Source organism: Gobius niger (assembly GCF_951799975.1).
Source record: "Gobius niger genome assembly, chromosome: 11".
Classification (NCBI taxonomy): domain Eukaryota; kingdom Metazoa; phylum Chordata; class Actinopteri; order Gobiiformes; family Gobiidae; genus Gobius; species Gobius niger.
This window is the reverse complement of record NC_136862.1, coordinates 4,014,634-4,524,444: the sequence shown is the minus strand read 5'-3', so window position 1 is coordinate 4,524,444 and position 509,811 is coordinate 4,014,634. Positions and strand designations below refer to the sequence as shown.

The 509,811-nt window shown below is 43.4% G+C and overlaps 1 protein-coding gene across 4 annotated transcripts; it reads left to right on the top strand.

Moving 5' to 3' along the window:
• The first annotated feature begins 119,346 nt into the window (after positions 1-119,346).
• cadm1a (cell adhesion molecule 1a) lies at positions 119,347-396,186 on the top strand. Of its 4 annotated transcripts, XM_079565660.1 has the most exons (12): positions 119,347-119,473; positions 358,147-358,164; positions 360,253-360,399; positions 362,429-362,581; positions 363,917-364,054; positions 368,500-368,658; positions 374,249-374,345; positions 374,833-375,005; positions 380,330-380,422; positions 382,603-382,635; positions 390,732-390,860; positions 395,806-396,186. In XM_079565660.1, the coding sequence occupies exons 1-12, from the start codon at positions 119,401-119,403 to the stop codon at positions 395,922-395,924; spliced, it is 1,332 nt and encodes a 443-aa protein (XP_079421786.1). In that variant the 5' UTR covers positions 119,347-119,400; the 3' UTR covers positions 395,925-396,186. The 4 variants fall into 4 exon arrangements, with proteins under 4 accessions (XP_079421786.1, XP_079421788.1, XP_079421787.1 ...); XM_079565662.1 differs by lacking the exon at positions 380,330-380,422; XM_079565661.1 differs by lacking the exon at positions 382,603-382,635.
• Positions 396,187-509,811: the final 113,625 nt, after the last annotated feature.

Here is a 509,811-nt window from a genome sequence, read left to right as displayed (position 1 = left end):
GCACATCCCAAAGATTCTCAATGGGGTTCAGACCTGGACTCTGCGGTGGCCAATCCATCTCATGCTGTTTGTTTCATATGGATTATCCTAGTAATAAAAGTGATAGTCCCCTCCTGGAACCGCCACCTTAATGCGGTGGAGGGGTTTGAGCACCCAAATTATCCTGGGGGCTCTGTTGTCGGGGGCTTTGTGCCCTTGGTATGGTCTCCCATGGCAAATAGGTCCTAGGTGACGGGTCAGACAAAGAGCGGTTCAGAAGCCCCTTATGAGAGACCAACAGGCCTGGTTAGAATCAAGAGGCCGTCCTTCTGTGGACCCACCACCTGCAGGAGGAGCCATAAGGGGCTGGTGCAATGTGATTTGGGCAGCTCCAGCAGCAGCCCCCACGACCCGGCAACGGACAAGTGGAAGAAATGGATGGATGGATGGATGGATGGATGGATGGATGGATGGATGGATGGATGGATAATAGAGATATTAGCAGAAAACAAGACAAAAAACATTCCATTCTTACCTGCTCACTGCCTCAGTTTTAAACTCTAGGCCACCCATTCCCCATGCTTGAGACATCATGGACATGCTTATTATGTCACAGTTCAAATTACATGGAAACATAACATCTACAGTGACTGTAGACTCAATGTTTTTTTTTCAATGTACTTGCTTGGTAGCTTCGGGGGCCCCCCCTGTAGTGCCTCTGAGCCCCCCCCAGGTGTCTGTTTAGAATGTCTTGATGTCACGTAAACATATTTATGTGCATTATTGAATGCATTGGTTGTATTTGTGTTTTTCTTTGTACAATTGTTCTGACTCGTTCATTCATACCTCAGACTCTTCTAAAGAAAGGAGTTCTGCTGCTGCCGTCATCTACCTACTCTCATTATAATACATATATGGGTAAGGTAATCCAAAAATGAACAGATGTCAGTGTCACAATTACTTTCCTAATCACCATCTCCGTTCTTTATGTAACTGACGCCGTTGTTATACGAAAACCGTATTTCTGCAATAATTCTGATGCCATAACTGTAAGATTATACTCCCTATTATCCGAAATAGAGAACAGCGACAGCAAAATCACACTTTACACTGTGCTGGGGGAAAGATATTAAGCGATCTGTCCTAGCCGCTCGCAGACATCAGCGGAGGCTTGCAAAAAATACTGATGCAATTCATTCCCGAGTCTGCCGGTATTCCTGAACGCAATGTCATTAAAAATAACCTCACCTTGCCCGAGTGTAGAAACCGAACTGTTCTGCCATCCAACAGACGCCGCGCCGGCTGATTTCCCCGTTTGAAAATGCGAGATCTAGCTCTTCCCGACCGGTGCCCTTACAGAGAGAGAAAAAATAAAAAAATCTCTCTCTATGTACCGCATAATGGTCGGGGATAGCGCGTACGAGCAAGCATGATGAAACCAGCGCAACTTTGGGGCTTCCAGCTCATGATCAATGACAAGCGACCGCGGGGATGTCAGCTGGAGCACCGAGAAGCCGAGGAGGACACACAACCCCCCCCCCCCAAAAGACCTTGCGATCCGGGGCCCGGGCAAAAAAAAAAAGCTCGAGAGGTCGAACGGAGGGGGCGTCCGGTCCTCGCGCGGAGACGACCGTTTGTCAAACTCACGGCCCCGTCGCGGTAATGGCGCATTGTAATCCAACAATCCCGGGGCGTTATGGGGCACTGACTTGGCAACGCAGGAGCCGGGAGACGTCGAATTTAGCCGGTTTCTTTTTCCAAGAGATATTTCATTGTTTAGCGGCGAGGAATGGCAATTAGCGAGATTACATTCGGAGGTTTTAAAACAGAGATGTGGGGATTTATAGGATTTATAGAAACGGGCACTTTATCTTTTCATATTGCGAGGCTATTGTGAGGCTTTTAAACAGATTGCGCAGGTTTAAATGGGGGGGGGGGGGGGCTTTGCGACGGGGGAGTGTGACTTTGTGGCGTGATAAAGACAACAGAAAGAGTTAGTGATGCAGCGTCTCGGAGCATCAGGAACAAATGGAGAAAGTGATGATATAAATCAGTCAGAGTTCTCTTTCCTCGCACTGCAAACCGGATCTTAACTGGAGTCTTTGTTCTTTTATTGTCTCGCATTTGATTCATTCTCTGTGCGGCGCATTGGAGGCTGGTAAAGGCTTCGAAGAAGTAAAAGGAGACGCCAAACGTATGCGGACATCAAACAACGATCCAGATTTTTAAAGCACATTTAGGTGAGGTTGACTCTTAACCCCCGCCAATTTCTCCAGTTCAGCTTCACTTAAAATGTCACAGTCTATCTGCTCATTTGAAAGGCTTGAAATCAGACACTCGTATGTGTTCTGCTCAGGCAGAGCCACTGCTGCGTGATTCTGTAGGAAAAAAACCTACAGTTGCTGCAAAGCATAAAGATATGAATGAAAACGGTTTCCTGATTCTTTGTTTGTGCTTTAGTGACAGTGGAATAGTTTAACTCACCTACATTTCTCTGACACTAAACACAAATCTCACCTCTTCCTCTCTCCCTCTCCTTGATATTATTTCAATACATGTGGGTTTGAGTGTGTAATACATGTCATGATAAAATCCCCTTTAAACATGTTTGTTATCCAGTGTGTCCTTGTTTTCGCCGGCCTTTATTGAAGCGTATATTTCCTCTGATCCGAATGCCTGGGCTCGGGAAAGGCATTTCAACCCTCAGCTGTTGTGGCTTTTCCTCCTCTTTCAGGTGCCGTTTTTGTTTCACTTGTGTCTTTATGATGTAGTAGAGGTGGTTATGCTGCTTATGTTGCTTTCGTCGTCACTTGTTCATGACGTTTTCGTTGTTTTTGTCACTTTTTAATTGCTTTTGTTGCATTTTCATCCTTGTTTCGTCTCACTTTTGTTGCCATTTTGACACTTTTTTCAAGACGCTTTTAGATTTGGGTAAAGCCAGGAAAAGAGAAACTCGTGGCCAGGACTCCCCTGGACATGAGATTCACAAATGATGAATAATCGAGGTGTTTTCAGCTGTCGTCAACTCATCGACCACATTTAGGTGAGGTCAAAGCCTCGTTAGAAATCATTAATGAACATACAGACCTTTTAAGATTTTAAATTAAGGCAGTGGTTCCCAACCTTTTTTAGTCTCGCATACCCCTTGGACCCTTTATATATACTTTAAGTACCTCCCGACATCGTGGGTGCAGCCATTTGTATCAAAAGGTATTAACTAAAAGTCCTATTGCTTGGTTTCAGGTCAAATCACAGTGTTCTAAAGGCCTATAATATAATAAAGAGGTAAAAAAAAATTGTTTTTGAGGACATTTTTGGTCCTGTACAGAGAGATCATGGACCCAGTGACTGATATTGTTGATCATTTTTGTAATTTACACATTTTCTTTTTAGATACGACTTGTGATAATGTAATGCAGTTAATAGGAACTGTGACATCATCACATTATAGAACCAATATAGTAATAAAAAGATGTGTATTGTATTAAAATCAAAACCAAAATACTCTGAAAACATGCCTTTTACAGCTAAGTGATGGCGGACTCCCAGGGGTCCATGTACCCCTGGTTTGGAAACACAGAATTAAAAATAATAACTAAATCATAGTGTCTGCTTTTTTGGGGGTCATTCAGTAATCATATAACTGCCATGAAACCTGGCCATACTTTAATATAGTGCCTGGCTTCCCTATTCATTTGTATGGGAATAGAAAGTTCAATGCAAACAGGTTCCGGCTCAGATAGCGAACAGCGTTTGTGTGATTTCTATGATTCAAATGTGTTCAAACCACAGCCCTCCATGTCTGTTCAGAGCCAGTCACTCATATCTGACCTCCTTCACCTCTCTCTCAAAGTCCCGTCACTCTTTATCCAACAGGAACGCGCCCTTGTCCTCAAAAGAGTGACCCTTCTCATTCAGATGCAAATGCACCAAAGAGTGCAGATGGTTGTATCTGTCAAAAGTTTGATCCGAAATAATTGAAAAATGTCCCAGTGTTTCTCTCGGCGGCGGACAAAGCGGCGGTTTCCACAGCGGCTGGAGCTGTTCATGCCGTTTGATTCAGGCAGGATTTTCAGCCCACTCTGTTCCCTCTTTGTCCCGGACAGTAATTGTTGCTTCTGTCGCTAATGCTCTCCACAGTAACAGGAGTGGGCCGAGCTGCAGCGGCGTGAAAGAGTGCGAGTGATTTTGTCCAAAAAGCGTGACCTCCATTGATGCAACAAACTGAAAATTGAGAAGTTATAACTAAATCTATAGAGTTTGAGAGTTGAGTTGTCGGAGCCGCTGAGGATTCTGGGACGGAGTCAAAGATTCAAGCGGTCATAGACTTAGACTTATAGACAGACTTTATATTTTTCTAAAGAAATGTCAATAACAAGAAACTTTTCCGTGAAATGTCTGAGTATTTTATCTTTGTTTTGAACACATTGTCTTTTCCCTACCATAAAGAGTTTTAGTTGACCACTTTTAATATTGTTTGCAGCACCCATGATCAATCAAAACTTTATTTATAAAGCGCTTTTCATACAAAGTTGTAACGCAAAGTCCATCCATCCATCCATTTTCTTCCGCTTTATCCAGGGGCGGGGTCACGGGGGCAGCAGTCTCAGCAGAGATGCCCAGACTTCCCGATCCCGACCCGATAACGCAAAGTGCTTTATGTATTAAAAGCACTTCCCGCCCACCCAACCACCCACTCTTCTAGATAGAAACTGACGATAATAACACTGCTCACCCCCCTTCCCCACAGCAAAACACACACATACACAATCTTGTACTGCTATCTTAGTGAGGACACTCATAGACATAAGGTATTACCCAGACACTAACCCTTAATCCTAGCCCTAACCCTAATCTAAACCCAATTCTAACCTTAACCCTAAAACCACATCTTGACCCTCAGTCCTTCAAATAAGTGAAGACCACTCAAAATGTCCTCACTTTAGAAAAATGTCCTCACTCTGTTGGTTAAAAAACGCAAACTGGTCCTCACAATGTACAAGTACAAGAACAGACACACACACACACATACATACACAGGCACTCCCACACAAATGAGGTAATGGACGTAGGGCTGAATCTGGGTATAGATGAATCATGTAAGGAAACACCATCAGAGGTCGGGGAATGCGAGATGAAAAAGGTTTTGTCAGTGACTAATGATAGTTTAATATCAGGCTGTATTCCTATCAATCAGGAAGGGACGGGTTTTGTTATTTGTTTCACCCATCTTCATTCTAGAACGCTACTTTATAGTGAGTATTAGTAGGAAAAACCCTGTTACTTATGTGTACTTTAATAACCTTTCACACCAAGTACCACTACACAAAATATTTGACCTTCCAAGTTCCACCAGGTGTAGATCAGTGTTAAACGAGGACTAACCCATGTCTTTCCAGAAAAAAAAACGGAGGCAAGGAGGGTGAAGTGTCTTGCCCAAGGATACAACGACAGTGTGCTCCTGCGGGATTTGAACCGGCGATTCTCCGATCACAAACGACCCGCTCTACTCTCTGCTCCACTGTCAGCCCAGGTTAAAGGGGGGTATGGGAAATAGACTTTTAGAGCTTTTTACCTTGCTTTTACCTTGTTGTTCTCTCATCAAAATCATACCTTGATTTGTAGCACATCTTTGAGTAATCTTTGAATCTTCTCCAGTGGAAATTGTCAGCACTGCCACAGCACCTCCTCCTGAGGTCCTACGTGTCCAAGAAAAGCTTTCCTCACCTCTCCATCTTTTACTAAGCTTAATTCTTTCATAGCGAAGTAAAAAAAATTGCCATGGAATCACTACAGCCACACGGGACGAGCGGTGTATTTTTGGGAGGGGCTCATGGTGGCTCACATGGAGGATCAGGAAGTGAAACTGGTGATTATTTTTGTTTTCGCTGACCTTATTACCAAATACCTGCAAAACCTCACACCTCATTGCTTTAACCAGTGGTTCTCAACCTGGGGGTCGCAAGACAAATTTTGGGGGTCGCCAGATCATTTTGATAAAATATACATATTTTCAGTAGCATATAATCTAATATTTTATTGTATGTGTTTGCTATTTTACCAGAGGGCCATTATTTGTTCGTAGTTTGATGATTTTTTTTTTTTCGCCATGTTTTTTTCCTATGTTTTTTTAAGAATTATGCAGGATAATGTTTCTTACGGTGTGACCCAGGCGGGGGGTCACGAACCCCTTTAACTGTTATAAGACGTCGTGGCTCCAAAAGGTTGAGAACCACTGGCTTAAACAATCCTGTACGGATGATTGCTTTAGAGCAGGGTTGCCCAAACTTTTTGTCTCCGAGGCCAAAATGAAAAAGTTCCTGTGGGTCTCGGTCCAAACACGGCGATGTCAAGCGTGAAACACATATAACTGCAAATAATAATATTATTATTATATTATGAGATTATTTCACTTTCGGTATACATGTGCATTTGATTCTATCTACGCAAATAGCATGTTACATTAATACAAATGTTAACTATGGCAAAAGCCTAGTTTTAGTCGAACAAAATCAACAACTGTAGAAATATAGTGCAAATTGTAAACAACAACAACACCTGTATCTGCAGCACCTACAGTGACTTTTCCTCATTCATTAAGTAGCTCAAAGAAAATGCCCTATTAGATCATTTTGAAAGAGTCAGTTCAACATATATTATTTTATAAGTTAATTTTTAACACCCACCTTTGTTGACGTCAACAACCTTTGAAATAAAAGTTGGAAAACTAGGAAAGTTGATGCTACAATGCCCTGATAAAAACTTAGACATCACAAGTGTTTCCTTAACTTTTCGAAAGGGGTGAAACAGCGCCCCCAATTTGTCGAAAAGTGTACTGCATCCATATTTACCACTCAGAATGAATGGGAAGAGAGTTACATTATGCGGTGCAAAAGTAGGTCACTCTCTGGCGGGCCAACGGAATTGGGCCCCACTTTGGCCCTTTTTCAGCTGAGCGCTTTTACAAAGATTCTGGTAGTCGTGGTTCCTTCCATAATAAACCAAAGGAGACTTTAAAATGTAAAGGGTTGCTGTACATATAGAAACATTTGGACACTACCGTGCTTGATTTATTTACTAGTTGTGGCCCGACTGTTCAATGATTTGTACCAGGGATCTCTCCATCAATTTACTAGCATGCCATTACCTATTCATTCAAGCCTGTATTACCTTTTTATATTTACTATTCCCGCTGCTGCAGAGTGAGACGCTGACCACCACAGTCCTCACCGACAACACACACATATGGATTTGCCCGTGCATTTGATTCACGGCATTCCTTTCATTGCCTAAATACAGACGATCCTCGCGTGTTTAAACTTTCTAATTGAAACCTGGCTCTGAAGTCCGATTGGAATAGTCATAATTCCCGGCTTCCACACGTTGGCGACGAGCAGTAAGTCCAGTGAGACAGCTGTTAATGTTTGATAAAGGCACATTTCCGCCCACGCGCTCCTGCAGTCCTGGTGCTCACTGACTGGCCAGTAATTGCTTCTATTTGTGAGACGCTGACAGTAAATAGCGCCGGGATGAAATAGTTTGGTCCAAGGAGCCTGGCAGACGGTGACGTTTGCCCAAACCCAAAATATGGGAGGGAACGGGACAGTAAAGGATACAAAGCAGAAAGAAATCCTATTACCTTACAGTAGCCTCAACACCAAAAAGTCATGACAAGAAATTAAGTTTGTAATAAGATTTTACTCACAATGATTGTCACAGATCTATGTAGGTGGGACGCCCGGGACATGTTGAGCTGCTGAATGAAGACATTTTATTTGTTTAGACATTACATTAGTTATTTCTTTACTTTACTTTCCTTACTGCTGTCTGTATTGTCTTTTACCATGTTTGGTTTTGTTCATTCTGCTTTAACATTGTTTGTATTAGGGCCCGACCGATATTAGGATATTTATAAGTGATACAGACTTCCCGGAAAGAGCTCAGTCAGAGCTTTAAAATGAGTCCTCCCACAACTTCCTCGGCCTCAGGGGAGCGGAGAAACATCGCGGTGAAAATTGTTTGTGCACCTATTTTACATATTTTACTTTATAAACGTATAATTTCAGAGCCATAAGAGACAGAGACTCACCGTTTTTTTGGGTTTGGAATCTTCTGTTTTTTGTCTTTCAAACAAGCTCCCTCTGAAGTAACTACTAAACATAATGATACAGCGCCCCCTGCTGTCACAGTTCAACACTGACACATTTAGAAGCTTCATGCACAGGATTATAGACAGTCCTAAAATTTGAATAATATCAGTGGTGCAAACCGGCATCGGCCGATCAAAACACCCCATAATTGTTTAGTAGTTTAGTTTATTGAAAGGACAGTGTGCAGTTACATTACAAAGATGGCTGCCAGATTTAGCACAATGCTCATTTCCATCTGTAATCCCCACCTGTCGATTGATATTTCTATACCTATGACAGAAACCTTTACTATAATAATACATGCTTAACTTTAGGCTATTTGAGAGATTTTAAAAAAACTACATCAAATTAAATTACGTAAAATATCGGCCTTCATATCAGCTGCCAACCCCCTTCATATCGGTATCGGACCCTGGAAATCCATATCGGTTGGGCGCTACTTAGTATAAATGGTGGTGACAATGTAATAGTTCTGTGTTGCTTGTGCCACCATGTTATAACATTTGTATAACACATTGTGAAGAAAGTAACAGTGAAGCTCATTGTGTTGATACTGATGGGAACTGGGACTGCAATTTACACAATGTTCTCCTTCCCACTTCCTTTCCGGCAGATTTGGAACATCATACCTGCATGTTGTTATATATTACTTGTTGTTCATTTTATATGACATAAGTATGTGAATTACTTTTCCACTTTGTAAACCTTTGTGACAAAATAGTTTCTCTGTGGAAGCTGCAGGGATGTGGAACTTGTTGCCATTAAACTGTTGGAGAGAGAAGCACCTCAGACAGTTTAAACTCAACCTGAAGACGTGGCTGAAGGACGCTCAGATTTGTGATCATGAGCACATCAGGGTAGCGTTAAAATTGTAAGAAGGTACAAGTTAAAAAAAAAAAAACTGTATATAATTGTCATTGCTTGTGTATATACTGTAAATATTGGATCTGAATGTTTGTCGATCCTTTTGCTGGAGCTTCATATGTATTTTATGTTGTGAATGGACCCTAAAGTCAGATGCTCATTGGTCACTGTATAAACCTGCTGTCACTTTGCCTCTGCCCAGGGACGACAGATGAAAATTACCTTGTAGTTATCTCTGGTCTGTGCGACACATTTGTTGTGCATTGTCAAATAAATAAATATTTAAAAATAAATTGCCTGAGATGAATGAATGTGGCATATTGGGCTTTACAAAACAAGTTGATTTGATAATAATCTGTAAAAAATGACAGAAACAGGTCTACATTTGTACAAGTTCACTATCAAGTGTCATATTTTAAAGGCTTTAGACATTTATCTGTGCCTCCCTGTGCAACTTTATTGCTGTTAGAGACGCTGTGGAAACCAGCAGTTGCCGAGTCTGCTGCTTGATAAAGTCTGCATTTGTGGCAATAAAAACAATATTGTTTTGGGCCATTTAAATGGCATTAAATCTGACTTGCTGCCACCTGCAGATTCCCTGACATATATATTGATATTGTGTAACTATTGTATTTTGCACCGGGGGTTTGAAAGAGACACAATTTCCATTCTCTGCGTGTGACAGAACTGACAGTAAAACTAATTGAATCAAATTATTTATTGTAATGTTTGGCTGAAATGCTATGCAGCTTTTAAGAAACAAAACTCCATTTGTGTCCACTCCACTCCCACCTAGTCCCAATCCTCTCCGCTGTTTACCCATTCTGACCGCACAAACTCGAGTGGCTTTACGCCTCAACCTTTTTATTCATCTATTTACCACAATGACAGGACCCTTCTCCGCACACACAACACAGAATCCATGCAAATAACCCAATTTGCCGTTATCTGGGGCTAAGCTTACCTTCATTTTCAACCGAATAAGTAAGTGATCCTTATCGGGACCTGAATATGTGCACTGACACCTGCTCCCCATAACAGCTCTCCACACTCCTATCAAATCAGATTATGCAAATATGCTGTATAAATAGTAGATGCGCGCGCCGGGGCCCGAACAGCTGGCCGGGGCGATATAGGTGGAGTGCGGCTGTCTCGTCCTGTTTGTTTTTCTGGCGCGGAGGAAGCTCGTCTCTAGGTGTTGACAGTGTAATATTTGGACAGCAGAATGGAGATGTGGCCACAGCCGCAGAGAGAGGTTATAGGAGCTGTCAGATGCAGGAGCCATGGTTTGATCAAGGGGGGAAAAAAGTACAGGCTTTAGTGTGGACAAAAAAAAAAACGTGCAATATGAAGGTAATGAATATAGAGGACCTGTGTTATGTAATATCAAGACTTGGTATTTAGTACAAAGATCGAAAACTAAAACTTGTGTTGATTTGAAGCATAGCTATACAAATCACCTGCAGAGGGGGCTAGTCTCCAGCACAAAGTAAGCGAAAATAGACTTGGGGGCTGTCAAACATACGGCCCGCGGACCTGATCCGGCCCCCGAGATGATTTAATCCGGCCACTGCCACGTAGAGCATAAATTCCAGAGTATGTAAAGAAAAAAAGTAAGTCTCTAGCCCATTCCTGTGCGGAGTTATGAATTTTTAAATAATAACCAGAATGCTCATTCTAGTCACTAGGGGCCTTGCATTAAAAAAAGGAAAGGGTTCCACACATGTCCAGCAGAGGGCACTGTCATTATAAGAGCTTATTATACGGCTCTTCACAACGTAAGTAAAACGCGATAATGACCAGCGTTCTATACATTATCCCTTACTTAGGATATGAACAACACATTATATAGCCACGGAGGAAATGGACAGCCTGCCCCAGGGCGGCTGTGGCTTTAATAACAGCTTACCACCACCGAGTTTGGAGTGAATGAATATTGACAACTATGTAGTATTTGCGACACAGGCTTGTAAAGTGCAAGTGTAAGCGTTGTAATGTTCTCCATTATATGCGACCAGCCGTGGGAGTTTCGGCCCGCGACCCAAAATGAGTTTGACACCCCTGATTTAGACTAATTTGTAGACAAATGCTGCTGAAAAGAAAATTGCTGTGGTGTGGACTTTAAGGGAGGAGACGGCCAGTACAGATTTAAATTCACATAAGTACAGTACGGGTCCTCAAAACAAAAACTCTTTACACTTTAACAGCAACCAAAGGCCAAACCAAACTCCACATATTTTTCAGAGGTCATTTTCACACCTTCAGGGATCCTACAGGGGTCGACCAGCTCTCTCACCATGATTCTGGCCCAAAACATGACTCCGCCCCCTCCTTACTGACGTCACAGCCTTGTTGGGACATGGTGGCCATTCACCAACCATCCACTACTCCATCCATCTGACCATCCAGGGTTACACGGCCTCATCAGTGAACAAGACTGTTTGAAAATGAGTCCTCATGTATTTCTGAGCCACTGCAGCCGTTTCTGCTTCAGCTTCAATGAACAGTTTAGGGGAGGCCCGGATAGAAGGTTTATGCACAACTGCAGCCTTTGGAGGGTCCTACACCTTGATGTTCGGGAGACTCCAGAGGCACCAGCAGCTTCAAATACCTGTCTGCTGCTTTGTAGCATCTGTTCTCTTAATCTGATGTAATTGTGTGGCAGAAACCGTCTTCATTGTGCCTTTATCTGCACAAACCTGTGTGTCTGAATCAGCCACAAATCTCATTACAGTACGATGATTAAGCTTAATCTTTCATGAAATATTGAAGGTTTTCATACCTAGACCAAGGCATTCAAGTATTTCACGCTTTTCATCAGCAGAGAGATCCTTTTTCTTTACCATATTGCTTGAAAATGATGGTCTGCTTAATAAAGTGGAACATCCTTTTTCAGTAGTTTTTCCCTTAACTGGGCTTAACCTGAAAAAACTAATCATCACAGGCGTCTGAGATTGATATCAGTGATTCAAACAAGTGATTCAAAACCATGAGTTTAACAGAAAAACTTTTATTTTTACCTTTATGACACTGAAATACAATTTGGCTAATTTAGAATATGCTGTAAAAACAGAAGATCGGGACTACATTTCACTAAGGGTAAATTTAATCCTGTTTTGTTCCTTTTCGAAGTCTAACAAGGCTCACTTCACAACAGTAGTTGGCACTGTTCAGTTTGCAAATATTGACAATCTTCTTGTCTATAAAAGTCTCGTCTTTCCCCCAGTGACGTCGTGCCTTGGTCGGGGCAGTAAACCGCTGGAGCGTTCGTCCATCGAGCCTTTCAGTCCATGTTCTCCACGGCTCCTCCCACATTCCTCCGGTCCACTCCTCTGAAGCCGTGGAATGTGGGTCAGTGGGTCGAGCGAGTAACCAGTCAATGAGAAACAATGGCGTCCTCCCGTTGGCATGGCGATGGATAGTAAACAACCACTCTGACGGAGCGGACATAACAGAAAACACAATCCCGCCCGAGCCAATGGGGTTGATGAGTCCAAAGTTACAGCGTTAAATTATCATGGATACACAGTGTTAGCACAGAGAATACTTTAGGTGCACTGCAGGTGAATAGGGAAACATGTATATTTAGTGAAAGCTATGTGAAACTTCTGCTGTAGATTACTGACATAAATATGAGAAAACAATATATGTTTTCTGTAATTTTATGTTTTAATTTAAAAATAAGACCTTTTATATATACCTATATAATATATTTTCAGCGACAAAATCTAAATTGATAAACCCGGATTTAAAGATTTTTTTAGAGGGGATTTTGAATATCTTCAGTTTAGTTTTTGAATAAGCAAATCATAAGTGAAAAAGAAAAAGAAAATCGAATTTCTAATTTTAAATTAGAAACAGGGTTTTAGTTTACTTTATTATTTAGTTTATTATTTGAGCAGTAAACATTCTGCTCAAAAGGAGTAGGCCGAAGCAAGGATAACGATATATTTGACGATATAACTGACAACGGACAAATTACTTCAAAATCCCAGCCTTACGCCTATTGGGAAGATTTTTTTTATTTTATTTTTTTTATTTTTTTTTATGGCACACTAATTTCCTCGCAAATATGATCTAATCAATTACTTCTTTGGTTTCATTTTACTTTTTAAATTCCTGTCCCCCTGTTCTACAGTCAGTGTTTATGCTGGTCTGATGGAGCTGAGCGTAACATAAATTATATTGTGTCCACAATATAAAATAAAAAAAATCCAAAAAAAATATGGTGATAATATGCGATACGATATGACCCACCCCCAACGCCCACCGCCAAAATCAATACAATAATTTCACAAGGAACATACTGGAACAAAAAAGGAACTAAACACAACAACAAGGAAATAACAGCAAACAAATGGGTCACACACTTAAAGTTTCTGATCACGGCTGAAATGACCATTTACAAGATGCATTTAAAGAGACCAGATGCAAGTTGGTCATTTTATACTCACTACTGCCACCTCAGGTCATACATGTAACTGCAGCTTTTATATCAAACTCGTGCATGACGGCACTTCAGACCCGAATTAACACCTTTCTGAGTGACAGTGCAGGATTTTAGAGGCAGTTGCGGTGAACAAGTCTGAGCTCATTCTACACATTAGGACATGGCTGAACATGTAGGGGGGGGGACCACACCTACTTTTAACATTTTTAAACTCTGTATAGTCCCTCTAATAACATTATACAATCACACCGTTTACTTGGCAGGTTCAACCAGGAGGAAATCAAGTCCTTTTGAAAAATACATCCACAGACAACTTTATAAACTCCTGTTTGAAACTGCCAAGCAGAGGGTCCAGCATGATATTATCAATGTATTGTTTGTGCAAAATTTGTCCAGAGATGATGAGGAGGTTTGGTCGTACCTTATTTGAACAGCAGGGGATACATTAGACCAGGGGTGGCCAACACGCGGCTCTTGAGCCACATGCGGCTCTTGGCCAATCAGAGTGCGGCTCTTTGCATGATTGGATATGTTTAATACAATGCGGCTCTTTGCAAAATAATTGGTAAATATTTCCCATAAACTGTAACAGTCCTTGACCAAAAATCCAACCATCGTCCTACAGACCATGTTTCCATCTCTACACATGAATAAGAGTCTGTATCTCCCTCCTTTTCGAGGCAGTGTGTAAAAGGAGCCCGTGCAGCCTCTCTCACAGCGGGATGTAGTTAAACCACAGGCAGATCGTGGCTCTGGGATCAGCTGCTGTGCTTTTCAGGTTTCTGATCAGCTACTCTTTATTTGATGTAATTTGGCCTCATATTCACAGAAAAAGATAAAAATTAGGAAATGGAAAAAAGCGGAGCTCTTTTGAAGCATAATGCGAAGCGCGACATCGTAACGTGGAAATACGCAAAGTCATGACTTTTCTTTCCCATGTGACTGAAACTGTAACAGATGCAACTTAAAACAGAATCTCAGACGTCCAGAGGCTCCTGGTTAAAGTTTATGAACTTTGTGCAGCCTAGAGTGCGTTCTCTGCACAGTCCAGTCAGGACCGAGCTGCACTGAGCCACAGGCCAGGGGCGAATCAGAGAAGGGGGCTCAGTGGGCAGGGACCCACATACAAACACACCCCAGCATTAAAAAAAAAATAAAAAAATCTCATTCTGTCTCAGTCAGAGCAGAAAGCACAAAATTTAAGTTAATATACATGTATTTCAATCTTGGTGAGGAGTAAAACCATTCAATCTAACACAAATATTTAAAAAAAAAAGAAAAAGGCCAGGCATAAAGTTAGAGATTATTGTGATTAAATAAAACGGTCACATTCTATTTAATCACAATAAAGTACCGCCCCGGGGTCTCACTAATGGTCGGTGCCTTTGTGGCTCTTCACAGGATCAAGGTTGAAAATTTCGGCTCTTGGTCTCTGACTAGTTGGCCACCCCTGCATTAGACAGTAGGAGAAATGGGATAATTTCTCTGCAAAATCATTATTAACAGCTGATTAAAGTGTAATATCAAAAGCAGCTGTATCTAATACCAGGATGTTAGAAAGTGAGGTTCATATAGTATTTTCTAAAGGGGGTGCAGGGGAATGTGTGGTATGTGGTGAGTTTTAGATTACCATCATCCATTTTAATCTGTAGACTACATTATTATTATCTTCAATAGTGGAACTAAGTATTTTTTGCATTAGGAAAAGAAAAAAATACCGGTTCAAGAGGCAGATGATGTTTTTACCCACCAACTACCAGCTCTGACTCACTGCAACCCTTTCAAACTGCAAACTCATAATCAAGCACATCACTCATATTCACTCCTCACACTCTCCGGTCCTTTGTCTGTTTTTTTGGGGGGGATTTTGTCCCCCATGTAAAGTGTCTTTGTGTCCTTTTAAAAGCGCTACCTGAGCCCCATGTATCATCAGTGTTACTGGATTACTTCTTTCAGCGTTTAAACCTGGTGCATCTTTTATAATTTCATGACATTCAGTTTTCCCTCTGCTCCGGCACCGTCCGTGAGCTGCAGCCTTGTGCTCAGGTGTGGACACAGGCTCCAAACAACACTAAAGCAAAAACCTTTGTCAGGACTCGTGACCTTCGGTTTGTGCTGCTTTTATGATGGCCTGGTTCAGTGGAAAGACTCACATCGAGGCGTGTATTACTGCCCGGTGATCGCTTTGTTAGTTTTCGCTCCTAAAACGCAGCCTGATTTCATCCGGACATTAAACCGTGAATATGTGGCCGATTGTTGTTAAATAAAAAGTGACTAACAGCTGGGGAAGGGCAGCCTATGTTTATGGATTTGTTTCTATTTGCAAAGGTCTTAATCTTGTGATAAACGCTGCTTTTGAGGAGGCACATTAAGATCCTCTGCAAAATGGATGAAACTGGAGAAAGAGTTAAAATGATGCAACCAATAAAAGCATCAGTAAAATAGGATTAAATTACAATTTATTCTATAACAAACAAGATTAAATTGTGGGACAAAAATGGGACACTTGACAGCTATGATAGGGCATCATCAGTCGCATTGTTCAGAACTCATGGATGTCTTGGAAAGGTTAACTGGTTTCACGCAGAAAAACAAACCTCTGCAGTAGCTTTCTGAGCAGGAGCTGCAGCGGCTGTGAAGCCGGCAGACACACACGGGGAAGCGGCTAACGCTCGTAGCCTAATGGCCGGTCAGATTTAGGGACCGTCAGCAAATTATTCTACTTAAATCGTGGTAGGGTAGTTGTGTAGCCTACGTGCCCTCCATGTTGCCAGTATTTTCATACTGAGTCTGCACAATGTGCCCAATCCCTGCCCGCAATGGGCCCTTCAAGTGCCGCTGGCCCAGCTCACATACACCGCCGGCAAGAGTGCACGTTTGCCTTTAACAATAATAATGATAATAATAATAATACATCAAACTTGTGTAGCGCTTTTTTGGACACTCAAAGACGCTTTACATGTGGAATAAAACAAAACAAAAAGGGGGTTTAGGAAAAAGCTAGTTTGAACAGGTGGGTTTTGATACTGATTTGAAGGTTGGTCGTGAGTCAGAGTTTCTAATGGACTGTGGGAGTGAGTTCCAAAGGGTGGGGGCGGCGATGGCGAAGGCTCGGTCTCCCAAGGTCCGGCTGGTTGGTGCGGGTGATGGGAGTGAGGCTGTCGGAGTCGGCTGAGCGGAGGCGGCGGTTGGTGTTGCTGCAGGAGCTCGGTGAGGTCGGGCGGGGCCAGGTTATGGAGGGACATGTAGTAGAGGAGGAGGAGCTTGTACTGAATACGATATTGAACAGGGAGCCAGTGGAGCTGCTGGAGGATGTGTTCTCTGGACCGGGTGTGGGTGAGAAGGCGGGCAGCAGTTCTGGATGTATTGCAGTTTTTGGAGGTGAGTGGTGGGAAGTCCGTAGAGGAGGCTATTGCAGTAGTCGAGTCTGGAAGTGACGAATGCGTGGATGAGGATTCCAGCTGTAGACTGGGTAAGGGAGGGGCGGAGTCGGGCCATGTTGCGGAGGTGGAAGAAGGATGTTTTAGTGATGTTGTTGATGTGTGTTTTGTATGAGAAATGAGAGTTTTGCCCTGAAGTTCGGGCCCCAGGGGTCTGATGGGTTAACCGTACTTCGCTCATTGATTATAGTACCCCTTTTTACCCCCCTTGGAAAATCGACATGTATGGTCGTATGGTCACTTCTAACTTCACCCCGTTTGGCCCCATAGAGGAGAGGAGGAGAGGCTAAATTCAACAACATATCTGGTCTTTGTGCGTGACTGAGCGCACGCACAAAGACCAGACAGGTACACATCAACTCGTCTAAGCTCAGGTAAGAACATACCTCAGTATGGAAAAACGGTGGCCTGCTCCTTTAAGTACGACTGAAAAAATCTATAAATTAACCCCATCGTTGTACAGGCTGCAGGGTTCAAAGTATGTGAAAAAAGTAGGAGCTTATAGTCCAAAAATGACTCTCTTCCCCTGTTCTATATAGTTTTTAAACTCCTGCTGCAGTAAGTGGAAATGCTTCAGCCTCCGTTACGATATATAATTATATCCCAAACCATTTCCACACTGGGTCCGGTGTGCTTTACTCCGCAAAATAAATGAGGAAGGGTGCAATCAGCCATGAACTGCTTCAAAATTAAGCCGGGCCCTGGCGGCACCGCGGGCGAACCGACAGTTTGACCCCTGCCCCCATAATAATGTCCCTAAATCCCCCCCGTAATGGACTACAAGAGCGCGACAGCTTCTTGGATCAGACCTCCGCCAAAGTCACTGCCTGAGCTCTTCACTTAATGAAATCTCTCTTTGTCCTATTGATCAGCCCGCGCAGCCCGCAGATGCGCACACAACAGATAGGGCTTGACCGGAGCCGGCCATATAGGAGATTGATATACTGAGGCCTAAAGCGTGCTCGTGTGCACTCCCGCTCGAATGGGAAGGTACAGCTTATAATCGATTGATAGAGGACAAATGGGGCTTTGCTGAGGCTTCCTAAAATACCTTTGGCCTTGGGTCTGTGTTCATAACTGGCAGGAGGGGGCTCATATCATCGTCATCATGCAAATATAGAGTCATGGTGTTTTTACAGGTATTTAAAAAGGGGGTATTATTGTTTTTTTGCAGGTATTTGGTGATAATCTCAAATGTCTTGGTTAGGCACTTCCTGGTTTTCATGCGATCTCCCATAAAGTTACGCCAGACTCATATTTTCAACTGAACGGTATTGTTTTTCTTGTAAACTGTGACTCGCGTTGAGTATAGTTTTGTGCACGGTTTGTTTACGGTGCAAAGCCCTCACAAGGCCACGACTTCACCAGGTTTCGCACGATAACAACTTTGTGCATAAAGACATAAAAAGTAAACAGTGCATTTATGTGGAGAAGAAGACAGATCAAACATACAGTTCACTGTTAGGAGTCCTGTTGGTCCACTCCATGCTCCATTTCTGCCCTCAGATGATCCAAGTACAGCGATAGTTGTCCTTCAAGATGAAATGTATGTGCCCAAAAGTCCTCCCTGATCCTCTGGCTGCTCCTCCGTGGTTTGTGTGTTTTGCCCATAGATATAAGATTGAAGAGGTAACCGGTGTTCCATTCAGCCCCAGTGATAGAAATGATCCCGAGTGGTCTGTGAAATGAACATGGCTGCTAAATCTCCTCCTTTGAAGCCTGTTCCTTAAAAGGGCAACAAAACAGGAAGCCCCGCCCTCAATCATAGATTTAGGCTTCGGCTTTTTATTTCTTATATACAAACAAATACGATACATAGCCCAGCGTTGGACCAAAGGACCAAAGAGAAGGGCTTTCCTTGCCCATTGGTTTTGTCGTATTGTTTACATTAGCCAAGTTAGCACAAGTTAGCTTAAGTTAGTATCTGATTTTATTCTGAAATCCACCGGATTGTCCTCCATGGCTGGTGCCCGACTTCCTGTTTGGTTCATGTGATTCCCTGGGCTTGATCGGGAAGTGCTGCGGCGTCAGCGCAGCGCGGGGCTGATGTGAGCCATCAATATTGACTTTGACAAATAAAGCACTTACTTACTTTCCTAACGCAAACATCATTGAACATTTGTGGATTGAGCTCACAGGAGCGGCAGGAACGTCCACAAATCTCTTAAACTGGGAGACTTTTGTGAGCCTCTTTGCTGCTATAAATGTGTTTACAAGCTGAAATGCTTCACAGGAATTCATTTCATCTTGTCAACAGACACTTTGACCAGGAGTGACTAGAAATACACATCCAGCGTTAGTTTATGAATTACTACCGTGAGGAGTTTGGTGCTCCATCTTTTGACTAGGTAAGTAAGTAAATAAGTAAGTAATCTTTATTTATATAGCACCTTTCACAGGCAAAGGCCACGAAGTGCTTCACAACACAGTAAAAGCAGAAATTACATACAATATAAAAAGGGGTCAAAACAACACAGAAATCATAGCAGCCCAAAAGTAGCTAATTAAAAGCTTGAACAAATAAATGTGTCTTAAGTTCGCTTTTGAAAGAATCAACAGAGTCAATAGAGCGCAAAGAGGGTGGAAGATCACTCCAGAGCCTGGGAGCAACAGCCTGGAAGGATCGGTCACCTCTAGTACGAAAACTCGTACGTGGAACCTTAGGACAAAACCTAGGACAAAAGTTGATCCACTACAAAAGCAAACTTGCCTCCCAATACGAGCGATCACGGTGTCGTCACGTCCCGAGGCTGTGGTGGGCAATTTAAAGGGATACTTCAGGATGTTGTCGATTTCTGGAGATAATTTTTTTTAATTCATGCTGTCCTTGTATTTTAAGTTTAGTGCTCAGCTAGTGCTAGGCTAGTGCATGTCTATGGTAACTAGTAGCCTGCATTAAAAACAGTCTGGCCCAAGCACAGTGCACCTGAGGCAAATCACGTATAACACCAGACTAACCATATAAATGTCTGTGTTGACTGAATATTTTTTGAAATGTACCATTTTGCATTTATAATAACTTATATTTGAGCAGCATCAGCTTCCTAGTTGTAGCTACGCAGCGGCGGAGTGATCTGCTCGGTTACCGGACCTACAGTAATTTGTTTACCTGCGGCCGCATTACTACGCGTGGAATTCACAAAGGAGCTTTCTACAAATCAGATATGGCAACGTTTGGAGGACGACCCCATGGTTTAGAAGAGATTTTTAATGCAGGCTAGTAGTTACCATAGACATGCACTAGCCTAGCACTAGCCTAGCACCACTAAACTCTTCAAATATAAGGACTACATGAATTAAAACAAAAAATATCTCAAGAATCAACAACACTCTGGGTTACTAGGAAATGAGGCCCTGTGTCAAAAATCCTGAAATATCCCTTTAAGGTTTGAAATGAATAATGATAGTTCTATGAGAGGCAAAAACAATGTTCACAAACTTCCCTTTCGCAGATTGGCAAATTTATAAAACAGCGTTAGAGCCGGCGAAAATTGTAGAACAACAGCAATTTCTCGTCTCGTAGGCATTTTCCATTTTTATTAGATTTAGCTGTTTCTGAAATGACTTCTGAAAAAAAGTCACTGTTTGGCTACATCACAAAGAATGCCAACGAAATCTCGCCGGCAGCTGAAGATCCCGTCTTCATTTCCACTTGAAAACCCGGCTCTTTCACGGAGCGGTCGATAATTGGCCGTGACGCTCCTTCCGTTGTGATCGCGCCAACCGCTCTGGAGAACGGTGAGCTGAGAGCATGTGTCAAGAATGCTCCCAGGTTTCCATTCAGATCCGCCGCAGTTTTTCATCAAAGAGTCTCTTCAAAAAAAAAACCACACTCTCCGGAAATCTGCGCGCGTTTGTTGCTCAGAGACGGCGAGTCTGACGGATTGGCTGCGCGGTAACGGGCTTTCTGTAGTGATCGGCTCCTCTGTGTGCGTAAACAGAAGTGGAAGTGCCCATCAGGGGAATCTGTTCTCCAAGCGCAGGGAAATCATATCTCTGTCAGCAGAATAGAGGATAATTGTGGAGTCTCTCAAAGCTTTTGCCACTTCTACACATTCCTCTACAATAGCAACAAACATTTGCTTTAGAACTGGGTGGGCTCTGGGATGGTTGTTAAGGCCGGGGTTTCTCCACACACTCGCACGCAACAGTTTGGTGTTTGTGTGGGGCTGAATATGGAATATGGAATGAGGGAAGACTCGAGGCCAACGCACACTTTATTACACACACTGAGGCAGGGGGAGGACTGGGACTGACCCTGGACTCTGACCAGCCTGGCCCAAAGTAGCGTAAATGTGACACTTCCACATGTGACCCATCATTTTGAGCGGGACATAGCCTGTGAAAGTGTCGTCTCCAATGTTTCCAACAATGTGTAACACATGGAAATCTGATCATATTTGGAGAAGATGGAGAAGATGTGGCAAGTTGAATTTAAAGGGACTATGCGGAGTTTAAAAATGTTAAAATTAAGTATTTTCCTCCCCCTACATGTTTCAACAATGTCCTAATGTGTTGAATGAGCCCAGACATTTTCACCACAACTGCCTCTAAAATCCTGCAGTCACTCAAAAAGGTGTTAATTCGGGTCTGAAGTGCCGTCATGCACGAGCTTCATATAGAAGGTGCAGTTACACGTATGACCTGAGGTGGCAGTAGTGAGTATAAAATGGCTAACTTGCACCTGGCCCCTTTAAAGGAACAGGCCACCGTTTTTACATACTGAGATATGTTCTTACCTTAGCTTTGACGAGTTCTTTAGGACCTGTCTGATCTTCACCCGTGCCTTCAATCACGTAAACACAGCACAGACGGCGTTAGCATTTAGCCTCTCCCCCTCTCCACTATAGCTCCAAAACAGGTGAAGATAGAAGCTACCAAGCTCTTCCACATTTTCCCTATTTAAATATGGTTACGTGAAGTGTTACACTACAAAGTATAATTACACAAAATTAAACAATGTAGATTTTCTAAGCGGATAAAAGGGGGAACTATATTGTAAGGCGTAATAATACCAGGAGTAGTTTGGCATCCGCACAGTAAAGTGAAGATTACTGCGCAGTAAAGTGAAGATTACTGCGCGGTAAGAACATATCATAGTATGTAAAAACGGTGGCCTATTCCTTTAAAGTTAAGGGTAAGTTATACTTTATTAATCCCCGTAGGGAATTTCATTCTCTGCATTTGACCCATCCTCAAAGCCGCTGGGGCGACCTGTCGGAGCAGTGAGCTGCCAGCGTGGGCCGCAGCTCGGGGACCCATCTCCATGATGTGCAGTCAGGCTGGTGGTCAGAAACACCTGGCTGGGGGATTCACCTATTGTACATGTTTTTAGTGGTAGAGGAAACCGGAGTACCCGGAGGAAACCTACGCAGACACGGGGAGAACATGCAAACTCCACACAGAAAGGCCCATCCCTGGTGGGAATCGAACCGGGACCTTCTAGCTTTGAAGCACAAGCGCTAGCCACTGAACTACTGTGCCGCCCAATTTAGGAACTGAAATATGTCAAAGAGAGGAATCGGCCTCTAAACTTTTGGGCTGTTCTCACCTCTCTGGGAGTGACAATAGGGCTCATTTACATCTCATTTACATAAAGCCGTCCCGCTGTAAAGCTCCCCCTGTTGTGTCGTGTGTGTGGGGTTTCAGTCTCAGGCCTTTTTTGTGTGGCATTTGTTCACTAAAGGATGCGTCAACAACGCAAACTAAAACAGCGGTGCCTCCTCCGCAAACAACAAAAGTAAACAGGAGACGAGCGTAAACCGGCACAACCCGGCGTTTACACAGTATGTAAATACACACAGACAAAGCCACGCCCCTTTTTACTGCACCTTCCCAAATCTCCCTAAACCTAAACCATCGTCAGAACTCCTGCTACAGTCTGAGCAGCTAAACTCGTGTCTGTCTCTGTCTCTGTCGTGTTGAAAGGTCAAAGGGAACTTGGGCATCAAAATCATTTCCCAGCTTCCCAGTGGAGCAGATGAGATGAGGTTAATGTGGTATTTACCATAACTAAGAGACCATATAAAGACAGCATAAGACACAGCGACTGATGCCCGTCTTTGCCAGACCAGACCCTCAGAGCACCATTATGAGCTTTCCAAGTTTTTTCTGAGGAAGTCGAGCTCTTTCTGGTGGTAGTTGTTGCTTTTGTGGTAGACAGAGTGGTGACAATTTGAGCTTGTAAAAGTGGCTTAAAATCACACAGGCATCGATTTTTCACACAGTGTTTAGTGCTGAGATTTTAGCTTATTGTCAGACTAAAGAAAGAGCCTGTTTTATGACATGTTTGGTATCCACGTGTTTCGTGAAAGTTGCCCGAGACGACGCTGTAATCCAAATATGGTCATTTCCATTTTGGGAGAAAGCCGTGGCTAAAGACTGGAGAAATATAGAGGAGCATGTGCAGACGTTACAAAACTTTTCCATTTTGATGTTTCCTTTAAAATGCAATATGAATAAAATTAATTATTATGATTTATTATTACTTATATATCAAATGGAGGTATTCATTTCACTCTTGCAACATCATTTCCATTTTAGGAGCTCCAACACACTGCAAGCTTTCCAGTCTTGGGTTTAACTATATTTTGAAGGTTTTCTCAAAAGGATTTTTTAAATATCTAATTCCTGCCTGATTTACTGAACCTTGAACTGCATAAAACAAGGTGTAATTTGAATTTTTACAGATTTTTCCCCCTCGTAAATTAAATAGCTGATTTAAAAACTAAAAAAGATCAAAATCCCCCTGAAAAACAGAATGAAACCATAAATTAAAGCCTAGCATTTTTATATGAAAACATAAAATGACAGTTTTAGTTTAATTTGTTTATTTGATCAGCAAAAAAAACAACAGATGTCATCACGGGACAAGGAGCTAATTTGCACACTCAGAAGGAGTCCAAAGCAGCGATTAGGAAGATTTGTTGACATGTATATTAGTTTGGGTGATCAGACCCGGTGGTAGATCCATGGATGTATGAAAGTCAGTATGGTTGGACAGGTTAGGGATGTCTTCCCCCAGAGCCTGGACACTGGTGGTGGTGTAGGAGAACCGTGAAGATGCAACAGGGAGAAGCCGTGGGCAGAAGGGGTGGAGACAGGCTGAGGTGGGTCGCAGCACAGCTGGGAAGCGAACGAACCATGGTTGTTAGGGCTTAACGGAACAGGCCACCGTTTTTCCACACTGAGATATGTCCTTACTGAGCTCAGACGAGTTCCTGTACCTGTCTGGTCTTTGTGCCCGTGGAAGAGTGTGGTCGCTTCCTACTTCACCCCTGTTTGGAGCTATAGGAATACATTGGGAGAGGCTAAATGTTAACAACATTCTATGGTCGTTTTGCGTGACTGAGGGCATACTCAAAGACCAGACAGGTACACATCAACTCGTCTAAGCTCAGGTAAGAACATGTCTCAGTATGTAAAAACGGTGGCCTGTTCCTTTAAAAGCAGGACCGAGGGCGATGATGGGCGGCTACGCTAATGGCTGAGGTGGAGGTGTGGCCTCTCGGAAGCGATCATTGGCTGGTTGTAGGTGATGCTGAAATTAGTCTACCAGGTTGAATAAATGCCTAGGCTTCATTTGTTGAAGTTCACAGAACTTTGTAAAACCAACCCCTGACTTTTCAAACATGAAGCTGCAGTTTGTGACAAACATTTTCACTTTACAAAAGTTGTTTGCAGTAAACTCTAAATAGGCACCAGGTACTAGAAAACGTCTTATTGATATCTCTAAATGTGATTATTTTCCATATTCACCTGCAGTGTCTCACATTAATATGTAGGGCGGCACGGTAGCACAGCGGTTAGTGCTTGTGCTTCACAGCTAGAAGGTCCGGGTTCGATCCCCACCAAGGACGGGGCCTTTCTGTGTGGAGTTTGCATGTTCTCCCCGTGTCTGCGTAGGTTTCCTCCGGGTACTCCGGTTTCCCCTACCACTAAAAACATGTACAATAGGCCAGGATGTATGAGAGTGTGTTTGAGAGTGCGCATGGGGGACGACGGATGAAAATTAGCCTAAGGCTACAATCCGGTGTGGCTTGTTCATTAACTTGCACTGTCCCTACCAAATAAACCATAAATTAATAAATAATATATCAAGGACTCGTCAGTAATGATCTCCATGACTCTCTTTTCTCACAGTAAAACATCCGTTAGTCAGTGGCTGGTTGCAGCAGAATGGTCATCTACGGTGGAAAATCTGCTAAATCACAGCGCGACTAGTTCACCATGGCAACCCTGATTAGATAAAAAGGAAACTGCACCGGGATGAAAGAGTCTTGAGTGCTTCATGAACTTTGCAAAAATAATAGACTGCATCAGACCTGAAGATGAGAGGATTTCTGAGTGCACTTTGAGTGGATTTCCACGATTCATTTTTTATGATCTCAGAGCTCCGTATGTGGCTTTTGAACTCACCCCAAAGCTGAAGTTGCGCTGGAAACGGAAGATATTATTATTTTAATATTCTACTGTATGAGTGAAGGAGGGGAAAGGCCAACAATATTACAGTGCTGACTTTATCATGACTTCTCATATTTGTCCATCTCTAAAAACCTGGGGTAAGGTTTGGTGTCATTTGCACATGTTGTAATTGTCCGTGTTCATTTTCCCCCCTCTCAAAACACGAGCCTTTTCCTGTTCAAAGTCCACACGGCTTCACCGCCAGCTATGATAATTAGAGCATGAATTGTGCCAAAATTAAGGCTTTTCATCTCTTTAAAAAGCACTCAAATGGGTTCAAACTGGGATTAAACAAAATTTATTGGAAAATCATGATATTGCTCAACATTTTTCCCTGCCGTATAAATATGATATGGAACAAAATGTTTTTCTTTAAAGTTAGACTATTGAAATTTAACCTCATTTGACTGATGGGAAAATGAAATATGCAAAGATTTCCTGTGTTTGTGGCTTAAAAGATACTGTGTTTTGGCATAATAATGGCATTAATAAGTAGAGCTGCACCGATCCGATTCTGGCATCAGATGTCGGAGCCAATCTGCAAAAAAATGCCATATCGGATATCGATTCTAAATATCCGATACTGTACAGAAAATGGTTTCAAAAACACAACTTTCAGCGACTACGTCTAAGTGAATATGGACATGCTGCACCTCATTTGGAAGTTTTATCCTCTGCCAATGTGCTCAAATCCGTGGATAACAACAGTATGCTAATGCTAGCGACAGCATGCTAATGCCAGGGGCAGCAAATCAAGGCTGGGTCAGAAACTATGATTTGATCATCTAAAGGAATAAAATAAAATTGACCACTGCCTATAACATATACGTAAGGATTAAACAACGAGGAGCCGTGCATTAGACGGTTATAATGCCCGACACAGTGGAGTTACTCCTGCATTATAACCGTCTAATGCGGCTCCTCGCTGTTTAATCCGCTTATACCAGGGTCACACAAACGTAACATTTATAATAAATGTTTTTTTCATTTACTAAACTCACTAAATATGCCAGACCACCGGGACTATTTTCTGTGTGTTATTAGCCGGTCACTGAAGGCTCGTCTCAGAGCGAGTCATTCTCCGCAGCTATTACGAGGATCTCAGTCAGGCTCAACGATACAACATCAGCACAGAATCACAACACAACAGGACTAACCCGGAAACACTTTTCCCTGGAAGTAAACACCGATATGCAGCACTCGTGGGCAGGAGTTATTTCACTTTTACGCTGTTTAACCTGAAGCTAGCTAGCTAGCTCAACCAGCTCAACTGTTTATGGAAACAGCTGCGGTGGAGTCGCTCACACCTGGGCCCCCCCAACTGAAACTTTTATGTTTGACTTTACTAATCCAGACAAATATGCTCAAATGCAGGATCATTTTATGTACGCCTGAAAATGATGAATAGCCTAAACCGTTTTCAATAGAAATCATCATATTTTATTAACAGTAGGCTAACCTAGCTGCTCACTCTCCTCTACTTCACATTCATCAAACGTTTTGTTTTGGCCAAAAACGTTGAAATTAACACAAAATCCATCTCATACGTTCCTGTCAGTCACTAATTACGCGTTTATCTGAATCAGCTCATGCGTTGCTATGGCGATGCCACAGCGGAGTGATATCCCAGTGATTTAACTACCGGACTACGTGTGCAGTTATGCACACTTGCTAGCCCCCACCAGCCAATCAGAATCGAGTATTCACCCAGACCATGGTATAACTATATGTAATGCACAAAATGATCCGATCACTTTATGTGAGTCGTTAACATTACTGCAACCTAAAAGCCTGTCATGTAGCCATGGATATTTAATGTAAGGTGATGCTTTTTTAATGTTGTTGCATTTTCTATTACTAAGTGGCCTGTAATTGAAAATTGATATGTAACATCTCGTTTGCAAGAAAAGATAAGACTTTATTGATTTCACACAGGAGAAACCAGACCATTCACTTTTACACTCGGACAAAGACACAAGAGAGTCAGCTGGTCTCAGTTAAAGGAACAGGCGGTATGTTCTTACCTGGGTTTAGACAAGTTGATGTGTACCGGTCTTTGTGTGCGCCCTCAGTCACGCAAAAATGACCAAAGATGTTGTTAGCACTTGGCCTCTCCCACTGTATTCCTATAGCTCCAAACAGGGGTGAAGTTACAAGTGACCACACTCTTCCACGGGCACAGAGACCAGACAGGTACGTATCAACTCGTCTAAGCTCAGGTAAGAACATGTCTCAGTGTGGAAAAACGGTGGCCTGTTCCTTTAAAATTGGCAGATGCTCAAACACCCAGTATTGGTAACAGCAGCAAAAGCGCTGGATCGGTGCATCTCTTTTAATTAGCATTACGTTTGACGTGCTGCAATCTGTGAAACCCTGCCCCCCGCTGATAACTCCTTCATTATTGGCACTGATCAGGGCCATACCTGCTGTTATGAAAAACTGTGTCCTAATGCAGAACGAGCTCTGACGCACGGGACTTCAGTTTCATGTTCTGAGCAGGACAACGGAAAGACCTGTTTATTCACTTCCACAATGGGGTTGTCACCGCAAACAGGCAGAATCTAAACTTAGCGATAAATAGCATCAAATATCGTCCATTTATATAATTTAATTTCTCCCTGTCGGTATTTCTTTTCTGAAGTACTGGGGCCCCAAAGTTTGGAATCAGCCTTGGGTAATTAACATCAGAGTTATTGAGTATTATGCAAAATTTCAAGATACTTTTTCTCTCATCAAAAGCAGGCCTGGAGCAGAGTGTTGAGCCACTTGTGAATTTTTCATTTATTTTTGCACCTTCATCAGAGACTCCTATTACAGCACGGCGACAGATCCCAAAAAGCTCCTCCCGAGGTCCTACGTATCCAGGAAACGCTTTCTTCATATCTCCATCTCTTGCCATCGCCAAGTACATATAGCTTCAGTACTTTATGAAACAGCTGCACAGAAAAGGGGAGTCAGCGGATGGGGGTGGGAGGGGCTTGTGGTTGCTCACTTGGAGGGTCAGGAAGAGAAACTACAGGATGTTTAGTTTGGGCTCTTTTATAGATGAATATTGCTTTTTTTTATTCCAGACAAAAATAGAACAAACTGTAAGATCAAGTGCAGTGTTAATTATATGTTTGAGTTTATTACCAAATGCCCGCTTTTTACAGCCACTGTGCAGACCATAGAACCACATGAGCTGATGAAGTCTGATGCAGGAACGGCCTCAACTCTAAATAACCTGGTCCAGATGACAGCTGCCAAAATTACAATCTGACGGGCAAGGTTTTATACATGACCAGTATCAAAAGTATTAAAAGTGTTACTGAGACATGTTCTTACCTGAGCTTAGACGAGTTGATGTGTACCTGTCTGGTCTTTACGCGTGCGATCAGTCACAAAAAAGGTCAAAAATCCAACATGTTGATTTTCTAAGCGGATATAAAGGGGCCCTATATTGTAAGGCGTAACAACACCAGGAGCACTTTGACGTCCGCGCAGTAATATCTTCACTCCTATAGCATTATCTGTTGTTGTGCGAACGGCAGTTTATTTAAACGGGGTTACATCTCTGTTGTTCTCCTGCCGTGGACCCGCCTCGTTGATGTGCGAGTGTGGGCGGCCAGAACTGCACTAGAAACATTCCCCGAGTTGCTTCAATTGCGTTCAGCACAACTTACCGTGGCTTTGTGACTGAGCACCATCATCTGTTATAGCTCGTTTAGTCCTGGTTTAGACCTGATTCTGTCCAGGACATGGTTAGACCTGAAGTACTAGGTCGATGGTCAATCAATGATTTTGTGTAGCACAATATCACAACAGGAGCTGCCCCACAGGGCTGCACCGAACATTAAAGGGACTATACAGAGTTTATTTTCCTCCCCATACATGTTCCAGCCATGTCCTAATGTGTAGAATGAGCCCAGACCTTTTCACCACAACTGCCTCTAAAATCCTGCACGGTCGCTCAAAAAGGTGTTACTTCGGGTCTGAAGTGCCGTCATGCACGAGCTTAACATAGAAGCTGCAGTTACGCATAAGACCTGAGGTGGCAGTAGTGAGTATAAAATGGCTAACTTGCATCTAGCCCTTTTAAGGCAATAAAACAGAACAGTAAACATGTAAAGTTCAGGCAAATGAAGTATCCAGGTAAACATAATATCCAAATAAGCGTCGGCAGCAGGCGGCGACGAGCGGTGCGGGTGTCCCCCCTCCTTAGACTCTCCAGCACGGCGAGGGAAAAACTCAAAAACCCAGGGGTAGAAAAGAGAAACCTCGGGGAGAACCACAGAAGGAGAGATCCACTCCCATGGACGGACAGGCTATAGAGACCCAGGGCCGATGGGAGTCCCTCAGCAGACGGGCCAAGGTCGCAGAACGTCCAGTCCTTGGTATCCAGTTCCAGTATAGGGTTCCTCCGTTCCCCCTCAGGCGGAACTGGCAGGACTGATTTAACAGGGTGTAGTGTAACTGGACCAGTGAGTTCTCTTTATACATTTCTTCATCCAACCAATTTTGCCTAAAAATGAATGAAATGATGTCAAACTGTCCAGCAGCTGTATCCTTTTGCTTATACTAACTTTTCTCATTTCTCAGTAGCAGCTAATTTCATACTTATTAGCCTGTCATTTAGATTTTTTTTTAACATTTAATTTATTTAATAAAATGAGAACAAATTGTCATTTCTGACCCGCAGTAGTGGCATTAAAAAGATATGAGTCTTAAATTACACTCGGCCAAAGCTGGAGCTGCCCGGATGAAATTATGCCACAAACTCATCGAAAGCTGAAAAATGAAACACACTCAGCTGCATGTTTTACTGAAAATTGCAGGAAATAAATTCTTTGTCCGTTTTGTAAACCTTTTTGTCAAAAGGTGCCCAGTTCGTTAATTTACTTTACAAATCTTTCCTTCATTCTTCTGCTCAATCTGCTGTTTGTAAATCTGCAGACCATGAACGCCTGGATTCGTCGTGTTTGTGGCATTAAAAAGGCGACTCTAAACCCTGACGCAGCTTGGGGGGCTGTCTTTTCGCCCCTGTATCATTTTATCCCGAGCATTTTGGTTCTGATCAGAGGCACTTTTCAGGCATCACTTAAAGGGTAAAAAAACGAGATGGAAAAAGCCTGAGTCTGGAGCATGGCGGGCGGCGTGCTCCGGCTGGCACTTTCAGAGAGCTGCATGTTGCACCTGCTTCCAGGAGAATTGCCCCGCGTTTGAGTGGAGCTGATCAAAACGATAGTAAATGGGATGTGCCGGGAGAGGGCAGGTTACTGAAGTGGAAGTATCAGTAGCAGCATTTCTTATAGGAACCGCAGAGCGAGGGCGCGGTACAGAGGCTTAACGCCTTTGCAGTGACTGCAGCGAGCGGCAGAAGCGGAGCACAGCCAGTGTAGCTTTTAATAAAGGGATGAAATACTGGGGGCTTTTTCAAGACACAGTTACAAGAATATAAAGTGGTTTATAATAAAGTACAATATATGGCCTTTAATCACATTCAAATCAAGATGTTTATGGTTGGAATTAACAACCGCAAAGGCTCTGGTTATTTAGATCAGTGGTTCCCAAACTGAGGGCCTCAGAGTAGAGATTACTCTGATACCGATACAAGGGGTTTCGTTCATTCGTTATTTTATTTTGAACATGTGAGCAACACAACACACGTTTACAAAATTTTAAACGTAAAGGCTGTTACAAATCAAAACGACAAAAGCAAACTTGTCAGTTCCCTTGAAAAGCCAAATACAAATGCACATGTCTAAAAAGGAGAGAGGAGAAGTTAAACTATTTAACCCCACCCCCTATTTCAAAAACAGATTGATAACATCAGTTTCCTGTTCCTACATAGTTACTCAAAACTCAAAAGAAAATGGCTAAGTAGCAATAGTAACAAGGCACATACATGAGACGAATCACTTGTAATCTCTGATTCGTCTCATGTATGTGGCTTGTTACTATTGCTACTTAGCGATTTTCTTTTGTTTGTTTGTTTGTTCTTTTGGGTTTGAGTATCTCCCGATATCCGAATTTAACCAATTCTAAGCGAAGTGGCAGCTGTGAGTGATAATCTTTTCTACAATGTGGATCAATAAAGTCTTATCTTTTCTTACAAACGAGATGTTACAGATCAATTATATCTAGAAATATTTTTTTAATTTTTTTATTTTATTTGAGCAGTTAACAATTTGCTCAAAATGAGTGAGCTGAAGCAAAAAGCTTACGAGCGCCTACCCCAGAAATCAATACAATAAAAAGTACAAGGAACATAGTGCAAGGGGAACAAAACAACAATGAAGACCAACAGCAGAATAAATGGATTATGTACACTTGCAGTATCTGAACATGGCGGAAATGTCCAAACGTGATTTCAATATCAATCATACAATCAGCAGCATCATATTGTGATTTGCCTCATTGGCAAAAGAGAACCTGTTTCACTTCCAAAGCTGTTTTAACACAGACCAAACTTCCAAAGCACTGTTTGAAAGCACAAACACAACAACGGTCTGGTTTCATGTACGATGTCTAGTTCAAAGCAAGTAACAAAAGTCCATCATTAACACATTTCTTACTGATGGTTACCAATGCCAAACAATGTTAACATTACCGAAAGTCACTAGTTTTATGTTAAAAAGGCACATTAATATATATATAATACTCCGAGATCTTGCTACTTCCCAGTTGTCATTGCCATCCTCAGTACAAGTTATTCTTTAACAGCATTTCATTCTCTTTTTATTATGAAAAAATAAAATCGAATCGAAAATCGAGATTGATAAATAGTTACATTTTGTTGCAACGTCGTCCAGCCATGACCACTGTGCCAATCCTTCTTCAGTGCATCCCAAAGATTCTCAATGGGGTTAAGATCTGGACTCTGTGGTGACCGATCCATCATCTGCTTCCTGAACCACTCTTTGACAATGTGAGCCCGATAAATCCTGGCATTGTCATCAGAGAAAACGGACGTGCCATCAGGGAAGAGGAAATCCATTGATGGAATAGCCACATCAATCAGGATGCTCAGATGATCTCATCCTTTGGGCTCACAGTGTTGCTGAGCCTAGACCTGCCCCTGACCAGAACAGTTAGTAACATCCATGTGGTCAGGCAGTGTATTTTTTATGGAAATCGCGCCGCCCTAATTGCCCTTTAGTCCTGATTAAAACACTCACACCCTCACACCACATTCACACATGGGCAGCGTGGCTGAAGTCCGAGTCCTCCTCTTTGACAATACCTGCGTTTGACGGAGGAAAGTGCGGTGCAGCTGAAGAATGTGCTTCTCTGGCAGCTCGTTCTCTGACTCCCTGCGTGGTTAGCGTGCCATTTTCGCCTCCTCACGTCCGATAAGGTCACAGCCTTCACAGGCGCCCCACACCGTTCACACTGACCACTGTGCATCAGAACTGTGTTTTCACTTCTGCGTGAAAGATCCACTCATCAACCGTGCTTTGTTGTTAAACTGGAGTGGTATTTTGTTTCAGTAATCCTTCATATTCAGGCAATCTCCCTTTTATCTAATTCCCAGCCTGATTTACTGAGCTTTGAACCGAAAACAAGGCATCATTTTTTCACTAGAGATGTGACGCTCATGCTCTTTTGAACTCCTCTTTAAGGTGGACGGTCCAAACTGGATCTCAATTGTGAAAAGAGCCAGATCTTTTCTTTAGTAAATTTGATCCAGAACGAACTAAAGAAGTGAGTGCCTTTTATCGATCACGTCTTAGATTTTGAGTCAAGAGTTATCTGGCTGGCATTATGAATATGTTATATTAAAACAAGCCAGTCTTTTCCTCCTCAGCTCCTGGAAAAGAGCCGTGAATCCCATCACTATTTTTCACTTATAAATAGCTTAGTCAAAAACTAAACAAGAGCCAAAATCCTCTCTGAAAAATCCATCCATCCATCCATCCATCCATCCATCCATCCATCCATCCATCCATCTTCTTCCACTTGTCCGTTGCCGGGTCGTGGGGGCAGCTGTTGGAGTTGCCCAAATCACATTGCACCAGCCCCTTATGGCTCCTCCTGCAGGTGGTGGGTCCACAGAAGGACGGCCTCTTGGCTCTAACCGGGACTGTTGGTCTTTCAGAAGGGGCTTCTGAACCGCTCTCTGTCTGACCCGTCACCTATAGGACCTGTTTGCCATGGGAGACCCTACCAGAGGCACGAAGCCCCCGACAACAGAGCTCCTGGATCCTTCGGGTGCTCAAACCCCTCCAGAAGGGGTCTCTGAAAAATTTTCTAGTTTTTTATGAAAAAAAAAATGATTGAAAACGTTTGTTTCTCATAATTATATCGGTAATCTACAAGTAGTGGTGCTCTTATTTGGGGAAAACCTCTGACTTTTCCCACTATGATTAAGCGACAAAAGCTCATCATCAATAATAATCAACATCCTGTTAAATTACTCATGTCCATGTTTGGTTATAGGACCGGCTCATCCAATCACATTCACACAGGAGTAAGAGTACATTACATAAAAACAAATAGATTTTTTTACTTCTTCCATCCACAGAGCAGTTTTGTTGTTTATCTAGTTAATTTATTCAATCTTTCTTTGGCCGACTAACGTTACCACACCAGCACACACCGACTGGCACTTGGAGACAAAAAAGTTTCCAAAGATGGCGGGTGTGAAATTCTCCGCGTGAGCGCTCAGAGCTCTCCATAATTAGAGATAAAAATAGCGGTGTTAATCACAGATATTATGTGTGCTGCGCCCCAGTGAACATTTGTCACTCATCTCGGTCAACAGCGCTATTTCTAATGAGTTGTAATCCAGCATTGTTTTTAACCAGCGTCAGAACAGACGAAAGTACAAGATGTTGATGTTCCAGAGTAAACGGACTCCGATGGGAACCTGGTCAAAGGCAGAAGACGACTTTACTCAAAGCCTTGGTCTTTTGTTTCTTTGGGGAAACGTGGGGTAAAAGTCCTGGGTTAGTTCTGGGTTTGACTTGCTTTAGTCAGCCCTTGGCTGTGTCCGAATGTCCACCCGAGTCCCTAACCCCTCATTTACGACACCGATACCACTTTTTCTAAAACCGAGTACTTTGATTTAAATACTTGCTGATACCGAATACTGATACGAGTACAAGGCATTTTCTTCAACAGACTTTTTGAAGTGAATAGACGGTTTATAGACTGAATTTACTTTATTTACTCATTTACATTTCCTTGAGTAAAGTAGGCGACACTTTTAAGAGAAGTTTTATCAGAATTGAACAGCAGATGCCATTTTATTTTAATTTTTTATTGCACTGTCCATCATAGACAGAATAGCTCATGTCCAAAAGCTCCCCAATGTGTTTTATTTATTCATTTATGTATTCTTATTTAACAATAGTATTGAGATGTTACTTATTACTGCAGATAAATGGTCTTTTTTCGTCTTTACTTCAGCTCCGTGTGGATTTTCTCGTGTGTTTATAGGAACTTATCCAGTAGCTTCAGCATTTTGATTGTTTTGCTGCAGCTCATTTTGGCTCAATATAAACATGCTATATATTTTGGATTTTCTGAGGACTTTTTAGTCGTGGGGTTCGTTTTTCAGATGAATAAGCCCTGTGAGCTAGCGGCTAGTTAGCAACATTAGCAACATTAGCCTGTATCTTGCAAACGCTCCACACTGCAGCACTAACTGTCATGATTCATCTTTTGTTCATCTGTTTTTGTATGTTTTTCTTGTCTTTGGTCTAGTCCTATGTTTTATTTTGACGTGCGTTCTGTCTTTGTGATTTTCTGTTTGACTTCCCTCGTTACCTGCCTGCCCCGCCCGGATGTGTTTCACCTGTGCCCCGTTTCCTCATGTATTTATACCCCTGTGCTTCCCTTGTCCTTTGTCCTGTCATTGTCTACGTCAGCCCCGGTTTGTTTGAGTTTTTTTGGTTACTTCTGGGTTTTGTTATTTTAGTTTTCGTCCGTCATTAAACATCACCAGTTTTGTTGCAGTCCTGCATTTTGGGTTTTCTTTTCTTCACACCACCACAAACCGTGACACTAACAACATTTAGCTGTGGTTTAATCCAGCGCAGACTCTGATTTAGGGAGTGTCGTCTGTAATAAAGTCAGCTCTATGTGGAATATTGGATTTACACTAAACAATTCTCCGGTTTGTTGCTGTAGTCCTGTAGGAGCGCGTCAAGTGGTATCGGCTTCTGGTATCGGGACCTGATGAATTAGTACGAGTATGAGTACAAGCATGTGGTATCGCTATTCACTACATAGGCCCACACTATAGACTATACTGTATAGGCAAGGCAAGGCAAGGCAAGGCAAGGCAAGGCAATTCAAAGTGCTTCACAGTTGCATAAATATAAGAAAACAAATACAATCAATAAAAACATCAACATAGAATTAATCAATTACAGTAATAGGCAAGAGTGCAGATAAGATTCTTTCAGTTATATGCATTTTTAAGTCTTGTTTAGATTCACTCTGTCTTGAGAACTATTTTTAAGTCTTGTTTGGACTCGCTCTGTCTTGAGCACTATTTCGCTCTGTATTGACACTATTTTTAGGTCTTGTTTTGACTTGCTCTGTCTTGAGCACTATTTCGCTCTGTCTTGAGCTCTATTTTTAAGTCTTGTTTTGACTCGCTCTGTCTTGAGCACTATTTCGCTCTGTCTTGAGCTCTATTTTTAAGTCTTGTTTTGACTCGCTCTGTCTTGAGCACTATTTCGCTCTGTATTGACACTATTTTTAGGTCTTGTGTTGACTTGCTCTGTCTTGAGCACTATTTCGCTCTGTCTTGAGCACTATTTCGCTCTGTCTTGAGCACTATTTTTTAAGTCTTGTTTTGACTCGCTCTGTCTTGAGCACTATTTCGCTCTGTCTTGATCACTATTTTTTAAGTCTTGTTTTGACTCGCTCTGTCTTGAGCACTATTTGTCTTGCTCGTTCACACAAAGTTACCTAACCTCTGTTTTTGTCGCTCCTTCTCCTCTGGACATCAACATAAAATTAATCAATTACAGTAAAAGGCAAGAGTGTAGATAAAATACATTCAGTTCACTGATTCTGTTGGCGTTCCGGACATGCGGCTTTTACATGAATGGAGAAAACGGCTCGGATTATCGCCTTTTTCTCCGAGAGTGGTCTATATTGACTCGTCCAGGAGACCATCACTGCTCACTGCTTCTCAGAATGCTTTGTGGGAAATGTCGAGTACACTACTTTTTTCTCTCTGGACGTTCAGACACCCCTACAGAATGGCCTGACCAATAGTTCACACCAATATAGTTGGCACAGATGTGTTGCAGTCTCCCCCAGGGGAAACTGAAGCTACAAAGGTATCTCATCACCACCGAGTGTGTCTGTGAAAGGTGCTTTATAAATAAATAAAGCTCTTGACTTTTTTCTTCCATAACCTTCAGGATCTTTTAGGACGTTCAAAATGACTGTGTTAGTGCGTCCGAGTGCTGCGAGAGATTTAGCGTTTTGCAGTTTAGTTTTTGTTTTCAATCAAATATTTAACTGAATTATTGTTACATGTTGAAGTTCTGCTTGGAGCCTTGCTAAGATCCAACCATGCAAAATGTGATATTTTTTGGGGGGCATTTTTTACTTAAAGGAACAGGCCAACGCTTCTCCATACTGAGATATGTTCTTACCTGAGCTTAGACGAGTTGATACGTACCTGTCTGGTCTTTGGCCTTGCGAGGCCTAAATAACTGGGCAGCAATGTAAGGAAAAAGATCATGTCAGTTTTGGACGTCTTAGCTTTCAAGGCGTCACACCTGCCTATAAGCTCTTCAATCAAGAAGCTTTTAGATTTGGGTGAAGCCGAACTGGAGAAAATGTACTCTGTTAAAGAGGGGTATTATGCTTTTTTCAATCACATAGCACCAGTCTATATCACACTACAATGATGACCAAACCTTCTGTTGGTCTGTAAATGCAGTAAATTAGAATAACTGCCTTGTATAAAATGTCTCTCTCAAAATGGCTGTAGTGAATGTCTTGAAATAGGCCTCTGTCTCTTTAAGAACCTCTGACTCTTTCCGACACGCCCCCTCCACACGCTGTCTGTGGCATCAGTGGGGAGGGGGTTCTGCTGAGGGGCAGTGGTTGGTTACTCGGCTGGTGACGAAAGCTCGGAGGCGTCTCCAGGAGGTGGGGGCGTTCCTAGGAGGACTCAGGCAAACCTATCCCTAAAATGGCCGCCATCAGAGTTTTTACAGATTACTCAAAAATACGTGAATGTGCCAAGGCAACACTTCAGGCATGTTTTTCATGAGGGAATGACTTAATAACATGATGTAAAGCTTGAAAAAGTCGATTTTGCATAATACCCCCCCTTTAAGACGTTAATGTTGTGCAGCACTTTGGAGCTGACATGTTTTTAAAACCTTCCTTTAGAAACAAAGTGGAACAAAGTGGGAAAGTGATAGTTTTTATGTTGACCCAGTGCAGGCCTAATGTTAACAAGACGAGGCTGATTTCCATAACCAGGACTTAACGACAGAGCAGAAGTGCAGCCCTGGAGAGCTTCAGTCCAGACCGGTGGTGAATATCTAACGTGAAACCGACCTCGCTGCAGTCCAAAGCCTCCTCTTCAGAGCGTCCTCTCTCTCTTCCTCATCCCTTCGAGGTCATTCATTAACAACACTTTGTCCTGAGCAAAAGAAAAGAGAAAGTCTGTGCACCGCGACAGCTTTTTTTCTCAAAAAAAAACACAGTTGTTGTTGTTGAAGAATTGACTCTTTGGGTCCAAATGTTTGCAGCCTCCTGGTCGGGGTCATAAATATTTGCTGTTTTTTTTTTTTCCCCTGTGTTTTGTTTGGCCACAGGAGAAGTGGAAAACCAATAGGCCTTGTATAAATGATTGGCCCTTGTATTGTTTTGTAATCCTCTGCTTTCTGGAGAACGTGAACTCAACATTTCAACATGTTTTTTTTAATACCGTAATTTCCGGACTGTAAGCCGCTACTTTTTCCCCGTGCGGCTTATACAACAGTGCGCCTAATTTATAGATTTTCATGGTCATACTGACTATTGTGTCTATCTGGAGCGGGGGCAGCAGGATGCCCTCCCGCACTGTAGCTGACGTGGGCTTGAGGCGCAAAATAAATGTGTTTAAAGGAACAGGCTACCGTTTTTTCATACTGAGATATGTTCTTACCAGAGCTTAGATGAGTTGATATGTATCTATCTGGTCTTTGTGTGTGCCCTCAGTCACGCAAAACGACCAAAAATGTTGTTAGCGTTGGCCTCTCCCAGTGTATTCCTATGGCTCCAAACGTTGTGAAGTAAGAAGCGACCACGCCCTTCCACGGGAACAAAGACCAGACAGGTACGGATCAACTCGTCTAAGCTCAGGTAAGAACATATCTCAGTATCTTTGGGAGTCAGGGCTTCTTCCTGGCAGAGTTCCCTCTCAGGCCATGTCGGTACAGGACTTGTTTCATTCTGGATAATGACAAACTCTTACCAGGTTGAGCATCTTCACCAGGTCTTTTTACTTTTGTTCTTGGGTTGATCTCCACCTTTCAGACACAGCACGTTCATCTCTGGGACACAGAACCCGCCTTCTCTCTGATCTGTGTGATGACTGGACATTTCCATCATTGTTTTAACCAATGAACCTTTAAAGGGGCTGGATGCAAGTTAGCCATTTTATACTCACTACTGCACCTTCTATATTAAGCTCGTGCATGACGGCACTTCGGACCTGAAGTGACACCTTTTTGAGTGACAGTGCAGGATTTTAGAGGCAGTTGTAGTGAACAGGTCTGAGCTCATTCTACACATTAGGACATTGTTGGAACATGTAGGGGAAGGAAAATACTTAATTTTAACATTTTTAAACTCTGTATAGTTCTTACATGAGCTTAGAACAGTTGATACCTAAGTCTGGTCTTTGTGGGTGCCCTCAGTCATGAAAAACGACCAAAGATGATGTTAGCATTTGGCCTCTCCCAATGTATTCCTATAGCTCCAAACAGGGGTGAAGTTGGAAGCGACCACGTTCTTCCACGGGCACAAAGACCAGACAGTTACGCATCAACTCGTCTAAGCTCAGGTAAGAACATATCACAGTATGGAAAAACCGTGGCCTGTTCCTTTAAAGGTACAGTTTCATTGCTTAAAAAAATTGATGGAAATGACCAGTCATCATACAGATCAGAAAGAAGTCTTGAAATTACACCCAAGGATGAACCAGACTTGTGCTTCCAAGGACATGACATTGTCACCTGGGCTTTCCCAAATTGTGTAAAGGTATAGTAATCTTAGTGTAAACTGACTTTGTAAAAAAAAAAAAGTAGCAAAAACATTTCTAAAAAATTCAATTTCTCAGTCTTCTGGCATTTGACAAATAGAAATATTTTTTAAAGTTCTAATTGACCTAAAAAAAAAAAAAAGTTTATACTGGTTTCATATCAGACAGTGAGAAAAAATGCAAATGTGTCTTTTTGTGAAGTGTAAACGTATGGTTCCTGCTGTGTATATATAAAAAAAATCTTCATGAATTTTTTTGGTATGGCTTATATTATATTATTATCTAATGCTGCTATCAAGACTCCGAGACTGAATGACGCAGATTGAATGACGCAGGAGATTTCCTAACACCACAGTGTAGACTAAAATGTTAATCTTGTCCGTGAAAAATGTGGAAATGTGGAAATGGGTTTTGTGTGTGAGCGTCTCCACGGGCTGAGCCACCGCCGGAACACAAATAGAGAGCTCACCATTTTAAATTATTGCCAGTGGCACAGTTTAGCAAAAAAATCTCTTGACAGCCATTATACAAAATCACGCTGCTTTTCACTATTGCCACGAGAGGAGCCACACTGAGCTACAGAGGAACGAATCTGCCTTTTATTCTTTTTTAGGTATCACTTGCCACGCGGTGGGTGAGACCAAAAAAACGGCGGGATTTTGAAGATTTTGTCATTTTTCTCTCAGCGAAATGGCGAAGCGCTTTTTCTCGCTCTCACAAGTCGGCGCCGCTCATGCCGGGAGTGAGCCTTCCTACGGTGAGCAGCTCCTGGCAGCGCGGCGGCGGCGGGAGCGGCGGCGAGGAGACAGCCATGGGAGACGCCTTGGCACCCCAACAGTTGGCAAGCCTCCGCTGAAACGCTTTTCCCGCGGCAAGGACCGACGTCCCGGATCTGCAGCGGTGACGTTAAACACATTTCGGTGTGAACCAGCAAAAAAAAAAGAAATTTCAGGCTAAGAAAGGCGGCGGTAAATATTGCGCTGAGGAAACGCAGACGCGAATGTGTCGAGTTGCAGAAAAGTTTCTGAAAGTTTGAAAACGCTGGAGGGGAAAAACACGGAAAGACATTTGGAATATTCATAGTGCTCGTGGTGCGATTGTGACACATGAGGCAGTGGCTCGGGGGTGACAGGGTTCATACATGATTAAAGCTGCACTGTGCAACTTTTGTTTTCACTTAAAAAGTCCGTTTGACCTTTCGGCGACCCCGTGGCCGTATGGCTTGGCGCCAATGAAGCTTCAGGAACAATTTGATTTCATTTATTTAGGATTTGTGGTTGGTTTTCGTAATGGAATGTATATGTAACCATGGATACTGTTCAATGAGCAGTGAAGATTAAAAACCGTCCTACAGGCCATAGATATAGACGGCATTGCATCATAGAGGGGGCCAAGGGGGAGCTTTTCTCTCTTTTTAGCCATTTTCTGGTGAAATATAAACTTATTTATCACATACAAATAAAGTCAAGTCTAAATCGGGTCCATATGGATGTTTATTCACAGCAGATTGTTCAGTAGAAGCACAAAAAAAAGCAGTTGTAGCCGTTACAAGGCTGTGGGAACCCAGGGTGCTGAGGGTGCTGCAGCACCTCCTGGGGGAAAGTTTGCTAACATGCTAACATGAAGCATCGTGGTAGCGTTCTCCGTTCCGTTCTCCGTTATTTATGTATTTAAGGGCTGTTGAACCACTTTGCTCCTCTCCATGTCTTTCATTTCGACTCAAATAGACTGGCATGAAAAGAAACCTTCTCACGGCGGAAAATCACCCACTTGCAGATCTTTGGTCTGCCCTCGTTTCTCCTGTATGCTAATACCAACTGTTCAGTCTAATGCACTTTGAGATAGGTTACAACTTGTTCCATTTAAAGTATTGTACACACTCCATTATTAGAAGTGAAATAAGTAGACCAGCTTGAAAGATCTTTATTCAGTAGAAAACTATATTCATAATTCAGCATTTGTTAAAGTAGTTTTTGAATAATTAGAGAAAGTATGGCCGATTCCAGAGATGCCGTCTGTATCTATTGGGCTGGTAAGTAAAGGTGCTTTGCTAACCACCCAACATCTGCTGGGTCACTGAAATGTCTCATACTTATTCGTCTTGTTTTTTTTATGTAAAAAGTTGCATAGTGCACCTTTAAGGCGGGGCAATGATGAGATGTTTAGCTAGTTTTCTCCATTGACATCTTCATTGACATGTTCGGTATCCACGTGTAGCGTGAAAGGCGATCGAGATGGCGCTGTAATCCAAATGTTGTTATTTCTTGTCTCATAGACATTAGTCACAGCTAAAGACGAGAAAATAATAATACACATCCTCCGAATACTTAACAGTCAACAAGCATTTCCAGTCTCGGACTTAGCAATATTTTGAAGGTTTTATCAGAAGAACTTTTTAACATCTAATTCCTTGCCTGATTATTGAGCTTTGAACTGCCAAAAAGTGGGTGAAATTTGAATCTTTACTGACTTTTCCACTTGTAAGTTACTCAAAAATTCAACCTCAAATCCTCAATCCGCTCTGGAAAATCTAAGCCAATAATATATCTACCAAATTTAAGCCTGGCTCTATCCATTACTTAGTTTTTGTCACTGACATTTGTATATGCAATATTTTTTTTCCTTTTATTCCTTCAATTCTCTTCTCTTCCTCTTAAATGTTTTCCCTATTCACCTGCAGCGTTTTACCATTAAAGCGGATGGCAGTTTGAATCTATGCTCTGACTAAAGTCTACTGTCATTATACATATATATATTTTTTTTTTCTAAAATGGGTCAGGGAATGGAAATCATTCGGCTCGTGTGCGGGTGGTAATGTATCGTCAGAAGAGGAGCTGCCTGTGACTAAGTGTTGATATTCTTCCAATAAAGTCGGCTGATATATAGAACTTCGGATCACACCTCGAAATAGAGATGTGGTGGGCTTTATTCAAATGTGTCCAAGAGTCACCTACGCTTCATCAGCATATGCAGATCATCTGGTGTACTTTCATTTCCACTCAAATAGACTGGCAAGAAAAGACACCTTCTCACCGCGGAAAATCACCCACTTGCAGATCTTTGGTCTGCCCTCGTTTCTCCGATATGCTAATACCAACTGTTCAGTCTAGTACTTCAGATAGGCTACAACTTCTTCCATTTAAAGTATCGTACAGGCTCCATTACTATAAGTCAATATGTACCACCAGATACAGGAGATCAGTTTGAAAGATGTCAACCCGTGCTTTTATGTTATTTATTGCTGCACGTAGCAGTTTTCTTTTTTGGAATTCTTCAATATTTCTGCTGATTTTTCAACTACAGACGACAGAAAATGACTCAAGAACCAGATGAGGAGACCGGTTTGAACCTCTCTCAAAGGGATATTTCAGGATTTTTGACATAGGGCCTCATTTCTTAGTTATCCAGGAGATATTGTTTTTTTTTGTATTCATGCAGTTCTTATATTTGAAGAGTTTACATGGCGCTAGGCCAGTGCAAGGCTAGTGCATTTCTATGGTATCAGCTAGCCTGCATTAAAAACAGTCTGACCCGCTTATAACACCAGACTAACCATATAAATGTCTGTGTCGATACGCAGCGGCAGCGGAGTGATCTGTCAGAAAATAGTCCCTCAAAATGCGATCATTCATGTGATGCAAGGTCAGTTATATTCCAAAAATGATTCTATCGACACAGACATTTATATGGTTAGTCTGGTTAGTCTTTTTTTTAATATTTTTATTGAGACCAATAGTAGAAATTACAATGAGGTACATGCTCCTTTATATGCTTGACGACACCGTGAGATGTACTCAGTAAACATATATGCAAACACTACAACAGTGTCAACTTACACTTCAATTATATTACAATAAGCACAGTCTTGTTTAATCTTTTTTTTTTTTTTAAACCCTCCAACCCTGGAACAAAAAACAAACAAACAAACAAACAAAAAAGAAAATAATAATAATTATAATAATAATATTAATAATAATCCCTCCCCAGCTGGGTCAGACTGTTTTTAATGCAGGCAAGCTGATACCATAGAAATGCGCTAGCCTTGCGTTAGCCTAGCACTACAAAACTCTTAAAATATTTAAAAAAAAATGTCTCCAGAAATCAGCAACACTCTGGATAACTAGGAAATGAGGCCCTATGTCAAAAATCCTGAAATATCCCTTTAAACACCCCCAGTTAAATGTTTGACTGGGCTTAGGGGTTTACTACTACCCTGTTTTTGCCGTTCTACAAAGCTGGACCTGGACTTTCGAACACGGTACATCTCCATGGTAACGTGCCCTTAGCGCCAAACCTGCTCAGGACCAGGTTTAGTTCCAGCTTAGATAAGGAGACGGCTCTTCTCTGACTGTCACCCAAACTCTGCGGTTTGCAGAGAGGGAAGAGGAGGAAGCGCCTCGAGCCGTGGAGGGAGAATTATTTCATAACAAAGCACGCATGGATTTTATACAGTCGCGTGTTTTAAATTGACTGCACAGGTTTTTGATGACGACAAGAAAAAGGCTTTTTTTCTCGACCGCACAATAGTACGAGTGCATTGAAGTTGTCATGAAGATTGTTGACAAATGTGAACATTCTCCTAATGCGCAGCTCGGTTCAGACTCGTGTCGTTCCTGACGCTGTGTAATATATTCGTTATGAGTTTAGTGATAGAGTTCCTGACGCTGTGTAATATATTCGTTATGAGTTTAGTGATAGATTTTGAAATTCAGATGGCCGCTCGGCTCTGACTCCTCCTGTTCCACATGAACGCCTCACGAAGGCTGAGAGAAACCCAGCGTTAACTCAGTCGACTGGTAGCACCACTGATCCAAAAGCTCCATGTCTACCATTCATTCTTTTGATAGCACTACTTTAACAATGCCTGCTTTTCGGTACCACTGCTTTTCTCTTTGTCTAAGAGCTCTAGTTTCTTGTTCAGTCCTGGTTTAGTCCTAGTTTTAAACTTTTTTTACTGTAAGTCCTGGTTTAGTCCTGGCTCAGACCACAGCTCTGCCATCTCTGATAATGACTAAAGTGTTAGTAAGTAGCTTTGCTTCGCTTTAAAGAGGGGTATTGTGCTTTTAGTATTTGGAACATATTGGATATGCGATGCCAAGACAGCACCACAAAATCTTATGATTGTAAGATTCAATACTGCAGCTATGGCACTGTTCACGGCCTTTAAAGAAGGGGTATTATGCTTTTTTTCAATCACATAGCACCAGTCTATATCACACTACAATGATGACCAAACCTTCTGTTGGTCTGTAAATGCAGTAAATTAGAATAACTGCCTTGTATAAAATTGCTCTCTCTAAATGGCTGTAGTGAATGTCTTGAAATAGGCCTCTGTCTCTTTAAGAACCTCTGAGCCTTTAGACACGCCCCCTCCACACGCTGTCTGTGGCATCAGTGGGGAGGGGGTTCTGCTGAGGAGCAGTGGTTGGTTACTCGGCTGGTGACGAAAGCTCGGAGGCGTCTCCAGGAGGTGGGGGCGTTCCTAGGAGGACTCAGGCAAACCTATCCCTAAAATGGCCGCCATCAGAGTTTTTACAGATTACTCAAAAATACGTGAATGTGCCAAGGCAACACTTCAGGCATGTTTTTAATGAGGGAATGACAAAATAACATGATGTCAAGCTTGAAAAAGTCCACTTTGCATAATACCCCCCCTTTAAGAAAACATCTCCATTTGCACTGATGCGCACCTGTTCACCACAACTGCCTCTAAAATCCTGCACTGTCACTCAAAAAGGTGTTGCACAAGCTTAATATAGAAGCTGCAGTTACACGTATGACCTGAGGTGGCAGTAGTGAGTATAAAATGGCTAACTTTCATCTAGCCCCTTTAAGGTTACTTTTTTAGACTCACTGCGGGTCATTTGTTTACGTCTGGAGACAAAAAGTACAGAAAATTGGCACTGAAAAAAAAAAGGTTTTCGATACCGCCCCCTACTGGAGCTTTTCTGGTCGGCACCAAGCAGGTACCGTTAAACCCAGCCCTATTTTCGACCCGGTTCAGAGGAACTAATCCAGTTTCAGTTCAACCAGACTCTCAGACACCGATCCACGCCGTATACACATAAACTGGAGAGAACTTTATGCAGCTGTACCACAGTGTTTACTCCACAGCGAACACACGAAGTACACCAAGGGGTCAGCTTCTCAAAAACACAGACAACAAACTCCTTTTTTTTACCTGAGATAGAAACCCGTGTTGCCTGGAGGTGAGATCCCAGTTCATTTTAACGCCTGCCTGCTTCCATTCACACGGTGCTTCACACAGGCCTAACACCGGCACGCTGCGGCTCGTTAGATCTTCATTTCAGTTCCTCCTGCGTTGGGTTATTATGTGCGGGCCCCATATCGTCGCCTTTCCCTCGAGGCCCCCCCCACCCACCACCGCCACCAGAGTCCGCTCGACATTAAGGCAACGGCGGAAGTGTATAGCTTTCTCACACGAGCTCCCGGCGCTGTAAGTTCACTCTCACAAACCTAATAACCGCCGTGTGCGTTACAGTTTTTTTTTTTTATCATGGCAGCTTGAAATCCGTCGCCAATTAGCCCCTCCGCTCGGGGACCGTTGTTATTAAGGAGGGCCTCTCCTTAGAATTATCCCTCATTAGTTTATTTGTTTACACCGGAATCATCTCTGGACTTATTATCTGCAAGAAAAAAAGACTAGCGCGTTTCCCCCAATTTGGCCTGACCTTTATCCAATTAGTTTTAAGGAGGCTAATGCAACCCGGAGAACAGCCGGGTGCTAAACTGCGAAAGCTACAGAGCATTGTTTACTCAGAAGAAAAAGGTGCAGCTTTCTTTCTGCAATAACAAAACTCATACAACTCTTTTGCTTCCTGGAAAAGTTAAGCAAACTAAGAGTAATACCACGAAAGTTATGTAACGATCACAGACTTTAAAGCGGGGGGCATTATCATTCCGCTCTCATTCGCGTTGAATAATAAAATGTGTTTTGGCGTCTCTCTTTGCGATGAATAACAGGCCAATGGCAAGTCACACGCAATCACTGCAGCCATTAGTTTGACTGACAGCTTATTGCTAAACACGGGCTAAAAAGATGTACGCTTTTCAAGGCCGTTTCAGCCGCGTGATCAAACCGAATGCCAAATCGCTGCTTGACAGCACTCGATGTATTCTCTGCATTTGACAGGTTCATCACGGCTCTTCTAAATAGAGGGAAAAGAAGCCGTAAGTTCAAAGAGGAGGCCGAAGCTAACACCGATGCCAGGAGATTTGGCTTAATAGAAGTAGATGTTTTGTCGTCCATTTTATGAAATTGAGTGCCAAACATTCGAAAGAGACAGTCGGCTCCACAAATAAAAGGACAGACAGTCATTTGATTCTTTTTATCTGCTCATGAAAAGTTCTCCAGGCCACAGGAATAGTTTAGGAATATGGTGTGTTCCAGGCAACTGGGAACTGGTCAGGGCTGGGACGTCATTCAGCCCGATGGTTTAAACCGGCCCACATATCTCCAGACTTGTAGAGCATCAGCTTTGAAACGTAAGGTTGTAGGTTTGGTTCTTTTTCACGTGTGCCGCTACAAACATAATCTGGGCCTGACACATCTCCACAGTTCACTTTAAGTCTAAACAAGATCTGAAAAAGGGCTTGGATAGCACTTTTGTGGTTCTGGAATGTTAGGGGTTAGCAAATCGTTTTGGTTTGTTTTTTATTGAAGAAATAAGAAGAGATTGTTCATCAAAAAGTCACATTTTCAGCTAGATACTGTCTGTCGGTAAACATTTTTTCTTATATATTCTTATACATAAGAGTAAAAAACAAATAAAGGCAATACGCGAGTGGCATATTCATGAAATATGTTTCAATCAATCAATGGTCTCACAGGACAATAAACAGTAAATAAGACAATGTATAGTTCAGGTACACATAAAGTCCAAATAAACGTCGAGCAGGTGGTGATGAGCTGCATGGACGGACAGACTATAGAGACCCAGGGCGGATGGGAGTCCCTCTGAAGACGGGCCAACATCGCAGACTGTCCAGTCCCTGTTGGAGCTTCAGCTCTTCTTGTCCAGTCCCTGTAGGCGGGGTTCCTCTGTCCGTCCGTGGACAGGGCTGAAGACCACGACACCAACGACCGACCGTCTGAAACAGGCACTGCGACATTACTATGTGAATAGTAATGAACAGACTTCAGATAAAAGAAACATCGGTAATGCTTTACATTACGGGCCGGTAAGTTGGTGGTACCAGTGGTAATTACAGTGGTAATTGCTAATAATGACAGTGGTATTTATTGTGGTACTTACAGTGGTACTTTTTGTGGTACTTACAGTGGTATTTCTAGGTACTTGTTGTGGTACTAAAAGTGGTAATTACTAGTAATTAGGGTTAGGGAGACACAGAGTTACCGCTGTATCTCTCGTTAAGATATACAGTGGTAACTCTTAGTAATGAAGGTTGTACTTCTATTTACTTTGGTACTTTAATTGATAGTTTCTAGTAGTTACAGTGATACATCTATGGTACTTATTGGTAATTCAAGGATACTACAGCAGCAATTCATAGGTAGTGAATGTGGTACTTCTACATACAGAAGTCATTTCTAGGATTATGTGACTATAAAACAACATAAAACAGCATGAAGGAAAACAAGAAGTACAACCTTCATTACTAAGAGTTACCACTGTATCTAGAAGTACATACCTTGTAATTCTCACTATAGTATCCTTTAAGTACCACAATAAGTACCTAGAAGTACCACTATTATTATTAGAATTTACCACTGTAAGTACCACCATAAGTACCATTTTAAGGACCACCATAAGTACCATTGTGAGAACCACTGTAAGTACCACCATAAGTACCATTTTAAGTACCACCATAAGTACCATTGTGAGAACCACCGTAAGTACCACTATAAGTACCTAGAACTACCTCTGTAAGTACCAAGGACTTACTGGCCCGTAATGTAAAGTGTTACCGAAACATCTTATATTAACATAAAAACATGCCAACCCCTAACATTCCGAAGCCACAAAAGTTACAATTTCAGATTTTCACACGAGACTATTTGAGTTATGCAAATGAAAAATATATTATTTGTGCACTTTTTATATATTGGTAACTATTGTCTTTCATTCTTTCTTTTTTTCTGTCCACTTTTTTACTCACGCAGACACTGCGTTATCTCCGCTGCACTGCACCAACTTAAACTAACTTAGATAGTGTTCAACTTAAAGGAACAGGCCACCGTTTTTCCATTCTGAGATCTGTTCTTACCTGAGCTTAGACGAGTTGATGCGTACCTGTCTGGTCTTTGTGCCTGTGGAAGAGCGTGGTCGCTTCCAACTTCACCCCCTTTGGAGCCATAGGAATATACTGGGAGAGGCCAAATGCTAACAACCTCTTTGGTCGTTGTGCGTGACTGAGGGCACACACGACGACCAGACAGGTCCACATCAACTCGTCTAAGCTCAGGTAAGAACATATCTCAGTATGGAAAAACGGTGGCCTGTTCCTTTAACTCTGCTCTGATTCGGTTCAGCGTCCAATGGCATCTCCTGTTTCAGCACTGCATGTAAAGCACAATGCAAAAGTCCTTTTTTGATCGATTTACATTATAAAATGTGTGTAACTTTATTTATGTCTAAAACGGCAGCCCAGGCACGTGCCACAGTTAAAGCCTTTGGGCCTGTAGTTGTACAACTGTGAGCGTCAATTATTGATGAATTATTATTTATTTTTTGTGGCGGCCCACCAGGAAACATCCCGACTCCCCTGGTTACGCAGCACCTCTTTGTAACTGGTACATTTCCAACCTCCCACTTGGAAAAATGTCTTGGAACGCCGCTCAAAGTGGTAATTATAACTTGTGAACTCAGAGATGACCAGAGAGCTCCAAGTTTGGATACGAGATGAAGACAGGAGGAGACAGTGGAGAAATGAAGCTAATGATAGAAATTCAGCTAAACCCCTGCACCAGAACGTTACTTCAGGATGACATTATCTATCACGTTATATCGAGTGTGGGGGACAGTCCCTGTTTTGAGTCCTTTCTCCCGCGTCCCTATAGATTTCTCCAAAACCATTATTTGTCCCACTTTTCCTCGGCCTCTGTACCAGTTTTCTGTCCAGTATAGTCCCCGAAATAGCAAACCTCACCCATGTGAAGATGCAATTTCAAAACAATATCCAAAAGTCTTTAAATAAGCGTATTCATCAAATCACGTCACAATGTTATGTTGTTCCATAAATACTGAGACACGAGAGCTGAAATATCTGTATATTCAAGATATGAAATGGCCCCATCGAACTGACAGAATCTGCATTAATAAATCAGAGTAATGTGACTTGAGCGGGTCGGGCCCGGCTGTAGTCGGCTCCCGGGCTGACAATTATTTTGACAATGGGCCCCTGCAGAGTCTGACAGCTGCACACAACCGCTCCAGAATTTACCAGGAACATTGTTAGTCATTTGTTTGGTTCAGAATATTTGCAAGCCGAGTGTCGTAAACAAAGTTTTTTTAAGCTGATGAGGGATGACTAGTTACTCGAGATGTTTCTGTAAAACTCAGCAACATTTAGTCATACAGTGTTTCTTGTCTGACGGGACACTGTTCCTGACTCACACTGTGTTCTATTTCCATGATTAGGACCAGATTCACAAAGCACTTCTCTCTATAGAATCAAAAGCACACTCTGTTGTACAAAAATGAGGCCTTTATTGTCAAAACCTGCACAAAGAGCAAACATAAACAGTAAAACACTAAAACTATACCTACTGCATCAGCTTGCATTGCCTGCTAAGTACATTTTCTCAAAAGAGAGTTTTTAGATAGAGCTTCTTATCCTTATTCATTTATCTGGTACAACTGACAAAATTCTGAGTCCAGTTCTCACTGGTTTAGTTCAGTGAGCATTTGAATGGAAATAAGGTGACCTCGAGGCCTATATTAGGTTGTCCTGGCGTAAACAGGAAGTGACCTCCCTCTCTCCTGGTACAGCCGAATGTTTCACCTTTTTCTGCAAACTGCATTGTGGCTTCTCTGATCCACATTGTTTTTTTCTGGATGCTTTTGTACGTCTTTGCAGATTGGTCAAAGTCCTGACCTAAATTCTTCTGAAAATCTGTGGAAAGACCTGAAAACTGCTGTTCACAAACGCTCTCCTTCTAATGTGACAGAGCGTGAGTTGTTTTGTGAAGAGGAATGGGCTAAAATGTCAGTCTCTACATGTGCAAAACTTGTAGAGTCAGACCCCAAAATACACGCAAAAAGTGTGCAAAAGTTCAAGTTGTATTAGTACTTTCGAGAGGCACAGTACTTACTTACTTACTTATATTGGAACTGGCTAGAGGGATGTAACACTACATTCAGTAAGCTTAGTAATGTTAATAGTGTCTACCTAAAACTAGTATAACTTTGAAGGTTAATTTTAGGGATGCACCGACACCACTTTTTCTAAAACCGATACGAGTACGAGTACTTTGATTTATGTACTCGCCGATACCGAATACCGGTACGAGTACAAGGCATTTTCTTCTTACTTTTTTCACAGCAGATTGGTTTTTAATTAGTTAATTTACTCATTTACATTTCCTTAAGTAAAGTAGACGACACATTTAAGAGCAGTTATATTAGAATTGTGCTGATGCCATTTCTTTATTTCTTTATTTTATTTTCATTCAATATAATTTTTTAATTTTTATTGCACTGTCCATCATAGACAGAAAAGCCCATGTCCAAAAGCTCCTCAATGCCTGTGCTTTTGTCATTTATGTATTTTTATTTAACAATAGTATTGAGATTTTCGTCTATACTTCAGCTCTGTTTATTTTCTCGTGTGTTTGTAGCAACTTAGCAAGAAGCTACAGCCTTTTCATTGTTTTGCTGCAGCTCATTTTCGCTCAATATGGACATGCTGTATCTCTTTAATTTGGATTTTCTGAGGAAAGGACTTTGGCGTCAGAATGGCCAAAACTGCTAGCCGCGAGTTAGCAACATTAGCTTGCATGTTGTAAACACTGCAGACGCTGCAGCACTAACAACATTAAGCTCTGGTTAAATCCAGCACAGACTCTGGTTTAGAGAGCACAGTCTGTAATAAAGTCAGCTCTATGTGCATTATTGTATTTACACTAAACAATTCTCCAGTTTGTTGCTTCTTCTCTCCTCAGCTGAGAGCTGCGCCTCGTAGGTGCGCTGGCCGCACGTCAAATGGTATCGGTTGGACCTCATGAATGAGTACGAGTATGAGAACAAGCATGTGGTATCGGCCCGATACCCGATACTGGTATCGGTATCGGTGCATCCCTAGTTAATTTAGTCCGGCAGTAGGATTAGAGATGTTGACTTGTTTCAGCCGTATTCTGCAGGCCGTCCTCAGAAGTATCACCTGCAAACATGCAGTGAAGTGTCACTAATCAGCTGTTCTTGGAAGCCTTGGAAGTACATGCAATACGTTTTACTTTCACTCCATTCTCTGTGGTAACCTTTGTGGCAGATTGACAGAAACACGGCTGCACAGATCTCACAGAACCCTCCAGCATATCATTCATCCTGGACTATTGTTTCCCACGCAGGTATGAGGGGAACAAGCAAACTCGGGAGAACAAGCAAACGGACCCATCATGCCCGGGGATCGAACCCAGAACCTCCTGTAACGCACAAGTGCTAACTGCTGTGCCACCCAAAGATCTCTATTGATACACAAAGGCACATTGTACTAGTATACTATAGTATACTGCATGTGTTACATAGATCACAGTACCTACTGTTCCTGTAGTATAGACAGTAAAAAAGACACACATTCGTGCTTGTTTTCTATACTAGCCATGAGAAAAGAAGACTGAAAGTGAAAACTATGAAACACGCATCAGTTCCCCGTCATCAGCTGCTGAGATCGACTATGTTGAAAGTGTCTTTTTGCGAGTGTGAACATGTCCTATAGCACTGACCAAACTCTGTGAATCCTCTGAAAGTGTCTGTGTGAGTTGTTCTGAGAAAAGAATCTCAAAGTGATGTGAGGCAATGAAAAATGTGCTAAATAATGTGACAACTGAGTGACACGCTGAGATAAATGTTTGAATAAAAAGAGAGACTCGGACCAGGTTTTCAAAAATGTGTCAAAATGATTGAGAAAGCGTGTATTTGGGTTGAAGTATCGCGTTGGCCCAGTCCAGGGTCAGCTCTGACGCTTCTGAGAATGGAGCAAATGTGGTAAAATGATTGGAAACTCGTGCACATACATCTGTAATCTTTTGGATTTTACTTGGACAGTTTTGATTATAATGATATAGTTTTACTGCAGCAGGAGAGGTACAGTCTGTCTAAAGCCCTACTCACCCAGGGTTAGATTCACCTCGGAACCTCAGGTACAAAGTAAATATTACTGACATCCTCGGAGTTTCTACTCTTGAGCGAATCCGCCATGTTGGAAGGTAAAAAATAGTCCCGTGCAAATCAATATGTCGGATTTTGGAAAGTTTTTCAGCGCAATGAAGTGAGAATAAGGGCAACATCAACTCAAAATGTCTTTAAACAGTATATTTATGTCCACATTTAAGCTACATTCATAATATTGTGCTTTCAAGGCATTACAAATATTGTTTGTGTCGGGAGCCGGAAGTTCAGCCCTGTTGTCATGGCAACCTTACACAGACCAGCAATAGGATTGAATGTAAAACTGTGAGAACTGGTTGAGATCATAAAGATATTCTTATTAATAGATTCACAAACCTTATGATTCTTTTGGGTAATTCTCACAAATGTAAAATCCAAACCCAAACGTGTCTCTTTGCACTGGTTTTTATTCAAGCTGAGCTCGACATTTTGATTATGCTGCAGTTTTTATCTTGTGTACATTGTTGCAGTGCTTAATATGTTTATTGTGTGTGTGTATTTTTGCAGTGAATATGGAAAGCACTTTGGGGCCGTCCTCTGTTTTTGAAATGTGCTATATAAATAAACCTTGAGCTTGATCTTTTAAAGCACTATCATCTGAATCCTATATTTAACCGCCTGAACCGAGAGGATCTTTTTCCTCACGTCATCAGATTTTTTTTCCATCATTTTTTTGTTGGGTAGTCAACACATTTTTGTAACTTTTTTGTCATTTTTTGTCTCATTTTTGTAATATTTTTTGTCTTTTTTTGTCAATTTTTTGTAATTTTTTTGTCAGATTTTTATCACATTTTTGTATTTTTTCTTTGTAACATTGTGTCACATTTTTGTCATTTTTTCGTCAATTTTTTAATCAAATTTTTGTCATTTTTTTGTCACATTTTTGTGTTTTTTCATAAATTTTTTGTCTATTTTTTGTAAATTTTTTGTCAAATTTGTATCACATTTTTTGTCTTTTTTTGTCACATTTTTGTCATTTTTTTATCTTTTGTAAAAAAATAAATATTTTTTTGTGAATTTTTTATCACATTTTTGTATTTTTTTGTAACATTTTGTCACATTTTTGTCATTTTTTGTCATATTTTTGTCGTTTTTTCGTCAATTTTTTAATACATTTTTTGTCATTTTTTTGTCACATTTCTATATATATATATATGAGATACAATGATCAAATCACAACAGGACATAATAAAAGCCCATCAAAGTGAGTAGCTAAGTTTAAGTGAGTGGGTTTTGAGGAGAGATTTAAAAAGGGGCAGAGAGGTCATTTGACATTTGAGTTCAGCGGGGAGTGAGATCCAGAGGTTTGGGGCTGAGTGGCTAAAAGCTGGAGCACCCACGGTGGGTAAGTGGGCAGTAGGTGCAGACTGAGGGGCAGAGGAGGAGGAGGGAGGAGGCACATGAAGGAGCTCAGTGAGATATGGAGGGCCCGGGTTATTGAGAGATTTGAAGGTGAGGAGAAGGATCTTGTATTGAATGCGATGTTTTTGACGGGGACCCAGTGGAGCTGCTGGAGGACTGGGGTGATGTGATGAGTGGAGACCGGAGAGGAGTGAGGTACAGTAATCTAACCGGGATGTGACAAGACTGTGGACCAGAATGGCAGCTGTATTGGGGGTGAGGGAGGGGCGGAGGCGGGCGATGTTCCCGTGATGGAAATATGCAGAACGGGTGATATTGTTGATCTGGGCCTGGAAGGAGCCGCTTTCTACCTGCTTTAGGCACTCAAAGCGCTTTACATCAAGGGTACAACAGTGTGTACCTGCGGGATTCCAGCTCTGTCCAGCTCTCCTGTCTGCGACGGAGGGAAAAAAAGAGACTGAGTGAAAGTTTGGAAGCGTCTGGTGCAAAGTTTAGACCAGGGGGGGGGCAATTAATTTTCATAAGGGGCCACATGGGAAGCCTGAATTGAGTCGGAGCCGCACCAACAATAACTTATATCGGGATATAAGTATAATATTGTGGGGAGTGAATTTTAAACAAAAGCTCCAAAATAAATATACAATTTTTTATTGGGAAAATACATTGAGGACTTTTTTCAATAAATGAATAATAATGAGCCCGACAGGACTGTAGCCTCATAAAAACAGCCTACATTTATTGCACTTTACAAGCCTGTGTCACAAGTCTCTGCTACATTGTAGTCAATATTCATGCACTCCTTACTCTGTGGTAGTAAGCTACTATTGTAGCCACAGCTGCCCAGGGGCAGACTGTCCATTTCCCACTTGCAAGTCACACAATGTGTTGTTTATATCCTGATTTCTTATTATGTCAGTGCCCTCTGCTGGACAACTGTGGAATTCTTTCCTTTTATTCTTATTTAATCTGCCCCCTAGTGGCTGGAGTGAGCATTCTGGTCATTTAAAAAAAATCATAACTCCGCACAGGAATGGGCTGAAGACTTACTTTTTTTGGACATACTTATGAATTTATGCTCTACAGGTTGTGGGCCGGGCTGAATCATCTCACGAGCCGGATGTGGCCCAGGTCTGGTTTAGATGTATCAGAGCAAATGGATTAAAAGACAAAGGAAACGGACGTTTTCTGAGAAAAACAAAACCTCACAGACTTGATGATGTGAAGTCGTAGCGTGCGCTAAAGCAAAGCTCATAAACAAAGCTAGTTAGTTAGCGCTGGCAACATGAATTAACTCTGCCTCATAATGATGGGCAGAGCCAACATCGAAGGATCAAAAGGCGATGCCAGTTCATTTCAGTTTTACCGACGTCCCCAGGTCGTGGTGCTCCCGGGTGAATAGGGCTTAAGTCTAAGCACCACCAGAGTTTGAGAAACAGTACTTACATAAAATAGTTTGCAAACTGTCAAACATGTTCAGAACTCGACACAAAGAGAAAGCGTCTCTAAATGATTCTTGAAACATTTTGCGGAGGGTTTGCTGTGTTCATGGCCATCACCGCTGTTGGACAAACATTTCTTCTTTCTCCCTTTTTCTTTTCGATCTGTCCTCATTTGCTTTCCGGACAAGGACTTTGCACGACGCACTTCTCTCTCAATAACAGTTTTGACAGTGTGCAGAGCTCAGTGCGGTGTTTGGGTGCAGGACAGGTGTCAAGGACGCCTCCTCCACGCGGCTCAATGTGTCAGCTTTTACCGAGCGCGAGGCGGAATAATAGACGCAACCTTAATGTGACTCATTCCATATCGATTCAATGTTTGGAGCTTCATCTTTCGCCGCACTCGGCTGAAAGCGAAGATGGATTTTTTTTGAGGCCGTGTTGTGCAAATGATGAAGTATTTAAGATTGGACTTTGAGCGAGAGCATGTAGGAGGAAGAGTCTGTGTGTGCTTCATCCTTCCGACTTCTGCGATGAATGACAGCATAGAATTAGATTAAGAGCGGGTTTTATGCTTTTTGCCCGTGTTTGTAATCAATGTCAAACACATCTTGATCACTGACTTACACTTTGTTAAAAAAAGCCTTTTCTAACCAACAGAGAGAGAAAAAGGTCTGTGCGGCTCGTGGGGCTCCAGTGAAGCTTTGGCGATTGTTTTAACCTCTTACCCCCCGCCTGAGCCGAGCACATTCTCTCCAGTCTGACTTGAGACAAATCAATAAAACAGACAAAAAAACAGCAACAAAACAGACGACAAATAACAACAAAGCTGAGGCTGTTTCATAAAACTCGCTACTGCCACCTCTGGTCTGACGTGTAACTGCAGGTCCTATGTTAAGCTCATGCATGACGGCACTTCGAACCCGAATTAACACCTTTGTGAGTGACAGGATTTTAGAGGCAGTTGGGGTGAACAGGTCTGGGCTCATTCTACACGTTAGGACATGGCAGGAACATGTAGGGGGAGGAAAATACTTCATTTGAACATTTTTAAACTCCGTATAGTCCCTTTAACACAACCTTGTATTTCACAGATGAGAGACAAAGACATTGTTGGTGTATATTTAGGATTCACTGCATGAAGTCATTGATTTTGTGATATGTTGTTTTTTTGTCACATTTTTTGCGGCCAACATACATTTTGGCCAGATGATGGCGCTAATACCCTGCGTGTGTCTTTTACATTGCTCATTGGTGTTGGATTCCACGAAGAAGACACATAGCTTGTGCTCAGTCTGCTCTTAGCCTGGTCCGGACGAAGCTAAGTTCTGTCCATAGTAACTGAGCCTGGTTTATGAAACAGCGCTCAGGTGACAAAAACAAGGTGACAGAAAAAGTGTGAAAAAGCAACAAAACAGGTGACAAAAAGTGACGAAAAACTCACAAAAAAAAGCAGCAAAATATGACGGGAAAAAGTGAGGAAAAAGCTGGGCTGTAACCTTTTAGGTTTGGGTGAAGCTGAACTGTAGAAAATGCGCTCAGTTAAGGCGGAGGGGAAGAGGTTAACCCTGTGATGACAGGAATAGGCCAAGCAGTGGATGGAGAGGTGAGGAAAGCATGGAAAGTCTAAATTGGTCATAAAATGTGGGGCTGATCTTTACTAAAATCATAAGAATGACCACCCAAACATTTACATTTTATGCAAACATTGACATGACAGGGAGGAAAAAGTAAAGTGAACCCATGAATCTCGCTTTACAAAACTGCTGCAGTTCAGCGAGTTTCCTGGGTTCACTTACTTTTTCCTCCCTGTCATGTCAATGTTTACATGTCATGGCCATTTAAAAATATGGAAATGAGGAATTCCGACTTAAAGTGGTGTTATGAAGTGACCATAAAAACCAAAGCACCAACATTTCTTGAATCCCATTGATATTTCAAATTGCTCTCCTTCATCGGCCGCTGAAAACACTTAGTATTTCATCAGTCTCTGCAGATGCATTACTCACATCTTATAAAAGGCCGTGAATTATGCTCGTCAATGTCAAATATTAGAAGTGCGATCAACAGTGGCCTCCATTTGCATTTGTAAAGTGACAGTTCAAGCTGTTCTGTGGGTTTAATTAAGCACTCAGTTTCATACCGCCCTTTGATGTCGTAGTAAATCATGTCCATGCACTTGAGTGAAGTGTCTTGCCTAAGGACGCGACCGCAGTAGGTACCAGAGCGGAACCATCAGTATATTCTCTTTCTCTCGGGGCACGGACGGTGTTTAACTCACAGTGGGATAGAGAGAGTATGTACTTTATTTTACAACAGACCTCTTCCTGCAAGAATTTAGCCTCAGCTTGAAAGCAAAGACACATCCGATCTCTGAGTGAGAGGCGGGACATGGCCACACTGCAGAGCCTCCAGAACATCCTGAAGGACAGTTCCTCTCCTCTGCACACCTTCATGACTCAGACCCTCCATTAGATACCAGCTCAGGCACCGAAGAACATATGCATAAGTAGAGCAACTCAAAGAAAACATGAAATCCCACAAGCTTTAACGTTGAAGTATCTGCTTTGTAGATTTTTCCTTCTATTGCTGTTTTTATTCTATTATAATTGACATATTTCAGGTAGAAACGTGTTTTTCTTTCCTGCCATCCATCCATCCATCCGTCCATCCATCCATTTTCTTCCACTTCATCCGGGGCCGGGTCGGGCAGCAGTTTCAGCAGAGATGCCCAGACTTCCCGATCCACACACACCTCCTCCAGCTGTTCTGACCCCGAGGCGACACCAGGCCACCTCGGAGACATAGTCCCACCAGCGTGTCCTGGGTCTTCCACAAGGCCTCCTCCCAATAGGACATGCCTGGAACCCCTCCCTCGGGAGGCGACCAGGAGACATCCGGAACAGATGCCCGAGCCACCTCAGCGACTCCTTTCGATGTGAAAGAGCAGCGACTCTACTCCGAGCTCCTCCTGGGTAACTGAGCTCCTCACCCAATCTCGAAGGGTGCGCCCAGCCACCCTGCGAAGGAAACTCATTTCGGCCGCTTGTATCCGCGATCTCGTCCTTTTTTTCCTGCTATGTCAATGTTTAATAACTGGAAATAAATTCAGGCGTCAAAGGGTCAAAGCCTAAAGAGCAATAAAAGACCAATATGCAACGTTTTTAGAGTATTCTGGTCATTCATTTCTTGTCATTGTAGTGTGTACCAGTGTATTTTGTACTTATATCAGCCAAGCTGCTCCCTCATGGCTGGAGGTCGGCCGATTAAAACCTTTATCTCCGGGACTGAAAGTGTTCGACTTCTCTCAGCCTTGGGGGAACAGAGAAACATTGCAATGAAAATTGGTTAGCTTCAGGTTTGTATATCCAATTTTCACTAAAGAATTCTTGATTCTCTTTTTGATTGCCATGCAAAATGTATGCTAATGCTAAAGCCATACCGCCTTTGCTCTGCCCAATCCCGTCAGACCTTGGAAGCTAAGCAGGGAAGGGCCTGGGCGGTACTTGGATGGGAGACCATTTGGGAACACCAGGAAGCCATAGCGAATGTAGTGAGTGAGTGAGTGGTTGGTGGTGGTGGTGGTGGTGGTGGTGGTGGAGGGGCCGATGGCGCAGACTGGTTGCCTCGCTTCCGTCAGTCTACCCCAGGGCAGCTGTGGCTACAATAGTAGCTTACCACCACCGGGCATGGAGTGAACGAATAGTGGAATGTAAAGCGTCTTTGAGTGTCCAGAAAAGCGCTATATAAAACCGATGCATTATTATTATTATTATTAAAGGTAGCATGCTAATGCTAGCGGCAACTAATCAAAGCTGGGACAGACATTTTGATTGAATCACCTAAAGTAATAAAATAAAAGTGGCCACTCATGCCGTGCCAAGTATGCATGTTTTTTACAGGATTATAGACCAGACATTTGGAATAATTGGCCAAAAATATTGGTCAAAAACATCGGGCAATAAAAATCCCCCCAAAAAAGTGGCATTGTCCGTAAAAAAAAAAAAACGCATCGGTCGACCTCTACTCAAAGCTAAAAAGTAAGCTGCAATTTCCGGACGATGATCCCACAGAACGAACACCGAATTTGAACACTTTGTTCCTGACGCAATGTTTTTAACATGACGCTGCTTCAGATTCAGATTCAGAAAACTTTATTGATCCCTCAAGGACAATTAATTTACTGCAACCTCAGACAGATATTACACAAACACGTCACAACACTCACTGTGTGTCACTTCCAACAGTCCAGACAATAGTAGATAATAGTGACTGTCCATCATTAACTCACTGCCTGTAATCTTGAGCTGTTTATGTGTTTGGACAAGACATGGCTACAAACCTGTAGGGAAATATCAGGACAGGAAGAGCTCCTGAGGATACACTGGGAAGTCACGTGTCGCTCGTGTTCATTTACTATAGCCCATTCAGCCTACAGTATAAAAACAACACATTTGCATTGAGCTGTGCAGTTTAGCATGTTTGACAGTAGGTACCCATGTATTTAGTTTTTTCTTTAAAGTCTTTGTCCTTTTGGCAGCGCCAGATGTCGGCCTCGCACCATCTGCTGCAGCGATTGTTCCGCATTATTCTCACGTATGTTTGTGTAGCCTCTCAGTTATTCAGTTAAAAACTTTTTGCTTTATCTTCAGAAAGTAAAACAGTTTCACCAATTAAAATACTCTCTGTTCTTGGCTCGGGTGGAAGTTGTTGGGTCCCATTTGCAAAGGTTCTGCCGCTTTGGTTAAAACTTAAAGTTAAATTACTGGAGTTATTGTTCACATTAAAACACTTGGACACCACAGTGAGTCAGATGTTTTTACCAGCAGTAACTCAGCAGCTCACGGAGGTGTTCCACGGCTTTTACACTGTTTTTAGCTAATGTTAGTCGATGGAAAATGTAACAGATGCAAACACGGCGGATCTCCATGGTAACTGTGGATTTTCCTGAAACAATGGAATATCTACATTTTTCCTTATTTTTTGTAATACTTGAACAATTTTACTGAGGTCAATTGTCTTTCATTAAGTTTCATGTTAATTGCAACTCATGTTTCATTGAATATGTTTATTACGTAGGTCTACAAGGGATGTGAGATTCCCATTTTATAAGTTGGATTCACCGACATCAAATAGTTCAATAATATCGTTTATAACAAAATGTTTCAGCCTCAAGATACTGAACAGGCCTGTATTATGCAAAATCTACTTTTTAGCATTTTTTACATTATTGCAGTGTTGTTCTCTCATCATAAACTTTGTGTTTGGAGCCACTCGCGCTTTGTTTTATTCTTCTCTTGTGAAGGCGAAGGGTGAGATTGTGTGAAAATCAGGAAATCTGTTTTAGATCAATATTGGATTTTCCAACCCCACAAAGTGTAAGATAGTGATAAAGAAGTGTTTGAGGTTATATCCAGTACATGCACTTGAGTAACTTTTTGAAGAAACTGCACTTATTAGAGTAGTTATGTCATTCAGTACTTTACTTCTTCTTGAGTAATAATCTAATGAAGCCTGGGAGACCAGTTTCAGCATCATCTACCTCCAGCCAATGATCACTTCCGAGAGGGCCTCACCTCCACCTCAGCCCATCAGCGTAAGAGCCGCACCTCTGTAGCAGCCAATCATCTACCTCGGTCCTGCTTTTAAGCCTCTAGCAATCATGGTTCATTCGCTTCCCAGCTGTGCTGCGTCCCGCCTCCACCCCATCTTTCCCTGCTGCATCTTCACGGTCTTCCACCTCTAGTGTCCAGGCTCCAGGGAAGACATCCCTAACTCCAACCTGTCCAACCACACTGACTTCAATTCATACATCGATGTTACCGCCGGGGTCTGATCACCAAATATAATATATATAATATACATGTTAATAAATCTTCCTAATCACTGCTTTTGTCTGTTTGAGTCTATCCAGGTTGAAATGAAGAAAGCTATCTTTACTCTTACTTGAGTACTACTTGTGCCACTGTGAATAAATGTAAAAGTTACAAAAGCTTCACGTCAAACTAAAATATATATAGTTTGTGTTTCTTGCCCCTTTTTCTTCAGAAATATGTATATTTTAAACACATTTTTGTTGTATTTTCTTTGGAAATAATTTGATTTCACCTTATTTTTGTTTGTCATAATTAATGTAATGTATTTAATGTAACAACATATATCAGGCTTTTACACTCATACAGCTGCTCAGTACTCACAACACTCTCCAAGTATTTTGTATTTGACTTGAGTATTGATTTGGGTCAAAACGTTTTACCTGTACTTCTGCAAAATACTCTTACTTGAGTAAATGTTTTGGCTACTCTCCCCACCTCTGATTATAACCAAAGTACCTGCGTTTAAGTTATCCGGCTCACTTCGTCTCCTCTTCCTCAGCTGGAGCGCTCCCATCGGTATTTCCTGGATTTTCTCGCCCTGACACAGCGTAAAACCGACTGCTGCCTGAATCGTTTCAACTTCCAAATGATAAAATATCCATTGTGCGCTGCTCGAAAGACTGTTTTTAATCCTTAATTATGCAGGTCATGTCCAATTTCAAACTCCTGAATGAGGAGAATTACAGCTCCATGCCCACCACCATGTTACGACTGTATTTTACAAGTTCTGAGAAAATATTTGAGCGCGGCTTCCTATTAGGTTCCAACACTTGAGCACAAATCAGGCCCGGCTATAAATAATAAAACGCGCAGCACGGTTCAGAGAGCACACGCGGCTCCGCACTAATTCATCTGGAGTTTGGCGATTGGTTTCACAAACTCGCTCCATTATGTAACCGCGCGTTGCCAGATGAAGCCATTCTCTCCTATATTTTTCTACAAACACATTAGTGGGCCGATTCTCCGGGCCTCATCAGACTGTGAGCTCTGGGTAAAGTTGTGAATTCATTAGAGGCATTCTGTTGTTTTGCTTTTTCTCGCCGCTGTTTGCAATTTGGCTCATGCCTTCTGGTGAAATATAGTATATATATATATATATATATGAGCGGCAGCAAAAGCAGAGATGTATTTTTTTTATTATCCCCGCGGTAATTGTTTTCTGCGGTGGGCGAACAGAAGGCAGGGTTTGATATATTCCAGTAAGGTATAAGTATGCTTCACTCAGAGGCGGGTGGTAATCAGGTACATTTACGGAACTTTTTCAAGAAAGTGTACTTAGTGAGTACATTAGTGGCGCAGTACTACTACTGTTTTTGCGAGGGCTGCCAACCTGTTACTTACTGTTCTGCCTGATCAGGGGCTGAGGGTTAGGGACGGCAAATGTTTCCCTCACACAGATAAGTTAAAGCAGTACTGAGTAACTTGTTTGCCTTAATAAATCCTTTCCGTTGTCCCTCTGGGGTAATACAAGTGTTGATTGGATGACTGGGGGGGGGGGGGGGGGGGGGTCTTTCATCTCCCCCTGGTGTCTCTGGCCAGAAAACCACAATTGCAACTTGACTGCCATCGGACCGGAGTCACCAATACACACTAATGGAATCAGGAAGAAGAAGCTAACAGGCTAACGGGCAAAGCTAACTGCGGGCTAGCATCACTTTAAACAGTATTTACAGCCAAGTTTGAGTGAAAAATATGATCTCCATTGTGTAATCGGATGTACAATATCTCTCTGTCCCTTCGTCAGCGTAGTATTTGCTCTCACAGACAATTAATGAGTAAAAAAAACGCAACATGCTACGACACCTGCAATGGCGCTTATGGCCTCTAGGGGCAAGAGTTACTTAGTACTGCTGTAAGGCTAAAGGGACTATACAGAGTTTAAAAATGTTAAAACTAAGTATTTTCCTCCCCCTACATGCTCAACCATGTCCTAATGTGTAGAATGAGCTCAGACCTGTTCACCACAACTGCCTCTAAAATCCTGCACTGTCACTCAGAAAGGTGTTACTTCGGGTCTGAAGTGCCGTCATGCACGAGTTTAATATAGAAGCTGCAGTTACACGCAAGACCTGAGGTGGCAGTAGTGAGTATAGACATGACCAACTTGCATCTAGACCCTTTAAGGTACACTTTATTGTCCCCGTAGGGTATATGTGACCTCTGCATTTGACCCGTCCTTCAGTGCCGTTGGGGCGACCCGTCAGGAGCAGTGGGCGATGGCAGTGCTGTGTCCGGGGACCCAACTCCAGATGTGGAGCCAGGCTGATGGTCAGAAACACCTGGCTGGGGGATTCACCTATTGTACATGTTTTTAGCAGCAGGGGACACCGGAGGAAACCTACGCGGAAACGAGGAGAAAATGCAAACTGCCCCGTCCTGGAATCGAACCTCGTATCTTCTAGTTGTGAAGCATGAGCTCTAACTGCTGCGCCACCGCGCCGCGTAATATACATATATTTTTGGAAACTAGAAGGTCTTGACTTTCGCACACCTGAATCAAATCCACGCCTTGTTTCCTGCAGCACATGAAGCCTGGCTCTTCCTCCACACGCTGCCAGTTCATCAATGAAACTACCACAGCTAGTTTGGCTTCTGCAAAACAACTTTCTCCAACTAAACTCAGACAAAACTGAGATCGTTTCTGGCCCACAGACAAAGTGGTATCAGTCACCTTGAGTCTTCTTCTTCCTAAAACCCCAAACTCAGGTTAGAAATCTTGGAGTAATCATGGACTCAGACCTGAACTTGACCTCTTACCTCCCATCTTTACCGAGTGCAGTTTCTCCAGTTCAGTCTTACCCCGACCTAAAAGCTTCTATTGCTGGGTTGCAGGTGACATCACAGCGTTCAAAAGGCCCATAATACACTGCTCACAAAAACTTAGGGCACACTCAAAAAACACATCCTAGATGTCAATCAATTCGATTTTTTCGGATGAAAATCTTCATTCATAGTGTAGGGCAATGTGTTGAGAACAAAATAACATAAGAATGATAAATGGAAATCAAATTCTCAGCCCCTGGAGGTCTGGATCCAAAACTATAGTCAAAATCAAAGTGACAAATCAGGTCACTGGTTGATCCTCATACCACCCTCATGGAGTCGGTTTCTGACCGTTTGAGGACCAACATGCACATTTGTGGCCCTCTGGAGGTCATTTTGTAGGGCTCGGGCAGTGCTTCTCCTGTTTCTCCGTGCACAGATGAGCAGACAGCGGTCCTGCTGCCGGGTTGTTGACCTCGGTTGCCCCCCCCCCCAGGTGCCCCTGGTGTACTGGCCTGTCTCCTGGTATCTCCTCCATGCTCTGGACACTGCACTGGGAGACACAGCAAACCTTCTTGCCACAGCACGAATGGACGTGCCATTTTGGATGAGCATCACTCCCTGAGCGACTTCTGTGGGCTGTAGATGCTCCTCATGATGCCTCTAGTGGTGAGAACACTGGACAAATGCAAAAGTGTTCCAAAAATACGGTACAATGGATGAAGACAGGGAAATGGTCTGTGGTCACCACCTGCAAAACCATTCCTCTTTTGGAGTGATCTTGCTAATTGCCTCTCATTTCCACCTGTGTCTGTTTAATTTCCACAACACCAAGTGAAACTGATTCACAATAAGCGTGGCTTCCTAACTGGACAGTCTGATATCCCAGAAATTTGACTGACTGAGTTACATTGTGTTTTTGAGTGTGCCCTAAGTTTTTGTGAGCAGTGTATAATATAGAGGTAAATCATTTTGTACGTGAGGAAATTTTTGGTCTTGTCCAGAGAGATCATGGACCCAGTGACTGATATTAATGATAATTTTTGTAATTCACACTCTTTATTTTTAGATACAACTTGTGAAAGTGTAATGCAATCACTGGGTCCAGTAACATCATAACATTCTAGAACCTGCGACCCACCAATAGGTCAGAGTAACTTCTCATTTGAAACCTAAGCTGATCTACACTGATCGTTCTCCTCATCACTTTTTTCACATTCTTTTTCATCACTTTTTTGCCAAATTTTTGTTGAGCTTTTGTCACTTTTTTGACACTTTTTGGGTAATACCAGCTGACAAAAATCTGAGAAAATATGCTTGGTTCAGGTGGGGGTGAAGAGGTTAAACTGCCACATCAAAGCAATAACTTCATCAGCTTTTTACCATCTGAAAAACATCAGAGGAATCAGATCAGAGGAGGTTAGTTTCTTGTTCTTATGTCCGTCGCTGGGGTTGAATCAGGGAGCAGGAGGAGCCACTTTTCCAGCAGAACCTTCGGTTTCCACATGGTTTTGATGCCGAGTTTGACAAGTTCAAAATCTGGATGGCGTTTTATTGCTGAAGTTGTTCCCCAACATGAGCACCACATCTCCTCCTCGCTTTGCTGGTTGTGCCTCATGGCGCTGCAGCACTTTCCCAGAGTGAACAGAGTAACAGAAGAAGTGACGAAAAATGTATGACGACAAGCAACAAAAATGCCATAAATGAGCAATGGAGCAAAAAGCAACAAAAAAAGCTCAGTTTAGATGAGTGTTGTAGGTCTTGGCTTTCAAATAAGGAATTACACTGACCTATAGGCTGTGAACTTTGAGACTTGGAGAAAATGCACTTGGTTAAGGTGGGGGTAAAGAGGTTAATGTTCATATTCAACTGTGGGTAATCAAATCAATGTTCACCAAACACCATTTCAATCCTTTTCTGTTGTACAGTTGTGTTACTCGAACTGAATATTTTGACTGCTTTACTCCCTGTAGAGCAGAAAGGATTAAGTTACTTGTTTCCCACATCAACAGCCCTAAACACATTTGAAACCTCCGAGTTCGGCCTCTCTAATGCAGTGTCTCGCCGCCGCGCTGGGACATCTTATTCCAGCAGCAGAGGTTTCTCCTCACGAATCGCTTGGTGTAAACTTTCCCAGGGAGAGCGTAACATCCTGTAGGTGGTTTCTGTTCCCAATGAGAGGCCTGTGCTCTGGTCTGAGTCCACGGGCCAAACAGGCACTGCCCCGCGCATGCTAAGTTACAGGCGCTGAGAAGAATGCTAAAAGGTCGGGCATGAAGATGTTTTAGTATTTCATAACATGGACGGTCTGTGTGGCTCTCGCCGAACAGCAAGAAGGTCCCAGAGTTTGATTCCGTGTGGGGTTTGTGTCCCGGGGCCTGGGGGGGGGGGTTTCTGTAAGTCACTTCATTTCATCAGTTCACCCAAAACCTCCAGCTATGGGGATGTTCACCAAAACCCAGAATCATAACGGCACCGATGCCACGTCGTGTCTGCCAATGAGCTCCAGCTTTGACAACTTAACCCCCACATGAACCAAGCTTCTCCAGTTTGGCATTACCCAAATCTAAAACCAAAAGATTGGAAAAACTGCGACCTAAATCACATGACTAAAGAGTGATGGAAAAGCAACAAAAACGTGACAAGCATGACAAAAAAGAAACAGAAAAAACGAAGCCGGGGGAGTTCTTTGCCCGGCTGAGCCACTTTTCCAGCAGAGGCTTCAGTTTCCACATGGTTTAGAGATACTGAGTTTGACAACTTCAAAATCTGGAGAGCCTTTTATTGCTGAAGTTGTTTCCCAGCGCGAGCACCACGTCTCCTCTCTGTGCTGGTTTGTGGTGGTGTAGCCAATATAAACAGGTTAAATGGATTAAAATACAATTTAATGTGAAAGTCAGGATCAAACATACATTAAAAGGGATTAAAATGACTGACGGAAGGGTGTGCGTGAAGGTGCTTGTAGTGCTGCTCGCCTCCTGGGTCCGTCCCTTTCCTTCGGCACCTCCGCTCCGTCCTGCATATCCTCGTGTGTGCCTGCTTCTCGGCATCACCACTGCAGCGACTTCTGCCTTCGTGTCTCCACTCTGGTGGTGTGACTTCGAGAGCAGCGCTCTGAGCCAGCCAGGTCACAGAGATATTCAAGTCAAGATGGCACCGGTGTGTTTGGCCAGCTTGTCAGGGCTTCTGAGATGTGTATTTTTTGCATTATTGCTGTTTGATTTTGGCCGTGATATTTCTGAAATACTAGCGCATGATCACCAAGCACTACTTCACATCAGATCATCATATTTAAAATCTGACTTTAGAGGCCAAACAACAGATCTGCCTCCTCGAGAGAAGTGCAGCTGTGTTTTGGTGAAAATAAAGGCGTATTGGAGATCGCATTGATCTTCTACACCTCGCCACTGTTCCGACACCGAACCGAGAGCCGTGGTGTGAATCTGGACTGTGTCGAGGCTCTGGGTCGAGGCTTGACACTTGAACACGATGTCCTCACTCTTCACCTGGGCCTTATCAACTTTGGGTCCATCAGTCACTGAATACTTTTCCAGTGGTGCTGTGGAGCATCCAAGAGCTGTTTCGCAAACCAAAGTTGAAGAGCTTGGGAGGAACACACAGCGTCATGTGTGGAGGAAAAATGGAACAGCACATGAACATCAAAACCCTCTCCTCACTGTGACGGTATGGAGCTGGGAAAGTCATGGTGTGGGGCTGTTTTGTTGCCTCAGGGCCTGGACAACGTGATATCATCCATCGGAAAAATTAATTCATGTGTTTATCAAGATATTTTGCAGAAAAACCTGTCTGTCACTGTGTCTGTCAGGGTGGCCGTCTTTCCACCCTCGACACTGCCCGTCCTTCAGCTACTGCAGCCCCGCCCTCCTCGTTTTGTGGTGCTCGTGTGTCAGGCCCTCTCCATACATGCGCCCGTCCTGGCCGTGCCCTCTCCTTCGGCGCCTCCACTCCATCCTGCTTACCATCATGCGTGCCCACCCACAGGACCCCGAACCACAAATGAATGCTATTTACAGCACAGAGATCATTTTCAAAGTTGTTTCTCTACATAAATTGATGTTCTCCTTTAGCTCGATGTGTTTGAGCAACACACTGTTCCATGTTTGCAATATCAAGGAAGTCAAGAAGACATTTTTGTTTTGTAATGCATAAGGGACTTTTCCATCTGCATCTGCTTATGAACCCGACCCCCACTTTGGGAACCACTGCTCTAATCCAGTCATGTTCAGAATAATGTCAAATATAGTATTTTTCTTGCAAAATATTGACAAATATGAACTTAATAAGCCTAAAAAGCTGTAAAAAAAAAAAACAGAACTATAACAGACAGTAATGTTTCACACCTTTTCAGTGAGTGTTGAGAGAAAAAGGGTTCCCGCCCCACCAGTTGAGAAACACTGCTCTAATCTGTGCGATATTGTCAAATGGCGTGTTGTAAAGACTGACTCCACAGCTCCTTTATCTCCTTTTAGGACTATGTATTCTTGCCATATGCTGCATTCATCCGTAACAAGAACCGAGCGCTGGTGCACGCAATAGTTAAACGGCGGAGAGCGGACTGTGCACATCAGCATCCGTGGAAAATCCCACCAGACCGAAAGGCTCAGCTTGACTCGAGTTTCTGCTGATCAGAGCTTCTTTCATCCCAGGCAGAGGGCACCAGAGACCTTCACGGCTCGGCCAAAGGAGATGGAGAAGATGGCACACGCTGGCAACGTGTCCGCAGCCTCTTGTGACTTCCTCTCAAAGCCCTCCTACAGTCTCTGCACCAGATCCTCTTTCCAGTCGGAGAATCCAGTTTGTTTTATCCTGCAGTAAATTGTAAACAGAGACATTCTAATTACAGTACAAAGCATTTTATAGATTGTAAACTACAGTAGGCTACTTTGCACTGACAGTGAAGCTGTTTCTCTCCCTAAAGGGCTGAGACAGGCTGGCCTGGAGACTAGAGTTTCTGCTGGTTACAAAAATGTCTCTGGGTGATCCCCTGGAGATAAGGCGAGTCTCACGTAGTCTCAGTCAAATGAACAAGTTTTCAGCGGAGACTGCCTGAAGACTTTTTCTGGTCTTCTCCATGCAGTTGTGCCGCTAAGACTATTTGTTGTCCTCAACCTGAGACGTTTCTGTGACGTCCTGGCAATGTCTCCGAGACCTGTCAGACACGAAGGAGATCTCAAAGAGATATATGGAGTCTCAGAGATCTCCTTTGTATCCAACAGGTCAAACGAATAGTGTTTGCAACATTGCTACAGCTGCTTGAGACCACGCAAACCTCTCAGAGACGCGGCTGAAATCGAACCTGTTCATTTTCACAGAAACGACCTGGAGATTCACTTTATCTCCAGTAGACGTATCGGAGACATCTCCAGGGGCAACTCGAGTCTCCAACTAGTCTCCAGGCTGGTGAGATAGGCCCTTTTACAGACCAGGCAACTTTATTTATACTGCGCATTTCGTACACAAGGCAAATCAATGTGTCAAAAGAAGATCATGCGAAATTACAATCTGGTTAAGTTTAGGCAAAGCACATACATGACCGGCCATTGACCGGGGGGGCGGGGCTGAAGAAACGCATTGAGGCGGACGCAGAACGACGGGGGCGTGGTTAGGGAGGGGGTGGGGTGTGCGGTTATTTACAGTCTGAAAGTCAGTGTTATGCAAAATATGACCCAGAGAGCTCAGTCCGTATCTGGTTTAGCTCCATGGCCTTGGCCTTGAAGGGAAAGTGTTGATGACGTAGGAGAGATAATCGGTCCAGCTGCTTCAAACCTCCACTCTCAGGAGGAAGAGAATTTTTCCAGTAATAGTTTAGGAATTTATAATGAATTCGCTTTTTTCTTGGTCTCAGCATTAGTTCAGTTCTCCAGAGCAGGTAGTTCCCTTCACAAGACATAATCCATCTATTGTCCGTCTCCACAGCGAGCTGCCAGGTCGTACATAGCAGTCCATCGTTGTTGTGCGTTACTGTCCGGTGTAATTCCATCACTCGGTCACTCCCTGCTCCAAAGTGCTTGTTAATTTCAATCAACAGCAGCGGGGTCCCATTGCAAACTGCTGTCATTCCAAATTCCCGATAATCCAGGGCGGGCCATCCAATAACCTGTTGTATACACACAATCAAGTTGTGGAGACTGCAAGAAATCCATTGATGGAATAACCTGCCGCCCATCCCTCACTTTCTCTGCCGCTGAAACTCTGATTCATGCCTTCATCACATCCAGAATTGACTACTGCAACAGCATCCTCCACGGCTCACCATCCAAAACCCTCAAAAAACTCCAGTACATCCAAAACTCCGCTGCCCGCCTCCTCACGCACACTCGCTCCCGTGAACACATCACCCCTGTCCTTCAGGACCTCCACTGGCCCCCCCTTCCCTCAACGCATCCAGTTCAAGGTCCTCCTCATCACTTTCAAAGCCCTCCATAATCTGGCCCCTCCATACCTCACCGACCTCCTCCACCACCACACTCCATCTCGATCCCTCTGCTCCTCCAACACCAACCTCCTGTCCCTCCCCTGTAAGACCAAGCGCCGAACCTGGAAAGACAGAGCCATCGCCGCCCCCACACTCTGGAACTCGCTGCCCCAACCGCTCCGTGCCTGTTCTGACCTCCCCACCTTCAAGAAAGAACTCAATACCCACCTCTTTAAAAAGGCTTTTAATGTCAAGTAACTGCCCTCTATTTTAATGCGCTAATTTTATGTGTGATTTTATTCTTGTTTTCTGTAAAGCGTCTTTGAGTGTCTTGAAAAGCGCTATACAAATAAAATGTATTATTATTATTATTAACCTTGTCGAGGTCGTCAGCTACATAAAGGCTAAACAACACTTTCAGGCAGCCTATTTGTGCCACTACATTTTGTCTGTATTCACACAATTGATGAATGACTTTGGCTGCTAGAGCGAGGCATCAAGACTAATTTCATTATTGCATGTTAATGAGATTCAAACGTGGGACCTTCTTGGTGTGAGGCAGAAAGGCTAATTGTTGCGCTACCCCGTGCCAATTAAAATGGTAAATTTCGTCTGTTTTCAATAACATCTTCATAAACCGGGTTGTCTGTGTTAAACCACTCTTTATTTTGCAAACACATGTACAGTAATGACAGCACATTTATTTTACATATTTACTGTGTCTTTCGCCGCTAAGCTCCTTCTCATATTTTATTTACTCTATCTTCCGCGTATGTCTGCGAGAGACTCGTTTCATCCCGTACAAGCTGCTCGACGTGCCACGGGTAAGATAAATAAAAAGCATGAATATGTATTTGCGGACGGATTTAGGGTTGCCTTGCCAAATTATAAAGCGCCTCTGGAAAAATATGCCACGTACTTCATTAAGGATACACAACATATGCAACGCGCAATATGCTCCTTTCAGACACGGGGAAGAGTTTGTTGATCAAACCCGTGATTGCCTTCAACGGAAATAGACGCCAGCGCTCACATCCGCGTCTGCCATAAACTCCGCGGTGCTTTGGAATTTGTATGTAGCCTCTGATTTACGCTATAGTTGTCGACGCTAGATTGTTTCAGTTGAAGCAGAGGCCGATACAACTCAATGGGAGAGACACAATTTTGATAATACCGTAAATTCTCTAATACTGGCCTGTATTCCATTAGCGGCCGGTCTCTAACAGTGGCCGGGTTCGCGGCTGGCAAGCAACAAATGTGTGTGACCCTCCAGGGTTTTAATAAAGTCACCATCGCGTCTTCAAAGCACGTCCAGCTGCTCCGTGTGCAGGTCAGTCTCACGCCTCAAAATAACTCCTCCGATCAGCGCGAGCGTCTCGTCTTCTCTCAGGTCAATCTCATGATCGATCACCAACACAAACGCTCCGTCTAAACTCGCCTTTTACACAAGATAACAACAAATAATCCGGTCCGCGGTAAAAACGAAACAGAAACCTGCAGTGACATTGATGTCAAAGCTCCGCTAACAGCAGCGAAACACTTCCTGTTGTCCCGACAAAATAAAAGGCGTCAATGTTTCAGCCGCTGGAAGAGTGTTTGCAATGTTAATTAATAAATAAACCTAATATTTTAGGTACAAATGGACACAAATCTAATTTGTCTTCATTTTTCTGGTCGTCCATTTTGCTCCAATAGAAATAAAGGCCTGTCTCTAACTGTGGCCTGGTTCCAATAAAGGCCTGGTCCTAGATGCCCTTGAGTAAATAAAGGCCCCGGCCTATATTAGAGCATTTACGGTAATTCAGAAACCTACCACATTCATCTCATGGCTGAAGGTCCTTTCATCATTTTGAATATTGTCTCCACTTTTGGACATCATTTGGACTTGAGTTATGTGCTGCCTGAGAATTCATTGAACTTCGTGCCAGTTTTTGTTTCATGTGGACAGGTCCGGCCATTAAAGAGATATTAATCGAAAACCAAGGCCATAGTTACAACCCTAGAATTCTTAGCTGCGCCAACTCTTCCGGAAGTTTACAATGTTGTGACGTGAATTCTATTGAACACTGGTTCTCGACTGGCGGGTCAAGACCCATAAGCGGGTCGCAGAATCATTTTCAGAGGGTCGTGAGCCTCCCCCAGGAAAGTTCATTTCCATATACTGTTCAGTCACTTCCGTTTCCCTTCTGTCTTTTTGGGATGTTGGTGGATTCACAGATGATGTCATACTGTACCAGATGTTTTTAATGGGGATTTTGTTTAAAGCCACATTGTGTAACATTTAAATAAGTATTAGTGCTAACCTAGCCTGGTTTTATCATACCCTCGTTTGGTTTCGTGCAAGGGTCTGGACCTTCACAATTGAGCTACGTTATCAGGTGGGAGGTGAACTCCTTTGAAACCATTGGATCTGACTTTCGCTAGAGTTTGGTTGTGATGTATGTAATGCGCCCGAGTGATGGAAGCAGCTATCCTAACTCTTGGGGGCATTCCTTGCGCATTCCAAGATTTATATTTCCATTACTTTTGCCAAATTTCCATTACTTTCGTATCCGCCGCCATTGCCAAATTACAACCAGCAAATGCGGCGCAAATGCTTGACGTCACTTACAAGCCCCGCCTCCCCCGCTCGCTGATTGGTCGGTTGAAATAGAACCGATGTAACGCGGCCACTGAGATGAGACCCAGACGTACATGTAGGGAAATTATAATTGACCGGAGTTTACGGACGGCTAAGGCCAGGCAAGTCCCAACAAAATAAATAAATAAAATGTGTATTATTGGAACCACTGCTATTGAACGTTAATGTATGTCCACAGGCAGGTTTTATTTCTCCCTTTTTAAGGACTGCAATTGGCTCTGAGTGCTTCACACAGCAGTTATTGTATAGGGCTCTTCTAACATCCAGCTAATTTTATATTTTATTAGGGCGTTTTCACACAGGCTCTAGTTTGGTCGACCTAAAGGGACTTGTTGCCCGAGAGCAGCCCTTTAGGGTCAGTGTGATTCCAACCGCAGCACTTTAACCGGACTGTGCTGTGAATGTGGCCGACATCTGGTTAACTACTCTCGCTTTGATGCCTCTTTTTTGCACGAAGACCGAATGAATAAGGACGTTTGGGTTACTGCTCTGACGAGGCAAAATGGATCAACTTTAAAACATCAAGGTGCCTCTCTTTCCTGTCCTGCAGCAAAACTGTCCTCTTCATGAGCCGATTAAAGTGCATTTCTCCTCGCTTCGCATCAGCCTCACTGTGTTTAACCTCGAGGGACAGGAGTGACCACCACGTGCACACGCGTGGCGGTATAGGTTGATGTGATTAGTGACACATACTTAAAGAGGGGGTATTATGCTTTTTTCAATCACATAGCACCAGTCTATAGCGCACTACAATGATGACCAAACCTTCTGTTGGTCTGTAAATGCAGTAAATTATAATAACTGCCTTGTATAAAATTGCTCTCTTAAAATGGCTGTTGCGAATGTCTTGAAATAGGCCTCTGTCTCTTTAAGAACCTTTGAAACTTTCCGACACGCCCCCTGTCTGTGGCATCAGTGGGGAGGGGGTTCTGCTGAGGAGTAGTGGTTGGTTACTCGGCTGGTGACGAAAGCTCGGAGGCGTCTCCAGGAGGTGGGGGCGTTCCTAGAAGGACTCAGGCAAACCTATCCCTAAAATGGCCGCCATCAGAGTTTTTACAGATTACTCAAAAAAATATGTGAATGTGCCAAGGCAAAAGCTTGAAAAAGTCGATTTTGCATAATACCCCCCCTTTAATTCCCTCTTGGCAGTTTGTATAAACATTCATTCATTCATCAATTTAGTCAAATTTCTGTTAATATCGGACTTTTGCTTCAATAGGCAGGCTATTATGGTTATCAATTGACATTTCATCTCAAGACGACAATTATTCGCCTTAATAAATCCACTCAAATCCAGCTACAGAAGTAGAGCCCTATACTAAATCAGGCTGAAGTAACAGTTTTTATTATGTAATAATAAAAAACATTCATGTATGTTGAAGTCATGTGTTCAGTTCTTTGCTAAGAATAAGGGATGGATTATTTTTACTACACTTCCATTCAGAAGTGGCGCTCCAGAGTGAGTTAACTGACCATTTAAAACAGATCCACACGTATCTTCAGTAGTTTTAATGTGTGTGAACTCCCAGGCCTCGTCCTAAGTGAAGATGAGGCTGATGAGGCGCGGGGCTTTGAACTGCGCGAGCCGCTCCCCTCCCCTGGCTCGGTGCAGGGGGAGGTGACTATGGCTTGGCTTGTCAGTCTCCCATCCTGCCAAGCTCTCGACAGACCAAAGGTATGGACGCTGCACAAACAGAATTTTTAAATCTGGCCCGCATCAAAGGCCTGAATAGGAAATCACCATCAACTGGAGTGAATGTCAATGAACTGCATAATACGCCCATTTCGGGGAGTCCGCCGAGGAACCGGGCAAAGCTGTGATCGTGCACTGATACACTGAGCAAATTTACTGATGCACTGCCCAAAAAAATAAAGGGAACATTAAGATAATACTTCGTAGATAGCAATTCATGAAATATTACAGTTGAAAAATCTTTATTAATCACATAGTGGAATATGTAGAGAACAAAAGAACATAAAACAATTAAATTATTATCCCATGGGGGTCTGGATTAGGATCCTACTCAAAATTAAAGTGGAAACTCACAATACAGGCTGGTCCAACTTCAGTGGAAGTTCCTCAAAACAAGTCAAAATGAGGCTAAGTAGTGTGTGTGGCCTCCTTGTGCCTGTATGACCTCCCTACAACACCCGGGCATGCTCCTGATGAGGCGGTGAAGTGTCTCCTGAGAGATCTCCTCACAGACCTGGATTAAAGCATCGAGGCGTTGGTGTACGGAAGGAGACATGATGTCCCAGATGTGCTCAATTGGATTCAGGTCTGGGGAACATCAATGTCTTCATCGTGCAGGAACTGCTGACACACTACAGCCACATGAGGCCTGGCATTGTCAAGCATCAGAAGGAACCCAGGGCCCGCTGCACCAGCATATGGTCTCACAATTGGGTCTGAGGATGTCATCCCGGTACCTGACGGCAGTCAAAGTACCTCTGGCACATGAAGGGCTGTGCGGCCTTCCAGAGACATGCTGGATGATATTGTAGGCTGTGTAACGTTCTCCACGGCGTCTCCAGACTCTGTCACGGCGGTCACATGTGCTCAGTGTGAACCTGCTCTCATCCATGAAGAGCACAGGGTGCCAATGAAAGAATTTGCTAATCTTGATGCATGGTGTTGGGCCAAAAGCACAGGCCCCACTTGTGGATGTCGGGCTCTCATACCCCCGTCATTAAGTCTGTTTCTGACAGTTTGAGCAGAAACGTGCACATTAGTGACCTGCTGATGGTCCTTTTGCAAGGCTTTGGCAGTGCTCCTCCTGTTCCTCCTGGCACAAAGGAGGAGGTGGCGGTCCTGCTGCTGGGCTGCTCATACGGCCCCCTCCACATCTCCTGGGATCTCCTCCATGCTCTGGACACTATGCTGAGAGCTTTATTTGTCATTATAAAACAACTGTGCAACAAAATTTGTCCTTTGCATCTCCTTCGACATCTCCAGATGTGGATCTAGGCTGATGGTCAGAATCACCTGGCAAGAGGATTCCCCTATTGCACATGTTTTAGTGGTAGGAGAAACCAGAGTACCCGGAGGAAACCTGCACTGACACTGGGAAAACATGCAGACTCCACAGAACGGCCCGACCAGGCTGAGTGATATTTGACCAGTCATATCTAAATATTTTGAAATGTTGAGCGGGCCTTCTGTTGGCCCTCAAATAAAATCTGGAGCTCCAGTCTGTTTTTTGTTTCTCTTTTGGTTCTTCTGCTCATCCATTATTTTTGGGCTATTGGAGCTACTGCTATGTCTGTTGTACGGACAGTCTCTTCAACCCTATCTCCTCCACATTTATCAGCACAACGTCCTCATTATCATCTTCAAGTAGTGCATGCTACAGCACCACGTGTAAGCCTCGGAGACTCCATCTCCATGTCGTGTTTCTCTTGTTGTTCCTCTGAGCTTCGCTGTTGTTTGACGACAGTGGTGGGAGCACCTCGTCAGCTGCAAATGAACCCGGTCACTAAGGTGTCGGCTGCCTCCTGCCAGAGCATAACATTACCCCTGCACTGTCCCATTACAGGCTCAGTTAAACGCCGTGTCGGCAGCTCCCCACTGGCCGCCCAGGGCACTCCCAGTGGGGCAGGATTAGCATCAAAGACCTGTTGGGTGTTGTGATGTCGTACGCAGCGCAGTGGTTTGTAGAGACACCGTGAGGCTGTGCAGCTTCATATAGTCAGTGTATATGAGGTCATATTTCCCACCAGAGGCCAACTCGAAATGAAAAGTTGTATGAATGAAAGAAATTTTAATGAGAAAGGAAGCGATACACACTCCCTGTGTCCAATGCAAAATCCTGATTAAAAAAATCCCGTACAATTAACTGTATCGTGTGATGTCATAAAAAAGCTAAAATATCCTTAAATAATCCGATATATGGCTTAAACGAGACAGATGATACCAGGCGTATGTGCTGCAGCTTTACCGATAAAACACTGGCACTGCATTATTTATTTGATACAGGCATAACAACAGCATTGGACAAATCCAATGCATTGTTTGTAGGAGTTATAGGAAAACATTTTAGGCACATTTAACAAACACACAGTGTATAAAAAAGAGTATACATTATACGCATCAACAGTATATATTTCATCCAACGTTACCATGTGTGCAGCTGTAACATAAACAGCTTTAACAGAAGTCGGAAACAATTCAAATGTTCACTTCTTGAGTTAAGACTTGGCTGAAATCGAAACAGAAACGTACTTGTTTGTAAATAGCACTGTGTATATGAATGATTTATGCAGTGTGTATAGGCAAGTTTCAGGGTGAAATAGAAAATGTTAATGTAGTGTAGAAAGGTCCAACCGGGGACAGGAGTTGAAAACTAGCACTAACTATATACAGTAAGTCAGTGGCAGAGAGTTCCACAGTCCAGAGAAGCATAGGAACATTGTCGCCAATGACTGAGGCTCTGGTGGAGGGTCTGAGGGAGAAGAGAGTCAGCTGTAGATTACACCAAACGTCTTATTGTCCATGGCAAACGTTTAAAGAGGGGGTATTATGCTTTTTTCAATCACATAGCACCAGTCTATAGCACACTACAATGATGACCAAACCTTCTGTTGGTCTGTAAATGCAGTAAATCAGAATAACTGTCTTGTATAAAATGTCTCTCTCAAAATGGCTGTAGTGAATGTCTTGAAATAGGCCTCTGTCTCTTTAAGAACCTCTGACCCTTTCCGACACGCCCCCTCCACACACTGTGGCATCAGTGGGGAGGGGGTTCTGCTGAGGAGCAGTGGTTGGTTACTCGGCTGGTGACGAAAGCTCGGAGGCGTCTCCAGGAGGTGGGGGCGTTCCTAGGAGGACTCAGGCAAACCTATCTCTAAAATGGCCGCCATCAGAGTTTTTACAGATTACTCAAAAATACGTGAATGTGCCAAGGCAACACTTCAGGCATGTTTTTAATGAGGGAATGACATAATAACATGATGTAAAGCTTGAAAAAGTCGATTTTGCATAATACCCCCCTTCAAACAATATATATAAACGGCACAAATATACAGCACCAAGTGTTGTCATATTTTTTTCTATGAATTTCGATTTTGCATTGAACAATCATAAACACCAGATTCCAGTCATAATGTTGTCAGATGCCAGTTTGCACAAGCTACACGGGTGAGCTCTCGGACCAGAAGCCAGTTGAAACATGCCAGATTCCAGTTTTGGATCTCGTCCTCTCTCAGAACAGCGTGACCAGCGATGCCAGCAACACGCTACTCTAATCCGACAACCTTTTTTCAGTAACGAGTAATCCAACGTGTTGCTATATCCAAACCAGTAATCCGGGGTCAATTAAAGGACTCGAGTAAAATAGAAGAACAAAGATCTGATTCTGTGGGTCATCATGAAGCTCCAGTCACCGCAAAAGCACTGATACCAAACAGCGCCCTCTGCTGGAGGACGAAGAAGCCAGAAGAGATGGTGGGATATGGTGAAGGGAGATCCGTAAACACCAGAAGAGAACAGAACTGCCGCTTCGCAATGAGCAGTTTACTCGCTTGGTGTAAGAAATCGGGCAGACCATTTCCCACCACGCCCTCCGGTGGCAGAAAGGCCAAGCACCATCTATTCTTCCCCAGGCCCGGGCCGCCAGGATTTCCTTCCCTGTAAAATCAGGAGACTAGAAAGTCTGGACGCCTGCACGCACTCAACCGCTTTCAGAAAGTTCTGACTTTGCTGCTGAAAATTGCAATATTAGATTATATTCATATTTTTGCACAAGAGAGAATTGAGCACACCCCTTTACAGAGGACGGTAAATTGGATGAGGCTTTGGTCGAACAGTCTCCGCGGTCGGTGGTTTTCTTCCGCGTAACACGGCCCAAGCTGTGAGAATATTGCGCGTTCTCTCCACTTTCATGCATGGCTTTGGGTCATGTCGGGGGAACTGTCCATAAATTTAAGCCGGAGAAATCAGTGAAAGCGACGGAGTATTCCCCGCACCGGAGCCAGCCGCCCCCTTCTGCCGATAAAGGGAGCACTGACTGTGGAATCCTTCAAATTGAAACTCATAGCCTATCTATTTCTGCTGTCGTCCCGGTGACCTCAGAGGTGCCGAGCTCAGCAGTCTGTCCCAGCCCCAACAAGGCCAGACACCAACAGGATTATTTATCATTTACAGAAGAGAAACTGCCTCGACGGAATAGAAATAAAACATATGCATAAGCCACATTTCGGTGCTTTTAGTTGAAACTTTTTGCTGTAGATTACTGATGTAAAAATTATCAGTACGTCTCCGTGGACCCGGAGTCTGGAATAAAGTAGAATGGAGACCAAAAAATTGAAATATTGCACGTTTCTGTCATTTCATTGTATTTTCATTTTTTATGCATCAAAATTGCCTTTTTTTCAAAGAGGAAATCGAAATAATGGATGACTGGACTATGGATAAAAACGTGTAAAAAAAAAAAAGAAAGTGTTTTCGCCTTGTTTGTCGAGGTTTGAAATTCAATAAATCAGGCTTGGAATTAGATGTTACAAAATCCTTCAGAAAAAAAAAATCTTTTAATATTTTTCAGTACTAGACTGCAAAGTTTAGAGTCTGTAGGAGCTGCTAAAGTGGCGATGTTGTTGCAAGAGTGGAATGAAAACCTAATTTTAAGAAAGATTAATGTGACGTTTTGCCACACCTGGCCTTTTTTTGCCGCTGCTGTCTCCCAGAGAGGATATGACCATATTTGGATCACAGCGTCATTGTGGTCGGCTTTTGTGCTACACGCGGATATCAAACATATCACAACTCTGAGATAATGTTCTTACCTTAGCGTAGACGAGTTGATGCGTAGCTGTAAGGTCTTTACGCGTGCGCTCAGTCACGTAACCAGAGCACAGACGGCGTTAGCATTTAGCTTCTCCTCTATGGATCCAAACTGAGGTGAAGTTAGAAGCGACCAAGCTCTTCCATTTTCTCTATTTAAATACGGTCATTTTCATTTTTTTTTAACTATACTTCCCCTCCTGGAACCGCCACCTTAACGTGGTGGAGGGGTTTGAGCGCCCGAATGATCCTGGAGCTCTGTTGTCGGGGGCTTCGTGCCCCTGGTAGAGTCTCCCAGGGCAAACAGGTCCTATAGGTGACAGGTCAGACAAAGAGCGGTTCAGGAGCCCCTTATGAGAGACCAACAGGCCTGGTCAGAGATGAGGCCGTCCTACTGGGGCTGGTGCAATGTGATACGACCTGGCAACGGACAAGTGGAAGAAATTGGATGGATGGATGGATGGATGGATGGATGGATGGATGGATGGATGGATGGTAACTATACTTAGATCGTGTAAACGCTCATGTAACCGTATTTAAATAGGAAAAACTTGGAAGAGCTTGGTCGCTTCTAACCGCCCCCGTTTGGCCCATGCAAAGACCAGACAGGTGCGAATCAACTCGTCTAAGCTCAGGTAAGAACATATCTCAGTATGGAAAAAACGGTGGTCTGTTCCTTTAAGGCGTAGAGGGAGAAAACTAGCATTAGCACTAGCACTAGCATAATATTTTCAACATTGAGCACTGCGTAAAACATCTATGTTTTCACAGTTTTTGCCGAGTGGTTTATCCTTTTGCATATTTTTCTTAAAAAGTCTATAGACATTTTGAAAGGAAAATTGCCCTGGGACCCCTGAGGCGCTGGACTGTTGAGCCCCATTCCCTAAAGGGCCTTTCTCACCGGAGGCCTTTCTCACCAAATCACGTCATCGAGACGTCTCGGACATGTCTCCATCTCCAGACAACATGGCAGATAAATCGTCTGCGGTGACGTCTCTGAGGCATCTTCTCAGTTGTGCATTTGTCTCCGTGACGGCACCGTTAAGTCTCTTTTAATTAAGATCTCCGAGGTGAAATCTCCAGGGGACGATGCGGAGACATTTCGAGTCGACACATAGTCTCCAGGCCGGTGAGATACACACACGATACAGTATGTCCACTATCAGGATTGGGCCAACGACGGAGAAAAAAAAATCCCTGTGACAAAATTATCTCCCAGGGACAGGAGATTAGGACGCCATAAAGAAGATCTAAATTTAGTCCCAATTCTCATCTCATTATGATCGGCTGTCATGCAAATGGAGCACCGCTGGCTTTGGCGCTCGCACACGTCGCTCAGCCGCACATCCAGGTTTGTCCTTTGTGCTCGAGCCTCATTATCATCTTTCGCCAGCTCAAACACTGTAATTTAATTAGCCTGGGGTTACCTTTAGAAATATATGCAGATGACATTGCAGTTTTGAGGACATCGCCACATGTGCTGCTCTTAAGTAATCGGGCTTAGGCCTGTGACAAACGGCCATGAGAGGAGAGTCATATTTTTGTCTTAGTGCAGCTCACGGTCCAGACTCGGCTCTGTCTCGGCATCATGGGTTCGTCTAATAAAGTCTACGGGTCAAGGTTATAAGACTATAGTGGACATATGTATGATTGTGACCTCATCTCAGGACAGTCATTTGTTATGGGCATTTGCATGAGATAAGCAATGTTAGTACTTCGCTAATGTTTACAGACCTTTTTTCAGGAACTGCCAAATAAAAACACTTAATGATGACTGTAATCCTTGTGTTTGTTCATGTTGCAAGTGCGCATCAGGTTTGTTTGTATTGTATGTGCTTTGCTTCAGCAACAAGAGCTACTATACCACATACAGTACTACGGACGACATCCAAGGGGATTGTGCATTCTCAAAAATCCATCCATTTTCTTCCGCTTTATCCGGGGCCGGCTCGCGGGGGCAGCAGTCTCAGCAGAGATGCGCAGACTTCCCGATCCACGCACACCTCCTCCAGCTGTTCTGGGGGGACCCCGAGGCGGCACCAGGCCAGCTCGGAGACATAGTCACCACCAGCGTGCCCTGGGCCTTCCACGAGGCCTTGTCCCACACCCCTTGTCCTTTTCATAAAGTGTTTTTTTATTTTTTATTTAGTGTTAGCCGTTAGCTTCAAACACACGTACAGTGATGAGCACAGAAGTTTCCTCCAGTGAAGTCTTTGCTGTGAGTGTCCGTCAGTAACTCACTGTCTGTAATCTTGAGCTATTTATATATGTGATCCATCAAGAGAGCGGGGGACACAACTCCATTTTGGGGCATTTTGAGTGGGACATACCTTGTGAAAGTGTCTCCAAAGTTTCCAACAATGTGTAACACATGGATATCTGATCATATTTGGAGAAGATGTGGCAAGTTGAATTTAGGAAGTGGAAATATGTGAAAGAGAGGAATCGGCCTGTAAACTTTTGGGCTATTCTCACCTCTCTGGGAAGGACAATAGGGATCATTTACATCTCATTTTCATAAAGCCATACCGATGTAAAGCTCCCCCTGTTGGGTCATGTGTGTGGGGTTTCAGTCTCAGGCCTTGAGTCCAAAGCAGCGGTGCCTCCTCCCCAAACAACAAAAGGAAACAGGAGATGAGCGTATTCTAACGTGGAAACATCAGAGATCAACTCAAACGCAAAATCCACCGTCATAAAAAGAAGACGCTCTTTTGAACGCTGAAGCTGCCGTGGGGAAAGTGTGGTCCTGTCTGGGGAGCAAAGCAGCGTCTCTGTCCCGCTGTCGCTGCTTTGCTCAAGGCTCTCCATGAGGAAGCGGCAACACATAACCCGTGATTAATAAATCCACTTCAGAACTGTTAGTTTTAACGTCCACGGTTCAGCTCGTCTGATACAATCTTTGTCCATCCAACACAACCTGGTGTTTACCCAAAGTATGTAAATACACATAGACAAAGCCATGGCCCCCGACTCCCAAATCTCCCTAAACAAGCCGGGTTGAACCTAAAAGTTTACACTTTTAAATATACCAATACTGCAGCTAAAACATGGAGAGGCTTCTTCGTGGCTTCAACTGAATGATTCTGCAAAAAAGCAAAAATCACCAATTTACTTTTGCGTTTTTCTCAAAACTTGGGCTGTCGACTCGAAACTTGTGTCCCTCATTCTCGCGAAGGGGCACATGTTTGGACAAGACACCGCTGCTAACCCACAATATAGGGACCAGAAGAGCAGCACCTCCTGAGGAGCTACTATCACAGTAATTAAGCAAGTTAATATACAGTATTTGCTGCATTATACACACTCCCACCAGCAGGTGGCGATGTGTAGATAATCTCTCAATGCCACCGACTCAGAAAGAGGCTGTCGTGTTGCCGAACAGTTGACGATTTCAGACGCAATCTTGATGTTTTTGAAGCCACAAAGTCATTTTTAACACTTATTTGTGAGTGAGTTTTAAAAGCTTCTCGTAAAACTCTTGCAGGTCGTAATGTAAAACTCTCACCGCTTTGCATCCCCTCCACATCTAGAAGACATTCCATTTTGAAGCCAGATTAGTTTTATGTAGTGTTTTCCTCCTATCAGCACGAATCAGAGCCGCAGATTTTTAATTAGGATTTGCTACATTAGATCTAACGAGTCTTTTGTGTGAATTGTGCCATTTCACGCCACTATGATTTTATTATGGCTGACTGTAAATTACATCTATTTTACTTTGAAGCGCCGCGCACCAAATACTCCAAAGTTGGGAAATGTTTTTGTTCTGCCTCGCCTTTGCTGCATTAAAAAGTTCATCAGCGCCGCAGTTATAATTGTCCAATACAGTACGTGAGTCTGAGCTTATTCATTAACTGGACAATAATCACTGTTTAGCTGCTTAGAAATGATGAGGAAACTTTGTAAATGGTAAGTTATTGTCAAATGAAGCCAACCCCTCCCTGCGGTCTTTATCTTGTGTCGACTCACCGAGACGGACGCAGTAGGCGAGTTTAGCACTTTATTTTTCCACATGAATCTTGAGCGGTCAGTGGAGGCTGTGGAGCTGGCCGACGGGCAGGAGCTCGGGGCCAGACAGAGGAACAGCAGGTAAGTATTAAGCAGGTAAGCAAACTAAGGCCTTGTCCACACGGAGCAGGGTATTTATAAATCCACCGTCCAGAAAACAGTCCACACACACCTAACCACATGTATGTGTTCTGAAGTACATTAATGTTGTTGTTGCTTATTTGTCACATATTTGTCACCTTTGAATCACGTTTGTTTGCTTTTTTGTTTTCATTTTTGTCTCTATTTTGATGCTCTTTTCCAGAAGCTTTTAGATTTGGGTGTTGCCTGGATTCTTGGATAATAACTGGAGAAAATGTGCTCAGTTGAGGTGGGGGTTAAGAGGTTAATTGTTCTAATCTCTCCATAATCTCGCCTCTTTAGCGTGAAGCAAGGCATTTGTAGAGCACAATTCATACACAAGGCAATTCAAAGTGCTTCACAGTTGCATACAATTACAAGAAAACAGATAAAGTCAATAAAACATCAACATAAAATTAATCAATTACAGAAAAAGGCCAGAGTGTAGATAAAATACTTTCAGTCATATGCACGGGTAAAAAGATCTGTTTTCAGCCTGGATTTGAACATTGTCAGAGTTGAGGCCTGTCTCACATCCTCGTGAAGACTGTTCCAGATTTTAGCTGCATGAAACTGAAACGCAGCCTCACCGTGTTTATTATTGACTCTGGGAACCACCAGGAGACCCCTTCCTGAAGTTCTCAGGACCCGAGATGGTTCATACGGCTGTAACATGTCAGAGATGGACTTTGGTGCCTTGTACACAAGCAGAGCAGTACTAGAGCTCATAAAAACAAGCAAAAAGTGCCTGAACAATGGTTAAAACCAGCAGAGTTTCGAGGCATCCATGCTGTTTCGGATGTAAACACAGAGTGACGTCAGAGTATACTTCGGCAGTGACGTTCAGCCTCCGAAAACTCCAAATGTCTTTGTGTGTGGACATAAATAATCTTCACTTTGGCAGGAGGTTGTATAAACCTTTGTTTTTAGGGATGAACACCTGCGGTTTGGTTTGGGTGATGGGCCAAATCGTAGGAAAATATTTTAGTTTTGTGACATAACCCAACTACGTGCGGACAAGGCTACAATACACTTGATGTTCCGAGAGCAGAGCAGCAATAACAGAATGTGGTGCTGAGACATCCAGGCTTTCATACTGAGGCTGATTAAGCAGATCAGTCGTGCATTTAAAAGCGCTGCAATTCATCTACCACACCTGTGTGTGGCGCTGTGACGCTGCCACAGACAATAGAACAAGATGTAGACAGTGCATGTGCAGTAAAGCCTGCCAAACTGGATGCTTTTTCATAGATATTTCATATATCGTACATATTAGTCTGGGAGCGAGCATGATCTCAATGATTTCCCGGTGGGCGTGATTGACAGACGGCATCAACCAACAGAACAACGCTAGATACGTCGCAGCAACAAGTGGCAGGAAGCCTTTCCAAAAACGTTCTTTTTCATGAGGAACCCTTTGAACGCTGCTTCTTGCTCTGGTTTTAGGGATTTAATATTTTACAAATGATTTAAAACAGACAAAAGAGCAGAAGAAAACAGTGAACCGGTCGCCGCGCCGCAATCTTTAATGTTTTGGAAGCGTGCGTGGTGGTGACGGGTGACGGCTTCCGTCTCTTGGTGCGTGATTGGACCGAACAGCCGCTCACATGGTTCTTCTTTTGAACAGAAACGAGGAGTGTCTGGCAGGCAAGTAATGTTTTGTGGAATGTAAACGGTGAAATTGAAACGGAATCATGGATTTACGACGTACAGAGACGAGGCGGCGAGTTTATTCTTCAGTAAACAAACACTTTACAAGCGAGGTCTCAGAGTAGAAAGATCTCAAAACTGACTTTGACTGAGTCCATGGAGTGAATGGAGGCTCACTCAGCAGTGTTTTACTATATGTCACGTGTGGATCGAGGACCACGGTGGAGCCATAGTATCAACAGATTATGGACAAAACACTGGCGCTGTGATGTCATGTTTTTTTTGTAAAAGTTGCGGAGACGATGGAGGCATGTGAACGGCGTTTTGAGATCTTTCCACTCTGAGAGCTGGTATGGAAAATGTTCATTTACAGACCCTCAAAACGCCGGTTTTGTGTGGATGACAAAATATTTAACGTTTAGTCCTGCACTCGACTTTGTGAGCCCAGGGCCTCAGACTTAAAGGGGCTAGATACAAGTTGGTTATTGTTATACTCACTACTGCCACTTCAGGTCTTACGCGTAACTGCTGGTTCTATATTAAGCTCGTGCATGACGGAACTTTGGACCCGAATGAACAACTTTTTGAGTGACAGTGCAGGATTTTAGAGGCAGTTGTGGTAAACAGCTCTGGGCTCTTTCTACACATTAGGACATGGCTGGAACATTTTTAAACTCCGTATTGTCCCTTTAAAGTATATTTTTTACATGAGAAATGTCTAATTGTCTGAATATATTGGGGGGAAAATACTTTGAGAAAATGGCCTTTGAAGTTATAATTCCCCACAAACATTTGGAGGAAATGAACTAATGAAAAACCTTAATTGTATAAAACCTCCTCCCATAAACGAAAAGGCGCGTTTTCTTCTATTCTCTCACCATCCGTCTAAAAATACAAGCCGGCGGCAGCAGCTATCATGTTTTATTTAGCGCCTGCGTGCATTTGGGCTTCAAATTGAAGACATCAAATGAACTTGTCAGGGCGGGCGCACCCCCATTTTCCCTTTTCAATTTTATGGATTTAATCTCGTCCCCGTGGACTCCAGTCGGATTTCCAGGCGGCGGGAATTATAGAAGAATTGAACAGATATTTAGCCGTTTACTGTATGCAAATAGGAGGTGAGAAGCATCACGCAACGTTTGTCCTATATTTCAGATGAAAGTCCGTGATTGTGTGAAGTAAGATGGTCCATGTGTGAGAAAAAGAATAGCTGGATACCCACTTCCCTCGGCGATAAAGAGAATGGTGGGCAATTAAGTGCGCTCTTGCCTCCCAGCGAGGAGATGGCGAAATGGATGTCTCTAAATTAATGTGAGAGTGATTGGTTGTCAGTCTGTGTGTGTCTCTGTGTCAATCCCGAAAGCTGCCATGGCCACCGTGGAGCCTTCACACCCCCTTTTGGGAGCCGAAGTTGCTGGAAAGAAAATGAAATATTGTGTAACGCCGTGTTGCAATAGGTTGCATTTTAAGATGTCAAAACTGGAGGGCAGTGAAGGCGAGGGTGAGGGTGAGGGAAAGTGTGGGAGAGGGTTTACTTTGGAAAGAAGAAACAGGTGTTGGCTGACTATTAGCTTGTGAAGAAGCACATTCAAGTCAGATTGTGTGTTTGAGAAAAGCTTTTTAAAGTATTTAATAGTAGATACTAAAACATGCCGGACTTTAGTCATAGTTTCAATGGTCATAGTGTAGTTTTCACAACATGCTCATGGAAACCAAGTTCATGGGTCTGTACAAAGTCAAAGAAAATGAACAGGTTTCATTTCAGCTGAGAATATTTGAAGCCTTGAAAAAAAGTCTCCCTATGGTCTCTGAGAGGCAAGGCAACTTAGATATACCGCGCATTTCATACACAAGGCAACTCAATGTGCCTAGAGGTCTGTGCGGTTGTGTCGCGAATACTATTGCAAGAAGATCTCAAAGAGACTCTCCATATGACTCTGTGAGATCCCCATGGTATCCAACAGGTCTCTGAGACATTTCAGGGACGTCACAGAAACGTCTCACAGGTTGAGGACAACAAATGTGCATTTCATTTGCTGTGCCCTTAATCTACAAAGAGGTTGGATGTAGAGCCTTTAGCTATGAGGCTCCATCAGTGTGGAATAGGCTACGCGTTTCAATAAGATCCTTTTTCTAGGTTTAGAGCATCTTTATTTGTTTATCTTAAGACTTCTTGTCTCTGTTTCAAATAGCTTCTTTTTTAGTGTTATTTTCATTCTTATGTTATAATATTTATACCTTATGCAATCCCTAGTAAATGGTCCTTATTTGTAAGGACTATCTGTATATCTTTCTGTCTGTAAATGTTGGTGCACCAGATGAGAACTACTGCTTTAGACGTTATTATCTGGATTTGAGGGAGGAGGGTGAATGATGGAGCTTTTCTCTTATGTTTGTTTTGCTGTCTGTGAACTGTGCTGCCGTTTGTGCCATTTCTGTGTTTTGTTCTAATTGTTTTGTGGACCCCTCGAAAATGAGATGGTGCATCTCAAGGGCCTTTCCATTAATAAACAATAATAAACAACAATATTGTTCGCAACATTGTCCCAGCTGCTTGAGACCACTCTTGGAGACCATGTGGAGACATTTTTACTGAGACGACCTGGATTATTATTGCCAGGGGATGTACGGGAGGCATCTGGTCTCCAACTAGTCTCCAGGTCAGTGGGACAGGCCCTTTGTATGGGCGCATCAGTTGGTGTTGGCAGTCTCCCCAACTTCTCTGCAAATCTCCTCCAGTATCCATAGGTCCTTTAGGGGGGACAGAAGGTGTTCGGGGCTGAGGTGTGTGCTACGAACAACCCTACGACGAGTGCTAACTGCTGTCCTCTTACATTAGCATCGCTCACAGCCTCGTACATGTTATTAAGCTTTTGCAGGATAAACAAACTCTTTCTCCCACTGTGAGTTAAACACTAACTGTGCCCGGAATGAAGCTGACGAATGCACAGAGCAACGCCCGTCTGAGCAAAAGTCTAGTCTAAATTGAAAGTCTGCGTTAAGAAACACAAGGCCCAAAGTGTTTCCACAACATGAACATTATTAACCTCACAGTGATGTCACAGTGTGTGCCGTTACAAGGCCGCAGAAATGAGATAACTGGACTAATCAGATAATCCAATAAACAGATTTGATGTGTTTACGTGCAAAGGGGGAAATCTGACCATCCAAATCCTGGTTTTACATGTGTCAGCTCATTTGCAGATTTTGGATCAACTGTTCTCGCCCTCCGTCCGGTCAGGGACACCTGCAGCACCAGATGGAGAGAAATGACGGTGATTGCAACCACAACATGCAGATTTGGAGTTAAAAGTGTGCCTGTTTTTGAAATACTGCTTTAAATACTCCCAACTGCAAGAGTGCAGTAGGGACGCAGTGTTGGGAAACTGTGGCCCCAGTGGTTCAGACAAGTTTTCAGAAATAAAATGATGTTTGCTCGTCTCAACAGTGGCTCAGATGGTAGAACAGGTTTCCTCATGACCACACTGCTACAAGTATTCTAGAAATAAGTCACATTTGTCCTTGATTTGAGTAACTACTCGCCAGAAATCTGTTTTTGGGGAAAGTTCTTTTTACACTTAAATTATGAGGAAACATCAACAGCAATTCAAGACAAGAGTGTGATGAGACTTTTTTTCTTGACTTCAATTAAAAAAAACTTGCCCGAAGGACAGTTTTCTTGAAACTAGCTACTCATATCAAGAACAAAATCACCATATTTCAAGACAACTGTACTTAGATTACTTGGCGGTTCAAATCCTACTCTCGTGATCCAGACAGTTGTTGTTTCCCTGGGCAAGATGCACAAGCCTGCCACATTTAGGAACCAGTTAAAACTGTGGCCCCCTCCTGGAACCGCCACCTTAATGTGGTGGAGGGGTTTGAGTGCCCGAATGATCCGGGGGGCTCTGTTGTCGGGGGCTTCGTGCCCCTGGTTGGGTCTCCCATGGCAAACAGGTCCTGGGTGACGGGTCAGACAAAGAGCGGTTCAGAAGCCCCTTATGAGAGACCAACAGGCCCGGTTTGAATCGTGAGGCCGTCCTCCTGTGGACCCACCACCTGCAGGAGGAGCCATAAGGGGCTGGTGCAATGTGACTTGGGCAACTCCAACAGCTGCCCCCACGACCCGGAAACGGAAAAGTGGAAGAAAATGGATGGATGGATTAAAACTGTGGCTGAGAGAGTCTCAAAATAACCGGCATTTAAGTATGTTCACTCTCTCAAGCACATGGTCAAAAAGTGCAATAGGCCTCGGTACAATAGGCCTCGGTGCAATAGGCATCGGTGCAATAGGGATCAGTGTAATACAGATCGGTGCAATAGGGATCAGTGTAATACAGATCGGTGCAATAGGGATCAGTGTAATACAGATCGGTGCAATAGGGATCAGTGCTCTCAGATAAAAATGTGACTCTCTACTCTTCTACTTTTAATCAAGTTATTTATCACTGATTGTCATTTTCCGTGTTACATGTTTATTGTCTCTGTTCAGCCGTCTTTGAACATGTCCTGTGTATACAGTCTGTGTATATAGTGTCATTGTATAATTTGTATATTTAATCAACCTGCCAGGGGGTTTGCAGATGGAAATTAGCCCACGGCTATAATCTGGCATATTTGCATTTGTTAAATGTTCATTAATATGCACCGTTCCCCCTTTATCTGAAAATAAACAGATGGAGAGCTTCTCTTTTAAAATACTTTCTTTACTGTTCGTGTTTTTTGTTTTGGGCGGTGCAGCGCATGTTAATGAACACACGTGAGACTCATGCATGTAAACAGGCTACAACAGATTGTAGCCATGGCCATTTTTTTTATTGTACATGTTTTTAGTGGTATGGGAAAACAGAGTAACCGAAGGAAACCTAGACAGACACCGTGCCCCTACACTGTGCTGTATCTCAGGTAGGCAACGTCAGGCTCGGGGGCCAAATCCGGCCCTCCAGCATAGAACCTTTGGCCCTTAAGATCATTTTGAGAAATATTATTATACAAATCAAAGTTATTTTAATCGTTTTAGAGTTTAACCTTAGCAAAGCACATTTTCTCCAGTTCAGCTTTACCCAAATCTAAAAGCTTCTCGACTGGAGCTGAACGGCCTAAAACCGATTTTTGATTGACTTTCTTGTCATTTTTTTTTGCTGTGTGTTTGTTGTTTTTCTTGTTGCATTTTTGTTATTTTTTGTTGTCTTTTTCATCACTTTTTTTTCCAGAGTTTTGGGGGGTTTGTCACTCTTTTGATTCTTTTTTTAAAGAAGCTTTTTAGATTTGGGGAAGGTTAAATTGGAGAAAATGTGTTCAGTTTAAGGCAGGGGGTGAAGTGCTGAAAAAAATGTGAGAAATACTGTCAATTACTTAAAAATGTCCAAACAGTCCCACAGTGAAAATGTATTTACAAAAAGGTAAGCCTCCGAAGTAACCTGTGGGTAGAATAGTTATTACTGTAAAAGTATGGAATAAATAAATAAATAAAATAAAATAAATAAATAAATAATAATAACTATAATAATAATGATGATAAAAATAATAATAATAATGAATGAAAAACAAAAGAGCTGCTGCTATTGATATGTATATGTATATATATGTATATTATGTACAATATTTTATGTATTTATGTATTATTGCAAACTCTGTAATCCCCCCCCCCCCCGGATGAATGTGGCTGAATATGTATGTATGTGTGTACGGGTGTATGTATATGTATACGAGTGTATGTATATATGCATGTGTATGTGTTTGTACAAAATGTCTTCTTTTCTTATTTCTTTATATAAAAACGTCCTCAAAAAAAAAAGTAAAAAAATGTCCAAACAGAAAACCAAATGAGGTCATATATTATGGCACTGGCACTGGTAGAAAGTGGTGCTTTAATTTTGGCGAAAATTGTCAGATTTGGCCCTTAGACTATTTACAATTTAAAAAAAATCGGCCCTCCACCCAGCAAACTTGCCTACCCCTGCTGTATATGCACAGATGTGAAAAATCTGAAACCAATCAGATCATGATGAGGTTTGTGGTTACATGTAAACCATGATCAGTTGATGCTGAAATAGAGCTTTGTGGTAGTTTTTGTTTAATGCCGGCTCCATTGTCGATAGAGTAAACGTAGAGACATCTGCATTTGACAGTTTAAACAACAAACACTTTGAGGAGTTAGTTATTTACTTTCAGCTACAAGTTTTGTTAAGCTATAGTTCCTTTAAAAGTGCAATCCCGAGACACTCACACAAAGCGCTATAGTTAATTAAAAACTGCTCCGTGGCCAGAGTTGGTGCAGTATCTCGTTGCCAAGTTTAAACAATGGTGCACCCTGCATATTGTTAGGGGCATATTTGGGTTGCTCAATAATTCTTACTTTAGAGCAGCCGGGGAAAATAAATTGTCCAACCTTTCTAACAAAGATCAATGGGTTGTTTCTGGGTCACTGCAATTGTGCTCCCAAGCAGCAGCCGCCGCGGCAGTGACTAGGCACCGCCATTTTATTAAATAGATTTGGAAATATGAACGGCTCACGGTCAGCGGGTGGAAACGCCGTCCTTCACTGTTCACAGAGCGCCGGGATGAGCCACGAACTTGAAGTGGGTACTCGAGTATAAGCATAATTTGGAATATTCTGTGCGTAGTTTGGGCTGTAGGTTTAGGAAAAAGTATGAATTCCTTTTCAGACAGGCTCTGCAGTGGCGTTGTGTTATTGAGCAAAAGTCAATGGGAGCGAAACAGTTTTGGAAAGAAGTCTCCAAAAACAAACCTTTTCATGTGAACAACATCGAATTCTGTCTCCGCTTGTGGACACCTGTATGCGACATGTGACCTTCGATCATATAGATACAGACGGCATCTCGTCATAGAAGGTGGCGTGGCTTCGCCGAGGGGGAAAATAGAATCTTTAGAGAAACACAATTTTCCACTCTTTTTAGCCATTTTCTGGTGGAATATGAACTTATTTATCACACGTAAATAAAGTCAAGTGTAATTCGGGCCCATATGGATATTTTCTCACAGCAGATTGTTCAGTAGAAGTGAAAAAACGGCAGTTGTAGCTAGCGCTAGCTAACCGTTAGCATTAGCCCGATGCTAACATGAAGCATCAAGTTGCATTCTCCGTTATTTATGTATTTATGGGCCACTGAACCACTTTCTCCTCTCCATGTCTTTGTATCTTTATTTAGTAGAAACTATATTCATAATTCAGCATTTGTTAAAGTAGTTTTTGAATAATTAGAGAAAGTTTAGATTTTTCTCAAAATTGTTTTCCCCCTTAACTGTTTTCAAACATGACCATATATGGCCGATTCCAGAGATGCCGTCTGTATCTATGTGCTGAGAGAGAAGACCTTGAACTTTTGTCACAGGTTTGACTTCCTGGAGATGTCATGGTGTGGTGTAGCCAATGATGAGACGAGGTTAAAAGGATAAAAATGCAATTTAATGTATTTGGGCTAAATAAAAGGTCGACATAAAGACAATTAAAAAGAGCAGGATAAAACTTTAAAAGGGACTAAAAGAAGGGCGTGCTTTAAAGGGGGGGTATTATGCAAAATCGACTTTTTCAAGCTTTACATCATGTTATTATGTCACTCCCTCATTAAAAACATGCCTGAAGTGTTGCCTTGGCACATTCACGGATTTTTGAGTAATCTGTAAAAACTCTGATGGCGGCCATTTTAGGGATAGGTTTGCCTGAGTCCTCCTAGGAACGCCCCCACCTCCTGGAGACGCCTCCGAGCTTTCGTCACCAGCCGAGTAACCAACCACTGCTCCTCAGCAGAACCCCCTCCCCACTGATGCCACAGACAGCGTGTGGAGGGGGCGTGTCGGAAAGGGTCAGAGGTTCTTAAAGAGACAGAGGCCTATTTCAAGACATTCACTACAGCCATTTTGAGAGAGACATTTTATACAAGGCAGTTATTCTAATTTACTGCATTTACAGACCAACAGAAGGTTTGCTCATCATTGTAGTGTGATATAGACTGGTGCTATGTGATTGAAAAAAGCATAATACCCCCTCTTTAAGGTGCTTGCTGTTCGTGCTGAGGTGTCCCGGGTCCGTCTGCGTGGAGGTCACAGGGCCATCCTCGGGACACGTGCATGGAGAGCCTGCCGCATCAGTCCGGGTGGCCGCTGTCCGCACTCGTCCCCGGTCCCGTCAGCCCATCATGCGCTGCGCCCGCCCTTCAGCCTACAGCAGCCCGTCCTCCGCGGGGCTGCGGCTCGTTGCGTAGTTCCCGTCCGCGAGTATATTTTTCCTAGGATAGTTGGTAGATCAACCAGTCACAAGTCATGAGAGTGAAACGTCACATCAACCAATCAGCTTCACCCTGACCCTGCCATTTATACTCACTACTGCCACCTCTGGCCATATATGTAACTGCACCTTCTATATTAAGCTCGTGCATGATGGCAATTCGGGCCGAAGTGATACATTTTTGAGTGACCGTACAGGATTTTAGAGGCAGTTGTGGTGAACAGGTCTGAGCTCATTCTACACATTAGGACATGGCTGGAACATGTAGGTGGAGGAAAATACTTAATTTTAACATTTTTAAACTCCTTATAGTCCCTTTAAGGATAGTGGGCTGGTGCCTAATCTTAAGTTAGTCTCTGATTGGATGATGAATGTCCTCCGTTTACCAACTATCCTAGGAAAAATATTTTTGCTTCCCGTCCCGCCGCGTCTTATTGTGTGGTGCTCGTCCTTCCAGTCCTTCACGCGCCTCGTCCACAGCGTCCCTGCTGTCCGTCCCTCTCCTGTGCCAACCCGCGTCCGCCTTTTACCTTCTCCTTCTCCACTTATCGTGCCCTGCCCGGCGGTCGGGCAACATAGTCATGTGGTGGATGGTAACCAGTTATAAAATCAATAAAACCATGCAAGTAAAACCAAATTAAAAACACTAACTGGCACCATCTCACACTGTCTCTGTGGCGCTACCAAAGGAAATAGAACAAGACTGTAACTTTCTGAATTATAAACAAAACTCTGCTGGTAAATATAAAACTTCACAATGGATTCACGAAGTGCAGAAGAGACGAGGAAGCAAATTTATTCTTCAGACTCTCGGGACTAAAGCAGAAAAACTGTCAGTCCAAAGCTGCTGGCTGAATGGAGACTCACCCTGCCGTGCTTTTCCCCCGTGTCACCTGTGGCTCGTGGTGGAGCAGAGGAGCAGAGTAAAACTCATTAGAAGGTAGATAATGGATAACAGACAACAGTGGCGCTGTGATGTCATCGATTTAGGAAAAGTTGCGGAGAACGATTCACAATGGAGCTGGGGAAACAGCGATTTGAGATCTTTCCACTCTGGTTCCAGAGTTTGGAAAAGGTTTGTCTATGGATGGATGATACGCTGGATTTATGAAATGTTTTTGCCTTTAGTCCTGAGCTTGACTTCGTGCGGACAGGGCCTTTTGTGATGTCATGTGATTACAACGCTTTAGGTTTGTGATTCTTGTTTGAAAAAGGAGGAGCAAAAAGGAGTTATAAGAAAGAAATAAACCGCAAAACTAATACATGAGATAAAAGAGATAAAACTACCGTGTTGGCAGGTTTGATACATAATGGACCAAATGGAGGCAGAAACGCTATTATTTGTCAAGGATACCGAACAAAGTGGTTACACTCATAACTGCTAACTTTGCAATCAGCTAATTGCAACCACTCTGTCTCAAGTGGAGGAGTTCAAGTATCTCGGGGTCTTGTTCTGAGTGAGGGGCGGATGGAGCGTGTGATTGACGGATCGGAGTATATCGGTTGTTGTGGTGAAGAGGGAGCTGAGTCTCTCGATTTACCGGTCGATCTAAGTTCCTGCCCTCACCTATGGTCATGTGATGTGTGTAGTGACCAAAAGGACAAGATCGTGGCCGAAATGAGTTTCCTTCAGTAGGTGGAGGAGCTCAGAGCAGAGCCTTCATGTGGAGAGGAGCAGATGCCTCATGGTCACCTCCCTCTGTTGTTTTCCAGATAGTCCCGCCTCACTTACCTGTGTCTGACGGTGGACGCATGGGCTTAACTTGTAGGCAGGTACCCAAGAAGGAGGCGAGCGACCCGATCATACGTAGTACTGCAGGGCTTGCCCTATGAGATCTTAAAGAGGGGGTATTATGCTTTTTTCAATCACATAGCACCAGTCTATATCACACTACAATGATGACCAAACCTTCTGTTGGTCTGTAACTGCAGTAAATTAGAATAACTGCCTTGTATAAAATTGCTCTTTCAAAATGGCTGTAGTGAATGTCTTGAAATAGGCCTCTGTCTCTTTAAGAACCTTTGAAACTTTCCGACACGCCCCCTCCACACGCTGTCTGTGGCATCAGTGGGGAGGGGGTTCTGCTGAGGAGCAGTGGGTGGTTACTCGGCTGGTGACGAAAGTTCGGAGGCTTCTCCAGGAGGTGGGGGCGTTCCTAGGAGGACTCAGGCAAACCTATCCCTAAAATGGCTGCCATCAGAGTTTTTACAGATTACTCAATAATATGTGAATGTGCCAAGGCAACACTTCAGGCATGTTTTTAATGAGGGAATGACATAATAACATGATGTAAAGCTTGAAAAAGTCGATTTTGCATAATACCCCCCTTTAAAGTGGCTGCTCCAGCTAAAAAAAAAAAAAAAAAACCTCAATTGGCATAAGTATATGCCTACAGAGGGCAGCCAAGCGGTAATCAGTGGAACTGGGACGATGCACCTTTGTCACGATCGTATCACGATACTCGGGGACCGATCCGATACAGTCATGTGTCCAAAGTTTATAAACCAATGTTGCTGGAAAACGGAGGAGTGATGATAAAAATGCCTCCACACACAAGTATTGGAAGTATTGTGATACTTGATACAGTGTCAATACTTGGCATTGCAGCAAAAAGTATTGTCATCCGATATTTTGTTCCAGCCCGATTAATCAGCCCCAGGGCAGGTTAGCATGTCCTGTAGGAGTTGACAGCCAGAGCCTCTGTTAGTCGCCATCTGCAAACTTATGCAAAGAAACACCCTGAACCGTTCAACAGTATGAGCTGACCCACCTCGTGGAGGGGGGGGGGGCGTTCGACACCTCATCCATTACTAATTACAATATGGAAGATTTTTTGTGTCATCAAAATATGAATTTTAAATGTCTGTGAAATTTATTCTTTGAATCTTTTTAACATTGAAATAACTTGTAATAATTTGATTTGAAGTCACTGAATTGCAGTCGCTGAATATTCCCTACTTATCAGCAGCTGAATGTGTGTGTTTGTTTTATAAAGTATGAATTTCACATATTAATCATTATAAGTTTTACAATTCCACTGAAAGAAAAATACTTTGACGCACTTTGTAACTGCACACGGACATTTTCATTGAGGCATCATTTTACATGAATGTTTACGTTGCCCGAGCCAGGGCACATTCCACCGCTGCTCCTGCATAACGTCAGAACACTTGCCTTGACACAGACAAAATGTAAATGAATGTGTTTGACGGAAAATGTAAAATACCTTCTTGGAACAGCGCGCTACATCCATTCACGGATGTTTTGAGACCATTCAGCGCTCGCCTTGACACTTGCCCCGTGTCTTTCTTGCGCCTTTGTTACGCGAACATCAACTATACAGCGGCAGAAACTTCAGCGACTTTCCTCCGGTTTCTCCGTCCTTCAGCGCCCACTCTCTCCTTGAGAAGACGGACTAATTAGACAAACTTTTTGCTATACTGTCACTGCTACTACGGCTGCTTTAACGCACGATGCTGAGAAGCAAAGAGAGACATTTCTGTTCTTTTAAAAAGTTTTATCATCAATGCTTTATCTGGCTATCCTCCATCTTTTATCTTCTAACAAAGCAGTTCACAAACTTCTGCCCTCAACTGTCATCTACAGAAGTATTTGGGTCGCTCAGGACTAACTTAAATGAGGACTCAGGCTGAGACCATGACATTTATTTCGATACCGGTGCTTTAACGATACTTGGTTTACGATACCGATACCTGAACGATACTTTTGTACCACTGGAAAAAGGTGCTTCCCCTCTTCAGGTCGGTGGGGAGTCCTTACCTCAAGTGGAGGAGTTCAAGTATCTCGGGGTCTTGTTCTCAGTGAGGGACGGATGGAGCGTGAGATCGATAGACGGATCGGTGCGGCGTCAGCAGTGATGCGGTCGCTGTATCGGTCTGTTGTGGTGAAGAGGGAGCTGAGTCGGGGCAAAGCTCTTGATTTACCGATCGATCTACGTTCCCACCCTCACCTATGGTCATGAGATTTGGGTAATGACCGAAAGGACAAGGTCGCAGATACAAGTGACCGAAATGAGCTTCCTTCTCAGCATGGCTGGGCACACCCTTCGAGATCGGGTGAGGAGCTCAGTTACCCAGGAGGAGCTGTCTGTTCTGTTCCGGATACCTCCTGGTCGCCTCCCTCGGGAGATGTTCCAGGCATGTCCTATTGGGACAAGGCCTCGTGGAAGACCCAGGACACGCTGGAGGGACTATGTCTCCGAGCTGGCCTGGTGTCGCCTCGGGGTCCCCTCAGATCAGCTGGAGGAGGTGTGCGTGGATCGTGAAGTCTGGGCATCTCTGCTGAGACTGCTGAAAATGGATGGATGGACCATACTGATGTCGTTTAACCTCTAAACCCCCACCTGAACTGACCACATTCTCTCCAGTTTGGCTTTACCCAAATGTAAAAGCTTCTTGAAAAGAAAAAGCACCAAAACAGCGATATAAACGAGACAAATATTATGATGAAAAAGCAACAAAAATGCAAAGAATAATGTGACAAAAACGTGACAAAAATGAGCCACAAAAGAGCAACAGAAATGTGACAAAAAATGAATGAAAGTGCATAAAAAAAAGACAAAAGTTTGACAAAAACGCAACAAAACAGCGTAAAAAATGTGACAAAACAGTGATGAAAAGGTATCAACAAATGTGAGGAAAACGCAACAAAAAACCATGATGTTAACAACACGAGGAAAAAGATCTGTTTAGATCAACTCAGTATCTTTCGAATGAGGCGTCACACTGGCCTATAGGATGTAAACTCCAGGCGAGAAGCTTTTAGATTTGGGTAAAGCCAAAATGGAGGAAAATGCGCTCGAGTAAGGCGGGGGTTAAGAGGGTAATGGCACCCTGAGCCAGGTCAAGATCTGTTTTTAATCTTTTTTTCTGTTGAACAAATACATAAAAACTGTCGAGCAGCACCACCACTAATAAATATCTCCAGCCTTTATTTGCTGATCAGGTTTCCCGACGCTGAAAGCTCCATTTCACAAACCCACAAAACACAGCTTAATATCAATAATGCAGATAAAGCAATAAATTAACTTCAGTGAGTTTAATCTATGTATTTACACTGACAAACTGCAGCACTAATCCACAATCAGAGGCGCTGTTAAAACGCAATGAAACATTTACTAAGATTGAACAAACTGGCAGAATTTGTCCACAAACATGGAGTAACACTGACGATGTAAAGCCCAAGGTGAATGAATACTTTTTACAACATAAACCCGACTCTCAAAACTTTCGATGCTTTAAAGTTGAGCAGTGGCTTCTCCTCTTTTCTGCCCGGGCACAAGAGCCAGCTCCGGCGCCGCACTGGGAGCAGGGGAAGCTGAGGCTGAGAAGGCGATGACCCGAACTAACCGTTACTGTGTCGAAAAGTAATTGGTACTACACTGCCTGAACAGAGAAAAAAGAAGTGGCCTCCAGGATTTAACTAACTGTTCTGGTCTGGGGTTGCTGCAGTTGGTCACATTTAGGTTCAGGAACACTTTATGCACGAACGAATAACGAATAAGATCAGCGGAACGTCCAGGTTGTTCTTCTTCCCTGATGGCACAGGCATATTCCAAGATGACAATGCCAGGGTTCATCCTGTGGCTCACATTGTGAAAGAGTGGATCAGGGAGCATGAGATGGATCGGCCGCCAGAGTCCAGATCTGAACCCCATTGAGAATCTTTGGGATGTGCTGGAGAAGGGTTTGCGCAGGGGTCACACTCTTCCATCATCAATACAAGATCTTGGTGAAAAATTAAACTAGCTTTCCCAACATATTGTAGCACCTCAGGCAGGTTATGAGCACATTTTACAACTTTCAGGGCCACTTTTACAGAAATGCCAGAAAAGTACCCGTCAAGTTCATGAATTCGAGGCAAATGCTTCTTTTAATTAGACGCACAGTTGATCTATATTGTAACAAGGCCCTTTAAGTCCAAAAACCCAGGGGCGGAGACACCAGGAGAATTCAATCTTTTCAAGCCTTTATTTGATAAAAATATAAGAATAAACGTACACTTAGTGAGAGCGAGAGAGCTAAGAACGAGAGGGAAACGAAGGCCCTTCTGAAACGAGCAGATTGGTAAGAGCTCTTACGCCAAACCGGATGTGCGTCAGCGTCCGCCATGATAAGAAGCATCCGAATAGGGCTGTCAGTTAGGAAGGAGCCTCAATGCAAACTATCATAGCCACTTTAGCATAGGGAGCTCTGGTGCTAACTAACCAGTGATTAGGAGCTATGTGCCATCCCATAAGCCACTGCGCCGCCAATTTTCTTTTTTTTCCCGCCTTAAATGTCTTTGTTTGGACACAATGTTGTTGTTGGATATTATACAGTAGGTGGTGGCATGTGCTTTTGTTTGGCCTGCAGTCTGCCAATAACTTTAAAGAAGAAGAAGAACAGCTGTTGGTGATGTCACTTCCCCTTCCTCTGGGTAAGGACATTCGAATTGGACAAATGCTGCAGAAGCTCTAGTTCACTAACTGCATATAGATCGAACAGTCGACCCCATGAAAGGTTAAGGATTAGTTGCTAGTGTTAGTGCTTAGAGGCTATAATTTGATGGTTTCAGTCACAGCCTAAGACAATCTGGTTAGGTTAGTTAGTAAGTTTCCTCCGGGTACTCCAGTTTCCACTACCACTACAAACATGTACAATAAGACAGGATGAACGAGGGTGCGTTTACATGCATGTATAAGATAAAGAGAAGTCATTATTGATCTCACAGTGGAGAAATTCACTTGTTGCATTCAGCTCAGTGTGCAGGACAGACAGGAAATGTGCAAACAGTTAGATAGAAAATAGACGTATCCTGATCTACAAAGACCAACAAAAACGTGTATAGAGTCCAATAAATAAAATAAAATAACCTGTCTGTTGTAAGGGGGGCAAAAAGGGGGGGCAAAAAGTGTATTAACCTCTTAACTCCCGCCTGAACCGAGAGGATCTTTTTCCTCACGTCATCAGATTTTTTTTCCATAATTTTTTTGTTAGGTATTCAACTCATTTTTGTAACTTTTTTGTCATTTTTTGTCATTTTTTTAATCACATTTTTGTCATTTTTTGTCACATTTTTGTCATTTTTTGTCACATTTTTTGTCACATTTTTGTCTTTTTTTTGGTCACATTTTTGTCGTTTTTTTGTTATTTTTTAGTGAAATTTTTGTCACTTTTTGTCAAATTTTGATCACATTTTTGTAATTTTTTTTGTCCCATTTTTGTCATCTTTTATGTCATTTTTGTCACATTTTTGTCATTTTTTTCGTCAATTTTTTATCAGATTTTTGTCATTTTTTTGTCACATTTTTGGTCATTTTTTTGTCAATTTCTTGTGACATTTTTGCCACTTTTTCATCAATTTTTCGTCACTTTTTAGCCAATGTTTTCTCACTTTTTTGTCACATTTCCATCATTGTTTTCGTCTCAGTTTTGTTGCTATTTTCACAGCTTTTTTTCCAGAAGCTTTTGGATTGGGGTAAAGCCAAACTGGAGAAAATGTGCTCGGTTCAGGTGGGAGTTAAGGGGTTAACAAAAAACAAAGTATATACATGTATGTTCACTAATATGCACTGACCCGACCAAACAAACCAATGAATAAATAAACCAACAAATAAAAGAATTCAAGGGGGAAATTCCTGTTCATCACTGTGTTTATGTCATGAAGATAACACGACATAAAAATTCAAATATCACCATGATTTTTAACGAGAAGCTCATAAAATAATTAGCTTGTCTTTGTGCTGTTTTTTATTCTTGCCTTTAGCTCCGAGATAAAAAAAAGTCCTTCCTCAATGAACACAGACGTTACTACATCTCGCATTTACATCCAACGCAGTGTTTTTACCACGTAGCCGAGGACTTCCTGTCAGTGTCCGTGATGTTTTATTGAAATATTTGGTGATTTGTGCAGGACATCGCTAATCCTTATTGGGAAAATGAGGAGAGAGGAAGAACCGAGACCTCCGGAGATCACACTGGGAAGTCACGTGTCACTCGTCTGCACAGAGCCACTTATAAATACTGCCTAATAATAAACATTCAGGCGAGTTTATTTCTGAGCCAAGCTATTTATACCGTGAATCAGTCTGAACCGTTGTCTAACACTAACACACAATACTGTATAACAACTGCCAGCGCTCGTGAGGGCACAAGACTCCTTACCCCTGACACTTACCACGTCTCATCCCTCGCCCCAACTCTGCGCCGGCAAAACTTGAGCGATCCGGACTTCCAAAGCCCCCCGTCTCCCTCGGCGCCTGCTCTCTCCTTGAAAAGATGAACTAATTAGACTTGGTGTAGGCCCCGGAACGGCTCCCTTTTCTCTCTCTTGGCAACAGTTGTGTGCAAGTGGGTGTTCGGATCGGGGTGAGAGTTGTGACTGCGATCGTTGTGGGAGGGAGGAGAGATGCGCCTCTGACTGGATTTCAAGCCTCCTTTTGAAGTCTTTAAAATTCCTTGTGTTGTGCTTCCAAAAAACTTGTACCTTGCCCTGACAGCCAAGAGTTCTCGGTCATGCTTTCCGAATGAGTAACGTCAAAGGCGGTTGGAGCGAAATGTTAAGTCCCCCTGTGTGCCTTTTTTAGCCTCCATTAGGAATTTAGATAAAGCCTCTCTGGGGGAATATATAAAGTTGTGTTGCTTCTGGTTGGTTGTGGGGCTGTAAAATTCGTTGCAACTGAAGAGAAATGGCAGTTTGAATGGCCATCTGCAGGGATCGTGATTGTCATTGTAGGTTAAAGACATGTATCTACAAAAATATGTTCTCTCCATTAGGTCTTGGTCTGTTAATAGAGTTCATACAGGCAGAAGCAAGTCAGATTTAAGTTTTTAATGCCCAAATACTATAAATTAAGTCCACAAATTCCGAAAAAACAGCACATTTCTTAAGATTTGCAAACATTTAATCGACAGAGGAAAGATCATTTCTATCATGCACGATTTCGTCGTCGCTTGGCGGAGCCGCTGGATCTTGTAATGATGATCTTTCTCTGTGGCTTAGATCTGTTAAAACCTTTTTCTCGCCCATGTTTGGGTGGCAAACACGTTTGTTTACATCGTTGTTGCTTGCTAAAAATAGTGCTCAAGACAGAGCAAAATAGTGCTCAATACAGAGTGAGTCAAAACAAGACTTAAAACTAGTGCTCAAGACAGAGTGAAATAGTGCTCAAGACAGAGCGAGTCAAAACAAGATTTAAAATAGTTCTCAAGACAGAGCGAATCCAAACAAGACTTAAAAATGCATATAACTGAAAGTATTTTATCTACACTCTTGCCTCTTACTGTAATTGATTAATTTTCTGTTGATGTTTTTATTGATTGTATTTGTTTATATTTTATGCTGCTTTAACTGTGAAGCACTTTGAATTGCCTTGTGTATGAATTGTGCTCTACAAATAAACTTGCCTTGCCTTGCCTTGCCTAGATAACTCCACACTCGCTGCTAGCATCGGCTCGTCAATCGGATGGTGATGTTTCAACACAGTCTTCGTAAAAAGTCCAGGTGACTGTGTGGTTCTTATGGTGAGGGGGATCCTGTTCCAGGCCGTGGTGAGCTCACAGAAAAAGGAATTTTGTAAGTGCTCCTGTAGTGGAGTATGGGTAAGATTTGGTTTGGGGTGGATCTAGTTGAACGCTCGGATCGAGAGCAGGGTCTTGGGACCAGAGCAGACGGTGAGGCTGATGGGCAGTTGTTGAGCAGATGGAAGTAGAGCTTAATCCCACAGCTGAGAGCGTAGCTCTGGAAAGTCAAGGCCCCAGACTGTGATAGAGCAGTGCAGCGGTGGGTCCAACCAGGGAGCCTGTGGTGGATCTGGTATATGCTCTATTGTAGAGTCTAGCCACAGGTTCCAGTATTGCCTTAGTTGCGAGTGTCCAAACTGAGAGACAGTAGATCAGGGTGGAGAGTATGATATGACAAACATGCTCTGATCTTACGATACACAAAGTGAGGCTTTGTATGTGGACACTGTTTGTAAGGTGAGAGGCATTGATAGTTGGATGCAGTTGAGAGTTTTTGGTTTGCAATGACAAGGGGGTTACACTTCATCTGCTCCACACGTTGAAAGTCTGTTCATCGGTTTTTACCTTGTCCGTTTTATGTTTGTCCCATTCTCTTTCCAATCGTGTCGTATCGGATCTTGCTGGGATTTGGGAATGGGATATAAAATGTTCCCTCCGGCAAGCAGTGTTTTATTCCTTCTTCTTCTTCTTTCAACTTAATGACAGACTGTAGCCCAACTGAGGCTGACGGCTCCACCTACTGTATGGCGCTTAGTTCCTTGGTGTTGTTTTGTTGCAGAAAACCTACAAATACTGACCATCGAAACGACCCATGGACAGCCATGCAAAAGTAGCACTTGTTTGGCTCGCTCTTCAACCCATGATGCTTAGCGAAAATCCCTTTTTAGTGACCGTTGAATTTCAGCTAACAATTGGCTTTGTTGCATGATGCTAGTTCCTCTGACCTTTGGATATGTTCTATAGATTCCATGGTGGACAGTAAGTTTCTGCTAGAGGATCACTTACTGAGTGTTAAAAACTTGATGTAGGATGTAATTATTTCAGCGGATGAGATGCCTGTGTTTATAAAGGTCAGGTAGTTTGTCTTGAAGCTAAAGGCCAACATGCATTAAAAATAATAAAAACCTATATAACATTAAAACTATGGGCAAGACTTTCGTTTTTATACAGATTGATTAACATTTGCGGCACTATTTCAATTTTTGAAATGAATGTTAGCCTTTAGCTTCAAGATTGAGAGAGTTTCTCAATCTTTATGAACACAGGCCTCTCTCCACTGAAATATTTACATCCTACATCAATTTGTAAGTCATCTACCAGGAACTCACTGTCCACTACAGAATCTTTAGAAAACATTGTTATTCGAGCAGGTCTTAAGGTGATCTCAACCTCTTAAACCACACCTTAACCGAGCACATCTTCTCCAGGTCGGCTTTACCCAAATCTTAAAGCTTCTCGACCGGAGCCAGTGTAATTCCTAATTTGAAAGCTGAGACCTACAAAACTGATACAAATGGATTTATTGCCCCTAGCGCTCACAACTTCAGGTCAGAGGAACTAGCGTAGCCACAACATGTAACGAGCCAATTACATCCTTGTAGTTTAGAGCTCTACAGTCGTATTCTATAACTGTATTATTCTACCGTAGAAAAAACAGGAAAAAGTGAGTGCATCAGTAAGTCCAAAAAGAGATCAGGTATTAAACTTGATGAGCTGAGGAGAAAAATGATCTGAGGCACTCTGACTTAGTTAAAAGTCCTTTATTGAATGGACACGAATGAATGTATTATTCTACCAATTGGCATTTCAGTCTTCTCAGAACGTGTTGAAATAGTGCGCTCTGAACTGAATCTTTACTGTAAAACATGTAGCTCCTGTCAGAAAAAAAGTCCTCCTATTTCTTTAATTATTATTACTACGTTGATAATTTCTCGCGTTCAGAGATTAATGCCCACATTCTGCCGGTACAGTTTGCCGTTTCCATTCGATCCGCGGTATTCCTTCTGGGGCCAATCAGCTTGGAAAAAAAGCAACGCGCCAATTAAATAAGTCATATCCCTTCATTTTCGAAAATCTAATTTGGTCTTCATAGGCAGCGCTGGCCCGGGGCTTAGGCAAATAAGCAGCTACTCCAGTCCACAAGGGGGACCTTTAAAATGCACATGCTTGTAATCCTGGCGGGTTATCCCCCAATTTAAGCTTGTGCTTCAGAGAGCGGCGCTGAGTGAAGATGGAGGCGAATGATCCCGTAATTACCAGCGTTGGGCTCAATCTGTAGCAACACTTAAAAGTGGAGACAAAGGTGAAAGGGTGGTTTTCAACCCAGTAAGAACGCCAATGTCCCTGTATAATTTAATCCAGTGGTTTGTGTGAATTATTTAATCTGTATTGAGTGCCGCAGCGTGTGATGTTTTGTTTTTTTAGGTGCATTATGGAACTTTATATGTAGAAAAAACACTCTTCATTTGTGCGTTTTTGACCTTTCAGTGACCCAGTGGCTGCATGTTGTCTTTACTTTCCATCAGTGGCCTCTATGATGCTCCAGGAGCACAAAGGATCAATTGTCCGTCTGCAGTGAAAACCCAGCAGTGAAAACAGTGGTAGGTTTTCACTGCTGACGGGCTCTCACCAGAAAACCTACAACACAAGAACAATCCTGGAGCAGTGCAGAGGTCACCGTGATCGAGGGTAAAGGTGTCATGCTGACCTCCTATTCAGCCGCTGGGTCACAAAAAGTTCCATAACGCAGCTTTAAAGCACTAAGAAACTTGTTTACCTTAATAAATCCTTTCTGTAGTCGTCCCTCTGGGGGTGATACAAGTGTTGATTAGATGATTGGGGGGTATTTCATCTCCCTCGGTGCCAGAAAACCACAATTGCAACTTCCCTGCCACCGTGTCGGAGTCACCAATACACACTAATGGAATCACGAAGAAGAAGCTAACAGGCTAACGGGCAAAGCAGCCAAGTTTGAGTGATGTAACGCAACGTACTACGACACCTGCAGTGGCGCTTATGGCCTCTAGGGGCATGAGTTACGTAGTACTGCTTTAAGTGTCTCTATCTAACTTTACATGTTTTTAACCTCTTAACTCCCACCTGGACGGATCACATTTTCTCCAGTTTGGCGTTACCCTAATCAAAAAGCTCCTTGGGGAAAAAAGCACCAAAACAGCCACAAAGAAATGAGAAGAAAACAAGGATGTAAACGCAACAAAAATGTGACAAAAACTCAACCCAAAAGCTACAAAAATTCATCAAAGATGTGACAAAAATTCAACAAAAATGTGACAAAAAGTCAACCAACAAGTGACCAAAAAATTCAAAAAAAAAAATGTGAGAAAAACTCAACCAAAACGTGACAAAAACTCAACAAAAAAATGACAAAAAAAGTAACAAAAATGCGACAAAAAAAACATAAAAAAGGTGACACAACACAGCAACAATGCAAGGAAAAAGATCAGTTTTGCGGGTCTTAGCTTTCAAATGAGGTGTTACACAGGCCTATAGCCAAAGAGGACAGCATGCATTCGGTTTAGGGGGGGTGGTAAGAGGTTAAGTAAGTGCTTTATTTGTCATCGTACAATTGTATAACTAAACAGCGTTCAGATGTTGGGTCCGTCCTGAGCCGCTGTTGGCCGACCTGAGCAGCGTGTTTTCGAAGGTCTGAAACGGTGCAGCGCCTCCCGGGTTTGTCCCTGTTCCAGAGCGTGGTGTCCTGCACTGCACTCCGCTCCACAACAGCCCTTCACAATCTTCTCATTGCAGGTGTGCGGAGGCTCTTGGAGGATATTTGTTTGCCTTTTCTACTGCAGAGAGGCTGTTCATGGGCAGTACAGACTCTCTGCAGTAGAAAAAAATATCCACTGAACCTCATAAAACACAGCAAAGATGTACAAAAGTATCTAGTGAAACAATATGGAACCCAGAAACTACAAGTCCTGCACCAAGAGGGAGGGAGGTTACTGCTTGTTTACGCGTCGCTTGACTCCCACTTTTCCCAATTATTTAAGTTGGAGTGCAACGGTATAGGGCACGCTGGCATAGTATTTGGAGCATATTGGATATTAAATGGGGCGCAACCTTGATCCAACTACTTTATGAAAAAGGTTTTGCGATGCCAAGACAGCACCACAAAATCTCATGATTGTAAGATTCAATACTGCAGCTATGGCACTGTTCACGGCCTCTAACTAATCTGTATCTGTTGCAACGGCCAAACAACCAAACAACAGCATTATATATGAGCGCAACTAACCGGATAACTATGATGGTTTGGATATTTCTCGACCACACTCTCACCTCCAGGGGCGGACTGGCCATATGTCCATTCTGGAAGAGCACAGAAGGGCCACTGGCTCTAGGGCCACCGGTCTGGCCCCTCACTTTACCTTACGCTTACCCCCGGGCGCAACCGAGCTTCACCCAAATCTAAAAGCTTAAAAGAAAAGCATCCAGAAACAAAAATGTGCTGGAAAAGCAACCAAAAAACAATATGTGACAAAAACGTGACGACAAAGCAATGAAAAAACAACAAAAACATGACCAAAAAAAAACAGAAAAACAAGAGACGAAAACACGCCAAAAAGCCACAAAAAAGTAACGAAAAAGCAGCAAAAAAGCAACAAAAACAAACATCAACAAGGCAAGGCAAGGCAAGTTTATTTGTAGAGCACAATTCATACACAAGGCAATTCAAAGTGCAGTTGCATAAATATAAGATTATATTATATTATAGTTATATGCATTTTTAAGTCTTGTTTAGATTCGCTCTGTCTTGAGAACTATTTTTAAGTCTTGTTTTGACTCGCTCTGTCTTGAGCACTATTTCGCTCTGTCTTGAGAACTATTTTTAAGTCTTGTTTGGACTCGCTCTGTCTTGAACACAATTTTTAAGTCTTGTTTGGACTCGCTCTGTCTTGAGCACTATTTCGCTCTGTCTTGAGCACTATTTTTAAGTCTTGTTTGGACTCGCTCTGTCTTGAGCACTATTTTGCTCTGTATTGACACTATTTTTAGGTCTTGTTTTGACTTGCTCTGTCTTGAACACAATTTTTAAGTCTTGTTTGGACTCGCTCTGTCATGAGCACTATTTCGCTCTGTCTTGAGCACTATTTTTAAGTCTTGTTTGGACTCGCTCTGTCTTGAGCACTATTTTGCTCTGTATTGACACTATTTTTAGGTCTTGTTTTGATTTGCTCTGTCTTGAGCACTATTTCGCTCTGTCTTGAGCACTATTTTTACAAACAAAAATGCCGGGTGTGACAAAAAGTTACCATCACTTTTCTAGATTTTAGCTTTCAAATGTGGCGCTACAGTGTTGCTCTCAAGTCAAGAAGCTTTTGGATTTGGGTAAAGCCGAACTGGAGAAAATGCTCTCGGTTAAAGGGGCTATAAGTTCAAAAATGTTAAAACTACTTAAAAGTATTTTCCTCCCCCTGCATGATTCAGCCATGTCCTAGTGTGTAGAATGAGCTCAGACCTGTTCACCACAACTGCCTCTAAAATCCTACACTGTCACTCAGAAAGCTGTTACTTTGGTCTGAAGCGCCGTCATGCACGAGCTTAATATAGAACCTGCAGTTACACGTATGACCTGAGGTGGCAGTAGTGAGTATAAAACGGCTAACTTGCATCTAGCCCCTTTAAGGCAGGTGGTAAGAGGTTAAAATATGGATTTGCGGAAGTGCACAATCACCCTAATTTGGGCCACGCTGGCCAGAGTCCAGGGCTGTTTTTCAGTCCCAGTCCGCCCCTGCTCACCTCTATACCGTCTCCCTGCCGCGGCTGAACCTAAATCATCCATAGGGGAACTGACATGCTGCTCTGCCTCGTCTTATCTCTGTAGTAGATAGCGCTTCCTCCGTAACATTCTCGCACTTGTCATCCGCCAAAGACTCCGAGAAGCAGGCGTCTTGACATTCCAGCCGCCCCTGCTGTAGGTGCAAGTCATCCAGCCTCCTCGTGAGAACACAGCTGACAGCCGAGTGTCCTTTTCTCAGCACTTACCTTTGCGGCGCTTATACATATCTGCGGCGGCGGCGGCGGGCGGCGGAGGAGGAAATGGCGGTAAATGTACACAAGGCGAGAAGGAAAGTATCATCATTGAAACGTCTATTAACGCACTCCCTTTCAAACGCACTTGTGCATTTCAAAAGCCGGAGAAAAGGCGAGTTTCATTGATATGCTGTTTGAAGGTGAATGAAACCGAAGAATGATAAGAAGGAGAAGCGGTGTTTGATTGTAAAGGCATGGGCGCAGCGGGCGACTCCGGGAAGCTTAACAATGCTGAGGCCTGTTCAGTGTGTACAGCGTCTTCTATAAGCTTTCAATAAGTAAAGATAAAGACGATGAGTGTGTCTTTGGGTCAATTACGCGCCTTCAAGGATCCACGTAGAACTTCTTAAGAGTTTTGAGAAAGGAGACGATCCGAGCCACTCTGTCGTAAAAATCTCAAGTACAAACGTGTAGATGGAAAACAAGAACAGTTATTATCTACATTTAATGCCTCCCAATGCCATTTTAATGCACAAATACTACATTTCATTTCTTAAGATTTGCAGATTTCATCAAACAGAGGAAGAGGACGAAGACAAAACGCTTATATTTTCAGAAACTTTCTTTGAAAGCATGAATCCAGCTTAGTAAACGTGTGAGTCCACACGGGTCGATTCAGGTCTGTGGAAACGGCGCAATTCATCTTCCAGGCCTGTGTGAGGCGCTGTGACGCTAACACAGATAATAAGATGTGGAGGCACATGTGCAGCAAACTTTTGTGGAATATAAACAGTGAAACTGAAACAGATTCAAGGATTTAGGATCTACAGAAGAGACGAGGAGGAGAGTTTATTCTTCAGACGTAAAAACCTGTCAGTGACTTTTTCTGTCAGTCCAAAAACACAGACTGACTCTTGTTTTTCTACTCGTCACCTGTGGCTTGTGGACGGCAGTGGAGCAAAGAGGAGCGGAGTCAAACCATCATAGATCCATGAGGAAAACTCATTATAAGGTCAGTAGATTATGGATCACAGACCCCACTCTGGAGCTGTGAGATCTTTAAACTCTTGGACCTAGTTTGGAAACTGTTCGTTTACAGACGCCCAAAACGCCGGGCTCGTGTGGACGATACACTGGACTGATAAATTATCTTCGTGTTTGGTCCTCAGCTTGACTTCGTATGGACAGGGCCTTAGACCATAATTTTGGTATTTTCGATTCACTTTGACAGTTAAAATTGTTGAGCAATGTTATCATTTTCTAAGAAGTTTAGATTGAATGCCTGTTTGAATTAAATTTAATGCTTTTTAATGACATTTAAGGCCTTGATTTTGGCAGAGTTCATTTAATGACTTTTAATGCCCTGCGGAAACCCAGAATATACACACACATCGTATAATGAATTTGTATACTTTTTTTTATACTTGAGATCCCAGTACTGTTTGCAGCTGTCGTTTTCTGTGAGTATCATGCTGCCTTCATATGGTCTCGTAATTATGCTAAATACCACTTGCCGAGTGCGAGACTGCACATGAACGCCTCCTCATCTCGGATTTGCTATCTGGAATTTGAACCTGATGATTTTTGATGCCCGAGTTCTCGAGATGAGACAACTTTTGACCTTACAATGCGCCAGAAAGCAGCAATAACACGTTTTTATGTCTTTTAGCTGATTGTCATGAAGACAATACTATGCATTTAGCTCGTTCGCTACTCAATTTTAATATCGTCTCTTTTTCCACTTATCGTCTTGTAAAAAATATATATATATATTTGGTCAAAGCAGATACAAAGTAGCAGTAGTTCAGCAGTTTGCAGACGATTTCCTCAGGGGAATTCATTTGTTTAATGTGTATTGTGTTCAAAAAAACGTTTCACTTGAACAACATGCACTTGTAATTTCCACTTCACAACGGGAAAGGTTCATCTTTACCAGAGCACATGAAGGCAGCATTATGCCCTGACAAAGACCTTCTACCATGTCAAAAGATCCAGCGTTGCGTTAATGTTTCACCAAGATCTTGTATTGACGATGGGAGTGCGGCCACTGTGCAAAGCCCTCTCCACCACATCCCAAAGATTGTCAACGGGGGGTCAGCTCTGGACTCTGTGGCAGCCGATCCATCTCATGCTCCCTGAACCCGATCCAGATCCTGGCACTGTCATCTTGGAATATGCCCTAAGAAATCCATCGATGGAATAACCTGGTGTTCTGATCACCAGGGTACAAGGAGACCAAGACAAGAGAAAGATTTTAGATTATTTTGAAGAAATGTATAAAGTATAAAGGATTAAAATTGGAGGAGGAGCAAGCAAGTCTGATGGGGTCCAGCTGTTGGTTTGGGGAGGAGGAGGAGCTTGACGTTGACATGGGTGGAAGAACCTTAGATGGGCTCAGAGAAGGGCTCTTTTCCAGGGGTCCAGGCTGAATGGTCGGCATACTCCGCAACATGGCTCCTGGTCTCTGTGCTGGTTAGGTGCTACGACCCCAGCCACCACACGCCGTCCCAGCGGAGCAGCCGACAGACCTCAGACTGGCCTGGACCCCCGGTGGACGACACCAAACAAGACAATGAGGGAGAACAAAAGGTGCACAGGTGTTTTTATGATTAAAGTCCCGCCCCTAATAACTGCCCACTTAGCTTAAAGAGGGGGTATAACGCTGTTTTTAGTCACATAGCACCAGTCTATATCACACTACAATGATGACGAAACCTTCTGTTGGTCTTTAAATGCAGTAAATTAGAAAAACTGCCTTGTATAAAATTGCTCTCTCAAAATGGCTGTAGTGAATGTCTTGAAATAGGCCTCTGTCTCTTTAAGAACCTCTGACTCTTTCCGACACGCCCCCTCCACACGCTGTCTGTGGCATCAGTGGGGAGGGGGTTCTGCTGAGGAGCAGTGGTTGGTTACTCGGCTGGTGACGAAAGCTCGGAGGCGTCTCCAGGAGGTGGGGGCGTTCCTAGGAGGACTCAGGCAAACCTATCCCTAAAATGGCCGCCATCAGAGTTTTTACAGATTACTCACAAATATGTGAATGTGCCAAGGCAACACTTCAGGCATGTTTTTAATGAGGGAATGACATAACAACATGATGTAAAGCTTGAAAAATTGGCCCACTGCATATAAAGAAAAACAACAAAAAAAGAAAGCCACACCCAACTTAAAGAGGCAGTAAGGGAGATACATCACAACCTGTTACACTGGCCATTCAGGATGTTCGTCACATAGTGCTTCTGAACCTGGACCCCAGATCAGGACAGTGAGTTAAATCCAGGTTTGTCTTTTGGGTCAGGCAGTGTATTTCTCCTGGCATTGGTCATCAATTATCGCAGGCTCTGAAACGTGCACGCAGATTAGAAATGGAAAGTGCAACATTGGCAGTGACTTCAGAATGTATGAAAGAGGACAAAGTGCGCTTCGCTTCTCTTAAAATCCATTTTTGTGGCCTATCAAAAGATAGTTTCAGTAAAGAGGACAGGCCGGGACATCTGCAATTTTGGCCGCTAAATTTCCAGCGCTTGGTAATGAGAATTAGCCCTAAATTTAGATAGGCTGCCCTTTTTATAGCTTCCTGGCCTGGGGAGATAATTTACTCATTTGGCTCCCTAATTTTGGCCACATTATTTCTGCCTGATTGCCACACTCACTCACTTCAGATTACCTTTATCGCAAACCTACTCCCCCCCCCCACGCCGTGCTCTTCTTTTCAGCAGGAGACAGGAGATGGCGGGGCTTGAGTTTCCGCACGCTTCCGACCTGTCTCTCCCTGAACTCCGGACTAAGCAAACATCACAGACAAAACATTGGAATCCTACTCCTCAAGGAAGCCGGCTAGACTCGGCCTGCGATATATAAAAAGTGGGTCTTCTATTACCGAGAGGTGAGTGGTACATGAAAGCTGACCTTGAGTGCATCTCCGCGCTCGCAACACCTCCCCGCCGCGGCAGATAGGGTCCACTCGTCTGACAGCTGCGCGTTGCTGTGGTAAGTGGTTAGGGGGAGGGAAAAAAAATCAGGAAAAGGACGCTCGGCTGTCAGGTGTCTGCTTGAGGAGGTTAGATGTCAGGAGCGGAGAGGGAAAGTCACAAAGTTAAAGTTCTTTTGCACAAGTGTGTTTTTTTATCTGGAGTGTTTACTAACTTCCATTACTTATCAGGATGTAAGGATGTGAAAATGCCACGGCGCTTTAAGCAAGATGGGGGTTTGTTATTCCTTTTCATTCAGACATGGACTTGGTCTCAGGTCCATCATTGCAGAACATCTACAAACATCTGGCCAGTTCTTTACAAGAAAACCAATAGTGATTTCCCAGACAAATATTCTGATTGAGATTTGCATATTTTATACATTCTTCCAACTTTCCCCGCCATTCAGAGTTCCTCTGTGGGACAGCCACGTGACTAAAATAAGCAAGAGCGTAGGTTTTATTCATATTTATTGTTCATATTCATATTTATTGTTTTACACCCATATAGCGGTATTGTTGCATGTGCAGCACTTTGGTAACGTTTTGTTGGTGTGGTTGTGGTGTGTAGTGGATTGAATTGGATTGGATTTGGTGTTACTTTAGGTATGGACACTCACCATACCAACCATTTCCTGATCGTTGTTGAGTGCAACATAAATAAACGAGAAACGTTGCGTGTTTCCGTCGGACACGTAAAGCGCGAAGCTCCGTTGCAACCCGAAAATACGAATATCTCTGTGAATATTTTACCAATCAAGGTGAAACAAAAAAGTGCTGTGATGCCGATCGCCCTCTCCCAAGCCTAAAGTGCCACATCTGAGTCAAGTCTGGTCGTTGGGGACAACTTGGTCATCCTGAAATATTGGTGCGGACATGTCCCCATGGTCCCCACGCAAACCTACGCCCATGAAAATAAGTCCGGGATGGAATCACAGCGTGTCTATCGAAACAATTTTACAATCTGCTTTATGGAAACTGTTGCAGCTGAACCACCTGAGATCAGAGGCGCCACAATACTGATCGGTGAACCTCCATCACTCAAAAGCCAGAAACAGAAGAAAAAAAGACCCTCAGCATCTTAAGGTTAGGTTGTTGCAGTCGTCAAAACCTCAATTGCCATTCGATATCGATAAACCTTGCAGCCTTATGTCACACGCTCTGCATTCTCTGCATTCAGACTGTGAGATGTTGCCTTCAGTAAGAAGGTTCAGAATCCCACACTGTCGACTAAACAGTGTGGCTTAAATTAACAGGGTTTTAAAAGCAGTACTAAGGCCATAAGCACCACTGCAGGTGTCGTAGCATGTTGCAGTTTTTTACTCATTAATTGTCCGTGAGAGTAAATACTACGCTGACAGAAAAGACAAAGGGACAGAGGGATATTGTACAATTACACATCTTATTTTTTTTCACTCAAACTTCACTGTAAATACTGTTTAAGTCTCCTGGTGTTTTCTGGTCAGAGACACCAGGAGATGAACACTTGCATTACCCCCAGAGGGACTACGGGAAGGATTTATTAAGGTAAACAAGTTGCTGTCAAAATCAAGGCCTAAAACATCATTAAAAGCATTAAATTGGCTTCAAACTGGCATTAAATATAAATTCACTGTCACATTATGACACTGATCAACAGGTTTTACTGTAAGTTCATAGAAAACATATTGAGTTGGAGTTTGGCTGAAATTGACCACATTTCTTGGCAAAAAAATTGCCCGTTTTGTCCAATTCTCTTTCTTTTGTTTGATGAAATGTTTGCAAATCAGAACCAGAACCAGAATTGTTTTTATTGGCATTGTCAATGAACAAGTTCACAAACTAGGACATTTCTTCGGTGCAATCGTGCAACATGAAACATAAAACATAACATAAAACTTGGTAGATAAATAATAAACTATAAAAATGTTAAAACTATGTGAATGGGAATCAATGAAAGGCATTGAAAGGCATATCATATATCGAGAATGAACAATTGACAGGCATTTTTATTGTACTTTTATTGAATATTTATTCTACTGTTTAATATTTATCTTATGTACTGGTTTATTTAGTCGGGACAGTGCATGTTAATGAACACACATGGGACTCATGCATATAAACAGGCCGCGTCTGATCGTGGCCATGGGCTAACTTCCATCCTCGCATTCTCAAACACACTCTCACTCACCCTGGCCTATTGTACATGTTGCTAATATAGTCGAGTAAGCTGGAGTACCTGGAGAAAACCTACGCAGACACGCAGAGAACATAGTTTATGATTGTTGTCTTATGTGCACGGGTTTGGCTACAGCGCGTGGGTGAACAGCCCGAGACAAATTCCCCTCCTGTGGCACAATCAAGTGTAGCTTGATGCCAATTCAGAGAGTTTTGACCTAAATGTTATTATTTTCCTATATATTTGATCCTTTAGAGTTCCATTTGTTTGCTGTTTTTTTCACTTACAAAATAAGTTAACATCAAAACACACATTACAAATAACAGTCAGCAGCATTAGTAGTGGTGCGTTTTCAGGAGGGATTTCAACACTGAGCCTGTCTAATCTGTGTAGGCAACGTGTTACAGCTTTGGGGCAGAAAAAGCAAAATGAAGCTTCCTTTTAGTTTCTGGGACCACAAGCTGCAGCTGATCTGACCTGAGAGCACGAGACGGGGCATGGGGGCGAATCAGGCCAGAGAGGGAGGAGGGGCCAAGCCATTCAAACATTTAGAAGTAAATAATGTCATTTTAAAATCGACTCTAAAACGCACTGGAAGGCAATAATGTGAAGCTGTAATTGGAGCAATGTGTTCATGTTTCCATGTTCCTGTTAAAAGCTGAGCTGCAGTGCATATTGTAAGGCGTAATAATACCTTAGGAGCACTTCGACTTTACTGCGCAGGCGTCGAAGTGCTCCTCAGGTATTATTACGCCTTACAATATAGTTCCCCTTTTTATCTGCTTAGAAAATCAACATGTTTAGTTTTGTGTGACTATACTTGGATCGTGTAACTACGTACGTCATCATATTTAAATAGGGAAAACGTGGAAGAGCTTGGTGACTTCTAACTTCACCTCTGTTTGGGTCCATATAGGAGAGGAGGAGAGGCTAAATGCTAACAACATGTGTGCTGTTTTTCAGTGAATGAGTGGACAGGTACACATGAACTTGTCTAAGCTCAGGTGAGAACATATCTCAGAGTGGAAAACCGGTGGCCTGTTCCTTTAAGATCGAGATCCATTTTAACCATAGACTGTAAAAAATAATGGACGTCTTCTGCTCACTCCTCCCCGTTTACCATAATGACCGCGGTCGTGGGGGAATTCATGGAGGATTTACAGACTCCTCCTCCCCAGCTCTGACGAAGCATGTTCCTAAAAAGGACATAAGGGCGGGATCTTCACTGTAGACTCCGCCCTTGCGTGACGTGTAGCTCGCGCTGCTCCAATGCTAACAGTCCGACCCTCATTAAGTACGAGATTTCAAAAATTCTTCTTACGAAAACCAGCCTGGTTTCATAAATTGTGACTAACCCAGCGTTATCTCAGGAGGAAGATCTGGCCTAGTCTAGTGTTGAAAAAATTGAAACCAGGCTTTAAAGTTGTTTTTAAGGTGTCTAAACTCCAATGCTTTTCAATGGGGGACTAGTGGCGATATGGAGGTACTACAGCAATGGCGGAGCAATGGCAGCCCCCAGTCTCGTGGTCATAAAGCAGAGCAGCCAGCGGCCATTGATTTTAACGGCCATTTTTTAAATAACCGTTCAAAATTGATCAGATGGTTTCTTGAAACAACATTTGAACACACTTTGGAGATGGAAAAGTCTTGTTTTCTTGTATTATCGTTAATATCAAATCAAAAGATTCACACAAGTGTCACATTGGAGCGGGGGTCGCTTCTGATATTTAAACATTTTCCCCGCATTGTTCCACAACCCAATCAAACTCTGGCTTCAGGCACAAAAACACACGTCTCTGTCACTTTCTGATTAGTTAACCTCTTAATCCCCGCCTCAACCGGGTGCATTTACTCCAGTTTGGCATTACCCAAATCTAAAAGCTTCTTGACTGGAGAGTTTACAGCCTACAGGCCAGTGTGACGCCTGATTTGAAAGCTAAGAGCTACAAAACTGATCGAAGAGTTTTCCTCATGTTGTTGCCGCATCGTCGTCACTTTTTCGTCATATTTTTTAACCTTTTTCGTTGCTTTTTTGTTACGTTTGTGTGAGTTTTTGTAATTTTTTGGTTGCTTTTTTGTCACGTTATTGTTGTGGTTTATGCGTTGATTTGTTGCTTTTTTGTCTTTTTTTTTGGTCATGTTTTTTGTTGCGTTTTCATCCTTGTTTACATCACGTTTTCGTCATTTTTTTTTACTTGAAGCTTTTAGATTTGGGTAAAGCCAAACTGGAGTAAATGTGCTTGGTTCAGGTGGGGGTCAAGAGGTTAAAAAATATAAAATTAAAGCGCCCCTCCAGCAGATGGCCACCTTGTTCGCCTGTATTACTGCTGTTATACATGATTTCATTTCTCGTGGAATATAAATAGTTTTCTCCTTGAGTACATTGTATAACATACCGGCTTCTGTGCTATGTGGGAAATACTTTGGTTCCCCAAAATAGTTCTAAGTATAGCTCAGACAGTTGTTTTATAATGCATTTTTACATAACACGACTTACATAATAACCAAGGGATTATGTTCCAGCACAGACTTGAGAGAATAGTGATGCGCTTTATGACCAGCGTGCGCTTCATTCAATACTTTGACAAACTAAATGTGAGTCCGATATGTCGATTAGCTGAGATTGTTTTGACTGGAACCCCAAAACAGATCAATGATACAGATTGATTACATCTTTCCCCTCTATAATAATATATTAATAATGCAGCGGTTTTATATAGAGATTTTCTGGACACTCAAAGACGCTTTACATTGCACTATTTGTTCACTCCGCACTCGGTGGTGGTAAGCTACTATTTCAGCCACAGCTGCCCTGGGGTAGACTTATGGAAGCAAGACAACCTGTCTGCGCCATCAGCTCTTCCAACCACCACTCACTCACTCACTACATTCGCTAGGCTTCCTGGTGTTACCAAACGGTCTCCCATCCAAGTACCGACCAGGCCCTTCCCTGCTTTGCTTCCAAGGTCTGGCGGGATTGGGCAGATTTGGTCATTTTTTCATCATTTTTTCCATCACTTTTTTATTTATTTCTCTTTCGTTGCATTTTCGCCGCATTTTCATTGCTATTTTTCAACAAGCTTTTAGATTTGGGTAAAGCGGAACTGGAGATAATGTTCTCAGATCAGGTGGGGGTTAAGAGGTTTTTCTAAACAAAGACAGTGAATCGTAAAAACTAATATTTTTTCGCAGTTTTTAAAGGTGATGCCTATTTTTTTTTATTTTTTAGATATTTTTCTTGACGTCACTTGTTTATTTAATCTCATAAATAGCACATTTTTCACTCTCGTGCCTCTACCCCCCTCGCACCGCCCATGCGTAATAGCAAACCATCAAGCAAACGCGTGCCACAAAGCTCATAAATCGCGGTGCCGTGACTCCCGCCGCGTGCGTCTCCGATATGAATATGGGGGAACATAAGCCCTGCCCTCTCCGCATCTCATTAGTGCCGCTGTTGGCAGCTCTAGGTGCAGCAGTCTCTCTCCTCTCTCCATACTGAAGCAGGTGTCCAACATGGCGAACGCTCGCATCGGATCTCTTGCGACTATTCTCTTTTTATTCCTCTTTGAGGCGGCTCTTCAAAAAGGTAGGACCCCCGAACCCTTCGCTTGAGCTTCTCTTTGGATGTCTACCCTACTTTCCCCCCGCGGTTTTTGCGCGGTCTCAAGCCGGCGGACAGAGCGCCTTTGCCCCGCTCTCTGCGTAAAAGCGGACTACTATGTGGTGCCCGTGGATGCTGTTGTTTTTCCAAGTCGGGATAACTGTCCGTAAAGTTCAATGGGTGGATACAGAAAACCAGATGGATGGCTGGAAGTGCGTGTTGGCTGACGGGCTTTTTGTGCACGGATTTGTCAGCTCTTCACGTAAAGGAAAATCCGCAACTCTTAAAACCCATCTTGCATTGTGGTGTTCGCTTCGGGCTGTTGTGCGCTGTCATTGTGCGGGGCATATGTTCCAGCTCGGGACCGCTAGCTTGGTTACTTTTGTCGCCCTCGGACCGCTATAAATCACGGAGAAGAAGCGGTAGCCGTAAAAAAAAAAAAAAAAAAAAAACAGGCACTAGTGGCAGCGTGCAGCTTCTGTGAGGTTACGCCACAGCGAGCGAGCTCCATTCAAAACTGTGGCACTTCAGCGATAAAGCGTTCCGCCGACGTAACGACCGCTCCGTGGCGTGGTATCGCCCGAACCGAGCGACTCACCTCGTAAATAAAGGCGATTTCGCTCTCCTGGACGCCAAAAGTTGACGTCCAAACGCCGCCGTCGCAGGGGAAGCGGCGCCCATGTGGTGTGATTTTCTTTCTTTTTTCTTTATGTTTTTTCTTAAGCCGAGTTTTTACGCACTTTCGCGCCGCTAACTACTACATTCGTGCCTTCCAAACCTGGGGGGGGGGGGGGGGGGGGAGTCCGCACGTCGCGCTGGGATATGCGGTAAGCGACGTCATGCGTGAACGAAACATCAAAGGGGGGAGCCGCTCCGGTTTAGTAACGTGACGCGGGAAGCGAGGAAAGGACGCGCCGATAAAAGCGGGCTCAGGCTGAGAACTGCGACACGACTTTTCACGCCTGGCTTTCTGGCTTTTCTCCCAAGGATTAGGAGGGACTTTGAGACAGTTTTTTTTTTTTGCTAGGGAGTTAGTGGGCCGCGGGATTCCGTGTGATGCCGTGGGTATCCCGGCGTGAAAAGTGTGGATATAATGTGATACGGGCTTGTAGGATGAGTAGGGTGAGCTAGCTTAGATGTGGCCGTATAGGAGTAGCCTATAGAAAACATGGCTAAGCGTGTGTTGGGGATGAAAGGAGAGGGCAGCGGTCCGTGTTGTGCCACCCAAAGGACCTTAGCGTGATTTCTGCAGATTTGGTTCACATTTCAGCCCTACTTCGCTCTGGGTTTGTTGATGGCGTAGACGGACATAGGCTTATATATGTCTAGTCCTGCTTTAGAGCTGATTTATCTTCTCGTCTAGTCCTGCACCATTGCGACCCCCCCAAAAAACAACAACCTGATTGCGATTCGATATAATATGTTTTATTTAAACGTCTAAAACTTCTGTCAACGTGTCACCTGCCATCTTGGGGTGAGCAATTATGCATATCCAAATCCCAAAGCATATTGACAGAAGAGCTTACAGCCTATGTCAGTATGATCACTCATTTGAAAGCCAAGACCTTCTAGTTTCTATGAGTATGTGTCAGATTTGTGAGTGAAACACAACATACATGACATTTGCCGCTCCTAACCCTAATCATAACTATAACCCTAGACCCTTGATCAGGGGGGACGGCAACAGGCTAAACCTCATGGTACTCAGTTATTACGTTTCAGCTTCATTCAGCAACAAGAGGCAAATCTGCGAGAGGCAAAGAGGCATCCTAGGAGTTGTCAGGAAAACGTGCTTACGTTACAAGTCTATGGTGGGTTATAAACAGACAACCACAATATAAATAAAGTTTCCAAGTTAGTATTTGTTTTAGCAGAGAGATGGGCGTCCCTACGATTTACTTAATCACTGGGTTGTTTCTGGGTACATTACTCAGATCCCGAAGTTGTCTAAACCCGCAGATACAGTTCACTTCAAACCGACTCATGGGCATGCAATAACACGGCAAACCAAAAAAGCACCGCAATGCTCACACTTATGATCGGGTTTGGCCTGAACCTGGATAACCAGCAGCGATATGGGTAAGGCAGGGAAGTGTCTCAAACAAAAAGGACAAGCAAACAAAAATAATCAAGGCGTGAGTCCGCTCGTACAATCGGTTGATGCAAAACAACGCAAAACAAAAAGCGATCTAAAGAACAGTAGGAAGCAGTAACAGCAGTACTGCAATAAACCAAAAAGATAATACTGAAAATACCGCATTCCCGGCGTCGAATTCCCCAGTCATTCCCCGTTTCCCTTTTCCAGACGGTCTCCCATGAAACCCGTGTGACCCAGAAGTGGTCGCTTCAATCAATAAAACAGGAGGCCCAGCTAACGTCCTGACCGCAATAATATTTTTCCTAGGATAGTTGGTAAACGGTGGACATTCATCAGCCAATCAGAGACTAATTTAAGATTAGGCACCAGCCCACTATCCTTAAGGTTAGTGGCTCGGGCAGGGTCAGGGTTAAGCTGATTGGTTGATATATCTGTGACGTTTCACTCTCATGACTTGTGACTGGTTGATCTACCAACTATCCTTGGAAAAATGTACTCGCGTCCTGGCCACCCCACAGAAAACTGGCACTTCTGACCACTTGCCAACTTCTTTCTGTATAGGAAGTGCTCTGGGGCAAGAGCGACCCCCAATGGTGTCCACCCATTACACTCGGGGCCTTGGGGTTAGGTTATCGCAGTTGCTAAAACCTCAATTTCGATTGGGTAAAGGTTAATCGTTCAGCCTATACCATCCAGGGGAAGCGCGGTTTACTTTGTCTTGGCCTGACTTTCTCCTTCATCAAAACACCAAGAGCTGAACCTGTCAATCATGGTCCAAAGTAAAGCCCCACTTTCTCAAAATCCCAGTGTTGTGCGTCATACTTGACTGAACAGCAAGGACTAACACTATTTTCAACACTTTCACAGTACAGATGTGTGTGATGCTTCTCAGAATTGGCTCCGGGGGCTCGAAGTTTCATGCTTGAGGGCTGAGTTTTTCCCGTAGGCCTGACGTTTCTTACCCCTGGTTTAGTTCTTTGCGGACCTGGTGAAGTGAAGTCCATGCTTGGTCTGGCAGCTGTGATTTTTTTCTGTGTTTTTTTTTTCCTTTTGTATTGTGACCGCAGGCTACATAATCATCACGCACAGTGTTCTCATTGATACACTATAGTGGAGCTTGCAGAACATGGCAATTTGTCTAATGTGTTTCCGAGAATAGGCATACGGTCGGCTTCAATGGGCTTTATTCCAGTATGGCTATGATTAAGTTAAGACCATATATGTACTGGAGGAGGAGAAGCCGATGCCACTCTCTGTCATTGCAAAACAACTTGAATTACAGGCGTCAGCATCGTCACTACCTTAACGTTTGAAATATTTATGCTTTTGGGGAAGATTTATGAAACCAATGATTAGTATTTGGAGTGTTCCTAGAAAGTAAAGCTTGTTCCTGTTCGGCTGCCACTGTTCCTCCCACTGACAACCTTCTACCCGTCGTTAAATGAAAAGTGCCAGAAATTGTCATTCAAAAGCATTACAATGGATTCCAGTCGACATTGTATCGACATTTCTTTGAGGATCGCATTGCTCAATGTTTTTTTACTCCGTAAGTTCATCAAAAAACTACAATTATGGTCCAAAATGCTCTCTAGAATTAACTCTTTTTTGCTCAGAAGTTGACTGTCCAATTTAGTTCTAAATATCCAACTTTTTCTAAACATCTCTGTTCAAAGTGAGGTTTGCAAATCTGTAGAATTGCATTGACTGTTTTTATTTTTAAGTGCTTGGTTTTCACCTAACCCATAGTTATATCATATTGTATTGTTATCGAGATATCTGGCATGAATATCGAGATATGACATTTTGTCCATATCGTCTGTGGCATTAAAATGATCGTATTTAGGCATTAATAAGCATTAAATCTGACTTTCTGTTTCCCGTATAAACCATTCTGCATCTACCGTGCAACACATAGTTTCTATGGTCTCAAAGTTCATCGATTTTTCTCGCAGTGATCAATGTTCAGCTTTTTTCTCCCTTAACATCTTATAGTTTTAATGTCAGAGCAATAAAAGACAGAACTCACCCTTAGCAAATCTTATTTTATGACGTTTTGATCAAGCCGGAGATGTCCCGGAAATAACTACAGCGGCACCGCACTCCCTCGTCTTTCCCAGGCTTATGCATTCACAAATATGGACATGTTTGGTATCCACGTGTAGCACGAAAGACGGCTGAGATGACTCTGTGATCATCCATCCATCCATTTTCGTCCACTTTTCTGTTTCCGGGACGTGCTGGCAGCTGTTGGAACTGCCCAAATCACATTGCACCAGCCCCTATGGCGCCTCCTGCAGGTGGTGGGTCCACAGAAGGACGGCCTCATGGTTCTAACCAGGCCTGTTGTCTCTCATAAGGGGCTTCTGAACCGCTCGTGGTCTGACCGGTCAACTAGGACCTGTTTGCCATAGGAGACCCTACCAGGGGCACGAAGCTCCTGACAACAGAGCTCCAGGATCATTCAGGCTCAAACCCCTCCATCATGTTAAGGTGGCGGTTCAAGGAAGGGACTGTGATCAGATTATGCTAATTTCCTTTCAGTTTTTGATACGGATACCTGAACAATACTTTTTTGATACCTATGCTAGGTAAATATTTGTTGTCTACAACCAGAAAACAACAATAATGTGTGGAAGATCTGCAAATTTACAATATATCGGGTTCATCTCTAATGTCAAGAGATGTGGAAAAAAATGGGTGGACTATTTGGGAAAAAATGTATCATTTATTTGAGCTGAAACAATCAAGTCACTTCCTTCCTCTAACCCTTTACCCCCACTTGAACCGAGCACATTTTCTCCAGTTTGGCTTTACCCAAATCTAAAAGCTTCTTGAAAAAAAGCAAGAAGAAAACAAGGATGAACACGGAATGAAAAAGTATCAAGAAAGCCACAAAAGAGACACAAAAATGTGGCAAAAAAGTGACAATAACTAAAAAAAAAAGCAACAAAATATGGCTAAAAAAGCACAGCAGAACCTTAAAGTGATTTCTCTTTCCCCTTTTCACCTGCATTGTCTGCCTTAATAATATTAAAACAACAGCAATAATTTAAAAAAAAACCTCTTCCAATACATCATGTGCAATATGGCTGATTACACCGGACGGCGCTTAATCCCATTTCATTCAATTATGTCTCCGGATATTGAAACCAAGTCACAATGCCACCTCGCGGAGCTGAGCCTGTCAGGGGAGCGGCCAATTTAGCATCTCCGTCATACGCCAGCTGATAAACGCATACGAATGGCTCACCCCACACAGTGCTAACACAATTACGTAACCGCCCGCATGTAATGTCCATTAGCCTAATAGCAATCTGTCCCCAAAAGATAAGACGCACACACCACCAGCATTTGCTCCGGTAAGCCCTTCTAATTCCTACTTTTGGTCGACATTTTGTGGATTAACCAAAACAAGAACACATAGGCTAATTGCATCCAGTAAAATATATAACAGATAAGATAGAATTGACTCACGGACGACTGATTTATAGAAAGCGGGAAGTTGGAATCGGTCCAATTAGCGAAGCACAAAGGCTGAAATGATGCTGTAGGCACGGTTATTGGGGACAAAGAACATTTAATACAAAAGGACAATTTTTGTTTGTTTGTTGTGTTTTAAGAATTAACTTCATTGTGCTCGTTTTATACATTTGAAAACATCTGATATAACACTGACCTAGCCTGGCCATCCAATCAAGTTTTGTGTAGCCCGCAATAATATCACAATGGGAGTTGCCTCACAGGGCGGCACTAAACATTAAGGCAATAAAACAGAACGGTAAATAAGACTTTGTAAAGTTCAGGCGAATGAAGCATCATGGAAAACATGTCCAAATAAGTGTCGGCAGCAGGTGGTGATGAGCAGCGTGGAAAAAAACCCATGGGGAGAAAAGAGAAACCTCATGGACAGACTATAGAGACCCAGGGCCTATGGGAGTCCCTCAGCAGATGGGTCAAGATAGCAGAACGTCCAGTCCTTGTTGGAGCTTCAGTTCTTCTTGTCCAATCCCAGTTGGCCGTTCGATCTGAGACAGGAGACACCATGTGAATAGTAATGAACAGTAATGTGTCATAATATGACAAAGTCTGCAGTAAGAAGAACTAGAGGATAACTCCCCACAGCCGTGTTCCTGCTCAGGCTTTACTTCAGGCTGTGGGTTAGAGCTTTACCTGACCTGATCAGAAGCTGAATCTCAGAGGTACGCTTTGAGCCTAGTCTTTAATGTAGACACTGTATCTGCTTATGTAACGTGAGCTGGGAGTTTATTCCATTAAACCAGAGCTTGGAGCTAAAGGCTCTGCCTCCTCCAGTGATTTTGGAGACTCGAGGAATCACGAGTCCCTGAGTTTTGAGAGCGGAGTCTCTGCTTGGCCGATATGGAACGATGGCAGAATACAGGCTTTTCCTATTCTTTACAAAGATGTGTATCTGGGAGCAAAGCTGATTTCTTTGAATTCCTGATGGCCGTGATTGACCGGCGTATTTTGTAAAACGAGGACACAATGGAGATGATTTGTTTCACTCAAACTTGGCTGTAAATACTGTTTAAGTGGCGCTAGCCCACAGTTAGCTTTGCCCGTTAGCCTGTTAGCTTCTTCTTCGTGATTCCATTAATGCGTATTGGTGGCTCCGGTCCGGTGGCAGGGTTGCAATTGTGGTTTTCTGGCCAGAGACACCAGGGGGAGATGAAAGACCCCCCATCATCCCATTAACACTTGTATTACCCCCAGAGGGACTATGGAGAGGATTTATAAAGGTAAACAAGTTACTTAGAACTGCTTTAAGGAGACATTATCAACAGTTCAGATTTGGGATGATATCAAGACGAAAATCAAGAAATTAAGCTTAAAGATCTACCATGTTTTAAAGTTGTCCCCTCGTCAAAGACAGACCTGGAGTAGTATTTCACAACATTCACACAGTTTCAGTTAATCCTCGAACAAAGCCGTTAAATTTAGCCGTTTCTTCTTCTACGGTGTCAGTGCCTCGTTCTGCACTGCCTGATTACACTCACATTGTTCAAACCCAAAAACTGTCCACATTTTTAAAGCCCATAATCCAATTCTGAGGCGTTCTCTTCTCAAAGTGTTTATCAAGCTCTACTGGAGCTGCTCACACACTTTTAAAAGCATTATTCCTATAGCTGCCAGCAGGAGGAGCCGCAGTCAAGATTTTCACCAGCTCTTTTGCCTGCATTTCATTGATACTACTTAATTCTGTTAGTGTTTATCTCACATAAACAGTTTTTTTATTATAGTATATCTTTGTAGTAACTCCTTTTTGTCGCACTGTAAGTTTGTACGACTATGGTAAAAAATGTGCCAGTCTTTTGAAAGATTCGGCTCCCGTGAAAGAGCCTAAGTCCCATCCTTCACCACAGAGCATGTTTGGAGAATTCATAACTACAATTACAGGTCTTAAACCTAACACGCAGACAGGTTATTTTCTTGTTTGCGAGGCCTAAACACTGCAGCCGTAGCCGTTAGCTCATTGCAACCATCCCGAATTACAACGTCTCTCCATCCTGCAGCCCTTACCCAGCGGAGAACACCGTATTTCATCTTTATAGGGCGTTATAAAACTCCCTAACCTTGTGCAGACCCCCACAAACATGCCCCCGAAATGCATGCGGTTCGTTAGTTTATCAGTAAATATTTCAGCACTCTCTTAAATGTTAATGCCTCCGGGACGCGCTTCAAGTGCCACCGACCCAATCTCACGACATATACCGTCCAAACATTTGACTCGGATGGAGCTGTTCTCTGCTGTTTATTTGCGCGCACACCCTCCCCCTGCATGGCGTGCCGCGTCCGTGGGCTGTGCGGCGGAAAACGGTTCCGCTGATTTCCAACAAAGCTCCGGGCACACTCGCACAAAGCGTATCAATTATTTACTCGAGGCCCCCATACTGTATAGGCCCGACTTTGTGCTAAGCGTTGCAGGATGCGCCCCCCCCCCCCTCCTCTACTCCCTCCTCCTCTCTCAGCTTGTCCTCTTTCTACTCAAATAAACGCTTCTGATGAGAGGGAGCGCAGCCGCAAAGGGAGGGGAAAAAAAAAGTAGAGAAAATACGACGGCGGCGTTAATTAATTGCGCCCTCGCTGTATGGACACACCGCGCGCCGCGAGTTCCACCCCGGCACACTCCGGCTTGTCGCAGAATCGCTCCCGAAACGAAATGGATTCATGAGAGAAAGTCTTCACGGCTCAGCGCGCCCAGCAAGCCTGCCTTTTATGTTTCAGAGGGCACGTGTGGCTCCCCTGCCCCTAAAGAGATAACATTTTTTCCTCCGGGAATTTTCAGAATCGTATTTAACTGTCAAAATGTGACGTGTCTTTTATGCTCGGCGGTGGCTACGTTTGCGGCTTGATAAAAAAAAAAACGAAAAAAAAACCCGGCAGAATCAGACACATTTGGAGTTGTGTTCATACCGGGAGCTGAGCGATTTTTTGGGGAAAACATCTACATCAGCGCGCTCGTGTAATTGTCTGAGTCATTTTTTGGGGCCGAATGGAGAGTTTGTTTCAGCGCCGTCTGCTGCATCATCCGCCGTCGTTGGCGCCGGCCTCGAACAATTAGGAGGAAAGTTACAACGAGAAAAACGGTCCAAGTCATTTTGTTCATCCTTTTTTCTTTTATTACTTTCTTGACTAACTAAAGATCATTTTGTTCATGCTAAACCTAAAGCCAAATGTTAAACTAAGAAGTCAGTGGGTTCGAGGTGTGAATGTGTGGAACTCAGCTTTTTTGTTTTGCATAAAAAAAGTAAAAGTATGAAAAGCATTAAACGAAAAAACACTGTCATTTTGGGCTGCATGATATTGAAGTAACGTAATCATTGAACTTTTACACATTATTAAGTTCTGTTAATTGTTTTTGGGTGAGTTTGCAAAAAATGGCGTCAATTTCCGTCAAATGAAGACTAATAATTAAAGCAGTACTAAGTAACTCTTCCCCCTAGAGGCCATAAGCGCAACTGCAGGTGTAGTAGCAAGTTACGGATTTTTAACTTATTAATTGTCTTGGAGAGTAAATACTACACTGACAGGAAAGGCGAAGGGAGAGAGGGTTACTGTGCATTCAATTATACAATGGAAATATTTTTTTTCACTCAAACTTGGCTGTAAATACTGTTTAAAGTGACGTTAGCCCGCAGTTAGCTTTGCCTGTTAGCATGTTAGCTTCTTCTTCGTGATTCCATTAGTGTGTATTGCTTTCTCCGGACCGGTGGCAGTCAAGTTGCAAACATGGTTTTCTGTCCAGAGACACCAGGGGGAGATGAAAGACCCTCCAATCATCCCATAAACACATGTATTACCCCCACAGGGACTACGAAAAGGATTTATTAAGGTAAACACGTTACTTAGTACTGCTTTAAAGCCACGCCGTGTAGAATTTTACCCAATAAATAAAATTGAAACACAAGCATTTATTTTATGACAGATATTTTCATCATGGAAAAATATCTCATAAATGTACAAACAAACATTTATGAGGCTCACCCTTGCTAAGATATTACTGTAAACTTTACTGGGAGTGGGTACGTCTCCGGCTCGTTTCCATGGAGATGTGACGAAAGGCAGTAAGATTTGAGGTCAGTTTCTCATCCAAGTCCATTCTTTTATTACACACTGCAGTAACAGCATTTTCTGTGTCATTAGGAGCGTGTTTTGTTTTGCCGCAACAGTAGAGTCCAAAATGTTACACAGTGTACCTTTAAGTTAAAGGGACTATACAGAGTTAAAAATGTTAAAGCTAAGTATTTTCCTCCTCCTACATGTTCCAGTAATGACCTGAGGTGTAGAATGAGCCCAGACCTGTTCACCACAACTGCCTCTAAAATCCTGCACTGTCACTCAGAAAGTTGTTACTTAATATAGAAGCTGCAGTTACACGTATTACCTGAGGTGGCAGTAGTGAGTATAAAATGGCTAACTTGCATCCAGCCCCTTTAAGTTAAGTTGTACTTTATTATTCTCTGTAGGAGCAGTGAGCTGCCAGCATGGGCCGGCGCTCGGGGACCCATCTCCATGATGTGGAGCCAGGCTGGTGGTCAGAAACACCTGGCTGGAGGATGAACCTATTGCACATGTTTTTACCACTAACCTACGCAGACACGGGGAGAACATGCAAACTCCACACAGAAAGGCCCTGTTGGAGCCAGAATTAAATATGTTTTGTTTTTGTTTTTTTGTGACTTCTGACCTCCCTCCTAGTCAGGCAGCCTTATCAGCTCACCTGTGGGCAGTTTGTGTGTCAGTAGGTGAGGAGGAGAGGAGATGCTGTTTTGTAACCAAGCTAAAAGAAAGAAAACTCCATTTGTTGTCAACCACAGAGATTACTTTTGCTTTGTGCAGTAAATCCTGTTTGAACCTGCATACTGGATCTCTCGAGAGTGCCAATTATTTAACTACTAAACTCAGGTTTATTAGTATTTAGTTGTTGTGTTCAAAATATATTAAAAAACATGTACATCAGGGCGCTTGCATAATTGTCTGAGTCATTTTTGACTCATTTGGGCCAAATGGAGAGTTTTTGCTTCTCTCTCTGTCGCATCATCCTCAAAGTATTACAAGAGAAGTTGCAATTGAAAAAACTGACTTGAGCCTAAATAAACAAATGTAAAACTCAGAAGTGTGTCGGTTCAAAGTGTGAATGTGTGGAACTGTTTTACATGGGGCTGCGTACTGTTGAACGATACCAGGATGGTATTGAAAAAGTCTAGGAACTACTGGTATCGAAATGATAAAAGTAAGAAAAGCAGGTAACGAAAAAATATAGATGGTAGGAAAATTTGAAGAATCTGCCTATTGCTTATATCTTGGATTTGAGTGAGGCACTGTATGCTAATTTTATGGCTGTACCTTTTGTCCTTTGTTTTGTGGTCAGATGATCAGATTTAGTTAATAAGTGCTGTGTTTGTCATTGAACCACTTTGTCCAATCAGAGAACATCATTGTGTGATCATCGTGACAGCAGCACAATGTAGTCAGAACGTTTGTTTTTTCTGTGTTGTGCTCCTCGGAGTATTTGTAATTTTAAACTGCTTAAATGGAGGTCTGTCTGTTGTTAAATGTTAGGTTCTTACCTGCGTAACTTTAAGTATGATTGACGAACTAAAAATGATTACAACAATATAATTAGAGACCATGTTTTGATGAATGTTGGTCCAGGGACAGCATTAAGGAAGAACTAAGTAACTTGTTTACCTTAATAAATCCTTTCCGTAGTCCCTCTGGGGGTAATACAAGTGTTAATGGGATGATTGGGGGGTCTTTCATCTCCCCCTGGTGTCTCTGGCCAGAAAACCACAATTGCAACTTTCCCTGCACCAGGTCGGAGGCGCAATACACACTAATGGAATCACGAAGAAGAAGCTAACAGGCTAACATGCAAAGCTAGCTGCGGGCTAGCACCACTTAAACAGTATTTACAGCCAAGTTTGAGTGAAAAAAAAGATCTCCATTTGGTAGTTGGATGAACAATATCCCTCTGTCCCTTTGTCTTTTCTGTCAGCGTAGTATTTACTCTCACGGACAGTTAATGAGTAAAAAAACGTAACATGCTACGACACCTGCAGTGGCGCTTATGGCCTCTAGGGGCATGATTTACTTAGTACTGCTTTAAAGGAAGCAGCTTCTTTAAAGCAATATTGTTTTGTGGAATTAATTAACATTATTGTTCTGTTTTATGGTTCTATATTAGGGCTGCAAGGTTTATCGAATCGCAATTGAGGTTTTGACTCTTGTTATAACCTAAACTTTAGAGGCTGAGGTTTGTTTTTCTTCTGCTGCTGATATTTGAGTGATGGATGTCACTGATCAGAATGGTTGAGCCTTGTGACCTCAGGTTCAGCTGCAACAGATTAAGTTTGCCTGAGTTTCCATAAAGCAGATTCTAAAGTGTTTAAAATAAGTCCAGGATGGGACCACATTGCGTCTGTGTAGTCACGTGGCTGTCCCCCAGAGGCACTCTTGAGTGTCGGGGACAGTGGAAGAGGGCGATGTCGACATAAAACCAGGTATTTATTGTTCTATTGTGGGGCAATTTGAGCAAGTATTGTCTGCCAGTCTTAAAGTAACAAATACTCCCTATACCCCTGGTTGGGAAACACTGCTTTAGAGGATGAACTCAAGTCCTTACATCACCAGTTATGTTTAAAGATGCAAACCATAGATTGAGATTTTCAGGTTTCCAATCTTCGTAATCGTACAAAAACCTGTTCAAATGAAGTCATCGTTCACGTTGTGTTTCCTGAAAGATTGAGTGTGAGGTTCATGACTGGCTCTAAACGCTAAATAAAAGCGTAATAAAGCCGCTGCGAGGCTTTCGTGGCGAGGAAAGATTTTCTACTTCACATCAAAGAAACTCTGGATGTTTGCAAAGTTTGAACTACAAAGTGGCGCCTCAAACCACGGCTGCGAAAGCAACACAATGTATGTTAAAATAATAACAGTAACGCCGGCAAAAACGGTCTGCAGAAGTGTCAGGAGAAGTCGCGATGCAAACGGGAGGCTGCAGAAGATTAGAGCAATCATTAAACTGAGCCACGTCAGGATTTGGACTCACGAGTGAAGGGGAAATTCCAGCAAGTTTGGCAAGTGTCCAACAGCAAGTAATTCTGACTAAATCTAATATAATTTAAGCTGTTAAAATGAGATTGGACGCTGTAAACTATTGGGTGCTGGAATTAAAGGCACTGTAGGTCTTAAGTGTGCATATTAGGCCTGTCAGGATGCCTATAAATGGACTTTTTATGGTTATTTTTAAGTAGATATCTGTCCTTTCTTTGCCATTGCTCGGCTGCTGACCGTGGCCAGGGGATCACCTATAGATCTTTCTATACGGCGACATAATGGTGCCAGAAACTATGCCAGCAGTGATTAGTTATTTAGCTCACCCTGTCACTATTTGTAGCCGTCCAAGACAAAAGACCTACATGCGCTAACGTGCAGGACAGTATGGGATGCACTGGTTTGTGTTGGGGCTGACGGTGACAAGAAGTTCAGAAAAAAGCGCAGGAGCAAAGGTTGGACATTAGGGCAAAAATCAATATGTCCATATTTTTGTGGATTTTATCGATAACGATGATGAAACAATAGTGCAAAAATATGCTCTGAACGTCTTGATTTAAATAGTTTTGTCGCTCAAAACTAAAAACATGTACAATAGTCCATAGTGATATAACATGTTACAAAAGGGTAGGAAAAAAATCCCTACTTTTGTCCTAATTTTTTTTTTTTTTACCCATCCCCCTATTCATTTTCAAATTCTTTTTTTTACCCCTATTTTTTTCTCTCCAATTTCTTCCATATTTCTTACCTGGTTTTGTTCCAGTTTTTCCCCCCAATTTTTTGCTCCATGTGGCATTTTTCCTTTAATTTTTCACTTATTTCCCCCCCAAATGTATCACTTTTCTCCCAATATTTCCCTGGTTTTCCCTGTTTTTTTTTTCTAGATTTTTCTAACTTTCTTCCCTATTTCCGCCCAATATTTCCCTTATTTCTTCCCTGGTTTTGCCCCTGCATTTTTCTACCTTTCCTCCCTATCTCCTCCCTATTTCTTCACAATGTTGCCCCCATACTGTAAGTTGCTATTTTTTCCGAACTTTTCCCCCTTTTCCCCCCCAATATTTCCCTTATTTCTTCCCTGGTTTTGCCCCTACATTTTTCTACCATTCTACCCTATTTCATCCCTATTTCTTCCCAGTGTTTCCCCCATATGTTGCTATTTTTTCCAACGCCCCCCCCCCCCCCCCCCAGTATTTCCCCTGCTCTCCCTTACTTTTTTTCCCCATTTTCCACCTTTTTCTTCCCCATTTTGTATTTTTCCTCCCATTTCTTAACATTGGAGATAAACTCATTATTGTACATTTTCATATCATATCTTTCATATCTTGTAGACGATACATTTCCCCTGGACACAAATATTCAGTTAATGTTTGGCCGGACTTTTGGTCAATGTATGCTTAGAACAAATAATGGAATGTACAGTAAACAATTCCAAAGTCTGATTTAGGCCCATATGGACTAAACAACTAAAGGATGTAAAGTTTAAGACCGCACTGTGTCGTCCTCAAAGGGAACTGTGTCGTTTGGCCCATCCCTCACGGACACTAAGGACATCTGTCAGGAGCTCTGGGAGACGGCCGTGCAAGCGCCTCGGGGCGGGCCAAGTGCCAAAAATCAGCCGAGATACTAACATGTCATCTTCACCTTGTATATTTGCATTACCCTAAAGAGGAAACTGAAGCCATGAACTGCTTCTGAAAAGTCAAATAGTTTAAATTCTGTTGATTTTTCTTTGTTATATTTCTTTGGACTTGGGAAAGCCGACATGCTGGACGGACCGTAGCCTTTTGTGATTGTCAATCGTGGCAATCAGAACTCAGAGTTTTCACCGGGTCTGAATGTCTGAATAAGCATGTCTCAGTGGACATATGGAGACCGTTCAGCCTGGTCTGAACTGTAGACTGTAGTATAATGATGGACTATGTGAGGATGGCAGAACCCTTGGCTAACTGAAGCTCCTTCATGCTAGCCGAAAGAAAATAGCAAATGGAGAAAAGGGTTGATGTTGTCAGTGTTAAGAGGTAGGAATGACAAGCCTGTGTTCATGAACTATCAAAAAAAGCTTCAATTGAAAAGTGAGGAACTTCTGAGCCTGTCCACATTTCATATAAAGATCCCACAGCTAATAACGATGCGACGTACATGTTTATCACGGTCTATGGTCTCAGTGATTGGTGATCGCGTGTCAGGCTTATCACATTTATATTTAGGCAAATAACGGTCTGTTGATGAGTTACTTTTACTTGAGAAATACAAAAGAGAGACGCAGAAAGCCACAACCTCCAAAGGGTTTCAGGAAGTTGAAACAGGGGTGTGTAAAAGCGTATGTTCGGCTCTCCGCCGTTGGCTGGACAAAGGGCGCACTACAGTTTCATTATACTAAATGGGGATTGTTGAGGCTTTTTTGTCTAAAAGCAGATGGAGAGTGGACGTGATTGCAGCGTTTTCCTGTGAGAATGGGAGCACCCAACACGGGGGAACATAAAAACTGTACACAGAAAGGTCTGCCATTTGAACATGGGATGCACCGATCCCATACTGGAAAAATACGATATTGGGTGTCATTTCCGTTACTGAACCGACATCTGTTTATGCTCTCGCCGTTTAAAAAATACAACTTTCACCAACGAAATCTAAGTGATTATGGACATTCTGCACCTCAGCTTGAAGCTTAGCTGGAGAATCCAATCGCGGAATTAGTTTTAAAGCAGTACTAAGTAACTCATGCCCCGAGAGGCCATAAGCGCCACTGCAGGTGATGCATGTTGTGTTTTTTTACTCATTAATTGTCCGTGAGAGTAAATACTACGCTGACAGAGAGACAAAGGGATATTGTTCATCCAATTACACAATGGAGATCAATTTTCACTCAAAGTTGGCTGTAAATACTGTTTAAGTGGTGCTAGCCACTTAAACCCGCAGTTAGCTTTGCCCGTTAGCCTGGTAGCTTCTTCTTCGTGATTGATTAGTGTGTATTGGTGACTCCGGGTCGGAACAGGGAAAGCTGCAATTGTGATTTTCTGGCCAGAGACACCAGGGGGCGATGAAAGACCCGCCAATCATCCCATTAACACTTGTATTACCCTCAGAGGGACTACGGAAAGGATTTATTTCGGTAAACAAGTTACTGTGGCACTGCCTCTGCACACATATTTCTTTTCTATACTGATCTAACATATTTGCTCAAGTATTGATGATCAGATCACCCTATGTAATGCAACCTAATAAGGATTTTTAGTGTAGAAAGCTCCAGTGATCCTTGTTCAAGGTTTTTCTATTTGTTTATTAATAGATTTAATTGATATGTAGTGTATAGTTTGCAAGAAAAGATAAGACTTTATTGATCTCACACTGGAGAAAAGAGACCATTCACTTTTAAGAATGTCTCTTGGTATCGGTTAATATTGGATATCTGCAGATAATCAAACCCCCAGTATCGGTATCGGAAGCAAAAATCTGGATCGGTGCGTCCCTAATTTGAACTCTCTGACTTTCTGGCTTGTGAAGCAACGGCGCCAAACAGGATTATCCCAGACAAAAAGTCATATCAGCAGTACAGACAGTCCTGGAGCACCACTTCAGAGGCACATACCACCAGCAGAACCCGCACCGCTGTTTGAGAACCACACAGCTAATGTACTAATACTCCGTCTCTGTCTCAGCTGAAGCCTAAGCAACGTCTTGATAAACATCTGCTGCCGATGCGGGCACAGATAGACAGGCAGGGACTTGCTTTCATTAAACATTTCCCAAAGTTTGCTGGAACACATTTTTACATTAGTATTCCACATATCCTCCAGCGCGGGTATTTTGACACGGCTCATTCTGAAACTTGAAAGATGAATTCGAGCATTTCCTTCCCCGGAACAGTTTCAAAATTCAATATGTTACACTGCCAAATTTGGCTTAAAGCGCCGGCAACTTTTTCACTCAATAACAACTTAAGTGGATTTGGATTTTGTGTGAAAGTGTCCAGCGTCTCCCACTGCCTTTTTTCTAGAACAGAATCTACAATTTGCAAGTATGAGCGTCAAAAACTGACTTCGTGTTCCAGAAGTAATGGCTTCATTTCTCAGTGTTTTGTCATGGTGCACCGAAACAAATGGTGAGGATGCATAAAGCCCAAAGATAAAGCAGGGTAATGGTAATAATAATGCTTTGTTATAGTTAAGTGAACCTGATCAACAACATTTTGAGTTTTATCGTCTTTGATTCAAGGTAGAAAAATACATTAATCCAAACACGGGCCTGATTCTGACATGGCAAGACTGTGGCAAAAGTCTTCTATGTTATTTATATGGACAAAATGTAAAGCTGATATTAGATATGTTATGCAGATGATGTCACAGCCTGGCAACAGAAGCCAAATTCAACCTTGAGTCGTGAAATGTTCTGCCTATATTCAAGTATTTCCTGATAACTTTCAAACGCACGCCCTTTTGATTGTTTGTAAACATGAGAGGTGGTGGGCGGGGCTTGGCCGGAGGCAGGAAGCTAATGCTAATGCGTTCATGTGGTCCTTCGGGAAGAGGGGGAGGGGTTTTCCCCAGCTGGAACACGTATGAGGCCCGAGTCCTGAAGCCGCCGTTCTGCGACGTCACGGGCTGGAACGAATGAAGGAACTAACGACCATAATGGACCATTGGACTAAACATGAATGGATTTACTCAAAGACGACAACTGAACCAGAAGAGTGATACAGAAACAAAAAATGTGTCCCTCCTAACAAGAGACAACCGTTAATTCAGGCTACGCTACTTTCTGTTTTGGATTATGGCGATATCATATACAAGCACACACTGCATCTGCCTCTGAATGCAGTTTTCAGAAAGTAGATTCATCACTGGAGATGGTCATAGATCTCACCACTGTGATCTTTATGCTAAAGTGGGATGGCAATCTGTCAACTGTTTGTTTACAAAGCTTGTCTCAGTGTCCCTCCTGATTATTTGTTAACTCTTATAAATGTCAGGTCAGATGGTCACCAGCTCAGGTCTCAGGACATTTTCACTCTTGAGTCACACCGTGTAAAGACAGAATGGAGGAAGAAGGAAGAAGGCCTTTTGCTACTTTGCACCAAATGTCTGGAATGAGTCACAGAAAAGCTTTTGTGTGGATAATCTTGTGACCTTTTATCAGTTTCAGTATCTTTTTTCTTAGTGTTGTGTTAAAGTCTCTGTAGTTGTTTTACTGTTATACACCTTGTATGTTTTAACAAGTCTCTCTTTCAAATAAGACATTTAGACTCAAGAGACCACCTGTATAAATAAAGAATAATATAATGACCTTAAAGCAGTACTAAGTAACTCTTCCCCCTAGAGGCCATAAGCGCAAATGCAGGTGTAGTAGCAAGTTACGATTTTTTAACTTATTAATTGTCTTGGAGAGTAAATACTACACTGACAGGAAAGGCGAAGGGAGAGAGGGTTACTGTGCATTATACAATGGAAATATTTTTTTTCACTCAAACTTTGCTGTAAATACTGTTTAAAGTGACGTTAGCCCGCAGTTAGCTTTGCCCGTTAGCATGTTAGCTTCTTCTTCGTGATTCCATTAGTGTGTATTGCTTTCTCCGGACCAGTGGCAGTCAAGTTGCAAACATGGTTTTCTGTCCAGAGACACCAGGGGGAGATGAAAGACCCTCCAATCATCCCATAAACACTTGTATTACCCCCACAGGGACGACGAAAAAGATTTATTAAGGTAAACACGTTACTTAGTACTGCTTTAAAACAACTTTGTTAAATGCAAAATCGACTTATTAGAGCTTTCTACAATGTTACAATGTTCTCTCATCAAAAACACACCCGGAGCTGTGTTTTCAGCCACTTGCGCATCTTTGAGTAATCTTTGAATCTTCCCCAGATTCAGCAGCTCAGAGAAAGCTCCTCCTGAGGTTCATTGCAATCAAAGAAATGCTTTCCTCACTCCACCATTTGTTGCTCGGCTCAATCCTTTCATCGCAGGGTAAAAACACGTGCTTTAGCTTCACAACAACAGTTACCTGGGAACTCCTGACTGCAGAAATCAGCTCAGTTGTTTGTTTAATGTGAGCTTTCAGGTTAAATGTTGCTACTTTCTTGAGATTTTATGAGCTGTTGTCGTCCTCGGAGTTGCATAATTTTGAGAGAAATGCCCGACGTTAACGCTAGCAAAAGGAAAATGTGATATTTTAAAACCAGCAAACCAAATGTTAGCCTTGGAGACGCTAACACCAAACGTTTAGCATCTCCCTGGTTAGCTCAGGGAGATGCTAATCAGTGATTAAAGGGGCAAGTTAGCCATTTAATACTCACTACTGCCACCTCAGGTCATACGTGTAACTGCACCTTCTACATTAACACTTTGGACCCGAATTAGCACCGTTCTGAGTGACAGTGCTGGATTTTAGAGGCAGTTGTGGTGAACAGGTCTGAGCTCATTCTACACTTTAGGACAGGGGTAGGCAACGTCAGGCCCGGGGGCCAAATTCGGCCCTCCGGCATAGAACCTTTGGCCCTCAAGATGATTTTGAGAAATAACTTTACACAAATCAGAGGTACTTTAACCGTTGTAGAGTTTAACCTCTTAACCCCCGCCTTAACCAAGCACATTTTCTCCAGTTTGGCTTTACCCAAATCTATAGGAGTAACGACTCATTGAAAGCTAAGACCGTTAAAACTAATCTGCGTTTTTTCCCTTGCATTGCCGCCGCCTTGTCTTCACTTTATTGCTGCGTGTTTGTTGCATTTTCATCGTTTTTTTATGAGTTTTTGTCAATCTTTTCATGCTTTTTTTTCAAGAAGCTTTCTAGATTTGGGAAAGGTCGAACTGTAGAAAATGGGTTCTCTAAAGGGGTTGAGTACTGTGCACATGTGAGAAATACTGTCAATTACTTAAAAATGTCCAAACAGAACACCAAATTAGGTCATATATTATGCACAGCACTGGCATTTGTAAGCTTAAAGGAACAGGCCACCGTTTTTACATACTGAGATATGTTCTTACCTAACCTTTGACGAGTTAATATATACCCGTCTGGTCTTTGTCCGTGTGCTCTGTCACGCACACGGAGCACATACGCAGCCTAAAGCCCAAAGGTTATTGACGGAAGTGAGCCGGTCTTTAGGAGTTACTGCGTGGACGTTGTGCTCCTCGTATCATTACGCCTCACAATATAGTCCCCCTTTTTATCTGTTTAGAAAATCGACATGCTACATTTCTGTGTAAATATACTTCGCTTGAAAACACTTCACGCAACTTTATTTAAATAGGGAACACGTGGAAGAGCTTGGTAGCTTCTATCGTGAGCTTTTTTGGAGCTATATGACATGTGGGAGAGGCTGCGTATGTGCTCGGGTATATATTAAGTCGGCTAAGGTTAGGTAAGAACATATCTCAGTATGTAAAAACGGTGGCCTATTTCTTTAACTTTTGGCTAAAATTGTCAGATTCGGCCCTTGGTCTTTTAAAAAAATCAGCCCTCCACCGAGCAAACTTGCCTACCCCGGCTTTAGGACATTGTTGGAACATGTAGGGGGAGGAAAATACTTAATTTTAACATTTTTAAACTCTGTACAGTCCCTTTTTAAGACCTTTTTTATTTAGTGTCATTAAAGCACAAACCCAAACAACTGACTCCCCAGGTCACACGAACGCGGCATAAATGCTAGCTTCACACTTCCTGTATGTTCGCTAGTTTGAGTTTAATCTTCCTCCTGCTGCTTCCCGCCTCCAGCTGATGTAGGCAAACAAAGTGTCTTATTATATTGATCACAATCTTACAGTTTGTTGGTCAGAAAATGCTATATTGATCTAACACAGCTTAATCAATTCAAATGGAGGGGCATTATAGGAAAACAAACAGGAACGGGGTTTATACAGGCGAAAGCAAGTCAAATGTGAAGCCATTTCCATGCCCACACACGCACCGTTCATTTCTGTGCACACGCTCAACCCTGTGCTTTGGCTCGCTTTATATTGCCGCATACATTACTGTGGCGCCGAAGTGACACATGCCCCTTTCGCCCGCTGCGTGAGAGACCGCAGTGCGAGTGCCACGGACGCGGATTGTTCCGGAACAGGCAGGTGTTGTTGTGGAGCGCTAATGCAGCAGAGTCTGACCACAGGCCTGCTGAGGCATGAGCCACGCTGCGCTAATCTATCTGCAGACGCTTTTTTTCCTCCCCACATTTCTGTTTTTATGTAACAGAGATGCAGAGGTGGGCAAGGGGGGGCGGAGGCTTTACACACATACAGCGCAGAGTAGTAAATAAAGAGGAGAATGGAAAACATAAACCGCCTGGTCAAAACTGCAGGTCACACCCTCGGCTTCAGCTTTGGCATTCACCGTGGCGTTTTATTTGATAAGTAGTAACACGTAGTACTTTTGTTCGGTCATGCAAATACAAAAAAACATTCCTTATCAACCCATTTCATCACCAAAACTGGAAAGCACAGTTCGATCTATAGAGACGTGGTGAATAATTGAACGGCTTGTTTTGAATTAGGAAACTAATTTCTAACTATTTGTAATATCCCGAGCCTGCAGGGTCAGAAATGTTAGAAAATTCAACTGAGAGTTCATGAAATTGATACAAATGATTTGTAATGGGATGGACAGAGGCTACGTTTACATGGAGGCTGATCATAATCTGATTTCTGGAGTTCTCAGATTATAGAGTTCAGGATCGTGATGTCATATCGTTAAGAATCATGGGATTAGTAGCAATAATAAACTAATGGAGATTTTAAAAGATACAATACTAGAGTTATTGTTCACATTAAAGCATTTGGATACTACACTGTGTTAGATGTATTTACCATTAGTAACACAATAGCTAAACGGATCTCCATGGTGACAGTAGATTTTCCCGAACTCTATAGGTTTGTTTAGCTTCCGGGTTCGCATAGACCGGCAGATGTGCGAGAACTACGAAAAAACTCTTCAATACAACAATCAATATTTCTGAAACTCAACAGAGAGTCACTGAACATACTTATTTTTCTGGCCCAATAGCCAAAAATGCTAGTGCTAATGGATCTAATGTCCGAGTCGGCGCAGCAGCTACACAAACCGCGGAAGTAGCGACTTTAGTAAATATTACTTTTGTGGCAGCAGGTGCGGCATTTTTGGCTAATGAGTCTCAGAAATAAGAGTTTTTTTATTTATTTTTTGTGAGTGTTTTATGTTTTTTTCTCGCATATTTGCCGGTCTGCTAGCACCCGCAAGCGGAAGTCGTCACGCCACAACCGTTTATATTCAAGTCGTTTATTTGTGAGAAATACAAACATGCTACTGAAGCAGCTGATTTCATTCAGTCGTGTTGTTTAGTTCAAATACCTGTTGCTGTCAGGCTCTCCCCCGACTCTCGCAATGCATTGTGGTCTATATTGACCCGTTTAGTGACCATTGATGCTCATTACTTTTCGAGATGCATTGTGGGAAATTTCGAGTTCCTATATAGTGCAGGGGTGTCAAACTCATTTTGGGTCACGGGTCACATATAGTAGAGAAAATGTTCCCAATAAATGAATAATAATAAGCTGTGATTTGGTCAAAACCCCAACTTGACTGTAGCTTCATTAATACACTTGTACACTTGTATTGCACTTTACAAGCCTGTGTTACAAGTTCCTCAAAGTACTACATAGTACTCATTATTCATTCACTCCACACTCGGTGGTGGTAAGCCGTTATTGAAGCCACAGCCGTCCTGGGGCAGACTGTCCATTTACCACGTGGCTATATAATGTGCTGTTCAAATCCTGAGCTCTTATTATGTCAGTTCCCTCTGCTGGGCACGTGTGGAACTCTTTCCTTTTTTTTACATTTAAAGGGCGGGTATTATGCAAAATCGACTTTTTCAAGCTTTACATCATGTTATTACATCATTCCCTCATTAAAAACATGCCTGAAGTGTTGCCTTGGCACATTCACGTATTTTTGAGTAATCTGTAAAAACTCTGATGGCGGCCATTTTAGGGATAGGTTTGCCTGAGTCCTCCTAGGAACGCCCCCACCTCCTGGAGACGCCTCCGAGCTTTCGTCACCAGCCGAGTAACCAACCACTGCTCCTCAGCAGAACCCCCTCCCCACTGATGCCGCAGACAGCGTGTGGAGGCGGCGTGTCGGAAAGGGTCAGAGGTTCTTAAAGAGACAGAGGCCTATTTCAAGACATTCACTACAGCCATTTTGAGAGAGCAATTTTATACAAGGCAGTTATTTTCATTTACTGCGTTTACAGACCAACAGAAGGTTTGGTCATCATTGTCGTGTGCTATAGACTGGTGCTATGTGATTGAAAAAAACACAATACCCCCTCTTTAAGGCCCCCTAGTGGTGAGAATGAGCATTCTGGTTATTCTTTAAAAATTCATAACTCCACACAGGAATGGGCTAGAGACTTCCTTTTTTTTTTGACATACTCTGGAATTTATGCTCTACAGGGCAGGGGCCGGATTAAATCATCTCCCGTATGTTTGACACCCCTGATATAGTGCATTATATAGGGAATAGTGTGGACAGTCAGACACAGCCATTGACTGGGCTTCTCAAGTACAAGTGAAAAGTACGGTGCGATAAAACTACCCTTCGACATAATGTGAAGTTCCCCAAGTCTGCACCCGCCCCCGCAGAGCCGCCCTACGATGATTATGATGTAAAAACCTGCGCCGCTATCAACCAGTGGCGCGTGTGATCGGAATGTAAACACGATATTAGCTTTGAAAAGGGATTGGGAGCCGGCAGAGATTATGATCTATGTGTCGGCGGCTAAGCTTTTCTGTAAATGCAATCTAGACGTCAGATAGTGATGAGCGGAGCATTTGCAATGAGCTCGTCAGTCGCCTGAGGGAACTTAATAAGCGGAGAACATACATGCGGCCGCGGTAATGACACGGCGGCGACGCGGCGGCGATGCCGAGGCGCGGGAACAGCCTCGTAAACAACCATTACGCCGCGCACGTCACTTATGGGTGTGGGTTTTTGTTAGGCCTGACGTCACGTTTCTTTTGACTCAAGGAAGTAGAGCTCAATGATTGGGAGAAAATAAGATGGATTTCTCGGCGCTGTGTTTGCAAATTAGATTAGATTTTTGAATTAGATTAGCATTAATACTCGAGAGAAGACTGGAGTACGAACTGCGGCGCATTGAGAAGTCATTCAGGGGTTATGCGGGCTGCAGCAAGTCAAGTTTAGTGCTTTTTTTGTTCCCCAAATACTGGATTTTTAATGGGACAAAGGCAAAAGGAAATCGGTGCACTACAAAAAGTAAATATCAAGCATTGGCTTAAATGACTTGAATTGAGGAAATGTATCTTGTTTTGAGCGGTTTTCACTCATTTAGACACTTTTCCTGATCGGACCAAGTTTACTTTACTTGTTTGAGGACATTTCCGACCAGTTTTAGGGTAAATCTCCGTTGAAATAAGAAAGTAAAATTGCCAATGAGATAAGACCGATTTTCTTACCCCATTGGCAAAGAAAATGACCTGAAATAGGGACAAAATGTATTGAAACGAGTCAGAAACATCTCAGAACAAGTGAAATAATCTGGGACAAATGACCAATAACTTCTTAACCAGTCAAAACAACTAAAATTTGGATTATTATGCTCAAATTGAGATGTTTATACTGATCTAGTTAAATACTTTTTGCAGTGTGCATATTTCATTCAGATTTGCAAACACTTAAACCGAGGACATCATCAAATTACACAACAGCAAACTCATGAGCAAAACAAATGTAGATTTAATGCCAGTTTGAATCCAATTTAATGTTTATTTATATGTAAAGACACTCGATGAAAGTTGGTCATTTTATGCTCATTACTGCCACCTCAGGTCCTCCGCGTAACTGCAGCTTCTTTATTAAGCTCGTGCATGACGGCACTTTGGACCCGAGTTAACACCTTTTTGAGTGACAGTGCAGGATTTTAGAGGCAGCTGTGGAGAACAGGTCTGGGCTTAGCCACAGCCGCCCTGGGGTAGACTGACGGAAGCGAGGCTGTCAATCTGCAAGGACACAAGAACAGTCTTGGTTATGGGACGACCTGCTCCACCATCTGGAAACGGTGATCAGTGGCTTTTGATCATGAATATTTTTTTAATAATAACTCTGGCTTACACCTGTATTACCAAGTTTTCTCAAAGCACCGCACTGGAGTCGTGTTGTTGCCCTGGGGCGAGACTGACGGAAGCGAGGCTACCTGTCTGTGCCATCGGCCCCTCCAACCACCACCAACCACTCACTCACACTTTACTTCATCCTGGGCTATTATACATGTTTTTAGTGGTAGGGGAAACCCGAGTACCTGGAGGAAACCTACGCAGACACGGGGAGAACATGCAAACTCCACACAGAAAGGCCCCGTCCAGGTGGGAATCGAACCTGGGACCTTCTCGCTGGAGCTGGGCGATATTTAAAGCTGCACTATGCAACTTTTGAAAAAATTCTAAATACTTATGTATATTTGACCTTTTATTGATTTTATGGGCACCTTTGCTTTCCCTCACAGTGGCCTTTATGACGCTCCAGGATCAGTTGTTTTTATGGGTTCGTGCCTAACCTGGCTAACGCCGTGCTGCTGTGTGCGCTCGAATCATTTCGAACTGCACAACAGCCTGGAGACCATGGCCGAAATTTTCGCATGGATTTGGGAACCAATCACAGAACGAGAAGGGACGGCAAGACGGTGACGAGCTATTCGATATACGGAAGCTTGTAGTTTATTTACGGACGCGACGCTATTTTTCGATCAAGGACCTTGTTCTAAATAGTTTAGCTCAAAAGTTTACAGCAGGTACGTCATACATCATCGGATACAATGATATGATTGGCTGTGGCTACTGCAGACACATGATAGACATTTGTGGCACCCAATAAACGGCTATGGACGATCGTAAACCACACCTCTCCTACGAGAAAATGAATTGGTGGTCGCCAGACTAAATCAAATCAAATTCACTTTATTTATCCGTTAGGAACTTCATTTGCAGGAGAAGTGCCAGTACGGGCCCGATAAAAACAATACATCCACAGACATTCAACAACATACAGCAATAATAAATACATTAAAAAAAAAAAAACAGTATAGTGGGCCTTCGATAGACCAAGGTCCACACAGTCATTTATTCAGCAGGCGGATGGAGGTCGGGAGGAAAGTGGAGGTCGCCCTCTTTGTCCCCAGAGGGCGGGACCTGAACCTGCGCCCTGACGGCAACAGGGCGTAGTGAGAGTGTAGAGTGTGTGAGGAGTCTGTGGAGATCTGGGTCTTTCCTCAGAACTCTGGAGTCATAGATGCTGCTGAGTGAGTCCTGCTCCTGACCAATGATCTTATTGCTGATTTTGATGATTTTATTGAGCATGTTGCGGTGGGTGAGAGTGAGTGAACCAAACCAGACAGTGATGTTGAATGTGAGGATGGATTCAATGAAACATTTATAGAAAGAGGCGAGAATGGACGGGTGGACTTGGAGTTTGCGGAGTTTACGGAGAAAAAAGAGGCGTTGTTGACATTTTGAAAATATGTGTTCAGCATTGAGTTTGAATGTGAGTTTATGGTCAATTATGGAACCCAGGTATTTGTATGAATTAACCTTTTCTATTATTTCGTTGTTGACAGTGAGTGAGGGGGAGCTGGAGTGGCCATGTTGGAAATTGATAGTCATCTCTTTGGTCTTGGATACATTTAAGTCCAGACAGTTCTCCCGACACCACCGTAAAATATCACTTGTGATTTTAGGCTGGCGTTAGCCAGGCTAGGTTCGTACCAGAAACTGGCCAGAAACCCCAAAACAATTGATTCTGGAGCATCATAGACGCACTGTGAGGGAAAGCAAAGGTGCCATGCTGCACCCACAAAGTGCAGCATGACTAAAAGGTCAAATATACACAAATATTTTTTTATTTATTTTTTTTAACTTCAAAAGTTGCATAGTGCATCTTTAAGATATATTTATATATTTTTAAATGAGATATGGAATTAGACTGTATCCCATATATTGATATTGTTCAAATTAAAATTAAAGGTGTCAAAAGTAGGTATCCAAAAAACATGATACCTTTAGAGACCAAGCTTTGATTCTTGTTTGCTTAGGGATGGGAAGCATCGTTAAAGTACTTCTATTAAAAAGTATTAAATGTTACCGAGCCCTAAATATAACCTATGAGAAACTTTCTTTTATTCACTATGCCCTTTCAATCTACCGCACAAACTTCAAACGCTGATTTCCTCACGAACCAATTAACAATTACAGGCGGTTGATAAAAATAATCCACCGGTATAATATATGAATCCAGCGTCGGCGATACCTCACAGTTTAGTTACTAAGCAACCCCAGCCGCTGCCTTCACTTCCCATGTTAAAAACCGTACATCACCTGAAAAGTCGGACAAAAAAAAATTACTTGGGATTCCAGGCTTAGCGCGGACTTTGTTAGGGGGGTGTGATTGAAAGGCAGCCTGCAGCACTTGTGAAGCCGTGTTGGAGTGATGGGAGATGGAGAATGGATGAAATCAGACTAGTCCAGTACCTCGTGCCCATAACCCGGACCGGTGTTGGAGTGAGCCGCCCTGAATAAAGCATGACTTGGCACTCGGAGATACTACAAGAGGGTTTTTTTTTTTTTTTTCCCCCACCACCACCAGCACACGGCGAGAAGAGGCAGGGGCTGACAACCGGGATCGGAAACAACTACACAGAAAATCTCCCCCCACCTGCCACAGAGCACAAAATGTCAGATTTTCCTCCTTAAAGTGAAGTTTTTAACACTGACTGTAAGCAGTGATTTCATGCAAGTTTGAAAGAAGTTCGGATCATTGCAGTTTTTCTTTTTCACCGGCATGTATTATGGAAATGTGGGGGATTAAACTTGGATGCCCTTCCCGTCACAAACCTGCCAAAGAGCTGAAGTATCCGGTGAAGTATTTACATCATACCAAACGTTTTTAACCTCTCCTATCTGAACCAAACGCATTCTCTCCAGTTCAGCTTTACCCAAAACTGAAAGCTTCTTGACTGGCACTCACAGCCTATAGGCCATAGTAATGGTGCATTTGAAAGGTAAGACCGTGTTGTCACTTTTTTTAATCACTTTTTTGTCACTTTTTTATCACTTTTTTGTTGTACTTTTATCACATTTTTATCACATTTTTGTCACATTTTTATCACTTTTCTGTCACATTTTTGTCCCTTTTTTTGTCACATTTTCTCACTTTTTTGTTCCTTTTTTTGTTGCATTTGTGTCACATTTTTCTCACTTTTTGTCACATTTTTGTTGCTTTTTTGTTGCTTTTTTGTTACTTTTCTGCCACATTTTTGTCCCTTTTTTTGTCGCATTTGTGTCACATTTTTCTCACTTTTTGTCACATTTTTGTTGCATTTTTGTTGCTTTTTTGTTGCTTTTTTGTTGCTTTTTTGTTACTTTTCTGCCACATTTTTGTCACTTTTTTTGTCGCATTTTTGTCACTTTTTTGTCACATTTTTGTCCCTTTTTTGTCGCATTTGTGTCACATTTTTCTCACTTTTTGTCACTGTTTTGTCGCATTTTTGTTGCTTTTTTGTTACTTTTTTGTTACTTTTCGTACCTGTCTGGTCTTTGGTTGCTTCCAACTTCACCCCTGCTATAGGAATACATTGGGAGAGGCCAAATGCTAACAACACCTTTGGTCATTTCGCGTGACTGAGCGCACACACAAAGACCAGACAGGTACGTATCAACTCGTCTAAGCTCAGGCAAGAACATATTTCAGTATGGAAAAACGGTGGCCTGTTCCTTTAAGAAGTAGTAGACGATTATTCAACTGCTTATTGTGTGTGGCTTAATAGTTAGGACTCTTGGCTTGTTTCCCTTGGTAAAAACATGTACAATTAGCATTAATCATTCAATAACGTTTTGTATAGCCCGATATCACAACAGGAGATGTCTCTCAAGGCTGCACAAACATTAAAACAATGAATCAAGAAGACAATGTAATGTTCAAGCAAATGCAGTGTCTGTGCAAATATAATATCCAAACAGAGGTAATAAATAAGTGAGCAGGGTCTGGATGAAGCTGATGGAGCACATGACTTCTCAACAGGAGAACTAACTAACCCTAAACCTAACCTTCACGATAGTAAAGTTTATTAAAGGCGTCTTATTGAGGTTCATTGAAATAAATGTTGTGGTGCAAAAAAAGGAGGTGACATTATTTCCTCTGGAGAAGTGGACTCTCCATCGGCTGCATTCAGACCATCTTGAAATAAGCTGTCAGCAGCAGATGGAAACGTGCCCGAGGCGTCCCTCCTCAGATACTCCTACTCAGCAAGGACAAACTCAAACACCCCGTGAGAGAAAAGAGAAAACCTCAGGGAGAATCACAAGAAGGAGAACCACTTGACGCGGAAAGATCTTCTATCTTTGCAAACAATCATGTTCTGATGTAAAGCCTAGGATTCCATATTACAGAGTGCTTTCTGGACTCACCACTGGCCACTAGGGGGTGGCATCGCAGCAATGTCTGTCCCCTGTTTTCCAGGTTAAAGTGTTTTATAAAATATAAATCAATAAGAATATGCAGCGTCTCTATTTATGGCATTGTTATTCTTTAATCTTATTCTCCCTGGATAGTTTGCCCCATATATCTTTAATTTGCTAATGCTTTGTTCCTGCTCGGCTACTTAGCCTCCTTTGAAAGTTTTCTTATGTCGTAATGTAATAATTGCATTTGTTAGACTCCTTTAACTGATGCGTGTGAATTATTGATGCCGTGCAGAGCGTCTTGGTCAGGCAGCGCTGTTCAAGTTAGACGCGCCACAGAGAAGTGCCTTTCCCTGGACTTAACCACAGGAAGACGTGTTAATAACCTCAACCCTCTGCCATTTTCTGTTAATGCTCCTCAGAGGCCGATACCGACGATGGGCGGCTCCATTACACATGCATATTCCAGTGCTGTTCAATTTGTGGTTCTCAAGCTTCCTCTGGAGAAGGGCTGCATAACTTTCTTCTCTTTTCATCCAGTACTTTAACGATACTTGGTTTCTGATACTGTTTTTCGATACCAATACTACATCAGGAAGAAGATGTTCATGCATTCATTAAACGGCTATTTCTTGAGAGAGTGACCACTGTGCAAAGTCTTCTCCAGCACATCCCAGAGATTCTCAATGGGGGTTAAGATCTGGACTCTGCGGCGACCGATCCATCCCTGAACCACTCTTTCACAATGTGAGCCTCATGAATCCTGGCATTGACATCTTGGAATTGTCCGAGCCGTGAAGAAAGAAGAAATCCATTGATGGAATAACCTGGTCATTCAGGATGTTCAGCTGACCTCAATGTGTTGCTGAACCGAGACATGACCAACTGCAGCAGCTCCAGATCAGAACAGTTGGTTGCATCCAGTTACATTTTTAGTCTTTTTTTTTCATTCTGGTGTCATTTAAAGGTTACATGATGGAGATACTCCAAGAAATCTTTTGATTATTCAGATTTGCCGCCAGAAGGAGAAACATGACTTGGACTTCAAACATCAGACTGAGAACACAAGACATGGCAAAAAAGGCATAGCTCCCATAGTTACACAACCTTGACCACAAGAACCAATTTTTGTTTTAATTGTGCGTATTTGACTTTTTAGTGACCCAGCTGCCTTTATTTTAGCTTAATTTTCCATCACAGTGGCCTCTATGATGCTGCAGGATCAATTGTTTTTAGAGTCTGTGGTAGGTTTTCACTGCTGTCACCAGGAAAACAGTTGATTCTGGAACATTGTAGAGGCCCCTGTGATCGATAGTAAAGGAGCCACAACAACCATTCACACAGAATATTTCCTGGACGAATGAAAGCCAGCACAAGCTCGCAGAATGACTCCACGGCTTTCACAATCAACACATTATTATTTCGAATTATTGTTTAGGACCATCCATCCATTTTCTTCCACTTTTCTGTTGCCTGGTCGTGGTTGCACCAGCCCCTATGGCGCCTCCTGCAGGTGGTGGGTCCACAGAAGGACGGCCTCATGGTTCTAACCGGGCCTCTCATAAGGGGCTTCTGAAACCGCTCTTTGTTTGACCCGTCACCTATGACCTGTTTGCCATGGGACGCCCTACCAGGGGCACAAAGCCTCAGACAACCTAGCCCCCAGGATCATTCAGGTGCACAAACCCCTCCACCCCGTTAAGGTGGCGGTTCCAGGAGGGGGCTGTTTAGGACAACGGTTCTTAACTCGTGAACCATTATCAGTGTGTCAGGGGCAGTTGGTAAATTGCTTTGAAAGTCAGTTGTATGAATGTATATTTACTGGTTCTAATGGGAAAAACTCAAACACTGACAGAACAATGGCACCTCAACATAGAAGACCCCCACCTGGCTGGGGATCGAACCTAAACCCTTCTCACTGTGAACGGAGAGTCCCACTCAGCCGACGTGTCACCATCAAGCCTTTAATCCCTTCATGAAAAGCCAAACATATTCTGAGGCGCTAAAAGCTTTGAGAATAAGCGGCACCGTAGCCTAAAGCAGCCTCCGTGTTCCTCAGCTACATCCTGCATCGCCGTGTGTTTACCGCTGACGTGTTTAAGAGCGATGTGCGGGGAGCCATGTGCAGGTGCATGATGGGAAACCACTGGAGGGGATCACACGGAGGACAGCCCAGTGACCCAGAACAACCCAGGCGCATCATGCCTTTTACAAACTGCAAAGCCATAAAGCCTTTTAAAATGCCAGCTCCGCACAGGCTCTATAAGCCGAGGGAAACAGCGGAGATGGGATATAGCAGCGGTTTGAATGTTAGCTCGCGGAGTGTTCCAGATAAAAGGGCTGTTGGTCTATTACATGGCAACTTCATACATACTGGAGCTTTGGATAGATAATCAATTTACCTGTAGGGGGAGATGTCAGAGTTAATGTTATTGTGTGCTTTGCTGAATTTTTACCAGAGTAACATGATTCAATTGCAGATCTGTCTTATTTACAGTAACTCTTCATGGCAGGAAACAATCTCCTTTTTTCCATGATTAAAATATATACTAGGGATGCGTGGATCAGGAAGTCTGGGCATCTCTGCTGAGACCTGGCCCCAGATAAAGAGGAAGAAAATGGATGGATGGACTAGGGATGCACCGATACCGATACCAGTATTGGGTATCGGGCTGATACTACATGCTTGTACTCATACTTGTACTCATTAATGAGGTCCCGAATACCAGAAACCGATACCACTTGACATGTGGCCGGTGCTCCTACAGGACGCTCCTCTCCGCTGAGGAGAGAAAATAACAAACTGGAGAATAGTTTAGTGTAAATCCAATATTCCACATAGAGCTGACTTTATTACAGACCACACTCCCTAAATCAGAGTCTGTGCTGGATTTAACCAGAGCTAAATGTTGTTAGTGCTGCAGTGTCTGCAGTAGGGCTGAACGATTTTGCCAAAAATCAATATTGTGATTTTTTTCAATCAATATTGCGATTTCAATACAATTGCAATACAATTAAATATTTACAACTGATTTAATAAAGCATTACTTACTCTTAAGTCCTTTATAATCACATGGAATATAATTCCAAATAGTCCACATAGACATTTAGCCTACATAGTTTCCAATAAGTTTATATTGATTTTTTTTTTTGTAAATAGCCTAAATAATTTCTTGCTATTTGCGCTTGTGTATTAGTCAGTGGTTGTGCGATAAGTTCTTATCTTTATCCAAAACATTCCCAAACATAAGCCTCCAAATGTGAGCCGCAAAGGACTCTTAACAAGCAGCACAGGCTCAGCTTCATCTCTGTGGAGGCCGAGACGTGTGAATCTGGAGGAAAGTTTCTGTGATCAGAGCATCAGAGCGTGTAGCGCTGCAGCTAACGCAATGCTAACGGAGGAAACAGCAATAGTCCTTAGCGCTGGAGCTAACGCAATGCTAACGGAGGAAACAGCAATAGTCCTTAGCGGTGGCTGCATTATACACGCTGATATCTTCACAATATATCCACGATCTACCGCGCACCTTAAGTAGACAGAGAAGTAAACAAAAGCATGTGGTGGAGCGCGAAGCGGACGTCGGTGGCGTCTCTCGCTGCTACATTCACTTCATCAGCTGCATGGGCCAAAATCGCGTGCCTCTGCAATTTCAAAATCGTGTTGTGTAATATCGCGATAAAATCGCAAATGCGATTAATCGTTCAGCCCTAGTCTGCAGTGTTTACAACATACAGGCCAATGTTGCTAATGTTGCTAACTAGCCGCTAACTCGCAGCTAACAGTTCTGGCAATTCTTGCGCCGTTTTATGCCCAGGGGCTTATTCATCTGAAAAACTAACCTAGCGACTAAAAAGTCCTCAGAAAATACAAAGTAAAGCGATACAGCATGTTTATATTGAGCAAAAATGAGCTGCAGCAAAACAATGAAAATGCTGTAGCTACTGGGTATGTTGCTGTAAACACACAGGAAAATCTACACAGAGCTGAAGAAAAGACAAAAAGACACCCTTTAGCTGCAGAAATAAGTTAAATAATAGATAAAAGAATAAAGCACAGGAATTTAGGAGCTTTTGGACATGAGCTGTTCTGTCTATGATGGACAGCGCAACAAAAATGAAAAATAATATTGAATGAAAAATAAATGGCATTTATTACATTCTGATATAAGTCTATAAACCGTCTATTCACTTCAAAAAGTCTGTTGAAGAAAATGCCTTGTACTCGTATCAGTATTCGGTATCGGCAAATTTAAATCAAAGTACTCGTATCGGTTTTAGAAAAAGTGGTATCGGTGCATCCCTATCAAACACATTTGTCATTTGGCTTCCCTCATTTGAGAGTCAGTCGTACAGTGTGAGCTCATGACTATCACCGCCTCCATCTAAATGCCCGACAATACCAGCTGCTCCAAATGATCTCTTTGAAGACGGCCATCCTCAGAGGTGTGTGCCGCCTCAGGCCCGAAGTAGCCTTGCTAAGCTCATTGTTTTTTTTGCGCTGCCTCACGGGGATTAGCGACAGCAAAATGAATGAATGTTGTGAGCGCGGTAGTTGCCAAACAGCTGCCAGGAGCACTTAACGAAAACAATGAAGGATGAGTCAACCGTAAGTCATGTCCGTACAATGGAAGAAGCAGAAATATGCTAATGTGGCAGAGAAAATAGCAGTTCGTCATTGTGGCCGGTCAGCAGTCGCCCCCGGATCAGCATGCTGTACTTCTGGGATGGAAAACACAAGCTTCTGCTCAGGCCGATATATTCTCTCTATATCATGCTTTTTCAAGGTTTTTAAAGTGGACATTTGTAGCTTACAGAGCTGCTATTGAGCACCTTGGCATTGATATTTTCATGTTTTATTTAAAATGACTGTGTGTGTACTGAAAGCAGATAAGAGGAATGTCTCTGGTGTGGGCCCTAAACTTGTTTTTGCAGGAAAATTAATGGGAGTCTATGCACAACTGTCTTGTGGAGGTGGATGGAATTTGGCAGAGAAATTGTTGATGGGATCCCAAACAAAAAAGTCAATGGGACACATATCTTATTTTGTATGGTGTTGCCGTAGTGACGACCGGGGCATCCCATGTTATTCTAATGGGACGGACTCATAAATCTCCCATTACAAAATACATACAAAATTGCACCGCGTTGGCGCACTCTGTAAGGTGCATGTGGACAGTGGACATGGAGCTTATCTTGTGAAATAAAATAAGATTGTCAGTAAACATCAAAACAACATTTTAAAATCTCCATGTAAATATTTACTCCAAGGATTTATGGCAATAAAATGTAATGGGCACGTTAGAGTCCTGGGTCGGCTTACAGAGGAGCGAGCCGCGCTGCTTTGGGGATTTAGTGCCAACAATCCAGACCATTTTTCATGATATTTGTAGCACCACAGCATATTCCATGTTATATTCCATGCTTTGAAAGACAAGACTCTAAGCTCTCTGTATGTGAAAACAGTTTCTTCTACGTGCCTCGGTTCCTGAGAAATATAAGCTAAACAGAGGCTAGTTTTGATCAAAATCACAGATTTTTTTCTAGATTCGGAGATAATTAGTGTTTTATGAAACTCTCTCCTTCCTTATTAACTCCTCTCTCCACCTCTGTTCTCTCTGGACGGACGCTAACGGGCAAATGCCTAAATATATTAGTTTCAAGTCAATTTTCAACGACAACATTGTTGACACGTTTTGAAACACCGCGTGTTATCGATCGCTTTCATTCATTATCACGTGTGCATTTAAACAGCCTGGTTCTCGGATTGAAGAATCTAACAGGATGTTTCTCAGCCGTCCTTGGACTGATTTTAACCATTTAAACTGTTCCGATCTTCCATGGGAAGCTGCTCTGCTTTGTCAAACGCGCTCCAGAAATCAAGAGAGAAGTGTCGGTTTTACAGCTGTTCGCTACGCAACACCACGCCCCCTCGGACAAAAAAGAAAAGAAACGCAATAATATATCAAATGTCCAGATCGTGACTTTTCTAAAGTTTTTGATCGTCATTTATTTCACTTCTGTTCATCGCAGAGCTACCACAATCACACATAAGGTGTATCAGTGTCTTGTTTCGCAAAAAAATAAATAATATATATATACAAATGTTTTTGGCACTCAATGTGTTTATTTTATTTATTTATTTAAGATGGGACAGTGCATATTAATTAACATGAGTCCTCAAAGTCCACATGTAAATATGCCAGAGTTAGCCACAATGGCTAATTTTCATCTGTAGCCCCAGGGCAGGTTTCTGTTCTCAGAACAACAACCACAACAGACATGAACAAAAGACAAGATAAAATGGTTAGTAAAAAAGACATTATAAACAAAACGACACAGACAAATGAAATAAAAGAAATAAGAGATTTTAAACAATATTGGTAAACAGCCTACATGTTCACACTGTGACTGCAGGTTTGATTGTCCAGGAGCCAAAGTTTCACTGATCTAGTGAAGGTTCTCAGTGTAGGGATGTTCCTGATGTGAGTTGGAACAGTGTTCCAGGTGTGAGCATTGTTAAATATAAACATGTACATATAATGTCTTGTTTCTTTCTTGTGAACATTTAGACAGTACAGTAAAGGAAACAGTCTCAGTATTTTCTTCTTTCATTTCAATAACCAGGAAGAAATGGAAAACTGCAATATTTTCCCTCAGAATAATCATGACTCAGAATATCAAATGATAAAATCCTTATTGGCTGTGTTTGCTGTCGCTCTTCTTTAATCACAATCGCTGCTGTCTGGCTGTTGCTCGGCTTTCCATGTAAAACAGCGTGCAGTCATTGGCAGGCTGCACTGCACTGTCCTGAATAGTGCCTCTTTGGAGCCGTTCCAGGAGCTCCTTTGAGGACGGCAGATTGTGGCCCACGCCCCCTCGCCTCTCCCCCCGCCCCTCCCTCCATCCCTCCCTCTTCCTCCGCCGGGACTCCGAATCAAGGGTTGTGCGTTCGCTTGACATCCCCATCGGTCGGTGGCTGGCTAACAAGTAGGCCGTGAAGCGCCTTTTCTCTTTTTTTCCCCGTCTTTGATTACACTAAGTGCACCGAGGCCAGATGCGGCCCCGGACCCCGTCATCTGTCAGCTACTGTTGTTGACTCACGAGGGGAGGAGGGAGGAGGGAGGAGGGGGAAGACGGAGAGAATAAAGAGAGGAGGGGCATGGGGGTCCAGGAAGAAAGGGAGAAGGCTATTGTTCTTCATTACAGCTGGGGAGGTGGCCGCGCTGGTGGGGAAAGAAAAAGTCTGCTTCCACACCTGTTTCCAGTACCGGAGGGTGCGGGATTTTTGACAAAAAATGATTATTAAGATTTGTCTCTTTGTCAAGGCGAAACACTGCAGGTGAATTGGGGGGAAAGAAATCACATTCAGAGATATGAATTTTAAACCTTACTGACATAAATCTGAGAGAAAAAATGTATGGCAAGTGTTCTGGTTTGGTGGAACATCCAAAAAGCTCAGATAAAGCAAAATCAACAACATCCACATTTGATATAATAACACCTTTTGTAATGACTAGATCTAGAGTCTGGCCTTTGTAGTGAGTCAAACCAAACATTTTAAGGACAGCACTAAGTTCTTTTGCAAGCTTGTTATTGGTTACATCCATAAGCACATTAAAATCACCTGAAATAACTAAACAATCAAATTCAGTGCACACAACTGAAAGTAATTCAGTAAAATGTATTATTATGCTGTTTGCAGTATTTGGTAATAATCAAACTCGTCTTCATCACTCTCCTTCACTTGGTTGGTAATAGAAAATGCAATATTAATCGAAAGCGGTGGTTCTCAAAGTGGGGGTCGGGATCCCATGGGGGGGTTTGCTGGACACTGAAGTTTTACATTTCTCACATTGAATTTGATGTATTTTTGATCGAAAACAGCATATTTTAGTATCCAATCTAACATCATTAAACCAGATTTTCAAAGTTTTGCATCTTAAAATAATTATAAATGCAAATTACATTTGAACAGAAGTGGGACCTGAATTGTTGGCTGAACAGCTGAAACAAAATATCCAGTAGTTTCACTTCCTGATCCTCCAAGTGAGCTACCATAAGCCCCTCCCACTCCCTCCCACCTCTTGCTTGTCTCCGCAGCTATTTCAATAAAAAGAAACAAATACATCACTTGGCATGTATAGCGAGTGTTTTTACTCTGCGATGAAAGGATTAAGCTTAGCAAGAGAGCGGTGAGGAAAGCATTTTGTGGATATATAGGACTTCGGGAGGGAACAAGAATAGCCATCAGTTGTATGTATTATGTATACTGTTCAATGTTTTTCAATCCCGATACTTTAACGATGCCTGTTTTTTCAATACCGATACCTGAACGATACTTTTTTCCGATACTTGTACTATAATATTTGTCATGTAGACCTGGAAAACAGAACAGTAATGTAAATTAATTATTTAAGAGGTGCTCCAGGCATGTCCTATTGGGACAAGGCCTCGTGGAAGACCCAGGACATGCTGGTGGGACTGTGTCTCCGAGCTGGCCTGGTGTCGCCTCAGGTTCCCCCTAGAACAGCTGGAGGAGGTGTGATCGGGAAGTCTGGGCATCTCTGCTGAGACTGCTCCCCCTGTGACCCGGCCCCGAATAAAGCGGAAGAAAATGGTTGGATGAATTGATGGATGGATGGACTATTTATTTTCAATTTGTATCATTCATTTGAGCGGAAACAAGTCACTTCCTGTTACTGGACCAACAGCATCAAAATTTGGCCTCTAAAGATATAAAAGAATGTTCAGTACCAGTATACTAAACCTGCCACCTTAGGGTTAGGGTTAGAGGTAGGGAGAGCTTGCAGCCTGCATGCTAGTGTGATACCTCATTTGAAAGCCAAGACCTTCTAGTTTCTAAAAATATGTGTGAGATCTGTGTGAGTGAAACGCAACGTCCATCACATTGGCCGTTCCTAACCCGAATCATAACCCCTATCCCTGATCAGGGTGAAAGTAACAGGCTAATAATTTTTCTCTACCACACTGGTATGGTTTACCCAGCCCTAAGAGCCACTGGTGAAGATCCCAAAAGAACTCAAGTGCGCAAGTTTTTGAAGCGAGAACAACCTTGTAAAATGGTGAAAAGCTCTAAAAAGTTGATTTTGCATAATACAGCAGTTTTATGCAAAATCAACTTCCCCCACTTTGAAGGTTTCATTTGCAAATTAGATATTCTGCATAAAAGTAGCCACATTTTTTGATTGCCAAGTCTGAATAATGGATAGAGCGAAGTTTAAATGTATGGTTTTATTTTGTTGATATTAGTTACAATCATTTTGTGTATCTTGTTTTTGAATGAGCTAGTTGTTCATTCATATTTCGCCTTGTTTATTGGAGCTCAAAACTCAACAAATCAATATTTTCATTGTGGCTTTAGTAATGCTTTTAGTTCTGTTGTTTTTCTGGCTCACTTATACCTTGGACGGACTGCAGAAACATGGAGCACTTCCTGATTTCAATGTTAAGTTAATAAACGCCACATTTGCATTCTTACGAGGAGATGCATGGGACCATACAGAGATTCTGATTAATATAGCAGCGTGGTAAATGATGATGATAATTTCTATTATATGGTGTGATATCATGCAGCAAATTAGCCTTTAGCAGTGACCTTGTGTAAGAGATAATTATGGCTCATATGATGATTGCGATATTCATTATAGCGTGTGCATATCTCACTGATTTTCCCTAGAAATTCGGCTGATCTACACTTTGGGCATTATCTTCAATATTAGCTGCTCGAATCCTAATCAAAGTCTTTTATCTTTGTTTGAAATGGTTCTTTATTATTCGGGGCGAAGACAAGAAGGAGCTCTACATACAGTACTTTTAATTTAAGGGTTTTCCATAGTACATTTGATCGACATGCTACCTGATATGATTCATGATTTATCTTCTAGTATACTCTTTGATAGACTAAAGAAGTCGTCATCGTTTTCATTTGAAGCCTGGGCGTGAATTCAACCTGGTAGACTCACTACAGCGTTGCCCGCATTACCATTCTGAACAATTTCTCTTAAAATGTGAAGAAATGTCAGCATCAACCCATTTTCTATACATTTCTGGCTGTGATAGTTTGTTTTCTGGAATCCACCTGATTAAGCTTATGTTAATAATGCTTATGTGTGTTGCACCTGCCCAGGGGACTGCAGATGGAAATTTGCATTTGCTACTACAAAGCATTGTTATTAAGATTGATGTGCAGTATTCTGTATGAATGAATGAATGAATGAATAGTTTTTATTATTGTGTCTTGCATACCCACTGTGTGGGCTAATAAGACACCAATAACAACAAAAGGACCAGTTGCCAGGCAGTAGGCACATGAGGTACATGAACTTATAAGACTATAACTATAAGACTATAAGGGCTTGCACAAGAAGATTAAAATAAACTATGATAAAGACAACATAGTGGGATAGAGCAGCGCAAATGACTGGAACAGGTTATTACATTCAGGAGTCTGATACAGTCTTTTTTTGTTTTGTTTAAGAGTCTGAAAAACTTTATTGTGGCATGAGGTATGGGTCTGAACGGACCGTAGCCTCCTGCCTGAGGGGAGAGGGGTGAACAGTCCGTGTCCAGGGTGAGAAGGGTCCGCTGTGATCCCACCAATACGCCTCCGGGTCCTGGAGAGATGGGAGCCTTCAGCCAGCCATCTTCTCAGCTGCCCGCACAATGCGCTGCAGTCGACGTTTGTCCCGGTCTGTAGCGCCGGGGAACCACAATGAACAAGTCTGCCTTATTAGCCGTGTCGTGATCCACCTCCGCCCTGTCACCGCCTCTGCCTGTCGCTCATCCTTTTGTGGCCTCCCATTCCAGGGGGAAGACATCAATTAATACACCTACCTATTAATAACACCTATGTCTTCTGCCGTGGTCTGAGCGCCAACACCTATATTCACAGGTGTCAATAAAGCGCTCTAATTGCAGCTTTTGTTTCTGTCCCAGTCTCTCCAGGTTGAATTGCTTGTCCAATTAGCTTCATTAGGTCTTCCAGCAAAGATGATATTATGTTCTTGTAGTCAGACCACCTCACCAGCTCTGGCCTTTGTGTTTTAGAGCCACAACATCAATCAATGCTGTGGCCCTATAAGAATGTTCTAAAACCTCGATTTAAGCTATTTTTGCCTTTTCATTAGCCTGTTTCAACTCTGCATTGCTCGTCATCGCTCCACGACGTTAGCTTTAGCCCCTCACACATCGAGTCTAACGTCCAAAAACGTCGGCCGCGTGTTGACTTTGCTGTGGACTCTCACCCCGTTAGCCCATCGGCATCGCTCCTCTCACTTCCAGAGCGGGCGCAGACTGCACCGCTATCTCCTAACCTCGGTAAATATTAGTTTTAGCGAGCCACGCGTGCTTCCCGTGATCCCCTTCCCTGTGTGCACTTTCTCCAGCTGCTATCGTGACGGCCCGCTTTTCCCCGTCTTATCGCCATATGCTGTTGTCAAACCCGTATTACTTTTAGCCAAATAGATGGGGGGTTTTTTCTCATTCCTTCCACTTGGGGGCAGAAATGGTGCACGGCAGCGGATTCATTGCTATTCACAGATTTGGACGTGCTGTTTCCTGGTGCATAGAGCATTTCAGTGCTATGGGTAGAATTTTTCTCCTCTCTCTCACACACACACTCTCAGTGCGATGTGGTTTGTTCATCCCCTGCAGCTCTAGTCTCTTCTGCTTAAAGGCTGCATTCACCACATCCGAGAATTTGATGTCATAACTTCATACGTAAGGCACGGGCTAATGCGTATGACGACAAAGAAGTCTCCAAACAGTGAATCCACAAATGTTGAAGTTGTTGTTGTTTGAGTCTGAATATCTAAATTCAGCATTTTATTTCTCGTGGCTCAACGTCCTTTTTAATCGACAACAGTGGTGCCTGTTTATTTGAATAATGCCCTTTTTTATTCATGCTTTGTGCCGGCAGACTGAGTTTAGTCTTGGTTTTGTCCTGTTTTAGCGCTCTTTAGCTCCATTTCCACATTTCCACTGGCAGGCCCTACCCAGCCCAGTGCCCGGTCTACCCTGCTGGGTCCCCCAAGCCAGGACTAATTCCGCCTTTTGAGACCAACCTCAAACCTGGCCAAAGCTGAATTGATACTAATGTGACGTGAACAGACTGAGCCTCGGATTGGCCAGAGAAGAGAGGACAGCTCTCACTAAAACAGGCAGTTCATACGAGATTTCAAAACCTCATATCAAGTATCGCAATACTTTCAATACTTGTATTTGGAAGCATTTTTATCACACACTCCTTAGTTTTCCAGCAACAGCACTGTGTTACATTTTATGTTTTAATGCACTTTTCAATCTTGGCACTTGGCTTTTGATTTATAAACTTTGAACATGAGACTGTTTACTTATCATAATTACTTACTGTATCGTATCGACCCCTGAGTATCGTGATACGTATCGGATCGTAACAGAACTGTATCGTCCCAGGCCGAGTATTTACCATGACTCCTCTGAATAAGTCCATAAACTCTAACTATTCTCATCTCGGCTCACAAAAGTGTTCATCGCGGTTCTGTTTTTCCTTCAGTCATGTGTATTCAAGCGTGTGCTTCCAGGGAGCAAAACCCACAATATCTCCATTATTAAGTATCCACTCTATTGAGTAGAGTAGATACGTGAGAAGCCGAGTACTTTGACCGAGTTGCACTGAATAGAAGCGTGCACTATGGAACCGTGGCAATATTGGCCCGGTTTGCCCTATTTAGACCTGGCGTGCCTTGTGGTATCATGACACTAAGGGTTTTTCATTCCATTTTTCATGCTTGGTCAGCGAGTTTTAGCGCTTGGGTTTTCATGGTGCGTTGATTGTAGGGCTAGTGATTGTTTTATGGAAGCATGTGACAGTTCATAAAATTGGCATGTCGTGCCTTGATGTTTGAACCCGAGTCCGGATCATTTTGTTGCTGCGTGTTGTCCGAACACGGGGATGTGAAAACGTGAGCGTCAGTAGTTGTGTCTGCCAGCTATGACACGCGAACACAACGGGACCCCATTGGGCGCCTATACGTTTGTTGAGTGTGACGTCACGACTTCCGCTTCCGGGTCCTAGCAGAATACCATAAAAAACATAAAAAACTCTTAAAAACAACAATATTTCTCAACATTTCTGAAACTCAAGGGAGAATTACTGAACCTACTTGTTTCTCAGACTCATTAGCCTAAAATAATATTGTTAAAACAGTATTATTTACTAAAGTCGGTACTTCCGGGGTTAGCGTAGCTGCCGCGTCGACTCGGACGTTAGCATTTCTCTCCGCTAAACCCAGATGTGGCGATTTTGGTAAATTTTACTTTTATTTATTTAATTTTTGGCTAATGGGCCTGATAAATAAGTATGTTCAGTATCACTCCGTTGAATTTCAGAAATATTGATTATGGTATTGAAGAGTTTTCTGTAGTTTCTCGCACATCTGCCGGTCTATGCAAACCCGGAAGTAGAGCCGTGACGTCACCGCTTAACAAACGTATAGTTTATGAGGTAAATGGGTAAACAAACTGATAAAGCATTTTATTTATTTATTACCAGGTGACATGACTTGATCAAGAGGCAGCGGCAGGAGAACATTCAACACACACAAGACACCAAAGACATATGACAAAACCAACAATACAGTCTTGAAATGTTTTGTAATTCTGCCCAAATTAACGCCTTAAATGTCATTAAAGCTTGGCATTTGAGCACCTGTATCCATCTTCTTTTTGTCTGAAAGATCACTCTGTCACGGACTTACGTTTCATTCTCTCTCCTCGTATCTATGGTCAAAAGTAAGTTAGCGCCGTGTTAGAAAGTCACGATGAGTTCCTCCGTACGCAGCTCGCTTTGGCAGCTCCTATAGATTTAATTTGACGCACTAATGACTTGTAACAACAGCTTAGAGTGTGATACGTGTGGGAGGTCACCACGGCAACACAGATGTCTCTGTCTTAGTGTAGGCTGCTGTGGTGCGTTAGCCTCTTCGCGTTTCACTGGGATTAGTCCGACTTCAGAGGGAATTCTTAAGTTAGCGTTTGTGACCAGTGCGATACGGACACATGAAGATGGAAAGAAGTCGTCTCCATGCTGGTTGACACGTCTCTATGATACTTATTTGACAGTTTTTCACAAAATCGACACAGTTGGGCATTTCCAGACAAAGGCAAGACAGGGCTAGTTTATTTGTAGAGCACAAGGCTATTAAAGTGCTTCACACTGGGGTGGGCCTTAACATATCACATATTGTTGTACTAGTATGCTTGTTTGATAGATACAGACGGCATCTCTGGAATCGCCCACATATGGTCATTTTTAAAAACAGTTAAGGGGGAAAACAATTTTGAAAAAAATTATATTTTCTCTAATTATTCAAAAACTACTGTAACAAATGCTGAAATATGAACATAGTTTCTACTAAATAATGATACAAAGACATGGGGAGGAGCAAAGTGGTTCAACAGCCCATAAATACATGAATAACGGAGAATGCTAACTTGATGCTATATGTTAGCATCGGGCTAATGCTAACGGTTAGCTCGTGCTAGCTACAACTGCCGTTTTTTCACTTCTACTGAACAATCTGCTGTGAGAAAATATCCATATGGGCCCGATTTACACTTGACTTTATTTGTGTGTAATAAGTAAGTTGATATTCCACCAGAAAATGGCAAAAAAGAGTGGAAAATTGTGTTTCTCTAAAGATTCTATTTTCCCCCTTGGCGAAGCCACGCCCCCTTCTATGACGAGATGCCGTCTGTATCTATATTGCTGTCATTTTTCATATCGTTGTGGACACGATTAGGGCCCGACCGATATATCGGCTGGCCAATATTAGGATATTTTCGATGGTAAATGGTCTCAACTTATGCGCTTTTCCACCTACATTAGGCACTCAAAGCGCTTTACAGCAGGGAACCACCCACTCAATATCGGCTATCGACCAAAATCGGCCGATAAAAAGGCCGATATCTCAGGGACCGAAAGTGATAGAGACTTCAGAGCTTTAAAATGAGTCCTCCCACAACCTAGGCCTCAGGGGGGTGGAGAAACATCGCAGTGAAAATTTACCATTTTTTTGTTTTTGGAATCTACTGATTTTTGTCTTTCAAACAAGCTCCCTCTGAAGTAACTACTAAACATAATTATACAGCGCCCCCTGCTGTCACAGTTCAACACTGACACAAAAATATCAGTGGTGCAAACCGGAATCAGCCAATCAAAATACCCGGTAATCGTTTAGTTTAGTTAATTGAAAGGACAGTTTGCAGTTAGATTAAAAAGATGGCGGTCAACCGACGCTTTTATATATTTCCATGATAGAAACCTTTACTATAATAATAAATTCTTAACTTTTGGCTATTTAGAGATTGTGCTCAAGTAAATTGCTTAAGTAGATCATATTTGCATGGCACTAAAAAACAAAAAGAATAAAATATCTTTTGAATCTTCCCAATCGGCATAAGGCTGGGATTTTGATGTAATTTGTCCATTGTCAATTACATACATAATGCTTGTTCCATTGACAATCTTAATTCAGGTTGGTCCAAACCTACTCAGAAGCAGCGTGTCTTAATTCAAGCACATATTGAGTCATTTTTGTAACAGTTTCTCCAGTGAGGTGTTTAATTTGAGCGTGATTTTCATGTTTTCCAGGCCAATTATCATTCCCAACACTTATTAAGAGTGATTTGTACTTTGTGCCTTGAATACTTAGGGGTCATTTACCAAGGGTTTTCTCATGTTCAAACCAAGTAGTAAGTAGTACGTACAAAAGTGGATCAGCAGCAGGATCATTACTGCATTTTTTACTCTCACAGCATCGTCTTATCTGATTTGGGGCCGCAATTTTGGCAATATCAGATGGTAAATTAGTTCATGTATCATTTGATAATAAATAACTAATAATTTTTTTGCATATTTTACTTTTCAGCCTGCACCTGCTTTTTAACGCCTGTCTCAATGAATGACCCCCTAATGTTTCCTACGGTTTAGCTCAATACTTAAACCAATAAACCTTCACTTTTATAGGAATAACATTTGACTGGAGGATGTAAACTTCTAATCAAATAATGAAATCAAGGTCTTTATTGATCTCGCAATGGAGAAATTCACTTGTCGCATCAGCTCGATCATCATCTTTATTAAAGCAGTACTAAGTAACTTCTGCCCTTAGAGACCATAAGCGCCACTGCAGGTGTCGTAGCATGTTAGGTTTTTTTACTCATTAATCGTCCGTGAGAGTTAATACTACGCTGACAGAAAAGACAAAGCGAGAGAGGGATATTGTACATCCAATTACACAATGGAGATCATTTTTTTCACTCAATCCTGGCTGTAAATACTGTTTAAGTGGTGCTAGCCCACAGTTAGCTTTGCCCGTTAGCCTGTTAGCTTCTTCTTCCTGATTCCATTAGTGTGTATTTGGGTCTATGGGTCGGAGCAGGGAAAGCTGCAAGTGTGGTTTTCTGGCCAGAGACACCAGGCGGAGATGAAAGACCCCCAATCATCCCATTAACACTTGTATTACTCCCAGAAGGACGACGGAAAGGATTATTAAGGTTAACAATAAGTTGTACAATAAGACTGTGAAGTAACGCCGACTGTAACAAGTGAATTTCTCCTTTGTGAGATTAATAAAGGTTTATCTTATCTTATCTTATCTTATCAAGTTACTTAGTTCTGCTTTAAAATAAAAGGCTTAATTAAGTGTCAAAGATAGCTGATAGTTGATCAGTTTTCCTGATAGTTTTTGAAAGTCAGTCTTCAGCTCAATGCTTGAACAGTAGAACTTTGAGGCAATTCTGTATTTTGGAATTAAACGGGGCTAAATATTTGTTTTCTAAGTCGAAATTGAACATTTTCTCGCCAAGCTGACAGCGGGTCCCAGCGCTACGCCAGCCGAAAACCACCGCATTAAAGCCGTTTTAGTCGTGGATGCACTAAATAACCCCCGTTATTTTTTTGCGTAATTTCCAGGCGAGCGCGGGCAGCCTTGTCAGCACTAAGCAGGGGAGACGTCTCCGAATTGCCAGTGGAATTATTATGTGTTTGCGGCTGACTACTCTAATGCGAAATCCCGCCCGGGCCATTGTGATTCTCCCCGGGAAGCGCCGTCAATTCCCTCCGTTTAATTTTTTTCTTCCTTTTTTTTCCCCTCTTTCTTTTCCATTTACCAAAAGACAACAAGTGGGCTTTTGATTGCGCCTTTCCCTCCCCAGTTTGACGCCTTAATCATCTTCTTCTCTCCGAGTCGGTGTGTGTGTGGGGGGGGGGGGGGTGGTATCGCAGCCAGTAATTGGCGCCCATTCATACGTTCAATGGCGGGGTTCAACAAGGAATAAAAACGGAATCCATGCATATCAATTGTGCGCTTTGGAGCAGATAAACAATGGCGTCTGGTGCTGAGTTTGTAATCATGAGGCATTTTGTGTTCCCATTCTTTCCCCCCCCCCACCTACGATACAATGCAAGGTACGAATCAGCCTCGGACGAAAAAAAAAGAAATAGCGGAGAAGTCATCTGTCATCTGTCATTTGGCGTAGCACTTGAGCGTGTATTACACTGCGGCGAATTGGCCCCCATCGAGACCCCGCGGGCCATTTCCATAGAAGCAGATCCTGTTCTTTTGTCTCTGCCGTTGTGGCTTGAGCGATGAGGTGTTTTTTTTTGTTTTTTTTTTGTGTGTGTCTGTGTGTGTGATGCCAGACAAATGAGGGATGCGACTTAATAAGCAAACGTGGGTTTTCTTTGAGGCTGCAAAGGCAATATCTCGACACAACAATGGGCCGCCATTCGGGAACGGGACGGTGCTGAGAGCTTTGTTTGAATTCGACTTTTTTTTTTTTCATGGCTCCTCAAATCCTGGAACAAGTGCACGAGTTTAGGAAATTGCCTCATTGCGATTTAGCCGAAATGAGACGCTACATTTAGAGGTTTCAGTGTGAAACTTTTTCTGTGCATTACTGACTTAGAGATGAGGGAACGATATGGGCAAAAAATACAATCTCAGTTTGGACGATTATGATTTTAATCGATTTTATTTGAAGTAAACTTTGAAAAGTCTCCTGATCTTTGAAGAAAACTGCTCAGAGTCCTGCTCATGAATATTTCATAATGTAGCCACAATTAGGCCCATTAAAGGGACTACACGGAGTTTAAAGGGGGGGTATTATGCAAAATCGACTTTTTCAAGCTTTACATCATGTTATTCTGTCATTCCCTCATTAAAAACATGCCTGAAGTGTTGCCTTGGCACATTCACGTATTGTTGAGTAATCTGTAAAAACTCTGATGGCGGCCATTTTAGGGACAGCTTTGCCTGAGTCCTTCTAGGAACGCCCCCACCTCCTGGAGACGCCTCCGAGCTTTCGTCACCAGCCGAGTAACCAACCACTGCTCCTCAGCAGAACCCCCTCCCCACTGATGCCACAGACAGCGTGTGGAGGGGGCGTGTCGGAAAGGCTCAGAGGTTCTTAAAGAGACAGAGGCCTATTTCAAGACATTCACTACAGCCATTTTGAGAGAGACATTTTATACAAAGCAGTTATTCTAATTTACTGCATTTACAGACCAACAGAAGGTTGCGTCATCATTGTAGTGTGATATAGACTGGTGCTATGTGATTGAAAAAAGCATAATACCCCTTCTTTAAAAAGTATTTTCCTCCCCCTACATGTTACAGCAATGTCCTAATGTGTAGAATGAGCAGCGATCTAGGGCTGGACAATGTTTTTTTCATGTTGATCGATTTCAATTTTCGATCCGATTTTATTATTCATAACAAAATACATTAGGCTGATTCATGAACTTAGACGTCTTCTTTACAAACTAATGTTTTCCTTCATTTTAATTCAACACAAAAACCTTCCATTGTCTCGTCTAAACTCCAAAACTAGAAGCTGTTTCTGCCAAAGAACTGTCTGTAAACCTGTCGATTATAAAGTGTCATGACGAAGCAGAGATTTTGATTAAATTTCGAGTAATTTCCCAGCACTGTAGCATCTCGCCTTTAGTTAAGTTTTGCCATTTCTGCTGTAAAATCCAAATTCATTTTAAACCAGTTCAGGAGCAATTTAAAGAAGACTAATTCTGGAATCACATCGCAGAGGTCTAAACATCCAGGTCTAGCTGGTTGAACACAAATTAAGAACACAAGATACCATTTTGTTCTTTGTTAAGGATATTCTGTGGCCTAAATGTTGTCTTTGCAATTTCTCGTATGGCAATCATATAAATTGTAAATCAGATTTGATTGCGACCCCAGCACTCAGCGTGAAAGATTCAGTTAAATCTTTTCAGCTGCAGTTTTTAGGGTGACATCTCAGTGGGATTTCATGCACAACCTTCCCAAACATGTGATTCTTGTAATGGTTTAGCTTTTAATCTTTGACTCGAATGCTCCCGGATGTTCCTGATTTGCTTTGCTCTTGCTGTTCTCCTGGTTTAGACCAAGTTAAGTTCTAGTTCTAGTTCTAGTTTCGGCTAATCCTTGGGAAACTAAACATTTTTGAGTGTGCCAGTTCGTTTGCATAAAACCTCCCTGCACCGTGAGGTATTCGTGACACCTATCCTAATACAATGTGTGCACAAGGGAAATGCAAATGAGTGAATATTAACATTGTGCGGCGCTAATGTCCGGGATAAATAAAGACAGTTGTGTTTGAACCTGGAGAACTGTCAGGGATTAGGTTTGTTAATCCATGACAGCAGTGGAGCTTTGTAAAGAGTCCAGATATTATGCTGTTAATTACGGACGCTGCTGCAAAGGCTCCAAAAAGTGTTATTATGGAGGAATATTTTGGGACTCGCGCTCTCTTGAACCGCGGCAAAAAAAAAAAATGTCCTGAATTTCCTATGTCCTTCCAAAATCCATTTTCCTCTGGCCTCAGTTTGTGGAGCTCTGCCCGATGGCCTAAAACTAAAAGTCCCAATAGCGTCCAGGGTTGAAAATTAGCCTTCCTGCTAGAACACATAAAAAAAAACGTTAGACTAACAACTTATGTGGCATTGAAGTGAGGTTTCGATCAGTTATGTTTGCACGTAGGAAGTAGTGTCTGCTGTGTGCTCTGTCTGAGTTTCTTTTCCCTTCCCCTGAATCTTTATTTGGCGAGAGGCTTTATCTGACTAAATGCACTGTGTGTGCACTTATTGCTTCTTTCCCCGGTGATGCGCTGGTGTTTGTGCGAGGGGCTGGTGCTTTTCTTTGCTGCACGAACTTCAGGAGTCACTGCTGTTGAGCCGGAGCCAAAGCTCAATCTCGATGGCCGAAATAAACCGACATTTGTCCTTTGGTCTGTTCTTGAAGGCGATATCCACGCGAAGACAACATGCTTATATTTTCAGAAACTGTCCTTGTAATCATGAAGCAGCTCAGTAAATATGTGTGGGAAACGGGGCAATTCATCTTCCAGGCCTGTGTGAGGCGCTGTGACGCTAACACAGATAATAGAACAAGATGTAGAGGCACATGTGCAGTAAACTGAATGTAAACAGTGAAAATGAAACTGATTCAAGGATTTAGGATCTACAGAAAAGACGAGATGTTTATTGTCGGTAGGGCTGAAACAACTAATCGATTAATCGACAACTTATCGATTACTAAAATATTTGTCAACTATGTCAGTAATCGATTAATCGGTTTCTAGCAAACACAGACTAAAATGGAGCAAAAAAGACTTGAAAATTATGTATTTTGAATGAAAACCTACTCTGTTTTTAAAGCTAGGGTCTGCAGTGTTTTGTACATTGTAAATTTCATAAATATCTGTCTTTGTCTCGTCCAATCAGAAAGCAGAATTTGCACAAAGAGCCTCCTACAAACGTTTAGTCCCATCAACATGTCCTCAAGCGGCGCCACTTTAGCTTTATGTGATAAAAAAATTGAAAAAAATACCATTTCCATGCACCTTTCACAGCCAAGCGATTAATCGATTAATCGTAAAAAATAATCGGTAGATTAATCGATTACCAAAATAATCGTTAGTTGCAGCCCTAATTGTCCGTGAGTTTTACTGTCAGTCCAAAAACGCAGACCGACTCGTGTTTTTCTACTTGTCACCTGTGGCTTGTGGACGGCAGTGGAGCAAAGAGGAGCGGAGTCAAACCATCACAGATCCATGAGGAAAACTCAGTATAAGGTCAGTACAGGGGCGGATCTAGAGGGGTGGCACGGTGAGTAAAGGTCTTGCCACCCCATCGATGTGATGTCTTACGTTCTGCTCTAGAAGCTGCCTGGTGCTTACAGAGCTCACTCTCAGTTATAATTCTTTGTCCTGCCAAAAATACTAACAACTTTATAGTTCAATAAGGAGTGGTGCCAACTCATGTGGCTTTAAAAAAAAAAAATGTTTAAGTTAAAACATTATCTGAGTTAGGAACCCCCCAGCTTAAATTATGGACAATACTACTATTTCTGTATAATTGTGAAAGGCTCAACCTGCATTTAAAGGAAAAATTGCCTTGTGAGTAAGCAAAACTTGCATACCCCGCTATAAAACATTCGACATTGTAAAATGTGCTGCCACCCCAGAAATGATTCCTGACCCTGCTTGCCACCCCGTGATTTTTTTTCTAGATCCACCCCTGGGTCAGTAGATCGTGGATCACAGACACCACACTGGAGCTGTGATGTCATCGTTTTAGTAAAAGTTGCGGAGACGTCGTAACAACGGCGCCGCGTAAACGGCGTTTGGAAAATGTTCGTTTACAGACCTCCCAAAAAAACAAACAAGTGGACACTGGATTGATGAAATGTCTTTGTGTTTGGTCCTCAGCTTGAGTTGGTATGGACAGACTCAGATCCTGGCGTTCACAGGTGCCTGTTTACTCCTCCCACCCCACTCTCCTCCCACATGCTTCTATTTAAGTCTTTTCTTTTTCCCTCTTTGGTTAAAACTGTTGTAAAATACCAAAAAAAAGGTTGATTTTGATCTTTGATTCTGAAGAAATAGAAAAAAAAACACATAAATGGCCAAAGAAATCAGCAATTTTAGCCACTATCACAAAAAATGCACTCAAAATCCTTGAGAATTAAGAAATTAAGAAACCTTTTGCTGCTGTGATGGTTCCCACATGAACTCATCTAGCGACACCGCTGCATCTGTCGTTGGGTGACGTTTAAAGGGGAGGGCTTATCCTACCTGTAATAATATTCTATGCACACTCAACAAAGGAGTAGATGGCAGCAAAAAGAAAACAAATAGCTCGTCCTGCATTTCCCCTCGAAGGCGAAGGCAGAAACGCGGGCTCCTGAAACCACATTTGTTTACGTGACTTCCCCGGGCCATTTAAGTCTTATTATAGAGCGGGTACACAGCGGCACATGGGAACTGCAGCGGAGACGTCCCAGAGGAGCTGCTGTTGTTTTGGTGTCTGCGCCGGTTTCATAATCCGTTAACCCGCGGTTGTCCACAGTACGGATGTTATTTCTGTCCTACAGTAGCTTAACAAAAGTATAAGCCTAATCCTGAAATCACATCATTTCTTCTCAATGGGCATCTGCAACGAGGAGACACCGTTTCACGAGTTCACGTCTAATTCAGCGGCAGCTCTGTGCTCTCCAAACAAGAGCGTCACCGTGGAAAATGTAGATAGGAACAGGCCTGGTTAAAGCAGTACTAAGTAACGTGTTTACCTTAATAAATCCTTTCCGTAGTCCCTGTGGGGGTAATACAAGTGTTTATGGGATGATTGGAGGGTCTTTCATCTCCCCCTGGTGTCTCTGGCCAGAAAACCATGTTTGCAACTTGACTGCCACCAGTCCGAAGAAAGCAATACACACTAATGAAATCACGAAGAAGAAGCTAACATGCTAACAGGCAAAGCTAACTGCGGGCTAACGTCACTTTAAACAGTATTTACAGCCAAGTTTGAGTGAAAAAAATTATTTCCATTGTATAATTGGATGTACAATATCCCTCTCTCCCTTCGCCTTTCCTGTCAGCGTAGTATTTATTCTCCAAGACAATTAATAAGTTAAAAAATCGTAACTTGCTACTACACCTGCAGTTGCACTTATGGCCTCTAGGGGGAAGAGTTACTTAGTACTGCTTTAAGGTGTCTTCACAAAGCTGTTTACATTTGGTGTTAGCCTTCGGAAAGAGCTCCTTGTTTTATGAGATATCATGTTAATTTGGCTTTTGTTTGCATTTTTGCTCTGAGGTCCAAAAAGAAGAATAGAAATGCTGTTCACTATCTGAGGAGGTTCCTGCAAGTGCGTTCTTCTGTGGCAAATGGCTTCTTGGACTTGTTTGTATTGGGCGTTCTATCCCCATACAAATGAATGGTGAAACCAGGCCCAATACTAAACTATGGCGAGGTATGACATGTCGTGACATTATATAATATCTGTGGTTTCTCCATTAAAGGAACAGGCCACCATTTTTCCATACTGTGATATGTTCTTACCTGACGAGTTCATACGTACCTGTCTGGTCTTTGGTCGCTTCCAACTTCACCTTTGTTTGGAGCTATAGGAATACATTGGGAGAGGCCAAATGCTTGCAACATCTTTGGTCGTTTTGCGTGACTGAGGGCACGCACAAAGACCAGACAGGTACGCATCAACTCGGTTAAGCTCAGGTAAGAACATATCTCAGTATGGAAAAACGGTGGTCTGTTCCTTTAACCTCTTAACTCCCACCTGAACGGATCCCATTTTCTACAGTTTGGCTTTACCCTAATCAAAAAGCTTCTTGGGGAAAAAAGCACCAAAACAGCCACAAAAAATAAGAAAACAAGGATGTATACGCAACAAAAAAGAGACAAAAATTCAACAAAAAGTGACAAAAATTGAACAAAAATGTGACCAAAAAGAAAAAAAAAACATAAAAAAGGTGACGCAACAATGTGAGGAAAAAGAGCTTTCAAATGAGGTGTTACACAGACCTATATAATGGCCAAAGAGGACGGAATGCATTTGGTTCAGGCGGGTGGTAAGAGGTCAACATATTATAAGAAGAGGTTTGGTAAGAACTGGATGTGCATCGATCCCACAAAAAGCAGAAACTTGAAGCTGCACTGCCTGAATTACTCCGCTATCAAACGGTGAAAGCTCTCACAGACTCTTCCGCACGTCCCGATTGTTCTCTTGAGTTCATGAGAAGCACGTAATAGCAATACGTGAATAGGGCTGATGCTAATTTCATCACTTCTTTAGTCACGCTGGAGGAAAATGCGCTTTACAATGGAAATCTATGGTGGCAAATTAAGTTTACTGCAATCACATAATCTGATCTGTATCTGTAAGTCAGTTTGAGGTAACATTTAAGGGCATATCTCACCTAAACTAGTGGGTGACTCGAGTTACCGCTGGTCAAGGAAATATCCGATATGTTCCCTGGCAACCTCTAGGTTCTCGTGGTGAAAATGAAGAAGTTCGATTTCAGTGAAGACCACATGGAGACTTGAAAAAGGTGATGCTCTCTGAGAGCTTTTATACCTTTATCAGGCCCAAAGTGCTTTACAGAAAGAAACCAGTCACCCATTCACTCTCTCAGTCATACACCAGTGTACGCAGACACTGGGGGCAAGTATTTTATCTACACTCTTGCCTTTTACTGTAATTGATTAATTTTATGTTGATGTCCAGAGGAGAAGGAGCGACATAAACAGAGGTTAGGTAACTTTGTGTGAACGAGCAAGAAAAATAGTGCTCAAGACAGAGCGAAATAGTGCTCAAGACAGAGCGAGTCAAAACAAGACTTAAAAATGGTGCTCAAGACAGAGCGAATCAAAACAAGAATTAAAAATAGAGCTCAAGACAGAGCGAAATAGTGCTCAAGACAGAGCGAGTCAAAACAAGACTTAAAAATGGTGCTCAAGACAGAGCAAATCACAACAAGAATTAAAAATAGAGCTCAAGACAGAGCGAAATAGTGCTCAAGACAGAGCGAGTCCAAACACGACTTAAAAATAGTGCTCAAGACAGAGCGAAATAGTGCTCAAGACAGAGCGAATCAAAACAAGACTTAAAAATGCATATAACTGAAAGTATTTTATCTACACTCTTGCTTCTTACTGTAATTGATTAATTCTATGTTGATGTTTTTATTGATTGTATTTGTTTTCTTATATTTCAACTGTGAAGCACTTTGAATTGCCTTGTGTATGAATTGTGCTCTACAAATAAACTTGCCTTGCCTTGCCTTAGGGGGAAGTGTCTTGCCCAAGGGCGACAGTGTGCATTTTGTGGGAGCTGGGTCTCCAGGCCGGTCGACGTACATTCATTAATGATTTCTAACTACGCTTTGACCTGAATGCGGTCGATAGTTGACAACAACTGGAAACGCCTGGATCGTTCATACTGTACTTTTGTGATGTTTGGCGGCTAATGCTAACGTTATAGGAACATTACGTTGTAGCCGTGTTGCTAACTGTCCTCATACGCTCGGATCAAACACTTGCTTTTTGGCTTTTCCCTTGTATCTCTACGTTAACCCCCTGTTACCCGGCCCTTTCCCCCACATGAGCTGTTCATGGACGTTTTTCCTACTTTGTTTTTCACGAGGGAACAATATAAGAAAAATACAGCTTATCAAGGGCAATTTCCCTGTGTGTGATTCATATAATGTGGCTAAAAAGCTAAAAATAATCATGGCAGCTGCAAACACAACTGTTTAGTTGCTAGGTAACTGCTACATCTGCCATGTCAAATGAGTATATATGACCCCGAGCTCGTGCATGTACATAAATCTGACTTACGGAGCTTAGCGTTTCCAGGAGAGTTGTAGCGTGATCAATAACGTCATTTGGGGAGAAGGTGGGTGCAATAAAAAGGGGGTGAAACGCCGCTGTATTTTCTCTATTGTTTGGCATTTTCATGTCATTGTCAATATTATTGGCTTGACCCGGGTCACATGGGTTTGTTGCCAGCTCTGATCCTCTCTAACTCATTTATTTACTTTAGCATTTTTTGGAATAAATGTGAATAAGAGTTAGTGCTTTTATTGTCATTTTTTAAATATAGTGTTACAAGAGAGCAGAGTTAAACTTGACAATAAAATGTCACTACACTAATAGAGATTTTTGCTTGTTGCTACAGTTGGTTAGCCTGGATAATGCCATACTAAAATCACAAGTGATATTTAGCCTGGGGACCACCAATTCATTTTCTCGTAGGAGAGGTGTGGTTTACGATCGTACATAGCCGTTTATTGGGCGCTACGAATGTCTATCATGCGTCTGCACGAGGCCACAGCCAATCGTATCATCGTATCCAATGACGTATCACGTACCCGCTGTAAACCTTTGAGCTAAACTATTTAGAACACGGCCTGAAGCTTGATTGAAAAATAGCGTTGCGTCTGCTGCTGTCATGTTTGATCCGTAAACAAACTACAAGCTTCCGTATATCGAATAGCTCGTCATCATCTTGCCGTCCCTCCTCGTTCTGTGATTGGTTCCCAAATCCATGCGAAAATTACGGCCATGGTCCCCAGGCTGCTGTGCAGTTCCAAATGATTCGGGCGCACACAGCAGCATGGTGCTAGCCAGGTTAGCAGTTGGTCAGGTTTAGGTTCAGCAACACTATGGGCTCAAAGAATGAGATCAGCCGACGACCTGAACCTCCCGAATGGCCAGGTTATTATATATTGGATTTCTTCACACAGTTGAGACTATTTACCATTTCTTATATACCTGTGTCAATATGCCTGGCACAGGTATATTAGAAATGGTAAATGGTCTCAACTTCTATTGCACTTTTTCCACCTACCTTAGGCACTCAAAGTGCTTTACAGCAAGGAACCAGTCACCCATTCACACGCTCATTCATACACCAGTGTACACAGTCAGACACTGGAGGCGAGGAGGGTGAAGCGTATTGCTCAAGGACACAACAACAGTGTTAACCTTCAGGAGGTGGGATTCGAACCCCTGACCTTCCGATGATGAGACGGCCCGCTCTGTCATCATACAACATGACAATGCCAGGATTCCTGGGGCTCACAGTGTGAAACAGTGGCTCAGATGGATCGCCCGCTACAGAGTCCAGGTCTTAACCCCATTGAGAATCTTTGGGATGTGCTGGAGAAGGGTTTATGCAGCGGTCACTAGGGCTGTCACGGTATGAAAATTTTACCTCACGGTTATTGTGACCAAAATTATCACGGTTCTCGGTATTATCGCGGTATTTTTTTAAAAATGTGTGTTAATATGTTCAGAAAGCATTGATAGTCCTACACAAACTGAAATCGTTTCAAAAAAGTTTAACAGTGTTTGTTACATAAAAAAATACAGACAAAGCCTTTTCACATCAAAGTAAAGGAACTATAACGATGTGTTGTTGATGTTTCGAGGGTATTACATGTACTATTTATAGCGTCAGAAACGAAGATAAACCGTCTTTATCAGGAACATTGTTGTTGTCCTTCCAGTGAGCTTTCGCTTTGCAGATTTGGGAAAATACCATCATTATTAAATTCCTAAAACTGCGGCGAGAGTTGCAATCTGCCACCGGGAGCCCCGTAACGTATTGTGCCATCGTGCGGAGGTATCCGCGACATGTTTATGTACTGGCGGTGGCGCTGCAGCCGCACTATGGGGCGACTCGTTACATTCTCCTTCAACCCAAAGTCCCACATCAGCAATTCAGCTAAAACGCTAACTTACTTGCTATAACATACAATTATGCCATTTCCCCGTGGCTTCAGCCGTAGGAGCCTCCAGCTCCAGGCTGAGTGAGCCCCGCTGCCCCACGCTCGCCCTCTCGCTCCCTCACTTCACCTGAGCAGCGCTACAGCCGCCCGCATCCGCCGGCTGACTGTAGGCTCGTCTACTCGCTAACCCATGGATCTATTATATTAAACTAACCCCGCTCTAACAGACGCACCACTGATGGCGATGAACCGCATGAGACGCTGGGGTGAAAGTTATACGGCTTTATATTACGACAAGTGAACTTTTACTGCTTTTACTTCGTAGCTAGCGGGAGCGGCTAATGCATCTGCACAACAAAGCTACGCCGACACAGCGCGCAACTGTGCAGGAGACTGAGCACCAAACTGATCTAAGTTTTGTGATGCCTGTAGCTTTATATTTGACAATAGCCGCGGAAACTGCAGCAGATGAGACGGTGGCTGGTGAGGCTCACCGTGCCTACACCGCGGGTGCGGTTATTCACCGAGATAATAATAAAAACACAAAACAAGACGGTAATTTTCACCGTCAAAATTTTTACCGGGGTTTACCGCTACACCGGTTACCGTGACATCCCTAGCGGTCACACTCTCCCATCATCATCCAACACTAGATCTTTTCGGTGGCGCAACAGTTAGCGCTTGTGTTTCACAGCGAGGAGGTCCCGGATTTGATCCCTAAATGGAGCCTTTCTGTGCGAAGTTTGCATGTTCTCCTCGTATCTGTGTAGGTCTCCTTTGGGTGCTCCCCTGTCAGCCAGAGGAGACAGTAGAGGGTTCACCTGAACAAGAGGTGAACCCTCCAGCCAGGAGTTTCTGACCATTAATCTGATCATTGAACGAATTTGTCGACGGGGATTAATTCCGTCTACCTTAACTGAAGAACAGGATTTGACTAAATGTCACAAAAAAGTCTGAGGAACTTCGTTTTGACATTTAGTCAAATCCTGTTCTCGAGTATTACGCCCAGTCTTTGAAGAGCACCTGTTTTTGCCTTTCACTCATGGACCCTCTGTTTTGCTCACTTTCTTTGTGTTTTGCATTAACTTTGACATTGCAAAAGCTAGAGCAATTACACAACTAATGTGTGCTGTGATCAAAGCTATAAAGCAGGGGTAGGCAACGTCAGGCCCGGGGGCTAAATCTGGCCCTCAAGCACAGAACCTCAAGATGATTTTGAAAAACATTATTACACAAATCAGAGAGTACTTTTAACATTATTAGAGTTAAATGGGAGGAAAAAAAACGTAGAAATACTGTCAATACACTCAATGAGGTCATATATGATTTACAACACTGGCATTTGAAAGAAGTGCACTGGAAAAAGAATAATCGTTTAAAGGAAGAAATTACATACTTGAATTAAGAGATTAAATCTAAGGTTTGAGTAGATTTGGTCTGGTCTGGGATGAGATAAAACCTCTGGTAGTAGAATTCTCTTAATTCAGATCATTTTGTGTCAATGATTTGTCTGATTTCAAGTGGGTTTTATTGATTGACTGCGGAATTCTTCCGCAGTCAATTATTGGTTTTCATGTTCTTTATTATTATTCCTCTTCCATCTTTTTCCCGATTTTCTAGAGCTTTCAGCACCTTCATGCTTTGTGCAATTTATGCACGTTATGCATCAAAACGTTCCGCATGTTGAGGAGAAGGGTGCTATTACTTTTGGGACTTCTGCAACTTAAGGTTTTTCCGCAATCGGCCAAAATGTCGGAGATTTTTCCCATTGACTTATAATGGGGCTGCCGCAAATCCATGCTTTTCTGCACTTTTTTCTGCATTTTATGCAATTTCTGCACTTTGTGCATGTTCAGCTTCTGCAACTCGTGGGTTTTGAGAAAAAATTGGCCTTCTGCAGATTTCCAGTTTTTTTATACGAGAGTTTGAAATGTTTGCATTGGTGTGTATGGGGGAATCCAGCCAATCGGGAGACTCCAGGACTTTTAGCCATTTGTGCAGCTTCTGCCAATCAAGCACTGAGGCCATTTCAACAGTTTGACCAGTTTATGGAATATAAAAGTTTATGCAATATTAACAATTTATGCAAATTAACCACTTTATGCAGTTTATACAGTTTATGCAACATGACATTTTATGCATTGTACCAGTTTATGCAAATTAAGCAATTTATGCAATTTGAACAGTTTATGCAATTTCTGCATTCGCTTCCCGCAATTCCGCAGTCAATCGCAATGGCGCAGCCATTGCATTTCTAGTTCTTGTTGCATTGGCGCTATAAGCATTTGTATCTTGGATTAGTTCAAACCGACTCAAATTCAACATAGAAGAACTTTAACTCAAGCTATTTTAAGTCATTTATCTCATTTAAGATGGTCATTTTTCCAGTGTTGTGCTTTACTTTGGGCGAATAATCAGCGGTTTCAGCCCTCGGTCTATTTACGAACAAAACAATCAACAACAAAATCATAGAGCATGTGACCTTTTTGTTTTGTGGCAACCTTTTTTCTTGGTCAGGCAGTGTAGAATCGGGATGTTTAGAAGAGTAAATGAGAGCTGGAAATGAGCTGAAGTCTCCTATAACAGTTTAGCTTCATCTCCTTTGCTCTGTCACGATCAGGCCATTTCCACCGTTTGTTTAAACTTTTACCCAACTGTTCTCCAAAGCCTTTCGCGTGATTATATTCTTACTTCCTACTCCTCTTTGAAGAACGCGTTTAAGAGCGGCGCCGAGGTCCGCATTAGCAGGTCACCCCTCTGTTTACCAAATGGTCACGACCCCTGCGAGTTCAGTTATGCAGATGAACACGGGGCAACCTTGAGGATTCCTCCAAGTGGCGTTCTTAATATTTAAATGTAAGCGTTACATTTGCGAGCGCGCTAACCTTTGCCGGCTGAAACGGTCTCTTGCGTTGCCAACAGTGTACCCTCCGGAGTGGAGTTTTGGCGTAAGTTCAGGCCAAGGTTAAACGCTGTGTGGACCGGAGCTGCGTAGCTATGGGGCATAATCGTCGACGCGAACGGCAAAGTCAAGGCAAAAGAGAGGGAGGGGGGGTAAGAAAAAAGATGGCTCCTTGGCATGGACAAGCAGGCCTATTGCCCGGTTAGAGCGCCCAACATTCATGAGTGGCAACCTTGGCAGGGAAAGGCGCTCTAATGGAGACTTGAAAGAGGCAGTCAAACAAAGCTGCTGCGGGAACTGAGCTCGGGCAGGTTGAGATTCTGCACCGCCGGACCAAAAAAAAAGGTCAAACGCTCTAATATTTCCTTGGACTGCCTTTAGCTTTGATTACATTCGCTGTGGCGTCGTTTCAATCGGCGTCTGCAATGGCAAAAGATCCAGCCGGGCCGTGCAGGGACCTCATTTTGGCCCGGGAGTTTTACTGTGTAATTGGGCCCACATTTAGCTCACCTCTCAGGGCGCTGGCTTTGATAACTGGAGGTTGTAGGATCGGTTTGACACTTTATATTTTCACATGGCCCACTGCACACACAGTTAGCTTTAAGTTATGCAAATGAAAAGCATATTAACCTCTTAACCCCCGCCTGAACTCAAGTCATCAGATTTTTTTCCATCATTTTTTTGTTGGGTATTCAACTCATTTTTGTCATTTTTTGTCACATTTTTGTCATTTTTTGTCACATTTTTGTCATTTTTTGTCACATTTTTGTAATGTTTTTTGTCAATTTTTTATCACATTTTTTGTAATTTTTTTGTAATTTTTTGTCACATTTTTGTCATCTTTTCGTCCATTTTTGTCACATTTTTTGTCATTGTTTGTCACATTTTTTCGTCATTTTTTTGTCACATTTTTGTCATTTTTTCGTCTAATTTTTGTCAATTTCTTGTGACGTTTTTGTGACATTTTTGCCACTTTCTCATCAATTTTTTCGTCACTTTTTTGTCAATGTTTTCTCACTTTTTTTGTCACATTTCCATCATTGTTTTCGTCTCAGTTTTGTTGCCATTTTCACAGCTTTTTTTCCAGAAGCTTTTGGACTTGGGTAAAGCCAAACTGGAGAAAATGTGCTCGGTTCAGGTGGGAGTTAAGGGGTTAACCCCACCTTAACCAAGCACATTGCCTTGATTCAGCTTTCCCCAAATCTAAAAGCTTCTCGACTGGAGAGTTCACAGCCTGTGGGCCCATACGCCTCATTTGAAAGCTCAAACTGCATTGTTTCCGCATCGTCGTGTATTTTTTGTCACGTTTTTGTTTTGTGTTTGGAGATTGGAGAAACCGCCTTTCAGTGCTCCTCTGAAACGGTGCATCGCCGCCTTTTTTTTGTCCCTGTTTCAGAGCATGGTGTCCTGCACTGGTCACCTCCTCCTTCCTCTTCCTCTTTCTCCACTCCACAACAGTCTTTCACCATAGTCTGTAAAGCGTAGCAGACGAACATAATCCGTCTTATTCTCCAGTGAGCAAACATTAGCCAGAGCAGTAGTAGGAATAGAAGGCATGTGTGGCTTAGCTGTGAGTCTTGCCCGTGTACCTCCTTGTTTGTCCCATTTTTTTCCCCCCTGTAGCGCCTCTTGTGATGCCTCCACTGTGCTGCCTCCACTGTGCTGCAGGTGTGGGGGCTCTTGGTGCCTCTTCAGTGTTTCAGAAGAAGAAATGTGTAGGTCTCAAATGTGTTTAGCTCATAAGCTAGCTGTTTGTTTAATGTTAAAAAACCTGGGTCCTGCCTGGTACAGACTGTCTGCAGTAAAAACAACTCACTGAGCCTCTCAAAAACACAACAAAGATGTTCAAAAGTATCCAGTAAAACAATGTGCGGCACAGAAACGATAGAAGTCGCCGCCATTATTTATGCCCTTTTTATACATTGGTCACTGTTTCCTTAGATTCTTTGTTTGTTTTGCCTCACTTGCCTTTTTTCAACTGTGAGAGCCCATTATTGATCGATTTTTCACATCTAAAAGATCCTTAATGGGGTCAAGATCTGGACTCTGTGGCGGCTGATCCATCTCACGCTCCCTGATCCACTCTTTCACAATGTGAGCCCGATGAATCCTGGTGATGAGTTTAATTCATGTCATTTCCAGTGCTCTTTACTGTTTTCCCTCTTCCATAACAGGCTGATGTTTGCGTGACCTACTTTTGTGCCCTGACCTACCGTTTGGAAATGATGGCTGTAGATGCTTCTGGGGCTCGGGGAGGTGGGGGGTTAGTCATCGCGGTGTCAGGGGGGCTTCATAATGACATCCCACTTCAGTCACACGTTGGAGAAGTACAGGCTAACCTCGATAAAGCGCTGCGAGGCAGGGTGTTTAGTTTGGTCACAATAACCAAACTTTGGAAAAACAATGTGATATTTTGTGACTGGAATACATAAACGATAATATTGAAGATGATTTTTTTATGTGCTATAAGGCGAGACGCTGCAGGTGGAAACACGCAGTGGTCAAAGTGGAGATTTTTTTTGCTAGTTTCCTCCCTCAACATCTTATTTTTCATGTCAGAGGATAAAAATGATATCCCGGAAGGAGCTACAACATCACTTCGCAAAACCGGCTTTCACTCGTGTTCTCTCACAAATATTGACATATTTTACATCCACGTGTCCAGTGAAGGGTCCCTGAGATGAGCTATAATCCAAATATGGTCTTTCTCTTTCTGGAAGCCAACCATACGAAAGACCGAAGAAATAATCTGGCACTTGTTACAAAACTTCAAGGCAATTTTTCTCAACAGTGGCCTTGCTCCACTCACACAACAACCTCACCACTACACAGTCTTGGTCTTAAAGGAACAGGCCACCGTTTTTTCCATTCTGAGATATGTTCTTACCTGAGCTTAGACGAGTTGATTACGTACCCGTCTGGTCTTTGGTCGCTTCCAACTTCACACCCCGTTTGGAGCCATAGGAATACAATGGGAGAGGCCAAATGCAACAACATCTTTGGTCTTTGTGCGTAACTGTGCACAAAGACCAGGTACGTATCAACTCGTCTAAGCTCGCTTCAGCCCGCGGAAGGTTTTTTCAGAAGGATTTTTTGATATCTAAATCTGAGTCTGATTAATCCAGATTTGAACACGAAATTTGATTTTTTTTAAACAGATTTTTTCATTTATGATTAGCACATTCAAAAACTAAACAAGATCCAAAATCCCCTCTGAAAAAAATCTTAGTAACTGATACACAAACAAAGTGATATAATACATTTAAACCTGGACCTATCCCTTACTTAGATTTTGTTGCTGAAAATATCGGCCATTTTGACAATTTTTAGGCCTGAAATATGAAAACATAAAATGGCAGACAACTTGCAATACATTTTTTTCTTCATATTTTTGTCCGTAATCTACAACAGATGTTTCAAATTGATTCACAAAATGTATTTTTTCTCTAGTCCCGCCCCCGAACAGGCCACCATTCTTCCATACTGAGATATGTTCTTACCTGAGCTTAGAAGAGTTGATGTGTACCTGTCTGGTCTTTGTGTGTGCCCTCAGTCACGCGAAACGACCAAAGATGTTGTCAGCATTTGGCCTCTCCCAGTATATTCCTATAGCTCCAAACGGGGGGGGAAGTTGGACGTGACCAAGCTTGTCCACGGGCACGATATATATATCTCAGTATGGAAAAACGGTGGCCTGTTCCTTTTAAAACTCAATAAATCAGGCTAGGAATTAGTTATAAAAAAAAATCCCTCTTAAAAAATGATGAATGAGGTGCCAAAAAAATACATTGTTTGTATATGACTCCCGTTTGTGCCCCCTTTAATGCGCAGGACTCCATAGTGTGAAGCTAATTAGGTCAGTGTTTTCAATCTCAGCTCCTTTACCTCCTCTGCCCTCCTTAAGCTCCTCCCACTGCATATTTCTGTCAGATTAATACGTGTTTCCGTGACCTTTTGAACCTCAGTTTTCCAGCCCGAGGACAGAACGCTGAAGCCGCCGCTCTGTTCCTCTCGACTCTGGTCAACGCGGTGTTTTACCGTCTCTGTCGGGGAAATCGGGCCCATCCTTCACCCGGCGGCGATCTGTCAGGACCGCAGACCCGAGAACTTTGACAGATTTACCTTTTCACCTGGAGCGCTCGATCGGATTTTTGCTGAGAGCCTTCTGCTTTTACTCCAGTACATTTGAAGGAAACAATAAAATGCTACTCACTTTTTTACATTCCACTATGAAGGTAATTGCGACCTCTCGTCTGCCTGAAGTCTGCATGTTTTCCCGCCTCCCTGTCGTAAAGTATCGGACACATTAGTCAGCCTGTGTGGCGTTTTTCCGAGGTATTTTTACAAGAGCGCAGCCGTATCATTTACAGCACTTTCTCCTTCCTCCTTGTCCAGTTGCGACTTGTTCTCAAAATGCACCTTGTGGGTTTTTTTTTTCTTTTCTTTTTCTTCTCGCCTTTTAAAATCCATCCCAGCATCAACACACGCGACCCTGACATTTAATCCATGCTCCGAACAGGCCGAGACTCGCCGCCCCGGATTCCTCTCTTTAATACAATAGCAGCAGCTTCTGTCGTGGTGGAAATAGAGAGAGAAACGTTCGTCTGTGGACAGTGAACCTTAGCCTTGCTTAGATTAGATTGTAGATGAGATCAGATCGTTTATTTCAAGCATTGTAATTATTTTTATATTACGTTTATCTTCGACAAAAGGTAGGGGGATGAAGTGTAACCTTGTTTAATTCCAAAGCCTTTCACTAAACTCATACTGACGACAACTGCTTCCTTTACAGTTTTAAAACAATTCAACTAAGTCTTTGCATCCTTCAGATTTCATAAGTCATGAGTTCAAGTCCTTCCTTTTGAAACATATTCTGAAGTGATGAATGTCAGGACATTCCTTTGAAACTCTTCCACACTTACACTCCACACTGATGCCAGAGCTTGTATCTGATGTGTTGTTTAAAATGAAAGATTTTTTTGCCAGATTGTCTGTTACTGACTTTTTTTTAAAGATTAAAATGTTGCAGATTTGTATTAGCAGTTGTTGTTGCTGCTGCAGATCAGTAGCTGGAGACATTGTAGTACTAGTTGAAGAAATAGTACAATACATACAATTGTCATATCTCTAAGCATTATGGGATTAGCAGCCATTATAAACTAATGGAGACTTAAAAGTTGAAATACTGGAGTTATTGTTCACATTAAAACACTTGGACACCACGGTGAGTTAGATGTTTTTTTCGCAGCAGTAACTCAGCAGCTCATGGAGCTGTTCCACGGCTTTTTTCTCCACTTTTTATACTGTTTTTAGCTAATGTTAGTCAATGTAAATGTATGCTAACAGCTGCAAAGATGGCGGATCTCCATGGTAACTTCCTGAACTCTATAGTCGAACCAGTAGTTGGAGCGTCTCTATGTCTTTTTTTATATTTAATGGCTGGGACCAGTGTGCGAAATACCCGTCAATATTCGGGGAGGGGTCCCCATGTCCGACAACAATCACAGCTAGAAGGTCCCGGGTTCGATTCCCACCAGGACGGGGCCTTTCTGTGTGGAGTTAACATGTTCTCCCCTTGACTGTGGTTTCCCCTACCACTAAAAACATGTACAATAGCCAGGATGAATGACAGTGTGTTTGAGAGTGCGCATGGGGGACGACGGATGGAAATAAGCCCCAGGCTCCAATCCTGTGTGCCGTGTTTACATGCATGAGTCCCATTAACATGCACTGCAGATGGAAATTAGCTCCAAGAGCCAAAGTCTGGTACAAAGCATCTTTTCATCTGCTGATTAATGCTCCTGTACATGTCCCTGTCAAATAAATAAAATAAACTAAACTAAACTGTCCTGACCAAATAAATAAATAAGCCGTGATGACAAAAAAATAATCATCTAAAAACATTGTCATTTAAAGTAGATATTTTTGAAAGAAATGGTTTCTGGGAAAGACTTGCGACTCACTGAATCGGGTTCCAAACACTGCGATGGGTGCTCAAAATGCTCAAAATGAATGGAAAATGAAAACAAAAATGTTAATAAGTCAAATAAGAGAGAAATATTTTGAAAAAATTGGGGACCAAACTTCTCCCTGAAGGACCAAATATGATCTGAATCTTTGTTTTGTATAAATATTAGCTTTGTTCTGCTCCTAGACATATGGGTTCCACCTAGAAAACTGGATTTTTTGTTTATTTTACAGTATTTTAGCATTTTTGTTGCCCATGTCTGTTATGTGCCAGCCTGGCCTGAGCCATCCGCAAACTCCGCTCAATTATAATTCCCCTATTTCCCTGGGCCTGACGTCTCCCACCCCTGTTTTAGACCAATCAGCACTAAACCTGAACATCAGACACAGACTCACCAACATCTGCACCAAACTCTGAATGAACCTGTGACGTAACACCGCACGAAAATATGTTTCAGAATGATTTGAGCCGTGTTTGGCAGCGACACGTTCATTAATGTTCAGCGCTGCATTAATAAGTGAATTACTGTCAGTGCCGGACCAGTTCTTGTCCACTGTTGACAGTAAAAGCAACGGAAAACAGCAGCTTCATTAATATTCATATTCTCATTAAAACACTGCGATGTGTGGTGTCCGTATTGCCAGATGTTGCTTTCTATCTATCTATCTATCTATCTATCTATCTATCTATCTATCTATCTATCTATCTATCTATCTATCTATCTATCTATCTATCTATCTATCTATCTATCTATCTATCTATCTATCTATCTATCTATCTATCTATCTATCTATCTATCTATCTATCTATCCTTCCACCTTTCCATGTATCTTTCTATCTTTCTATCTTTCCCTCCTTCTTCCCATGCATCCATCTGTCCGTCTTCCCGCTGCCCCTGTTGTGCACTCAGACTCGGAGCCCGTAGTGACTGCAGCGTTTGAAGACGTGGGGGATGGGCAGGAACGAAACACACTTTTATCTGTAGAGAAACGGCCCGGCCTTTCCCCCCGGCGGCCGACAGGGGGCACTGTGGCGCCGCGGCCGCTGACTCCGCACAACCTCTGCAAGCCTCTCCGTACATTTCTTGGAGATAAGCTTTATTTTTTCCCCCTCAGTGGCTCGGTCGTGCTGTACGATTTAAAAGTGTGAATTGCGGCGCTGCTGCCGGGGTGGGGGATCACGGCGCGCTATAGGCGACGCCTCTTTGTGGAGTGGTTGGGTAAATATAGTGGGATAATGGAGCTTGACAGGAATCTAAACAGCCAGGTTCTCCATATGCGGCGTTTACTTTTGGATGTTTCTGAAAAAAGAGTCTGAGAGGGTGGGATGAAAACCCACTCTGAAAGGTTTCATAATGTTCAGAATGAAATGTCAGCTTGTTATAATGTTCCCGCGTTCATTAAAACAGACCCGGAGTCGTGTTTTGTTGCATATTCGGTTTGTTTTTCCGTCTCAAGACCGAGAACCCTCTGTTCCACTCGATGATGTCATGAGGAGGTTACCAACACAGAAATAATGTTCATAATATTTGTAGTAATAACAGGGTTTCTACAGGCAGCAGTGAATGTAATGCTTTTAATTCATAAATACAATTTGTTTAATGCCACAGACAGAGAAATCTTTCTTAAGATTTGGAGGGTGCATTATGTCGCTGAAAGCAGGGCCTTTCTGTGTGGAGTTTGCATGTTCTCCCCGTGTCATACATTAGAATCAGAATCAGATTTGGTTTTATTGCCATGGTTATGAATCAGTTCACAACTAAACTTCCTGTCAATCGTGCAACATGAAACATAAAACATATAATTTCAGATAAGACTGGAAGGGCATGCGTAAGAAGATTACATTTGAACTATGATAAAGACAGCAGGTGAATTTGCCTGGTGTTACCAGACCCTCGTACTCATTGCGTTTCGTACAAGGGTCTGGATCTTCACAATTGAGCTCCGTTATCAGGTGGGAGGTGAACTCCCTTGAAACAATTGGATCTGATTTTCGCTAGCGTTTGGTCCGAGTGAGTGAAGCAGCTATCATAACTCCATCATAACTCTATCATAACTCCATCATAACTCTATCATAACTCCATCATAACTCTATCATAACTCCATCATAACTCTATCATAACTCCATCATAACTCTTGGGGACATTCCTTGCGCATTCCAAGGCTTCAATTTTAATCTCTGGATATTTTGAAGCCGAGCCAGAACGGATTGAAGAGCTTCCATTACTTTCGTATCCGCCGCCATTGGCAAACTACAACCAGCAAATGTGGCGCAAATGCTTGACGTCACCTACGAGCCCACAAGCCCCGCCCCCTCGCTCACTGAATGGTCGGTTGAACAGATGTAACGCTGCCACTGAGATCAGACCCAGACGTACATGTCGGGAAATGATAATGGATGTTCTCCTGATCTGGAGATGGCCTCCGAGCGTTGGCCTACGCTGGCTGCTCACTGCTCCTACAGGTCGCTCCAGCGGCATTGAGGATGGGTCAAATGCAGAGAAGGAGCGCCTGAATGATCCTAGGAGCTCTGTTGTGGGGGGCTTCGTGTCCCCGGTAGGGTCTCCCATGGCAAACAGGTCCTTGGTGACGGGTCAGACAAAGAGCGGGTCAGAAGCCCCTTATGAGAGACCAACAGGCCCGGTTTGAACCATGAGGCCGACCTCCTGTGGACCCACCACCTGCAGGAGGGGCCATAAGGGGCTGGTGCAGTGTGATTTGGGCAACTCCTACAGCTGCCCCCATGATCTGGCAACGGACAAATGGAGGAAAATTAATGGATGGATTAATATAGTATCACTTAACATTAACTTAAACCACTTTACCATTTGAGCCACAGTCACCCAGTGAATATTTCATTTCATTTTATTGGTATGTTTTCGAGATAATGAAACAATTATTTGAAATAAACATTACTTAACCAAATTTGAAATGTTTTTCAGCTGAAATTATAATACATGGCAACTTTATTCTACAAAAGTCATACAGAAAAGTACACAAAAGTCCAAAACTCCCGGTCCTCTGCTCACAAACAAGGTTTTCCAATCATCTTGTGTTCGATTGAAGTCAAAACAGGCCCATTTTATATTTGGTATGTTATTTATTGTAATATTTTTTATGCATGCCCCCTGAAGCCTTATAGTTTAGAGTTTTAAAGCTTATTTGTATCTAAATTTGGTGTTATGTGTTTTATGTTGCACGTCTACACCAAGAATATTTCCTAGTTTATGAACCTGACAATAAGACAATAAAAACTTCTTCAAATACCAACGCTGAGGTGTACAGAAGTGTAAAGTGATTTATAGCCACACGGCGGAACATTCCAGGTTATGTTTTTCTGCGTCACTAAAACAGCAAAACCATTGTCGAACACTAACATGCTCCAAATGCTCCACTATAGATATGAAACTTAAAAACCACCAATAGAATCACCAGTTTTTTACACTTTTTAGTCGGAAACTTGTATCGATCTTTACATCAACGAGACGGGCGCGATCGTCGGCTTCACGTTTCATTTGTCAATCAGCAAATGCATGTTCAGAATCCAGGTACTTCCCTTCATGCCACTCATTTAAATCACCGCCTGTCATCGTTCGGGACATTATTCTGACAAAACCTTTGGAGAAATGAAGTGGGTCCAGCCGAGCGCGGAGAGGACGCCATCAATTGATTTTTACTGTCTGCTCTGCTCCGTCACACTGACATATTGACTGATGCCAGAAGAGCACGTCCATAAATTTAGAGCCGGGGTTTTGATAAAGTCTGCGACGGGAGTGGAGTCGCAGCTGAGTAATCTTCTTTTACTCCATAACTTTGTAGAAATGACTAAATATATGATTTTATTTGATGATGTTTTTTTTTTTTTTGCCTTAAAATGTGTTGTGGTCGAGACCTGGAACTATAGGAAAATGTCATTAACCCCTTAACTCCCACCTGAACCGAGCACATTTTCTCCAGTTTGGCTTGACCCCAGTCCAAAAGCTTCTGGAAAAAAAGCTGTGAAAATAGCAACAAACTGAGACGAAAACAATGATGGAAATGTGACAAAAAAGTGAGAAAACATTGACAAAAAGTGACGAAATTTTTTTTTTTAAAAATGACAAAAATGTGACAAAAAATTGTAAAAAATGTGACAAAAATGTGATAAAAATGTGACAAAAATGTAACAAAATGTGACAAAAAAATTGACAAAAATGTGATAAAAATTTGACAGAAAAGTTACAAAAATGAGTTGAATACCTAACAAAAAAATGATGGATAAAAAATGTGATGACATGAGGAAAAAGATCCTTTCAGTTCAGGCGGGAGTTAAGAGGTTAAAGTGGACATATCCTGTATTTTGGGCTTAAAATTAAACTTTCATTTTTGGTGCCTCAGCATTGATTTTTTATGTTTTACAACTTTTAAGCAGTACTAAGTAACTAAATCTTTCCCGTAGTCCCTCTGGGGGTAATACAAGTGTTAATGGGAGGATTGGGGGGTCTTTCATCTCCCCCTGGTGTCTCTGACCAGAAAACTACGATTGCAACTTTCCTGCCGCCGGGTCAGAGCCACCAATACACACTAATTGAATCACGAAGAAGAAGCTAACAGGTTTACGGGCAAAGCTAACTGGAGCTAGCGCCACATAAACAGTATTTACAGCCAAGTTTGAGTGAAAACAATGATCTCCATTGTGTAATTGGATGAACAATATCCCTCTGTCCCTTTGTCTTTTCTGTCAGCGTAGTATTTACTCTCACGGACGATTAATGAGTAAAAAACCGTAACATGCTACGACACCTGCAGTGGCGTTTATGGCCTCTAGGGGCATGAGTTACTTAGTGCTGCTTTAAATCATGTCCCTGTAGGAATTAAAAGTTAACAACAGGCATTAGAGCTGGTGAAGGCTTTGCCTGGGGCTCCTTCTACTGGCAGCTGTGGGAATAACTCGTAAAAAAAATGCTTTCTGTTTCGATTTACGGCCTAGTTCACAGCTTCAGCACGGCCACACTTTGAGGAAAGACTCCGAACTGATAAAGCATAGGATTATGGGCTATAAAAATCAGGTTTTAATGCCCAAATATGATCTCTTTAATGCCACGAATGGGAAAAAATCTGTGCGTATTTCATTTCTTAATCTTGAATTTTGATGTTCAATAAAAAAAGATTTTGCATGATGTGTTTCCTTAGTCCTGGAGCATAAAGTACCATTGTGAATTGTCCAAAATGTGCTTTCATTATTTTGGAGTATATAAAGGACCTTACAGTGATTCGGTGCAATAAAAGCTCTGCATTTAGTCATCTGCGTCCTGCCTTTGCAGATTTAACTCCTGCTGTGTGGGTTCAATCCTGCTCCGTCTGTTAATCCATAGTCTCCATTGTCTTTACCTTTCCTAATTGGGCCGATAGTCTGTGCACATAAATCTCCGCTCGGCGTTTTATTCTGCATTGCGTAATGATCCCTAAACATAATACAGGATTCAGTTCATGCTTCTCCTCCTCCTCCTCCGACCTCCCACACTCAACGATTATTTCACTCAACCGTTTGGAAACAACCACTTCCACTACTGTTGTTGTTCATTCTTCTGTTGTTGCTTCTGTAAACTCTGCTTCCTTTGCTCTGCTGTCATATTGTATAATGGTCTTTTTGCATTAAAAATCTATACAATTACAGCACATCACAGATAATCCTCCTCCACTGACTCCTCCACTCGCTCACCTACACGCGGACTATGGATTACGCCTATTTCTGCACCAGTTACTACTTACTAATACTACTTACTAAAGCACCACAACGGCTTCAAAAACAGGGGGGAAAACGTGTTACGAGGACAGCATTAGTTCCAATGGATGGTTGACAACACCTGAAAACACCTGGATCGTACATAATGTGCAGTGTTTGATGAGCTAATGCTAACGACTATAGGAAAAATACATTGAGCAGATGAAAAGTTTACCGGACTAGCATATTTTGGGATCCAATGCCGCTCCTTCTTGTTATTTCTATGATGTATACTGCCCGTTTAGTCTTTACTGAAGGGACAGTGCACGAAGACATTAAGCTCTTAACTCCCGCCTGAACCGAGAGCATTTTCTCCAGTTCAGCTTTACCCAAATCCTGTAGGCCAGTGTAACACCTCAAGCTAAGATCTACAAAGCTCATCTAAATGGATCTTTTATCCTCACGTCATCAGATTTTTTTCCATCCTTTTTTTGGGGGGGGGTTTTCAACTCATTTATTTCAACTCACTTTTTTGTCATTTTTTTGGTCATTTTTCAAGTAATTTTGTTTGTAATTTTTTGTCTTTTTTCAAATTATTTTTTTAGTAATTTTTTTTGTCTTTTTTTGGTAATTTTTTGCAAATTTTTTGTAATTTTTTGTCACATTTTTGTCCTTTTTGGTCACTTTTTAGTCACATCTTCATCATTGTTTTCATCTCAGTTCAGTCGCTATGTTCAGACGTTTTTTCCAGAAGCTTTTGGATTGGGGTAAAGCCAAACTGGAGAAAATGTGAGTTAAGGGGTTAAAGGGGCAAGATACAAGTTAGTCATTTTATACTCACTACTGCCACCTCAGGTCTTTTGCGTAACTGCAGCTTCTATATTAAGCTTGTGCATGACGGCACTTCGGACCCGAATTAACACCTTTTTCAGTGACAGTGCAGGATTTTAGAGGCAGTTGTGGTTAACAGGTCTGAGCTCATTCTACACACTAGGTCATGACTTGATGAAAATACTTAGCTTTAACATTTTTAAACTCTGTATAGTCTCTTTAAGCTCAAAGACAGATATGTTCTGCACCAGACTATAGCTAAAAAGCTAGTTTCCATCTGCAGTCCCTGGTTACATAGATAATATACATCCATCCATCTTTTTTCTTCCACTTTTCTGTTGTCGTGGGGGCAGCTGTTTGGCGCTGCCCAAATCACATTGCACCAGCTTTTTAAGTTCTACTGTGAACTGGAAAAGGTCTGTTTGACTTTTTAGGTCCGTTGTGAGCTCGTTCCATTCCTTTATTGCTTTATATGATTGTGCAAAAGCAGTTTTACATTTGCGTATGCTACACTGCCCCCCGGCTGAGGCTCGTGTGGTTCTCACAGCAGATGTGTACAGGATTAAGTGCTTAAGTTATTCAGTTGGTGCAGTGTTATTGAGGATTCTATGGGCCAATCGTATTTAAGCAAATCTTTGAATTTTGTCGAAATATTGTCTGTATTTTCGAAGGACTAAACAGTGACGGTGTTGCCGTGGTTTTTGCTCAAGGATTTTAGTGATTGTTTGTGCAAAGCTTTCCAACGGCCTCAATCGCAACATGATGCTAACTTCCTAGGGTCATGACTGTTAGCCGTGCCAGGTTGAAATAAATAATAATTAAATGGTTCAAGGACAGCTGTTAGACAATCACTTACAACATGTTAAAACATTGCTCAGGATGTTGATACCATAGTCTGATACTACTATATATGTTTTAGCCTGGAAGCTAAAGGCTAGCACTATTTTGATGCTAACAAATTCCACCACCGCCATCTGAAATACTTTTTATGAAACTCTTGGCTTGACATTTATTTACTCTTGTCTTTTAAATCCAATGTATTTTTAATGTACATGACAGGAAGTAGTGACATCACACACTAAAACAAAGCTACTTCCTGGTCTGTATGCAGCTCCATAGACAAACACAGCAAAAAAATCACAACTTTATTAACAACAAAGCCTTGTACGAAGCTTTGACACAGGTTAAAATCAGTAAAATCGCACTGTAGTAACTTTAGCTCCATTACATGATCATCACTTATCATGAGGATTGTTTACAGACTTTTTTACTTCCCTCAGTTTTCCCTTCGCTCCACTTTTAATGCCCTAAAAGCCCAAGTACTATTACTGCCAGTACCACTAGAACTTTACTTCATATTGCTTGGATACGAGTCTCCTCTCCCCGCTTCCCCAGACCTCCGTAAGTTCCCGCTGCTCCACTCCATAATGTCCCGAAAGCCTGCGGATTTATTTCAGTGGCTCCTTCAGATCTGGCTCTCTCTGCTTTCCCCTGGGACCGTATCCATTTGGACGCCGTAAAACGTGCTACAGGCTGGGAATAAAACTCGGCGTGTCATTGGGGCCCTGTCGGCTGGAAACGCTCCCTGAATCTCCGTGAAAGGCTTCGCTGTGAAGGCTGTTTCGATTTTGGATTCAAATGGAAAACCGTAGTTACTATCAAGCTCGGCGAATCAGAGCCATACCGGGATTCAGTGTGTTTTTTCCTTTGCTTTCTGTAGTTTATGTTCAAATACCTTAAGTCACTGCACACACACAGTTCTCCTACGGCTCAGGCTCTGACATGGTGCGAATGAGGAACAGGCCGATTCAGCTGGCTTCAGTAAAGTGAAGGCTTAGCTGTGAGTCTTGCCCGGATAATTCCTTGTTTATCCCTTTTTTTTCTTTCCTGTAGCGCCTCTTGTGGCGCCTCCTCTGTGCTGCAGGTGTGAGGTGCTCTTGGTGCCTCTTCAGTGTTTCAGGAGAAGAAATGTACCTCTCAAATGTCTTTTATGAGTTTATAAGCTAGCTGTTTGTTTTAGGGATGCACTGATTTTTTGAGCTCCCGATCCAATATTTTGACACTTTATCTGGCCGATACCGATCCAATCCGATACTGTCTTTTTGTATTGTTATATTTTTATATAATATATCATTATATATCATTTTATATTATAGCCTATGGATATTACAGTAATTTTACCAGTTGTTGTTTTATACACATGTAAGAGGTTTTGGATTTAGCTTTGAATTTTAAATTAGAACGTTTTTTAGAAGCAGGTGTTAGCGGCAGGTTAACGATAGTAGACAAATGAATGTATATCCTCCTGTGTGATGTGGATGTTGTTCTGTTGTGATTGATTGTACAGGTTCTGTGATTTTATTTTGGCAGCCTCTGAATTCTGTTTTACAAGGTGTCTTGTAAGCCCATGAGGGCTGGGCACAAAATAGTAAGAATAAATCAAATCAAATAAATCAAATCATTATCCGAGCTTAGCGATAGCATGAAGGCCGTGAATCTGTGGTCCTGGATCCATGACCGCAGATTCAAGGCCGTCTTGTATGGGACCCGTCCAGTCATCAAATCCGATCCAAACCGACTCTCAAAATGCCCGGATCGGCCACCGATACCAATACTGAATATCGCATCGGTACATCCTTAGTTTGTTTACTTTAAAACCTGGGTCTTTCATGGCTCACACAACAAAGATGTACAAAAGTATCCAGTACAGTAAAACAATGTGAAACACAGAAACTACAGTGTGTACCAAAAGAGAGGAATTGTTGAGAAATGTTGCTAAAATTGGAAAAAGACCATGTTCTGCCATATCGCCTTCCCCAACTGTTAAAATATACACTGCCTGACCATAAACAAAGTTCCCACGCTCTGATATTCGGTCGTAGCGCCTTTAGCTTTGACTACAGGAACATTCTCTGTGGCGGCCAATCCATGTGGGAAGCTGATGTCTCATTCTCCCTGAGCCACTCTTTCACAATGTCAGTGTCATCTTGGAATTTCCCCCATGCCATCAGGGAGAAAGAAATCCATTGGAATCGCCCGGTTATTCAGGATGTTCAGGTCGTCGGCTGATTCTTTGGGCATAAAGTGTTGCTGAACCTAGACCAGACCAGAACTGCAGCGACCCCAGATCAGAACAGTTACTATTATAACCATTAGTAACAGTTGAAGTATAGCAGTAGAAGTAGAAGTACCTGTAGCCTTTGTCATACAGCAGCTCTGAAAGACCGCTTTACGTGCAGATAGTTTCTGGAAGTCCCAAATCATTGTTATTTAAACGCTACATGCACATGTCTTATTTCCCTAATCAATTTTCCTTTGCACGTGTTAGTTCTACCTTGAAATTACATTTGAAACCAAGTCATACCAGATTACTTTCTCTGCCGGGTACAGTGAGAAAGTCTTATGGCCTTCCGTGAATAAATATTTAAACTTGTATTAATTACCAGGCTTTCTTCTATTGATTCTTGTGCGCGCTGCTCAATGTCAAACCCGATAATCCATCGGCGCCTGCTGAGAATGGCTCCTCCCCGTCATAAATTGGAACACCCGGGAGAGCAGCAGTTATGGGAGACTGTTACGGCGTATGAATTATGGATGCGCTTCTGTGACGGTTGTTGGGAATGCAAATGGAAAAGAAACAACGACAACAAGCAAACTGTCTTCTTCTTTTTGCGTGTTTAGCGAAGCACCGAAAGCAAAGCTGTGATTCTTCACATGTCAGCTCTTCGCACGTGTGACGGCAGATTAAGCTCGCTGTAAGGAAGTCCTTTAGCACGAGGTTGGACCGAGATGGCACTGTAATCATCGTTTCCCTTCTGGAGACTAGTTCAAAACTGGAGTTGCCGCTGGTCACGGAGATGTCTCTGAGACGTCTCCTGGAGATAAGGCGAGTCTCCTGGTAGTCTCTCTGTGTGCATACTCAGGCCGATGAGACAGGCCCTTAGTGAGCGCACAGTCAATCCGAGTTGGGGAGACTTTGCGGAGACTGCAGTGTCTGGTCGTCTCTGCTACATGGACATAGGCCCTTTACTCTTGCAACCACATCTCCACTTTAGTAGCTCCTACAGACTCTTTCCAGTCTTAGATGTACCGACATTTTTCAGAGGGAGAGTTTTTTTTTCAAAATATCTAATAGGTTGCGTTTATGTGACCTCACAACATTCTAAAGAGCCTATATTTTAAAATTGAGGTGAGGCAGCTGAAAAATCCATGGTGGTAACTATGGTAACTGTCAAAAGGCAGATTCCTAGACTTAATTTCTCTGTAATTCCTGGGCCAATTCACATGAAACAAAAACTGTCACGAAGTTCAAAGTCCTCTCTTCCAGCTCATATGAACTGCAGCCTGGCACGAAGCCAGACTGACTTTATTTAGGTATTAATAAATACATAGAAAGACTGGAAGTCTGGAATTGTAGTAATAGGACGCAATTTCCAAATCGAGACTGGGGGCGGAGCTAGTGATTGCAGTTTGAACCAGAGCAAACCAATCAAACACAACGACCTATGCTTTGCGTTTACGTCCTCCGCCATGATTGTTTGTCGTCCACACGTGCAGTCGAGTAAATGTTCTAGTGAAAGCCCTCAGAGCAGCTTCTGTGGCTTTAAAGGAGATATCCTTGATTTTTTCAATTTTCTGTTATTGGAATAAAATTTGTTTTGTCCTTTAGTATATGTTAAAAGCAGACATTTATCCAAAAAATACTGTTTTTAAAGCCTTTTAAACAGTCATAAAATGCCAGGCTAGTAGGCATTTTTTACAGTGAAGTGACCGTTTTCCTCCTGAAAGTTGTGAAACCTGGTTTAAACTCAGTCCCTGTGACACATGTTGATGTTGTAAATGTATTAGGAAAGTTTGAGATGAGTTTGGACCAGAAAAAAGCAATTTGAAATTTGAGTGACCCTGTTTCCTTTCTTTTAAGGACAAGTCCAGCTCATTTAAAACAGGAGAAAGGGCACTGGTAAAAGATCGTTGTGTCACGGCCGCCATCGTCACTGCTTTGGTTGCGGCCCGGAGGAGCACTGGTTGATGGGAAATCCTAGCGCGGAAGATGACACACCATTAACTCCCGCCTCCCGTGCTATGATTGGCTCGTCTTGGTTTTGCGTGAAAAATCAATGCTTTCACCTGCCTTAAACGCACCAGCGCTTTGAGCAGACGTGTGACCAGTGTGGGCCACTGGAGGCTCACAGACCACTCCCCAATCGAAGCCATGGCACTTAAAGATATGTAATACAAATTCACCTATTAACATTTGTGGACCTGCGTTATTGGAGCGCACGAATGTCTGCACACGGCACAGTAACCACTCTACCCCAGGGCGCCGTAGACGAGCGTATAGCTGGATGATGTTACTGCCCCACCGCTGTCATCCTTCTGCACATTAAACTGACAAGACCTGGGGAGACTGCAGTGGCTCCATCAATTGATTTTTACTGTCTGCTCCTCTCTGTCACACTGACATATTGACTGATGCCGAGAGAACGGGTCTATAAATTTACAACTGGGTTTGCAAAGCCCCATATCACACGCGTAATGCCATGAATGTTGTATTTGGAATCTCGCAAAATGAAGCAAAAGTGTAGATATAGGTTGTGTTCATGTGATGTAGTTAATTTTTTTTTACTCCGAGTCCGAGGTGGTCTGTTTTTACTGCAGTGTTGTGCTTTAGTAAGGACTTTGAGGAACGTATGACTATTTCTCTTGAACACCTGAAAGATAAATATAAAACTAATTAAGGCAAAACATGGCAGGTGAAAATATACATTTTTCACATCAGAGTAATACACACGTGCACAGACATTATTATCATCTTGTTTTCTCCAAATTAAATGATGTTTTTATTCCTTTCTTCCACTGTAGCAGCTCCCACAGACTCCACACTTTCCAGTATAGTACTTAGTAATTTGAAAAAGAGGAAGTGAAAAGCGCTTCCTGTTTTTTTTTTTTCTAGAGGAATTTTTTAATTCCTCATTCCTCACCATATTTATTGAGCTTTGAACCCCCAAAATTAAAATCGGAATTTTTACAGATATTTTCTTCCACTTATGAAAAGCTTATTCAAAAACTAAACAGCATCCAAAATTCCCTCTGAAAAGTTCTTTGTAACTATTATATTAACAAAATTTCAACCTGAAAAGACAGAATGTGGAAAGTTTTATTGAACGTGAATCGTGATTTGGGCTCAGACCCCGGCGGAAGATTGCAGTAATGATATGGAATAGGTACAGACGGCATCTCGTCATAGAAGGGGGCGTGGCTTCGCCGAGGGGGAAAATAGGATCTTTAGAGAAACACAATTTTCCACTCGTTTTTGCCATTTTCTGGTGGAATATCAACTTATTTATCACATACAAATAAAGTCAAGTGTAAATCGGGCCCATATGGATATTTTCTCACAGCAGATTGTTCAGTAGAAGTGAAAAAAAGGCAGTTGTGGCAAGCGCGAGCTAACCGTTAGCATTAGCCCGATGCTAACATGTAGCATCAAGTTAGCATTCTCCGTTATTCATGTATTTATGGGCTGTTGAACCACTTTGCTCCTCCCCATGTCTTTGTATCATTATTTAGTAGAAACTATATTCATATTTCAGCATTTGTTACAGTCGTTTTTGAATAACTAGAAAAAATATAAATTTTTTCTAAATTGTTTTCCCCCTTAACTGTTTTTAAAAATGACCATATATGGGTGATTCCAGAGAGACTGTCTGTATCTATACATGGCGTTGATGGACGATGGTTAGACTCTTCCCCTGGATCCCGGACACTGGTGGTGGTAGGATGAGACCCGGGGCGGCAAGTTGTACGACTAGCAGAGCCGAGCAGAGGCCAGGAGGATGGGGGGTGGAGGAGGGTCGCAGCACGGCTTAAGAAGGGGATCCTGGGCGATGAGTGGCTGAAGCATGAGCAGCTGCGATGATTGGCTGATGTGATGGTGCGGCTTGAGCTGGGCCGTGATTATGATCGGTAACGGCTGCCGTTGATAAGGCGATGAATGAAGGCTGCAGGTACGGCTTCATAAAAAACAGCATTTTAACATTTTCTCCAGTCTGGCTATACCCAAATCTAAAAGCTAGTAAAGGAGTGAAAACAAACTCAACAAAGCAGGTGACGAAAAAGCAACAAAAATCTTAGATGAGTTTTGTGGGTCGAGAAGCTTGTACATTTGGGTCAAACTTTTACATTTGGGTAAACTGAACTGGAGAAAATTCACCTGTAGTGTCTCGCCTAAAAGCTGCACTAAGCAACTCATGCCCCTAGAGGACATAAGCGCCACTGCAGGTGTCGTAGCATGTCACGTTTTTTTACTCATTAATTGTCCGTGAGAGTAAATACTACGCTGACAGAAAAGACAAAGGGACAGAGGGATATTGTTCATCCAATTACACATGGAGATCATTTGTTTCACTCAAACTTGGCTATAAATACTGTTTAAGTGGCGCTAGCCCGCAGTTAGCATTGCCCGTTAGCCTGTTAGTTTCTTAGTGATTCCATTTGTGTGTATTGGGGCCTCCAACCCATAGACAGCCAACTTGCAATTGGGGTTTTCTGGCCAGAGACACCAGGGGGAGATGAAAGACCCCCCGTCATCCCATTAACACTTGTATTACCCCAGAAGGACTACGGGAAGGATTTATTAAGGTAAACAAGTTACTTAGTGCTGCTTTAAACTGTCAATTCTCTAATTACTGGGTTAGTCCACGTGAAACAAAACCTATCGTGAAACAACAGAACTAAGGTCGAATCATTTTCACTGCGGGATTTATTCCATCATTCACAGAAAATGCAATTGTAGACGGAGAATAAAAAACAAAAGACCAATGTAGCAAATTTCTTTACCTTATAAACAAAAATCAATATTTGTGGCATCAAATTCCAGCGTGCAAACTTTTCCAATTCGACATAATTGTGGAAATATTAATTGAACTTGTGCGAAGCAAAAGCCCATTAAAAACTCTGATAACTAAAGTTTTGTTGGCTTCTATTTCCAAATCTGACTAAAAACTCCTGCTGTTTATTGTGATAACTCCGCGGCGTCTCTTTTACACCTGATGAAAAGCGCTGCACCTCGAGTCGCTAATTGTTTGTTTGTTTCTCGGTTTTAGCGCTGAAATTTTAACAACTCAAAACTTGGAACAATCAATGTTATTTTCAGCGAGAACTGTCAAATTAAGGAGCGTCAAACACCGACCCACTGACAAATCCCTGCTCATTAAAAACCCATACAACAGTCGGCTAAAAAGGACATTTTAGGGCCGTTTACTATAATCTCTCAGAGGCTAGGCACCTTTTCTAATCGTATAGGTCGGAGTTTAGGATTATAAAGCTTTGGATTATAAATTGTTTGTTCCTTTAAATACTAAACGATTGAAAGCAATGGCTGTAGGATGAGCTTTTTGTTGCGTTCCGTCTCTGTGTTAGCATGTTGAGGCTAACACAATGTAAACCGACTGTAGCCCCGGATTTGCCTCTGAAAAGAGCAGACGTGATGTAATCATTCACAGCATCATACTGTTGTTGAAAGATGTGATTTTGCTGATCGTTAGCACTCGCCGCTGTTAGCATAACATTAGCTTACTGTTTGGTCTTAACAGAACAGGCCACCATTTTTCCATACCGAGATACCGAGAGGCGAGACACTGCAGGTGAATAGGGAAAAAATGTTTATTTACAGATATCAATTTGAAACTTTTGCTGTCGATCACTGGCATAAATGTGAGAAAAAAACACATTGCAAGTTTTCTGTCATTTTATCTTTTCATATAAGAACAAGGTGTTTTATGCCTAAAAATGCCCCAAATTTCCCATCTTTTCGGCGACGAAATCTGAATAATGTATAGAGCTACATTCAAATTTATGGTTTCATTTTATTAATAAATGAGTTGCCAAGACTTTTTCAGAGGGGATTTTGGATTTCTTGTTTAGTTGTAAAATAAGTAATGTTATATTAATAATGTTTTTCCGTGGAAAATTTTGTAAAAATTAAATTTTCGCCTTATTTTTTGACATTCAAAACTCAATAAATGGAGCTTAGGGATTAGATAATAAAAAAAATCCCTCTGAAAAATCTTCCAAATATTGTTCAGTCCAAGGCTGGAAAATTTGAAGTCTTTAGGTCCGACTGACGTGGACATAGTGTCGCCACAATGACAGAAAAATGTGTTTCGAGAAAAAGGCCCTTGAAATTGCATTGTCCCATACAAGTCTACGGGCAAACATTGAATCAGCGCAATATTTAAACATGTTATTGTGAAGATTAGGCATATTTTCTGTTTCCGGGTGAAAGCTTGTATGTTCAGAGACCAATTTGGCCCAAAACCTGAAAACTGAGAACATTGAGTTTTGTCTGTAGTGTCTCCCCTTAAATACCTTTAATTAGATCTTAATCAAGTGTTGTTTTAAAATCAGTATTACAGTCCTCCATATAGTGACTTAAGACGGAAGAGAATAGGCCAATTTTAGCCCCCCCTTACATTTACTTTTTTCTTCTACTTTCTTCCTTTTTGGCAAATTTCTTAAAATTTCTTAGTTTTGTTGTAATCAGTCAAGACTCATTTGCCGATATTTCCAACATGGGAGAATAGGAGAAAAATGACTTCATATAGTTACCAGTAAATGCAAGTCATTATTGAAACATTCATAAAATATGTTAATGAGCCGCTATTGTTCTACGCATCGCCTCAGAAGCCAGAAAACGTTGCCGACCTCCCCCCCAAACCCCCCGTATTCCACCGATGTTTGAACTGCGTCTCGCGTTGGCGTCGGCGTGTCTTCGGTTTCCGTCAGCGAGCTTTGCCAGTGTCTCGGTTTGTCAGGAGATCACAGCGAGCCTCGCCTTTCAACTCCCCATCAGACGCCGCGCTGCTCTCATCTACCGCGGGTTATTAAAAACTGACACATTTTCACAGGACGCTTTAAACTTCTGATGTTGCAACCGGTCCGCGCCCCGCCTTTTTCTCCGGATAATCCCCGGGGAGGACGCGTGTCAGAAGTCTGAACTGGGTCTAGGAATCACTGGGTGCTTGACGATTGGATACGCGATACGTTCATTCAGTACTTTGAATTGATATGTTTGCTTTAAGGGGTGTCACAGTGAAATGGAGAACTTTACCTTGACTTCCCTGTAGAGTAACTGTAGAGTATGACAATGTCTGTGTAGGCTCTCGATCGTGCAGGAGTTGTCCATCTTCAATGAAGGTTCTTGAGTCGCCTTCTGTACTCTGTAGTTGAAGGGTCGAACCTTTCACCTTACAGGACAAAAAAGCTTAAAAATGTATGAAAAAGCAACAAAATTACCACAAAAACAAGACGTAAATGAGGATTAAAGCATCAAAAGAAACAGTACACTGCAAAAAGTAATTAACTAGACTAGTATAAACATCTCAATTTGAACATAATAATCAAAATGTTTGTTGTTTTGACTAGTTAAGATGTAGTTGGGCATTTGTCCTAGATTATTTCACTTGTTCTGAGATGTTTCTGACTCATTTCAATACATTTCTTCCTTATTTCAGGTCGTTTTCTTTGCCAATGGGGCAAGAAAATTGTTCTCATCTCATTGGCAATTTTACTTTCTTATTTCAAGCGAGATTTAGTCGTGATTTAAATTATGACTAAAATAATTTTGATTATTATTTTTTCAATAATCGAGCAGCCCGATAAAAAACAACACAAAAAAGTGATGAGAACACAGCAACGTGAGGATAAATATTAGATCCGTTTTAGCTTAGCTTTCAAATTAGGCGTTACCCTGGCCTATGGGCCGTACTGGAGAAAATGTGTTTTTCCTTACCTGAGCTTAGACGAGTTGATGCGTACCTGTCTGGTCTTTGTGCGTGACTGAGGGCATGCACAAAGAACATATCACAGTATGGAAAATCGGTGGCCTGTTCCTTTAAGGCGGGGGTTAAGGGGTTAACTTAGAGAATAAAGACAAGCCCATGCACTGCACCGTCTCACTCTTTTTTTCTGGCTTTCATGCTCTGGTTTCCCCTTCCTCCGAAAACAGGCCTGTCATGTTGGCTCACAATGGCGGCGCGGCTCAGTCGCAGCAGCTCAGGACTAACACCTGAACGCAATGACAAATAAAGCACTCACTTATTGCAGTGTTTTGGTCACACTGACCTTCATCAGCCCCTTCTGCCTGGTCTTTTTGTCTCTCAGCCTTGATGAAGGTCAGTGTGACTGAAACGTTGCAATAAAAGCTTGAAAAGTGTGCGGGTGCTTTTGTTTTGTCGAAATATTTATTGCAAATATCGGCTCTGAGTAACCTGGCTAACGCCAGGCTGCTGTGTGCGCTCGAATTATTTCGAACTGCACAACAGCCTGGGGACCATGGCCGAAATCTCCGGTGGATTTGGGAACCAATCACAGAGCGAGGAGGGACGGCAAGACGATGACGCGCTATTCGATATATGGAAGCTTGTAGTTTATTTACGGATAATAATAAAAAAGTTTATTTACGGATCCAACGTGACAGCAGCACACACGATGGTATTTTTTGATCAAGCTTTAGACCTTGTTCTAAATAATTTAGCTCAAAAGTTTACAGCGGGTACGTCATACGTCATCTCATACGATGATACGATTGGCCATGGCTACGTGCAGACGCATGATAGACTTTTTTTTTTTTTTTTCGTATCGCCCAATAAACGAGTATGGACGATCGTAAACCACACCTCTCCTACGAGAAAATGAATTGGTGGTCCCCAGACTAAATATCACTTGTGATTTTAGTCTGGTGTTAGCCAGGCTAGGCTCTGAGGGGATTTTGGAAAGCTTTTGAATAAGCTACTCGTTAGTGAAAAAGAATCTGTAAAAATTAAAATTTCGCCTTGTTTATTGGGGGTTGAAAGCCCAATAAATCAGGATAGGAATTAGCTATCGACAAATCCCTCTGAAACAACCTTCGAAAGATTGCTGAGTACAAGCCTGGAAAAATTCGGCGTCTTTCGGTGCCACTAAACTGAAAATTTGGTGGCTACAATTTCCCATATAATCCTCTAACGCCCGGCGGGAAGGCAGGTTGATTACGTAATGTCTACATGTGCGACGAGAACTGAAATAAGCGTCTGAAGCCACAGCAGTTGCGGAGTCTGTGAAGTGTGTGGCATTCGTCGGGCTCCACTTGGCCCTCAGATTAACACCTTCTCAGCCAGAAATGAAATTGGGCGCAGGAGCAGAAAATCCGCGGGAGAATAAATATTTTGGAGGATCAGAATGTCTGTGTATTGACCTCTCCCCGTCTGGGGTCTGGTGTTGCAGGGTTGATCAGGCGTGTCCACCGAATCCGTCTAATTCCTCACCAAACTTTCTTCTTTTTGCTTCACATGTTGTTGTTCTCTGTCTGGAATTGCTCCCGTTTAAACTCCAGCACTAGAAACCAAGCTGTTTTCGTCCCACCTTCAAAAAGTGACATGTTTTAAGCCACTTTCCGTGTCGTTGTGTGTGGAAGAATGCCAGGATTGTCATAAGAAACTGTTGCCGGTGCCCATTCCCGCTGCTGCCTGACCTGAAATGCCTGGACCGTTGGCATCTCCCGGGGGTTAAGTCGACCACGTCCCTCTCTGCGCCCGAGGATTACAGTCTGAGTGTGGGCCGGGCTTTTAGACCTGTGCGGAGCCCGCGGAGCTGACGTGCTGTTTACTCTTCAACTTGACCTACTCGGTAGAGCTTAAGGACAGGAGCGCTTCTTTGAGGCTGCAGACAAAACAATGCTTTGTGGTTTAGATATGTGGCTTTTTTGGGGCTTAAATGACCCTTAAATGTAAGCCCCTAGAAAAAACAATCTGTTTTGTTTGTGAGACCGTATTTCCTTACCATTTAGGGAACAAACATAAAAGATCATAATAAAAAATCTTTTGATAAACCTCTTACAATAAACCTTTTACAATGACAGACCTCTAACAAACAGTTAAGCAAGCCGCTAATGGTAAAAGTACCAATCTGCTCTAAATCAGTCAAACCCACTCTCAACCTGTCCAAACCTGATAACCCTGATCTAAAGCCAGTCCTAAAACTAGTTTAAGTTGGTTCAAACCTGGTTTAAACCAGTTCAAACCTGGTTCAAACCAGTTCAAATCTGGTTCAAACCAGTCCAAACCTGATAAACCTGATCTAAAGCCAGTCCTAAAACTAAAGCACGATCTAAGCCCACCCAAAGCTGTCAAAACCAGTATGAACCTGTCCAAACCAGACCAGATCTAAACCCACTCTTAACCAGTCCAAACCTGATAAACTTGAGCTAAGCCAGTCCTAAAACCTAGATTAGTTCAAACCCGATCTAAACTCACCCAAACTGTCAAAACCAGTATGAACCTGTCCAAACCTGATCTAAACCCCCTCTTAACCAGTCCAAACCTGATAAACCTGAGCTAAGCCAGTCCTAAAACCAGTTTAAACCAGTCCAAACCTGATAAACCTGATCTAAACTAGTTCAAACCCGATCTAAACCCACCCAAACCTGTCAAAACCAGTATGAACCAGTCCAAACCAGATCTAAACCCACTCTTAACCAGTCCAAACCTGATAAACCTGATCTAAAGCCAGTCCTAAAACTCAAACCCGGTCTAATCCAGTGCAAACCCAATTTAAACCAGACCAAACCTGTGCGGGGGCATTGTTCGTAAGTGCTTTATTTGTCAAGTGTGCTCTACCAAACAGTTGAGAAAAGTATTAATTAACTAAAGTTTGTTTGCTGATTGTTTGGAGTACTGTCCAAGAGTTGTTCAATGAAAAAAAAAAGAAAGAATTGGTGATTGTGTTAGGGCTGTGCAGTTGTAATCGAATCCTGATTTAGTTATGTTCACTGGTGGTCTTGCTTCACAGCGAGAAGGTCCCGGGTTCAAAACTCCTGAGAGGTTTCCCGGACCGGCATTGAAGAAGAAAGTTTCCTTAGACCGAACACTACACTGCACTCTAAAAGTGGACAAATTGTTCCTTATTGAGACCACTTACTCATTCTTTGGCGCACCTCAGCATTGACATTTTACACTTCAAATGTCTTTATAAAGAAAAGAAAAATGCTGGTCAGGTTTTTGAACTGGTCTCTGTCGGCACCTGTGCGCAAAACGGCTTTGAACAGTGTTTTTGTGATGGATAATGGGCTTTAAAGGGACATTTTTGTATTCCCTCTGTGATGCAACAAAGTCAAGGAAATACAAATAGGTTGTGATCACGAGATTCCTTTATGAGACAGACGTTTGACCTGAGTGGAGATGTGCTGAGGGAGAAGACGTTGAACTTTGTGACAGTTTTTGTTTCTTGTTGATAGGTCCAGCCATTACGATAAGAAGATTTAAAGATCACCTTTATTGATGTCACAATGGAGAAATTTAATTTACTACATCTCCATAGAAACACTCAGGGTGTGCGGGATAGACAGGAAATGTGAGAAGAAAAACAATTATATAGTAATATAATATATATAGTATATAGGAAGCAGTGCAGGTTTACATCATACTGCAAATAGTTGATAAAGTGAAGCAGATAAGTGATGTAAATACAGGGATTATTGTGTGTATTCTGCAAAGAGCTTATTGCACATGTTACTTTACAGTCTTGTTCAGTCTGACAGCAGTGGGGATGAAGGACCTGCTCCTTCTTGCACCTGAGGGTGTCTCAGTCTGCCACTGAAAGAGCTGCTCAGCTCCTCTACAGTCCCGTGCAGTGGGTGGGAGGTGTTGTCCATGATGGAGGTGAGCTTGGCTAACACCCTCCTGTCCCCCACCTCCTCCACAGAGTCCAGGGGGCAGCCCAGGACGGAGCTGGCCCTCCTGACCAGCTGGTTCAGTTTGTTCTTGTCCCGCTCTGTGCGGCCCGGGGCCCAGCACACGGCAGCGTAGTGGAGAGCAGAGGCGACCACAGAGTCATAAAAAGAGGACCTCAGTCTCCTCAGAAGGTGAAGGCGACTCTGGCCCTTCTTGTACAGGGCGGTGGTCCAGTTTATTGTTGATGCGACCACCCAGGTACTTGAAACTGTCCACCTCCTCAATGTCCTCCCCCTGGATGTTCAGCGGTGTGTGCAGTAGTCAATTAATCAATCAATCTTTATTGATAGAGCACTTTTCATACACAGGTGCATCGCAAAGTGCTTGACATTTAAAAAGACATTAAAAACATTATCGCCCGTCAAATCCTCCCACCCTCCCAATATAATACAGTTATCAAATCTTTCTGCTTATTACAGAGATATTAACAATAGCCATCTCGTGCCGTGCGTTGCATTATGGGTAATTACAATCAGGACTGCGAACCGCGACAGAAACGTAAATAAGAATTAAACAACTGTAGCATACGAAGAGAGGTGCTGTCAAAAGTGACGGCGACTGATGGAAGGATGTCGTCGATTTTCAGAATACTTAGGGATGAGAAATAAAGACATACAATCCTTTTTTTGTCAGCATGGAGGTGGACAGAAAAAAAACTAAATCTTCAATTGTGGCCAGATCAAACTACACACATAGATTTGAATCGAAATTCATAATATTTTTCGTGAGTGAAGTGACCTGACGACACAGCGAATCTAACTTGACACAATGTATGTAGAGACCTTTCTGTGATTCCTGGACGGACTCAAATGATTCGATACGTGACAGTGCCGGGCTGATCCCATGTCCTGCCTCTGCGCTCGTTCCCCTTCCCGCCATGCTCCGCTACTGTCTGCTCCCTCGGTTTCAAGGTATTGACAAAATAAATGTGTGCAAGAAACGTCACTCGAGGCTTAAAGTCTTTACGCCAAAGCCTGTAAGCCGCACGGTTCACGGTTATGGATCGATAACCTTCACTGATCACGCTCCGCTACCTGTACTCGCACACACATTTCAGAAGCGGCGTGGGTTGTTTGGTTGCTGAAATTGAGAAACATGATTGACCCGCACATGCGCAGATGCGATGGGCACTCCGGCAGCCAATCCTGCTACACAACTGTGGACATTTGAGAGATAAAATGGAGTCTATTCCGTGGTAAATGTTGCCGCGGTGGAAAAACATTGTTCACCTTTGCCCTCGGTAGCAGATCTAAGGGCAGGGACGTGTTCCTGGAAGACGTTTTCAAAGTCGATGGAATTTCAGACTCCGCCGTCGCCGCAGATAAAGATAAGACACTTTGGTTTGTTGAAAACATTTGCAGAGAGCCCGGTGTGGCCCCCGCTGTGGGTTGAGCGGCTCTTCAAACAGAGCAGAGGCCGCGCTGAATGATTTCTGACACGTTTGTTTTAGCGCAGCCCGAATCCCGTGTCTCTAAAGATCAGGAGGAGCACTGCAGCGTTTCAGGAGATTAGACCCTAGAACCAGTCGATGTGTCCTCACTGGGAAAGAGCTGTGCATGGATCGATCGGAGCCAGCAGCACCGGCAGACCAGGACAATGACCTTTTGTTTAGTTTAAGGATTTTTGTGGCCCGTAGGCTTTATTTGACAGTCGTTTGATTGTTTTTATACGTCTCTATAGTCTGTATTCACAGAAAAATGGCACAATCTATTGACAAACCCCAACAAGCTACAATACAGTGTGTCGAAAAATCACTGCAGTCTTCCATCTGACATTTTCACTTTCTGCTAACAGCCTAAAGCAAGAACATGGTATTTTAATAGTGTGCAGCTGAAATTAAGTCTTGTTTTGGTCATGATTTAGTTTTTATTTATCATCTACAATAACCTAACCTCAGGGGGCGTGATCGATGTTGACCGATCAGAATTGTTGAGCCTCTGATCTCAGGTTAAGCTGCAACAGATAAAAGTTGAGTATCCATAAGGCAGATGCTGAAGTGTTAAGACATCTTTGAAAGTAGATGTATTGTTCTGATGTGGGGCACTTAGAGTAAGAATATGTTGTTTGAGAGTCTAAAAGTAACACGACTTCCTTCACTCATCATTTTAGCAGTTAATGGAATTATGTTTTTTGCATAGACTGTTAAAAAGAAAAGAGAACTCCTCCTCACCCCTCCCCGTTTGCCACAATGACTACGTTCATGGCGGATTTACAGACTCCTCCTACCCTGCTGTGACGCAGCATGTTCCTAAAAGGGGCATAAGGGCGGGATCTTCACTGTCGACTCCGCCAGCACGGGGGCACGTAGTTCAGTCGTAACCGCGCCCCTGCGCCATTAGCTCTAATGCTAACGGCCTGTCAATCAAAATTTCCCTCATTAGTACGAGATTTCTTACAAAAAACAGCCTGGTTTCTTTAATTGTAGCTAACCCAGTGTTATTACAGGAGGAGCTGTGGAAAGTTTGGGAAAATTAGAAACCAGGCTTTAAAGTTTCACGTATCTAAAGTGCAGTGCTTTCCAATGGCGGCCCCTAGTGTTGTAGTCACAAAGCAGAGCAGCCAATTGAATGGAACATACTGTACCACTACATCTTGTTTGAAGACATCAAATATCGCCGTTTAATTTCTCATTTCATGCAGCCCAAGTTCACAACAACAATCCACGTTCATTCAAAGTCTTCATGTTTTCTTGTGATGGGGTCTGCAAATTAGACTTGTTAATCTCGTGGCTTACAGTTTTGCTCGATTGAAAAGGCACTGAGTCACCACTGACAGATCTCATCTCACAAAGACAACACTCTTTTGGAAAAGTCATGGCTTGAATGCAGTTCCCAAAGTCTATTGCTCTTTTTATTGACCCACTGTGAACAATTTCACTGCTTAAACACATTGGTCATCCGTCGTTACCACATCTTCTGTTGGGATTGCAGTTCCTTTCAAGCCCAGTGTGTTGTATACTGACGTCTTTACAGCTGCTTTCAAACCGTGAAGTGGTAGCTGAGTAAAATCTCTCAGCTGTTGCCCTAATCTGTTTCTAGAAAAATTAGAAGAACGTCTCAGCTGCAGTTCATAGCGAGACAGAGACGCTAATGCTAACACGGCGCTTCCTGTTCCGCGCTGGACGTAAATGCTCTGTTTTTCTTTCACAAACATCACGCTTACAATGCAGATCTCTGGTGCCAAATGAAGTTTACTCTGCTACAAGAAATTATTTGAACTATTGAACTATTTGATAACCATAGCTTTAAGTAGCTAGTGTGTAGTGTCTAGGGTCCATTCAACCGGCAGCATTAGATAGATCTTTCCTATATAACAGATAAAAGCAACCGCGACCATAGAATTCAGGTTATTGTTGAAGAAAAATAAACTTGCCCTTTCCGATGATATGGTTCTAAGCCTCTTCGCCGTCCTGTCTGTAGCGTGTTCATTATTACTGCGGCTGAATGGGAGGCTTTGTGTTGGCTGAAGTGAGCAACTACTCAAGAGTCCCAACTTCCTCATTCAAAGGGGATCACGGGCTGTGTCTCCGTGTCCTCCCGCTCCCGTCTTTGTGGGGCTGATTTGAAACCATTCAGGTGCTCCTCTTGGTATTTTCGGGGCTCTTTTGTTTTCGAATCCTGCCGGAGAAGAGGCCGGGGCGCTGAGGCGGAGCTAAGGCGGGATTAGGAACAGCTATTTCCACGCTCTCTTGGAGGTGGGCCGTGCGCTGGAAATGCCATGGACGTGGAGGTGCAATCACTCTATTTGAATACACACTGCGGCCGCGCCGGCTTTAGCTGCAGCTTTGGCGTACTGGAGGTGATTGACGATCTCGGAAAGTCTTACTCCAAAGGTCGGAAAATGCCATATAAGTGTGGCCATTTGTACGGCGCTTTGTACATGGCAGGAGCCTCGTCTAGTGAGAAATCTCGGGGGATTTTGAATAGGGCCCGACCGATATGGAGTTTTTGGGGTGCGATACCGATATGAAGGGGGTTGGCAAATAGCTGACATATAGGCCGATATTTTAAGTCATTTGATGTAATTTTTTCTCTCAAATAGCCTATAGTTAAACATGTATTACTATAGTAAAGGTTTCAATCATAGAAATGTATCTAATAGAGGTCGTTTGATGGGATTCTCTAAGGCTGCTGCTGGTATACACTGCAGATATTTTTGGCCAATATTAAAAAAAAATGTCTCCTCTACAATCCTGTGTATGATGGTTCTAAACATGTCAGTGTTGAAGTGTGATAGCAGGGGTCGCTGTATATTCACGCTTTGTAGTTACTTCAGAAGGAGCTTGTTTGAAAGACAAAAATCTCTTACGTTTCCAAAGTTACACACAAAAGTAGGTGTTTAAACTTGTGACCGATTTTCACATAATGTTTCTCCGCTCCCCTTAGGCCTAGGGAGTTGTGGGGGCTCATTAAAGCTCAGCTCTTTCCATTGCAAAAAAACCCAGAAAGTCTAACACTTTTAGTTCCTCAGATATCGGCCTTTTTATCTGTCAATATTGAAAATACCCAAATATGGGCCCAATATATTGGCCGGCCGATATATCGGTCGGGCCCAACTTTTGAAAAGTAGGGATGTGCAATTACTTGAAGTTTTAGCAAAATTGCAGCCTTAAAGCAGTACTAAGTAACCCATGCCCCTAGAGGCCATAAGCGCCACTGCAGGTATTGTAGCATGGTGCGTTTTTGTACTCATTAATTGTCTGTGAGAGTAAATACTACGCTGACAGAAAAGACAAAGGGACAGAGGGATGTTGTACATCCAATCACACAATGGAGATGATTTTTTTCAGTCAAACTTGGCTGTAAATACTGTTTAAATGGCACTAGCCAGCAGTTAGCTTTGCCCGTTAGCCTGTTAGCTTTTTCTTTGTGATTCCATTAGTGTGTATTGGGTCTCCAACCTGGTGGCAGTCAAGTTGCAAGCATGGTTTTCTGGCCAGAGACACCAGGGGGAGATGAATGACCCCCCAATCTTCCCTTTAACACTTGTATTACCCCCAGAGGGACTACGGGAATGATTTATTAAGGTAAACAAGTTACTTAGTATTGCTTTAACTTTGGTGAATCTCAATTATCATCATGAGGCTTGTAGATCGTCACGTTGGCAGCCAATCCTGTGGCAGCAACAGCCCCCAGAAGAAAATGGAAGGTTTTTGTGTTCAGCGGTCCTGAATTTGACTCAAATACCACTGATTTTGCACTTTCTTTGGGATTAAGTCGAAGCATTTCTCAATAATCCTTTGCCGTGTGAGAATAGTCTATAGCCCTTAGTTTATGTTGAATATCTTTATAAATCCTGTAAATCCAACTCAAACTGGGACAAAGTTCAATGTCTCCTCCGTGGAAAACCAAGCCACATCCCTCAGGTTGCCAGAGAGTGAAGCGCGATCCATCACCGCAGTGAAAGCATCTCCGCTGCTCTGGAGTCCAGCTTTACATCACAGCATCTGACGCTTTTGCATTGCACTCGGTGATGTATGGCTTTGCTGGAGCTGCTCAGCCATGAAAACCCATTTCATAAAACTCTTCTCCCAGAGCTGGGCAATATATCGTCCAAAAGGTAATATCGAAATTGCTGTTTGGAAGATGTGCAAATTTACGAATATCGATTTCATTTCCAATGTCAAAATGGGGTAGGAGTACTGCCCTTTTGTAGTCTGTTGAGTGACAAAGCGATATACATTTAGATGCACATTCAGCACATTTTTGCAGATTGCTGATGGTTTGCAAAAATATCGCTTTGTCATGGTTATCGAAAAGCTCCCCAAAACTATTGAGATGTTTATTTTTGTCGATATCACCCAATCCTACTCTCCAGCATGGACATACTTGAGAAGCATGTTTTCGTGATGAATACATGGAACATTGATGAAGCTCCACACCTGTCCCAACACCTTCCTGCCTGATGTTTTCCCCGCTGTCTTCTTCTAACAATAGACCTGATTGCTGTGTTCGTGTCCTCAGATAATTTGTAGCTCTTTTTGTCAAACTAATGGCAGGTTCTTGAACTGTTTTTATGAAAGGTGAGCGAGAGCACTAATCAGGACACAAAACAGATTCAAAAACAACACACCGGTTTCACGATTGATCATGCTAATGCTTTTTGAAGTGAGGAGCGGGGCGAGACAGTCAACACATTGTCGTAGTCTAACCGTCTTTGGTTTTTTAGCATTGCGTAACTCGTTTTTGGATTAAGTCAAAGCAGTGCTCGATAATCCTCTGCTCTGTGACAGCGGGTTGCATCACGTGACATCACAAGTTCTGCTCCCCTTAAGAGAAAGTGCATTTATATCATTTTAGAGTCAGACTTCGACTTAAGGAACAAGTCCAAAGCGCATTTGTCTTTCTACCGTCCCTCATTTGAATCGGATTCTGTTGCTTTGAAATACTTTGGCGGTGAGTGGCCTTGACGCGAAAGCGCAGAAAGCCCGGTCTCTGACGTCCACCGCGGGCTTTAGTTCTTTCAGATCGATCCGCATCCGCCGAGCTTTGGAGGGACACCCGGATGAAAAATCACCTCGACAAAATGTGAGGCCGCTCGTCCTCCATCAGCGGAGCGAGGAGGACCTTGACTTTTGTGGGTCTGAATTCAAAATGTGCCGTATTCACTTTGGAGACGGCGCCTGAAGTCAGTGAAGTAGCTGACTGTAAATATATTCGCGCCTTGAAAATTCATTTGAATAGCAAAGGCAAGGTGTCTGGGTTGTATATGTCGTATGGAAAATAGTGGATGTAGTGTTTGGAATCTAAGGTTATAAATCCAGAATTATCATAATAATTTGGACTGGGGCAATACGCTTCCTTCACGTTTCCTTTTGGGCCCAATACGATACAGATTGTGATCCAGTATGGTTAAGCTTAAACATTTAGAAAAAGAAAACAGTCAGTCCTTATGCTGGACCTTTTTTGAGTAAGAAACTCAACATTCAAAAATCATCCAATCTCCTTGTGATGTGAAGGCTCATCAGATGGCAGAGTGAGTTGCACAGTCACACGGCAAGCAAAAAAAAACAAAAAAATCTGAGTCATCCAGGATTAGAGATGGGAATCGAGAGCGCTATATTTCAGACACTTGTTAAAAAGTATGGACAAATGTTACCGTTATATTTTAGAGGATGCCAGGCAGGCTGAAGGCCAGCAGGAGCCACAGTATATTTGGAAACTTGCTTTATTTAAAACATATTTTTTCTTGAGAAAACTAACAATGTGTCTTTTTTTATAGAGTTTATCGGAAGCACATCCATTCCTTGCTTTTCCCCAACACACAGACAACTCAAGCATCGATTAGAGAATCGATAAAGAATCGAATCCATCCATCCATCCATCCATTTTCTTCCACTGTTCCGTTGCTGGGTCATTGCCAAATCACATTGCACCAGCCCCTATGGCTCCTCCTGCAGGTGGTGGGTCCACAGGAGGACGGCGTCATGGTTCTAACCGGGCCTGTTGGTCTCTCATAAAGGGCTTCTGAACCGCTCTTTGTCTGACCCGTCACTGAGGACCTGTTTGCCCTGGGAGACCCTACCAGGGGCACGAAGCCCCGACAACAGAGCTCCAGGATCATTCGGGTGCTCAAACCCCTCCACCACGTTAAGGTGGTGGTCCCAGGAGGGGAAGAATCAAATCAATGGGTAAAATTATATAATCTTACAAATTCCCATCCATATCCAGGATAGTACATAGAACTTCACCTTTTTTGACTGAGGCTCATGGACTTGCCCGGTGGGCCGACATACGTTTGGGCCGGTCAGACCTGACGAGTGAACAGGCCCGTATTGCACCACATCGGCCCTCGATAGAAACGGCAAAGTCTACTAAGAATCAGATCAAGATTTGGATCCGGCCTTGGATAAAGCAGAAGAAAATGGATGGATGGATGGATGGATGGATGGAAAAGTATCGATACTTGGTATTGCAGCACAAAGTATTGCGATCCAAATCGATCGATATTTTGTCCCAGCCCAAGTAATTACGTATCGCAATATATTCTAAAAGGGTAATTGTTCCAGCCCTAACATCTTAACATCTCCTTTCTTTTATCAACACTTGTCGTTTTGCCGACACAATCCCGAGCTCAGTTGTGAAAACAAAACATTGCGGTTGCTGTTGTCGATTCCGTGAGTGAACATGTTGACTGATGTTTCCTAACAGCTTTAAAAACAGCGGCTCAGACGAATGAGTCTGGTCTGAGGCTTATGTAACGCCCTGTGTCACGGTTCACTGACAGCGCTGAGGACGAGGACGACTTTAGACACAGAACACATGAGCTGTTACAAGCCGGGATACAAGCTTCACTCCTGCTTTGGGCGCTTAGCTTTGGACATTCCAGTCGTGGAGCTGGAAATAATGTCGAGGAAACATCCACAGGGCATATTTGGGATGGATTTCAGACGCACAATACACCAGCAGGGGGCGCAAGAGTGACATCCAGTGCTCAGGTGGAAGATGAAATGGATCAAAAATGAAGCTAATAGCAACAGCAGAGAAACACAATTATTAAAATGAGTTCAAAATGAGTGTACTGTTAAGTGCAGGCCAACATTGTAAATAAGAAGTTGTTTCTAATGTTTCTAATGTTTTGCTAGTCCAGTGTCTGTGAACATTGATGTGTGAATGAGAGTGTGAATGGATACTTGAATGAAACAACACTACGACGCTAGCATATTTTTGATGAAGGAACAAAGCTCTCGATTTACCCGTCGATCTCCGTTCCCGCCCTCACCTATGGTCGTGAGATCTGGGTAATGACCGAAAGGACAAGATGGCGGATACAGGCGGCCGAAATGCGTTAGGGTAGAGGTAGGGTTAGCTCGGATTAGAGTCGCTGCTCCTTCACGTCAAAAGGAGCAGCTGAGGGGGCTCGAGCATAAGAAGCCTCCTGGTCGCCTCCCTCGGAAGGTGTTCCAGGCATGTCCTATTGGGAGGAGGCCTCGTGGAAGACCCAGGACGCACTGGGGGGACTATGGCTGACATCAAATTATAGCCTTAGTGAACTAGAGCTTCAGCAGCATTTTCCCAATTCGACCGTCCTTACCCAGAGGAAGGGGAAGTGACATCACCAACAGCTGTTTTTGTTCTTCTTTAAAGTTATTGGCGGAGTGCAGGCCAAACAAAAGCGCATGTCGCCCCCTAGTGTACATTGTCCAACAACAACATAGTGTCCAAACAAAGACATTTAAGGAGAAAAAAAAATCCTTCACATTTCCCTTTAGAATTATTTTATCTCAACAGCTGTTTCACCCGAGGGTGGGGCTGGGGGGTGGTGGGATTGGCGCAGTGGCTTATGAGATGGCACATAGCTCCTAATCACCAGTTAGTTAGCATTGAGGCTCCTTTTCCTAACTCCTTCCTAACTGACAGCCCAATTCGGAGGCTTCTTATCATGGCGGACTAACGCACATCCGGTTTGGCGTAAGACCCATTACCAATCTGCTCGTTCCGGAAGGGGCCTATGTCTCTGAGCTGGCCTGATGTTGTCTCAGTCCCCTCAGACCGCTGCCTCCGTGACCCGGCCCCAGATAAAGTGGAAGAAACTGGATTGATGAGACAATAAACAACATGGTTAGAAGCACAAACAAGGGAATAAAGTAGGTAGAGTATCAACGATTCCACCAACCCTAATACACTATGGATGGGCTTTAGTCACTTGACCTTTTCCTATTATGATTGCAATAAGATTTTGTTTTGAATCCTGTATTGCTTCGGACACTGTCCTCCAACAGTGGTTTATACTCCGCTCCCAATATTACTTTATCAAACCATATTTCATTTAAATTACAAACAAAATGCCTGGACGCTCACATTTTCCCCTCCATAACTTACCAGAATATATAATCCTTCCTATTTCATTCTATACGCTACATTTGCGAGGAGTAATTACAGGCGAGTGTCATTTACAGTCACGGTCTAAGGCCCGGCGATATTCCTCCGACTCATTAATGTTTGAAACTGAAATGAAGCTAAATGCGGCATAAAATAGCTATTTCAAAGTAAAACCAAACCGCGTCCTCTGCCGATGACGAACGGCCTCGGCTCTGATTGTTTATGTTGGGACGGTGCGTCATGTCAGATCAGTTATGACGCTGACCTTTTACCGTAATTGCTCTAAAAGACAACGTTACAGCCGCTATCAAACTGTTTGCATGTTTTGTACAAAGCCGCGGAATGATTTAGGGATGATTGCTTTGGAAATGGAAAGGTCAGCGGCGGCGGCTTGTTTCTGCGGTGAAGTGGGTGAGTAAACAAAAGCGGACATGATCTTAAAGCTACAGTGAGAGGGTCAGAGAGACAGTATATGCAAAACCATGTTTTTTACAGTACACCGACCTGCACTTCTGTATCTCAGTGTCTTATCCTCAGGCATTAGTTCAAATGATAAAATATCAGAGCCAGGGAACCAAAAAGGATATTTTAAAGCCTTAATTCTGCACGAAACGTCAGCTTTAACCTATTGGGGACTAGACCTCTGCACTTAAGAGGAAAACAATGTTGGAAGATCATATAAACCAATACTAAAGGTTTACAACTTTTACAAAATTCAGCAGTTCGTGTCCTGACGAAGACCAGGAGGCGGGACCACATTACCCCGGTTTTAGAATCGCTGCATTGGCTCCCCGTGTGTTTCAGGATCGACCTTGCGGTTCTTCTATTGTTTTTTAAATGTCTTAATGGTCTTGGTCCTTCTTATCTTTCAGAACTGCTTTTACCTTATGAACCTTCACGGCCCCTTCACTCCTCCGGCAGGGGTCTCCTAGTTATTCCTAAAGTCAACAAAAAGACTCATGGTGAGGCGTCTTTCCAACATTACGGCCCTCGCCTCTGGAACCACCTGAGGAGGAGCTCAGGGCTGCAGAGAACCAGAATGTTTTTAAGAGCAGCTCAAGACCCACCTTATTAGCTTAGCCTTTAACTGACTAATCTATTTATTTAATCCTAATATATAAAATATATATATATGGGAGGGTGTGCCCAGGCGCATTGTTTTGAATGTTTTAATCTGTAAAGCACTTTGTGATACCTTTCGGTATGAAAAGCGCTTTATAAATAAAGTTTGATTGATTGAATACTAATATCAATATCAAGATCAAGATATTAGAGCATTATCTTTCTCATATTGAACAATATTGTATATTATGCTGAACTGAACAAAAGCATGGAACCTTTTTTCTTCTCCTCCTTCCTCTTCCTCCTGGACTCAGTGAATATAAAAACACAACAGTCTTTCACCATCTTCTAGGAAGAGACAAATATAATCCATCTTAGTCTCGAGTGAAGGAACAATAGTCAAAACAATGGTGGGGAATGAAGATTTGTGGGTCTTAGTTGTGAGTCCCTTTTTTGTTTCCTGCAGCGCCTCTTGTGACGCCTCCACTGTGCTGCAGGTGTGGGGGGCTCTCGGTGCCTCTTTAGTATTTTCATTTGTGGGTCTCAAATGCGGCTCAAAGACCTTTAGATGTTTGTTCACTTTTATAAAAGCTGTTTATTTTATGGCCTGTAAAGGCAGTAAAATATCCGCTGAACTTTCCAAAAACACATCAGAGATTCACAAAAACATCCTGCCAGAACGATGTGAAACGTCTTTACGCCGCCATTTCAAACCATGTAGAAGTTTACTTTAGTAAATTCTTCTTCTGTCATTGAAGCTCCGATCTGTACTTCCTGGCTGATCTTCTAGAGTTGAAAGCCCAAACTGTCCTCCACATGTTCAAAGCCTATAATCCTATAATCTGACCAGGTCTGTTCATGAAACAATGCATTGTAACTTGAAAGTTTGTCTCAGAGCCTGTGTAATCCTTTTTTCAATTATTAAAAATAGAATATCAAACCTGGGGTACCAAAAATATTGTTATTGTTTTAAGCCTCAATCATGCAGCACATCCACCTTAGTATATTCTTGGTGGTTTGCTAAGATGGAAAAAGGAGCAGGCGGTAAAATGTCATTCTTATACCATGAAGTTGCCCTAAGTTCAGTCTAGGTAAACGTGCATTTAAACAGTTCTTAAATGCACAACAGAAATGATCATTCAGTCGACTAATCGCTGACTAGCTGATTACTAAGATAATAATTAGCCGCAGCCCTAATTGGGAGTTGTTTTGAAAGTGTCTTTAGAAGTTCGCTCATTGGCTTTTAACAGATTGACTTGTGTTTACCGCGGCGGCGTGGCGGCGTCTTGACTCGCGTTCTGTTTTCTAATGAGAAGTGTAATTAGCTGTGGCCTGTTATCAAGCGGCTTTAAGTAGGTTCACAGTGGCTCTAAGATTCCTCCTGTGGGTTCCATAAATATTCATGCGAGGCGGCCATGTTGAGTGGGGCTCATTCTCCATTCAGTCAAGCACAACAGATGTTTTCATCATAAAGGGGACGATTGCTTAAACCGGTCACATTGTTGCGGCGACAGAGAGTCTGAGAATGATGCATCACGATCATAGAATTCACATTTACAGATTACAGTACTGTTCTGCTAAAACTATTATCTATATGCATTTTTGTACATACCATAAACCCTAAATGCTATATTGTCTATATTTTTGCAGTTTGCTTTTGGCGACAGTTACGAAAAAGAACATTTCACTGAACATTGTACTATTTCTGACTAATCCTGGGTGGCTCTGGTCTAAAATGCTCGAAGTGTGGTGCATCATTTAATTATTTGAGAATACCCTTATCCTTTGACTGATATTATGGAAATGCATTTTTAAACTTGCAGAACCATGGCAAATGACTCAAACAGGGAGAAATAAACGGCAGGTGTTGACTCCAGGTGGTTTTATGGCACCAGTATAAACGTTTTTGTATCCGACACATTGGTCCTTCGAGCCGGATATTGATGTTTATTCATGTTGCTGTGTAAGAATCCATCAAAGTGCTTCTGTTGTCTGCAAATGTTACACCCACCCATTCACAGCAATACTGTCACGTGATTGGTTTGGATTCAGCTTCCAGTTAAGATTATGAATCTCATGCATTGGTCCAGTGGTACCCAACCTTTTTTGTTTCGCGAACCCTTTGAGTGCTTCATTTTGTACCCCTTGCCTCAAGAGTGTAGCCAGTCATTGACAAAGTTACCCACTGAACTCGGATTTATTGGCACTTAGTTGTGTTTTGTGTTCAAAATAAAGAGTTGGTTCTTAAGGGGAGTTAAGGAAGCTATCCTTGTGAGACAACAGAAACCCAATCTCGATATAGGGGGGACTGAGGCCTTGTCCCCGCTCTGTAACCGCCTAATGAGATCAGGTGAACGACCCTCTTTTTCTTGAGGCTAATGGGTGACTCAGCAGTCGAACAGAACAAAGACTTGCTACTTGAGTGATGCTGTAAGCAACCAGGGAAGTTTGACAGTTTTGATTTCCTTTGGCCGTGTATAGACCGCTCCAGTAGAAGACGTTTCTGTGACTAAGTGAAACGTCCTCGTCCAGTCGATGATTTTGCTTCTCTACGATGTTCAAAATAAAGCAAACAGTCGTAAAGGGACTATACAGAGTTTAAATATATTAAAACTAAGTATTTTCCTCCCCTTGCATGTCCCAGCCATGTCCTAATGTGTAGAATGAGCCCAGACCTGTTCACCACAACTGCTTCTAAAATCCTGCACTGTCAGTCGGAAAGTTGTCATGTGCCGTCATGCACGAGCTTAATATAGAAGCTGCAGTTACGCCTGAGGAGACCTGAGGTGGCAGTAGTGAGTATAAAATGACCAACTTGCATCTAGTCTCTTTAAAGAGGGGGTATTCTGCTTTTTTGAATCACATAGCACCAGTCTATATCACACTACAGTGATGACCAAACCTTCTGTTGGTCTGTAAATGCAGTAAATTAGAAAAACTGCCATGTATAAAATTGCTCTCTCAAAATGGCTGTAGTGAATGTCTTGAAATAGGCCTCTGTCTCTTTAAGAACCTCTGAGCCTTTCCGACACGCCCCCTCCACACGCTGTCTGTGGCATCAGTGGGGAGGGGGTTCTGCTGAGGAGCAGTGGTTGGTTACTCGGCTGGTGAGGAAAGCTCAGAGGCGTCTCCAGGAGGTGGGGGCGTTCCTAGGAGGACTCAGGCAAACCTATCCCTAAATGGCCGCCATCAGAGTTTTTACAGATTACTCAAAAATATGTGAATGTGCCAAGGCAACACTTCAGGCATGTTTTTAATGAGGGAATGACATAAACATGATATAATGCTTGAAAAAGCCTTTTTTGCATAATACCCCCCCCCCTTTAAGATTCAAACCTTTTACTGAAAAACCTCATAAAAGATATGTTTTCTGATATTGAAATACTGTTCAGTTTTACCTTCTTTTCAGTACCCCCTGCTTAGGGCTCACATACCCCCTGGGGTCCTAATACCCCTCGCTGGGAAACACTGCATTAGTCCACAGTGTCCACCTAACGTCTGCAGACTCCCCTGGCTTTGTTTTTGCAGCCTCCTGCCCTTGTACTGGCATCCAAACAAGTTCTGAGTAAGATGAAGCCTCGTACTGTAGGGCTGAACTGTGCTCAATGGAAATGTCCGTTTTTTAGGTCAGCCTCCATCATGCTTTGAGAGCGAAAGATACATTCATTGTTGGTAGAAGGTAGCTTCCGTTACACCTGTTATAAAGTGTGACATGCGTACATAAGGATAAGCTCAAAATGTTGCCCTCGGCTGTAAAAAACCTCTCCAAAAACGACTCTGAAAAAGTGATATGAATGCATTGCCTGCGTCGCCCACCCGCACCAGCCCGAGCATCGATTGAGCCGTTCCGTTTTCAGATGGAGTTTTACACTACGGCTGACAGAACCTTGGCTTGTTCCCTGTCTCTCCCGGAGCCGTACAGTCGTCTGCAGAGTGGAGAGCTGTCTGCGCACATGTCACTGCCACGCTCACTCAAAATCTGCATCCAGTCAAAGCCTAACGTGGGCTCGAGCCACGGGAGGAGAATTCAGCGCTGCACTACTCCAGGCTCCGCACATCCACCCTGTCTCAGAGGCTATAATAATCATTTTAAGGGTTGACGTCTCACCCGAGGGGAGCGTGGACGGGTGGCTCGCTGCGCTGAGGCCTTGTCAGCGAGGTGGTGATAGGAGCGAACTCTGACACGACAAAGTATTTATAAACACTTTCTCAAAGTAGCAGAATTCATGAAGGCCAAGGCGTTATTGGGAAACATTGTTTTCAATTGTTAGATTATTCAGTGGTTAATTATTATGCGCTCATTAAGCCTCATTTTCACACCTCTTTCATGTGGCAAAGTGGGGCCAGTAAACATGAACACTGCCAGTAGCTCTTGTTTATGTTTATGTCTAGCTTAAGAAGCAACGAGCTAACACAATAAAAAGCAACACATTTAAAGAGCTTTTATTAATAATGCCTTACCTTTGTATTGCACTTTTCAAGATTGTATTACCAAGTTTCTCAAAGCGCCACACTGTAGTAATTCAGCTATTATTGTATTGTATTACCTAGCCGAGGAAGAAGAAATCCCTCAAAGGAATCACAATTTTTAGACGTTTTCTGGCGAACTATAAAGAGATTTATCACTCACCAATAAAGTCAAGCCAAAACCGGGTCCATATAGATGTTTTTTCACAACAGATTGCTCTAGAAGCGAAAAACGGAGCATGTTAGCATTGCTTTGCTAACTTTATCATACATAGAATGAAGTTAGGATAGCTTCCTGGTTAGCATTGTCCATTGTCCATGTCTCTATATCTTTATTTAGTAGAAAACTATATCTATAATTCAGTATTTGTTGAAGTATTGGTGGAGAGATGGGAGCTACTATATTTTAAAGCAGCTCTAATGAACGTGTTTACCTTAATAAATAAATAAATCCTTTCCGCAGTCCCTCTGGGGGTAATACAAGTGTTACTGGGACTATCAGGTGGTCTTTCAAAGCCCCCTGGTGTCTCTTGCCAGGAAATCAAACTTGCAACTCCCCTGCATACGGGTCGGAGGCACAATACACACTCATAGAATCATGAAGAAGAAGCTAGCAGGCTAACGGGCAAAGCTAACTGTGGGCTAGCGCCAGTTTAGCAGTAATTACAGCCATGTTAGAGCGGGAAAAAATATCTCCATTGTGGATTTGAATTGTGGGACAATGTACAATATCCCTCTCTCCCTACATGCAGTGACGCTTATGGGCATGAGTTACTTAGTTCTGCTTTAATGCCTCAAACAAAAAAAAATCTGTGCATATATTTTCTCAAATGAATTAATGTTCTTACATTTCAAAATTCAAAAGCAAAAAGGGAAACAACACAAAAGCTTTGAGTAAATAATCGTGTTCATTTTCAGCCGAAACTGCAGCTGAATGTGTTTTGGACCATAATATCTGTATTTCTGACAAACTTGTGCAGCAAAACTAGTCGAGCAATGTCATTATTTTCAAAGTGCCAGTTTGAATCCAATTTAATGCTCTTTGATGACATTCAAGGCACAATTTAGAGAGCTTAGTGAGTCCTACTTTTCCTATAACAAAACATAAAATGCAGTTGCAGCTTCCAAAGTTTTTTTTCTCTTTTCTGTAACTTGTTTCAAATCTCCAATAGGATTCAATGTATAATTCCTGTACCAGCGAGTTTGGACCACCTATAATTATAATGGAATCCAGCCTGACATTTACGGCGCATAATTAAACCACATATGTCTCTGAAGCCTGTACAAATCCCCGCACTCTTTTAATAGTTCATTCAACTAAAGACAGGCACAGCCGAGCCCGAGCAGGGACGTCCAAATGAAACTCCCCGGACGATCTTACCGAAGAAATTAATTTCTCATCCCCGGCTGCCACTAACTTTCTGCAATAGTTCTCTGTAGCCGCGCAGGTTGCTTCTATTCTGAGCTCTACAAACGTGCCCTTGATGTACAGTCTCTCTGAGTATACGATGTAGTGCAAGATGGAGAGTAGATTATAGCTTTTTGTGAGCTTGTTTCTCCTAATTTACCGTTTTAAAATTGCGTATTAGAGCCGCAAAACTGAAAGGTGAATGAGAGAAAATGATCAAATGGCTCTGCTCCACGTGCTGCTGGTTTTGCACACGGGCAAACGCTTAATAAATGACCCCCAAGTGTGTTTTAATGTGGGACAACATGGCTGCCCTTTGTCACCGGTTCTGTTCATTACCTTTATGGACGGAATTTCTAGGCGCAGCCAGGGGCCGGGGGGTGTCCGGTTTGGGAGCCTCAGGATCTCATCTCTGCTGTTTGAAGACGATGTTGTTTTGTTGGCTTCAACAAATCAGGACCTTCAGATACCTTTCTTCTGATAAAGCAGAAGAAAATGGATGGATGGATGGAAGGATGGATGGCTCTATACCTGATTTTTTTCTCCCTCATACTTCTTTGTCCTCCTTTAGTATATTGTAAACACAGACATTTCAGTGGGCGAGGAAAGCACTTCTATGTGGTCCTCATGGCGGGGAGCTGACATTGCTTTAATACCACCCCCTTGTAGCCAGAGGCGACTCCAAAAAACATTTGATAAACAAGGGTCCTATGTAGATTTAGACGCCCCTAGCACTGCTTTAAATCTTGGCTTCAAAGAGTTTCTTGTTTTCTACAAATTGCTATGAGCCATGGTGTCATGGGTGCCATATTTTTGACCACGTTGTTTTTTGTACGTCAACAATGAAAAGTTTAAGCCTAAATCTATGAGGCCCTGGAGCTCTGTGGAGGCTCGTAGCCGGTCCACTTCCCGCCTTTTTGGTCCTTTTAAGGAACAGGCTTCGTAGGAGGAGAGTGAGCATGCATCTCATGTATGTTATATTTATGGGAAAATACACTGTGTATCTAAATATAAAGCATTTGTATCAGTTCCATGAACTACAGGCTGGTTTTCTGGCATTCCTGTGTAAGAATGTGGCAATAAACTCATCCCTGTGAAAAACTGGGATACTACCAATGTGTTTGAAAAGTTAGCAATGAGTTTCTTCTTTCATTGTTTGTATTTAAAAAAAAAAAATCAGGTATGTTACCTTTAAAGCGACATGCTGTCTGTGAAAACATACATTCTTCAGGCTCTGGTCAATATGGAGATTTTTGGCTCGGTTTGTCCCTTCACATCTTAGCTTTAATGTCAAAGCAAATGGCTAAATCCCTCTTTATTCACAATTGTTCTCCTGTGAGCTTCTTTAATGATCTTTAACAGCAAGTTTGTTTGAAGGGAGCCCCGAACCGTAGACTTTCATTTAAGCTTCGTTTTGCAGCAGTAAAAGTGGCATCCCTAATTTGAAAGGGTGATTGGTTGTGCAGATTAAAGTGTGGAACGAAACTTTCTGTCAATAATTTAATTAAGCGGCGCTGATGATTTAACAAATTGTGTCTTCAGATTTTTGGATGATGTAAGCTCTCGTGCAGGAGTTTCATGAGGATCTTTCAAACTGTCACTGAAATCAGGGCATGTAATGATGAAATGCCTTAGTGGACAACACGAGCACTCCTTAAACAGGTAACACAGACCTTGTTACCCGTGTTTAGCTCCAGGATTACGCTCCTCGGGTAAACCTCGTGAACCGTGAACGCACTTACGGTGATCCAGTTCTTTTGTGCCAGACGTGTTATGTAAAGCTTCAAAGCGGCAGCCGCCGACACTCGAGCGCAATCTCTGAACAAAAATAGTCGCTGGATGTAGGTCAATTGTATCGATGTAACGTGAAGAGCTGCTTAACGCTGAAATCCAATAATGAAACACGCCAAAGGTGGTGCATGCGTTTAATTGTGATGATGAACCACTTCTCCATCAGTTCTTCAACAGCGAGGCCTTTTTCAAGGGTTTTCATGTATCATGTAATTGAAAACCAAAGTAAAATCAACTAGATTCAAACTGATGGGATTTACAGTTTTTAATGGGAGCTGAAACTTTGATATATGTTTAATTAAAAGAGCCGTTCAAAAGCCTGGCTCATTTGAATGTATTTTATTATAAGAAGCCAGAAAAGTCTTTGTATTGACCCCCATTGTGTTTGCTGAGACATTTATTAATTAAAAGTACTCATGTTTACAGCCGGATTAGTCTGATGTAAATGTAAATGAAACTCTGGGGTCATTTACCGATTGTTTGCTCATGTGCAAAACGAGACGCAGAGTCGTTTGTGTATTTTCTATAAATTAGGAGCAACACGCCCACCACATTTTAGGCATCGTGCATGAAGTCGTTCATTCATCAGGCAAAGGGTGAAACAGTCATCAGCAAATATCAGCTCAGATACTCCAACAGAAAGTTAGCAGCCTGTTCTCTGGAGCCGACACAGCGGAGAGAGAGAGAAGGAAGAGGCAAAGAGTGCGAGAGAGAGAGAAGGAAGAGGCAAAGAGCGAGAGAGAGAGAGAAGGAAGAGGCAAAGAGCGAGAGGGAGAGAGAAGGAAGTGGCAAAGAGCAAGAGAGAGAAGGAAGAGGCAAAGAGCGAGAGAGAGAAGGAAGAGGCAAAGAGTGGAGAGAGAGAAGGAAGAGGAAAAGAGCGAGAGAGAGAGAGAAGGAAGAGGCAAAGAGTGGAGAGAGAGAGAGAGAAGGAAGAGGCAAAGAGCTGAGAGAGAGAGAAGGAAGAGGCAAAGAGTGGAGAGAGAGAGAGAAGGAAGAGGCAAAGAGCGAGAGAGAGAGAGAAGGAAGAGGCAAAGATTGGAGAGAGAGAGAGAAGGAAGAGGCAAAGAGCGAGAGAGAAGGAAGAGGCAAAGAGCGAGAGAGAGAGAGAAGGAAGAGGCAAAGAGCGTGAGAGAGAGAGAGAAGGAAGAGGCAAAGAGCGAGAGAGAGAGAGAAGGAAGAGGCAAAGAGCGTGAGAGAGAGAGAGAAGGAAGAGGCAAAGAGCGTGAGAGAGAGAGAGAAGGAAGAGGCAAAGAGCGAGAGAGAGAGAGAAGGAAGAGGCAAAGAGCGAGAGAGAGAGAGAAGGAAGAGGCAAAGAGCGTGAGAGAGAGAGAGAAGGAAGAGGCAAAGAGCGAGAGAGAGAGAGAAGGAAGAGGCAAAGAGCGAGAGAGAGAGAGAAGGAAGAGGCAAAGAGCGAGAGAGAGAGAAGGAAGAGGCAAAGAGCGAGAGAGAGAAGGAAGAGGCAAAGAGCGAGAGAGAGAGAAGGAAGAGGCAAAGAGCGAGAGAGAGAGAGAAGGAAGAGGCAAAGAGCGTGAGAGAGAGAGAGAAGGAAGAGGCAAAGAGCGAGAGAGAGAGAGAAGGAAGAGGCAAAGAGCGAGAGAGAGAGAAGGAAGAGGCAAAGAGCGAGAGAGAGAAGGAAGAGGCAAAGAGCGAGAGAGAGAAGGAAGAGGCAAAGAGTGGAGAGAGAGAAGGAAGAGGCAAAGAGTGGAGAGAGAGAGAAGGAAGAGGCAAAGAGCGAGAGAGAGAGAAGGAAGAGGCAAAGAGCGAGAGAGAGAAGGAAGAGGCAAAGAGCGAGAGAGAGAAGGAAGAGGCAAAGAGTGGAGAGAGAGAAGGAAGAGGCAAAGAGTGGAGAGAGAGAGAAGGAAGAGGCAAAGAGAGAGAGAGAGAGAGAAGGAAGAGGCAAAGAGAGAGAGCGAGAGAAGGAAGAGGCAAAGAGAGAGAGAAGAAAGAGGCAAAGAGCGTGAGAGAGAGTAGGAAGAGGCAAAGAGCGAGAGAGAAGGAAGAGGCAAAGAGCGAGAGAGAGAGAGAAGGAAGAGGCAAAGAGAGAGAGAGAGAGAGAAGGAAGAGGCAAAGAGCGTGAGAGAGAGAAGGAAGAGGCAAAGAGTGCAGAGAGAGAGAAGGAAGAGGCAAAGAGCGTGAGAGAGAGAGAAGGAAGAGGCAAAGAGAGAGAGCGAGAGAAGGAAGAGGCAAAGAGAGAGAGAGAGAGAGAAGGAAGAGGCAAAGAGCGTGAGAGAGAGAGAGAAGGAAGAGGCAAAGAGCGAGAGAGAGAGAGAAGGAAGAGGCAAAGAGCGTGAGAGAGAGAGAGAAGGAAGAGGCAAAGAGCGTGAGAGAGAGAGAGAAGGAAGAGGCAAAGAGCGAGAGAGAGAGAGAAGGAAGAGGCAAAGAGCGAGAGAGAGAGAGAAGGAAGAGGCAAAGAGCGAGAGAGAGAGAAGGAAGAGGCAGAGAGCGAGAGAGAGAGAGAAGGAAGAGGCAAAGAGCGAGAGAGAGAGAGAAGGAAGAGGCAAAGAGCGAGAGAGAGAGAAGGAAGAGGCAAAGAGCGAGAGAGAGAAGGAAGAGGCAAAGAGCGAGAGAGAGAGAAGGAAGAGGCAAAGAGCGAGAGAGAGAGAGAAGGAAGAGGCAAAGAGCGTGAGAGAGAGAGAGAAGGAAGAGGCAAAGAGCGAGAGAGAGAGAGAAGGAAGAGGCAAAGAGCGAGAGAGAGAGAAGGAAGAGGCAAAGAGCGAGAGAGAGAAGGAAGAGGCAAAGAGCGAGAGAGAGAAGGAAGAGGCAAAGAGTGGAGAGAGAGAAGGAAGAGGCAAAGAGTGGAGAGAGAGAGAAGGAAGAGGCAAAGAGCGAGAGAGAGAGAAGGAAGAGGCAAAGAGCGAGAGAGAGAAGGAAGAGGCAAAGAGCGAGAGAGAGAAGGAAGAGGCAAAGAGTGGAGAGAGAGAAGGAAGAGGCAAAGAGTGGAGAGAGAGAGAAGGAAGAGGCAAAGAGAGAGAGAGAGAGAGAAGGAAGAGGCAAAGAGAGAGAGCGAGAGAAGGAAGAGGCAAAGAGAGAGAGAAGAAAGAGGCAAAGAGCGTGAGAGAGAGTAGGAAGAGGCAAAGAGCGAGAGAGAGAGAGAAGGAAGAGGCAAAGAGAGAGAGAGAGAGAGAAGGAAGAGGCAAAGAGCGTGAGAGAGAGAAGGAAGAGGCAAAGAGTGCAGAGAGAGAGAAGGAAGAGGCAAAGAGCGTGAGAGAGAGAGAAGGAAGAGGCAAAGAGAGAGAGCGAGAGAAGGAAGAGGCAAAGAGAGAGAGAAGGAAGAGGCAAAGAGTGAGAGAGAGAGAAGGAAGAGGGAAAGGGCGAGAGAGAGAGAGAGAAGGAAGAGGCAAAGAGTGAGAGAGAGAGAAGGAAGAGGGAAAGGGCGAGAGAGAGAGAGAAGGAAGAGGCAAAGAGCGAGAGAGAGAGAAGGAAGAGGCAAAGAGCGAGAGAGAGAAGGAAGAGGCAAAGAGCAAGAGAGAGAGAGAGAAGGAAGAGGCAAAGAGCGAGAGAGAGAAGGAAGAGGCAAAGAGCGAGAGAGAGAAGGAAGAGGCAGAGAGCGGAGAGAGAGAGAGAAGGAAGAGGTAAAGAGCGGAGAGAGAGAGAAGGAAGAAACAAAGAGCGGAGAGAGAGAGAAGGAAGAGGCAAAGAGCGCGAGAGAGAGAGAGAAGGAAGAGGCAAAGAGCGAGAGAGAGAGAGAAGGAAGAGGCAAAGAGCGAGAGAGAGAGAAGGAAGAGGCAGAGAGCGGAGAGAGAGAGAAGGAAGAGGCAAAGAGCGCGAGAGAGAGAGAGAAGGAAGAGGCAAAGAGCGAGAGAGAGAGAGAAGGAAGAGGCAAAGAGCGAGAGAGAGAGAAGGAAGAGGCAAAGAGCGAGAGAGAGAGAAGGAAGAGGCAAAGAGCGGAGAGAGAGAGAGAAGGAAGAGGCAAAGAGGGAGAGAGAGAGAGAAGGAAGAGGCAAAGAGCGAGAGAGAGAAGGAAGAGGCAAAGAGAGGAGAGAGAGAAGGAAGAGGCAAAGAGCGAGAGAGAGAAGGAAGAGGCAAAGAGAGAGAGAGAGAAGGAAGAGGCAAAGAGTGAGAGAGAGAGAGAAGGAAGAGGCAAAGAGCGGAGAGAGAGAGAGGGGAAAGACATCTGCGTCTTTGGGCTAAAAATACGTTTCCAACACTATTGATCAGCACATCTGGCTCTGCACAGAGACCCAGATGTGCGTGATGGGTTCTGCAGACAGAGGTGGAGGCCGTGCAGCCGTCTCTGTCCTGGGAGAGGCAGAGGAAACACTGAAAAATACGGCCCGTCGGGTCACGGTTAAAGGACCAGGCCACCCTTCTTCCATACTGAGATGTGACCTGAGCTTAGACGAGTTGATACGCACCTGTCTGGTCTTTGTGCACACCCGTGGAAGAGTGTGGTTGCTTGTAACCTCACCCCGTTTGGAGCTATAGGAATACACTGGGAGAGGCCAGATGCTAACAACATCTTTGGTCGTTTTGCGTGACTGAGGGCGCGCACAAAGACCAGACAGGTTCACATCAACTCGTCTAAGCTCAGGTAAGAACAGATCTCAGTATGTAAAAACCCCTGCGTTATTGAGTGCATTCTCTCCAGTTCAGCTTTACCCAAATCCATGAGGTCACAGCCTATAGGCCAGTTTTGACACCTCATTTGAAAGCTAAGAACTACAAAACTCATCTAAATGCAGCTTTTTCCTCACGTTGTTTTGCATCGCTTTCTGTCACTTTTTTGTTTCTCTTTTGAGGCTTTTTTTATCACTATTTTGACACTTTTTAGAAGAAGCTTTTAGATTTGGGTAAAACCAGGGGATTGATGTTGTGCATTTCCTTTCTTTGTACTTGAAAATATATGTCCAGGGACTGTGGATGGGAAATAGCTGCTTAGCTAAATCTGGTGCAAATCATCTCCTCGTTTGTAAAGACTTATGGTTTTGTACATTGTCCCTGTTTCAATAATTATGATCAATGAAAATGATCAACAAGTCGATTTTTTAACCAAAATTCCAGTAGTTGGTTTGTGTGTCTTAAACAGTTGCTACATTATACGTTTATTTGCTCTCAGGTGATGCTATATATGTATATTTCCCCTTGATATACAGATTCATTGTTTATATTCATTGTTCAGTTTAAACGCACAATGGCGACAATCACAACACCTCGACTACAAGACCGACACACTAACTTGTGGATAATATCCCCCGTTAAAACAAAAGTTGAAATGGATGCAGTTCTCTGGGCTCACACTTTATGAAAAAAAAAAAGTTGCATTAGACATTTTCATAGTCCCTCAAAGCTCGCGCTGCTAAATTGTTGTGACATTCTTGACAGCAATTATATCCAGGCAGTGCACCAGAAAATTACCAGTGAAATTGCCTCCACCACAATGACACTCCGTTCTCTTGATAAAAAATAAAGACGCGCGGCTCTTGCTCGGGCAAATTGCATTGTTGTTCATTTTTATTTGACAAAGTTTCCGCAGATGAACCCGGACAGATGTGGACGAGCGCGGGACAGATGTTTCACGCCACATTTATGAACGGAATTATCTGGGATTTTCACCACCTTTCAGAGTTCCAAACGAGCCCAAGACGGCCAGAATTTGACATTTCCTCGTCTGCAGGTTTGGACAGGGCAACACTGAAGCCATTTTAAAGAAATTTCTTGAAAATCCACAAAAAAACATTGTCCAAAGATTGTTACCAAGAGGTAGAACAACATAAAAGAGCAAATTCACTTGTTACATTCAGCTCGAATCAAAAAAAATGTTTCCTATTAACTGCATTACACTTTCACAAGTCGTATCTAAAATGATCATTAATATCAGTCACTGGGTCCAGGATCTCTCTGTACAAGACCAAACATGTTCTCAAAAAGTAAATCATTTGACCTGTACATATTATAGGCCTTTAGAACGCTGTGATGTGACCTGCAACCCAGCAAAACAATCAATAGAAACGCTTTAAAAGGGATTATCTTTTTTTTTTTTTAATATTATGTATTTCCCACCCCCTACATGTTAAAGCCATGTCCTAATGTGTAGACTGAGCCCAGACCTGATCACCACAACTGCCTCTAAAATCCTGCACTGTCACTCAAAAAGTTGTGACTGCACGAGCTTACTATAGAAGGTGCAGTTACACGTATGACCTCAGGTGGCAGTAGTGAGCATAAAAAGGCCAATTTGCATCTAGTCTCTTTAAGGAGCAAAAAGTATAAACTATAAAAAATAAAATAAACAGACTATAATAAAAAAAAGTAAGTAGTAGCAGTGCAGGTTTACAGTCATAGTGCAAGTGATTGATAAAGTGACACAGATACATTATTATTGCGCGTAGTTTTGCAAAGGGGGGTTATTTCACATGTTACTTTACAGTCTTGTTCAGTCTGACAGCAGTGGGGATGAAGGACCTGCTCCTTCTTGCACTGAGGGTGCCTCAGTCTTCCACTGAAAGAGCTGCTCAGCTCCTCTAAGTTTAAGTTTAATGGTTTTGTATAGCCCAATATCACAACAGAAGTTGCCTCACAGGGCTGCACCGAACATTAAGGCAATAAAACAGAGCAATAAATATGACAATTTAAAGTTCAGGTGAATCCAGGCAAATATAATGTCCAATAAGCGTCGGCAGCAGGTAGCGACGAGCGGCGTGGGCGTCCCCCGTCCTTAGACTCTCCAGCACGGCAAGGAAAAACTCAAAAACCTGGTAGGAGACTATAGGACAGGCTATAGAGACCCAGGGCCGAAGGATCCCTCAGCAGACGGGCCTACAGCAGACGGGCCTACAGTCTACAGTCCCCTGCTTTGGGTGGGAGGTGTTGTCCGTGATGGAGGTGAGCTTGGCTAATTCCCTCCTGTCCCTCACCTCCTCCACAGAGTCCAAGGTGCAGCCCAGGACGGAGCTGGCCCTCCTGACTGTAGGCTGTAAGATTTGGGTAAAGCTCAACTGTAGAAAATGTGCTCAGTTAAGGCAGAATTAAGGAACATATAATATTAAACAGCTTCAGAAATCCCCCAGTTATAAATCACTGTTGCTGCTCACAAACATGGTGTCCTGATTTTGGTCATCCCAATCTGGTCACCTAGAAATAACACGGCAGCTTTTACAATCACGAGCTGCAAATCACCCGTTTTGATTCCAAAGAGCATCTGTTCCCTCGCAGAAATCAGGTGAAGATGGATTTTTTATTTTTCTTGTGGTTAGTTTTTCTCGAAGGCACTTTTGACGAACAGTCGCCGGCTCGGAATGATACGTGTGGATTAGTCAAAGTTAGCAGACGGCGCTGGGATATTGTGCCACGAGGAAAGACATTTCATTGCAATGAGGGATTAGCGCAGTCTTTTGTGAGAAAAAGTCTGCTGTCTGCTGGCTGGAACATAGTCAGAAAAATGTTAGAGTTTGAGAAATGCCAAATCCTTCCCCATTCACGACGATATGGACAATTGTTCTCCCGTAAGCTTCTTAAATGATCTTTAATAACAAGTTTGTTTGAAGGACGGCCACGACCGCAGAATTTGGGTTGATTTCAGCATTTTTTTTGTAGTTGCAGCTGAAGTAGAAGCAGTTGTGGCTGTGCGTAGATTAAAGTGTGGATGTCCAGATGTCCAGTGGGATGTTTGTTAGGTTGGTTTTCATCTGTTGTCGGTAGCTTTAGAGTTTCTCACCTTGAATATCATTAGTCTGTGATAATTTCCATTTAAATGCATGTGTATCTTTGATTACTCTTTTTATTTTTCTCTTGGGGACCCCTTGGATTTTTCAGTTGTTGTCCGTGTACCCCCTACCTTAAGAGTGTTGCAGTTTATTTAGAAAGAAATCACTTAAGTTAAGGTTAAGCTGTATTGTTACATTTATTTGTCATTATACAACAACTGTACAACAAAATGTGCGCATTTGAGCCCTCCTTCAACACCGCCGGGACAATCCCTAAGGAGCAGTGGGCGGCGGCAATATGAAATAGTTCCAAATACCGCCTGCTAGGGCCGCAAGTACCCCCAGGAGTCCCTGTACCCCTGGTTGGGAAACACTGGCCTCCAGAACAATAGAAAAATACACTACCTGACAACAAAAACAAAACTTCAAATCAATCATTTATCAGTAGAACTCGCTAAACCACCTTCATTAAGTTATTCAAAATGTCAGCGAAACAAAAAACAAAAACAAAGCTGCTACTGTTTGCAAGGTAAAGAGTAGGGGGGAAAGGGCGCATCCCTGTGGGATCCATTGGAGAAAACATTGACTTCAGTGAATTGAACAATGATTTTGGGGTAAACATTTTAGTTTTGTCTTGAAACAGTAATTTTCAACATGATGATTGTGTGCATTGTCTTGTTAGCTGATTGGGGAGTGGATGTGTCTTTAATGTCCCTCAAAGAGACATTTTGGGTATAGAAGCTGAAAGAGGTTATGGAGGGGGCGCTCATTGTCTGAGTTCTGAGATCTTTCGTGTGGAGTAGCAGAGGATTTTAGATGCGATGTGAATGTAATGTTTGGTGAATTACGTTGGGGAAACAGGGAGAGGTCTTGCGCTCTAATATTTTGTTATAGCGCCTTTGGCTTTGATTACAGCACGCATTCGCTGTGGCCTTGTTACAATAAGCTTCTGCAAAAAGATCCAGTGTTGTTTAATTTTTCACCAACATCTTGTATTGATGATGGGAGTGTAAGTAAGTGCTTTATTTGTCATTGTTCAACTGAGTGACTGAGCTGTTGTGGGTCAACACGACCAGTATTTTTTGGAGGTATGTGAAACCGGAGTCCTGCCTTCGGTCTCCTCTGATCCTCTGAAACGGTGCTCCTCCTCTTGAATTTGTCCTTGTTTCAGAGCGTGGTGTCCTGCACTGGTCGGCTCCTCCACCTCCTCCTTCCTCTCCCTCCTGCAAAGCTCCCTCCACTTTCACTTTCACATCTTCTGGGAACAGCAGAATGTTCCAGTGAATGAACATTAGTCAGAGCAATAGTAGGGATAGAAGACTTGCGTGGCTTAGCTGTGAGTCTAATCGGCCGATCCATCTCATTCTCCCTGAACCACTCTTTCACAATGTAAGCTTCATAAATCCTGGCATCGTCATCTACTGAGAAATCCACTGATGGAATAACCTGGTCATTCAGGATGTTCATGTCATCAGCTGATGTTCTTTGGGCTCATAGTGTTGCTGAACCTTGACCTGACCAACTGCAGTGACCCCAGATCAGGACAGTTACTTAAATCCAGATGGACACTTTTTTTTGGTTTGGTCAGGCAGTTTACATTAAAAACTATGGTCCAGCTAAAGTGATTAATTTCCGTGACCCAAAGGTCTCTCGATGAGCAGTCGTTTTCTCCCTGCAGTATATCTTTTTCAAAAAACCCTGCCTTTGATCAGGCGTCTTATCGCAATTGTAGGATTATACGTCAGTGTGAGCTTTAATGTGCAGGAGACATTAATGTTTCTCCTCTTTTCTCTGACCCATCCCTTTAACTGCACCAGCTCGACATTACGAGACGGAAGAGCCTCACTTCCCACTTTCTAATTGCGCAGATGACCGCGGATGGCCGAGAGCTGCCATTATAAATCCATAGGAGATGAGAAAGGATCAGGAGCGGCTCCCGACTGAGTCCCTGATCATTAGAAACCGACTTGTTAGACTCGACGGACGACCGCGAGAGCACAAAAAAATCAATTCAAAGAGTGTTTTGAATTTTTTAATTTGATCCCAAAGGGCACGAAGCACGAGAAAGACTTAATACTTTGCCGTTCAGACCCGTAAAACTACTTTTGAACACCTCAGCTTTGGTATTGCACACAGATAAGAATAATTTGTCAGTAGAACTCGCTAAACCACCGTCGTGAAGTTATTCAAAATGTCAGGGAAACCAAAAACAAAGCTGGTACTGTTTGCGAGATCAAGAGTAGGGGTGAAAGGATGCATCCCTGTGGAGCTCCATTGGAGAAACATTGACTTCAGTGAATTGAACAAGGATTTTGGGATGTACATTTTTGTTTTATACAACTTTGGGGGGGGAAATGTATCTGTGGGCGCTCATTGTCTGAAAAATGATTGCGTTCTGAGATCTTTTCTGTGGGAGAGCAGATGATTTTAGATGCGATGTAAATGTAATGTTTGGTGAATTACGTTTGGGAAACAGGGAACAGAAAAGAAAGCGTGAAAGATACAAGAACAGCCAAAATCCGCTCTCTCCGATAATTGCAAAAGGCCCTTTATACGTGCCACATGTGCCACACTTTTCTCTTGAGGAAGTGCGTCTTCTACTCAGGTTAATTTAAGGATATTTCCATCTTCACAAGTGAAATTGGATAACACTCCTCAAGTGAAAACCCTGTAATGTGTCATCACGCCCAGGTTCTTCACAAGCAAAAAACAAGGGTGTAATTTTGGATTCTGAGCTGAGTTCCACTCATTACTAACTCACCTTATGAAAGAATGTTTTTCATCATTATAAAGAGTCTACCCCAATCTCTCTTGGCCCAAAAGCACTTTGTGATGCACTGCCACTGTATGTATGAATGAGGCGTGATTGGGAAATGGTGGAAGGGCGAGTCATATATTGGACTCGGTTAATGCTGAAATCATCGGAACAGAGGGAAACGAAGTCATATTGTCACTTGATCCCGGCGACAGTTGAAATTCAACAGTAAACCTGGAGGGATTTTTTTTACACATCACCAACGCTGGCCAGTGTTGTTTTTCAGCCCTCTTAATTTTAGTCTTTTGGCCGAAAAGTCATTTCTAAATGTGGTATTTTAGTCTAGTTTTCGTCGACGAAAACTCAAAAGGTTTTCGTCAAATTTTAGTCAGTTTCATTTAACCTCTTAACCCCCACTTTAATGAAGCATGCTTTTTCCTATTCGGCTTTACCCTTATCTAAAAAACGTATTCCAGCCAGACTCATTTGAAAGCTAAGACATACAAAAATTATCTTAGATTTTCCCTTTTGTGTCCAAGTGCTGTTGTTTGTTACTTTTAGTGCCATTTAGTTGGCACTTTTTTGGTGCTTTTTTCACATTTTGTTGTGAGCGTGTTGCTTTTTCATCCTCATTTATAGGGATGAAGCAACTAATCGATTATTGAAATAGTTGTCAACTATTTTAGCTTAAATATGATTTTTTTTTTTTTTTTTTTAAGGAAACCCATTTTGTTTATCAAGTTAGGGTATGTAGTGTTTTGTACATTGAAAATTTCATGAATATCTGTCTCTGCCTCATCCAATCAGAAATCAGAAGTGTCTTTGTGATCATGGCCGCTCTCTATATCTTCTGATCATCGCTTCAAGATTTTTTTTTATTACCAGCACTGTCTGTACATTTGTTCATCAACATGCTTTGTTTTTACTACTACTTTCACGTGTGCTCTCCGTCTTTCTCACATTTTTGTCTCGTCAGTCCAAACTTGCTGCTCGGCCCAAAAGATGCCCCCTCCTCTTTAGTGGATTTGGGTCCTTTACGTGAACACTTGGAACCAACAGTGACAAACCTCGGTCTGAAGCTTCACCCCCAGATCAGCTCTGTTGTAAAGTCCAGCTTTTATCAGCTCAGGCAACCGTCCACGGCAAAACCGTTTATTCCCCAGCGCTTGTTTGAGATTTTAATCCATGCTTTTATCACAAATCGTTTAGATTACTGCAATGCATTTTATGTCGGAATCAATCAGTCGTCTCTCGCCCGACTGCAACCTGTAAATGCTGCTGCTCGGCTTTTAACAAGCTCCAAAAAGCGAGAGCACATCACACTTATTTTGAGGTCTTTGCACTGGCTCCCCATTTCATATCCTGTTGAGTTTAAGATTGTTTTATCCATCCATCCATCTTCTTCCACTTTTCCGTTACCGGGTCGTGGGGGCAGCTGTTGGAGTTGCCCAAATCACATTGCACCTGCCCCTTATGGCTCCTCCTGCAGGTGGTGGGTCCAGGGAAGGACGGCCTCATGGTTCTAACCGGGCCTGTTGATAAGGAGCTTCTGAACCGCTCTTTGTCTGACCCGTCACCTATAGGACCTGTTTGCCCTGGGAGACCCTATAGGGCAGGGGTAGGCAACGTCAGGTCCGGGGGCCAAAACCGGCCCTCCATAATCAAACTCTGGCCCTCGAGATGATTTTGAGAAATACTATGACCCAAATCAGAGCTCAAATGCCTGTTAAAGCAGTACTAAGTAACTTATTTACCTTATTAAATCCTTTCCGTAGTCCCTGTGGGGGTAATACAAGTGTTTATGGGATGATTGGAGGGTCTTTCATCTCCCCCTGGTGTCTCTGGCCAGAAAACCATGTTTGCAACTTGACTGCCCCCGGTGCGGAGCAAGCAATACACACTAATGAAATCACGAAGAAGAAGCTAACATGCTAACGGGCAAAGCTAACTGCGGGCTAACATCACTTTAAACAGTATTTACAGCCAAGTTTGAGTGAACAAAAATATTTCCGTTGTATAATTGGATGCACAGTAACCCTCTCTCCCTTCGCCTTTCCTGTCAGCGTAGTATTTACTCTCCAAGACAATTAATAAATTAAAAAATCGTAACTTGCTACTACACCTGCAGTTGCGCTTATGGCCTCTAGGGGGAAGAGTTACTTAGTACTGCTTTAAAGTACTCTAGAAATGTTAAAAATACTGTAAATTCCTTTAAATGTCTTAGCAGAGCACCCTTTTATGCTATAATCCTAAAAGAATACTCTAATAATACTTGAATACTTCCATTCGCATTAAATCTAAAGATTGAGTGGATTTGGTCTGGCCTTAAAGCAGATAAAACCTATTCTTGCCAATGGAACAAGCACAAGTTTTTTCTTAATTCAGATTATTTTGTATAATTTCAAGTGAAAAATAAATATTTGTTTTACAGTAAAAGTTAATTTGTTTGATTTCTAGTGGGATTTCTGTTTGTTCAATTGGCATTGGTGTTTTTATCTGATCTTAGATTAGTTCAAAAACCTTTATTCAAGCGATTTTAAGTAATTTATCTCATTTACGATGGACATTTTTCCAGTGTATATGATGTACAACACTGGCATATGTTGAAAGTGATGCTTTACTTCAATTGCTTCAATTGGAGGGTCCGGCCCTTGTTCTTTTGATGATGAAGAAAACCGGCCCTCAACTGAGCCAACTTGCCTCCCCCTGCTATAGGGGCACAAAGCCCCCGACAACAGAGCTCCAGGATCATTCGGGCGCTCAAACCCCTCCACCACATGAAGGTGGCAATTCCAGGAGGGGAAGATTGTTTTGTTTGCTTTTAAATGTCTTCATGGCCTTGCTCCTCAGTATCTGACCTGCTGCAGCCCGACACCACTGCACGCTCCCTCAGGTCAGCTGATCTGTCCTTGTTGGTTCTTCCCAAAACAAAAAGGAAAATCCGAGGCCACCGCTCTTTCGCTGTTACTGGCCCTAAACTGTCTGTGGAACGCACTGCCCCTGCGGCTTGGACAGAGTCTCTTGTTCTTTATAAATCCTTGGCTTTTAACACAGCCTGAGTAGTTTGACTTTTGAAGGCTTTACTCACAAACGTCTCATCATGTTTTAGTCTCCAAAGCCCTATTTTTTGCTCGACACCGTTACGTTGACGTCATTAAAATCGTTATCGTTATAGTCTTCGTTGGCGAAAACAACACCGCTGTTGACGTTGACTTGTCATTTTCATTCTCCAACGTTCATTCTAAGTCACAGCGTTTCGAGCTTGTATTCTTTCTATTTTCTGTCACCAAGAACGAGCATGGATTGTTTTGTCATGAACATTTTCCAAAGAGTAATCCCTGAAAGATGGCGGACATTTCATGGTCTGTCTGTCCCAGAGCGACCGCAGAGGCAGATGTGAAAATTGGTCGAGTGCATCAAAATGAGCGAGAGGAACGCGGCGGCACCGTTATGGTAATGGTTTGGCAAACAGCGCCTTAATTTGGAGTTTTCTTCTGCCAGCGGTGCAACAAAGGACCCGAGATGTGGTGCAGTGTGTCATTTTCATGGTTAGTCAGACAATATTACGCTTAAAATAAAAGAAAAAAGCCGGTTCCGTGCTCATTGAGGCCTGCGGAGAATAAGCAGAGCCAGTGTTCTGTGACAGCGGGAGACAATGGGAAAGCTCTTTGTCTTTGAAGTCTGCACATGAGCGGTTACGGCTGTTACTGTTGAATAGAGAAGATATAATGTGGCATAATATCAGGAAGACGTTCATTTAGTGACAGAATGTGAAAAACAACTCGAATTCAGACATCAGCAGACAATGGCGCGGTTGTAAAAGGCAATGGAGCCAGACGGAGTGAAGAGGGGAAGGTATACTGGGATCATTAGCCTGCGAGTTAAGATGAAATGTAAAGCCTAGGGGTTAAAGCCGCTGCACATACGCGGAGCACGGTGTTGGACTAAGCATGGCGAGATCGATTCCCGTCTTTCACAAAGTGCTGAATGTCTGTCACAGTTCTTGACTCGCTTTATCTTTTCTGTATTGTGCCTTGACCAGTGTCTGGGAAGTAGCTTTGCACATCGCCAACAGGAAGCCACTTTTTTTGTGGTGAATTTCTTTGGTTGACTGTGAATCTATAACAAACAGAAAAGAAAGTGCACATTGGAATCTTGCTTTCAAAGTAAGGATGCTGACCGCAAGGGTTTCATCTAATGACCAAATCGTCTGGTACTTTTTGTGTGGGCAGGGCTGGTGGTCTAGAACAGTGTTTCCCAACCAGGGGTACTTGAGGACCTAGCAGGGGATACTTGGAACGATATCAGATTGAAAAAAATGGAAAATGTAACATCATTTTTATAGGAAAAGGTATATTTTTCAGTAAAATGTTTTGCTTTTGGATAATTTTAGGTTTATTTTGACTGCAACATTATCCTTTTCCTTTCAAATACCACTTTTAAGTAATTACTTTCTAAACAAACTGCAACACCCTTGAGGTAGGGAGTACACGGTTGACCACTGAAAGGCCCAAGGGGTACGAAAGACAATAAACATTGGGAACCGCTGGTCTAGAAGCCGGTCTTGGAGCCCGTGAGTAGCTGTGAAAATCTGCATTGTTCTTTAGATTGTCTTGAGCCCAGTCCATTCCTTTGATGGCTTTATCGGAAAAGGCTGATTGAGAGAAGGCAGACTTTCTTTTAGGAACATTGCACTCACCCCTTGATACAGACCTTGACGTTCTGTTGTTAGCTGAGAGCGCAGCTGTGCATATGTTTTTAAAGGGGGTGTGGCGGCGTCATTAAAGGGATGTTTCAGGATTTTTGACAAAGGGCCTCATTTCCTAGTTACCCAGATTGTTGCTGATTTCTGGAGATATTTCTTTTTTTGTAAGTCATGCTGTTCTTATATTTGAAGAGTCGAGTGGCGCTAGGCTAGTGCACGGCTAGCGCATTTCTATGGTATCAGCTAGCCTGCATTAAAAACAGTACAAACCCTAACTCTGAGGCAAATCACTTATAACGCCAGACTAACCATATAAATGTCTGTGTCGATTGAATCATTTGAACCATTTTGCATTTAAAAGAACTTATATTTGAGCAGCATCAGCTTCGTGGTTGTAAAAGCTACGCAGCGGCGGAGTGATCTGCTAGAAAATAGTCCTTCGAAATGCGAACATTCATGTGATGCAAGGTCAGTTATATTCCAAAAATTATTCTACGAACACAGACATTTATATGGTTAGTCTGGTGTTATAAGTGATTTGCCTCAGGTGCTCTGTGGAGCGGGTCAGACTGTTTTTAATGCAGGCTAGCTGATACCATAGAAATGCACTAGCCTTAAATTAGCCTAGCCCCACTTGACTCTTCAAATATAAGAAATGCATGAATTACATACAAAAATATCTCTAGAAATGAGCAACACTCTGGATAACTAGATAACTATGTCAAAAATCCTGAAATATCCCTTTAAGGATTTTATGTACCAAGTTTAGACCTCTACAAACATGTTCTCAAATGCATTCCTGCAGTTATTAATCTGTTCTAAAATGTCACTCATCCATCCATGTAAAGACGATTAAATCCATTTCCCTCACAGAAACATAATCTCGCTCTAGTCCTACTGTTTAACTCGTCCATCATGAAAAGAAAAGTATAACAGATTGCTGTTACAATAGAAGCATGTGCGGGGTTCCTGAGTCAGCGGGCTGTCAGGCATGTCGGCTCTCACACATGAGCAGAGCCGGGCCGGGGCTGAGCAGCTGAAAGGCCTGATAGAGTGACCACGTCCGATACTAAACACGTTACTGAACGTTCACCGCTGACAGGGATTGATGGGGGACATTATAGGGGGCGGTTTGGGAGGGGGTCCTGGCCTCTGCTGTACCGACGCTTTTCAACGGGTGTGGCCTCGGGACCCGAAGTCACCTTCTGACGACAAGCCGCGACCCAAGTACAAACACGGTCATGTCCTTTGTGGGAGACAGCAGCGGCTAAAGGGAAGGAGAAACATACAGGCGCATGTGCAGACGTAGCAAAACTTTAAAGGAACAGGCCATCGTTTTTCCACACTGAGAAATGTTCTGACCTGAGCTGAGACGAGTTGATCCGTACCTGTCTGGTCTTTCTGCCTGTGGAAGAGCGTGGTCACTTCTAACTTCACCCCGTTTGTAGCTATAGGAATATACTGGGAAAAGGCCAAATGCTAACAACATGTTTGTGCGTGCCCTCAGTTACGCAAAAACACTAAAGACCAGACAGGTACTCATCAACTCGTCTACGCTCAGGTAAAAACATATCTCAGTATGTGAAAATGGTGGCCTGTTCCTTTTAGGCCTGTTTTCTGGACACTCTCCACTTTAGCAGCTCCTAAAGACTCCACACTTTCTAGTCTTGGAAAGGGTTTACACAGGGAATTTTCAATATCGAATCCCTAATCTAATTTATTGAGTTTTGAATCGCAAAAAACCAAGGCAAATTTGAAATTTTGTGGCACTGTTAGAAAGCTTGTTCAAACACTAAAGAAGGTATCAAAAATCTCCTCTGAATAAATCTTTAGAACTAACATATTAACGAAATATAACGATATATATTTACCTGGCTCTATCCATTATTTACACTTTGTCGCTCACATTTATTTCAGTAATCTACAGCAAAAGTTTCAAATTGATTGCAGTATCTCACCTTAAAGGGGTTAGATGTGTGTCAGCCATTTTATACTCACTACTGCCACCTCAGGTCATACGCCTAACTGCACCTTCTATATTAAGCTCGTGCATGACGGCACTTCAGACCCGAAGTAACACCTTTTTCAGTGACAGGGCACGATTTTAGAGGCAGTTGTGGTGAACAGGTCTGGGCTCATTCTACACATTAGGACATTGTTGGAACATGTATGGGCAGGAAGATACTTAATTTTAGCATTATTAAACTGTATAGTCCCTTTAAACAAGTTTATGAAGCTATGTTTCCAGTTAAACCTTGTGTATTTCCTGTTTAATGTGTGTGACGTTCCCCTTCTTTGGAAACTTCCTGGTTAAACAAATACCAAAGTGGATGATTTTACAGAATTTAAATTCAGCTCCTTCATTGAGCGTAGAGTTTTAGTATCGTTGTTAGTCTTAGGGCTGGGCATTTACTTGGAATTTAATCGCAATCTTTACTTTGGCCAATCTAAATAATCGTCATGGGTCTTTATGATGGTCATGTTTACAGTCGGGCGGAGCGATACTGAAGGAACTTGTTTCCCAAGTTCTTCTCTAACAAGTCCAAAGCTTTGTTTGCAATGTGTCGTTCTCAGTCCGATGAAGACTTCCGTGATGTTGTGATATATTGTGGCTTCCTGCGATGCGGATATTGCACCACCTAAACTTGTGATAATGGAGTAAAGAATTTGTTTCTGTTTGAGCCGAGGTTTGTCTAAAAGTCGAAGTTCTAAGTTCGTTTTTAACTTTTTCTGCTAGAGTCGCTCTCATTAGGATTCCACTCCTTTCTGTTGCTTCATTACAACATTTGCAGTTCAATATTATTCTGCCATTATTAAAGGAGAGATCGTGACTCTACAGAGACTTCTTTCTCGTTGGGAGCTGAAAGAGCTCTGGCCCTTTTGCGTCTGTTGTTAAGTCCTCGACCAAACTCTTTCCCGTTTGGATGTTCAGCATTTTCTGTCTTGCACACGAAACCGCATGGCACATGACTAATGATTTTTCCTTTCTCTGTGTTTTTAGGTAAGTTCCCGTTTCCTCTCCTTCAATCACTTCCCTCCTGGAGCTGAAAATGTCCTCTGGAGAAACAGACTGGTTCGTAAGACAGTTCTCCCTCATCGTAAGCTGGAGTCTCTTACGTGTTTTCTTTGGATCAGTTGTGGTTCTCAAATGGTGGATTATTAATGCGATGGATCAATTGTTTATTTCTAGCTAGAGCATCGATAAAACACAGATTTGCTTTGAAGGGAGTGGACAAGCAGTAAAAACGTATTTCCTGCATGGTTTCCAAAGCTTAAACCCAACAACATCATTTATTTCGTGCTATTATACATCATAAGCCGTGCTATTGGAGAGAAAATGATATAAATGGAGATCCTGCTGAATTGTTTTGATATCGATTAACCTTCTGATCGATGTGTTTGTGCCCTGAAGTGCTAAAAATAGGACAAAGGGTTAGAAGAAAAGAGGTGTCTTTGCTTGGCCATTTTGTGAAGAAAGAAAATGGATTGTTGTTGGTAAAACAAGGCGGGAGTTAAGATTTATACACAACATAATGGCAATGGCAATGTTTTGTCTCTCCCCAAGCTTTTTGCTCTGACCAGACTTAATCTCTGCAGACCAGACGTTGGTGCTGGGGTTTTTGATCAGGTTTCTGCATCGTGGAGAGGATTTCGATTTCAAGGCTAGAGCGGAACCAGCGGAATATTCTCTATATCTCATGGCCAGTGTTTAACTCACAGTGGGATGACGTTTGTGGTTTGTCCTGTGAGAGCTTTAACAGGATGTTGCCAAAAATGCTGAGTGAAGTTCCTGACGCAGCGCCATGTTAATGTAAAGATGAGGAGAGCGAAGGGGAAGCGGTGAATGGCGATTGAACGGGTTCGGAGCCCTCACAGGATCACGGCTTCACAAGGTTTCAGGAGATAGTACCTTTAATTGTGAACAGAGCATTTATGTGGGAAAATCTACATGCTGCTCCTTTCTGGATTTCTCCACTCGGAAATCCACATGATCCGGATAAAGCGATAGTAGTCGTCCTCTGTGATCCTCGGGCTGCTCCTCCGTGGCCATGGAGTCGTGATAAATGACTGATATATCGGCCGAAAAAAAGGCTGATATCTCCGGGACCGGAAGTGGTTTTTTACATATTTTATGTTATAAAGTTTTGCGTATAATATTGGAACCATAAGAGACAGAGTATTACCGTTTTTTGCTTTGAAATCTTCTGTTTTTTGTCTTTCAAACAAGCTCCCTCTCTACTAAACATAATTATACAGCGCCCCCTGCAGTCACAGTTCAACACTGACGCATTTAGAAGCTCCATACACAGGATTATAGACGGTTCTAAAATTTGGCTAAATATATCAGTGGTGTAAACCGGCATCGGCCGATCAAAATACCTGATCATTGTTTTGTTTTGTTTATCTTACCTTATTGAAAGGACAGTGTGCAGTTAGATTAAAAAGATGGCTGCCAGATTTTGCATCGGTCGACCTATATTTCTATATAGATAGAATAGATAGATAGAAAGAAACCTTTACTATAATAATAAATGCTTAACCTTAGGCTAATTGAGAGATTCAAAAAAACAACAACATTAAGTTAAATTACTTAAAATATCTACCTTTCTATCGGCCATGCCCATCCGTTCATATCGGTATCGGTATCAGACCCTGAAAATCCATATTGGTCGGGCCCTAGTTAGTGGTTGATTTTATTCTGGAATTCACCGGAATCTCTTCCCTCACTGTCGCCGAACTTCCAGTTTGGTTCGTGTGACTTCCTGGTGCTTGATCAGAAAGTGCTGCGCTGTCCAATGTGAGCCAACAACAACCATTGACTTTGCTGCACCGCAACCGTTCAGGATTCAATGTGAGTCAGGGGGTTTACGGCTCTTCACTGGGAGCTGAGTCTTTGGGATCCGTTCATTTCAAAGAGTCGTTCAAAAGACTGGCTCTTTTTCATATAACATTTTTCGCTAACTGCTGCACATTTGTTTGCGCGCAAGATGTCACCCTCGTCGCACAGCACTGTTGTTGCGCCAGGGTCGGGTCCAGTATATCTATTCCAAACCGTAAACCAGCACATTGTCTCTCTATCATATTCTAATGTCCAGTGGGTCTTAGTCTAACCACCACACGGTCAGATGAGAGTATTAGTCCTCTTCATGCATTAGTCTTAAAGAGGATGTCCATTAGTCTTAACCATTTCAATGCATCTGGACCTTTCAGGCGTCCGGCTCGTCAGTGCCATTGATGGCGGCGCATAAAGGAAACAAACGCCCGTCTCTCCTGTGGTGTTGTTCTAATGGATCCTGGGGTTTGTAAAGCCAGCAGCCGCACAAAAGACCGGCCTCAGATCAATAACGCGGACCTTTCGGGCGTTCAGTCCTACTCCCTCCCTCTCTGCTCCTTTTGTAATACACAGAGGTGACTCAGGGATATATAGACACATAAAAGGCAGCTTGTGTTTGCCATAAAACGTAATGATATCATTTGGAAAGGAGAGGGTAATGGAGAACGCCATAACGCGGCAGAACAGTGCGATGTAGATGGATTAAATGTGAGTGTAGGAGTGGGTATAAAGGGAGGAGAGAGGTCCCAGAGTGTCTGTGCTTCTGCAGGTACAGTACATGTTCAGAGGTTTCATCGTCTGGCACAGAAGCTGCTGATGTTTGTGATGTTCTTCTAAAGCACAGACGGCACTTTCCTGGGAAGATGTTTATTTGACAATGAGTTTTATCGGCAGTGATTTCAGATCAAAACAGGCTTGAGTTTACGAGTTAATGTAACGTGTGCTCTGAGTCTGCAAACATTAACAAAAACATCTCAATTACATCACAACGTACCCACAATTTTAAAAATCTGTTATGTGGCTTCACACTAGGGATGCCCCCATCCGATACTGGAAAAAACATGATATCTTTTAACAGCTACAAATATCCGATACTGAACTGACGCCAGTTTTGGCTCTCAACAACTAAGATGAGAGAGAGGAGAATTCAATCGCTGAGTTCCTTTTAACCTCCGCAAATGTATTTCTGATCACCACGTTTATGCTAAAGCTAGCGTGAGCATGCTATTGCTCGTGACAACTAAATTCAACTTCACTTTATTAATCCATTATGAACTTCATTTGCAGAGGAAGTGTCAGTACAGACCCAGTAAAAACAGTACATCCACAGACACACAATCAACATGAGCTATAATAAATACATTGAAAACAATACAGTGGGCCTGTAATAGACCAAGGTCCACACACTAATCAAGGCTGGGTCAGAAACTGAGTTAGAAATGACTAAAGTCGCCTCATAAAATAAGATCAGCTACTGTCGGAGCGGACAAGTGTATTTAGTTTATGAAATGCTGTTCAAGAAAAACTGATATAAGACGTTTGTAATGCATACGTGGTAATGCTCAGATCACTTTAATCGAGCTGTTTATATTCATGTAAAATAGCCCGTCCCAGAGATAGTGTCAAAAATCCAGTGATCCTTGTTTAATGTTTTCCATTAGTTCATTAATACATGTAGATGTAATTGATAATTGAGCTGTAACATCATGACAAGCGAAGATGAGAGACTTTTATCGGTCCCACACCGGAGATAAGAGGACCATTTTCACTTTTAAAGGGACTAGATGCAAGTTGGCCATTTTATACTCACTACTCCCACCTCAGGTCATACGTGTAACTGCACTTCAGACCCGAATGAACATCTTTCTGAGTGACAGTGCAGGATTTTAGAGGTAGTTGTGGTGAACAGGTCTGGGCTCATTCTACACATTAGGACATGGCTGGAACATGTAGGGGGAGGAAAATACATCATTGTAACATTTTTAAACTCGTATAGTCCCTTTAAAGGGGGGGTATTATGCAAAATCGACTTTTTCAAGCTTTACATCATGTTATTATGTCATTCCCTCATTGAAGTGTTGCCTTGGCACATTCACGTATTTTTGAGTAATCTGTAAAAACTCTGATGGCGGCCATTTTAGGGATAGGTTTGCCTGAGTCCTCCTAGGAACGCCCCCACCTCCTGGAGACGCCTCCGAGCTTTCGTCACCAGCCGAGTAACCAACCACTGCTCCTCAGCAGAACCCCCTCCCCACTGATGCCATAGACAGCGTGTGGAGGGGGCGTGTCTGAAAGGGTCAGAGGTTCTTAAAGAGACAGAGGCCTATTTCAAGACATTCACTACAGCCATTTTGAGAGAGCAATTTTATACAAGGCAGTGATTCTAATTTACTGCATTTACAGACCAACAGACGGTTTGGTCATCATTGTAGTGTGCTATAGACTGGTGCTATGTGATTGAAAAAGGCATAATACCCCGTCTTTAAGACACTCTTGGTATCGGTTAATATTGAGTCAATACTCAGACCCCCAGTATCGGTATCAGAAGCAAAAAAGCTGGATCGGTGCATCTCTACTTCATACCATAGACTTGTCAGTGTGGGCCAAGAGACGCTCATTCATGCTCTGAGCTGAAGGAATTGGCAAAAAGTAAAATAGTGAAAGTAAATAATGACACACCTGTCCAATATGGGGGTAAAAATGTTCCAATACCATCAGACTTAGATCAAATCAGGACTCTACCGGGCTAAGACAGGTCTAATGTAGCTCTAAACGGGACTGAACTATGTCTAAACTGCCGGGAAAGTGCTGAAGACCGCGCTGCCTTTGAACGTCTCTTCTCCTGAAATGATGAATGTTTTGTCCTTGGAGTGCGGCTGTATCATAATTGCGGCGTTCTGTTTGAAACCCTTTTTTTTGTGTGTGGAGCAGATTGAAGCGGTACAATGCGTGGTTCTACAGAGATGGATGAGTTCATTTAGATTCACGGCGTTCGGCTGTGGCCCGGTGCCCAGTTCACCCGTACGGAGGCGCGGGGCAGTTTAACCTTCAGCTCACGGGGCTGGAACCAACCAGCGCTGCTTTGACCTGCCAAGAGGGGGCGCCCCTGCCTGCAGCGGGAACTCCTGTGCACATGGCGCTGCGGTAAAGTGTTGAACTTCCACTCGAGAGGATAAACAACACAAGAGAGTTCTGTATACTGTATACAAACAAAAGACTGGAAATTAGCTGCCACTAGAGGGAGCTGTAGAATCAATTTACATTTGATTAATTAAGGCAGAGTGTTTGGAAGTGCTTGGAACGGTTGTCATTTGTATTGCTCAAAACAAAATAAAGAATGAGCCCCTCCCAACGGGCTCATGAACCTCATCCTTTAATGCACTTAACATCATCTACAAAATCAGCAAGACCGTTTTCTAATAGTGTTTCGTTCTGTTAAAATGTGAACAGTTCAAACAGTGGTTGTGAGTCTGGTTTGTGTTAATAAGCTGTTCTGAAAGGTAACAAGTTCTTCATCTGTTTTTGCTGTTGTTCCTTGTTGTTGTTTTGTCAATAGCACATTGATTGTATTTTTGTGAAATGAAATGTTTTATCATATTGAGTTGGGGGAAGGCGCTCATAAGCTTCTTGCTTCGGCCCACTCCTTTTGAGCAAAATGTATGCTCAAATAAATAAATAAAATACTTTAATATCCATTAATCCATCCATTTTCTTCCACTTGTCCGTTTCCGGGTCGTGGGGGCAGCTGTTGGATCTGCCCGAATCACACTGCACCAGCCCCTTATGGCGCCTCCTGCAGGTGGTGGGTCCACATGAGGACGGCCTCATGGTTCTAACCGGGCCTGTCGGTCTCTCATAAGGGGCTTCTGAACCGCTCTTGGTCTGACACATCACCTAGGACCTGTTTGCCATGGGAGACCCTACACTCAAAAAAGAGAAATTGTGCCTCTTTGAGTCTAAACCATATAAACATCTACATTTAAAATGAATTGTTTATGTATCACTGAGAAACATGAGCGAATGGGGTTATTTCAAGTTGTTGTAAATGCTTTTATTAAACAATGTTTGAATCACTTTAGCCCAAAGTGTTTGAATAGTAGAAACTCTACATGTTAGAAACAAGTTTGACCACCACCAGAGGGAGGCGCTGTTACCATCACTGTCAGAGAAGGAAAAGAAGAAGACGAGATGAGGAAGGCGGGAACAAATTCAAAACAGAGGCACAAACGGTCAATGTTGGAGCAGCAGCACAGAAATCACATCTCTGGACGCAGCTCAGAACGGTGAGTGTTTATGCTGTTTAGTAGAAGTATTGTCACACTAAGTCTATGTGGTCACTGGTTTAGGACGTTTTTTTTTTATCTTAAAAAGCTGAACGTCGCCTAAATGGCCAGTCAGATGCTTTCCCTTCAGTGAAAAACACAAAGTCTTGAGTAAAGCACATACATTTGACAGTTTTGTTCTCAACACAGGCTTTCTTATTCATTGCAGAGAATTTAGTCACGACTTTGCGAAAGTATTCTCATTAAATACAGTTAAAATGTGTTTAATTTTTTCTGCTTTGATTTTACTTTCTGTAAATTAGTGCGACGTTTAAACTTTGTGAGTCACTGAAACCCAGCACCAAGTAGCTTGAGTTGAGTTTGGGATTATATTTTCACAACTGAAGTAAAGGTATTCACAGAAGTCACAGGTCATTTACAGTTTACAGTCAGGAAATTGAGTAAACTGTGAGTTAATATATGCATTCATGACATGATTTTGCCATGTCATTTCTCTTACAGTACTTCCATAAAACAGAAATATTGTGTATTCAAATCAAACCACTGAATTTTCACTAAACTTACTGTGATTTATTCTGTGTTACAGGACTAGTATGTGGATTTGCAAGGGATTCGCTGTCAAGTAGGTCAGTGTGTTTTAAGTCATTACAAACTAAAGCATCCCAAATATTTTAAATGTTATTGACAGAGAGGTTCATTTGTTAACTGTCTTGAGCTAAGCTTTTTGTATATCATACAAAACTTAACTAAATATTTGTCTCTTTTCTCTCTTCAGTCCTGTTAAGCAGCTGTCTACCAACTTTAACCAGACCAATGCAATCCTTCAAATGAATCATCAAGCTTGTGATGCACCAATGGTTGAAAACTTCATGGAAGTCACAGAGGTTAGGTTTTAATCGCAGTTTTTATTCTACCATCATTGTTCAGGCATGTTTTGCTCAGTACTTGAACTATGGATATGAGTTGACACAAATTCTTTTTTTTGTTATTCCTTTTTTCAAGGTCTTTGCTGAGTTCTGAAGGAAATTGATCGTTTCACTCGAGTCCAGATTCTTGTCACATATTTTTTTCTGGAAAACTAGAGAAGACAGAACACCTGCACCGTATCGCTGCACAACTGACTCATGTAAGTTCAGGGAAGTTAAACTCTAGTGTTTGATTAAAATAAAATGGCACTTTTTTATGATTGACCGGGTGACACAGTTAGCACTCGAGGTTTGATTCGGGGGTTTGATTCCCACCTGGACGGGCCTTTCTGTGGGGTTTGCATGTTCTCCAGTTTCCCCTACCACTAAAAACATGTACAATAGGCCAGGATGAATGGAGTGTGTTAGAGAGTGTGAGTGTGGGACAACGGATGCAAAAGAGCTCAAGGCTCATTTGGCGTGTTTACATGTATGAGTCCCATGTATGTTCATTAACAGAAGAAGAAGAAGATCTTTATTTAACTAGCGCCTTTCACAGACATGGTCGCAAAGCACTTTACTTAAGACAATTGTACATTCACTCCATACTCGGTGGTGGTAAACTACGTTTGTAGCTTCAGTTTCCCCTGGGGGAGACTGTCAGAAGCGCTTTCGCGACTACACAAGTCTGCGCCAACGGACCCTCTGACACCACCATACATTCACTCACACACATGTTTTTAGTGGTAGGGGAAACCGGAGAACCCAGAGGAAACCTACGCAGACACGGGGAGAACATGCAAACTCCAATCAGAAAGGTCCCGTGCAGGTGGGAATCGAACCCGGACCTTCTAGCTGTGAAGCGAGAGCACTAACCGCTGAGCCACCCATGCACATGCACTGTCCCGACCAAATAAACCAATAAAAATAGTGCTTTGATTTAAAGGCCAATCAAAATGATCCTAATTCCTAATGAGATCTTTATTTACAGTTTGGTTATGTGGACTCTGGTCGAGAATGCATTTTGCTCATTCTTCAGAACATCTACACAACTAAAAGTGTTACCTCAAAAATCTACCATCAGAACTTTAGTCTTTTGTGAAGTTGGTCCTGAAATGTTGTGTTGACGCTCAGATCAGTTCCCAGAAACTCAGATAAACAGAGAAGGGTTTGAAAGAAGAAAAACAGTTTACTTACTTTTGTCATTATATTTCAGTGTTCCAGTCTCACTAATATTTTATTATCTTTAACTATTTAATTTCCTCAAATTATTTAACTTATACCCCTGCATTCCCAGTCCCGCCCAGGTTGGGAACCACTGATTCAAAGTGAAACAATGTGATGCCAGGTGGAGTTCTGTTGTATCAGGTTGTGTCCCATAACTGAATAGTTTATTTATTTATACAGGACATGGACCAACATGCTGTGGAAGAGGCCATTGAAGACACTGTTGTTGGCGTGTACCATCACAAGTCTCCTTCCACTGAGGACAACCACGGCCTTGTCCTTTAAGAAGTGAAAGTGTTGGAGGATTTGAACAATGTTCTCCTGGCAGTTATGCTTTTCGGACTGACTATTGCCTCCACTACACATTCAAGGTACTGCAGAAAACAATCATGGGACTCGACGGCGGCTAATTGTCTAACAAGGGACTTTGAAGAACAAGCTGGTTCAAGAAACTTTGTGTTCAGGGTTAAATTTTGGCTGAGAAAGCAATCGTTCAGAACTAGCTGTTTGCTTTGTGGTTTAGTTTTTGGTTGGTGTTGAACTTAAACAATAAACTTGTCTTTCGGTTTATTGACGCAAAATTGCATGCACTATCTTTATTTCATACAGTGAAATAATATGGATGCTACTTCATTCAAGTTTGTAACAGTTTTCATACTTAAGCATTGTAGATGCCAGAGTTGCTAATGATACTTTATTATTGTTGTTTACCATATGATTATTGCTAGAACAATGACAGTCATAGTCAAATTCATAAAAAACCTTTCAAAATGTGTTAAAATCACCTCTTATTTTAGTTGTTTAATTTTACTGTATGCCAGATCTCTACATGATATGGCGTATTTTATTTAGCCGTCTGTAAAAAAAAAAAAAAAAGGTTCATTAAAGCTTTTCAGAACATAATTTTTGTCAATTGTATAATTGTGTACATCTAGCCTGAGAGTTAACATTTGAAACTGATATTTCATTGAATATATGAATGTTAATGTGTATAGATTTAACTTTGGTAAAGAAAGTTCTGTACATTTGGAATAGTAAAAACCCAAATAATTTATTTTACAGCTACATATTAGAAATGGTTTTAATTTACATGATCTAAACACTTAGCCATTAATAAAGCTGGTTGCTTTCCTTAAAAATGAAATGATCATGTTGCGTTAAAGTGTTCAAATGACTACAACATGAGATGAAACAATCTCTTCATTAAAACGTGAATAAATCACTTTGGCTATACGTGCTAAAACTGGCTTAGAGAACAGCGTCGAAATCATCTTCAGACTAGATGATATAATCATTTGCGACCACTGTACATTATCAAATCATGTAAATTGGACCAGTTTTTTTTTTGAGTGTACCAGGAGCACGAAGCCCCCGACAACAGAGCTCCCAGGATCATTCGGGCTCAAACCCCCCACCACGTGAAGGTGGCGGTTCCAGGAGGGGTCCTTTAACCTCTTATCATCCGCTTTAACCAAATGCATTTTCTCTTGTTCAGCATTGCCCAAATCTAAACGTTTCTCGGAGAGCTTATAGTCTATAGGCCAGTGTGTTGTCTCATTTGAAAGCTAAGACCTACAAAACTGATCTAAAAGGATCTTTTTCCTTGTGCTGTTGCAGTGTCGTCGTCACTTTTTTGCTCCTTTTTTCTGCACTTTCATCACTGTCTTGTTGCCCTTTTACTGCTTTTTCTTTGCTCTTCTGTGCTGTTTGTCAAACATTGCCTCTTTTTTGTAGATTTTTGGTCACTTTTTTTGTTGCACTTTCATCGTTTCTTTGTCACTCTTTTTTTTTTTTTTACGTTTCTGTCACATTTTTGTCGCTCTTTTGTTACTTGCTCTCTTGTGGGGGTTTTTGTGGTTGCGCTTTCATCCTTGTTCTGGCGTTATTTTATTCTTTTTTTGTTTCAAGAAAGAGAGAGAGAAAATGTGCTCTGTTCAGGTGGGGGTTAAGAGGTTAGTATCATTCATGAAAACTGTTTTCTCTTAAGGCGAGACACGGCAGGTGAAAGTATTGATGTTTCACGCAGGGGTCGAAGTGGAGATTTTTATCTATTTTCCTCCCTTTACATCTTAGTTTTCATGTCAGATATAAAAATGACAAAACTCACCCGCATGATGTTTATTTTATGATGTTTTGTCTGCGAGGTGGGGGCAACCCGGAAGTAGCTGGTGCGCCGCGTAGAAACGCCGTCTTTCCCGCGGGTTTTCATTCATAAATATTGACAGATTTTACATCCACGTGTCCTGCTAAGGGGCCCCGTGATGACGATTTCACCCAAATATGGTGTTTTTCCTCCTACGAGACGCTGGAGCGGAAGAGTCGGAGAACGGGCCGAGCAGGCGCACTCGCTACAAAACTTCAGGGCTGGTTTTCTCTGAATGAGAGAAGCCGCACTCGGGCAGCGAGTGAGCTCTTATAGAAGCTCCCACAGACTCCAAACTTTACAGTCTGAGACCTAACAATATTTTGAAGGTTTTTTCAGAGGGATTTTTTAATATCTAATTCCTAGCCTGATTTATTCAGCTTTGAAACCAAAAAAACTGGCGGAATTTGAGTTTTTACAGATTTTTTACTGATGATTAGTTTATTGAAAAACTAAACTAAAATATCCAAAATCCCATCTGAAAAAATATTAGTTACTAATATGTCAATAAAATAAAACCATACATTTTAATCTGGCTCAATTCATTATTTTGATTTTGTTTCCCAAAATACAGGCAATTTTGGCAATTTTAATGCTCAAAATGCCTTATTTTTATGTGAAAACATAAAATGACAGAAAAAGTGCAATACTTTTTTTTCTCATATTTATATCTGTGATGTTCAGCAAAAGTTTCAAATTGAGATCTCTACATTTTTATTTTTTTCCCTATTCACCTGCAGTGTCTCGCCTTAAAGCAGGGGTGTCCAAAGTGCGGCCCGGGGGCCAAATGCGGCCCTCAGACCAATTTTTGGTGGCCCTCTGCCTTCTTGCTGAATCGGGACACATCATCAGAGATAGTCTTTTTTATTTGAAATGTAATAATTCTACACAATTCTAACCAAACAACTAACCTTTTACTGTGAGACAGAGCTGGCATGAAGGTTTTGAGCATAAATAAAGGTGTGGGGCGCAATTTAAACCTCTGCTAGTCAAAGGTTTTGCGGCACTAACCACCGATCTATGGCCCTTCACCCTGTGTACGATTCAGTATGCGGCCCCCCATGAAAAAAGTTTGGACACCCCTGCCTTAAAGGAACAGGCCACCGTTTTTCCATACTGAGATATGTTCTGACCTGAGCTTAGACCAGTTGGAAAAGCTTGGTCCCTTCCTACTTCACCCTGGTTTGGAGCCATAGGAACATACTGGGAGAGGCCAAATGCTAACAACATCTTTGGTCTTTTTTTCGTGACTGAGCGCACGCACAAAGACCCGCCGTTGGGGCTGAATTTCACCCCTGCTCTAGAACAATGGCTTCTGCCTGGAGAAGTGGCCAGATTACTGCTGGGTTTTGATGAATCGTGTCCAGAGCTTCCTGTCTGTTCCGGGCGAGTGTGGGCGCTCTGAAGCCGTTTGAAGCGTTCTGAGCGCGCTCCATCAAAGTGGTCCATCAGCAGTCTGCTCGCTCTCCCCGTGGGGCCGGAACATCTGCTCACCAAACCTCATTTACATCAGCTGTGCTAAATGCGCTCGACGCTCCGCTAACTGCTCACGCCGCCCGAGCACGACGCCGGCCCGTGCGCGGCGGCCGCAGTTTCGGATGACATAACAACGTGCTGCCGCGCTATAGCGTGTAATGGAGACGGCGGCGGGGAAAAAAACACGGCTATTGTTCAGTTGTAAATGTGGCGTTTTTTTGGCGGCGCGTCGGATGAAAGGAGTGGGATAATAACGTCACAAATCAAAAAGAGCATTTGAGCGTGTAGAACAAAGGGAGTAAGTGGTTGCTCTCAGTGTCAAATGTATTTCAGGATAATCCAGTGCTCTTGGGAATAAAGAGGGAAATATCAGAAACATACTGTACAGCCAAGAACTGCAAGTAAATACGGAAAAGCCGTGTTGGATTCTGCTCCCGCCGGGAGAAAGTCAGTAATAAAGTAATTGTTTTTAAAGGTCTTAAGGGGCTAGATGCAAGTTAGCCATTTTATACTCACTACTGCCACCTCAGGTCATACGTGTAACTGCACCTTCTATATTAAGCTCATGCAGGATTTTAGAGGCAGTTGTGGTGAACAGGTCTGGGCTCATTCTACACATTAGGACATTGATGGAACATGTAGGGGGAGGAAAATACTTAATTCTAACATTTTTTAAACTCTGTATAGTTCCTTTAAAGGAGATTTCCCATATAAATGTATGTTGTAAAAATAGTCATTTGTGAAAAAAAAACAGCCTGACGCTTGAAGCACCAAATTTTGATTTGTTGATGTTGCGTATTTTCAACCCAAATAGTCAATGTGTGACGAAAAGGGGTTTACCTTTTTCAAAAACACCCATTACGTCACATTTTGACTGGTCAATGTTTCGGTCCTGAGACCTGAACCTGAACCAGGACCGAAACGTTGACCTTCATCAGGACCGAAACGTTGACCTTCATCAGGACCGAAACGTTGACCTTCATCAGGACCGAAACGTTGACTATCCAAATAAACTATTTTTGCAAGGTTGGCAGTGTGCGGGAACAATTATAATTTTTCTCATGTACGCTGGGATTTCCCTCATACAGACCTGTACCTGGTAATTGATGTGCGAAGTTTCTCTCCTATTTGTCACATTTTGACTAAAACGGTTCAAAATTAGGTGTCGTCCCATTAAGGCGAGAAGCTGCAGGTGAATATCGTGTGATGTTCTCGTAAGGCATTTTGTGCAATAAAAAAGCCAAAATTGCCAATATGAAATCATGGATAGACCCAGATTTAAATATTTATCACTCACAAGGACCATAACCTCAAATCAAAGTGAAACAACTTTATTAAGCTTAATTAAGCTTAAGATGGACAGATGGAAATTAGCTTGGAAAAGCTACAGTCTGGTTCAAGCATCCTTCTCACGAGCATTATGTAATTGTACATTGTCCTGATAAATAAATAAATGAAAAAAAAAAAAGAATGACAAGTTGATGGAGGCGAATAATGATATGTTGTCATTTTGGGGCTTTTTTTATACTCTGACTAAAACTAAGATGTTAATATTAGGAAAAGTAGCCAAAAATCTCCACTTTGATCAATAATTTCCTGCCGTGTCGCCTTAATTGTCAGTAAAAAGCAGTGAGTTGGATTTAAACTGGCATTAAATATACATATAGTATAAAAGTATATTGGCATTGCTCACCTATTTTTACTGTAAGTAATACAAACGCGGTGGCCGCCACCGTTTAGTTCCCCTCATGCTTCTGTTTGCGAAGGCTCTCATTCATCCAGGAAGTATTTATCGCAGTGAAGCGACTGGACTAGGTCGGGTTGAGGATGTTTCTTCGTCTTCAACTCAACCAAACCCAGTCCAGTCGATGATTTAAGCTCCACTGCAGCACTTGGAAAATGAAAAATTCTCTGATTGTTTACATTTGTCACAAGCTTCCTTAGGTTTGCTTGATTCTGTTAAAAACCTGCTTGTTTCAGAAAGCGCTTTGATTCCAGTAGATTAAGGGTTGTTGTTGTTTTTTTACCATCATGTTTTGTGACTGTAACTTTTGAAACACTAGATAAACTTGACTTACTTACAGTATAAAGGCTGTGACCTGCTGTGACCGGTATAAATCCAGCACTATCTGATTGGTTTGAAGTCTTCGCATAGATGACCGACCTCTTATCGTGGATCATGGCCGACTGAACAGTTACAATGTTCCCTTTTGCACGCTGCTGTTGGAGGATTCGAGCCCCCGCTGGTGCTGGGGCCTAATGGTCATTTGCTTATTCCTTTAAGTACTTCAGACTCTCCTGATGACATCACTCTTTGGCCGTTGTAAGTGAATTATCTGCTGATGAGACGTTGTTCCAGTAACGCTCGTGTCTGTGGTCGTGACACTGGTCCACATGGAGCAGGCAGTCGTTTCCTCTCAGTCTGGGGCTTACAGGAAGCAAACATCAGCAGTAACGGAGGCTCCACGCTCCACTAAGACTCTACAAAGCATGGCATTGAATAGTTTTGGTTACTTGCGCTCTAAGAGGGATTTGGCAGACGCTCTGCTTACTGTCATACCCCGCTGGAAATGGGAATGTGCTCCGGAATACAAGCACTTTCTATCTTTTTAGTTTGAAAGGATTTTGGAAAATTTGTCGTGATTTATTTGCCATATTTCCCATATTTCCTATGTTTCCTGCGGTGACCCAGTCTTCAGTGTCACTCGGCACAGGATCTTTAGGTCTAAGATAGAAACGTACTAAAGCAGGATGAGGTTGTCACTGTCCTGGCTCACAAAGACTCTCTCCATAATCTAAAGCAGGGGGAGGCAACGTCAGGCCCATCACCAAACTCTGGCCCTCGAGATGATTTTGAGAAATGTTATGACCCAAATCAGAGATCAAATGCATGTTAAAGTACTCTAGAAATGTGAAAAATACTTAAAATGTCTTGGCAGAGCACCCTTTTAGGCCATAATCCTAAAAGAATACTCATCTATAGGTAGAAATGACTTAAATCTACTTGAATTAAGAGATTAAATCGAAAGATTGAGTAGATTTGGTCTGGCCTTAGAGCAGATAAAACCTATTCTTGCCAATGGAACAAGCACAAGTTTTTTCTTAATTCAGATTATTTTGTAGCCTGGCTAACACCAGACTAAAATCACAAGTGATATTTAGTCTGGGGACCACCAATGCATTTTCTCGTAGGAGAGGTGTGGTTTACGAGCGTCCATACTCGTTTATTGGGCGATACGAAAAAAAAAAAAAAAAAGTCTCACGCGTCTGCACGTAGCCACAGCCAATCGTATCATCGTATGAGATGACGTATGACGTACCCGCTGTAAACTTTTGAGCTAAATTATTTAGAACAAGGTCTAAAGCTTGATCAAAAAATACCATCGTGTCTGCTGCTGTCATGTTGGATCCGTAAATAAACTTTTTTTTTAATTATCCGTAAATAAACTACAAGCTTCCGTATATCGAATAGTGCGTCATCGTCTTGCCGTCCCTCCTCGCTCTGTGATTGGTTCCCAAATCCACCGGAGATTTGGCCATGGTCTCCAGGCTGTTGTGCAGTTCGAAATAATTCGAGCGCACACAGCAGCCTGGTGTTAGCCAGGTTAATTATTTTGTATAATTTCAAGTGAATAATAAATATTTTTTACAGTAAAGTCAATTTGCCTGATTTCCAGTGGGATTTCTATTTGTTCCATTGGCATTAACGTTTTTATCTGATCTTAGATTAGTCCAAACCAACTCAAATTCAACCCAAAAAAAAACCCCAACCCTTTATTCAAGTGATTTTAAGTAATTTATCTAATTTAAAATGGACAGTTTGACAGTGTATATGATGTACAACACTGGCATATGCAGATGCTTTACTTCAATTGCTTCAATTGGCGGATCCGGCCCTTGGTCTTTTGACGATGATGAAAACCGGCCCTCTCCTTAGCAAACTTGCCTCCCCCTGATCTAAAGCACTGATTCCCAACCTTGTTTTCCCGCCGAAACACACTCCGCTGCTGTGTCCTTCAGAAGACATTGGTCACTGCTGACTCCAGTCACAGCGTCAGGCCTTATTGCAGTCGTCTGATGTACAAATGTTTAAAACCACTTAGCGACTGATCGACTGCGGCAACTCCGACTGAAAAAAGGAGCGAAACAAAACAAAGTATTTATAGAAGCGGGCGCATTGCTTTTTTCCTCTCGGAGCTTCATTGTCATTCTCCTGGCTCATCATAAAATCTGCAGCGGTCAGATCCAAGCATTCTCTCCAGGTAATTAGCTTCACTAAAGTTTAATGGACGCTTTTACTGTCCGTGCCTAAAGAATTCCCTCAGCGCAGCCGCACGAGGCCGAATGTTTTCCCTTGTACTGGCATTTGCATTTGTCCAAAGTGGAATTCATATAGAGCTGACGGTTTACAAAGAGACCCCCCCCCCCCTGTCCCTCCCTCAGCGCAAATGCAGTTTCTGTGTTCTGTTGTGTTTGTGGGGTTCAGCGGAGAGTCCGTGCCGGCCATGAAGGAAACTGCTTTAATTAAAGTAAACAAACAGCTAGTGCTAGTTAGCGCACTACAAGTCCACAGACCTGCAGGACAGTGAAGGCGTCACAAGAGGCGAGATGAAGAGAAGGAGCGAGAGGCGGCGGGAGCGGAGGGAGCTGCGCAGGAGGAGGTGGAGGAGCTAGCTATTGTGGGGCCTTTTTATGCAGGACGGCAGGGGAAGTCCACAGCTGACAGTCTCTGATTGGCTCAATACAATGATTCTCAAAAAGACGCCTTTAGTTGACATCCCTATCCTTAAAGGCCCTATACCTCACATTTTGTGTTCTTTTCGTAGGGAAACGTTATATTTGCCCCATTAAAGTACATTGTTAAAGAGACTAGATGCAAGTTGGTCATTTTATGCTCCCTACTGCCACCTCAGGTCTAATGCATAACTGCAGCTTCTATATTAAGCTCGTGAATGACGGCACTTCGGACCCAGTGGAGGATTTTAGAGGTGGTGAAAAGGTCTGGGCTCATTCTACACATTAGGACATGGCTGGAACATGTAGGGGGATGAAAATACTTAGTTGTAACATTTTTAAAATCTGTATAATCCCTTTAAAGTAGTAATTTGTGTGCTTGAAGTTTGCATTGTCTGTTTCCGGGTCGTGGGGGCAGCTGTTGGAGTTTCCCAAATCACATGGCTCCTCCAGTAGGGGGTGGGTCCAAGGGAGCACGGCCTCTCAATTCAAACTGGGCCTGTTGGTCTCTCATAAGGGACTTCTGAACCGCTCTTTGTCTGACCCGTCACCCAGGACCTCCACCACGTTAAGGTGGCGGTTCCAGGAGGGGAGTTTCCCAGCAATCCTACATAAAAAAATAATAATTCAGTGCTGGACACCACGCTCTGAAACAGGGACAAACCCAGGAGGCTGAGGGCAAAAACATGCTGGTCAGGTCGGCCCACAGTGGCAGGTCACAGGGCTAACCCAACATCTCGATACAATTTCGTACAGCTTTACAAATAAAGCACTTACTTACTTATTATTTCTTATTACTATAGGCCTGTGGACTTTGACCGGGCTGCAGCAGGAGCCTGGGCTGCTGTAAATAATAGTTACAACATGATACTGAAACTGGTCTCCAACAGGGAGACACCATTTGAAGTCAACAGATGTGTCCATGTGAGTTTATTAGCGGAATAAAAGTCAGATATATTCCGTCCGTTTTTGCGTGTGACAGCCCTTTGTAAAAAAGATAAACTGTCATCCATCGGTTGCGATCATAAAATGTCTGATTGGAAGGTAAACGACTTTCTAGGCGAGCGAAACCTCTGCCGGCTAAAAGGGCCGTTCCAAATGCCTGTTTTACTGCACTACACTGTCTGAAGCTCAAACAAAAGAGAAAGCGCCGCATAATATGTCTCCTTCAGTTGTCGGAAGAGCTGCTTTTGGAGCATATGCCTGGATGGAGAAGGGCTGTGTAAGCAGGACCGGTGTTTGATGAGTTGGAAATGATTGTACTAAGGATTTAAACTCCCGCAGCAGGGAACGAAGCCGGGACTTTACAGCGGCCGTCATGTCGGAGCTGGACTTTATGCAACATTAATGTTTATGGACAGCACTAAGCCTGAATTGTTCCGACCTCTTTTTCGGTGATTCGGCTCGTGCTGTTTGCAGAAATGGATGTCTTTTCTGTGCTGTGTCGAGAAACGCCGCTTTAAGACCGTATTAGTCAAGGAGTACAACAATCTTTACTTGTAAATTCTCATCCTCGACAACTTCCCACATACTGTCACTGTTTTACAAAATGTAAAAAGATGTTTAGTCGAAATGCTGTTTGTGTAGCGTGGGGAAATTAACAACTAAATGAATGTTTTGGCACTCAAACGCAGGAGCTGTATTTTTACGCTCTTGTAAATTCACCCAGTTTGGAATTATTTTGGCTCCGGTTTGTAGTGTGTCTAGTGGTAAATGAGACTATACAGTAAAGGCTCCAGTATCTGACTTGTTATGTTTTAGTGGAATACATTTGTTTTTGCCTGACCCACAGAAAAGTTCACACACTCATTTCATTGGACGCCCTGAGCCTCGATTGCAATAAGTTTCTGTAATGTCAAATTATCCCATAGAGTCTCCCTGGGGTTTAGGCCCCTGAAGTCAAGCTTAGGACCCAACGCAAAGATACTTTATTAATCCAGTGTAACGTCCACACGAGCCGGCGTTTTGGGCGTCTGTAAACAAACATTTCCAAACTAGGTCCCAGAGGAAAGATCTCAAAATGCTGTTTACGTGGCGCCGTTTTTACGACGTCTGTTACTAAAACGATGACATCACAGCTCCAGAGTCTGTGATACATAATCTACTGACCTTATAATGAGTTTTCCTCATGGATCTATGATGGTTTGACTCCGCTCCTCTTTGCTCCACTGCCGTCCACAAGGTGACGAGTAGAAAAACACGAGTCGGCCTGTGTTTTTGGACTGACAGTAAAAGTCACTGACAGGTTTTTCTGCTTTAGTCCCGTTATCGTATCGGTATCGTATCGATTCCAAAAAATGGAATCGATGCGATGCCAATACTTTTGGGGTAATTTTTGACAATACCGATACAGATACTAGTCTTTTCATATGGGTGCATGTATTTCAATCAATATACATTTCTAAAACTGGTTATTTTACATAATTACTTGGTAAATTAAAATTATATTACTTTAACTGGTTAATTAAGCAACGCTTATGTGAAATACAATGCATAAACAACATTTGAAATTAATATTTAAATGACATGCCTGGCTCAGTTCCATCCTTTCCTGTCGTGGACTGTTTTGGCTCAGAACAAAGAAATAAATCATCCCTTTTTGCCCAACATCGACACTTAAAAAGTAGCCGTTTGGTATCAATGTATCGATACTTTGTATGTTTAGAGCAGAAATTATAGGTTGACTGATATTTGGGTATTTTACAATATCGGTTATCGACCGATATCATGCCGATAATCTCCAGAACCATGATGGAGACTTTGCTTATTCCTACAGAACCATGAGATTTAGAGAGTTACAGATTGTTGTTCTGTTTCTTTCCCCATCATACACAGGATTATAGACAAGTCATTTTAAAAAATCGCCCAAAGATATTGACTAGGCAAAAATCGCTGGGCATATCGGCCAATCAACATCCCCATTCAGCATCAGCCTTAGAAAAACCCATATTGTTTGACCTCTTGTGGAAACTACAGTAGTTCCGCTCCCCCCTGTATTTGCACATGGCCGGCTGGCTGGAGTGACAGTTCACCTCTTTTCCTCAGACTCCAATCCCCCTTTGATTCTACATTCCCTGACCCTGCGGTGTGTGGACATGAATGAGTCTTTGTCCGGGTGACCTCAGTGTGCCGCCCAGTCTCCCGTCCCCGCCGGCTCACAGTGTGATTCAGAGACACGTCCCAAAGGCAGACAGGACCCCGTGATGCGCCTGTCCCCACTTCTGCAGAGGACATGCCTGAGGTTTGACACCGACAGAAATGGGTCAAATGCTGGCGTGAGTCATTGGAACTGAAATAATGGTTTTACTGTGGGGAACTACTCATAGTTTTCATGTGACATCATGACGAGATTTGATCATTCTCTGTAACGGTGCATTAGGGTCATGCGGGCAAAGTTCACTGAAGGACCGTTTATTCAGATTACACACTGTTATACAGTTTTATTTGAAAGACACTATTGACTAAAGATGTCTATATACTTACCTTTGTTCTGAAATGCAGTGGACGCTCCCTTTCACATGAACATCAAATTGGCGTCTCTAGGAGGGCTGTGATTGGCCTCAAGTTACCGGCTAGCCAGTAATTCAGCTGGATTCTGACACCTTTTCCTATGGTGTTTTTAAGTCATTGAACTCGCTGACTTTGGCTCCCTTGCACTCATTTTGTCACGCATGTGGGCCACTGTTATATCAACTGTAGACAATCAATGTAACTTATTTGTGACATTGTAGAACAAAATAGTATGGAGACTTACTACGATAAGACGATATATAGTAATTATCATGACAGCCGTAACTTGAGCTCACCGGAAAGTTTCCCTGTGGCAAGATGGCCGCCGTAGGAGGGTACGTAGGATGAAGGCTTAAAGCAAAGTCTAATAAAGAAGTTCTCGCACACCATCAAAACCTCAAATCTGATGGTGAGCGGGAACTTGTTTAATAGACTTATTTGTGACATAAAATGAAATAAAAAGATGACGAGACTCTGAGAAAACAATTCACATGAGGCATTACAACTTACAGCTAGACGCATGCTACAAATATAAAAAAACCTCTGAAATATTCACGCTACAAACACAGAGAACCGTAATATAGAGGTGTAGGTTTGCTAAGCAGACAAATAGTTGGCCTGCCCCATACAGCGAGAGTTGGCGTGAATCCAGCTTTACACAAAGTCCTTGTTTGTTTCCAGATTAGTTTGTTTTGTTGTTGTTTATTTCCGATCTTCTGCATGTCCTCTCATTGACCAGTGCCCATGACAGCGAGAGGCTCAATTTAAGGCCATAGGTTTGCAGGCAATGTCATGGTTCAGAAAAAATGAGTCTGGAAAAAGCTGAGATATATCTGTTTTTATACTGAAATAAGTACAATATATCAAAACAAATCCAGTTACATCAAAATACTGAAACAAATTACAAATGTAATGTAGTGTCCAAGCAAATGTAATAAAACTCATGATGATTAAGCCACTGGTTTTATGAATGAACATTTAGATCGACCAAGATGTCACACCAGAGTTATTGTTGTAAGCAGTTTACTACTACAGTCTACTGCTACTGGCCACTACTCGCTACTACTATTATTAGCTTATGATAACAACATTTCCTGTAACATGGCGGGTCATTTTTAACATTCCTTCATGAAACTTACTTAATAGTTTTAATAATAAAGGAAAAAATAAGTAGATTTACTTTCATTCATGTATTTGTTTATTTTTTTCCCCTTTTGGCCCAGTATCTGTATTGGCAAATCTTAATTGAATTTTGTGTTGCCATTCCATTATTTCTCCCCTGTTTGATACTATTTACTGTTTCCTGTTCATCTGCCGCTCCAGTCTGTTCTCAGCAGTGGTCAGTGGAGGTCAGTCCGAAGCCTGGCTCCGAGCTGAGGGGACCGGACAGGGCTGTCCTCTCTCTCCTGCTCTGTTTTCTAATAGATATTCAAGGCTCCTGCTGCTCGGCCACCTGTCACATTATCACTGGGCTGAGGGGATGGTGCTGGATCATAGACCTCTCAATGTGACGATTAGGAATTAGAATTAACACCACAGTTCACTGGATCTGGGATTGTGAAGACGAGGAGGATTTATGTAGCGCAATTTTGTCATATTTAATACATTATCAGAGATTGTGTTATCAACAGATTTGTCTTTCTTGGTATGAAAATCTATAACAAAGATACAAATATGTTTATGGTGCAATGGTCAAATATCATGCAGCATTTCTTAATATTTGTATTAATTTATTTAGTTGGAACTATTTAAAGTCCTGTATCAGAGGTCTCCAAATGCTTGTTTGTTTTTACTGCGGGGGAGAGTTTTTTTTTTTGCAGCACCATGCAGCACTTCCCATTTACTACTGGTTTTTAGTAACAAAACAAGACCCATCACCAACAGTGCTCAGTGAAAATTGCTTCCAGCGTGACAAAACCCAGAACAAAGCAGGACTACACTGGACAACAAAGGACTATAAAGAATGATAACTTTAAGGAAGAAGTGAATTTGAATTAAGAGATTCAAATGTAAAGTTTGAGTAGCAATGAGAATAAAACGTCTTTTTGCCAATTGAACAAGCACCTTTTTTCTTAATTCAGATTATTTTGTATAATTTCAAGTGAAAAGGAACTATTTTAAAATGTAAACGTCAAGTAAGTAATTTCTCTGATTTCAAGTGGGATTTATGCTTGTTTTAGTTTAGTTTAGTTTAAACCGACCAGGGTTGCCAGATTCTCAAAACCAATATATCGTACCAAGCTTCCAAAACTATTGTATTTCAGCACAAACTATCATACACCATAAATATGTCAATAACGCTGTAGCATCTGTGCAAAATATGGCTCATATCATCACCTCCCCTACAACACTGGCTCCCGCACTGTCCCATATATGACATCACGCACACGCATGACATGACAACACAGGCCTCACCTAAGAGATGAACTCCAGTCATTCCCTTCTGCAGCATTTCTGATATAGACGCTCTTGTACAAGTTTGCTAACATTTTTGAGAGTGAGAACATAGCTTGAGTAGGTTTGAAATCCGGACGTTCCCTCCATTCATCACTGATGCTTGGATAAGCTCGTTAAGAGTTGCAGTGATCAGTCGATTGCTGGATTTGGTTTTATCAGATTTACTTTGGAGAACACACTCTCACATGAGGCGTTAGAATGAGGAAAAAATAATTAGCTAAGTCGTAAATCAGATGCCTCGGCTGCAGTCAAGGCAGGAGGATAATGCGATAGTGGAACTGTGAAACTGATCCAGGGACAGCCTCTCCTTCTGGCAGCAGATATTACACCTACGTGAATACAGAGGCTCAGTCTGACTCCAGATCAGAGCGAAAGCAAAGCTCTGCTGAGAGAGGACAGAGCGTTTAGCCAGACTTTATCTGGAGCTCTGAAATCATACTACAATTAGGGCTTTTTTGAATTATTGATCGTACATTGGCCCCTCCTGAAACCGCCACCTTAACGTGGTGGGGGGGTTTGAGCCCGAATGATCCTGGGGGCTCTGTTGTCGGGGGCTTCGTGTCCCTGGTAGGGTCTCCCATGACAAATAGGTCCAAGGTGATAGATCAGACAAAGAGTGGTTCAGAAGCCTCTTATGAGAGACCAACACGCCCGGTTTGAATCGTGAGGCCGTCCTTCTGTGGACCCACCACCTGCAGGAGGCGCCATAGTGGCAGATGCAATGTGATTACCGGGAAAAGGAAAAGTCGAAGAAGATGGATGGATGGATGGATGGATGGATGGATGGATGGATGGATGGATGGATGGATGGACGGATGGACATCGTACAGGGGTCAGCATTGTCATACAAATACGATAGTTAGCGTACGTCTGGCAACCCTGAAACCGACTGCATCTGAAGGTGCATCTGAAGTACCTTCATCCAAGCAAAGTCATTTATCTCATTTAAGATGTCTGCCTGTGGAGCCGTGATGGTCCAATCTGAATGCGTGCTCATTCCTTTAGCTTCCGTCAATCTTTTACCCGTTAACTTATGCAGAAGTTCTGAATAAAAGAAACAACAGAAGATACAAGTCGAATAGGAGTCGGGCGAAGTCAATACCTACGCCCTCCACAATTACTTGCATTCATAACTTCGTACTTTGCAACGGCGCAGTTTTCCCACCTACTACTGAAACACAAGCACGTAAAACTGTGTCTTTCTTCTCTTTCATTTTTACTTGAAAACCAAACATAACTTGGCCACTTTAACCACTACAATTCATTCACAAAAGCTCAAACAGTGGCTTCATTTGCCTTTCTCTTTCTTGGATAATAACCGAGGCTTGATAATAGTTCTCTTCAGAAAGTGTCATTAACTCCGCCAGGTACAAAAGCCCCATTTCATTAAACTCATTACAATATTCCACTCTCGCCCGGTTGAAAGCTGTCATTTCAGCCGTGTGAATAGAGAAAATAAAACCCCCTTTGAAGCCCCAACACAAGTCTGCTATTACCCTCAGTTCTCTGCAGCAAGTGGTTGCTTCTAAACTGCGCTCATTATATTCAAATCCAATATTTCTTTTTTCCACCGCCATTTTCATTTGCAGACCGCGGCCGCCGCTTCTAAGACATTGCGCGTCTGATTTGCATACCCTGCTTTCCGGAGCCCCGTGTGAGTTTTCGATGCATTTTAAAACAGCCCGGGCGTCACGTGCACGAGAATGGGCCCCCGAGTCGCTGTACATTATTTCACTCTGCCGTCCCCCCCCCCCCGTTCGAAATGCCTTTGCGGGACACGTTATGTGGGCTAATCAGCTCCGTAATGGCTGATTTTTACGGAAACCTCCCAGTGCTCCACCGTAAAACGAGCCCGATCATTAACTATGTATGTGCGGTCTCCGGGGGGAGCGAGTTCTTTACTGCGTTCTAAACACCGCGAAATAATTGGCTTAATGTAAATGGACGTTTTGAAGTTTATTTATGTAGCCTTTCATTAATGGGAAATGGCGTTCGGCACAAAGGGGGTAACAGTTTAAAGGTCTGGCGAATTACGACAGATTAAAGTCGATTTGAAATGAGTTTCTATTGAAATGTCGTTATGATTACGGTCATGTTGATTATGGCGATGGTCCAATTAGGTTTCATTGTGTCTTCTGATGGTGACAATGATATATTCCTGCAGCCGGACTTTGTGTTTGTCTGATCAGCCGAAAGCGTGATGGGTGATCGGGAGAGTCGGGCCGCGGTACTTTTAGGTCGTCAGAAACCAAATCTATTGTTAAGGCGAGACACGGCAGGTGAAAGTATTGATTTTTCACGCAGGGGTCGAAGTGGAGATTTTTATCTATTTTCCTCCCTTTGCATCTTAGTTTTCATGTCAGATATAAAAATGACAAAACTCACCCGCATGATGTTTATTTTAGGATGTTTTGTCTGCGAGGTGGGGGCAACCCGGAAGTAGCTGCTGCGCCGCGTAGAAAGGGCGTCTTTCCCGCGGGTTTTCATTCATAAATATTGACAGATTTTACATCCACGTGTTCTGCTAAGGGGCCCCGTGATGACGCTTTCACCCAAATATGGTGTTTTTCCTCCTACGAGACGCTGGAGCGGAAAAGTGGAAGAACGGGCCGAGCATGCGCACTCGCTACAAAACTTCAGGGCTGGTTTTCTCTGAATGAGAGAAGCCGCACTCGGGCAGAGCCTGAGCCCTTATAGAAGCTCCCACAGACTCCAAACTTTACAGTCGTGGACTTAATAATATTTTGAAGGTTTTTTCAGAGGGATTTTTGAATATCTAATCCCAAACCTGATTTATTCAGCTTTGAAACAAAAAAACTTGAATTTGAGTTTTTACAGATTTTTTTCACTGATGATTAGTTTATTGAAAAACTAAACAAAATATCCCAAATCCCCTCTGAAAAAATCTTAGTTACTAATATGTCAATGAAATAAAACCATACCTTTGAATCTGGCTCAATTCATTATTTTGATTTCGTTGCCCAAAATATAGGCAATTTTGGCTATTTTAATGCTCAAAATGCCTTATTTTTATGTGAAAACATAAAATGACAGAAAAAAAGCAATACATTTTTTTCTCATATTTATATCTGTAATGTTCAGCAAAAGTTTCAAATTGATATCTCTACATTTGTTTTTTCCCCTATTCGCCTGCAGTGTCTCGCCTTAATGGACTCACACGTTGTACTATACAGGCCTAAAGGCGGCTCACACGGCAGGAGCGTGGCCAGGTGTGGGTGATCAGAGCTCAGAGCGGGTGGACGCAGCGTGAGGAGGAAGGAGTCTGGGAGAACTATGGCTGTATCCACACTAAGATATAGCCGTACTTTCTGAAAACGCGTATATTTTCAGAAACTTTCTTTGACTCAGTGCTGTGAAAATGGCGCAATTCATCCTCCAGGCCTGTGTGAGGCGCTGTGACGCTAACACAGATAATAGAACAAGATGTGGAGGCGCATGTGCAGTAAACTTTTGTGGAATGTAAACAGTGAACTGATTCAAGGATTTAGGATCTACAGAAAAGATAAGATGTTTATTCTACCGGGACTAAAGCAGAAAAACCTGTCAGTGAGTTTTACTGTCAGTCCAAAAACACAGACTGACTCGTGTTTTTCTTCTTGTCACCTGTGGCTTGTGGACGGCAGTGGAGCAAAGAGGGGCGGAGTCAAACCACGCTGTGATGTCATGGTTTGATTAAAAGGTTTTTTTTGGCTTCATTCATGCAGTTCTCTAGCCTGGCTAACACCAGACTAAAATCACAAGTGATATTTAGTCTGGGGACCACCAATTCATTTTCTCGTAGGAGAGGTGTGGTTTACGATCGTCCATAGTCGTTTATTGGGTGATACGGGGAAAAAAAAAAGTCTATCATGCATCTGCACGTAGCCATAGCCAATCGTATCATCGCATCAGATGACGTATGACGTACCCGCGGTAAACTTTTGAGATAAACTACTTAGAACAAGGTCTAAAGCTTGATCGAAAAATATCATTGTGTCTGCTGCTGTCATGTTGGATTCGTAAATAAACTTTTTTTTTTTTTAATCCGTAAATAAACTACAAGCTTCCGTATATTGAATAGCGCGTCATCGTCTTGCCGTCCCTCCTCGCTCTGTGATTGGTTCCCAAATCCATGCGAAAATTTCGGCCATGGTCCCCAGGCTGTTGTGCAGTTCCAAATGATTCGAGCGCACACAGCAGCATGGTGTTAGCCAGGTTTGCAGTTCTCAACAATCCTCCTGAATCCTCCTCTCTGAGCAGCTGCTCGGCCCTCTCCTGGTAAACCACTGACACTCTGACGTGAAGTTGTTTTTTCTCTCTGGGATTTGGCGACTTTCCGCCAGAATAGTGTTTGTCTGTCACTTCACTGATGGATCCTTGGTGAACCTTTGGCTTAATCAAAGTGGATTAACTTTTAATACCAACGCGAGTCTCATAATGTAAACACTTGATGGACCAGAGCAGTGAGTCAATCAAAACGCGTGTTAGCTTGTGTATTAGCTTGTGTGTTAGCTTGTGTGTTAGCTTGTGTGTTAGCTTGTGTGTTAGCGTGTGTGTTAGCGTGTGTGTTGCATGAGCGGAGAGAGGGGGCGGGGTTAACTAAATACCTTAAATACCTCCAGAAAATACTTATATTTATCACAAAAACTAGTGCTCCATAGTGGTAGGGGTACAATATATCATAGAGATGCCTATACTTTACTGTGGAATGGCTAAAATATCATGATACAGATCCTTTAAGTGCAAAAACACTTTTAAATTTTAGTGTAGCTCTGTTTTTCTTATCTGACATGTAAAAATCTCGTACATTGTTTTATGTGCAGCTTCAAAGTTCAGCATTTCTTTCTTTTCTGAAATGGAGAGGTGTCATTATTATATTCATGGGCCTGTGCTTGTTGCAGTTGCATTATTTAATCGCTATTGTCGTGGACTATGGGATTGTGCTTTAAACAAAATGCCAACTTAAACATATTCCCTTATCTAAAGTGTGGTAGTGATGTAATAAAGCTCTTGTGCCCAGACCCCCCTCTCCAGATTTAGCCTCACGGACCTGGCTCAGAGTTTACAGACTGCATTTTGTCAAAAGTCCTCGCGGAGCCCGGTTTGGGATCGCTCTGACAGACTCCATGTCTCACCGCCTCCAAATTGGCTGTTTGTCTGCTGCGCTCGCGTTTATAGCTCACCAGTGGCCAATGCAGCAAAGCGGAGCTCACATTTCAGAGACAGTTGGCAGTAGGTACATATATACAGGGAGGGGGGGAGAAGAGTGTGGGGGAGGGACTGGACTCTGCCATAGGAACGATGACCGACTGCAAAGTCATTTGTCCTCATATAAGACACAGTACGTGTGTGACTTCACCCCGACCTTGCTCTATACGTCCAGTCACCTGTCCGCACTGTCGGCCAATCACATCCTTTATCGTGACAGCCCCGCCCACTAATATTAGAGAATGGAAAGTGCAGAAATCTAGATTAAAATGCTACTTATGAATGTAATGCCTGTCAAACATAACAGGTTAGATCTCATAAGCACATGACAAGTTTACATGACCATATTACATAAAAGGGACTATACGGAGTTTAAAAATGTTAAAATTAAGTATTTTCCTCCCCCTACATCAGGGGTCGGCAAGTTTGCTTAGTGGAGGGCCGGTTTTCTTTATCGTCAAAAGACCAAGGGCTGGACCCTCCAATTGAAGCAATAGACGTGAATCATCACTTTCTACATATGCCAGTGTTGTACATCATATACACTAGGAAAATGTCCATCTTAAATTAGAGAAATTACTTAAAATCGAATAGAAATCCCACTGGAAACAGACAAATTAACTTTTACTGTACAAAATATGTATTTTATCACTTGAAATTATACAAAATAATCTGAATTAAGAATAATCTTGAACAAAACGTGCCTGTTGGCAAGAATAGGTTTTAAAGGTCAAACCAAATCTACTCAAACTTTAGATTTAATCTCTTAATTCAAGTATATTTAAGTCATTTCTTCCTTTTAGATCCTATTAGATTATTCCTTTAGGATTATGGTCTAAAAGGGTGCTGTGCTAAGACATTTTAAGCAATTGACAGTATTTTTCACATTTCTAGAGTACTTTAACAGGTATTTTATCTCCGATTTGGGTCATAATATTTCCCAAAATCACCTCAAGGGCCAGAGTTTGATGATGGAGGGCCGGTTTTGGCCCTTGGGCCTGATGTTGCCTACCCCTGCCCTACATGTTCAGCCATGTCCTCAGGTGTAGAATTCTGTCGTGGCTCAGTGGTTAGACCAGCAGTGTCCAGACCAGCAGTGTCCAAACCGCCTTTGCTCAGCCCAATCCCGTCAGAAGCCAAGCAGGAAGGGCCTGGTCGGTACTTGGATCGGGGACCATTTGGAAACACCAGGAAGCCTGGGGGAACGTAGTGAGTGAGTGGTGGGTGGTCGGAGAGGATGACTGGTTGCTGATTACGTCAGACTACCCGATGCATTATCCATCCATCCATTTTCTTCCACTTTTCCGTTTCCGGGTCGTGGGGGCAGCTGTTGGAGATGCCCAAATCACACTGCACCAGCCCCTTATGGCTCCTCTTGCAGGGAGTGGGTCCACAGAAGGACGGCCTCACGATTAACCTATTGGTCTCTCATAAGGGGCTTCTAAACCACTCTTTGTCTGACCCGTCACCTATAGGACCTGTTTGCCATGGGAGACCCTACCAGGGGCACGAAGCCCCCGACAACAGAGCTCCCAGGATCATTCGGGTGCTCAAACCCCTTGACCACGTTAAGGTGGCGGTTCCAGGAGGGGCCGATGCATTATGATCATTATTATTGTTACAAACTCTGCGGCCACAAAGCCACATGTCCCTGCTGAATCACCAAAGGCAGAACTTTTTCTTCCTTTTTTCTTTCAACCTCAACAAAATGCTCTATTTGTGTCTGTTCCCTTTATCATTGTGCAGGACCCACTATGTACAATGTGGGGCAAATAAATGATTTATTGTGTTGAATACATTTTTGTTTCGTTTCAAGGGTTGAAAGCTCAACAAATCTAGGCCAGGAATCAGTTCCGTCTGTAGGTGCTACAATGTGATTAAGCCTTTTCAGTTACAGTTTAACTTTGTAAATCTTAGTGCAATAATAACACCTTGTTGCAAAGATTAGGTCCTGTATCTGTTTGGAGGTGAAAGGTCACATATATACGAGTGCAGTGTCTCCCTTAACAAGTCTCTAATCCAATGTTGGTCAGCGCCTGTGGAGAGCAATACCAGGGTCTGTGATGAAACCCCCACTCGTCTCTAAACAACAGCGAGCTCCGGGGACACAGACTCCATCTCCTGCTATAGTTTACCAGGTGAGAGAGCGGAGGAAATCTGATGTGCTCCCAATAAGCCCGCAGAAGGAGGAACAGGCTTCTTTCCACAAATATAAGCTACACAATGGCCTCTCCCGGTGAGCCGCGCGGTGTTTGTGTTGACTTTGTAAAATTGGTTTGGCTGAAGCAATTGCTGTTGCACAGTGAGAGGCTATCTCCTCCGAGCAGCGCGGTCAGTCCAGCAGACCCCGCCATTTGACTTTTTAATGGAAGAATGGCGCCTCCGGTGACACGGCCCTGTTAGGACCCATTGTGGGGCTGTAATTGCCCTGTTTCCAGTCGGCTTTTCAGGCACAGGTCGATGCAGGTAATGATGTGACGTTTGGACAAGAGTCGGACTCAAACAGGTCTCATTTATGCAAAGACACAGAGGCGCTCAGTAATGAAGGAATCTGTTCTTTACTTTAACCCCTTAACTCCCGCCTGAACCGAGAGGATCTTTTTCCTCACGTCATCGTTTTTTTCCCAGCATTTTTTTGTTGGGTATTCAACTCATTTTTGTAACTTTTTTGTAATTTTTTTGTCAATTTTTTTGTCAATTTTTTGTCAATTTTTTTGTCACATTTTTGTCATTTTTTTTGTCATTTTTTGTCAAATGTGTGTAATTTTTTTTGTCAAATTTTTATCAAATTTCTTTAATTTTTTTTGTCACATTTTTGTTATTTTTTTGTCACATTTTGTCACATTTTGGTCATTTTTTTGTCATTTTTTTGTCATTTTTTCGTCAATTTTTTGTCAATTTCTTGTGACATTTTTGTGACATTTTTGCCACTTTTTCATCAATTTTTTGTCACATTTCCATCATTGTTTTCGTCTCAGTTTTGTTGCTATTTTCACAGAGAAAATGTGCTCGGTTCAGGTGGGAGTTAAGGGGTTGAGCAGTAGTTTTTTTTTTTTAGAACGTTCTACTTCTACAGTTCTTTCTACAGTTTGCAGGTTCTCCCCGTGTCTGCGTCGGTTTCCTACACTTTACATTAAAACATGTACCATTTTGGACGATAAGCCGCTACTTTTGTCTCACGCTTTGAACCTTGTGGCCGGTGTGCCTAGTTTAACCTCTTACCACCCGCCTAAACCAAATGCATTCTGTCCCCTTTGGCTATTATATAGGCCTGGGTAACACCTCATTTGAAAGCTAAGACCCACAAAAAATTTGTGTTGAGTTTTTGTGAAATTTTTGTTGCATTTTTGTCACTTTTTGGTTGAGCTTTTTTTCACTTTTTGTTGAATTTTTGTCATTTTTTTGTTGAGTTTTTGTCACATTTTTGTTGAGTTTTTGTCACATTTTTGTTGAATTTTTGTCACATTTTTGTTGAATTTTTGTCACATTTTTGTTGAATTTTTAATCACATTTTTGTTGAATTTTTGTCACATTTTTGTTGAGTTTTTGTTGAATTTTTGTTGAATTTTTGTTGAATTATTAATTTTTTGTTGAATTTTTGTCACTCTGGTTGAGTTTTTGTCACATTTTTGTCACATCTTTGTTGAATTTTTGTTGCGTTTACATCTTTGTTTTCTTCTCATATTTTGTGGCTATTTTGGTGTTTTTTCCCAAGAAGCTTTTTGATTAGGGTAAAGCCAAACTGGAGGAAATGGGATCCGTTCAGGTGGGAGTTAAGAGGTTAAAGATTTTTATGGTCATATTGAATATTTAACATATGTGTCATGTCAACCTGAAAAGACTCACAGAAACAGAGTGGCGTTAGGGAGGTTTTCTTGGACATGAATCGTAGTCGGGCTCAGACAGAATCTTCCCCCGGAGTCTGGACGCTGGTGGTGGTAGAGGATGAGGCCTGGGCAGAGCCGAGGAGCGGCCAGGCGGAGGAGGGGAGGAGGACGGTGGCAGCACAGCTGGGAAACGGCCAGGCGACGGACGAGGGAGCTTAAGAAGGAGATCCTGAGTGATGAATGGCTGAAGCAGGAATGAGCAGCTGCTGTGATTGGCTGACGCAGGGGTGCGGCTTAGCATGGGTCTGTGATTGGATGATTGCTGAAGGGCTGCTGAGGCCTTGAATGAATGCTACAGGTAGGTCTTCCAGGTTAAATTTGCGCTGAAGCTCCCTTTAACAGCCACCGTTATCTTAAAGGAACAGGCCACCGTTTTTCCATACCGACATATGTTCTAACCTGAGCTTAGACGAGTTCATGTGTACCTGTCTGGTTTTCACGCGTGCTTTCAGTCACGTAAACACAACACAAACGCCGTTAGCATTTAGCCTCTCCGCTCCTTAAAGTATAATTACACAAAATGATGTCTTCACCTCGTTTGGAGCCATAGTGGAGAGGAGGTGATGCTAAATGCTAACGCCATCTGTGTTGTGTTTACATGACTGAGGGCACGCGTGAAGACCAGACAGGTACAAATTAACTCATCTAAGGTAAGAACATGTCTCAGTATGTAAAACGGTGGCCTGTTCCTTTAACATACAAAGAGAAAAGTCCTGTGTTTCCAGTGTGCAGATGTAACAACGTGGCGGCTTTGGCTACAATAGTATGTTTCCAACACTGGGTATGGAGTGAATGAATGACTACAGTGTGGCACGTTGAGAAACTTGGGAACAAAGGCTTGAAAAGTGCTATACTGGTAGTGAGTATGTATTTGACAAGGGAACAAATGTCCGTTTTGAAAAGTATATCCCAGCCATAATAGGATATAAGCTTGTACAACAAAGTGGCTCTGACCCTTTTCTTTGCTTTAATGGAAAAACTTCAGGAGTCGACTCAGTTACACTAAAATTGCACTTCTATTTTGCGCCATGTATTGAGAATAACCACATGGTGTTTCCCGCCATGAGCTGAAAGTATCGACGCTCCGTCGTCCACAGGCTGTTGGTGCCAGCTGCTGAACGCTGAAGTCACACTCCGCTCCGTCCTGCTGCTAATGGGCCACTTTCAGGCCCTTTAAAGAAAACTGCAGCTGTTACAGAGAACAGGGGTTCTGATGGTGGAGAGGGAGCTTTATTTATGTATTTTAATGTATTTTAGTTGATGAAAATTATAAACGTAGCGTAAATACAAATGTACGTTCAGGTCACTTTTACATTCCTCTTATTTTATTCACAGATTTTCAGTCAGATGTTTCATGAACTTACTCCCAGTTGAACAAAGCACTTGTTCCTTTGGTATTTTATTTAAATGAGGCTCCTTGTTGTTTTTCGGCCGCTCTCTCAGTCTTAGAAGAAGCCCGTGCATAAGTGGATCAGTCATTTGTACATTTCTAGGTCATCATCTCATTTACATGTCAGATTTAAGGCCCTGTTTCTGTAATACAAACGTCTCAAATACTAAATTAGGTGCAGCCGGCCCACAAAGAGCAATATGCTGTTTCCAGCTTTAGCACCTTCGGACAAAAATGCATTTTAGTTTTAGTCAGGTTTTAGTTGAGAAAAACTCAAAAGGTTTTGGTTTCAGCCAGTTTCAGTAAAGGCTAGGGTTAGGGTTAGGATTAAGCAAATTTTTGTTGCTATTTTTAGCTCGTCACTGTTGCATTATTGTCCTGAAAAAAAGGGGCGCCAACAAAATTATTTCATCTGGAGGTCGGCCGACATGTCGGCCGATATTTGGGGATTTTACAAAATCGGCTCTTGGCCAAATCTAGCACCGATAAAAGCCGATCTCCGGGACCGAAAGTGATCGAAACTTCCCTCATGGGAGCTGATAGACATTGCAATGAAACTTACTTATCTACAAGTTTGTGAAATACAAGTTTCCCTAAACCGTAGTCAATATGGACGCCCCATTCTGAAGCTCAGAACCTGCAGAATCGCTGAGGTAGTTTCTCTGCTATAGTTTGTTTGATACCAAATGTTAACGGCAGTATGTTAGTGCTATGAGCAGCATGCTAATGCTAATGGAAGCTAATCAAAGCTAGGTCAGAAACTATGATTGAATCACCAAAAGTAATAAAATATAATTGACCACTGCAGCCAAGTGTTAATGTTTGTGACATTTGGAAACATCAGCATTAGGCCTTAGGAAAACCCAAATTTGTCGACCTTAATTTTGATCTCTTTTCTCTAAGTCAACGAAAATATCTGTAGATATGATGGTTATCGTGTAACTAGTTTTAGTTTTAGAGTTTTTTAGTTTTGCTGATGAATGATACGCTGCTGTCGCTGCTGGGCAAGACACTTGTGTGAATGTAATAGAGAAAAACAGGACAGTTTTTATTGAAATGTGTAAATATGTCCTTTGAGTAACTAAATTCAACACGTCAGTCCTTGGAGAAAGCTTTAACACTGGCCACATGACCAGATATGTAAACAAAAACATCTACAACAGTTTTATCAAGTACGTTAAAGATTCTGAGTGTCTTTTTTGTTCATTGCGGTGTTAAACTCGCCCCATAGACAGATTCCACTGATTTCTAGATCACTCTCTGCAGTGTAAGCCATTATCATTCCCTAAAACGCTCCTCCATGATTGTTTTTGATGATAGTTGGACATTATAACGTGATGTCGGACCCTTTACGAGACCATGCAGCAGTTCAGCTCCAGCCTCGTCTCACACAGACCCATTTGTTCTGGTTTGAGCGCCGTAATCACTCACAGTTCAGGACGAGGCTCTGTTGTGGCTGATGGAGTGCGGACCTCGTCTCCCCGGGTGCTCCCGCTGTCTTTGATCGTCTTTGATCGTCTTTGATCGCCGCTTGTCCCCTCCCGGCACCCGTACTCTGCCCTGACAGCGCTGACAAAGGAGCGGCAGACGGAGACGAGTCGCTTTGAGATGCAGCTGGGAAGTGGCATCCGCAGGTGAATGGGAAAAGGTGTGTTTGTGGAGTTCTTTGTCTCCGTTGGGAAATTCGTCTTCTGCTTTTTGACCCGTCCTTCATCCAGAGCCTCAGGGCGACCGGGCAGGAGCAGTGGGCGGCCGCACATCTGCATGGGAAGAGGATGGGAAGCACTGACTTAGGCGACTGCAGAGGCCGGCTCACTGTCTCTTATATTGTGGCATATGTTTTATTTTTCATGTAATTGAGCTTTGAGCTGCAGATAAACTGCTGTTAAACATCATGGTTCACAGTTTATACATTTCAGCTTCACGCAGCAACAAGATACAAATCTGTGTGAGGCAAAGAGGCATTTTATGGATCTGTCAGAAAAAAACATTCTTAGTTTTAATTATTCTCTAATAACCGTGTCGCTGTCACACTCCTTCTCCTTCCTTATTCAGAAACAGGAAAGCCTTCTCTGAATCACACGCCGTTTCATGATATTACGCCTCATGTTTACATTAAAATACAGCTGTAAAGATGGCGGCACGATTCCCACCTGGCACCGCCTTTCTGTGTGGAGTTTGCGTGTTCTCCCCGTGTCTGTGTAGGTTTCCTCCGGGTACTCTGGTTTCCCCGAGGGACCGTTGGTGCAGATGTGTGCAGTCGTGACAGCACTTCTATCAGTCTCCCCCAGGGGAAACGACCCCCACCGAGTGTAGAGTAAAACTGTCTCATGTAAAGCACTTTGTGACCATGTCTGTGAACTATACAAATAAAGCTCTTCTTCTTATATTTAGACGTGCGTATGGCGGTGAGCGGAGGTGATCCACCTCCACCTGCTCCTCCGTGAGATGATTCCGTGACGCAGGTCGTGAAACACAGCGTGAGACACGTGGAGTTTGTTTATAACGCACTGAGTCGCAAACAAACATGATTCTTCTGCAGCCTCTTTTCATTGGCCAGCAGCCAAAGGCAGAGAGGCTCGATAATTCTGATTGGGGAAAATGTCTTTCACTCTAAAGAAAACATAAGCATTAGGCGGGAGAAGAAAACCTCATCCCCTTGAGGTCAGATTACCACAGGAGCCAAGATCTCAGTTTCCCTATTCTGAATGCACCCGAACTTTATAAACCTTCCCTGTTCTTTTTTTTAAAATTATTATTATTTGAGACACAGTTAGCTGCAAAGAGGATGGTTGTGCTCTTCTGTTACTCATATGAAATATCAATAGGCAGTGTCTTTCTTTTTCTTTAAAAATGCTGAATGCTAAAGTTATTGCGTTCTATACTTAAGCACAAAGGCGTTTCTATGGCACAAGTGTTAAGACATAAGACATAAGGAAATGTAAAGTAAACATAATTGTAATTGTATTTCTCTCATTCCTGCCACAGTGTAGAGCAGCCTGGATCAAAAAGTGAACTAAAGAGCCCCGTGTTTGGAGAGAATCGTAATCGGACTAAAGTGATGTCGCCCGGGCGCTGGCCGTGGTGCTGAAACACTCAGAGCAGTGACCCCCAAACAAAAGGAGAGGCCAGAGCAGATCCCTGGATAAACATATGAGATCTCAGTCCAGGACTTTACCAAATAGAGAGAATGTTTTTCTCAGATGAAAATAAAATGTTCACGTTGTTGCATCTTTGCAAGTAAATAATGGTCCAAGTGATGTGTAAGATTGTCTCCCCTCTGTACAAGCAGAGTGGCACTGGTGCTTACCTTATCTGACTGCTAGTAGAGAGGTTGTGAGCCTTTCCCAGAACAACATTTATTTAAATGTAGCACTGAGCATCATTTTCAGCTTAAAAGGCTTGTGTAATAGTTTTAAGATAATTATTACTCATTATTTATGGGGAAAATACAGTATTCTTCATTGTAAGTAGCAGTTGTTTTTATTGGGGTCACAGCTTGTCACCCTCCACTGTGGTTGTTCATTAACATGCAATGAATCAACAAATAATGGTGGGTGAAGAAAGACTGGTGTAGACCAGGGGTGCCCAGAGTGTGGCCCGGGGGCCTGAATCAGCACACATCACTAGAGATGGTCCTTTTCAACACAATTCTAGCAGAACAAGTAACATTTTATCGTGATATAGTTTTAAAGGAACCGTTTTTCCATACTGAGATATGTTCTTACCTGAGTTTAGACGAGTTCATGTGTACCTGTCTGGTCTTTGTGCCCGTGGAAGAGCGCGGTAGCTTCCAACTTCACCCACATTTGGAGCTATAGGAATTCACTGGGAGAGGCCATAATGCTAACAACATCTTTGGTCGTTTTGCATGACTGAGCGCACGCACAAAGACCAGACAGGTACGGATCAACTCGACTAAGCTCAGGTAAGAACATATCTCAGTATGGAAAAACGGTGGCCTGTTCCTTTAAGGGAGGAAACTAGCTAAAGTCTCAGCATTGACAACTGAGTGAGAAATCAGTGTTTCCACCTGCAGCCCCCGCCTTTTTAAACACCCCAGAACCACAGCGCTCTACTGCCCTCTGCTGGCCTGTTTTAACCTCTTAACTCCCGCCTGAACCGAGAGCATTTTCTCCAGTTCAGCTTTACCCAAATCCTGTAGGCCAGTGTAACACCTCATTTGAAAGCTAAGACCTACAAAACTAAATTGATCTTTTTCCTCACGTCAGATTTTTTTTCATCCCTTTTTTTGTTGGGCAGTCATCTTATTCTTGTCAAATTTTCGTGACTTTTTTGTCACTTTTTCGTCAAATTATTCACACTTTTTTGTCCATTTTCTGTCACTTTTTCGTCCATTTTTTCTAAATTTTTCGTCCATTTTTTCTCACTTTTTTCACATTTTCATCCTTGTTTTTTTGTCAATTTTTTGTCACTTTTTTCACTTTTTCGTCAAATTATTCACATTTTTTTTTCTCAAATTATGCGCATTTTTTTGTCAAATTCTTTTCACTTTTTGTATCCATTTTCTGTCACTATTTCGGCCATTTTTTCTAAATTTTCCGTCAAATTTTTGTCCATTTTTGTCATTTTTTTGTACATTTTTTGTCACTTTTTTGTCAATTTTTTTCTCACTTTTTTCACATTTTCATCCTTGTTTTTTGTCCACTTTTTGGTCACTTTTCTGTCACTTTTTCGTCAAATTATTCGCATTCATTTGTCAAATTATCACTTTTTTGTTCATTTTTTCCTCCATTTTTTGTCAATTTTTTGTCCATTTTTGTAATTTTTTTGTACATTTTTTGTCACTTTTTCGTCAATTTTTTCTCCATTTTCTGTCAATTTTTTCTCAATTTATTGTCAAATTTTTGTACATTTTTGTCATTTTTTGTACATTTTTTGTAAATTGTCACTTTTTCGTCCATTTTTTCTCACTTTTTTCACATTTTCATCCTTGTTTTCTACTCAGTTTTGTCCCTATTTTCACACCTTTTTTCCAGAAGCTTTTGGACTTGGGGTAAAGCTGGAGAAAATGTGCTCGGTCCAGGTGGGAGTTAAGGGGTCAATAGAACCGGTGGAGCATTTCTGTATATTTGAATCAGATAATACTCTACGAGGTTATTAAATGCACAGCGCTGCCCTTTAGGTGACCAAGATCGCTTTCGAAAGGCAATGAAAGGCGTAATGCCGCCGTTTAATCCAATTTAGATGGAAACTGTTCCCAGCTGCGCACAAACACGGCGCATAAAAGACGATATTTGTTATCAGCGGCCACAGATACACACAGCTGTGCTCTTAACGCGGGGCCCGCCGGGGGAGTGCGCTCTAATCCTGCCTCTTCCCTCTGCTTTGCCCTGGAACGGGGCTGCTCTTTAGGATTTAAAACTGCATCATAATTAATTTCCAACACAGTGTCAGGCCTTATCTCCGCTCTCATTAAACGCTTTATAATCCTATATTTGCGAGGGCCAGACGGGAAACCGGCGGCGGTTCAGGAGGTCGCGGGATTTTCCTAAAACGCCTTAATTGAAACGGACTCTCAAAGCGGCGTCAGATGAAGCTCCCGCTGCGCACGTGCCGCCGCCGCCGCCGCTCGCCGAACCGGAATCACTTTGCAGAAGCCGCTGGATGTCGGGGTGGAGTTTAGAACGATGCAGTACAGAGAGTGAAGTTTTCAAAAAGTAGAACAACAAAGTGTTTTCTGGTTCCCGGATGAAAAGATGATGAGATGTGAGGGAAAGGATGAGCCGGTGTTGGTCATAGTACTGCATTTTGCTGCTACTACAGATACTGCCAATGGCGTCCAATGCCACATAGTTGCTCCGTCTAATTTTTGCTGAAGTGAAAGTACAAATCTGTTTCAATAAGTGTTGGAAAAACTCTGTGGCTTCAAAAACCAGAGTTTTGTCCCAATTTTTAGTTGGTCTTTTCCCAATTTTGTCACCAATTCTTTCCCCCAATTGCTCTTTCGTCGAGCCCCGCCCCATAGCGGTAATTGTCCAATCAGACATCCTAGCAACCGTTACTATGAAGCCAGGTCCGTCATGCCGCAGGCCTTCAGTGCAAAACAATGGGCTCTATGCACAGTGACCCCACGTGATTTCCGCCTGGACTTTCAGCCAGACGCTGTCCTTCCTGTCCGTTATCTCTTCCCATTAAAAATGAGCAGGTCCCACAGAAATGAAGCAAGAGCTCAAGATTTGGTAAAGGACAGCGAGTAAAAGTTAAGATGTGACTGGAGCAGGTTAGAAAATATTACGTGAGACGTAACGACTTCACTGGAGGAAACCTCCGTGTTCATAACGGTGGATGTTTTTGTCTTGAGGCTAACGCGGCTAACACAAAATAAAAAATAAAACTAACGCAAAGTTTACAACGAGCCTGCGCAAAACAGAATCGTCCTGTTAGTCGTTTAAATAATATTGACTTGTTTACATGTTATATTATCATTTTTCAACACTAGCCTTTAGCTCTAAGATAAAAGCTCCGCCCCTTACGACAGCTGGCGGTTCCTTTGGGGCAGGATTCACAGTGAACATGATGTTTGTAACACGTTGCTGTGACTCCATCAGTAACTCATTGTCCTTAACCAGATCCTGAGCTTCTCTTTATTTGTGTGGGACCTGCTAGTTGTGAATGTAAACGATCGCTGACAGGAAGTCCAGCGTCTGGCTGACTGTCCAGGAAGACGTCATGTGGGGAAACTGTGCATATAGCCAATGGGACATACCAGCAATGAGCACTGAGCAAATGCACTTTTTCTTTTACTTCTAACCGCCAAAAACCCATCAGACAAAGAAGAAGAAGTAAAATGGTGAAGCATCTGAATATTGAGGATGTAAATCGGACACTAGGGACCACAGGTGTGTATCTGGGAGAGTGGAGTTATTTTCCTTCCCAAAGCGCGAAAACACAACCAGAAAACTGCCTAAAATGGATCAAACCATGTGGACGGCCTACGCCCAGAAAAGTGTCTCCAAATAAACAAGCATACGTCTGCTCTAAGGTAAAACTGGGGTCTCGCCACCAGGCTAACACCTTAGCATGCTAACATCTAGCTACTGACAGTCACAAAACGTTACACAAACTGGAGCCGTAACTTTAAATGCGGCGGTGACGATGTTTCAAGCCTACACAGCCTGTTTTTGTCTCCCTTTATTATAAAAATTCTGTGTATTTTGTTTGGGTCCTGATAACTGATTGTCATTGTGGCACCTGAAGGTTTAGCCAGTGTAAAAAAGTCAGAGGGTGCTTATCGGGCAGCGCAAGAACGCGACTTGTCCACAAGGCGGTGCTGTTGCATTTAAGGAAGGGATCATGAGGTTTCTTTGATTTTGCTGGAGATCTGTCTGTTTGCTCTAGTGTCAATAGTCCTTTATCCTTCGTGGGATAGTTTAATATCTTGAATATCTCCCTCTGCTGCCGACTGTAGCAACATTTTGCCTCGATCTGCAGGATATCACGGAGGTATTGCTCCAAAAAAGGTCACTGAAATGCACAGGTGTACCTATTCCTCGGCGAAAGATCAATTATTTCCATATTCAGACATTTTTTTGTCCATATGTTTCCTATTTAATCCCAATTTCCCCCAGTTTTGTCCAAGCTTTTCACTAATTTACCCCCCAAAACAATCTCTATACATCCTCAATTGTCCTCCTATTGTCTCTCAGTTTTAATAGTACAGATACTGCTGGTTCAAATGTCACTCCAGTAAAAGTAAAAGCTGCTCCGTCTAGTTTTTACTGAAGTGAAAAACGATGCGAGTCAGTGGTATTTGACAGCGCCCCCTACTGTTCTGGAGTTTGTACGCTGCCAAATGTAATCTGGAAATAAGTACAAGTCTCCAGTCACCTTTCTGTTACTCTTTTGTTGCCTTTTTGTCACTTTTTCATCCCTGAAGTCGGTGCACTGGCTCGTCCTTGATATTAACGTGACATGAACCGACTGAGGAGGGAGGAGACGCCCTCTGGAACAGGCCTGCCAAATGTGATTTCATATTTCCCATCAAACCGCGGCTGTAGGAGGTGATTTTGCAGCTGTTAGCATAACATTAGCCACCGATGTCTTTTAGCTGCTTCTTTCCCCCAGAGTCTCTGAACTCACGCACTTTCCTGGTTTTCTGTGACAGCGTCTCTCCCACACCGTGATGGAAACTTCCAGAGTGGAGTGGAAGTATTCATTCTCACCTGTGCCGGGGTGTGAGGTTGAGCCGGTTTCTCCCGGGGGCGCGAACTGTCGCCTCTGATAAGCAAAGTCCATAAATGTCACAGCAGCTCCGTGAAAATAGGACAAAGGAACTGCACCGGTGAAAGTGTCCGGGTGTTGTTTCAACATCGTATTTATGTGAAAACAACAAAGGGGCGATAAGTGTCGAGAGGAGAGTTTACAGCCGGGTGTTGTAGAGGTTCCTATAGTGACTTTTTGGAGAGTTCATCCCTGTTCTGACTTCGCTGTGACGTTCAGACATTAGTGGCTGCTCAGGCTCTGGCCTCATCGACTTTTTCAGCTTTACATCATGTTATTATTAAAAACATGCCTGAGGTGTTGCCTTGGCACATTCACGTATTTTTGAGTAATCTGTAAAATCTCTGATGATGGCCATTTTAGGGATAGGTTTGCCTGAGTCCTCCTAGGAACGCCCCCACCTCCTGGAGACGCCTCCGAGCTTTTGTCACCAGCCGAGTAACCAACCACTGCTCCTCAGCAGAACCCCCTCCCCACTGATGCCACAGACAGCGTGTGGAGGGGGCGTGTCGGAAAGGGTCAGAGGTTCTTAAAGAGACAGAGGCCTATTTCAAGACATTCACTACAGCCATTTTGAGAGAGCAATGTTATACAAGGCAGTTATTCTAATTTACTGCATTTACAGACCAACAGAAGGTTTGGTCATCATTGTAGTGTGATATAGACTGGTGCTATGGGATTGAAAAAAGCATAATACCCCCTCTTTAAGGCGAGACACGGCAGGTGAAAACATGGATTTTCACGCAGTGGTTAATGTGGTGATTTAGGAGTTTTCACTTAAGAGTAAAAAAAAAGACAAAACTTACCCTGGACGATGCCAAACTACCACATTGCGCCGCAAAAGCCGGGTTTCCCCATGTGTTCCTTGGCAAATATTGACATGTTTTATGTCCACGTATGGTCATTTCCTTTTTGGTAGATAGAAAGACCGGATAAAAAGACAATAATACAAAACCTTTTGGCCGGTTTTCTCAAAATGAGGTTTTAATTCCGCTCATGCAACAACTTCTCCACTTTAGCTCCGACAGACGCCACACTTTACAGGCTTGGACTTAACACATTGAGTGCCAAAAACGAAAAAAGGCATTGTTTTTTTATTTTTTATTACGGAACTAGACACTCTAATACACCTTATGTGTCTGGGAATTTTCCTTCATGTGAAAGATCTGGATAGTCTTTTATTGTAATCTTCCATACTGAGAAAAAAAAAAAAAGGATTATTATTTTTTGTCTACAGTAAACCGCCCAGAAGCTAGTTTGAAGATTTCTGTATTTTTTACATTATTGTGCCAGGCTGATTTATTGAACAATAACCCTGCACAAAATAATATATATAACAAAATCAAAATAAAAGGATACATTTAAACCTGCTCTCCCTTTTTCAGGTTTTGTCGCTGAAAATCTGCAACTTCAGACATTTTTGTGCATAAATATATTCATGTCAGTAATCTCCAGCTAAAGTTTCATTGATATCTCCACATTTATAACGTCCGGCTCTCGGCCCTCGGCCCTGGCCCTGGCGCTCCCTCGTGCCGCCGCCGGCGCCTCCGAGCCGGACGCACCGCCCTGGTCCCTGGAATAGAGTTTTCACGCGGCTTTGTGACAGTGTCGCTGCACAGTTGGCGATTCCTTTGGTCGGAGCGTGAGTGTGAAAGTCGGTGTGACTGGACTGAACGAGGAAGTGTCTCCTCAGTCAATAGAATGAATTATGTATAACAGACTTGGCAGAAAACCACGCTCTGGATCTGCTGCTGCGGCTCAGCGGGTTTACTCCGGACAGGTTTTCTGCTTCGGGAAATAACAATCTTTGTACCGAGTGGGGCTGTAGGGCAATACTGACCGAAATCAACATCTCAGTGTTCTCGATAACGATGATGAGGCGATATTTTTTGAAAACCATCAGAAATATGCAAAACATCTACATTCACGTGGCTCTGTCGCTCATAAGGATAATTGTCCTAAACAGAAAAAAACACTTTCCCCAGTTTTTTGCACATTTTTTCACCTACTTTTTTTCCTACTCATTCTCGATTTTCATGAGATTTGTCCCAATTTTCCCCCATTTTTTTTGCCAATTTTGTCAGCAATATTATTCCCATTTTTTCCCTATTCAGTCTATATTTTTGTCCTGATTTTTCCCAATCTTTCCCCAACTTTTTCATGTATTTTTCCCACATTATTTTCCCCATTCTTCCCCATTTTTTCCCTATTAATCCTCTAAATTTTCCAATTTTGTCCCAATTATTTCCACCTATTTATTAAAAAAAATGCTGTATTCATTCCCAATTTTCCTCCACTCTTTCCCCATTCTTCCTCAATTCTTCCCCCAGTTTTGTCCAAACCTTTCACCAATTTTTCCCAATTTTTCCAATATTCAGCCTCAATTTTTTCCACTTTTAGTCCCAGTTTTTCCCCATTTTTTTCATGTATTTTTCCCCACATTATTTTCCCCATTATTCCTCAATTCTTTCCCATTTTTTCCCCCATAAATCCTCTATTTTTTCCACTTTTATTTCTCCCATTTTCCCCTATTCTGTCCTAATTTTTTTTTGCCATTTTTCCCCCAATTTATTCCACCTATTTATTATTTTTTTTCTGTATTCAGTCCCAATTTTCCCCCACTCTTTCACAATTTTTCCCAAATCTTCCCCCATTTTTTTCAGAATTCTTTGGAATGTTTTTCCACAAATTCTTCCCTATTCATCCCCTATGTTTTCCAGATTTTTTTCGCCCATTTTCCCCTATTCATCCTCCATTTCATTCCACTTTTTTCCCTATTCCCCTCCCCATTTCTGTTCTCATATTTTCCCAATTTTATCCTTATATTTTCCCCATTTTTTCCCCAGATTTGTTTCCATATTTCTTGACATTAGAGATAAACTCTACTGTACATTACAGTATCTTGTAGACGATATATTTCCCACCTCTCGTACTGAATTGTTTGGTTGCTGTACTTGTATTTACAATATTGGCATCATCCTGTTTCTTTAATGTTGTGAAGACCTTCTGTTTGCTCGGTTTATATTTAAAATACTTTCTTCAATCAAGCTCAGGATTGTGTCGCCAAAAGATTTCTCTGATTTCTCAGTTCCCACAATGTTGAGCTGACTTTTACATTGTTTTTATGTCTCTCTCATGACTGACCTCTTCTTTCTTCTCTCTTCTCTCTTCCAGGTAAGCTCCTCTTTCTTCTTCTCGGGGTTGGACTGGCACAATGTCTGACGTGGACCTGGTAAAGATGATTCTTTAATGGCTGATCAAGAGATGTTGAAATGTTGCTTTGGGTTTTAGAATTGATGGATTGTGGAAAAATGTGTAGATCTAACGATGACGAAATGAAGCTGAGGATGCGGAAGACTTGATGATGATGATGATGATGATGATGATTAGATCTTTATTTATGTAGAATGTTCTATCGTGGTCAGTCGTAGTCATTTGGTCTTTGGCCTCTCGCTCTGAACAGGGCTGTTTTTGGCAGCCCTCTGAGTCTTAGTCTTTTGGATGGAAATGCTTTTAGTCACATTGTTGTCATTGTCGATCAGTATTGAAAACAAGTATTGGAAATGTGGCTGAAGGTTGACAGGCTGGACTTTTGACAGACAGTGACTGGATTTCAATTGTGAATCAGCATCGGAGCAGGCCACACGAGAAGCTTTTTACACTAAAGCCAAAGCTACATCAGTAAAGTGATTTGTCAGACAGTTGCAGCCTCTTTCTATTCGTTGTGGCACCAGATTTCATTCACAAACACGTTAGAGCAGTACTAAGTAACTCTTCCCCCTAGAGGCCAAGTGCAACTGCAGGTGTAGTAGCAAGTTACGATTTTTTAACTTATTCATTGTCTTGGAGAGTAAATACTACGCCGACAGGAAAGGCGAAGGGAGAGAGGGTTACTGTGCATCCAATTATACAAAGGAAATATTTTGTTTTCACTCAAACTTGGCTGTAAATACTGTTTAAAGTGACGTTAGCTCGCAGTTAGCTTTGCCCGTTAGCATGTTAGCTTCTTCTTCGTGATTCCATTAGTGTGTATTGCTTTCTCCGGACCGGTGGCAGTCAAGTTGCAAACATGGTTTTCTGTCCAGAGACACCACATCATCCCATAAACACTTGTATTACCCCCACAGGGACTACGAAAAGGATTTATTAAGGTAAACACGTTACTTAGTTTTCTGGATGGAGTTATTAAACATTTATATTAAAAAGAACCAGTCTTTTTGAATGGCTCTTTGAAATGAACGTGAAGGTGCTTCTGCGTACTGATTAGTGTTGGTCCATATCATATATCATATCGTGCACAGTAATGCCGGAATAGTTTTTGGACAGCGGCGTAAGCTTTCATACTTGAGATCATTTGCATGTCCAGCTGATTTCAGAACCAGGCGGAGATGCTTCGCTCAGAGCCACTCAAAGCAGCAGCACAAACATAACTGTGGAGCTTCTGTGGAGAATCTGATGATATGAATGAAGTTGCTTTTGCCGCTCATATCTGTGAGGAATGGGCTCAGGATCTGCATCTTGTGGTCATACCGCCTTTGCTCTGCCCAATCCCGTCAGACCTTGGAAGCTAAGCAGGGAAGGGCCTGGTCGGTACTTGGATGGGAGACCGTTTGGGAACACCAGGAAGCCTAGCGAATGTAGTGAGTGAGTGAGTGGTGGTGGTCGGAGGGGCCGATGGCACAGACTGGTTGCCTCGCTTCCGTCAGTCTACCCCAGGGCAGCTGTGGCTACAATAGTAGCTTACCACCACCGAGTATGGAGTGAACGAATAGTGCAATGTAAAGCGTCTTTGAGTGTCCAGAAAAGCGCTATATAAAACCAATGCATTATTATCTTGGATGAACTCTGGCTAGTTGTAGCATCGCCTAGCTCGCTAGCTAACTTTCTTTAGCCTGGTGCTAACAACAACAACACGCTAAAGGCTACTAATATCGTTCTCATCAGGAGCTCTGTAAGTCTCAGGACAAGCTCATATACGCACTTCTCTCTTTCCCCAGTCTCCTGACAATAAAAACACGCGTAAACTGCACAGATACAGGGGAACTTACATTTTACTGGGATGGAGATGAAGGTGAAGACAATTGTAGCAATATTATTTCATCTTTAGGTTAGATTTAGATGAATAAAGAGAATAAAATAGCTGTAAATAGTTTTTTTTCCCCATCAGTTTAAGGCTTTGATTTTTAAGTATTTTGCCAGGTGTAAATTATATTGCCAAAAATATAGTTATCATGATATTTCTTTTTCATACTGTGCCCAAGTTCTGATATCGTCTTCGTTGACAAAAACAACACTGATTGTAGAAGATTTTTCAGGCTTCTTCAGTTCTGAACAGCCCATCTTAGAGCAGTACTTCTTGAAAAACCTTTACAACAATTGGAAGATAATATAAAGTCTCACAACACGTTTTCTTGCTGATTATTGGACAATCTACAGATGTTTTCCTGCATGCTGGTCCTTGTATTGAATATATTGACGCAGCGCTTTATTATTGCGGTAAAACACTGTAAAACAACAGTACCAGTTTTTTGTTTGCCCGGGACCTTCTTGCTGTGAGGAGAGAGTGCTCAGTGAAAGGGCTGACCCACATTCTCAGCTCTCTCCCTCGGCGCTCGATCTGCGGCGCTCCTTCTATTATTCATCAGTCTGTCAGAGCGTGTTGCAGTGAGGACGCCCGCTCGCACAAAGCAAACAAGTTCATGGAGAAACCGGGGACGAGGAAAGACAACACGGGCCTGTTTGGAGAAGTGCTGACCTGTGGGATTATCGTCTGATTTGATATTTGCACGGGCTTCTGTCGTTTTAGACTTTAGACATTTTAATTAGAGATCGTGGTGATCATCGAATGTACACGGACTGAACAAAACAAAGTGTCTGACTGGATTTAACTGTTAGCAGAGATTACATTAACTCAAAATGTTTTTGTCAGAAAATTATCAGAAATAAAGCCGTCACTGTGGTTTTGCTTTGAATGTTGCACGACAAATACGGCTGTGATTGTCCCAACAGCTGAGCTGAGAGCATTAACTTGGATAAACCTACGAAGGTCAGACAGAGAAGGAGGCGTGGTGCACGGAGGTAAGAGCACATGGACATGGAGCGTGTAGTGCAGGCTTTAAAGGATCTGTATCCTGCTATTTTAGCCATTCCAAAGCTAAGTTTAGGCATTTATGTGATATATTGTACCTCTACCACTATGGAGTACTCATTTTTATTTTCTGGAGGTATTTTTCAAACCCGGAGGACAACGACTAACTTCGATTCAGTTAACTCCCCCCCTCTCCGCATATACAACTTCACCGTAATATAAATAAACAGCAATAAGTGAAGTTACTTCACGATGCAGTTATAAGGAGTTGACATCTGCAACACAGCTTCATAAATGGATAATACACATGCTAACACACAAGCTAATGCTCGTTTTGATTAACTCACCACTCTGGTCCATCGCTGTTTACATTATGGGACTTGCGTTGGTTGTAAAAGTGAATTCACTTTGATTCTGGCGAAGGTTCACCAAACATCCATCAAGAGACAGTCACAGAAAAACACCATTTTGGTGATAGTTGAGAGAGAAAAAACAACTTCTGACGAGTGGCCTAACTGGCTTCTTTTTCTCCTTGACATTATCGTTAGGTAAGAAAAAAGTGTTTTTGAGAAGGAAATAGCATAACAACATGGCTAAAAGCTCTAAAAAGTCGATTTTGCATGATATAGGACCTTTAAAGACAAATCTAAAAGCTTCTCGACTGGAGCTTACGGCCTGTAGTTTTCTGAATCTGTGATCAAAACATGTCAAAAAAGCAACAAAAACATGATGAAAACACAACAGAGGAAGAAGCGTAGATTTGGTTTGTAGGTCTTAGCTTTCAAATGAGGCGTTACATTGTAATTCTGAAGTGGAGATAATGCACTCGGTTAAGGCGGGGGTTAAGAGGTTTTGCCCCCCACTTTTGGGTCCTGATCCTCTAGTTGAGAACCACAGATTTAGCCCACCACGGCTGGGTCGTTCTTAGAAGGAAAAGGACAAATGTGTAAAAGGTTTACATTTACCGCAGCTCTCTGTAAGAACCTGTTTTTCTTTATGACATTTAGACTCTGTTATCAGCCCAGTGCAGGTGCTACACGCCGGGCCTTATTGATATATTGACCGCCCGATGTTACTTGAATTAATTTCCGCGCCGTCAAAAGCTTCTCTCCGCCCTCCGGAGAGCGAGGCCTGTCCAGATGGTTGCTCCCCCTCGTCCCTCACAGCCGCCTGTCGGAGGAGCTTCCCGTAGCCTCGCTCCCCGGTGACTCCCCGCTGTCAGGTCGAATCCGCCGCTCCACCTTTTACCGAGACGGAGAACGGGCCGCGAAAGCCCTGAGCTCTGTTACCGCAGGAACGCCGGTGAAAAGGATGCGTTAGGACGTCCGCGGGGAGGGGCGGTCTTCCTTCATAAACCCGCTCTGACCCGACGAGCGCGGGAAAGCACGGACTGAAACGTCCCGCTAAAGCTGCAGATACAAAACATCTGTGGGCTATATTTAGTTTGACCAAGCTACCAACTTAAATCAAACTTCTTTAATTCCCAAATCCCTTTAATATCATCCGCCTAATTAAGAAGATTGGATCAGGAGTGCGGAGGCAATTCAAATAATGTAAGAAATTAAATATAATCTTTAAAGGTATAAGTAAGAAAAGCAATGGGGACTGACTTTAATCTAAAGCAGGGGTGCCTGACCGGTCGATCACGGTCCACTGATAGACCGCAGACTGATCCCCAGTTGACCAACACAGCCGTGTAACCTTGGATGGTCAGATGGATGGAGTGGTGCAGGGGTAGGCAACGTCAGGCCCTCCAGCACAGAACCTCTGGCCCCCAAGATGATTTTGAGAAATATAATTGTGCAAATAAGAGATCAAATACATGTTAATGTAGTCTAAAAATGCTAGAAATAGTGTCAGTATCTTAAAAATGTCCTGTCTAAACGTCCCGCTTGGTCATATATAATGTTAAACAGTGATTCTCAACTGGTGGGTCGGGATCCTAAAGTGGGTCACGGAACCATTTTCAGTGGGTCGCGAGTCTATAGGGAACTTTTGTTAAATATTTTCCATCTGAAGCTGCAGGGAAACACCAACTGTATGTTGAAATAAATGTTATTGGGTTGTTTTGATCATAATTTCAGTCTTAAAGGGAAATCTACTGCTTGTTCAACAAAAACTTGTGTGGAAAATACAATATTTTATACATCCATCCATCCATTTTCTTCCACACGTCCGTTGCCGGGTCGTGGGGGCAGCCGTTGGAGTTGCCCAAATCACATTGCCTCAGCCCCTTATGGCTCCTCCTGCAGGTGGTGGGTCCAATGAAGGACGGCCTCACGATTAAACGGGCCTGTTGGTCTCTCATAAGGGGCTTCTGAACCGCTCTTTTTCTGACCTGTTTGCCATGGGAGACTCTACCAGGGGTACGAAGCCCCCGACAACAGAGCTCCAGGATCATTCGGGTGCTCAAACCCCTCCACCACGTTAAGGTGGCGGTTCCAAATATTCTATACAATGTATGACAAATCACAGTTTTATTTGGGTCCTCGGCTCGTCATCCGAGGGCAATGGTGGGTTCCAAAGCCACTTGGGAACCACTGATATAAAACATTGGCATTTGTACTTTAGGCTACAGTGTTGAGGTTCGACCCTTGGGTGTTTTGGCAGTGCTACCCCTGGAGTAGTGGATGGTTGGTGAATGGCCACCATGTCCCAACAAGACTGTGACGTCAGCAAGGACGGGGCGGAGTCATGTTGTGGCCTGGAATCATGGGGAGAGAGCTGGCCAGTCCCTGTAGGCTCCCTGAAGGTGTGAATGTGACCTCTGCTAAATATTGTAGCAGCTGTTCTCTTAATCTGATGTCTTTGTCTGGCAGAAACCGTCCTCATTGTGCCTTTATCTGCACATACCCGTGTGTGCTCTGAATCAGCTACAAATCGCTTAAAAGTACGATGATCAAATATCGAAGGTGCGACGGTGGCGCAGTTGGTAGAGCGGGTAGTCTTGTGATCGGAAGGTCGTGGGTTCGAATCCCAGCTCCTGCAAATGTCACCCTACTTGCCTCCAGTGTCTGCGTATATTGGTGTATGAATGAGAGAGTGAGTGGGTGACTGGTTCCTGCAAGCTCAGTCCATTTACCATTTCATACTTTCATCAGCAGAGAGATCCTTTTTCTTTCCCATACTGCTTGAAAATGATGGTCTGCTTAATAATGTGGAACGTCCTTTTTCAGCCTTATCTGGACTTAACCTGACAACAAATCATCCAAGGCGTCTGAGATTGATGTCAGTGATTCAAAGAGCCCTGAGACACAAAACCATCTATGAGTTTCATTGATTTTTTCTCTTTTTTTCTCGTTTTGATGGCACTGAAACACAATTTGCATAATTGTTAACGCAGTCTATTCAAGTCTCATTTCTCTGCTACTGGACCTTATTTGGCTTTTATCTGACAGAAAGCCAGCGTGCATTTAAATCGCTTCTTTTCCCTTTTCTGATGTGACGCGCGTTCGTGTGGTGCTTGACAACTCCCGAGTGGAGTTTGTGTTTATCGAGAGGAAGGGTTTGTGATGCGACGTCTCGTGGTTGTGTGACAGTAAGAAAAGTTGTTGGGGGTTTGTGATGTTGACACTGAACCGGGGCGCCGCCAAAACTTCGGGCTCTATGGAATTACAGATGAGATTTAAATACCCCGGACAAAATCCACACAAGGGGCCTGAGCACATTTAACTTAAGGGGGTTTGCTCTTCCTCTGAGCCCTTAGAATCATCCGAACCTTCCAGATCTTGGGACTAAAAAGGTTGTTCTGAAGTGACACGTGGATTAATAAATGTGAAATATTGTCATCCAGGCTGTTATTGAGAGATGTATTCCTGTGAAAACCAAAATGTATGTCTTCAAAAATCCCCAACTCTCCCACTGTCTCACTTTGACAAATAACAATGCATTCATCATATCTTATTGCACTTTCTTATAGCTTTTAACCAGATGCTCAAAGTTGCAAAAAAGACCATTTGAGAGCAGAATTGATCAGAGCGATTGTGTGGACGTTCATGCGAGACACAGCAGGTGGAAACAGTGACTTTTCATCATGGTTCATTCTGATATTTTTGGCCAATTTACTCCTTTCAAAATCCCAAAAGCAGCAGATGTCCCAAGTTATCTGTCATTACAGGGACTCGCGGGACGCAGTAAAAGATAACATCGGACATCTGCTGCCTGAGAAATGCTGCTTTTTGGATTTTGAAGATTGGTCTCCACATCTGCACATCTTTCTTTCTAATACGTCTTCTCTTACTTTTATTGTCAAAGTAAAAATATAAAAAAAAGAGTAAACTCCCACCTCATAAAGTTTGTTTTATGGCCTTTTGTCGACTTCAGATTTCAAATCCAAACCGAAAACAGGTGAAATTTGCTCCATTGCTGTCTTACAACAGAAATAATGAAAAAAAAAATGTTTCAGAAATTACAATCAAAGTAAGACATTACATTACAGACGTCGGGCTCTTCCTGTTTGATATTATTACGTAAAAAAACGTCAGAGTGTCAGTCAGTGGTTTTCCAGGAGAGGGCGGAGCAGGATTCGCAAGGATTGCCTAAAACTGCGTGAATGAAACCAAAAACCACTCCGGGGGTGTTTTTGAGAAGGAAATGGCAAAACAACATGGCTAAAAGCTCCAAAAAGTCAATTTTGTATGATATAGCTATTGACCTTTATTTAACCAGGAGAGTCTCACTGAGATTAAGAATCTCTTTTTCAGGGGAGTCCTGGCCTCAGAGGGGAATTCATTGTCATGCTTATAGTGGTAGGGGAAACCGGAGTACCCGGTTTAAAGCTTGCTCTTTCAATTATCTAGATTTTGTCGCTGAAAATGTCTATTTTGGCTATTTTTTTTATTTATTTTAACATAAAACGACTGAACACTTGCCATATAGTGTTCCTCATTTATCAGTCATGCACAGCCCCTCATCATGACATCAGCGAGTGGAACAGAGCGTTCTGAGATCTTTGATGAATTAGATATACTTAATATTCTCATAAACCCGTCTGTTTCATGCGGGGAACATTAGAGCGCGATGTACAGCTTCAGAAAGTTAGTTTAGGCCGTTTTATGGGCGAGCTGTAAAAAATCAATTAACACTGTTGACACTGTTTCGACGCCTTCGCACACGGGCCGGACGGGGACAGATGGGTGACAGTGTGAGGCGCCGGGGTTGTCCGCCCGTCTGTGCAATAAAGTAAGTAAGGTGGCCCCTGATTGAAACATAAAGCAGGGAAATGACAGCTTCAGCCAATCGCGGCGCGCCATCCCCCGGACAGCTTTCCTCCCGGGGGGAATGGAGAGATGCCAAAGTGTCTATTATTCGGAGGCAATCAGGCTTCTGAAAAGTGCTGACTTAAGGTGAAATTACCTTCTGTTCACAGCGGCGCTCGGCTCTTATTTGGGACGGAGCGGGCGTGAATCCTGCCAGCGACGCCGGTTTGTGGACAATGGGGCAATTTATAAAAGATATGAGTGCAGAGGGTGAGGGCGCTGCTGAAATAATGGGTGTTTCGTGGAATAACTGTCAGTTCGATTGTACCATTTCAAGCACTTACACGGAATAAGAAATGTACTATTATATCACATTTTAAATTAGAAACATCCCACATCCTCCGCTCTGCTCCGCGGGCCCCCGTCACCGCCATGTCCCCACAAAGATATAGATCAACTCTATTTTCGGCTCCGTCAGAGTCCGGCCGGATCAAGCTCCACAGTTCAGATCGAGCACACAGGAAAGAGACGCCAACATCATCCGGGTTTTCAAAGTAAATGTCCTCAGAGGAAGTCACGAACCTCGATAGAACACAAAACAATCGGGATGCACCGATACCGATACCAGTATCGGGTATCGGGCCGATACCACAGGCTTGTACTCATACTCGTACTCATTCATGAGGTCCCGATACCAGAAACCGATACCATTTGATGTGTGGCCAGCGCACCTACGAGGCGCAGCTACGAGGCGCAGCTCTCAGCTGAGGAGAGAAGAAGCAACAAACTGGAGAATTGTTTAGTGTAAATACAATATTCCACATAGAGCTGACTTTATTACAGACTGCGCTCTCTAAACCAGAGTCTGAGCTGGATTTAACCAGAGCTAAATGTTGTTAGCGCTGCAGCGTCTGCAGTGTTTACAACACACAGGCTAATGTTGCTAACTCGCGGCTAGCGCAGTTTTGGCCATTCTGACGCCGTTTTATGCCCAGGGGTTTATTCATCTGAAAAACTAACCCAGAGACTAAAAAGTCCTCAGAAAATCCAAAATAAAGACATACAGCATGTTTATATTGAGCGAAAATGAGCTGCAGCAGAACAATGAAAACGCTGTAGCTACTCGCTAAGTTACTACAAACACACGAGAAAATCTACAGGAGCTGAAGTAAAGACGGAAATACTATTGTTAAATAAAAATACATAAACGAATAAAGCACAGGCATTGGGAGCTTTTGGACATGGGCTTTTCTGTCTATGATGGACAGAGACATAAAAATAAAAAAAATTATATTGAATGAAAAAAAAAAAAATGGCATCAGCACAATTCTAATAACTGCTCTTAAAAGCGTAGCCTACTTTACTTGAGGAAATGTAAATGAGTAAATTTACTAATTAAAAACCAATCTGCTGTGAAAAAGTAAGAATGTTGAAGAAAATGCCTTGTACTCGTATCGGTATTCGGTATCGGCGAGTACTTAAATCCAAGTACTCGTACTCGTATCGGTTTTAGAAAAAGTGGTATCGGTGCATCCCTACAAAACAACCACACGATCCAAGCTGTCCTTTCACTCATTCTCGTTACTTTGCCCAGTCCCTCACATGGCGGACAGAGGGAAACAAGTGAACGAGAATAGGGCGAGCTTCAGAGCAGTGGGAAGAAATTTTAGCCAGGGGGTGATGATTGACACAATTTACCCCAAAAAGGCCTTGTATCAGTCGGCCGATATATTGGGTTGATATTTGAGTCTTTTCAATATCGGCAATCGGCCGATAAAAAGGCCGATATCTTCAGAACCGAATGTGATAGAGACTTTTCGTTTTTTGCTCAGTCGGAGCTTTAAAATGAGCGCTCTCCCAATTTCTTTGGCCTCAGGGGGGGAGAGAAACGTTGCAATGAAAATCAATCCCAAGAGGCTATGAGCAAACCCACCCCAGGCCGCTGTCTCTCCCCGCGGGCAACTCCAGAAAAAAGGAGCTTCCAGCCTCTCTCCAGGAGTTGGGATCCGGAACCGAACCTGTGCGTGGAGGTGAGCCCGACTGTATCTAGCCGGTATCTCTCAACCTCCCGCACAAGCTCAGGCTCCTCCCCCAACGAGGTGACGTTCCATGACCACCACCCAGTCCTCTCTGCACCCAACCCCTACGGATCCCTCTGCGGGTGGCCCGACCAGACGCTCGCATTCAAGCCCCAACTCCAGGCCTGGCTTCAGGGTGGAGCCCCGGCTGCACCATACTGGACGACGTCACGGTTCTTGTATGTTGTACTGTCCATGGGGGTCTTCTGAGCTGCTCTAAGTCTGACCCGTCACCTCGGACCTGTTTGCCATGGGAGACCCTACCAAGAGCACAAAGCCCCAGACAACATGGCTCCAAGGATCATTCGGGCAGATGCAAGTTAGTCATTTTATACTCACTACTGCCACCTCAGGTCTTATGCGTAACTGCAGTTCTATATTAAGCTCGTGCATGACGCCACTTCGGACCCGAATTAACACCTTTCTGAGTGACAGTGCAAGATTTTAGAGGCAGTTGTGGTGAACAGTTCTGAGCTCATTCTACACATTCGGACATGGCTGGAACATGTAGGGGGAGGAAAATACTTAGTTTTAACATTTTTTAACTCCGTATAGTCCAGCAACTCATGGGGTCGCTGATTGAAACCTTTACTATAATAATAAATGTTTAACTATAGGCTATTTGAGAGATAAAAATGACATCAAATTAAATTAATTAAAATATCGGCCCATATATCGGCTATCGGCCAACCCACTTCACATCGGCTGGGCCCTAATTTGTACCAAAATGGCAAAAAACTGGAAAAAGATTAGTTGGACAACGCAACATATACGTTTTAGTCCGTTTAGTCTTCAGTTCCACTTTATTATCTAGGAAATAAGCAGAGTAAAAACATATTAGGGATGATCCTGTTCCTTTTGAAACCCCTCACCACAATAAGCTCCCGGCTCTGGAGGCGTATATACAACTTTAGCCATTGTACTGTAAAAATGTTGGATAGAAAACCATATCAAAGAACACTTGCCAGCACCTTTTTTTCCACACAAACATTATATTGCTCTGTCAATCACATTTCAAGACCCGCTCGCGCCGAGTATAATTGCTCTGGAATCTATAGAGAAAAAGAGAGCAGCGCGTTTGAAATGGAAAGTTGGATTGAAGGAACCTTTTAATCCTATTCAGGCGCAGCCGACGTGAGAAGTGGGAGGCTGATTGAAGTTGTTTGCTATTGACGCGAGGATGATCAGAATAGCAAGTCGCTGGGGGTGTTTGAAAAAAAAAAAAAAAAAAAAAAAACGTGTTGATTGACGAGGTGCATCATCTACCCTCGGGCTGTGAGTTCTTTCATGAAAACCGCGGCGAGCATCCACCGACTGTCAAGCTGTCATGTTCCACAAGACGAATGCTAACGGACTGTGTCAGACGTGCCGGATGTCGGACGAGGGGAGGATGAGGCTGAAGGGGGGGGGGGGGGTGGAAGCCGTGCTCGGGATATCCAGTTGTTATAGGTGATTGAGTTTTTGGGACGCGGCGCCGGAGATTGCAACGTGCCGATGGTTGACAGTCTCGCGGCTTTCGCTTTGAGACATTACAGGAATTCAGAAAGTCCAGGAATGTGTGATGGAGCGGAGCGAGGAAAAACATCCCGGAGATAATGTTTACGAGCCTGTGTCTGAAAGTAAGAAGTATCTGTCGAAACAGGGAAAGAAATTCAGCTCGGGTTTCTGCGGCACAAATATCGCCGGTGTCGCAGGGAGTGTCTGGACTCAAGAGAAGCAGTTAAAGGCTGGTGAATAGGGAAAGAAATTACATTAAGAGATATCAATGTGAAACTTTTGCTGAGCATTACTGACATAGATATGAGCAAAAAATGTATTGCAAGTTTTGTGTCATTTTCTATTTTCATACAAAAATAAGACATTTGGTGCATAAAAATGGCCAAATCTGTTTCTGATCAGTTTTTGGATCTTGTTTAGTTTTTGATTAAAATCTGTTTTTTGACTAAAATCTGTTACTTATTATGACAATAAAAGAAACGTAAGAGGCTAAACCACTGACCATTAACCTCTTAACCCCCACCTGAACAGGGCACATTTTCTCCAGATAGGCTTTACCCAAATCTAAAAGCCTCTTGAAAAAAGTGTAGCAACCGAAAATGTGATGAAAAAGTGACGAAAAAATGACAAAAAAGTGATGAAAAAATGACAAAAAAGTGTTGGAAAAATGACAAATATGTGATGAAAAAAATAAAAAAAAATGTAATGAAAAAATGACAAAAATCTGATGAAAAAAATTACAAAAAAGTGTTGAAAAAATGACAAAAATCGGATGAAAAAAAGACAAAAATCGGATGAAAAAATTACGGAAAAGTGATGGAAAAAATGTGATGAAAAAAAAAAATCGGATGAAAAAAATGACAAAAATATGATTAAAAATGTGAGCAATGAGATGATAAAATGAAAAAAATGAATGAAAAAAATGACAAAAATCTGTTGAAAAAATGACAAAAATCGGATGAAAAAATTACAAAAAAGTGTTGAAAAAAATGACAAATATGTGATGAAAAAATTTCAAAAATGTATTGAAAAAATGACAAAAATCTGATGAAAAAATTACAAAAAAGTGTTGAAAAAATGACAAAAATCTGATGAAAAGAAGACAAAAATCTGATGAAAAAATTACGGAAAAGTGATGGAAAAAATGACAAATAAGTGATGAAAAAATTATGAAAAAATGACGAACAAATGACAAAAAATTATGAAAAAATGACAAAAATCGGATGAAAAAAATGACAAAAATATGATTAAAAATGTCAGCAATGAGATGATAAAATGAAAAAAATGTCAAAAATCTGAGGAAAAAATTACAGAAATGTGTCAAAAGAGTGACAACAATGCAGCAACAACGCGAGGAAAAAGATCCTTAAACATTAGTATTATCTGTCAAATGTGGCGCTACACTGGCCAATAGGCTGTAAGCTCTAGTTGAGAAGCTTTTAGGTTTGGGTAAAGCCGAAATGGAGCAAATACGCTTGGTTCAGGTGGGGGGTAAGAGGTTAACCTCAGCTTCACTGGAGCCGCTGGAGGAAGAGGAGTTTTGTGTGGATGAAGGGTCGTCTGCTGAGCTGTTTGTTTCCATTAAGTCCACGGGACAAACTGTTGGTCTTGTTCCTCCTCTTCTTTAATGCGTCTCGTGCTTTCATTTAGGTTTTTTCGAAGCCTCTCCTTCATTTTCTCGCTAAACCTGCTGAACACGAATCCAGGCGGCTCAGTGTCTCCTCGTTGCTCCAGGTCTGTCCACGGCTCATTGTTTGTAGCATCCACCCAGTGTTAGCGTTAGCAGCAGCGAAGGGCGACTTTTTTCCCACGGTGCCATGTTTAAGGTGTGTTGTAGTGTTTTTTATATTGTAAATTTCCTAAATATCCGTCTGTGTCTCGTCCAATCAGAAGCAGAACTAGCGCTCAGAGCCTCCTACAAACGTTTACTTTAAGTTTCCTCCATCAACATGTCCTCAAGCGGCGCCACTTTATTTGATAATTTATTTTTAAAAATCCAATTTTCCTACACCATTCACAGCCAAGCGATTAATCGTAAAAATATTCGATAGATTAATCAATGGCAAAATAATCGTTGGTTGCAGCCCTAGAAGAGATATCAATTTGAAACTTTTGCTAAACATTTCTGATATAAATATGAGAAAGAAATGTATGCATTTTTTCTGTCATTTTATGTTTTCATATAAAAATAAGGCATTTTGTGCATGAAAATTGCCAAAATTGCCTATATTTTGGGCAACAACATCAAAATAATGGATTGAGCCACTTCGAAAAATCAATACTTGCACCTGTCTCGCCTTAAAGTGGCCCAAACAGCAGGTCTGAACACACCCTTACAAATCTTGTTAAGCCCAAGACTGGAAAGTTTGGAGTCTGTAGGAGCGACTAAAGTGGTCATGTCGTTGTATGAGTGGAACAAAAACCGAAGTTTGAGAAAACCAGCCCTAAAGTTTTGTAACGAGTGCACGGCACATTTCTCTGTAACGAGCGTCTGGCAGAAGGAAAAATACCGTATTTGGATCGTAGCGTCATCTCAGTAAACTGTCAATATGTGTGAATGAATACATGTGGGAAAGCCGTGGAGTGGCTACTTCTGGAAAATCTGTGCCTCTCTTATCATAAAATAAGCATTGCACGGGCTAAGTTTTGTCATTCTTATACTCTAACACCTTCTTTTTCATGTCAAAGGAGGAAAAATCAATACTTTCACCTGCCGTGTCTCGCCTTAAATAAGTGGAAAAGAGAAGGAGAATAACTGGACAGTAAAAATATGGAGGAAAAGTAAAATATCTTCCCGATGACATCACAAGATAGAGCAGTTGTCCTCACCTTGGGGCGCAGGTCTTTGCCAAAAACGATTGTAGATTTTTTAAATATAAAATAAGGCCGTGTTGAGACAAAAAAAGAAATACGCCCGACTACAAGAAAAGTCAGTCTGCCCTTAGTGACATATTCAGCTCCGTAATAACCACCACAGCAAAAGAAAGTGTGCGGCAGGGGGAGGCAAGCGTGCTCGGTGGAGGGCCGTTTTTCTTCATTGTCAAAAGACCAAGGGCCGGACCCTCCAATTAAAGTAATCATCACTTTCTACATATGCCAGTGTTGTACATCATGTACTGGAAAAATGTCCATCGTAAATTAGATAAATTACTTAAAATCGCTTGAATAAAGTTTTTTTTTTTTATGTTAAATTTGAGTCGGTTTGAACTAATCTAAGATCAGATAAAAACATCAATGTCAATGAAACAAACAGAAATCCCACTTGAAATCAAACAAATTAACTTTAACTGTAAAAAAAATATTTATTTTTCACTCGCAATTATACAAAATAATCTGAATTAAGAAAAAACTTGTGCTTGTTCCATCGGCAAGGATAGGTTTTATCTGCTTTAAGACCAAACCAAATCCACTCAATCTTTAGATTTAATCTTTTAATTCAAGTAGATTCAAGTCATTTCTTAGTATTCTTAGAGTATTCTTTTAGGATTATAGCCTAAAAGGGTGCTCTGCTAAGACATTTTAAGGAATTGACAGTATTTTTCACATTTCTAGAGTACTTTACAGAGGGGGTATTATGCTTTTTTCAATCACATAGCACCAGTCTATATCACACTACAATGATGACCAAACCTTCTGTTGGTCTGTAAATGCAGTAAATTAGAATAACCGCCTTGTATAAAATGTCTCTCTCAAAATGGCTGTAGTGAATGTCTTGAAATAGGCCTCTGTCTCTTTAAGAACCTCTGACCCTTTCCGACACGCCCCCTCCACACGCTGTCTGTGGCATCAGTGGGGAGGGGGTTCTGCTGAGGAGCAGTGGTTGGTTACTCGGCTGGTGGCAAAAGCTCGGAGGCGTCTCCAGGAGGTGGGGGCGTTCCTAGGAGGACTCAGGCAAAGCTATCCCTAAAATGGCCGCCATCAGAGTTTTTACAGATTACTCAAAAATACGTGAATGTGCCAAGGCAACACTTCAGACATGTTTTTAATGAGGGAATGACATAATAACATGATGTAAAGCTTGAAAAAGTCCATTTTGCATAATACCCCCCCTTTAACAGGCATTTGATCTATGATTTGGGTCATAATATTTCTCAAAATCATCTCAAGGGCCAGAGTTTGATGATGGCGGGCCGGTTTTACCCCCGGGCCTGACGTTGCCTACCCCTGGTGTACGGCATGTCCAAAACTTGATGGGGGAAGTCTGCAGGCCACAAGGTGTGAAAAAAAACACCACCTTTGATTGGAGTTTTTCCAAGTTATTCAGGAATGCTAAGCCAAAGACGCCGCTCGAAGACGAGTCTTTGAAAACCACTGCTTACAACCGTTATACTGTCAAATATCCAAGTGCAAAAACCGTCTTCTCAGTAGATCTGAAGCGATGCCAGGTCCGAAGCGCTGGCACCGAGTGGAAATGCTCGGGTAGATTTCCAGCAATTAGAGCCAAGTAGCAGCGGGCCGGAGCACTTCCCCGCCGTCGCCCACTTCACCGACTCATAAAAGTTGGAGATCAAGGAACCCTTAATAAGAAGGGCGTCACCTGCTGCGCCTGTCTGTCCGCCATTGTGTTTCCACTCAGACTTTCTGCACCATTTATTTCATTATTGACCCGTTCTTTCCTCCCCGGCCCCCGCTGCCCCCGGCTCCTCCGTCTTCTCCAGTGTTTTCCTTGTGTTTATCCACTTCCTGACACGCGGCTCCTCCCTCTTATAGATCCGCCGTCCGTCTGTTGTCAGCGCTCAGTGGTGATGGTCGGCCTGTCTGCACGAGGCTTCATTAGTTTCGGGGCCGGGAACGATCGCGCTTTGTTAATAACATTCCAGTAGGGCAAGGCGAGAAGTTGGTCTGAAAGGGAAAGGGAAGAAAAAAAAGTTCTTCTTCATGGACTCGTCTTATAAATTAGTAATCAATGTCTAAAACCCACACATAGATGGGAAAAAAAGATCATTAAAATACAAAAACATGTAAAGCAGATGGCCAGTGCTATTCCCAATGTTCAGGTCTTTGCAGAAACAGATGGGTGAGATTGGCCTATTTTTTCCACAACTTTTTCTGATTTAAATGTGGCCAAAAAGTCAAAAATAGCTGTGAATATAATAGTTTGTACGAAAGCGGATGCTTTGCTGAGAATGAAGAACAAATATCCCTGTATCCTAGAAAAGTTTCTCATAGATACAGACGGCAAGAGAAGAAAAGAAAACCCTCATTTGCTGTGAGAAAACATCCACATGGACCCGATTTAGGCTTGACTTTATTGGTGAGTGATAGATATATTTACAGTCTGGCTAAAACGGCTAAAAAGAGGGAAAAAGACATCTCCCCTGAAAAAGAGATTCTTAACCCCTTAACTCCCACCTGAACAGAGCACATTTTCTCCAGCTTTACCCCAGTCCAAAAGCTTCTGGAAAAAAGCTGTGAAAATAGCAACAAAACTGAGACGAAAACAATGATGGAAATGCTACAAAAAAGTGAGAAAACATTGACAAAAAAGTGACGAAAAATCGATGAAAAAATGACAGAAAAATTGACAAAAAATTGACAAATGTGACAAAAAATTATTACAAAAATGTGATAAAAATTTGACAAAAAAATTACAAAAAAATTACAAAAAAATGACAAAAATGTGACAAAAAAACTGACAAAAAAAGTAAAAAAAATTGACAAAAGATGGCCAAAAAAAATGACAAAAATGTGACAAAAAATTGACGGAAAAATTACAAAAATGTGACAAAAAAGTTACAAAAATGAGTTGACTACCCAACAAAAAATGATGGAAAAACAATCTGATGACGTGAGGAAAAAGATCCTCTTGGTTCAGGCGAGTTAAGAGGCTAATCTCAGTGGGACTATCCTGGTTAAATAAAGGTCAATAAAAAAAATAAATAAAAAAATCAACCTTTTTTTTCCACATCAAAAGTTGCATAATGCAGCTTTAAGTGTTTATGGGCTGTTGAAACAGTCACGTGGAGCAGGGTCGGCAAGTTTGTGTCATGGAGGGCCAATTTTCTTCAACGCCAAAAAACCATCGGCCTAAACTCACTATTGTAGCCCAAAGTAAAGCACCTTTTTTTCTACAAATATAAGTTTTGCACATAATATATGACCTAATCAGGTGTTTTGCTGGGAAATGTGAAAATATTGACAGTATTTTCCACATTTTAGAGTCCTTTTCACATATTTGGCCTCTGATTTATGAATAAATGCTTCTTCAAAATTCTCTTGGGGGCCAAAGGTTTTATGCTGGAGTGCCTCAGTGTAAACAGTGTTGAAAATAAAGAAATGTCAATACGTTAAAGGTGTTTCCAGGCATGTTCGGAAAGACACGCCCACAGGAAACCAGCTTATAAATGTGTTTTTGACGCAGAAAGAACAAAACAGCCGGAGTCTTTCCTCACAGCCGTGCGTTGTACGAGCCTCCCTTTTCCCCAGAGTAATCGAAGGGCACACGCCGAAGCCCGCGGCGTCTTCGGAATCGCGACGCATTTGCTGACACTTGCCTCTTTCTGTTTGCGATGTTTAATGACGCCTAATCAATTATAAACAGCGTGACGGCGTTGGTTTTGCAGACTCGCTGCAGAAAGGCTGTTAAAACTTTGATTCTGCCGCTGCGTGGGAAAGAACGCAGAGACTCATACAATATTTATTTGGAAAAACCGGCGCGGCTTTTATGAATAAACAATACCAGAGTAAAAGTTGGAACTCGCAAACTTAATAGAATTTTTGATAGCCTGTCTTGTTCGGTGATTAGAAGAACTGCAACATGGAGCCCAGGAGGTGCTTACCGGAGCTCAGAGGGGGGGGGGGGGGAGTGAGAGAAGGAAGGGCCTCTCCGTCTGGGGCAGGACACACTGGGCAAACAAGGATATGGGGTTCAGATTTTTAGGCAGGATAACAGCTCATTTTTAACTTGGATACAGAGACTTGTTCAACATCAGGCAAGCAAAGCAGCCTCTCCACAAGAGGAGTTATCAGCATTACAGAGAGCAGCAACGCACTCCCACAACAGCTCAAAATACAAAAAGATACATCCTCATGTTGTGGTAAGGAACGCTCAACATATTTAGGAGTTTGTAATGGATTGTTCTACTTTATTAACGGTTCAGCTCGCTCGCGGTTTGGTGCATCACGGTGCAAGTGCCATATAAATAAGCTTAAAGGAATTGTTCACTATTTTTCCATACTGAGATATGTTCTTACCTGAGCTTAGACGAGTTGATGCGTACCTGTATGGTATTTGTGCATGCGCTCAGTCACGCAAAAATAAATAAGATGTTGTTAGCATTTGGCCTCCACCAATGTATTCCTATGGCTCCAAACGGGGTGAAGATAGAAGCGACCACACTCCTCCACGGGCACAAAGACCAGACAGGTACAGGAACTCGTCTAAGCTCAGGTAAGAACATATCTCAGTATGGAAAAACAGTGGCCTGTTCCTTTAACCTCTTAACTCCCACCTGAACGGATCCCATTTTCTCCAGTTTGGCTTTACCCTAATCAAAAAGCTTCTTGAGGAAAAAAGCACCAAAACAACCACAAAAAAATGAGAAGAAAACAAGGATGTAAACGCAGCAAAAAAGTGACAAAAACTCAACAAAAATGTGACAAAAATTCAACAAAAATTCAACAAAAATTCAACAAAAAGTGACAAAAATTCAACAAAAATGTAACAAAAGTTCAACAAAAATGTGACAAAAACTCAACAAAAAATGACAAGACTTAAACAAAAATGTGACAAATTCAACAAAAATGTGACAAATTCAACAAAAATGTGACAAAAATTCAACCAAAAAGTGACAAAAATTCAACAAAAATGTGACAAAAAACTCAACAAAAATGTGACAAATTCAACAAAAATGTGACAAAAACTCAACTAGAAATGACGAAAATTCAACAAAAATGTGACAAATTCAACAAAAATGTGACAAATTCAACCAAAAAGTGACAAAAATTCAACAAAAATGTGACAAATTCAACAAAAATGTGACAAAAACTTTAAAAAAAATACAAAAACTCAACAAAAATGTGACCAAAAAAAAAAAAGAAAACATACAAAAGGTGACACAACACAGCAACAACGTGAGGAAAAAGATCAGTTTTGTGGGCCAAAGAGGACAGAATGCATTTGGTTCAGGCGGGTGGTAAGAGGTTAAGCACGTTTGATTTGAGGCTCATGTTTGGGCGGATCCTGAACAGCATTTTTCTTGTACTTTGGAGGTGGATTACGACCCAGTTTCATTGGAATTAAAACTGAAAGGGTCTGCTGATCTTTCCAGTCCAACTCATTTACATTCAGATTCTTGATATGCAATGAAATTGAAATTGATATTTGTGTTGTATGTGTATATTTCTGCAGATAAAGATGCCTTGTCTGCTCTGATAGTAAAAGCGTCATATTGAGCCATGCGGTTTTCAAAAGCGTTTGACACATCAAAAGTTGCATAATGCAGCTTTAAGTGTTTATGGGCTGTTGAAACAGTCACGTAGAGCAGGGGGAGGCAAGTTTGTGTCATGGAGGGCCAATTTTCTTCAACGCCAAAACACCAACGGCCGAAACTCACTATTGTAGCCCAAAGTAAAGCACCTTTTTTTCTACAAATATAGGTTTTGCACATAATATATGACCTAATCAGGTGTTTCTGGGAAATGTGAAAATATTGACAGTATTTCCACATTTTAGAGTCCTTTTCACATATTTGGTCTCTGATTTATGAATAAATGCTTCTTAGTAAAAGCGTCATATTGAGCCATGCGGTTTTCAAAAGCGTTTGACTTTTATCGTCCTCTCGCCTCGAGCTCTGCTGTGATTGACGGTGCACGAGAGAAGGACATGGAGTGACGGAGGCGATTGTACAATGTAGCCTTTTTCCACATTGTCTGTTTTTAAAAGCATGAATTAATCAAATTAATTCTATTCATCGCCCAGCCCTCGTCTGCAGCTTTCTGTTGAGCATCTTTTTCTGTGTGGAGTTCTGTTCTCTCTGTGGACTCTCCAGTTTCCCCTCACACGAAAAACATGTACAACAGGTGACTCCTCCAGCCTGGCTCCACATTAGCCGAGTGCCTGGTCGCCCCTGCACTCACATGCAGAGACGGAATAAAGTGTACCTTCAAATAACCTGCAATTCTGAATTATTAAGTGTTGCATAATTGTAACAAAGGGCATCAGTGCGCAGCCAATCAGCGGCTCCGCCTCACAGCCACGAGCCGCACTCTGATGACGGCGAGGTCAGAGCTTTCGCCGAGGAGAAAAGCGTTTGTGGAGAAATAGGGGCTTAAGATTCCACCTGCCTCCCGTTTACTGCGGCGTCCTCAAACCCAGCGCTCAACAACAACAAAACCGAGGCCACAGTCGCACTAATGAGTCTCAGACGACCGAACGACTCCAGGACTCACCTCATCCAGCTCCAGACAGGGCAATTAACGCGGTAAACAACAGGGGGGGGGGGCTTATCGTAACATTTCTGATCTGTGAGGCATTTGCTTCTACGCTGATGCTCAGGCGCTAACTGACCAAATATAACGAACAATGGAAAGCTGATATTTGTTTTGTAAATGCTGGGATTATTTATTATAAGTTATTTACTTCCTTCAACTCCTATTCTTTAGCGATTGGCAGCACCCATTAATAAAATATACAATGAGCCGGTGTTTCATTCACAGCAATGAACCCGAGTCGTCTGTGAAACTTACATGGCTGCGCTATCTCCTCCTACGAAGCCTGTTCCTTAAAGGGACTAGATGTGAGTAGGTCATTTTTATACTCACTACTGCCACCTCAGGTCATACGTGATACTGCACCTTCTATATTAAGCTTGTGCATGAACATCTTATTGAGTGACAGTGCAGGATTTTAGAGGCAGTTGTGGTGAACAGGTCTGAGTCATTCTACACATTAGGAAAATGCATCATTTTAACATTTTTAAGCTCTTTTATAGTCCCTTTAAAGAGGGGGTATTATGCTTTTTTCAATCACATAGCTCCAGTCTATATCACACTACAATGATGACCAAACCTTCTGTTGGTCTGTAAATGCAGTCAATTAGAATAACTGCCTTGTATAAAATTGCTCTCTCAAAATGGCTGTAGTGAATGTCTTGAAATAGGCCTCTGTCTCTTTAAGAACCTCTGAGTCTTTCCGACACGCCCCCTCCACACGCTGTCTGTGGCATCAGTGGGGAGGGGGTTCTGCTGAGGAGCAGTGGTTGGTTACTCGGCTGGTGACGAAAGCTCGGAGGCGTCTCCAGGAGGTGGGGGCGTTCCTAGGAGGACTCAGGCAAACCTATCCCTAAAATGGCCGCCATCAGAGTTTTTACAGATTACTCAAAAATACGTGAATGTGCCAAGGCATGTTTTTAATGAGGGAATGACAGAATAACATGATGCAAAGCTCGAAAAAGTCGGTTTTGCATAAGAACTCCCCTTTAAATCTCTTTGGAGCCAGGCTTTTCTGCTCGGGAGATCTGAAGTCCTATTAGAATCCTTCGACCAAGTGTCTTTTGGAGTCGCCCCTGGCCACCAGGGGGCGGTATTACAGCAATGTCAGCTCCATGAGGATCAAAGAGAAGCACGTTCCTCGCCCATTGGCAGTACCTCACTTTTTTGTACTGATTTTGGGTTGATTTTAGCCGATACTGGTTCGACCAATAATACAACGCACTTTGGAATCCCTGTTCCCAGCATTCCAATTCTTCACAGGACAAGTTTATCGGCAAATTTCACAACTTGCAGGGCCACTTTCAGAAAACAGCAAGGTGAGCAGGGTTTTTCCCCGTTTACAATAAACTAGAGGAGGACAAATCTAATTTTTAGGTGTTAAAATTATGTATTTCTACCCCCTACTCCAGTAATGTCCGAGTGTTGCTTAGGGCAGCAGAAGCGGCCCTGGGAACAGAACAATGACATAATGATGTATATTTGTTGCTGCATCTTCTTATTAAGTATCAAGTATTAAGTATTGAATAACCTCGTCCCTTCTGTGCTTACTTTCTGTGCTTTCATGTTAAACTCATTCAGGCTGTTTCTTTCTGGTCGTCTCTCCAAGGTCGTTGTATTAATAGCCGCGGCGCTAATGACACAGACCTCCGGTGTGGCGAGTCCGGCTGCTTATTCCGAGTCTGACCCCGGACTCCCCGCCGTGAACCAGCGTGTTCCCGGGTCACGGGGAAGCGCCCTCCTCTGATGGGATAATGACACGGCGCACACTGACCCGCGGCGCCGGACTCACGCCGAATCCATGTCCGCGCGCTTCGTTTGTCTCTGTCCTGTCGCGGCGCAGGCTCCGCCCACCGAGACAGCCGGGAGGACGTCTTAAAGGTTAACTCGGCTCAGAGGACTCACAGAGGGAGGGGAGGATGCACGGTCAGCTGGATCTGACAAATTTAATTCAACTATAGAGGGATCGCAGCCGCACGGAAACAGACGTCAGCACAGGATTTGAAGAGTTCTGTTTGGAAAAAACAGAAGCAGCTTTAAAACACCCGCAATCACGTAAATGCTGGCAGGGGTGGACTGGGACTGAAAAACAGCCCTGGACTCTGACCAGCCAGGCCCAAATTTGCATAAATACGTACTTCTAACAACACATATTTCAACCTCTTACCCCCCACCTTAACAAAGTGCATTTTCTCCAGTTCGGCTTTACCCAAATCCAAAAGCCTCTAGACTGGAGAGCCTCATTTGAAAGCTAAGACCTCGCGTTTTTGTCACTTTTTTGTGGTGTTTTTGTTTTTCAATGCTTTTTTGTCATTTCTTTGTTGCTTTTCCGGCACATTTTTGTTCCGTTTTCATCCTTGTTTCGTCGCTATTATGATGCTTTTCTTTTAAGCTCTTAGATTTGGATAAAGCTTCGTTAAATCGGAGCAAATTGAGAGGCCAGAGCAGCGGCCCAAGAGCCAGTGGCCCTTCTGTGCTCTTCCAGAATGGACATGTGGCCAGTCCGCCCCTGGATGCTGGTGTTGGATCGGATTATTCTTTGTTGGGTGAAATGTCATGTCATGTGACTAGGGAAAAGAATACATACAATACGAATATTTTTAATGACAAAATCTAAATAATGGACAGAGCCAGGTTTGAATGGGGATTTTGGAGAAAAAAATCTGTAAAAAGCTCCATAAATCAGACGGAATTAGATTTCAAACCACTCAAAATGATTGAAGAAGAGGTGACCGGTGCTCGAGTGGGACCACCCTGGTACCAGGTCGCCAAAAATCTTGCTCTTTGAATGCACAGGACGCCCAAAGGCACTCCTCCAAATGGACAGTGACGAATAGGTTGAGCAGGAGGTGGGCCGGTGCTCGAGGGCGCCGCCCCCTTTTGGCAACAGCTTACCAAATCCTGCTTCTTTTAACGCTTAGATCAGGACACATTGAAATGTACTCACAGATGACAAAACATTTAATCTCTTAACTCCCGCCTGAACCGAGAGGATCTTTTTCCTCATGCCATCAGATTTTTTTTCCATCATTTTTTTGTAATTTTTGTAACTTTTGTCATTTTTTTTGTCATTTTTTCGTCAAATTTTTGTACTTTTTTTGGTCAAATTTTTTTCATGTTTTCGTCCATTTTTTGTCAAATTTTTATCACATTTTTGTTATTTTTTTGTTATTTTTTTGTCACATTTTTGCCACTTTTTCATCAATTTTCTGTCACTTTTTTGTCACATTTCCATCATTGTTTTCGTCTCAGTTTTGTTGCTATTTTCTCAGCTTTTTTTTCCAGAAGCTTTTGGACTGGGGTAAAGCCAAACTGGAGAAAAGGTGCTCGGTTCAGGTGGGAGTTAAGGGGTTAAGACACATAAGAAGGAAACTATATGTTTATATATGCACGTACTGTCAAGAATACACAGCACAATGTAAGACAGTATTCTAAACCTGATTCTATACATCAGAAGACTATGTAAACTTATTTCCTATGTTTGATTATTGCTATGTACAGTATCTACATCCTAAACTATGTGTTGATTATGGTTATGTATATCTTAATTGTACCATAATGAGCTGGTCTCAGAGAACAAACTGGAATTTGAATGAATGGCAGTTGTAAAGTTTGTAAATACGTTGAAAGGGGTCGGCATAAAAAAGCATTATTTGCTTCGGCCGACTCCCTTTTGGGCATTATTGTGTTTCTTTTTCTTTTCTAACAACTTGGAACTTGGAATTGCTCAAATAAAACTAAACTAAACTAAAAAAACTAAACTAAATGTATTGTTAAAGGAGCATTAAGGCTATTGCACACCACACCGTGCAGCACTTTAAACACATGATTTATCCATTTATCGAGAATAAAATAAGACACGTATGTCCGTGCTGAAAGAGCGTATGTGGCTCTTCTTTGTTGGCGACAGGCTGGAGTTGACCTGCTCACACTGTTGCAGGAGTTCTGACGATGGTAAATCTGTGTCCGCTGCTCCTCTCGTCCCTCCCGACAAAGTTCACGGCGGCCTCTGTGTCCGTCACAGTTCAGAGCCTGTGCCTCTGCAGAAGTGCAACAGCCTCATGGTGCAGCATCTGAATTCAGCAGATCTGAACGGGGGCTCGGGGTTGAGAGTCTCCGCGCGTTGCTGTAACCTCGGTGTGCGTTCTCTCATAGAAAATAATCGAGGCGGCGTCTTTTGTAGCGCGACAAAGCGTCTCGGTGTGCGTTGGCCTTTATGCAACTTCTTAGGTCAAATGCGCGCTAACTTTTTACAACATTTCAGTGATCCAGCGGCTGTATGGGTGGCTAGCTTCTATCCCGGTGGCCCTTTTACTCTTCAATGCTTCAGGATCAATTTTATTGCAGGTTTGTTAGGGTTTTTTGGTAGGTTTCAGGATGGAATGTATGTGTAGCCACGGAGACAGTTCAATCAGCAGTGAAAACCTACCCTGAAAACAGTTGGTCCTGGAGTGTCTTCAGGGCCACCGGGATGGGAACCTCCTGTCTACCAGCGGAAAAAAATGTTGACCTGCAGTGGACATCGGAGGGCCATGCGTCTGAAACTGAAAATTGGTCCCAAATAAAATACCAGAAGATCAACATTAGAATGAGTTTAATATACCAAAAAGTCTTCATCATCACTTTGGTTTTGCTTTGTTGGAATGACACTTCACAAAGTAGTTCCTCTTGTTGGAAACACAGAGGAGCCTTGCACTTTTGCGTCAGAGATGCATCCACCATCTCCGAAAGATGGAGGCACCAAAGTGTCCCAGAGCTTCATTTGGCTCCACTTTTGATGTGCAGGTGTGTAGTTATTTTTTCTGTCCTTTGTTAGAGGATAATATTAATTTGCTGTTTGTCATCCTGGGTCAGTCGTACTATCTCTGTCAGAGCCTTGACTGTGATGCTCAGACTCTTTATCCCTTTTCTGTGGAAGCATAGATGGACTTGAATGGAACAGCTTGACCCAGTATGATAAATAGCAGTTTAATGTTATCCTATAACACGTATTACCTCACTCAAAATGGGCGAAATAACAACCAATATCCACTACAGAGGACATTTTAAACACTTAAATACTATGGTAAAATATAGTTAAAATAAGTCTGACTGTGTATGAATGTGTTGTTAGGAGAGTTGTGTAAAATATGCAAACAACGTTTCAATCCAAACTTTAAAGCTTTAACCTCTTAACTCCCACCTGAACCGATCACAATTTCTCCAGTTTGGCTTTACCCTAATCAAAAAGCTTTTTGGGGAAAAAAGCACCAAAACAGCCACAAAGAAATGAGAAGAAAACAAGGATGTAAACGCAACAAAAAGTGACAAAAACTCAACCAAAAAGTGACAAAAATTCAACAAAAATGTGACAAAAATTCAACAAAAATGTGACAAAAAGTCAACCAACAAGTGACCAAAAATTTAAAAAAAAAAAAGTGAGGAAAAACTCAACCAAAAAGTGACAAAATCTCAACAAAAAAATGACAAAAATGCGACAAAAATGCGACAAAAATTTAAAAAACACATAAAAAGGTGACACAACACAGCAACAATGCAAGGAAGAAGATCAGTTTTTCGGGTCTTAGCTTTCAAATGAAGTGTTACACAGGCCTGTAGCCAAAGAGGACAGCATGCATTCGGTTTAGGCGGGTGGTAAGAGGTTAAAAGTTTACGCATTTGCTTTTCCTCTTCCCATAACATGTGCATTGATGGCCACTATTTTCCTTGATGAAAAAAAGTAAAGTTACCAAAGCCCCGCCCCTTCACATTTGGTACCATTGAAAAGCTCTAAATGTCCTCTGTAGAGGCCCAAAGGAGTTCATTCAGTGGTTTGTATTATGTGGGAGATATTCAGGATTCGAAATGTCTTCTAAGAGGACACATTTGCATTGCTGGTCGTCAGGAGGGTAAAGGAAAGGAACGGAAATGACCATATTTGGATTTCAGCGTCATCTCAGTCGGCTTTGCCTTTCATGCTACACGTGGATACCAAACATGTCAGTATTTGTGAATGGGAGCGTAGGGAAAATGAGGAAGTGGAGTTTATTCTTTACCCTGACATTAAAACTAACATGTTTAGGGACAAAACTGGTAAAAATCTGTGTTTTCACTTGCATTGCCTCGCCTTTGTTTGGGAGTGGATGATGCTTCCCTATTGCCATTGTCTTTGCGTAGAACCCAAGTTAATTCGATTGCTTCTGAAGCCTTTATTCCGCGCGCAATCATCAGAAGCACGCGCCGCACAGAGATCCATTTTGCGGATGGGTTCGTGACACACTTGGGCTTGTCGCCGCATTGTTTTTCATTGTGAGGGTGACAAACAATCCCCATTCCCCTTTATTCATTGATCTATCTTCTTTCGCAGGAAAATAAGGTACAATTTTAAAATGGGAAAAGCAGGGGAGTCGGTGTCGCTGCGCAATTTCTCATGAATAATGTAAAAAATACACGACAATGGGTCGGCAGAAAGAGACATCAACTCTATTAGCATATTCAGTTTCGAAGGGTGAGCCGCGGAAATGAATGTGGACTGCACAATATTGCCTTCATTATCATTAAAATCCTGGTTATGGATGATGCAATGTTACATTTTCAGTGTTGGATTCTTTTGGCGAGAGGTTTTGGGAAGATACTGTCGGATTTTTGCCGAAATGAACAACAAAAAAGTGAAATTAGTGACTTTCTTTCAAGCTGTTTTCAACCATATTTTCTATATTTTCTTGTTGTGACATGCAGCTCTATATATTTAGGTTTGCAGTTTTTTTATTTAATATATAATAATAATAATAGACACTGTAACAGGCACACACAAAACCAGACCAAGTACAGTCATATTGATGCAGCTTATTGAGAAGACCTTAAAGGCACCATACCTGTTTCTTTCCCAGTAATGGAACAAAAAAAGGCTTGTCCTCCTTTAGTGTATTGTAAACTCAGACGTTTGTTATTTGTATCAGTTTCATGAAACTGGAGGCTTGTTGTCTTGCCTTTCTGTGACCTGAAAAGTGACCCTGCCAGTTCTGAAACGCGCCTGTAGTTCAGAATCAGTTTAAAGGGTTAGGTCACCGTTTTTACATACTGAGATAAGTTCTTACCTCATCAGCGCAGTAAGTAAAGTATTATTACGCCTTACAATATAGTTCCTGTTTTTATCCGCTTAGAAAATCCACATTGTTTAATTCAGTGTTAATTTCGTCGACTAAAATATTAATCTTAATTTTAGTCAAAGTGATATTTTTGACGACTAAAATTGGACTAAAACTAAATTAAAAGTTTCTCATGAGACTAAAACTATGACTAAAATGTCCAGATATTTTAGTCGACTAAAATAAGACTAAATAAAAATGAAAAGTAGAGACTAAAATCATCCAAACGTCTATTGACAGACTGAAAGAGCCTAAGATCATGTAAAGTCACTGCCAAAGGATCAGCTCTGAGCTTTGTTCATGTGGAGCAGCTCCATGAAGCAGAGGAACTAGATTAAATATGATTATAATGAATATTACAAATGCATAGTCGACTAAATTAGTCTTAAATTTAGTCGGCTAAATTGACATGCAATTTTAGTTGACTAAAACTAGACTAAAATTGAGACGATTTGTTTGACTAAATCTCAACTAAAATTAAATTCCATTGTAGTCAAAAGACTAAGACTAAAACTAAATTAAAATATGTTGTCAAAATCAACACTGGTTTAATTATGTGTACCTATACTTTATAGTGTAACACGTAACCATATTCAAATATATTTAGAAAACGTGGAAGAGCTCGGTCGCTTCTCTCTTCACCTGGTTTGGAGCTATAGAGGAGGAGAGGCTAAATGCTAACGCCATCTGTGCTGTGTTTACGTGACTGAGGGCACGCGTGAAGACCAGACAGGTACATATGAACTCGTCTAAGCTCAGGTTAGAACATATCTCAGTATGTAAAAAACGTGCCTGTTCCTTTTAGTGCCATTGTTAGTGAACAGGATCACAAACTAGAAATTGTTCTTTGGCGCAATCGTGCAAAATGAAACCTCTCAAAAGTATTAATATACCTTTTGCACATTTTGTCATGTTTACAACCATAAACATAAACATTTTACTTTGAATTTGTGTGGAAAAGACCTGAAAACTGCTGTTCACAAACGCTCTCCTTCTAATGTGACAGAGCTCGAGTTGTTTTGTAAAGAGTGAATGGGTCTCTACATGAGTAAATCTTGTAGAGTCAGACCCCAGAAGAAAGGGGGTTCCACAAAGTATTCACTCATGCTGTATGAATACTTATGAACGCCCCACTTTTCACTTCTTTTTTAAAAACACTCTCTGATACCAGAATCATGTATCATTTTGCTTTCACTTCACAGTTGTCTGTTATTCATGTGTGAACGTCAAAGTAAAATATTAATGTTTATGGTTGTAAACAAGACAAAATGTGCAAAGGTTCAAGGTGTATGAGTACTTTCGAGAGGCACTGGATACAGCAGCATAAAGCTTGGTTGAGAAAAATAATAAACTATGAAAACTTTAATTACAAGGTCATGCAGTCGATTGAAATAAAATATGATAAAAACACAGAACAACAGTGTGAATGTATAATTTTAAAGATGTGCAGGTGCATTAATGATGGCAGCAGTTATGAATGTGGACATATTCTGGCTGGAACAGGTTATTACATTCATGAGTCGGATACAGAGTTGTCAGGTGTTTTGTTTGATGGGGGAAAAAAAACGGTTCTTGTGGCCATTTTTCCACCATTACTTAAACAAATGCTGAATTATGAATATATTTTTCCACTAAATAAAGATACAAGGAGGAGCAACGTGGTTCAAAAGCCCATAAATACTTAAAAATCGGACAATGCTAACCAGGAAGCACCTTTACGCTTTCCAACCCAGTTACGCCATGATCCCGCCCCCCACATTGTTCTAACTCTAAGCAAATCCTTTTTCCTAACCTTAACCTTAATTCCTAACCTTAAACATTTGTAAAACCACAATATTAACTCAATAAAGCCAACTGAAAAAGCTGCTTTTGGAATGACATCCAATCAGAATTCGCGGGGTCGGGTCGTGGCTTATGGCTTAACTTGGTTGGAAATCAGCTTCAGGCTACATATGCTAACGCTAGCAACAAGTGCCGGAAATCTGAAGGTCCTGTGGTTGAACACAAACTGAAAAGCAGAAGAAAGTGAGAAATGGTTCCATCGTGTTCCATTTGTGGAGTTCTCGCGGGATTTGTGGATTACGTTTAAATAACTTCATTCACTGTAGTAGCTTTCTGTAAACAAAACTCCCGCTTTGTTTGTCTTTTCGACACATCTCTCGCCGCCTTCATTACTGACCCATTAGCCCAGTGTTTTCACAGGTTTGCTGATGGATGGAGCTCTTTCCTCTCAGACAACGCCCCATCTGTCCTCGCTCCTCTTCACACGTCATTTAGAGACTCCGACAGCTCAGACCATTAGGGCCTTTTAGCGTTTGGCGACGAGTCGAGCACAAACGTGTGACGTCAGTGTAACAGCGCGGCGATCTGTGTTCTGCTTAGTTTTTCGGTCTAAAAGCTTGTTTTGGGGGTTGATTGGGAAAACGGAGGAAAGCGCAGCACAGTGGCCTAGTGGTTAAGGCCGCAGGTTTAAGCACATTTGCACTTTGTCAGCCTAGAAAGGATTAAAGAGGGGGTATTCTGCTTTTTTCAATCACATAGCACCAGTCTATATCACACTACAATGATGACCAAACCTTCTGTTGGTCTGTAAATGCAGTAAATTAGAATAACTGCCTTGTATAAAATGTCTCTCTCAAAATGGCTGTAGTGAATGTCTTGAAATAGGCCTCTGTCTCTTTAAGAACCTCTGACCCTTTCCGACACACCCCCTCCACACGCTGTCTGTGGCATCAATGGGGAGGGGGCTCTGCTGAGGAGCAGTGGTTGGTCACTCGGCTGGTGACGAAAGCTCGGAGGCGTCTCCAGGAGGTGGGGGCGTTCCTAGGAGGACTCAGGCAAACCTATCCCTAAAATGGCCGCCATCAGAGTTTTTACAGATTACTCAAAAATACGTGAATGTGCCAAGGCAACACTTCAGGCATGTTTTTAATGAGGGAATGACATAATAACATGATGTAAAGCTTGAAAAAGTTGATTTTGCATAATACCCCCCCTTTAAGGTGCTTCAGGACAATGTCAGGCCTGGGTGCATTGAGTTGCCTTGTGTATGGAATGTGGGGTGTAAATAAATGTGCCTTGCCCTCCAGCATCGAACCTCAGACCCTCAATATGAATTTGAGAAATATCATTACACAAATAAGAGATCAAAAACCTGTTAAAGCACTCAAAAAGTACTATAAACATGTTTTCCTGGATCTTTATTTGACAGTGATTGCATTCACAAAGTTGACATATTTTTCTTATGGCTGAAAGTCCTTCCTAATGACCAACATCATGGACATGTTTTTGAATTGTCTCTACTTTTGGACGCCTTTATGAGGAAATAATTAGACCATAGTTCGTATGTGCTGGAAGAGGGGACTTTGAAATTTGTGACTGTTTTTGTTTCATGTGAATTGGCCCAAGAATTACAGAGAAACAATCAATAAACTAAGACTAGAAATCTGCACATTTACAGTTACCATAGTTAGAGGATAACATTAAATCACTATTATCACACTGGGTCAGACTGTACAGTCGCACTGTCTCTGTTGTAGTCTTGACTGTGGTGCTCAGGCGCCCACGCTCAGCCACTGAATGTTTGCTTGTTTGCTTATTTATACCTTCTGTGGAAGCAGAGACAGACCTGAATGGTAGGACCAGCGCAGTGTCTCGAGTTCATGTCTCCGGGTCTCGCACTGATGTTAAACAAACGTCTCCTGTATAAGACATCCAGACTGCTGCCTTTTCTTCATCTGTCCTCTCCAACGCCATTGTTCATGAACCAACCAGAGTTACTGCTAAGGCTGAAAGTCTATAGATCAGGGGCCGGCAACGTCAGGCCCGGGGGCCAAATCCGGCCCTCCAGCACAGAACCTCTGCCCCTCAAGATGATTTTGAGAAACCTTATTACACAAATCAGAGAGTACTTTTAACACTATTAGGGTTAAATGGGAGAAACAAAGGTAGAAATACTGTCAATACACTCAATGAGGTCATGTATTATGTACAACACTGGCATTTGAAGGAAGTGCACTGGAAAAAGAATAATCGTTTTAAGGAAGAAATGACATGAATCTACTTGAATTAAGAGATTAAATCTAAGGTTTGAGTTGATTTCGTCTGAGATGAGATAAAACCTCTAGCAGTATTTACTCTCTTAATTCAGATAATTTTGTGTCATTTCACATTAAAATCAATGATTTGTCTGATTTAAAGTGGGTTTTATTCTTGTTCCATTGGCGCTATAGCATTTGTATCTTGGGATTAGTTCAAACCAACTCAAATTCAACATTAAAGAACTTTGATTCAAGCAATTTTAAGTCATTTATCTCATTTAAGATGGTCATTTTTTCAGTGTTGTGCTTTACTTTGGGCGAATAATCAGCGGATTCGGCCCTCGGTTTGTTTACAATAAAGAAAATCGTTCCTCCGCCAGGAAAACTTGCCGACCCCCGCTATAGATGTATATCTTTATATAAATTTTAAATATAGATTTTCATCAATAAAATTGCACTCTTTTGTATTATGATGTCACCAAACCTGATGTTATATCACATATATATCGAGATATGAATTTTTGTCCATATCGTTCAGCCCTAGTTGAACGATATGGCTGATGGTCAGAATCACCTGGCTGGAGGACTCACCTATTGTACATGTTTTTAATGGAAGAGGAGACTGGAGCACCTGGGGGAAACCTACACAGACACGGGGAGAACATGCAAACTCTGCAAAAAGCCCTGTCCCTGGAATCAAAGCTTTTTATCTTTATTACAACAGATAATAGTTCATAAATTCAACAGTTAAAACGTGGCCAGAATCATGGGATCTTGTCTAGTCATTTGTGAACTAATGGACAATCCCACAGCTCTGGTATATGGTTCAGTAGTTTTATAGGGAATTGTATTGGTGATCTGTCAAAAGTGCATTAAGTTGGATAGGGAAGACCAGGAAGATCTTTGATGCTGCAGATTTAACACAGAGGATTGGAGGACGGATTAACATTGATTTAGCCAAACACCCTGTATCAGTTTGTAGCCATAGCAAGCAATGTTGTTTTTGGGTCACAGTTATGGAAGTCCATGCAGGAGCGGTGTATACAAAATGGGAAAGAATACATGATTTGTAGAAAATATCTGCTTTGACACTTACACCTAACAAAGTCTACAAACCAAGTCGATTTCTCCACTCTGTTCAATTTGTCCTTTTATATTCCAAGTCCTGCAGATGATTGATGAAAGAGTCTGTGAGAGAATTGCTGAGATCTTCCCTCCTCCTGCAGCTCCGGCTCCTGATAGGAAAGTGCAAAGAGAACTGGGATCCATTCTCACCTCAGTAAACCCGCTACGTTCCAATTCCCGGTCGTCCCTGAAGCGTCTCCAGTAATTCTGCTCCTCCTGCTCCGGTGGGAAGCTCTCAGCCCCAGCACCTCCTCCTGCGTCAGTGTTTCAGCGCAGAAGTGGAAGAGGGGGAGGAGGACGGGTGCAGATACAGCTTTAAAGGGCCCCATGCATGATTTATTTGATCATAAACAATGAAAGCGGGAGGCGCATGTCACGATTTGCAGGGTCACTTTTCAGGGTTTCACAGAAAGGCTGGAGAACTCGCCGGCAAGTCCACGAAATTGATACAAGTGCTTTATAATTAGAGCCACAGTGTTTTTCATAGAGACATCTGAGTTAACAGTATACTAAAGAAGGACAAAATACATTTCATTTCATTACTAGAAAAAAAAAAAACATCAGGGATAGTGCCTTTAATCTCTTAACCCCCGCCTGAACCTGAACTGAGCATTTTCTCCAGTTCAGCTTTACCCAAATCCTGTAGGCCAGTGTAACACCTCATTTGAAAGCTAAGACCTACAAAACTCATCAGACTTTTTTTCATCACTTTTTTTGTTGTTTATGTCAAATTTTCGTGACTTCTTTGTCACTTTTTCGTCAAATTATTCGCATTTTTTTTGTCAAATTCTTATGATTTTTGGGTCCATTTTTTGTCACTTTTTCGTCCATTTTTCCTCAATTTTTTGTCAAATTTTTCCCACTTTTTTGTCAAATTTTTGTACATTTTTTTTGTCCATTTTTTGTACATTTTTTGTCACTTTTTCGTCCATTTTTTCTCACTTTTTTCACATTTTCATCCTTGTTTTCGTCTCAGTTTTGTTGCTATTTTAACACCTTTTTTCCAGAAGGCGCAACAAAACAGGCGACAAAAAAGTGATGAAAAAACTTCAAAAATACGACAAAATAGAAACCATAAAATGGGGAAACGCAAGGAAAAGTCTTCGATCAGTTTTGTCTAATGCTAACGTGGCTAATGCTAATGTCCACAAGATGGCTTAAAGAGGAACTAGGAACTTGTTTACCTTAATAAATCCTTTTGATGTTCCCTCTGGGGGTAATACAAGTGTCTCTGATCAGAAAACCACAATTGCAAGTTGGCTGCCACCGGGTCGGAGGCACCAATACACACTTATGGAATCATGAAGAAGAAGCTAACAGGCTAATGGGCAAAGCAAACTGCGGGCTAGCATCACTTAAACTGTATTTACAGCCAAGTTTGAGTGAAAAACAATGATCTCCATTGTGTCATTGAATGAACAATATCCCTCTGTCCCTTTGTCTTTTCTGTCACCGTAGTATTTACTCTCATGGACAATTAAAAAAATGTAACATGCTACGACACCTGCAGTGGCGCTTATGGCCTCTAGGGGCAAGAGTTACTTAGTTCTGCTTTAAAGCTGGTCAAAGAGCTCATATTCTCCAGTTCAGCTTTGCCCAAATTCAGAAAGTTTCTCAACTGGAGAGAAACAGTGTGTAAGGCCTCATTTGAAAGCTAAGGCCTACAGAACTGATCGTAACTTTTTTTTCCATGTTGTCGCCACTTTTTTCTCACATATTTGAAGTGTTTCTGTTCTGTTTTCGTAGTTTTTGTGTCGTGTCGTCACATTTTTGTCACTTTGTTGGTGTGTTTCATTTTGACGCTTTTTTTTCAAGAACCCTTTTAGATTTGGCTAAAGCCAAACTGGAGAAAGTATTTACATATTTGGTTTGCTCTTTTAATTTGAAATATCATATCTTTATTTATTATTACAAATTATGTAAAAATCTCATCTCATGTTTGTGTCTCGGCCCACCCCCAGGGATCGAAAAAGTATCAATATCAAAAACTTTTTTACAGTACTCAGCCCTAGGTACAAGTACCCGATATCTGTTCCTAAATGCTGTACTTTTACTGTTTTAAAAACAGAGTACTGCCCCAAAGTGCTTTCCATATTCAGTGCAAAATTACAGACACACAAAAAACATATTACTTCAACAATGTACAAAAAATAAAAACTGCAGCATAATCAAATGTCCAGCTCAGCTTGGATTAAAAGTCAGTGCAAAGAGATGCGTTTTCAACGACTTGACATTGTCAACAGAGGAGGCCATTCTGATTGGCAGAGGCAGAGAGTTCCAGAGTTTAGGGCCAGCAACAGCAAAGGCTCGATCTCCTCTGGTTTATCGTTTGGACCGTGGGCTAAAGTCTAAGAGCAACTGGTCCGAAGACCTCAATGATCTGCCCGGAGTCTGCAAATTCAGCAAGTCTTTTAGGTACGAAGGTGCCAAGTCATGAAGAGATTTAAAAACAGTAATATTTTAGTCAGGGACCCAAAGTCTCAAAAGCTCTTTAAATTGGGTTGAACCTGACATGGTCTGCTATACTTTTTATTTGTGTTTTTTCTTTTAATTTCGACCCTAAGGACCAATAATTGGAGGATCTGCTCTGCTGGAAATATCGCGGAAAAAAATTGTGGCCATTTTAGTGCATCCACCCTGCATTTTTATCAGAAAAATGTGAAAAACTATTTTTTCCCCTCAAATTCTCAGTAGGTAGGGTATAGGCTGTCATTTTAGACTGGACTCTAAAAGTCACAGGAAGTCAGTGGAGAGAGGAAAGCACAGGTGTAATGTGCTCCTGTGGTCTGGTCCCTGTGAGCAGACGAGCTGCCGCATTCTGGACGAGCGGGAGTCTGCGGATGGACGACTGGTCAAGGCCGTAATATAATGAGTTGCAATAGTCCAGCTGTGATGTTATGAGCGCATGGACCACTCTCTCAGGTTGGCATGGTGGGAGGTAGGGTTTGACCAGAGGTGGGGAGTGAGTCACTAAATGCAAGTCTCGAGTCAAGTCCAAGTCGTGAAGGTCCAAGTCCCAAGTAAGTCCAAGTCAATCGGTCATGGGGTCAAGTCAAGTCAAGTCAAGTCATAGCTTTTGCCAAGTCAAGTCAAGTCAAGTCTTGCTTTAGCCGGCATAGATTCCGCGTAGCCTTCAGTCCCGCTGTCACTGGGCTCTGTGTGGATGCGTAAAATAGCCACTAAATGCTGTAAACGTTGTCTTAATGCTTTAAAACATCGAAAAGCCCCAAGATTTTTCTGTTGATTAATCCAGCTCTTACGCATCGTCGTTCTCCACCTCTTCACTGTCTTTCCAAAAACTTTTAATGCATCCAAAGAAACACGTCCTATTTCCTCCTGCCTCTTCGCGCTGTATTAGACGCTCCATCTGGAAACCGAACGCGCATGTGGCTAATTACCATAATGTAAACATAGACGCGCTGGTTTTACGAAATGAATCCTGATCTTTCAACATTTTCCCTCAAATAAATAATAACTATGAAGTCACAGCGAGTCACTGAGAGTCACGTCTTTTTGGAGCTTTGGTCAAGCAAGTCTCAAGTCCCGAAAATTGCGACTCATTTGACTCGAGTCTCCCACCTCTGGGTTTGACCTTGTCACGCAAACGGAGCACATACGCAGCCTCTCCCACATGTCACATAGCTCCAAAAAAGCTCCTAAAGACTTCCCCCCGCTCACTTCCGTCAATAACCTTTAGGAGTTACTGCGTGGACGTTTTGCTCCTCGTATCATTACGCCTCACAATATAGTCCCCCTTTTTATTTGCTTATAAAATTGACATGCTACATTTCTGTGTAAATATACTTCGCATGAAAACACTTCACGTAACTTTATTTAAATATTGAACACGTGGAAGAGCTTGGTAGCTTCTATCGTGAGCTTTTTTGGAGCTATGTGACATGTGGGAGAGGCTGCGTATGTGCTCCGTTTGCCTGGCAGAGCGCAAGGACAAAGACCAGACGGGGATATATTAACTCGGCTAAAGTGAGGTAAGAGCATATCTCAGTATGTAAAAACGGTGGCCTATTCCTTTAAAAGCACCATCAAAATTAACACCAAGACTCTTTGCAGATGGACGACAGAATGATGATCGGTGGCTACATGCACCAGTAAAAACAGGAAGCTCAGGCTGGCCAAATATGACAATTTCTGTTTTCTTGTCATTTAAATTAAAAAAAAATTGAGCGACATCCAGTCCTTTACATCCGCAAGACATTTCTGCAGGGCTTGGATTGAGTTAGATTTTACATTAAAAGGAAGATAAATCTGAACATCATCAGCAAAGCAGTGGAATTATATGTCTTTTGTTATGTTATAAGTGTTACCAGAAATGCAAAGCAGTGTGTTCAAGATAAAGCTAAAAAAAACACCATTTCAGACACTGCATTTTATTCCGTCTGAAACTCCACATCCCTGCGGTTCAGCTTTGTTTAATGCATTGTAAATATTTTCGCAAATCAGTGTTTCCGCACAGGCTCTGCACGTTTGATGCTAATCTTTAAATGAAATCAAGCGTGGGGCGGAGACCTGCCTGTTCCATTATCAGCCCGACGCTCGTCTGCCGCAGTCACAGTGAAAACAAGCTCCTTTAACCCGTTTTACTCGAGACGTCTGTTCCCGTCTCCATCAACACGTCCTGACTGTCTCCTCCTGCTCCTCGCGCCGGATAAAAGCTTTCATTTCCTCACTGCCTATTATGTGCAAATGTAAAAATACGGGTGAGAAATTACGCAGACGGCGGATCAGCGTTAACACGAAGAGACGAGGCTGGGAAAGGTGCGCGGCGGCTGAAGCATGTGGTGATCTTTGTTAAAGGGGAGTGCGTAAACAGACAGTTTACATGGAGCTTTTATATCTGCATCCGAGCTGCCGGGCTTTGTGCTGTCAAAACATTCCACATGCGGATGGAAAATGACTAAATTAGTCAATCGCAAAAGACTGCAGTTATTTAGTATTCATTGTGTAATTGGATGAACAATATCCCTCTGCACCTTTGTCTTTTCTGTCAGCGTAGTATTTGCTCTCACGGACAATTAATGAGTAAAAAAACGCAACGTGCTACGACACCTGCAGTTGCGCTTATGGCCTCTAGGGGCATGAGTTACTTAGTACGGCTATAACTGGAGGTGAATAGGGGGGGGAAAACTTGTTTTTCCACGTTGTTGCCGCTTTTTTTCTCACATATTTGAAGTGTCTCCGTCGTGTTTTTGTAGTGTTTTGTCACATTTTTGATTTTGTCACTTATTTGTCACGTTTTTATCACTTTGTTGGTGTGTTTCATCTTTGTTTTCGATGCCATTTTGCCTTTTTTTTCAAGAACCATTTTAAATTTGGTAAAGCCAAACTGGAAAAAGTGTTTACAGAACACATTTGGTTTGCTCTTTTAATTTGAAATATTATATCGAAAGTACGAAATGTCCCGTCTTCACTGAGCCTTCGTTTGGATAAAACCTACCCCTGTAGTTTAGGCGTCAGCAAACATGTTTTGAAATGCCTTGTGTAATATTGAAGTCTTTTCTCAGAAATAAACGCTACTAAACATGTTTGGAATGAACTGAATCTTTACTTTGATATAGAACTTAGGGATTAGGGCTGATCGATTCCATTGCATTGATATAATTATGCCAAATCAATACCGGGTAACGACTTCTTCGGGGAATCGCAATTTTTCACACATTTATCACACACTGATTATACAAACAAACAAACAAGCCAAAATCAGGTCCATGTGGAGGTTTTTTCACAGCAAATTGTTCAGTGGAAGCGAAGAACGGCGCTCGTAGCTAACATTTGAATATGTATAGCGTGAAGCTAGCGTAGCTTAGCGTTAGCATTGTCTATTTTGTTTAGTATTTATGGGCTGTTGAACCACTTTACTCCGCTCCATGACTCTGTATCTTTATTTAGTACAAACATATATTTATAATTCAGAATTTATTAACCTCTTGACTCCCACCCGAACGGATCCCATTTTCTCCAGTTTGGCTTTACCCTAATCAAAAAGCTTCTCGGGAAAAAAGCACCAAAACAGCCACAAAAAATGAGAAGAAAACAAGGATGTAAACGCAACAAAAAAGAGACAAAAATTCAACAAAAATGTGACAAAAATTCAATCAAAAAGTGACAAAAATTCAACAAAAATGTGACAAAAAAAAAACATAAAAAAGGTGACACAACACAGCAACAACAAAAAGATCAGTTTTGTGGGTCTTAGCTTTCAACTGAGGTGTTACACAGACCTATATAATGGCCAAAGAGGACAGAATGCATTTGGTTCAGGCGGGTGGTAAGAGGTTAAAGTAATGGTTCAGAAATAGGAGAAAGTTCAGTTTTGTCTCGTCTTTGTTTTCCCTCTGGCTGCTTTAAAACATGACCATATATGGGCAGTACCACAGATGCCGTCTGTATCGATCGATGTAATGATCGATGTAGCAAATGTGAACAAAAACAAAGATTGTTTTGTGCCATATTTAGGGTGTTATGAAGAATAGTATTGAACGGACTCATAACATGTGACAGGTGCTACAAGTTTATTAATTATAAACTTAATGTGATTTATTTTGATGTTGACATAGTTTAAGGCTCTAGACCGGATTTTTCTTTTCTAGTTGTGAAAGAAATTTGGCTTTGTCTATTTATTAGTACATCATAAACTCAGAAATATGTGGAAATAATACTGTGCATCAGATTATGGGGTTGATGGGGTCCCCACCCTTTTGTAATGAAGATGCTGCTGCTGTTTGTGAACCATAGTGAAAATATTCCTCAATAAAAGAAATGAGAAATAAAAAACAGCACAATTATGATAAAAACAATGAAATGGATCTGCAGATGTTGTAGGATCTGTTTACCTCGGTCAGATAAGTGGTTTGTTTGTTTTTACAAGTTCAACTTTTACTGATAGATAATGAATCTAAAATGATTGTCTAAAATGAAAATTTTGCTAAAATGTATGGACAATTAAAAGTTGGATTTAAGTGCATCAATGTAAAACTGTGGTCACATTTTCACTCACAGTGCAGAATAACCATGTTTTACTCAATATAATATTATTCAAGAACAATTACAAAGCACTGTTAGTCAAATACATGTTCTTGAGTTAATGTAACTAAGTACTACTTCTCCTTCAATTTGTCAGACAAAAGTGAGTATTTTTGTCAGTGGTAGATGGAGAACAGTATTGGTGACATGCTACAGCCTTGGGGGACTCCTGTTTAACAAGGCTATTGTCGCACACACGTGTCCACTTTGGCTCGACAGAAAATATCTGCGATGAGCGAGTCAGCACGGCGTCTCTTTGAGGAGTTTGCGAGTCTCTAACCTGATGCATTTGCAGATTCTCAAACCGACGTCCGTAAAGTCCGTTCATTTGTTTGGCCTCCGGGTTTGTGACAACTTCCAATGTTTCAGCTTAACCTACTTTGTCCTCCTCTTTGTGCAATTAACCTCGTGACATTTTCCATCTAAATTTGTCCACGGAAGATGAGCTCGTTTGATTGGAGCTATTTATCTTCGAAGCCAGAGGTGGTTAACGCGGCACTTGGGGAAAGTCGGAGCGGAGTTCAAAGTTTGTAAAGGAGGACAGTTCGCCCGCTTTAGTCCGACATCAATCCGAGGCAACTTTATATTAAACTTTGACTTTGCGTGTCTCTTCTGTCGTGTTACTGGGGTAATGATTAGCAAACTTCAGGCACTCGGGCAGTTCATCAAGTCCCTATACTTTATCGTTTTTTTATAGTTGTGGAATAAAATCTGTTTTGTCCTGACAAGGTTTGTAAAACGACCTTTGTGCTTTGCATCTGAAGCCTTTTATTGACTGTGAACCACCTGGCTAGTTATTGTTTACATTATTGTGCCCACATTGCTCCATGAAAGTTTTGAAATCTACTTATAAACTCATCCCTGTGAAGAATATGGATGTGAAATACATATTTCTGATCTATATAGGCAATAACAAAGTCCCTGCGACTGCCTCCAATATAGTCCAAATCAGATGTCAGAGCAAATACTGAAGAAAATATGGTTTTGATTCCAAATATCTGATACTGAACCGAAAAACACAACTTTCAACAACTAAATCAAAGAGAATAGACATGCTGTGTCTCATTTTGAAGCGCAGAATCTGGAGAATTGAATCGCTGACGTACTTTTGATCACCGCGCAAAGAGTTCAGGAAAATCCACTATTACCATGGAGATCAGACATGTTTGTGGCTAACATTAGGTAAAAGTGGAGAAAAAATGCTATGGAATACTGTAACTCTGTTAGCAGTGGTGTATTCAAGGACACCAAGGGGCCCCAAGTAAGAATGTCAATAAACTCCCATAATGCAGTTCTCTGCATACGTTTCCCTTAGAATAGAAGCTGAGGTTCCTTAGGTCATAATGAGTGTTACAATAAACTGGTTTCACTATTAGAAATATAATGTGGTGGAGCCGTGAGTAAAAAGTCTGTCCACTGCTCATTATAACTTAACTTTAGGGAACCATGACTCACTAAAGCAGCAGCAGGATGGAGATAAATAGCGCCAGAGGGCACTAGTGGAGAGATGGTGTAACTGCAGCACCAAAGACGTTGGATGCATTGTATAAATAATGGGTCAGTTCATGGGGGCCCTTGACTGTTGGGGGCCCCAAGCAGCTAGCTGCCTTGCTTTATGACAAGCTACTCCTCTGTCTGTTGGCTGCTGAGTCACTACTGGTAAATATATACATACAATATATATTTACATCTAACCCGCTGTGGTGTCCACGCGTTTTAATGTGAACAACAACTCGAGTATTTTGCATTTTAAAATCTCCATTAGTTTATTATTGCTGCAAATCCCATGATGCTGAAACATCACAGTCCTGAACTCAATAGTATAGCTAGCAGCAGCATGCTAATGCTAATGACATAATGTTGACCATGTATGAAGGTTTCAGTGTTTTTAATTAAGTTTATGATCCAACATATTTGTAATGCAGTTGTGTTGTAGCCAAGAATATGTCGTGGGAAAAAGTCCAATGATCCTTGTTTAATGTTTTCTCTATTACAGTTAATCAGTAGAAACCCCTTGATATTTAACACCTTGTTTGCAAGATAAGGCAAGACTTTTTTGATTGTTACAAATCTAGTCCTCACGCCTCCCACAAACTGGTCTCCCTCCCGTCTTTTGGCATTCTGCTCGTCCTCACCCTTTGCTGAATTCACACTTTACTTTACGGTGCTGGTGATATTCCTTCTTCACTATTACTTTGCCCTTTCCCAACCTGCTTATTTAGCATATTGGTGAGATGCTAAACCTCGTGATAGAACATGTGTAACGATATAAATGATGAACCTAATCTAACACTGTGCTTCTCAAGACACTTTCTCAAACATTTCACCCCAAGTGATAATAAAAGGGCTCTCCAGGCACAGACAAATCTATACGGACTTTCCCAGGTTGTAATTGGAGTATTTCTAAACAAGAAGTGACCGAAAAGTTCCACCTTTGCCACTCACACCACACTGAGACACACTGCCCTCGCTCCCTCTCTGCTGATCCGGTGTTGGAGGGGAAAGCCGAGGCCTGAACATTAGTATTCTTGTCTTCATCAGTCCGGCCTGGTAAACAGACAGAGGCACTGCACAGTATTGACACAGAACGGGGGGAGGCTTATCGAGAGCCAGCAGCTTCCAGAGCCAGTGTTTGTGAGCAGACGGCCGACTGTTTCAGAAGAACGAGCTGGAGAATATATATAGGACATGTTTGTCTGTGATAAAGGTCCAGCAGCAGGAGTGGACACGGGCTGGGTCTGAGAGGACGGACGAAAGCAGCCGTCAGTGAGTTTGCAAATTCTCCTGGATGCACGTTACGCACTGTTTCTGCAGAATTAAACAAAACAGAAGATGAACGGAGCTGTTGGTCGGAATTGTGGCTCAGCCGGTTGAGTGGTCGTCTGATTTTTTGATTTTTGATTTTTCAAAACCTTCTATCGCTGTTTGCTTGTTTTAATGTATGATTTTTGTTTGGTTATCGAGGAGAATTTGAAAAATCATCAAGCATGATCAATCAAAACACCTGGAGAGACATTTCATGACCAAATAACTTCTTCATGGCTGTGATTGTGACTTTACGGAAATGTTTATTTGGAGGGGACAGCACACATTAAAGGGACGGAGTTTAAAAATGATAAAATGATGTATTATGTATGTAGGTGCAGTTACACATATGACCTGAGGTGGCAGTAGTGAGTATAAAATGGCAAACTTGCATCTCGTCTCTTTAATGAACGCACTTTAAAGGCTATTGTTTACTGTTTTTGATACAATACACTGATGGGAAAGAAGACCACCTCGCAAACTGAAACGGACAGAGTTGACAGTTTAGATCACCTTTGTTCCGAGGATCACAAGCAAAATAATCCAGGTCATTTTGTCCAGATTGTGAGGATGTTTTAGCAGCAGGAGGTTGACTTGGATATTGGAGTAGGTGCAGATTAGGTTAGGCAAAAGAAATACTGACTGTAGGGCACAACGGCCGATATATGGAAGGGGTGCAGTTCACCTGACTTCCTCGGCCTGAGCGGAGAAATTCCTTGGTGAAAATCAGTCATGAGTTTGTTCACCTATTTTGCGTTGTAGACTTTTGTGTGTAATTTCGGAACTATAAGAAATTGAGACCGTTTTTGTTTTGTTTTGGAATCTGCTGATTTTTGTCTTTCAAACAAGCACCCTCTGGAGTACCTACAAAACATAAATATACAGCGCCCCCTGCTGTACACAGGATTACTAGACATTTAAAAAAATATTAGCCAAAAATATCCGTGGTGCATACCGGCATCGGCCAATCAAAATGAGCCTCAGAACCGCCCACATCAGTCGACCTCTATTAGATATATGTTTTATGATTTAAACCTTTAATATAATAATGTTTACCTATAGACTATTTGAAAGATAAACAAGCAAACAAACATCAAATTATATTACTTGATTACTACTTTTCAAATTAATGGTCTTATTATTTATTTTATTGATTTGATTTGATTTGATTTGATTAAATAAAAAAAAAAATCTTTTGACTTACACAGTCTTACAACAGTCAAGCTTTTATTTATTAATATTGTTTTTATTATTATGATTCTGATTATTCTTATTTTATGATTTTTTATTTTTTTTTATGATATTATTTTTATTTATTTTATTTTTTTCACTGGGTGGGGGAAAAACATATATACATATTGTGTGATTTCTGACCTGCTAATCATGTAACGGCAACATGAAACCTATGACACAATAAAGCAATACAGAAAATGTCTTAAATTAAATTACTTATTAAAATATCGGCCAATATATCAGCCATCAGCCATGCCAACCCCCTACATATCGGTATCGGACCCCAAAAATCCATATCGGTCGGGCCCTATACTGAAGTACAAGCACTAAGTCTGGACACTGATTGTTTTTTATTATGACGTGGCTGTTGTGTCTAAACATTAATGTCCTAAATGAATCAGCCCTCTGCCCCGAATAATGCGCCCCCTGCTGTCACAGTTCAACACTGACACATTTGACAGGATTATATGTAAAAATCGGCCTCAGAAAAACCCTCTACGTCTGGTTTGAAGATTACAGTCTGCTCTTGTTTTCGGGGGGAGCGTGTTGTTTTTCGATCGATCGGACCTGCATGCTTTTGGAACTCTTATAGCAGGATCCGGCTTGTATGATGCGAGCGTCAGACGGGCTACATAACAAAATCTAAATAGTTCATCGAGGTCTGACAACTTTCTGAGCCCGCTGTGTAATGTTTGTTGAAATCCCGTGCCGTCAATATTTCACGCCGAGTTCTAACCGAATATTTTCTCTCCCCTCTTCTCTCTTCTAGGTGAGTTGTCAGTCCACACCTCCAGGAGCGCTCCTCTCCCGCCGAGCTCCTCCTGTTTGGATTTTTCATGGGCTTCTGCTCAGGTTTGAACAGACAGACTGCGCCTCTGATCAAAGAGGCGGAGGAGGATGAAAGGGGGGGGGGGAGGCTTTGTTTGTCGTTATTCTGCGTGTCTTGGATGGATTTATTTGAAACACGTGAACTGCATGGGCCAAAACATGCAGGAGATGAAGCAGTGGTAGAAATGGAAAAGGCTGTCAGGCAGTTGCGTCACTGTATGTTCTGCCCGGATTCTCCCTGTTTCTACATACAGTCACCACACATGCCCTTAACCTCTTAACCCCCACCTGAACTGAGCACATTTTCTCCAGTTTGGCTTTACCCAAATCTAAAAGCTTTTGGAAAAAATTAGTCAAAATAGCGCCAAAAAAGTGCAATGAAAATGTGACAAAAAAAGTCTAAAAGAAGCGAAAATAACCCTGGTGACAACACGGCAAAGATCAGTTTGTAGGTCTTAGCTTTCAAATGAGGCGAGAAGCTTTTAGATTTGGGTAAAGCTGAACTGGAGAAAGTGCCCTCGGTTCAGGCGGGTGGGTGTATTTGGTTGGACCGCCTTTAGCTTTGACTGTGGCCTTGTTTCAATAAGTTTCTGCAATGTCAAAAGATACAGTGTTTTATTCATCTTTACCAAGATCTTGCATTGATGATGGGAGAGTCTGACCACCAAGCAAAGCCTTCTGCAGCACATCTCAATGGGGTTCTCCATGGGGTTAAGATCTGGACTCTGTAGCGGCCGATTCATCTCATGCTCCCTGAACCGCTGTTTCACAATGTGAGCCTCGTGAACCCTGGTATTTTCATCTTTGAATATGCTGGTGCATCAGGGAAGGAGAGTTTTTCATATGTTTATGAGCTCAGTATCGGTTTTCTCGAGACAGACGTTCCACCTGCTGCCACACTGACAGATGGAGCTAATGTATGGCTGGTGTAAACAAATGTCCCACTCCAAAGGAAGAGACTGTTGGCTCAACAGTCACACATTTTTATACGGGCGAAACATAGTATCTTTAACACTTGTGTGTACCACGGTGGCGCAGTGGTTAGTGGTCGTGTTTCACCTGTAGAAGGTCCCCCTGGGTGGAGTTTGCAGGTTTCTTCCGAGTACCAGGTCAGGTTGAGTGCAAGGGGGGACGACGGTGGCAAATTAGCCCCGAGGTGACTTGATTATTGCATATAATTGCAACAATACATTAATTAATCTCTGTATCTACGTCACTTTATCTACGTCACTTAATCTATGTCACTTAATGTACGTCACTTAATCTACGTCTCTATATCTACGTCACTTAATCTACGTCACTTAATCTACGCCACTTAATCTACGCCACTTAATCTACGCCACTTAATCTACGTCACTTTATCTACGTCACTTTATCTGACTGTAAACCTGCACTGCTTATACTGACATTTTGCATTATCGTCTGTTTGTTTTCATTTTTACTTTTTGCCCCTTTAAATTTTTTGGTAGTCACTGAATATAACATACCTCTTTTTACTATTTAATTGTTTGCACATTTCCTGCACACCCTGAGTGTTTCTGAGAGCTGAATGTAACAAGAATGTAACTATACTGATGCTTTTTTTTAAGAAGCCTTTAGATTTGGGTAAAGTTGAACTGGAGAAAATAGTTAAGGCGGGGGTTAAGAGGTTCTAACATGCACTGTCCCGATCAAATAAACCAATAAATAAAATAAACATTTAATCTTTAAATCCTGTTAATTGAATAACCATTCTACACCAGCTTCTTTTTATGATAGGTCAATTTACTAACCGAATTATTAGCAACTTCCTATTAGCCCTGTTGAAATATAAAACTACAACAAGCATGCACATATTATACAGTATAAAGAACCGAATATAAAGAATCGATAAAGTCCCGGATCCATAAGAGAACGGATCAATCCCTGGTACAGATCCTCACAAACATCATGTTTTAGGTTATTTTCAGAGTTCCTTGTGTTTCAATGAAATATCAGTTGAGTTTTGTAGATTGGCATAAACCTATTGACCAGAATATTAACATTCCTGTATATTTGTACATCTTTTCCCTCCCCACGTTCTCTCCATGTATGTGACACTGTTACAGTTTTCTTCTCTCTGTTTCCACTTCTGATTCCGCCGCTGAGCCGCAGAGCCAGAGCTGCCGCGTCCGCTCGTGTCTCGGTCATTTACAGCGGCGGTCTCCGAGCACTGGAGGGCAGCTTCCTTTAATTTGTTTCATTTGGACTGGGAAAAACAATGCAATTTGAAACCAATAAGCTGCTGCTTCCTCTGAGCACAGATCGTAATGCTGTTGTGGACGAGAGGAGGCACGCAGAGCCGGGCCGCGCTCAAAGTGGATTCTGGGCTGCGTTTTCCGAGAGCTTTGCAGAGAGTGATGCGCTGGGATTTGCCGACGTGACGGAGAAACTCCCCGGACTGAGAGATGTAGATGTTTGTGAAGGAGGAGAGTTTGCCTCAGTGGTTTGACATAGATCGAAAGCAAGGCAATGACGGCTTTTTAGATTGTGGAGGGGTTTGTGAAAGTGAGAAATGTCGCACATATTTCGAAGGAGCTCCATGCTGTAACCTGAGGTCCTGCAGGGTTTGCTTGTTGGACCAGTATGAGTGAGGCAGGGGAGACATGATGCTGATATACATATGAGGAAAGTGCATTATGGACCTGCTCACACTTGCTATGGCCGATCCCGTCAGACCCCGGGAGCTCAGCAGGAAGGGCCTGGTCCGCACTTGGATGGGAGACTGTTTGGGAAACACTAGGACGCCTGGGAGAATGTAGTGAGTGAGTGGTTGTTGCTGGTCAGAGGGGCCGATGGCACAGGCTGGTAGCCTCGCTTCTGGGGTAGACTGAACCCAGGGCAGCTGTGGCTACAATAGTGGCTTGCCATCACTGACTATGGTGTGAATCAATAATGCATGAAATTATAAAGCGATTTTGAGCATCTGGAAAAGTGCTATATAAAACTAATGCATTAATATTATTATCTTTTTATTATTACGTTTACACGGCCAAACATTTGATCATAGTCTGATTTCTGGAGTTTTTATTTAGTTTTTTAATTTGACCTTTATTTAACCAGGAAAGTCCCATTGATATTAAGAATCTCAAGGGGGAAAAGAGTGGAGCCTATTGTACACATTTTTAGTGGGGAGAACATGCAAACTCCACACAGAGAGGTCCAGGTGGGAATCGAACCCAGGACCTTCAATAATATTGGTTTATTTGGTCGGGACAGTGCATGTTAATTAACATACATGGGTCTCATACTACATGTAAACAAGCCACCCCAGATTGTAGCCTTGGGTTAATTTCCATCCGTCGTCCCCCAGGCGCACTCTCAAACACACTCTCATTCATCCAGGCCTATTGTACATGTTTTAAGCGATAGGGGAAACCGGAGTCCCCGGAGGAAACTTACACAGACACGGGGAGAACATGCAAACTCCAAAGGGTTCGATTCCGTCCAGATGGGAATCGAACCCGGGACCTTCCAGCTGTGACGCACAAGCACTAACCACTGCACCACCATGGAGTAATGTCATAATCTACATTATCTGACACCATTCTCCTCACCCTTACATTTTTAATAGAAGTTAAAGGGACTAGATGGAAGTTTTCATTTTTATACTCGATACTGCCACCTCAGGTCTTATGCGTAACTGCAGCTTCTACATTAAGCTCTAGCATGACAGCACTTCAGACAAATATTAACACCTTTTTGAGTGATTTTAGGATTTCAGAGGCAGTTGTGGTGAACAGGTCTGGGCTCATTCTACACATTAGTCTAGTACAGTTTGTGCTATTTGTGTTTTAATTTTCTTCACCGGCCGATGTTTCAGTCACTTTGTGGAAATCTCCGGCTCGCTAGTGGACAAAACGTCATTCAGAATGTTCACGTTCACTTCGCTAGGAACTTCATTTGCCGAAGAAGTGCCGGTACAGGCCCAAGAAAACCAGTACATCCACAGACAACACAATCAAAATGTGCTATAACAAATACATTAAAAACAACACAGTGGGCCTGTAATAGACCAAAGTCCACACAGTCATTTTTTATACTCTGACTTAAAGATGTTATGGAAGAAAAAACCCTCAACATTGACCACAGCGTTAAAAATCAGTGTTTGCACCTGCAGCGTCTCGCCTTAACTATCAAAATACATTTTCATTTGTCTCACGTTTTCTCCGTGGTCAGCAGTTTTGCGTCGGTGATTTATAGCTTCACGATGCGGCCCGTGTCTGTCCTCCTCAGCGCCGTGGACACGAACAGTCCCGTGTTTCGCTGTTCCTGATTTGCATGGTGTTGATTCTGCTATAGTGCAATATGGAGGTAAATGAGCCACAAAATGGGAGCGGCGCAGGGGTGATGAAACCGGTGGGGCCAATAGGAGGCTTCACGCACCATCACGTCGCGTTGGTCACCGTCGGCTGAAATGACCTGTGTCTATTCACTACAACAAATCCCATTTTACTGCGAATATTGGCCCCTCGCCTCTTTGTTCGGTGTGTGTTTCTCATTTAGGGGAAGGGGAGTCTAACCAACCCTGAACAAGGTCTGAACAAAAAGGGAAAATGTCCTCTGCAGAGAACTAAATATCCCGAGTCCGCTGGGCGCTGTAGCGGGGCCTGGGTTTAGATCAATGCTTCACAACCTGTTTTTGTGGCTTTTCCACTTCGCTCTGAGCAACACTGTTCTTAAGGGAACTAACTACCCATTGATTAAAGAATATTAACCACAAACAAATAGTACGAAAAACCTTTGAGGGAAAAGATTGATACACTTTATTTGAAAGTTAAGGCTGGAAAATAAAGTGATATTATTGAAGATCTTTTAAAGCCACAGATTTCTCTATGGGCCCGATCTTGTGTTTCTGAATGCAGACATTAAACCACAGTTTCATAACGACAACGCTGGGAGTTGCCATTGCTGTAGTACCTCCATATACGGGCGGCAAAACAAGCTAGTTTTCCATTAGGAAGCATTGCACTTCCACACGTTAAAAACAACTGTAAAGCCTGGTGCCTTTTCTACAGCGAGGTCTTCCTCCTGTGATAACGGAGGGTGAGGCACAAGGACCAGGCTGGTTTTCGTAAGGAACATTTTACAAATCTCGTATACTAATGAGGGCCGGACTTTTGAGCATTAGAGCTAGGAGCGCGGGCACTGCTAAGACCGAATTATGAGCCCCGCGAGGGCCGAGTCTACAGTGAAGATCCCGCCCTTTTGCCCTTTTTAGGAACATGCTCCGTCAGAGCTGGGTCGGAGGAGTCTGTAAATATGCCAGGATTCCCCCCTCGAATGGGGAGTGAGGAGGAGGTGTAAGAACAGACACCTCCTTATACAGTCTATGCATTAAACGTTAAGACGTTTGCGCTGACGAGGTGCGCTCTGTGTAATCTTCAGCTCCAGACTTAACCATAGATAAAACATACAAGAGATGGATGATTAGCCTTTCAGCCACATTCACAGTCATGATCCCGTGTAGCCTGTGAAGTTAACATGGCTCCTACAAAGCCTGTTCCACAGGGCGAGCAGACCGGCTACGAGCCTCCACAGAGCTCCAGAGCCTGTCAATCATAGATTTAGGCTTCACCTTTTTATTGCTGATTTGGTATGTGGTATTACAGCAATGTCAGGTCCCCGCCATGAGGACCAAAGAGAAGGGCTTTCCTCGCCCATTGGACTAAGTGGCTTCGTCTTCTTCTTCTTCTTTTTCTTCCTACAGACCAATGTTATCGTGACAGCTCTAACCTCTAGCTTACACTAAAATGAGCAAATTGGTCTGGGAACAGTACACAAAACTCCCAGCGCATCATTTATAGGCTCTTGTTTATCAGCAGGAAAAAGGTTTAGTGCTAATCCAGAGACCAGGCACCAACCTCGTATCGCTCATATCGCTTCTAAAAGACCTAAACCTCCCAGACCGAGGACATTTCGTGCCCATGTCGTTCCAAGTAGTTCTGGTAAAACACGTCTCTCTCATAACAAATGCATGTGTGATGATGAAGCACTGCTCGGAAATTCACAGAAACAAGACCACTCGGCTTTTTATCTCCACTGAGCGTTAGATAAGAGTCAGTGGCTCGGAACTTCGCCGTATTAAAAATTCCATCAGAGCAGCAATATATCACAGAACACAGTGAAGCCACACATTTAACTGGAGTTACTGAATAAATCTTTAATCGCGGTAATGAGCTTTAGAGTATGGATTCAGAAAGCCATTTGGTTGATGAATGGAGGAGGAAGGATTGTGATACCGGGATAAATCAAAGCCCTCTCTGCCCCAAAGAGCAGAGGGTTCCTGACGGTGACATCCTTAAAGGGGGACCAATGGCTTCATGCAAAGGTTGACTTTTTTATTTGTTTGTTCTCTAATGGGTTAAGATTAAGGTTAGGGCCCCTTGACTGTAGGAAAAATAACAGTTGTGATTATTTTAGTCACCATTGAAATCACTTTTTTATCATACGTGGGGGCGTGGCCTAGTGAGGGGGAAGGAGGTACGTTACAGAAATACTTTTCCCCCTCTTATTTTGGATTAAATCGGGTCATTATGAATGCATGGTTTTATTTTGTTATAAACAAAGATTTTCTTATAACTTATTGCTCCGTCTTCTAAAAAATCTAAAAAGTTGCAGCCTCTAGGCCAGTCTAACGCCTCATTTGAAAGCTAAGACCTACTAAACTGATCACATCATTTTTGTTCCCTTTTTTGTGCTTTTGTCGCTCTTTCATGGCTTTCTTGTTGACTTTTTGCTGTTGTGTTTTCATCACTCTTTAGTCAAGATTTTGTCACTTTTCTCATCTTTTCAAACGCTCTTTTGTGATTGGGCAATAGGGCCTTTAAGTTTTGAAACAAGTTAATTTAATCTTTTGTTTTTTTGTGGTTCAAAGTATAAAACAGCAATTGCATTACACACGTCCTATTTTTGGAACCACTGGGTTTACTTTACACTACTTCTCTTATTGTCATTTTATTTCTGACTCTTTCCCTTTGTTTAATTATCAAGCTTATCGGTGAAATTGAACCACTTAACTTATCTTTTCTAACTATTTGTTTATTTAGATCAGAAAGAGTCACAATTATTGCTACAGAGAGCAAATCAACTCTCCTTCTTGGCCCCTCCTCTTTTCAACAATCATAACGAGCTCCGTGTGCACCCAGAGTCGTGACAAATGTTGAAAACTGGGGAGTATACATTTGAAGTCATAAGTGCGACCTTTTGAGTGACTCTTAAGATATCGGATTCACACTGAATTGATTACTTTTGCTATTTTATTTTGAAATACAGCACAGATTTTGGATTTGGAGACACCATTATAGCTACACTGTATGCATTTAAAACTCCCTCTGAAAAAAGACTGAAAAGTTTAGTTTTGTATCATCTCAGTCACAGCCTTTCATGCCACATGTGGATACCAAACATGTCAGTATTTGTGAATAAATGCATGTGGGACCAGGGAGCGCCGCGCTGATGTAGGGGTTTCCCGAGAGCTCATCAAAAATACTGCATTTTCTCTGCAAAAACATCAACACAACCTCCAAAGGCAGGTTTATAGGCCACACATTTGCATGATGTGTCCATTTGAATCACTTTTTAGAGCTGTTCTGTTGTGCTTTTGCGAAGGAAGCTGGAGCAGTGAGACCTCCATCACGGCGCGGCGCAGCCTCGCTCTGCTGACACGGCCCGAGCAGAGATTAGCCGGGATTAGATTGGATCTGCCGCAGAACTAAAGGAATAATTGGAAATACATCGGGCGCGGGGTGAATTACAAGCGCCGCTCCCGCTGAGACACGATCGCAGAGGAAAGGCCAAGTGGAGAGATTTGTGTGTTCGAGAGCCAATCTGGAGACGGTGAACGCGGCGACCGGGAGACTCGGTGTGTCATTGGGCAACGCACTTCAGCAGCGGATTACAGGGCACAGTCCCATCCGTACCAAAAAGTGACATTGTTTTTCCTAAATTAGATTAACCTCTTAACCCCCACCTCCAGTTCAGCCTTAAAAAAAAAAAGTCTCAATGACCAAATATGTGTTGAGAAATTGACAAAAATGTGTTGAGATATTGACAAAAATATGTTGAGATATTGACAAAAATGTGATGAAAATTTGACAAAAATGTGATAAAAAATTGATTTAAAAAAAACTGAAAAATTGGCAAAAAATGTGTTGAAAAAATTGACAAAAATATGTTGAAAAAATTATTAAAAATATGATGAAAAATTGACACAAATGTGATGAAAAAGTGATAAATTTTTTTTACAAAAATTGGATGAAAAAATGAAAAAAAATATGATGAAAAATTGACAAAAATATGTTGAAAATTGTACAAAAAAAAGTGTTGAAAAATTTTACAAAATGTGATGAAAATTTTACAAAATGTGATGAAAAATTGACTCATAAATATAATGCAGAAACTGTTGATATAAGCAGCACTTAAGTCCTGGTTTAGATCCAGGCTACTGTCTGATACCGCTCCATTTTGTAAACAAGATTGAGACAGGAAGTGGAGTTTAATCGACCAATCAGAGAAGTGTGTTTCAGGTGTGAATGCGACCTTACACTTGGATAAAGCTGAACCGGAGAAAAGGTGGGGGTTAAGAGGTTAAACAGTTAAAATGAGATAATGGCTCCTTTAAAATTGTATCCAGTTTAAGGCTGGACAATGTCATGGTTAAAATGAAAAAGACGTGTTTCTTTTGCATGAAACCTCTTTAATGTCATGAGAAAACAGGCCAGAGCTGGGCTAAATCTAAAGACGTTACTGAGAGAAGAAGGCAGTGCGGTACATGGTCTGCATCACTGAGCGCCGCTGCCCCCTCAGCTCCGGCTTGATTGGCCAGAGGGGAGAAATGTGGACGGTTAATGCTAGTTCCTCATTCTCTGCTTCAACAACCACCTCTTTATGGCCACTATTCATTAGACGCAGCTATAGCCACTGACCCAAAAAACATTACAGCGGCACAGGAGGACACAGAGTGGGAGGTCAGGGCTGTGGGATCAGGATTAAAGGAGCTGCATTATGTTGTTTTTACACCAAAGTCGACTATAACCCGTGGCTAAATGGAAAACTCATTTGTTTTTTTCTTTCAACCTGGAAGTTAAGACGCTCGATTTGTATCAAACGCTGCTCATGTCCTTGATATAAGGCATAAGGCAATCGAAAATAGATTTTTAAACGATGAATGTGACAGAACCAGTCCGCATTTGATTTGAGAACAAACTGCGAAGTTTGGAATTGTCAGAAATGAGAGTGGTTTTTTGGTTGTTGTTTTTTTTACCATGAAAGAACTATTGATGGTGATCTATCGAGCCGATATTTGGGATTTCACAAGATCGGCTATCAGTGGATCCAACGGCGATATCTCCGGGGCAAAAGTGATAGACTTTTGACCGTGTGACCGTTTTTTGCATTGGAAAGAGAAAGAGAAGTCAGGGCTTTAAAATGACTGTCTTCCACAACTCCCCAGGCCTCAGAGAAACATTGTAATGAAAATTGTTTAGCTACAAGTTTGACTAAAGTGTATTTTTGATCGCCACGCAGAATGCCACGACTAGCAACAGTATGCTAATGCTAACAGCAGCTAATCAAGGCTGGGACAAACTATGATCGAATCCACCTAAAGTAATAAAATAGAGTGTTTTTGTTTTTACAGGATTAGACCAGACAAACCAGTTATTTATATTACAGGATTACTGAAATGTGTCTAAATTAAACAAAGCACAAAGTTTATCAGGTGAGACGCTCAAGTTTGAGATTTATAGCTCGATTTTTACAGATTTTTTTCTACTAATAACTAGCTTTTTCAAAAACTAAACATGAGCCAACGTCTTTGAAAAAAAAAGAAAATCTTTGTAACTATGTCAACAAATTAAAACAACATTTAAACCTGGCTTTATCCATTATTTAGATTTTGTTGCTCAAAATATTGCCAATTTTGCGGCTTGTTTTTATTTGAAAGCACAAGGCAGAGTAAAATAATATCGAATAAGAAGATGAGTTTAGACCGGACCTTTTCCGTTTTCCTGCAGCCGGTCGTTCCGGACGGTTCCGCAGTGATTTCCGTCCGATGAATTGGAGTGAATGGTAAATGTGTTTCGGGTCCAAAGTGCCGGCGTTTTCACCAAAGTGACAAATAAATCGAAGCATTTGAAAAAAGAAAAAGTGGCCTGGGCTTCCACTCCGGGGCTGATTGGTAGATTGGAGCACTTCACGTAAAGAATCGTTGTTTTTTTTCCCCTTTTGTCCGAACATGAAAAGGCCAAAAGTGCAATGTTCGGACACAAAATTACATAGTTACCTTCAGCTTTTGTGAAAATATTGTATTCTGCAGGGAAGTAGTTTTCTATTCTCAGATACTGGGCCATTCTGCTCTTTCAGCACGTACACTTGCATTTCGAAACAAAAGTAAATGTCTAATGTTCACAATATGGGCTGTACTCATTGGAATGAATGACAATTTTTCTGTGGATTTGTTCGGGAAATCTCAAAAGTCATACATTGTAGTGAATCTTATTGTAAAGTCTTGTACTGGTTCGAGTATAAACAATGACACAATTGTAGATACAGACGGCATCGCGTCATACAAGAGGGTGTGTCTTATTTTGGGAAACATAGTTTTTCACCCTTTTTAGGTTTTCTGGCGGAATATAAACGTATTTATCCGACACAAATAAAGTAAAGTCTAAGTCGGGTCCATATGAATGTTTTTTCACAGCAAATTGTTCAGTAGAAATGAAAAAAAAAAAACAGCACTCGTGGCTAACGTTAGCATATGTAGCAGGAGCTAAAGTAGATCCTGGTTAGCATTTATGTATTTATGGGCTGTTGAACCACTTTGCTCCTCTTCATGTCTCCATGTATCTTTATTTAGAAGAAATATACATTTATAATTCATAGCATGTAGCATGATTCTCTTTTATTTATGTAATTATGGGCTGTTGAACCTTTTTGCTCCTCCCCATGCCTACTTGTTCAAGTGGTTTTGGAGTAATTATAGAAAGTTTTCTCCTCTTTGTTTTCCCGCTCAATTGCCCATATATGGTCATGTTAGAGGGAAAACAAAGAGGAGAAAAAACTGAGCTTTTTCCCATTTCTTCAACAGCCCATAAATACTAACCAGGAATCTAATGTAGCTCCATGCCACATATGCTAACGTTAGCGACAAGTGCAGTTTTTCGCTTCTACTGAACAGTTAACTGGGGGGAAAAAACATCCATATGGACCCGATTTTGGCTTGACTTTATTTGTGTGTGATAAACATGTTAATAGTTTGCTAGAAAACGACAAAAAACAGTGAAAAAGAGGTTTTCTTCCCTCTCGGCTTGGCCACCTTGTATTGGCGTAGAAAGAGCTAAATTCAATGTGAAATATTCCAAGTCTGTCTTTGACGAGGGAACAATATCATATCATGGTTTAAAGATTAAAAAAACATATGTCCACTTTAAAGTAACGCTAACATACTTGAGAAGACGGACCATTCTAAAGTTGCGAATGAAAAGCTCTAATTTAGGGAAAAACAACACGAATTGATATATTTGGAAATGAGTATCTCGTTCTAATGGCGATTGGTAACGGGGCATTGATTTGTTTGTGTTTTTTGAGTCTAAAAGCGTGTGCGTGTGTGTTTTGTGGAGGTTGACTTCTGCCTCTCGGAGTTGGACCTGGATCAATCGCATCCATCGATCGCGGGCCTTCCCTCCGTCGCGGGGGATTAATATGGATTAGAGCGGCGTGTGCGTCACAACACCGCGCCGTTACTCAGTCAGCTGGAGTTTAACGCTACATTAGAAAAGCCTATAATTAGCATTTAGCGCTAGCAACCTCCACGAGCTTAAGTGGCTTTGATGTTTTGATCCGGCTGTGTGGGTTTTATAGATGGATGGAGGGCGACGTGTGACAGAAAAGTGATGGGATTTTCACCGGCTCCGTCTATATTTGGTGAAGTCGAAAGCACAAATAAGTGACAATTGTTTCAAAACAACATATTCATAACCTCTATTATCCTGCCAGGATAGTGATCCAGATGTGTTTGAAATCATTACCAAATACCTGCAAAATTATCATGACATTGGCAAGAAAATAGGGTGGTCAAGATTAACCAGTTTTACAATTAAAGGCCTTTCTCACCGGCCTGGAGACTCGAGTCACCGCTGGTCTAGGAGAGGTCTCCGAGACGTCCCCTGGCAATAAGGCGAGTCTCCATGCAGTCTCTGCGGTCTCAAACAGTTGTGTTGCGAACACTATCTGTTGTCCTGAACCTGTGAGACGTTTCTGTGACGTTCATGCAATGTTTCCGAGACCTGTCGGACACCAATGAGACTCTATATGTCTCTTTGAGATCTCCTTGGTGTCCGACAGGTCTTGGAGACAGAAGTGCCTCATAAGTTGAGGACAACAAACAGTGTTTGCAGCGTCGCCACAGCTGTTGAGGCCACATAGACCTCTCGGAGACCATGCGAAGACCTGTTTGTTTCACCAAGACTACCTGGATGGGGGACGTATAGATACATACCATGTCTTTTTAAAACCATATCTCCAAACTATATTCATAATTCAGTAGTTTTTGAATAACTAGAGAAAGTTTAGATTTTTCTCCAAGTTGTTTTAACTGTTTTCTCTGTATCTATCGGAGACATCTCCATGACCAGCGGCAACTCTTCACACAGTGGTCAATGTTGAGACTTTTAGCTACTTTTCTCCCTTAACACCGAACTTACCCTTTATGATGTTTATTGTTTGCATACACTGATGCATTGAGAATAAAAAAAAAAAAAGCCCAGATGGACAAGTGTCAGTGAACTCTTTGTGTCTAATCGAATAAACACTTTGCCAGCTGTCTTGAGAAACTTGATGTTTAAGTTTATATGTCTGAATGATTCCAAGAATGTTGTGATTGTTTTGTTATCCAGTGTTGTGTGCAGTGCTGTGTGTTACACCTCGCGCCTATCTATCTATCTATCTATCTATCTATCTATCTATCTATCTATCTATCTATCTATCTATCTATCTATCTATCTATCTATCTATCTATCTATCTATCTATCTATTTATCCATCCATCCATCTATCTATCTCACATTTTGTCGACTGTGAATCACTCCAACATGGCGGCACTCCCTGGTCTTTCACACACTTATTCATTCACAAATACTGATAGGTTTGGTATCCACGTGTAGCACAAAAGGTGACTGAGATGACACTGTAATCCAAATATGTCAATATCCTTTCTGGAAGTCAACAGCTGCAGCTGTGTTATACACAGGCAGACGTTCCAAAACTTTGTGTTTTCATTCCAGTCGAGTAACACCATCTCCACTTTAGTCGCTCCTACAGACTCCAAACTTTTCAGTCTTGGACTTCAGGTATCTTTAATATTTAATTCCCAGCCTGATGAATGGAGCTGTCTCACATTTATATCAGTAATGTTCAGTAAAAGTTTCAAATTGATATCACTAAATTTCAATGTTTTCCCTGTTCACCTGCAGAGTCTCTCCTTCATTTTATCTCGGCGTTTTAAGCGTGATTGAAAGCCTCCGTTTTACACAGAGGCATAAAAGTATTCCGAGTCCTCCAGCCTTTTATGTGGGTGACAGTCGGGGAGGGGCTTTGAGATGGGCCTAAATCAGTCCCAGTGACGCGGCGGCGCAGACGCTGAAGCCTCTTCAAAGATGGAGATGTTTCTGAAGCGTGTTCTGTCCTCGGGCCGATTCCTCTCACACGACGCTCGCTCTTTGATCGCTCACATGAAGGAGCGGGATTCAGAGCAGAGATCCTTAAAAAGCAGGAGATGACAGGCTTTAGTGCGGCTGATTGGAGCGCTCTTCACCCGCTCGTGGGGTAATTGGTCCTATCCCTTTATAACCCCTGTTTCCCTGTGATTTGGTACATTCTCCTGCTCCAAACGATAAAACTTTTTAACCGTCTGCCGGCCGGCGCTGTCCTCATCAGCCGCGCCCTTCGCTGTAGCTAGTTAGTCTTTGTAGTCTGATAAAAAAAGTGTTGTGTTACAGGAAGATCTAAATATTCCGTCTCGACTTTCATTTAAATACATCTGAAGCTGTTTTTTTAATCAACCAATGAGCAGACAAAGTGCATGTGACACATTAGACACAACTATTGAAAACTTCACCCAGCTTTCTTTAATCTGATGTTAATGTGTATAGTTTCACTTCCTTTTTGGACACTGACAGCAAGTGACATCGATAGAGGCAAACCATTATAAACATTTGAGCTTTAAGGTTTGCAACCCATGTGTGTATTTCTGCCGGGACTTTTTGTCGCTGCTGACTTTATTGGGGTGATAAACGTTACAAACAAGTGCTTTATTTGTCATTGGACAAGCGTACAATGAAATTGTGTTCAGATGTTACCCTTGAGTAGGGCTGGGTACTGTTACTGCTTTTCGGTACCAGTGCCTTAATGGTACTTTTTATTGTGTTATGTTATTTTAATTTAATTTACATAATGTTAATAAATAGTATCCTTCAGGAGAATGTCCAAAAACGACACAACAGAAAGAAAACAGGCCGCAGCAGCGTCACCTGTAACTTCATTTTTGAGCAGAATTCCCACTAAAGCAGCGATAAAAAGAAAGGACATTATTCCCTCCTGAGCTGCAGAGACAGATCCACATCAGGACCGTTTTATTTCAGATTAACTTTTCAAAACACACTGCGCTGTTCGACAAAGTGAAAACATTCCACATGTCAAAGATCTGTTACACAGTGAGAGCGCTTACTCTGTCACTAATCATTTACCAAAACTGTTCCAAAAATGGCTAATGCAGAGTGAGCGCAGCTGGAGTTTAGAAACAGCAGTAACTTCAGGCTCTGCGGGGCTAAAGCTAAAGGTAAATGTGTTTCTTGTTGTTACTGGTTTTCTCTTTGTCTAAGAGTCTAGTTTCTCATTCTGTCCTGGTTTAGTCCTGTTTTTAACTAGTTTTCTGTAAGTCCTCGTTTAGTCCTGGCTCAGACTCTGCCATCTCTGATAATGTCTAAAGTGTGAGTAAGTTACAGCTTTGCTTCGCTTTAAGAAAAACACAGAAAAAACACAGAAAAAGTACCGAAAATTCACACTTTTGATAGCGCCCCCTACTGGAGCTTTTCGGTCGGTACCAAGTAGGTACTGTTTAACAGTACCTGCTGTGACTGAGCCGCGTCATCATTGTGGGCCAACCTGACCTTCAGTCTGGTCTTCAGTCTCCTCTGATCCTCTGAAACCGTGCACCACCTCCCGGGTTTGTCCCTGTTTCAGAGCGTGGTGTCCTGCACTGGTCAGCTCCTCCACCTCCTCTTCCTCCTGCGCAGCTCCTTCCGCTCCACAACAGTCTTTCACCATCTTCGGGGAAGAGCTTAGCAGTTAATCTGTTTTATTCTCCAGTGAACATCTATTAGCCAGAACAATAGCAGGGATAGAAGACATGTGTGGCTTAGCTGTAAGTCTTGCCCGGATACCTCCTTGTTTGTCCCGTTTCCTGTAACGCCTCCACTGTGCTGCAGGTGTGGGGGGCTCTTAGTGCCTCTTCAGTGTTTGTAAGTTGCCCTACTAATGTTTTCGGGTGGATGGTAACCAATGAGCATCTCACTGCTGGTAGCAGGGCTTCTGTTTACACTCGGGACATCAAACAGGATCTACATGATCATTCAACCCATTGCAACATCCCCATACTTACTCAAACCTGTGAAACCATTTGGAAATATGCACCAATGGGCATATTCTAAGATGACAATGAGATGGATCGGCCTCCACAGAGTCCAGATCTTAACCCCATTGAGGATATTTGGGATGTGCTGGAGAAGGCTTGATGATGATCTTGATGAAAAATGAATGTCACACTGGTTCCTTGGACGTTACAGACGCTTATTGAAACAACATCACAGTGAACATGCTGGAATCAAAGCAAAACACGGCCCAAATATGACCTTTATAGTGGATTTTCAACCCATAGTCTGTGAGCATGTGCTGTTGTATGTGAATGAGCCGCTGTGTCCGGTTGACCATTAAGTTTGTTCTATTCTTTAATCAAACCAACAAGTCGTCCTGTCTGAAACGCCGGTGCGCCCCCTGTGTTTGGAGCGGCGTCAGTGCGGCCTTTTAGCCTGGGAACATTTCTGTGGGAACGTCCGCGTGTTGTTTTTGCTCCACAGTCGCGGCTGATCCCTCTGCTTTGTGACGTTCTGTTGATCTTACTCCGGTGATCGGGTTTTACGGGCGATCGGTTTGGGTTTGTGCGCTCGTCTGAACTCCCTTTGAACCCGCCGTGAGTGACCCCCCTAACTTACATTTATCTTATGTAAAAACTGCAGCAAAAGCAGGTTTTTTGGCCTTTCCAGCACTCCGCATCTCGCTGTTAATAAAGGTCCATTTTGAACACATTCAGAATAAGAGCCAACAAGTCAAATAATGCCTTAATGAAGTATGAGCTGAAACACTTTGGCGTCAGCGCAGAGTAATAAACTGGAGTGCCTCGGACCTTGATGTTTGATGCTGCCCTGATGAGTGCCAAATTTTCAAAGATTTACTGAGATGGATGAGCACTCGCAGAACTTTATTCCAATTGTGACCAACCGGGGGCGAAGGGGAGCAGAAACCTACAGAGACGTTACCATTCAAGCCATTATGGGAAGAGTCTAAATGCTTATATGCCACCTTTTCATGGAACATTTTAAGGAAAACATTGTTGACATGTTTTGAAACACAGCGTCTGTTGCTGCTGGTATCGTTAGTCATCGTGTGAGCATGCTGCCAATTCCTTTAAAAGTAGCTAAGAATGCCTCCCATACGCCATTATTAGGTCATGTATGATTTGGAGAAGGTGGAGCTTTACTTTGGGCCACGATTGGGAGCACACTTGTCTACCCCTGCTTTATGGAGCATCAAAGATCCCAAATGTGTCATGTTTTTTGCAGCTTAATATTGAATATAAAACAACAAATAGCTCTGATTGTGGGCTGAATACAAATTCATAGGATTTTTTGTACCGAAAACTCAACTAAAACTTCAATTTATTAGAGAAAAGATGATGTTTTATTCAAAGTGAACCTTTTCAAACTCACACCTTTATTTGTAAAAAAAAAAGCATTTAACTAGCTTCCCTTTTCGGAAATAACATTCAAGGACTTTATCGTTTGGTTTTCTTTTTTTAAATATCCAAAGTAAGAGTTAAAATGCGGGGATTCTCCGTTTTCGCAGCTGATATTTCAATCTTCTCTCTAACGTTAGCGCTCCAGGACAGGTTTTAAAACAAGCGTGAACTGAAGTGTGAACGCATCGCACTACATCGCACTACATCAACACTACATCAGTCTGCTTTGAGGTGGCGGGAACAATACCGCTTTTCCTTAAAATAATAAACCTCCTGGAACATATGCACGGAGAGTGTGAAGGCATCTCAGCGCCTTCACAGCTCGATGGTGTGAGCTCACGGCACAGGCGTAAATCCTGCAAATAGGCTGAGAATTCACCTAAAGTATGGAAACACTACAGCTCCGTGTGACGAGAAAAAAACACACAAATGCAACTGTTTTTGTAAAGGACAGTTTCACTGCAGAAGTATAGTTCTGACCAGCCAGAAAAAAAAACGTTTCCTCTAAGGGAAGAAGTAAGATTCAAGATTTTTTATTTGTCAAACCATGCGAATGTGGAGCGGGAGGACAGGGAGTTCAGCTTCCCGATGGCCTTGTGTATGAAACTGTTCTGATGGTCAGGATGCTCTCTATAGTCCCTCTGTAGAAGAACCGCACAGTGATGGAGCTGGTCAGGATGCTCTCTATAGTCCCTCTGTAGAAGAACCTCACAGTGATGGTCAGGATGCTCTCTATAGTTCCTCTGTAGAAGAACCTCACAGTGATGGTCAGGATGCTCTCTATAGTCCCTCTGTAGAAGAACCACACAGTAATGGAGCTGGTCAGGATGCTCTCTATAGTCCCTCTGTAGAAGAACCACGCTGTGATGGAGCTGGTCAGGATGCTCTCTATAGTCCCTCTGTAGAAGAACCACGCAGTGATGGAGCTGGTCAGGATGCTCTCTATAGTCCCTCTGTAGAAGAACCACGCAGTGATGGAGCTGGTCAGGATGCTCTCTATAGTCCCTCTGTAGAAGAACCACGCAGTGATGGAGCTGGTCAGGATGCTCTCTATAGTCCCTCTGTAGAAGAACCACACAGTAATGGAGCTGGTCAGGATGCTCTCTATAGTCCCTCTGTAGAAGAACCACACAGTGATGGTCAGGATGCTCTCTATAGTCCCTCTGTAGAAGAACCACACAGTGATGGAGCTGGTCAGGATGCTCTCTATAGTCCCTCTGTAGAAGAACCGCACAGTGATGGAGCAGGTCAGGATGCTCTCTATTGTCCCTCTGTAGAAGAACCTCACAGTGATGGAACTGGTCAGGATGCTCTCTATAGTCCCTCTGTAGAAGAACCACACAGTGATGGAGCTGGTCAGGATGCTCTCTATAGTCCCTCTGTAGAAGAACCTCACAGTGATGGAGCTGGTCAGGATGCTCTCTATAGTCCCTCTGTAGAAGAACCGCACAGTGATGGAGCAGGTCAGGATGCTCTCTATAGTCCCTCTGTAGAAGAACCTCACAGTGATGGAACTGGTCAGGATGCTCTCTATAGTCCCTCTGTAGAAGAACCTCACAGTGATGGTCAGGATGCTCTCTATAGTCCCTCTGTAGAAGAACCTCACAGTGATGGAGCTGGTCAGGATGCTCTCTATAGTCCCTCTGTAGAAGCTGCACATAACGGAGGCTGGGACTCTGGCTCTTCTTAACTTGCGTAGTAGAGACGCTGATGACTTTTCTTGACCAGGGATGTAGTGTGCATGGTCCAGGAGAGCTTCTCTGTGATGTGCCGACCCAGGAACTTAGTGCTGGTCACCCTCTCCACTGCAGCACCGTTGATTGTTAGAGGAGCAAAGTTCGAAAGTCCACCACAATCTCTTTTGTCTTCTCCACATTTAGAGAGAGATTGTTCTGTGTGCACCACATGGCCAGACTGCTCACTCACTCCTGTAGTCTGACTCGTCTCTGTTGCTGATGAAGCCGAACACTGTTGTGTCGTCTGCAGACTTGATGAAGAGGTTTGAGTCGTGCTTTGCAGTGCAGTCATGGGTCAGCAGAGTGAACACCAGCCTGCTGCAGAGATGTGTTAAAAATGTCTGTGAAGACTTCAGTGAGTTCATCAGCGCAACCTTTCGGCACACGACCCGGTAGGTTGTCTGGACCCGGTGCTTTGCGTGCGTTGATCCTGCTCAGAGATCTCCTCACACTCTCTGGAGATAGCTTCAGCACCTGGTCTAAGTACATTCTTGTTAATTAAGGTTAAGAAAATATTTTACTAGTGGTTGATTCGGCCCCTTTTGTGACAACGTGGTCTTTGGTTGGATCAATATAAAACTTTTTGATCTGATTGGCCTTGAGCAAAGTTCCAGACGGTCCTGTGGACGGCTGGCCTGGAAAACAGGGATGTTAAGTGTGACATCAGACACAATAAGAAGCTTCTTCCGGGTCCGAACTCTTGAGATAATTTGATAATTAATGTCAGAAAAGACAAAAGAAAATCCACAGTAAATGTAAACTTTCTGTGCGATCAGATGCTTAAACAGAGGTTTCTAGCCGGTGTAACGTCGAGATGCACTTCTTTGTCAAGCTGCACTGACAGAATCAACGCGCATGTGCACATGTCTTTGTTTCTCATTAAAAACGAGTTATTAACAGCTGGTAAACTTTGTCTTGCATAATATTACGTAACTAAAGAGCAGACGACTCTTTCCTCAGCAACTTTTATTACATTTAAACGGTCATGCTTCATGATATTGACAAAACTTGTATTTTTTTTAGTTTTTAAAGCCTATATTTTCAACCAACAGATTTTTAAAGGCAAATTGTTGGAGCAGCTACGTCATTTACTAATTACATGTAGAATAGACCGCCTAATTCGACAGTAAAATTTACAAAATCATGTTATTTGCTGAAAAAGCGGAACTCGATGGCTGAATGTAAAATGACTCGATAGTTCTGCACATGCGCAGCAACGACAGGTAGTGCAACTCGACAAGCCGTCTGTTTCGATTGCCGAAGCGTCACTAAACCCTTGACTTCCATCTTTACAAATTATGCCGTTTGTGTCGTATCCGGCTTTCTCTCTGATTGGTTAATACACTTGTCAATCACGAAGATCAGGAAGAAATCGCCCCTGATCCCAGATACACGTCTTTGAAAACCCAAAAACCACAGAACCAGCCCCAGCTTTAGATGGCACACGGGGCTGAATTCAGTCACTGAGCTTTAATCAGGACTTGATTGGAGAAAGGTGCCGGTGTTTTGGAAGCGTGTATTTAGACCAGAGAGCCCTTGTGGGTTTCATGAACTGGTTTCATCTGGTCGTGTGAGTGTTTCGCCTCGTTCAGCTCCGAGTTTACTTTGTTACAATCATAAAGAGAGCCCCGCCATTAAGCGTTCAACTAAAGGATGAGACACGATCGCTGCGTGCGCGGGCGAAACACGTCACTTAAATTACCAATTACGACGGCACAAAGCATTATTATCTTCACCTCCGCGGCTTTGGACAGGCCAATCACGCTCCATTCTCCACACTCGGCTGTTCCTGACACGCGACAGGCCCGCGCGCGTGTAATTACTGCAGAACGTGCCAAACTCATCATGTACAATTTCACGGCGCGTGCACTCTGGATCGCGGAGATTTAATCGGCGCCGTATCGGCCGCGGCATCGTCTGACGGCCTTTTGTGACAGACAGAGGCGCGTTCGGGCCCATTACCCGCGACCCTCTGTGGAAGATGATGTTGTGATGGTTTCTGTTGTTGTGGTGGTGAAGGTGCAGCTCAGGAATACCAACGATGCAGAGTGATGTCACCGGCTGTGGCTCGGACTCAGTGATTCTGGAACTTTGCAGCAAATATTACCGTGCCCAATCTGTGAGCCAGCCCTTCCTCTCCCTCCTGCGCAGCTCCCTCCGCTCCCACTGCCTCCTCTCGCTCCTTCTCATCTTCAATTTTGTCCTCCTCCTTCTCCCCTGGCTCTGACGCTGTTCTTCACCTGAGTCACCTGTGAAACTCCGCCTTACAGTTGAATGTAGTAACACAACAGTCTTATTCTCCAGTGAATGTACAAAAGCCAGAGCAGTTCAGGACTGTGCCGTCATGTCGCTAAGCATCATGGGATTAGCAGCAATTATGAACTAATGTAGATTTTAAAATGTTGTTCATGTTTAACCTCTTAACTCCCGCCTGAACCGAGAGGATCTTTATTCCTCACGTCATCAGATTTTTTTTCCATCATTTGTTTGTTGGGTATACAACTCACTTTTTTGTCATTTTTAAGTCATTTTTTGTCAATTTTTAGTTTTTTGTTTGTTTTTTTGTCAAATTTTTATCACATTTTTGTAATTTTTTTGTCACATTTTTGTAATTTTTTCATTAATTTTTTGTCCTTTTTTTGTCAAATTTTTATCACATTTTTGTCACATTTTTGTAATTTTTTGTAATTTTTTGTAATTTTTGTAATTTTTTGTAATTTTTTCACATTTTTGTAATTTTTTCATCAATTTTGTATAAATTTTTTGTCATTATTTGTCAAATTTTTTGTCATTTTTTCTTCGATTTTTTTGTCACATTTTTGTCATTTTTTTGTCACATTTTTGTCATTTTTTTGTCACATTTTTGTCATTTTTTCATCCATTTTTTATCAAATTTTTGTCATTTTTGTCACATTTTTGTAATTTTTTGTCACATTTTTGTCATTTTTTTGTCAATACTTTGTTAATTTCTTGTGACATTTTTGCCACTTTTTCATCAATTCTTTGTCACTTTTTTGTCTATGTTTTCTCACTTTTTTGTCACATTTCCATCATTGTTTTCTTAGTTTTGTTGCTATTTTCACAGCTTTTTTCCAGAAGCTTTTGGACTGGGGTAAAGCCAAACTGGAGAAAATGTGCTCGGTTCAGGTGGGAGTTAAGGGCTTAAACACTTGGACACTGCAGTGAGTTGGTTGTATTTATCAGTAGAGACTCAATGAAGTTGTTCCACAGCTTTTTTCTCAACTTTTAATACTGTTTTTAGCTGATGTTAGTCTATGAAGGGGTCTCCAACAGGCGGCCCGCGGGCAGGATTTGGCCCGCGGGAGATGATTCAATCCGGCCCGTGACGTGTAGAGCACAAACTCCCGAGTATGTAAGTCTCTAGTCCATCCTGTGCGGAGTTATGATTTTTTAAAGAAATGACCAGAATGTTCATTCCAGCCACTAGGGGGCAGCTGAAATAAAGAAAGGAAAGAATTCCACACATGTCCAGCAGAGGGCACTGACATAAGAAGAGATATAAACAACACATTATAATCACATGGTAAATGGACAGTTTGCCCCAAGGCGCCTGTGGCTACAATAAGCAGAGACTCGTGCAATACAAGCGTAAGCCGAGTCCTGTCAGGCTCATTATTATTCAGTTACTGGAAAAAGTTTCTTCAGTAGTATTTTCCGATCAAAAGCTTTTGTTTATGGGCCCCGGCAATGCACACCCGGTATATTTTGGCCCCCAGCGAAATTTACTTGGAGACCCCTGGTCGATGGAAAATGTATGCTAGCAGCCACAAATATGGCGGATCTCCATGGTAACAGTGGATTTGGATTGTGTGGCCCGGATACCTCCTTGTTTGTGACGCCTCCACTGTGCTGCAGGTGTGGGGGGTTCTTGGTGCCTCTTCAGTGTTTCAGAAGAAGAAATGTGCAGATTTGTAGGTCTTCATCAGCTCACTGTTTGTTTACTTCTGTAACCATCCACTGCAGTGAAAAATCAGCTCAAAACCACAACATTTAGGAAAAAAGTACATATTCTGTGATTAGATTTTAATCACAGAATATGTAAAAATACCTTCCCAATTTCTGTTTTTTATTAATTCACAAAGCTCCAAGGCCGTGCACCTGATTTTTCCAAATCACATCCGAGTGAAATCCACGTTCCTCCTTTGCTGTATGTTTTGTCTGCAGACGGAGACAGTGATAACGCCGCCATTTATTTGGAAATCATTCCATCCCTTGTCATTAACATCCAATTTGTCATGGTCACAGTTAAGTTGCCATGCAAATTCATAAAGTAGAAATTTAATTAAAAACCTAATCTCTTTTTCATAGAGCTCAGACGTGAGTGAACGGAGCTTCCATTCAACCAGATCCCATCAGGTTTTTTTTTTTCTTATATCGAGGACATGCTTTTGGAACACGTTAAAGCCTCGTCTGCGGCGCTTTGATTCCATCCTGGTCCTTATTCCGAGACCCTGACCCGCCCCACTGTCCTGTCCCCTCCATCAGCCTCCTCCACTCTGTCGATGACGGTAATTACTCCATCAGCGCTGATTGGGACTTGGCACCGGCTGAAGAGAAGCTTCCTGTTTTGATCAGCGTAACGGGGATTTTAGTTTCGATCCAATGCCATATTTTCCCTTGAACATTCACAGAGCACGAATAAAAAGATCCACGCTGCCATTTGTAAATACGCAATGTTGACATTTCTACCTATTTTTAACATCTTAGCTTCAATGTCAGAGTAAAAAATAAACCAAACTCTTCCTTTACGATGCTCATTTTATGACGTTTTGCCTCAGTTTCCAGGAAATCACTCATGGCAGCGCTCCCTCATCTTTCCTAAGCTTATTCATTCACAAATACTGACAGGTTTGGTATCCACGTGTTGTAGGAAAGGCTGTGACCGAGATGACGCTGTAATTGAAACATGGTGTTTTCCTTTCTGGGAGACACACAGCGACACATGTGCTGACGTTCTCTCAAAATGAGGTTTTCATTCCACTCTTGCAACAAAATATCCACATTCGTAGGTCAAAGTGACTCTCGAACTTTCCAGTCTTTGGATTTAACAATATATATATATATTTAATTATGAAACTAGACACTCTAATACACCTTATATGTGATGTTGGTAGCTCTGTGATGAACAGAACTGAAATAAATGACCATCAAAAACTTGTGAAAAGTCACTATCTGGACATTTTATATTTTTGTGTTTCTTTTGTCAAAGGGGGAGTGGTGATGTGCAGTTTGACAAAGCAGAGAGCACTTCCCATGGAATTTCAACATTTCTCTGAGTTTTTAAATGGTTAAAATCGGTCCAAGAACAGCTGAGAAACATCCTGTTAAAGTCTTCAATCTGAGAACCAGGCTGTTTAAATGCACACGCCATAAAAAGAGATCGAGAACATGCGTGTTTCAAAACGTATCAACAATGTCCTTGAAAATTTGCTTGAATCTGAGATAATTAGGCATTCTCCTCTTCCCACAACCTTAGCGCCCGTCCAGAGAGGAGGAGAGAGCTAATCAGAAAGGAGAGTGTTTCATAAATTGCACTATATCTCAGATTTTGATCAAAACTAGCCTCTTTTTAGCTTAAATGTCTCAAGAACCGAGGCCCGTATAATTAAACTGTTTTCACCTATGGAGAGCTTAGAGTTTCCCCTTTCAAACGAGCCACAGCATGTGTCCATAGCTATAACATAGAATATGCTGTGGTGCTACAAATATCATCAAAAATGGTCTGGATCACATCTGATTCCTAACCTGATTGATTTACTGTAGCACAAGAAACATACAATATAGGGGCTTATTTCTATTTCCGGGGTTATAACTTAATTTTCAGGCATTGCTCAGTGTTACCTGCACCTCCAGAAACATCTTTGATCCACGTCCTCTCTCCTCCTCTGTTTGTCTCGTTCTCCGCTCGGCCTCATCTGGTCCTTTGTACTGTAGGATCATCTTCATTGTAAATCCAAGGTCTGAAGCAAAAAGAGCTTTGGTCCCAGAGGGTTAGATCATAGTTGTTTCCATGTGAATGAGTTTGTGTGAGAGAAAGGCCACGGTGACGGTGGAGAGACAGATTTAGTTTGCTCATATCGGCTGAATATGACCAGAAGAGACGTGGAGAAAACATTATTTGAAAACTCTTTACAAAGGATTGTTTGTGAGCCTCAATTTGCAGGTTATCCCACTTTAAAAGAGTTTGTCCTTCAAGGCTTTAAAGCTTTTGTTACGTTTTCACGACCATTCTTCTTTGGTATTGTCATTCAAATCAACCATATTCTGCTGCCCTGCTGGGAATCCTGCTCTGCTCATTTACTCAAACCTTTGATTCTGTGTTTGATTCTGTGTGAAATGTTCTCCTAAATTTGAGAATCTTCTGGGGTTTCACTCTTGGCTGTGTCGAATCAATGACTTCTCGGTGACTGTGTTTGCATGTTACTCTCCTCGCATGTTCCTCTGAGGCTAACCTCCGGTTTCTCCTCTCCCTCTGCTCCTCCTCGTGACCTTCAGGAGCAGGACAGTATGCAGGTAAGACCCTCTGTCGATGATTACGCTCATGCATGTGTGTCTGTCCCACCGGTGCTCCGTCATGTCTGTGTGTCTGATGGACTGTCGCTCTAAGACTGAGACCGACAGTAACGATGTCTATAAAGTCTATAAAGTAAAATCTTTATATTCAAGTTTTGATGCTGTTGGTCATAGAAATTTCAAAGAAACAACAAAGTGAAACACATGTTGAAAACAAACGAAAAAAAGGCGGGAAATATAAGAAAAAAATGGGGGGGGGGGGGGGTGGAAAGTGGAAAAAAAAGTGGGAAAATTGAAAGAAGAAAAAAATGGTTGAAAAAATATGGAAAAATTTTGAAAAAAGATGGAATAATTGAGAAAAAAAAAGTGGGAACATTGTTGAAAAAATATGGAAAATTTTAGGGAAAAAAGTGGGAAAATTGTTGAAGAAATATGGAAAAATTGAGGGGAAAAAGTGGGAAAATTGTTGAAAAAATTGAGGGAAAAAAGTGGGAAAATTGTTGAAAAAATATGGAAAAATTGAGTGAAAAAAGTGGGAAAATTGTTAAAAAAATACGGAAAAAAATTGGGGAAAAAGTGGGAAAAATTGAGGGAAATTTGGCGAAATAAATGAAGCATTGTGGAAAAAATTGCAAAAATTTGGGTGAAATTTTGAAAAAAAATTGGATAAAAAATTCAGATTTGGGGAAAAAAAGTAAAGAAAACAATGTTGAAAAATTGGGACAAAAATTGGATAAACTGGAACATTTAGGGAAACTTGTTAAAGAAAATTTCTTGGTTGTATCACCTCAAACAAATACAGATACAAAAGAAAGGAAAAGGAATACATGAACATTATTAATCTGTTTTCTGGTTCTACATGACAAATATTTGAGTATAGGCATCTAAAAAGTATCGTTCAGGTATCGGTATCTAAAGAATGTAACGTCCCCAGCCCTGTGTAAGAGTGAGAGTACTGTATTGGTAACAAGTACTCAGAGTTTATCTGCCTTTACTGTGGTAATCCTTCGACCCTCACCGCGCACATACAGCTCATATCATTTTATGACGGGTGATTATGTCTATACGACGCCAGCAGGAAGACAGTAAATGTTTAATAAAGTGTTTATTATGTGCAGACAGCTGTAAAAGCGCTGAGAGTCAGTAATTACATTTTACAGTGGTGCCCTTTGGAGGCCGAGGGACGTAAAACACGACACGGATTCTCTATAAAAATTCAGCCGTAACTGCATTTCTTCAGGTCAATACTTTCAGATGGGATATTGACAAATTACTCTTATGAATGTAGCGTTTAGATTTAGAACAATAGTGGGGCAAAGTCACGGATATTATGATGTTTAACCCCTTAACTCCCACCTGAACCGAGCACATTTTCTCTAGTTTGGCTTTACCCCAGTCCAAAAGCTTCTGGAAAAAAGCTGTGAAAATAGCAACAAAACTGAGACGAAAACAATGATGGAAATGTGACAAAAAAGTGAGAAAACATTGACAAAAAAGGGACGAAAAATTGATGAAAAAGTGGCAAAAATGTCACAAGAAATTGACAAAAAATGGACGAAAAAATGACAAAAATGTGACAAAAAAATGACAAAAAAATTGATAAAAAATTGACAAAAAATGACAAAAAAATGGCAGAAAATTGACAAAAAATGTGACAAAAATGTGACAAAAATGACAAAAAAAACACACAAAAAAATGACAAAAAATGACAAAAAAAATGACAAAAATGTGACAAAAATTTGATAAAAAATTGACAGAAAATGACAAAAAATTGACAAAAAAATTACAAAAAAATTACAAAAATGTGACAAAAAACGTACAAAAATGAGTTGACAAAAAAGTTAGAAGAAATTGACAAAAAAATGATTCGTCTCAGTTTTGTTGCCATTTTCACAGCTTTTTTCCAGAAGCTTTTGGACTGGGGGTAAAGCCAAACTGGAGAAAATGTGCTCGGTTCAGGTGGGAGTTAAGGGGTTAAATATAGTAACTATGATAGAGGAAGCTTCTTGTTGAGAGCCTGAAAGTCTAAGAAGTTTTGCTGCATGTGTGTCCGTCCTCTCACTGGTGTTGTCCCCTGTGCCCCCGCAGTGGTGAGCCAGAACTTGGTGACAGACAATGTGTCGGTGGTGGAGGGGGAGATGGCCATCATCAGCTGTCGAGTGAAGAACAACGACGACTCAGTCATTCAGCTGCTCAACCCCAACAGACAGACCATCTACTTCAGGGACGTCCGGCGTGAGTATCACACTGAGCAGACAACGCGCCGCTTTGTCCTTCGCCGTGGGGGGACTTTAGCCTCTTTGTGACTCGGGGGGGGTCTGCGCTTTGTCCAGGAGAAAGTTCGGGAAGACATCCAGTAGGAAAGTTGGGGGCATTTAGTCTGGTCGGATGAGTGAGTGTGTCGAGGCCCCGCGGCGTTTCCGAGCAAAACAAAACACAGACCCAGACGTTGTTTCCAAACTCACCACTAGGGGTCGCGATAAGCTGCAGTTTGTAATAACAGTTCAAAACGGAATAAAATATTCACTTCTCACACTTTGTATAATACAATACTGCACACTATTAAAGGGATATGTCAGGATTTATGACATAGGGCCTCAGAGTGTTGCTGATTTATAAGAGCTACGTGGCGCTAGGCTAGTGCAAGGCTAGCGCATTTCTATGGTATCAGCTAGCCTGCATTAAAAACAGTGTGACCCGCTCCACAGTGCACCTGAGGCAAATCACTTATAACACCAGACTAACCATATAAATGTCTGTGTCCATAGAGTAATTTTAACCATTTTGCATTTAAAAGAACTTATGTTTGAGCAGCATCAGCTTTGTGGTTGTATAAGCTACGCAGCGGCGGAGTGATCTGCTAGAAAATAGTCCCTCAAAATGCGATCATTCATGTGATGCAAGGTCAGTTATATTATTCTATCGACACAGACATCTATATGGTTAGTCTGGTGTTATAAGTGATCTGATTTATGGCTGGCTGATACCATAGAAATGTGCTAGCCTTGCACTAGCCTAGCACCATGAAACTCTTCAAATATAAGAACTGCCTGAATTACAAAAAAAAATATCTCCAGAAATCAGCAACACTCTGGATAACTAGGAAATGAGACCCTATGTCAAAAATCCTGAAATATCCCTTTAAAGCACTGATGCTTCAGGATTAATTTTATATCAGGATTGTTAGGGTTTTTGGTAGGTTTTCGGAATGGACATTTGTTATGTGTGATGTCGCGACTTCCGCTTCCGGCTAATATGCGAGAAAAAAAACATTAAAAACTCTTTAATACAACAATCAAGATTTCTGAAACTTAACAGGGAGTGACTGAACCTACTTATTTCTCAGACTCATTAGCCAAAAATTCCGCACCTACTGCTAAAAAGTGTTATTTACTAAAGTCGGTACTTCCGGGGTTAGCGTAGCTGCTGCGCCATTAGCATTAACCTCCGCTAAACCGGAAGTAGCCTACCGATTTTGGTAAATATTACTTTATAGCAGTAGGTTCAGCATTTTTGGCTACTGGGCCTGATAAATAAGTCTGTTCAGTAACTTTCTGTTGAGTTTCCGTAATATTGATTGTTGTATTAAAGAGTTTTTTGTAGAAGTAGAGCTGTGACGTCACCACTTAACAAGCGTATAAACGTCATATAAAGGATGATTGAAGTATTTAACTCTGCATTACTGACTGCTTGATAGTGTGCAGTGACAGATTTTATTACACAATGATTTTAACATTTTATTACATTTCATATTCAGCTTAACAGGACGTCTGACTGGATTTCCACGACTTTTCCAACATGTCTATACACTTTTAAGGCTCCATGTGGATACGCTCCAATGGCCTAGTTCAGTGGCTGCAAAACATTACACTCTGATGAAAAAAGTGAATTGTTATAATTGGGGGACCCCCACGTGAGATGCTTGGAACGATAAGGGGGCCGCGGTGCTTTGGAGATTCAGGAATGACTGTGGCCTAGTTGATCAAGCTGCGTGTAATAAAATAAACGCTTTTATGCATTGTGGAGTCCCAGCTTTCACAGTTCGCAGAATGTCTTTCCAAATCTTCTCATTTACTCCAAAACATGCACATACTTGTAAAAGACAGAAAAGGATAAGCCACAATCATGTCTCAGCTTAATCATTTTCTATAAATCAAATCATTCATTCAGAAAGGAACTGTAGATTTGTGTGACCCCTTTAGTTTCCACAGTGGTTTGTTCCCCGTCTAACTCCTCTTCCGTCTGTCCCGTTCCTCCCGTGCAGCTCTGAAGGACGCCCGTTTCCAGCTGGTGAACTTCTCGGAGAACGAGCTGCGGGTGTCGCTGTCCAACGTGTCTCTGTGGGACGAGGGCCGCTACGTGTGCCAGCTGTACACCGACCCGCCGCAGGAGGCCTACGCGGACCTCACCGTGCTCGGTAAGGGCCGACGACACGCAAGGGCCGGATATGGAAGGGCGATAATGATGGTGGACTTGATTCTCGTACCGTTTCATGACCATTTTCCACCAGCTCCACTCGGATCCACTGGCTTCCATTACTCCATCTTTACTGATATATGATTGGTTTGGATAGATAGTCGTTGATTGGTCAGAGACATGGCATTTATTACTCCCAAGGCTGGACTGGAAGTAAAAATGGTTCTCTCAGTTATTTATTTCAAGAAGGAAAAATCATGGTAAGAGACAAAGTACTTTGTGATGAAAAGATGAAGTTTAGCGAGAGCTCGAGATGTGAGGGAAGAATCTCCACGGCACGATGGTACAGCGGTTGGTGCTCGTGCTTCACAGCAAGAAGGTGCCGGGTTTGGTTACGGTGCTTTATTTGACATTACTGTATACAACAACATGTGTCCTTACAAAAGGGACCCGTCTCCAGATGTGGAGCCAGGCTGAGGTCAGAATCACCTGCCTGGAGGATTACCCAATGCACATGTTTTTAGTGGTAGGGGGAACTGGAGTACCCGGAGGAAACCTACGCACACACAGGGAAAACATGCAAACTCCACACAGAAAGGCCCTGTCAAGGTGGGAATTGAACCTGGGACCTTCTAGCTGTGAAGCACCAGCGCTAAGGCAGGCGCCACAGGACCGTCCTGGGTTCAATCCCCAGATCCGGCCTTTCTGTGTGAAGTTTGCATGTTCTCCCTGTGTCTATGTAAATTTCCTCCAGCTCCCCAACCACAAAAAAACATGTACAATAGGCCAAAATGAATGCAGTGTGTGAGTGAGTAGTGGTAGGAGGGGCCGATTGGCACAGACGAGCAGCCTTGCTTCCGTCAGTCTACTCCAAAGGGCAGCTGTGGCTACAGCAGTAGCTCACCTCCACTGAGTGTGGGGTGACTGAATAATGACAGTGCTTTGAGAAACTTGGTAACACAGGCTTGTAAAGCACAAGACGAGTGTAAGCTTCAAACATTACTCAAAGATGCGCGAGTGGTTCAACACGTAGCTCCAGGTAACATTGGAACATGGCAAAAAAAAGCTGCATAAAAGTTGCATAATGTCCCGATTTGAATGGCTGCGTGATGTTCCTCGTGTCCAGAGTTTACTTATTTGCCCAATAACCCGACAAGAGTCCATTCCTGACCTTCATCAGACTCTGGTGAAGGTCAGAGTTGAAAAGTTGCTGCAATAAAAGCTAAAAGAGCGCGTAATATATTCTTCTACGCACCTGTTGCCTCCTCTCATGAGCTTCCACTTCTCACCTGATTATTCCAACGTTGATAACCTTCTGTCTGTCTGTGTGTGCCAGTCCCCCCCAGTAACCCCATCATCGAGTCGCGGGACGACGTGCTGAGCGAAGGCAACGAGACGGAGATGACGTGCTCCGCCATGAGCAGCAAACCGGCCGCCTCCATCAGGTGGATGAAGGGCAACAAGGAGCTGCCTGGTCAGTCCCCGACACACAAGAGCTTTCTCTTCTCTGAATGCATAATATAAGCTCCATACTGGGCGTGGGCCACTTCATTTGACTTAAATACCACACAAGTAATACATTTTCCTCAAGTGGTTTCTGGACTTTGTTAAGTTATGCTACACTAAAGGTTAGTGTTGTCATCCAGCCGCACTATCCAGCCTTTTACTTCCCTTCTGCAAAACACTGTTATAGATTTATTAACACAATCCCAGAGAGGAGCTGAATCAGTGTTTAAACAAAGTCATAAAATGGTTCCACTCTAAAGGTCCCATTCTCTTTTGTAACTTTAAATAATAATTAAATAAAGTTTATCTTATGACAATTCCAGAAATAATTAAACATCGCAGCGCACTGGCCGTTTTCCCACACGTTCAACCTCAAATACTGGCATGTTTGGTATCCACGTGTGGCAGGAAAGGCTGTGACCGAGATGACGCAGTAATCCAAATATGGTCATTTCTTTTGTGCTGACAGCAGCGGCTAAAGACAGGAGAAAAATACACAGGGCACATGTGCAAACTCCACACGTTACTGTCTTTGACTTAACATTTTTCTTTTTCTTTTTTACCAATATAACATAATTCCAAATGCAAAACTAAATAGATGCATAACCACAGCACAACTGGGTTCAATAGAGAAATGAATAGAAAGAAATGATCTTTTTAAATGAAATGAAATCTCAAATTGGTTTTAAACATGGCTAAACAGCCTTAAAAATTGGGTTCAGCGCCGCCTGGTTTGTGTGTGTCTCACTAACGTGTGATTCACCAGCCCTGAGACCTGACCTGCAAAAATATATTATTATTTTTTATAGATGACATCATAAATGGTTTATTCCAAAACTTAACAAGACCCAAAATTACCTCTGACAAAATAATACCATCCATTTAAACCCTGGGTGCATCCATCATTTAGATTTTGTCACTGTAAATATCTGCAATGTTGACTATTTGAAAACTTAAAGGATCTGTATCCTGCTATTTTAGCCATCCCAAAGTAAAGTATAGGCATTTATATGATATGTTGAACCTCTACCGCTATGGAGGACTCATTGCGGCGTCACAGCTTTATAAATGGCTAACACACACACAAGCTAATACACACACGCTAACACACACACGCTAACACACGCGCTAACACACGTTTTGATTGACTCACCGCTCTTTCCTGGTTATAAAAGTTAATCCACTTTGATTTTGGCAAAGGTTCACCAAACATCCATCAGTGACAGGCACAGATTCAGCGACTATCCGCCGAATCCTGGAAATTCCAACTTCTGGCGAGTGGCCTCTGCTTTAGGAAGGCTGAAAAAGGCCCTGTACCTCTCAGCCAAATCTTCTTTTCTCCGTGACATTATCGTTCGGTAACAGGTTTCCAGACTCCAGAGTAGGTTAGAAAGAGCTCTTTCTCCACAGCTTTCTGTTCTGTCATCTGGTCAGACGCTCAGGGGGTGCGTTTGTTTTCCAACACAGACGCGTCAGGCACTTCTTTCTTTCTTACAACAGAAATAATGAAAAAGCTGTTTTATAAATTAAAATCAGTCCGTAAGGCACTACATTGCAGACGTCAGGCTCTTCCTGTTTGGCACTATGATGTAAAAAATCAGAGTGTCACAACTCGTCATTTTCCAGCAGAGGGCGGAGCAGGATTCAGGAGGATTGTTGAGAACTGCGTGGATGAAGTCAAAAACCACTCTGCGGGGGGTTTGATAAGGAAATAGCACAACAACATGGCTAAGAGCTCCATGTTTCTCATATTTATATCAGTAATAGATCAGCCAAGATTCAAATTGATATCTCTAAATATCTTTTATTCCCCTATTCACCTGCAGTGTCTCGATTTAAAGCTGATTTTTAGTTTAAACTACTTTCGAGCTCTCACTCTCCCTCCCTCATGTCAGAATTGTTTTAAAGCAAATGTATTATATGCACGATTCACGCCCAAAATACATTTGCGCTCATTTAGATTCTACTTCTATCTTCTGTCGCTCAATAAACATTTGAGTGAAGACAATGCAATGAGGTGTTTGTTTCTGTATTTACAACATACTCTGTGGTGGCAAAAAGAAATGTGCTCTACAACAACACAAGCTTTATTTTACAGATTTATTTCCTTCCTTTATGTCACCAGTCTACAGCAAAACCTTCAAACTGATATCTCTGAATGTTTAGTGTTTGGTCTCTGCAGGAAAACAAGAAAAAGCTTTTCCGTCTTAATCTCTGAGGGATCGAAGCATCCAGAGACTGAAGTCGTTTCCGTCGTGTGGAAACGACAGAGACATGCGTTATCGTAGCAGTATTTTGTGCAGCTTTACAGTCTGTGTCCACAAACCGTAATGAGTGAGACCGTCTTTCATTCGTCCCTCAGTTTCTCGCTAATTTCCGCCTCTCCACTAAACCCCCTCCATAGGTTTCCCGTGCTTCGCGAGGCCACTGTTCAAAGATTTTCATCAAAACTTTCCAAGGGTTTTAATCTTCCAACAGCCTCCGACTCATTTCTCAGTTTTAAAAGTTGGCAAAGTTGTTGAAAGATTCTTTTTAACCAAAGTTTCGCTGTGCAGATTCAAGGCTTTTTAAAACGGAAATCTTTCTTTTTCTTCCATTGAGAACGGACTGAAAAACCCTCAGGGCTTTTTTTTATTTTTATAATATTCACACATTTCAAGTAATTCCATATTTCAATTGAAAATTCAAGTCAAATGAATGAGTAATAGTGATGAATACTTTTTGCCTCTCATTGGAAAAGCCCAGAGACTGTTTTGTTTGCCCAGTGTTCTCCGCTCTGTTAAAGCCTCACATATTTTTTGTAAATCTCATTTCAAAAGTGAAGTATACGGTGGTTCTGGATTCATTATCTTCTGATGTGGTCCCTGTAATGCCAAGGTTTACAATTGAATCAAATGTTTAACTTCTTTGTGTAGCCTGATAAAACTCCATTTTGTAATAATTTTCCCATTTTGCCAGAGCTTATGATAAAACAGAGTGAAATGTAATGAGTTTGCACTGTTAGGGCATTTGTAAATACTCAGTTGTGTCGCGAACACTATTTTTATTTTATCCTCAACCTCATCTCAAAGAGACATTTGGAGTCTAAAATCTCCTTGGTCTCCGACAGGTCTTGGAGACATTGCAGGGACGTCACAGAAACATCTCACAGATTGAGGTTAATAGTGGGAATAGTGTTCACAACAAACGTCGCCACAACTGCTTGAGACTGTGTCAAGAGAAGAACCGTCTGGGCGGCGGCTCACAGCCAATCATATCACGATTTTACCCTCATCGGTCCAATCACGCACCAAGAGACGGAAGCCGTCACCCGTCACCACCACGCACTCTTCGAAAACATTAAAGATGGCGGCGACCAATACAATGTTTTCTTCTGCTCTTTCGTCTGTTTTAATCTATTGAAAGATATTAAATCCCTAAAGCCGGAGCAAGAAACAGAGTTTGAAGCGTTCTTTGTATAAAAGGACGTTTTTGGAAAGGCTTCGCTTGTTACTGCGTTGTATGCAGAGTTGCTCTAATTGGTTGATGTCGTCTGTGAATCACGCCCACCGGGGAATCATTGAGATCAGGCTCGCTCTCTGACTATATGTCTTTGAAATATCTATGGAAAACCATGTTGTTTGGCAGACCAGGCAAAGCTGGCTCCACATCATGGAGATGGTCCCCCAGCCCATGCTGGCAGCTGCCTGCTCCTACAGGTCGCCCAGCGACTTTGAGGATGGGTCAAACGCAGAGAACACATTTCTCTCCAGAGATTAATAAAGTATAACTTAACTTAATTAAACAGATTAAAGGGGGGTATTATGCAAAATCAACTTTTTCAAGCTTTACATTATGTTATTATGTCATTCCCTCATTAAAAACATGCCTGAAGTGTTGCCTTGGCACATTCACGTATTTTTGAGTAATCTGTAAAAACTCTGATGGCGGCCATTTTAGGGATAGGTTTGCCTGAGTCCTCCTAGGAACGCCCCCACCTCCTGGAGACGCCTCCGAGCTTTCGTCACCAGCCGAGTAACCAACCACTGCTCCTCAGCAGAACCCCCTCCCCACTGATGCCACAGACAGTGTGTGGAGGGGGCGTGTCGGAAAGAGTCAGAGGTTCTTAAAGAGACAGAGGCCTATTTCAAGACATTCACTACAGCCATTTTGAGAGAGACATTTTATACAAGGCAGTTATTCTAATTTACTGCATTTACAGACCAACAGAAGGTTTGGTCATCATTGTAGTGTGATATAGACTGGTGCTATGTGATTGAAAAAAGCATAATACCCCCTCTTTAACAGCAAAAAGGTGAAAAGAATGGCCATAAAAATAAGTTTTAGCTATAGGCCTATATCATTTTTGGCTCCACTCTTTATGCCTGCCAGAACACAAGAAACTGTATAAATATTTTTTCTGTTTTCCTTCAGGCAAGCCCAAAGTGGAGGTGACGTATGAGCGCATGTACACCGTGACGAGCCGCCTCACCTTCACCGTCAGCAAAGAGGACGACGGGGTTCCCGTGGTCTGCATCGTGGACCATCCTGCGGTCAAAGACTTCCAGGCGCAGAAACATCTAGAAGTACAATGTAAGTCCATGTGAATGCTTTATAATAAGTGGCACAGTCGGGGGTCAAATGCAGAGGGCAAACCTCTTTACGTACAATTAAGTCTACAAAACATCCAAACACAAAGGACTGGTGTTTGCCGCTGAACACAGCAGAACTCCTCCACACTTGTAGTTTCCTCTGTGAGGTCAGTCGGCTGCTGGGAGACGGATCGTACCTTCCTGAGTGCTTTTATGAGGCTCGGTGTGCAATAAAACAAATAATTCAGTTAGCATAATGATAATGGCCCCCGTGTTGGCGCTCCACACTATTTCATCCGCGCGGTGGAGGCTGTAGCGGGGTCTCAAAGAGCAGCAGAGGGGATTTTCCATCCTGTAATAACCAGAAGCCTTCAGTACTTCCAGGAGATCATTACAGTTCACACGAGTCCGTCATGTTTATGGGAATCTATTATAGAAAACGCTATCTCAATGGCCGCCGCCTGGGCGCCGCCATGTTTATTTCCCATACCGACTTTGAAGCTAAGCAGGAAAGTGCCTGGTTAGAACTGGGATGGGAGACCGTTTGGGAACACCAGGAAGCCTGGCGACAGTACTGAGTGTGTGCGTGGTTGGTGTTATTACATCCGCGGCCGGCCCCCACGTGACGAGTCCCACCGCTCGCGGGCATTGACCACGGGTCCATATGGACCGCGGTGCTGCTGTCCGAGGACAACCCGCTGTCACAAAAACCCGAGTGCACGAGATCTGACTGCCGTGCGTGTGCGCGCGTACAAACAGGGCGATGTGTGTGTGCGTGTGTGTGTGTATGTATGTGTGCGCGTGCGCATCCAACAGGGCCATGTGTGCGTGCGTGTGCGTGTGCGTATGTGTGTGCGTGTGCGTGCGTGCCCAAAACCTCAAACACGAGCCTCTAATCACACGCGCTGCTCCGACTGATTTATCCTCCGTGTGAGTAAAAGCGAAAATGACACTACAACTTAACGACCGCATGGCCTGCACTGCGAAGTTTTTTTTCTTTTTATCTTTTTTTTTACTTTGCTGCTGTACCTTTTGTTTTCTATTTTGCTTTCACGTATTGAGCCCAGAGGTACATTTTATTCTAAAGCAGCTTGGAAAGCATTGCCAATTTTATTGTCAGGTTATAAATACTGTCTAACAACGATAATTAGGCTATTTCATTTCTAAACCTACTCATTATTTTTTGGATTGTAAACTACCGTGATGCACCAAACCACGGGTCCTGCACTTTGAACCAAAGCGTTAGAGCTGAACCCCTAATATTTATCCATAATTATTCCACTGTCTCTTGAATTCTATTCCCTGAGTTTAGCGAAAATATTGTCGTTGTAGTTTATAAGAAAGGAGCACGGGTGCATCAAACACTCCAATTGCAGTTTGTTTGACATTTTTTTTTGCATTCATTCTTTTACTCATTTGTAGTGGCCATAGTTTTTGGCATGGGTTGGGAACCACTGGTCTACAGCTGAACTGTGTGACGGGTTGGACATTTCTTTGTAATCACTCATAATCTCAGAATATCAAATGTGGAGACTAGCGAGGCCCGGCCGAAGGCCGGGTCTCAGCTAGTAGATTTATAAGACGGTTTGAGGAGCTGAGAAAATTGTTTACTCCGGAAAATGAGGCAAACCCCAGCGCCGTAATGTGACGATACAATATGAGCATTATCTTATCTTATCTGAACATCCTGAATGACCAGGTTATTCCACCAATGGATTTCTTCTTCCTTGATGGCACGGGCATTTTCCAAGATGGCGATGCCAGGATTGATCTGGCTCACATTGTGAAAGAGTCCAGGGAGCGTGAGATGGATCGGCTTCCACAGAGTCCAGATCTTAACCCCATTGAGAATCTTTGGGATGTGCTTAAATGAAAAATAGCTTTAATTCGGGCTTGCAGCTTGTCATGATAGGTGAAAAGTGGGTCCCAAAGCTGCATCGGTTGAGAACCACTGCTTAAAAGTAAACTACTATACTATGCACTGCACTTTTGGGCGAGTTCTGCTTTGTGAAAGGCGCTTTTCAAACAAGATTCCCTTTCCTGTAGCGAGCCTGTGGCATTTTTGAGAGAATTGCATTGGTTTTCCCTGGCGTTCCACAGGGATCGCTCCAGGCCCCCCTTTTCTTTATAGTTTCATAATGTTCCTTTACTATCTTAAGGTGCCAGAAGACAAGCCAAGCATCAACAATTCTGATAAACAAAACCTTTCGAATGCGATGTGAAAGTAGCTGCTGTGTTAGAACCAGAGTTTAAAGTTGTTTCTCTCAAAAGTTCAAAGTGTTGTGGTTCAGTGTTTTGCGAGTTCAATTGGGTCTGACACATAAAAAGGAAGAAGAAAGAGTCGTCCAATCTCGGCAGTTTAAAGAGTGGTCCTCCTGTCAGGCTGAAGTTTGTTTGAAATGCTAATGCCGCCGCTCTGCGCTCTGCCAGTTGTCTTTCTGTCTCTGGTGTAATATGAGCACACTTCGTTCTGATGGGTGAATCCTTGCAAGTCACTTTTTGATAACACTTTCCATACAGTAACAATATATTTTGATGAATTAATGCGGAACTTGTTAATAGGGTGAAACCTTTCAGGAAAAACATTCAATATTTCCCATTTTAAATCAATGTCCAGAAAAATTACCATTACAGGGAAGAGCTTTACATGTGATAAGACCCCATGGAGGTTGAGTATTTAGCTCTAAATGGAGAAAAGTGCATGATTTCAGACTTTCTGAGTCTTTAAAAAGACTAGATGCAAGTTGGTCATTTAATGCTCACTACTGCCACCTCAGGTCTTACGTGTAACTGCAGGGTTTTTGACAAAGGGCCTCATTTCCTAGTTATCCAGAGTGTTGCTGATTTCTGGAGATTTTTGGGGGGAATTCATGCAGTTCTTATATTTGAAGAGTTTCATGGCGCTAGGCTAGTGCTAGGCTAGTGTATTTCTATGGTATCAGCTAGCCTGCATTAAAAACAGTCTGACCCGCTCCACAGAGCACCTGAGGCAAATCACTTATAACGCCAGACTAACCATATAAATGTTTGTGTCCATAGAATAATTTTAACCATTTTGCTTTTAAAATACCTTATATTTGAGCAGCATCAGCTTTGTGGTTGTATAAGCTACGCGGCGGCGGAGTGATCTGCTAGAAAGTAGTCCCTAAAAATGCGATCATTCATGTGATGCAAGGTCAGTTATATTCCAAACATTATTCTATCGACACAGACATTTATTTCAACCTGGATAGACTCAAACAGACAAAAAAGGCAATTAGGAAGATTTATTGACATGTATTTTGTTTTGGCGATCAGACCCCGGCAGTAGACATCGATGTATGCATTGATGTCCGAATGGACGAACGCTTAGAGTTAGGGATGTCTTCCCCGGGGCCTGGACACTGAAGATGCAGCAGGTAGAAGCCAAAGGCAGAAGAGGTGGAGATGGGGTGGAGGCGGGTCGCAGCGCAGCGATCCATGATTGCTGGAGGCTCAAAAGCGGGACCGAGGGCGATGATTGGATGCTACGGAGGTGCGGCTCTAACGCTGATAGGCTGAGGTGGAGGTGTGGCCTCACAGAAGCGATTATTGGCTGGAGGTTTGTTGATGCTGAAATTAGTCTCCCAGGTTGAATTAATGCCTAGGCTTCATATGGTTAGTCTGGCGTTATAAGTGATTTGCCTCAGGTGCTCTGTGGAGCGGGTCAGACTGTTTTTAATGCAGGCTAGCTGATACCATAGAAATGCACTAGCCTTGCACTAGCCTAGCACCACGTAACTCTTCAAATACAAGAACTGCATGAATTACAAAAAAAATATCTCCAGAAATCAGCAACACTCTGGATAACTAGGAAATGAGGCCCTATGTCAAAAATCCTGAAACATCCCTTTAAACTCGTGCATGACGGCACTTCATAACATGCACTGTCCCAACCAAATAATAAAATAATAAATAAGAACTTCAAGATCCCTAAAGTCCTTACAATGAATTATTGAATATACGGCGCGTACAAACAGGGATCGAAGTAAAACATATTCAAATCATTCATACACTGTCTTCACCCAAGAATCCAGATGAAAAAGTTACAACTCTTCACGGTGCGGTTGTTTGTTTGCTGTCATTCCCGCTCCCTGCGCAAGTGAAGATAGAATTCTATCTCCATGCCAAGGCGGGTGAATAAAACATGAGATTTTTTGTTCACAGCAAAAGAGCGCGACTCAAACCGAGATACAAACACACGTTGATAACACCAGTCCAAGTCAATACCCTGGTAACAATAGGGAGTTCGTGGCGGAGGAGAATACCACAGCGAGGATTGTCACCGCGCCCCACTGTCACAAAACATCACAACAGCCTTTTGATTTCTCTGTCCCACTGACTGCACTTTTCCAGTCAACATTTCTCTCTGTTCGGCTCCAAACAAAATGTGAACTTTTGACTCTTTCCTCAGCGAGTTTTTAATCGTCTTTCCCTGGCGTTCCACAGGGGTCACTTTTAGGTCCACTTTTCTTCCACTGTCGATTTTGCTTTTTGTTGAAAAGAAAAACTGATTTGAATTGTAAATGTGTCAATTTGAGAAGTTTTAGTTTTGATCCAAGGCCTGGGCAAAAAAAAAAAGGTCACACGCTCTAATATTTGGTTGTAGCGCTTTCAGTTTTGATTACAGCCCCATTCGCTGCGGCGTTGTTTTAATAAGCTTCTGCATTGTCAGAAGAGCCAGTGTTGCAGGTTTTCCACGGGCCATTAAAAAGCGATAAAAGTCATTAAAGTCAAAAAAGCGTTAAATTGAACTCAAACTGGCATTAAATCAAAATTGCTCAAAGAACTAGGACATCGCTCAAGTCTGGAAGTTCATTTAAAATAGCGAAATTATGACCTAAAACATGTTCAGTTGCAGATTTGGCTGGAATTGACCACATTTTTTTGCTCAAAAGATCCATGGCCAATTATCTCTTTCCTCTGTTTAACCCCCACTTGAACCAACTGCATTTTCACCAGTTTGGCTTTACCCAAATCTAAAAGCTTCTTGAAATAATAGTGACAAAAACGTGACGAATAGTGATGAAAAAGTGACAAAAATGTGTGACGAAAAACACACAAAAAAAAAAACTAAAACAGAACAAGAACACTTTCATAATGTGACAAACACAAAGTCAAAGAGCAACAAAACAGTTACGAAGACGTAGGTCTTAGCTTTCAAATGAGGCGTTACACTAAAAATTTGGTTCAGGCAGGGAGGTTGCACTCACATTCACTATGCGAGCCCGATGAATCCTAGCATCGTCATCAGGGAAGAAGAAATCCACTGATGGAGTAACCTGGTCATTCAGGACGTTCAGGTCATCGGCTGATCTCATTCTGGCAGTTTTTGAGCGAATCTGGACTTGTGTCGTAGCCATCATGTGGGTGTCCCAGTCAAACCACACTTTTAGTTTTACAACCCAGTCTCACAAAAGGATCTCTCAGAAAACACTGGCAACAGCAAGAATGTGCAGTTTTCCAGTGAAATGAGTTTAATGAGGATGAACCAGCTTTCCATGTTGATGATACTTTCTTTATAAACACTTTGACAATAAATGTATCAATGCATCTTGATATTTTTCTTTCAGACAAACCTGAAGTGAAGATTGTGGTGGAGTTTCCTCAGGGTTTAACCAGAGAAGGAGAGAACCTGGAGCTAACGTGTCAGGCCAAAGGCAAACCACAGTGAGTCTGACACATATGGATCACTATAGCTTCATTTTGATATATTCCAAAGGGCCCAATTGTGGCCTTAGTTCGCTTTCATTCCACCAGAAAACATTATCATCCAAGAGTGAGCACCCTGTTACTTCCATAGGACAACAGGAGCCCATTTCTCTTAGGGCGATTGAGTGGTTTGTGAAAGAAATTTACGAACAGAAAATCCACAATTGTTGCTTTTCCAGAAGGCCATTGTTCCACAAATTTGCCACATTAATCTGGTGGCTTCAAGTCCTTTCATCTGACTACAATTCCTGCTGTGTGATTGAATAATGCCGCCAATTTTTATTACAAAAGAGAAAAAGACCCAAGCTTTGTTCCTTTTTTTTGCTGACAGAAAAGACATCGGACTTTGTGCTAGTTTTAGTTTGGTGATTAACATCTTAAAAGTCATGTTCTCCCACTGAATTCAGATTGTTCGTCACACAGTTTCTGATTCTTGTGTGTCCAGGCCTCAGTTAGTAAAGTGGGTGAAAGTAGACGACGAAGTTCCTTCACACGCGGTCATCACCGGAGGAGACCTGTACATCGAGAACCTGAACAAGTCGTACAACGGGACGTACCGCTGTATGGCCGCCAACGCCGTGGGAGAGTCCTACGACGACTACATCCTCTATGTCTACGGTACGCAGTGTTTTACATGCTGTGTTTGGGATTTCATGTTAGAAGGCGAGACGCTCCAGGTGAAAACAGAGATCTTTCACACAGTGGTCAGTGCAATCCAAATATGGTCACTTCCTTCCTGGGAGACGGCAAACATAATCTTAGGTCGTTTTTTTCTCCAAATGAGGTTTTCATTCCACTTTTGCAACAACATCTCCACTTCAGCTCCCGCAGACTCAAACTTTCCAGTCTTGGATTTAACAATATTTTTGAAGGTTTTATTTAACACATTGAGTGCCAAAAAACGAAAAAAACAAAAAAAAAAGGTTTTGTGCGTGATTTTGGTAGCTCTGTGATAAACAGAAGAAAAACTTGTGAAAAGTCACGATCTGGACATTTCATATATATTATTGCGTTTCTTTTCTCTGTTTTTTTTACTCCGAGGGGGCGTGGTGTTAGTCTGAAGGGGCGTGGTGTTAGTCCGAGGGGGCGTGGTGTTAGTCTGAAGGGGCGTGGTGTTAGTCTGAGGGGTGTGGTGTTAGTCTGAAGGGGCGTAGTGTTAGCCTGAGGGGGCGTGGTGTTAGTCCGAGGGGGCGTGGTGTTTGTCTGAGGGGGCGTGGTGTTAGTCTGAGGGGGCGTGTTGTTAGTCTGAGGGGCGTGGTGTTAGTCTGAGGGGGCGTGGTGTTAGTCTGAGGAGGCGTGGTGTTAGTCTGAGGGGGCGTGGTGATAGTCTGAGGAGGCGTGGTGTTAGCCTGAGGGGGCGTGGCGTTCGTCTGAGGGGGCGTGGTGTTAGTCTGAGGGGCGTGGTGTTAGTCTGAGGGGGCGTGGTGTTAGTCTGAGGGGGCGTGGTGTCAGTCTGAGGGGGCGTGGTGTTAGTCTGAGGGGGCGTGGTGTTCGTCTGAGGGGCGTGGTGTTAGTCTGAGGGGGCGTGGTGTTAGTCTGAGGGGGCGTGGTGTTAGTCTGAGGGGCGTGTTGTTAGTCTGAGGGGCGTGGTGTTAGTCTGAGGGGGCGTGGTGTTAGTCTGAGGGGGTGTGGTGTTAGTCTGAGGGGGCGTGGTGTTAGTCTGAGGGGCGTGGTGTTAGTCTGAGGGGGCGTGGTGTTAGTCTGAGGGGGCGTGGTGTTTGTCTGAGGGGGCGTGGTGTTAGTCTGAGGGGGTGTGGTGCTAGTCTGAGGGTGCGTGGTGTTAGTCTGAGGGGGCGTGGTGTTAGTCTGAGGGGGCGTGGTGTTAGTCTGGTGGTGGTGTTAGTCTGAGGGGGCGTGGTGTTAGTCTGAGGGGGCGTGGTGCTAGTCTGAGGGTGCGTGGTGTTAGTCTGAGGGGGCGTGGTGTTTGTCTGAGGGGGCGTGGTGTTAGTCTGAGGGGGCGTGGTGCTAGTCTGAGGGTGCGTGGTGTTAGTCTGAGGGGCGTGGTGTTAGTCTGAGGGGGCGTAGTGTTAGTCTGAGGGGGCGTGGTGTTAGTCTGAGGGGGCGTGGTGTTAGTCTGAGGGGGCGTGGTGTTTGTCTGGGGGGGCGTGGTGTTGCGTAGTGAACAGCTGTTAAGCCGACACTTCTCTGTCGCTCTCTGGAGCACGTTTGACAAAGCAGAGCTGCTTCACATACCAAGATTTTAACGTTTCTTTGAGTTTTTAAATGGTTAAAATCGCTCCAAGGACGGCTGAGAAACATCCTGTTAAAGTCTTCAAGAGATCGATGACACGCGGCGTTTCAAAACATGTCAATAATGTTGTCCTTAAAAATTAACTTGAAAATATATTTGCCTCTTCCCATAACGTTAGTATCTGTCCAGAGAGGAGGAGGGAGGAGCTAATCAGAAAGGAGAGTGTTGCATAAAACACTTAATTATCTCAGAATCTAGAAAAAAATCTGTGATTTTCATCAAAACTAGCCTCTGTTCAGATTAGATTTTTTTCAGGAACTGAGGCAAGTAGAATTAAACAGTTTTCACCTACGGAGAGCTGAGAGTCTCGTCTTTCAAACGAGCCACAGCATGTGTCCATGGCTATAACATAGAATACGCTGTGGTGCTACAAATATCATGAAAAATGGTCTGTAATGTTGGCACTCAATGTGTTAAGAGACATTTTTTGAAATATCAAATTCCCAGCCTGATTTATTGAGCTTTGAACCCAAAATCCCAACTTTCAATTGATATCACCAAATATTGTTTTTTCCCATATTCACCTGCAGCGTCTCGCCTTTAAACATAAATCGCAAATGTGTAATTGTACTCTTTGGTTTATTAAAAATCGTGCATCTTTTGGCCCAAACACATGAACCGTTGTCACATAAACAGGTTGGAGAAAACGATTTATTTGGGGAAATATAATGAGGCTGATATTCATGACCCCTTCACCCACACCTTTTTGCACGTATACCTGCTGATTACTTTATAATTACTCCCTCATTCCATTACCTTTTACTTTTTTATTTTTACCTGCCGCGTTTTCCATCACAGCTGTTTCTCGCACGAACATAATTAGATTAATGTTACATTTTTCTGATTCCAAATACAGAAAGAATGATAAAGCTTTGTGGGAGATTTCGTAAAACATGTACATGAGCTGTTTATGTGCTTTAGGTGAGTCAGTGATTCCAGCTTTAGTTTATTTTCCCATAGACTTCCAGTCGTAGAGCCGCTGGGTCACTACCATGTCAAACACACACAAACTGAAATCATAGAAACAGGTTAAATCATCGACTGGACTGGGTTTGGTAAAGTTGAGGACTTTCCGCTTCTAGTCACAGAAGCTTGAGAGCAGAGTAGAGCTTTTATTATGGTTTTATTATATTCATAACCAAGACTTATTCAGAGGGGCTTTAGGATATCTTGTTTAGTTTTAATATTATCTGTTTTTAGAGGAAAAATCTGTAAAGATAGATTTTTTTTTGCCTTATTTTTTGACATTTAAAACTCAATAAATCAGGCCAAGAATTAGATATTAAAAAATCCCTCTGGAAAAACTCTTCAAAATATTGTTCAGTCCAAGGAAGGAAAATCTGAAGTCTTTAGATGCGACTGATGCCGAGATAGTGTCGCCACAATGAGAGGAAAATGCATTTTGAGAAAAAAGGCCCTTGAAATGACGTTTTCCCATTTAAATCTATGGGAAACATTGAATCAGTGCAATATTTAAACATGTTGTAGAGAAGATTTGGTGTATTTTTTTCATTCCAGGTGAAAGCTTATATGTTCAGAAACCAATCTGGTGCAAAACCTGAAAACTGAAAAAAAAAATGTTTTGCCTGTAGTGTCTCCCCTTAGCTCCGCCCCTTTCCCTTGAGTCTCCATGGAGCACACACAGGGGGCACACAGCAGAGGCATGAAGACGATAAACTCCATGGCTTATTAAGAGGTTTTACTTTTAAGAGGAAGGAATATCTAAAACAGAAATAACTATTTTTAAATAAATTGTTATATTTTCTTAAAGGGCCTAGTTGTAGCGACATTATGAAATATTAATGAGCAGGACTCTGCAGTTTACTTCATATGAAAGATCAGGAGACTTTTTAAAGTTTATTTCAAATAATCGCCCAAACGGCACGGTGGCGCAGCGGTTAGCGCCTCCGCTTCACAGCTAGAAGGTCCCGGGTTCGATTCCCACTAGGACGGGGCCTTTCTGTGTGGAGTTTGCATGTTCTCCCTGTGTCTGTGTAGGTTTCCTCCGGGCACTCCGGTTTCCCAAACCACTAAAACATGTGCAATAGGTGAAACCTCCAGCCGGGTGATTCTGATCATCAGCCTGGCTCCACATCATGGAGATGGGTCCCCGGGCGCGGCACTGCTGTCGACCACTGCTCCTCAGTGGCATCGAAGGATGGGTCAAATGCAGAAGACAAATTTTCCTACGGGGACAATAAAGTAAACAAACAAACTGAGTAAAAAAGCCATATCGCCAAGCCCCACTTTAGGTCAGAAAAGTGACTATTACCCAGACTTTAGGACCTGAAGAGCTCTGAACAAGCTTCTGTGACTCAACTTTACCAAACCCAGTCCGGTCGATTATTTAACTGTTTTCTACGATGGATTCTCCCTGGAAGAATGATTGCCTTCACAAACACACAAATATAAACTCCTCGCATAAGAAGTAGTACACTGCACCTTTAACCTGAACAGATCCCATTTTCTCCAATTTGGCTTTACCCTAATCAAAAAGCTTCTTGGGGAAAAAAGCACCAAAAGAGCCACAAAAAATGAGAAGAAAACAAGGATGTAAACGCAACAAAAAATGTGACAAAAATTCAACAAAAATGTGACAAAAATGTGACAAAAACTCAACCAAAGAGTGACAAAAATTCAACCAAAATGTGACAAAAATTCAACAAAAAAATGACAAAAATTCAACCAAAATGTGACAAAAATTCAAAAAAAAAAAAAAAAAGACAAAAATTCAACAAAAATGTGACAAAAATTCAACAAAAAAATGACAAAAATTCAACCAAAATGTGACAAAAATTCAACAAAAACTAAAAAAAAAAAAAAAAATCAACAAAAATGTGACAAAAATTCAACAAAAAAATGACAAAAATTCAACAAAAAAATGACAAAAATTCAACAAAAATGTGACAAAAATGCAACAAAAACTAAAAAAAGACAAAAATTCAACAAAAATGTGACAAAAATTCAACAAAAATGTGACAAAAATTCAACAAAAATGTGGAAAAAAAACAAACAAAAAAACAAAACAAAAAGGTGACACAACACAGCAACAATGCGAGGAAAAAGATCAGTTTTGTGGGTCTTAGCTTTCAAATGAGGTGCTACACAGGCCTATATAATGGCCAAAGAGGACAGAATGGAAAAAAAAGACAAAAATTCAACAAAAATGTGACAAAAATTCAACAAAAACTAAAAAAAAAAAAAAGACAAAAATTCAACAAAAAGTGACAAAAAACTCAACCCAAAAAGGTGACACGACACAACAACAACAACGCAAGGAAAAATATCCGTTTTGTGGGTCTTGGCTTTCAAATGAGGTGCTACACAGGCCTACATAATAACCTAAGAGGACAGAATGCATTTGGTTTATGCGGTAAGAGGTTAATAGACTTTATTGGTCTCACAATGTAAGCAGACCATTCACTCTTTCACTCACAGCAGATACTTTTAAGAAAGTCTCTTGGTGTCAGTTAATATCTTCAAACACTCGCCTTAGTTTGCACACTCTTAAGCACTTTGTTCTGTTTTGACTTCCTGTGGTTTAACTCCACCGTGACGTGTCCGAGCCTCGTGTCTCTGTTCGCGCCGCAGCCATCCGCTTAAACCTCCATGCTCCTCGATTTCTGTTCCGTTTGTTTTACTCATTTGTTTCTCCCTGTGTGTGTCGTCGTGTCGTGTGTTTGGTCATCAGATGCTCCCACCACCACCCCCATCCCAACCACCACCACCACCTCCACCACCGCCACGCCCACCACCCCCCTGCCCCTCCCGGAGAACCGCCCAGGTACAGTAACCCCTTTGCATTCCGTCATCGGCCTCTCATTTTCCTAACGGCTACAGCACGATGGTTATTATCCCAGGAACAGTTAGCAGTGTCTCAGAAATTAATTAATATTTATGGTTTACTGGGGCGGGACGACTTTTTTTCGTCTTGTATACGAAATGTTTGCCTTGCCTTTTTTTTCCTGGTCAAAAGATGCAGGGCCTTCGAAAAACCACTTTTACGAACACGGCATCTCTGAGAACGCCCACAAAAGCTGCCAGAGGGTTCATAACCATGGTAATAAAAGCAATTCTGGACAAAGAGGAATAAGAACTACTCTTCCACGAGTTACTCCGCAACTACTTTAACGAATGCAGAATTATGGACATATTTTCTACTGAAAAAAGATACAGAGACAGGATTTTTGACATAGGGTCTCGTTTCCTAGTAGTCCAGAGTGTTGTCTCTATAAATAAAGTTTCTTCTTGTTAATTTCTTGAGATATTATTATGATTTATTCATGCATTCCTTATATTTGAAGAGTTTAGTGGTGCTAGGCTAGTGCTAGGCTAGTGCATGTCTATGGTAACTAGTAGCCTGCATTAAAAACCTCATCAAAATCATGGGGTCGTCCTCCAAACGTTGCCATATCTGATTTGTAGAAAGCTCCTTTGTGAATTCCACGTGTAGTAATGGCCGCCGCAGGTAAACAAACTAGTGTAGATCCGGTAACCGAGCAGATCACTCCGCCGCTGCGTAGCTACAACCAGGAAGCTGATGCTGCTCAAATATACGTTCTTCTAAATGCAAAATGGTTTTATTTCAACAATTATGTAGAATTCACAAATCAGATATGGCAACGTTTGGAGGACGACCCCATGATTTTGAAGAGGTTTTTAATGCAGGCTACCAGTTACCATAGACATGCACTAGCCTAGCACCACTGAACTCTTTAAATATAAGGACTGCATATAAGGATATGGACATATAAGGACACTTTGATATTTGGCTTAATTTCACTAAAATATTTCATCAAAAATAAATCAAATGCCATGTCAGAAATGTAAAAATTGTGACCCCCACTTTGGGAACCACTGGTTTAGATCACTGTTAAGTGTAATTATATTTAACCTCTTAACTCCCGCCTGAACCGAGAGGATCTTTTTCCTCACGTCATCAGATTATTTTTCCATCGTTTTTTGTTGGGTATTCAACTCATTTTTGTAACTTTCTTGTCATTTTTTTTTGTCATTTTTTTATCACATTTTTGTCACTTGTCTTTTTTGGTCATTTTTTGTCAAATTTTTGTAATTTCTTTGTCAATTTTTTATCCTATTTTTTGTATTTTTTGCAACATTTTGTCACATTTTTGTCATTTTTTTGTCACATTTTTGTCATTTTTTCGTCAATTTTTTATAAATTTTTTGTCATTTTTTGTCAAATTTTTTGTCATTTTTTGTCAATTTTTTGGTCAATTTCTTGTGACATTTTTGCAACTTTTTCATTAATTTTTCGTCACTTTTTTGTCAATGTTTTCTCACTTTTTTGTCACATTTCCATCATTGTTTTCGTCTCAGTTTTGTTGCCATTTTCACAGCTTTTTTCCAGAAGCTTTTGGAATGGGGTAAAGCCAAACTGGAGAAAATGTGCTCGGTTCAGGCGGGAGTTAAGGGGTTAACCAAATCATCTGGGAATCCAAGATATTCCCTTTCCTTCTGTAAATGTTTTTTATTTTATTTTTGAAGCTGTTGGCCGATTTGTATTTTTATCTTTACTAAACATTTAAATACTGAATTAAAAATGAAAATAGAACAAAGTTTTCAGACATTACCGTGCGAGTTGTGATTGTAGTTCCTCTACAAACCACCAGGAGTGCACGCCACATGAACCTGTGTTCAAATCTCAATGCATGTGTGTGTGTGTGCGATTTACGGCTCCGTTACTGCAGAAACATGTGGAGTGTAATGAAGGGGACATTTCCTCTGTGTCTCTCGTCTGGACTGCAGCGCCCCCTGTGGTGTGGTGCCGTGTGTCCATGTCTCCAGCCTGTACCTTGTGCTCTGTGGTGCTCTCTCTGAATGCTTGCTTATGGATGTCGTTTGTTTTCTCCCTGCCTCTTCTTGATTTGCATGTTGTTCCTCGTGTTGCACCTCCTCCTCCTCCTCCTCCCCGTGTCCTGCACCTGCTCCCCGTGCGCTCAGACACCACGCCCAGCACTGAACCGGCGGCTCATGGTGGGTACTCTCCTCGTTACTTCTGCTGTGGCTCTGCTCTCTCCTGTGTGATATCGCCCAAAGTCACTGGTTCATGAGATTTGCTTTGTCTGGGCCTTTCCATCACGTGGCTTTTGTTGTTTTGGCGGCCATCATGGTGTGTATCAGACCAGGCCTTGCATTTCCAACGATTATTTAAAAACCAAGACCATAGGGTTTCATCCTTAGTATTGGTAAATCTAGTCTTAGTGGTGGAAGTAGATGAACTAATAGCAGAGGTACGTCTTTGCCGTGTAAACATAACCATGAACTGGTTTGTATATAAACCGGTTGTTTGTTTAACCCCTTAACTCCCACCTAAACCAAGCACATTTTCTCTAGTTTGGCTTTACCCCAATCCAAAAGCTTCTGGAAAAAAGGTGAGAAAATAGCGACAGAACTGAGACGAAAACAGTGATGAAGATGTGACAAAAAAGTGAGAAAACTTAGACAAAAAAACAACAAAAAATTGACAAAAAATTGACAAAAAAATGAAGAAAACGTGGCAAAAATGTCACAAAAATGTCACAAAAAATGGACAAAAAATGGACAAAAAAATGATGAAAAAATGATGAACATGTGACAAAAGCTGACAAAAAATTGACCAAAAATTGACCAAAAAATGAAGAAAAAGTGGCAAAAAGTCACAAAAATTGACAAAAAATGACAGGAAGTGACAAAAAAAATGACGAAAAATGTACAAAAATTAGTTGAAACCCCCCCCCAAAAAAAATGATGGAAAAAAAATCTGATGACGTGAGGAAAAAGATCCATTTAGATGAGTTTTGTAGATCTTAGCTTTCAAATGAGGTGTTACACTGGCCTACAGGATTTGGGTAAAGCTGAACTGGAGAAATTGCTCTCGGTTCAGGCGGGAGTTAAGGGATCAACTGTCTGTCAAAAGAAAGAAACATCACCAGTGTGATATTCGCCTCTCACCACCTCCATTAATATAGCATGGTATCAGTTGTGTGTGTTGATCAGCTAATATCAGCGTCCTTCGTGCTAGCGGTTCAGAAAAGTAACATTTATATCAGGCATACACGACAAATATTTCGACGCATTTGTAAATTGAAATGGATTTGTGAGACAAAGTTTCAAAGGGCTTTAGAGAGGCTTTTATCATGGTGATCATGTGCACTCTGTTCATGGACCAGTGACTTTGTATTAAATATTACACTTCTGAACCAGTTTTGCTGTTGTTATACCGTCCTTGCTGCATGCTGCATGAACCTTTGCCTTCAACAATAGTAGAAGCAAACGCAATATTTCACTTCAAGGATTATGTTGCACTGATTCTTTGTGTATTAATCATTAACAGCTCATCCAGAAAGTTCACACATTTGGCTTTAAGTTCTTTAATTTACTATCACTGTTTTTGAATCTCATTACCACTTACGGAGACCATTATGAGAAGATGTTCAACTTTGTGCAGGTTGTTGTTTAATGTTTGAGCCACACCATCGTTATCACCATAGATTTCGTAACAATGCTTTAATATCACGTGAAGGAACCTATTAGATCTGATTACACAGATATATCTGATTAGGGCTGCGACGAACGATTATTTTGCCATCGATGAATCTATCGAATATTTTTACGATTAATCGATTAATCGCTTGGCTGTGAATGGTGTAGGAAAATTGGATGAAAAAAAAAAAAAAAAGATCACATGAAACTAAAGTGGCGCCGCTTGTGGACATGTTGATGGAGGAAACTTAAAGTAAATGTTTGTTGGAGGCTCTTGGCGCTAATTCTGCTTCTGATTGGACGAAACACAGACGGATATTTAGGAAATTTACAATATACAAAACACTACAGACCCTTACTATGAAAAACAAAGTAGGTTTTCATCAATAATACTAAGGCGCATTGAGTTGCCTTGTGTACGAAATGCGCGGTATAAATAAAGTTGCCTTGCCTTGCCTTGCCTACTACATTTGCATGTCATTTTTGCTCTATTTGAGTCTGTGTGAACCAGAAAATGATGAATCAATTACTAAAATAGTTGTCGACTCTTTCAATAATCGATTAGTCGTCGTTTAATCGATTAGTCGTTTCAGCCCTACATCTGATTTAATAGAAAATCAGGAGATGCTTAACTACCAAACCTGCTTTACGCTTTGACCAAAGTGACATTCATTTGCAACTATATTTGAGATCTTGAAATGCCCAATGTGTCGTTGTCTGGTCACATCATTACTGTGCCAACTTTGCGTTTCTATTCTTGCAAGAGCATACAAAACTTATAAAAGCAAACGAGCTGAATGGAAGCTTCCAAAAGAAATGAGGAAACAAAATATAGATCATTTGCCGTTTTCCCACATGGGCTCTCTCATCCCGGCTCTAATGGACGGCCTGCAGCAGCAGATGTCAGCGCTGAGTTTTGACGGACTCTAATTCCCTCATTGAGAGCGTACAGTGGCGGCGCAGCTGCCTGCTCTCCTGTCTCCGCTGGGATAATTGTGCACATACGTAATCACAGTGAGACATAATGGTCTCTGCGCTCCCAGCCGGACTGAGGCAGGTGACTCTGGAGAGCTTTAATCCCACGACCGCTGACGGGACGTCGTTAAAAAGAGCAGACGTCGGGAACATGACAGGCGCGTTAGCGAGAGCTGTAGCATGTGATCACCTAAGCAGAGGCTGTCACGGGACTCTGACGCCAATTCATGAAACTAACACTATGACTAAGATCTCCAGAACTTTTTATCAACTACTTAGAACTAAATTAGATTCAAATAAAGGGACTAAAAACATGTGAAGTTCCAGGGACACAGTTTGAAAGAACAGTTTTCTTCCTTTTTAATATTGACCAAAAAAAAATCTTCTTTTCTTAGTCAAAGTTGTGTTTTTGCTGATGAAAGCTGGGGTACCCGAGGAGACCGAGGAGCACCATCTTACCACCACCAACCACTCACTCACTACATTGGCCCAGGCTTCTTGGTGTTTCCACACAGTCTCCCATCCAAGTACCGACCAGGCCCTTCCTGCTGATCTGACGGGATCGCATTGTCTTCACTTAGATTTGTATTAAAGTGGGGGTATTATGCTTTTTTCAGTCACATAGCAGCAGTCTATATCACACTACAATGATGACCAAACCTTCTGTTGGTGTGTAAATGCAGTAAATTAGAATAACTGCCTTGTATAAAATTGCTCTCTCAAAATGGCTGTAGTGAATGTCTTGAAATAGGCCTCTGTCTCTTTAAGAACCTCTGACCCTTTCGGACACGCCCCCTCCACACGCTGTCTGTGGCATCAGTGGGGAGGGGGTTCTGCTGAGGAGCAGTGGTTGGTTATTCGGCTGGTAACGAAAGCTCGGAGGCATCTCCAGGAGGTGGGGGCGTTCCTAGGAGGACTCAGGCAAACCTATCCCTAAAATGGCCGCCATCAGAGTTTTTACAGATTACTCGAAATACGAAATACCAAGGCGACACTTCAGGGATGTTTTTAATGAAGGAATGACATAATAACATGATGTAAAGCTTGAAAAAGTCGATTTTGCATAATACAACCCCTTTAAGAGATGTAAGATAGAAGTCGAAGTTAGCGCAGTTTATTTTGAGGGCGGTCCCCCTGCTTCACATTGCCACTGCTCAAAGCTGTGCATATGACTAATTTGTTTGAATGATTTGGATGTGCAGTAGGGATTGTGAGAGCCAGAAACGACCAATAGTTTGAGCAGAACTAAAACTAAAGGAAAAGAAATCCATGCGACTAAAACTTTGACTGACATTTACGGATATTTCTATCGACTCGAGAAGGGACTGAAACGAGTTTGAAAGAGACAAACGCAGATCCTCATCACTAAAAGCACAACGTGATGCTACTCAAACTGAGGGCTCAAACACTTTAAAGGCGGCACAAGAGCCTGAAAGAGCCCCATATCGTTTAAGTTCACCGCCAAAGGAGCAGGTCTGTGCTTTGTCCATGTGGGCGCCACTCCGTGAAGCAGAGAATATCTAATATCTATCTAATATCTAAACTGAAAGGACTTGTTCGACTAAAACTAAAGACATTTTTGCCCAAAGACTTACTAAAACTTCTTTAAGGTATGTGTTTCAGTGATGACCTGCATGTCCACAGTGATGAGCGCTGACTCGGCCGACTGAGCGAGCTCTCGACTCCCCGCGGTTCTGATAAGTGATCCACATATGCTGCGTTAATAGTGCACAGGCGTCTGACAGAGACGAACCGAGAGTCAGCTCAACCCTGACCTCCTCCTCTCAGCTCCATCTGTGTCTGCAGCAAACAACCACCAAACAGTTGCACAGTGACACCGCGGGGCTTTACACCAGAGGCCCTTCCACGGCCCTTGATATAACGGCCCTCATTCCTGAATCATTTCTGTAAAAAAAAAAGTTCATAAGTACCACTTTGAGAAGTTGGCCAGAGCGCGGGGTGGACTGAGGCAGAGTTTAACGTTCTCCTCATCTTCGACTTCATTCAGCATTTTCAGCTCTCGCAGGACAAACTAGGCTCTACACGCTGTGGAAAGTGATCAAAACACAAGCATGTCCTGTTCAAACCATTTACTGCACCAGGTATGAAGATGTTTAGCCTGCGTTTAGAAACACAAGATCAGGCTCATTATGCCTGTTCTTAGGATTTGTTCTTCCAGGAGAATTTCCAAAGGAGTTCACCTCCCACCTGATAATGGAGCTCAATTGTGAAGGTCCAGACCCTTGTACGAAACGCAATGAGTGCAAGGGTCTGGTAAAACCAGGCTATGTTAGGTGACAAGCCAAAGGATTTTGTCATTTGCTGTTGCACTTCTTCATCCCTTTTTACATGACTGCCCTGTCTAATAAAGCCGAAAATAAGATGGAAATGGAAAATTGTTTCACAATGGGCCCCCCCCCCCCCCCCCTAATGGCGAATTAAGAAAAATAAAGCTGCAAAACATAGCTCACACAATTGGCCTTGTTAGACATGGGGCTCATATTACTTTTTTTTTTACACTATTCTAACTCTCAAACTTTTACCAATCTGTCACTAAAAGGCCTATCTCACTGGCCTGGAGACTAGCTGGAGACTCGAGTTGCCGCTGGCCACGGAGATGTCTCTCTAAGGCAAGTTTACAGGTAGTCTCGGTGAAAACAACGGTCTTCCCATGGTCTCCGAGAGGTCTACGTGGTCTCAAGCAGCTGTGTCACAAACACTACCTGTTGTCCTCAACCTGTGTCTCTGAGACCTGTTGGATACCAGGAGATCTCAAAGACTCCATATACGACTCTTTGAGATCTCCTTGGTCTCCGACTGGTCTCACAGAAACGTCTCACAGGTTGAGGACAACAAGTAGTGTTTGCAACATTACCACCACAGCTTGAGACCTCATAGACCTCACGGTGAACTCTCAGAGACCACGCAGAGACTCTGTTCGTTTTCACTGAGACTACCTGGAGACTCACCATATTGCCAGGGGACGTCTCAGAGACTAACTTGATCATAACTATTAAAACACACCTATTATACTTTTTAGTTCCAATTAATGACGTTTGAAGGACAGTATATCCTTGTAGAAACCTCAAGAAAGTCCTTTTTTTTCACACATCTTCATTAAATAAACAACATTTTGAAAATAACACCACAAATATCACCTTCTTTGTTTTGTTTCGGACAAAAACCGCTTTGTCCGGGTCCGTTCTTTGTCCCTGGGTTTTAGCCTGTGCCAATTTTTCGATGGAATTAGAAAACCCATTACACATACTTGGCACCAATCAGAAACTAATTAGCCACTAACAGCGGTGGGACTCTAATTCATTTATAAAACACTGGCTGCGAAATTCCGCGGAAAAAGAAACGCGAAGTCCCCGGCCGCACATATTTCCGTCTTGTTTTAACGCTAATGGCCTTGTGTGGATAAGTGACTCCCGAGAGAAAGGGACGTTATTAGGAGTGTTTACCGAGCCGGCCCTGGCCCAGATACGTTACATCCCCAGATACAGACGAAAATCGATTACGCTTTGGATGAAAAACAAGTTAAAATGAAGAGAGTGGCAAGTTTCATTTATAAGGCACATTTCATACAGGCTGCGGCTCTTTGTTCTTTACGGAAAATCACAAAAAGAGAAGAAAAGAGAAGCATTACCTCAAGTCTCCACATCACTAAAAACATATACACTAGAGTTTGTGAGAGATACAGAACAAGGAACTCCTCAATTACTTTAACAAATGCTGAATTATGGATTTATTTCCTCACAAACAAAGATACAGAGACAGAGAGAGAGCAAAGTGGTTCAACAGCCCATGAATAACGGCGAATGCTAACCGAAGGTCATTAATAAAGCTGTAGATATGACTTGCCAAGGTGACAAGTTGGGATGAATGGTAATCCTGGCGGCCATCTTGTGACCGGCCCTTCTAATCCAGTGCAATGCAATCAAATGGGAAAAACTGCTTATTTCCTTGATGCTGTTATTTTCATGACTCTTCTTGATTCACTTTCATAGGAGGCATAGACTGCAGCTCCATTTGTTCATGGATTTTCCTCTGTCAAACACTTTAAAATGTGTTTCCTACTTGCATTATGAAACGTTTTTATTTGGAACTAAAAAGTTGATATTTGTGCGTATTTAACCTTGAGGTGAGTGGTCAGCGTGGCACCTTGGTGTCGCTCCAGGATCAATTGCTTTTAGAGTTGCTGGTAGGTTTTCACTGCTGTCGGACCCTCTCACCAGAAACGATTGATTCTGGCGTGTTGTAGAGACCACTGTGATGGAAAGTAAAGGCGCCATGCTACCACTCATTGGATAACATTGCACATGGTAAAATGTGCACGATATCAACTTTAAACAAGTATTTCTGTACTTTTTAACACCACGTGACCAATATTTATTGGACATGGGACAGTGATACAGTGAATGCTAACCACTGAACCCTGGGAATGAATGGAGAAAACAAGCTAAACAAGCTAATACGGCTAAACAACACGACTGTGTCAAAGAAATGACATCCTGACTGACTGACTGAGATTTGAGTCTTAGAAGTAATACAGCCAATCACTAACACTGAGTGTGTCAAATGCTGCTGTTAAAGCAATGGAAATGTTGCTCCTGGTTCTGCATTGGTTGCTTTAGGGCAGGGGTAGGCAAGTTTGCGTCGTGGAGGGACGATTTTCATCTTCGCCAAAACACCAGGGCCCGAACCTCACCATTGTGGCCGAAAGTAAAGAACCTTTTTCTGCAAATACCAATGTTTAACATCAGTGGTTCTTAAGTGGCTTCGGGACCCAACATTAAGCCCACACAAGTTTTTGTTGAACAAGACTGAAATTATGATCAAAACAACCCAATAACAAACATTTTAACAAACTGTGTTGTGTTCCCATGCAGTTTCAGATGGAAAATATTGAACAAAAGTTCCCTTTAGACTCGAGACCCACTGAAAATGGTTCCGCGATCCACTTTTGGGTCTAGAATCCCCGTTTTACATTATATAAAATCAGCAAGTGTGACGTTGTGCCAGGACATTTTTAAAATACTGACACTATTTCTCACATTTTTAGGTTACTTTTCTAAGGTATTTGCTCTTATTTGCATAATAATATTTCTCAAAATCATCTTGGGCCAGAGGTTCTGTGCTGGAGGACCGGATTTGGCCCCCCTGCTTTAGGGGTTAGCATCTTCGGCCAGTCACAAGATGGCCACCACATCAACGAGGGTCATGTCTGATATAGAGTCTTATTTAATATCTTTGTTGACAACCAAAATACTAACATTAGCTTCATGCTACATGCTAATGGCTAGCTTCAAGTGTCGTTTTTTTCACTTCTACTGGACAATCAGCTAGAATTGGGCAAAACGTTCACAAGGTCCTGGTTTTGACTCATCTTTATTAGTGGCCTACTAACTGCTAGCTTGGTTGCTGCTGTCCGATCAGTGGAAGAACTCTCTAACCTCTAAGCCACTGCCGTCCATCTGTGTTTAATATTATGTTCATGGGGGCATAAGAAGACACACGGGCATTTAAAAAAAGACGGTGCTGTAATTTTCCTTCTCCTTGTTCTCACGTGCAGGTTTGGTGAGACACGTGGACGTCCTGTGACTGAGCTGCTCTTTGTTTCCCTTGTGCAGATTCGCGAGCCGGAGAGGGCGCCCCCAGAACAGTGGACCACGCGGTGATCGGGGGAGTGGTGGCAGTCGTGGTGTTCGCCATGCTCTGCCTACTCATCGTCCTGGGCCGGTACTTCGCGAGACACAAAGGTGAGGAGAGACTGCAGCAAATGCGCAGAGTAAAGGGCTGAAGTCAATGTTAAAGGGGTGTCCCGGGGTAAGACGAAGGGGAATAAAACTACTTCAAATGGAGCAATTTTGGAGGTACAATAATGAAATAAACTCACTCACTTAAAGGGTTAGATGCAAGTTAGCCATTTTATACTCACTACTGCCACCTCAGGTCATTTGTGTAGCTGCACCTTCTGTATGAAGTGCATGACAGCACTTTGGAACCGAAGTAACACCTTTTTGAGCGATAGTGCAGGATTTTAGAGGCAGTTGTGGTCTGGGCTCAGTCTACACATTAGGACATAGCTGGATCATGTAAGGGGAGGAAATTACATATTTTTAAACTCTGTACAGTCCCTTTAAACACTGTTCATAAAGGACAGTGCATTTGTGTTTCTGTTTACTGTGAGCCTTAATTGAAGAGCACGCTGTTTATTGATCAAACGTGAATCGACAGTTTCATTAAACAGGACAGTTCGCCGTGAAAGGGGATGAAGAGAGACATTTAGCAAACTGTCGGTTAGGGCTGGGTAAAAAATGTATTCAATTACATTTTTTTCTCTTTTTTTTTACTGAAGATCAACGTTCACCCTCACTGAGCCTCACGGGGTCTTTGCTCTCATAAAGAACTGCTTTAGTTTTGCACAGTCCGGTCGTGAACAATGGACGATACCTGAGAGTAACATGAGGGCGTTTTCACACATGTTGGAGCGCCTTGTGGGTCGACCCGACACCGCCCTAGTTTCAAGTTAGTTCAGTCCGCTGATCAACAAACTTATTCCCATGACAGCGGGCATCAACCTGTCCATGACATGCACTTAATGCACTCGGCTCATGGAGAGGAAAGATTTACTGCAGCGGGAACGGAACGATAGGAAGAAGAGAGACTTACCTGGTATATGAAGCTGATGCTGATGCTTCGTCGGAGCAGTAATCCAAACGTCCTCATGCAGTGTGTATATAGGGGGGCATGAAAGGGAGAGTAGTTCAGGCCAAGATCCCGGCGTAAAGTGCTGCAGCTGGATTCACACTGACCCCAAAGTGCTGCTTGCGGGTCCAGAGCCCCTTTAGGTCGACCAAACTACAGCCTGAATGAAAACAATACAAAGGAAACCAATAATATAAGTCAGCCGGGACATATGCAAGACAATTTGACAAGACATCACAAATGATCGTCTTTTCCGGACTATAAGTTTAAGTTTAATGGTTTTGTATAGCAGGGCTGCACCGAACATTAAGGCAATAAAACAGAGCAATAACAGAGCAATGTAAAGTTCAGGTGAATGAAGTATCCAGGCAAACATAAAGTCCAACAAGCGTCGGCAGCAGGTGCGGGTGTCCCCCGTCCTTAGACTCTCCAGCACGGCGAGGAAAAACTCAAAAACCCGGCGGGAGAAAAGAGAAACCCTGGGGAGAACCACAGAAGGAGAGATCCACTCCCATGGACGGACAGACTATAGAGACCCAGGGCTGAAGGATCCCTCAGCAGACGGGCCGAGATCGCAGACCGTCCAGTCCTCAAATTCCAGAATGCAGGGTTCCTAGGTAGGGTTCATAAGTCGCTCCGGAGTATAAGATGCACCAGCCAAAAAATGCCTAATGAAGAAAACAGCAACAGGCTGAATAGGCGTACGGTATGCTAACGTAGCTACACAAACTAAACAGGTTTCTGGTATGTTAACGTCACATCAACAGTTCATAAAGAACAGACCAAACTCTCCATCTCACTGCAAATCACTAAATCCATTGAAATCTTCATCCTCGGTGTCACTTCTTAACACTCGTCATGGCAACGACCTGAGCACAGAGGTGTTGACAAGCCTCTCCCTGCAGCACATTTTTTTCAACCTCTCATTTGTGAACTCGTTCCTCGAGCTGTGGCCATCGAACTTTTAGCCCGTGATTAGCTTTGTTTCGCGTAACCGCCGCTTCTCGCTCGCTCCAAGCTTTCTTTATGCTGCTCGATTAGCCTGCAGTGCCCCCTAGTGGCACATATTAGTCGCTCCGGAGTATAAGACGCACCCCCTGCCAAACTATGAAAAAAAATGTGATTTACAGCAGAATAAAGTGAAGGTCCCGTTAGTCTCCTGACCTCAGTATCATTGTACCACTGTGGGGAGATCTCAAACTTATAGGAACCGGAGCCTTTGCTAAGAAGAATGGGCCACTTTTACATTAGAATATAAACAGAACCTTCTCAACCACTATTCTTTGAGAAATGTGAGATTGTGTATTGCCCTGGGATTAATCAAACTTTTCTGTGTTTAATTTACGGGAACTTTCGAAGTCAACTTTCAGCCCAGGCCCTTGAATGCTGGTGCACAGAGATGGTTAAAATAAAGTCACATTTTAGAGAACGTTGAAAATATCTCGCCCCTTTTTTTTTTAAACAAGCGCGTTGGTATTTCCCTGCACTGTACCCGGCCTTTTCATGTGGAATATTGCCTCCATTATCAGCCGCGGCCGAGATAGTGGCTGCATGAATCTGGCAAATTAGGTTTGAAGTGGATTTCCTGCGTCTCTTTGTGACAAACTTGACGAGGTTAATGTGAAGGTGCAGCCGCGCTCCTCGCCTCATTTCGGGTTATTTCAGACGCTGATTTTCTCACGTCAGTCTGCGGCGGAGAAGGGGGAGGGGGTATGACTGTGATATCGCTGAAGTGTGGGTGTGGTCTGTGGAAGGAACAGAGAGTGGGACAGATGGGCCTTTTAGACATTGTTTTATTTTTAAGTTACTACAGATCCGTCTTTCAGCGTTGGCTTTAAAGCAGATCAGTTTGGGAATTTTAGTGCAGGCTTTTCGGGCTCTTTGTCACGTTGTAGTAATTTCAATTAACATTTTAACTGTTGATTAAAAATGCACAAACATGCGTCCACCCACGCCTCGTTTTCACACCTTTCACTGTAAACATGGAAACTGCCAGGAGCCCTGAGAGAGAATAGACAGTTCTCTATCGCAGGGTTTTAATCATGTTTTTCATTTTGAACATAACACTATATTACACTGAATAATCTTTGTGTAGTTGGTCACTTTGCAATAATTTTGGTAAGATCCTCGAGGTAGGGTGTACTCGGAGTATGCGCTACTGCTGTAAGTACGACCAAATGAAATATTTAGGAGCAGGGGCGGACTGGCCATATCTCCATTCTGGAAGAGCACAGAAGGGCCACTGGCTCTAGGGCCACCGGTCTGGCCCCTCACTTTACCTTACCCTTACCCCCGGGCGTAACCGAGCTTTACCCAAATCTAAAAGCTTAAAAGAAAAGCATCCAAAAACAAAAATGTGTTGGAAAAGCAACAAAAAAGTGACAAAAAAAGTGACAAAAACACAACAAAATGTGACGAAAACGTGACGACAAAGCAATGAAAAAAGCGATGAAAAAAAAACAATAACATGAAAAAAACCTCTCGAAAAACAAGAGACGAAACACAACGAAAAAGTGACAAAAACGCGCCAAAAGCCACAAAAAAGTGATGAAAAAGCAACAAAAACTTGACAAAAATGCAGCGACAACGTGACAAAAAGTTACCGTCACTTTTCTTGGTTTTAGCTTTCAAATGAGGCGTTACAGTGTTGCTCTCCAGTCAAGAAGCCTTTTGATTTGGGTAAAGCCGAACTGGAGAAAATGCTCTCGGTTAAGGCGGGGGGTAAGAGGTTAACATATGTATTTATGGAAGTGTCACATTTACGCTAATTTGGGCCAGGCTGGCCAGAGTCCAGGGCTGTTTTTCAGTCCCAGTCCGCCCCTGTTTAGGAGTCATTCTTTACCCAGATTATACCCCTGAGTTGGTCACAGGCATTAAGGCCCGTGGAGTCATTGTACAAAAGTTCTCTTAAAAGAACAGGCCACCGTTTTTCCACACTGAGATCTGTTCTTGCCTGAGATTAGACGAGTTGATGTGTACCTGTCTGGTCTTTGTGCCCGTGGAAGAGCGTGGGAGCTTCCAACTTATCTCAGTATGGAAAAACGGTGGCCTGTTCCTTTAACCTCTTAAGCCCCGCCTTAACCGAGCACTGAGCTTATATAGGCCAGTGAAACGCCTCATTTGAAAGCTAAGACCGTCAAAATTGATCAGAGATTTTTCCTCGTGTTGTTGTTGCGTTGTCGTCACTTTTTTGTTGCTTTTTTATAGATTTTTTGTTGCTTTTTTGTGATTTTTTTGTTGCTTTTTTGTAGATTTTTTGTTGCTTTTTTATCGATTTTTAGTGGATTTTTTTGCTTTGTTTTAGATTTTTTTGTTGCTTTTTTGTACATTTTTTTTTATAGATTTTTTGTTGCTTTTTGATTTTTTGGTGCTTTGTCGTCACTTTTTTGTGGATTTCTCAGCTTTTTTGTAGATTTTTTGTTGCTTTTTTAAAAAAAATGTGTTGTTTTTTTGTTGGTCTTTGTAGATTATTTGTGGAATTTCTGTTGCGTTTTTTTATTGCTCTTTTGTAGATTTTTAGTTTTTGTAGAAATTTTTGTTTCTTTTTTGTTTCTTTTTTTGTGGATTTTTTGTTGCTTTTTTATCCATTTTTTGTTGGTTTATTTTTTGCTTTGTTTTAGATTTTTTTGTTGCTTTTTTGTAGATTTTTTTATAGATTTTTTGTTGCTTTTTTGTTGCTTTTTTGTGGATTTCTTGTGGATTTCTTGTGGATTTCTTTGCTTTTTTTTGTAGATTTTTTTGCTTTTTTCTAGATATAGATTTTTCGTTGCATTTCTGTTGCTTTTCTCTTTCGTCTCTGTAATTTTGTTGTTGTGTTTTCACCTTCATTTACATCTCCTTCTAATCACTATCGGACACTTTTTTTCAAGAAGCTTTTAGATTTGGTTAAAGTCGAAACTGGAGAAACTGTTAAGCGGTTAAAAGTTGACTCTCTTTTCAACCTCACAGACGCTCCCTCATATTGACCTCTGACCCCGTTTCCCTCTCTCTCCTCAGGAACGTACTTCACGCACGAAGCCAAAGGCGCGGACGACGCGGCGGACGCGGACACGGCCATCATCAACGCGGAGGGCGGACACTCTAACTCGGACGAGAAGAAGGAGTACTACATTTGATCGCGGCGCCCCCCCCCCCTTAGCCCGAGCGCCCACACTATAACTGCTGTTTCACGGGGACACAAAAAAAAAAGGAGGAGGAGCCGGATATGGACGGAAGGAGATTCGCTTCAGGTTCAACTTTCGCCGCGGGAAAGAGTCGACGCGAGGAGACACCGCTTTGGAGACGCGCCTGGTCCAAGCCGTTGTTTAGTCTAGTCTGCAGATGTAGATGGAATGTTTTGTGTGTAAAAAAAAAACGATTGAAAATTACAAAAAAAAAAGAGGACAAAGCGGGGGCGGGTGGGAGACGGGGGGTCACGCGGATAAAAACAGGGGCGGGGAACGGTTGAAATCACTGTAGAAAGCTTCACGTCACACCTCCCTAACTGCTGGTTACACTAAAGTTGTTTCAGTTTTTTCGACCATTTGCAGAAAATTCTGTGCCTTGTTCCGAATTCTTTTTTTGGTTTTCGACTCGCCTGTTTTTTCTTTTTTTTTTACACCATCTTTTTTTTTTTCTCTCTGAATAATCAAATCTGCTGTTGGCTTTTATGAGGGTATTACACATAACCACATTACCGGAAATGTTTTGGAGATTCCCCGGTGTTACGTGTCGAGTGTTAAAAGTGCTTCTGCGCATTCACAAAACTATCAATTCTCCAACATCTCAGCCGTCGAACAGAGCAAATATTTTCTTAAATACTTTCTGAAAACTGCTGATCGAAGTCAGTCCAAGTCTGTAAGTTCCTGGTGCTTTAATAGGTCACTCTGAACAGCCTATGATTTAAAATAGGCTACAAGCGCTAAAGCCTTAGCAACTGTTAGCTCTGGCAGGAAGTGGAGTTTAACATGTGCAGGGGAGTGGCTCCGTGTTAGAGGCTCTTTTTGGTGCAAAACCAGCACATTATCCTCCAGATCGCGGCAAAATGGGTGGTAATGTGCAGTGGTGGAATATATTTGAAAAAAAGAAAACCTGGAGCTGCCTTCAAAGCAACCTGCACAGTCGTGTGGATCTGTAGTTGGCAGCACGGTTGCCCAGCGGTTAGCAAACGGGTGCTCCGGTTTCCCCTACCACTAAAAACATGCAACTCCACTGGAAATGAGATTCCTCATCTCAGTGGGACTTTCCTGGTTAACCTCTTAACCCTCACCTGAACAGAGCGCAGCTCCAGCACGAAGCATCGCTTTAATTGGCAGGGGAAAAAACAAAGCCCGGCCTGTGCCTGGCCGCAAAAAATATTTTTCCTAGGATTGTTTGTAAACGGAGGACATTCATCATCCAATCAGAGACTAACTTAAGATTAGCCACCAGCCCACTATCCTTAAGGCTAGTGGCTCGGGCAGGGTCAGGGTTAAGCTGATTGGTTGATATATGTGTGACGTTTCACTCTAATGACTTGTGACTGGTTGATCTACCAACTATCCTTGGAAAAATATACTCGCTGCCTGGCCCGTGTCCGACGCAATGATGCAGTAATGCAGTAATAATCAGAAAAGTGGCAAAAGGGGACGAAAATGTGGCAAAAATGTGATGAAAACCCAACAAAAAAGCGATGGGAAAAAAGATGTCCAAAAACTAACGACAGTGTCATTGATAAAGATCTGTTTATAAGAGTTTTGTAGGCCTCAGCTTTCAAATGAGGCGTCACACTGGCCTATAGGCTGTGGAAAGCTGCACTGGAGAAAATGCGCTTGGTTAAGGCAGGGGTTAAGAGGTAATAAAAGCTCAGTGATTCTCAACTGTTGTGTCAGGAACCATTTTCAGGGGGTCGAAAGTCTATTCCAGGAAAAAAAAATTCAATCTTTTCCATCTGAAACTGCATGGAAACGATACCGGAGTCTGTTAGAATTTAATGTTAGGGTTGTTTTGACATTTCTACCGCTTGTTCAATAAAAACTTGTGTGGAAAATACTATACTATACTCTATTACCTGGGTATTGGCGAGTCCCGAAGCCGCGTGAGAACCACTGGCATAGACTTCATGCTCTCGCACTTATGGGGAAGCTCTCTTCTTCTGTTGTAAAGATGCCTGGCTAAACCTAGAGGAGCCGAGTGCTCTTCTAACTTAATTCTGAAGCTCTTTTCTGTTCGTCTTCATGCCACAAATGTCCTCTCTGGTGTTTTCCACATGCGCAGCAGCACTTTCAGCTCGACACGCGACGCCGGCTCTGCAATATACTGTGATGTGCCACGAGCCACATTTATTCTTTTGGACAAATGCATGGATTTCGTTACATATCTCCACACTAATCACGTAGGGTGTGTATCTGCCCCCGACATATCGAACCATCTGACTATAGCCAAGCATATCCCCTTCAGAATTCTTTGTTTTACACGCAGAAAAATAACATCGCTGAACGCTGTGGCCGTGGAAACCGACTAACCCAACGCTCCCAGTTTACAGCGCCTAACAAACAGGACGAGGAAAATGGTTCGGCCAGTAGAGGGCGCCCCACTCAAGAACCACCCGTGCAGCCTCATCAGCCTCCCAAAATCATCAAATTCGGTTCAGGTACTGCAGTGCGACAGCCTGGTTGGCTTTCTCATTGTGTTCTGTGCGAAGAAAACAAGTGTTAGCAGAGATTCTTAGCGATGTGGCAAATCCAGCGTTGTCCGAATGTCCACCCTCGCCCCAACTCCTCGTTTACCACAAGTGCACTCGTTCTGTTGGCGATTCAGACTCTCCCGTTTCTCCTCGCCGTAGATCATGTTTGTGTTGTCACGTGACCTGTAGTGTGGAGAAAGTATGGATGTGTGAATCGCCAACAGAATGATCATCTACCACTTCAGTTATATTGGAATCCTGCGAGAAACGCTGACCAAATTCAAGAGGCAGAGTCCGTTTTGTTTTGGATGGATTTTGCACAAATGATGAAAAGTTGCTTGGATTAATGCCATTTTGCCGGAGAGGGGAATCCATCGATCGTTTAACAGCCCAAGCTCGCCCAAACTTTTCATCGTAACAACATATTTTTAAGTGGTTTATTCATGATTCAAATACACACGTGAACAGCTGTTTTCATTCGTTTGTGTTATGTTTAGTTTCAAAGACCTGTCTCCTCCGCTGACCCGCTGTTTACCGCGGGTCACCACAATATTTCAGCTCTATGTTCTCTTAAAACAACGTGAAACTCACGCCCAGACATTCTCAACAGTCGATGTTCTTTTCTGAAGCCCCTGTTTTCAGTCGCAGCCCAGTGAAGAGAGCAAAATGAGGGAGACACTTGTGTTTCATAAAACACGCAATATCTCTGATTCTAGAAAAACTAGTCTCTGTTAACTTAGGATTTCTCAGGAACCGAGACATGTAGAATTAAACCGTTTTCACTTACGGAGAGCTTAGAGTCTCACCTTTCACACGAGCCATAGCATGTGAATAGAATATGCTGTGGTGCTACAAATATCAGGAAAAATGGTCTGGATTGTTGGCACAATACAGCTAAATCCTCCTAAACAGCACGGCCTCAATGTGTTCATCTACGGACATTCCAACACCACTACAAAATGGCATGACCACGATATAGCGCAGTAGAAGGAGTATTGTGGACACTCGTCGACAATATCTGTGAAGAAGTCAAAATGGCCGCTGCGTTGGGTCGATCGTCTGCTCCTCTGCTTGATTTTTACTTTGACTCTGCAGAAACCTGCAGCTGTAAGAGGTGCTTTAGACATTCCATGACTTGGTTTGTGACTTGATGAATGGGACAAATGTTGGGACCCATTTAGAACTCCAAAAGACTTGATGCATCTCTCCAAAAACATCTTGTTAGCATTGTCATCACACAAAAATATCCAGCAAACTTGGAAGGACTTTGGACTTGAGACTTTGTTGTAACTTACAAAAGAAAAGAACCTGTCCCCGCCTTTGTCCGAAACTCATCTCCCTGCCATTTCCTGATCTTAGTGAAGAAAATGGATGATGCAACACAGTTCTGCCATCATTTCAGTCAAAGTTAAAGTTGAAGTGTGGGGTTTCTTCGTCAGAACATAATGAGAAAGCCGTGTTTGTCGCCAGACCTGAACATTACGTGACATTTTCTCTACTTTTCTTTGACAAAAGCAAAGAATCACCGCCTGGTTCAAGCGTGTCCTTCTTCTCCTGGTTTCTCTCCGGTCCATCTCAGCTTCGTTAAACACATTTTCCAGTTCTCGATCAGTTCTCGATCAGTTCTCGATCAGTTCTCGATCAGTTCTCGATCAGTTCTCGATCAGTTCTCGATCAGTTCTCGATCAGCTCTGACAGCGCACAGCCTTAACCAAACAGAACCATTCCTCTGCATGTGACTGACCAACAATAGCGTCATATCTTTTCAGGTGGTTCCATTTTATTCTCCCTCACTGTAAATCAAGCCAACTCGATCCGCCACTTCTGCAGAGTCTCGATCAATTCTCGGCATTTCAGCGTCAGTGGACGTCGTCAGTAGAACCGTGACCTTGTTGGGGGATGTGGTTTGGGTTTTTGTTCACGATTAGGGCCATATCTGATTTTGGCACATTTGTATCTTCATGATTTGCAAATAAAAGCAAACCTACTTCTTATTCCAGTTAAAGCCGCACTGTGGAACATTTCTCTCAATAAATAGAATCAAATACAAGCATTTGTTTTATTCTTTGGGGCTTCCTCTGTTGTGTCTAGAAATAAAACCGTTAACTTTTCGCAATCTTATTTCGTGATTCTATAGTTATTTATATTCTTTTGACTAAATTAGTGACGTGATATAATGAATACCTACAATTAATCCGTGCAACTTTTAGTCTTTTTGATATTTAAAAAAAAACGATATCAGTCTGGTATCGAAAAAAAAAAAGTTTAGGTTCTACCGATATAGAAGCAGACACTGAAAAAAAAAAAAAAAAAAAAGTTTCTTTAGAAGGGCTGAGACGATACACTTTTGTCACGATACAATTATTATGATAAGAAATATGTTTACCTTAAAATGTGTCCAAAGTTTATAAACCAAAAGCCATTTGACATTTATTGAATGTTAAGATTGAAAAGTAAAGAAAAATACAAAATGTAACAAAGTGCTGCGTAACTGTTATACAAAGGAGTGTATCATAAAAATCAACTTTATCAAGTATCATAATACTTGATAAAGTATTGATATTGTGAAAGTATTGCGATCTAACCCAATATTTTGTCCCAGCTGTAATCTTTAGAGTCCAGGGCCTGCATTAAAGGAAGTGATTCAAATAAATGATATCAAATCAAAATAAATAGTATTTTATGGATTAAATTCTGTTTTATGGTTCTAGATGGCAAATATTTGAGTATAGTTATCTGACAAAGTATCAGGTATCGATATGACGATATCATTTAAGTACCGTTATTGAAAAAAATTGACCGTACCCAGTCGGGCTGGGACAAAATGTCGGATTGGATTTGGATCCCAATACTTTGTACTACAATACCAAGTACTGATACTTTATCAAGTATTACAATACTTTAAATACTTTGCATTTTTATCCTGCACTCCTTTGTTTTCCAGGACTTTGTTACATTTTGTTTTCATGCACTTTTCAATCTTACACTTAAATAAATGTCAAATGGATTTTGGTTTATAAACTTTGGACACATGACTTTTTTAACAGTTTACGGTAAACATATTGCTTATCACAATACGTATCGGATCGCCCCCTGAGTATCGTAATATGTATCAGATCGGCCCTTGAGTATCGTGATATGTATCGGATCGGCCCTTGAGTATCGTAATACGTATCGGATCGGCCCCTAATTATCCTGATACGTATCCTATCGGCCCCTAAGTATCCTGATACGGATCGGAACGGCCCTTGAGTATCGTGATACATATCGGATCGGCCTCTAAGTATCCTGATACGGATCGGATCGGCACCAGAGTATCGTGATACGTATTGGATCGGCCCCAGAGTATCGTGATACATATCGGATCGGCCCCTGAGTATCGTGATACGTATCGGATCGGCCCCAGAGTATCGTGATAAGTATCGGATCGGCACCAGAGTATCGTGATACATATCGGATCGGCCCCAGAGTATCGTGATACATATCGGATCGGCCCCTGAGTATCGTGATACATATCGGATCGTGACTAAAGTGGATTGTCCCAGCCTTAGTCCCAAATGAAGCCTCTAAAAAAGATGGCCGACTCCCGCTCCTTCACAGCGAGTGGGCGTGTCTTTCTTCATACCTAAATCTGTGACGAGACTTCACCAGAAACACAGGATTTAATACTTCAAATACTCGCTTTAAAAACTCATGTTCCGCAGCGTGGCTTTAACCCATAATCTAAAACCATCCCAGTGTCGTAGGTTTATCTGGGGAAGTGCGCCGCATGTAGAGACTTCCCCTTTGTGCACATACTTCCTCCAGCTCCACCAGAGGGGCGTCCCGAGGCGTTCCCGGGCCACAGAGAGACAGCGAGCCCCGGGCCGTCCCCCTGGGCCTCGTCCCGGCGGGGCAGAACAGAGACAAACGAGACAGTTCTGCCTGCTAAAAGCTGAAGGTGCAGCATCTCTATCCTAAGCTCCTCGCCCTCTCACAAGGCACTAAAGAAACTCTTTTTATCGGTTTTCTGAGGTCGACCCCTGAGAGCTCGACGTCCCCCGATCGAAATGCCAAGAATTTAGAGACTCCCCACTTCTTGTATTATACACTACTCCTTAGTAAGAGACCTTTTTACTAGGACGACCATGTTTGTGGGTTTTATCGTGTCACTCGCACTGTTGCATTTTGTCCGATTGTGAAATGAGCAAATGCTTAAACGGGGGAAGAAAAAGTCTTCTTCACTCTCTCTGAACGAATCGACCGTGGCTTCCATCACATATTTTGAAAAATCGTGGGTATTTTTGCATGTGTGTACAGTTAAAAAAACGCTTCTTCTCTGCCCTGCGTTGTGGATCGGCGGCCGAAACACTGACAGAAGATGGGTTCGTCGGAGCGGGGGAGGATAATACCGTGGGTTTTTGACGGACAGGAATTTGGGTTTTGCTTTTTTTAAAATGGCAATGAACGGTGTCGGTGAAGGCACTGATTTTGAATTTTGTTACTGAATTCCATTCACTGCCTCTAGAACATGCAGGAGTCAGCCTAAAAGCAGTGTTTTCTGTCCCATTTCGAACATTTTAAAGTCTATCCTGAGATTTTCAAATATCGCAGACTGGACTGGATTAAGGGCGTTTTGCTTCTATCTTTGGAAGCTTTTTTTCACTTTTGCCGTCAAAAGTACGACTAATAACAAAAAACTAGAGGCCTATTTAACCTAGCTCTGATTTAAAGCAGAACTAAGTAACTTGTTTACCTTAATCAATCCTTTCCGTAGTCCCTCTGGGGGGTAATACAAGTGTTAATGGGATGCTTGGGGGGTCTTTCATCTCTCAACTTTCCCTGCACCGACCCGGAGGCGCAACACAAACTAATGGAATCAGGAAGAAGACGCTAACAGGCTAACGGGCAAAGCTAACTGCGGGCTAGCACCACTTAAGCAGTATTTACAGCCAAGTTTGAGTGAAAAAAATTATCTCCATTGTGTAATTGGATGAACAATATCCCTCTGTCCCTTTGTCTTTTCTGTCAGCGTAGTATTTACTCTCGTGGACAATTAATGGAGTAAAAAACTGTAACATGCTACGACACCTGCAGTGGCGCTCATGGCCTCTAGGAGCATGAGTTATTTTGTCTACTTGAACAATATTGTAATGAAGTATTTGTACTCTTATGTGAGTAAAATCATGAATTACTTCCATGAGCAAATCATAGCGTGGTAAAAGCTTCATATCAACATTTAAAATTTATGTTGTTTGTGTTACGCATTTTGTACTCTTCAAAGTTACAAAAAAATTTGTTTTATAGTTTCAGCATTTTTGTTGTTATTTAAAGTCTTTTTCCTTCATAATTTCTCAGCACAGGCTTCTACAAGACTCTTTTTTCTTCATCTATAGTGAACTGTCCTCTACTCGATCAACCCAGTCCAGACGACGATATGTGAAAATCTCTTATGACAAAAATGTTCCTGAAGAGCCGACACAGACATTTCAAAGTCACGCATAACTGGACTGGTGGGATTTTTCTGTATTGATGCCTATGTTTTTTTCATTGAAGTGACAGTCTGTAAGATTGCAAAATGTGGAGACAATGCGTTAACAATGCCCAAGAAGTGACTTCCTGTTTCCATCCAGCACACCAAAATAAAAGCACCATCTTATTCTTTAGTTCAACTTTCTTTCTGCCTAACTATTAACAGATTAAACACTTAAAATGTGTGTATTTAATTATATTCTTAGTACCTGCTGAACTAATCAATGAGACGAGCTGTGTGCTTTTATTTGGCGTGCTGGATCGAAACAGGAAGTCACTTCTTGGGCGGCGTTGTTTTGATTTGAAGTTATGCACAATTCCAGTCAATTCCACGCCCCTCCCTCCTGAGTGGACCTGAAAGCCAGTCCTAGTTGTGCAAAATGAGGAGGGAGAGAAAGAAAAGAATTTCTCTTCCTGATTGGCCGGTTCACAGGAAAGCTCGTCTCATTGGTCGAAGCAATGGCACCGGGGGTTCTGATTAGTGTCTGAGATCGGCAAAGGGCGTGGCTTTAGAAAACTATAACTATGTATTATTGCTTAGGGTCAGATTTCAGACCCGGGCGGGCAATTATACACAACCATTAAATTAGTAAAACTTTTAAACTTACAGACTATCACTTTAATGCACACTGAAACAAAGGCAGTGAGGAAAACGTAGTAACTAAACACTGATCTAACATTGAAAACCAGCAGGGGACAAACAAAATTGAAAGTATATTTGAGTGAAAAGGTCAGGAAATGAAAGTGCCAGTATTTGGACAGAAGAATCGAAAAATCAATATTGTATTTTGGTTTTGATCCAGCCATAACTTAAACCAGGGGTCGGCACGTTTGCTCGGTGGAGGGCCGGTTTTCTTCATCGTCAAAAGACCAAGGGCCGGACCCTCCAATTGAAGTAATCATCACTTTCTACATATGCCAGTGTAGTACATCATGTACTGGAAAAATGTCCATCATAAAATAGATAAATTACTTAAAATGAATAAAGGTTTTTTTTATGTTAAATTTGAGTCTGTTTGAACTAATCTAAGATCAGATAAAAACGCTAGAGCCAATGGAACAAATAGAAATCCCACTGGAAATCAAACAAATTAACTTTTACTGTAAAAAAATATATGCATTTTTCACTTGAAATTATACAAAATAATCTGAATTAAGAAAAACGTGTGCTTGTTCCATTGGCAAGGATAGGTTTTATCTGCTTTAAGACCAGACCAAATCCACTCAATCTTTAGATTTAATCTCTTAATTCAAGTAGATTTAAGTCATTGCTTAGTATTCTTAGAGTATTCTTTTAGGATTATTACCTAAAAGGGTGCTCTGCTAAGACATTTTAAGGAATTGACAGTATTTTTCACATTTCTAGAGTATACTTTAACAGGCATTTGATTTCTCAAAATCATCTCGAGGGCCAGAGTTTGATGATGGAGGGCCGGTTTTGGCCCCCGGGCATGACGTTGCCTACCCCTGACTTAAACCAAGTGTCCTCTGTGCAGTAAAAGCCATGTAAAATACATTTTTTCACAATAAAAGTGTGATTTCAAAAGCCGCAATAGAACAAACCACATGATATTTACCTTGATGTTTATTTAGCGACATATTGACACACCTGAAGTACATGAGTATAACACAAATCCTTCTGCTATATAAAGTGTAAAGTCGAGAAGATGGAGACACTTGCCGATGAACAAAAGTGTCATACTGTATCTTTAACGGTGAAGTTTTCTTTCGTGTCGTCGCCGCACCTTTTCATTGCCACGTTTTTTTCTTCTTCTTTTTTTGCGTTTTACAGTCGTAACAATTAACACGTGGAGATAGCTTTAATATTCCATAACCGCTACACGGGCTTTCCATTTCCAAAGTCAAGGGTATACTTTGTCATGTTTTTTTAGCGTAATGTTAGTATGGTTTTAAGCGCTTTTCCTCATGTGGGTTCTGGCGATGACCACGCTCTAAAGTCTGCTGTTCAATAATAAAAAAAACTTCCATGTGTTCCACTTGAGCAGCGAAACGGCAGCTCCTTCTGGATTCAGGCCAATAAAAGACCTGTGAGAGTCTGATCTTCCGGACGCGTCGATGTCCTGGCTCCACGTCTGCGATGTTTGGAACAGCGAGACCTTTCAAATTAAAACTTTCGATTCAGGGGGGAAAAAAAATACAATGTTTGAAATCCCAAGGTGTAATGAAAGACTGAAAGATACTCGTCTGCTTTCATATTAGTCACATCATCGTTCATCATATAGACTTGAAACGGCCGCCATTTTTTACATGACAAATTGACAGTGACCCTGTGATTTTCTGCAAAACCATTGATTTGACCCAGTTTTTCACTTCTGGCCCACATTTTCTCCACCAGTGCCCAAAGTAGTGTTTTAAAGCAACACTTAGTAACTTGTTTACCTTAATAAATCCTTCCCGTAGTCCCTCTGGGGGTAATACAAGTGTTAATGGGATGATTGGGGGGGGTCTTTCATCTCCCCCTGGTGTCTCTGGCCAGAAAACCACACTTGCAGCTTTCTCTGCTCCGACCCAGAGGCCCAAATACACACTAATAGAATCACGAAGGAGAAGCTAGCAGGCTAACGGGCAAAGCTAACTGCGGGCTAGCGCCACTTAAACAGTATTTACAGCTAAGTTTGAGTGAAAAAAATACCTCCATTGTGTAATTGGATGAACAATATCCCTCTGTCCCTTTGTCTTTTCTGTCAGCGTAGTATTTACTCTCACGGACGATTAAAAAGTAAAAAAATCCCGACATGCTACAACACCTGCAGTTGCGCTTATGGCCTCTCTGGGCATGAGTTACTTAGTACTGCTTTAACTGCCCGAAACATAATGACTTTTGGCAATGAACCAATGAAAACCTTCACGAGTCAAAGCTGATTGGTTCAATGAATTCACAAATTCTCTTTTTTTTTGTCCCAGTTGTTAATGTGGGGAATCTGGTCACCCTATTCAGTCGGCGTCTTGTCATGCTAGCTGTCCTTGGGTTAAATCCTGTCACTTTTTTTCCACTTTATTTTTCTTCAAACTACTGTATATTTAAAATTAGCACACTCAAATAAAGTTGAGGCATAATTGTGTCCTTATGAATGCTTCGACAAATCCAGCAGATTGTTAAGTAAAAGTGGATGAAAACAAAACAGCATTCGAATCTAGCCATTAGCATAGCATGGAGCTAACATCTGCATTCTCTGTTTCTTATGTTAAAGAAGTCGTGTTATCAGTCGGTGAAAGAGTGAAATCCAGTCTATATCTCAGTTTTCTTCATGAAATGAGACACTCCAGTAGCATTACACCTTGGGATTACAAAGTTTCTTCCCTTCAAAGTCCGTTCTCAGGTTCGCACGTCGTCGGCCTTCGTCTCAGGTAGAATCGCGCGGACGCGGAGCCGCTTCACGACGCGTCACATTCGGGATCGACGAACCTGCTGAGAAATCCTGCTTCTACTGTGTGTTGTAAATGTTTCTGTATCCTCTCTTCATGTTCGGTACACAGTAAAATCACACGTTGTGTTGTTTTGTGTTGACTTCCAGTAGAACGAGTGCACTGTCTTCTGAAACGCTGCAGGAAAGGCACGTCCACATCGGGTCCACATCGGGTCCACATCGGGCCCAGTATAAAACCAAACTGACTTTTTCACATGAAAAACACACAAAGACTTTTTGTTTCCACATTCACAAATGTTTCAGGCATCCATTACACTCTACCTGCTTGGACTGGTCATTTCAGTGCTCAAATTGCCCTCACAAAGCATCTTTAAAGCAAGTAGTTCAGTTGTCCAAAAGAAATTCTCGGAAAAAAAAGTTTGAAGGCGAGACGCTGCAGGTGAATAGGAAAAAAATATCAAATTGAAACTTTTGCTGAACATTACTGATATACATATTAGGAAACAAATGTATTGCTAGTCATTTTATGTCATATAAAAAAAAAATAAGGCATTTTGGATCTTTTTTAGTTTTTGAATAAGCTGATCTTTAGTGGGAAAATATGTAAAAACTGAAATATTGACTTGTCTTTTGTGTGTTCAAAGCTCCATAAGGCTGGGAATTAGTTAAGTAATCCTTCTGGAAAAAAAACATCAAAATCTTGTTGAGCCTAAGATTGGGAAGTTTGGAGTCTGTTGGAGCTTCTTAAAGGGACTATACGGAGGCCTGTTCACCACAACTGCCTCTCAAATCCAGCACTGTCACTCAAAAAGCGCCGTCATGCACCAACTTAATATAGAACCTGCAGTTAGGCGCAAGACCTGAGGTGGCAGTAGTGAGCATAAAATGACTAACTTGCATCTCTTTAAGTGGAGATGTCGTTGCAAAAACCTAATTTTGAGAAAACCGGCCACAAAGGTTTCGCAACAGCTCTTCCGTAGTGGGCGTCTCCCATAAAGGAAATGACCATATTTGGATCATAGCATCATCTAGGGCTGGGGTTCCCAAAGAAGGGGTCGCAAGGCCTTGAGTGTAACACAGCATATCATCAGTGAAATCTATTCAAATATCCAAAATAAAGGGTTTAGATACATAGTGACTTGATTTTAAAAAGGTTTTCGGCACTAAAGTAGCACAAGAGGATATAACTTTATACAATGGGGGTCCCGACGTGTCCCCCCTGATCTCGGCCCCCCACGCAGGACACGTGAATATAAAATATGTCAGTATTTGTGAATGGATAAGTGTGGGAGTTACTTCTGCCTCGCCCGCAAACAAAACCTCTTAAAATAAGCTTTGACATTTACTCTGACATGAAGATGTTCAGGGAGAAAACATATACTCACCTGCCGTGCCTCGCCTTAAATTAGAAAATCAAATAGCTACGATTTGATGTTATTTGACTATTTTATTAAATTTTTCCTGTGAAAGTAAAGTTAAGGAGTGATTTTATAATTTTACTGCTCTAAGATGGATCTTGCAGTCAAAACCACGGCTACACAAAGAGAAATGTACATCTCTGCGGAGGCTCTGGATCTCTGTAGATGGTCTGGATCTCTGCGGACGGTCTGGATCTCTGTGGATGATCTGGATCTCTGTAGATGGTCTGGATCTCTGCGGACGGTCTGGATCTCTGTGGATGATCTGGATCTCTGCGGACGGTCTGGATCTCTGTGGACGGTCTGGATCTCTGTGGACGGTCTGGATCTCTGTGGAGGCTCTGGATCTCTGTAGATGGTCTGGATCTCTGTGGATGATCTGGATCTCTGTGGACGATCTGGATCTCTGTGGATGTGTCTTTCCTGCAGCGAGTGGCGCTGGATCCCCCGACTTGTCGTGGCTTCGAGTCCCAAAAAAACCCCTAGTCTTCACCGGTCACTGCTGTTTTTGATCCACTCTTCTGTCTCTCTGCTGTTCTTGGGAAACGTTACTCTGTGCTGAAGACAAAAATGAGATCCACATTCCCATACACATTTTGTATTGGTTCCGAAATAAGACATTTTTACGAGAATAAATGAGGAGTTCTTGTCTTAATAAAAAGGAAATATTAATGTCAACCCAATCGTCAGTGTTTCCTTTGCCTTTCGCCCGGGGAGTCTGAGGCGGCGGCTTTTTAAATCTGCTCATCTTTGGTGCAGCTTTTGGGAATCTGTCACATGGAGAAAGAAATTACCGCACTGTGCAAAGGGGGCGGCCATTCTTTTCTCAGTCAGATGACGAAGGGCTGAGCTTCTCTAGTGACCAAAACGAAACAACCACTTACTATTAACGCTGGTATTGTACATCACTGCTACAGGAGGTTTAAAACATGTTATATTAGTCCTTCAGATTTTGTGGCCGTTTTTGTGATTGTTGCTAAAGTGTCTGATTTCACAGGCCATTTTCCCCAAAGTTTTGACTAAAACTATATATTTTTACATCAAACTTCCCTTTTGATTTTGCATCAGTTTAAACCAAAGAGATTGTGAGGAAAAAGAATATACTTCAAATAGTTCTATCATCTAAAAAACAATGTGCCCAGCTGTGCAAACAGGCACCTGTGTGTCGCTGAGGAGATCAGACCAAAGGACGAATGTGTGTTTATGTCACAGTGTTGGAGAGGATAGATGAAGAATAGGCAGCAGTCTTGATGTCTTATACAGGAGAAGTTTATTTACCGTCGGTGCAGGACCCGGAGGCATGAACTTGAGATTTTGCGCTAGTCCTACCCTTCAAGTCTGTCTGTGCTTCCACAGAAAAGTGATAGGGTGGGCGCCTGAAAACCACAGTCAAGGCTACGACAGAGACACAGCCTGACCCAGTGTGATAAATAGTGATTTAATGTTATCCTCTAACAAGCTTCAGCTCCGGGTCAACAGAACTGTGAGAAAGCATCAGCCCCTCACGCAAACGCCACTGCGTCCCGGGAAAAGAACCATCTCAATATATACTTAGATAAAAGCCTATCACCAAATAAAGATCCTCGAGCAGAGAAACAAAACCTGGAAATTGTAAAGTCAGACTGAGGCAAAAAGTCCTCGGTGAGCCTCGCTTCAGTCTGAATCACACAGTGGTTAGCACACGTGCCTCAAAGGTAGAAGGTTCGATTTACACCTGGGCGGGACTTTTCTGTGTGGAATTTGCATTTTCTCATGTTTACGCTCTGGGGCCGTTTGCAGCGGTCGGGATGAGGATCAGCACCTCCAAATCTGAGGCCATGATTCTCCACAGGAAAAGGTGCTTCCCCTCTTCAGGTCGGTGGGGAGTCCTCGCCTCAAGTGGAGAAGTTCAAGTATCTTCAAGTATTCAAGGGTCTTGTTCTCGAGTGAGGGGCGGATGGAGCGTGAGATCGACAGACGGATCGGTGCGGCGTCAGCAGTGATGCGGTCGCTGTATCGGTCTGTCGTGGTGAAGAGGGAGCTGAGTCGGGGCAAAGCTTTCGATTTACCGATCGATCTACGTTCCCACCCTCACCTATGGTCATGAGATTTGGGTAATGACCGAAAGGACAAGATCGCGCATACAAGCGGCCGAAATGAGTTTCCTTCGCAGGGTGGCTGGGCGCACCCTTCGAGATCGGGTGAGGAGCTCAGTTACCCGGGAGGAGCTCGGAGTAGAGTCGCTGCTCCTTCACGTCAAAAGGAGCAGCTGAGGCTAGGGCATCTGTTTCGGAGGCCTCCTGGTCCATGGCATGTCCTAGTGGGACAAGACCTTGTGGAAGACCCAGGACACGCTGGTGGGACTATGTCTCCGAGCTGGCCTGGTGTCGCCTCGGGGTCAGAACAGCTGGAGGAGGTGTGTGTGGATCGGGAAGTTTGGGCATCTCTGCTGAGACCCGGCCCCGGATAAAGCGGAAGAAGATGGATGGATGGATGGATGGATGGATGACCATGTTTAGTAGGTTTCCGCTTTCAAGGGACTATACATATTTTTTTTTTTTTACCTTTTTAGTCAAAATGTGACGAAATAGGTGTTTTTATGATGAAAAAAATGACTATATGGGTTGATCACATACAACATCAACGAATCATAATACGGCGCATTCATACTTTTATGGGGCACAAACAATTGTACCTTACAAAAAGAAAACACATTCAGGTATAGCTCCTTTAAGAAAACAGTTTGTAAGAACATGGAAACGGAGCTGACCTGTTCTTCAAAAAGAACTCATTCCTCTTCACTCGACATCAGGCAAATCCGGCCCTCAAGCATCCACCAGCGCCCATAATGAGTTTCAGAAATATAATTACACCCGACAGAGATCTGAACACTTGTTAAGGACTCCAAAAATACTATCATGTCAAATTCATTAAAAGAATAAATCCCTAGTCATTGAAGAGTTTGAGAATGAAAGCAGGAACCACTACAGGTTACTCCAGTTTTCTGCATGAACCTGAAACATCTATAAATATCCTCCTAACCCAAGTTTCTCTATAAGCTCTGGACTTGTTTAAAGTGTGAAGGAGTCTGCTGGTCGGGGGCACAGGGACTGCCCTCAGTGTGAAATAATGTAAGCGAGTCCCTGAAGAAACAACAATCCCGGACTGCAGCAGATGTGAGCCGTGGAGTGGACTCCGAGTAAACAAACTTGATTCTGCTCTTCTGTGACCGTCTCGTCTGAAAGAGATAGGGCACAATCCCAGACTCGCAGTGAGTCCCAGTGTCTGTGTGACTTTCACAAACCCATTTTCTGCAGCTGTTATTTGTGCGCGCTGTCATTCCTCGTGTTTCTTTGCTGCTTTCGCCTCATTTTCCTCCACGGAGCCGACAAGTGGAGAACAGAGCCGTAAACAGTGCCAAAACCCAGGCAGAGCACATTATGTGGACGATACTAAATGTTTAGCTTTCCAGAAAAAAACAGACTACCGGTAGTTCTTTTGGAACTTTGAGAGCTTTTAACGGTTTTGTTCATAAATCATGGATTATTCTGGCCAGTTCACAAATACACACTCTAAAGACTAAGCTGAGGACTGATAAAAAACCTGGTATATTTCAAAAGGTGGACTTCTTAGAGCGTTTCCCCCGTGGTTCAATGTTCTCTCATCAAAAACAGGCCTGTTTCCAGCCGCGAGTGCATCTTTGAGTCATCTTTGGATCTTCTCCAATGGCTCTTTAGCGACAGCTTCATAAATGCTTGCACATGCTCTCCTCAGCATCTCTTAAAAAAACATTTAAAAGGTTCTTTTAGAAAGACAAGGTATAACAAAAAAAAGTTTAAATAAAAGAACCTTTTAAACAATTATAATGAATGTAATAAAGGAATACATTGAAGTTATGGAAAACAATGTCTCAAGGATTTCCAAATCTGGTCGTGTCGCTGGATGAACTTTCGCCATTTCAACTTGAAAACATGATATTGTTGGGTTGCAGGTGACATCACAGCATTCTAAAGGCCTATACTATTATATAGAGGAAAAAACATTGGACCCAGTGACTGATATTAATGATCATTTTTTTAATTCATATATTTTCTTTTTACCTACGACTTGTGAAAGTGTAATGTTGTTAAAAGTAAAAACTGGCTCATGCCCCCCGTTGGGTCCGATGACATCATCATTATTCTAGAACCTGCAACCCGCCAAAAGACTAATTTCATGTAAAGCGGCACACAGTGAGAATCATAAGTTTACATACACTTACACCAGAATAAACTTTCTTTTTTTTTTCGGTCAATTCGAATTTTTAAAATTATTTTTATTTGTCAAATTCCAGAAGAATGAGAGATTGACACCATTTGTATTCCTTTTTATAAACCAAAAGTTTACATACATGAAGATTACTATGCCTTTAAACCATTTGGAAAGCCCACATAACGATGTCATGATCTTGGAAGCTCAAGTCTGGATCATCCTTGGGTGCAAATCCAAGACACCTGATGGTTCATTGTTTAAAACAAGGATGGAAATGTCCAGTCATCAAACGGATCAGGAAGAGGGCGGGTTCTGTGTCTGAAATGTGAAGATCAACCCAAGAACAAATGTAAATGACTGGTGCACTTCACAAAATAGTGTTCTTTCTTCATGATCAACTATGTGGAAATATTGGAGCAACATCTCAATCAGCCAGGAAGTTAAAGCTTGGGGCAGATGGGTCATCCAAATGGACAATGACCCAAAGCAAACTACTAAACTGGTCACAAAGTGTCTTTTATCCGCTTAGAAAATCCACATTGTTTAATTTTGTGTAATTATACTTTGTAGTGTAACACTTCACGTAACCATATTTAAATAGTGAAAACGTGGAAGAGCTTGGTAGCTTCTATCTTGACCTGTTTTGGAGCTATAGAGGAGAGAGGGAGAGGCTAAATGCTAACGCCGTCTGCGCTGTGTTTACGTGACTGAAGGCACGGGGGAAGATCAGACAGGTCCTAAAGAACTCGTCAAAGCTAAGGTAAGAACATATCTCAGTATGTAAAAACGGTGGCCTATTCCTTTAAGGAAAACAAGTCGAGCAAGTCAATGTTTTCAACTGGTCGTCACAAAGTCCTGATCTCAGTCTAGTAGAAAATGCTATGGAGAGGCAACCCCAGAGGATATGAAAAAGATCTGCCACATAACCTCAGCTGCCCTCAGCTTCCCATCTGATTTCAATGTGTAAGATAAGATAATCCTTTATTGATCTCACAATTGAGAAATTCAATTGTTACATTCGACTTTCGAAATTTGAAAAAGTAGAATATCAAAGTCAGCGTTGGCAGTGTGAAGTTTACAGACCTGAATCACAGGCTTTGAGAATTGTAATATAAATCTTAGATATCACTTTTTGAAATGGAACATCTTGATATGCACTATACAAGATTTCAAGATTTTCCGCTTTGCAAAAATGTGGTTTCTGTATACATTTTGTGGTTAGAAATGTGTAAATATCTGAAATAATCCTGATTTGTGTTTAAGGTCCTGGAAGTAAATCATTTCCCTTCTTTAAATAGAGTCAAATATGTTCAGACTTTCTTCACAGCTTCAATCTTGTAAGTTTTACTTGCTGCAAACTCTGAATCATAAGCAAACCATTAACATTTTCACTCAGTTTGACCCTTTTTACTCCGTCACTCCATATCCTGATGGAACTTTTAATCAAGGGATTATTAACTTCCTCCACCGCCTTTTCCATCGAGCACAGAAGACATTATGAATGTAATAAAAGAATCACCACCCGCTCGGGTAAAGGAGACCTGACAAAAAGAGGAAAAAAAAAAATACTATTCACACATTTACAAGTGCAAACAAAACCAACACAATGGAAGTACAATTCAAACACTGGGTAAAGCGTAAGAGCTCCTTTACAGATTTAAAAACTGACAGAGCCAAACTGTTAACGTTTCGTGCTCATGCTGCGCAGACATACAAAGAAAAGTCCTTGTTGTGAAACTGTTCACACAAGGGATTGGGCGGATCGATACCAAAGTATTGATATATTGATACCAAACGGCTATTTTTAAAGAATCGATATTGGGCAAAAAGTATCAATACTAATTTGCATATTCTGAAAGAAGGCGGGGCATCAATGATCAACACAAAAGGATGATTTATTTCTTTGTTCTGAGCCAAAACAGTCACAACAGCAAAGGATTGAACTGAGCCAGTCCTATCATTCTGGTTTAGGTTCTGTTTGTCATTTAAGTATTAATTAAAATTTTTGTTTATGTCTTCAATTTCACTTTAGTATTGTTTAATTAACCAGTTAAAGTAATATCATTTTAATTGACCAGTTAATTGTATAAAATAACCAGTTTTAGAAATGTATATTGATTGAAATACATTCACCCATATGAAATGACCAGTATTGGTATCGACAAAAATGACCCCAAAAGTATCGATATCGCATCGATTCCAAAAAATGTGGTATTGCCCATCCCTAGTTCACACCAGTGGCAATAAAACCTGATCTGGTTCTGATGAAGCAAACAAAGCTAAGCTTTTATAACTCCACTATAGCTCATGCTCAGGCTCATTCTTGTTGCCTATTGCTGTAATTTGTCCACATACAAAATAAAGCTCAGAAGTTAATCTATTGAGCAAATATTGAATACATTTAGGGCTGAAACAACTAATCAGTTAATCGACAACTAATCCATTATTTAAATTGTTGTCAAATATTTTAATAATCGATTTATCATTTATCACACAGACTTAAATAGAGCAAAAACATGACGTGAAATGTTTTTTTTATGGAAATCTTTGTTTTTCCAGTTAGGGTCTGAAGTGTTTTGTACATTGAAAATTTCATGAACATCCGTCTGTCTCATCCAATCAAAAATCAGAATCACTTTAAGTTCACTCCATCAACATGTCCTCAATCGACGCCACTTTAGCTTTATGTTCCTAAAAAAGTTGCTGGTATCAGGCTGTTTGCGTGAGTTACCTTTTTTGGCGACTCATGTGTGGAATAGAGGATTCCTCATCAGAACAAATGAAGGCTATATACAGATGTTTATTATTGGTAACACATGAGTCACTAACGCGTTACCTTCATAATAAAGCAACGCAGTAACATAACGAGCTAATTTAGACCCCGTCTGAAACGAGCAGATTGGTAAGAGCTCTTACGCCAAACCCGATGTGTGTCAGCGTCTGCCATGATAAGAAGCTTCCGAATTGGTCTGTCAGTTAGGAAGGAGTTAAGAAAAGAAGCCTCAGTGCTAACTATCATAGCCACTTTAGCATAGGGACCTCTGATGCTAACTAACCGGTGATTAGGAGATGTCTTTGTTTGGACACTATGTTGTTGTTGGATATTATACAGTAGGCGGTGGCATGCGCTTTTGTTTGGCCTGCAGTCCGCCAATAACTTTAAAGAAGAAGAAGAACAGCTGTTGGTGATGTCACTTCCCCTTCCTCTGGGTAAGGACAGTCGAATTTGGCAAATAGCTCTGAAGCTCTAGTTCACTAACTGCATAGAGATCTAACAGTCTCTCATTTTTGTAACTTTGTCATTTTTTTGGTCATTTTTTGTCACATTTTTGTCATTTTTTCTTCAATTTTTTTAATACATTTGTCATTTTTTTGTCCATTTTTTAATCAAATTTTTGTCATATTTTTGTCATTTTTTGTCACATTTTTGCCATTTTTTTGTCAATTTCTTGCGACATTTTTTGTGACATATTTGCCACTTTTTCACATTTTGTCACATTTCCATCATTGTTTTCGGCAGAGGATCCATACAACAAGGAAGAGGATCTGGAAGTGCAACAACTGGATAATTTGTTTTGGATCAATTTAGCCTTTTCTACAAGTAAATTAGAAGATCAAGCAATGTTATTATTTTTCAATGACATTTAACCTCTTAACTCCCGCCTGAACCGAAAGTATCTTTTTCCTCACGTCAACAGATTTTTTTTCATCATTTTTTTTTTTTGTTGGGTATTCAACTCATTTTTGTAACTTTGTCATTTTTTGTCACATTTTTGTCATTTTTTGTCCAATTTGTCATTTTTTTTCTTAAATTCTTGTCATCAATTTTTTGTCATTTTTTTGTCAAATTTTTATCAAATTTTTGTCATATTTTTTTTAATTTTTTTGTCACATTTTGTCACATTTTTGTCATTTGTCGTCATTTTTTGTCACATTTTTGTCATTTTTTAAATCAAATTTGTGTCATATTTTTGTAATTTTTTTGTCATTTTTTCGTCAATTTTTTGTCAATTTCTTGTGACATTATTGCCACTTTTTCATACAATTTGTCACTTTTTCGTCAATGTTTTCTCACTTTTTTGTCACATTTCCATCATTGTTTTCGTCTCAGTTTTGTTGCTATTTTCACAGCTTTTTTCTAGAAGCTTTTGGACTGGGGTAAAGCCAAACTGGAGAAAACGTGCTCGGTTCAGGTGGGAGTTAAGGGGTTAAGGACTGTAGTTTTAGTTGTAATCCATTTACTGACTTGTAATGCCCTGCAGAAATCCGGAAAACTTCCATTTCCAGGCATTTCTTTCCCAACCTTTTTCTAAAAACCCTTAAACCAAACCAAATCCATAAAGCTCCAAGAGATCATGTAAATGTAGAACGACTGTATTCTTCCACCGCTGATTAATGTTCACATGTTCTGTCGGCGACTAGTGCAAGAAGAGCAATTAGTCTCATTGAAAGATAGATTTTTATGACAACAAACGTAATTAAATATTTTTGAATGATGGAAGACATTTGGTTGGGATTAATAAGCATAATCCAGAAACAAGATGAGTGTAATGGCTCTTATTAGGCTCGTCCTCTCAAGGTGAATCAATCAAAGTGCACTTGATTTATACACTCTGCTCTCGCGGGTCTGATGAATTAGAGTCGACAAACGGGGAAAAGAACAGGGCCGTTTCGTTTAATGATGTTTAATTAAGTCAATCTGTTTGTGTTGTTTGTAACTGTGCTGCTCGAGTGGGTCATATTAGGCCAAAAGTCGCTCTTTAGTCATTTTCACGGCTGCACAAAACCTCACAAGAATCTCCTGAATATTCCAAACATTGTAACCAGTGGTTTCGTACAAAATCCGTCATGAGCTGTTTTGATCCGTCATGAATTAATCTCTCATTATAAGCATGTTTTAAAGAAATGTATATAAATATAAGGTAAAGGCAACCTACTATTTATGTTATGGAGAAAATGTGAGATTGCAGGACAAAACTAAACATGATCCAAACAGAATAACACTGATTTTGCAACAGAAATGTGTTTTAAACTGTTTTACTATTTTCTCCATTTTAACGTAATGCTTAAGAAACAGTGGGACAACATTTTGCCGTTTGCATCGTGAAACACCTCAGACCAGGCTCTCTCTAGAGCAGGGGTGCCAAAAGTGGGGCCCACGGGTCAAATTTGGCCCGCCGAAACAATTCTATTGGCCCGCCAGAGGGTGACCAACTTTTGCGCCGGGATGGTTAATACTAACTTTCTCCCATTCATTCTCAATGGTAAATATTGATGCAGTACACTTTTTGGCCACCAGCGTCAAATTGGGGGCGCTGTTTCACTCCTTTCGCAAAGTTAAGGAAACGCTGTTGTGGTGTCTCGGTGTTTATCACAGTGTTGTAGCATCAACTTTCACAGTTTTCCAACTTTTGCAAAGGTTGTTGATGTCAACAAAGGTACATGTTAAAATTTGACTTTTAAAATAATTTATGCTGAACTGACACTTTCAAAATGATCTAATATCGCATTTTCTTTGAGTAAACAAATTAGTGAGGTAAAGTCACTGTAGGTGCTGTAGATACAGGTGGTGATGTTGTTTACATTTTGCTGCAATTGTTAATTTTGTTCCACTAAAACTAAGGTTTTGCCATAGTTAACATTTGCTTTAATGTAGCATGATATTTGCATAGATAGATTCAAATGCAAATGTATAGGCTACAAAAAAATAAAATAAAACATTATTATTTGCAGTTATATGTGTTTCACGCTTGACATCTCTGTGTTTGGCCCTCTTTCACTTTTTCATTTTGGCCTTCGGAGACAAAATGTTTGGGCAGCCCTGCTCTCGAGTCAAGACTCAACTGATGAACAAAAAGACATTTGCCTGAAGAAGGCCTCGGCCAGGGGTAGGTAACGTCAGGCCTGAGGGCCAAATCCGGCCCTCCAGCATAGAACCTCTGGATGGTTTGAATGATTTTGAAGATGCTATTATTGCACAAATCAGAAATCAAATGCCTAAAAATGTGTGAAATACAGTCAATTCTAACAAAATGTCCAAACAGAACACCCAATTAGGTCATGTATAGGGCTGGGTACCATTTTTTTAATATACCAAAACCTGAATGATATATATAATGATGACAATATTTGTCATCTAGAACCAGAAAACAGAACAATAATGAGTGGAAGATCTGCAAATACAATACGTGTGCAAAATGTGTGGGGAACTGGCGGGCAAAATAGGGAATAAATTGGCAAAAATGAAAAATTGTGGCAAACAATAAAAATAAAAGAAAAATAAAAAGAAGTAGGGGGGAAATGATTTCTTTTGAGCTGAAACAATCAAGTGGCTTCCTTTGATGCTGTCCCTGGACCTACAGTATCATTTTTTCTTTCTTTCCTGTACCTGCTTCATTTTTTTGAAACAGGTAATATCTAAACTGGTTTCGTTTAATACCCAGCGCTAATCATGGACATGCAACACTGGCATTTGTAGAAAACGGTGCTTTGGGCCAAAATTGGCAGGTCCGGCCCTTGGTCTTTTTACAATGAAGAAAATCGACCCTCCACCAAACAAACTTGCCTACCCCTGGCCTAGGCCTTCACGCCATTGTACAACCAAAACTGTGTTCAGGTGTTAGTCCTGAGCCAATGTGACTGAGCCGTGCCGCCATTGTGGCCAACCTGAGTTCTACGAGCTTTACGCGAGACCTCCTCAACGCACCTGCTATTTGAAGAGGATGTGAAGCGCCTGCTCTCTGAAAGGTTACATTAAAGTACCTCCTCATGTAACAAGGTCGGACCCCCCGGCTCACAGTGGAGTTAATACAAGTGCGTCGTCTTTCGGGTGAAGTGTGCGCTCAGAAACAGACACGTGTTTGGTCAAAACAGATTCATTCAGGATTCATGCACTGATTATTTAATCTGTCAATCGTGAGTTAAATCTTTAAAGCAGTACTAAGTGACGTGTTTACCTTAATAAATCCTTTTCGTAGTCCCTCCAGGGGTAATACAAGTGTTTATGGGATGATTGGAGGGTCTTTCATCGCCCCCTGGTGTCTCTGGACAGAAAACCATGTTTGCAACTTGACTGCCACCGGGCCGGAGTCACCAATACACACTAAAAGAATCATGAAGAAGAAGCTAACAGGCTAACGGGCAAAGCTAACTGCGCTCTAGCGTCACTTTAAACAGTATTTACAGACAAGTTTGAGTGAAAAAAAAGATTTCCATTGTTTAATTGGATGAACAATATCCCTCTGTCCCTTCGCCTTTTCTGTCAGCGTAGTATTTACTCTCACGGACAATTAATGAGTTAAAAAATCGCAACTTGCTACGACACCTACAGTTGCGCTTATGGCCTCTAGGGGCAAGAGTTACTTAGTACTGCTTTAACTTTAACCTCTTAACTCCCACCTGAACATGTTTTCTCCAAACTCTCCCAAATCTAAAAGCTTCTTCAAAACAGAGGCAAAAAACGAGAAGAAAAGGAGAATGTAAACGCAACAAAAAAAATGCTAAAAAGTGACCAAAAAAAGCGACAAAAATGACAAAAACTCAACAAAAAAGTGACAAAAATCCAGCAAAAAAAAAAAAAAAATCCAGCAAAAAAAGACAAAAATCCAGCGAAAAAAGACAAAAAACACCTGCAAAAAATGACAAAAATCAAGACAAAAAAAGACAAAAATCCAGAAAAAAGTGACAAAAATCCAGAAAAAAATGACATAAAATCCAACGGAAAAAGACAAAAATCCAGCAAAAAAGTGACAAAAGAGCAGCAAAACACAAAAGGGAAATAAAAAGTGACGACAATGGCAAAGAGGAGAGATTGGATTTGGTTTGGGTGGGTGGTAAGAGGTTAACAGCCCTAATCTAATGATCAGGTTCTATGTGACATGAGAGACATTCAACAAATTATCCTAAGATTCACTTCGATTACAACCAGTAGAGTTTGTAAGATTTGTATAGTTTAAAAGTGTTTTAAGTGCATTACCGCCCAAAGGTAAGATGAAAAATCCGAGTAAACAGAATAAGAAATGTTCAGAGTAAGACATAAAGTCTGAGCTAATGATCCTCGCGGTGAATCAAAAAGTTCAGAGCAAATTGCCGTGGGACAAACAAGAGAAATGCCAACAGTGTGGAACAGAATTTACATTAGTGCTCAGCCAGTTTCTCAAATGACTTCCCTGAGATAATGGCCACGCAGGTTCATTAGCCTCATGTCAAATGGAGTTTCTCGTTCTCCTGTCGCAGAAGGGATTCTGATTACGGATTAAACCGCAGGGCGTGCCGCGCTAAAAGGACGGGGCTGAGCGGCCCAAGGAACTTATTATGTGAATCTGCAGAAAGTGTAGAACCAGTAGGTACAAGCTTTAAAGGCAGGAGTGGTACAAGTTTCCCCTCCAGCTACTGCTACTTTTAAAAAATAAAATCCACTTCTTGATGTATGATACTCGGAAAAAAAAGACATTTGGTTGGGGAGCTGTTCGGAAACTAAAGGCATGAACAGCAGGTGGCAGCTCTCGTAGACCCTCGGTTTACATTATTACAGTGTATTTGTATATACAGTTTTGTTTGCCTGGTTCCACGCCAAGGGCAAGAAACTTTGGGGGCCTTTGGGTCATAAAGTTTGTTCATAGATGAGTTATTCTCTCCAACTTTCAGTTCTCCCCTGAGACATGAGTTATGTATTGGTTATCGGCTGGATCTTTGCCAGATTGGGCAGTTTTCCGTTCTTGAATTTGATGGTGTCAGTCTCAGATGGATCTATGGGAGAGACACGGTTTATGGAATACATCTCCAAACCCTGCCTCATAAATCATATTTTCCCATTGATTAGGTCCCACGAACCTTCCATGTAATGTTTCAACTGGTCAACATCATAAGCGCATGTTTTTGAACGTTGTCAGCACTTTCGGATGCTGTTATGAGCACATGACCATGGTTCATTAGTGTGTTGGCTCTGCGGGGGTTACGGTTAGGGTGCGTCACGATCAAACGCTAGCGAAAATCAGATCCAATGGTTTCAAAGGAGTTCACCCCTGCCACCTCATATCCATCCATCCATCCATCCATCCATTTTCATCCGCTTTATCCGGGGCCGGGTCGCGGGGGCAGCAGTCTCAGCTGATGTCTCAGATGCCCAGACTTCCCGATCCACACACACCTCCTCCAGCTGTTCTGTGGGGGGACCCCGAGGCGACACCAGGCCAGCTCGGAGACATAGTCCCACTGTGTGTCCTGGGTCTTCCACGAGGCCTTGTCCCACTAGGACATGCCTGGAACACATCCCACGGGAGGCGACCAGGAGGTATCCGGAACAGATGCCCTAGCCACTTCAGCTGCTCCTTTCGACGTGAAGGAGCAGCGACTCTACTCCGAGCTCCTCCCGGGTAACTGAGCTCCTCACCCGACCTCGAAGGGTGCGCCCAGCCACCCTGCGAAGGAAACTCATTTCGGCCGCTTGTATTCGCGATCTTGTCCTTTCGGTCATTACCCAAATCTCATGACCGAGGTGAGGGCGGGAACGTAGATCGATCGGTAAATCGAGAGCTTTGCCCCGACTCAGCTCCCTCTTCACCACGACAGACCGATACAGCGACCGCATCACTGCTGACGCCGCACCGATCCGTCTGTCCATCTCACGCTCCATCCGTCCCTCACTTGTGAACAAGACCCCGAGATACTTGAACTCCTCCACTTGAGGTAAGGACTCCCCACTGACCTGATGAGGGGAAGCACCTTTTTCCGGTGGAGAACCATGGCCTCAGATTTGGAGGTGCTGATCCTCATCCCGGCCGCTTCACATTTGGCTGCAAACCGCCCCAGAGCAGGTCCTGATTTGATGAAGCCAACAGGATCTCATCTCTGCTGTTTGCAGACGATGTTGTTCCCACCTGATAATTGTGAAGATCCAGACCCTTGTATGAAAGACAATGAGTATGAGGGTCTGGTAAAACCAGGCCAACTTCCCCTGGATTACAGTGTTAGTGCCACTAGGGGGCGCCTTGCATGTCCTTGGTCTTTGACACATTGATGGTCTCCTCAGGAGTCTGTCAGCCACTATCTGCCTACGTCATGTTACATCTACATCTACGTTTCAACAATTTAGTGCAATGTAAAATGTATTTAACGCCTTTAGCTGCAGCACATGAGTTTTAACCTTTTTTAATGCATTTTATTTTCCCATTTGAAGCTGAGGGTGGACCTTTAGTGACCGCTGGGCTGGTTACATTTGGCAAACCTGCACAGGACGTCTCTAATGCAGAAAATGCCCGTTAGTCTCTTCTATGTAGAACAGGAAAAGAGGCTGGGTCTCGACAACTGTGCGACATGTCTGTAAATTCTTCTCTTTGTTAATAACATACTAATTTTTAGGTTTGAATTTTTAATGGCCCTGCGGCGCTTCCCTAAACAATCACCCAAATGACTGCAGATGCATTTTTAATTCATAATTATGCCTGAAATATTAAACATTAATGTTATTTAATAGCTCAAGTGTTTTATGAATCAAATACTTGGCTCGAGATGACGGTAAAAGCTCTGCCAAGATCCCACTCTGACAATGGAGGAACAGGAAGAAAACGCTCCTCTGAATTTTAATGCTGCCTTTGCTCCAGCGGGACAGTGGCAGATGTTGGAGGAAGTTGGCAAGTGTTGCTTATTTTGCGTCGTTTTGTTCTGCATCAATATTAATACAATCTGGAAGCAGCAAATAGCAGCTGCCCTCGTCTAATAAACCGAGATAATAACAACAATCTCCAGACACGAGTGCTGGCTCTTATTGTTTTTGCCTAATGACTTCAAGTTATCCTCTGCAGCATTGGAGAGGATGGACTGGAAAAGGTCCCAGAAATAGCCGGATGAGTCGGGCACAGTGTCGCACACATGCAGAAAGTGAAGCCCAGGCAGACAATATTCAGAAGGCAAAGTCCAGCGCTCTTTAAAATGTGTTTATATTCAAAAGCTTTTAACGCTCCAGTCACTTATTAGTTCCTGTCTATATGGATTTCCATTAGGATCAGCTTAGACTTGTTCGAATCATCGTATTTCCAAAAGATTCTGTGGCCGACAGTGAGTTCCTGGTAGATAATCACTCACTGCATGTTAAAGCAGAACTAAGTTTACCTTAATAAATCCTTCCCGTAGTCCCTCTGGGGGTGATACAAGTGTTAATGGGATGATTTTAAGGTCTTTCATCTCCTCCCAGAGAACCACAATTGCAAAATACACACTAATAGAATCATTAAGAAGAAGCTAACAGGCTAATGGGCAAAGCTAACTGTGGGCTAGCGCCACCTAAACAGTATTTACAGCCAAGTATGAGTGAAAAAAAAAATCTCCATTGTGTCATTGGACGTACGATATCCCTCTCTCCCTTTGTGTTTCCTGTCAGTGTAGTATTTACTCTCACGGACAATTAATAAGTAAAAAACATGCTACGACACCTGCAGTGGCGCTTATGGCCTCTAGGGGCATGAGCTACTTAGTACTGCTTTAAAGTGGGGGTATTATGCAAAATCGACCTTTTCAAGCTTTACATCATGTTATTATGTCATTCCCTCATTAAAAACATGCCTGAAGTGTTGCCTTGACACATTCAAGTATTTTTGAGTAATCTGTAAAAACTCTGATGGCAGCCATTTTAGGGATAGCTTTGCCTGAGTCCTCCTAGGAACGCCCCCACCTCCTGGAGACGGCTCAGACCTTTCATAACCAACCACTGCTCCTCAGCAGAACCCCCTCCCCACTGATGCCACAGACAGCGTGTGGAGGGGGCGTGTCGGAAAGAGTCAGAGGTTCTTAAAGAGACAGAGGCCTATTTCAAGACATTCACTACAGCCATTTTGAGAGAGCAATTTTATACAAGGCAGTTATTCTAATTTACTGCAGTTACAGACCAACAGAAGGTTTGGTCATCATTGTAGTGTGATATAGACTGGTGCTATGTGATTGAAAAAAGCAGAATACCCCCTCTTTAACTAGTTGCATCTATGTTTATAAAGGTCAGCGTTTGTCTTGAAGCTAAAGGCTAACATTATGTGTTATAAAATTAGAAATAGTGCCGTAAATATGAACTAATCTGCATTAAATCTTAAACAGATAATTTATAGCATGTTAGCCTTTAGCTTCAAGACAAACTAACCCTCCTTTATGAACACAGGCGTCTCCTAATCTAATCTCCATGGGATATTAACACAGACAGGAAGTACTGGCTCACAACTTCAGCTCAGAGGAACTAGCGTAGCCACGTCGTGCAACAAGCGACTGAAGATTTTTGTGTGTTAAATGAAAGTAGAGGAAATCCTTTGTTTTCATTTGAGCTGAGCTTCATGTAAAGCTGAGCAGACACTGTGCAATGTTAGACGATTCTGAACAAGCTAAATTAAGCTCACACTGGAAAACCCGAGCCCACGACTGACCTGCTACACTGTACGACTGACAGGACCTGCATTACCATGGTCTGTCATGACGCCATGGTCTGTCATGACATTAGTCCGATACTCCATTAGCCCAACGTCTCATTAGTGTGAAAATGTACCATTGAGCAGAGGTGCCAACTCTAACCCAGTTGTGGATGAGAGTTACATACAAGCACTAGCCCTAACCTTCAGGTCAGTGAACATAATTTTATTTTTCAACCCCTTTTCAATGGAACATTTTTGGACTAATGAGACGTCGGACTAATGGGCCGACCCCGTCTGTCATGTCATCCTCTCAAACAGTGTCTTAACACCAATTAAATAAGTTACAAAGATGTCTACCCAGTAGCTGTTAATAGAGGGGAGGGACTTAGCCAAGCTAAACTCCTCCCTGTGGTCTATATCTGGTCTGCGGGCTGAGCTGAAACCTTCGGGCGCTGATGAAGAGGCGAAACGTTTGACGCTTCAACCACAGAGTACAGAAGATAACTCAAGAACCTTCAATCAAAATCAATTTTCATGAGGTTTAAACCATGTTCTAACACTGTTCCCTCGTCAAAGACAGACCTGGAGGAGTTTTTCACAACGTTCACACAGTTTTGAGTTAACCCTCGGACAAAGCTGTTAAATTTAGCCGTTTCTTCTTCTACGGCGCCTCGTTCTGTACTTCCTGATTACACTCACATCATTGTTCAAACCCTAAAACTGTCCTGCACATTTTTAATGCGCATAATCCAACGCTATCGATTCTGAGCCGTTTTGTGCTTAAAGTTTTTATCACACACTGCTGGCGCTGGTAACCACGCCGTACGTCCAACCTGGAAGTGATTTTTTAAGAAATGTATTCCTATAGCTGCCAGCAGGAGGAGCCCCAGTCAAGATTTTCACCAGTTCTTTTGCCTGCGTTTCATTGTTGCCATTAAATTCTTACAGATAAAACTGAAATGTTAATCCTCGGCCCAGAGAGAGAGACTTTCTTTAGATGGTATCCACTACTGTAATGCGCTGCTTTCTGGTCTTCCCAAAAAGAGGATCTCAGGTTTACAACTTTTACAAACTTCAGCAGCTCGTGTCCTGACGAAGACCAGGAGGCGGGACCACATTACACCGGTTTGAGAGTCGCTGCATTGGCTCCTCGTGTGTTTCAGGATCGATTTTAAAGTTCTTTGATTGGTTTGTAAATGTCTTAATGGTCTTGGTCCTTCTTATCTTTCAGAACTGCTTTTACCTTATGAACCTTCACGGCCCCTTCGCTCCTCCGGCAGGGGTCTCCTAGTGATTCCTAAAGTCAACAAAAAGACTCAATATTACAGGCTCAAGACCCACCTTTTTAGCTTAGCCTTTAACTGACTAATCAATTTAATTAATCCTAATATATAAAATACATATATATGGGAGGTTGTCCCAGGCGCATTGTTTTAAAGCAGTACTAAGTAACGTGTTTACCTTAATAAATCCTCTCCGTAGACCCTGTGGGGGTAATACAAGTGTTTATGGGATGACTGGAGGGTCTTTCATCTCCCCCGGTGTCTCTGGCCAGAAAACCATGTTTGCAACTTGACTGCCACCGGGCTGGAGTCACCAATACACACTAATAGAATCATGAAGAAGAAGCTAACATGCAAACGGGCAAAGCTAACTGCGGGCTAACGTCACTTTAAACAGTATTTACAGCCAAGTTTGAGTGAAAAAAAATATTTCTATTGTATAATTGGATGTACAGTAACCCTCTCTCCCTTTGCCTTGTCTGTCAGCATAGTATTTACTCTCCAAGACATTTAATAAGTTAAAAAATCGTAACTTGCAACGACACCTGCAGTTGCGCTTATGGCCTCTAGGGGGAAGAGTTACTTAGTACTGCTTTAAATGTTGCAATCTGTAAAGCACTTTGTGATACCTTTCGGTATGAAAAGCGCTTTACAAATAAAGTTTGATTGATTGATTGAGATACATTTTTTCACATTTTAAAACGTAAAATATCAAAGCTGAGGCACCCAAACAAAAGGTTTTTACATGCAGGACATCTCCACATTTTAGTTTGGTCTCTATCTTGGTGAAGATGCTCGTCTGATTAATCGGTCTTAGCACTCATTAGCACTGCATAATAAAAGTCTTCTTCTCACGAGTTTGCGGGTGGGGAAGGGATGTACAAAAGAGGAAACTACCACAAATAATCTTCCTCATGCAACCTCAACATCAGCTTTGATCATGTGACTCACAGGGCCAGGGTTGCCAGGTACACGGAGCCAAACCTGGGCCAAAATATCTTGAAAAACTGCAGAAAACCAGCGTCATTTCCGACACTTTTCCCTCGTTCACAGATCCACCGCTCCGCTCGGATGATGTACGGCCGCTCTTTCTCCTTTCTCACTGAAAGAGCAGCTCCGACGGCCTCGGATTTGATCGTTTGTCATCAAAATAGTGGCTTTTAGTGGCAACCCGGAGTGGTTCTCTCCTAACTACAACTTTGTCATTGTGGCGATTGTCATTATCAGTCAGCTGGACAAATGGATTCCCAATAGGACGCCGCTCTCCACAGGAAAGAGCGGGCGAATAAATCAGGCGCTCTTTGATGGATTCACCTTGAGAGGACGTGACTAATAAGATTCATTAGGTTGATGTTGTGTCTGTAATGCGCCGTGCACCGATAACTGTGCCCCGATCATTCAAAATACACAATTACAGCTGTTCCTACGACAACGCCAATTAGTAAACACCAATTAATTATATTCTACTTGTGTTACTGTCGCTGCCTAACAAACACGATCATTGTCTTTACTTTCTGCCTCAGTGACTCGATAATGAAGACGTTTTAGATTCAAGTTAAACATATTATCATCCGAGCAGTGGCAGAGGAATTAAGAACAATGGAGAAAATAAAAATGACACATTGTAATTTATATCTCGGGACCAAACATCAACCACTGCTATGTTGGCTGACGCCTCCGATGTAAACTAATTGTCTTCTAGCCTTTACTGTGTCCACTCCAAACCCACACTACACAAAACTCAGCAACATTTTAACACACTGTTTTGGGATTTAGCTGCGGAAAGCCAACAATCCAGACCATATTTCATGATATTTGTAGCACCATATTGTATTCTATGCTATAGCTATGGAGACATGCTGTGGCTCGTTTGAAAGCTGAGACTCGAAGCTCTCGGTAGGTGAGAACAGTTTAATTCTACGTGCCTCGGTTCCTGAGAAATCTAAGCTAAACAAAGGCTAGTTTTGATCAAAATCACAGACAAACACCACGCCCCCTCGGACTAACACCACGCCCCCTCGGACTAACACCACGCCCCCTCGGACTAACACCACGCCCCCTCGGACTAACACCACGCCCCCTCGGACTAACACCACGCCCCCTCGGACTAACACCACGCCCTCTCAGACTAACACCACGCCCCCTCAGACTAACACCACGCCCCTCAGACTAAAAGAAAAAGAAAAGAAATGCAAATATATATATGAAATGTCCAGATCCTGACTCTTCACAAGTTTTTGATCGTCATGTGTTTCATCCACTTTCATAATTTAAAAAAACGGTTAAAGAGCAGGTATTGTGCTTTTTCAAGGCATTTGATAATGTCAAAAACATGTTCATCACTATCTTACACTTTGTTGGTTAGAATGTGGAATATTGATATAAAAGTATCCCTTCCTGATTATCCAAGGCAACATCATTATAAGCTCCTCCCACCCCGTCCTCTTACTCCCCTTCGCTGTGCAGCCGTTTTAATTAAGAGAGAAAAAAGTCAGACAAAAACCAGCCCATTGGTGCAAAGTCCTGTTGGTCTGACTATAAACAGCGGAGTTTACCAAGAGAATAGCTATTTGACATGACATTTATTTCATTTCAAAGTTTAGTTTTTTAAAGGTACACTGCGCAACATTTCGGACTATGCAGTTACCATCAGTACAAAACTTGCTCCTAATGACCAGCTTGACGGAAAAGGCAATTTCTGTAGTGAGAAATCAAAGAATGGATATGGATGGGAACCTAACCTGTTTAAATCTCAAATTCTGCTGACTTTAGTCGACATCTCCATGGAAACGAGCTGGAGACGTACCCACTCCCAGTAAAGTTATGTCATATCTTAGGAGAGCTGAGCCGCTCACAGCAAAATCACATGTGTGTTTGAGGTATTTTTCAATGCGGAAAATATCTGTCATAAAATAAAAGCTTGTATTTCAATTGTATTTTTTGGGTAAAATTCTACGCAGTGTAGCTTTAACCTCTTATCTCCCGCCTGAACCGAGAGCATTTTCTCCAGCTCAGCTTTACCCAAATCCTGTAGGCCAGTGTTACGCCTCAAGCTAAGATCTACAAAGCTCATCTAAATGGATCTTTTTCCTCCTGTTTTTTCCATCCTTTTTTTTCCAGGGTATTCAACTCATTTTTTTCAACTCATTTGTCATTTTTTTTGGGTCATTTTTTGTAATTTTTTGTCACATTTTTTGTCATTTTTTTGAGTCATTTTTTTGTCACATCTTCATCATTGTTGTCATCTCAGTTCTGTCGCTATTTTCACACCTTTTTTCCAGAAGCTTTTGGACTGGGGGAAAAGCCAAACTGGAGAAAATGTGCTCGGTTCAGGTGGGAGTTAAGGGGTTAAGCTTAGATTAAGTTTAATAGAGATCAACAGACAGGCATAATGGCCCCGTCTCTTTTTGAGCTACAGTTTAAGATTTTTCCCCTCAACGAGTGATGGTTCGTCGCAGATGTCCAGTGTACATCTGGATTGACAGTATAAAAATAGCTTACCAAGTATATATGATGGACTAGCGCATGTGATTTGTTGCTTGTTAGTTCCTAAAGTGACACAATCTTGATCCCAGTCTGATCCGTTTTTTTTTGGATAGAGAAAGGTTGAATGCATAAATGTCAAATGACGCTCGTAAAGGACAGATTTACATTTGTGGAGCATAAATGTGCCTTTGCTCTGACATGTGTCGAGTCACGCAGCCGTGATCAGTCTGCGGAGCGACGATCTCTCCGCTAACGGCCTGTCATGTTCCTGTCGTCGGCTCTTTTTAACGACGTCCCGACAGCGGCTCGGTCGTGGGATTAAAGCTCTCCAGAGTCACCTGCCTCAGTCCGGCTGGGAGCGCAGAGACCATTATGTCTCACTGTGATTACGTATGTGCACAATTATCCCAGCGGAGACAGGAGAGCAGGCAGCTGCGCCGCCACTGTACGCTCTCAATGAGGGAATTAGAGTCCGTCAAGTCTCAGCGCTGACATCTGCTGCTGCAGGCCGTCCATTAGAGCCGGGATGAGAGAGCGCGCAGGTGAAATTATGGTAAAATTAAGCGTCATTTTGAGCAGGAAGTCTGCATTTTCTGTTTGTGAGAAGCTAAGCCTGGTGTGGCTGGTACCTGGAGGAGACCATGAGGGAAACCGGTGGCCTGGGTGAGTGGCTGTGGGTGGTCGGAGTTGGTGCAGATGTGTGCAGCTGCAGCCACAGGAGCAGCCCAGGTACCACCATCACAGAGTATCAAGTAAATACTTGTATTATAAGATTTTTTTTGTATTATAAGATTTTATTCGGACCATAAACAAAACATAAAAACACAAACTCATACGAACTCAAAATACAACCATGATCGTGGCAGTTGTGAGCTCAATTTCAGATGTGAAGCTCAATAAATTTACGTCTTAGTACAAACAATTTTGTTTTACCTTTTGCACATTTTAAATTAGACTGTCCGAAAAGGAGCGGGGGGAAGTAAACACTTATTTAGTCCCACCCCTTTTAAGTACTGTCAGTCTTGTGTTCTGTTTACTTTTTAGGCTTCCTTAAAACAATCATTTGAGCACTGTGATCTAAATCAAGTTGTCGTATACAGTGTGAGTACGTCCAATCAACATCAGGTTTACAACACAACAGCTGAACATGAAAAGTCAGAGATTTTCTTCCGATACTTAGAGAATATCCATTCTTTGTATTGATATTTAAACTGTCTGATATTTGGACATCGTTTGAGGTCTACGTGTAATTTATTCCATATTCTAGGACCACAAACGGACACACAGAAACGTTTTCTGGATGTCCGGGCATGGGCATTTTTAAAGTGATCCAAGCCCCTTAAATTATATTTTCCTTCTCTTTCACAAATCAATACTAGCCACACCGATCTTCTACCACTACTGTTCTAACTAGTGTTTGTTTGTATAAAACAGATTATATTTGTCTGCTACGCTCTTCAGAAGATGGTGGAGCGGAGGGAGCTGCACAGGAGGAAGAGGAAGGAGGAGGTGACCAGTGCAGGACACCACGCTCTGAAACAAGGACAGGGGGCACTGCACCATTTCAGAGGATCAGAGGAGCACTGGAGGCAGGATGCTCCGGTGTCTCCGACCTCCAAACACAGCTGCTCAGGCTGACCTATAACGGCGTCGTATAGAGACTAACCCAACACCTGGATGCAATTTCATTACACAATTTGTTCTTACTTTAAAGGGGCTAGAAACAAGTTGGCCATTTTATACTCATAACTGCCACCTCAGGTCATACGTGTAACTGCACCTTCTATATTAAAGGGGGGGGTATTATGCAAAATTGACTTTTTCAAGCTTTACATCATGTTATTATGTCATTCCCTCGTTAAAAACATGCCTGAAGTGTTGCCTTGGCACATTCACGTATTTTTGAGTAATCTGTAAAAACTCTGATGGCGGCCATTTTAGGGATAGGTTTGCCTGAGTCCTCCTAGGAACGCCCCCACCTCCTGGAGACGCCTCCGAGCTTTCGTCACCAGCCGAGTAACCAACCACTGCTCCTCAGCAGAACCCCCTCCCCACTGATGCCACAGACAGCGTGTGGAGGGGGCGTGTCGGAAAGGGTCAGAGGTTCTTAAAGAGACAGAGGCCTATTTCAAGACATTCACTACAGCCATTTTATACAAGGCAGTTATTCTAATTTACTGCATTTACAGACCAACAGAAGGTTTGCACATCATTGTAGTGTGATATAGACTGGTGCTATGTGACTGAAAAAAGCATAATACCCCCTCTTTAACCTTGTGCATGACGGCAATTTAGACCCGAATTAACAACTTTTTGAGTGACAGTGCAGGATTTTAGAGGCAGTTGTGGTGAACAGGTTAGGGTAGCTCGCCGTGGGACAGAAGAGCAGAGGATTGTGCGTTAAAGGTAATTATAAAGTTAGAGACGGTGTAATAATGGAGCCACAAAAATGTCCTTTTGAGATCTTTCCAGTCCGGGACCTATAGTTTGTTTGCAGACCCCAAAGTGCCGGTTTTGTGTGGATGATACGCTGGATTGATAAAATATTTTAAGTCCTTAATACAGTCTGTCATGGTTGGAGGTGGGACGAAGAAAATAAAATCCAAAATGCAGGACTGCAACAAAACTGGTGATGTTTAATAAAGGACGAAAACTAAAATAACAAAATCCAGACATAACCAAAAACCGGGGCTGACGTAGACAATGACGCGACAAAGGACAAGGGAAGCGCAGGGGTATAAATACAAGAGGAAACGGGGCACAGGTGAAACACATCAGGGCGGGGCAGGCAGGTAACGAGGGAAGTAAAGCAAAATCACAAGGACAGAACACATGTCAAAATAAAACACACTAGACCAAAAGACAAAACATACAAAAACAGGGGAACAAAAGACAAATCATGACACAGTCACCTGACCCACAGCCTTTGTCTGTGATTGTAAACATACTGTAAAGTCAATGATGTGGACCGTTCTGCTTGAAGGTGGTAAGACATTTATTCTGTATTTTAATCACCTCCTTAACCTTGGCATCATAATGGACCCCGCCCTATCAAAGCCATTACAGATGAACCAAGTGCAGGTAAAACCAGGGGTGAATAAATATAACGCACTCCTCGTACAGGCTTCCAATGCTCCTCCCATAAAAATGACGGACTCGTGTGAACTGTAATGATCTCCTGGAAGTACTGAAGGCTTCTGGTTATTACAGAATGTAAAATCCCCTCTGCTGCTCTCCCAGACCCCGCCACAGCCTCCACAGCGTGGACCAAATCGCTTCCTGGGCCAACACGGGGGCCATTATCATTATGCTAACTGAATTATTTGTTCTATTGCACACCGAGCCTCATAAAAGCACTCAGGAAGGTACGATCCGTCTCCCAGCAGCCGGCTGACCTTACGGAGGAAACTTGCAACACTGTGGTTGTTGCGGTCGACTGATGTCAGGAGGAAATGCAGGAAACGCTGAAGGGTTTGCAGTATTACCGGCAGGTTGGAGAGTAGAGGGTGTTTTCCCATGATGTCGCCTATCCAGAAGTCAGCCATAGATTATACAGGCTTAGGGTGAGCTCAGCAGAACAGAAAAACATCGTCAGGAGCTGAGAGAATTAGAGGAAAGGTGAAACGAACAACTGGTGGGCAGAAAGTGACCGCCTCACACGCTGAGACGAGGTTCAGCTGTAGGTTTGACAGGAGGCCAAACTGCCGCGAGGTGCTGCACTCACGGCCTCGTCCACCACCGGGCGGGACAGCGGCCAGCTTTGTGCTGATTGGTTTAAAAGAGATTCATGCGACCTTGAACTGTCAAAGTCTTGCACATTTTCTACTGTCGGAGTAAATAACGAAGAGAATCATCCTTTTACGTTGAGTCGTGCGTGATCCTGTTTTTTGTAGTTTAGACTGAAAAGTTTCTACTCAACCACAGCCAGCATTACCGTCTGTATCTCTGCCGCCGATGCTCACCTTTCGGTCACAACCATATATTTGAATTCAAAGTATTCCTATTTTCACAATCGATCAGAGAAAATAATTGGACACACAAGACAATTATTACAAATATGTGTACCTATAGAACTAACCCTAACCTTACCTTAGCCCGAACCTTAAAGGGGCTAGATGCAAGTTAGTAATTTTATACTCACTACTGCCACCTCAGGTCTTACGTGTAACTGCAGTCTCTATATTAAGCTCGTGCATGACGGCACTTCGGACCCGAATGAACACCTTTCTGAGTGACAGTGCAGGATTTTAGAGGCAGTTGTGGTGAACAGGTCTGAGCTCATTCTACACATTAGGACATTGTTGGAACATGTAGGGGGAGGAAAATACAAACTAACCCTGCCCTAACCTTAAGGATAGTGGAGTTTACAGTTTTTGGGTCGAGGGCCGAAAATTCAGCTCCCATGACGGGTCACGGGCCACATAGTGGACTGTGGCTTCATAAATAACAACATCTTGCACCCAGCCCTAGATGTAAATGAGCTCTATTGTCACTCCCAGAGAGGTGAGAACAGCCCAAAAGTTTAGAGGCCGATTCCTCTCTTTGACATATTTCCACTTCCTCAATTCAACTTGCCACATCTTCTCCAAATATGATCAGATTTCCATGTGTTACACATTATTGGAAACTTTGGAGACGACATTTTCACAAGCTCTGTCTCGCTTTATCAGCCTGTGCCACATACAGTCATTATTCATTCACTCCACACTTGATGGCAGTAAGCTACTATTGTAGCCACAGCCGCCCTGAGCCAGAATGACCATTTACCACGTGGCTATAATATGCTGTTTATATCATGATCTCTTATTATGTCATTATGTGTTTTTGAAATTCAATCTGCCCCCTAGTGGCTGGAGTGAACAAAGTGGTTATTTTGTTAAAATCCATAACTCCGCACAGGAATGGGCTGGAGAATGACCTTTTTTTCTTTTTTTTTTGACATGCTCAGAAATTCCTGCTCCTCAAAGGACCACGGTAAATCATCTTGATCTCGACAAATGTGGAATAGAGGTATCAAAGTGTCGGAATGACGGGTCGAGCCCCTAAATCAGGGAGAGCAGACAGAATTAGTTTTAAAGGAGACGATTATTGATTGCAAGCCTCAATTAGAATTAAGCAATTATTTGAAGGAGCACAAATGGTAATATTGTGCCTTTTATTTTCTATGTAAATGTCATTAATGGCAGTGTCCGACAGCTGCAAACTCTCTCTGCTATTTTTCCTTCTCCTTGTGATAAATCGTTCAAATTTCACGCTCCCAACCTCCAAGATGCCGCCGCCGCAGCTGAGGTCCACAAAGGCCTGGATGAGAGGGTGTGGAGTGGGCGAACCCGACCGGTCTGCTCAGAGTCCTGACCTCAGCTCGAGAGGACACTTTCGGGATGATTTCGAGCGGAGACCGAGAGCCAGAGCTCGTCCAGCATCAGCGTGACCTCACAAACACACTCCTCGTCAAGAGCCTTCCCAGAATAGCCGGAGCCGTTATAGCTCAGAAGAGGGAGATGTTTCTGAAGCGTGTCCTCTTTGATCCCTCACATGAAGGAGGAGGAGGAGGAGGAAGAGGAAGAGGAAGAGGAGGAGGAGGAGGAGGAGGATGCGGCGCAGACGTGACAGACGATGCTCCTGATTGGGCTAAATACATGCTCTTTTTTCTTCGTGGGATCTTGGGGTAATTGGCCTTTACCGATTCATGTCAAGATGGCCGCCTTTAGTGATCAAAGAGGGTGAAGTCATGGGGTTTCTCAATTGAAAAGAATATATATGTGACTAAATTCAGTCTAAAATCCATGGCTCAGTTTCAGACTTGCTAACAGAAACAAGGCACCATTTAACCTCTTACCACCCGCCAGTGTATTTTCTACAGTTTGGCTTTACTCAAATCTAAAAGCTTCTAGAACAGAGAGCTCACTGCTTTCTATAGCCATAGTCCAGAGTAACGCCTCATTTGAAAGCCAAGACCTGCAAAACTGATCCAAACGGATCTTTTTCCTTTGCTGCGTTGTCCTCACTTTTAGCGTGCAGTAAAAAGGGGCGTGGCTTTGTCTGTGTGTATTTACATACTGGGTAAACACCGGGTTGTGCTGGATGGACAAAGATTGTATCAGACGAGCTGAACCGTGGACGTTACAGCGAACGTGTTTGGAAGTGGATTTATTAATCCCGGATTATGCTGCGCCGCTTCCTCATGAAGAGCCTTGAGCAGAGCAGCGACAGCGGGACAGAGACGCTGCTTTGCTCCCCAGACACGACCACACTTTACCATGCAGCTTCAAACTGTACGTTTTGGTGCAACGTCCTGCCATGTGGACACACAAGATTATTATAAATAATATGTGTGCCTATAGAACTAACCCTAACCTTATCTTAGCCCTAACCTTGAAGACACTAGATGCAAGTTGGTCATTTTATGCTCACTACTGCCACCTAAGGTCTTTCGCGCAACTGCAGTCTCTATATTAAGCTTGTGCATGACGGAACTTCAGACCCAAAGTAACATTTTTCTGAGTGACAGTGCAGGATTTTAGAGGCACTTGTGGTGAACAGGTCATTCTACACATTAGGACATGGCTGGAACATGTAGGGGGAGGAAAATACTTCATTTTAACATTTTTAAAATTTTAGTCCCATGGGACAGAAGAGCAGAGGATTGTGCGTTAATGGTAATTATAAAGAAGGTGTTTTTTAAACTCTGTATAGTCCCTTTAAGTAAAGAGGAGTTTACCAACTAACCCATCCCTTTCCTTAGCCCTAACCTTAAGGATAGTTTGAAACCCCGCACACATGACACGACAGGGGGAGCTTCACAGCAATATGGCTTTTCTAAATGAGATGTAAATGAGCCCTATTGTCACTCCCAGAGAGGCGAGAACAGCCCAAAAGTTTAGAGGCCGATTCCTCTCTTTGACATATTTCCACTTCCTCAATTCAACTTGCCACATCTTCATCAAACATGATCAGATTTCCATGTATTACACATTGTTGGAAACTTTGGAGACGACACTTTCACAAGCTCTGTCTCGCTCAAAATGCTAGTGGGGGTTAAGAGGTTATTGAGATGTAACGTTGACGTCTCAGAATCGAGATCAAAACGGCAGCACTCGCTAAACGATATCATTCGTGTTTATCCGCCTCCAATTGTCAGCATTGTGGCAAAAGGCCCCCTAGAGCGCGGCGCTTCTCTGAAAATGATCATAATGAAGTAAATAATGTAAAGCGTTTGGGGAAATGTGTCAGAGTCAATGTCCTATCGACTGAGAAGAGCTGAATAACGTGCTCTCCGTTGTGTTGGAAAGACGGTTTTGTTGCTGTGCATCTGTTTTTGGAGAACAAGACGACAGCTGGTTTCTCTAAAAGCTTTTCATTTTAAAATTATGTTTTAGCCATGCAACTGGATTCAGGCATAATCCACCAGCTGTCTCCACTTGTTGCAAAGAAAATTAACAGTAGATCGTTTTTTTCCCCCCTCTCGATCCGGGTTGTTCATTCTGCGCCTTGTCCCTTCAGGGGAGACGCTACAGGAAAAACTACATTTACAGAAACTTTCACCAGGAAACAAGCGAATTACCTATTCTCCACAACGGGGGGTTTCATTATTGCACTGATCCTTTATTTTACCATAGATTTATTTGAAAAACTGTGATTTAGTAGGAAGGAGCTCTTCACTGAAAAAGAACTGCTGTTTTGGTTCTAACTAGTCTCTCTTTGTTACTGCCATGTCCTGTGGATCTTTAACTATAACTATACCCACGGTCGACGCCGGGATCTCCCTAGTATTTAAGCAAATATCCAGCCCATACGTCCGAATAAAGGACTATTATTTGTGCCTGTGGACGATGGTTATTCCAGGCTAACCCTGTTAGCTTGTTACAATCGCCTACAGCTCATTGTTGATGAAAAGTCTTTAATAAACCACAAATACATCAAGCCCGGCTCAGTGTGTGATCATCTCAAAGGCTGCTTTATATAGTTACCGGCTTTATTGACGTTATTATTGCATAATACTTGTTTTCACCGGATCTATCTATCTCCAAGGAGCTAGTTAGCTCCGGGCGAGCGGTTAGCAGCTCGGCTACGGACTTATTTTTTGACATGGCTGATGTTCTCAGTTTTTTTTTATTTATTTTTTTCGTTTATTACGGACATCACATGTAAATTGGGCAAACCAGATGCAATGTTTTTAGTGCATTAGCACAAGTGCTAATTTACAGCACCTGTCCGTTAAAGCAACAACAGTACATATTAAAACATGACATGCATGACACGCAAGTCATGACAACAGAAGTAATCATACAATTCAGACACTTAAAAAATAGTTTAAGAGTGTTAAAATTAATAAAGTTCCCGAAATTTAAAAATGTACACTTCTGTATAATTTCACAGTGATGCCAGTGTCGGGGTTTCTTGTCAAAGACCTTAAGAGTTGTTTTGTACAGAGACCATAAGGGTTTCAATGTAGTTGAAGAGACTTGGGACCAAGTGGTGGAGCAATATGAGAAGTGCGAAAAAATCATTGCATTCAGGTATAATTTGGCTGTATGGTGAGTTATATCTCTACAAATGAAACAAAAGCAATTCAAGTTAGTTTTGATTTTTTTTGCCAAATATTTTGCGTGAGAATTGAATTTAAGATTTTGATCAAGAATTATACCAAGATACTTGATTTCGTTGACTTGGTGAATGTTCTCACCAGAAACAGTCACCTGGAAATCACTATTTATCCTGTTGCACATAGTAAAACAAATCAATACTGTTTTTTGAACATTCAATGTGGGATGTGACATTGAGAGCCATTCTGAGACTGCTTGTAATGCACAAGTCAGATGGACACCTGCTTCATCCGGTGTTTTAGTAGGCACGTACAAAACTGTATCGTCTGCATACATCTGAAGAGACACACTGGGGCAATACTGAGGGAGATTGTTGATGTACATGGTGAAAAGCAGGGGCCCAAGTACTGATCCCTGAGGCACTCCAAAAGGGTTGTTCGTAAAGTTGGAATTTACCCCGTTGACGCAAACACATTGAGTCCTCCCTGTGAGGTAAGATTTGAGCCACAGTATAGTTTCAGGCGAAAGATTGAAATGATGTAGATTGTGCAGTAAGATGGTATGATTGACTGTGTCGAAGGTCTTTTTTAAGTCTAGGAAGACTGCCCCGATGACATAGCCTTTGTCTAATGTTTTTTTTAATTTTCTCAGATAAATAGCAATTAGCAATTTCTGTTGAGAACTTGGGTCTAAACCCAAATTGTTGTGGATATAATAAACTGTGATTTTCGAGGTACACAGCAAGCTGATCAGCAACAATTTTTTCAATTCACGTTGAAAACACAGACAGATAAAGTCGTATTGGGCAGAGAGATAATCAGAGGCTGTCAGTGCTTTTTACTAGAGTCTCCCAGGGACAGCTCACAGACCCCAGGGACAGCGGTTAGCTCTCCCGCCCGGCCTTCGAGGCTCCGAGCCGGGCGGGAGAGTGTACTGCAGGGCAGTGCGTGGCTAAAAGTGTCTGCTGAAGGCGGGAGGGTGGGCGGGAGGTACGAGCCCCAAATGTAGGGAGTCGGAACAGTCGAAGTCTGCATCGTAAAATATCAGCTACAGAATTGTATTCCTCTCTTAGCTAAAGATGAAGCAAGCAGAGCGAACGAAAACGCTCCAGCAGAACCGAAACCTGCGAAGACTGTTGTTACCCATAATGCACCGCAAAATTCAGTCGCTCCCCCGCCCATCGGATGAAATTTTGGGAGAGCAGAACGCCCGAATTGAGATTGAGTCGAACCTTTCCCCTTAAAGAGCCGTTCAAAAGAGCCGCTCGGTCATGACCGTCACATCACAGCACATGCTGCCTAATCTTTGTCCATTATTCAGATTTTGTCGACCTAAAAACTAATTTTATATGAAAAAATGAAAATACACTCCATATTTTCTCCATCTTCTCCTGTCAGTAAAATCATCATGTTTCCCTGCTCACCTGCTGTGTCTTGCTTGAAATGGTTGGTATTTTTGAAATAATCGCCCTGCACCTCTTGCTTCACTGACACATATGCACAACACAGGAGTGTGAACGTGTTTCTGCACCTTCACTCACGGGAGAGGTGTAAATCCTGCCAAAGAGGAGCCAATTCACCCAAAGTATGGAAACACTCCAGCACGGTGTGAAAACAGCATCGATCTGATGCCAACGTGAGCTCAGTGTCTCGTACAGGACAAGTGATTCATTTAAAGGAGACTGGCCTTTTGTTTTTAAAGAAATGTTGTTTGAGAAGTCATTTGCCCGAGGATATTCTCCAAGCAAATCTAAAAGTGTCTGGAAAAAAGTGTCAAAATAACAAGGATTAAAACGAAACAAAAACATGACGGAAACATGTCAAAAAAGCAACAAAAAAAGCAATAAAAGAGCAACAAAAAATGTCCAAAAAAAAAACATAATTCGGTCCAGGACAACTGCAGACTGTCTACATACTTAATAAAACATAAAACGTCTCATGGGAATCACAGTTTTTCACTCTTTTTAGTGGTTTTCTGGCGGACTGTGAACATATTTATCACACACCAATAAGCTCGAGCCAAAATCAGGTCCATCCGGGTGTTTTTTCACAGAACATTGTTCAGTAGAAACGAAAAACGGCACTCGTTAGCATCGCTTTGCATGCTTAGCATGAAACTAGTGTAGCTTCCTGGTTAGCATTGTCTGTTTTTTATGAGCTCTTGAACCACTTTACTCCTCTGTGTCTCTGTATCTTTATTTAGTAGAAAAACATGTTCATAATTCAACATTAAATTGTGGAAAAATTCTTCAAAAAATATCTTTGTTTTCCCTCTGGATGCTTCGAACATGACCATATATGGGCATTTGCAAAGACAGACGTCTTTATCTATGTTTCAAGGTTGTTCTCTCCTCAAAAACAGACCTGGAGGTGTGTTTCGCCCCACTCGCGCATCTTTGAGTAATATTCTTGGCTCCCATAAAGCTCCTCCTGAGGTCGTACGAATCCAGGAAATGCTTTCCTCACTTCTCGATCTTAATCCTTCCATCGCAAAAGTAAAAGGTTTACTTAATTTACTTGTTACTTTGATATGTAGCAAGTAAATTTCTCCATTGTCAGATCAATAAAGGCGATGTTATCTTGTCTTATCGTATCTTCTCCCCGTAAGGAGCAGTGATCCATCTTCAGGCTGAGGGTCAGTATCACCGAGCTGGAGGATTCACCTGGAGATCATATACGATAAGCCTTTATTGATCTCACATGGAGAGATTCACTTGTTACAGCAGCTTAAGAACAGTCGGGGTGAAAAATGGGTGTGCAATCGATGTGTAAATGTGCAATCAAAGACAGGATCGTGTGCAAACAATTAAACTGTGAATATACAGTGAATCAAAAAGCTTTAAGATAGAACAGAATATCAAACAGTCAGCATTGGCAGTGCAAAGTGTAAAGTCTGAGTGCAGGTGGTTCATTAAGGGACATTGACACAGGGTAGGCAACATCAGGCCCGGGGGCCAAATCCGGCCCTCCAGCACAGAACCTCTGGCCCCCAACTTGATTTTGAATAATATTATTATGCAAATAAGATGTCAAATACCTGTTAAACGACTAAAATGCAAGAAATACTGTCAGTGTTTTAAAAAGGTCCTGGCAGGACATACAACTTCCTCACATATAATGCAAAACAGTGATTCTCAACTGGTGGGTTGGGACAAAGCGGGTCGCACGTTTAAGTTTAAGTTTTTTTTTTTTTTTCCTTCTGCAACTGGAAGGAAGCACTAACAGAGTCTGTTAAAATGAATGTTATTGGGTTGTTCTGATCATAATTTCAGTCTTAAAGGCAAATCTACGGCTTGTTCAACAAAAATGTGTGTGGAAAATACAACATTTTATACGATATATGACAAAATACAGTTTTATTTGGGTCGCGGTCATGAAGGTAATGTTGGCTCCTAAAGCCAGACCACCTGAGAACCACTGATGTAAAACACTGGCATTTGCAGAAAGTAGTTCTTTACTTTAGGCTACAATGGTGAGGTTTGGCCCTTGGTGTTTTGGCCATGATGAAAATTGGCTCTTCACGACGCAAACTTGAAGGACCTGCTCCTTCTTGCACTGAGGGTGCCTGAGTCTTCCACTGAAAGAGCTGCTCAGCTCCTCTACAGTCCCGTGCAGTGGGTGGGAGGTGTTGTCCATGATGGAGGTGAGCCTGGCTAACACCCTCCTGTCCCTCACCTCCTCCACAGAGTCCAGGGGGCAGCCCAGGACGGAGGAAACCTACGCAGACACAGGGAGAACATGCAAACACAGAAAGGCCCCATCCGGAAATCAAACCTGGGACCTTCAACACTAACCGCTGAGCGACCGCAACCTCAAACTGAGACACACGCCAAGAAAGAGGAAAGAGTTTTTCAAAGAGGTTTTTGAAAGCAGGGAGGGAATCAGTCTGATATTTAGCGGGAGCTCATTCCAGAGTTTGGGAACAGTCTGTCTTGTTTTTTCTTGTAACTTTGCACAAATGTGATTGAGCAAGTTTTAGAAACCGCACAGGAGCAGAGCAGAAACCACCAGTGAAAAGTTTCCGCACAGAACATGACTTGGCGAGGCCGATGTCGCTCCTTTCCAGTAATTGTGGCACAAAGTTTTATTTACGTGACGCGCATTTCAATCCTCAGGCAATATGGGTTTTCTGGCTTTTTTCTTTTTTTTTTTATAAATAAGCGGACCCCAGAGACTCCGCTCCCATAAATAACTAAATAAATCCCGTCACGTTGCCTCTATTATGACTCTGTATTATTTTGCGAGCGGACTCCGTGTCTCTGCTGTATATTATCTCACACCGCCTCCACAGTTTGGACAGGCCAATCGCGCTCCATTATCCACACTCTGCCTGTTCCCGACACGCCACAGGCCTGCACGCGTGTAATTACCTCAGAAACGTGCCAAACTCATCATGTACAATTTCACGGCGAGCGGACTCCCGAGCACAGGCTTTATCTGCGCAGGTATCGCTGCAGCATCGTCCGACGGAGACAGAGGCGTGTTCGGGACCAGCTCTCTCCAGCTGACGATACTGTGGGGGTCTCACCTTGGAGCCACGGATAACAAACAAAACAAATGGATTCATTGAAAACTATCAATGACTGTAATGCTTTTTTAATGCCCAAATACTATGTTTTAATGCTACAATAGGAATGCCATGCAGGACAAAAACGGTGCATACACTATGTTGTATTTCAGGGCCATAAAGATAAAAAAAGAAATTCTCAATGGATGGTTTTGTGTCTTGAGGCTCTTTGAATCACTGACTTCAATCTCAGACGCCTGGGATGAGTAGTTTTCAGGTTAAGTCCAGTTAAGGGAAAAGCTACTAAAAAGGATGTTCTACATTATTAAGCAGACCAACATTTTCAAGCAATAAGGGAAAGAAAAAGGATCTCTCAACTGTTGAAAAGCGTGAAATAGTTGAATGCCTTGGTCTAGGAGTGAAAACCTTCGATATTTCATCATCAATCATTGTACTGATGAGATTTGTGGCTGATTCAGACACACACGGGTTTGTGCAGATAAAGGCACAATAAGGTTTCAGCCAGACAAATGCATCAGATGAATAGAACAGATGCTACAAAGCAGCAAACAGGTATTTGAAGCTGCGGGTGCCTCTGGAGTCTCTCGAACATCAAGGTGTCGGACCCTCCAGAGGCTGCAGTTGTGCATAAACCATCTCTCCGGCCTCCCCTAAACTGTTCATTGAAGCTGAGCAGCAGAAACGGACGCTGAGGGGCAGACTGTTCCACAAAAGCTCTGTCTACAGACGTGTCTGAGCTGCCCATGCAGAGGAAACCAAACACACCCCGAGTGTCTGATCATAAGTTACTTTTGCCCCGAAGCTGTGAAGAAGGGACTCCATTCTTACCTCTGGACACTGTCTGTTCTTTATTCTTGCCTAACGATGTTTTGGAAAAATGCTTGTTTGGTGATAGAGCTACAGGACTTTATGGACCTTTCCTAAAGAAGAGTCCACTCGCCAAAGCTGGAATTTTATTTCCGGGATTCAGCGACTACAGTGTTTGTCTGTGACCGTCACTTCAGCGAGGGATGCTTGGTGAAGCTCGGCCAGAATCAAAGTGGATTTTGCCAACACGATTCCTACAATGGAAACACCCGATGGAGACCGGCCAGATCAGTGAGTAAATCAAAACGTGTTTTGACGTTTATGAAGCTGGGCTGCATTGTGAGTAGCCTGGTTTTACCAGACCCTCGTACTCATTTTGTTTCATACAAGGGTCTGGATCTTCACAATTGAGCTCCGTTATCAGGCGGGAGGGGTGAACTCCTTTGAAACGATTGGATCGGATTTTCTTCATAGTGGTGGAGGTACAGTATTATCATATAAATGCCCATATAGTTAAAGTATATGGTAAAATAGCATGATACAGATCCTTTAACTCAGCTGTTCCAACCTTTTGGGTCTCGCGTACCCCTTTATACTCCCTTACCTCGAGGGTGGTGTTGCCTATCACCCTGTGTTAGGATTGTACACACAGCCACCTCTGGGTAGACTGACAGAAGATGGACGAAAGGCTGCCAATCTGCGCCATTGGCCCCTTCGACCACCACCAACCAGTCACTCTCAGGGAAACTCTGCGCCATCTGTGAGGAATTGAAAGAAATGTGTTAGGATAGCTTGAAAGTTGGAGTTTAAACCTTTTCTCCCTCTTTACTGTAAACAATATCAGGAACTACGCCTTCAAGAGCTCATGTGTTGTGCCTTGTTTTTTATCCATGGAGAAAATATCCTACAAACATTACCGGAAGTTTACTCTACGTTTATTAAGACGTCCTCAGTAGCTTCTAAACACAACTTCCATGGGTTCCATATCTGTAAAACTAATTGGCAGATAAATCAATCATCAAAAAGATGATTGATTGATGTAGCTAGAATCAAAAAAACATAAAACCCAGCTACAGTCGGACTCACCGAAATTCTCTTCAACCCCGGACACACTTCACTCAAATTTGTTCTTGAATTCTTTCCAAACCTCTCCTTTCTCTCACCCTCCCACTCCATGTCTTTTCTCACATAAATCTAGCACGAAATCCACTTTGCAGCTTGTCTCATCTCTGTGTGGCGCCCCATAACACCATCACATTCTGTGGTTTCAACAAAGCCGCTCGGAGGAGGAGCACGACGCCGGTTATTGGTTTGTTTTCCTCTGACTCGAAGAAATTAAAGTTAAGACCCTGCAGTGTTGAAGACAATCACATTGTTTCCCGACAATCAGAGTCTAGTTCTGGGCCTGGAGCAGCTGGACCTACACGAGCCCGTCCACTTTACCTCCAGGTCCATCTGAACAAATCAATAATACTGCATTTTTGTTTGGACATTGTGATATGAATTAAACGGAATTATTTTTAATTAACTCACTGCACAATGTTAGAATCGAGCCCCTCACAGTGATTACATGTTCACTCTCTACTTTACATGAAGAATGTGATTAAATGTGCACAGTTCAAATGTCGCTGTAAAGCTCGGACTTTCTTCAGTGACAACAATAAAATAGGAGGGAAAAAGCGAAGCTGCAGCATTTTTACAATAAGGACAAGTCTGTTGTGTTTGTGGTTTCCTCCGAATGCAGCGTGAGCAGATAAAAAGAATGGAGTTTGAAGGATTCAGCGAATTGCTCGAAAAGCACTTTAATAAATAGAAAGATAAACCAATAGAGTTCAGGATCGTGATGTATTTACCAGTAGATATTCTGAAGCTAACTTGGTTGTTCCACAGCTTTGTTTTCCACTTTTTAAGCCGTTTTAAAGGGGGGGTATTATGCAAAATCGACTTATTCAAGCTTTACATCATGTTATTATGTCATTCCCTCATTTAAAACATGTCTGTTTTTACATCTAAAGAACATAGCCAGAGTCGCCCCATTCTCTCTCGGGCCAACACGGAGACGCTCATGCATGCTTTTATCACCAGTCGTATCCACTACTGTAATGCCCTGCTCTCTGGTCTTCACAAAAAGAGGATCTCAGGTTTACAGCAGCTCGAGTCCTGACGAAGACCAGGAGGCGGGACCACATTACACCTGACGAAGACCAGGAGGCGGGACCACATTACACCTGACGAAGACCAGGAGGCGGGACCACATTACACCTGACGAAGACCAGGAGGCGGGACCACATTACACCTGATGAAGACCAGGAGGCGGGACCACATTACACCTGACGAAGACCAGGAGGCGGGACCACATTACACCGGTTTGAGAATCGCTGCATTGGCCCCGTGTGTTTCAGGATCGATTTTAAAGTTTTTTTAATGGTTTTTAAATGTCTTAATGGTCTTGGTCCTTCTTATCTTTCCCTTCGCTCCTCCGGCAGGGGCCTCCTAGTTATTCCTAAAGTCAACAAAAAGACTTAATATCGTGACCCTCGCCTCTGGAACCACCTGAGGAGGAGCTCAGGGCTGAGGAGGAGCTCAGGGCTGAGGAGGAGCTCAGGGCTGAGGAGGAGCTCAGACCTGAGGAGGAGCTCAGGCCTGAGGAGGAGCTCAGACCTGAGGAGGAGCTCAGGCCTGAGGAGGAGCTCAGACCTGAGGAGGAGCTCAGGGCTGAGGAGGAGCTCAGGGCTGAGGAGGAGCTCAGACCTGAGGAGGAGATCAGGGCTGAGGAGGAGCTCAGACCTGAGGAGGAGCTCAGGCCTGAGGAGGAGCTCAGACCTGAGGAGGAGCTCAGACCTGAGGAGGAGCTCAGGGCTGAGGAGGAGCTCAGACCTGAGGAGGAGATCAGGGCTGAGGAGGAGCTCAGACCTGAGGAGGAGCTCAGGGCTGAGGAGGAGCTCAGACCTGAGGAGGAGCTCAGACCTGAGGAGGAGATCAGGGCTGAGGAGGAGATCAGGGCTGAGGAGGAGATCAGGGCTGAGGAGGAGCTCAGGGCTGCAGAGAACGTTCATGTTTTTAAGAGCAGGTTCAAGACCCACCTTTTAAGCTTAGCTTTTAACTGACTAATCTATTTATTTAATCCTAATATATAAAATGTCTATATATGGGAGGTTGTCCCAGGCGTATTGTTTTAAATGTTGTAATCTGTAAAGCACGGTATGAAAAGCGCTTTATAAATAAAGTTTGATTGATTTGATCTGTTTCTTATATATTGTGATGTCACACTTAACAAACGTATACAGCATCAGGCCTTAGGCATCTGTGCCGCAGCATAGCTAAAGCTAACATTTAATATGTACAAAAACAACAGACCTTTGAAAAGTTTTACATTGTCATCCATCCTACAGTTAACAATTGAGTAAACATCGTGTAACATCACCAACAAGAAGGCAAGTGTCAGCAAATGTTTCACCATTTCCAAGACGCCTCCGGCTTTATCGCGCCCTTCATTAAAACGGGGAAAAGAACGATTCAAGGGAAGACGCAGGGACTTCCAATTATCTGAGTACAAGAGCAACTTCTGCGTCAATCCAATCCCGGAATCTTAGCGAAATCGTTCCCGGCCCCGAAACTAATGAAGCCCCCGTGCAGACAGGCCAACCATCACCACTGAGCGCTGACAGCAGACGGACGGCGGATCTATAAGAGGGAGGAGCCGCGTGTCAGGAAGTGGATAAACACGAGGAAAACACTGGAGAAGACGGAGGAGCCGGGGGCAGCGGGGGCCGGGGAGGAAACAACGGGTCAATAATGAAATAAATGGTGCAGAAAGTCTGAGTGGAAACACAATAGCGGACAGACAGGCACAGCAGGCGACGCCCTTCTTATTAAAGGCTCCTCCGTGTGTGAAGTTTCATTTTTTAAGAGCAAAGAATCTGCTGTGAAACTTGTGAGGAACAAAACGGAGGCGGCGAATGCCCACACGCTGTTTCTGTGGGCGCAGACCTTTGCAGAACATTAACAATAGCACACAAAAAGATCTGCCACAGAAAATAGAATCTGAATATGATTTAGCATTTAGCTCAGAGGCCAGGATTTGTTATGTTATATCGCAAGGCATCATGGGAGTTACATCAGGCTTTCTGCATAATATTATAATATCTAAAAGGTAAAATACTGGAGATATTGGACACTATAGTGTGTGACTCTGTAGCTGAGTAAATCCCCGCCTTTTTATGCTGTTTTTAGCTAATGTTAGTCTATGGAAAATGTTTGCTAGTAGCTAGTAGCAGTCTGCAGTAAATAGTGAATTTATTTCATTCCCAAACTCTATGCGTTAAGTCATATCTTATGTTATCTTAGTAAGTAAAATATAAAAGGGTCATTAAAGGGGGGGTATTATATTATTATGTGCAAAATCGACTTTTTACATCATGTTATTATGTCATTCCCTCATTAAAAACATGCCTGAAGTGTTGCCTTGGCACATTCACGTATTTTTGAGTAATCTGTAAAAACTCTGATGGCGGCCATTTTAGGGATAGGTTTGCCTGAGTCCTCCTAGGAACGCCCCCACCTCCTGGAGACGCCTCCGAGCTTTCGTCACCAGCCGAGTAACCAACCACTGCTCCTCAGCAGAACCCCCTCCCCACTGATGCCACAGACAGCGTGTGGACGGGGCGTGTCTGAAAGGGTCAGAGGTTCTTAAAGAGACAGAGGCCTATTTCAAGACATTCACTACAGCCATTTTGAGAGAGCAATTTTATACAAGGCAGTTATTCTAATTTACTGCATTTACAGACCAACAGAAGGTTTGGTCATCATTGTAGTGTGATATAGACTGGTGCTATGTTATTGAAAAAAGCATAAAACCCCCTCTTTAATAAGAAAAGGAGACGGGCCTCAGCCCAGAGATGGAGGAGACGGAGGAGAAAGCGGAGAGGCTAGCTGCCGTTAGCAGCGAGGTGAAACTGAGCAGTTCGTCTCCAAACTCAGTAAGTGCCGCTAAACTCTGTTCGCGGGGGAAATGTAGCTTGAAATGGTGGTTCTCGTGAACGTTTGGTGACAAAGCTGTGCTGTTTCGTGTGAGGGGCTGTGGCCATGAAATGAGTTGTTTGTGCCGCTGTTTTGACAGAGATATGAGAAGGAGGCACGGTGGTGTTTTTCTGTCTTTATTTCAGTCTGTCATTGGCCGCTGCTTTCTGTGTGTTCACATTTGAAACGGTAAAATCAGCCACGTTTCTCCCGTGCGTCCAAGAAAATCGGGCTCAAAAATCAAACATGTTTGATTTCCTACGACTGGAGTCTAGTCGCGTCTTTGAGCTGCCCACACTACACGATTCGAATGTCAGTCCAGTCGTGACCCCCCCACACTACACGACCAGAATCCGTGCAACTGTCTTCGACTAGACTCGAGAAGACTCGGCGCAACTGAGAATTAGAGCAAAATCGGGCATAAAAGTCGTTTAGTGTGTGCTGCCCATAAGCTCAGGTAAGAACCTATCTCAGAATGGAATAACAAAAAATAATGGTGAAGAGGTTTCCAAAGAGGCTTTGACCTCACCTTTAAGTGCTCACTGGGTTGACAACAACTGAAAACATCTGGATCTTTGATGGCTAATGCTAACTGTCCACACACAGTAGGCTGGAACGCCGCTTCTCCTTTTCATTTCTTTGAGCCGGACGGGGATCGATCAACGGTCACAGCCGAGGCCGGACCGCAGCAGATTCAACACTTGGACCGTGAGATCCTCATTGTTCTTTAACTGTAATCCCACAGTGATGACGGATAACGAACACTCGGATAAAAGTCCAAATCTCAGATCAAGGTATTGACACTCGCCGCCATGGCAACCAGGTTCTGAAACCGCACCGGCCCCGGCTTAAAGGAAAGGGGTTTTGTTGAGTCGTATTAACCAGAAAATGTCACTTCTATGGACAATTTGTGGATATACAACTCGCAGTGTTTGTGTGGAAAAAAAATGATTTTGGAAAAGGGAGCGCGGCCATATTCCACAACAAGTTTACAACACCCAACGCTTCTCCAGGATTTAGCAGATGGCTGACTGAATTTAGACTTGCATAAAGTGGAATTCTCTTTGTAAACACTGTTCAAATCCAAAATAAATGTGTTCCACGGTGTTAATACTCCATTTGTTAATGTAAGTCTAGCTGTTGGCGATGCTTTTCTCGGTGTCTTCCAAAGGAGAAGTGAGCCAACAGTAGGAAGAATAGGACTGTGGAACATGAGGCAAGTCGGAAACATGTGTTTGTAGCGACGAATAAAGCATTCATTATAACATTTTCTTAAAGTAAAAGTGAGCTGCTTAAAGTTTGTATTTAAGTATAACATAGTATTACTTTAAATCTTACACATGTATTGTGCTTCTTAAGCCTGAGTAGAAATTACTCTCACGGACTATTAACGAGTAAAAAAACGCAACTTGCTACGACACCTGCAGTTGCGCTTATGGCCTCTAGGGGCAAGAGTGACTTAGTACTGCTTTAACCCCTTAACTCCCACCTGAACCGAGCACATTTTCTCCAGTTTGGCTTTAGCCCAGTCTAAAAGCTTCTGGAAAAAAGCTGCGAAAATAGCAACAAAACTGAGACGAAAACAATGATGGAAATGTGACAAAAAAATGGAAAAAACATTGGCAAAAAAGTGATGAAAAATTGATGAAAAAGTGGCCAAAATGTCACAAAAATGTCACAAGAAATTGACAAAAATGTGACAAAAAAATGACAAAAATGTGACAAAAAAGGACAAAGATTTGATAAAAAATGTACGAAAAAATGACAAACATTTGATAAAAAATGTACGAAAAAATGGACGAAAAAATGAGAAAAATTTTATAAAAAATGTACGAAAAAATGACAAAAAATTGCCAAAAAATTACAAAAATGTGACAAAAAAAGGACAAAGATTTGATAAAAAATGGACAAAAAAATGACAAAAATTTGATAAAAAATGTACGAAAAAATGTACGAAAAAATGTACGAAAAAATGTACGAAAAAATGTACGAAAAAATGTACAAAAAAATGTACAAAAAAATGTACGAAAAAATGACAAAAAATTGCCAAAAAATGTGACAAAAATGTGACAAAAAATAAACAAAGATTTGATAAAAAATGGACAAAAAAATGACAAAAAAATGATAAAAAATTGACAAAAAAAATGACAAAAAAATGACAAAAATGTGATGGAAAAAAAATCTGATGACGTGAGGAAAAAGATCCTCTCGGTTCAGGCGGGAGTTAAGAGGTTAAAGATGAGGGAAGCAAAATGAAGCAAGATTGAAAATATGCACCATCCTCCACCACCAACCCCTCACACACTACATTCACACCGGCTGTGGGTGAAGTGTCTGGACGGCTGATACAGGTCGGCAACATTATTTTAAATTATGAAAAAAAACATCAAGTTTCCAAAACGTCTAAATAGTAACTTTTTGCAACATTGACATTATGTTGGGGAGTTTTTATTTATTAATACTAATGCTAAGTCATCAAAAAGTATATTTAAAAGCCTGAAAAAGCCCACATAAACAGACACGCGGGACGTTCTTGCCCTTTTTTATTTTGCTGTAGTGTACGAGCTTACCTGTATTGACCTGTGCCTGAAAAGCCGACTGGAAACAGGGCAATTACAGCCCCACAATGGGTCCTAACAGGGCCGTGTCACCGGAGGCGCCATTCTTCCATTAAAAAGTCAAATGGCGGGGTCTGCTGGACTGACCGCGCTGCTCGGAGGAGATAGCCTCTCACTGTGCAACAGCAATTGCTTCAGCCAAACCAATTTTACAAAGTCAACACAAACACCGCGCGGCTCACCGGGAGAGGCCATTGTGTAGCTTATATTTGTGGAAAGAAGCCTGTTCCTCCCTCTGCGGGCTTATTGGGAGCACATCAGATTTCCTCCGCTCTTTCACCTGGTAAACTATAGCAGGAGATGGAGTCTGTGTCCCCGGAGCTCGCTGTTGTTTAGAGACGAGTGGGGGTGAATTACAGACGCTGGGATTGCCCAGATCTTAACAGGCTCTTTTTAAAAACATGGAATTGGCCTGTAGATTATTTGTTTTAGATGGAAAGGACACACGACTTTATAGAGCATTATTTTTTTGGCACTGCTCCATCGAGCACGTGAGGCCTTTGCAGAGAGCAAAGGTTCCCAAAGGGGGGTTCGGGATCCCTTGGGGGGTCGTGAGGCAAATAGGCAAGGCATGTTTATTACTTCACACTTCATACATAAGGTAACTCAATGTGCCTTAAGAAAATGCTGCTGTTTTTTGTATATTTTGGAGTGTAAAACAGCCTATAATTTGTGAAAATCATTCAATTATTCAAAATAAATACATCTTAACTTGACAACACTACAAACTACACGCTTCCCAGGTCTCAATGACGATACTGACTTCTCTGTTTTCCTCTGATCAGTCCCCTGTAGGCCCTGTGTTTTTGGACTAAATATATAGTTTTTATTTTCGATACCTTTCTTATACTTCACCAATAACCTCAACAAACCTCACATATCTAATTAATCAATTATCTCTTCAATAGACTAATATTTCTGGGGTTCCCTTTTCTATTTTTATAGGGTATTCCGTGCACTGAATGACGTGTATTTGAGGAGGGTTCTCACATTTTGTCCGGCCTGTGTGTTTTTTAACTTCAGCCGCCGTCATCTTGTGTTTTCTTACTTGTTTTGCATATACTTCGCTTTCTCCGCAAGGCATGTCTGTATCCAGTTGTGTATATTACTGTACTTTATATTTGTTGTAAATATTTGTAAATAGTGTGTGTGTGAGTGTGTTGGTCACATGACCACGCTATTAGTACTTAAGGCCACCTGGTGCCTCGTTTAACCTCTTAATTCCCACCTGAACAGATCCCATTTTCTCCAGTTTGGCTTTACCCTAATCAAAAAGCTTCTTGGGGAAAAAAGCACCAAAACAGCCACAAAAAATGAGAAGAAAACAAGGATGTAAACGCAACAAAAATGTGACAAAAACACAACAAAAAAATGACAAAAGTTCAACAAAAATGTGACAAAAACTCAACAAAAAAATGACAAAAGTTCAACAAAAATGTGACAAAAACACAACAAAAAAATGACAAAAGTTCAACAAAAATGTGACAAAAATTCAACAAATATGTGACAAAAACTCAAAAAAAAAAAAAAAAAATGACAAAAACTTAAAAAAATTACAAAAACTCAACAAAAGTGACCAAAAAAAAAAAAAAAAAAAAGGTGACACAACACAGCAACAACGCGAGGATAAAGATCAGTTTTGTGGGTCTTAGCTTTCAAATGAGGTGTCACACAGGCCTATATAATGGCCAAAGAGGACAGAATGCATTTGGTTTAGGCGGGTGGTAAGAGGTTAAACATATGCCCTGAGGAAGACCATCTCTAGGTCGAAGGGCGTCGGCATGTCCGTTCAATAAAGGACTAAGTCAGAGTGCCTCAGATCCTTTTTTTTTCCCCCTCTGTACATCTTAATTTGATTTTAAAATGTTTTTCTGCCCTAAAGCAGCATAAGAGGCAACACTGTTCCAGGGGTTGTTCCAGAGCGACACATATGAACATGCACGGAGCCTGGAGGGCCACAGATCAGTGGTCAATGCATTCAAACATTCATCTGGGTGTATTGAAGAGAGGTTTATTAAGGGTTGGAACCGTCATGGCCAGATCTGACTCACCATAAAGGTTACTTTTTGCGGTTTTAATTGTGTGGAACTACTAAGATTGCAATAAAAAAGGACCATCTCTGGTAATGAGTGCCAATAAAACAAGAAGCCGCCAAAAGTTGGTCTGAGGGCCGCACTTTGGACATGCCTGCTTTATATAATGGGGTCCCGAGTTGTTTACGTGTCAATTTTTGGGGTCCCAACCAAAAAAGAACCCCTGGTCGAGAGGTTTATTTGTCTTCCATACCCTATGAGTCCTTCATTTCTACTCAAAGCATCTCCAGGGGTGCTGCCAATTATTAAAGGGGGGGGTATTATGCAAAATTGACTTTTTCAAGCTTTACATCATGTTATTATGTCATTCCCTCATTAAAAACATGCCTGAAGTGTTGCCTTGGCACATTCACGTATTTTCGAGTAATCTGTAAAAACTCTGATGGCGGCCATTTTAGGGATAGGTTTGCCTGAGTCCTCCTAGGAACGCCCCCACCTCCTGGAGACGCCTCCGAGCTTTCGTCACCAGCCGAGTAACCAACCACTGCTCCTCAGCAGAACCCCCTCCCCACTGATGCCACAGACAGCGTGTGGAGGGGGCGTGTCTAAAGGCTCAGAGGTTCTTAAAGAGACAGAGGCCTATTTCAAGACATTCACTACAGCCATTTTGAGAGAGACATTTTATACAAGGCAGTTATTCTAATTTACTGCATTTACAGACCAACAGAAGGTTTGGTCTGTAAATGTAGTGTGATATAGACTGGTGCTGTGTGATTGAAAAAAAGTATAATACCCCCTCTTTAAGAAAATGGCCAACTAAATTCAGATTGATTGGTATTTTGTAGTTTGTTGGGTTCAAACTCAGACTAAAACATTCTTAAAACACTTTCCTTCCACAGGAAATCATGTTGAAATGAAATCCAGTATCACGTCGTTTTGAAACACCTGCACACACTTGCGATGCTCTTCGGGCTGCAACACATCAGTGCCGTCATTTTCTCCAGTTTCCCGAATCGAACAGCCTCTCCAACAAAGTGTCGAAACGGCGACGGAAACGAGGATGAAAATACAGACCTCAAAAGAGAGACAAAGCACGATGAAAAGTGATGAAAAAAGAGCCACAAAAAAGCAACAGGAAAAGAAGAACGTGTCAAAAAAGCATCTTAACTTTCAAATGAGGCATGACTCTGGCCTATAGGCTGTAAGTTCCAGTCTAGAAGCTTTTAGATTTGGGTGTTAAGGCGGGGCTTAAGAGGTTAAATGAATTCCTCCAGCTCATCTGATTGATTTGACTCAGGATTATCGATTATCATGTTTAATCCCTCTATTGTCCTTTGTAAATGTAAAATGATTGAGTAACCCCCCCTACAGATACAGACCGCATCTCGGGGGAATATAGAATCTTTAGAGAAACACCATTTTCCACTCCTTTTAGCCATTTTCTGGTGAAGTAGAAACTTATTTATCACATAAATAAAGTCAAGTGTAAATCAGGCCCATATGGACATTTTCTCACAGCAGGTTGTTCAGTAGAAGTGAAAAAACGGCAGTTGTAGCTCACGCTAGCCAGCCGTTAGCATTAGCACGATGCTAACATGAAGCATTCTGTTAGCATTCTTCGTTATTTATGTATTTATGGGCTGTTGAACCACTTTGCTCCAGCCCATGTTATTGTATGTTTATTTAGTAGAAAACTATATTCATACCGTAAATTTTCTAATACTGGCCTGTATTCCATTAGTGGCTGGGTCTCTAACAGTGGCCGGGTTCGCAGCTGGCAGAGGCAAATTAAAGCCGGTCTCGAAAAAAGGGCGGGGCTTTTATTAGAAACTATAGCGGTAGACATAGTCCATGTTAGGAATTTGTCTCATTGTGACAAAGTGGGTTTGTCCCATTGTGTGTGTTTGTTATTTTGCTTTGTTTGTTTCGTTTGCAATATCCACCAGCCAACAATAACCCTCAGATTCATGTTTAAGTTAATAATTATCCATTTACAACTTTGTTTATTCCTTTACTCAAACATTTACCTGTACCACCTGGTGAGAAAGGAAGGGGCGTGGTCTATGTCGGCCATTTTAAAAACTTCAGGCTGAACCATGTGAAAGGGGGAAACTGGGAATGGTACCTACCGGTGGGAGGTCCTTTCCCATTAGGGGAGGTATAAAAGCTGACTGCTGTAGTCACTAGGGGGCCATTTTGTATCTGTGTGTCAGAAGTTCTGTTTGCGTGAGCAATAAATGTCTGGTGAGAACTCTAACTTTGTTAAGTCTGCCTGCCCATTTCAACCCCTCGTGGCCAGCTTCCTCACACTCATACTCGTGTAAATGAAAACTCACGTGCAGGAAGTAAACAAACGGGAACCCGGGCTGGGGGGAACGCTGCAGAGGAGCTGATCCAAGCGTAACTTTGACACAGATTTAGCCACTTTTCAAACCTCCAGTGACTGTTTGTGGAAACAGGGTAAGAAACAAATGTTGTGTGACCCTCCAGGGTTTTAATAAAAAGCACGTCCAGCTGCTCCGTGTGCAGGTCAGTCCCGCCTCAAAATAACTCCTCCGATCAGCGCGAGCGTCTCGTCTTCTCTCGGGTCAGTCTCATGATCGATCACAAACACAAACGCTCCGTCTAAACTCAACTTTTACACAAGATAACAACAAATAATCCGGTCCGCGGTAAAAACGAAACAGAAACCTGCAGTGACATTGATGTCAAAGCTCCGCTAACAGCAACGAAACACTTCCTGTTGTCCCGACAAAACAAAAGGCGTCAATGTTCCAGCCGCTGGGAGAGGGTTTGAAATGTTAATTAATTAATGAACCTAATATTTTAGGTGCAAATGGACACAAATCTCGTTTTTCTTCATTTTCCTGGTCGTCAATTTTGCTCAAATAGAAATAAAGGCCTGTCTCTAATTGTGGCCTGGTTCCAATAAAGGCCTGCTCCTAGATGCCCTTGAGTCAATAAAGGCCCGGGCATCAATTAAAGCATTTACGGTAATTCAGCATTTGTTAAAGTCGTTTTTGAATAATTAAAGAAAGTTCAGATTTTTCTCCAAATTGTTTTCCCCCTTAACTGTTTTCAAACATGACCATATATGGGCGATTCCAGAGATGCCCCCTGTATCTATGTAGGGCCCGCACTCCCCCCGGGGTCGCCCATAACCGTCTGGAAAAACAACGCTTCTTACCTATTCCACCAAACGCCATCTCAAGTTAAATAAGGGCTACATAAATAAATACAAAACGCCCATTTACATAAAACCAATTATTTCGCGGTGTTTAGACTGCTGTAAAAACTGTCTCCGCTCCGTTCCCTTCGGAGACCGCGCATACATAGTTAATGATAAGGCCCATTTAAAGGGAGCACCGGGAGGTTTCCATAAAATCAGCCATTATGGAGCTGATTAGCCCACATAACGCGTCCCGTGCACTCACAAAGGCATTTCTAATGGAGGAACGGCGTTGGAATGATGTATAGCAACATGGGGCCCATTCTGGCGTACGTGAGGCTCCGGCTATTTTAAAATGCATCGAAAACTCACACAGGGCTACGGAAAGCGGGGCGCGCTATGCAGATTCGACCTGCAATATGTAACAAGCTGTGTGCAAATGAAAATAGTGGTGGGAAAAATATTGGATTTGAATATAATGAGCGCAGTTTTGAAGCAACCACTTGGCGCAGAGAAGTGAGGGTAATAGCGGACTCGTGTTGGGGCTTCAAAAGGGGGTTATTTTCTCTATTCACTGGGCTAAAATGACAGCTTTCAACGGGGAGGGGGTCGAATAGTGGAATGAAGTTAAAGTGATGGGTCTTTTGTACCTGAAAGAGGAAATGGCACCTTGTGATAAGTTAAAGTGAACGGATTGTGGCCTCATTTCAACACATAAGTTGCTGTATAGTAGACTTGAGTTCATGCAGATGACGTCACAGCGTGAAAACAGGAACCGAAAGATGATAAAGAGCTATCGTATTATAATATAAAGTATAGGCAGGACTGTTGCTGTGACAAAAGTGGCGGACATCTTGAAAATAATGTAAGAAAGAGGAATAGAAAGATCCATGAAAAGTGAGAACATAATTTTGCTCAACTCGTAATAATTGTATTTTGATCGGGTCTAGGGGTGGGAGATATTGACAAAAATGAATATCTCCATCTCAATATCGATATTTAGACGATATTTTTACAAAGAAATGTCTGCAAACTGGCAAAGAAGGACTTGCTGTATCTGACCTATTATTATATACACTTACTAGTACGTAAAGATATGAGACATTGATTTAAACATTAGGGCGATATGTAAGAAAAATCACAATAACGATGTATTTGCCGATAAATAATTTACACCTGACAAAATACTTCAAAATCAAAGCCTTTAGACAATAGGGCAAATTCATTTGAAGCTATGTTATTCTATTTACTTATCTACCTCCATCTGGAAGAACATGGAAGATCAGAGAAAATAATATCGCAATAATATTTGCAACTTCATCTCCATCACAGTGAAATGCTCCAGTAAGTTAGGTTTCCTTGTGTTTTATTGTCAGGAGTCTGGGGACCTGTGAGTATTAACGCATTGTGGTTTTCTCCTTGGCGTTTGTCCTGAGACTTACGTGAGATCTGAAGTAAACAGGTGAGAAGGATAATATTAGCCTGAACCTAGCAAGGCGATGCTACAACTTGTCCTGAGCCGTTTCCTCGCGAATATGAGCGACTCAAGTGACTTCATTCATGTCATTAAATTCTTCTTGCCCAATCCCGTCAGATCTTGGAAGCTAAGCAGGGAAGGGCCTGGCAGGACTTGGATGGGAGACCGTTTGGTCACACCAGGAAGCCTGGCGAATGTACTGTGTGAGTGAGTGGTTGGTGGTGGTCGGAGAGGCCGATGGCTCCACCGAGAATGGAGTGAACGAATAGTGCAATGTAAAGCGTCTTTGAGTGTCCAGAAAAGCGCTATATAAAACCAATGCATTATTATGTTGTGGTTTTAACTGTGTTACACAGGGGAGGGGGCGTCAGGCTCACACTGCGCTACAGTAACCCACAAGGACAACGCGGCAAAGTCTGAAAAACTGTGGTGAAAAACAACAATTGGGATATTATTGTTTAAAGAGGGGGTATTATGCTTTTTTCAATCACATAGCACCAGTCTATATCACACTACAATGATGACCAAACCTTCTGTTGGTCTGTAAATGCAGTAAATTAGAATAACTGCCTTGTATAAAATTGCTCTCTCAATATGGCTGTAGTGAATGTCTTGAAATAGGCCTCTGTCTCTTTAAGAACCTCTGACCCTTTCCGACACGCCCCCTCCACACGCTGTCTGTGGCATCAGTGGGGAGGGGGTTCTGCTGAGGAGCAGTGGTTGGTTACTCGGCTGGTGACGAAAGCTCGGAGGCGTCTCCAGGAGGTGGGGGCGTTCCTAGGAGGACTCAGGCAAACCTATCCCTAAAATGGCCGCCATCAGTTTTTACAGATTACTCAGAAATACGTGAATGTGCCAAGGCAACACTTCAGGCATGTTTTTAATGAGGGAATGACATAAACATGATGTAAAGCTTGAAAAAGTCAATTTTGCATAATACCCCCCCTTTAAACGATGTATATCCCACCTCTAATCAGGCCCAATACCAGATAATCATGGAAAAAATACTATGCATTTAGTCATAAAGCATTTGTCATGAACTTCATGACTTGCTAATTTTCTATCATTTCTGTGAGAGTGACCCTAAAACGTGACCATGCAAGTTGTGAAATCTGCATGTTGCAATGTGTTTAGAATGAGTCTAGACCAGGGGTAGGCAACGTCAGGCCCGGGGGCCAAATCCGGCCCTCCAGCACAGAACCTTTGGCCCTCAAGATGATTTTGAGAAACATTACGACACAAATCAGAAAGTACTTCAACATTTTTAGGGTTAAATGGGAGAAATACTGTCAATGCACCCAATTAGGTCGTAATTGGGTCATTTGTAGAAAGTGCAGTGGAAAATAATAATAATTTTAAGGAAGAAATGACAGAGATTCAATCAACAGTTTGAGTAGATTTGGTCTGGTCTTAGATCAGATAAAACATCTTATCGCCAATGGAACAAGTCATTATTCTCTTAACTCAGATTATATTATATAATTTCAAGTGAAAAACAAATCTTTTTAAAAGTAAAAGTTCATTTGTCTGATTTCAAAGTGGGTTTTATGCTTGTTCCATTGGCATTAGCATTTGTATCTGTAGCTTGCATTAGACCAAACAGGCTCAAATTCAACATAAACACCTTTATTCAAGCAATTTTAGTCATTTTTCTCATTTAAGATGGTATTTTTTCCAGTGTAGTGCTTTACTTTGGTCTAAAATTGGTGGCTTCGGCCCCTGAAAAAAATTGGCCCTCCGTTAAGAAAACTTGCCTACCCCTGGTCTAGACACACAACTGCCAATGTAAGGGTGTTTTCACACTGGCTCTGGTAAGGTGGACCTAACGGGGGCTGTCGACCCGACAGCGGAGGATTTTCATCATCATTTTTTTTCACCATTGAGAGACACCTGGCCAAGATGGGAAACAACACAAAGGTTCCATTATATTAAGATTACTAGTAATACTTTATATTAGCGAGGTATATCTCTCCTCTTCCCTTTCTCTCTGCTGTGTAGTGATGCTTTCCTCTCCAAGTGCAGCTGATGAAGGTGCTAATAAACAACCTGTTCGGATCTGTGTGACGTTATCACTACAATCTATCTCATACAATTTAAATGCTAACATCTATTGTTTTGATCTATTTTATTTATACATCACATTAAGTCCTAAAGAGTAAAATATCTCAAGTTTGAAGAACGCTGATATATGACCTCAGTACCAAACATTGTAAACCACACACCGTTATTTGCACACTTCAGGCAGCATTTCTTCCCAATAAAATCTTTTCTATAGAACATCACATTTTGCCTTCTAAAAGCATTCAACTGCTGTATTTCATATAGACGTCATCCAGCCACACCAGTGAACTGTGGAGTTAATTCTAATTCCTAATTGTCACACTGAGAGGTCTATGATCCAGCCTCGTCTCCTCAGCCCAGTGATAATGTGACAGGTGGCCGAGCAGCAGGAGCCCTGAATATCCATTTGAAAACAGAGCAGGAGAGAGAGGACAGCCCTGTCCGGTCCCCTCAGCTCCGAGCCAGGGTTCGGACTGACCTCCACTGACCACTGCTGAGAACAGACTGGAGCGGCAGATGAACAGGAAACAGTGAATAGTATCAAACCGGGGAGAAATAATGGAATGGTTAAACAGAATTGAATTAAGGTAAGAGTCAATAGAAATGAGAAGTCGGGGGTGGTAAAGTTGTTATTCTAAAATCAGATGGCTATTGTGACCTGTTTTGATTCATGCCTTGTCTTTCCACACGTTGGTGCCTTTATCATAAGTTTCAATAAAAGCTGGCACAATGTTTTCCCCTTTTCTAGATTTTTTTTTAAATTAAATTCATTTAGGAACATATTTGTCAGCATCAAAAGGCTGTGATAGATTGGGATTATGCGGCGAATCTGACATTAGAGCTGTGGATGAGAAAATGTAAATGAACAGATGCCGCAGCAGGTCTTTAGAGCGGATTAAAAAGCTGGTATCTTGCACATACCTGCTGCGTCGGTGCTTGCGACTATCGGCCTGACGGCATCGCTTAGAATGAAAGAGGCCGACTGAGGCGTGGTGGGCTGCTAGAGCAGCTGCCTCTCATTTGCAGCGTCTTCTCACTTCTTCCTTTACACCGCGCTGCAGCCTCCTGTTCTTCTTTCAAAACTACAAACTTTACTTATCCCACTGTGAATTAAACACAGGAGAAAGAGAACACACCGATGGTCCCGCTCTGGTGCTGGTATGGAAGAGAACGGGACTCAGAAACATGATCAAACACCAGCACGTGCCGCAAGCTCGGGGAGGGACCACTGTTAGACATAACATTAGGCATGTTTAAGATGAGCTTTACAAGCATCTGCAGGCGGGCGGTGCTCGTCGGTCCTGGTGCTCTCGTGAGGCTTTTCACCGTCTGGGCTCACATGTCTGAGCTACAAAGGACTGATGGGGAATTAAGTTCAGTTTATTAGCCATTTGTAGCCTGGCTAAGACTAAATATCACAAAGGATGAGGATCAGCAACTCCAAATCTGAGGCCATGATTCTCCACAGGAAAAGGTGCTTCCCCTCTGCAGGTCGGTGGGGAGTCCTTACCTCAAGTGGAGGAGTTCAAGTATCTCGGGGTCTTGTTCACGAGTGAGGGGCGGATGGAGCGTGAGATCGACAGACGGATCGGTGCGGCGTCAGCAGTGATGCGGTCGCTGTATCGGTCTGTCGAGGTGAAGAGGGAGCTGAGTCGGGGGACAAAGCTCTCGATTTACCGATCGATCTACGTTCCCACCCTCACCTATGGTCATGAGATCTGGGTAATGACCGAAAGGACAAGATCGCGAATACAAGCGGCCGAAATGAGTTTCCTTCGCAGGGTGGCTGGGCGCACCCTCCGAGATCGGGTGAGGAGCTCAGGAGCAGCTGAGGTGGCTCGGGCATCTGTCCCGGATACCTCCTGGTCGGTGTTCCAGGCATGTCCTAGTGGGACAAGACCTCGTGGAAGACCCAGGGCACGCTGGTGAGACTATGTCTCCGAGCTGGCCTGGTGTCGCCTCGGGGTCCCCCAAGAACAGCTGGAGGAGGTGTGTGTGGATCGGGAAGTCTGGGCATCTCTGCTGAGACTGCTGCTCCCACGACCCGGCCCCGGATAAAGCGGAAGAAAATGGATGGATGGATATTTAGTCTGGGGACCACCAATTCATTTTCTTGTAGGTGTGGTTTACGATCGTCCAGAGCCATTTATTGTGCTGAGTGTCGATCATGTGTCTGCACGTGGCCACAGCCAATCGTATCATCGTGTCAGATGACATATGACGTACCTGCTGTAAACTTTTGAGCTAAACTACTTAGAACACGGTCTAAAGCTTGATCAAAATATGACGTCGCTGCTGTGATGTGACTTTTTAAAAATGTTTTATCCATAAACAAACTATGTCGAGTAGCGCGTCATCGTCTCGCCGTCCCTCCTCGTTCTGTGATTGATCCCAAATCCATGCGAGGATTTCATCCATGGTCCCCAGACTGTTGTGCAGTTTGAAATGATTCGAGTGCACACAGCAGCATGTGGATTCCCAGGCTCAGCCATTTGCAGCATAAGAACCAAATCGGTTGTGTGCAATGAGCTCAAAGTGCACTGTCAGCGTATAAAACGACATTACACAACTTACAAACAAACAAATGCCACATAACAAACCTCAGGGTAAAAAAAAAACTGTACAACAAAGCCAAAGAAGACACAAGAACGGGCCTAAAACTCTTTGAAAATGACTTGTGCAACCTTGAAAGCAAATACGGCATTGTCTTCGAGTTGGCACAGCCGAGGCAACAATAACAATCTACATTTTCTATGTTACAAAGTTATAGCCAGAGTAAATTCGACCGCAGGGACGACGATTGGAGAAAGTCTTCTTCGCAAAGAACCCAGACTTTTATCTACTCCAGAGAGGGTTCGGTTTCAGAGACGGGTCCTGCTCGAGCAATCTTTCTTCTGCTTAATTTTAGATATGGAGTGTGTAGGGCCAGTGCCTTGTTTTATGTTCAGTCGGAATGAGCAGTTAGCGGAGCGTGGAGCGCATTTAGCACAGCTGATGTAAATGAGGTTTGGTGAGCAGATGTTCCCGTCCCACAGGGAGATAGAGCAGACTGCTGATGGACCACTTTGATGGAACACACTCAAAATGCTTCAAACAGCTTCAGTGTGTCCATACGCGCGGGGCACAGTGATCCATTTTCCCTTTTCATTACATCATGAAAGGGCCTCTTCTGTGCTAAATCTAATATTGGTCGCTTTTAACTCCGTCATGTGTTTCTTCATCAAAAAGATTAAGTTGTGCATTGTTTTGTTCATGTCTTAAAACACTTGAATTGATTAAACTACAAAACAGCTCCCGCTAACAGCTTGCAGCGCTTTCAATCTTTATTCAAACTACTGTAGTCCCTTTAGAACAGCAGGGAGCCGATCCAGGCCATATTTTATCCAGAGGGTTTAGGGCTGTTACTGTTTTCCGGTAATATTCCATACTTTGTCCAACTAACTACATAAAAACTTGATTAACTGGAAACAGTGTGTAAGTTATTGCATGCAGAGGCTGGTAGTATTTACAGGTGAAACTCGGGAAATTAGAATATCGTTAAAAAGTGTGTTCTTTTCTGTCACTCAACTAAAACTGTGAAACTAATATATATTAAAGGGGGGGTATTATGCAAAATCGACTTTTTCAAGCTTTACATCATGTTATTATGTCGTTCCCTCATTAAAAACATGCCTGAAGTGTTGCCTTGGCTCATTCACGTATTTTTGAGTAATCTGTAAAAACTCTGATGGCGGCCATTTTAGGGAAAGGTTTGCCTGAGTCCTCCTAGGAACGCCCCCACCTCCTGGAGACGCCTCCGAGCTTTCGTCACAAGCCCAGTAACCAACCACTGCTCCTCAGCAGAACCCCCTCCCCACTGATGCCACAGACAGCGTGTGGAGGGGGCGTGTCTAAAGGCTCAGAGGTTCTTAAAGAGACAGAGGCCTATTTCAAGACATTCACTACAGCCATTTTGAGAGAGACATTTTATACAAGGCAGTTATTCTAATTTCCTGCATTTACAGACCAACAGAAGGTTTAGTCATCATTGTAGTGTGATTTAGACTGGTGCTATATGATTGAAAAAAGCATTATACCCCCTCTTTAATATAATTGGCCCTCGCCCCCGACTCACTGCCCCATATAAATGTCATGTCCATATAAACCATATAAATGTCTGTGTCGATAGAATAGTTTTTGGAATATAGCTGACCTTGCATCACATGAATGATCGCATTTTGAGGGACTATTTTCTAGTAGATCACTCGGCCGCTGCGTAGCTTATACAACCACGAAGCTGATGCTGCTCAAATATAAGTTATTTTAAATGCAAAAATGGTTAAAATGATTCTATGAGACTAAACAAATGATTTATATGGTTAGTCTGGCGTTATAAGTGATTTGCCTCAGGTGCTCTGTGGAGCGGGTCATACTGTTTTTAATGCAGGCTAGCTGATACCATAGAAATGCGCTAGCCTTGGGCTAGTGCAAGGCTAGCGCAGTGCGAAGTCAGAAGCTGGGGTGCGAAGTCAGAAGCTGGGGTGCGAAGTCAGGAGCTGGGGTGCGAAGTCAAAAGCTGGGGTGCGAAGTCAGAAGCTGGGGTGCGAAGTCAGAAGCTGGGGTGCGAAGTCAGGAGCTGGGGTGCGAAGTCAGGAGCTGGGGTGCGAAGTAAGAAGCTGGGGTGCGTGGTCAGGAGCTGGGGTGCGGCGACAGAAGCTGGGGTACGGAGTCAGAAGCTGGAGTGCGAAGTCAGGAGCTGGGGTGCGAAATCAGAAGCTGGGGTGCAAAGTCAGGAGCTGGGGTGCGGCGACAGAAGCTGGGGTGCGGAGTCAAAAGCTGGGGTGCGAAGTCAGAAGCTGGGGTGCTGCGACAGAAGCTGGGGTGCGAAGTCAGAAGCTGGGGTGCGAAGCTGGGGTGCGAAGTCAGAAGCTGGGGTGCGGCGACAGAAGCTGGGGTGCGGCGACAGAAGCTGGGGTGCGAAGTCAGGAGCTGGGGTGCGAAGTCAAGAGGTGGGGTGCGAAGTCAGAAGCTGGAGTGCGAAGTCAGAAGCTGGGGTGCGAAGTCAGGAGCTGGGGTGCGAAGTCAAGAGGTGGGGTGCGAAGTCAGGAGCTGGGGTGCGAAGTCAGAAGCTGGGGTGCGAAGTCAAGAGGTGGGGTGCGGAGCTGGGGTGCGGTGACAGAAGCTGGGGTGCGAAGTCAGAAGCTGGGGTGCGAAGTCAGGAGGTGGGGTGCGGAGCTGGGGTGCGGTGACAGAAGCTGGGGTGCGAAGTCAGAAGCTGGGGTGCGAAGTCAGGAGGTGGGGTGCGGAGCTGGGGTGCGGTGACAGAAGCTGGGGTGCGAAGTCAGAAGCTGGGGTGCGAAGTCAGGAGGTGGGGTGCGGAGCAGGGGTGCGGTGACAGAAGCTGGGGTGCGGCGACAGAAGCTGGGGTGCGAAGTCAGAAGCTGGGGTGCGAAGTCAGGAGGTGGGGTGCGGAGCTGGGGTGCGGTGACAGAAGCTGGGGTGCGGCGACAGAAGCTGGGGTGCGAAGTAAGAAGCTGGGGTGCGGAGCTGGGGTGCGAAGTCAGGAGCTGGGGTGCGAAGTCAAAAGCTGGGGTGCGGAGCTGGGGTGCGAAGTCAGGAGCTGGGGTGTGGCGACAGAAGCTGGGGTGCGAAGTCAGAAGCTGGGGTGCGAAGTCAGGAGCTGGGGTGCGAAGTCAGAAGCTGGGGTGCGAAGTCAGGAGCTGGGGTGCGGCGACAGAAGCTGGGGTGCGAAGTCAGAAGCTGGGGTGCGAAGTCAGAAGCTGGGGTGCGAAGTCAGAAGCTGGGGTGCGAAGTCAGGAGCTGGGGTGCGAAGTCAGGAGCTGGGGTGCGAAGTAAGAAGCTGGGGTGCGTGGTCAGGAGCTGGAGTGCGAAGTCAGGAGCTGGGGTGCGGCGACAGAAGCTGGGGTACGGAGTCAGAAGCTGGAGTGCGAAGTCAGGAGCTGGGGTGCGAAATCAGAAGCTGGGGTGCAAAGTCAGGAGCTGGGGTGCGGCGACAGAAGCTGGGGTGCGGAGTCAAAAGCTGGGGTGCGAAGTCAGAAGCTGGGGTGCTGCGACAGAAGCTGGGGTGCGAAGTCAGAAGCTGGGGTGCGAAGCTGGGGTGCGAAGTCAGAAGCTGGGGTGCGGCGACAGAAGCTGGGGTGCGGCGACAGAAGCTGGGGTGCGAAGTCAGGAGCTGGGGTGCGAAGTCAAGAGGTGGGGTGCGAAGTCAGAAGCTGGAGTGCGAAGTCAGAAGCTGGGGTGCGAAGTCAGGAGCTGGGGTGCGAAGTCAAGAGGTGGGGTGCGAAGTCAGGAGCTGGGGTGCGAAGTCAGAAGCTGGGGTGCGAAGTCAAGAGGTGGGGTGCGGAGCTGGGGTGCGGTGACAGAAGCTGGGGTGCGAAGTCAGAAGCTGGGGTGCGAAGTCAGGAGGTGGGGTGCGGAGCTGGGGTGCGGTGACAGAAGCTGGGGTGCGAAGTCAGAAGCTGGGGTGCGAAGTCAGGAGGTGGGGTGCGGAGCTGGGGTGCGGTGACAGAAGCTGGGGTGCGAAGTCAGAAGCTGGGGTGCGAAGTCAGGAGGTGGGGTGCGGAGCAGGGGTGCGGTGACAGAAGCTGGGGTGCGGCGACAGAAGCTGGGGTGCGAAGTCAGAAGCTGGGGTGCGAAGTCAGAAGCTGGGGTGCGGAGCTGGGGTGCGGTGACAGAAGCTGGGGTGCGAAGTAAGAAGCTGGGGTGCGGAGCTGGGGTGCGAAGTCAGGAGCTGGGGTGCGAAGTCAAAAGCTGGGGTGCGGAGCTGGGGTGCGAAGTCAGGAGCTGGGGTGCGAAGTCAGAAGCTGGGGTGCGAAGTCAGAAGCTGGGGTGCGAATTCAGGAGCTGGGGTGCAAAGCTGGGGTGCGGCGACAGAAGCTGGGGTGCGAAGTCAGAAGCTGGGGTGCAAAGTCAGAAGCTGGAGTGCGAATTCAGGAGCTGGGGTGCAAAGCTGGGGTGCGGCGACAGAAGCTGGGGTGCGGCGACAGAAGCTGGGGTGCGAAGTCAGGAGCTGGGGTGAGAAGTCAGAAGCTGGAGTGCGAAGTCAGAAGCTGGGGTGCGAAGTCAGAAGCTGGGGTGCGAAGTAAGAGCTGGGGTGCGAAGTCAGAAGCTGAGGTGCGAAGTCAGGAGCTGGGGTGCGAAGTCAGAAGCTGGGGTGCGGCGACAGAAGCTGGGGTGCGAAGTCAGAAGCTGGGGTGCGAAGTCAGGAGCTGGGGTGCGGAGCTGGGGTGCGAAGTCAGGAGCTGGGGTGCGAAGTCAGGAGCTGGGGTGCGAAGTCAGGAGCTGGGGTGCGGAGCTGGGGTGCGAAGTCAGAAGCTGGAGTGCGAAGTCAGAAGCTGGGGTGCGAAGTAAGAGCTGGGGTGCGAAGTCAGAAGCTGAGGTGCGAAGTCAGGAGCTGGGGTGCGAAGTCAGAAGCTGGGGTGCGGCGACAGAAGCTGGGGTGCGAAGTCAGAAGCTGGGGTGCGAAGTCAGGAGCTGGGGTGCGGAGCTGGGGTGCGAAGTCAGGAGCTGGGGTGCGAAGTCAGGAGCTGGGGTGCGGAGCTGGGGTGCGGAGCTGGGGTGCGAAGTCAGGAGCTGGGGTGCAGAGCTGGGGTGCGGCGACAGAAGCTGGGGTGCGAAGTCAGGAGGTGGGGTGCAGAGCTGGGGTGCGGTGACAGAAGCTGGGGTGCGAAGTCAGAAGCTGGGGTGCGAAGTCAGGAGGTGGGGTACGGAGCTGGGGTGCGGTGACAGAAGCTGGGGTGCGGAGTCAAAAGCTGGGGTACGGAGCTGGGGTGCGAAGTCAGGAGCTGGGGTACGGAGCTGGGGTGCGGCGACAGAAGCTGGGGTGCGAAGTCAGAAGCTGGGGTGCGAAGTCAGAAGCTGGGGTGCGAAGTCAGGAGCTGGGGTGCGAAGTCAGAAGCTGGGGTGCGAAGTCAGAAGCTGGGGTGCGAAGTCAGGAGCTGGGGTGCGAAGTCAAGAGGTGGGGTGCGGAGCTGGGGTGCGGTGACAGAAGCTGGGGTGCGAAGTCAGAAGCTGGAGTGCGAAGTCAGAAGCTGGGGTGCGAAGTCAAGAGGTGGGGTGCGAAGTCAGGAGCTGGGGTGCGAAGTCAGAAGCTGCGGTGCGAAGTCAAGAGGTGGGGTGCGGAGCTGGGGTGCGGTGACAGAAGCTGGGGTGCGAAGTCAGAAGCTGGGGTGCGAAGTCAGGAGGTGGGGTGCGGAGCTGGGGTGCGGTGACAGAAGCTGGGGTGCGAAGTCAGAAGCTGGGGTGCGAAGTCAGGAGGTGGGGTGCGGAGCTGGGGTGCGGTGACAGAAGCTGGGGTGCGAAGTCAGAAGCTGGGGTGCGAAGTCAGGAGGTGGGGTGCGGAGCTGGGGTGCGGTGACAGAAGCTGGGGTGCGGCGACAGAAGCTGGGGTGCGAAGTCAGGAGCTGGGGTGCGAAGTAAAAAGCTGGGGTGCGGAGCTGGGGTGCGAAGTCAGGAGCTGGGGTGCGGCGACAGAAGCTGGGGTGCGAAGTCAGGAGCTGGGGTGCGAAGTCAGAAGCTGGGGTGCGAAGTCAGAAGCTGGGGTGCGAAGTCAGAAGCTGGGGTGCGAAGTCAGGAGCTGGGGTGCAGAGCTGGGGTGCGGCGACAGAAGCTGGGGTGCGAAGTCAGAAGCTGGGGCGCAGAGTCAGAAGCTGGGGTGCGAAGTCAGAAGCTGGGGTGCGAAGTCAGAAGCTGGGGTGCGAAGTCAGAAGCTGGGGTGCGAAGTAAGAGCTGGGGTGCGAAGTCAGAAGCTGGGGTGCGAAGTCAGAAGCTGGGGTGCGAAGTCAGGAGCTGGAGTGCGAAGTCAGAAGCTGGAGTGCGAAGTAAGAGCTGGAGTGCGAAGTCAGAAGCTGGGGTGCGAAGTCAGAAGCTGGGGTGCGAAGTCAGAAGCTGGGGTGCGAAGTAAGAGCTGGGGTGCGAAGTCAGAAGCTGGGGTGCGAAGTCAGGAGCTGGGGTGCGGAGCTGGGGTGCGAAGTCAGAAGCTGGGGTGCGAAGTCAGGAGCTGGGGTGCGGCGACAGAAGCTGGGGTGCGAAGTCAGAAGCTGGGGTGCAGAGTCAGAAGCTGGGGTGCGAAGTCAGAAGCTGGGGTGCGAAGTCAGAAGCTGGAGTGCGAAGTCAGAAGCTGGGGTGCGAAGTAAGAGCTGGGGTGCGAAGTCAGAAGCTGGGGTGCGAAGTCAGAAGCTGGAGTGCGAAGTCAGAAGCTGGAGTGCGAAGTCAGAAGCTGGGGTGCGAAGTCAGAAGCTGGGGTGCGAAGTCAGAAGCTGGGGTGCGAAGTAAGAGCTGGGGTGCGAAGTCAGAAGCTGGGGTGCGAAGTCAGGAGCTGGGGTGCGGAGCTGGGGTGCGAAGTCAGAAGCTGGGGTGCGAAGTCAGGAGCTGGGGTGCGAAGTCAGAAGCTGGGGTGCGAATTCAGGAGCTGGGGTGCAAAGCTGGGGTGCGGCGACAGAAGCTGGGGTGCGGCGACAGAAGCTGGGGTGCGAAGTCAGAAGCTGGGGTGCGAAGTCAGAAGCTGGGGTGCGAAGTCAGAAGCTGGGGTGCGAATTCAGGAGCTGGGGTGCAAAGCTGGGGTGCGGCGACAGAAGCTGGGGTGCGGCGACAGAAGCTGGGGTGCGAAGTCAGGAGCTGGGGTGAGAAGTCAGAAGCTGGAGTGCGAAGTCAGAAGCTGGGGTGCGAAGTAAGAGCTGGGGTGCGAAGTCAGAAGCTGGGGTGCGGCGACAGAAGCTGGGGTGCGGCCACAGAAGCTGGGGTGAGAAGTCAGAAGCTGGGGTGCGAAGTAAGAGCTGGGGTGCGAAGTCAGGAGCTGGGGTGCGAAGTCAGGAGCTGGGGTGCGAAGTCAGGAGCTGGGGTGCGAAGTCAGAAGCTGGGGTGCGAAGTCAGGAGCTGGGGTGCGAAGTCAGAAGCTGGGGTGCGAAGTCAGGAGCTGGGGTGCGAAGTCGGGAGCTGGGGTGCAGAGCTGGGGTGCGAAGTCAGAAGCTGGGGTGCGAAGTCGGGAGCTGGGGTGCAGAGCTGGGGTGCGGCGACAGAAGCTGGGGTGCGAAGTCAGGAGGTGGGGTGCAGAGCTGGGGTGCGGTGACAGAAGCTGGGGTGCGAAGTCAGAAGCTGGGGTGCGAAGTCAGGAGGTGGGGTACGGAGCTGGGGTGCGGTGACAGAAGCTGGGGTGCGAAGTCAGGAGCTGGGGTGCGGCGACAGAAGCTGGGGTGCGAAGTCAGAAGCTGGGGTGCGAAGTCAGAAGCTGGGGTGCGAAGTCAGAAGCTGGGGTGCGAATTCAGGAGCTGGGGTGCAAAGCTGGGGTGCGGCGACAGAAGCTGGGGTGCGGCGACAGAAGCTGGGGTGCGAAGTCAGGAGCTGGGGTGAGAAGTCAGAAGCTGGAGTGCGAAGTCAGAAGCTGGGGTGCGAAGTAAGAGCTGGGGTGCGAAGTCAGAAGCTGGGGTGCGGCGACAGAAGCTGGGGTGCGGCCACAGAAGCTGGGGTGAGAAGTCAGAAGCTGGGGTGCGAAGTCAGAAGCTGGGGTGCGAATTCAGGAGCTGGGGTGCAAAGCTGGGGTGCGGTGACAGAAGCTGGGGTGCGAAGTCAGAAGCTGGGGTGCGAAGTCAGGAGGTGGGGTGCGGAGCTGGGGTGCGGTGACAGAAGCTGGGGTGCGGCGACAGAAGCTGGGGTGCGAAGTCAGAAGCTGGGGTGCAAAGTCAGAAGCTGGAGTGCGAATTCAGGAGCTGGGGTGCAAAGCTGGGGTGCGGCGACAGAAGCTGGGGTGCGGCGACAGAAGTTGGGGTGCGAAGTCAGGAGCTGGAGTGCGAAGTCAGAAGCTGGGGTGCGAAGTCAGAAGCTGGGGTGCGAAGTAAGAGCTGGGGTGCGAAGTCAGAAGCTGGGGTGCGGCGACAGAAGCTGGGGTGCGAAGTCAGAAGCTGGGGTGCGAAGTCAGAAGCTGGGGTGCGGCGACAGAAGCTGGGGTGCGAAGTCAGGAGCTGGGGTGCGAAGTCAGGAGCTGGGGTGCGGAGCTGGGGTGCGAAGTCAGAAGCTGGGGTGCGAAGTCAAAAGCTGGGGTGCGGAGCTGGGGTGCGAAGTCAGAAGCTGGGGTGCGAAGTCAAAAGCTGGGGTGCAGAGCTGGGGTGCGGCGACAGAAGCTGGGGTGCGAAGTCAGGAGGTGGGGTGCAGAGCTGGGGTGCGGTGACAGAAGCTGGGGTGCGAAGTCAGAAGCTGGGGTGCGAAGTCAGGAGGTGGGGTACGGAGCTGGGGTGCGGTGACAGAAGCTGGGGTGCAGAGTCAAAAGCTGGGGTACGGAGCTGGGGTGTGAAGTCAGGAGCTGGGGTACGGAGCTGGGGTGCGGCGACAGAAGCTGGGGTGCGAAGTCAGAAGCTGGGGTGCGAAGTCAGGAGCTGGGGTGCAGAGCTGGGGTGCGAAGTCAGGAGGTGGGGTACGGAGCTGGGGTGCGGTGACAGAAGCTGGGGTGCAGAGTCAAAAGCTGGGGTACGGAGCTGGGGTGTGAAGTCAGGAGCTGGGGTACGGAGCTGGGGTGCGGCGACAGAAGCTGGGGTGCGAAGTCAGAAGCTGGGGTGCGAAGTCAGGAGCTGGGGTGCAGAGCTGGGGTGCGAAGTCAGAAGCTGGGGTGCGAAGTCAGGAGCTGGGGTGCGAAGTCAGAAGCTGGAGTGCGAAGTCAGAAGCTGGGGTGCGAAGTCAGAAGCTGGGGTGCGAAGTCAGAAGCTGGGGTGCGAAGTAAGAGCTGGGGTGCGAAGTCAGAAGCTGGGGTGCGAAGTCAGGAGCTGGGGTGCGGAGCTGGGGTGCGAAGTCAGAAGCTGGGGTGCGAAGTCAGGAGCTGGGGTGCGGCGACAGAAGCTGGGGTGCGAAGTCAGAAGCTGGGGTGCGAAGTCAGAAGCTGGGGTGCGAAGTCAGAAGCTGGGGTGCGAATTCAGGAGCTGGGGTGCAAAGCTGGGGTGCGGCGACAGAAGCTGGGGTGCGGCGACAGAAGCTGGGGTGCGAAGTCAGGAGCTGGGGTGAGAAGTCAGAAGCTGGAGTGCGAAGTCAGAAGCTGGGGTGCGAAGTAAGAGCTGGGGTGCGAAGTCAGAAGCTGGGGTGCGGCGACAGAAGCTGGGGTGCGGCCACAGAAGCTGGGGTGAGAAGTCAGAAGCTGGGGTGCGAAGTAAGAGCTGGGGTGCGAAGTCAGGAGCTGGGGTGCGAAGTCAGGAGCTGGGGTGCGAAGTCAGAAGCTGGGGTGCGAAGTCAGGAGCTGGGGTGCGAAGTCAGAAGCTGGGGTGCGAAGTCAGGAGCTGGGGTGCGAAGTCGGGAGCTGGGGTGCAGAGCTGGGGTGCGAAGTCAGAAGCTGGGGTGCGAAGTCGGGAGCTGGGGTGCAGAGCTGGGGTGCGGCGACAGAAGCTGGGGTGCGAAGTCAGGAGGTGGGGTGCAGAGCTGGGGTGCGGTGACAGAAGCTGGGGTGCGAAGTCAGAAGCTGGGGTGCGAAGTCAGGAGGTGGGGTACGGAGCTGGGGTGCGGTGACAGAAGCTGGGGTGCGGCGACAGAAGCTGGGGTGCGAAGTCAGGAGCTGGGGTGCGGCGACAGAAGCTGGGGTGCGAAGTCAAAAGCTGGGGTGCGGAGCTGGGGTGCGAAGTCAGGAGCTGGGGTGCGGCGACAGAAGCTGGGGTGCGAAGTCAGAAGCTGGGGTGCGAAGTCAGGAGCTGGGGTGCGAAGTCAGAAGCTGGGGTGCGAAGTCAGAAGCTGGGGTGCGAAGTCAGGAGCTGGGGTGCGAAGTCAGAAGCTGGGGTGCGAAGTCAGAAGCTGGGGTGCGAAGTCAGGAGCTGGGGTGCGGCGACAGAAGCTGGGGTGCGAAGTCAGAAGCTGGGGTGCGAAGTCAGAAGCTGGGGTGCGAATTCAGGAGCTGGGGTGCAAAGCTGGGGTGCGGCGACAGAAGCTGGGGTGCGAAGTCAGGAGCTGGAGTGCGAAGTCAGAAGCTGGGGTGCGAAGTCAGAAGCTGGGGTGCGAAGTAAGAGCTGGGGTGCGAAGTCAGAAGCTGGGGTGCGGCGACAGAAGCTGGGGTGCGAAGTCAGAAGCTGGGGTGCGAAGTCAGAAGCTGGGGTGCGGCGACAGAAGCTGGGGTGCGAAGTCAGGAGCTGGGGTGCGAAGTCAGGAGCTGGGGTGCGAAGTCAAAAGCTGGGGTGCGGAGCTGGGGTGCGAAGTCAGAAGCTGGGGTGCGAAGTCAAAAGCTGGGGTGCAGAGCTGGGGTGCGGCGACAGAAGCTGGGGTGCGAAGTCAGGAGGTGGGGTGCAGAGCTGGGGTGCGAAGTCAGAAGCTGGGGTGCGAAGTCAGGAGCTGGGGTGCGGCGACAGAAGCTGGGGTGCGAAGTCAGAAGCTGGGGTGCGAAGTCAGAAGCTGGGGTGCGAAGTCAGAAGCTGGGGTGCGAATTCAGGAGCTGGGGTGCAAAGCTGGGGTGCGGCGACAGAAGCTGGGGTGCGGCGACAGAAGCTGGGGTGCGAAGTCAGGAGCTGGGGTGCGAAGTAAGAGCTGGGGTGCGAAGTCAGAAGCTGGGGTGCGGCGACAGAAGCTGGGGTGCGGCCACAGAAGCTGGGGTGAGAAGTCAGAAGCTGGGGTGCGAAGTAAGAGCTGGGGTGCGAAGTCAGGAGCTGGGGTGCGAAGTCAGGAGCTGGGGTGCGAAGTCAGGAGCTGGGGTGCGAAGTCAGAAGCTGGGGTGCGAAGTCAGGAGCTGGGGTGCGAAGTCGGGAGCTGGGGTGCAGAGCTGGGGTGCGAAGTCAGAAGCTGGGGTGCGAAGTCGGGAGCTGGGGTGCAGAGCTGGGGTGCGGCGACAGAAGCTGGGGTGCGAAGTCAGGAGGTGGGGTGCAGAGCTGGGGTGCGGTGACAGAAGCTGGGGTGCGAAGTCAGAAGCTGGTGTGCGAAGTCAGGAGGTGGGGTACGGAGCTGGGGTGCGGTGACAGAAGCTGGGGTGCGAAGTCAGGAGCTGGGGTGCGGCGACAGAAGCTGGGGTGCGAAGTCAGAAGCTGGGGTGCGAAGTCAGAAGCTGGGGTGCGAAGTCAGAAGCTGGGGTGCGAATTCAGGAGCTGGGGTGCAAAGCTGGGGTGCGGCGACAGAAGCTGGGGTGCGGCGACAGAAGCTGGGGTGCGAAGTCAGGAGCTGGGATGAGAAGTCAGAAGCTGGGGTGCGAAGTCAGAATCTGGGGTGCGAAGTCAGAAGCTGGGGTGCGAAGTAAGAGCTGGGGTGCGAAGTCAGAAGCTGGGGTGCGGCGACAGAAGCTGGGGTGCGGCCACAGAAGCTGGGGTGCGAAGTCAGAAGCTGGGGTGCGAAGTCAGAAGCTGGGGTGCGAATTCAGGAGCTGGGGTGCAAAGCTGGGGTGCGGTGACAGAAGCTGGGGTGCGAAGTCAGAAGCTGGGGTGCGAAGTCAGGAGGTGGGGTGCGGAGCTGGGGTGCGGAAACAGAAGCTGGGGTGCGGCGACAGAAGCTGGGGTGCGAAGTCAGAAGCTGGGGTGCGAAGTCAGAAGCTGGGGTGCGAATTCAGGAGCTGGGGTGCAAAGCTGGGGTGCGGCGACAGAAGCTGGGGTGCGAAGTCAGAAGCTGGGGTGCAAAGTCAGAAGCTGGAGTGCGAATTCAGGAGCTGGGGTGCAAAGCTGGGGTGCGGCGACAGAAGCTGGGGTGCGGCGACAGAAGTTGGGGTGCGAAGTCAGGAGCTGGAGTGCGAAGTCAGAAGCTGGGGTGCGAAGTCAGAAGCTGGGGTGCGAAGTAAGAGCTGGGGTGCGAAGTCAGAAGCTGGGGTGCGGCGACAGAAGCTGGGGTGCGAAGTCAGAAGCTGGGGTGCGAAGTCAGAAGCTGGGGTGCGGCGACAGAAGCTGGGGTGCGAAGTCAGGAGCTGGGGTGCGAAGTCAGGAGCTGGGGTGCGGAGCTGGGGTGCGAAGTCAGAAGCTGGGGTGCGAAGTCAAAAGCTGGGGTGCGGAGCTGGGGTGCGAAGTCAGAAGCTGGGGTGCGAAGTCAAAAGCTGGGGTGCAGAGCTGGGGTGCGGCGACAGAAGCTGGGGTGCGAAGTCAGGAGGTGGGGTGCAGAGCTGGGGTGCGGTGACAGAAGCTGGGGTGCGAAGTCAGAAGCTGGGGTGCGAAGTCAGGAGGTGGGGTACGGAGCTGGGGTGCGGTGACAGAAGCTGGGGTGCAGAGTCAAAAGCTGGGGTACGGAGCTGGGGTGTGAAGTCAGGAGCTGGGGTACGGAGCTGGGGTGCGGCGACAGAAGCTGGGGTGCGAAGTCAGAAGCTGGGGTGCGAAGTCAGGAGCTGGGGTGCAGAGCTGGGGTGCGAAGTCAGAAGCTGGGGTGCGAAGTCAGGAGCTGGGGTGCGAAGTCAGAAGCTGGAGTGCGAAGTCAGAAGCTGGGGTGCGAAGTCAGGAGCTGGGGTGCGGAGCTGGGGTGCGAAGTCAGAAGCTGGGGTGCGAAGTCAGGAGCTGGGGTGCGGCGACAGAAGCTGGGGTGCGAAGTCAGAAGCTGGGGTGCGGCGACAGAAGCTGGGGTGCGAAGTAAGAAGCTGGGGCGCAGAGTCAGAAGCTGGGGTGCGAAGTCAGAAGCTGGGGTGCGAAGTCAGAAGCTGGGGTGCGAAGTAAGAGCTGGGGTGCGAAGTCAGAAGCTGGGGTGCGAAGTCAGAAGCTGGGGTGCGAAGTCAGGAGCTGGGGTGCGAAGTCAGAAGCTGGAGTGCGAAGTCAGAAGCTGGGGTGCGAAGTCAGAAGCTGGGGTGCGAAGTAAGAGCTGGGGTGCGAAGTCAGAAGCTGGGGTGCGAAGTCAGGAGCTGGGGTGCGGAGCTGGGGTGCGAAGTCAGAAGCTGGGGTGCGAAGTCAGGAGCTGGGGTGCGGCGACAGAAGCTGGGGTGCGAAGTCAGAAGCTGGGGTGCGAAGTCAGAAGCTGGGGTGCGAAGTCAGAAGCTGGGGTGCGAATTCAGGAGCTGGGGTGCAAAGCTGGGGTGCGGCGACAGAAGCTGGGGTGCGGCGACAGAAGCTGGGGTGCGAAGTCAGGAGCTGGGGTGAGAAGTCAGGAGCTGGAGTGCGAAGTCAGAAGCTGGGGTGCGAAGTAAGAGCTGGGGTGCGAAGTCAGAAGCTGGGGTGCGGCGACAGAAGCTGGGGTGCGGCCACAGAAGCTGGGGTGAGAAGTCAGAAGCTGGGGTGCGAAGTAAGAGCTGGGGTGCGAAGTCAGGAGCTGGGGTGCGAAGTCAGGAGCTGGGGTGCGAAGTCAGAAGCTGGGGTGCGAAGTCAGGAGCTGGGGTGCGAAGTCAGAAGCTGGGGTGCGAAGTCAGGAGCTGGGGTGCGAAGTCGGGAGCTGGGGTGCAGAGCTGGGGTGCGAAGTCAGAAGCTGGGGTGCGAAGTCGGGAGCTGGGGTGCAGAGCTGGGGTGCGGCGACAGAAGCTGGGGTGCGAAGTCAGGAGGTGGGGTGCAGAGCTGGGGTGCGGTGACAGAAGCTGGGGTGCGAAGTCAGAAGCTGGGGTGCGAAGTCAGGAGGTGGGGTACGGAGCTGGGGTGCGGTGACAGAAGCTGGGGTGCGAAGTCAGGAGCTGGGGTGCGGCGACAGAAGCTGGGGTGCGAAGTCAGAAGCTGGGGTGCGAAGTCAGAAGCTGGGGTGCGAAGTCAGAAGCTGGGGTGCGAATTCAGGAGCTGGGGTGCAAAGCTGGGGTGCGGCGACAGAAGCTGGGGTGCGGCGACAGAAGCTGGGGTGCGAAGTCAGGAGCTGGGGTGAGAAGTCAGAAGCTGGAGTGCGAAGTCAGAAGCTGGGGTGCGAAGTAAGAGCTGGGGTGCGAAGTCAGAAGCTGGGGTGCGGCGACAGAAGCTGGGGTGCGGCCACAGAAGCTGGGGTGAGAAGTCAGAAGCTGGGGTGCGAAGTCAGAAGCTGGGGTGCGAATTCAGGAGCTGGGGTGCAAAGCTGGGGTGCGGTGACAGAAGCTGGGGTGCGAAGTCAGAAGCTGGGGTGCGAAGTCAGAAGCTGGGGTGCGAATTCAGGAGCTGGGGTGCAAAGCTGGGGTGCGGCGACAGAAGCTGGGGTGCGAAGTCAGAAGCTGGGGTGCAAAGTCAGAAGCTGGAGTGCGAATTCAGGAGCTGGGGTGCAAAGCTGGGGTGCGGCGACAGAAGCTGGGGTGCGGCGACAGAAGTTGGGGTGCGAAGTCAGGAGCTGGAGTGCGAAGTCAGAAGCTGGGGTGCGAAGTCAGAAGCTGGGGTGCGAAGTAAGAGCTGGGGTGCGAAGTCAGAAGCTGGGGTGCGGCGACAGAAGCTGGGGTGCGAAGTCAGAAGCTGGGGTGCGAAGTCAGAAGCTGGGGTGCGGCGACAGAAGCTGGGGTGCGAAGTCAGGAGCTGGGGTGCGAAGTCAGGAGCTGGGGTGCGGAGCTGGGGTGCGAAGTCAGAAGCTGGGGTGCGAAGTCAAAAGCTGGGGTGCGGAGCTGGGGTGCGAAGTCAGAAGCTGGGGTGCGAAGTCAAAAGCTGGGGTGCAGAGCTGGGGTGCGGCGACAGAAGCTGGGGTGCGAAGTCAGGAGGTGGGGTGCAGAGCTGGGGTGCGGTGACAGAAGCTGGGGTGCGAAGTCAGAAGCTGGGGTGCGAAGTCAGGAGGTGGGGTACGGAGCTGGGGTGCGGTGACAGAAGCTGGGGTGCAGAGTCAAAAGCTGGGGTGTGAAGTCAGGAGCTGGGGTACGGAGCTGGGGTGCGGCGACAGAAGCTGGGGTGCAGAGCTGGGGTGCGAAGTCAGAAGCTGGGGTGCGAAGTCAGGAGCTGGGGTGCAGAGCTGGGGTGCGAAGTCAGAAGCTGGGGTGCGAAGTCAGGAGCTGGGGTGCGAAGTCAGAAGCTGGAGTGCGAAGTCAGAAGCTGGGGTGCGAAGTCAGAAGCTGGGGTGCGAAGTCAGAAGCTGGGGTGCGAAGTAAGAGCTGGGGTGCGAAGTCAGAAGCTGGGGTGCGAAGTCAGGAGCTGGGGTGCGGCGACAGAAGCTGGGGTGCGAAGTCAGAAGCTGGGGTGCGAAGTCAGAAGCTGGGGTGCGAAGTCAGAAGCTGGGGTGCGAATTCAGGAGCTGGGGTGCAAAGCTGGGGTGCGGCGACAGAAGCTGGGGTGCGGCGACAAAAGCTGGGGTGCGAAGTCAGGAGCTGGGGTGAGAAGTCAGAAGCTGGAGTGCGAAGTCAGAAGCTGGGGTGCGAAGTAAGAGCTGGGGTGCGAAGTCAGAAGCTGGGGTGCGGCGACAGAAGCTGGGGTGCGGCCACAGAAGCTGGGGTGAGAAGTCAGAAGCTGGGGTGCGAAGTAAGAGCTGGGGTGCGAAGTCAGGAGCTGGGGTGCGAAGTCAGGAGCTGGGGTGCGAAGTCAGAAGCTGGGGTGCGAAGTCAGGAGCTGGGGTGCGAAGTCAGAAGCTGGGGTGCGAAGTCGGGAGCTGGGGTGCAGAGCTGGGGTGCGGCGACAGAAGCTGGGGTGCGAAGTCAGGAGGTGGGGTGCAGAGCTGGGGTGCGGTGACAGAAGCTGGGGTGCGAAGTCAGAAGCTGGGGTGCGAAGTCAGGAGGTGGGGTACGGAGCTGGGGTGCGGTGACAGAAGCTGGGGTGCGGAGTCAAAAGCTGGGGTACGGAGCTGGGGTGCGAAGTCAGGAGCTGGGGTGCGAAGTCAGAAGCTGGAGTGCGAAGTCAGAAGCTGGGGTGCGAAGTCAGAAGCTGGGGTGCGAAGTCAGGAGGTGGGGTGCGGAGCTGGGGTGCGGTGACAGAAGCTGGGGTGCGAAGTCAGAAGCTGGGGTGCGAAGTCAGGAGGTGGGGTGCGGAGCTGGGGTGCGGTGACAGAAGCTGGGGTGCGGCGACAGAAGCTGGGGTGCGAAGTCAGGAGCTGGGGTGCGAAGTCAAAAGCTGGGGTGCGGAGCTGGGGTGCGAAGTCAGGAGCTGGGGTGCGGCGACAGAAGCTGGGGTGCGAAGTCAGGAGCTGGGGTGCGAAGTCAGAAGCTGGGGTGCGAAGTCAGGAGCTGGGGTGCGAAGTCAGAAGCTGGGGTGCGAAGTCAGAAGCTGGGGTGCGAAGTCAGGAGCTGGGGTGCGAAGTCAGAAGCTGGGGTGCGAAGTCAGAAGCTGGGGTGCGAAGTCAGGAGCTGGGGTGCGGCGACAGAAGCTGGGGTGCGAAGTCAGAAGCTGGGGTGCGAAGTCAGAAGCTGGGGTGCGAATTCAGGAGCTGGGGTGCAAAGCTGGGGTGCGGCGACAGAAGCTGGGGTGCGAAGTCAGAAGCTGGGGTGCAAAGTCAGAAGCTGGAGTGCGAATTCAGGAGCTGGGGTGCAAAGCTGGGGTGCGAAGTCAGGAGGTGGGGTGCGGAGCTGGGGTGCGGTGACAGAAGCTGGGGTGCGGCGACAGAAGCTGGGGTGCGAAGTCAGGAGCTGGGGTGCGGCGACAGAAGCTGGGGTGCGAAGTCAAAAGCTGGGGTGCGGAGCTGGGGTGCGAAGTCAGGAGCTGGGGTGCGGCGACAGAAGCTGGGGTGCGAAGTCAGGAGCTGGGGTGCGAAGTCAGAAGCTGGGGTGCGAAGTCAGGAGCTGGGGTGCGAAGTCAGAAGCTGGGGTGCGAAGTCAGAAGCTGGGGTGCGAAGTCAGGAGCTGGGGTGCGAAGTCAGAAGCTGGGGTGCGAAGTCAGAAGCTGGGGTGCGAAGTCAGGAGCTGGGGTGCGGCGACAGAAGCTGGGGTGCGAAGTCAGAAGCTGGGGTGCGAAGTCAGAAGCTGGGGTGCGAATTCAGGAGCTGGGGTGCAAAGCTGGGGTGCGGCGACAGAAGCTGGGGTGCGAAGTCAGGAGCTGGAGTGCGAAGTCAGAAGCTGGGGTGCGAAGTCAGAAGCTGGGGTGCGAAGTAAGAGCTGGGGTGCGAAGTCAGAAGCTGGGGTGCGGCGACAGAAGCTGGGGTGCGAAGTCAGAAGCTGGGGTGCGAAGTCAGAAGCTGGGGTGCGGCGACAGAAGCTGGGGTGCGGCGACAGAAGCTGGGGTGCGAAGTCAGAAGCTGGGGTGCGAAGTCAGGAGCTGGGGTGCGAAGTCAGGAGCTGGGGTGCGGAGCTGGGGTGCGAAGTCAGAAGCTGGGGTGCGAAGTCAAAAGCTGGGGTGCGGAGCTGGGGTGCGAAGTCAGAAGCTGGGGTGCGAAGTCAGAAGCTGGGGTGCGAAGTCAGGAGCTGGGGTGCAGAGCTGGGGTGCGGCGACAGAAGCTGGGGTGCGAAGTCAGGAGGTGGGGTGCAGAGCTGGGGTGCGGTGACAGAAGCTGGGGTGCGAAGTCAGAAGCTGGGGTGCGAAGTCAGGAGGTGGGGTACGGAGCTGGGGTGCGGTGACAGAAGCTGGGGTGCAGAGTCAAAAGCTGGGGTACGGAGCTGGGGTGTGAAGTCAGGAGCTGGGGTACGGAGCTGGGGTGCGGCGACAGAAGCTGGGGTGCGAAGTCAGAAGCTGGGGTGCGAAGTCAGGAGCTGAGGTGCAGAGCTGGGGTGCGAAGTCAGAAGCTGGAGTGCGAAGTCAGAAGCTGGGGTGCGAAGTCAGGAGCTGGGGTGCGAAGTCAGGAGCTGGGGTGCGGCGAGAGAAGCTGGGGTGCGAAGTCAGAAGCTGGGGTGCGAAGTCAGGAGCTGGGGTGCGAAGTCAGAAGCTGGGGTGCGAAGTCAGGAGCTGGGGTGCGAAGTCAGAAGCTGGGGTGCGAAGTCAGGAGCTGGGGTGCAGAGCTGGGGTGCGGCGACAGAAGCTGGGGTGCGAAGTAAGGAGCTGGGGTGCGGCAACAGAAGCGGGGGTGCGAAGTCAGAAGCTGGGGTGCGAAGTCAGGAGCTGGGGTGCGAAGTCAGAAGCTGGGGTGCGAAGTAAGAGCTGGGGTGCGAAGTCAGAAGCTGGGGTGCGAAGTCAGAAGCTGGGGTGCAGAGTCAGAAGCTGGGGTGCGAAGTCAGAAGCTGGGGTGCGAAGTAAGAGCTGGGGTGCGAAGTCAGAAGCTGGGGTGCGAAGTCAGAAGCTGGGGTGCGAAGTCAGAAGCTGGGGTGCAGAGTCAGAAGCTGGGGTGCGAAGTCAGAAGCTGGGGTGCGAAGTAAGAGCTGGGGTGCGAAGTCAGAAGCTGGGGTGCGAAGTCAGAAGCTGGGGTGCGAAGTCAGAAGCTGGGGTGCGAAGTCAGAAGCTGGGGTGCGAAGTAAGAGCTGGGGTGCGAAGTCAGAAGCTGGGGTGCGAAGTCAGAAGCTGGGGTGCGAAGTCAGGAGCTGGGGTGCGAAGTCAGAAGCTGGAGTGCGAAGTCAGAAGCTGGGGTGCGAAGTAAGAGCTGGGGTGCGAAGTCAGAAGCTGGGGTGCGAAGTCAGAAGCTGGGGTGCGAATTCAGGAGCTGGGGTGCAAAGCTGGGGTGCGGCGACAGAAGCTGGGGTGCGGCGACAGAAGCTGGGGTGCGAAGTCAGGAGCTGGGGTGAGAAGTCAGAAGCTGGAGTGCGAAGTCAGAAGCTGGGGTGCGAAGTCAGAAGCTGGGGTGCGAAGTAAGAGCTGGGGTGCGAAGTCAGAAGCTGGGGTGCGAAGTCAGGAGCTGGGGTGCGGAGCTGGGGTGCGGCGACAGAAGCTGGGGTGCGAAGTCAGGAGGTGGGGTGCAGAGCTGGGGTGCGAAGTCAGAAGCTAGGGTGCGAAGTCAGGAGGTGGGGTACGGAGCTGGGGTGCGGTGACAGAAGCTGGGGTGCGAAGTCAGGAGCTGGGGTACGGAGCTGGGGTGCGGCGACAGAAGCTGGGGTGCGAAGTCAGAAGCTGGGGTGCGAAGTCAGAAGCTGGGGTGCGAAGTCAGGAGCTGGGGTGCAGAGCTGGGGTGCGAAGTCAGAAGCTGGGGTGCGAAGTCAGGAGCTGGGGTGCGAAGTCAGGAGCTGGGGTGCGAAGTCAGGAGCTGGGGTGCGAAGTCAGGAGCTGGGGTGCGGCGACAGAAGCTGGGGTGCGAAGTCAGAAGCTGGGGTGCGAAGTCAGGAGCTGGGGTGCGGCGACAGAAGCTGGGGTGCGAAGTCAGAAGCTGGGGTGCGAAGTCAGGAGCTGGGGTGCGGCGACAGAAGCTGGGGTGCGAAGTCAGGAGCTGGGGTGCGAAGTCAGAAGCTGGGGTGCAAAGCTGGGGTGCGGCGACAGAAGCTGGGGTGCGAAGTCAGGAGCTGGGGTGCGAAGTCAGAAGCTGGGGTGCGAAGTCAGAAGCTGGGGTGCGAAGTCAGGAGCTGGGGTGCGAAGTCAGAAGCTGGGGTGCGAAGTCAGAAGCTGGGGTGCGAAGTCAGGAGCTGGGGTGCGAAGTCAGAAGCTGGAGTGCGAATTCAGGAGCTGGGGTGCAAAGCTGGGGTGCGGTGACAGAAGCTGGGGTGCGAAGTCAGGAGCTGGGGTGCGGCGACAGAAGCCGTGGTGCGAAGTCAGAAGCTGGGGTGCGAAGTCAGGAGCTGGGGTGCGAAGTCAGGAGCTGGGGTGAGAAGTAAGAGCTGGGGTGCGAAGTCAGAAGCTGGGGTGCGAAGTCAGGAGCTGGGGTGCGAAGTCAGAAGCTGGGGTGCGAAGTCAGGAGCTGGGGTGCGAAGTCAGAAGCTGGGGTGCGGCGACAGAAGCTGGGGTGCGAAGTCAGAAGCTGGAGTGCGAAGTCAGAAGCTGGGGTGCGGCGACAGAAGCTGGGGTGCGAAGTCAGAAGCTGGGGTGCGGCGACAGAAGCTGGGGTGCGAAGTCAGGAGCTGGGGTGCGGAGCTGGGGTGCGAAGTCAGAAGCTAGGGTGCGAAGTCAAAAGCTGGGGTGCGGAGCTGGGGTGCGGAGCTGGGGTGCGAAGTCAGGAGCTGGGGTGCGAAATCAGGAGCTGGGGTGCGAAGTCAGAAGCTAGGGTGCGAAGTCAAAAGCTGGGGTGCGGAGCTGGGGTGCGGAGCTGGGGTGCGAAGTCAGGAGCTGGGGTGCGAAGTCAGGAGCTGGGGTGCGAAGTCAGGAGCTGGGGTGCAAAGTCAGGAGCTGGGGTGCGAAGTCAGGAGCTGGGGTGCGAAGTCAGAAGCTGGGGTGCGAAGTCAGAAGCTGGGGTGCGAAGTCAGAAGCTGGGGTGAGAAGTCAGAAGCTGGGGTGCGAAGTAAGAGCTGGGGTGCGAAGTCAGGAGCTGGGGTGCGAAGTCAGGAGCTGGGGTGCGAAGTCAGGAGCTGGGGTGCGAAGTCAGAAGCTGGGGTGCGAAGTCAGGAGCTGGGGTGCGAAGTCAGAAGCTGGGGTGCGAAGTCAGGAGCTGGGGTGCGGCGACAGAAGCTGGGGTGAGAAGTCAGAAGCTGGGGTGCGAAGTCAGGAGCTGGGGTGCGAAGTCAGGAGCTGGGGTGCGGAGCTGGGGTGCGGAGCTGGGGTGCGAAGTCAGAAGCTGGGGTGCGAAGTCAGAAGCTGGGGTGCGAAGTCAGAAGCTAGGGTGCGGAGTGAGAATCTGGGGTGCGAAGTCAGAAGCTGGGGTGCGAATTCAGGAGCTGGGGTGCGGCGACAGAAGCTGGGGTGCGAAGTCAGAAGCTGGGGTGCGAAGTCAGAAGCTGGGGTGCGAAGTCAGGAGCTGGGGTGCGGAGTGAGAATCTGGGGTGCGAAGTCAGAAGCTGGGGTGCGAATTCAGGAGCTGGGGTGCGGCGACAGAAGCTGGGGTGAGAAGTCAGAAGCTGGGGTGCGAAGTCAGAAGCTGGGGTGCGAAGTCAGGAGCTGGAGTGCGAAGTCAGAAGCTGGGGTGCGAAGTCAGGAGCTGGGGTGCGAAGTCAGGAGCTGGGGTGCGGAGCTGGGGTGCGGAGCTGGGGTGCGAAGTCAGAAGCTGGGGTGCGAAGTCAGAAGCTGGGGTGCGGAGTGAGAATCTGGGGTGCGAAGTCAGAAGCTGGGGTGCGAATTCAGGAGCTGGGGTGCGGCGACAGAAGCTGGGGTGCGGCGACAGAAGCTGGGGTGCGAAGTCAGAAGCTGGGGTGAGAAGTCAGAAGCTGGGGTGCGAAGTAAGAGCTGGGGTGCGAAGTCAGAAGCTGGGGTGAGAAGTCAGGAGCTGGGGTGCGAAGTCAGGAGCTGGGGTGCGGAGCTGGGGTGCGGAGCTGGGGTGCGAAGTCAGAAGCTGGGGTGCGAAGTAAGAGCTGGGGTGCGAAGTCAGGAGCTGGGGTGCGGAGCTGGGGTGCGAAGTCAGAAGCTGGGGTGCGAAGTCAGGAGCTGGGGTGCGAAGTCAGAAGCTGGGGTGCGAAGTCAGAAGCTGGGGTGCGAAGTCAGAAGCTGGGGTGCAGAGCTGGGGTGCGGCGACAGAAGCTGGGGTGCGAAGTAAGGAGCTGGGGTGCGGCTACAGAAGCGGGGGTGCGAAGTCAGAAGCTGGGGTGCAGAGTTGGGGTGCGGCGACAGAAGCTGGGGTGCGAAGTAAGGAGCTGGGGTGCGGCGACAGAAGCGGGGGTGCGAAGTCAGAAGCTGGGGTGCGAAGTCAAGAGCTGGGGTGCGGTGACAAAAGCTGGGGTGCGAAGTCAGAAGCTGGGGTGCGGAGTCAGAAGCTGGGGTGCGAAGTCAGAAGCTGGGGTGCGAAGTCAGGAGCTGGGGTGCGGAGTCAGAAGCTGGGGTGCGAAGTCAGAAGCTGGGGTGCGGAGTCAGAAGCTGGGGTGCGAAGTCAGAAGCTTGGGTGCGGCGACAGAAGCTGGGGTGCGAAGTCAGGAGGTGGGGTGCGAAGTCAGAAGCTTGGGTGCGAAGTCAGAAACTGGGGTGCAAAGTCAGGAGGTGGGGTGCGAAGTCAGGAGGTGGGAGGCGAAGTCAGAAGCTTGGGTGCGAAGTCAGGAGGTGGGGTGCGAAGTCAGAAGCTGGGGTGCGAAATCAGGAGGTGGGGTGCGAAGTCAGAAGCTTGGGTGCGAAGTCAGAAGCTGGGGTGCGAAGTCAGGAGGTGGGGTGCGGAGCTGGGGTGCGGTGACAGAAGCTGGGGTGCGGTGACAGAAGCTGGGGTGCGAAGTCAGAAGCTGGGGTGCGGAGTCAGAAGCTGGGGTGCGAAGTCAGAAGCTGGGGTGCGAAGTCAGGAGCTGGGGTGCGGAGCTGGGGTGCGAAGTCAGGATCTGGGGTGCGAAGTCAGAAGCTGGGTTGCAAAGTCAGAAGCTGGGGTGCGAAGTCAGGAGCTGGGGTGCGAAGTCAGGAGCTGGGGTGCGAAGTCAGAAGCTTGGGTGCGAAGTCAGGAGCTGGGGTGCGGCGAAAGAAGCTGGGGTGCGAAGTCAGAAGCTGGGGTGCGAAGTCAGGAGCTGGGGTGCGAAGTCAGAAGCTGGGGTGCGAAGTCAGGAGCTGGGGTGCGAAGTCAGAAGCTGGGGTGCGAAGTCAGGAGCTGGGGTGCGAAGTCAGAAGCTGGGGTGCGGCGACAGAAGCTGGGGTGCAAAGTCAGAAGCTGGGGTGCGAAGTCAGAAGCTGGGGTGCGAAGTCAGGAGCTGGGGTGCGAAGTCAGAAGCTGGGGTGCGAAGTCAGGAGCTGGGGTGCGGAGTCAGAAGCTGGGGTGCGAAGTCAGGAGCTGGGGTGCGAAGTCAGAAGCTGGGGTGCGGCGACAGAAGCTGGGGTGCAAAGTCAGAAGCTGGGGTGCGAAGTCAGAAGCTGGGGTGCGAAGTCAGGAGCTGGGGTGAGAAGTCAGAAGCTGGGGTGCGGAGTCAGGAGCTGGGGTGCGAAGTCAGGAGCTGGAGTGCGAAGTCAAAAGCTGGGGTGCGGAGCTGGGGTGCGAAGTCAGGATCTGGGGTGCGAAGTCAGAAGCTGGGTTGCAAAGTCAGAAGCTGGGGTGCGAAGTCAGGAGCTGGGGTGCGAAGTCAGGAGCTGGGGTGCGAAGTCAGAAGCTTGGGTGCGAAGTCAGGAGCTGGGGTGCGGCGAAAGAAGCTGGGGTGCGAAGTCAGAAGCTGGGGTGCGAAGTCAGGAGCTGGGGTGCGAAGTCAGAAGCTGGGGTGCGAAGTCAGGAGCTGGGGTGCGGAGTCAGAAGCTGGGGTGCGAAGTCAGGAGCTGGGGTGCGAAGTCAGAAGCTGGGGTGCGGCGACAGAAGCTGGGGTGCAAAGTCAGAAGCTGGGGTGCGAAGTCAGAAGCTGGGGTGCGAAGTCAGGAGCTGGGGTGAGAAGTCAGAAGCTGGGGTGCGGAGTCAGGAGCTGGGGTGCGAAGTCAGGAGCTGGGGTGCGGCGACAGAAGCTGGGGTGCGAAGTCAGAAGCTGGGGTGTGAAGTCAGAAGCTGGGGTGCGGTGACAGAAGCTGGGGTGCGGTGACAGAAGCTGGGGTGCGGTGACAGAAGCTGGGGTGCGGTGACAGAAGCTGGGGTGCGGTGACAGAAGCTGGGGTGCGGTGACAGAAGCTGGGGTGCGAAGTCAGAAGCTGGGGTGCGGAGTCAGAAGCTGGGGTGCGAAGTCAGGAGCTGGGGTGCGAAGTCAGAAGCTGGGGTGCGGTGACAGAAGCTGGGGTGCGGTGACAGAAGCTGGGGTGCGAAGTCAGAAGCTGGGGTGCGAAGTCAGGAGCTGGGGTGCGAAGTCAGGAGCTGGGTTGCGAAGTCAGAAGCTGGGGTGCGAAGTCAGAAGCTTGGGTGCGGCGACAGAAGCTGGGGTGCGAAGTCAGGAGCTGGGGTGCGAAGTCAGGAGCTGGGGTGCGGAGTCAGAAGCTTGGGTGCGAAGTCAGGAGCTGGGGTGCGAAGTCAGAAGCTGGGGTGCGAAGTCAGGAGCTGGGGTGCGAAGTCAGAAGCTGGGGTGCGGAGTCAGAAGCTGGGGTGCGAAGTAAGAGCTGGGGTGTGGAGCTGGGGTGCGGATCTGGGGTGCGAAGTCAGAAGCTGGGGTGCGAAGTCAGAAGCTGGGGTGCGAAGTCAGGAGCTGGGGTGCGAAGTCAGAAGCTGGGGTGCGGCGACAGAAGCTGGGGTGCGAAGTAAGAGCTGGGGTGTGGAGCTGGGGTGCGGATCTGGGGTGCGGAGTCAGAAGCTGGGGTGCGAAGTCAGAAGCTGGGGTGCGGAGCTGGGGTGCGGATCTGGGGTGCGAAGTCAGAAGCTGGGGTGCGAAGTCAGAAGCTGGGGTGCGAAGTCAGAAGCTGGGGTGCGGCGTCCACATGTGCTGGTTTGGTCACACTTCTGTCTCGTGTGTACTTCTGTTTGACGTCTCTCTTCTTCCAACTTTCTTCCACAGTCCAGCTCAGGACTTGTCGTACCTTCATCTCTCCTTTGCTCCTTCGAAAGCGTCACATACCTCGTCTCGTGGGCTACGTTTAGTTTGACGCCTTCCATCGAAGTCAGAAGCTGGAGTGCGAAGTCAGGAGCTGGGGTGCGAAGTCAGAAGCTGGGGTGCGGCGTCCACATGTGCTGGTTTGGTCACACTTCTGTCTCGTTTGTACTTCTGTTTGACGTCTCTCTTCTTCCAACTTTCTTCCACAGTCCAGCTCAGGACTTGTCAGAAGCTGGGGTGCGAAGTCAGGATCTGGGGTGCGAAGTCAGGATCTGGGGTGCGAAGTCAGAAGCTGGGGTGCAGAGTCAGGAGCTGGGAAGCGACGTCAGGAGCTGGGGTGCGAAATCAGAAGCTGGGGTGCGAAGTCAGAAGCTGGGGTGCAAAGTCAGAAGCTGGGGTGCGAAGTCAGGATCTGGGGTGCGACGTCAGGAGCTGGGAAGCGAAGTCAGGAGCTGGGGTGCAAAATCAGGAACTGGTGTGCAAAATCAGGAACTGGGGTGCGAAGTCAGGAACTGGGGTGCGAAGTCAGAAGCTGGCAGTGTTGGGAAAGTTCATTTTCTACATGAACTAGTTCAAAGTTCAGTTCACAAATTTCAAAATGAACTAGTTCGTTCATAGTTCATAATTGTATATAATTAATAGTTCGTTCATAGTTCCAAAAATGAACTAGTTCATAGTTCTTTTTTTTTTTTTGCTGCGATCTTTTATTCAGGCATGAATAGGGATCGAGGTGAAAAAGGTGAGACGTATATTTCCCCGCTCATAAAGCGACAATCTGATACATTTTTAAATGCATTTTTGCCAACCTTGGAAGAGCTGGAGAAAGTTGACTTCAGCCATGAGTTAAAAAATATTATCCTCTCTTAGTGTTATGCAGCTATGTCATGTCAGCCTGTCACTGTTTAATGAGTGGATTTTGGATATCTTTGCGAATCATATTTTATTTTATTCTTTTTTTTATGTTTAATTGGTCATTCTTGGTGGAAAATGAAGCTACAAATATTCAATTGCATGTGTGTAAATTTGGTAAATTAATCATGTGAATAAGATTGTTTTAGGAGCTAATTTGTTGTAAAACTCCGCATTGTCCCTTTATGCAAATGAGTGCGCACCGCGGAGCAGAGGAGTTTGGAGCGACAGACGTTACACAAGGGAAACTCGCTTCTTAACCTCACTCTGTGGCTGCTGCAGGCACCGTGCAGACCCGCTGGTTACCGGTGTGCCAGAACCATAAACAGCAGAATTCACCGCCACAGAACTGGACACAGTCGGCGCGGGGGCGGAGCGGAGCTAGCGCGAGCTACACCGTGGACCCGCCAGAGTTTAGAACCGCAGGTAAACTGACGGCACGGCGGGGTTTTATATTCACTGATATAAGAAATCTGGAACCATATTGAACGAACGTAAATAGAACGGGAAATGCCGTTCACAGACACCAGAATGAACGCGTTCATGGTGTCGTTCATCAGGCAGTAACACTGTGCGTTCAGTTCACGTTCGCCCAAAATATGAACGCGTTCATGAACTTTCGTTCAATGAACGCGTTCAGGTACAACACTGGAAGCTCGGGTGCGAAGTCAGAAGCTGGGGTGCAAAATCAGGAACTGGGGTGCAAAATCAGGAAATGGGGTGCGAAGTCAGAAGCCGGGGTGCGAAGTCAGGAGCTGGGGTGCGAAGTCAGAAGCTGGGGTGCGGCGTCCACATGTGCTGGTTTGGTCACACTTCTGTCTCGTGTGTACTTCTGTTTGACGTCTCTCTTCTTCCAACTTTCTTCCACAGTCCAGCTCAGGACTTGTCGTACGTTCATCTCTCCTTTGCTCTTTCGAAAGCGTCACATGCCTCGTCTCGTGGGCTACGTTTAGATGGACGCCTTCCATCGTGTCCAGAATCAGGTCGCTCTTCTTTTCTAAATGTTTCCCTCGAAGGCCGTCGTGAGCTTCCTCCGGCCGCCCACTCAAAGCGTTCTCCTGTGGTTCACTCTTGTCCTGTTGAGATGTTGCTTCTCTACATCGAACACAAGCCCGGGCGGGTGGCTTTCCAAAGACCAGCCCGATGACGCACAGCTCAAACAGATTTTTACACGGAAAAGTCTGGCGCGTGCACAGATTTTTACCATCGACGAAGAACGCGAGGAAACACGCCTCAGCCGACGGTGTTCCAAAAAACAGCCAGATGTTTCAGACCTGCCTTTTGTTCGATGTGCTGATTACTGCAGCACATCGAACACAAGCCTCTGAGTTTACGTCCAAATGCTTCTGCAGATCGGAGAGTTTGTGTTGACGATCTGTGTCTGGTACGTCTTCACTCTTGCCAGGCAGGTCTGAAACATCTAGCTTGTTTTTTGGAACGCCGTCTGCTGAGGCGTGTTTCCTCCACACGTCCCTCGTTCTGGGGCTGTTTGGACGTTGAAATGTTCACGCGCTTCATGTTGTTCGGGATAAAAAGCTAAGTTAGTCGCGCAAAACCGTTACAGATGTGACACATGTCTGGTCTAACGTCTAACTCAGCCAACAATGAACTTCTAACACTGAACATTCCACTGGCTCTTTGCTGTTGCTAGGTTACTCATGTGAAGTCACTACATTCTAAAGGCCCATAGAATTTATACAGGTGTTGGGCAGGAAATCAACACCTCTGGAATCGCCCATATATGGTCATGTTTGAAAACAGTTAAGGGGGAAAACAATATGGAGAAAAAATATTCAAAAACTACTTTAAAGCAGTACTCAGTAACTTATTTACCTAATAGATCCTTCCCGTAGTCCCTCTACAAGTGTTAATGGGATGACTGGGGGTTCTTTGACTGGGGGTTCCTCCCCCTTTATTGAATATTTTCCATCTGAAACTGCACAGAAACACTAACTGTGTTCAAATCAATGTTATTGGGTTGCTTTGATCATAATTTCAGTCTTAAAGGGAAATCTGCTGCTTGTTCAACAAAAATATAAGTTAAGTTATACTTTATTAATCTATTTAGAGAAATTAGTTCTCTGCATTCGACCCATCCTCAGTGTCGCTGGGGGACCTGTCGGAGCAGTGAGCTGTCGTGGGCCGGCTCCTCGGGGACCCATCTCCATGATGTGGAGCCAGGCTGGTGGTCAGAAACACCTGGCTGGAGGATTCACCTATTGCACATGTTTTTACCACTAACCTACGCGGACACAGAACATGCAAACTCTACACGGAAAGTTCCCGTCCATAATAATGTCATAATGATTACAGCTGATGTAAATGTGGAGGGTTTAACTTCGGGCAAGTACTTTTTATTATATTTCTATGTATTGTCTTTTATCAGCTGGTTGCTACAGATGGACAACTGAATTTCCCCTCACGGGGATTAATAAAGTAGTTGTTCATTTTCTACATGAACTAGTTCAAAGTTCAGTTCACAAATTTCAAAATGAACTAGTTTGTTCATAGTTCATAATTGTTCATAGTAAATAGTTCTTTCATAGTTCCAAAAATGAACGAGTTCATAGTTTTTGCTGCGAGCTATTATTGAGGCATGAAAACTGGTCAGGGGTGAAATAGGTGAGAAGTATATTTCTCCTCTTAGGGAAATATTTTTATATTCCATATCTTAAAGCAACGATCTGAAGTATTTTGAGATGCATTTTTGCCAAAAATGAGTCAAAAATATTATGGCCTCCTCACTTAGTGTCATGCAAACCATTTCATGTCAGCCTGGCACTGTTTTCAGAGTGGATTTTGAATATCTTTGCTAATCCTATTTTATTTTATGGTAATTATTATTTATTTTTTTAAGTTTAATTGGTAAATTCTTAGTGGAAAATGAAGCTACAAATATTCAATTGCATTTGTGTTTATTTGGTAAATTAATCATGTGACTAAGATTGTTTTAGGAGCTAATCTGTAGTTAAAAAACTCCACATTGTGTCTTTATGCAAATGAGTGGCACCGCGGAGCAGACAGGAGTTTAGAGCGACAGACGTTACACAAGGGAAACTCGCCTCGTAGCCTCACACTGTGGCTGCTGCAGGCACCGTGCGGACCCGCTGGTTACCGGTGTGCCAGAGCCATAAACAGCAGAGTTCAGCGCCACAGACCTGGACACAGTCTGGCCGTTGGCGCAGGGGCGGAGCGGAGCTAGTGCGAGCTACACCGTGGACCCGCCAGAGTTTAGAATGTATATATTTCTATGGTTTAGAGCCGCTGGTAAACTCTGATGGCGCGGCGGGGTTTTACATTCACTGATAGAAAAAAATCTGGCACCATAATGAACGAACGTAAAAAGAACAAGAAATGCCGTTCACAGACGCCAGAATGGTTTCGTTCATCAGGCAGTAACACAGTGCGTTCAGTTCATGTTCGCCCAAAATATGAATGTGTTCATGAATGAAATGAAAAGCGTTCAGGTACATCACTATCTATCTATCTATCTATCTATCTGCTAAATATTTTATACGATATATGACAATTGACAGTTTTATTTGGGTCCTCGGCTCGTCATCCGAGGTCAATGGTGGATCCCAAAGCCACTTGGAAACCTGATGTAAAACATTGGCATTTGCATAAAATATTTCTTTACTTTAGGCCACAATGTTGAGGTTCGGCCCTTGGATGTTTTGACGATGACGAAAATCGTTCTCCACGACTCAAACTTGCCTCCCCTGTCCTAATATGTAGAATGAGCCCAGACGTGTTCACCACAACTGCCGCTAAAGTCCTGCTCAAAAACTCCAAAAGTCGTTTTTTTGGGCAGAAATACCGTCATGCACGAGCTTAACATAGAGACTGCAGTTACGCGTAAGACCTGAGGTGGCAGAAGTGTAATAAGAAGGCTTTTAATTCAACAGGTTAGTGATTTTTAGACTGACCTTTTTCTCAACACACTCCGTTACGTTTGACCTTTTTCATGCTTTCCGCGCGTGAATAAAAACATGCGAGGCAGACGTGCGTGTACACATTATCGCAAAACAGAAGACAGATCGTCTCACATTCGCCGCAGCGCAAATTGTAGCTTCCAACGGCAGATGTTTGAGTTTGTCTTGAAAGAAAAAGGAACTGGCAGGGGCGTGAAACTGCAGGTCGCGTATCTGCAGAGGCTCCATGTCTGCGGGCTTGAAAAGTTGGTTTTATATTTTTGTTTAAGTGCAAACCAATAAAGCTACTCAAACATTCTTAGATAAATCAACTAAGTACTTTAAGCACCATGAACAGTTTGCTGTGCCGCTATCAAAAAAAGCTGGCTTGTTTTTGTAGTCCCATGTCTGTAGATTCTATTGAGCTACTGTATGTTTGAGCTAATTTTGTGGAGAAACCAAGGAATAGTACATTTAAACATCCGGTGAGCAAAATCGTCTCCAGGATTTCAATCCAATATGGCCGACTTCCTGTTGGTCTGAGGGCAGAGCTATAATTATGTTTTATGACTGTCTCCATGTGCTCTATCACTGTGTCAAAGGGCATGTCCCCAAACCAGGGGGCGCTGATGAGCCATTCTGTTAGGGCCATGTGTATGTCGCCCACTGGCATGCAATTTTCAGTGAGTCTGATCACTGCGTGTACTTTTGCTCGGGAAGGCACTGAAAAACAGGTTCTCGGAGGCGGAATAATAACAAAAACCTGCCTGTCCTGCCAAACTACATGCTTTTTCATAGATATTTCAAAGACATATAGTCTGGGGGGCAGCATTATCTCAATAATTTCCCGGTGGGCGTGATTGACAGACGGCATCAACCAATCAGAGAAACGCTGGATACGTCACAGCAGCACGTGTCAGGAAGCCTTTCCAAAAACGTCCTTATTTACGAGGAAACGCTTCCAACGCTGTTTCTTGCTCCGGTTTTTAATGATTTAAAACGGACGAAAGAGCAGAAGAAAACATCGTATCACTCGTCGCACCCGCCATCTCTATTGTTTTGGTAAAGTGAGGTGACGGCTTCCGCCTCTTGGGGGAAGGAAGTCCCGCCTCTCGGTGCGTGATTGGACCGATGTGGGTAAAATGGTGAAATGATGGGCTGCGAGGAGCTGTCCAGACGGTTCTTCTTTTGAACAGAAAGGCGGAGTGTCTGGCAGGCCAGGCAAACAAGAAACCGGGAGAGAACAATCGTCAGGCCTAAATATAGACTCATTACATGCAAAGTGACATATGCATAGCCTTTAATTGTTATAACTGTGATGATTATGGCTCAGCTGGTAAAAAACCCACATTACAAATGGCAGAAAATGGACTGTAAGCCATAATCATCAGCATTATAACAAAGGCTCGACGTTATGTCGCTTTGCATGTAGTGAGTCTATATCATGTATTAGTTTCACAGTTTAAGTTGAATTACAGAAATAAATTAACTTTTGACGATAATGTAATTTTCCGAATTTCACCTGTATATTTGGAGTAATTGTACTTCTTAGATAGTTTTATCATATGGTACTTTTTACTTCTGCTGGAGTAATACAATAGTTATAATAGCAGCTTGTGTTTCATGTACTTTATCCTTGAGAGAATATCTTTTTGTATATTTTTCTGACCCCCTCCTGGAACCGCCACCTTAACGTGGTGGAGGGTTTGAGCACCTGAATGATCCTGGAGCTCTGGTGTCGGGGCTTCGTGCCCCTGTAGGGTCTCCCCTGGGTCCTGAGTGACGGGTCAGCCAAAGAGCGGTTCAGAAGCCTCTTATGAGAGACCAGAAAGAACCATGAGGCCGTCCTCCTGTGGACCCACCACCTGCAGGAGGCGCCATAGGGGCTGGTGCTAACGGAGAAGTGGAAGAAAATGGATGGATATATTTCTCTAACGTTTTCTTTGGAAATACTAGGATTTTTGCATCATTTCATGCTTTGTTTCTCGGAATTTATGTCACGACGGAATCGTAAATCCGACTTTTATCCTCAGTTACTCACAGTCAAGGAATATAATATATTACCTACACAACATACGGGAATATATTAGTCGCTACATTACATTAAGTGCATTTAAATGCATGAAGAAAAAAATCACAAAAATTTTAATTGACCTAAAAAAGTACAGGTTTCATGTCAGACAGTGAGAAAGAAATGCAAATGTGTCTTTTTATAAAGACATGTAAACAAGACATCTGGTTTCCCCTGTATTTACGCTTTGAAAAACATGTTTGTGAATAAAATCTTGCACCACAACTAATAAAAAGAGGCCGAAACAAATCATTTTTAGTGCATTTAGCTTTGACTTTAGTGTAAAAAGCTCTCACTCGTGTGGTCTGCTCCAGTGTTGGACTGAATAAAAGATCTGTCTCTTTTCACGACTGAGATCCGGTTTGAACCGTTGACCTTTAAGAGCCGTTCAAAAGAGCCGGTCTTTAATGAAAAGAGGCTTCACCCGCCTTCAACCTTAGACTCGTGGTTCCCGCTCATCCCTTGTGCTGTTTCCAACTGTTTTCTCAGCAACATTTGAGCAAAAGTGTATAGAAACAGACAAAAAAGGATCCGTCACATCACCCTTCAATAGAATTCATCCGTTTGATGACTGAGAGAGTAACCACATCACAAACATCATCTTAACAGTGTGTTTGAGCCCAGACGATGAAACCTCTGAACATGTACTGTACCTGCAGAAGCACAGACACTCTGGGACCTCTCTCCTCCCTTTATACCCACTCCTACACTCACATTTAATCCATCTACATCGCACTGTTCTGCCGCGTTATGGCGTTCTCCATTACCCTCTCCTTTCCAAATGATATCATTACGTTTTATGGCAAACACAAGCTGCCTTTTATGTGTCTATATATCCCTGAGTCACCTCTGTGTATTACAAAAGGAGCAGAGAGGGAGGGAGTAGGACTGAACGCCCGAAAGGTCCGTGTTATTGATCTGAGGCCGGTCTTTTGTGCGGCTGCTGGCTTTACAAACCCCAGGATCCATTAGAACAACACCACAGGAGAGACGGGCGTTTGTTTCCTTTATGCGCCGCCATCAATGGCACTGACGAGCCGGACGCCTGAAAGATGAACATGGATGGACGTAATAAAAACTAAAACACATCAGTTTTAAGACTTATTTTTCTGGTTTATGCACAAGAACGATATAGAGTAATCTCTCGTTTCGTGACATTAGCTGTGGCTGAGCGGTCCACACAAAAGTCTAACCCCAACCTGCACGGAGGCTTTGTGTGTCAGACGAGCCTCCTCCGGCTATCGACCTGAAGCCCGGTGTTCACTGCATGATTCATTTCGTCTAATAGTCCAGATGACACGTTGAAAGAAGAGGGGAATGTAAAATCGTGAGCCTGCGCTGGTCTCCTCCGCGTCTCAGTTTGAAGATTGAATCGTAGCAATGACTGAAGTGTCTGCTTCATGTACCGGACGGTGTGTGTTTATCTGAAGAGTGGCTAACGCTGTTTATCTCTACAGAAAGAGCAGGGACAGGAAGATGCCTGAGCTCAGTTGCTTTGACTCTGCTGGTGACTCTGCCGAACACCCCAATAGTAGCCCGAAGTAAAGCGCTACTTTCAACAAATGCCAGTGTTGTACATCATATATGGCTTAATTTGGTGTTTTGCTAAGACATTTGAAAGGAATTGACAGTATTTTTTCACATTTTTGAGTACTTTAGCAAGCATTTGATCTCTGATTCCTAAAATGTAATTTCTCAACATCATCTTGAGGGCCAGAGGTTTGATGATGGAGGGCCGGATTTGGCCCCCGGGCCTGACGTTGCCTACCACTGCTGTAAGTAATTATGATAAGTAATACCTTAACCACTTAACTGCCACTTTAGGGTTAGAATCAGGATTAACAATGATTTACATATAAGCATATTGACTGGAGAGCTTATATGCCAGTGTGAGAGCTAATTTGAAAGCCAAGACCTTCTAGTTTCTAAAAATATGTGTGAGATCTGTGTGAGTGAAAAACAACTTATGTTACACTTAACACTAATTATATCCTGATCAGGGTTAACCCCTTAACTCCCACCTGAACCGAGCACATTTTCTCCAGTTTGGCTTTACCCCAGTCCAAAAGCTTCTGGAAAAAAGCTGTGAAAATAGCAACAAAACTGAGATGAAAACAATGATGGAAATGTGACAAAAAAGTGAGAAAACATTGACAAAAAAGGGACGAAAAATTGATGAAAAAGTGGCAAAAGTGTGACAAAAAATGGCAAAAATGTGACAAAAAAGTGTGACAAAAAATGGCAAAAATGTGACAAAAAATGGCAAAAAAGTTACAAAAAATGACAAAAAAGGGGCAAAAAAATGACAAAAAAGTTACAAAAATGAGTTGAATACCCAACAAAAAAATGAAGGGAAAAAAATCTGACGACGTGAGGAAAAAGATCCTCTCGGTTCAGGCGGGAGTTAAGAGGTTAACTAACTCTAACCCTAGCCCCCCCGATCAGGTTAAAATGTGTAAAAAGAAACATGTTTCCAAAGTTTTTTATTCACAGTATTGCGATACTTGATAAAGTATCGATACTGGTATTGCAGCAAAAATAATAATATTTAGATATCAGTCATTGCCTGATTTCGGTCGCAGCTCATCTTTGGCCGCTCAAAAGTTCTATTTTTAATCTTTGTCCCTGCCTCACCATAGACTGAAACAAACATGGACCGAGCATCACTAGTGTTTCAACCATAGACCGTAAAAAATAATAGACTCCTCCCCGTTTACTACAGCTCTGACGAAGCATGTTCCTAAAAAGGGCATAAGGGCGGGATCTTCAACGTAGACTCAGCCCTTGTGTGACGTGTAGCTCGCGCAGCTCCAATGCTAACAGTCCCACCCTCATTAGAACGAGATTCTACTTTTTTTATTTTTTTATTTTTCGACAACCAGCCTGGTTTCTTTAATTGTAACGAAGCCAGTGTTTTCACAGGAGGAATATAGCTGTAGAAAGTTTAGGAACGTTAGAAACCAGGCTTTAAAGGGGGGGTATTGTGCAAAATCGACCTTTTCAAGCTTAACATCATGTTATTATGTCACTCCCTCATTAAAAACATGCCTGAAGTGTTGCCTTGGCACATTCACGTATTTTTGAGTAATCTGTAAAAACTCTGATGGTGGCCATTTTAGGGATAGGTTTGCCTGAGTCCTCCTAGGAACGCCCCCACCTCCTGGAGACGCCTCCGAGCTTTCGTCACCCGCCGAGTAACCAACCACTGCTCCTCAGCAGAACCCCCTCCCCACTGATGCCACAGACAGCGTGTGGAGGGGGCGTGTCGGAAAGGCTCAGAGGTTCTTAAAGAGACAGAGGCCTATTTCAAGACATTCACTACAGCCATTTTGAGAGAGACATTTTATACAAGGCAGTTATTCTAATTTACTGCATTTACAAACCAACAGAAGGTTTGGTCATCATTGTAGTGTGATATAGACTGGTGCTGTGTGATTGAAAAAAGCATAGTATCCCCTCTTTAATCTCAATGCCTTCCAATGGGAGTCTAGCGGCTATATGGAGGTACTACAGCAATGGCGTCCCCTTGTGTCGTCGTCACAAAGCAGAGCAGCCAGCGGCCATTGGTTTCAACACATGAACTGAGGTCAATAAGTATTGAAAATAAATATTGGACATTGGGTTGAATGTGGTGTAGCTTTTCCCAACAGCGGCCGCTCTCCTGATCTTTGGGATCGTCGCACATTCGTTCATCAACACGTTCATAACACGTTCATAACACGTTCATAACACGTTCATAACACGTTCATAACACGTTAATACCACTACTGTATTAAATTGGGGAGAAAAGATAAAGTCCTAATTAGATGGCAGTCATTCGCGCTCTCAGAGCATGGGTAAGTGCAAACTGGAGCATGGGGAAACAGAGAGTGGCGTGCGAGTCATGTGACTTGATGGCACCTCTCTGTGTCACGTGTCGCGGGTGTGGTCTCTTCACGCTCAAGCCCTGAGTGCGAACGTTTGAGAAACCATCCATCCATTTTCTTCCACTTGTCCGTTGCCTGGTCGTGGAATCACATTGCACTAGCCCCTCATGGCGCCCCCTGCAGGTGGTGGGTCCACAGAAGGCCTCATGATAACCGGGCCTGTTGGTCTCTCATAAGGAGCTTCTGAACCGCTGACCCGTCACCGAGGACCTGTTTGTCATGGGAGACCCTACAGGGGCACGAAGCTCCCAGGATCATTCGGGCGCTCCTCCTCCTGGAGCCGCCACCTTAACCTGCTGGAGGGGTTTGAGCGCCCGTTTGATAAACCACTTTCTCACATTTTCGTCTCCTCAACAAAAACACATTAACATCTTGTCATGTTTTAGTCGCCTAAGAGCTACTTTCAGTTCATCACCATTACCTCATCGTCCTGGTAGAAAGGTGTGTCAAAGTGTTGACAAAAACAACACTGCTGTTGGAGTCGAACAGGAAATGCAGGCTTTGGACATTCCTCGCTGTAATGGACTATTTTCATTTTTATAGGTGTCTGGTACTTCACATAAACAGATCAGATAACTACAGCATAAAGAACATACCACTGCACCATTGACAAACCTCTTCCAACAGCAGGTTTCTCAGCTCTCATTTGCGAACTCGCTCCACTAGCTGTGGCCATCGAGCTTTTAGCCCGTGATTAGCTTTGTTTTGTTTACTTCATTGCGGTTTAAAGAGTACCCTCCGCTTTCTCGGTCACTCCAAACTTTCTTTCGGTTGCTCGATTAGCCTGAAGTGCCCTCTAGCGGCAAGTGAAATTATATATTTGATTTAAAAAAAAAAGAAAAGACAAGATGAGAAGACGACTCAAGAACCTTCATTGAAGATGGACAATTCCTGAACGACTGAGAGTCTACACAGACATGTGTTAATGTTGCTTTTCAGGCATTTTAATTGTTTTACTGCAGGTCATTTCGGCTCAATATAAACATGCTGTATCTCTTTATTTTGGATTTTCTGAGTACTTTTTAGTTGCTGGGTTAGTTTGTCAGATGAATAAGCCCCTGGGGATAAATCGGCTAGTTTAGCGACATTAGCCTGTATGTTGTAAACACTGCAGACGCTGCAGCACTAACAACATTTAGCTCTGGTTAAATCCAGCACAGACTCTGATTTAGGGAGTGTCGTCTGTAATAAAGTCAGCTCTATGTGGAATATTGGATTTACACTAAACTATTCTCCAGTTTGTTGTTATTTTCTCTCCTCAGTGGAGCTGCACCTGTAGGAGCGCCGGACACACGTCAGGTGGTGTCGGTTTCTGGTATCGGGACCTCATGTATGAGTACGAGGATGAGTACAAGCATGTGGTATCGGCCTGATACCCGATACTGGTATCAATATCGGTGCATCCTTTCTCTAAACATCTTGTCATGTTTTAGTCGCCTAAGAGCTATTTTCAGTTCATCACCATTACCTCATCGTCCTGGTAGTAAGGTGTGTCAAAGTGGTGACGAAAACAACACTGCTGTTGGAGTCGAACAGGAAATGCAGGTTGGGGAAGTTGTTCACGTATTAAAATGAAAATAGTCCATTACAGCGATGAACGTCCAGAGCCACATATACAGGAAACGCGCTCAAAAGCCGCCATGCACTTTGTCATGAATGGACCATCATCCGCCCGTCAGTCACGCCCACTGGAACAGACTTGGCAGCGCAGGCCGTGTCAGAAGCAAAGCCCACACCTTGGATGTCTTAGTCCTAAGTGCACCAGTGTGAGAAGGGACTCCCCAGCTTCCCCGTATAATGCCCCCATCAATCCCTGTCAGCCGTAAATGTGCAGTAATGTGTTTAGTATCGGACGCGGTCACTCTGTCAGGCCTTTCGGCTGCTCAGACCCAGCCCCGCTCTGCTCATGCGTGCGAGAGCCGACACGCGTGACATCCTGCTGAATCAGTGTTACCGCACGTGTCTGTATCGTAATGGAAATCTATTCTGTATTCTTTACACATGAAGGAACAATTGAATTAAAAAGGATAATGGCGGCTGCGGCGGCTGCGCCCGGATCAGGGACTCCGTTAGCTTGTGGACGCTTTGAAATGCAAATGAGCGGCGAAAATAATTAACACCGGCCAACGTGACTGGCCAAAAAAATGTTGGAATGGGAAAAAATGTGAGCAGATAATATTGAACATGATTAAATGGATGACATAACTAGTGTTGGGGAGTGACAGAAGGTTTGTCTGGGTGTTTGTTGGTGATCTGCGATGGAAGGATGAGCTGCGCTACAGATCGAGAGCTGAAGAGGGCGCTCTCTGCTGACAGCGAGAGCGAAGAAATGATCCCTGTGGAAGATTCAACGATTATTCACGCAAGCGCAAATGCCTCAAAACACAACTCCAGATCTGTTTTTGATGAGGCAACGACACTGTAACCGGTAAGAAGCTTTGAAACAGAGACAGGCATGTTTTCTCTTGTGTGATCAAAGTCTGTGTGTTATTACTGAGTGATGAATATGAACAAACGTTATGTTATGTGTGTGTTTTAGAATCGTTGTCAGCATTGCTAATACAAACACATGTACAGAAATGTTCATAAACCTCATAAACTCCACCTTAACCGAGCACAATTTCTTCGGTTCGGCATTATCCAAATCCAAATCTAAAAGTTTCTCGACTGGAGCTTACAGACTCTAGGCCAGTGGCTCAAATTAAAGCTGTGATCTGTTGTCGCTGTGTTTAAGTCACGTTTTGTTGCTTTTATAAGTATGCACTGTATTTTCCGGATATAAGTCACTCCGGAGTATAAGACAAGGCCTCGTCCCAATAGGACATGCCTGGAACACCTCCCGCGGGAGGCGACCAGGAGGTATCCGGAACAGATGCCCTAGCCACCTCAGCTTGCTCCTTTTGACGTGAAGGAGCAGCGACTCTACTCTGAGCTCCTCCCGGGTAACTGAGCTCCTCACCCGATCTCAAAGGGTGCGCTCAGCCACCCTGCGAAGGAAACTCATTCCGGCCGCTTGTATTCGCGATCTTGTCCTTTAGGTCAGCTGCATGAAGCATAAACAACAAACTAAATAGGTATCTGGTACTTCACATAAACAGATCAGATAACTACAGCATAAAGAACATACCACTGCACCATTGACAAACCTCTTCCAACACCACGTTTCTCAGCTCCCATTTGCAAACTCGCTCCACTAGCTGTGGCCATCGAGCTTTTAGCCCGTGATTAGCTTTGTTTTGTTCACTTCATTGCGGTTTAAAGAGTACCCTCCGCTTTCTCGGTCACTCCAAACTTTCTTTCGGTTGCTCGATTAGCCTGAAGTGCCCTCTAGCGGCAAGTGAAATTATATATTTGATTTTTAAAAAAAGAAAAGAAAAGATGAGAAGACGACTCAAGAACCTTCATTGTACGACTAAGAGCCTACACATACATGTGTTAAAGAGGGGGTATTATGCTTTTTTCAATCACATAGCACCAGTCTATATCGCACTACAATGATGACCAAACCTTCTGTTGGTCTGTTAATGCAGTAAATTAGAATAACTGCCTTGTATAAAATGTCTCTCTCAAAATGGCTGTAGTGAATGTCTTGAAATAGGCCTCTGTCTCTTTAAGAACCTCTGAGCCTTTCCGACACGCCCCCTCCACACGCTGTCTGTGGCATCAGTGGGGAGGGGGTTCTGCTGAGGAGCAGTGGTTGGTTACTCGGCTGGTGACGAAAGCTCGGAGGCGTCTCCAGGAGGTGGGGGCGTTCCTAGGAGGACTCAGGCAAACCTATCCCTAAAATGGCCGCCATCAGAGTTTTTACAGATGACTCAAAAATATGTGAATGTGCCAAGGCAACACTTCAGGCATGTTTTTAATGAGGGAATGACAGAATAACATGATGGAAAGCTTGAAAAAGTCGATTTTGCATAATACCCCCCCTTTAATGTTGCTTTTCTGGATTTTTAATTCTTTTACTGCAGGTCATTTCGCCTCAATATAAAAATGCTGTATCTCTTTATTTTGGATTTTCTGAGTAGTTTTTAGTTGCTGGGTTAGTTTTTCACATGAATAAGCCCCTGGGGATAAATCGGTTAGCCTGTTTGTTGTAAACACTGTAGACGCTGCAGCACAACATTTAGCTCTGGTTAAATCCAGCTCAGACTCTGATTTAGGGAGTGTCGTCTGTAATAAAGTCAGATTTATGTGGAATATTGGATTTACACTAAACAATTCTCCAGTTTGTTGTTTTCTCTCCTCAGTGGAGCTGCTCTTGTAGGAGCGCCGGACACACGACAGGTGGTGTCGGTTTCTGGTATTGGGATGATGAGTACGAGGATGAGTACAAGCATGTGGTATCGCCCCGATACCAGATACTGGTATCAATATCGGTGCATCCTTTCTCTAAATCAGGGGTAGGCAACGTCAGTACCGGGGGCCAAAACCGGCCCTCTATCATTAAACTCCGGCCCTCGAGATGATTTTGAGAAATATTATGACCCAAATCATAGATCAAATGCCTGTTAAAGTACTCTAGAAATGTTAAAAATACTGTCAATTCCTTAAAATGTCTTAGCAGAGCACCCATTAAGGCTATATTCCTAAAAGAATACTCTAAGAATACTAAGAAATGACTTGAATCTACTTGAATTAAGAGATTAAATCTAAAGATTGAGTGGATTTGGTCTGGTCTTAAAGCAAAACCTATCCTTGCCAATGGAACAAGCAAGTTTTTTCTCAATTCAGATTATTTTGTATAATTTCAAGTGAAAAATACATATTTTTTACAGTAAAAGTTAATTGTTTGATTTCCAGTGGGATTTCTGTTTGTTCCATTGGCATTGGTGTTTTTATCTGATCTTAGATTAGTTCAAACCGACTCAAATTTAACATAAAAAAAACCTTTATTCAAGCAATTTTAAGTCATTTACCTAATTTACGATGGACATTTTTCCAGTATATGATGTACAACACCGGCATATGTAGAAAGTGATGATTTACTTCAATTGGAGGGTCCGGCCCTTGGTCTTTTGACGATGAAGAAAACCGGCCCTCCACCGAGTAAACTTGCAGACCCCTGCTCTAAATCACCTCGGGCACCAGAGCCTTTATTAGTTTGACGGATTTTCTGTTCCTTACATTTAAAACACTCTTATTCCGTTTTCTCCTCTCGCTCTTCCTTCTTCCTGCCAGCTGACATCGGCCGTTTCCTCCCGTCACACGTGGCGTCGCTAAACGAACGTCTCCCTGATATTACGCCGCATTACAGCCGCTCTGTTCGACAGTAACAGCCGTAACCGTTCACTCGCGCCGCCTTCAGAGAGAACGCTCGCCGTTTTCCGCTGTCGCAGAACACCGGGCTCCGTCGATCCTCCGCAAGAACCGCCGTGATTTTTTCTTTCAAAAGCGTAATGTCGTCTGACTAACCGTGAAAATGACACACTGCGCCACGTCTCCGGTCCTTTGTGCACCGCTGTCAGGCAACACTCCAAATTAAGCCACTGTTTGCCAAAGCATCACCATAACGGCGCCGCTGTGCTCCTCGCGCTCATTCTGATGCACTCGACCAATTTCCACATCTGCCTCTGCGGTCGCTCTGGGGCTTCAGGCAGACCGTGGAAATGTTCATCATTTTTTGGGAGGAGGGGAAACACAACACAAGAAAACAGCGAGAGCATTTCTTTTGTTCTTTCGTTTTTCAAAGTTATTTGCCGATATTGTCGAACACTTCCTAATCTCAATCGTACAGTTTTTCTAGCGAGAAAATACTTATACTGAACGTAGATATATGAAATAGGAGGCTGCGAATCCCAACCAATTACGCTGTGTAGCTGCGGGTCGTCTCTCCCGCCGTCCCTTTGGTGGAGCCAGGTCTTAATGATCAGGAGCTCTGTCGGGGGCCCAGGCCTGGTTCTTTTCTCGTCTCCTGCAGATTTATGACGCCGGCTTTTTCAGAGACTACCCCTCACAGCGCACCGTGTTTATATGTTTGCGTTATGGTATTTGCAGGAGATTTTACAGTTTTACATTTTCATTAGAACATACAGTATTCACCTTATTCCGCCCACTTTTGCCTCGTTTTGCCTCGTCTCAGCACTTCCTTTGTGTTGACTCTATCTGCAGAGCGTGAAGTCCACTCATTAACCGGAGAATGAGGGAAAATCTGATGTTCAGTCGATTAATCTGTGTAGAATGTCCAATGTTCATTTGCACCAACAAGTCGACACTGCAGCGTTTCTCTGCACGGCCTAAAAACAGCTTTGTACTTTTGTAGAACTGGGTTTATCTGGACTTCTCCAGCTCGATGGAAGTGGATACGAGTGAAGAGGCGAGCACAATTGAAGGCAGCGCCCACGAGAACTTACGTATTAAGGTGAATAGAGAACAATTAAAACATAAACATTCCATTAAAACCATTACAAAGAGTCTTAAAGAGGGGGTATTATGCTTTTTTCAATCACATAGAACCAGTCTATATCACACTACAATGATGACGAAACAGTCTGTTTGTAAATGCAGTAAATTAGAATAACTGCCTTGTATAAAATGTCTCTCTCAAAATGGCTGTAGTGAATGTCTTGAAATAGGCCTCTGTCTCTTTAAGAACCTCTAACCCTTTCAGACACGCCCCCTCCACACGCTGTCTGTGGCATCAGTGGGGAGGGGGTTCTGCTGAGGGGCAGTGGTTGGTCACTCGGCTGGTGATGAAAGCTCGGAGGCGTCTCCAGGAGGTGGGGGCGTTCCTAGGAGGACTCAGGCAAACCTACCCCTAAAATGGCCGCCATCAAATAATCAAGCACCAAGAAGAGCTTTGTAAATGAACAGCAGACAAGCCTTCTAGAGACTGCCGTCGCACCTTTGCATAGATCAGTAGTTCCCAGCCTTTATTGTCCCACGTACCCCATGAGCCATTCATTCATACTCCGAGTGCCCCCTAACTCGAGGATCCACTAAACAGATGAATCAGTGTCAAAATGTAGCCAAAATACTCTCAAAGTCAAAGCTTTTACTGAAAAACATCATTAAAACCAACGTTTCATTCCAAGTCCCTCTTGCCAAGTGCTCAAGAACCCCCAGGTCCCCGTACCCCCGTTTGGGAAACACAGATGTAGATCACAGTGGTGAGTCCTGTAACCATCTCCAGCTACTGGTCTCATAACCATCTGCTCCGTCCACAGCAGAGTGGACTCTCACTATAGAACAGGGGTATCCATGTAAATTTCGCCGGGGTCCATAAACATAAGCCCCAGTTTTGATTGGGAAAATACTATTGAGGAAACGTTTTCAATAAATGAATAATAATGAGCCTGACAGGACTGTAGCCTCAGCTTGCACTTGTGTTGCACTTTACACGTCTGTGCCATAAGTCTCTGCTGCACTCTTATTCATTCACTCAGCCACAGCCGCCTTGAGGCAGACCGAGGCACATTATAATCACTACCACGTGATTATAATGTGTTGTTTATATCCTGATCTCTTGGTATGTCAGTGCCCTCTGCTGGACACATGTGAAAGATCAGAAAGAAATCAGATGATTTGATGTGGTTTACTGCAATGTCTGTGTGTAAATGTGGCCACAGTTTTATCCTCACAGAGACATTATTTAAAACTACAAAGCCTAGAAAAAATCTATAAATCAATGCTGTGGTACAAACAAGAATTCTTCGTCACCTTTATATAAAGAGACACATAAATACCCTGATTATTTTTGCTTTATTTCAAGTTTTGTGAAATAAGGTAGATATTCTTCGTCACTTTCCTTTCGAATGCCTGAATTAATGACAAATGTAATGTAAATTTCTTTAAAACTTTTTTTTTTTTTTCTTAACCAATCATTTCTACGAGCGTATTATAAACGCGGACACAAAATGAAACATTTATTCTTCCCACTTCGCAGCCTGCAGACAGAATTCCTCTTCAAAGAGCGGCTCAGACTAATCCCTCATTGCAGCAGCGCGTCTTTCCTCGTGGCACAATATTCCCGGCCGTCTGCGAAGTTTGACTAATCCACACGTATCATTCGGAGCCAGCGACTGTTCGTCAAAAAATGCCTCCAAGAAAAACCTGTCGACACCTGATTTCACTGTTTTCACAGCGAAGACAGATGCTCTTCTTCTGCCCAAAATTAAAATAGAATTACCGAGTCTGAGGCTGGTCTTTATTGAGGCGGAGGAAGCAAAACATAATCAGGAAACCCTTTTATTATTACAAGAAGCATAATGAAGCCATGAGGAATAAACAGTATTATACGTCTTCTTTTTTCCCGTATAAAATGAGGCCTTTAATGAGTCAAAATGGCAGCGAAAAACAATAAATGTGTCTTTCCAGGACGAGCACGTAAACAGATGCCGCGGCCAAACTGAAAACTAACTCATCAGCAGAAACAAACTCCACACTTCTGGCCTCGCAGAACGACATCCCCTCACAACAACGCACAAACATCTGCAGAGGAAACACCAAAGAGTTTAAAGAATGTCAGAAGCAGAGAGCGAGCGCATGTTTGTGTTCAGTGCAGAGCCTCACAAAGCCACAAAGCTAACAACGTGCTATGTATATACAGACATACTCGTCGTGAACAGCGCATTTATAAGAATAAAATACGATCAAACCAGTGCTTTAAAGGGGGGGGTATTATGCAAAATTGACTTTTTCAAGCTTTACATTATGTTATTATGTCATTCCCTCATTAAAAACATGCCTGAAGTGTTGCCTTGGCACATTCACGTATTTTTGAGTAATCTGTAAAAACTCTGATGGCGGCCATTTTAGGGATAGGTTTGCCTGAGTCCTCCTAGGAACGCCCCCACCTCCTGGAGACGCCTCCGAGCTTTCGTCACCAGCCGAGCTTTCGTCACCAGCCGAGTAACCAACCACTGCCCCTCAGCAGAACCCCCTCCCCACTGATGCCACAGACAGCGTGTGGAGGGGGCGTGTCGGAAAGGCTCAGAGGTTCTTAAAGAGACAGAGGCCTATTTCAAGATATTCACTACAGCCATTTTGAGAGAGACATTTTATACAAGGCAGTTATTCTAATTTACTGCATTTACAGACCAACAGAAGGTTTCATCATCATTGTAGTGTGATATAGACTGGTGCTATGTGATTGAAAAAAGCATAATACCCCCTCTTTAAGTGAACAAAAAGAAGTGCCGGTACTCTATTTTTTGCCAAGAGGGGGGTATGGGTAATGTAGTCTCTGCTCACGGTGGGACAAAATAAGAAACGTGCATTGTGAAGGACACTCTGAAAAGCGGCGGAGCAGCCAAAGGATTAAAACAGATGTGGAAAGGAGCGTACCGGTGCGCTAAAAGCACGTTCTCGGTGCACGGAGAGGCGGTGGTACGCTCAAGAGCTATTTTTGGAAGTGGCGGTACTGAGTACCGGCGCGTACCAGCCCACTTACAAGGGCTAGATGCAAGTCACTACTGCCACCTCAGGTCAGACGTGTAACTGCACCTTCTATATTAAGCTTGTGCATGACAGCACTTCTGACCCGAATTAACACCTTTCTGAGTGACAGTGCAGGATTTTAGAGGCAGTTGTGGTGAACAGGTCTGAGCTCATTCTACACATGAGGACATGGCTGGAACATGTAGGGGGAGGAAAATACTTAGTTTTAACATTTTTAAACTCTGTATAGTCCCTTTAAAGCACTGGATCAAACTTACAATTCACTGTTAGAAGTCCTGCTAATCCACGGCTGCAGCCTCAAAAATAATCCACATGGTCCAGACAGCGATCAATAGTTTTCCTCTTCGAAGATAAACTCTTCACACCCGTGTGTGTCCTGGTCCTCTGAGGCTCCTCATGCGTTTCTGTTTTGCCCTTTAGACGAGTTAGCACAACTTTGTAGCTGATTTTAACCTCTTAACTCCCGCCTGAACTGAGAGCATTTTCTCCAGTTCAGCTTTACCCAAATCCTGTAGGCCAGTGTAACACCTCATTTAAAAGCTAAGATCTACAAAACTCATCTAAATGGATCTTTTTCCTCACGTCCTCAGATTTTTTTTTCATCATTTTTTTTTTGTTGGTATTCAAGTCATTTTTGTCAAATTTTTGTCATTTTTTCTTCATTTTTTCGTCACTTTTTTGTCACATTTTCATCATTGTTTTCGTCTCAGTTCTGTTGCTATTTTCACACCTTTTTTCCAGAAGCTTTTGGACTGGGGTAAAGCCAAACTGGAGGAAAAGTGCTCGGTTCAGGTGGGAGTTAAGGCGTCAAAGGTAAAATCACCAGGTCCTCTCCTCTTTGTGCCGCATGTGCCGTCCTGTGCTTCCTGTTTGTTTGGGCCGAGAGTTTCCCTGGGATTGACCTGACAGGCGCCGCAGCATTACATATTTTTTTCCAGACTGCCACAGAACTGGCCAATTCTTTATTAGATTAAAATTCGATTATGCCCAGCCCTATTTGGCCCTTTCTTCTTCTGAAGTGCTTCGAAAACTGTTCACACAAAACTGTCCTGCGCATCTTTAAAGGCACCGATGCCTTACCAATGAGCTCTTCTAGATGCGCTCAGGTAAGAACATATCTCAGTGTGGAAAAACGATGGCCTGTTCCTTAAAATAAAAGGTCAAAATAATATATACTTCATTGTTTTACAGAGCCCATGTGTGCTGCGATGTTGTGAAACCGTCCCTTTCTCAGAGCCTTGGATTCCAGATTGTGTCATTCGAAACCTGCGACCGGCTTAAAAAGGCTTAAAGGCCGAATACTTGGGCCACAACTAACATTTTAATTTAGTGGCCTCCTCTTTGGCTTCCTCTGGACACGTTTACAGGCACGTTTCACAACTTGCAGGGTCACTTTGAGAAAAATGGCGATGCTTTCCTTCAGCTCGTGCCATCCTGGCCTAAGGAGAGTCTTGGCAATTCCTCAATATTGAACACATGTAATTATTTGTTTTATCTCTGGGTTCAAGAGTTCCAGGCAGTCTTCCGGAAGCTCTGAATGAAATTACGTAAAGCACAAAGTTAGCGGCAGCTGAGGATGTCAAATTAATTCCCTCAGTCAGAACGTCCCGGGAGTTTCACTTGGACATCTGCTCGGCTGTGCCTTCCTTTATTCGGATGTGCCTTAAATAGAGTATTAAAAGAGTGCGGGGATTTGTACGGGCTTTAGAGACATGTGTGATTTAATTACGCACTGTAAATGTCAGGCTGGATTCCAATATAATTATAGACGGCTCAAAGTCATTCTTACAGGTGATTCTCTGTGGAGCTTCCAGTGTCTGAAGTTTGATTGTTTCTGTTGAAACGCCTTCAGCTTTGATTACATTGTTTACGTGCCACATAATAAGGTCACACGCTCTAAGCACATTTATCTTTTATTATTAATCATTGTGAATAAAGTGGCTCACAGGGCTCACACAAACGAGCTTTAAATCACTAAAACGCAAGGATTTGGTTGACTATAAACTGTCAAGAGAGGGAAAAATATTCATGTTTGAAAGTTTGAACTGGAAGAGGCAGAATCTAGAGCTTATTTTACAAACAGAAACAGCTGCCAATGTCTGAAGCTGCAGGTTTACAGTTCTTCTTTTCAGTTCTTCACAGTAAATGAAAAAGT

Bases quoted from the DNA above. Each gene is read 5' to 3' on its own strand.
- cadm1a (XM_079565660.1), top strand. From the start codon at position 119,401: ATGGCGAACGCTCGCATCGGATCTCTTGCGACTATTCTCTTTTTATTC. The intron at 360,400-362,428 runs GTGAGTATCACA...CCTCCCGTGCAG, and splicing joins CTACTTCAGGGACGTCCGGC to CTCTGAAGGACGCCCGTTTC. The intron at 375,006-380,329 runs GTACGCAGTGTT...TTTGGTCATCAG, and splicing joins CTACATCCTCTATGTCTACG to ATGCTCCCACCACCACCCCC.